This window comes from Oryzias latipes, chromosome 1 (assembly GCF_002234675.1).
Source record: "Oryzias latipes chromosome 1, ASM223467v1".
NCBI classification, from domain to species: Eukaryota; Metazoa; Chordata; class Actinopteri; order Beloniformes; family Adrianichthyidae; genus Oryzias; species Oryzias latipes.
The window spans coordinates 8,807,601-9,302,763 of NC_019859.2; the positions used below are offsets into that span (position 1 = coordinate 8,807,601).

Below are 495,163 nucleotides of genomic sequence, written 5' to 3' on the forward strand. Positions count from 1 at the left end.
CTAAATACAGCAACAACTGACTTCCTTTATTTTCATTTCCTCATTATAGACTATTTAGGAATAATTGTCTATAATAAATGGAAAATTGCTCAATTCTAACTGAAAGTTAAAGGCTAGTTTTCTATGGTTCACCAGTTTAAACTCAAAATACCAGCATAAGTTAAAGTCTTTTATTCCAATCCTTCATTGTTGTAAGATCTAAACAGTTGTGTGTTTGTGTAGTTTTAGAGGATAAAAGTAAACAGTCAAGCATAAATAAACTGTAACAAAACAAATCTCCCTCAATCTGTCACAGTCAGTCATGCAGTTCAAAAGCAAAGCAGAGCATTTACTGTAGTAAACTCACAAAAGTGGTACAATTTTTTGTGTTGACCACCAGACCCGTGAGAACAATGATACATTTTAATAATACACTTAATAAAACCCTGTTGGATTGTTTATAAACTATTTTTGTTTCTTCATAACTTCAACAGAACGGTGTTGGAATGGATCGGTCATTTTCATGATAGTTTTTTTGTCTTCCAGCGCCATCTGCTGGTCGGCGGTAGCATGCCATGTTACGGCCGTACGCGCAGCTTTACGGCAGTGTGCTGCTGCTGGGCTCCTGATGGTTTGTACGAACATGAAAGCTGGCGTCGAACAGCAGGAACTCCACAGCTCTATGTAAGTAAAAAAAAGATCTGTTTTAAAAGTTGGGAACGACGATTTCCGACCAAAGATCGCAACGGCTGATCTGTAACTTCCTGCGCACGGAGAGGTTTTGTCTTTTGATCTAAAAAACGACCGTTTTGTAACTGTCACGTTTAAAAATGAAGCGACTGACGTTACGATTTGACAGAATTGAGCAGAATCGCCGTCTTTTGGCGTTTAACAACCATTTTTAATCTGAAGAGAAGCGTTTAAAAGTCGACCATCTGTCCCTGTTTTCGACACACAAAACACCACACAGACAGTTCCTCATTTATTCCACCCAAACGTTCTAACTGTGTTAAAAAACACGTCACCTGAATTTATAAACAAATGTTTAGGCTGGTAAATTTGTACACTGTACTAAACGCAGGAAGTCTGTCTTCGACATTTAATTGGTTTGCAGGTTCTCCCAGCGTTCCTTTCTTATGAAGTCACTCAGACCAGTTAGAGTTTTCACTTCTGCAACCGTTGCCATGTTGAAAAAACATGACGTCAACTAACGGTGGACTTTCTAGAAAAAGAGCAGGGGCGGGGAAAAAAAACATGGGCGGAAGTTGGGTGGGACAGGTGTCCGAGCACCTCTGACTATTCTTTCAGGGGTCTTACTACAAGGTTTCAAATAATAAGTTATGGCCGTAACAGAATTTCCACCTTAACCCTTAACTACTAAAAAACTTTATAGTGCTGGACTATGTTTTGTTTTGCTGGATTTTAAAAGCACTTTGACACCATGCTCACTACTTTAACCCTTGTGCTATCCTAGGCACTTTAACATTGGGAGTTGGGTCATCTAGACCCACTAGACAGTGCTCTGAACCATTTTTCTTCAATGATTTGTGATCTTCACTGGTGTCCATGGATTACATGAAATCTATCCACCTTTATCATGGTAGGGAGAACATGTTATAGTAAGGGTGGGGTCATCTAAGATAGCACAAGGGTTAAAAAAAATATTTTTATGGCAAATGAGTGTTCTCTTTGTGAATCCACTTTGTTTTGATGATACAGACGTGGCTCATTTAAAAAAAACACATTTAAATACATTTTTTTTCACAAGAATTGTTCAAACCCATGGTGGTCTAGATTCGCCAATCTAGTGAGCATCGATGCACATTGGTTTTTCGCAGAGACTTCTGGGAAATTTGTAGGGCACCGGATGTTGGAATTGTATATTCGGACAGCACTACAAAATGACGAACGCACTATAAAGTACACTACTATTTTAACTTGTTTATTGTTTTTAGCATTTTGTGATTTTATTGTGTTTTACTTTTGAATCTGTACAGTGTCTTTGGGTGTCTTGAAAGGCGCTTTTAAATAAAATGTATTATTATTATTATTATTATTATTATTATTATTATTATTATTATTATTATTATTATTATTATTATTAATACTTAGTAGTGAGTAGTTAAGGAATTATGATGTTGTGTCCAAATTCCCTTACTGCTCACTAATCCCTGAAAGTGCCCTGGATACACATAGTTTGTATATAGATAGTCGATATCTATTGATCAATCAATCCACATCTATCTATTGATTGATTGATTGATAGATAGATAGATAGATAGATAGATAGATAGATAGATAGATAGATAGATAGATAGATCTCCTAGCAAGTTAGTGGGAAAAACCCCCACAAAAATTAGCAGATTTTTGTCTATCTATCTATCTATCTATCTATCTATCTATCTATCTATCTATCTATCTATCTATCTATCTATCTATCTATCTATCTATCTATCTATCTATCTATCTATCTATCTATCTATCTATCTATCTATCTATCTATCTATCTATCTATCTATCTATCTATCTATCTATCTATCTATCTATCTATCTATCTATCTATCTATCTATCTATCTATCTATCTATCTATCTATCTATCTATCTATCTATCTATCTATCTATCTATCTATCTATCTATCTATCTATCTGTCGCTCTCTCTCTCTCTCTCTCTTCCTCCATTGGTCTTATTTTCTCATACTGAAGGTCATAAAAAAGGAAAAGAAACATGTAGAAATCCTGCTAACTACTAATAAACTAAATTTTATGGGACTATCTAGTGCCCTGGATTTTAAAAGCAATTCTTTTCTTTTTTAAGGCAGATGTTATTTGGACGTAATTTCGTGCAATCAAGCACAAAACCTGATGGAAAATCGTCTTGATTGCACATATTCTTGTGGTCGCACTGTTTAACTGTTAACTAATTTTCAGCTCTTACTTTCTTTTGAAACAAAAGCCTCAAAGAAATATTAGAACTGCAGCACATTAGTAAAAGCTCTTTTTAAACTTTGCTGCCTTTGGAGTTTTGGTTTGACCATTGCACTGCAGAAACTTTTATTGCCATGCTGTATTTTAATGCTCCTTAGACTTTAAACATGTAGTTTCAGTTTTTTTACAGCTCCGTTTGTTTTTGTAAAGGCTCTTTTTATTTTTAGCCTTGAGGCTTTTAATCTCAGCAGCTGCTGGATTGTTTCTGGGCGTCTCTTTCGCAAAAGCGACATGTTTCGCTCAACTATAGTAATCTGACTCAATCTGAAAGAATGTGTCTGAGGTTAATCTTTCCTGCCGAAGATTACCTGGATCAGGTGTGATCAGTCAACCAGTCCGCCGCTGTAGAAGTGAATGTAAGAAAATGTGCAGTCAAAACAGCGGGGAAAAAAATGAACTGAAAATTCGAATCAGATTTAAAAAAACTAAAATAAAGAAACAAGAAGCTGGAATAACAAAACGTGTTTGAATAGTTTTATTAACAAACAGAGAAGGTGTTTGACCTGTGAAAGGAAAGCGTTTCAAAGTTAGAATCGAATTGTCAAAAGAATTTCCTTTTTGCTTGGTTTGACGTTTACTTTCTACGACAGAGTTTTAGGGCCACCAAAAATATGTAAAAAAAAAATTAAAATTACGAGATTTTATCTCGTAAAATCTCGTAATTTTGCGAGAAAAAAGTAATAGATTAACAAGGAGAAAACACCGAAGTTGTCTGTTTTTTGGAGCGTAGCTTGAAGATTAAATATGTGGAGCCTTTTGTGAAGCTTTATTTCCGGATTATTATAGGTGTAAAACAAAGAGATTCTGAACCTTTTGGCGACTCAAAATCAGATTATTGTCGGTGGAGCCGGCTTTCTGGGGTTCAGTGTCAGTAAAGCAGAGTTTCATCTCTAAAATAAAGAGCTCAGAAACACGTTTGGGTGTAGAGAACCGCTGCAGCCTTTATTTTCCTTTTCATTCACATAACCTGAAGTTTATTTGTCACATTACGTCATGAACCTGTCATCAGATCCGAACGCCAATGCGGAAGTAAACAGTGTTCCATACGCCCACTCCTCCAGATGGAACCTCCGTTTCAACATAAAACAATAAAGAGGAATGAAAATAGTCTGTTATATTAGCATTACAACGTTGAAAAAGGCAAAAGTGCTCCTCCTCGGACGGAAGCGTCACACAGACGTAGAGATCTGGTCTTTGGTGGAGGAAGAAAGGATTGAAGTGGAAAGCTGCTGGGATACCGATGTCTTCATCAAGGGGTTGCAGAGATCCTGCAAAACAACCATTAATAAATAAAACATTCATAAATCGTAAATCAAACAAATGAGCTTCCAGACATTTGGAACGTTATCAATAAACATTCAGCTCACCTGTTCAACTGAGTTTAGTCGGTCTGCTGCGGCGCGGCGTTCACCTGCCGCTCTGCATGTTCACTTCCACTTTGATCGTAAATTTACGAGTTTTTTCTCCTAAATTTACGACTTAAAATCTTGTAAATTTACGAGTTTTTTTCTCATAAATTTACGATTTTTTTATCTCCTAAATTTACGATATAAAATCTCGTAATTTTACTTTTTTTTTTTTGTAGTGGCCCTAATACTCTGTCGTAACTTTCTGTTTGGCGTGTTGCTTGTTTGTGATTTGGGCTTTAAATGCAGTTAAAAAATAGTGATGCGCTCAACTTTGTGTAAAAATGATAGTTTTTGCAATAAAACTCTTTTTTTTTTTAAAACTTTGTTTTCTTTTTCCACAGATGTGAGCGACACAGACTGAGCTGAAACTTCCACGTCTCTTGTTTCTGAGCAGAGGTTCCAGGTTTCACCGCCTCGGGTCCTCTTTGTTTACATCCAAAGACTTTGGAACCGAGTCTGCTCGTCTGCCATCAGATTCATAAATGGTTGCATGCAGGACTTTCCCCTGCCAGTACCTGCGATGGTCCAGAACTGCGACCCAAGCCCTCATCCTGTCAGTGCTCACGTTTTGCGTGGTTCTTCCTCTGTGCTGCCAGCACCTGCTGTACTCTTACTACTTCCTGCGGTTCATGTACCTGGACTCCATGAGCGATGTCGCCCTTGGCGACAGCCTCCATCAAGGTCAGGAGGCTCTGCGCTTCTGGGAAAACAGCGCCGCCCCACCCAGCTTCAAGGACATGAGCCACAATCCAGAGGTGCTGGTTACCGTGGTGACAGCCAGGAGGAGGGAGGCGCTGGACTTCCACTACCTCCTGCGGGTGATGCGGCAGCTTAGCGACATCCTCGGAAGCTGTGGGCGGCGCCGATGTGCTGAGGTGCTGCTCTGCGACGTGGAGAGTAGCTCTATGGAGAACGAGGACGCCAAACTGCTGGAGAACCACTTTAAGGTCATCCGGCGCTCCTCTGAAGAGCAGAACCTCCAGGATCAAGTCAACACCTTCGAGAAGGAGAAGCGGGACTACGTCTTCTGTCTCCGCAAAGGATGGGAGCTGGTTAGGCCCAAAAACGTGATCGTCCTGGAGGACGATGCTCTGCCCAGACAGGACTTCTTCAAAGTTGTGAAGGACCTGCTGTCCCGCCGGTTTGCCCTCCAGACTCTCTACATAAAGCTTTATCACCCCGAGAGGCTGCAAAGATACTTGAACCCAGAACCGTACCGGATCTTGGAGTGGGTGGGGCTGGGTTTGGTCTGCGCAACAGTTTTCCTCTGTCTATTGCCTTACTGGAATCCTTTGTCTTTCTCCTTCACTCTGTCACCCGCCCACCTCGTCTTCTTCACCCTCTACTTCATGCTTGCTGCTGAGATGCTGGGGAGGCACTACCTCTTAGAGGTGCGTAGAATCTCCCCCCAGCTCTATGCGGTCTCCCCAGCCACAGAGTGCTGCACTCCTGCCATGCTCTTCCCCGGAAACTCCTCCCTCAGAGTGGCGGAGTTCCTGGATGCCTCGTTCTGCGTCAGAGGGAACGCCAAAGACATGGTTCTGTACCAGATGGCCCGGACCACACCCGGGGAGCGGTCTCACAGCGTGGAACCCAACCTCGTCACTCACATTGGAGCCTATTCTTCAGTCAGACCCAATCCGGTCCGGCCCAAACTCATCTGACAGAACCTGAGGAAGGTGACACTGTTTCACACATATCTCATTTTCTCACACTGGTTTGAACAATGTGAACTTTTGTTGGTCTGGAGTTTTTATTTTTTATTTTTATTTTTACTTTTTGCAGGTTTGGGTGCTTTAGATTTTCCCAGAGTTGCTTTGTACGTTTTACAAACCACACCTGAATATTTGGAAGCAAAAGAGTTTTTGCTAAACTTTGCTTTGACCTTTCTGAAAATGTTCTTCACTAGCAGCTCATCAGAAGCCATCTGTGAGGTTCGATCCAGGGTTTATATCTTTATGCTGTAATCTTTTGATAATCATTTGAGGGAACTTTCAGTTCAGGTTGTCTGGATTTTGCTTTTCAAACCAAAAAAAAATGTCTTTAAAGCCACTTGTTTCTGAAATGTTAGCTAATCGTGTTGAAGCGATAAAGATGCACTTTGATTATTATTATTTTTGTTTAATGCTAATGCACATTTGAAGTTGTTTGCATGATAACTAGTGATGGACAAAAGAAGACAATAATATATTATAGATCATAGGTAATAAAGACAAAATCTTGTTAGAAACACGTAGAACATGAGTTTAAGGCTTTTTCACCCCTGAAGTAACTGAACAGGAACATGTGACGCATAAAACACTGCCATACTACTTTGTTGGAGAATACTGACAGCACTTTACTATTTATGCAACAACATTTAAAACCCAACAACCTTCGTTTGAACTCCAACACTTTCCTGTCAGCCGTCAGGAGCTGCAGTGGAAGGAAAAGGCTGCTCGACCCTTTAAATCAGCTACAAGATAAAGGATGAAAGTCGAAAAGGGAAAGCTAATACTTTAAAAAACTCCCTTAAAAAATTCTTAAAATGCTGCCAGAAATGCTTAAAAGGTTACATAGAGAATATTATGTAAAAAATCAAGAAAAATCTCGTAAATGCCCCCAAATATTATGTAGAGTAATCTGCTAAACACACCGTTGACTGCATAAATAACACAAAAATTATTGAATTTGTTATAAAATAAATTCAAACCTAGCTAACTTTTCTTCTTGAAAATCTTGAAACATGCTCAGACAAAAACTAAATGCTTTTTCTTAATAGGAATGTTCTTTATTCCCCCGATCAAGCAGAGTGACGACACATCAATCATTTCATCAAAATATTAATAATGCAAATCTTTTCTTTTTTCTGTTTGGACTGTTTCTTCACACCACACAACATGTTTAAGTCCATAATCTTCCTCAAAACTACACTTTATATGTACAAAAATGGTAAAAGGATTTTCTCCTTTTTGAATCCGTTAAATGTTTTTATAATCAAAAATAAATATTGTTTCAAAATCAGACAGTTTACTTACAGATTTTGATTCCATCATAAACATGTTTGATGTTCAGACACCGCAAAATCTGTTTGTTGTGTAACTGTTTTCCTTATATGACGAGAATAAAACGCCAAAGTGCCCAAACTTTAAAACAATAAACTACAGAGAAAACTGTTAATGTATCACTGAATGTGCCTCTGATGTTTTGACTTTCTGTGAAATGATGTTCAAGATTTATTAATAAAAAGTTCAAGAGTTGTGCTGTTGGAAATGGATTTCTTTAAACCTTTTTATGGCCAAATTAAGAATAGAAATGTGGTTTTATTTCATGAAATGGGAATATTAAAATTTTTATAATTTGTATAACTTTGATTTCCTCTCAGTGGTCAGAATGAGTTTAAACATACCCGTCTGGACTGTTGAGTTTCAGAATCACGTGCAGACCAGAATTTTTTTTCCTGCAGCTGAAGGACTAAATAATGCCAGCTGGGATTAGATGAAAGCTTCAGCCCGTCTGCTCTGAGAGACACACGCACACATCTTGTCAGAGGAAATGAATCCTATAGGCTTTAAATCCCAACGAGCAAAACTGCAGCAAATCAGGTTATTTCTGAGATGGTACAACTGTCTGCATCGTCGGGGGGTAGACTGAGGTATTTGGGGCCCAGGGCAAACAGCATGGGGTGCCCCACTTCAACTCTAGTTTTGTTTTAAATTTTATATGTACTTTTAAAATATATATATTTTCTAGTGGAATTTTAAATTCATAGACCAAAACAACACTATCAGTAAATACGATGACATTAAGACTATCATAAACAGAATCTACAAGAAATATGAATATATAAATGAAAGCAGTCATGATAAAATGATAAATGGCAATGGCACCCGATACGGATCTTTTCTGATTTCAGGAGCAAAGCAGGGTCAAGTCTGGTTAAACCTCAAGTAAGTGGATGTACCTGGGAATACTAGGTGCTGTAAATCAACTCAACCACGTGGGGGCGCTTTCTGGTGATTTTGCCAAACACCCGGTCCCAAGTCTGAGTGAAAGCAGAGGGTTGGGTCAGTGAAGACTTCAATCTGAAGGTGGGAGTTATGAGAAAACATACAGGAAAAAGACTCAAGCTGGAGAAAAAAAGAAGAAGAATACAAAAAATACGGGCACGTAAGTCAAGACATTACTTAAATAAATATGAACTAAATTAATATCTAAATCTTGAAACAGAATTGGAACAGAGTAAAGGGGAACCAAGCAACAACACTCTAAAATATAGAATGAAATTAAATATTCACTCTCACCATTAACTTAGGTGATATTTTCTATGTACATCAGACACTTCATAAAATAATGACAAATTAATTTAGATTCAGATTTCACTGTTAATGTTTTGATAGTTTTCAAAAAACTGTGGCCTTGTTTGGTATAAACTTTATTGATTTGATTCAAATGTCTAGATATGAAGGTTTTCATCTTCCGGATTTGAGTTTAGCATTAATCATACTCATTTTACCGGTATGTTTTGTCTGAAATGACTCCAAACATCGCTTCTATAAATTTCCGTTATTCTGCAGCTGCGAGTCACATGATTGCTTGTGATGCCTTCATGGTGTCAGATTGAAATCAGGAGAAAAATAAGTTTGACCTATAGTAACACGTAGCAGAGAGAAAAAAACAAAACAAAGATATTTTGGTGACTTATAGTGTTCGAAACTTGTTACATGTCAAAGACTGTAAATATTATGCTAACGTGTTTCTTTTAATCTAACATTTTTTACATCTAAAAGTTGAAAGAATCAAACCACGTTGCCTTTAACGTCCTCGTTTCCGGCGGCAATTTAAAGCAACTGAGTTGGTGGTTTATTAGAGCAGCGCTAACAGAAACCCTGAATATAGGAGAGACAGTCTGAAGTTGGGATGACAGAAGTTTACCAAGTGGCTTTGCAGCACACAGGAAAACCTCTAATGCGTTTCCCGGAAGATGGATGGCTACTTTTTTATCAGTAAATGTCAACAAGAAGCGTGAAAATCTGTTCTTCATCCTCCGGACACACAACACAACCCCTAAAAGTTTGGAAACTTTTGAAGAGCTCCGAAGTTTTGGGAAGAACCGTGTTGCGCAGAAATGTCAGAGCCAGCAAAGGAGAAGGAAAACATTCCTGACGAGTCTGCAGGAGGAAAACGGATTCCAAACGGAGGGAATGCTGCGAAAACCAGGGAGGTAAGAGACTAAAGAGACGAGCAGATTCCTCCTTTCAGGGCTTTTCTTTTCTTTTCTTTTGCTTTAAAGAAACATTTCAGCCACATGACAGCTGTAAACTGCTGGACTCCTGCGCCTTCAGCCTCATAAAACGATCATCTCAAGACGCTTCATCAGAAACTTTCAGCTCACAAATTACATTAAAGTACATTTTTCTTTAAATAAAATAACTTGATAAATATCATTGTGCTCATTTTCGTGTTACCATGCAGTTTAACACAAGTGCAATATTTTTCCCAATTTAAAAACAAAAGTTTTCACCACAAAACATTTTTAAAAAAATACAGCCTATCTGAAAATTTAAATAGGTTTTTAGTTTGCATATTCTCTGTAAAACAAGACATAAACTGTGAAATGATGTTAGGAAAAATCGGCAAATATTAGAATTCGCTTTTGCACATGAGAGGCGGAGCTTCTGATAAAGAAACACGCGTTAAGCCCCGCCCTCACTAAATTATATCATTAGGCACTTCCGGTTAATCAATTACCTCAGAAATGAATGGGTATAGGTAAAGAACACATTTATATTTATATTTCACAGAAATGTATTTAATTCAAAACAGGAATATACTTTTAAGACTTACGTTTTTTTTTTTTTTTAAATGCTTTAGCGGCATTTTTGTGACGGAGGACCCCCCCCCACACACAATATATATATATATAAATAAATTAAATATATATATATATATAAATAAATTAAATATTGCTAGATTTTTTTTTAATATTACACCTCTCATGTTAGGTTGGGGGGTGTTAGGAGCTGTAAGCTAGCACGTAAACAGAGAGCTCTCGGCAGTGACAAGGGAATGGCGGGGGGTGTCCCACCCACAAACCAGAGTGGAATTTCTTAATAACTCCTTCTGCTCTGTTTAAACGATGTCCTAGAAAACAGACGGATGTTATATATATATATATATATATATATATATATATATATATATATATATATATATATATATATATATATATATATATATATATATATATATATATATATATATATATATATATATATACACACACACACACACACACACACACACACACACACATACATACATATTTTAATATTGTCTTTCTTCAGAAATGATCATTTTTTCCTCTTTTTCTGTTTTCCAGCTTCTTTTTCGGAGTACATCATTTCTAGTTGTGCATTTCCTGTTTGCATGTCTACTAGCAATAGCACAAATTAACTTTTCTACTTTAAAATAATAAAAAGAATATAGATAAAATATGTTAAGACCCGGATTTTACAATATGGCATGTTGACACTAAAATTGTGTGTTAGCAGGTTTTTATCGGTAATGCTTCTTTTTTTTCCTTTAAACTTTTAAAGAACAAAATACAATAGATATTAAAATGACTTTTTATAAAAGAAGTTAGTTCCTGTTTTGGCTATATTGTAGCCAAAACATATATGTATATGGCCGTATTTGTCCTATTTCAGTTGGTCACTTTATGCTACTTGTGTTTCAGGACTTTGAGTTGGCTGCCATTTACGTGTCAGATGCTCAGTACAACAGGAACATCTACTTTGACACTTCCCCTCAAGCTGTCAGGTGAGATCTCACCTCTTTACCTGCTTTGGTTTTTGTTTTATTCTACATTGAAGCTGCATGAAGTTACAGCCGCTCCTCACTTCTGTATGTGCAGGCTCTATCTGCTCTACCATCACTGGATCCTTAAGGTGCTCCTCTACTTCTTCATCGTGCTCAACTTGTCTCTGGCCATCTTTGAGGAGCCGGCTGTCCTCCCGCTGCCCACGTGGGTACGATGCCAATGTTTTAAAACACAAAAGGTTTCCAATCGGGTGGAGTGCATTTCTGGTTTCAAAACTCTTCCTCTGTCATCTCCGTGCTTTATGCTGCGTTTACATGTTGGTTGGATGAAATGAAGCACAATGGAAGACGGTTTTATTTGTTTTGGGAAAGCTGGAGCTCTGAGATTGCTGCCAGTCAATGGCCAGTCTGGTTTTCTGGTTTCTCTGGTTTCTAATATACAGTTAGCAATTATGCAATTGTGGTTAAACAAAAAGAAAGCCTTGATCTAATGTGTCATTGAGAGTTACCTCACTGATCTCTGCAACCATTTTTATCTTAGCAAATCCAGTTTAGACCGCCAAAAAAAAATCCAAATAACCTAAATTCTAATAATCATGTCGGCTCGTGAGAACCCGCTCGTTTTTGTGGGCTGGGAGGTGCTGATGCTCTCAGAGGGCATGTTTTTAGAGGAATACTAGAGGAAGTGTGTGAATGGATCAAAATGCCACTTTTGGATTTCTTTTCATGAGGAATGAACATTAAATTACACTTAAAAGCTTAAAATTGATTTTTGCATGGTATAGGCCTTTAAAAGTTATTACATAGGGATCAGCTGACATCTGTGGTCCTTATGGTAGAAAATAAATGGAGAACATTTTGAGATGGCTTAAAGACTCACCCCAATCATCTTTTGATCTAAGTTAGTGTTCTTTTCATTATGTTTCTGCTGTTCTTGGTATTGGACCAAAACCTGTGTTGTTTTCTAGGACATAGTTTCTGGAGAGCGGCCGTTTATTAGAAGTTTGCCTTCGAGTTGTGGGTGGGAATGTTCGCCCCTCTTTCCCTCTTTTTACCCACTCTCCTGCTAGCTTACAGCCCCTGACACCACCAACCTAACATAACAGGTGCAACAAAAATGGCGAGCAATATTGGAGCCATTTTGCCGTACAGTTGTGAGCCAGATGCCAGCTTAGACGAGGACAACAAAGACCCACATGGATTTATTTGTCTACAGGTGGATGCATTAGAATAGAGCAGAGCAGGGAGCTTGTGGCCTGCCCATTTTATTTTCTACAAAACAAATGTGTTCTTTTTTTCAAAGCATTTTTCTTTTTAAATTTTTGATCTGCTCCTGTTTCACAACAATTTGAATAAAGAAATACTCGGAAATTTGTCCTCCATCAGAAAAATGCCACAAAACATAATAAAAACACAAAAGATGCTTTTTTCCTTTTTAATCAGAGTGGATCTTCAAGCCTATTGATGGATTCAAAGCTGTCTTTGAAAGGTCGGTTAGTTGTTATGCTATCTTTGTAATGATGTGTTTTGTCCTCCACAGGCCACCATGCTCGTAGAGCTCTTCTGTTTGCTCGCCTTCACCCTACGAATGGGTCACTATGCTAAGGTGATCCCTCGAGACAAGTTCTGGAAGGACCCCAAAAACCTCTGCATCATCGCCACGCTGGTGGTAAGAGGGTCGGCCATCACTACTGTGGGAGGGGCATAGCTGTAAGGGGGAGGAGCACTAACTAATGTTTTCATAGAATTTCTGCAGTGACCTCCCGCTTTAAGTAATTACATTATACATTTTTAAAACTTTAATCATTATTAGTTGTTTCACTAAGTAACTCGGGCATCAGTGTTGCTTGTTCTGTTCTGAACTGGTTGCATCTGGACTTCCTTGTTTTGGGAGCAAATGCTGAATTTGCTGCAGTTTGCTGAGCAGAGTTCCTGTCCAGCCAGAATATGCTGAGAAAACTTTCTGCTGCTGTTGGGAAACAGACTTTAGCCTGAGCTGCTGCCTCGTCAGCACCTTTAAAGAGGAGAAGCTTCCTGAAGGCTCAAACTGGATGAGATAGATGAGAAATGCTTCACTTTCTGCAACATTTGTTGAGAATCTGCCATGAATAGTTGTTTATTTGTGTTAAATTTGGTTGCTTTGCTGAAAAACTTAAAATAAATGTTAAATGAAAGTTGACACGGTAAATTCAGATTGTTTTAGAGTTAAAATTGCAAAACTGATTCCTGATAAATTGTTAACTTTTTAAAATAATTGCATTTTTTTTAGTTTTTTTTTAAATAAGAAAGAAAATATGTATTGTAAACTGAGGCTGTATTCTATGTAAAATAAATACATTAACTTTATGAATATTTACAAAAAAATGTAGACAGCAAAATGTACAAAAGTATTTGTACATTTTTATTTGCAATAGTTTTTCCTTTTAAAACTATTTAGAATATTTTCTTCCTTTTTCTAGAAAAACAAGTTTTTAAAAATATTTATTTGTTAATATTTTTCCACTTTTTTCATTTAGACTCAACTAATCTCAAATTTGTTTTTTGAGTCAGACAAACCTTTTTGCATTTTCATGATTATTATTTTTTGCATATTTAGGCAAAACGTTGCCCAAATATAACATTTCAAAACAAATTTTAACTGATAAATATAACATTTTAAAAATCATTTTTCAATTTTTTTTAAATAATTGGACTATTCATCCTCCAATTCTTTTATGTTTTTAGACTTCAGTTCATATTTTAAGGGAAGACAGATTTGTTGTTTATTCTATGCTCATAAAATAATCCTTAAGAAGTTAATTAAATTTCTCTCTACCTGCAAAAATTAGTTTCAATGTGAATTTTGATAATTCTGTATTAAACTAGTTCAAATTTATCTTAATATTATAGCTATTTGTAAAAACAGAACAAGAATCCCGGCATTTGAAAACATTTAAAATGTATTTTCTTTTAACCCCCAGGATTTGTTCTGAATGCCTCTGTTCTTCTGTGTGCAGCTCACCTTGACTGACATGGTCATCTATGGTGCCCTGAAAGCTGCGGACTGTTACGGCGTCCGCTGGTCCAGAGTCCTGCGACCGCTGCTGTTGATCAACGTGACAGAAGGACGGCAGGTGAGTTTCTGTGTAAAGTGCAATCACCAGGTCAGGATCAACCTTGGAGAGAATGACTGTATTGTGCTTAAAAATTTCCACTGGTTAAATAATAATAATAATAATTGATGCAAGTATGAAAGAGTTAGAAATATATTTCTGCACCTTTTGGACTCCAGAGAACCACAGTGAGTCTTCATCAACTTTCTGAGGAGTGATCAACCAAAAATGAGTCCAAGAGCTCATCAAGGTCTCTCCAGAGAGGTCATTGAACAAGCAGAAGAACTTAAAATTAAGCACAGATCTCACTTGGCTTACTGAAAGTCAGACTTCATGATTCAACAATCCCTTCTGACAAAAATGGACCCATTTGAGAGTTCAAAGAGAAAATACAGAGCAAGTAGAACTCTAGAGCTCACTGTAACGAGACAAAAGATCTCTCTGGCATTTTCGGAGCAACAATCCGTTGTGGTGGTGGTAGTGTGATGGTGTGGGCTAGAATTTTTGCCATTTCTGAATTCTGTTTTCCACCAGAAGATACTGAAGGAGAAAATTCTGCATTGATTTATGAGCCAAAGCGGGAGGATGCCTGAATCTTGCAGCAGAACAACGGAAGTTCTAGAATAATAAAGTCAAAGTTTAGACTGAAATCTAACCCTAAACAGTTGTTCAATATGGAAAAATAATAATTACAGAAAAGGAAAAGGGAAAAAAAAATACAAATTCATAGCTCTGCATTGTTTGCATAAACTTCTTAATTTAAGCAGCATTTTTAGTTTTATTCTTCTTTTCAAAAGTTAACAAAACACTTTTAGAGACGCTGGGAGCTTTGTTTTTCCTGGCTGCTGGTGCCTGAACGTCTCATTAGTTTGTGTGAATGTCGAGGGAGCACGTGCGTCTCCTGAGAAGAGGAGCATAAGGTTGAGTTTGTGTGTTTGATTATGTTCAGCTCCGTCGAGCGTTCAGGAGCATCCGGAACGCTCTTCCTCAGATCTTCTACGTCTTCCTGCTCTTCATGTTCAGCATCCTGCTGTTCTCCCTCATGGCTCTTAAGCTGCTGGGCAAACGGTGAGACCACAGCCTTTCCTGTTGTCATTCCAACGCGCATTTAGCTCAGTTTATTTTTAATTTTACGTTGATCAGATAAAGTGTGTGCCACTTAAATGTTTGTGTTTTTTTTAACTGTTAGAGAGCCTTCAGTATGAGGTTGCCAAAGATTGTATTTTGGATGTTGTTTGTAGATGCAATCCTTTAGAAGTTGTATTTAATTTCCTTCCATGCATTGAAAAGCTTAAAATGTGGTATCATCGGCATAAAATATTTTTTTTTATCTTTTTACAGATGACCTATTTTCTGAAGAGTATGTACCTTGCAGTTTACACATTGTGACAAACTCTGGTTGCCATGGCCACACTAAAGAACATATTTTCTAAACTATTAAACTTTCAGAAATTGAACTTTTTCTTTCATTCTTATGGTCTATTTAAAAGAAAAAGTTTAAAGTTGCGTTCCTAACGGCTACATTTCTTAAGTAGGATTCAAGTTTGAATTTAGGAAATCAAAATGTTTTATACGTCTTGATTTAAGTTTGTTTTGCTTCATCTGATGTTTTCTCCACAGAGATCTGAAGACCATTTATGGAAAGCCGTACTTTACAAACTACATGGATATAGTCTTTGATCTGTACGTCCTCGTCACCACAGCCAACAGCCCTGACGTCATGTAAGGACTCACAAATAAAACCTTCTCCATACAACATTCAGATCTAAAAATGTCTTTTTTTTGTAGATTTAAAAATGATCTCAAAGTAATTTTCATATATTTATGTATTTATAGAACACAAGAAACTGCATCCACTGCTGCCTGATATAAACATCTTCTGAGAACGTAAAAACAATCATAAAAATTTCCATTTGCAAAACTTAACAGAAAAAAAAATTAAAAGAAAATGTACAAATTTCACTAAATGAATTCGGATACCACCATTTTATAGCTTTACTGCCCTCGGTGGTCTGCTTAGTTTATTGTAATCATTAGAGGTTCAGAGTATAGTCAGAAAGAGATACGTACCAACACAAAATCAAGTCGTTTCCGCAGTGCTGGGGAATTAGGGAAGGAAGCACTGCACAGCTAACTCAGATTTTTGTGTTTTTGTACCATGTGTGGGGTTTGAACACAACCCCATAGCCAGACTTTGACTGCAGTCTAACGTGCAGTCGTCACTTTGCTTAGAATGTTTCTAAACACAATCAAGTATTTTCTCAAGATCCTATCATGTGGACGTTAACAGTGTTTTGTCTCCGTGTGAAAGAAAGCGTTAGAAATGTAACGAGCTGTTTTAAAATCCTTTCACCCTTCTTCCTCTTTTCATCTTTCTCGCTTTTTTTCCACAGGATGCCAGCGTACAACGCCAACGTTGGTTTTGCCATATTCTTCATCTTGTACATCCTCATCAACACTTACATTTTTATGTCCGTTTTCTTGGCTGTGGTTTACAACAACTATAAAAAATACCTAAAGGTAAAGCTTTTAGGCTGCCAAGATTCTTATCTTCATGTTTTACAGTTTATGTTCCGCCTTTTCCTCTTATTGCTCCTGTTTTTCCTGTTTTTTTCTCCTTGATTTGCACTTCTAAAAAAAAAAACTTCTTTGGCACTTGCTCTTATTGTTTTATGGTTCTTGTTTCTTCATCTTCTTGTTTTTTGATCTTTTACTTTTCAAAAATGTAAGGAACGTTTACCCTATAAATTGTGCGCCTGCACATTTTTTTCCAAAACCATACAAAATACAAGTTTTTTTATTTTAAAATCTTTTTTATGTCCAAATGTTTGGGCTCTAATTGCACAGATAGTAAAAGGAATAAATGCAAAAGAGATTCTGAGCTAAAACGTGAGCAATTCCGTTGTTGTCCAGGAAGAGGTACGGCAGCTGGTCAGGGCCAAAAGGCACAAAATGGTGCGGGCATTCGCAGTTCTGCAGGAGCAGAGGGAAGAAGGCGGTCAACCTGTGGTGACCAGGAACAACTGGAACCAGCTCATCCCGCTGGTGCAGCCCAACCTGTGCAGTGCTCGCAGACAGCTGATATGGAGTGTCTGCGACGACAAAAACCAGGGCTTCCTTGGTAAGTCGTCCTCAAAGAAAATGTGGTGTGAAGCCATGATGCATCTTCATAATGTGTGTTTTAACTTTCCTGAAATGGTGCATTTAAGGACCCATCACCATCATTAAACAGTGCTGGTTTGAACCCTGAGAACTAGAGGTGTGTTTGGGTCAGTGACTGTCCATTTTTAGTCTGGTTTCAACTATAGTAAATAATGTATGCATCTCCTAACCTAGATTAATACAAATAAATATATCATATTACTTTAGATTTAGATTAAGAACTTTTAAGAATTCACACCTTCTCAGTGGTTAACCCTAATACTTGTACTTTGAACTATAGTGCTCCCTTGTTTATTGTGTTGCATTCTAAAAATAACCTGTGAAGCAGTCGTTTTTATTTTTATTTTTTTACAATTCTCATAGGTGTTTTCAGGCTGTAAATGTCCTCACGACACACTTTTCTCAAACAAGCATTGTCAAGTATAAGTCTTCTTAGACAAAGAAGTCCAATTTTATAGAATGAAAACAAAGATCTGATAAGAGATTTATATAAAAAAAAAAGCAAAATTGTCTTTAAAAAACCTGCGATGGACTACTGTATTTATAAATGACCCCCGGCAGACATGTCCACGGAACATGGTCTGCATGTAATGCATTTAAATGATCTTCCTTGTTCTGGTGTGGTACATTTTGTGTCTTAGACTGCTCTTTGTTGATTTTGGTGAACAGATAAAGTGGCTTTTATTCAGCTCGCTGACCTCCTCAACATTGAGGTGATCGCTCTTAAGCCTCGATCGCACCCCTTCCTGAATTTATTCCCCAACTTCTACCAGTCTGCTCCAAGCCGCTTCGTTTGCAAAGTTGTCCAACATCGGTAAGCCGAGGAGTTTTTTTTTTTGTGTGCCTTAAACATTTAAATTGATCTGTTTCCTTTAAAAAGACAACTCTGACGTGTTAATGCTTTTGTCTTCTTTAGGGGCTTTGTGATCGCTTTTGACCTCATTATCCTCGTGAATACCGTGTTTATCGGTCTGGATGAGAAGAACCCTTTGATCTCCAACTCTGAATGGGTTTTCCTGACTCTGTACCTGCTGGAGATCCTATTGAAGCTCTATGTGTTTGAGCCAAGAGCTTTTTTCTCCAGACACAACTTCTGGAACTGGTGAGGAATGATCTTTGAATTTTGTCTGAAAGCTTTAAGAACAGTTCTTTTTTTTTAAGCTCTTTTGTTTCAAATGATGTCTTTGGCTTAGCGTATTCTCAAATGAACAGAGCTTCATTGTTTTATTTGTCTTTTCCAGGGTTGTTTTTGCTCTTCTTGTGGCTGTTGTGTTGCTCCAAGTAAAGTTTTAAAGCGTTTTAGCTCCTCAAAAGAGTCGGCTGGATTGGATCACAAACTTGTGCTGCAGAGATTCAGGAAATAAAGACAGATTTAGAGGTTTAGGAAAGTATTTTTGTAAAGTTCCATCTGTTGTCAGCAGTTTTCACACACCTGGGTTTGTTCTCATATTTGAATCCATTTCCTGGACGAGCGTTGAGCTGCAGACACAGGAGCCATTTGGCGGTTTAACCCTTCCAATCCAACACCATAGTCTTCAGTGTTAAGCAGTGAGGTTCTGTGTTCTATTTTTAGAATTTTTGGTATGAACTGATCATGGATGTGAACCTACAACCTACCGGTTTCAGAGTAGACACTCTCCCGCTAGACTTGAAAAGCTGCTGTGTCAAACAGCTGCAATGACATGACCACAAAAACACACTTCCTGTCCTAAATAAATGCTCGCGAAATCTTCCCGCAAAACCACCATCGTTGTTAACTTTTCCTCTTAAACAGTTTGATTGTGTTGCATCTGCACAGAATACCTGCCTTTAACATCAAAGATTGCAAGAGTCTAAGCTGTTATCTGCTACTTTCCTAAATGTAGACCAGTTTGTTGGGATGTTTAAGGCAGAAAGTTTTAAGAATTGTAATGTCTTTGTGTGTGCTATTGAGGAGGTAAAAAAAACAAAAATCATACAAAACATTTTTTTTCTTTCAGAAGTATTACATTTTAGTGGCTACTGCAATCAAGCAAAACATCTCACTGTTTATTCTATGGCTTATATTAATAAAGAAAATTAAATCATGATTTAAAAAAAAAGTTCCTAACTCAAAAAGTCCATTCAATCAAGGCATTAGTGCGTTAGATAAACATCACTCATGAAATATTATGCAAAAACAGAAATAAGTAAGGCCTTTTTTTTAAAAAAATTGGACATTTTTCTTTTTCTTTCTCATTTTAGTTAAGTTTAATTATTTTGTTTTATTTTATTTATTTTTTGCAGCATGTGGCCAGGGTGCATGTTTTTCCCCCCATTTGAATTAGTTGCTGGCTGCCCTGCAATAACATAAAATAAAATCCAATTTGAAAAAGAAAAGAAAAATCAATTATGATGAACAGAACTCTTGTTAATCCTTTAAGATTGGTTAAAATTATACAAACGTTTCTATTCATTTGTTTTCATTGTTACAGTTTAAAGTCTTATTGAGGGGAATAAAGTCTTGTTTGTTTTTTGAAGGTTTTCTGGAAGATTTCTGTAGTTCAAAACTCCTATGTTTTGTCACCTTAAACGTTTAATATAATAGTTTGAATTTCTTTAATCCTAATGCTGTAAAATTATTTAGTGTTAAAAAATGTCTTTGTTTAGGTTTGACACCATCATTGTCGTCTCTGCTCTCATTGCCACCAGCGTAAACTCCGCCTTGGGATCATGTAAGTTCTTATTTTACCATCCCTTTTGCCATCGATGTGCCAACATCTATAAATTATTCATTAAATAATCAGAAAATTAACTATATATGATCATTTCCCCTAAATTACTTACCGTTTTACAATTACAATGACTCAATGGCTCCGCCCCTTTATTGCTGCAATGACAACAGTACACACTTCCTATTAACATGAATATAAGAAATAGATAAAAACAATAATTCAGATTGTTCCTTTTACTAGTCAAAATTAAATTGCTGCAGCATAAAATGCAACATCTTGATTTAAAGTTGGGATGATAAAAAAGCAAGTCTCCCGGACTCGCTGAGTTGACTTTATCTACATAGGAAATTGTTTAAGCTTTTTGTGTTTCTCCTACGGTTTTATTATGTCACCATTGCCAAAATGTGTTCAGTACTGTTGAAAAACTAAACCTTCACAACCTAAAAACACTTTGCCTGTTTTACATTAAGCCACATAGAATAAGTCTATACTGATCAAAGGGTAATTTGATGAGTATTTAAGGATAAATTCATTTATGTAAATGCAACATATATTTTGGTGTTCACATCCAGACATTTTTAGACATTTGGAATATAAATGGAATGAATAATCTTTTGTTAATTGGATTTTCTGTTTTGATGCAGCGGGGGAATACACCAGCCGCCAGATCCTGGACATTGTCTTCATCCTGCGAGTCCTCCGGCTGGTCCGGGTGGTGGACAACATCCAGAGGTGGAAATGCACTCATTAAAACTAAATAATGCAAACATATCTGCAGCAGGAAGGCATCCGCTGAGCTCCAGCCCAGTCCAAATCAACAACCAGAGGCAGAGAGACAACAGAGATCTCACCCATTGGTTTTTATTGGGGCCAATTTTCCTGACTGTTTTTTGAACATTTTGATTTCAAGTCTAAGTGAGAAATTAGATTAATTGAAATATCAAAGCCTTTTCACTACCAGTTGTCTTGAGTAACAAGTCAGAGTATTTTTTCACTGCTGTGAATTTGTTGTGTTGTGGATTTGCTGGACTGTGTGACCAGGCACCTAGTGGTTATCAGGTGAACTGACTCCACTTTGATTGTTAAAAAAGGCTAAATAAGTAATCTTTGGTGTAAAATCAGTCTTTTTAACATGAAAATCGATGAGAAATAGCCTATTTTAACAGCCTCTAGTGGTATTTTGAAGAAACTGCAACTTCAAATGTTTCCAGGCTTATGTCATATTCAGGACCAGATGTGGGGCTTAATTAAAAACTGGTTACCATGGAAACATTTTCTTTTGGTAAGAGGGGTGACATCTGATGAACCTGTTAAACCTTTAACTGCCTGCTTAACAAAATGGTGTTATTTTTTATTTATTGATTGTGTGTATTACTCACCCAAAGCAATAAACAAAAGAAAATCAACTATTTTTATTCACCCCCCCCCCCCCCCGTTGTTAAAGGGTTAAAAACTAAAATATATAAATAAATACATCTCTTTTCACTTTTACTTCACTGTTCCAGCAAAGCCAAAGTCCTTCATTGTTTCTTTGTATTGTTTTCACTGGTGTGTTTTGTGCAGATCTTCCTGCTTTTTTCCCCTTAACTTTTGTTTGACTTTAACTAAAGATTTGTAAGCTAACTGTGGACCTGCTCTGTCTGTTAGGTTCCGCACAATCATTAACACGCTGATCCGGATCGGACCTGCCATCTTTACGTTTGGACAGCTCATTGTTGTGAGTAACTGACTGTAATTTGACCTGAACACAATTTTCTCTGATTTTTTTCAAGTACACGTGATTTTTATTTTGAAGGAACAGGAGCTACTTTAGTTGTAGTTTATTTTAAAACAGTTCTTTTTACCTTTTAGTATGTAATTACAAGAAATCCTATTGGTAAAACACAACAAATAACCATCTGTGCTTTTTTGTTTAATTGCTTGTACTTTTAACTGTTTTGTTATTTTTTTAAAGGCAAAAAATTAGGTTTCTCTTTCAAAAAATGACATTTATGAATAAACCTAAAATAACAAAATTGTTAAAAAGAAACTAAATATTAGTATTATGTTTTGTTTGTTGTGAGTCGCTTTTATGAATCATTCCAGAAAATTTTAACCAAACTGCAATCATGAAATAGGTTCTTTTGAGTTCAAATATTATTTTTACACATACGGCATAGATTGTTGTGTATATTAAAACTTACACATAAACATTTTTCACATCGGATAGATGTGCTGCTGTGCTGCTTATATGCATATGTTGCTGTTTGGGTCTTGCTCCCAAAAGCATTTTAACTGTTTCTAATCACTGAAAAATAATTTACTTAAAAAAAAAGTGTTTTATTTTTATTTTTAAACTTTGCCAAAAAGACCCATTTGAATGGACCTGAAACAGCTAATGTTTATTTGCAAATTTCTGGTTTCTTTTTTATCTGCCCTCCCTTATTTTTTCTTGGAGTGATTTTATTAATTATTAAAGTAAAATGTTTTATGCATACAGTGTTCCTAGTTCAGCGGTTACTTTTTCTCTGATAAATGAAGGAAAATCACCCAAAGTTGTGCATTTCATGGGTGATTAAGTGTAGTTGTAGTTCATATCAGAAGTTGTCACTAATGTTCTCCACCTCATCAGGTGGTGTATTACATCTTTGCCATGCTGGGAATGGAGATTTTCAAGAATAAAGTGAAGTTTTACGACGACTCCAGCGACCCTGATAAGCAGTACTGCGGAAACCCGCTGCTCAAAGGCACGGCCTTCGCAAATCTCAACTACTGCAAGAACAACTTCAACAACGTGGTGTCGTCCTTCGTCCTGCTGGTGGAGCTCACTGTGGTCAACCAGTGGCATGATATCCTTCCTTTAATTCACTCTACGTAGTTTGTTCATCCTCAGGGGTTTTACAAACTCTCTAAAATGTCCTCTTTGACTCCAGTTCATGATGCATATGTTTTTTTTAACTGAGCCACTTCTCAGCAGCGGCTTCGTCACTGTCACAAACGTGTCCGCACGGATCTTCTTCGTCATCTTCCATATCACTGTAGTCATCATCATCATCAAGTAAGTTTATGAGCTCCTTAATGACTATGAAGGGAAGAGGGTTGGACTTTTTTTAAATCTCCTTTTAGGAATACAAATGAGCTGCTGTGTGTCAAAAAACAAAGGTTCAAAGCTGAGCTTGTACAGATGGTGTTGACCTCTCTGTGGTGAATCTCACTAATTTTCATCAAAATTTGGCCTTTTTGGTTCACCATCAATAAAATCAATTTCAAAATAAAACTTTACTTGATTTAAAGACCCACTCTTCTGAAAATGTTTTTTTTGTGTGTTTATAACAAGTTCTTTTGCATTTTTCTCGTGTTTAAAGATAATTTAGATTCAAAATGCATTTCTGAGCATTTCTTTATTGAAATCGTTGTGAATCAGGAACACAAGAAAATAATGCTGCAGGAAAAAGATCGTATTTGTGACTTTGAAAATACACTGGCCGGGCAACAAGCAAGAATGTCCAATATGTTCTCTCAAAGTGAAACGTTTTTTGTCTTTGTTTTAAGCTACAAAGAAGACTTAAAGGAGACTGATTTTCCACACCTAATATTTTCCCTGTAAATGGTTTTTATGAGAAAGTACTTTTACTCTGTACTTGTGTCAGCCAGACATCTCTTGCCGTCTTCTGGTTGTTATACACAGGATTTGCACAGGGCATTCAGATTTAGAGGACAACAAAATTTAAAGAAATATTACTTTTTTAAATTTCGAATTATTTTTAATTTGTTTTTTTCTAGATGTATGCTAATGTCCACACCTCTGCTGCAATCTTACATTTTTTCGGTATTAAGGCTTCTTTTTCCAGAATTTCTCCTGATGTTGTTTCACCGTTGACTAGACCAACTGTAGCTTTGACATTCCTGTGGTCATTCTCACAAAATCCAAGGTGTTAGCATCACGGAGGACACCCCCCCCCCCCCAGCCTTGTTCTGCTTTAATGGTTTTTCTGTTTCTTTCTTTCATCTTTTAGCATCTTTGTGGCGTTCGTGCTTGAGGCCTTCTTCTTGGAGTACTCTGACCTGCAGACATCGCTGGAGAAGAAAATCGAGGAGCTCAACCTTGCTATGGAGCAGTACGTTACCGTGACAACACATGATCTATACACATCCGGTGTTGTTGATTAAAAGCCTTCTTTCTTTCCTGTTCCTTGAGAAGATTTAAACTCACATTTACGATCAATTTTTTGTTTTGTTTTTAAACATTGTTGTTTCTTTTGTCTGATGTTTTTTTTTTCTCTTAAATGTTTTTTTTTTACAACTATTGTTGTGACTGAGGGAAATTAGTCTTACTGTGGTCAATTAAAGGCAGAAATGTGACACTTTGATGAAGAGATGATGGTCTATGGATAACAACACAAATCCTTGCAGCTATTCTGATAGCCTAAAGATGGATCACAAGTTCCTCTCCACATGTGTAGAGCTGGTTACTGTCAAACATCTGTTGGCATCCAAGGAGTAAGAACAGATGATACAATAACCTTTTTCTTACAGCTTAATAGAGTCACAAAGACCTTTCTTCACCTTCTGGACTTCAAAGATCCACACATGGAGCAAACCTGGAACAAAAAGAAGGAAATTTAGAAATACAAATATATTACAAAAGATAGCTCCATTTCATTTAACAAGTGTTAAATTGGTTAAAGAGAACTCTGCTAAATCCTAAGCAAACAAAGCTGTTCAATCCTGTCTAGTCCTAAAATATTGCTCTACTTGCTTCAGTCAAAGTCAGAATTCATGATTCAATAGTGATCCATAGGAGAGTTCAGAGAAGAAGACACTGCTGAGTAAAAAGAACACAAAGACTTGTCTCAAATCTGACAAAAACATCTGGATTATCTATAAAACATTTGGACAAAAAATGTGTGGATTAATGAGACAGAAGAGGAATTTTCTGAAAGAATCTGCACCTAAACTAACAACATTTCAGAACTTGAACATCAGATTAACGCATGGAGACCACCTGGTTTAGGGAGCAGAATCCAAACACAGGATCCGGGATCAAAAGGAAGGTTCTGGAGCGTTCTGCTTTGATTTTGGCTCTAAATCGCACGAAGGCTTTGTTTTGTGACTTAAAAGCAGTTTTTAAAGCCCTCCAATTTCAAAATACAAACAATTCTGCTAAGAATAAGGAAAATTAATGTTACTGCAGATGGGTTAAACAATTGCTGCCAATAATTCCAGGTCAAAGATGGTACAAGAAGATAGTAAAATTGGAGTTGATTCACTTTTCAATATCATCAAGAGGGGGAAATATGCAAAAAAAGGCCTACATTTGTATATTTAATTTTTATCAGAATCTATGAGAACCCCAGTTTTGGAACCATAAATGCATCGCAGATCTGATCATTTTAAAATCACAAAGTTTGCTTTCATCCTTCTGCAAAAATAGTGTAGTTATTATTGTTTTTCTTTTTCAGGGAAAGGTTAGACAACAGTCTGGTGAACGCCATGGAAACCATGGACAACAACCTGGGAACAGAGGAATCTCCAACCCCAAGTCGTTCATCCATGGTGTTTAAAATATCTTCAAAAAGTGAGTGAGAATCTTTTTCAGCTCGAATGGATCAGCCTGACGGGAAAACTCACGGCTGTGTTTCACGTCAGGATATCGGACGGTGGACGCGCTGTTGCAGCGGATTTTCGAGGCGGATCTGGCGCCTGAAGATTTGCCGGAGAACGACGAGGCTGAAGCTCAGAACACTGGGAGCTTTTCAAACCCAACGTTCGGCTCTGGCCCAGCATGAAAACAGCTTCCACTTTTATATAGTTTTACTCATACTGTACCAAACATACTGACGCTTATCCTGTGCAATGGGACAACTGTTGGATCAGGTCATTTCTAGTATTATTTTTTTTTTCATATTTTTGTGCCGCATTTCTGTGGGACACACAGATAAACACTGTTTTTCACATAAAGAGTACTTACACAGATGTTGATGGTGGACATTTTTAATGGCAGTAGAAGAAGGAAAAAAAGCAAATTTCAGGCTTTATCTGATTCTCAACTAAAAGTATCCCATTTTAATTTGAAGTAATCATTTTGTTGTTTTGTTTTTTTTAGCTTATTGATTGTAAAAGTTTCAGATTAAAAGACGTAATACCATTGAGTATACAAACGGATTGAAATGATTACATTTAAAATAAATATAAATAAAAATAAAGATATTTAAAGTCCAACTTTTTTTTAAACTAGTTTATCATGGATATAGTGGATTTAGTTTAAAAATGGGTAAATTATTGATAAAAAAAATGAGTCTTAAAGTTACTGATAAGGGAGCAGCCGTTAACTGAAAGCCTAAAATTTAAGTATTTAAGGAAAAGCCAAACTAGTAAAAAAAAGACACTGAAAATCAGCAGCTAGTGTTTGAATTTAGAATTGGTGAGGTATAAACAGGATTTTCAAAGTTTCAGATAAAATTATTAATGAAAAAACTTGGAAAGGTCTTAGAAATCCTAAATTTTCCACTAATATTTAGGTTTTTGCAGCACAGCATTAAATAACCTGTATAGGTAAAAAATAGCATATCAGTAGACGCACACTATAAAGGTAAATAGTTACAGCTCAACTCCAAATGAAGCAGTCCAAGCTTTGTGTTTTGGTAATTTTGTTAGCAAAATTATACAGTTTATAACCAATTCCTAGGTTTGAATAGTGAAGTAAAAAACTGACTCGTGGTGGAACGTCCTCCCAGCCAGCAGGTGGCGCCTAATACCTGCAGCTTCAGCGTCAGAGCCGACGAGAAGCGGCGTGTCTCTGTGCGCGCGCGTGTGTGGTGCTGATGCTGTGGAGATGGAGTCCACGGAGAAGAAGCTGCGCGATTCCATGACAGTGCGGATAGCTTCACTCAGGTAAGACGGTCCTATGGCAAGAAATGTTTGTGTCCTTGGAAAAAAAAAAAAAAGAAACTAGCAGAGACGGAAATAAAAGCCAGGACGAAGAGGACCCCGCGCGTGCGCGATTCTTTGCCCTTTAATTAAAAAAAATTATCATCCCAGTTTGGTTCGTTTGGACTTATCCGGCCGGAACTCGTTTGCATTAGGTACAAGTGATAAGGCGAAACAGAAGGCCTTGATGAAGTCAGGAATGATGCGTTCAGGAGCCTCTCACGGGCATGAGACCTGAACGCATCACTGTGAACGCCTCACCCAGCTGTTGGGTGAGCCTCTTTTCTAAAATGAAACATTGTTGTGTTTAAACGAGCCTAGCATTATGAATGAGCTTAATTGATCTACTTGGGAAGTATTTCGGGGGTGAAATGGCTTTAAAATGATGATCTACGGACACAAACGTGACGCTCAGTTTTGCCTTGCAGCTAAAAATAGATGATCCATTATCAAAGCATGCATTTGTTGCTGACATATGATGGACGAGAAATGCTCCAATCACACAAAAGAAGAAAAAATAACGCTTTTACGGTGGCTGGATATGTTTTGGAGATTCACATTTTACGGTATTATGATTTACTGAAAGATGATAGCTTACTGATGAACACGTCACAAATCAATATTTCTAGATCAATAAATGAAGAAAAAAAAATCAAAGTGAAGAAGATGATGTCGGACTTGGGTCGTGTTAGGTTGGGGTTTGTGGAATTTACATGAATGTGTGTGTATTCAATTCAATTTTATTTATATGTCCAAATTCACAACAACAACCGTCTCAATGGGCTTTCTTACAGGTAATTGGAAGGTAATCATGCTATCAAAAGGATTATAAATGCATTGAATTCAATAGGATAATACCAAAACTTTAACTAAACAGACTAAACTAAACTGGCATCCTTGCCCTTAGACCCTCCTTCGCGGTAAGGAAAAACTCTTAGAAAATCTGGAAAAAATGAAGAAGCCTCATGTGGGTGTCCACATGAAAGAGGGATCCTGTACCAGAACTCTTAGAGAGAATTAGCTTATCTAACTACTACTTATCTAACTGTTACAAGTACATATTTAAAGTCCAGCAAATGAGCTTCATCCAGATGAAGTTGGGGGACGGCTGGGGGCGCGAGACAAGCCGGAGACAGGATCCACAGCCAGGTGTAGGAGCAGTAGAAGAGGCAAGCCAGAGACGAGGTACACGGTCAGGTACAGGAGCACGATGAGCAAACTGGAATCTGGAAGCACTCCCACTCCCCTCCTGGGGAAAATAGGGACAGTACATGAATCGCACTGCACCTAACAGAGGCATGGAGAACCAAATGATGAATAAATGAGAGGAGGGAAGGAGAGTAGAAGTACAGTAAACCCTTGTTTTTCGCGGGGGTTACGTTCCAAGAAGAACCCGTGATAGGCAAAATCCGTGAAGTAGAAACCTTTTTTTTTTACTTTTTTTTTTACAATTATTATACAATTTAAAAATTCTATTATATTGAAAAGAAAGAACAAACCATTTTACCAGCTCAAGCATTTGTAAAGAACTTTTCCAAACAAATAACTTCTGTACTGTACTGTCAAATAATAGTTTTAATCATCGATGTGAACAGAAGGCTTCAAATTGTGGAGATTAGCCCCGCCCACCACGACCCGAGTAATTGGATTAAACGGGAGAAAATTTAAAATGATTCTGAAAAAATACAAAGTAGAGTCGGACAAATAGTCACTGCTCTTCAGACTGAGCCGCTGCATCCTGACTCCGCTCTGCAGTGTTTTCTTCTTTTGAAGCCCGCGGTGCAGCTGTGTTTGTTCCGGAGAAGAACACAGTGATAGGCAGTTGTTGTCGCTATTTTTTCCACGGGTTTTAAAGAAACTCGAAATTGCAAGAGAATTTGCACGTACATAATGTAAATTTGGCAAGTTGATTTTCATCCATGTACATATTAAACTGCAACGTTATTGACGCACAGGTAGAGAAGAAGCGGAGGGACTTTTTAGCCAATCAGAATGCAGAACACGATGCACGATGCAAATCCGTGAAGTAGCGAAACCGTGAAAAGTAAACCGCGTTATAGCGAGGGATCACTGTAGACGAGAATAGAGGACAGAACCCCAGTGCACCATAGTTTCCCCAGCTTCAAACTTCTAGCAGCCTAGTGACAACTTTATTGTTAAGTTTAATTTAAAAAAAACTAAACAGTAAGGTAAATATTCTCTGAAAACTAGCTAGTCTGATAATAAGCCTGTCCAAAGAGGAATGTTTTAAGTCTAACTTTGAATGTAGAAACTGTGTCGGCATCTCTTACACGAGCTGGGAGCTTATTCCATAAAACAGGGGCTTGATGACCAAAGGCTCTACCTCAAACTGTACTTTTACAAATTCTAGGAACCACAAGCAGTTCTGAGTGTAGTTGCCTCTCCGATTATCAAATATCAGGGTTTCTGGACATATAGATGTTTAAGCCAGAGTTTAAAATGAAATGTTAACTGGTTCTTTATTATTGTAAGACATTTCATTCCTCTTGTGGTTTATCTTCGCAGCAAAACCTGTTGTTTGTTGTTCTCTGTTTTTACTGCAGCCTCTTATGTTGTTTCTGGGTGAAAGCGGAGCAGACTTTTGTAGAAGGGACCCAAAAGAGACATTTAGTAGCCTGAAAGCATGTTCTCCTTATGTATGTGTGGATTTTCTCTGAGTACTCTGGCTTCCTTCCGCAGTCCAAAAATACGCTTCATCGGTTAATTGGTAACTCGAAAGTGTCCTCATGAGAGCATGTATGAGTAACTGTGTGCCCTGCTACAGACTGGCGACCTGTCCAGGGTGCACCCCGCCTTTGCCCGACAGTAGCCCATACAGGCTGTGGTGACCCCATGACCCCAAAATGAATCTAGGGGGTTAGGATGAATAGATGAATAGGTAATCGAAGCAACTTAAGCTCAAGATTACCCTCCTGACTCTGGTGCATCTGCTCCATAAATATAGTACTATTAAATGTTTATTTTATTATGATGAACTAAGTCCACATTATCTTTTTGTTTTGGGTTTTGTTTTGACCAGTAACATTTGGTTATTAAGAAAGAAATTATTTTTACCCAATAGGGTAATAATTGTTATGTTATTATGTACTTTTTTTATTAATGTGAAAGAAGGCATGAACATTTTTAGACCCAAGAGCCTATTTTTTTTGTTTTAACAATTTTTATGCTTTTACATTTTTTAAAATGTTTTTAGAACTACCTATAACATATTTTTTCATGTTATTATTCTTGCTCTTTTTTTTTTTTTTTTTTTTTTTTTTTTTTTAGAAAAAATATCAATTGTAAATGTGAGCTTAAAACATTTTATGGATTGATCATTTAAATAACAAATGTTAAACTTTGATGAACGGACGGTAGAGGCTTTATTTTGAAAGAGCTGGCCGGATGTTGTGCCTGTGCGCAGTGACGGTAGTCTGACGCAGGTGGAGGCAGAGCTGCAGTGCGGACAAACGGGCTGGAGCCGGACATCCTCACGCCCACAGACCGCCCGTGACAGCCAACCCGGGTCAGCTTCCGCCGGGTCTGTGTTTCTACCTTCGGAGCGGGTTCGGTTGTCTAATCCGGTCCGGTCGGAAAGGGCGAAGGGGGGCTCCTCATATCCTCCTGCCCTTCTGCAGAACTTGCCAACCGGGCCGCGGCAGCGGAGGATTATAATGAGCGCCGCTGGACTCTGAACGGAACCGTTTCCCTCCGGTCTTTCAGCGGGTCTGCTCAGCTTGGGGCGGCTGGTTCTGACCCGCCGTGGATCAATCAATGACAGCCTGAAATAAATGGTGGTGTGATCTCAGTGGGAGTCTGAGGCCCCCACCTCACAGAGAAACGGTGGGTTTTCTGGACCAGAACGTTTTGTGCCGAAGTAAAATCCCAGATGAAGATTCCCAAAAGGCGGAAAAGGAGCGGACGGTGCGCCAGGTAGGCCTGAATCCGGACCATTAGGGATTTGGACCGTGCAGTCCATTCAGTGGGTGTGTTCCGCAGCTCCGCGTGAACGGAGCCGGACTTAGTGAGGTTTGTCAGAACCGTTTAGTTAGAAAACGGCTGGGTTAAGTTTCAGACGGGGCTGTGGAACTGCGGTGGTCTTTAATTGATGGCGAGGGTCAGCGCAGGCCAGATTTATTGATCCTAGTCGGGAGGTGATGCCGCGCATGCGCACAGCAGACCCATGACTGTGCACTGCAGAGGAGGCAAGCGATAGGAGTGATGCAGGGGTGGAGGGGGGCTGAGGCTCCATTCATGTTAATACTAATATAAATGTTGTATGTATCTGTGTGCTCTGCTAAACTTTTATATTTCCTGTCTTACCTGGACCTACAAAATAAAATGTTATTAAACTTGGGCTTCAAAAAGATACATATTGAGCAGAAAAGTACATAGACAAAAAAATCTGTATTAAAAATCTCTTTATTTTACAAAAAATGTTGAAAGTAATTCTTTATCTATTAGTTAATTTAGTTTCTTTTTAAATAATTTGTTTTAGTGTTTTAAAGAAAACTATTCATTTTTGAAAACTTGCAACTTTCATTGCTTAATTTGAAGAAGAAAAAAACCTTCAATGTTCTTTTTTTAAATTATTTTTAATAATGGCAAAAAACTGATACATGACCACTTTTTGTGCACTACACGAATGCCAAGAGTAATGTTTTAACAGTACATGTTTGTATTTTAAGTATATTAAGGTGTTGCAGAAACTGGATCTAAAAGAAAGCGGTAAAGCTTTACGTTACTTTTCACCCCCAAATGAGGTCTTACTCTAGTTGTATTGATCTCTAGGTATTGGAGAAATGTCAACATGGAAAATTCACCAACAACATGGTTATACTGGAGGTCTGTGATTGTGTCTCAAATATGTTTTATCCCTGTTCTTTAGGATAAAGTAGAACAAAAATATAATAAAAAATCCAACAAGGGTTACAATATTTATGTATTCCTAAAGAAAACCAATAGATTACATGAATCAATTCCACCAAGTGCTTTGTTTTAATGTTTTCTATAATATATTCTATTGATATGGGGTGATACTTTGTGTCTCGGGTGGGTAATTCTTGGTACTACTGGATTTCTGATCTTTGTTTTCTCGAAGATGAGAAATCTTGTGATAAGTTTGACCTGAATGAGAATCTCCACAGACACACAACTACTGGTGTTGTGTGAAAACTGATTGTGATTGTAAAACTGTGCTTTTGTAGTTCTGTTTTCCATCTGATGTCAGATTCACTATAAAATGACGTTTAAACAAATACTGATGTTTGTCACACTCTTTATAGATTTCAAAGCTTAACAAAAGTCCAACAGAAATAGTATCAATATTTCCTTATAGTGTTCCTTTGTTTTTATGTATTTGGCCCTTTTTTAAAATTGCAATAGGCAGAAAACCTGTTTTTTTTTGTCTCAACAAAGTACAAAAACTTCTTATTTTCTATCAATTTTATCTCAGTCTTTTGGATTAAGCTCTCAGAATGCTCATCAAAAGTAGTTTTCAGCCTATTTTTAGTTAGTGGAGAATATTCTACATCACTCTCCCTGAACCTGAACACACTATAATAAAAACAATCTTAGGACCTGATAAAATATTTTTCAATAAATACTTTTAACCCATTGAAATATATCAGTTTATCCCACACGTTTTTTCTAATCAACAGGAACTCCTATTAGCTAAGTTAAAAGTCCATTCTAGGCTTAATGCCTTAATTATTTTAAGGATGTGAGTGAAGCTGGCATAATGGATTAGCAGCTATGTTTCTTTTATATATATAGAGACAAAAAAGGGTATTTATGCCCATAGGCGACACCTGAAAGTATTGCATGGTTGCTACGGACTTATCCGATGATGGATGCCATTTTAAAACTAATACAAATAAAAACACAATTGACGTTCATATTAGTGTAAAATCCTGATATTTTCATGGGTGTTGCTGATCATGCATACTTTGGTGAATCTGGCATCACATGGAAAGAATGAACACATCTTTGACTTTGTTGGATGGTTATATAACTTACATAGGTGAAAACACGATCCTGTTCCATCAAGCTCCTTCCACCAGGGGACATCAGGACTCCTCCTCCTTCTCCTCTTCCTCCTCTGCTTATTAACTGTGCCCTCTGTTTTGGCTTGTAGGCTAACACAGGAACAGGAAGGGTTTTGTCCCGCTCAGGATTTGTTGTAAGCCGTCAGGTTTTCCAGGAGCTCAGAACTATGGTGAGCTCAGACCGACTTCATCAGATCCAAACTGGAATGATGCTAAAACCCAAGCTACTGGCAGATCACCCCTCCCCCTCCCACTCAGGTTTGACAGGCTTTTAGATGATGAAGAAGAACAGAGGAAGACCATGCTAAGGTTTGACGGTAGAGAAAGTGTCTGCCAGGATGTCTCGCTTTGATCTGCTGTTCAGACCCGGTCACGGTCCAGAACTGTGTGCTGCTGGACCACAGAGCTGCTTCCCCATTTTACACTTCAGTATAAAAGGCTGATGACAGAGGCAGTAACACTATGCACTGTCACAAAATGCAGGATTGTACATATGGTTCCTGTGATCAAAAATGGCAACCCAAGCGAGACAGTGGTATTATATTGAAAAACAAACAAACAAATGCTTAAAAAAAACTGTGACAAAATATCTTTTCATTTCTTAAAAAAATGATAATAAACTAAACTTTACAGCAATTCCGTTTTTTTTTTTACTTTAAAACTAGTTCTCACTAAAGTACAAATGTACGCCTTTAATTTGTTATAAAATGGCCATTGATGACATATCAACGGCATCACGTCTGAAGCTACGTTCACACTGCCCTTGACTAGATGCGTTTAAGTGACTACTTCCAATTAAAAGTCTACATAAACACGCGTAAATGCATGTTTCGGGCTTCCGATGTCAGAACTTTCATGTTCCCACGTAGCTACGCAAGTTACTACGACCATTTTTGGACTCTGTACAAAACGTGTGGCCATTGAACCGCATTTAACCTTCAACGCGTGTTGAAGGTTAAAAATGTTGAACTTTGACCAATTAGGGAGTCGGATTTGTTGGCGATGAATGGATGGCGTCTCTTTTAATTCTTGGAAATTCCAACTGTTTGAAAATTGACCATGGAGGAAAAATGAATAATCGCAGTTTCTGTCCTTACGGAACTATACACCAAGTCTTTTATACATCGGAATAAAACTGTAAAGAAAAAACCTGGAGCCAGATTGGTGAGATTTACACCGCTTCGACATTTCACACCATCTGTTGGTGCCGAACATGTTAACGGGTAGAAAAAGAAGAAGAAGAAGCCTCCTCTCCCAAAGAACCCGCGTTTAGTGCCTTTTAGGAACCCCTGTCACATGTCCAGTGTGAACGTAGCACTGAATGTGTGGAAGATAAGATAAAGACCATTAAAATGTATTGATTTAATTATTGAAATCAATAATTATTTTAATATGCTGTTTGGGCTTTTGCTAACAAATAAATTAAATAAATACAAATGCCCTTTTTTTCCATTCCAGTTTTTATAAGCAACAAAACAGCTGATGTAATACTCAAGTGATCAAAAATATATTGCACTCAAGCTTTTTTTATGCCTTGTTTTCTAGTTTAAAAACAGAAGACAGATGATTAAAATTTAAAATACAAAACTGTAAAAAATAAAAAAGTTATATTTTTGAGTCAAAGCCAGAAACTAAAGCTGGAATCTCACAAGGGAAATAATTTCCGAGTTGATGGGACACAAAACCACAGACAAAAATGCAAATTTGTAATTATTTTAATTTAATTTAGATTAAAACTCAGGTTATTTAACATCAATGCAGGAAAAAAACTTAGTTACATTTTTTGCAAAACCTTTTCTTTGTATTTACTTGTTTAATATAAGCAACATTTGCAACTGTCTTATATCTTGTCTGAAATTTGGTCTTCTTATCACAACTTAGTTTCTTAAGCTTCACAGAGTTCTCATCTTCCAGAAAGAAAAACTAAAAAGAAATAAACCATAAAATAACAAAAAATCCCAACAATAACAAATAAACATACAATACATAAAAGAGTAACCAAAACAGGTGATAATAAACTGACCTTAAAACCACAACAAGTTTAAATGTTTTACTTAAGACAAATACTTTCAAAAAGAAACAAAAAAGGAACATTAAGTTGCAAATGGAAAGGTAAAAAAGATTTTGAAAAGCAACATAATCAGACTTTAGCTTTATTTATGTTTATGAATCAGAAAATAGGATAACTAATACTTTAGAGTAATTTAAGACAGATTAGTATTCTGCCTGCATAGAGTTGCATAATCTCTCATAACCTCATATATTACAGTTGAATGAACTTGTTTTCTGATTGGTGGTTGGCCTCTGTGTGTGCTGTTGTATAAGCCTGCTGTGGTGCATTCTGGGAAGTGTGTAGTCTGGCCTCTGCAGTGACCGGAGTCTCAGCAGCGCGTGGAGGTCTGCAGCAGGTTTCACTACATCTCCAGTGTTACAGTGCTGCTGGTCGCTCCTGGTAGCAAAGATGGTGCTGCTTTCTTTTCCCTGAGCTGTATCACTGACGATGCAGAGAAGCCCCTCCCTTCCCGCGCAGTCCGCCCGCTCCCCTGCGGGAGCCGGTCAGACCGGAACTTGAGCGGACACCCTGCATTGTTATCTGCAGTCCGCCTGAGCTCTGCATGCACGGATGACAGTCCATGGCACTGCATGCAGAACAGCATGGGTTCGGGGGACTGACATGCATCAGTTTGAATTTAAGATTCCCCCATAATTCCACTGGAGGTTATAATCCATTCATAATGTTCTGGAGGAGTAAAACTTGATCTGAAATACCTCTGAAGCAATGAACAAGGACAGATGAATGCTTAGATTGATGGTTAAAGATGATGGTTACACTTTTGAAAAGATTAATAATTATATCCATAATTACTTACCAGAAGTTCAAGAAACTCTCCTTACTTTCCAGCATATTTTTAGAAGCTGCTGTTGCTTCAGGAGTACCAAAATGTATCCGGTAATGTATCCGTCCAAGTTTACATCACTTTCCTACAGGTTTAGGAACTTTACACCAAGCCTGTCCTCCACAGAAAAAAACCCTGTTTCCTTTTAACTTTCTCTGAAGTCTCAGAAATCCCTTCATGCTATTTAACTCTTGAAACACCCACTCCAATGAAAATTGTGTATTTTTTATTTTTAATATGTTCTTGGGGAATTTTTCTTATGATAGTGGACATTAGGCCTTAATCAGCATTTCTGAATATTTCTGTGTTCAAATTGTTGTAAATCAGGAGCAGACGAAAAAAAAAATTTTTTTTGGAAAAAGCTTGCTGTTGTGACATAAAAATGACAATCGGCGGGCCACAAGCTCCTTGCTCCGCCCCATTCTGACGCATCCCCTTGTACAAAACGTCTTTGTTTTCCTCATCTAAGCTGGTGTTTGGCTCAAAACCGGATAGCTCTAATTTTGCACCTGAAATGTTAGGTTTGGGTAGTGAGGGGGCTATAAGCTAGCGGGAGAGCATGTTAACGGAGAACTCTCAGTTATAGGTGACAGGAAGGGGGGGTGGAGTTTACTCTGCACCATCGTTTCTGCCCACGACTCAGAGGCAAATTTCTGATGATCTCCTGCCGCTCAGCAGAATCTGTTTTAGAAAACGACACAGCTTTTTTAATTTGAGCTAAAAACGGCATAGTCATAATTAAAGGACTACTGGAACGCTTTAGAAAAGTTAAACAGATGATAGGAATGGGGTTTTAGGACAGAAAGACCTTCATACGTTTAACTATAAACTATTTAAAGGTTACAGCCGGATTTGACCTCAAATTGATCAAAACTGCACTTCTACACCTTTTAAGCTAAAGGAAAAAGTAATAATTTACATTTCTTTTACTAAACAGGAAATCATGTATTCATCATAAATTATTCCACATAACTGAGAGAAAAAGAGCACTCCGCTTGATTTAGGAAGCTGTACCTGAAAGCCTTGGTTCTGTGTCATGATGATCCGTCTGTCAGGTGACTGACAGTTTTTTCCCCACATACAGATCTGCCGCTGTGCTTGAGACGGTTCTCCTGTTGCTCGATGCATCGTCGGCCCAACAGATGACCTCAACTTTGACTGCAATACTTGGAAGCACTACCAAGGCCGATGGCCGCAACATTGAGCTTCATTCACAAATGTTTTCATTATATTAATTCCTTAAATCAGCCGCTAAGTGCTAAGAGATCCACCTGTGAATGTGAAGAACTAGCTTATGGTTAAGAGCACTATATATACATGAGAACCGACCGAGTGACCCCTCCGCCCCGCATTCCAAACAAAAAGTACCCGCTGGTTTCAAGAAACCAAAATCCCATAGATTTCTACAGAGGAATAAACAGCTATTACTCAGTCATTCTAGTTCTTTATCATCCTATTTATTTTCTTCTTAGAAAGTTATTTAATATAGAAACTGGGCAATCAATTGCCTCTATAAAAGTAGGTGGTCTCACTCCCAACGTTCGAAACACTTGATTGACAGATTCTCTCGAGCCCCATTTTAAGTGGTGGGGGTGTGGACTTCCAACAAGCTCACTCCTGATTAGCGAGAGTGGTTCCCATAGAAACGATCACGCAGACTAATTCTGACTATCGTTGCTTACTGAAGTTGTCTGGCTCCAACATTGCGGCAATTCGCTGGAGCCAGAAATAAGCCATTATTTATGGGTGATTTACACACTTATTAACAGAAACTTAAAAAAATGACTTATTTACCCAGCAAATAACCATTAACATTATACTCAATTGTTTATTTTTGGCAATTAAAATGTATTTTAAAATGTCTTCATAAATAATCAGGATCTAAATGTTGTCATCTTATAAAATATAGTATTAAAATAGTAAAAACTATAAGAATAAGTCATCTCTTTGGTTCTCAGAAAACACATTTAAGCAAAATAAATACTATGGAATTCCTATAATATTTGTGAAGTAATTAAAATATTGGTGAATGAGGTTCAATGACTTTGAAATGTCCTGTCCCTGCAAAATGAGCCCATATCATCACCTCTCCACCTCCGTGCTACAAAACATGTAATGTAGTAAAGGTTTCCTGAAATTCCGCCAAGAAGGAGTCCTGTGGTTGGACTTTGTGATTGCAAATTAGAAACGTTCTATTAAAGCTCAAACCTGCAGTCTGCGTAGTCGGACATGCGGCTTCATGATTCCTTTTGGGCAGTTTGAAGCATCAGACCTACGGCTGCAGTCAGGATGAGAGACGAGTGTTCAGCTGCTTCCACTGCAGATATGATATTTGCTTCACTTTGTGCAAATACCATCACATCCCCTCCCCCACCACAACGCCAACTGCAACCCCCCCCCCCTTCCAGCCTGTAGCCTTATCAAGCTGAAGAATGGCTTCTAATAGCTTTCTGTCATGTTTTTCTAATGCCTGTTGTTGAAGCGGATTGCTGCGACCGTCCCGGTTCAGACCTGCGTTTGGACTCTTCCGGCACCGAGACGACCCACTGCTCCGTTCTGACTTTCTGTTCTTCCCCTTTCCGCCTCCCTCCACCCGCCCCCGTTCTCCACAGATAAATGGCTCTTTTAAGCTGGGAGCTGCTCGTGTTCTGTCTGGCTGGCAGATGCAGTGCCTAGTCCCCGGCCTCCAGGACAACGGCAACATGAACGGGACGTCCGAGCAGGCCGACATCCTGCCGCCAAACTGCATGGTCAAAGACCGATGGAAAGTGGTGAGTCAAGGCACCCAAAAAAACAAACAACCCCCCCCCCTCCCCCAAAAAGATCCAGCATTTAACACAAATGTAAACATGTCTTCAAATAAAACGGAAAATCTTCACACGGTATGAGAGAAGATTTAATTCTCAGTATGAAAGAAGATTAACCCTCAAAGCTCTTAGGCTGAGTCATCTCTGAAGATGTGACGAGGGGTTGAAGCGCTGCAGGAGCCATCTCTGCAGCGCTTCGTTTGGTAGAGAGAAGTTACATAATAAAACTCCTGTCTCAGCAAATCAGGCTGCAGCGTTTGGTCTGCAGGCTGTTTACACGTCACCAATCATCTCTTCTCTCTCTGCCGAGCTCCATCCCGTCATAAATCGAGGAGAAAAGGCAGAGAGAAGGAAAAGAGATCTGTTTTTTTGGCTAATGGTGTGGAGTTTTAAAGCTTGAGTGACTAAAAAAAAAGAGTGAAGATGTTGATGAATAAATGGTCGCCTCATGGAAATCCGAAAAACCATTCTTGCTCTACTCCCTGTTTGTAACATTTTCTTAATAATCCTAATTTTTTTTTATGATATTTTTTATGTAGTGCAAAATATTCAAGCTCTAAACTGGCTAATCAGATACCTCAATAGAAGTGTGTGGTGTCCAACGTTCAAGAAGTTTGATTGACAGATTTTGTGTGGCTCGCTTTCAAGTGGTAGGGGTGTGGTCTTCTAACAGGCTCACTCCTGATAAGTGGGAGTTGTTGCCAAAGAAACCACAATTACTGACGTCATCTGCCTCCAACATGGCGACATCCGTATGGCTAAAAAATGGCGACTGAATTATCTTCCAGAAGTAAGCCATTTGCTAAGGGGGACATCAAACTCACTCAGTCCAATTCTTCTGTCCAGGACTTCATATTCGCAGTTCTGTTCCATCTTTTGTGTGACGATCTTCCCACCGTGATTCTGTCTGTGTCTCAGCTAAAGAAGATTGGCGGCGGGGGGTTCGGTGAGATCTATGAGGCCTTGGACCTTCTGACGCGGGAGAACGTGGCGCTGAAGGTGGAGTCGGCCCAGCAGCCCAAGCAGGTGCTGAAGATGGAAGTGGCGGTGTTGAAGAAGCTTCAGGGTGAGACGCTGTTGCATGAACATGAAGACCCTGTGGTTTCTTTTTTAGGAAACAAGCTGTTTTTCTTTGTTTGGTTGGCTCAAGTTGGTGCAAATATTTGTTTTTCCATCACAAAAAAGGTCATATTAGGATGTTTTAAGTAGGTTGAGGCTTAAAAAAAACAACTGATCCGAACATTAATGATTTCAAAATTGAATCACAAAATCATAGATCGACTTTTTAATGGAACCTAAACTCATTTCATAAAAATGGAAACATGATCAAACCTAAACCTGATATGTGAACGCAAAAAGATGAGGGGATGGATGAGCTGAAAATAAGTGGACTGAAGTGATAGATGTCATTATTTAACCGAAAGATAGCTCTGCTGGTTATAAAAAGTCACGATGCAGGGGAGCAGAAATGGACTGGAAGAAAATAGACTAAAAACTGAGAATTATAACCAAGAACAAAACCAGGAACATCAGAGAAAAGAAACACATTTCCAGAGACAAAAACCCAAAAACAAACCCACAGAACTGACGCATTTCTGTTTAGTTGAAAGTGAAGTGCATCAGTGGGAACTCTTTGAGCGTGCTGAGTCATTTTCAGCTGCATCAGCGGAGCGAGATGATCTGAAAAGGCAGAATCTACGCCTCCAAACAGCTTTTGTTCAAAAACGAACCGATGCAGATCTAATCTCTGTTTTACAGGCTTTCATGCAGAAAGGCCGTCACATGAAAAGTGAAGATGTTGTGTAACAGTTTTGTGTAACAGTTTTATGCCACAGCTGAGCGGATGTGTCGCACAGACGCGTTGGTGAGGGCGGCGCCTGATTGACCATCTAGCTTTCCAGCTGCTGATGCCGGATCACCGTCCGACACTCTTCCTCTTCCTCATACTCAAAGGCTTTCAGCAAATATCACGCCTCGGTGTCTGAATTATTCAAAATGGAAAGAGGGAATGTTTTTTTAAGGGAGTGCACTGTTTTTGCTACGCTTCATTATTGATGTTTTTCAGATTTAAAATGATTAATTGAATGAAAACCAGATGAAAGCAATCATAAAAAAGAAAAAAAGGAGTTGTTTTGAGGATTAATCATCACAGCGTTTTATGTTAAAAACCATCTTTTACTCTTCTTTCTGTTTTGCAGGTAAAAACCATGTCTGTAAGTTTATTGGCTGCGGGAGGAACGACAAATTCAACTACGTGGTCATGCAGCTTCAGGTGAGGTAGACTGCAGGTGGGAGAGGATTTCAGAATAATAAGTAGGATTATTACTTAAGGCCGTGTCACACAGCCCCTTCCTACATTTTGCGCATTTTCCATGTATGAAATTTGTGAAACACGTAATTCAGTGTTTCTTGCTTCTTGCGTTCGTCGATGTGCGCCGGGTTTTGCCCCACGGGTCTTTACGTGAATCTGGTTTTGAGCTGTTCAAAATTTTTGGTTGGTTGAGAATTAGGCCTATGCAGTTTACATGTTTTTTACGTATTTCATACACAATTATTATGTAAATCTTACACAGTTGTGCGTGATTTTTTCGAGATGCATACACACATTTGTTGTATAACTTCTATATCGAGTATACGGAGCACATATCACGTTCAAATTACATATAATTACATAGAAACATCTGGCGCAGCACCCCATGACTCTCCTTCTTGGTCAAATAGTCCTTACACAGCCTGGAGGTGTGTTTGGGGTCATTGTCCTGTTGAAAAATAAATGATGCTCCAACTAAACGTAAACCGGATGGAATAGCATGCCGCTGCAAAATGCTGTGGTAGCCATGCTGGTTCAGTATGCCTTTAAATCTTTAACAGTGTCACTAGCAAAGCCCCCCTACACCATCACACCTCCTCCTCCATGCTTCACGGTGGGAACCAGTCATGTAGAGTCCATCCGTTCACCTTTTCTGCGTCGCACAAAGACACAGTGGTTGGAACCAAAAATCTCAAATTTGTCCTCATCAGACCAAAGCACAGATTTGTCCATTCCTTGTGTTCTTTAGCCCAAACAAGTCTCTTCTGCTTGTTGCCTTTCTTTAGCAGTGGTTTCCTAGCAGATATTCTACCATGAAGGCCTGATTCACACAGCCTCCCTTTAACAGTTGTTGTAGAGATGTGTTTGCTGCTAGAACTCTGTGTCATGGAAATAAAGAAAACTCTTGGAAAGAGAAGGTGTGTCCAAACTTTTGGTCTGTACTGTAAATCAACACTTTACTTTGAAGAGTTATTTATTTCCTGTGACAGTAGTGCATTTGGTTAGTTTAATTTTCCTACTTAAAATCTAACTTTATTCTGCAATTATAGAGTGATAATTAGATCACCTGAAGTAAGATTCTTACCATACTTTATACTTATAAAGATAGCAAATCGTGAGATTCATACTCAAATTTTCAGGAACTGACTGGAAGTGTCCGTCTATGCGGACACTCGTAACAACCTCAGTAAAAAGCTCGACTTCAATTAAATCAGAAACTTCTTCGGTGGACAAACTTTTATCCAGCTGTTGATGTGTGAGTGGAAGCACATAGACGCTCCTCCCACACATTCAGTCCTGCTCAGCCATACAGTGGAGATGCAGAGTGGTGCAGTCGTGGGAAACCTGCCAGATTGTTACAAAACCGGCTCATCAGCCTCCTGTGTGGTTTACTGAGCTGCATTTCAATAGAGTTCTTGTCTGGGAAGCAGAAGCTTGTTAAGAGTTCATGTTTCAGATGCTTGGCAGAAGGATTCAGGCGTCCTACACATGGAGACGTTTTGTGATGTTGGTCTTTCACCCTTTTCTCTGCTCCATTGGGGGAGCAATAATCTGCTTTCCTCTGTCCTTTATGTGATGCTTAGTTTTTCTGGTCTGATGAAAATAGTGTTTTGGATGTTTTTAATATGTTCTTGTGGCATTTTCCTCATGATTGAGGACATGTACGAAGACAATTAAGCTCAAAATTGCATTTCTGTCCTCTCCTGTTTTCAAATAGTTGAATATCGGGAGGTGAATGAACTAGTTGAATATCGGGAGGTGAATGAACTACTGCTGTTCTGCAGAAACTATGTCCTAGAAAGCAACCCAGGTTTTTGGATTTTGGCTAAAAACTGCATAATCCTAATTAAAAGACCACTGGGAACTTTCTGAAAATAAATCATAAGCTGATGAGAGTGAGACTTTAAAGACTCATGAAAAACTTGAGTCCCTAAGGTTTTCATAATGGCTGTTCTGTTGGGGGAGCTGAAAAAAAACAAACCTCTGTCTCTCAAGGCTCTGCTTCTGGGACCTCAGAAAATGATTGCCCAACTTTTTATTTATTTCATTAAATCATGGAGGACATAAGGAACAGAGGAGCTTTGTAGGACAGGTGTGGTATGGTCAGACTAGACTTTATGGATCCTGAAAGAAATGATTTGGCTGCAGCAGCTGTACAATTAACCGAAAACACTAGAAAACATTGAAAAGAAAAATATCAAAGTAAATCGATGAAGGTTCTTCATCAAAGTGACATTTTGATCTGAAGCCGCTTGGATTAGAGGGGAAACATTTCAGAGAAAGTAGACTTCAAGTCCATAATTCAACTTCAAAAAAACAAAATAAATACATAATTAAACTAAGAAGAAAAGAAAAATAACGCTGGAGAACCGAGGGAATTAAATCTGGTCGCTTTTATTTATTGGCTGCTGTTGACTGCTCCAATCCAAAATGAACAAAATAAAATCTCAAATGAACTTTAAAAGCCCAGAAAAAATACTCTTGGGTTCTCCAGGGTTAACATCAACACCAAACACTTATAATCTCACAGAAAATATTCTGTTGATTTAACAAACTGAGTCTTTTGTCACATTTGTGTCTTCTCAGGGTCGGAACCTGGCCGATCTGCGGAGAAGTCAGCCCAGAGGAACCTTCACTATGAGCACCACCCTGCGACTCGGCAAGCAGATCCTGGAGTCCATTGAAGCCATCCACTCAGTGGGGTTCCTGCATCGAGACATAAAACCGGTACGGTCAACAAGAACTGGTACTAGTTTTTAGGACCAGGATCAAATTTTCAGAGCTGGATGTGTTTTCTTGTGATCAACCAAACAAAGCTAATTCCTGAGAAATTGAAATGATGTTGAGAGGATTTTAATAGGATTTGAATAGGTTTGCATTAAAAAAAAAGGAGCGACTAAGCAAATGTTGAAGGTTCAATGAGGATTATTGCAGAGGATCAGGAAGGTCAGAGTGGGAAATAAAAAGCCTGTAGACCAGGGGTCGGGAACCTTTTTGGCCAAGAGAGCCATAAACGCCACATATTTTTAATTGTAATTTTGAAAGAGCCATACAATAATGTAGCGTCCCTTTCCCACACTGAGGCACGGAGACTTAACCTCTTTTAAGGTTCTTTATTCTGGTTACTGTAGACCACAACAAACGCCGTAAAATTAATTCAGCAACTCCTAAATCTCTCCTGTCGACACGAGACGAGAGCGCTTCTCCCAACTTTATATTCCCCTGCTCCTGCTCCAGCCCTCCCATTTCCCTTATTCGGCCCATAGCTGAACCCCATTGGTCCAAACTACCTAACAACAGGCTGAGCGACAGAACTGAGGGCCAATCAGATCGCTGCTTGATGCGTTCAATGAACTCCAGAACTTTTAACGCGGCCCAACAGCCATCCAACTCAGTCCGCGACAATATGTTTAAAACTAAATATACAAATGAATGTGTGCATTTGATGTAATTTCAACATTTTTAAAGTACAATAAGTCTGTGGATCCTTTTTAATAACATTGTTATGCTGTTGCTAATAAATGATGAGTATTTCTCGTGGTAGTTTTGCTGATGCTTTAGTCTGGTTGATACGTGGTGAGTTTCTGCTTCATGCAGGGGTTGAGACTTTAACGTGATCTTAGGTCTGAATGTTCTGTAGATGTGACAAAGACGGCTCACATGCAGACGGGGAGACAAACACACACTCACACACTGCAGTGAGTGACGGCAGCGGGTTTTACGTTTTTACAATCCCTGCGCGATTCACCTGCTGCCTGTCCCCACAACACCTCAGCCCCACCCCCCTGCTTTCTCCCTCACACATCCCGTCCCCGCAACTGCGCGCTCTTTCTCAGAGACGGGAGCGCGCACTTTTAGGCACGGCAATTCACAGGTTTCCAGTTGGTACAAACTCTGTGAAATTATAGATAATAGTAAACTGATAGCGCTGGCGCAGATTTTTCTCTCCAAGCACCGCTACTATTGCGCGCCTCTGGCATCGCATCGCGCCCGAGAAGGACTGGACTAATGATAAAAAAAAAGTATAATTAAAGATTTGTCTGCGAGCCGCATGTGACCATCAAAAGAGCCATATATGGCTCGCGAGCCATAGGTTCCCGACCCCTGCTGTAGACTGTCTGCTGCTCCTCCTCCTCTGCTGACTGCAGATTCACCACCAAACTACTTTCTTTCAAGCAGCTGCTGTTTGCTTTTCATTCTATGCAGTGAACTGATGACAGCTGAGGGAATTTGATGTGTTTGATGGAAAGAAAGGAGGAAAATCTGCATTGTTGGACATTAAAAAACATCCATGAAATTTAGTTGTAAATTGTATTTTAGGCTTAAAATTAGAAGCTAGAATTGAAATTTGTGTTGATGAGTTTCCATCAGGATGTATGTGAAGCTGCTGTTGAAGATGCAGGAACATTTGAGTTTGTTCTAAAGAGGCTCAGAAAGTCCGTCTACGTTTGAAAAGTTTCTGTGTTTTGGTTCCTCCAGTCAAACTTTGCGATGGGCCGGCTTCCCTCCACCTACAGGAAGTGCTACATGCTGGACTTTGGTCTGGCGCGACAGTACACCAACACCAACGGAGAAGTCCGACCGGTAAGAAATGCAGACCCTGAACGTTTCCACGCCAACACTTTTTTTTGAAGCTCCAGTTCACTGCGGGAATGTAAAATATAAATAAAGGTTTTTGTAAATCTTACTATTTTCACTATACTATTTTTATATTTAGCAAATATATATATATATTTTATATATATATATATATATTTTCTCATTTGTTCACACAAATGTATGTAATTTATCATGTCTCTTCAAATAAACATACGTTGAGTGATTGGAAAATACATTTTAATACCCCCAACATAAAGGGTCAAGAATCTTCTTTTAAAATACAAGATTACGACTTTACAACTTTCTCCTTATAATTTCACAACTTTTGTCTTGTAAAACTATGACTTATTTCCTCATCATTTTACAACTTTATTCTTGTAAATGTATTTATTTTTTCATTTCTAATACTCCGTTGTATATTTTTGTTACTTTTGTGAAAATTATGTCTAAATTTAGATTTAGACTTAATTTAGACTAAAACTTACCCAATGATCAGTTTGTGAGACAGTTTAATTATGCAGCAAGTACTTTCAATGTTTTTTTTCTGCTCTGCTTTGGTTTATTTTATGCAGTGAAAAAAAATCCAAACTATCCGCCGGTGAGTCGGGTGTGTTTTGCTGCACTGCAGCACAGTCTGTCATTGCTCTTCTGCAATGGTCCCTTTGTTAGCTGCCTCTTGTCCTTTTAGTTGTTAGATATTTGATCATATAATATAATCCAAACGTTTGAGCAGCAAGTTTTGCTCCAATTAGTCCATTTCTTTTAAATTTAAATGGAGCTACTTTTAGATCCGGAAGGATGTGAGCTTCATTTTACTTTCTTTTTCTTTTTTTTTTTTTTTTTTTTTTACACCCCTGTCCATTTCCTCATCTTTCCCCCCATCCCCCCATCCCCCCGTCTTCCTGCAGCAATGCTTTTGCTGCAGCAGTGATATGAATATTTGATGCTCCAACATGTGCCACGGGGCGAGAGACCTAACTCTTTTAGTCTCCCTCTCTCCCCTCCTTTCGCTCAATCAACCATGTATTGTCTGCGCAGCTGAGTCAGCTTCACTCCAGTGATCTGAGAGGTCCGCTCCTTCCTCTCATCCTTCTGTCCTTCCTCCTCCATCTCTCCTCCTGACAGCCTCTTCCCTCTGCTGACTTTTGCAGAAATGAAGGAGCTCTGATCATCTTTATGATCCCAGCGATTCGCTGTAACACAATCCTGCTGCACATTTTTGTTTTAGTTATACTGATCGTTGGAGCACGCACCGTTACATGCACTTTGTGTACGGTGGCCCTGAAGTGCAGATCACATTAACAAATCACTCAATGCAAAATCATATTAAAGACCACAACGACAATTTAAAAAAAGAGCAAAAGAAAAGAATACAAATACAAAATTTCATTTTAGAAACCAAAATTTAACTCCCAAAAAAATGAAACGAAATTAAAATGTGAACATTTTTGAAAACAAAAGTTATTTCCAAAAATCAAAATGAAATGTTAAAAACAAAAAAGAAATTATAAAAGGTAGGTACTGTGGGACATCGCTGATCGGATGATGTTTTACCCGGAAGAGTTGATTAAGCAATCATCCGACTTCTGCGGTTGCTGTGGCCAGAAGCTTAAGGTTCCCCCTCAGATCATCTTTTGGCTTATTCTAAATGCGTCCCCATTAGTCTTATAATTAGGTTTATGCTGTTTTTAGCCTAAATCAAAAAAACCTGTGCTGTTTTCTAGGACATAGTTTCTGCAGAATGGCAGTAGTTCTTTAGAAATTCCCCCCCTGAGTTCTGGGTGGCCTGTTGGCGTGGGAGCAACCCTGCCCCCTCTTCCCATCACCCAGATCTAAGAGCCCTCTGTTTATATTCTCTCCCACTAGCTTACAGCTCCCACATCCCCAATCTTAATAAACATAGCTAGTGCAGCAAAAATGGTGAGCAATATTGGAGCTATTCAGGCGTCCAGTTTTGAGTCAGATACCAGCTCAGACGAGGAAAACCACAACATAAATGGATCTATTTGTCTGTAAGTGGATGCATCAGAATGGAGCAGAGCAGGGAGCTTGCCGTATTAATTACTCCACAGTTACAAGCCTTCTTTCAAACTGCAAGTTTTTCTTTGCACCTGATTCGCAACAAATTCAATAAAAAAATACTCAATGCTATTTTACGCAAATGCTATTCTTTAGCTCAATTGTCTTTAAATACGTCCTAAAATAGACGCCACAAGAATATATTAAAAACATAATTTTCAGGAGTGGAGTCATTTTTTAACATTTTATTTTGTTTAATGAAATGTTTGCTATCTATTTCGTTTCATTTTTTTTTTGGAATTGTGTCTTTTTATTCTTCTGGAATTAAGTTTTTAGGTTTTGATTACTGGAATTTTGTTTTTATTTCTAACATAAAATAGAATGTTTTTTTTATTTTTTTTTTTGCTTTTTCAATTGTTGTGATCTTTAATATTTTTTTATGTTTAGTGATTTTTTTTGAAGTGATTTGCTCTTCAGGACCACCACACTCATGTCATAAAGAGCCACCAATTCTGAAATAGCAGTAAGTTAAAGGTTCATATAGGAGTTTACTTACATTGATGTCCAAAATTAACAAAAATTAGTTTGTTGAAAAGTCTGAACCCAGTTTTTGTAATCACTATAGATGGTAATAAATATTAAAAGGCCAGGTTCACCAACCGTTTGCTCAAAGCTCAGCCGTTATTAATCACCTGTCATCATTTATTTTTTCATTTACCTTCATGATTTGACATTTCTGTTGTGCCTTTATGTTCAGTGTATTTTGGTCTGCCTTTGTTTTTGTTCTTTGGTTTTATTTTTGCTTTTCCCACAGTTCCTTTGGACTTTTGATTTTGACGTGCATGCCTCCCGCTTCTCCGTCACCTCCATGCAACCCCAGGAATGTGAGTCTTTAGGGAATCTGAAGACAAAACTTGTCAGACTGTTGTGCACTCAATTCCAATGAAAACTTGAAAAAAAGAAAAAGAAAAATCAAAAATTATCTTATTTACAATAGAAATATTTACTTAATCGTTAGGATGTTTATGGCAGCAAACACCATAATAAAAACTAAAAGACACACCTGGATACATGAAAAAGAAATTCTGTTTCTAACCAGGGACGGGTACCGTAACTCTGTGCCACGTTGGTATCGGTACTGACGGATACGGCATTACCGGTACCGTACAAAAATGCAGATTCAGGTTCTTCATTTTGGCGCTTAGTTTCAGACATGTCAATCATTTGTGGAGAGTTTTGCTGTACAATTCTGGCAAATCCTATTACCTTTCCAGCAATTGTGGGCTGGCTCATATTAGAATGGGTGTAGGTGGGCGGGGCTTCAGTCAAAACGCAGACAGTGAAGCAAGCAAAACTTTGGCTGTACTTTACTGCCAAAGATTTTAATTCGATGGATATTTGTGATGAAGAACAACCGTCGTCGTGGCGATGAATGGTGAAATGTTTACTTCAGTGATGTAGCGCTGCAGTGCAGACTGTCAGAAAGAATGACATAAAGCATCTTGGGCACATACAAATGCTCTCCTTCACACAGTTACGCTGCTTTGTCACTTAAATGTTTTTGGGGAAAAAGTTGTCGAGTTTTTTCATTTTTTTAAGAACTGGTTTGACCAATGTTTCTCCACCAAAATGGTTTCAAAAGTACCCGTTCTGCACTGGATAAAATCCAAATAGTATCCATCCCTATTCTTAACACAGACATGACCTGACTCCTGGTGTTTCACTGTCACTCAGGTGTGAATAGAGACTGTAGACATGATGTGATTGGCATCCACTGCTTTCCAGTTTTGGATATATGTAACATCTTTAATTGCTAATACATTTATTTCAACCGCTCAGTCATGAAGTACATTTGGTTAAATTTAGGTTTGTCTTATGGAAAATTGCATTTTATCTTTGCCTCTAATGTTACCATAGCAACAAACCACACAGTAGTGCCTTAATGCTTCGTGTAGTTAGCTGCTGCATGTCGACATCCAACCAGCACAATGTGTCTTTGGGGTTTTTGTTATGTTTATGATCTAACACAAATTTGAAAATAATAACAATAATTGCTAAATCATTATACCATCAATAGGATGAGAGGTGAAATGTCTCAAGTAAAAAGACTGTTGCCCGATGTCATGTCTCAACTTTGAGACACACTTTGTGTTGGACATGCTTTGATTTCAATATCACAAAGAGTCATTTGTGACTCATATTTTTTTGGTTTAGCTGCTTTATTTGAATCAGCTTTAAACTTTCGTTACTGTATTTTTGTTTTCTATTTAACCTTGAAACTGTGGGCTTTTGACAGACAGGTGACCTTGAAGTGCCCAGCTCTGCTGCGGTTTCTCACTGTCATGTTTAATTCGTTCGTCTACTTACCCTATTTTTAAAGAAAAATCCAAGACGCTAATCTATAAAAATATGAAAAGGTGGCAAAAATGACGAATGTAAAAGAAGGCGAGTGAATATTTGTGCGATCTCCTGAATTGAAATTCCCCACTGACACATGCTGGCTGGAGTTGAAATGGAAGAACATCTTTAAAGATTTGGGTTTGAAAATGAATGAATGTAAATCAAGCATAAGATAGTCATGAACTGATTGTAAAATACATATGCATAGATCCACACACACTTGTAAAAAATTCACTTTTTTAATCATGAATAGACACATTAACTCCTATGCATGCGGAACATGACACAATGAGAATATTACATATTAGGTAATTCATTGCTTAAAAGGGAGTGGGAGGAAGTGAATTCACATAATCCCACCCCTATCAGAGTAATATAAGTGATGCCGCTCTATCAAACTGCGTTTGAGTTCTTGATGTTTGTTCATGTGAGCTCTGACTCTGCCTCCTTCTGTTCAGCCAAGGACGGTGGCAGGTTTCAGAGGGACGGTCCGCTACGCTTCAGTAAACGCTCACAAAAACAAGGTCAGTGTTTGTTGATTTGAAAAACGATCTTATTTAAATGACGATGTAAAAATAAAGTGAATTCAGTGATGGGTGTGCACAAAACCACTTATCTCATTCAAAACCAACCTAACTGTTTTGCTTCCATGAATACTCTCATTAGTGCTGATGTTTTTAGGTCGCTGGTTACTCATGAAACATTATTTGCATTTGATTTGAATAAATGATATTTAGATTCATAATTGTTTCTACCTGTTATTCTATTTATGCCCCTGCAGGAAATGGGTCGCCATGACGACCTCTGGTCTCTGTTTTACATGTTGGTGGAGTTCGCTGTGGGACAGCTGCCATGGCGAAAGATCAAAGACAAGGTCAGACGGTTGCATCAGTCGCACTGCGACTTTTCCCGTGTGCATCGAAGGATTGAAGGGTGTAGAAATCAAATGATGGGTGTATGATGGATTGATGAATAGACTGGTGAATGGATTGTTTATATTTTTATAGCAGATTATGGGAGTAATGGATGCTTTTTGTAATCTGCCTCGGAAAATAGAACTCTTTTCAAATGTAAATAGGGAGTTGTCCCAGAACTGTCAAGGAACTCTATGGGGCTGTCCTCATGAGTAATGTACAGACGCAGAAGATTTTCTGAATCACAGAAACTGCATGCAGTGGGTTCATCCAGAGAAGGATTTGGTTCTTCCAAGGTTTCAAAGATGTTCATGTTTTAAAGAAACCATAGATTTGGGTATTTTTCACATTGAAAGTTTGGACACATTGGTGGATCACAAAAAACAGCAGTATGAGCTAAAAAGGAACAGCTAAGTGTTTAAATAAATGCCTCATGCTGTCATGCTCCAAAGATTATTGACGGTTCCCAAACAAAACTTGTTACAGAAGAGAAAAACTTCTTGTAACAAAAGGTTCGGTAACACTTTATATTAAGATTCCTTAACAAGCTTTGTTAACACATTAACAAGCATTATAAATGAATTTATAGGGTGTTAGTAAGACATTTATTAGTACAATAAGTCTAATAAGGTTTATTAAATTACTTAGTTAACACATTTACAAGCATTATTATTAGGATGTTTTCAAGATGCTAATGATGCATTTACTGATATTATAGGTGCTTAACAAATGTGTCAATGTTAATAAGCTTAATAAGATTTATTAACAACCTTTGTTAACAAATTAAGAAGTATTATTATTGTTTGGGGTTCTAGTAAGATATTTATTAGCATTATAGACGCTTGACACAAGCGGAAGTGTTCATAAGCTTAATAAGTTTGATTAACTAACTTAACGAATTAATAGGCTTTATTAATGTGTCAGATGCTAGTAAGATATTTATTAGCATTATGTCTTGCAAATACCTGAAAGTGTTAATAAGATTTATTAACATCTAAAGTCAGACCATTGTCTTCTAAATCCATATTACTAAACTGCTTATAAGCTTTACAAATGTATTAATTAACTTTGTTAATAGTTTATTAATTGTTTTGCAGCACCTCATCTAAAGTGTGGACAGTTCTTCTTTCTCAGGTACGACGGAGTATTAGGGCCACCAAAAAAAAAAAAATAAGTAAAATTACGACATTTTATCTCGTAAATTTACGAGAAAAAAACTCGTAAATTTACGAGAAAAAAGTCATAGATTAACAAGGAGAAAACACCGAAGTTGTCCGTTTATCGGAGCATCGCTTGAAGATGAAAGATGTGGAGCCTTTTGTGAAGCATTATTTCCAGGTTTATTATAGGTTTGAAACAAACACATTCTGAACCTTTGGCGACTCAAAATCAGATTATTGTCAGTGGAGCCGGTTTTCCGAGGTTCAGTGTCAGTAAAGCGGAGTTTCATATGTAAAATAAGGAGCTCAGAGACACGTTTGGGTGCAGAGGATCGCTGCAGCCTTTATTCTCCTTTTCATTCACAAACCCTGAAGTTCATCTGTCACCTTACGTCATGAACCTGTCATCAGATCCGAACACCAATGCGGAAGTAAACATCCCGTTATATCATCAAACAACAAAGATGAATGAAAATAGTCTATTATATTAGCATTAGAACGTTGAAAATGCCAAAAAAGTGATCCTCCTCCTCAGACGGAAGCGTCACACAAACGTAGAGATCTTGTTTTTGGTGGAGGAAGAAAGGATTGAAGTGGAAAGCTGCAGGGAAACCGATGGCTTCATCGGGCTGGAGGGACCCTGCAAACCAACCATCAATAAATAAAACTTTAATAAATTGTAAATCAAACAAATGAGCTTCCAGATATTTGGAACGTTCAAGCTCATTCAGCTCACCTGTTCAACAAAGTTTAGTCGGTCTGATCTGCTGTGGCGCGGCGTTCACCTGCTGCTCTGCATGTTCACTTCCACTTAATATCGTAAATTTACGAGTTTTTTTCTCATAAATTTACGACTTAAAATCTTGTAAAATTACGAATTTTTTCTCATAAATTTACGAGTTTTTATCTCCTAAATTTAGGAGATAAAAACTCGTAATTTTACTTTTTTTTTTTTTTTTGGTGGCTTTTTTTTTTTTTTTTTGGTGGCCCTAATACTCCGTCGTACTCAGGAGATTTCTGCTTTTACTTTTAATTTCTCTGACATTGTGATTTCTAAATAATTAAAAAGTTTTAGGCTCAATGAAAGTAACGTTTTGTCCTTTTTAAGAACAAAGAACTTTGGATAGGTCAGAAAAATAAATTAGACTGAGCCTTTTCACTTTACTTGAATTTCAAAAGTCCATATTTTCCTAACATTTTTCATTCATTTTCTAATCCTAGTTCAACCTTCCTAATTTCCTTAGTGTGTAATCATACAACAGGACCAGGTTCAGATGTCAGCATTTACACATGCATTTTTGCAATAAATACATATTATTAAATAAAAATAATATAAATATGTGTCTCCAAAAGCTTAAATCCCTTCACTGTTTATTGATGTTTCTTTTCTAGGAGCAAGTAGGTCAGATTAAGGAGCGTTTTGACCACAAGATGCTGCTCAAACACATGCCTTCAGAGTTCAGTATCTTCCTGGACCACGTCTTAGCCCTGGACTACTACACCAAACCAGATTATCAGGTATTCCCTGTGAAAGAAGCAGTCCTCTTCATAGAATGTCCACTTCTGGACACTGGATTGATGAGGCCGTTTCATTTTCTGTTCAGCTGCTGATGTCTGTGTTCGAGAACAGCATGAAAGAGCGAATCATCACTGAAAACGAGCCATTTGATTGGGAGAAAGGTGGAAGTGACGTCACGCTGTCAACCAGTGCCTCCACCCAGCCTCTGCAAAATACTCGACCCACTGCAGCCATGGTTGGGTAAGAACCGAGACAGAACCAAACAAAAGCTGAATTGGTTGTAATGTATCCACTGTTCTGAACGTATTCTGTTTCTGCAGTGCCATTGTGACCCCGGTTCCTGGAGACCCTCAGAGAGAAAACACAGATGACGTTCTTCAGGACGAACATCTCAGTGATCAGGAAAATGCTCCCCCGCCACCAACCAGCCGACCCCCTGGGGAAACATCTGCTCAGCATGCCGGAGAACCGGGGGAGGCCTGGGAGGATACAGACTTTAACCGCAACAGACTCAGGATTAGCCTGAACAAGGTGGAAACGGAAATAAAAAAAAAAGTTAAAGTGATGTCAAGGATTAGGTTTTCTGCAGTATTTATGCTTTTATCCTTGTTTTTATATAGGGGGCTCAGGAAGAGGAAGCAGGTAAAGGGGTGTGTCCACCGTCCCCGGTACGAGGAGGAGTCCCAGAGTCACCAACGGGCCAGGGACGATCTTTGCGATACCGCAGAGCAAACAGCCCAGAATCTGAGCGACTGTCTGCTGCTGAGGGCCGGGCCGATGGCTACGGACAGAGGTGGGATTTTTACTAAGAGACAGCAACCGTCCTGATTTTCAACACGAGGCAAGAGTGTCGACTTCTGTGTTGTGGTCAAAAATCAGGGACTAAATAAAAATTTCTGTTTAAGAGCATTTCAACATTTTTTATTAGAAACTTCTGTTCTTGTGTCCCTGAAAATCCCTCAGGTCTAGGATGGACATGCTGGGATCTCCATCTCGTCATGTATACTCTTCACAACCAGCTCAGATGTTGTCTGTTGACCCTGGTTGCCGTGGAGATCGTCAGGCCAGCGGGCGCCAGGAGGTGTCGGTGGCTTCTGTTGACCAGGAGGCACACAGTAACGCTTTTATCCGCTCTGTACCTCTGGCTGAGGAGGAAGACTTTGACAGCAAAGAGTGGGTGATCATCGACAAAGAGACAGAGCTGCGGGATTTTCACCCTACCACGTCAGGAACCACAGATGAAGAGCCTGAAGAGCTCCGCCCCCTGGAGGACCAGGAGGAGAGGAGGAGGCTCAGGGCTGGAGGTAGGACTTTTTTATTAGATATTTTTAAAAAAAAGCGTACTTGGTTCAAAATTGGAAATGATTGCTTTGTTTTACTAACCCCCACATTCCATTCTAATATAGGAAAAAAAAAAAAAAAAAAAAAAAAAAAAATATATATATATATATATATATATATATATATATATATATATACATACATACATACATACATACATACATACATACATACATACACACACACACACACACACACACACGCACGCACACACACACACACACACACACCCACACACACACACACACACCCACACACTCAAATGAGCATAATGTTGCAGTTCCTCAAGTGACTACAAAAGGATTGTTTAAAAAAAAAAAACGAAATTTCCAAGATGATCCCGGGTTAAACATCCACACAATTTTAACCCAGAATATATCCCCTTTTACTGAAAAACGTTTTTTGATCTATGCTCATTTTTTTATTGGAGCGGCTCAGGCAGTTGAGCAGTTCAGCCAGTGCTCCAAGGTTCGATCAAACGTCGGTGGTTCGACCCCGCTCCCCCTCAGTTAACTGTCATTGATTCATAATTGTTTCTACCTGAAGACACTTCACCCTCCCTGCCTCCAGTGTGGCTCCACCGGTGTGTGAATGTGCATTAATGTCCCGGTGATGGTCAGAGTAGGGGCGAACTGGCAGCCATGCCTCTGTCAGTCTGCCCCAGGGCAGCTGTGGCTACATCAGTAGTTACCATCACCAAGTATGAATGAGGAGTGAATGACTAATGGGCATATCGTAAGCGCTTTGAGCGTCTGGAAAAGCGCAGATAAATCTAATCCATTATTATTATTATTGAGGACCCACTTTGTGTTTTTAGATCCATGTACATGTTCATTTTCATTGTCCGACCTGGCATCTGGCTGTACAGCTCGCCATCTGTAATGTTTGGTTGCGGGTGTAAGGAGCTGCAAGCTAGCAGGAGAGCACACTTTCAGAACAAGTCACAGCAGCAAAAAATGCATAATAAAGAAGAAAAAAAACATATGTAGACATAAATTGCACTGGAAAATAAATTGCACTTTTAGGAGAAAACGCTTCTGAACAACTCTACCAAGCCTGGTATAATGTTGCGTTCACAAGGAACTCTATTGATGTGTCAAATTTAAACTCATTTCTACATGGAAGCATTGACTGTATGTTTCATGTCCAATACTGGAAGACACAGATAATGTCGATAAATCAGGTTTATTTTTTTTAAAGAGCTATACAAAAGCGTTGTCTCCATATCTAGATTTATGTAATTATTTAGTCTTTCTTTTAAGGCGATCTTTTGCCTTATAGTACAGGAGCTGCGTTTGAAGGAAGGAAGGAAAAATAAAAACAAGAATAATAATTTCTCAATGCAAATAAGAAAAATATAGATTTTAAGAAAAGAACGATCAGATTCGCCCCCATGATTTTCTTTGACGCCGCTTCTTGTTCTGTGTTGCTGTCAGTAGTAAATACTGATTCACACACCTTCAGGGCCCTTTAGCGGCTGTTAGCGAAACAACCGCTAAAGATCAACAAGTTATTAGTGGGAAAATGACTAATATATGAGCCTATTTATGTAAGAAAAATAAGTCAGATATGTCACTTTTGAGTTGAAGTTGCATCCCTGGCCAAAGTATGCAAAATAAATAAATAACTCTAAGGCGAATTTCTAATGAACTACTGCTGCACTACAGAAGCTATGCCCTACAAAACGACCTTTTTCTTTTGTGGCTAAAAACTGCATAATCATAACTAAAAGAGTATCGGGCGCTTTTAGAATAGATCACAAGATAACCCGAGTGGGTCTAAAATAGCACAAATTTCTTTTTGTCAGTGAGCCTTATTCTGAAGATCAGAAAACACCTAAAAACCTCTTAAACATTTTTTTTGGCTGACTTTCATTGCAAAACTTTCAACATTACTTTTGTCTTTATTATTAAAGTCCTGTTTGTGTTTAAATTTTCCCCCGCAGGCGCGGAGCTGGTGGTCCGTCCAAAGACGCACACCCGGGACAGTAGCCGAGGGTTGCTAACGCTAACAGAAGAGGAGGCGTCAAGAAGAAGCGGTGGGAGTCCTGCACAGTCGCCTTGTCACTCGCTGCCATCAGGACGTCCTCGTCGGAGAGAGTCAGAGCCGATCGGACCTCAGAGACCGGTAAGGGAGCAAGCCCGCCAATTTGAGCATGTGGGTGGTGAGATGAGCAGAGAGGAGGCTGTTGAACAGACTCGCTGCCTGTATCCAGCGGCAGCCACTTTGCTTCATCTCACCACCAGCAAACATGCAGCTTTAAGGACAAATCCAGCATGGTGGGAGATTTTTTTGTGTCTTTTTCAGAGATTTTTAGCTGGTTTGTAGTTGAAATATAGATGAGGAGAGTTCAAGCATTTTTTAGTAAAGTGTCACCATAAACTGAAATAAATGAACATGTCAGACTGATGAGCATTCATCACTTCACCACCGCCATGCCTGGCAGTTGGTTTTAGGTTTTTGTATAAACTGGATTATTTCATGTTTCTCTAAAGGACAATGATGAGATGTTGGTTTGTCTTTCATGTACATAAAAGTATTTTATGTATTTGACAGAGGCAATGCATGATAGTTCTGAATTGTAACCTGAGTATAATTTCTATCCTTTATCCTCAAAGATCTTATGAACAAGTGTTGATTAAGAACTTTGCTGCATCTGTGCTTCTGAACTTTTTTGATTCAAACTGAGTCGAGTCGGAGCTCTGAGGTTGTATTTAGTTTCTTTGAGCGTTTGATCTGCCTGACCTTGAGGAAATCTTGCAGAGTCTTCATTTATTGAGAGGATAGTTTGCAGTTTTTAATTTTTCCAATATATTATTCTATAGTTTCTGCATATACAACTGGTCTGAAGTGGTTCCAAAACTCTACTCACACCAAAGCAGCTACAGATACTGCTTTAGAAAAAGTGGATGTTTTTTTAATTTTTTTATTGGGGTGTTAGGGTTTCCAGTTTATGTATACAATGTTTCCCCATTTTTGATGTGATTAAAGTGCTAGCTATTGATGCCCATCCAAGCATGTATGGACATAATTTCTGATTCAGGTCTGTTTGTTTGTTTTGTTTTTGTTTGTTTGTGTTGTTGCATACAAACCTAGATAGAAAGACAAAGATGTTAGACATCCTCCATACAAACCTCAGTTTGTGTTAAGTAGGTGGCAGTATGCACTCCATGGTTTACCATCCATCAAAAACAGAAGAGCTAGTCTTATGGAGATAAAAGTGTATTTTATAATGTTCGTTTTGGTTTGGTCTGTTATTAGCAGTTTGGTTCACGGTTTAGATGTTTTTGCTGAGCTGTTTTGATCAATGTGACCAACTGTGTGACTGACGCAGAACACAGACAAGTGTCGGATTGGAGTGGTTCAGAGGGTGGCCAATAAACATATTTGAAAAAATATATATATATATACATATATATATATATATATATATATATATTTAGATACTTTTGGAGTGTTGGTATATGTAGGTTGGTTTGTGGATCTATATGCTTTCTGCTTTGGATTCCAGCATTTTAAGGGATTTTAAGTCTTGCTGTATGATAAAACGGTCTTTTATTCTCAGCTACATATAATAAACTTGCACAGTTTGGGTCCCCAAAATTGTGGTAGCTCTGTCTTGGAGTTTTTTCAGAACTTATTTGTGTTTAAATTTACCACCTTTCCATCTACTTGTTTACTGTTTGATTGACAGACCAGCCTTGCTGTATAGAAACATCAGAAGAACCCTGGTTCATGTAACCCTTGTTCTATTCTAGGCACTTTAACGTTGGGAGTTGGGTCATCTAGACCCACTAGACAGTGCTCTGAACCTTTTTTCTTCAAGGATTTGTGAACCTCACTGCTGTCCATGGATTACATGAAATCTTTCCACCTTTATCCACCTTTGTCATGGTAGGGAGAACACGTCAATGGAAGGGTGGGGTCATCTAAGATAGCACAAGGGTTAAAGTGGACCGAATGTGTGTCCAGTCTGAATGCACCCTAAATATTTTGTCGTTCTCTAGAAACTCTTTTTTTGTCTGACAGCATCTCTGATACTCTGAAACAGAATGGCAAGTTGTTGTAAAAAAAATGACCTAAACAAATAAACCAAAACTGGCTTCCACTATTGGGAACAACACTACGTCCTTTAATGTAAACAGTCAGCTATTGCTAACAACGATAGCAATGGCTCATGGTGTTTAGCAGGGTAAGGTTAAGCTGAAGCTCAAGAAAGGTTTTGGGGTTAAATTGTTTGCAACTCAGTAAACAAACAGACAGTTCCTCAAGATTTATTGACTCTTGTGCCTTTAACTTGACAAATGTTGGTGTAATTGTGCTCTCAGTGTCAATGGTCCTCTTCATTGAACAGTCTGCAGCCTCCTGCAGGTCAGAGCAGGAACTGCCTGAGTGTCCTAAATCAGTTTAGTCCTCAAAAATGGTCATAGCAGATATTTTATGTGTCCAGTAGATTTTTTTCCCATCACCTACATGACTGGCAGCTGTTTTTTTTAACAACTGAAGAGTCTGTGTGTTTGTTTTTTGCATGAATGTTGGCTTCCAAACCGAGGATACCAATGATCAGACAAGTCTTTCAGGAGGAACGTCCAATTTTCTGCTCAAAACTGCCATAATTTCACAAACAATCCTATTTGTGTGCATCTAAATAAAAGTTTTTTTTTCCTGTTTTGTTAAACTCAAACAAAAACCTTATTGAAAAAACACTTTTTGCTGCAATCTTATAAGCAAAAATTCAAAACAATATTAAGCATAAACATGACTAAAACTTAGTCTTTATTTTTATTCTTTAGTAGGTCTTAAATTTATTTTATTTATTGACCTTCTTTATATTTTATTCAAAATCTAAAATAAATTCTCAAGTTTCTAACAAACACTTTGAAAATATAGATAATTTGTCATGGAGGACCAGGCCTGACTACATAAGAATGACCAAGTTCAAATAAAACCAAACTAAGCATGAATTCATAGTTTTACAAGAAAATATAAACTGGTTTTAGGTTAGTGTTGTGTGTGACTGATTTATTTATTGTGAATTTTCATGTGAAAATGTCCTGACAGAGGTGCTCCAAAAGACGAGACTTAACCTCAACAGAAAGTGAATGTGAAACATTTCAATTTCACATTCACTTTTTTCTTTGTCTACTTTTTTTTTTCTTCAGCAGGATTTCTTCATGGGTGTGGTGATTCTTTTATCCATTTCTTTGATTTCTTTTTTTTACCTCAATTGTGAATATATGTGACCATTTGATTTCTTTTTTCATGCACTCACTGATTTATGAAGTTATGGGTCAGGTCTGGTCCTCTATTCTTGGTGGCTTCCGTTCAAAGAGATGGACTTTTTTTGGCTCTGCCTGCACTTTTTTTTCCCTCCAGTGTAAATGTCCTTTTGTTTTGTGACATTTGAGCGCGCTCCGCTTTGATTTGTGCGCCTGTTGTCCCAGTAGACCGAGCTGGTCTGCCACCAACCATCGAGGACTTCTTTTTTTTTTTTTTTTTGCTCCTCTCAAGTTCTTTTTTTCCTTCCCCCCTCCCCTTCCACTTAACTACTATTGCCTTTGCCCCCAACCTATCGCTTTAAAAGTACACAGTATGTCAAGTTTGACTCACCTGAGGAGAAAAGAGCGAGGGTGCCGTTGGGACAACACAAGAAGAAATAAAGTGATGTTTCGGGGTAAGCACAGTTTAGGAATAGTCCTTTACCTCTGTTTTCTCACTCAGTTTCTGTCCCTCCTCTTTCTTTTCTTTCTGTTCAGACGTTTCCTCCTCTTTTCCCCTCTGTTGTGTGTCTGTGTTTTGTGTGCTTGATGACTCCATCTCCTTTTTTTTTTTTACTTTTGTTTGTTTCCTTTAAGTTCCCTTATTCTTTTTGCATCTCCAGTGGTAGATTTTCCTTCTGAAATAAAAAAGTCTGCTCGTGGCTCAGTAGAATAGAGACGAAGTGTATGTGCAAGACTCGCGCTGGTGACTTCCTTAACGTGCTTCTTTGAGGAGATATTTTTCAGACGTAGGGGATACTAGTCTGAATAATTTGCCAATTTGCTAATCTGGTTCAGATGTCTTGTAGCTTCTAACTAGTGTTTGTTTTATGTAGTTGTAGATAGATTGACAGCTTTACCCAACACCCCTCGACTTCTCTCCCCGAGCTTCCCCCCTCGTGTTTGACCTATCAGATGAAGGCTTTAGATGTGTCAGAGCACCAATCAGCTCTCATGTCTAACGTCTGTCATGTAGAAAAGAGACGAGGGCAGGAAGTCAAATGTTTGTGTGGGGGCGTAGACGTAGATAAACATACATTTGATTTAGTTGTTTTCTGTCTTTAACCTGCCCCTCCCCTTTCTCTGATTGGTCTCTTTGCAGTTGGACGACAGCCGGCATCAACTACGACCCAATCAGCTGAAGAGGCTGGCCTCCTACTTCTCCTCCTCCACCCTGGAAACAGAGCAGTATCCCCACCCGGGCAGCAGCTTTATACAGAGGAGCCGCTCGGCCGAGAGCAGCCCAGCCCACATGATCGGTGCCACCGGCTCGACCCGGCGCCGGCACGCCGGCACTCTGCCGATGCCTGGCAGCCCCCGCAGCAGACACTCTGTCCTGAACACGCCGAGGGTGCATCTGCAGCAGATGCTTGCGAAACTGATGAACAAGAACAATAGCTGAGAGGACTGAGAGGCAGACTCAGTTTCATGACACACGCCTGTCTGCAGCCATGAAAACACACACACACACACACACACACACACACATACATACAGAAGCAGGGCTGGTCAGAACACCTTTGAAATCTGGAGCACAATTTGACCCCCTTTAGCTTGATTTGGTGCCTCGTCATAAACCGTAACCTGATTTTAGAGTAGGTCAGTTACCAAGAAAGAAAATAAAGGAAATTTAGTTGGTTGATCTTATTTGTGGATAAGTCCTCTACATTTACTAAGCTTGAGCTTCAACAAACACCCTAATAATAATAATAATAATAAAAAAATCTAAAAGGATTCAAAGCATCTTTGCTATCTGTGGCCAGCTCTGCATTCATAAACATAATTATGAATGTACACAAAAAACACAACAAACACAGCACACTGACAGCCAGATCACACAACAAGCCATATCAGTGGCTACACACGACACACAATCATATTCACGTAGCTCACAAACTCTTCTTCAAGCTGATGGCCAACCAGGCAGAAAAGAAGAAAATCCCTGAAGACGGAAATTTATTTCTCATGCAATAAACTCTGCAAAGCTGAAGTTGCACACGCCACAGACCTGGATCACTGGTGGAAATAATGTGAATCACAATACTTGCTTCTGTGAAGAGGAGCGTCTAACCTAGTGGGGCTGCTAACAGACTGTTAAGCTTTACAGTTTTTGTGCGAGTTTTTTTTTTCCTACCTTTTTGTTTTTGCTAAAATGAAGGAGTGATCGTCGAGGAATGCAGGTCGTCCCAGCGATCACCTTTTTTGCACCAAGACTTCTGTGTTCGAACACCTTGCCCACCGAGCAATACGCCGCTATCGCCAACTCCTCCTCCACACCACCGCACCCACGGAGATCCACATGTTTCCTGATTGTTGCTCCATTAAACATTGTCAACAAAGTGTCTGAAGGTGTAAGAGCTGATTTATCAAATGACAGCTGTAAAAAAAAACGTTGCGAGAAAAGTTGTCAGAAAGTAAAGTGCAAGTAAACTTAAGGGCCCTAATAATGAAAAAAAAAGTTATTAAAATACAATGTAGCAATATTATATTAAAAACATTAGCTAAAGAAAAGTTAAACTGGCTTTAAAAATTCATATCTACAAAAGGGATAACTATTAACATTTCATCATTTATTTGCCAATATTTATCAAATATATTCAAACATAAAAAGGTTATTTTGACAAAATGAAAGTAATAAACTAAATACCTTTAAAACACTTCTTTTTTTGAGCAAAGGTAGCGAATAGTTTTTATTTTGTTTTGTCTTTATTTCATTAAAAATTGGCAATGTTTTAAGTTATTATTAGTTGTGACAAAACTAAGTGTTGGGATATGAATGTGTTCTTTGAAAATACACAAAAACATACAGCTTATGATGCACAAAGTTGTGTGTTGGTGTTGTTGCATTTGTAGGATGAACAAATAATTAACATATGGGTTGGATATGTAGGGATCTTAAAAGATTATTTCTCTCATCTGAGGTCTTTCATACCAAAACAACAATTATTATTTTTGATTTTCTACTTCTTTTTATAGTTGCTTAACATCAAAGATCTATGCATCAGATCAACTTAAAATCTGTGTTAGGCATGCTAAATTTAGCACAACAACATGTCAGATTTTTAGGTTTTTGGATGCTTCTATTTTATAGCGATTGCCACCACAAAGTCGTAAAATGGGTTGACATTTAGTCCAATGCTGAGTGATGTTCCTCGGGAACAGAACACTAATATTTAGGAGTTGGTGGTAAAGTGCAAATCTCAGCATGCAAATTTGGGGATGCTAATGTTACAGTTTAACATTTTTTGTGTTTAACAATTCACCACACAATATGACAAACAAAGTCTGGTCACAAACATCAGTTGAGCCAGACTCAGATTGTATTGGTCTTACCTGCAACCTGCTACATCCAGTGCTGAGCAAAACAAACATTGAAGTACTTGTGCTGACATGTGAATGTTAGCATGCTAACTTTGTCATGCTAATGTTAACATTTTGGCATTTTAACAGCTTAGGAATCAAATCAGACAAAACAGAAAATTCATGTATCAAACCAATGAGAGCCTTTCAATTGAAACCATTTAAAAATAATAATAATTATGTTATTGGTCCTGTACTTTGCCTCCCCTCTATTATATTAAAAAGTTGTACATTTTGTAGGGAAGTTTACTAGAGATTGATTATTTTGAGGCAATATGAGCGTAGTAATTTTTCTACTTATAGTTGTTTCCAATTTACTTTGATTTCTCAGTATTGTACTACAGATTGAATTTACACAATATTTTTAATCAAATCGTCATACAAAGGGGTTCCCATTGTCTATCTGGGATGTTGGCATGCTGACAAAACTTGTTTCTGAATGCTCTCACTATTCAATACTTAGCGTAGTGTATAGGGCTTTCACAATTTGTTTGGTTGTCCGAATCAACATTTTTCAAAATCCAGTGCCCTAGAAATTTCCCAGAAGTCTCAGCAACAAATTAATATGCATTGATTTGGGGGAACATAGGCCACAATGCATTAAATCTTAATGATTTTTCATTGGAAAGTAAAGCATTTAAATTTCCTTTTTATAAATTGTCAAAGTTTTCATCATCAGAACACAGTGGATTAAAAAATAGTTTAGTAAAATGTTGATGTTTTCACGTCAAATGGGTGATGTCATATTTGACGATTACGAAACAAAGTTGTGAGTTGTAAAATCAAGATTTTGTGAAGAAAACGGGCTTATAGTTGATCAGGACAGGCGTCTTCTTTGTCAAGTTCTGCCATTAACACTGCTATAGAAGGCTGGTTGGAGATTTTTTATCTAACCGGTATCAACATGCAGTTAGGTGTTTTGTTTGAGTTACTGTTACATTCAGGTCTTCCAAATGGTGCAACCTTTCCATTATTCATCAGTTGGAATACAATGAAAAGGTTATTTTCATGTTGGTTTCAGTCGGAACAACTGTGAAGAGTTTTGAACTTTAGATTGCTTAGCTCTATCGTTTTAGCTCCAAACCAGCAAAGCAAAGGATGGTTGTTTTTTTGTTGTGGTTTTAAAGTGTTTTCTTGTCCAGCCAGTTAAATTTTTTTTTAATGGAATTTTTCTGAATGGTATTTTTGTACCATTGTTATTGAGCTTCCTTTTTCACAACGTTTTTTCCCTACACTTTACTGTTGCACTTTATCACTGAGTTGGCCAGACTTGGAAATCAGGCCGGGAAATGCGTTGGAACAGGTCAATTCAAATGCAAAATGTAAATGCAATAATGTTGGATATTAGTGAAGGGAAAAATAGACCTCTTAAGTATGTATCTTATGAAAATGCCTTTCTATCATTTTGAATTATTTTAGTTCCAGAACTATCAGGATCCACATTCAGAAACCTGAATTATTCTTAAATTCCATGACATTCTTTAACTCTGAGCAAAATGCAGAACAGGGTTTTGGCATTTACCTGAAAGACAATACTAAAAACAGTCTCTTCCTCTGTTGATAAATAATGACAGGCTAAACTTAAATGACAGTCAGAATATGTTCTAGAGGCATGTAATTCAAACATAGCTTGAGGGCTTTTCTAACCAGTTCAAAACAGGCTCAACCTTTTTATTGATTTTAGTTGTCAAATAAAAATGGTGGTAAATGTGAATCATGTGAAACTGACAATAAATTCCCCATAAAGAACAATAGATTCTTTGTACTTAGATGTAGTTCTTTCTCTTAGGAGATTCTTTTGCACATTGTATTCATCCTTAAAGCTTGGGTTATTGTAACACGCTTATGACTGTTTTAAAGAAGAGATTGCCCTGTTGCTTGTTTTTATCTGCAACTTAAAGGTTCTAAGCGGTGGTGAAGCTTGATAGATATTTGGTTTTATATGCTGTATTCTGGTAATGTGGGATGCTGAAGTTGTCCACACTCAGGTTTCCACTAATAATGCCTTCATCATAGAGGTACACAATCGATACCAGAAGTTTTATCATTCTAAAGAAAACTGTTGTACCACCAACATAATGTAGAGACATTGATGGCATGATTTGATTGGCTACCACAATGCTTTAAAGCTGTAGTCTGTGTACAGCCAATCCTGAAAGTTGTATAGTACACTTTGCTTTTACTATTATCCAATGGACTTCTATGAGTGGTGCAACAGTTCATAGCACAGCATCATAATCAAAGTTATATGAAAAACAATTCTTCCAGTGCTGTCAGTGATGTGGTTGCACCAAAGTCTAGGGGAACATTCTACGCACTGCTTAATCAGACAGGAAATGGCAAAGCTTTTCATGACTTAGTTTAAGATTGTTTTCACTTTGAGTAAAACAAACTGCAGACATTTTCAAGCAGTTGCAACAGCTGCTCACTAGAAAATATTTCAATTTTATTTATACAGCCCACTGTTACAACAACAGTTGTCTCAATGGACTTCATAGGGGTAGTTTCACCCAAATTGCTCAAAAAGCACAAAGAAGAAACCTGGCTAGTTCTTTGAGCACTATATATTCACAAAAGCCCTATTACTTACAAGACATTTACAACCTTCTTTACAACTTCTAATTTCTTCTTTTTTTTTTTTAACCTCAAACAGTATTTTTATTCCATCGCTCATCTTGGATGCACCAGGAGTGGACCATCACTAAAAGCACTAACTGCAAGTGAACGGCACCCTTGTTTCTAAGCAGACAGCTGTTTGCTTCTTCAGTATTTATCAGATTTTGGGGGGGATTTCTCACCTGCTGGTTGTGTCAGGAAACACACTCTGCAGACTGAATGAGCCAATGAGAATGCAACTCTTGACTTGAATCTCAAAGGCAGTTTAAATTGACATTGAACTAAAAAGTTTGCTATTGCATCGTTGGAAGTGTCACTAGTTTTGCACCTCATTGATGATGTTAAATTTTTGTTCAATTATTAGCAATTTTCTTGTTTCACAATGGAAACTGTGGCAGTACCATAGATGGGAAAAAGGATGTGGTCATGTGATTCTAATGGGTCAGATGACCACATCACATGGTTGGAACAGGTCAATTCAAAACCATTTTTGTGGCTCTGTGTTTGATATTTTGCCAGTCTGCGGTTTAAGGTTATAGCTACTTGTTAATTAAAAGGCCGCACCCCCATGGTCAATTTTAGAATCAGTGGTGAGGTGTATAAAAAGATACCCCCGGTACAGTTAGTACAGTCTAGTAGTCAAAGGGATGAAAAAGGTTTTGGTCATGGGTCAGTTAGTATTTATATTTCTTTCTGCTTTGTTTGCACGTTGCGGGGTGGTCATTTTTTGGTTCAATGTCATCTCATGTTTTAGTTTGCTATTTTTTAAATCCCTTTTCTTGATATTACTGAATCTGCAGGACCTCGAGTGTTTTTGGAAAAGAAGTATGATGTTGCCCTTGAAGATTAGATTTATGCACCCCCCTTAATGCACCCCTTAGTAGACCCTTGATTTAATGCTTCTTTGGGGAAAGACTTTGACTTCTATATTGAAAGCTAGTCTCAAAGCTAAGTCAAGTCACCAGGTAACCGCTTAGTGGACTATTACATATACAAGGGATTCTCCATCAACTTCAATGAAAACTATATAATTTCAAGTAGAAATAAACATACTTACAGCCTGGTTTTAAATCTTTTGTAACTGCTGTTGATGGGTGTAATATCCATATTGTACTGGCAGTGATTTTTCCATTTGGACCACAACACATCTTTAATTTAAATAAGGTGTTGCCATTTGACTGGACCAATTGAATAATCGGCTAAAGCATGGCCTCCCAGGGTGTGATGCAACAGCTGTAAGGCTTGTTATGTCTTTTTGCCCATTTGTGAAAATGTTGGTCTGATATAACCTACATGGTAATGGGTAGGGAAGCTTAAAAACAGGCTCAAATAATCCCAATAGAAACCAGTGGATCATGTCAATACCCAATATCCATTTGTATTTAGCTGTGGTTCCCTCTTTGCTAATGATTTAGTTAAAAAAACGAAACATTTTAGGTTTCAGTTTAAGCCTCTGATTAACCAGACTACGTATGGAGTGAGCAGTAGAACAAAAGATTGTTTTAAGTACCAAACAACTTCTCTCGTTTCTTGAAAGAATAAATTCAATTTTTCCCCTCAGTTGTGTAGAAGCAATCTCAAAGCGAAAACAGAGAAACTTCAGCTCACCCAGCATCAACCACTGCAGTTTTACCCATCTGCTTGGAGAAAAGGGTTAGCCAGAAGTTTTTGCAAATCTTAACCATCAGCTCAATCTATTTATATTAAGGACACTTTAGCTGCATTTAATGTACTGGTTTTTATGACAAATATCCATTAAAAATGAAAATCTTTTTTTTTTCTTTGTCAAAAAATTGCCAACCTTTACCTGTCATAATTTACTTGTTTGCACCGGAAGCTTGTTTTGAAAGCGTTTATTCACTGTGACACCGTAAGAAGCCACAAACTCGACTTTGGGAGCAGGTTGGAGTGGGCGGATGAGTCAACACAAACCCTAAACCAGTAGTGTTTCCTACCATGAAAGTTTGATGCTTCAACTGTGTTTCTATCAATCAAAATCCTCATCTCCAAACCTTTGTTTGTGCCTGGTCCAAATGTCACAGAAACAGAACATTGTGAGCTTTAAGAAGGTTTGGATAAGCTATCAGCATGGTCGTGGTAGTTCTGTTAAACAATCATCACTGGTGATTTTAAGGGGTTTAGTTGTTGAGATGCTGATAAAACCTGAGGCCATCCAGACATGCCTGAAAGATCTGCATGTACTATTTTTTTCTGTGCATTGAGACTGATGATTTTTTTGGCGATGGTGAGTGTAAAGAAGCTTTGTTTAGACATGGCTGCTGCTAATAAAGTAGCAGTCTTTGGTTTGCTGCTTTTTGCCTCATTTAGGCATCTGTACAAAAGTTCAAATCTGATTAAGATTCACATTTTGTGCAATGAAAGCGCATGTTGCTTTCCCAGTGTATTAAAGGGCTACATTACCTAAATATGCACTGCTTGCTGACTCATTTGGCTGGTATTTGATACATTCTCTTTCTGTTGAAGCTCATTGGGGCTCCATGCTAACAGAGAGGGTACCTGGGCTTGTTTTCATGCTGCCTCACGCTGAGTTAAGAGTGCCCTGTTTATTTTATATGCTGCGTAGAGGTAGAATACCACCACTTAGGGAATGTATGTAGTGGACTTGCTGCTAACTTTATTTTTACTGGTTAGCAAAGTGATACTGTGTAAGATTGTCACTGTTTTTGCTTTGCATTTCCTCAAAGGTAGTTAAGAGTTTGGGTTGTTCCCAGTGGGCTGTGACAGCTGGTGAATTGGCTAAAATAATCTATTGGTCTTATTTTAAATTACTCAAACGGAATGTTGCATGGTATCCTGGAGAAGTTTTGGCTGAAACTGTTGTAAGCAAACATCTCTCAGAGTTTATGCACCTGGACCATCTCATTTTTGTCAGTCACAGTTTAGTTGTCTCTCTTGGGATTATTTCTGCCAAAAACTTTGAGGGAAATAATTTCCATGCAAATTATTGTAGGTGATCAAAAGGTTCAATCTTGAGAAAACCCACCGTGTCGGGAGACTTTTTGGAATCTCCCTCAAGAATGCTGTTCTGATCGCTAACAGTCACAGCCCAGTAAGCTCCAAGCGACCCACAGCAGCGATCTCAGTGAAGAATGACAGCTGACTGTCACTTCTTTTTGCACGAGATCTACTCTTTCTATGTCCTACATTCTACTTCTGACTGTAAAGGATCACATTAGCACCGGACTGTCATTGCAAAGACACAGTGAACATAAACTTTGACAAAGTTAAATCTGAGAATGTTTGTTTTTTGTAAATAATTACACTTGAAGAGGCATTCACTGATCAGAACAGTAGACATTTGTTGACTTTAAGTCACAGGCAGTGGCTTTTACTGTTTCAATCAGTATTGTTTGAAACATGTGTACATTTTGTAGGAGAGATTCATGATGGATTACTTTATAAAATATAGAAATTTCAATTGATTGTGTAATAATTGCTATGGCAGTGTCCTTGCAATGCACTGTTACCTGTTAAGAAAATATGAAAATTGTGTATTTTTGTTCCAGAGCCGTTTTTCAGATCAGTGTGAACCTGAAGTGCAAAGATTTGCTGTTTTTTTTTGTAATCATTTTTTTTGTGTGCTAAGAAGCTTTGTCAGCCTAAAAAGTTATCACACTGAATACGTTTTGGACTAAACAAGAAATTTGATTAAAATAAAAATCATGTTTTGTCTTGTATTTATCAGATCATCAAGATGCTGTGAAAAAAATAAAATTGAATAAAGCTACAAATGATTGTGAAAGGGCCAACTTGCCCATTAGCTAAAATAAAAAAAATGAATCTAAATTTTTTTCATAGTAAGAAATGTTTTTTTTCTAACTTCTATCATAGATTTTGGGATAGAAACTCTTCCGAAAGGGATTAAACACAGTAGAATTTTAGGAATAACCTATATATAAAAGTGGCGTGTGCTTTCCCACACAGATATGTCATATTTGATATTTCAAAGGAATAACAGGGTGATATTGTACAGATACTACATCTGTAAAGAAAGCTAAAGTATCCTGTATTTAGAGATGAACATCACATCAATGCCCCATTCTTGGTAATCACACAAAATCACTCCTTGTTCCACCAATTCACAAAGGACCAGTCAGAAATTCAACCTCAAACCTCAAACTGGATCACAAAGAAAAAATAATTTCATAAAAAAAGAAAAAGATTGGTTGGTCATCACTTTTGCAATAAAGCTTCTGTTGTTGAGTGTAAAAGAACTGTTTGTTAGACACAAAGACGAGTCTTTCATTTGTACAAATAACAAAAGCATTTTTTCTACCACTAGACGGTTGTACAGTTCTGCTTGTATAATTTACAGGTATAGCATGTATTTTAAACTTTTTGTAAATCCAAACAACTGCTGTGTAAATATATACAGAATTGTAGAAAGTAATTAAGTTTGCAGTTAATCTCAAATAGCATGATGAACAGCTGGGTTTAGTAGGTATGTACAGGCTGTATGTGAAATCATTATGAAGGGAAACACTTGAAAATCACCTGATATTAGACTGCGTCCTGTCTAAAGATAAACTCTGCAATGCATTTTTTTGTGCCTTTTATATCAATGTATGTAATCTAGACAATCTTGAAAAGCTTGTGTACAACCAAAATGTCAATAAAATGATTCTAGGGGCAAATGTATCAGTCGCTAGCAGTTTTTTTGGATACGGAATTGTTGGCCCAAACAAGGCCCATGTCCACAATTCTTTAATTTTAATCAACATTTCTTAGCCCGGTACAAAACAAATCAGGTTTAGACTCTTCATAAAACTAAGGGTTGATCAAATTTCCTTAAGCTAACGTCTTACATTAGGCTACCCAGGACCCCCATGTAAAATAAATGCAATTATGTCTTGAACATTTTTAATCACTAGTGCAAAAATAATTATCTTAAAAACCCACACACATTTGTTGTCTTGGCTTTTGCATGAAATGGAGCAAGTAGCTTGGGAAACTAACTTTTAAAAACTATTAAAATCTAGGATTTGGAATGTGAACATGTTATTTAACATTTCTTCAAAATCTTTGATTAACTTTATAAAGACAACAAGTAAAAACACAAACAAGAAAAAACAAGGTGTATGCTCATAATCCTTTAATTGCCAACAAAGTCATCTAAAAGTAGCAGATAAAACCAAATAAAATATTTGGCAAGCAAGCTTTAAGTACAGAGATTTGGTCATTAGCTAAACCGCTGCCAATGCCAAACTGTTTATATGTTGCTATGTAAACAGAGGGTAGTAGGTGTCTGCTCCAAAGCTTAGCATGACATTTTGACTGATATGGATGGGGCCTATGTGATAAAACAGCATCAAACTGGTGTTCTTTTAAACCTAGTTGTGGCATTTCTGAAGTACCATATCCACAATGAAGGCCAAATTCCAAACAGAGGGGTACATCAGGGACAGACCTCAAACTGAAGAGACGGCTTATTTACCTTGCACTACGGTACAAAGGTTGTCTGTTACATACTGGCAGTTATGGTTTGAGGTTGAAATGACCCACTATTCTCTGCCCAGACAACCTAGAACACACTGCACAAAGACAGTCACTTTGTAGAGAGATCCTGAGATAAGATTCTGCAACCAGAAACAGTCCCATGTCTTTACAGTCTGGGATAGATCTAAATTATTCAGGATGACTATGCCTGCCCCCACAGAGCAGGTTTATTAGAGACTACCTCCAGACTGGAATGGAGAGGATGGAATGGCCTGCCAGCAGTCAGCTCAACCTCATTGAATCCTTGAGGAATAAGCTTGGTTCATCTGTTTTTATCAGATCGACCAACACCAACACGTTGCCTGGCTTTATAACAAAAAAATGATGGCTGAGGAATGGGATGCCATTCCACAGCAGTGGGACCTGCATGAGTAGAAGATACCAAGCTATTCTAGCTTTGGATGGTTCTTTTACACTGTTTAGGCCACTTTTTGTTAAACAAATAAACAGTTAAATCGCCAATATGTCTTCTTTTTTGAATACAATTATCCGATTCACAAAACACCAAACAGGAGTCATTGGTTATATTTCCTCAAAGAGTCAATAAATGTGCGTCATTGGTCAATTGGTGAGTCTAAATTGCCCCTTTGTGTGTATGAGAGAGTGTGAGGTTGTGTGTCTCTGTGGCCCTGTAATGGACTGGCGAACTGTCCTGGTGAATGTTGCCTTTACCTGACAGTTGCTAGGATAGGCTTTGGAACCGCGTCCTCATATTTGTTCTGCTGCTCACCCCAAAAACAAATATTCCTTATGTCTTTTTATACATTTTGTGGACAGTATGATAAGTCTAGTAGCTTAATCTATGTATTTTATTCAATGGTGTCTTTCTGCAAAGTTGCATAAAGGTTTCTCAAGGCTACTCTTTAGTAAACGGGTGTTATTGTATTGTTTTACAGATGTTGTCACCCATGGAGGAGAGCACACCTTCCCCGCCCTCTCCAGACTATCGAACAAAGGGCCAAGATGATGAAAAGGAGCATTTCCACATCCTTCCTCAGCTGCAAGCCAAGAGAGCTGATTTCCTTACCGTCATGTTGACTGGTACCTTGCCTCAGCGTCGGAGCTTTGCTACCCCAGACGAGGAGGTCCTAGAACCTCTTGGGCCAAAGGAAGACGATGTTACAAAAAGCGAGTCCAACAGTGAGGCCAGTCAGAAAAGCACTGAACGTAGTCAAGAAGCTGCACCATCAACCCTCATGGCTGAGGACCAGAGGGTCCAGAGAGAGCATGCCTCAGCTGCTGATGCAGATCCAGATCTGGAGGATGCATCCAAAACTCTTGTTCTTTTCTCACCTGGGGACACTCGCAAGTCTCCCTCAGGTGGAGATCATGGTTTGGATGCTGAGTTAGCTACACCCTCTGGTTTAATTTCCGGTAATGACCGCCTCCTCGTAGGAGAGATTGTTCAACCTGAAGCTTCTGAGACTGGTCGTTTGTCTCCAGCTCTCAGGTCAGATCTGCGACCCTCAACTCCCATTGCTCCTGCTTCACCTCCTTTCACCAAAGTTGAGCGCACTTTTATCCATATTGCAGAGACATCACACCACAATATCATGTCTTCCAATGGTCATTCTGCCAAGGACAGTGACCGGGAAGTACTTTCTATCACAAAAGATATGGTTGTTAAAGTTGATGTCTCTGAGCAGGAGGGAGAGCCAGAGATACAAGAGCCTTCAGATGAACCTGGGACAAACAAGCAACTTAAAACTAAAAATGATTCATCACCTGTCATGCCATCGTCCTCAGAGACCCTCCAGAAAGTCATATCACCAGTTCATGAACATAAAGGTCCATCGCCGGAACCAGGGAAACAGCCATCACCCTATGATGAAGCTTCAAAGCTTCCGACCGCTGGATCAGATTTACCGGCTACCTTAAAGCCAAGAATCCGAAGCCGAATCCCAATACTTATTTCAGAAGAGGAGTCAGGCTCTGAACAGTCTTCTTCTCTCTCAGCTCGAGCTCGGCTTCAGCAGCGAGCCAGACAGCTGGACTTGGCTCGTGTGCTGGTCCAGAAGCAACAGAATCGCTGGACGAGGAGAAGGATGCAGTCTGGAACATCATCGTCCTTGTCCTCTGGGGAGGATGAGCGCCGGAGGGCGTCGGAAACTTTATCCACCGCTGGGTCAGAGGAGGATATCCATACCTCGGATGAGTCCAGAAAGAGCATCCGTCTCCAACCGACTGAAGAGCAGGGCTCCAAGGAGTGCAGGAGCAGGATTCCCAGGCCTATGACTCCCATAAAAAGACCCTCAGGGGGGTTTGCTTCTGCTACTCCTTCACCTTTGTCCATGTCAGACAACAGCCGTACCAAAGGAGCATCACCCGTCATTAATGGGTGGGCTTTCTCTCTTTCATATTTATATATATAATTTAACTTTGAAGAGTTTAATTTTGTCTCAGATAATTTTTTTTTCTTGTCCACAGAAACCAGAAAATTGGATTGAGCACTCTCGCCACACAACCGAAATCTAAGCCCATCGCCACCAGATCCTCATCCTCGTGTCCCCGTCCATCAACAGACTCTGTCCCACCTGGCAGTCCTCGAATGCCCCTACGTGTTCTGGTTGGAACCCGACGCAGCCTTAGTTCAACCCATTGCAGGACTGACAGCCCCTCTCCTCAAAGAGCATGCCCAACCAGGCAGCCCCTTTCAGTTCGAGCCCCAACTGTCCCCATGCTACCACCCAGGACTACATCAACAATGCGGCGCAGCGCCTCCCAGGAAGCAACTACTCAATCCTCTACGTCCATGCCCACCAGGACCAGGCCAAAACCACCGGCTGTAACTAAAGGGAAACTGAACACCAGGGAAAAAGTGGTACCTGCTAGATAATACAAAGAGTCTCATATCTGAAACGTGTATAATCAGTTACTGGACAAGCTACGCCTCAAGACTTTTCACCTGATTCCATGATAAACTGTGATGCCACAACAATGTTTTTCAATTAATTTATTGTACACAAACATATTTTCTCTGTCGAAGGACTGCAAATATTACTGTCTTAATGGGCTTCCAGTCATCCTGATTAACTGTGCAGGAGTGTTGCTGCAATGGTGCTACAGATATGTCTGCTGCTCCCTGGTCAATCCCTGGTTTAACTGCTTCCGCCAGCTGAAAGTCTTGGCCTCCAACAAGTCCTTTTTCCAGATAAAGCACCTAGCACTGTACTCTTTACACAGCTCTTTTCCACTTCTATCAACGTTACTCTGCTTGGTTCACACTGCATGGTAATGTAATAAAAAAAAAAATTAAACAGACTACAAAATTAAATTATTTGATGTGTTTTTCCCTGCTGATTGGCCGTCAAAAGATTTGATTCGTCTGAATGCCCAACTATATTATTAAGACGTTACCAGCTGCATCCTTTACAGCCTTGGATTTAGAGAAGAGTATAATATGAAAAGTGAATATACTGCTCAGCCACTTGCCTCCTCCTCATGGTGTCAGTGGGCATGCTTTAATCCTTATTTTGTTAATGCTTTGAATTGTACATACCTGAATCCTTTCCCATAAAGACATCTTTATTTTTGAACTTCCCAAGCAAACTGTAAATCGAGTCTGTAGTTTCTTTTTTTCTTTTGATGTATTGGCCCGATGCCTTTCTCTTCTTCTTTTGTACGCATGATAAAAAACAGGGTTAACCATGAAAGGAAATGATACCTGCTTGGATCTGATGCAAAGTTATGCTTTATCCTAGTATGGCGTCCCTGAGCATTGAGCTGTGAAGTAAAGTCTTGGTCCTATATTGAAGTACCCTGTCATTATTTCATTTTATTTATTTTTTTATTAAAAAAAAAATCCCAGGATCTTTTGACTTAAAGCTTTGACTTCATTTGGGTTACTTGATGTCAAAATTAACTGGAGCCAGATTACTTCACCAATTAGCCAAAAATAAAGACAGAAATAAACTTCAGCTCAGTTTGTAAAAAAAAACAAAAAAAGGACTTTGAAGCTTTGTCATAGACTTGCTTTTTAAAATATCCAAAAGGCTTTAGTTGGTTAATAAATAAATATCTCTTTTTACTCTGAAGGGTTGCCTTCAACTACAGAGAGATCACACTCTACAACCTGAGCAGGAGCTTGGTTTTTGTTGCTAGTTGAACCTGTTCCACTGCATGTTGGACTCTAGCATGGATATAATTTGTCACAGGAGGGAGTCTGGTTTGAAGGCAGGATTTCATCTCTGCTGTTTGCAAATGATTTTATTCTGTTTGCTTCAATCAACCTGGACCTTCAATGTGCACTGGGACAGTTGAAGTGGCTTTGGCACCTTTTTATGTTACATATCTAGAAAGGTATTTGATGTCTCATCATTGGGAGTCCCTGGGGAAGAGGACACAATGGAAGTACAATGGCTCTTAGTTGGCCCAACAGAACTGGAGGTGGTTTCTGTGGAGAGGGAAGTTAGAAAGAAAGTTGATGGATAAATCTATGCTTGCCATGTTCGGCGCTATTTTACTTATTTTGATTTTCAAATCAAATGGATTAAATGCAAACAGAAGATCTTTGTGGAAATATTAACGTAATTTGCACTAAACCGTTTTTCCCCTCTCATTTGTTGAAAATTTGTTTTTATGATCTTGTGCAGGAAACCAAAAACAACTCTTTGGTGAAGGATATAAAGGATGGTGTTGAACCACAGCCAAAATTAAAAACATGCAAATGCCAACATTTTCTTATAACAACATTTAAATGTCATTTTTTTCTTTATATAAAATAGTTTTTGATTTTGTAGAAGCACCTTTTTAAATTAGATCTTAAAATCAATGTTGGTCATTTTCATTTCCTTAAATGTTAGAAAAACAAACTAAAAAGGCACTTGCTATGAATACAAAAAAATAAATAAATATATAAATAAAAAATCACAATACCAAAACTTTTTTCAAAACTTCAAACTTCAAATAATGTATATACAATTGCCAACAGTTGCCTGAATGCCGGCATGACAAGCAAAGAGCTCTGCGGCAGAGCTAGTAGTAGCCTAGCAGGAGCTATCGTATGAAAAAGCAGCCTAGGTATAAATCTTATGATATTTTTCTTATATTCATTGAGACAATATTAAAGTGATCATTTTTGTTTTTTATGTTCCTTTTTGAACAAATGTGGGTCACAGAGACACTGAAGTTACCGCTGAAAGCAGCTTTTGCGGCCGTACGGAGAGCATATCCGTGTGAATGACTTATGACGTGAATAATTATGGCGTTCGAATGGATAAATTATTGCGTTTGAACGAATTAATTATTGCGTTCGCATGAGTTAATCATTTTGAGGGAACGGAATAGTATTTCGAGGGAACGCAATAGTATCTTGTGGGAACGGCATATTTTGTGCGAACGAGATATTAATATGTGGGAACAAGATATTAATCTGTGGGAACAAGATATATTTTAATATCTCAATGTCAGGACACGGGCTCCGTATAAGACAATCTCCCTTTAATTTATTTCATGGTTACGTTTAAAAATAAGAACATAAAAATGTATATACTATTTCAATAAATGATTTTTGTTTAATTGAAGTATAATCATCAATAATAAAACAAATATTAGTGAGTCTGGTTTATTTACAAAAAGTTTGCAGTTCACTGGTTCTTCCGTTGGGTGGCAGTAACGTGGTGCGCAGACAGGGTGCGCATTAGGTGCAGAAGAAGAGCGAGTATGGCGCTGGAGGTGAAGTTGTGTTGTTTGGAGGAATTCCCCTCGCACCTGAGTCCTCTAGAGGCTCTGCTCCTTCCAACTCACTTGGAATCAGTTTTTCAAAATGCCACCGACCCTCCGACGGTCCTCTTCATGGCGCAGCAGCCTCAGCTCCGCGGGCGAACGGGCATTCTGCTGCGGGTTCATGCCACTACCGAGGAGGAGGTGTCGGGCTGTGGTGGCGCGAGCCTCCCCGCAGGCAGCGGAGAGCCGGTCCTCCGGCTATTCACCAGCCGTTTCTTTCTGCGGCACCACCGGCTCAAAGGAACCGGCTTCATTCGACCCATGGAGCCTGTCAGCCTGGACCGAGTGGTGCTGGGCGCCCGCAGCAAGCAGAGCCTCTGCTGGGCCGGAGCCAAGCAGTTCTCCGCCGGGCTGACGGAGCTCTGCCAACGGGGAGAGTGGCTGCTTTCCCGGCAGGGAGACCCGCTGCTGCTCCCCCAACACCCGCTGCTCGGAGAAGACCCGGTTCAGGTGAGCAGCTTTATCCAACAAATGCCAGTCTTCTCTAAGTTGACTCTCATATCCAGTTGGTCTTCAAGTTACAACTAGCAGCTAAAAATATAGCGAAATGATTTTTCAATTTAATCCATTCAGACTTTATGAAACATTTTCAGCTTCTTTGTGTAGTTTTTGTTCTTCCAGCAGCCATACTTGTTTTAAATTCGAAGTGTCTTCTCCTCTTCCTCCTCCGGATGAAGGGGCAGCAGCAGCAGCTGATGATGGAGCTGCTGGTGTTGGACTGCAGTCCTGTCACTCAGGGGAGGATCACAGCCAGCACCGCTTTGGTCCTGACAGATTTCTGGGACCCAGTGGACCCCCCGGTGGACCCCGGCCCCTGCGGACCCCTCGGACTGTGCGTGTCAGACTTTGCTCGTTACGCAGACAGCCTGGGAGGAGGCAGATCTCTCCTGGACAGCAGGGAGGTGTTGAGCTCGGGTTTGTCAGACGCCCTGCGGGCGATGGAGTGCAGGCTGGATGTCCGGGTGGTGGACACTCGGCGGCGGTGGTGGGGGGCAGATGTGGACGGCTGTGTTTTCCTGAGCAAGCATCTGCTGCTGCGACTCGGTCTGTTCAACCACCAGTGGGTGAAGCTGGGGAGGCCGGACGGTGAGGATGGGGGAACAGATGCCTGCAGAGACCGGGTGGTGTCTGTGGTGGTGGTGGATCTCTCGCTCTGCCCGGAGTTGCAGCCCCACGGGGATGCAGCCTTCATCTCTGCGACTCTGTGGTTCAACATGACGGATGGAGAGGAGGTTCCTGTGAATGGCTGCAGGCTAACGATGAAGGTGCAGATTCTTCTTCTGATGCTTTTCTGTTTGCTGGAAGTTCTGTTATAGACCCACTCTGATCATCTTTTAAACGATTGCAAAAGCGTTCCCAGTTGTCTTTTAATTATGATTATACCAAATAAAAATAAAAATCTGTGTTGCTATCTAGGATGTAGTTTCCGGAGAGCGGCAGAAATGGCATTCTGAGCTTAATTTTCCTCAAATATGTCCTCCATTATCAGAAAAATTCTACAAGAATAAGTTAAAATGCCAAAAGCATGATTGTCATGGAAGTGGGTCATCAGAGATGAGGTTGTTTTGTGAAAATCTGTCCTGTTCCTGTTTCAGAGGTGGAGTCCGTCGCCTGCAGAACCCGACCTTCGTCGCTCGGACAGCTCCTGCCGCTCAGCTTCTCTACCCATTGCTGGCGAGCTTCACATTCAGCCCGTCGTCTGTCCGTCGTACAAAAACCTGAGCTGCTGTGACGAGCTGCTGGCCGAACATTTCAGCACTCCCAGGTGAGCTCGGCTCGCCAAGCCCGTTTCTGTTTAGGGAAACCAACGGTGATGGCGATCTCCTGGTTCAGAGTTTTTGTTTTTTCCTCAGGGTGGTTGCAGAGGGAGACATCCTGAGCGTTCCCACTGAAAACCATCCGGACCTGCTGGAAAACAGCTTGGAGGGGATCCACAGGTAAAGCAGGCCTCTGCACGTGTGAGCTGAGGAGGAAAAATAAAACCTGCCTCACATTTGTTTACTCTTTGTCTTCTAAATAAACAGTAAATGATTTCTGTCAGGAGCCCAGCGCTTTTCTTCAGAGTGCAGAAAGTGAAGCCTCTTTTAAATGGAGGAGGAGGAGGAGGGGGAGGAGGAGGTGCATACCTGGCTGACAGAACACACACTTCCCTCTTTATGGTGTGTTCTTTTTCTTTTCTTGCATCTTTAATCATTTTTTACCATGAATGACGTTTTTGTGGTTCAAGTTAATCATTGTTAACAGTATCTACCTCGAATTTATGACAACTTGAGACACAAACGGAACTATTTCTATAAAAAAAATACACATTTAGCGTAGAGGACAATATTGGGTGTTTGCCATTTTGTTCAATTACAATTCCAAAAATTGGGTGCCCTGGAGATTTCCCAGAAGTCTCTGCAAGATACAGTGTTCATCAATGCTCACTAGATAGGAGAATATAGACCACAATGCATTGCATTTGAATGATTGGTACTTTATTGATCCCACAATGGGGAAATTCTTCTCCGCATTTGACCCATCCCCTGGGGGAGCGGTGAGCTGCAGCCTAACTGCGCTCGGGAGGCAGTAGCGCTAAGGGCCTTGCCTAAGGACCCTCACTGGGTGATGTTCATTGCTCAATTGATATGGTAATTGACTCAGTACCATTGTTTATTCCCCTCCGGGAATCGAACCCTGGATTCCTGCGTGGTAGCCTCTCACCTTACCAAGTAAAATAAAAACAATGCGGAATGATTGGACATTCAATGATTGGGCATTATAAAAAAATATGATTTTATTTTACAAATGTTCCAGGTTTTCATCATCAGAACACAGTGGATTCATAAATAGTCTTTGACAAATGTTCATATATTTTAGGTTTTTACTTCGGGAAATCTGTGACGTCATATTTGGAGTTTAAAAAAAAGAAAGAAAGGAGTGAGGATGTGTCTGAATAGCTTGAAAATTCAGGGTATTTGGTTGATCCACATTGTTTTTATTTTACTCCAAGGTGTTTGTCTCTTTAGGGGGCGTCCACCAACAGCCCGGTACCGTGCCTCTCTGCAGACTCTGCCTCTCTGTGGAGCAGCTTATCTCCACCGGGACTACACAGAACCGTGGACATGCTCAGCAGCATCATCCTGCCTCATCTGCAGCACAGGTAGAAACTCCTCCTTAAAGTTATCCTGCAGTATCACCTGTCTGTAATCTCCAGTGTTGCATTGTGGGAAATGGTTTGATGGCATATTTTGGTTTTAGGGAGTTTCTGCCTCGATGCACCGTCCTGCTCCACGGCCCTGCAGGGAGCGGGAAGATGACGGTGGTCAGAGCGGCGAGCTGCAGACTCCACCTGCACCTGCTGAAGGTGGGGTTTGCACTTGTTTTTATGAGTTTGTGTGCTCAGCAGCTTCAGTTGTCGTGTTGTGTGTTAGGTGGATTGTGTGACGCTATGCGCTGACACTCCTGCTGCCTCTGAGGCCAAGCTGACGTCGGCGTTTCACCGGGCGGAGGTCCTGCAGCCGTGCCTCCTGCTGCTCAGGAACCTGCAGCTGCTGGTTCGACCGCGAGGAGCCGAAGAGGACGGCAGGGTCCAGGCTGCGCTGTGCCAGCTGCTCGACAGCGCCCCCACCAGGTCGGTACCACGCCAACCTGCTGTTTTATTTGAACAATGCATCTAATACTCTCCTGTAAACTTTCAAAGGTTTTGCAGTTTTAGCTCTGTAACAACTTTGACCCACCGAAATCGGCTATCAGGCGGTTGGATGCAGCTGATTTTAGGTTTTGCAGAAACGTACATCTCTCTGCTGGTGTTGCAGGGTGGCTGTGGTGGCGACGGTGTCCAGAGCTAGAGATCTTTCTGGTGGTGTCATGGCTGCGTTTGTGCACCGGGTGGAGCTAGAGAGTCTCACGGAGGAGCAGCGGCACGCCATGCTGATCAGCCTGAGCAGACATCTTCACCTGGGGAGAGACGTGAGCCTGGAGAGGCTTTCCAAACTCACGGCTGTGCGTACCGAGGCTGAAAGCAATTTTTACCCAACTACAGAAACTAAAGACTTTCCTCCTAAAGACTTTCCTCCTAATCAGGAGGTTTTTTTTAAAAGTACTGTTTACTTTCATTGAAAGGAGAAGTTGAAAGTTTCTTCTTAAAGACCTACCGTAATTTCCGGACTAAAAGCCGCTATTTTTTTCCTGCGCTTACAGCCCTGCAGCTTATTCAGTGACGCGGCCAATTTGGCGGCCGCCATGTGCGTACTTTCAGGTTTGGTGAATGGTTTGAATTATCCATCTAACATCAAACACAAGTCATTTGTTTTGTAACACACCTCTAAGCAGCCAAACAGCATGGACCTCACTTCAGGTCTTAGACACTTCAGTCATGGTTCAACAAAAAGAAACACGCATGCCCGGCCGCATCCCAGAATCCTTTGGTGCCATTAGACCCAACGTGCACGTGATCGCCGCTACAATATGATGAAGCTTTCAAGTTAAAAGCAATCGTTAAAAGCAGCGTGAAAAAATCCCCCATCAGTAAATGGAAATGCCGGTCAGCTGCGTGACGGAGAGAACAGCGCATGCTCAGAAGTGTATTTACCTCTGAGTCATAGTGACTCGGCTGGCTGCACGTAAATATGTGTGAATAACATCAGCCTTTATTTTGTCGGGACACGACTGGAAACACAAATCCATGTGCGGAATTTTGCATTGAAAAGCTCACAGCCGCCGTGTGAGCTTTTCGGATAGGAAGGGGAGACGAGGAGCCTGCTTGGCGAGCGCGGAGCGCAGAGGCATTGTTGTGAAAGGAAACTTCTGACGAACGCGCCGCGCTGAGGCGTGCGTATCGCGCTGAGGCGCGCGCTTTTCAGTCGCCGCTGCTTTATTTTACTGTTTTTTTAACCAGCCTCGTTAGTACCATAACGCTGCCGCGACACAAGTGGAAGGAGAGCTGTTCCCGTTCACCGCTCCATGCACTGCTGCTCCTTGCTCAATCTTAAACACGTACAACAGTGTGGCGAGCCGGTCGTTGGCCCCGCTTTTAGCCCCTAAGACTCATGGGAAATGGGGGATTGGGGATGTAAATTTCCTCATCATAACTGAGGGATGTAATGTTGATTATATGGTTACTGTTAGTAATTTTATGTATGATACCTAGATTGTCAATAAGTAAAAAAAATAAAAAATAAATAAAAAAAAAACCATAACTGAGGAACTTGTGAACAGAATAGAGGTCCATGCTGTTTCCGATGTGGGTGCACTTGGATACATCAGCTTGAGTTAAGACAGTACTAGTCCACTCTGGTTAGTCATGACGTGCTTTGTCGAGACAGCGGCTTGTATTCTGATGCGGCTTGTGTATGTACAAAAATAATTAAGCACGTGAAAACAGGTGGGTGCGGCTTGTAATCGGGTGCGCTTTGTAACCCGGAATTTACGGTACTCTGATCATCTTATGATTTGTTTTCATGATGTTCCCAGTGGTCTGCTGTTTTTACCCAAAGTTTAAAAAAAGAAGTCCTTTTCTTGGACAAAATTTCTGCAGACCGGCAGAAGTTCATTAAAAATTCACCTCTGAGTCGTGGGTGTGAACGTTGGCGCAGAGCAACCCCGCCCCCTTCCCCTCCCTGTTGCTGACAGCACGTAGCAAGGAGCTTCTGGCTCACCCAGCGTTTCACAACAGTTTGAATGAAGAAATACTGAGAAATACAGTTTTTAGCTAAATTGTTATTTGTACATGTCCTCCATCATAGAATGATGCTACAAAAACATGTTAAAAACACCAAAAACAAGATTTTACTTTAGTTTTCCTTCAGCCACAACTTCATTTAAAACAGATTCTATAGTTTGTTTTTTTATAGTTCAGCTTTTATTGGATTTTACTAATTAATTTATCATCTTCTGTTTTGTATGGACAGCATTGGTGAATGATGTATACTTAAATAGGACTTTTTATACCTTGTATTAAGGCCCAAAGTTTTATTTATTTATTGTCACAGCGTCATACACACACACACACACACACCCACACATACACACACACACACACACACACTCTGTTGCTACCAAGAGGTCTAGTGTCTTGCCCAAAGACAAATCAGCCCATAGAAAAGAAAAGTAAGGCAATCCACCAATCACAGGTCAACCACTCTACCTCTGCACCACAGTCCTCCCATTAGAAAGACTAAACATTCTGTTTTCTCAAATGGTTTGACTCTGTTTTGGGTTTATTTAGTTTTTATGTAATACTGTTTGACATTTTAGTGAATAACTGTGAAATACGAACAAATTTATTTTTTCTACTAAAGTAAAAACGATTTATAGTGTAATAGCAGTTTGTTTCCAGTCTTTGTGGGAAGTGTGAATGTTTTTGGAAGTCAGTGCTTCATAATTTAATTGTTTGACCATCTTCCTTTTCTTTTGTCCTCAGGGTTTCGTTTTAGGGGATCTGAACGCGCTCGTCGTGGAGGCTGGAAGAGCGGCCTGCAGGAGGCTGAGACAGAGCTGGTGAGACAAAAAAAGTAGAAACTTTTTAACAAGAAAACAACTTTAACAGCTAAAAATGCGGAAAAGGCTCTGAATGAAATTTCTATTTTTTTTTAAATCACCTTTTTTATTCATCAAAAAAATCAATTCAAATGTTTTCATCTAACTTAAATCTTTTTTTTAAATACATGGATTTACGTCAGTAATTTTCTGTAAATATGGTTTATACTTGATAAACGAGTCTTTCATTTCAAATATTACCTGGATGGAGAATCAGGAAGGAGGAGTGACCGCAGAGTTTTTGTGTATCCAGTGCTTCTCGGCAGCAGGAGGATCTGTGTTCCAGTGGAGTGACCGTCCAGAACCAGGACTTCACGTTTGCTCTGGACGTGCTGCAAGACGCTCAGTCCAAATCCGTCGGAGCCCCAAAGGTGATGCAGCTGCTCAGAACCAGGTAGGAATTTCTCATAACCGGCTGACGGATCGTCTCTGTTCCCAAAGATCCCGAACGTGCACTGGGAGGATATCGGAGGCCTGCAGCTTGTGAAGAAGGAGATCTTGGACACGGTTCAGCTTCCACTACAGCATCCAGAGCTTTTGTCTCTGGGCCTGAACCGGACCGGGGTCCTGCTGTACGGACCACCTGGGACAGGAAAGACCCTGCTGGCCAAAGCCGTGGCCACAGAGTGTTCCTTGACCTTCCTCAGGTTCACCATAGTCTTCATAACGACCCGTCTGTGATTCTGCTGCAGAGGTTTCAGCATCCAAGATGTTTCTTCTGTTTCAGTGTCAAAGGCCCAGAGCTCATCAACATGTATGTGGGTCAGAGTGAGGAAAACATCCGAGAAGGTTTGGCTGCATCTCTGTGACCTTTAGGTTTGGGATCTCCAGAACACTCATTGTCTTTGCTGCTCAGTCTTCCACAGAGCGCGCTCTGCAGCTCCCTGCGTCGTCTTCTTCGATGAACTGGACTCTCTGGCTCCCAGGAGGGGCCGCAGTGGAGACTCTGGGGGGGTGATGGACAGGTGAGTGAAGGTGTGAGATGTCTACACTCAGTTCCACTTTCTGCTAAGTCTATCTGATCGCGTGATCCGATTAGGACTCAATCAGATCGTTTCAGACTCGATTGGTATTGGATGTCGTCTCTCAATTAAGATCAGATATTTATTATATTATCATCTTGATCAGCGTTGTATATTTGTAGCTTATTTCAAAGAAAGGCCCTGGTAGAAGTCTACGTTTCATGAGCGGATGACGACATTGTACTGTTACAAAGCACAGCACAATGTCTGACTGCTGCAGAATACAGCAGCAGTCGGAGCAGGACGCCAACAGCTCAGTAAAGTTAGCAACGTCTTCTCAGATTCGGACTTCGGGACTCATTTTAATAAATGTTTCAAACTGACAGCATTTGTGCCTTGCATTTTGTCTCAAGTCAAGGAAAAACTTACAAAAACATTTGAAAAAGAAAAAACAGATAAGATTTTTGTTTCCTTTTAAATTGCCTATAGTGCTATTCTTAAGCCTTTTATAGTAAACTAAATCCATGTATATGACAGTATATTATCTTTGGTACGGAAAAGAACAATTTTTTATTAAATATTAGTTAATTTCCTGAGTTCTTTTCCAACCCGACTCTATCTCTGAGTCACCAGCCTGCGCTATATGTGGATGCCGCCCATTTCATGACATCATCCTAGTCCGTGTCTTACCCACAAAAAATAAACATCCAAACTTTCTCAAAGATGGATGTGCATAGAAAGGAAAGCATTTTGCCAAACACTGCTATAGCTCCACGTAGAAAGTGGAAATGCTAACTAAACCTAAACCTCTCATATTCGCTTTAATGATGTCACAGAATAAGCAGTTTTTAGGTAGGAAATGAAAAAGCATTTTGGAAGATTGATTTTTAATTTTATTTTTGAGTCATTTGATGCAGTTCCATTGTGAATATGAAAAAGCATTTCTGTTAATCCATCTGTTAATTGTCAAATTTGACATTTCTAATTGAATTTTGCTACACATTCACTAGAGAACTTTTTAAAAATGAAATGTCAAATACGATTTTCTTTATCATTTTAATTAAGTGACAGAGTCAGCGGTGTTGAAAAAGAAAAAGCCGTTTGGCGGATTGCTTTTTCATTTTAACTTTGATTCAACAAATGGAGCTTTATTTTGAAAATGGAAAAAGCATTTTGGGTATTGACTTTTATTTTTTAATTATGCTACAGAAATTCTTCCATAGTTTTTAGAGAAATACTCAGAAATGCATGAATGGATCAAAAATACCACTTTGGGGTGACTTTTCGTGAAGAACATTATAATACACTTAAAGCTCAAAAGTTTAATTTTGCATGGTAAAGGCCCGTTAAGATAATTTCGATTTTGAAGCATTTTCTCCCTATGGTTGGTTCCATTTTTACCAAATCATGAATTATTTTTTAAATGATTTGTTATTTTTTGGCTGCTGGTTTTTCTCATCTGGCTCAGAACTTGTGTTCATGATGTGAGCTGCTCTCCACAGAGTGGTGTCTCAGCTGCTGGCTGAGCTCGACGCCCTGAACTCGTCTGTTGGAGTTTTTGTGATCGGGGCCACAAACCGACCGGACCTGCTGGACCAGTCTCTGCTCAGGCCTGGCAGGTTGGAGTCACCAAACTGCTCCTCTTATGGTTCCTATACATTAAAAAAGTGACTCCACTTTAATGTGAGTCTGCTGATCAACTGATGCATCTGTGCAGGTTTGATAAGCTGATCTATGTTGGAATCAATGAGGATCGGGCATCGCAGCTGCAGGTTCTTCAGGCCATCCTCAGAAAGTAAGAGCACCCAAATTAGATTTATTAAGCAATATATGTCCTTCTACCTCTGTGTTTGTTTTTAGTTTGGATTGAAAAACAAATTCCATGTATAGCAAAAATGTTTGGGAGAGTGGGATCTTCAGTAGAATAAAGAACCTAAACCAGTTTTTTGTTCTTCAGGTTCCGGTTGGATCCGGCTGTGAACCTGCAGGAAGTGGTGGATCGATGCCCGGCTCAAATGACCGGTGCCGATCTTTACGCTCTCTGTTCAGACGCCATGACTGCCGCCATCAAAAGGAAAATTTCTCTCATCGAGGCCGGTGAGAAGAGATCTGTTTTAAAGAGTTCTCAGCCTCGGCATCAGCGATCGATTCTGATCTCCGTCACTCCTGTCTCAGGTCTGGACTCCGAGGAGTCACCTGTGCTCCTCTCCCCTGACGATTTCTCCTCGGCGCTGGAAAACTTCAAGCCGTCGGTTTCTGAGCAGGAGCTGACCCGATACCAGAACATCCAGAAGAAACTGACTGCAAAGTAGAGACAAACTGAAGATCCAGAACTAGAAAGTCTCTGAGTGAAACAATTAGTTAATAGTAAAAAATCAGAAGAGAAACCACTGCCGTGAAACAGATCAATGTAAATGATGTAAAAAGGTTAATTTATGAATGCAATTGTTTTTAATTAATAAATAAAGCAGTTTAGGATTTATTCTGTTTTATGTTTATTTTTAAAGAAAAGTGTGACTAACACTAAAATAAAGACTACGTTTTGCTTAGGTTTCTTAAGAACAAATGACTTATTTTCAAATACAGATGCTAAAAACTTCAGATTTGCCTCCTTTATTTTCTTATTTTTCTAACTTGTCCTGTGGTAGATCTTGTGATTTTGCTGTTACAATAGGGGTTTGCATTTTCAGACAGTGTATATTTGTATAAACCCCTTTTGTATTTGAGGCTAAGCTTTAATTTATATCCATTCCTTGGACTGGACGGAAAGGAGAGAGTTGGGATGTTGAGATGGGGGATGGGGGTGATAATAGTCATAACGAGTAAAATGTCTGGCCATATTTGTGCAAAGTGAATAAGCAGGTAGGTTGAACGAATGTGTGCTTCGTAGAGTGAACATTGATCACATTGGATGCTCCAACAAAAGCATGAAGGCCCAGAGCGAGACAGCGTAGCAACCCGACAGATCCAGGCATCCAAGAGTCCTGTCAGACAAAGACCCGGGACAAACAAAACTTAATCGCACTGGACCCCACCAGGGACACAGAGGCAAAGACCCGGCAAACAAAATAAAAATGGTTAGTGATATGTATAATTAAAGGCTAGATTGTATTCTCATTAATACAAAGTATCAGATATTGGCAGTTTATGCTGTTCTATTTGTCCTATCATTTTTGGGATAAATCATGATCAACCAAAGGGAGGATGTGTTCTGTAGACGGGTTGGTGGCTCTTAAAAGAGCCGTTGTGGTAGTTTCTGCAGCGGTCGGTGTCTAAGCTCTCTCTCCGCGGATGCGGCGGGCCAGCTGGATGTCTTTGGGCATGATGGTGACCCTCTTGGCGTGGATGGCGCACAGGTTGGTGTCCTCGAAGAGCCCCACCAGGTAAGCCTCGCTGGCCTCCTGCAGAGCCATGACAGCAGAGCTCTGGAAGCGCAGGTCGGTCTTGAAGTCCTGAGCGATTTCTCTCACCAGCCGCTGGAAGGGCAGTTTGCGGATCAGCAGCTCGGTGGATTTCTGGTAGCGACGGATCTCACGAAGAGCCACGGTACCGGGACGGTAACGGTGAGGCTTCTTCACTCCCCCGGTGGCCGGGGCGCTCTTGCGGGCAGCCTTGGTGGCCAGCTGCTTCCTCGGAGCTTTGCCTCCGGTAGATTTACGGGCGGTCTGCTTGGTTCTTGCCATCTTCGATGCTTTCTTTCACTTTGCTGAAGAGAAAACTGTAACCGAGAGCGGAGCCTCGCTGCTCTTAAAGCCGCCGTGAAACTGACGCAGCTTCACAGCAGCGGATCCTGATTGGAGAGCGGCTCCTCCTGCAGATCAGCACCGCCTCGAGGACAACCCTCTCGCCTGAAAGAGAGCCGCTGATTGGGCTTCGATCCGTTCAAAAAGTCCGCTGATTTTCAGAGCGGCCGCCTTCTGCCGCCCTGCTGAAAGACTCTCCTCTGATTGGTCTGGCAGGAGTCGTCCTGCGCTCGCGACCATTTAAAAGGAGGCAGTGTGACTCTGCAGACTCATTTTCTCTCCTGTTCAGAGTTAGAAAAGAATACTACAACATGTCTGGTCGCGGCAAAACCGGCGGAAAAGCCCGTGCTAAGGCAAAGACTCGCTCCTCCCGCGCTGGGCTACAGTTCCCCGTGGGTCGTGTCCACAGACTGCTGCGCAAAGGTAACTACGCAGAGCGCGTGGGAGCCGGAGCTCCCGTGTACCTGGCCGCCGTGCTGGAGTATCTGACTGCTGAGATCCTGGAGCTGGCTGGAAACGCCGCCCGCGACAACAAGAAGACCAGGATCATCCCCCGTCACCTGCAGCTGGCTGTCCGCAACGACGAGGAGCTCAACAAGCTGCTGGGGGGAGTCACCATCGCTCAGGGCGGCGTGCTGCCCAACATCCAGGCGGTGCTGCTGCCCAAGAAGACCGAGAAGCCCGCTAAGACCAAGTAGATCCTACCATCCACCAGCAACACAACGGCTCTTTTAAGAGCCACACACTTCTCTCATTCAGACCACAATCCTCTCAGAAACTTATTGTCTACTGGCTGAATCGTCAATAGATCAAGATGCCAATCATAATGTGTCCTAACTAAAGTTACAAGCCACAAATATTAGCACAGAATCTTATAGTTCCTCGGTGTAGTTTCTAACAGACTTGAATTTAACCAGATTTTCAGTTTTCATTAGAGCCACATCCATTATTAAAACATCCAACAAATATTTACAATGACAATGACTGCAAGGATGAACTGCAATTAAAAATTAAAAGATGCAATATATGGAATTACAAATCTGTCTGTTTTCAACTTGATGTTGCCAGTATTTATTCATAAACATTACAGAGCAAAAGGTTGGGGACAAATTAGCTATATTGTCCAGTATGAACTGTTAAATTTTGCCTTGTGGTGATGCAAACATTACAGACCACACCTACCAATTGATGATTTTCAAAACGTGAAATATTTTATTCAAATTCCTTTTTAATACATGAAAAAATTAGAATGACTTATTGAATGCCATATGCTTCCATACATCTGATGGTGAACATGAAACTGAATGTTGCAAAGAAAAAGATTATAAAATTAAAACCAACTCTTATCCTCCTTGCAGACTGCTGTTCTAAATCTTCATGCAGCTTTGATAAATGGACCATCTCTCAAAATGTTTCCATCTGAATCGGTGCACTAACAAGTAAAATCACTTAGAGCCTCAATCACCCCAACACAAAAAAATGTAGATTTCACATTAAAGCAAACTTGTGAATTATTTATTGAAGTAAATTAGAGAAATGTAATCATTTATCACATAAACCTCCCTTGATCAAGCTATTTTCAGCAGTCTATCACTGTTTTTTTTTTCTTGTTTGTCCTGTCATCAAACTCAATTTATTGAAACCTGTGGAAGCAAAACAAATTGATGGTAAATGTCATGTTAAATTGTAAAACGTTTTAACAGCATTAAAGCATGAAGATGTGTTGTATGTCTATCTATCTATCTATCTATCTATCTTGAACGAAGATCATATTATTTAAATTAAGATTCTGCTGACTGCATGAATGTGTGAGTGGTGCTGTCAGCAGCAGGAAGCCTTTCATTATATTTATGTTGCCATCATTTCTTTTCATCCGACAGAAGCTCTGTGGAAACATGGAGGTACTTAATAAATGAAAAATGTTCACAATTTTACTTTTTTGTATTGATAGAAACACAGATTATGTTTTAATTGTTCTTCCTAAAGAGCCTCCTCTTCCAGCTGCCATCTTTGTGTTTGTTGCCTTCACTTTAACTTCATTTTATATCAAAATCACAAAAGACACCCACTTGTTTTTACTTCCAATCTTTAAAGAAACATGTAATTTAAATAATGAAATCCTTTTTACAAAGTTGGAACCGATTTTAAACCATTTTAGGAGGGAAAATAGTAGAAAAAGCCGCTCAGCAGGACCCGACTCCAAGAGGTTTCGATGACTCTCAGAGGCTCCGTAAGGAATCTGCAGGCAGTGACAGAGCTGGACATGAGTTGAAGATGGAGAAACATTTGTCTGCTGTCGGCTGCTTCTTCGTGAGCCAGTAACGCTGCTCCTAAACGGACTTTTTGCTGTTTTGTGGACCAGAAGAAAACACACAAGTGTCGCCGTTTCAGCCAAACGCGGCAGCACTCGCTCCGTTGAGTCTCCACGGTTCTCATGATGTGTTTAAATCCAGTGCGGCGCTCAGTCGTCTTCAAACTGAGTCAGGAACGTTGGTCTGTGACAAGCGAGACAGAAAAGCAAACATGGCAGAAGTAGCTCCAGCTCCCGCCGCCGCTCCGGCGAAAGCCGCTAAGAAGAAGACCTCCAAACCGAAGAAGGCCGGTCCCAGCGTCAGCGAGCTTATCGTCAAAACGGTGGCTGCTTCAAAGGAGCGCAGCGGCGTGTCTACCGCAGCCCTCAAGAAGGCTCTGGCTGCCGGAGGCTACGATGTGGAGAAGAATAAAGTGCGCGTCAGGACCGCCATCAAGAGCCTGCTGACCAAGGGCACCCTGGTCCACACCAAGGGCACTGGCGCTGCCGGCTCCTTTAAGATGAGCAAGAGTACCGAAACCAAGACTCCCAAGAAGGCTGCAGCTAAGAAAGTCGCTCCGAAAGCCAAGAAGCCCGCCGCGACTAAGAAACCCGCAGCTGCTAAAAAGCCCAAGGCAGCAGCCAAGAAACCCGCCGCGGCTAAGAAGTCTCCCAAGAAGGTCAAGAAGCCCGCAGCAGCAGCCAAGAAGACGGCCAAGAGCCCCAAGAAAGTCACCAAGAGCCCCAAGAAGGCAGTGAAGAAGGCGCCCGCAGCCAAGAAAGCTCCTGCTAAGAAGGTAGCCAAGCCTAAAGCCAAAAAGACCGCGGCCAAGAAGAAGTAAAACATCAGCAACAACTTTTGCTACACAAAGGCTCTTTTAAGAGCCACCACCTCTGACTTAAGAGCTTTTTCCTATTTTTTATTATCAAACGGCTCAGTGGTTGCTCATATAATTTCTAACATCACATCTTGTTACTCTTAAAATTAGTGTTAACAAAAATGTTTACATCTGTTTGTAAAACAAACGTAAAGGTTATGATGTTTTACTTGGATCACACTGATCTGACTTCTTTTAAAATCTTTTAATTTTTATGTAAAATCAGACAACTGTTAACAAATTTAACAAACTTTGTGCTGCAAAGGAATTATTTTAATAAACGGTATACATGTTTTGATAATCATTCAGAGCCGCTGTAATGGCTGCTTTCAGAATGTTGAACTGAAATTACATGTGTCTGTTCCTATATATTATCACTGTATGTTCATGATTGAAACAGTCATTTTAAATTTGAAATATTGTCAAGTGATCTGAGTGAACATGTTTTAAAACCATTGAAAATAATTAGTATATATCCCACTCTATGCCTTAAACACCATAATAGCATCTTTAGAAAATATTGTCCTCTTGCTTAATTTAGATTCTCCATTATAACGCTCGTTTTACCCAATTGGGCCCTTCAAGATGTTTTCACCTTCGCCACAATTCTTCCGGCATATATACAGTGGAACACTAGGGGGCGCAAAAGGGCGACTAATGAAAAACTATTATAAGACAAAGAAAAAGGCTGTGTCACACCTCTGACTTCGAACACGTCCTCAAATGAAAGATAAAGTCTGGGGGACGTTCATGTGACGGTACTTTGAGTACACCATCCTAATATCTAACGATGAGCGGAAGAGGCAAAGGCGGAAAGGGACTCGGTAAGGGAGGCGCCAAGCGTCACCGTAAAGTTCTCCGTGATAACATCCAGGGAATCACCAAACCAGCGATTCGTCGTCTGGCTCGCCGCGGTGGAGTGAAGCGAATCTCTGGTCTGATCTACGAGGAGACCCGTGGTGTGCTGAAGGTTTTCCTGGAGAACGTGATCCGTGACGCCGTCACCTACACAGAGCATGCTAAGAGGAAGACCGTTACCGCCATGGATGTCGTCTATGCCCTGAAGAGACAGGGACGCACCCTGTACGGATTTGGCGGTTAAATTTTCGGCTTGATCAGAAAACTACAACGGCCCTTTTAAGGGCCACCCAAATTTCCCTTCAAGGAGCACAGAACCTTAACACAATGAGCTGTCATTTGGGTTACAGATTGCGTTGAGAAACGATGAATAATGTTCAAGACAACACACTTCTAAATAGCGGTCTAAACAGTCCAGATAGCTTGCCCATGTACTCACGCCCATCAAATTTTATATTCTCTCGTGTTTACCGACAGCTTGACCTGTCCTATGATCTTGTCAATTAGACCAATGTTCACTTTTCCCCTCATGTTTTAAACTCATTTGGTTTAAACACTTGGCTGAAAAAAATTTGTGGGGAAAAAAACAATGTACAAAATCATGTAAAAACTAATATCACATCAAAGACATTAGCACGACCGTGAATGTCATAAGACCCTCTTAATCGTGAAATAATTTTAACTTTTTAGGTTACCCATTGTATTTAAGGGGTATTTGATCATTTATGTATTTGGATGTCTTTGGGACTGTGGTTGAAAATAATCTATAGTCAAAGCACTACAAAGCATTTATTTTATTTTGATATATGCTCCTTCACAATTAAACAAAGAATAAACTGCTTTCTTTTTCTTTCTTTTCCATAAACGATGCGCCAAATCGAGCAACAGTGGTGTCGCCGTGGCATCCAATAATAGCTGAGCGATGGAACAGCTCAGCCAATCATACACGGGTAACAACACAGTGTCATTTACACACCATGTGCATAAAAATCAGCCCCAAGTCTCTCCTCCCATCGTTCTCTGTTGTGGAACTAGAGAGGAATCATGCCTGAACCAGCCAAGTCCGCGCCCAAGAAGGGTTCCAAGAAGGCCGTCACCAAGACCGCAGGCAAAGGAGGCAAGAAGAAGAGAAAGACCAGGAAGGAGAGCTACGCCATCTATGTCTACAAGGTGCTCAAGCAGGTCCATCCCGACACCGGCATCTCCTCCAAGGCCATGAGCATCATGAACTCGTTCGTCAACGATATCTTCGAACGCATCGCCTCCGAGGCGTCTCGTCTGGCTCACTACAACAAACGCTCCACCATCACTTCCAGGGAGATCCAGACCGCCGTGCGCCTCCTACTGCCCGGGGAACTGGCCAAACACGCCGTGTCTGAGGGCACCAAGGCCGTCACCAAGTACACCAGCTCCAAGTAATTGGACGGATCTGATCCAAACAACCCAACGGCTCTTTTAAGAGCCACACACATGATCTCAAGAGTTCACGTTTCCTTGTTTTGCTGCAAAATCTTTCCCCATGTAGCCAAATTACTGAATAGTAAAGCTGAACATAAATTGTTTGTGCTGTGATGAAAACCTGGAAGAGTGCATTAATTTTTTTATTTTTATATAAACCTTCAATTTGCTGATCGCGTTCAACAGATGAGATTAATATAGCCACCATCCAACCAGGAAACAACACTGTCAAGTGACTAAAGCATGCCAAATTCTGGAAATAGTTTCAGTAGCTGCAAAAACAGACGTATATTAAAAAATGAACTGTGCTATAGTTGGAACAATGTAAACACCATTTTTAATAAATTTCTTAATATAATTGTATTTTCTATTCAGCTAAAATTGAATGTTTGTTTTGGAAACTCAAGTTAATGTCAAGTTCTTTGACTTAAGCATCATGTCATATGAAAATGAAAACAATCATAAGTCGCCAGGAAAAAGGTGAAGAATTGCATTTTAGCCATCAAAAACTTTGCTTTTTACACATTTATAAAGTGGCTGATAATAAAAATCTTGAGAGTACAACACGCTGTTCTAGTGCGTTCAAAATATCCAATAACTTGATAATCTTTGGATGTCCAAAGTGCCGTTTTTTTGCATATGGGTATTGAACACGCAAAAATGTTTGAATGTAAGCCTGGGGTGTCTAAATTCAGGCTTCAAGGGCCGGCAACCTGCTGGTTTTCCAGAAACCCTGCCTCCTCTGCTGTTGATTACCTGGATCAGGTGTCTTTAGCCAATGAGGAGCTTCAACAGCAGGTTAATTGGAAAACATATAGGACACCGGCCCTTGAGGCCTGGAAATGGACACTCCAGGGGGGTATTCCAGAAAGCAGGTTATGCTAGCTCCCACGATAAGTTTGAGGCTGAGGAAGTTGATAACCTCAGCTTTCGGTTCCAGAAATGGATGTATGTTTCAGGGTAGGTCAAGTTACCATGGCAACTCATGCTCTGAACATAACCTGGTCGGGAACAGGTTTACTTGAAGATTAGTTCGTTTACAGAGAGGTGAAGCAGCATGGCGTGTCCATTTGAAGATGATTTAGTGGATGAAAAAGCTCAGATAATACTTTTTCCACCATGAGAGGGTGATAAGACCACATATGGATGTTGGAAAGATAAACTTTTTTACTTTGATCTAACTTAATTATTTGCTTCAGTTAAGATAAATCATTTTTTTGTTAGGTCACCTTAAAAATAACATGTAGTTTTCAGACAATTATTTTCCTTTCGTTCAAATTAATTCAATTAAGTAGGTGTAACTTTGATGCTGCTGTTAGATCGGCAACGCAAGGGATTCTGGGATATCATTCCCTTTTCCTGTCTGGATGGATTTGGGTTTAAGTGTGGATTATTTTTAAAAATATGTTTAGTTGTATAGCTATTTTACTGTGTTTCACCGTGTTTTGCCGAGCTATATTGTCCTACTATGCTTACGTCTCTATACCATGAGTTAGAGTAAAGTAGAAAATGATGAGTTTATATAGCACCCCTACCACCTATAGATGTTATGACAGTGATGGAAAGTTCTTTAATGAATTTTTGCACTCCGTGCATTTCTTTCCGTTCTTTTTATTGTTATAAAAATGAGCATATCTGTTAGAGTTAAATAATTATCATTTGCTTGCACACTATATCTCTATAATATGATTGTCTCATTTCTATCTTTCAGTAAGAAAACAATGACCTGAAAAGTTGTGATTATACGAGAATATGATGTTCTTGTTGTTTCTGATTAAATGACCCACATTCATGTCTGCAACCATCAGTTTTCAATAAAAGAAGGCTCCATGCACTAGGATGGGAGAACTCCTCTGTGACAGTTCGTGCTGTCACAGACCGATTCTCCTTCTGCAGAAGTCTAGCAAAAATTCTCATCTCCTGTGTGGTTCTTCTCTTTATTAAGGAAAAAGTCAGAACCCTGACAACTTGGTGCCGTGACCCGGATCTCAACATACCCACCGGTGGTGGACTGAGGATGACGCGCTGAAGCCGTGCGCACGCCCGGACAATATAGGCTGTCCGGAAGAAAGTCCCGGGAGGTGAATTCTTCGCCGGGCCAGCGTCATAGGTCTAACCCTCATCTGCCAGCGGTGGCTTGACGAGATCCGACCGGAAATGATGAACCACAGGACTGAGTGAGTTTTGCATACGATCACAGTGTTGAGAATAAAATAGCAGAAAAGGTTTCTGGCTAAAACGGGTAACCAGTCCCAGCATGCAAAAGAAAAGTAGCAGAAAAGTTTCTTCTGGCTACGGGTAACCAGTCCCAAGCGCAAAGAAAAAATAGCAGAAAAGTTTTCTGGCTAAAACGGGTAACCAGTCCCAGAATGCAAAAGTAAAAAAGAAGGAGAGGTATTTTAGAGACCCTCTCTGGAGTACTCCTGTAAAAAGGCAGTACAGGTGGCAGGGAACATTAAAAAAAAAAAAAAATTTTTAAAGTGAAAAATATATAAAATTGTATTACTATATATACACTCATATTTATAGATGCATTTTATTTCCATTTTTTTTCTTCCTTACCGCATAAATATCAAAGTGACCTTGGTGTCGGAGTTTCGTGCTAGTTCGATCTCCCTGGACCAGGAACTCGGGACATAGAGTGCCATACCTCCTGGTTGGCCAAGGTCACCAAAGTAATCTCAGAGTTTTTGCATCTTTTCGACAACCTCAAAAGTGTGGACTGCAGACGGTTAAAATTGATTTGTGTTTAAATTCAACGGCCTACAGTTGTGACTATGGGTATTAACTTGAGTAAATCCCCTGACGGGGCTCCTTTACAGGGGGACGAAAAATATATATGGTGCAAAAAGACCCAAAACAGCCTACACTATATGTTGAAATAAAAGATAAAGTATGGTGTGAAAGGACAAATAAAAATCGAAGAATAGAAAAAAGTAGTTGTTAAACTAGAGACAGTATGAGTGAGATAATGCAGCTGCGTGTGCCTGAGTGAAATTCTGTTGTCACAGTAGGTGTGCATGTGTGTGTGTGTGTGTGTGTGTGTGTGTGACCATGAGAGAGAGAGAAAAGAGGAATACAAATAAAATAAGGAAAACATGACTAGTCTTACATTAAAGGATTCATTTCAGTGAAATGGTTTATTTTGCTAAGTGTTAATATACCATTAGTTTTGTGTTGTGTATTTTTTGCTTTTCTTTTAGTTTGGAGAGAACTGTTAAAAGTAATTGTTTGTGTCAGCCTGTGCTTTTAAACTGTGATTCAGACATTAAAATATTAATTGGAGATAACGTTTTGTAGCTCAGAAACAAAACAGAAGTCTTGGTTATCGGTTCTGAAGCAGAGAGAGAGATAAGGTTTTTTCCATCAACCAACTGTATGTGATCGTAAGGAACCTTGGTTTGATGCTGACCTTAGCTTTGACCGGTGCTGAAATCTTAATTCATGCTTTTATCACATCAAGAATAGATTACTGTAATGACCTCATGTCTAGCGTAAAGAAAACCACACTTATCACATACAGCTAGTCCAGAACACTGCACGCCTTTTTAACAAGAACCAGGAAGAGGGAGCACATTACACAAGCTTAGAATATCTGCACTGGCTCCCTGTCAGCTTTAAGATCAATTTTAAGATTTTTTAGATAGTTTATAAGAGTGTTCATGTTCTTGGTCCTTTTATTTCAGACATGCTTTTAGCTTTTGAACCCCCCACAGCCCTCAGGTCCTCAGGCGCGGGCCTGCTGAAGGTCAGAACTAAAATCCATGAATAGGCCTTGTTTAGATACTACAGGCCTCGTCTGTGGACCAGCCTGCCTGAAGATGTAAGGGCCTCTCCCACTGTTGAGGTTTTAAACAAAAAAATAAACAAATAAATGAAATGTTATATTATAATTTATCACATATTTACAGTATTTGTTTAATGCTAATGTTGTACTTTTTATGTCTTACCTTGTTCCAATTTATACTTTAGGTGTTTTAGACATTTTAATGCACTTTTTAGCATTAATTTATTTTAATTTATATTTTCATATATTAGCTGTTTTTTATATTTTAGCTCTTTTACTTATTGCTTCTCTTCTTTAAGCTTTTTATCTTAATTTCTCTTTTATTTTTGTTTGTTCTTGTGTATGTAATTAGGTTCTATAGAAATAAAATTAATTTTAATTTAAGATTAAATTAATGCAAAAACACAAAGCCATATGACAGCCCCTTACATTTTACTCCAAAAAGCTTGATCCTGTCTACCACCATGTGTGTGTTTTTTTTTGCCAAACAATGGTAACGCAGAGGAATGAAAACTTCCACAGGCAAACCCATCACCCACGCACAACTTTTACTTAACCTCTTACAAGCCATAAAGGCCCCATCAAGGTTAGCAGTTTGTAAATGTGCTGCACACACTGCAAACACAGACACAATCTCAATAGGGAACAGGTTTGCTGATAAAATTGCAAAACAAGCGGCGGGAGGACACCACAACAAAGGAACATACTCTGCAGAAACAGAAAACACACAACTCATAGACACTAGCATCTTGCATGACATGCAAAGCTCAGCTCCACTGCGGGAAAAGAAATTGTGGTTATCAAAAGGAGCAGAAATAACTCAAAAACAAATTTATGAACTGCATGGTAAACCTATAATCCTGAAATCATTGTTCAAAGCAGCAGCAGTTGCGACACATGGGCCATGCCATGTGTCGACAGGAGGAATGACAGTGCTCATACAAAATTATTTTACAGCATTTGGCCTACAATCGTACTTAAAAAGGTTTTGTACAACATGCCCTACCTGTATACGGAAAACCCACAGGGTAACATGCGACCAAAGCGGGGAGCTTTTCCTAAGCCATCCTACCCTTTCCAGATATTACACATGGATTTCATTGAACTTACTGCAAGTGGCCCCTATAAATACTGCCTTGTGCTAATAGACGCATTCTCAAAGTGGGTAGAAATAATCCCTACCAAAAAAGCTGACGCGATCTCAGTAGCAAAAGGTATCTGTAAAACCATCATTCCCAATTATGGAATACCAGAAATTATATATAGTGATAATGGAGCCCATTTTGTTAACACCATCATCCAAAACATGGCCGCCAGCCTAAAAATGACGTTTAAAAATCACTGTGCATACCACCCACAAAGTGCAGGACTTGTGGAACGCACAAATGGAACAGTAAAAAGCAGACTCAAAAAGATGCATGGAAACAACAGGAAGACCATGGCCAGAGTGTTTAGATCTAGTAAAACTATACACGAAAATCAGACCTACATCAGATGGCCTGACACCCTTTGAAATAGTCTATGGAAGGCCCTATAGGTTACCTATAGTAGCCACAGACTTACAAAAAGCTAATGAAGAAAAAACAATAGCAGATTTTATCATAAGAATGATAAACCAGAAGGAGGTGTCCAATGCAAATTTACTGCCATCTGACTCCTTATCTCCACGGAGCTCCCGGAGGTGATATCTTTGTTCGATCTAACTACTCAGCTTGTATGCAGAAAACCAACAGGATCAGAGGAAGCTGTGGATTATTCCTGATCAAACGGACATTTGACATAACAAACCAGACCAAAGGTAGGCAAAACCTAGCAGGTTGCAGTACCATAGTGCCCGGGGACCGAGGATCCAGGGTCCTAGCTGATTGGTACTTCCTGTGCGGACACACTGCCTATCCCATAGCAAAGCAAAACTGAAGATGAGATCTCGTTTCTGTCAAATTTACGTCTCCTAGACATAAATGAGAACTGTTTGAGACTAAACTGCTTTTCTCATTCTTCTCAAACATTTCTCCTGAGAAATAAGTCTCACAGTGAGCACTGTTTGAGATCTCAAAATTCTCTCACAACTGTCTCTTCTCCAGATCTCAATTGAGAGAAAAATGAGCCATATTATGTTGCGCTCAAGTATGTCTCAATTTGATATCCTTACTTCAAATCCCTATCTCAGTTACGTCTCAGTGAAAGACATAAATGGTTCTGTCTCTCGTTGCTCAATAATATAGATCTTGTTTTAGCCTATTTTTTTATTGTCTCAGCAAAAAGAAAAATGAGAGTAGTACAAGCCATAAAATGAGTCTTATGATGACACCATTACAGTTCATCTCGAGAAAATAATATTTTTTATTTTATTTATGTTCAACTTAAAAAAGTTGTTTATTGCTTACATATTTATATAACTTAATTACAATTTCAAGAAAAAAAAGTTAAATCATTAAGACGGTCATGTCCTCAAAAGACATATTTTTGAAACTTTTTAAAAAACATGAAATTTCAAGACAACATTGCAGTGTCGATTTAATAAACTTTTTTTTGACTGCTTAGATAAACATAAATGAACAAGAATGTATGTTGGGTTAATGGTGCTAGGTTTAGTTAAACACAAACACACGCATGCACTGGCACACATGCATACACGCATAAGTGCATATACGCACACTTATATGTTGGTGGGTATAAAACATTTAACACATTGATGTCTGAACTAAATAAAGGAAATTTGGGATCATATTTGGATCACCTTAAAGTGAACAAAAAATAGATCTTACATTTGAAACAAATAAAATACACAAATAAAAATAATCAAATAAATAAATCAACTTTAGGACGGTACAGATTTATGGGGTTCAGTTTGAGTTACTTTATCTTTGTCTTTAAAAATCCCCCTTCATGCAGCCTTACAAGCTGAAAATATTTTCTGTTTTCTTGATTTTAGTCTGCATCATATTGAACAAACAGAAGCCTGGAGTAACCCGATTTGAATTTTAAACTGTATCACAGCCTCACTTGACACAGATTTCTGATTGGTTGATCACGGTGGGAGGGAAAACTCTGTGGTTGACGTCACCAACGGGCCGGAATCTGCAAGCGGGAGAAGTGCAGAGGACGAGAGACTTTTGACGACCGTTTGTCGTATTTTTTCTGCGTTTTAACAATCCGTGGGATGAATCTCCAACATTTTTTTTGCTTGTCTGGAAAAGATTAATACAATCTTTGAAGTTTGCACGGTAAGTTTGCGATTTCTTTCCTCCAACTCTGAACTCAGTTGAATGCTAAAGGTGTTTAAGCTAGCTCTGCCAGTACTGCAGACGTCTGGGCTACTCGCGGTGGCTTTGGCTGTATAAGTAATTATTACATTTTACAAAGGTTAACTTGTGCTTTTTGAAATAAAAAATAGAGTCATTGAAGAGTTATTTGCAGTGCAGAGTTTACAGAATGAGCCTCGATATTTTTCCAAACGCGTGAGTGCTAAGTAACTGTTGGAAGACATTTTGCTCTTCATTAAGTTAAGGGTCTGCATGGTTCATCCCATTCACAGTGTGACGACACCACAGACCATTTCCATTATTGCAAACTTCAAAATGTGCAGTTTCACTGTATGTGCAATTTTTACGCTGTATAAGCTTTTATCTTGTTTAAAAGATCATCTTGCAGACGTTTGGCCTGGCATGCCATCTTTTGAAACTGGTTATGGACATGTGTTTAAAGTAAAGTCATCATTAACTGCTCACATGTCTAGAAAGCATAATCTGAAAATGTAAGTATGCATATTAGGGAAACATGTTCTCAGCCCTCTGTCAGTGGTGGAGATGTTTAGAGAGCACAGATGTAGCTAAGCCAACAAATGTCGACACTGATATGTACGAGGATTTTAGTGAATCATAAATCATATTTAAAAACCTTTCCAGATCTTACTTTGTGCTGTATATAATGTGTGTACATGATGTTTTTTTTCCCCTCTCTGATTCAAGGTGATCTAAATTCTACACGTGAAAATGAGTGAATCAGAACCCATGTTCCTCCACACTGCCATTATGGAAGTCCTACCAGAGCCACAAAAGACATCCTGGAAGAACACTTGCAGTCCATTGGAATAAATGGAGTTGTATGAGGATCTATGATTCATAGAAGAGGCTGACTTGCTGCCAGCTTTGAGACCTGTTCAAGCCCGGAAACGTCTTGCTCTCTGGAAATTGAAATGTGAGTGTCAAACATTACAAATGAGTTTTTGTAATGCACAGAAGTGGATATGAATGTGAATGGGTAACACACTGACAGTACAGTGTAAACTTAATACACTTATACTGTTTGTTTGTTTTTTGTTGCAGACCAAACGCCAGAGAACAGCACATCATCATCTGTTGAGACCTCACCAACACAATCATCATCACTTTTGTTATTGTCACCGAGGAGTTCGTCATCCACATCTTCCAGAAGCTGAGGACTGTACATACATTGACTGGGAGGACAGCTTTGAAATTCCATGGAGTAAGTTTTCTGAGGAATTTGTGCAGTCTTTGGAGAGTCTTTGGAAAGGGACCTGGCCCAAGACTAAGGAAGGAAATGGTTTGCACTCTTGTTGCAGAAATGATGAAAGCAAGACGTTTTTCCAAACTCTAAAAGGCTGCAGATGATGCAAGGAGAGCAGAGTAGCTGCTCAGAAGAGATGAGATGTTAAAGAGATGCTCTTTCTTCTGCTCTGCTACTTTAATGAGGAGGATGCCATGTTCTTGTAGAAGATGCAGACGAGGTCCAGCTGCAGCAGGTGCCGTTGACTCCAACTGTTATTGTATGTGGTAAGTAAAGTTTCAAGTGTTAAATTATTCTAAAGGTTTTGTCTTTGTACACTGTACATGAGTGACATGTTTACTTTATCCATTGTTCTGTCTTTAGGACAGTCTTGCTTTTCCCCAAGGAGGTTCATGCTCATTTGGAACCGCTCCATCGTACACAACAACATTGCAGCACTGTGCCTGATGTTCAGAATCTACTTCTGCTTTAACAGTCATTATCCAACTGAGCTGGCTTCAACCCTGGAGTTTCTGCAAAGGTACATATTTATGAGTGCTGTCATGCGATTCATTTTTGGGTGTGGTTAGTTAATCATGACCTGCAGTTAATTATTCTAATTAATCTTTTATTAATCTAACTCTGGGCTGCTCATCCCTGGTCCTTGAGATCTACCAGCCTGCTTGTTTTCCAACTCTCCATGAATTGCTTGGTGCTGATTAGCTGGACCAGGTGTGTTCATTCAGTCAGAATGTGGAGACATCTGATTGAGCTGATCAACAGCTAGCAGGGCTTGGAGATCTAGAAAACAGTCAGGGTGATAGATCCCAAGGACCAGGAATGAGCAGCCCTGGCTAACCTAAAATTTAGCTTTGAAAATCCTTATTTTGGGGTAATTTGATTTAAATAGCAAGATTGTGTCACATTAAAAGAAATAAAATACAATTTAAAGGGTGGCTTTATGAAGTTTTCTAAGTATAACAGACTTTTTTCCAATCTTTACTTTTGTACCATTAAGGGATAATTCTTCAGTCTCAAACAGAACAAAGACCTAAGCCAAAGTGCTCTAATTTAAAAAACTAATGGAAATATTCTGAACAATCCAAAAAATATTGACCACAAAATTCTTAATCATAGCATAATATATATTCGTTGAAATATCTTATTCCACAGTTTGCCGTCTGACACGATCAGCCCTCAGCGTCCCAATGAAGACATGGGTATTATTTTTCCCTTGTTAAGAGCCAACCATGCAAAATGGGACTTGATCATTTCTTAAATGTTTGATCTGGACTGTATCATGAAAAATGAAATGAAACAGATTTGAACCTTATTTGTTAAATAGTTAATGCCCATAGTATGCTGCATTTAAATTTTTTTAACTGAAACAGATGTCCTCTCTAGCGACGTGTGGCTGCTTTTAGGGATGACAGAAACGTAATCTTATGGTAGCATTATGCAGCTGCTTTTATAAAACTACAGTTTGCTTCGAGCTTGAAGTGTTATCTTTGTTTGTTATGTGCGGTCTATTATCAATTTACTCATGCCAGATTTTAATGTTCTTGTCTTACAGCTGATGTCCTAAGATGTGCCACTCTACCTGGTTGGGAACAAATTGAAGAGGCCAAGCTCAAGAAAGCCTTTGTCAGCAAATGTAGGGCAGAGCAGGTTCTAAGGCTACTGCTATGATCTACAGTATGCGGACTGGTTTCTCTTCCATCTTTTTTCTTATTTTTAATCTTAATTTGGTTCTCAAATTGGTTCATGGATTTGATAGTCTGCAAGTTTCAGAGAATGTTTTTATGTTTATGTTTTTATAATGTTGTTTTTTTTCAGTGTGTTGTTTAAAATCTGGAAGTATTCATGACCAGCGTGTCAACCAGATTGAGTATGCCACGGTTCATGTACTTAATGCATTTAATATTTTAAAAAGTGTCTAATACTGCTACCACAATTCACATGCTGTACTGATGATGGTGCTGCCCAAATAAAGTGTAAAGCATTTACATTTCTAGTATTGTTTTTACTGTTACTTTATATCAGTGGTCTCCCATCCTGGTCCTTGAAGGTCACTGTTATGGATGTTTTAGCTGTTTTCCTGCTCCAACAGATCTGCTGCAGTGGTTGAATTGCCTCCTCAAATTCTGCAGGAGGTGGTTAATCACCTGTTGATTCACATCTGGGGAGCAAAGAAACATCTAAACCCTACAGGATGGTGGCCCTTGAGGACCAGGATTGGCGACCACTGCTATAAAAATAACTTCTCTTTTCTTTCTCAAATATATCTCAAATATCATTCTCATTAACGGCTTTGGTTAGACATTCAAGAGAAATGATTAAGACATGAAAGAGACATCAGACAGACAACGATGAGATCTCTTTTAGGACTCATTCTTCTCAGATTTGTCTCATGAGCGTCTTAGGTTCGTCTCTCCCACTTCTTAATTATTGCTCAAACCGTTATCTCAACTCAACCTCATTTGTCTCAGTGATGTCTTTTCTCATTATAGCTTAACTCTTGCTCCTAAGGGACCCTTAGGAGCAAGAGTTAAGAAGCAAATGATCACAAGATCTCAAGAGACGAGATCAAGCAACATATGAGCAACAGATTTTTCCTATGGGATGCATCCCTTCCTCCAAACTGGGGAGGCCTTTGTGCTCTGGTCCCTCTGGTTCCACCTGTGTTCTTCATGAACAGAACCGTCCGAACACCCCACCCCGCACGACGGAAACGTGCTGCACTGGAGTTCCACATGAACGCCCTACAAATGACTACCAATACTGGAGTCCCATGGGAGTTCCGCATCTGGGTTGGAGGAGCAAAGTTCGGACAATCACTCCTTCCATGGATCAGAGTGGCAGAAGTAAGAGACCACATCGAGAGCAACAGGTACGCATTGCTGAGACTCCTTAACACCACCTACAAGTTTTCCAATGCATCAGCAGCAGAGATGTCGGTGGTTCTGCAAAATCGACTCGTGCTCGACCTCCTAACTGCGTGATCAGGAGGTGTGTGCAGAATGGTTGGAGACACCTGCTGCACTTTCATCCCGGATGGCACAAGTGATGGACAGGACATTTCTACCGCACTGCATGACTTAACAGAGCTGCAAGCCCACGTTAAGTCTGCGACTCCTGGCGCCAGTCCCACCAGTGACATCTGGTCCTGGCTTACATCAGGCCCATGGTGGCACCTCCTGCTGAAGTTATTGACCTATATACTCATCGTTTTGTGCCTGTTTTTTCTTTTTACAACATGCGCTCTGCCTTGTGTCATGTCCATGATCGCAAAGGCTACCACGCAGGCTTTCATTCGTTACCAGCTTGTCCAACAAGCTGAAGAGGAACCCTCCCCACGTGACTGCTCCTACTCCAGAGGCATCGTATGAATCTCTCACACTGAAAGTGCAAAAGCAAGTGGTGAAATGATGTTGTGATGCCTTGTTCTTATGATTAAAAACCATGTTTCACGTTTGTACCTTCCCCTTATGGTGTTTACTCATGACGTGTTTGAAATGATAAAAAGGGAGGGATGTTAGAGTTAAATAATTATCATTTGCTTGCACACTATATCTCTATAATATGATTGTCTCATTTCTATCTTTCAGTAAGAAAACAATGACCTGAAAAGTTGTGATTATACGAGAATATGATGTTCTTGTTGTTTCTGATTAAATGACCCACATTCATGTCTGCAACCATCAGTTTTCAATAAAAGAAGGCTCCATGCACTAGGATGGCAGAACTCCTCTGTGACAGTTCGTGCTGTCACAGACCGATTCTCCTTCTGCAGAAGTCTAGCAAAAATTCTCATCTCCTGTGTGGTTCTTCTCTTTATTAAGGAAAAAGTCAGAACCCTGACAATATCTGCCGGCTCAAACTTAGACATATGAAAGTTCAAGAAATATAAGTAATTAAGATGGAAAAAAGATTAATGGAGTAATGTGACATTTAGTTAGATAAATACGTAAATTTGAGTTGTATAAACAATTACTGAGTTTGAATAAATTTAACTAAATTATTTAAATTATTTTTCAGCAGTGTTACTTTTTTGATGGACTTATAATTTTTATCCGCCGTCATTAAAATCTCAGACTCGGTCTCACTTCCGTCTCAAGTGTCGCGCTTTCTTTTTTTTTTCTCCACGCGTTTCCATGGTGACTCCAGAAATCGGCGATCTATTGAGAATGTCTTTATGCACCGTGCGTTAACCCAGGGTTACCAAGTCGAGCGTAATTACGCCAACTCATATCCGGTCTTTTGGAACCGACATACCCAGAGTAAGCAAGTTCAGGCGGATTTCAGCCAGAGTTCAGGCTTAAAGTCAGGCTAGTTTAAACATGCTTCCTGGAATACCCCCCAGATGTAAGCCTTGTGCTATCCTATGGGGTCAAGATGAACATTGACATGTTATCCCCACCATCACAGAGGTGGATATGTATGTAGTTGTAGATTTAGATAAGTTAATTCTTCTCTAAGAGTTCTGGGGGTATTCCAGGAAGCATGTTTTTTATGCGTTTATAAAAAAAGAAAACAGCAGCCTTTTGAAAAGGTAAAGTATATAAAATCAAATTAACCCTTGTGCTATCCTGTTCGAAACAGAACATAAAACGCAAAACCCCTCACCCTCCCCACCAAGGGGCCCTAAATGTCTAAGGTGCGGTTAAAATTGGCGGGTAGGGTGCTAGGAGGACATCTGCTGCTTGCTGGCAGTGATGTCCAAGCACCCCCCCTACCAAGGGCCCTACATGTTTAAGGTGCAAATAAAACCGAAAGAGGGGGGGCCCACTCCATACGGCAACCATAGGGGGGGGCCACTGCCTAGTAAAACCCCCCCCCAAGGCTCGCTCATCGCAGGCTAAGCCCCCCACCCCCTCACCCTATTGTGAGGTTATATGAGGAAGGGGGTAAGTTGGGGACAGCTGATAGACTGTCCCCCGGTGGTCAAACAGCTGGCCCCCCCCCCCCCCCAACAAGGGGGCCAGGCCCACCCAGCCCAGGGGCCCCACCCCCGGAGGCGCCGACACCCCAGGCCCAGCACCACCCCCCCCACACAGAGAGAGAGGAGCCAGAAAGCGTTGCCCCCCCCCCGGAGCAAGCCCAGGCCCCCACCCCCAAACGCCGGCCCTAGAAGAGCTCTGGTCAGGCCTCGACGGGACCGAGGCAGCCAACCGGCCGGGGAAACCGCCAATGGCCTCAGCGGAGACCCCGACCCGTCAAGCCCCCCCCACAGGACAGGGCCAACAAGACCCCCCCCCCAGACCCCGCAGCAGAAGCAGATGACACCCAGAGCGACCGGGGGCCCCAAGAGGGTTGTCCCGTCCCGCCCCAGAGCCAGGGAAGGGCCGATCCCAGCCCCAGGTGTAGATGGGAAGCCCATCTAGATTTTAAAGTTTTTAGACTAATTCTTGCAGGTTTATTGTTCCATAAAAAGCTTGATATGGATGAGTCTAATGTTTTGAACCATTTTAATGGCGGTTGTGTGGGAATCATTGAGAAGAGATAATTAACTTTGGGTAAGATTTTAATTTTTACCGTGGCTACCTTGCCCATAAGGGACAAAGGCAGGTTGGTCCAGCGTGTTAGATCGTCCTGTATGTTTTTCAGTAATGGGGTGTAGTTTAGCTGCACCAGTTCTGATATTTTGGGGGAAAAATAAATACCTAGATATTTTATATTGCCTGATTTAACTGGTATTGTGAGTCCTTGCTCCGCATTACTGTTCAGTGGTAATAAAACAGATTTATTCCAATTAATGGAATAGTCTGATATAGAAGAGAATTCATTAATGATTGTTGCCGTTTCATTTACAGAATGTATATTACTTAAAAACAGTAATATGTCATCTGCATAGAGACTAATTTTATGATGGCTGTGTTTGGTTTTAATTCCTTTAATACTCTCATTCTGTCTTATTGCTGCAGCTAGAGGCTCGATAAATATTGCAAAAAGAGAGGGGGAGAGTGGGCATTCATATGACAGTTTTGTTGATCCACCTTAGTTTATTCTTCCTGTTATGTTGTTTCTTTATGTTGCACCATGAGTGCGTAAAAACAACATTTCAAATATATCTGTGCACATATATCTATACAGGTTTATATAAATCTGCAGCAAGTGTGGGATGGGGAGAGGTTGATGACCACTGTGCAATGTTCAATGTGGTGTGTGTTCAAAATAAATGGGCTTGTTACAGCAATAACACACCAACATGAAGTTGTCGGCCTCACACACGAAACACGGAAGTTAACCAGAAGTTCTATCGTGCACGGAGGCTATTATGCACCAAAACAAGCAGTGGTCATGTCACCGCAGCATCCAATCATAGTTTTGCAAATAAACAGCTCAGCAAATCATACACGGGCAACAACACAGTTAATTTACAAAACGTGTGTATAAAAGTCCGCCCCTATGTTCTCCTTAAATCAGTTTTCTCTTCAGCAAAGTGATCGACAGCATCTGAGATGGCAGGAACCAGGCAGACCGCGCGCTGTAGGAGTGTCCCGGCCACCGAGAGAGTCAGGAGAGTCATAGTTTATTTATTTGCTCTTCTAATTTTTATTCTTCGTTTCGTAACCAAAATTTTGCAATGCTTCATACGGATTTTGTTGTTTATTTAGGAATACATCCATTTCATGTAGTACTAAAGCAAGTCTACAACTTAAAAAAATAGTATTTAAATACAAAATTGTTGACAAAGGGAAAAGGGTCTTGAACAAGATTCTTCAAATTCTTCATCAAGATATGACACACGACACACCTTCAGAGTTGTTGTTGTTTCTCTTTCGGCTTTTCCCATCAGGGGTCGCCACAGCGAACAAGTCGCATGGTAAACTTGGCAATGTTTTATGCCGGATGCCCTTCCTGACGCAACCTTCTCAAAGCAACCGGGCTTGGGACCGGCACAGAAGTAGAGAAGGGAAACGACACACCTTCAGAGTAGAACAGAAAAAAAAGAAACGGTCCAGCAGGTCTTGTTGCTTTGTGGCTTGGGCGGCTCACAAAATCTCCAACAGACAAGTTCAGGGCGTCAAGCTGGGCCAGCAGCTGGGACACAACACTGTGGAGAACTGAAGAACAACCCAGTGTTAGGAGAGGCTAACAACACGGGCTAACAACATTAGCCTTTTGATGGAGACAAAATCCAGGACAAACCATGTGGGAAACGCTGCAATCTGCATCCTGGCTGCACGTAAATGTCTGGGAATAACATCAGCCTTTATTTGTCGGGGCACAATTAGAAACACAATTCCATGTGTCGTGATTTGTTTGAACAGTTACAAAATTGTTCATCAATGAAAAACATATTTCAAATAAACCTGTCAACAAAAAATATGGGTGTCTGCTGAGTTTGTTTCAAAATGAATCAGTAATGAGCTGTTTGGGGAATTGTTGATGTTACTGAGAATTTCATGTTTGTCTGGTGTGTTTTTTATGTACTTCTGTAAGCTCTGGTATCGGGTGAGTTCCTGCTCAGTAACCGATGGCGTGAAGTTGTCTAGTGAAGAGGAGAAATCATGTCAAAGAATGGTGAAATACATTGGTCTTCATACTTAAATGTGTGTTAGACAAACCTGTCTGCAGAAAACATAATAAAGACCACAATGATGGCAGTGACTCATGTGACCATGTCAATTCAATTAAATTTTATTTGTAAACCCCAAATTCACAACAACAGTCGTCTCGATGGGCTTCATATCGGTAATTGAAAAAGTAAAACATAAAATCAAAAGGATCATGAATACATAGAATTCAATAGGAAAATACTAAATTGAACTAACTAAACTAAACTGGCATCCCTGCCCTTAGACCCTCTTTCGCAGTAAGGAAAAACTCCTAAAAAAGGAAAATTCCGGGGAAAAAAAAGGCAATTTACCAGAACTCATAGAGAAGAATTAATTTATCTAACGCTACAAATACATATTTAAAGTTCAGCAGACGAGCTTCATGCAGATGATGTTGGGGGGATCCAGGTCAAGACAAGCATGACCTGTACGAAATGTGCCAAATTAATTTGCAAAAAGCAGTGTGATGACTGGTCATTCTTGTCCTGTGTATATGTACACACACAACTTCATATTGCAATTGCTTGTTTGTTGAATTGTGATTTTGTTTTTTTCTGATTCACAGTGCATGTATGTAAAACAAAATGTCAAGATTATGTTTCAATGTTATGTAAAACTATTGTATTTTATATGTTAGTCTTTCAAAAGTAATGCAGTAGTGAAAATCTAAAAAAAAAGTTTGAACATGTAAATATTTTAAGAAAAACAAGTGAATTATTTTATAATTAAACCACTACCTGTTAAGAGGTAAGGAACACTATTTCACTAAGTTGTGATAGAATAATTAGTAATGGAGTTAGTAATGATATATTTACACTGCTTGTTAGGATTTTTGGGGTTTCAGACATTTTTTAATTAATAAAACATGCACCGGGTCAAATTGAACCGGGAACATCATCTCTGTTCCTCACAAATGAACATAAGAGGGGGGTTAAAGGTGGAGAGGATTTCATGTTATCCATGGAAACCAGTGAAGATCAGAGATCATTCATTCATTCATTCATCTTTCTCCGTTTGTCCCTTTTGGGGTCACGGGGCTGCAGGACCCTATCTCGGCCACTTATGGGCGAAGGCAGGGGACACCTTGGACAGGTCGACAGTCCTTTCAGGGTTCACACATATCACACACCTATTCATACTTACATTCACACCTATGGATAATTTGGAATGACCAATTAACCTATGAAAAGCATGTTTTTGGACGGTGCGAGGAAGCTGGAGTCCCCAGAGAAAACCCACGCACGAACGGGGAGAACATGCAAATAGTAGATAACAAATCATTGAAGAAAAAAGTTCAGCGCACTGTCTAGTGGGGTCTAGATGACCTCACTCCCACTGTCAAAGTGCCTAGGATAGCACAGGGGGTAAGACAGCAATGTAAGACATTTCAGGGGTAAAACAGGCTAATCTTAAACCACTCAGGCAAGTAAAACTGATTTATAAAAAATACTATACTAAAAGAGAAGAGAGTCCTGTTTAACTCAATATTTAGAAGATATTTAGTATTTATACAAATGTTTATTTCAAATAAACACTTAGAATAATGATCTTAGGAACGGGGCTGCTGAATACTAACAGAAATGTGTGTCGAGTAATTTTGCAAAAAAGGAAAAACAATAAATGACATTTCAAAAGTGCCCAACAGGATCAAGACTGTGTGAATAAAACCCAATGTGAGGTATTGAGCGGCCACAGGGGAAAATGTAAATGAAAGTTTATTTTCTAAAAAATGTAAAGAACAGACTTTATCTTCTGACTAATGGAAGTTACTGGTTGTTGGCCCCCTGGAGCAGCACAGCTCCATACCCTCTAAGATGCAACCAAATACAGGGTAAAGGGTTTGTCAAAGTCTGGGCTGTGTAGTACTGGGTTGGTAATGAATGAAAGTGGAATGTCCCAGAAAGCTGCCTCAGCCCTAATGATAAATCAAATCTGATTTGGAGATCTTCAACCAGTCAGGTCTGTCAGCAGAGCAGAGACTTGATAAGATCCAGCTCCCTACTTGGGGCCACAGGAACTAAGCTTCTTGTGAAATGTATTATTGATGGCCAAAATGCTATTTACATTTTTGCTTGCAATTTGAGATAGTTTGCCAAAAGGACACATTCTACTGTCCAATTCTACTGACCAAAATCACAAATCCGTTGTGAACAGAAATTACATATTTTTTATGTATCATAAAATGGTGCTTCCATCGTTTTTGCTGAGTAACTCAAACTGTCTTCCAGGTTTTTATCACAGCACAATAAATTTATGTTCAGCTTTACTATTCAGTAATTTGGCTACATGGGGAAAGATTTTGCAGCAAAACAAGGAAACGTGAACTCTTGAGATCATGTGTGTGGCTCTTAAAAGAGCCGTTGGGTTGTTTGGATCAGATCCGTCCAATTACTTGGAGCTGGTGTACTTGGTGACGGCCTTGGTGCCCTCAGACACGGCGTGTTTGGCCAGTTCCCCGGGCAGTAGGAGGCGCACGGCGGTCTGGATCTCCCTGGAAGTGATGGTAGAGCGTTTGTTGTAGTGAGCCAGGCGAGACGCCTCGGAGGCGATGCGTTCAAAGATGTCGTTGACGAAGGAGTTCATGATGCTCATGGCCTTGGAGGAGATACCGGTGTCAGGATGGACCTGCTTGAGCACCTTGTAGACATAGATGGCGTAGCTCTCCTTCCTGGTCTTTCTCTTCTTCTTGCCTCCTTTGCCGGCGGTCTTAGTGACGGCCTTCTTGGAGCCCTTCTTGGGCGCGGACTTGGCTGGTTCAGGCATAATTCCTCTCTAGTTCCACAACAGAGAACTATGGGAGGAGAGACTTGGGGCTGATTTTTATGCACATGGTGTGTAAATGACACTGTGTTGTTACCCGTGTATGATTGGCTGAGCTGTTCCATCGCTCAGCTATTATTGGATGCCACGGCGACACCACTGTTGCTCAATTTGGCGCATCGTTTATGGAAAAGAAAGAAAACGAAAGCAGTTTAATCCGTTTAATTGTGAGGGAGCATATATCAAAATGAAAAAATGCTTTCTAGTGCTTTGTGACTATAGATTATTTTCAACCACAGTTCCCAAGACATCCAAATACATAAATTATCAATTACCCCTAAAATACAATAACATAAAAAGTTACAATTATTTCACGATTAAGAGGGTCTTATGACATTCAGTAATGCTAATGTCTTTGATGTGATATTAGTTTTTACATGATGTTGTGCATAGTCCCCCCCCCCCCAAAAAAATTTTATTTTTCGGCTAAGTGTTTTAAACCAAATGAGATTAAACATGAGGGGAAGGTGAACATTGGTCTAATTGACAAGATCATAGGACAGGTCAAGCTGTCGGTAAACACTGGAGAGAAGATAAAAATTGATGGGCGTGAGTACATGGGCAAGCCATCTGGACTGTTTAAGGCCGTTATGTGAAAGTGTGTCATCTAGAACATTAGTCATCGTTTCACAACGTAAACTGTAACCCAAATGACAGCTCATTGTGGTAAGGTTCTATGCTCTCTGAAGGAAAATTTGGGTGGCCCTTAAAAGGGCCGTTGTAGAAGTCTTCTGATCAAGCCGTAAATTTAACCGCCGAATCCGTACAGGGTGCGTCCCTGTCTCTTCAGGGCATAGACGACATCCATGGCGGTCACAGTCTTCCTCTTAGCATGCTCGGTGTAGGTGACGGCGTCACGGATCACGTTCTCCAGGAAAACCTTCAGCACACCGCGGGTCTCCTCGTAGATCAGACCAGAGATTCGCTTCACTCCACCGCGACGAGCCAAACGGCGGATCGCTGGTTTGGTGATTCCCTGGATGTTATCACGGAGAACTTTACGGTGACGCTTGGCGCCTCCTTTACCGAGTCCCTTTCCGCCCTTGCCTCTGCCACTCATCGTTAAGTATTAGGGTGATTCACGCAAAGTATCAATGAACGAACGTCCTCCACAATTTATCTTTCATTTGAGGACGTGTTAGAAGTCAGAGGTGTGACTCAGTCTTATTCGTTTTAGAACAGTTTTCATTAGTCGTACTTGTGCGCCCCCTAATGTTATACTGTATAAACTTGTGACAAAGGTTAAAACATCTTAATGGCCTCAATTGGGCAAAACATGAGCATTAAAATGGAGAATCTAAATTAAGTATGACAAAAGTATTTTCCAGAGATGCTATTTTGGTATTTTAGGCATAGACTGGGAAATATTAGAGGAATTATTTTTAATGTTTTTAAAACATGTTCACTCAGATCACTTGACAATATTTCAAATTTAAAAATAACTATGTTTTAACCATGAACATACAAACAGTGATAATACATAGAAACAGATACATGCAATTACAATTCAACATTCAGAAAGCCTGCTTGCAGAATTCTATCAGTATATCAGTGATCTAACTACAGCCTTTACAGCAGCTCTGCGGGATGATGATTATCAAAACATGTATAACGTATATTAAAATAATTCCTTCGCCGGCTCATAGTTTTTAAACTTTGTAACTGCAGAACAAGCAATTGTAGCAGATTTTATAGGAATATAAAGGACCTACTACAGAGCAGAGGCAGGAGTCTTTTTGGAAGCACACAGAACTGACATGCTCGGTAAATTTCTAAAAAGAAGTGGATCCAGCTGAAACACTGTCGTCACAGACCAAATTTTGCATTCCATAAAAAGAAGGTTCTGTTAAAACAAAAGAAATGTGATGAAAAAATATTACATTAAAAAATTTAAGAATGTTTTCCAAAGTGCTAGAATAAAGTACTCAAATTTTTAAATCTATCTACTGTTGAAGTCCAAATTGACTCTGATTCAGAGTCAGAAGGATCCTATAGTTGAAGGTTATAATAATCAGACTTCACACCCTGGAACTTTGGTTCACCTTTGCAAAGGGAGAATTTCAGCACAGCAGCTCACATGTGCTCCTTACACAGACTGTGCTAAAACTCTCTCCTTCCCTTCTCGGCCAGCTCTTCTTTATTGATCCACACGTAATGTAACATCCTGTTCATTCAGACACATGATGTATGCATGACTAATCTCGCGTTCATTCAAAGCCTACAGATTCACAGTCTGCTTTTGACCTTTGTCTAAAAACTCTCTTAACCACATCCTTCACTTGAAGTCACAAGTTATCACACACATGTCTCATGTTTGCTTGACTCACATCTAAAAATTTATATACTTTTAATAATAATTCCATATGCTTTTAATTATAATTTCATATACGTTTAATTAAAACTCCCACACCACTGTCTTACCTAGACAAAGCTGAAACAGTATCATCAAAACTACCTAATCTAGAAGAACTGCCAGCAAAAACATCACAAGTGATTTCAAAATTGAAGAAACTTACAAAAGACAAGTTTATTTTTCCATTGAAAACTCATTTTAACCCTTGTGCTGTCCTAGACACTTTGACATTGGGAGTGAGGTCATCTCCACCCCACTAGACAGTGCGCTGAACCTTTTTCGTCAATGTTTTGTGATCTTCACTAGTGTCCATGGATTACATGAAATCCTCTCCATCTGTGTCTTGGTAGGAATAACACATCAATGGTCATCTTGACCCTATAGGATAGCACAAGGGTTAAAATGCATGAGTGGATTTGTCAATCCACAGAAAATGAACTGTGCGGGGACACTTCTGAAGTTACTAAAGATTCACCTATAAAAGTTACATTCTCATACAGCAGAACAGTTTTTTTTCTTTAGATGTTCAATTGACATCATTAAAATTTTTGACAGATACATAATTTTTAAGTTTACTTTGCGGGTTCTGTTCGTGTGTTGAGATAGTTTTGCATGTCGGACATATCAATGGAACCCTTCATGCGGTCCACACTTCACACACTCATGATTTTCACCTTGATCTATTAAGACCTCATCAAGTCATTAGTTTAAATATAAATGTAATGCCAGAAACAGGCTGCTGATTTGAATGAGAAGTGTGGCTCCAAGTTTAAAAATTTAGAATAGAAAAATAAACGATAGTTAAAGACAAGGGAAAACAAGTAAGGTTCGTAAATGCATTTAAGGCAGACCTAGATGTAATTGTAATTTTTGCATCGTAAAGGCTATGACCAAATTTTTAGAGACTTGAATTGTTTATGTAAAATAAAGGTTGGATGTGGGTCTTCTAAGGGACTTTAAACTTAAGTCTTTGTTGCATAGATAAAGGTTTCCAGGAGATGCAGAGCAAACTGAATTAAATTGATCATGGTCTGCACTTATATGACAAGTTTAATACTGATATTAGACAATTTTATTATACGTTTTATTATACGTCTTTATAGTACGACGGAGTTTTAGGGCCACGGTGAGGAAAAAAAATTCTGGCCAACATGACGAGATTAAAGTCGTCATGTCGACTTTAATCTCGTCATGACGAGAAAAAACTCGACACAAAGTTTCGAGAAAAAACTCGTCGTGTCGAGATAAAAGTCGAAATAAAGTTTCGAGATTAAAGTCGCAATGTTGCGCGAGAGCAGTGAAGCTGAGTCTTTTAGGAGTATTCAGTGTTATGGCTAATGTTAGTGAGCTAGTGGCTTTGTATTTAAGAGTTTACGAGAGAGTTTTATGGCCACCAAAAAAAAGTAATTTTATTTGGAGATAAAAACTCGTAAATTTACGGGGAAAAGTCATAGATTAACAAGGAGAAAACCCCGAAGTTGTCTGTTTATCGGAGCCTAGCTTGAAGATGAAAGATGTGGAGCCTTTTGTGAAGCTTTATTTTCGGATTATAGGTTTAAAACAAAGAGATTCTGAACCTTTTGGCGACTCAAAATCAGATTATTGTTAGTGGAGCCGTCTTTCCGGGTATTTGTAAAATAAGGAGCTCAGAGACACGTTTGGGTGTAGAGGATCGCTGCAGCCTTTATTCTCCTTTTCATTCACATAACCTGAAGTTCATCTGTCACATTACGTCATGAACCTGTCATCCGATCACCAATGCGGAAGTAAACAGTGTTACATTAGCCCCCTCCTGCAGATTAAGCGACCCGTTTGATCATTAAAAAACAAAGATGAATGAAAATAGTCTGTTATATTAGCATTACAACGTTGAAAAAGGCAAAAAGTGCTTCTCCTCCTCAGACGGAAGCATCACACAAACATAGAGATCTGGTCTTTGGTGGAGGAAGAAAGGATTCAAGCAAACAGCTGCAGGGACACCGATGGCTTCATCATCGGGCTGCAGAGTATGGAGGCAGAGATCCTGCAAACCAACCATCAATAAATAAAACTTTAATAACTTGTAAATCAAACAAATGAGCTTCCAGACATTTGGAACGTTATCAATAAACATTCAGCTCACCTGTTCAACAAAGTTTAGTCGGTCTGATCTGCTGCTGCACGGCGTTCACCTGCTTCTCTGCATTCTCACTTCCACAATAATCTCGTAAATTTACGAGTTTTTTTCTCTCTCGCGCGCAACATTGCGACTTTAATCTCGAAACTTTATTTCGACTTTTATCTCGACAAGACGAGTTTTTTTGTCGAAACTTTGTGTCGAGTTTTTTCTCGTCATGACGAGATTAAAGTCGACATGACGACTTTAATCTCGCCACGTTGGCCAGAATTTTTTTTCCTCACCGTGGCCCTAATACTCCGTCGTATTATAGTGATGTGAGTTTGCTTGTACTTTTTGGCATTGTTCATAAGCATGAAGGGTTTAGAGTAAGGATGCCCGTTTGACACGGACGCTTGGGACGCTTGTTTTACCTTCGCGATCAGAGTGGTTTGGGCGTGTGTCAACTACTGCAGAATACGTGGTTGACAACGTAAGCAGCGTCAAACGCATTGTTTGGTCGTACCAGGTTTCCGATGTCACTTGTGTTTGAACAGTTGCGCGCTATTCTCTATAAATACAATTGTATTAGAATCTGTCAGTTCAATGCACTTTACCATGGCTCCTGGTAAATAAACGTTCTGTGGCTTGGGATATTTTCAACTATGTTTCTCCTCATTAGGTGATGCACTATCAATGTTGTTTATAAAGGGACCTTTTTCTTGTAACTTAAGTTTTATCTTTCTTTTTTTTAAAACAAGATAACACAAATGGCTATATAACAAAAACAAGTGAGGGGGGACCCAAATGAGACATTAGGAGTTCCAAGCTGCAAATTAGCCATGGTCCAGAATTCACAGATTCATACATACCTTACAAGATAGAAACTAGCTGACCTAATATAAACTAAAATTGTGTGCCAATAATTCTGGCTTTTTGCATCCTTGGACACATAAGGATGAAGAGTTTTGATTGCAGCAACAGATCTCACAAGTGGATTGTAGGTCTGATTGACAATGGTCCGCATTTACACGTTCAGGATTTTCATCTTTATTGACAATTTGGCTAATAGACAATAAGTTTCTGAGAGGATTGTGGTCTGAATGAGAGAAGTGTGTGGCTCTTAAAAGAGCCGTTGTGTTGCTGGTGGATCGTAGGATCTACTTGGTCTTAGCGGGCTTCTCGGTCTTCTTGGGCAGCAGCACCGCCTGGATGTTGGGCAGCACGCCGCCCTGAGCGATGGTGACTCCCCCCAGCAGCTTGTTGAGCTCCTCGTCGTTGCGGACAGCCAGCTGTAGGTGACGGGGGATGATCCTGGTCTTCTTGTTGTCGCGGGCGGCGTTTCCAGCCAGCTCCAGGATCTCAGCCGTCAGATACTCCAGCACGGCAGCCAGGTACACGGGAGCTCCGGCTCCCACGCGCTCTGCGTAGTTACCTTTGCGCAGCAGCCTGTGGACACGACCCACGGGGAACTGCAGACCAGCGCGGGAGGAGCGGGTCTTTGCCTTGGCACGGGCTTTTCCGCCGGTTTTGCCGCGACCAGACATTTTGTAGTATTTTTACTGACTCTGAAGAGGAGAGGGAATGAGTCTCCAGAGCCACACTGCCTCCTTTTAAATGGTCGCGAGCGCAGGACGACTCCTGCCAGACCAATCAGAGGAGAGTCTTTCAGCAGGGCGGCAGAAGGCGGCCGCTCTGAAAATCAGCGGACTTTTTGAACGGATCGAAGCCCAATCAGCGGCTCTCTTTCAGGCGAGAGGGTTGTCTTCGAGGCGGTGCTGATCTGCAGGAGGAGCCGCTCTCCAATCAGGATCCGCTGCTGTGAAGCTGCGTCAGTTTCACGGCGCCTTTAAAAACAGCGAGGCTCCGCTCTCGGTTACAGTTTTCTCTTCAGCAAAGTGAAAGAAAGCATCGAAGATGGCAAGAACCAAGCAGACCGCCCGTAAATCTACCGGAGGCAAAGCTCCGAGGAAGCAGCTGGCCACCAAGGCTGCCCGCAAGAGCGCCCCGGCCACCGGGGGAGTGAAGAAGCCTCACCGTTACCGTCCCGGTACCGTGGCTCTCCGTGAGATCCGTCGTTACCAAAAATCCACCGAGCTGCTGATCCGCAAACTGCCCTTCCAGCGGCTGGTGAGAGAAATCGCTCAGGACTTCAAGACCGACCTGCGCTTCCAGAGCTCTGCTGTCATGGCTCTGCAGGAGGCCAGTGAGGCTTACCTGGTGGGGCTCTTCGAGGACACCAACCTGTGCGCCATCCACGCCAAGAGGGTCACCATCATGCCCAAAGACATCCAGCTGGCCCGCCGCATCCGTGGAGAGAGAGCTTAGACACCGACCGCTGCAGAAACGACCACAACGGCTCTTTTAAGAGCCACCAACCCGTCTACAGAACACATCCTCCCTTTGGTTGACTATGATGTACCCAACAAATAATAAAACAAACAAAACTGCCAATATCTGATACTTTTTATCATATCTCCCCATTTTGGATTGATATCTCTTGACAGTAGTTTCATAATTTGAGATTGACGCAAATCTATACTTATACTCAATGCTTAAAATGCATATCCATACAGGATTGGATAAAAATTTATGGGGAGACTCATGTGGATAAAGTAAACCAACAAACTTTTGAAAAGATTTCTCGCACAAGTGAGGTCCAGGTAAAAACAAATTGTTAAATTAAGTGAGTATGGGGATGGCGATCTGAAGATAATGGCCATAACATTCCTAAAATACGGCTTATAATATGGTGAAAGAGTTATGATGTAGGTGCAAGAAAAATGGGTGGTCTTGTTTCAGCTTTTGCCCACTCTCTTTCCAACATCCCTAAACACAGGGAGGGTGCTACACACACAATTCTGACAATTTTTGAGTCAATATTAGCATAATTGACGAAGATTAAGGAAACCCTAAATACACAATTCTTTGAGCATAGCAAAAATAAAAGGAACATATTTAAATCAAATGGTGAGGACCCAAATTATTTAAGGTGCTCATGATTTGATTTAAATCCAGCTGGTAGGAGGAACAGAGCAGGCAGAGCCAGAGCCTACCAGCTGGTGAGTAGTTTGCATCACCAACAAAAGTTCTGAGCCAGATGATAAACCAGCAACCAAAAAATGTCAAATCGCTTAAATAACTCATGATTTGGTAAAAATGAAACCAACCATAGGGAGAGTGTGCTTCAAATTCTAAATTATCTTAAAGGGCCTTCAGCATACAAAATCTACATTTTGAACTTTCAATGCAAATGTTTATTTTTAATGAAAAGAAACTGCAAAGTGATATTTTTGATCTATCATGCATTTCTGGGTATTCCTCTAAAAAACAGAACTCTGAGCACCAGCCCAACCCACGACAACGAGCGGGTTCTCACATTGTGACATAGACAGATAGATAGCTGGGCAAAATGCTTTCCTTTATATGCACATCCATCTTTCAAAAAGTTCAGATGTTGATGGTTTTTGTGGGCGAGACGGCTACACACTGCAGAGGCTGACTCTAGGATGTTGTCATGAAATGGGGAGCAAAAGCCGGTACCTCACAGATCGAGGCGTCTTACTTCTGGGTTGGAAAAGAAGTCAGGAAATTGATGTTTAAGAAAAAAAAATTGTTTTAAGACCACCCATTTTTCTTGCACCTACATCATAACCCTTTCACCATAATATAAGCCGTATTTCAGGAATGTTATGGCCATTACCTTCACATCGCCATCCCCATACTCTCACTTAAAAAATTTTTTGTTTTTTTTTCTTTGCCAAAAATAATGTATACATGGATATGGTTTACTATAAAAGGCTTAATTTCCAGCCAATTTCCACTACAGTTGCCATGACATCCAAATATTAGCTTAAAACAATGCTATCAAAAGTCACAATTGTCTCAAAAAGGGAAAAACTGTACTAAAGACATTCAAAAATGCTCCTGTGTGATGTTTAATTTCCATGCAACCTTTCACCTTTGGTTATACTCATCCGTTTTCAGTTTTTTTAACCTCGTTTCAAACCCAGCGAGTTTGAAACAGAGGGAAGGGGAAGTAAACATTAGTTGAGAAAATTAATTAGAACAGGGGTGTCAAATACAAATTGGTTGTTGGGCCACATTTGGTTTCATATATCTGATCTATGTCGCTTGCTCTGAGCAACAGCGTTTACATCATTCGTTATTTTTATTTGATATTTTCCAAAATACTTAATATTTTTCCATTTAAAAAAAAAAAAAAAAAAAAAAAGTTCAATTGACTTTTATGTCAGAAGGTGATCATCTCATAATGAAACTCGGGCTATGAGGTTCTATGCTCTCTGAAGGAAAGTTTGGGTGGCCCTTAAAAGGGCCGTTGTAGAAGTCTTCTGATCAAGCCGTAAATTTAACCGCCGAATCCGTACAGGGTGCGTCCCTGTCTCTTCAGGGCATAGACGACATCCATGGCGGTCACAGTCTTCCTCTTAGCATGCTCGGTGTAGGTAACGGCGTCACGGATCACGTTCTCCAGGAAAACCTTCAGCACACCACGGGTCTCCTCGTAGATCAGACCAGAGATACGCTTCACTCCACCGCGGCGAGCCAGACGGCGGATCGCTGGTTTGGTGATTCCCTGGATGTTATCACGGAGAACTTTCCGGTGACGCTTTGCGCCTCCTTTACCGAGTCCCTTTCCGCCTTTACCTCTTCCACTCATCGTTAGGTATTTGGGTGATTCACTCAAAGTGTCAACGAAGGCACGTCCTCCACAATTTATTTTTCATTTGAGGACGTGTTAGAAGTCAGAGGTGTGACTCAGTCTTCTTCGTCGTTTCAGTGCAGTTTTTCATTAGTCGCACTTGTGCGCCTCCTAGTGTTCTACTGTATTAATGCCGGGCGAACTACGACAAAGGTGAAAACGTCCTAATGCCCTTAATTGGGCAAAACATGAGCATTATAATGGAGAATCTAAATTAAGTAAAGTCCTCATGATGAGGACAATGTTTTCCAGAGATGCTGTTTTGATGTTTTAGGCATAGACTAGGAAATATTTGAGGAACAATTTTTATTCTTTTTAAAGCATATTCACTAAGATCACTTGACAATATTTCAATTTTAAAATAACTTTATCTTTAAATCATGAACATTCAAACCGTGATAATACATAGAAACAGATACGTGTAATTACAATTCAATATTCAGAAAGTCTGAATATGCCGAGGCACCCGCCCTCGACTGCCACCCAATCCACATTGCACCGGCCCCTTTTGAGGTCTCCTATGGGTGGTGGGCCCATGGGAGAGTGGTCCCACGTCGCTCCGTCGGGCTGTGCCCGACTGGGGCCCGTGGGAAGCAGTCACCAGGCGCTCGCCTGCGAGCCCCAACCCTGGTAGTATATACAGTGCTGGGCATAAATAATAATACCCCCCTTTAAAAAGTAATCAGTGGCTCAAAGAACAAAAGAAAAATGTCCAAACTTTCCGCAAGTTTGATTTAGACTTATTTAACTCCATAAAAAAAATCCATAAAATTATGGTTAATGATCTTATTTAGATCACAATCTTCAGTTTTACCTAAATTGGTTAAAGTAAAAATGGATACACCCTGCAACTAAAAATACTGTATCTAGTATTTGTATGACCACCATGATTTTTCATTATAGCATCAAGTCTTCTTGACACGGAATGAACAAGTTGGCAACAAATTGCAACATCTATCTTTTTCCATTCTTTAAGAACCTCTTTTGGAGCCTGGATGCTGGATGGAGAGTGATGCTCAACTTGTGGCTTCAGAATTCCCCACAGGTGCTCGATTGGGTTCAGATCAGGAGACATATTTAGCCATTCAATCACCTTCAGCCTGTTCTTCAGATATGCAACAGTAGCTTTAGAAGTGGGTTTTGGATCATTGTCGTGTTGGAAAGGTGCTCAACAACCAAGTGTATGAAGTGATGGCAGCATCTCCTTCAGTATAGAATAGTACATTGCTGATTTCGTGATACCATCAATGAAATGCAGCTCTCCCACTACAGCAGCATGCACCCCCACCTAAGTACACTGCCACCCCCATGTTTCACTGTTGGCACCATGCATTTTACCTTTGAAATTCTCACCATTGCGTAGGCATACCGTTTTGCAACAATTACTTCCAAACAACGGTGATCTTTGTCATCACGGCAGAGTATTGAGTCCCGGTAGTCTTTATTATTTTGAGAATGGGCCCCTAGCAAATTCTAGGTGTGCTTTTTGTGGATGGGCTTCCTTCGTGGACGATAACCATGAACGCCATTCCTTTGCAGTGTGCGCCATATGGTGTCATGGCAAACAGTCACTCCAGTTTGGCTTTCTACTGCTTTAGCTAACAGCAGTGAACTTGCATGGCAATCTTCTTCAACCTTCTCACCAGAAGACCCTCATGTTGAGATGTTAGCTTCTGTGGACAGCCTTGACGTATCTGTACAGTGGTTGCACTTCCATCTTAAATGTTTGGATCACTTTTGTTGTAGTACTTTAACCGATATTTAAAGCTTTGCTGATTTTCTTGTAGCCCTCACCTTTTTTTTTGCGAAGAAATGATTTCCTTTCTCAGATTTTGTGACATTTCTTCTCCATGGGGAGCCATTGCTAAGAGCCAGAAATGGGAAGGGCTCTTCTTTGTTAAGAAATGCTCTTTTACAGTCACTTGTGTGCTGGATACCTCTTAACCCTTGTGTGGTGTTCATATTGTTGTTACTCAGCCAGTGTTCGTGGGTCTGGTGGACCCGTTGCATGTTGTTTTTTTTAATGCCTCACAATCAAACACTTTGATGTTAAAATACTCGACAGATGTTTACCTCATCCAATTACAATCAGTATATTTGGTTAATATTTGCCCTTTACCTTTGTTAGATCACATTCATAACTCATTATTTAAAACGTGATAAAGAAAATCAATTAAAATCAAGATATGAGTGGAAACAAATTTTCAAGTGAAGCAAGGGTTTCCAAAACTAATGACTTTTATTTATTTGAACACAGAAACTGAACCCATTCAGGTGCATAACACAAGCTGAACACATAGAGTAAACCTATTAGTCAAGACAACACATCAGCCCCATTGAACACATGGCCTTCTAGCCACTAGCCTGTACAACACATGGTCCTGGCTGCTGACGGCCTGGTCCTGTGGCTGGGTGCTGATGGCTTCGTTTTGGAACTGGCTGATGCTAAATCTAAATGGTAAATTGCGTATACTTATATAGCGCCTTTCTTCCAACAAGGACAAAGGACTTTACAGTCACAGACCCATTCACCCAGTCACACACACATTCACTCACACATTCAGACACTGGTGGCGGCTCCGCTGCCAAGCGCAGGCGCCCGCCTACCACCAGAGGCAAGGTGGGGTTCAGTGTCTTGCCCAAGGACACTTCGACTCATGGGCGTGCAAGGCGGGAATTGAACCTGCAATCTTACGATCATGGGCCGACCGCCCTACCGCTGCTCCACGGCCGCCCCAATCTAATCATCTTCTTCAGAGTCACTGTCAGACTCTGAATTTTCAGAAATGTGATCCTATAATTCTGAAACCTCCTCTTCTGAATCGTCTCCCTCTACATCATCATCAAAAACGTCTCTCTCTCCTAAAATCAATTCCAGGGCCCTCTGCGCAGAAAGTCTTTTGGCCATTTTGATCAGTTGTGATAAGAAACCACACAGGCAAAGCTATATTTAACGTGTCCCGCCTCCAATTTGTAGCTGTTAAAGAGCGAGATATTAAAGATTCCCGCAAGAAAGTCAAATGGTCAAGGGAGAATGAGAGCAAACAGAGTTGATGCTTGAATTATTCTAACTATGTTGCAACCTTGTGCGGGAACCGCAGGTGCAGAAACAGAACTCACATTAAAGGCCTGTTCACACCGGGACGAATTTCGCCGGCGATTTTCGCCGACGTTTAACGCCTCGTGACTAAACAAAGGGCACCAACGAGAGTGTGCACACCGACGCGAAAAAACGCCAAGCGCCAAAAAAAAAAAAACGCCTCGGGTTCGTTTTTTTTTTTCGACGCGTCGCGTCGAAATCTATTCGACCAATGAGAATGGCGCTTTTGCACACGTGTCTGGAGCTTCTGAAGTTACAGTAAAACACAACTTGGGGGCGCTCAAACACAAAACTGCCTTGCTGAGCACACATACCAGCGAAGAAGATAGACGCCAAGTAGCGTTTACACTGCCGCGAAGAAATAATGACGGACATTCTTAAATATCCCCTTACCAAGTACCAGTTGGAGCTACTGATGCTTGAAATATTCATGTTTTCTTTGTATGATTCTGACAAGCGCGTAAATACTTGCTCTCTTCTTCTGAGTGAAAAGCGACTTTAAGAATCGTAAAGTTGCGCAGCGCCACCTTGTGTACAGGAGTATTTCTGTTTACATTAAGCGCCATCTAATGTCAGGGAAGGAAATTGCATGTTCGCTCGGCTCATCGTCAGCGAAAATCGCCTGGGTGTGAACACAAAAGACGTGGCGAAAAACGCTGGCGAATAACGCCTGGCGAATATTTGTCCCGGTGTGTACGGGCCTTTACAGTGAATCTTTCTCTCTCTGCCACTCTCTCTCTCTCTTTCTCAGTGGTCACACACACACACCTAAACACACACACACACACACACCCACACACACACAGCAGGCCCAGACAGGTGGAGGACAGAGTGTAGGTACCTAAAACATCAATTTTCACACTTCTATTAGCCCTGGGTCCAGTGGACCCGAACATCTTATACGTAATAGAAATGTGTTGGGGGGGTATACGGTGTGTGGTCATTAAAAATGTATTCTGATATATGTTCTTCACAGAAAATGAGCCAAGGCCAGTGAGTCTGACTTTAAAAAATTAATTAATTGTATCATTTTTCTTTTGATAAAAAATGAAAACGGGTCCCACAGACCCGAACACCACATAAGGGTTAAGTGAATAATTAGACTCACCTGTGGTTGAACGCCTAATAATTAGAATTTAGTGGTCTTAAGTTTGGCTTTCCTCCTAAGACTATGACTGGGGTGTTCTCATTTTTGCAATATGAGCTTGAATACATTTTTTAGGAAAATCTCTTTTTTGTCTGTGCATATTAGCAAATCTTATTTGCAATCAATGGCCCTCCTTTGCAGTTGTATTTTGTAGTGCAGTATTCCACATGAAATGTTGATTCTGAAAGGACACTAAAGGTATACTGACAAATATAGTGGGGTGTACTCATTTATGCTGAGCACTATGTGTATGTATGTATGTATGTATATATATATATATATATATATATATATATATATATATATATATATATATATATATATATATATATATATTAAACTAAGCTTTATGGCATTGAAAGTTTACGATTTAATGTGTTTGTTTTTGTTTGTTTTATAAAGACATAAATTAATTCAGTCAAGACTTCCATTTTAGAAGCAACATCATTGATCATATTTCACCTTTGATGCACTGAAAAGAGCATTTTCCTCTTTGTTTCAGGTTCAAATACAAAGACTCCCAAATATGTTTTTACAAACCCAGTTCAAGTTAGATTAAAAGTCTTTGTATGTAAATGCAGGCCAAAATTCTAAGTCTTCAAACTTCTAGTTAAGTTAAATATTTATTTTTATAACTTTTATTGAATCTATTTTAAAATCTCATGTAGAAACACAATAACAGCAGGTTGGTGTTTCTGTATTTTCATTACATGAGAACAGTAAAAAGAGCTTTTATTTTTGAGCCAAACATTTCTGTTCTTGAACTTGAGCAAATGCACATGGTTCATAATTTCTAGACCTCCAGTCCTTGAGGTTGGGTCTCAAATCAAAACCTGGATGCAACTCAAGAAAAGTTTCAAGCCCATGTCCCAACATCTGCCTCCAGGTGGCGCCCTTTCCCTCTCAGCCTTTGAGCACCTTCTCTTTTAGCAATTCCAGGATGACTTGTCTTTCTTGGCTCTCAAGCTCGAATCTCCGTTCTCTGTCTTTCCTTTCAGCTTCCAAGCGTGCTCTCTCCAGAGCAATTTTACCTGTAAGTTCAAGCATATTATAGGACACAGATATCAAAATATGAATAAAATGTGCACATTTGTAAGCAGATGACAGAGTTCTTTTACAAATTCAAAGATTCTTTCCTGTTTTTCCTTTTTTTGGAAGATTTTTCTGAAATTTATTCCCCTTCTCTGCTATTTGGAAACATCTACCAGTAAATAATACACAGATGTTTTCAAATTCAGATTTTCTAAAAGGAAAAAGAAAAATCTAAATTTGATGAACCTGTTAATTTCAACATAAAAGTGGATTCTAAAATCTCATGAAATGGCTTGTTAGGCATACTCCTCTGGATCTCCAGCTCCTCTCTGCGCAGAGTCAGCTCTTCCTCTCGGAGCCGCTGTTCGGCCTCGGAGCGTTTCTCCAGAAAGCTGAGAATCTCAGAGTAGGTCTGGCAGCAGCACTGGCAGGCCCTCTTGGCTGTGGGCGCCGCTGAAAGCTCTGTGATTTGCTCGCGCTCATCTTCAGGATCTGCAACCATCAAAATGTATCAAATCGTGAAAAATTTCCTAAAGACTGAATCTTTGTTGAAGCGTGTCCAAATCACCAGTAATTATTTATTGTCTACTAAATATTCGGAGTCTCATATGATGAACACATAAGAAGAACTGGGCCTTTTCTCTTGACCAAGCTTCATCCTGTTTAGTCTTGTCAACAGTTTTTACCAGCAGCAGGTGTTTGTGTGATGATGGGTTTGTCCTGTTCTGGTAAATGTAGCTCTTCTAGGGCACGATTTCTTCGTTCTTCTTCCTGAGGAAAACAGACAGTCAATTCTAAGTGACTTCACGATTTTAGCTTGTTTATTTATTGAGTACGGTATTTCTTCACATGTTGAAGTGATGATTGGATTAAATTAAGTTTATTATGAAAATTTTTTATGAAAATTAGCTGAGCCTCAGTCTCCATTCCCTGATTATGACTGAAAACTCATCAACCTTTATAATACGATCCGGAAAGGATCTTTCTGTATCTGACTAATGTATTGTATAAAGTGAACATTGTTCTCATCACCCAGCCATCTCTAGATGCATCGCCAGTTCTCAGTCAAAGATTTTCACATCTGCATGTCTGGTCTGCAATCCACAGGTGTCTCTGTTCCACAACTCAGCACAGAAATAAAAAAGACCAGGAATCTCAGACTGCTTTGCCGCTGACCTCAGCACATCTTAACTGGTAATGCATGCATGTTTTATTGTTTATTTTGTAGCAAGTCAGCAAATTTCACAATACAATGTTCATGCATATATGTGGAATCAAGTAAATGCATAATCAAAGAGCATAAAAATATATTGGAATCTCTGCTTACCTCCAAAAATTACATTATAATTTAGGCTACATTGCACCAGCAAGCAACACTTGCTGTGGCTCAGAACTGATTTGATGCTAACACTTGCAGATTGTTGAATTACCTTCCAGAGCAAATCAAATTAAATGCCATAAAGAAAGTGAATATTCCCACGTAGTTTTCCAAATACGTGCGGCCAGTGCTGAACTCTTTTCTTGGCCGCACAGACACAGAGGAAGCATTAAGTTTAGGATTACGGGTTAGGGTTAAGCTGCGTTCACACCGAACGCGATTCGTGCGGCAGAGGCGGCCACTTTCACTGTAAAGACAGTGGTAAAGACGGGATCTGAGGTCCAGCGATTCGAGTTGAACGACGGGTGCTGCGCAAAGGTCTGGCATCAGCGCGATTTGTGCGATATATTATCCGTCTGAACCAAACCCGTCCTGGCTACTGTTGGGCGAAGGCGGGTACACCCCGGACAGAGCCGTTTCAACTCCTGGGAGGCGAGTTAGCGGCCAGACAGATACCCACAGTTGCATGGGGGGCCAGCCTGCTCGGCCTCCTGAACTTTAGGATATTTTACTTATTTTCATTAAGGCAAAAAAAATAAAAATAAAGGTCCCCTGATTTAGTCTTGTTTTTTTTTTTTTACCCTCTCTAGTTAATGGGGGACAGCAAGCCTTCAAACTCGATCAGAGAGAGAACACAAATGCTGAGAACACATTTGGGACTTTAACTTTAGTTAAACATTAGTTAAAAAGTTTAATATTAAATACGTGTGGCCAACACCAAATCCATCCTTGGGCACACTTAAAATCTGGCACCTGCACTTGTACACGTTGAACGAGGCGGATTAGGGAACTTGCCCAATGTGCATCCACTCCTGTGACATCACAACGGATCATTAAATCAAACTGAGCATCTTTGAAGCAGTTTGATTGACAGCCATTTAAAGGAGAAATTCTCAGAAATGTAATAAATGAAATTATTTTTTTATTACTGCATTTGTTCTCTTTTATAAGACAAATAACAGAAGTACAAGTCAAAAACTCCAACAATATGTTTTCATTGAAGGGGGACTTTACTATTTTATGATCTGTGTGGTCACTCTACTCCTAACCACATGGTTTCAGTCAAAATCACATTAAAGTATAAGAACCAATTAAAGTCTTTGTTTTTCCAGAAAACAGCAGATCTGTTTGCAAACCTTTTATTAAAAATTGAAAACAGATATTTTTTGTCATTTATTCATGAGTAGCTTTAGCTGAATTTCACTCTTTATTGCAAGAATTTCACATTTTATGGACACAGCATATTTATTACTAAGTCAGATTTCTTGTATGTAATAAAGTATGTTTTGTTTGAGGCATAACATGTACTGTGTAATGTCTGTGTATGCAAGTTAAAGACTTGAAAAAAAGGCTTTTGCTATCACAGAAACAAACATACAAATATTGGATTAATTTGCGTTTTGTTGTAAGTTTGAGGTTCTGCGATTTACTGAAATTAACAACTTTTTTTTTACCTTTAACTTTAACCCATATAAATCTTTATTTTTGTATTATAAAAAGCTTCTCACTACAGATTCCTGTGAACAGATCAGTGGGTCTATACCTGTTTTGGAACAATCGGGAACAAAAACTTTTAACATATTTTTTTCTATTATTATTGACCTTTAATATACATACAATTATCTGCTCATTTCTCATAAATGTCTCCTCAATTTTCATCTTAAAACCCATCAAAATTCTTCATAAACTATTTAAAAAATATTGAAATGTGATTCTTTTTTCTACTTGATATAATAAATTTGGATCTATAACAGAAAAGTTAAAAACACCATTCAGACGTTGAAGACATTTCTTCTCTTATCCAGGAGATTTAGTGGATTTTCCGATTTGATTAAGCTTTAGATTGGAGACAAAATATCTTCAACTCAAAAAACAAAGTCCAGATGTCCATTTTTTAAAACTTTCTCTGCTTTATTCTGACTTCTTTTTATTGTCTACATGACAGTTTCACTCACTTGGTACTTGACAACCTCGCCGCTGGCTAGGAGCCCCTTCTCAGCCTCCAGCTCCAGAACCTCATGGAGCAGGTCCTCCTTTTGAGCGTATAACCTTTCTGTTCCAAACCTGGATTCAAACAGAACAATTTCTGAATGAAGATGGAATGTCTATGTGAAGTTCACCTAAACAAAAAAAAACTCCTATGGATGCTGACCTTTATTTGAAGCTGCTTTTAACACGCAGAAATGGTGTCATATTTACTTTATTTTTTTAATTTTAAAGAGAAATGATCATTGTTTTTTGTATTGAAAATCTTGAAAGAGTTTCTTGAAAGTGTCTTCATGATCACCTGGCTAAATCAGAACTTTCACCGACAGACGTTTTATGTGTTAACTTAGAAAACACGTTTTCCAAAATAACGCTGTACATTTGTACCATACAGACCTGCGCAGACTAGGATAGTCTTGTTTCTTGTAGTAGTCCAGCAGCAGCATAGTCCTCTCTCGACACCTCCGTGCGTCCACCTCAAAGTTTTCCTCCTGAAGGGCCGCCGTGATGATCTCCCCCACGCGGGCCCAGATCCGCCCTGAACTCATCAATGACATGTCATGTTATGATTTGGTCTTTAAGTAATTTTCTTCATGACACATGATTCTATTTAAGACATTTATTGCTCAAATTCCTATTACGATCATCTTTTGATCTATTGTGAAGATGTTCTCTTTGAATTATGACTGTTTTTAGCCAAAATTTAAAATAACCTGTTTCGTTTTTTGGGACTAAGTTTCTGCAGAGCAGCTGTAGTTCATTGGAAACTCGCCTCTGAGTTGCGACTGTTGGTGCGAAGTAAGCCTGCACCCACATCCCATCATCCATCCTTTTCTGCTAGCTTACGGCCTCTCCCCTCCCCAACCTAGAATTAGCTGCAAAACAAAAATGGCGAGCAATATCGGGGCCTTGCAGCCGTACAGTTTTGAGCCATTTACCACCTCGGACGAGGAAAACAAAGACCTACACGGATCTAGTCGGCTGCAAGTTGATGCATCAGAATAGGGCAGAGCTTGTGGCCCACTGATCGTATCAACTACAAGCTTTATAACTGGTAGTTTTTCATCTGCTCCTGATTTACCACAATATAAATAAATAAAATGCTCAGAAATGCAATTTTTTTTTTACACATGTCCTCCATCATCAGAAAAATGAAAACAAGAACACATTAATAACACCAAAAACATGACTTTCATTGGACTGGGTCTTTAAAGCTTAAAATGGGTTTACAGGCTTCTTGTAAAAATGACAAACCGGGTTCTTTGGAGGCGAAGGGGTTCTGGGCGATGACCTCTTGCAGGAGGATGATATCATGGCGGGCTGAGAAACGGACCTGCCGTTTTCTGGGTGTTGTAGAAGGGCAGGACATGGAAAAACCTGGTGGAATTTAAATAGATTTATTGTTTGTTTTTCCACAAAACTATGTGTTACCCCTACTGATCAATTACAATAGATGTCAAACACATAGATCTGTAGTGTGAACAAACTGCTGGTTGAAATGCAGCAGAGGCCTGTGCTGGTGACAGGAGGCGGACACATGGCAACTCCTGAAGAAACGGGGGGAGCAGCTGCAGCTACAGCAAGCAGAGCGGAGAGCCTGCAGGGTCTGCAGCAACTCAAATGCGTCACAGGAGGAGGAGGAGGAAGAGGAGGCCTTCTACAGGAGCTGCGAGGAGTTAAACTGCGCGCTGTGCGTGCAGGCAGGAATAGAACTCACCGTTGTTGATCGGCACTTCCACCACAACACGATCCATGCTTCCGTCATCCGGGAACTGCCTGACGCGCACGGCACACGTCCACTCACCAGTACAGGTTTCCCGCTGACGTGTAACCTAACTTGGCCAAGAATCTGCGGGGCACTCGCTCCTCGGAGCTGCGCTAACTCGGTGTGGCCAGAAGTGGGCGCCAGAGCGCCGCTGGAGACGACTGCTTTGGCTCCTCAGGCCCTCTTTCTGCAACACTTGTGAACGCATGACCTGAGGAGGATTTGTTTATTTTTCAAAGCCAAATAATGTGTAATAGTAGGCTAAACTTATATCTCCAGAGGATTGTTTGAATGCGTGAACAGAAATAAACAAATTCAAGCTTCAAGGCTCAAAGTTAAACTGACTCGTAACACTTTGAACACTTTTTTAAAATCATTTTTTTCTGTAAACCCCAAAAGGAAGGTGAAAGCATGCAACTATACAAGTCAATTATTGACTTTTAGGGACTCTGATTTTATTTTTTTATGTATTTATTTACTTCCGTCATTAGTGTGTAATAAAGGTTATTATTCATCCAGATGATGTTGCCTTAAAGTTGACTTATAGCAACCAAACCTATAATTGTCTTCCTTTGGCAGAAAGTGGCATTTTAAGGAAGTCCAGTTGCTATGACTCAACTTCAAGACTCCACCTTAAAATGGAAGTCTTTGGCCAAAAGACACTTTTCAGTTCCTCCACCAACTAAGACATTTAAAATGAAATTCATTTTGCCTTAAGACAATTTTGTCTTAAAATTGCAGTAATTCTTTTTTATTTTTTTAGTTTATTTTTTACAAATCCTGCAGCCATATAAGCATTTTGTGGCATTTTTCTCATGATGGAGGACATATATTTGAAAATGAAGCTTAAATTTTAATTTATTTAACCAAATTGTTGTGAATCAGGAACAGACAAAAAATGCTGTTTGAAAAGGCTTGTAGTTGTGACATAGAAGCTAGAATCAGCGGGCCACAAGCTCCATGCTCTGCTCCATTCTGATGCATCCACTTGTAGATAAAAGAGATCCATAAACGTCTTGGTTTTCCTCATTCCAGGAACGGATGCATAGCTTCAATATTGTTCGCCATTTTTGTTGCACTGCTAATGTTAGGCTGGGGATGTGAGGGGCTGTAAGCTAGTGGGAGAGAGTGTAAACCGATGGATGACAGGAAGTGGGGTTGAGCCTACTCCACACCAACAGTCCCGCCAACAACTCAGAGGCAAATGTCTGATAAACTTCTGCTGCAACACAGTTTTATTTTTGTTTTGTCTTTTTGGCTGAAAACGGCAAAATCATAATTAAAAGACCATTGGGAACGCTTTTACAATACATAAAATGATGTTCGGAGTGGGACTTTAAGTGCTAATGCTTAAATGCAATTCTGATCTTAATTTTCTCAATATATGATCACAAGAACATGTCAAAAATACCAAAAACATGATTTTCATTGGAGTTGGTCTTTAAATACTGAAGAGAAGGTTTTTCCCAAGTCAACAGTTTTTACTTCTGAACCTGAAAGACATTGTAAAGAAACAGTTCACCCCTAGAAATGCTTGGTTTGGGTTGTGTCCATAGTCTTTCACTACTCACTATATAGTGCACTATAAAGTGCACCATATAGTGCGTTCGCCATTTTGTGTTGCCGTCCAAATTTGCAATTCCAAAATCGAGCCCCCGATGTTGTGTGGTGAAACCTTTTCCTGTCATTTTTTGCATGCTTTTGTGTTGAAGTTTGTTTTTGATGGAGGAAGTCTTCTCTGATTTTTGTTTGCATGCTTTTATGGTGGAGTTGGTTTTTGTGTTTTGTGTTGTTTCACCCCATGAAGACTGAGTCCCAGATTGGACACCCAGGTGTGTCCAATCAGTAAGCTGATGGCCCCACCCATAAAGCTGCACTGGCAGCAGGAGAAAGGAGGAAGAGCAGCTGGTAGCTGTTGAAGGACACAGCACTGGAGCAAACTTTGTGGCTGGAGCTGCAGTCAGTGTAGGAGTCTTCTCCAGGACAGGAGTGCCACAGCGCGACGTACACTCATAGGCAGGGTGAGGAGCCCTGCCGGTGTGTGAGTATCCTCTACCCTTCCAGTGGCACTGTCACTCGGCATATAACCAGGTCTGTTTGCCCCACACAACTGAGACACTCGCAGGATCTATCTTCACTTTGCAGGTAGATGTTGGGAGGAACACCCCACCGCGCCTGCAAAGGGTGGACAAAGACAAGACTGTGGCTGATTGCAGGACCTGTCTCCCTGGTGTTTCATGGACTATTTCTTTTAATTATTTTAACAATGTTTTTATGAGGTCCCTCTTTAAAGTTCTTACTACCTTTTTTAAACATTTGGTCTTAGTTATTTAGGTTTTAACCGTTTGGGCTTTGTCGGTGTGGCTGCATGTTTTTATTGGATTAAATTATTGCAGTTTAAAAAACAATTGTTCCATGGATTTTCTGTGTGGCGCTCTTTCCCTGGTCCTGAATCTTTTGGGTGTAGCAATTTAACCGGACCCCCCCCCCCCCCCCCCCTATTTGGCAAAGGTGGGGCCCGACACCTAGAAATTGCCCAGAAGTCTTTGTGAGATCCAGAGTGCATCGACGCTTACTAGATCGGCGAATGTAGACCACAATGCATTGCGTCGTAACAATTTTTGCTAAAAAAAATTATATTTCTAATAAACCATCAACGTTATCTTCAGAAGACAGGGTATTCATAAATGTTGCAAAACACTCACATTAAATCAATGACGTCATATCTGCCGTTAAAAAAAAAAAGTTGTCAGCATGGTGTCCGAATTGATTTTAAAATCCAGGGCACTACATATTCCCGCACTAAAGTTTTCAAGTAGTTATGGATTTGGGGCGGGAATTCGCACACAGCCTTGGTTTCACTCGAGTTGAATCATTAACTCGATTCATACGTCTGCTTATTTATAAGTTCTCTTGCCTGAAAAGACCTCCAATCAAAAAACGAGCACAATTGAGGAAAACAACTAATTCTCTGGCTGTCAATGAGAAGTATGATCCACCCTGATTTTTTTTAAAAATACTCTGAGAATGTTTTAAACATACAACTACAGTAAAAGAACAATGGATGATACTTTGTTCTCCTCGACAGTCATGTTAAATAATTCTGTCATTTAGAAGCCTTTCTGCTAAAACAAGATGGCAGCTACCATAAAAGAACATCTGAAAAAAAAACTAAATGAAACTGACACAGGTGGACTAAAGATAGTCACAGATAAAACTCCATCCATGCAAGCCGCGATTATGCAGTAGAAGTCATCACCATGGTAATGCACGAAAAAAAAAAGGAAGCATGCAGGCTGAAGCTGCGTGTTTAGATGTCCGCGGACTGTTAATGAGCAAGGACACACAGTTCTGGACCTGCTGGGATCAAAAGACTTTTCCAGTCACGGCTTCAGGGAAGAGCGACGGTGCAAATACAAGGCGGACAAGACAGAGCTGACAGCCCAGAACACACACACCATGTCTGCTCTTCTACACTTCTGAAGCATCCATCGCCATCCATGTATGCACAATTTATGACCAATCATATCAACTATTAAACATAGTTATCAGGCAAAATAAATACAATTCAGAGTATTTTTGGTTCAAAAAAATAGATGCTTAAAAATGTTCATCACCTTGGTGCAATTTTTTTAAGAAAGGAAAGTTTTTAGTTTTAGGGTTAATTAAGACTATTTTAGATCATTTACAGGGATTCCTAACGACAGCTCTATTTTGTTTTTTGCAGACTTTGGAACTCTTTATTTTGAAAGCACAAAAAGCTCTACAAGAAGCTTTACTGGAAACATCCTCACAGTCATCATGAAGGATGATAGGAAGTTAGATGTATTGCACACATTGTTTTTCCAAGTCTTATTTCTCACTGTGCCTTCGAGAAAAAAATTTCACACCAGACACAAACTCAAATACTCACCAAAATTCGCGCGCCACCGAATTTGGGCATAGTGAACCCCCCACCTAAACAAACAACAAACAAAAAAAAAACTGTGATGTCCACTGTCCACTGTGGGAGAAACTATCATAAAAAAGGAAAGTGGCCAAAATCCCTTCTGGGGCGCAAAAAATTCTAAGTCCACAAACGAAACCAAAACACACGTGTCGGGGATATCCAAAGGAAGTTTTGAAGTTGTCATGGGATGAGCACATAGGCCTCCATCTGGGCAGCTTTTTCTGGGGGGGAAAAGTGATACATTTTGTGATTGTACACTTTTTTTTACTGGAGGTGAAAAGCAAACTTTCTTTTTTATTCTTTCAAAAGATCTTCACAAAATTTCACAAACATAGCACCAGCTAAGATCTACTATCACCACTAAAGTTTTGTTTACCTTTGACATCGGGAAGAAAGTGTCATGATGAATACAAAATGAAAAAAAAACATCACCTTTATTACAAGTTACAAAAATAAAATTGTGGGTGAGGTTTTGTATTTTAACGCAATCTATCACCTCCTGACTCGTTGAGCATCATTGGGAAGCTACTTGAGAAAAAAGGTTTACAAGCTGTAGATTTTCCTTAATGTGGCGAGCTCGCAAAAGTGATGTTCCCCTGCTACTTACACATTTTTAACCGGGATATTGAAAAATTCGAATACATGAATTGTGGGCTCAAGCTGAACAAAATGATGTAACACACAATATGAAAATATTAGGAATGTGGTTAACAAAAAAACCCGTTGCTAAAGAAATCCAAAAATGTACATAAACCTGTTTGTCTCCCCCAGGAGACCAAAAAATATAATAGTTGCTATAGAGATATAACCAATAGCAAAACCGCCATTTTGAAAACAGTATATATACATATTTTTAAATTGAATTTGTCACGTGCAGCTCTGACAAGGATGGCAGAGGAAGAATGAGGGGCGTGCAGCAGCGCTCAGCCAGTGAAGGGGGGGGGGGGGGGGGGTCAGAAGGGGGCGGCAAAGGTGAGGATTTAACCCTTGTGCTACCCTAGGGACTTTAACGTTGGGAGTTGGGTCATCTAGACCCAATAGGCAGTGCTCTGAACCTTTTTTCTTCAATGATTTGTGATCTTCACTGGTGTCCATGGATTACATGAAATCTTTCCACCTTTGTCATTGTGGGAATAACACGCCAATGTAAGGGTGGGGTCATTTAAGATAGCACAAGGGTTATTTAGCATAAAAGCTTATATATCAAAGACATTTCTTGAATTTTTTTCCCAACATAATTTCTTTAGTTTAAGTCCAAAACCTCTTTCAAAAGTTTACCTTTATGTATGTTTTATACTTACTTAAAAGGCTTAAATCATTAACAAGAATCCTGAAGTCTGACGTGCACATATGTCAGATGTCACCTCACAGAATCATCATTTTTAATCTCCCTTTTCTTGGCAGTTAGTGCCGATTAAAATAAAAGCTGCTTGCCAACAGTTGATCTCACCCACTTTGGACATGGTGACAGTGAGGATACTGAACACAAAGCCTGTCAGGTCTTATTTTGTCTCACTCAAAGTGTTTGGTGTTGATTTTTTCAGGTCAGTACTGTAAGCAGGTCCACCATCTCCTTTTTCTTCCACAGTCAGACCTTTGATGTGTGTGCAGAGCTGAATTTTCCCCCTCTGTTCCAATGAAAACTGTGATAGTAAATATTCCTGCAAACGCTTTGATGTAAAACAAAAAAAACACATTGGGACTGATGGGAATATTGCCATTTAATTAAAAACTGCTGTCTGTGCAGGTTCATTTGTGTTTTTCTCCTGCATTCCACTTCACAGGGGACTGCTGACTAATCGAAACGCACCCGGTAACCATGGTAACGCAGCGGTGACAGCTACTGTGCCTCTCATCACCATTGATTGTGTTCCTAGCACAAAGATGAGTGCAGGTGCCTGCAGGAATGCAGGAACTCACCATTGACCTGAGTTTCTCACATATTTACTCATATTCTTGTTTACAGAGCGAAAAGTGGGACTGATAGAAGATAAGTTCTTCACTTTTGCTTTCAGTAACTTGTCGTTTTTACCCTGACAATGGACACGTCTCCAAAACTTTGATGTATAGGTGATTTTTTCTTTATTGCCCCCATTTTTGAGCTTTTCAGTTGAGTTCTTTCAATGTTTTTCTCCCTCAATAAAATACAAACAAAGTGAAGAGCAGCTTTTTTATTCTCTATTCATTCAGAGAAACAACATTAAAAAATACATTTTCTATGGAAACAATCAGATGGCAGTTTGAAAGCAAAATAAAAGTGTCCAGTTAGGTAAAGTTAAACTCAGAGGATCTTTTGATCTGCTGTAAAAACATTTCCAGTGGTCTTTTAATTATGTATATGCCATTTTGAGGCATTTTTCATTTTCAAGAAAACAGTTTTAGTGGAGCAGCATTAGGGTTCATTTGAAATTCGCCTCTGAGTTGTGAGTGGGACTGTTGGCGCAGAGTAAGCCAACCCCCTTCCCATCATCCATCTGTTTACTCACAAGCATCTGCCAGATCACATAAGGAAAACAAAGACGTACACGGATCTAGTTGTCTATAAGTGGATTCATCAGAAGGAAGTAGAGCAGGGAGCTTGTGGCTTGCCGTAATAGCTTGTCACAGCTACAAGCTTTTTCCAATTGCCTATTTTCATCTGCTCCTGATTCACAATAAGTTGAATGAATAATAACTCCGAAATGCATTTTTAAGCTTAACTTTCTTTGTATATGTCCTCCATCATGAGAAAAATGCCATAAGAACATGTTAAAAACACCACAGTCATGATTGTGGGAGGCTCAGCTATCCGAAAATATTGCCTTTTTTTTAATCTCTCTGGAAAGGTGTTCCTACAGAACAAGCCCAAATCATTACCTCACACCACCGTGCCTGAGGGTCAGTATGCTTTCATTTAATTTATATTTTGTGTTGTTTTTTTTTAGTTGGAGCTGCATATTGGAGTCTCACCCCTCCATTTTTATTTTGTGAATATGGAAGTGGTTGAAAACCTAATATTTTCTGGAAACTTGATCTGCGAAAATGTTGTAAAATGAAAAAAAACTAACAAAAAACAATCAAATGCAGCTTCAGATGCAACATATTACATGCAGCTTCGATTTTTGCAGTCACAGACGGCACTTCAGTTTATTTCATGCTCAAGGATACATTAGCACATCAAGAGTGGTTGCTGAGTAAACCACAAACTAGTATAAAAAGAGCGAGGACAGAACTGAAAAGACTGCATTTATGTCAAGGACAACCAGAAGAAAGTATGAAGCATCAACAATCAGGAACAGAAACATTTACCATGTTGTGCTGAACATTAAAAAAACACTTCTATGTTTAAATTTGCTCAATTGCAGCTCTTAAAAAGAATCTAAAGTGAATTCAGAATGGAAACATGACAAAAATGACAGCAGCATATTATTTTCCAACCCATCTTCCTCTGGTTTGATAATCAAACCCATCCAAGTTACACAAGGTTGGTATGGCAACTATTCGTCTCTGCAACGCAAAGACCAGCAGCGTAGTTTAGGACGCCATTACATCAACGCATCCTCCAGCTTGTTCTGTTTCTGCACCGCCGTCTGATATAAGCTTAACCAACACCTGCTTCAAGTACGTATTAAGGCAATGAATATGGACAGTAAATAAACCAACACGTGTAGAAGTGTGAAACGATGAAGGGGAGATTTTTCTGGGTGGTCTCTTGATTTGGAGAGTCACCTTTGTGTTTTCATCCATTTCTTTTGTGCAAAGATCTGATTTAGAAACTTTTTAAACAAATTTTACTTGAGAAAACAAAAAATGTCGGATTAACCAAACCCTGAAAAACCCCGAATTTCTTCAAAACATCAAGAGTTGACAGTGAAGGAGAGTTTTGGATAATGAAGTCCTGCATCGTTCTTCACACACAGCCACTTTTCCAAAGGTCACATCCATTCAGATCTGAAGACAAACTGTGCATAACTTTGTGCAAACAGCTCTCCTCACTAATTAGTCTGATTAGTGTTATCTCCCTCCAGTTCATTATAAAGTTCCAGCCATGTTTAGACCGAGCCACTTTACTGCTGCCAAACAGCGACTTTCTAATGAGAAGCTGACAGAGAAACTGGTTAGAAATGTTATGAGATAATGATGGCGATTTATTGAAGTTACTGAGTTTGTGACTTTTGCTCCACTTTTTAAATCTTTCAAATCTGGTGAGGAAATACTATTTATAATATTTATAAACAGACATGTAAAGAAAATAAATCAATACATGAAAATGAAATACTGCAATGTTTTTCTTTTTAGTTTCCCCAAGACATTTTATCTGGTGTGTGACAGATCTGTCTGTTTCTCTGAAGAGTCCTTCATGGATGGAATCACCTAATCCCCTGTGAGATGCTGTGTGAGTGCTGGAGAGCCCTGCAGACACACTCTTAACTTTGTTACATGATGGAGCAGGTGAAGCCACAGCACTCCTTCAGGAGGGTGAGGCCCGTCTTGGTGTAAGGGTTTTGCTGAGTCCTGGCTGGAGCTCTTCTGGATGGACCAGCTGAAACACAGAACAGTTCCAGAGAGAGGAAAACTCAGCACAGAGGTTAGAATTACTGTTTTACTCCTCGGTGCTGTGGTGTTTTTACAAAGAAAGGCAATTTTATTCCCCCCAACTATTGTTTTTTTTTTTTTTTTAAAGTGATTTATTTACCACCAAATGTTTTCAGGGAAAATAACCATATTTTTTATGCATATTTATCCTCCCTCTATCTTTTTTTTAACCTATATTTTGTTTTCTTCATGAAGTGCACATTTTTGCTAAAATAAATAAATACCTGTTTTCTTCATGTTTCCTGGGAATTTAGACTTTAAAAAATCTGCCATTTCTTTATCTTCTTCTTTCTCCCTGTAAACATAGAGATTTGTCAGAAGTGGAGGTTTGTAAAGGATCCAGGCAAAAAAAAAAGAAAAAAGAAAAAATTAGAAAATTGAGAGTTGGTGGCAGAAGTCTGTCTTGATATTACAATTTAACAAAAGTAAACTCACTCTTCGGACCAGTCCTCAATTTGGAGGTACTGGTATGGACGTCTTTTCAAGTTTTTAAGTTTCTAATTTATGTTTTATTGGTATAAAACATTTACTGTGTGCTATTCTATTCTATTCTATTCTATTCTATTCTATTCTATTCTATTCTATTCTATTCTATTCTATTCTATTCTATTCTATTCTATTCTATTCTATTCTATTCTATTCTATTCGATTCTATTCTATTCTATTCATAAGGCAACAAATTGTTAGACTCGTATTTATTTAAGAGAAAAAAACCCAAAAATAGAAAGACTTGGTTAGTTGGAGTCTTTAACCTGATGCTGTGGCTTAGAAATACAACTGAACATAAATGAGGCAAAACATAAGAAAAACCAACAAAATTAAATCTAAGATGTTATTAAACCTCATAAGAATGATTTAAAAAAACAAACATGCGCCATCCTCATTTTATGCATAATCTTTAACATTTAATTAATTCAAGTTTTCTGCGGTTCTGTGTCTGCAATGTTATACGATTTGTCTAAATCTGCGATCTCATGCTGTGATTTTAAAGCCCACCTGAGTCGCTCAAACTCAACATCGTCCACCAGGAAATCTCTTGTTTCCACCAGCTTGTGGATCTGCTGCAGAAGTTCGTCTTCCCTCTGACGGTCTTCATTGGATTTGTCATTGTCTGGATCACAAACCACACGTGCTGTCATATTATGGGATACATTTGCTCTCCAGTCAGGAGTGTATGAAGGAAATCTACCTGGTATAGACACCAGTTTGTGAAGCTCCTTCTTCAGTCGAGTGATTTCTTTGCACAGCTGGATGTCATCCATCCTGCTCACACAAAACAAATATCAATATACAAACCTGGAGAGATGGATGACACCTTCAAACTTTCAATCAAAGAAGTATTCTTCTACTTGTATTAACTCTCCTGTAATTTTTTCTTCATTTTTGCAAAAGAAACTTTATTTTCCCATGAATGTCCTTAATACAGATTAAACTTTTTTTTCCACAAAAAATGAATTCAGCTTTTTTTCCGATGAACGTTCCAAAAACTTTTTTTCTACATTCCGTGTCTGACTTTGAAAGTTTGTCCTTCAAGCTGAAGCCCAGAGTGATGATGAAATTCTGATGGTTTTTCTGTTTTTTTTTCCGGACACTCCAATAATGTTTTAGTTATCAATCCTGAGAGCACCGGCAACTTTTTTATCTGCCTATCTCATCAAGAAATGCTTGAAAACAAACCTCCTCAACAAATTAAAGCAAAACTAGAATTTTTCAGCTGTGAACTGTATCAAATTTGCAGCTTTTTTTGGCAGCTTTTTTTCCTGAATGTAACCCTTGTGGTAACTTAGATGACCCCACCCTTACATAGACGTGTTATTCCTACCATGACAAAGGTGGATAAAGGTGGAAAGATTTCATGTAATCTATGGACACCAGTGAAGATCACAAATCATTGAAGAAAAAAGGTTCAGAGCACTGTTTAGTGGGTCTAGATGACCCAACTCTCAATGTTAAAGTGCTAAAGTGTAAGGATAGCACAAGGGTTAGAATAAGCAGACAGCAATTGCTCAAATCTCTAAGAAAAAACATTGTGTTGCTCCATAATCAACACTGCACATCATCAAACAGAAATCCAGCTGCTTGCAGCAACTTCTGTTGCTTCCTCACTCATCCTAAATGCTGGTTCTGCAGCAGTTGCAACTTGTTAAAAAAGCTGCAAATTAAATGTTTTACTACTTTTATTGGAATTTCCTGTGATTAAGAAAAACTTTGAATACCAGCAAAAAAATGTACAATTTTTCATAAAACCACATTTTCCAGAGCCCCATCTTTTCACATGGAAAAGCCACAAATTTCCTCTGTTGATACAAAAAGGAGTTAATTCAGTGTTGTGCAGTTGTTCGGAGATACCGAGGTTGAGAAATGTCCTCCACAGAGGACAAATTTGCTCTGCTGACATGTACCGGTAGTCAAGAGGATCTGGTGTGAGTCTTTCTCAAACTATTTAAAATACAGCTCAGTGACACTCTGGTTTAGCTAACAAGCTACAATCAAATGACTAATGGACTCACATGTATCTGAGCTCCGACTCCCTCCTGACCAGGATGTCCCGGATTCTCTCAATCTTGAAGAGCTCCCCCTCGATGTCATCCACAGTGATGGTGGAGTCTGCCATGGACACCACGTCCTCCTCTGACACAGAGTGTGAAGCACAGCGGACATGTGAGAGGCACGCCCTCTACACCATCTATACAATTATTAGCAATCACAAACATCACCAACCAACACACACAAATGTTAAATTTGATCGTAAAAAAAAAAACGCAGAAACAAATTAAGAGGGAAAAACTATAAACTTGTATCATTTAGGTTTATTTACAAGCGGGCAAAAATAATTTGTCAGGCGCAGATTTTGCAAGTTTACTTTTTTAAAGGTTTCATTTGAATAAGGGTGCAGAAAATAAATATTTGGTCAAATGCAAAAAATTACATCAATCCTATGTTATGTAACCCCAGCTGGTCCTCAGCAGGTTTGCACACACTACTATTTGGTCCATTCTTCCATGCAGATCTTCTCAAGAGCTGTGATGCAGTTGGGCTCTTGTTGGGAAACACAAACTTTCAACTTCCTGCACAGATTCTTGATTGAATTCATGTCCAGCGGCAAGGTCACTCTTGAACCTTGAAATGCTTTTACATGGCTGCTCCTTCGTTGGTGTTTTGGGGTGCAGCTCAGCTTTCTTACATCTCCAAAGACTACTGAAGGGTTCCATTTTAGTTTTATCTGACCACATACTCCCAATCCTTCTCTGGATCATCTAAATGGTCTCTGGAGAACTTTAGGCAGGTCTGGATTTGCTGGTTTAAGCGTTCTTTGGAGAACTGCAGGATTTAGTCAGTTACTAGTAGTAATTTCTGTTCCTGTGGTCCCAGCTCTCTTCAGCATTGACCTTCTATATTTCTCTTCTCTGTTCTGCTTTATTAAGTTGCTAATCGTTGTCCTGAGTTTCTCCCAACATTTAACCCTTGTGCTATCTTAGATGATCCCACCCTTACATTGATGTGTTCTCCCTACCATGACAAAGGTGGATAAAGGTGGAAAGATTTAATGTAATCCATGCACACCAGTGAAGATCACAAATCATTGAAGAAACAAGATTCAGCGCACTGTCTAGTGGGTCTAGATGACCCAACTCCCAACGTTAAAGTGCCTAGGATAGCACAAGGGAGCAGTTACACTTTTTAACATCAATATTTCAAGAGCCCTCCAATTGAAATCATTGAGTGATCAGCTGTGTGATCAACCACAAAGAACTGTTGAAAGCTGTCTACCAGAAGCAGTAAGCTTCTATGAAAGTGAGACACACTTTAAAATGTAAACATGAAGGACAATATCATCTGCAAATGAAGCAAATCTCACAGTAAAAACTAATAATGCAAAATGCTAAACTGACATTTTTTTCTTTTTTTTAATCAATGTAATTTAATTTAAAATTACTGCTAGGATCTTTGTTTTTGTACAACAAAGTTTGAAAAACTTGACATGCTTTGCTGAAAGGCAAAACATGAGTATAGAAAAAGACAAAAGGGAAATTAGTAATTACTGCTATTTCACAGCAGGGGAAGAAAAGAAACAATGAAAAAAAATTCAGTGAAAAGATTATGCAAATTTCATTTCCATCTACAATGAAAAGTTTAAAAACAAAGCTTTACTTTACTAATCACCATTAACACATTTTTTTATATACTTACTATTGTTTTTTTTTAACCCTTGTGCTATCTTATGGGGTCCATATGACCTCACTCCCAATCTTGCGCCTTAGAAAGCACAAGGGTTACCATGTTTTACTACACATTTTAGCTTTTTACTGTTCAATAGATAGTTATGATCAGGTTTTGGTCGTCATCAACAGCTTGTGTGGATGCTTTGGAATCTGTAATTTTTTATTATTATATATTTTTACCTTTTTTTCTATGAATTTAACAAACAAAACTTAATTGATTTAATCATATTTCAGAGTGCTGTGATGTTGGGTATCAATAAATATGGAAACATTGATGATAAATGCTTCCATAACATGTTTCCATCTCACAGATTTCCAACCTTTCATAAAAGGCTCTGGTTTGGAAGTGACCTTCAACACTATCAACTCCTGACACTCTTGGCACTTGCTGAAATTATTCCATTCCACGCTGAATGCAGTGATAACAGGCTGCAGACACAAAAACAGTCAGACCCCCAGCTCCACCGCTGACATTCATTTCAGGACTCGCCTGGTGCTTCTGTAGAGTTTTTTTTTTCCAGTCTAATGCAGGGGGAGCTTGAATTTGAGCAGGATCGAGAGAGCAGCTGCTCTAAAGTGACTCAGACGCGTGCTTTGTTGGGGCTTTACAGCTGCAGCATGACATACAGTGGAGAGATGATGGAATAAATAGACACATGTTCACAGAGACACTCTGTACTCAAAACAGGTTGACGTCAATATATCGTCAAGACAACCTTGATGCTTGAGAGGAGGAGCCACAACGCTACACGAAGCTCTGAAGTGTTTATGACAGAACTTTTTTTTTTTTTACTTAAAAGCAATGCAAACCTCATATGACTTACATTTCTACTTTTTAAGCATAATATATGCATGTCATGTGACTTTAGCATCATTTATGCAACTAATAAAACCAACTTTCAAAGATCTTTTAATGCTTGAGCTGCTTTTTGTTTTTTGTTTGGAATGCATGTCTCCATATGGGCACACAGGGTCCACGAATGAAAGGTTTACATTTCTGAGTTCAGTGTCTTTTTTTAATGCAAGCAAAAATATTCAAAACATTAAAAACATAAATCCTTGCCATAAAGATTATCCAAAGTAAGAGCTTTTCTATCAGCCAAATGAACTAAAAACAAAATGATTTGACACATCAGATCTTCCATCGCACCTGACCAGCATTCCAGATGTATAGATGCCTCACTGCAGAGACTCCAGAACAGGTCATTCTTCCAATGAGCGGTTATGACTCATCTCTCCGCCTTTCCAAAATAACCCCTCCTCAGCGCAGCTTTTCCTTACTTACACACTTGCAATTAGCACTTCTCTTCCTCTTCCATCCACACCCCTGAAGAGCTCCGTTCACACTTTATGTAGACTCAGACACGCTTTTTACTGTTCTGACACTTCGCTTTATAGCATGCAGTGGCAGGTCACCAAAACTCAAATGATTAGAGGATGAGTGAGGAAGAGTGTAGACATTCATTTGGTGTAATGTGACCACATAAAAACAACGCTGGGTTTCTTCATTTCTTTGCAATTGAAAAGTTCTTATTCAGAAATAAAAAAAAATAAAAAACAAGAAACTTCAGAAATTACAGATAATGGTGACTCATGCTCAGCAAATAAATAAAGCCATGAGGAAAAATCTTCTTTTAATTTAATTCTGACACACATGGATGGTATTAATCATGCAATGGAACACAAATATGTCAAACACACAGATGCTTGCAACAATGACACTTGAGGGACACCTGTGGATTCCTGACTCTGCTGCAGATTTTAAAATAATATTAAGTTCTCATTCCTTAAGTTAATTAATAAAAATCTCCAGTAAAATTATCAAAAAAACAAACAAAAAACAAGAATATCAAGGACTAGTAGTAGCAACCTACACTCGGGTGAATAAAAATTCTCATCACAAAGAGAATAAAAACTCTCCACCCGTGATCCACAGACCAGATGCTCCGCATTACCAGTGACACTAAGTGTGATATAAACATTGATCAGAGGGTTTGTTACATCCAGGTGAACAGTACACAGTATTTGCCAGATAACCTGCTCTGTTGGCGCGCCTGCTCCATTCGGTGTGCTCCAGTGAACCGTAGACGTGCAGGGAGCCTTCCTTCTCCATCGGCGCCACAGCGGCTCTCCGTTTGACGTTTCCTGCGGAAAAACGTTAAGCTCGGCGGGCAGAGGCGCTGCTGGAAGCTCGGCGCATCGGCGGTATGTCTCCAGCCTGCTGTGGAGCAAACGGCTCTGCTCGTGCGGTTCACGCATCCTCCCGCAGGTGTTGGAGCGCGTGCAGCCGCACACAGCAAGCAAAGCGCCTCGAGCCGCTCTGGCTTACTGGCACCATCTGGTGGCCACTGTATGTAATTACAAGCTTGAAGAAAGTTGATCTCTGAGGAGGTTTTATTTACATGTCAATAACAGCTTTTGCGATTGTTTATTCACACAGTTCCATTTAGGATGTTATTTATACACCAAAAACAAAGAAAAAATAATGTGCAACATATTCTGTAAAATTGAAACTCGTGATTTCAGTCCAGCAAACATCTGAAGACCAAACCCCAGCCCTGAAGGCTTTTACTGACAGCTATATAATCAGCAGGAGTGTTATTCAATAACATAATAAAAACAATTACATTGAAGCACTAAAAACATTCCAGTAACAACAGCTGAACATGTAGTCATGTCAGAAGTCCTACAGCTCTGTAACCTGAAGGGAGAGTGAGGAGAACATTAAGAGGATTCACAGTCTTTACAATCAGATCAAACAGGGCAGCTGCTTCACTCCACAAAACAACTCACCCACAATGAGTTGATACACCTTGGAGGACTTGTTTGTGGCGCAAAATAAGGAACAAATTAAGTAGTAAATACTTGTCTCTGATGTTTTCAAGCATAATTGTTCTTTCTTTGCCCTCTCTCCCATGCCAACTGTAAGCAGCCAAACAAGTCCAGCAGCTTCTTACTGTAACTGCATCTAAAAATGTTAGTTCTGTTTTTTGCTGGCAGTGTGGAGGGGGCCTTCCTGAAAATTATGTAATAGGCGGATGAGGGCTAAACTACCAGAACCGGTAGGAAATAATTAATCAATGTTACGATAACTACTGATTTGAGCTGGAGGTGAGCCAAGTCAGTCTCCAGCACTGTTTGTGTGAATGACCTACTTACTGTTGTATCAAGGAAATGGTTTTAAAGTAGTGTATTTATAGATTAGGATAACATAGGATGTTCATCGTAAGAAAGTCCCAGAGACACTTCTCAAAAGGAAGTTTTGACTTTGGATCAGCAATAAGGAAAAGCATTTAGATCGCAGTCATGTGGAGTGAAAAACACGGATCATCCCATTAAAAAGGGGATTTTACTTTGTTCTGTCTAAGTGCTAGTACACATGATGAGGAGCTTAAACCTTAGTCACAACTGCCCTTACGGGTGGATACGGGCCCTGAATTAAACTTGCAGGTGGCACACACAAAATATCAAGGTCATAGACTGCTCATTGAGTCCGTAGCATTAAAGTCTTCACGCTTGTTTTTTTTCTTACGGGCATGCTGCAGGCGACAGGTCGTAGCGAAAACTTGTACAAATCGTAAGGGTGAAGTAGGTGAGACCCATGCACGTCGTACAGATTATTTCATTCTTTCAACTCTCAAAACTCGGTGCACTGTACAAGCAGCTTATCTGCGTAGTCTGACTGTCAGAATTTAGGAAATTAGGCAATCAGAGTGTAGCTTGTGTGGGCGTTGTCAGCGTCACGTTCAGACCCTCTGCATACGGTCATGTGCACCTTACTAACCAGGGTGACATAAGGGCATGGTACAACAGCTTCATTTGTAGGTTATAAGTGCATGTAACCTTATTCAAACAAATAATTTACGACACGCACAATAATGGTAAGTTCCAGTTTCATTACGTCCCTTGAGATGACCTTAAGAGAAAATACCTACAGCACCCGTACGGGGGCATGTGACCAAGGCTTTAATACTCTTTACCACCAGAGCTTTAGCTCCAGTGTTCACATTCTTTGGACTGTTGAAACTCCTTGACTGGTTACGCAATCCACAAAATTTCAGCGGATTTTGCAGCTTTGCGCTGAATGCAACACAGTCGAGGAGTTATGCTAGTTCAAAGAGCGTGTTGTTTTGGTGACATCCCCTGCGTTATTGGGTTAAAGTGTCCCATGCATTGACCTCCAGAGCCTAATCTAATGGGGGCACCTGTGTCGAAGCCTCCATCGAGGCCCCGCCTCTCACAGAGATGCCACACCAGCAGAAACGTGCAACTCCAGCCGAGTCTCTACAGCTAACACATATTTACACAAGATGACAGTCCTCATTAATTAAAGTATGCGGACCAAAAGAACAACAACAACAACAACAACAACAACAAAAATCAGTTTATAGAAAGACGACTGTAGGAATAGCTCAAGTCCTTTTGTTTCCAGGAGCAGCTTAAGAAGACGTCAACCTCTCATGTGTCAGAAGAACGGGGGTTTTACACGGATCCGGGTCTCCACTGGGTCAGTTGATGATGCCTGCAAACGTATTGATTGGTAGAAGGAGAGCTTTCTTCATGTATTTGTTGAGTCCCGCTTCTTGGCCCTCGTCCAGGTCCACTCTGCATCTCCTGGATATGTGGGCGAAGTATCCCGGATCCAGACAAGGAGAGATCTCCACACTAAACACAGACGGAGAATGCTGGCATCAGTTACAGGGGGCATGCAAATCAAACCGTGGCTGTGAATACAAATCTAACATCAAACACCGGCTGTCGGGTCACAAGCTGCATGAATTATGAGAGCTGCTTTTCGAGCGGCTGAGCCTCCAGCCCGTTACCTCTGCACATCTGTGTAGGTCTTTCGACTGTCTTTGTCCAGGGTGACGGTGAACGAACGGCATTCCAACGTCCGAATCTTTATGTTGTTGGTGCGAATCTTAGACTCCTGATGGAAAGTGCAGAGTAAATTCAGAAGTTTGAATCTGCACACACTTGAACATTTGTACAGTTTCCAAATACATGTTTAAGGTTTCAGGATCATCAAATGTTATTTCTGTTCAGGATTTTTAATGCAAGCCTCCAATGAAGGTTCAGTGGGTCTATTCTAAGCAGACTCTGATGAAAACTGCATCTTTCAATTTTGTTTTTGGTGTTTTTAACATATTCTAGTGGCCTTTTTCTGATGATGGAGACTATATTTTAAAAGAATTAAGCGTAAAATTGAACTTCTAAGTATTTCTTTATTAAAATGATGGTGAATCATCTATTGTGATGTATCCACCTGGAGACAGATAGATCCATAAACGTCTTTGTTTTCCTCGTCTGAATGAAGATTTATGAAGTTCTGAAGATATGATTTCTGAAGATATGGTGAGTCAGCACACTGTAGGATGTTTTAAAAAATCAAATGTATATATTTATGTGTCGCCTAAATGATTCTGCAAATAAAATTATTTTATTGCTTACAAACATTGCATATCGTGCTGCACCAGATGCATCACAGCTGTGGAAACATTGGTATGACTGTCAACTGAAAGGATAATAATCCATCTGTTTTATAAGTGTGTGTGTCTCTTTTCTTTTTGCATTATGGACTATGAGTCTGCAGTAAAAGTTATCTGTCCTTCTATTCATCCATTAAGATGCAACGAATTGCTGAGGCCACTTTTCTCTCCAACAGAATCAGCTGATTCCCGCCGATGGCAAAAATACTTCACTACTGTAGCGTTTTGCATAGATGCATAGCAGTTTTTGTAGTCAAAATCATGTCAACAATGGAGCTAAAGCTTCGGTGTTGAAGGGTTAATGCGAGCAACCGATATGTACACACTGAAATGATGACCAATCTGATAAAAGTCTTCCGCGGCTATGAATAGAAGAGCCTGTGTTGCTCTGTTTTCACTGCTGTCATCTCCTGGATGGTAAAACATGCAGACGATGGGCATTGAAGCAAAACAAAACATTTTGGCTGGATTTTCACGATGGAGGCATTTTTTACTCACAGTGCTTTTGTTCTTCATGGAAACCTCATTTAGAGTCAGAGTCAAGCAGTTGAGGTCTAAAACACACAGAAAGTGTGTTAATCATTAGATAATCAGGCTGGGAGCAAACTGTGAGCACTAGACTACCTTCTGCTTCATTGGAGGGAATGGTGCTGATCTGAACTCGGGATGTCCGGACTGACAGTCCTTTCTCAACATCTCGGCCACTCAATGTTACCTGAGAAAAATTAAAAAGGAGAAAAATTACAGATGCTAGTTTCTGCCAAGGCATCTGGATTCACCAAAACAGCTATAGTATGAATCTGAAGAGGAAATAGAGCCACTAAAACAAAACAAGTCACCTTTTTGTAATTCATGGAGATAACCGCTCCACAAAACTCTGCAGAGCCCTTCTTGGTTTTATCTGATTGTCAGGAAGAGAATCGTGGTTATTTCATTGTTTCTTATCAGCAATTTCTATTCTTAGAATTCCCAAACAGACGATGCATTCCTGTTTGTCTCATCACCTTTCACGGATTCATAGAAGTGTCTGAACTCTGGGAACTCCACGTCCAGCTGGGTAACAAAAACTTCTTCCACAACTTCCTTTTCTGGTCTGGTGAAGGAAATCTAATAAAAAGAAAAACATTTCTAAACTCCTTCTAAACTGTCGAGGACTTTAACATTCATTGTTACACACAAATCTGCTTAAATCAGGGGCGGGGCTACCTTAACGAAGAAGATGTTGAAATAGACGGGCTGCTGACCACAGCGGACGTAGTAGGAAATGACATCAGAGATGAAGGGATCCTTTGGTCTTCCGCTGTTCAATGGTTGCTTTGAAAAAAATTAAAATAAAGTGTTACCAAATGTTGTAACTTTTGCCACAATTGGGTTTCAGACCTAAAATTGAACAACTCAGGTTGTGTCTGATTTCTCTCACTACTTAGTGTAAAGGACATTCACTATTTTTCACTATTTTGTTGGGCTGTCCGAATCTACAAAACCAAACCCCAGACGTTTCCCAGAAATCTCTGCAAAAAACCAGTGTGCATGGATGCTCACTAGATTGGTGAATGTAGACCACAATGTATTGCGTTTGAATGATTTTTCATGTAAGAAAAATGTAAATTCATTTTTTTTTTTATAAACCGTCCAAGGTTTCATCTTCAGAAGACAATGGATTTATAGAAAGTCTTTGTAAAATGTTCAAATTCTATTAATTTTTACTTTGGGAAATCCGTGACGCCACATTCGCTGTTCAAAAATAAAAGCTGTGAGCATGGTGTCTGAATAAATTTTAAAATCCAGGTCACTGGATAGTTCCGCACTATATAGTTTATTAGTAGATAGGGAATAGGGAGGGAATTCGGACACAGCCAAAAGTTATTCTTTTAAATCACAATTTCTACTCTTTTAAAATCAAATTCATTCTTTTTTTTTTCTTTAAATGTAAGTTGGACCTATTACCTGTCAAGATTTTCGTTAAGATCCGGAATTGTAATGTTTTTTAGAAAATAAGCAAAGCAGAAAACCAGTCAATAAACCAGAGCAGGGAGGTCAGAAACACTGGTGAAAATGACTAAACGGGAATGTAGTTTAAACTTTACTTGTGAGATAAAGCCGACGTGCTTCTCTTTTCCAGCAAAACATTGAGTAAAGTCTGTGTCGCATTTTCATTACTTTCTTCAACTCATACTTGAAAAATCTAAACCATCTCAGCAATTTTGACCACAATGTTACGTGAAACCACTTTTAGATTACGCTTGAATGTTACCACATTTGCAAAGGCACCGTTAAAACAACTGAAATCAATTTTTTTACAAAAGGTAAACTTTGAACAGTCTGAGTGTTAGGGTTCCATTGTTTATCAAAGAAGTTGTGTTCTATTTTTTTTTAAATAGTATTTACACATTACAAGAAGGTTTGATGGAAAAAAATGAAGATAGACCCTTTTAAACAAAATTTCTTTATCATTTAAAAAAAAAATCATCTTAAATAAAAAATAATTCACTTTTTACTTAACATTTTTGTGATTTTTCTCCATTTTCTTCCTAGAAAGTTTTTTGTAAACATTTTTTTGTTAATCCTGTGGTGTTTTCCTGAGTTACAGGCAAATGCTTTGTTAAAAGCACACAAACTGTTGGGACACTAATGACTGCCAGCAACGGGATTGGAAAGAGGAAACAGGCTGTGAGAGACCGGCATGAATGGAAGTTAGGTAGGGAAGTCCAGCAATAGAAAAACAGTAAATAAAGGCCACAAACAGAAGTGCGACTTGTAAAAACAGTGTCAGAACGGCAGAGTAATGGCGCAAACGCGCCTTCTGTGACTAACCAAAACAAGAACTTCCGCTTTCTTCTGCTTTCATTTCATCTGAATTGATCAAAGCCATTGGAGTCATTTTTAAAATTGTTATTTGCTTTAATTGAAAATGACAAGCAGTAGTTTGGATCAGATTCAGAAAATATAATTTAAGAACTGAGGTTAGCTGAGTGAAGATCTGACAACACTGAGATTTTTTTTTCTTGAAAAGCTGTTCCAAGGTAAACAAAAAGTTTGCTTCAGATGTACAAAAATGCGTTTTCCTTTTCCTTCATACCATGTTCGCCAGGTTATGGATCATGGAGTCCAAGCTGTTGATGTTACACTTGTACCACGGATCCACGTTGCTTAAGTAAGAACCGAGAGAGCAGGAATCTCCTCTGGACTCACTGAGGGGTTTCTGTAAAAGGAGGAACATGAAAGATGAAACTTTCTTAAACTAAAAGCAGTGAGGAAATGAGAAATTCTGCTGCAGGTCAACAAAAAACAAAAAAAACAAATCCACACACACAAAAATGCTAAAGTCTTTAAAGTTCCACTCCAATCATCTTTTGATCTAAGTATTCCCATCGGTCTCTTTATTATAATTATGTGGTTTTTAGACTAAATCTAAAATGTGTAATTTTTTAGGATTTTCTACAGAAGGGCAGGAGTTCAGCAGAAATTCGGCTGAGTTGTGGGCGGGACTTTTGACGGGGAGCAAGACTGCGGTCATTTCCCATCATGCCTTTGATTGCACTTTCTTCAGCTGCCTTACAGTCCCTCCCAACCCCTAGCTAATAAAAGTGGCGAGCAATATTGGAGCTATCCAGCCGTACAGTTCTGAGCCGAATACCATCTCAGATGATAAAAACGAAGACGTTTATGATTGCCCACTGATTGTAGTTTGTACGTAACAACTATAAGTTTTTCAAACTGCATTTTTGCGTCTGCTCCTGATTCACCTTAATTTGAATAAATAAATACTCAGAATTACCGGTACAGTTTTATTCTCAATTTTCTTTATGCATGTCCTCCATCATGAGAAAAATGCCACAAGAACTTGTTAAAAACATCATTTTAAGAAGAAATCTGTAAAAAAAAAACATTGCAAACAAAAAAATCACAGAAGTTTGCAGGTACAGCAGAACTTTGGAAACAAAGATGTTAGGTGAAACATCAAGACATTTTTTATCTTGTGTAAAAATAACTTGATGTCAGTTTGACAAAAATAGGATTTAAAAATCCTTCAGGGAACTTTCATTATCAAGAAAAGGATGTTCCTTGTAAGCAGCATAATCTTCTGACCTTAAATTTTAGTCACAGATTTTTTGTTTCTTTGACACCTGCTAATCTCAGCCACATGTAATTACAGCGCAGAAAGAATTACCTCAACAGAGCGAGATGGAGCCGTGCAAACAGGAATGTAGTAAAACTGGAGGTTGACTTTACTTGTGAGATAAAGCCGACGAGCTTCTCTTTTCCTGCAAAAGATTGAGTAAAGTGTGTTTGGCATTTTTAGCATCTTCATCACTTCTTTCTCATCATACCTGAAAAATCTTAACCATTTCAGTAATTTTGACCACAATGTGTTACACGTAAGACAACTTTTAGATCATGATTGAATGTTGCCACATTTGCAAAGACACCTTTAAAACACCTGCAACTGACTTTTTACAAAAGGCAAACTTTGAACAGTTCATGTGTTAGGGGTTTCATTGTTTATTGAAGAATGTACGTTCTAAAAATAACATGCGATAGACAAAATCTGCAAAGTCATAATCTTTATTATTTACAATTATCATAGATGTTTTTTTGGCAGTAAGACTTTATTGACTTTATTAACACTTATTACACTTCTCCCAGACAGACATTAATGTAAGGGCAAGTAAGGGGGAAGCAGGTGGGATGCAGGCACAGACTCCTCAAGAAGCCCGTTAGAGCTGTTCAAGTGATAGGTGCTCCCCTGACAGCTAAAAATGACTAAAATAAACAATCAGAGTGTATTTTGTGTGGGCATTCTACAGGTGTCCTACAGACACGCCCTATGTGTGCAGCATTTGTACACAGTCAGTAAGGAGTGAGTACTTGCACCTTACCGATGCCTAGAGCAGGGGTCGCGACCCATGGCTCTTTTGATGGTCACATCTGGCTCGCAGACAAATCTTTAAATATACAAAAAATCTTTTTTCATTAGACTAGTCCTTCTCGGGCGCGATGCGATGCCAGAAGGGCACGCAGTAGTAGCGGTGCTTGAAGAAAAATAATCTGTGCCGGCACTATCAGTTTACTTTTATCTATTATTTCACAGAGTTTTTATTGCCTGAAACCTGTGAATTGCCGTGCCTGCAGCTGCGCGCTCCCGTCTCTGAGAAAGAGCGTGCAGCTGCAGGGACGGGATGTTAGAGGAAGAAAGGGGGGGGGGGGGGGGGTAGTGGCCACAGGCAGCAAGGTAAATCGCGCACGGATTGTCATAACTTAAAACACGCTGCCCGTCACACACTGCAGCGTGTGTGTGAGTGTGTGTTTGGCTCCACGTCTGCATGTGAGCAGTCTTTCTCACATCTAAAGAACCTTCAGACCAACCTACGATCACGTTTAACGGATCAAAGTCTAAACGCCTGCATGAAGCTTAAACTCACCACGTATCAACCAGAAAAGACCATCAGCAAAACCATGCAGCACCAGAAGTCGTAATAATGGTAAGAAATACTCATAATTTATTAGCAACAGCATAACAATATTATTAAAAAGAATCCACAGACTTATTCTACTTTAAAATTGTTGAAATCACATCAAATGCACACATTCACTTATACTTTTACTTATAAACATATTGTAGCGGACTGAGTTGAATTGGGCGTTATTGGGTTGCATTCTAAGTTCCGGAGTTCATTGAAGGCATCACGCAGAGATGCTGATTGGCTCTCAGTTCTGTCGCTCAGCCTGTCGTTGGGGAGTTTGGACCAATGGGGTTCAGCTATGGGCCGAATAAGGGAAATAGGGGGGCTGTTGCGGCAGTGAGGGAATAAAAAGTTGGGAGAAGCCCTCTCAGCGGGAGAGATTGAGGAGTTGCTGAATTAGTTGTACGGCGTTTGTTATGGCCTGCAGTAACCAGAATAAAGACCCTTAAAAGAGGTCAAGTCTCTGTGCCTCAGTGTGGGAAAGGGACGCTACATTATTGTATGGCTCTTTTGAAATTACATTTTAAAAATATGTGGCGTTTATGGCTCTCTCTGCCAGAAAGTTCCCGACCCCTGGCCTAGATTGTGGTGTAAGGACACACTACCATAGCATAACTAGCACATCATAAGTGCATGTGACTTACATTAGCCTCACTAATACTTTACGATACATTTACTAACTGCATGACAATCATGTGTTTCATTTCCATGACGCCCCTTGAGGTGACCGTACGGGCCTCAAGAAAAATACAAGACACAACTGCCATCCCCTTAATGCCTTAGACACCTTATACACCTGTACTGGGGTTGACCCGTACAGGTACTGTGGGATTTTGGGTTGTCCGGGCGCGGGGAGGGGCTACATCTTCAAGGTAGAACAGGTGTGTTTGCAGTTCCCTTGAGGCTCGTGCAGCCACCTTAAGGACGTCATGAAAACATACCATTGTCATGTGTGTGGTAAAAGTATTGTGAAGTATTTTTAAAAAAAGAATGCAAGTTACATGCACATATGTCGTACAGGTGATGCTCTCATAGAGTGCGCTTCAGTGAGGAGCTCACAGTGGCTGTTCGTGTGCACGGGGTGTGCCTGTGATACACAAGAGGCCCGTAGAAAGCCCACACAAAGTAGGGGTTGAACATTTTTTTGAAAAATTGAACAACATGCCTGCTACCTTCCCCTGCTACAATCTACCTTCCCCTTACATGTTGTTAACGTGTCCACTACAACCTGATGACCACAGCATGACTGCAAAAGAAATATCCATGAACATTTTCGCCTTACTAGCAACCAAGTTTTCTATGTTCAAAAAAATGTGTGTGGGCCACTTGTGCGCCCCGTACAGATCCTGTATATACCTGTAAGAGCAAAATGCACGGGAGACATTCATAAATAAAAAACAAACAAACACCTCAGTCTTCTTTTTTTTGCCAGGCAGGCAGTTATAGATGCTTTTTCAAATGTGTGTGACACAAAAACTCAAAGACACAAAAAGGTATCTTACTTTAGGAGGTAGTAGGCCTTGGTCAAGCGACCCACGATCCTGTCATCCCCCATGATGACTATCCTGGCTGTATAGGGTTTTTGTTGCTTGAGGAAGTTGTTGTTGGTGGTGGCTCCTGCCCGCCTCTGCAGAGTAGTACCTCTTCTTTCGCCATGTCCTAAACCTCCTCCATGGCTTACATCGTCCTCCAGCGTCTCCTGAATCAGCCTCCCACTTTCAACAGGAGACGTTTTTATCTTCAAGCAGTTCCGCCGAGTCAGCTTCCCACAATCTTGCTCACTGACACAAGCAGGAAGTCTAATGTCATGAACGTTTTTTAAAGTTTTACTATGCTTTTGGGGAATTCGATATAAAAAACAAAGTTTCCTTGGATAAAGTAACTATATGAGTGTTTGTAAACACAAAACCAGACACTAAAAAGAACCAATACTTACGCGTTGTTTGATTCACTGGAATTACTCAAACTATTAGTGTCCAGAGAAGTCAGTGAGCAGGTATCATCACCAGGGGGGAGGTCTTTTTCAATCCCGCTGTCACTGGACAAAATGGAGAAGCGAGGCATGTCTGCTGCTATCAAGGTGCTGAGTGGATCACCGAAGTCAAAGTCATCGTCATCTTCGCAAAAGGAAGGGAACTGCTCCAAAGTGTTGCTGGATCGAAACCACTTGGCCAGCTCTCGCCCTGTCAGTGTGTTCAAGGTTGTAATTGTTAGACATGTAGAGGCTGAGCACAGCAGGAGCTTGAAGACTTTTAAAATGAAAAGAGAAATAATCCAAACCAAATAGGAAAAAGCAATTGACTGTATATGAGAGCTGGACCAAGCGAGTGTGACGTCACCAATAGAAAACAGCTTATTCCCCCTCCCATCGAATTAAATCAATTCAGTTGCAATTCTTTTTGCGATACGAATGCCGCTATGTTGGAGCCAGATGACGTCAATAAGCAGTGATTAGTCAGTCGGTCTGAATCATCGATTCTATGGGAACCACTCGCCAGTCACGAGTTAGCTTGTTGGAAGTCAACACCTGGACCACTTGAGAGCCAGCTCGGGAGAATCTGTCGAACACTTCAAACATTGGACGTGGGGTCTAGCAGGCACCACATACTTTTACTGTGGCATCTGACTAATCAGTTTATAACTAAGTCCAGTTCTCATATACAGTCAATGCGAACAGCACAGGATCATTGCTTTTGGTGTTTTTGTAAGGCTGATTGCTGATGTTTGTCTTCCGCTGAGGTTTATCTCCAGTCTTTTTCGTGTTTTATTGTGTAAATCATCACCCTCATTTCCGCTGATTAGCATAAACAACTTCCTTTAACTTCCCCGTGAGTCGCAGTTCACTCACAGATATCCAGATCCTCCGTCCACAGGTGGAAACTCATCTCCGGGTTAGGAAGAGGACAGTCACACAGCGGCCCCCCACACAATGGTTCTGCAGTGCAAAGAGGAAGAAACCAAAACTGTCACACTGACAACCAAAACAAAGGACACCCCTACCCAACTCCAAATGCATGACTTCCTCTCTGCAAACACTTGTCCATCCTTTTGTTATAGCCGGAATGAATGTGAAGCAGGTCTACTGGACTGAACAGTGAGGGGAAGTGCAGAAATAGACATCTGGAAATTTTAACAACAACCAAAACCAACTGGGCAGTTTTGGTAAAAAGAGGAAACAAAGAGACGGAGGGTTCCAACTTTGACATTAGCAGAGCATTTAGCTGTGTAAATATGCCTGTTTGAGCTCATAAATATGAAGGGACACAATACACATGTCAACAGAAGTTTGAATATATTTCATGTTCTCCTTAATACTTGTAGAGTATATTTCCATGTGCAGAACGAAGACACAAGCCCTTCAAATTGCTTTTAATCTGAATCCCATTGAAAAGTTTTCATCTTCCTGGGTTGTTGTCCTTTTTTTTGCGTGTCTAATCAGAGTAGCATTTATGACTAAACGTTGACAGAGAAAAAATAGTTTCCTGGTGCCTAGCCTTGTTTTCTTTGTCACAGAGCTTTGTACCTGAATCTGCATGTGACAAGATCTCCCTGTAGAGCTGCTGGACTTGACTCTTCAGCGCTCCACCTTCTCTTTTGCTGCCCTCCTCAGCCATCTGCTCCAGACCTGCCTGAACTTCCTGAAAATACGGCTCAATGTCCTGACCCTTTTGCTGCCATAAAAAAACAAAATAAAAGAGCTGTTTGCACAGACTCACAGGAAGCTGAACATATACAGAACATGTTTATGTAGAGAAGCCGAGTTCAGAGATGCTGTAGTGACTAAAGAAGGCAAATGTCACACAACCTGCACAAAAAATCCGAGGTCTGCAGGGCAGCTCATCATCCTAGTGGTCAGATTAATAATTAATAGTAATATTTTATTTTTTTAAGAATTTTATTTCTCTTTAGATTTCAATATCTTAATTCTTTTGCATTTTTTATTTTTTTTATTCTGGCTTATTGTATTTGTTTATTGAGCTGCATTTAGGAGACTGTCTAAATTTTTCTGACAATGAAGGACCTTTATAAAGAAAATTAATATTAAAAGTGTATTTCTAAGTATTTCTTTATACTTGGACAAAAAATGTCATTGGAAATAGAGTGTAGTTGTGATGTAGAAAATACAATGGGCCATATCCTCCTTGCTCAGCTCAATGGGCTTAATTAAAAGATCCCTGAGAATTCTTAAAATAGCACCAAAGATGATCGGACTGGGTCTTCCTTTTCTTTGCAGGGCAAGCTTCTGCTTTAAAAACCAGTCTTTGTGTGAAAGTCCCATTTAAGCTATAGGCAATGTCCTGCTTTGTAACAGAAAATTTAGCCATGACTGGCTGGTCAGATGCTAAATGAAAGACAGAATAAGGAGTTGGTTTAAGACCGAATCCATTAATGAACTTATATAAAACGGAAAAAGTACAACAACAAAAAAAGCAATCCTACTAACCTTGAGCACATGTGCTAGTTTTAAACCATTGCACTGCTCTTCACCCAAAGAAGCTTGTATTGTGTGTTGGACGACTCTGCACATTTGATCAAGACGATTCAATCCAGCTGATGCTTCATCAAAAAGGGCAGGAATCATGGAACCCGAAAAGACCTCTGGATCAGCCAGAACAAAAACCCTGCAGCGTTTGGAATGACAAGCACGAAAACCAGTTGGAGTACATAATAACAAAAATTACAATTGAAGCTGAAACGAGTTACGTAAAGCTGGCACAGAGTACATTGTTTACATTTTTACAGCTGACTCACCTTTCCTGAAAAGGATAGTGCTCACTTTTCAGTCTCTGCTCAGCTGTCAACAGTCTCTGGTACATCAAACCTGTTCATGAAAGCAATATTTATTTTCAAATAAATAACATATTTTTAGCAGCTGACCCTAATTTATATAATAGCTTTTTAATCAAAGTGGACAGTGTATTTTGCCATGAGTCTGAGCATAGAAAACAAAGTAGAAAATGCAACATAACAAAGAATTTGAACAGCTGGAATGAATTAAGAAACCATGGAAAACCATGAACCTGCCTTATAAAAATAGACATGAACACAATCTACCTATGACGTTATGTGAAAGGCATCACACAGTCAGTGTGTGCATGTGAAGTTATCCATTCTTTGCTACATGTTCTGTTTTTCTGATTACTGCCACAAATTTACAAAAACTTTTTTAAACTCTCACCAAACGTGGCATCACATGCTCACTGAATGCAGAGAGGCATCAGCAAATGATGTGCTCAAATACAGGTCATTCAACACCGGGATATGGTGCAGGTTTTGGTTTCTACAGCGCATCCTGAAGCTGAAAAGTGAAGGGAGCAAGAGGGGCTTGTTACCTGGAACCAGGCGTTCAGTTTTGATCTGCCTGGTGTAACTGAGGCCCACAGAGCAGTATGGATAAGGATACGTCATCAGTCTCTTACAGAAGTCATACACACGTTTGTAGAGATCATCTGGAATGTAGGCTGCCTGAAATTTCCCAAACAGGTTATGAGCGGTGACTCAGAGTGCCCAATATTACAACACAGCTGTCTCAACTGGCTTCCATAATTGTACAAAACATACAATCAGTCATAAAAATATAATAGCTGATTGCTAAACTTAACAAAACAGACTAAGCTAAACTGGGCCTCCCTTCACTTAGACCCTCCTTCTGGGTAAGGAAACACTCCTAAAAAAAACGGATTCTGGAGTCTAAAACTACACGTTTGAACAGTGTAGCAGATTGGCTTCATCCAAGTATGAGGTAAAACGTGAACTGCTTTTAAGGACATCCTCTAAATAGACTGTTTCCTTACTGGCACTTGTTTCAGGTTTTATAACTACTTCTGGTAATGCGTGTTCTCAAAATCCCAATAATGCCGCCCTTAAAAGATATGTAAACACTAATCTGAAGAAAACCCATTGCATTTTTAAATAAAGGGTTTTTACCATCTTTCCATACACTTTGGCCAAAAATGTCACTTAAAGTTACAGAAAAGTGACACAAAAAGATAAACAAGAACAAACAAAAGATAAAAAAGCAACTACTGTACCTGAATTATTGCATACATCAGTGTGTGGAGCAATGGAATGATGCATTTTCTTGAATCCGATCTTTCAGCCTAGAATACACAAGCACTACATTATAGCGCCGTAAACCATCAGACAACCTCTTTTGTGTTTAAGTTGAGGATCAACAATGTAGGCACTAAGCCTAATAGAAAGAGCATTTCATCAAAAAACAAACAATAAAAAAAAACAATTATAAAGTTCAATATTTACTTCAGTTCTAGTCAAGAAAACATGATTGTTTTTTTATGCTTTTAACATTACAGATAGTGTGCTAAACAGGAATCACTTACCTTCTCAAGCTCCTTTATCAGAACCTGCACTAAAGATAAAATGTTGACAGGGTTGTTTTGAACCTTTTTATGAAGGGTCCATCTCAGCATTCCTGCACACACACACAGCATGAGAGCTGTTACACTATTTACCTCTATAAATCAACAGTGTCACCCTTTGGTGGAAAATAAAGTACAGCACCTTTGTCGAAACAGGAGGCTGGAGACTGTGCCCCCTCTATGTCTCGGGGCAGCACGGCCTGGACACTACGGTATAGCTCAGCCTCTGGAACCACTGGGAAGGAGCCACCTGACAAAGTGCAGATGCTTAGATTGAGACGGTTTGGAATTTGTTTTATAGCAGTGAGTGCTGAGTAAATGTATCTAATCCCTTACCCGGGAGCTCCATGCTGCACGTGTGGGTTGGTCTTTACCTGTGGGCCTTGGTGGTCATGTCTCACATTTATTCTGGGTCCATCAACTGTAAGAAGAAATGTGTCATCTTCTGGCCTCCAGATTCTGCATTACTCATTATTGGTCACACAGGTGCACTGGTCTAGCAATTCAAAGCTCACAGGATGATTAACAAAGTTTTGTATAAAACATGGCTTGTTATTGTGTGTGAAATGAACTAAGTCTTTTTCAAAATTGATCACGTCTGACATGTTTTTTGTTCCGGCCTCTGAAGTGCTGTTGTGTCTGAGGATGTTTTTTAGACTGCAACACCCCCCCAGACTCCGTTCGACGAGGTGGGGAATGCCCAAGAATTTCACAGCTTCATTTGAAACGGTTTAGGCGCAGATTAAACTGCCTGGAAGTATCACAGAGTTACAACAGCTGCTTGTTTGGGGGCAAATTTCATGAAATAACCTCTGACCAGGAAGAAAAAAACCAAGATGAGCAAATACTTTGACTATTATACACTGATTGGGATTTGCTCTCCTTAATGCTGGCATTAGTTTTTTTAAATGTTTTTTTGTATAAAATCACTGTACTACTTGTTGCTGTATTTTTTTTTTGCTTTGTTTGTTTTATTAATCTAGACGCACAATCCTTAAGTCAACAGCCTAGTGTGAATTTGTCTGGTCCTAACTCTTATCACTGAGACCATAATACAGCACAAACAAGGACTGCTTCACGTACTTAATTTGACACTTAACGAGAAAAACCTTATATTAACCACTGATACCTAAAGACTATTTTTGCAACCATGTCAGCAGTCCAGTCTCAATTTTACAATCAGGTCATAAAGGACTAAAAAAAGCAAACACCGTCTCCCTGCTAGACCTTCAGTTTCCACAGGTGGATTGGGGGTTAAATCTTCATATGGTTCCTGAGCACAGTCAAGGCTTTTTAACCAACTTTGGTTCCACTTTAACTTTATTTCTCTCAACCTCCAAAGAAATGAAAAATAAACAAAACAGAACATCAGCTCATGAAACTCTACTGTTCTGATAATGAACGAACAAAACCCCAAACCTTCAACAAATTTAGTGAATAAATCAAACTTACCTCCCAGCATGTATAGAATTTAAAAGCATGAAGATGTATTTGTGGTCCCACTTTTATTTTCCCCAGTAGAGTTAAAAAGTGTTTCCATTAAGAAAAACAACCCACTGAAACCACCTCATTAATCTCAAAATCCCACACAGACTTATGTGTGGGATTCACGACATCCGTCTAAATTTAGCTCAACTTACCAGTCATTAAGCTCATAGTTTAACTTCCTTTTTAGATAGTAACACTTGTAACTAAGAAATAATGTAGTTTTCTGCTTAAGCTCCTGATGTACAAACTAGAAATAAAAATGAGAGACCACATTTATTTCCTTTTTCTAAAATTTCGAAGGAAATTTTAACAATGATGCACACTGACCACAAATCCCCATTCAACCACTTCTATATATATAAAAGGAGATCCTGGAGAGCCTGTGTAATTTAAATGGAACATTTAAATAGTGAATATGAAAATCATCAGAACCGAGACGCAAAAATATATGTGCTTTAAATCAAAATGATTACATATAAACTTTAAAGCTAAACCTGAAGCTGATAGCGGCAATTCTCAGTGGAGCAGGAGAGATGTCATATAAACTTACCCAGGTGAACCTCTGCATAGATCGCTCTCTGTCATTCACACCTCAAGCATGGTGGGTTGAACATAGTGTGCATGCCAGGCTGGAAGGGAAAGACAGTGACTGTGAGATCACTGGGGTTTTATCTTGTGAGAAGGTATGTGCTTAAACAGTGACATCAGAACTCTTTGCATAGCAGTGGCTTCACAGTGACTTCAGTTTCTCCCTCTCCAAGTGTTAGTCTGTAATAAAGCATTTGGTTGATACAGTGGCAGAGGACTGTTTATCAGCTCTGCTTATAACAGTTCTATGCTTCTGTGAACGTTCTGCTCACTGCATTTCTCAGTGACACAAACTACAGTGAGGTTGGCGTAGTGACAAAGGGCCAAATTTGATGGATTTATGCTTGATCCCTGCATGAAAAGCGGCTCTTCAGAAGAACAGTTGACAGCGCTGCCTCAGCAACCGAAAGCTGCACGTCTGACCACATGTTTCCGGGTGCCACTATTCTAATCATACTCTAGTCTCACTTCATTTGCTGTTGCCTGTTTCACTTTTTTCAGTTATTCCTCCGTGTACTCGACAGTACTCAGTCTTTTTTTACTGCTTATATCAGCTATAAATACTGCTGTTGCTCAGAGAGTTATACATGAACAAACACTCTTACAAACACTGCAGCTAGCATAAACTAATGTCCATCGAGAAAGGTGTTTACCAAACATTAAAAGTTGCTACTGCTGTTCAAAAAGTGACAATTTGTTTCCTTTGTGGCAAAATGAATCAGCAGTTGATGCAGCATATTACGCAGGGAGTTGCAAAACATAGGCTATAAAAAAAGACTTAAAAATAGATATTACACACTACTGATATCTTAAGCAGGAAAATGCAGTTTGAAAAAACAAACAAAAATAAAGGGCAAGGCTCCCTCAAAAATGCTAAAGTCAAAGCAATCATCTCAAGAAGGTTTTGTGACCAATTGTTGGTCACTCAGAAAGAGCTCATAATGAACTATTTGTTCTACACCCACGTGATCCTGAAAGTAACTTGAACACAGAGAACTAATCCAATCTTAAAATAAGCTCCTATTCAGTAGCACAAAATCAAGCTCAAATGCTCGTTTTAGCTGTGTTATTTTGAGTCGGTGCTCAAACATCATGATTCAGCTGTAAGCAGAATAAAGGAGATTCTAAAATACCACGGCTGAAATAGTCTTCAGTGACGGAAGATTAAGGACGGAAAAGTATCTGAATGTTAATATGGGTGCCAGCTTCATGAAAAAGTACCAAATTCCACCTTGACTGGGACTTATTTTACTGATTTATGTTTTAGCCAAAGTACAGATTGATCTGGGCTTGGGTGTGGGGGTGCGTGGTGGGGGGGTGGGGTGGTGGTCTGGCTTGGCTTGGGGGGGTGGTCCCTTTGCCTGTGCTGGGGGGGGTTGGCGGGGGGCCCTGCTCGGGGGGGGGGGCCCAGCGGCGCCGGATGGGCTGCCCATCTGCACCTGGGGCTGGGATCGGCCCTTCCCTGGCTCTGGGACGGGACGGGACAACCCTCTCGGGGCCCCCGGTCGCTCTGGGTGTCACCCGCTTCGGCTGCGGGGTCTGGGGTGGGGTGGGGTGGGGGGCTTGTCGGCCCTGTCCTGTGGGGGGGCGCTCTGGGGGGGATGGGGGGGCCCATTATTGGTACGGGTCGGGGGGGCTAGCGGGTCGGGGTCTCCGCTGAGGCAATCAGTGGTTGCCTCGGCCGGTTGGCCTCCTCGGTCCCGTCAAGGCCTGACCAGAGCTCCTCTAGGGCCGGCGTCTGGGGGTGGGGGCCTGGGCTTGCTCCGGGGGGGGGGGGGCGACGCTTTCTGGCTCCTCTCTCTCTGTGTGGGGTGGGTGGTGCCGGGCCTGGGGTGTCAGCGCCTCTGGGGGTGGGGCCTCTGGGCTGGGTGGCCCTGGCCCCTTTGCTAGGGGGGGGGGCTGGGGGACAGCTGTTTGACCACCTGGGGACAGTCTACCAGCTGTCCCCAACTTACCCCCTTCCTCATATAACCTCATATTAGGGCAGTGCTTCTCAATTATTTTTTGCCAGGCCCCCCCTAGGAAAAGAAAATGTTTCGCGCCCCCCCTGACCCCCCCCCCCCCATAACCCCCCCACACACACACACACACAGACACACTCGCGCGGTGACAATACATCAGGTCAGTATCTATAAAATTTGTATACCTAAAATTGTATCTTTTAACACTAACAAAAGAAAAAAGCAAAATAAATCCACTTTCAACAAATATTAACTTTATTTAGCCACAGAAACCCTGTTCTAGTCTAAAACAGAAAAGAAGCTGAAAGTACCTGAAATAAAAAAAATCTGTCATTCCTTATTTAAACTAGAAACATTTTGACCAACTGAACCATTTGATGCTGAAAAAAATAATTCAATCAATAAATAATATTAAATCTAAATTGATCTGAAACATTAACACAGCAGCACCAATATATTTAACGTTTTTAGTCTGAAGAAATAGGTAAAAACGTGCTGATTTTTTTTTTCTAAATGACGGATTGTTTATTTCTGATCTCATAAAAGTGCAGCTGTTTTCCTGCATTACCTGCTGTCTTTATGTCTGTCTGACACCAACTAAACCACAGGCAGACAAAGAAAACATGGATGGAAAATAAAGACACGTCATCAAAATGTCTACAATAGTTCATAAAGAATGACATTGTTAACATGAGCTTAGGAATCTAAGGGCAGCGGTGATCTTGGGCAACAGGCAGCGGTAGCAGTGGTCCGCGTGCCCCGATTCCCCTGGCAGACAGGGCCCACACCACCCCTCCCCTTTCGTTCTCACTCGCGCAGCCGCGGACAGACAGAACAGACAATAGGAACCGAATAGTGGACCAGATTATTTTCCAAGCACTGAGCCGCTGTCACCGCTGCCCCCACGTTAAATTTGCGCACCGGACAAACCTGTGCCTAAAACCGCCACCACCGCGCGCCCCCCCTGGCATCGCTTCGTGCCCCCCCCTGGGGGCGCGCCCCACTATTTGAGAAGCACTGTATTAGGGTGAGGGGGTGGGGGGTCTAGCCTGCGATGCGCCTTGGGGGGGGGGCTACTTGGCAGTGGCCCCCCTCCTATGGTTGCCGTATGGAGTGGGCCCCCCCTCTTTCGGTTTTATTTGCACCTTAGACATGTAGGGTCCTTGGTAGGGGGGGTGCTTGGACATCACTGCAAGCAAGCAGCAGATGTCCTCCTGGCACCCTACCCGCCAATTTTAACCGCACCTTAGACATTTAGGGCCCCTTGGTGGGGAGGGTGAGGGGACATCACTGTGAGTAATCAGGAGATGTCCCCTCAGTCCCCTACTCGCCAATTTTAACTGCACCCCCCTTAGTACACACACCCCTCCCCATTCAATATATACATTCCAACATAAACACACACACATGCACACACACACCCTCTCAAACACACATACACGCACACACATTTTGCAAGGAAGGTGGGACCGGGGTCCATCTGTCCCCTACCCCTTCCCTGGTGGGGGGTACGGGCCTCTTGGCGATGGCGGCCGTGTCCCTTGGGTGCCGGCTCCCTGGGCCTGGCGGTGCTCTCTCCGCACGGTGGGGGGGTTCATATTACACCTGAGCCGGGGGTGTTCGTGTCCCTGGGGTGTGGGTCCTGGTCCTTGCCCCTGAGCGCTGGGCCCCGCCAAACTTCCAACATGGCCGAGCCTGGTCGGGCCATATTTATAACACCCCTTGTGGGCCACCCTTTTTTTCCCCGGGGTTCCCCCTCTCCTGGGCGGGGGCGGCGGGCCCCTGCCTTGCTCCTCCCTGGACCAACCATGGGCCGGGTGGGTGGCTGCCTGGAGTGCGGAGCGGGTCTCCCTTGGGGGGTCCTGGCTCGTACCTGGGGTTGGGGCAGGGGGATGCCCGGAACTCCTGGGTGGTGGTGGGGTGCTCGTCTGGGGCTGTGGGCGTCCTTCTCCGGTGGGGCCCTGCGTTGGGCTCTTTCGGCGCGGCGGGGGGGCTGCTTTCCTGGCTGGGCTGGGGCGGCGCTCTCTTTCCCTCCGCGCCTCCCTGCTCTCTGGCTCTGGGGGCCTCGCGGCGGTCCTGCTGGCCCTGGCCTGGGTGGCGGTCTTGGTCGCCCGGGGGGCGGTTGTTCCCTGCCTGTTCCCGTGTGGCGTTGGGGGAATTCCGGCTGCCGCTGCTGGGTGGCTGGGTGTGGGGGTGGCTGGGCGCTCCTCTTCCTTCTTTTCACATTCCACCATCCATTTTAGAAGAACATAAACACTCACCTGAGCACAGGTGTTAGCTCACCTTTGCACTAATAGTTTGCATGATTGAATGAATGAAAGATTTCACACTAGTTGGTTTTAAGGCATAGGTATGCGTTCGTGAACACTATCTGTTTTGTGTACATGTTGACATGTGAACATTTTTTGCAGCTAGCAGGTGTGTTGATAATATTTGAGTGTGTGTGAACAGGCCCCGCCCTTTTTGTACTACATTTGAACTGTACCGTAATGATAAACAACCAGTAAACCTGTCTGCTCTATGCTGCTTCATGGTCTTACCCCCCCCCCCCCCCCCCCCTGACATCCCTCCCTCTTCTTCCCTTCTTTCCTTTTCCGTCCGGTCCAACACCAAAGATTTTCAATCATGGTTGAAATGAATAAAGTTTGGCCTCAATTACAAAAGGGGTTTATTCAGTCATGCCTTTGGTTTGTCTGAAGATTAATAACCCCTCTTGTTAAAGTAAAATATGTCCAACACAAGAGGCCCTCAGCTCTCATCTGCCTGCCTAGCTGTTGGACAGGACAAGTTAAAAAAAAAAAAATAAATAAATAAAAGTACAGATTGATCTGTACTCAAATTTTCTACACCAATGATCACAGGGTTCATCTATAACAATAGGGCAGAATTAAAAAGGAAAGGCCATTTCATTTCCATTTAGTAACACTGTAGACTTGTTTAAAAACAGGAAGTACCTGACTCTGCTGGGTGGAAAGCTGATCATCCAGCAAAACAGAGAAGTTCAAGAAGGTGGGGTTGTACTGAGAAATGAAGTACTGTTTTTTCTTACTTTTTATTATTGGAAATATCTATTCTTGGAGAGTACAAAAACACAGACAAAATTCATTCTCAGGGGAAAGTACAAAAGTTAGAAAAACTACTTTGAGGCTCTCTTAACTTAATTATTAGTATCATTGCAAAGTAATACCTGTAAAACAAGACCGGAGTTAGATTTATAGAAAAAGTTTTTTTTTGTTTGTTTTGTTTTTTATTGACGGCAAAGACTGCAAGTTTGTTTATTTAAGAGCAACAAAATGAACAATGCAAACCAAATAATAAAATGTAACCATACTAGATTTCTAAAAGCAAGACAAACAAATATAGGAATGTGAAATACTACAAAGTGTTTTTCTATCGTAAAATGGGATTTCCTTCTGTAAACATCAATGTACCTGCAACCACCTACAGCAGGTGGTTCATGTTGTGAAAAAAACCTGGTTGTTAATGTGTCTTTCTGCATTTCTACTACAGGCATAAACACACTTGACCGATGATCTCTGACGTCACCTATTGGATTCTACATGGTGATCATGAAACCTGAAGTAAGAAGGGTATATTGACTGTAATTTACGCTGTCCAACAAGCTTTTAAAAAAGTCACTTCCCAGAACTAAGTAGCAGAGTCAGCTCACATATCTGCAGTAAAAACAAAACCCAAAATGGTTGTAAATCTCTCATTACGTAAGAAAAAAGAAAATATAAATTAGCCAAAGAAAACCTCTGAATCAGAATTCATTTATTGTCGTTTGCACAGCTTTTACACTGACATACGAAAATATTTCCAGTACAACCCGAACAAACAGGTCCGAGTTGACTGAGGCTGCAGCAATAAATGCGCTGCCTCTGGAGGTCAACCTTACCACTTCCATTTAAAAATGTACTTTATCTGCTATTGCTTTGCACAACAACCTTTCAGAGGAGTGACCAAGCCCAAAAGCCTGCCACTGAGCAGGTTTATGAACCCCCCAAATCTTCACAAGTTTAGTTAAACTGAAGTGAATTTTGAGACTTAAGTGAAATTACATGTAGGATATTTGGTTCTGAACTGGTTTCTTTTTTTTTTTAGTGCAGGTTTGATACTTTAAATTACAGAAGGAGTTGGTTTGTGCGTTGCTGAAAACAGAAGTTTAAATATCCACTATTGGATTTTAGATATTAGAAATTGGATATCAGAGAACACTTGTCAGAATGGACCAAATCAACAAAAATCACATATTATCCATCCCAAATTGAATTTTTTCCCCTTTTCTTTTTGTGGAAGAAGCACAGAGACTGTACATAAAAAAAACACGTGCCGATGCACACTCTGCATGAAGCAGTTGCAAAGAAATACCTAAAAAAGGCAACATTTATTTAGTGTGAGCAGCAGGGGATATCAATCACAGTCCTTTCCTGTATCAACATTGTGGACAATATGAGGAAGTCGTCTGTCAGCCCAAGTGTTTGGAAATGTACCTGTCCTGACTGCCCACAAATAATCTCCTCTAAAGACCCGCAAACTGCCTTCAAAGTAATGTCACAAATCGGCAGTGAAAAAGGGAACACAACGTAAAAACAAGGTGAAAAGAAAAAGTTGCAGCTGAATAATGTTGATTTGCTGTAAATTAAGCTGTCCACTTACAGGCTTGTAGGAACAAAGGAAATATTTATGCCACAAGCAGCAGTATGCTAAATCCATTAGACAAGAGGAAGACAGTTCTAAGGGGTTTCCCGAAAATGTATGTGTGCGCTTGTGTGTGCTGTGCTCTGTTTTGTGAGGCCTACATCTGGGAGGACTGGGCCAGTTGGTCCATTTGGATTCAGCTAAGGATGTCCCATAAATGTTTGCAGATACTGAGGAGGTACTAACTTGGTTTCCTGCTCAATTTGTCAGAAGTATACAGTGCTGTGTTTCTATACAAATGTCCTCAGGACGCAGTCACACTTTTGAGAGTTGCACATGAATAATAGGTAGATGTTTTCATTGAATTAACTACACTTTTATTTTTATAAACAAAAGTCTTACATTAAAATTTAGAAATGTTTTGAAAAGAATTGCTTATTTTTCATTTTTTTTTAAATAGTGGTGCATACTGAACTGCAAAGAGTTACACAGTCATAGATGCTCACACTACATTCAAATGTTTTGCTCAGAAATGTGCAGGACCTTGTTTATGGCATCATTATCTTATAGCCTTTCATGCAGCACTAACCAAAGAAAGGACTGTTGCTGCAGATACATTTGTGGCATCAGGAGTGGGTCTGTGGTTAACCAGAACAGACTCAGACTCATTACAATTAAAAGCCATTTCTCTAAATTTAGACAAAAAAGGCCAGCAGACATTGACACTGACTGAACAGTGACAGAATATGTGCAGTTTTCAACAATTTGCTCTATTTTCAACAATTTCATTGAAAGATGCAATTTACATTAAGTTAAAAAAAAGTTAATTTCTTGTATTCATGCTTGTGTAAGTTGTTTGGGTTCTGAAACCAATGACATGAGTCATTTCATGGTTTTTCTTTTTGAATGAAGCACAGCGGACAGAAGCAGCAGCATCATTTAGAAAGTACTTCTGGTTTGTTGAGGTTGCAGAGTTTTCTCTGCCAGATGTGTTAACTGTTATCATGAAAGTAGAACCATTTTCTGTAAAAAGAAATGTCAAAAGGATTGTAAAGTCAACTGAGAAGGCAGAAACGATGTTTTTTTTTGTTCTTTCTTTTTTGTCGGTACAATCCTGAATTGTTCCGGTGTGTGCGCATAAAAAAAAAAAGAGGAAATGCAGTAACACGTGTGTCAAAGAGCAAAAGAGAAACCACCGAGGTGACCGAGTTAAACTCGATAGCATGCATTTCATGTCTATACGCATGTGAGTGAACTGGCAAGGCAACTGTTCTGTCCTTGCCAGATTCAACATTGCGTGGAAAAGCCTGCAGCTCCTAAATCCTTTCTTAACAAAACTTTTTGGCAGCAGTGGCTGCTCATAATCACATGATATATGAAAATGCGTGGGGTTCTCTAGATGGCAGGAATATGAAAGAACAAAACTGCTATTTTCAGAAGTTGCCACAGCAAAATAACTGTGGCATAAACTTTTGTTATGATTAGTTTTCCCTGATGCAGCAGGACTGTGAGCATAGCTACGATCAAAGCCACTGAGGAAAAGACAAAAAAAAAGACGAATGTCAGCATTCCAGCAAATCACGGGTCTCATCACTCAGCAGATTATTTTTAGGCATTGTTGAGGTTTGGATCCATCGTAGCAACAGTATTTGCACCAACTGGTGGAAATACAGGATGTATCAAGTGAATCCTGATGTGCAACACAAATAAATGTGCATACTTGCTCATAATAGTGCCACTGGGTTCAAAATCCCAAAGGCTCATGACAATTTTAGGTCAAATAAAAGTGTGTGTTTTTTTTTTTTTTTTAGATGAGTGACCTTCGCCTCCAGGAAATGATCTGCACTACACTAAAATAACTGTGTTATGAAACTATTCTGATAACAAAAAATACAGTTTCTGGACAGACTTTCTTTTAAAGGCAAACATGAGCCATCTCTCTACAACAAAACATAAACGCAAACAATGTCTAGACTTTTAAGAACAAAGCAATGACGATTTTTAGGGACAAATAACCATAAACCATAGTTTAAAATCCAATTCCTAAAACATCTGATAGTACTCTATTTTTTAGACAGAAAGGCACACTTAAAATTATTTAATTTTCTCCAAATTTAATAGTATGCCTTACAACTTAGTCACAGATTTATTTTACTTAGTTACAGATTTATCAAGGTACACCAATCGTTAACATGTAAGAGAATGAAAGGACACTGCTGTCTCCTTAAAGATGGTAAACAAGTTAGATGTCATCAGCAGATGAAAATGGAGACTGACAGCGCTCTAAAACCAGTGAGAGTGAAGAGCAAGATAACTCTCTGATGAAAAAACCAAACAATTTCAGGCAGGACCTGAGGATTTTATGATGCAGGGCTACCTTTTGACTGTGAGGCTAATAAAATCAGAAGCCCAGGACCATGGAGATTTTGTACATAATCTAAAAGTAAAAAAATGAAATATATATGCTGATTCCTTTGTGTCAAATTCATTAAGTTTGAAATTGAAATCACTAAAAGGCGCACATGTCTATAATACATTCATAACTTATACCTGAAACAATTAATCAACTTCATTGATGATACAATTTATTTTTATGATCTGAGGCAAGTTGTTAATTGAATTGACCCATATTATTGTAAAATAAATAAATAAATCAATCATAATCAATATTGAAAAATGCCATTTGAAATTAGGTATGATACGTTTACTTTACTATAACAGGAAAACAAACAAGTGCATCATTGGGACAACACACATGTGATGACAGCAAAAAAAATGATCAGCGGTTTCCCCGGCCGGTTGGCTGCCTCGGTCCCGTCGAGGCCTGACCAGAGCTCTTCTAGGGCCGGCGTTTGGGGGTGGGGGCCTGGGCTTGCTCCGGGGGGGGCCGGCGCTTTCTGGCTCCCCTCTCTCTGTGTGGGGGTGGTGGTGCTGGGCCTGGGGTGTCTGCGCCTCCGGGGGTGGGGCCCCGGGGCTGGGTGGGCCTGGCCCCCTTGCTGGGGGGGGGGCGGGGGACGGCTGTTTGACCACCGGGGGACAGTCTATCATCTGTCCCCAACTTACCCCCTTCCTCATATAACCTCATAATAGGGTGAGGGGGTGGGGGGCTTAGCCTGCGATGAGCCTTGGGGGGGGGGTTTACTAGGCAGTGACCCCCCTCCTATGGTTGCCGTATGGAGTGGGCCCCCCCTCTTTCGGTTTTATTTGCACCTTAGACATGTAGGGCCCTTGGTAGGGGGGGTGCTTGGACATCACTGCCAGCAAGCAGCGGATGTCCTCCTAGCACCCTACCCGCCAATTTTAACCGCACCTTAGACATTTAGGGCCCCTTGGTGGGGAGGGTGAGGGGACGTCACTGTGAGTAATCAGGAGACGTCCCCTTAGTGCCCTACCCGCCAATTTTAACCGCACCCCCCTTAGTACACACACCCCTCCCCCCTCAATATATACATCCCAACATAAACACACACACATGCACACACACACTCTCTCAAACACACATACACGCACACACATTTTGCAAGGAAGGTGGGACCTGGGACCATCTGTCCCCTGCCTCTTCCCTGGTGGGGGGTACGGGCCCCTTTGCAACGGCGGCTGTGTCCCCGGGGTGCTGGCTTCCTGGGCCCGGCGGTGCTCTCTCCGCGCGGTGGGGGGGTTCACATTACATCTGAGCCGGGGGTGTTCGTGTCCCTGGGGGGTGGGTTCTGGTCCTTGCTCCTGAGTGCTGGGCCCCGCCAAATTTCCAACTGTGGCCGAGCCTGGTCGGGCCATATTTACAACACCCCTTGTGGGCCCTCTTTTTTCCCCGGGGTTCCCCCCTCCTGGGCGGGGGCGGCGGGCCCCTGCCTCGCTCCTCCCTGGACCAACCGTTGGCCGGGCGGATGGCTGCCTGGAGTGCGGAGTGGGTCTCCCTTGGGGGGTCCTGGCCCGTACCTGGGGTTGGGGCGGGGGGATGCCCGGAACTCCTGGGTGGTGGTGGGGTGCTCGTCTGGGGCTGTGGGCATCCTTCTCCGGTGGGGCCCTGCGTTGGGTTCTCCCGGCGCGGCGGGGGGGCTGCTCTCCTGGTTGGGCTGGGGCGGCGCCCTCTTTCCCTCCGTGCCTCCCTGCTCTCTGGCTCTGGGGGCCTTGCGGCGGCCCTGCTGGCCCTGGCCTGGGTGGCGGGCTTGGTCGCCCGGGCGGCGGTTGTTCCCTGCCGGTTCCCGTGTGGTGTTGGGGGGAATCCGGCTGCCGCTGCTGGTGCGGTGGGGGTCTTGGGGTGGGGATGGCTGGGCACTCTCCCTCCTTCTTTTCACGTTCCACCATCCATTTTAGAAGAACATAAACACTCACCTGAGCACAGGTGTCAGCTCAACAGACTGAATGACTGAAATATTTCACACTAGTTGGTTTTAAGGCATAAGTATGCGTGTGAACACTATCTGTTTTGTGTACATGTCGACGGGTGGACATTTTTGCAACTAACAAGTGTGTTTATAACATTTGAGTGTGTGTGTGGACAGGCTCCGCCCTTTTTTTTTTTTTTTTTTTGTTTTTTTTTTACATTTTTTTTTTACCATAATGATTAACAACCAGTAAACTTGTTGCTTTATGCTGCTTCATGGTCTTATCCCCTTTCCCCTCCTATTATCACCCCCTACCCCCCCTCTCTCTAACGTCCCTCTTTCTTCTTCCCCTCTTTCCTTTTCCGTCCGGTCCAACACCAAAGATTTTCAGACATGTTTGAAATTAATAAAGTTTGGCCTCAATTACAAAAGGGGTTTATTCAGACATACCTTTGGTTTGTCTGAAGATTAATAACCCCTCTTGTTAAAGTAAAATATGTCCAACCCAAGAGGCCCTCAGCTCTCATCTGTCTGCCTAGCTGTTGGACAGGACAAGTTAAAAAAAAAAAAAAAAAAAAAAAAAATGATCATGCCCTCATTCCAGTCCAATGTGTGGAAACACTTTGAATTTTGCAGAGACATGTGACTAAACAGTGTGGTTGAATGTTCTCATAATTTTCCCTTTGGATTATTTTGATGTGGGCTGAACTTTATGAAACCAAAATGTGAATTGATTTGCCATTAATTCTTGTTTACTTGTTTGTACAGATAATTAAAGTACACATGATTACCTTGCAAGAAATACAAAGAATCTGGAAAACTTCACCTGAATTGTTCAGTACCCAGGTATTTATCTCTGAGTCCCACTGGCTGAACTTTTGGCTTAAAATGTTCTGGATTGATTTTAGGTCAGATAAAATAGGATTGTTCAAAATAAACCAATATTTAATATGAATTGTGTTGTCATCCAAAAATGATATCTAACACCCCTATGTAAAACTTTTATAAGCAAGTATGTTCTACTTTTTACAGTCAACATAAAGTAAAATGACGATCAGTAAGACCTGTTTGTATTTAAATACCTCCCAACCAAAAGTGTGGACAGCTGTAATAACAGCAAAACTTCACTTCATTATATAATCAGAAATATTCAATCAAGATTATACAGCAGTTTTGTAATTTCACATTATGATCCAATATATAAATTCTTAGGTAACATCTTTTAGCATTAAGATCTCAAATTAAAACCAGACAAACATAGTTATGGCAGAAGGGTCTAAACAGAACTAGAATAAAAAAACAAAAAGTGAAGACAATGAAGAAGGAGAAGAGCAGTTCATTTCTCTTCAGTCCAGCTGAAGTGAAAGAGAGATAAGGTTGGACGGTGTACCAGATTTTGAAAGAAGCCTTGAAGTCACACACGATAAGCCTGACTGACAGAAATTGGTGATTTTTCTATAAAAATATAACATCTGGCTTTCTCTAATGTCTCAAAGCCATTGGTTGCACACAATAATCTGTAACAAGTAAGTTAAAAAGATTCATTCCAAAATAAAAGGTACCGGTAAGCAAGAAGTAACTTTCTTTAGAAATTGGCTATAACTTTGAGTCTCCATGTTTGGAAACCCAACATCATCAAGAAGTGCATTAGCCTGATCATCACGTTCACATTGAAGAAGTGTCACAAATATACTACTTTGCTGCAGGTGAAATCACAAAAACTTTAACAAAAGGACAAATTAAGTCTGCAATAATGATTTTAAACACAAACAAATAAAAGCACTTTTAAATTTGCACTCTAAATTCTGTAATAAAGCAGCAAACTCTGTGACATGCACGCCATCCTTTGACCTATATACTCTGCATAGATTAGGAAGACATTTATAGCTCATAATTCACTTTGACCCCCTTCCTGAAGCAGACTTGTGGTGTGTAGATACAAGCTTGAAGCAACGACAACCAGCTGAATAACCTGCTATTCTGGCAGTTTGCCAATCACTGGCTAAAACATAACATTTTTATGAATCTCCAAGGGTAAACCAAATTTTCTTGACCACATTAAAAAAGATTTACCTTTAATGTTTTGAATTAACCCATTTTTTATGCACAAATACTTGTTTTAATAAGGTGAATAAAATAATTTAAAAACACTATTAAAGGCTTTTACTTTTAAGGAGATTGCAATGATATTCACATGATCCCTGTTGTCATTACTAATTAAAAATTATTATATGGAGAGGTTACAATCAACTTCTAATATGACAAGGGGCCATTAAAAAAAAACTCAAAGTGGTTACTGCACAACAAGTGTTTTTTTCTCTCTCTCTCTTTTTACTGTTTCCCTAGTAAGACTTGATCACAGGCAGTGGGTTAACCACATCTTTTAAGATTTTTTTGTAACACTGGAGTGCATTTCCCTGCCCCCCTAGAACACGAAAAAATAGATGTTAAATTACTGGACAACTGTGCAAAAGGAAAGAACTAACCTTAAAAATGCCTGAAATGTAAAATTAAGAAGACAAAACGTGCACATGACACTGACAGCCCACACATGAACACTAGTGCCTTTCATAGTCAAGTCAATAACTTACAAAGGAATTATCCTGCTATCTCTCAAGCCTAAAGTGGACCAGGAAGCTAAGATCTTAAACAAGGAAGCAGGAGGAAATGCAGCGGCGCTTGCAGACTCCAAAAGACACAACACAAGAGCAAAGCTTCATCAGATCAGTCTTATCACCGCCTTTATATTATGTCAGGAGGGGGAAATAAACCACCGCCCATCGCCTTTACTTGACTCCGACCACCCGTTTCTTCCCGGGTCAAAAATCACAATGTTGGAAGGCTTTATTACATTTTAGAACTTTAAACTGCTAGCAACAACACCGACAACAATAACAAACAAAAAGGGTTACCTAAACTGTCAGTCAACATCTGACAGTGGCTCTTACACAACATAAAAGTCTTCCGATTCAACAAAAAATTACTACTTTAAATAAATTTTGACGTCAACCCTCAAAGAACTATTGTTAAAAGTATAAATTACGTATTTTTAAAAGAGAAAAAAAGCTAGCATGGTGATGATGTACACCTGCACGAGACCAAAATCAATTTCTGATATCAACAGACAGTAGCCGTTGAGATTCCTCGACGTTTGAAGACTACAAAAACAACTATACTATTTTTTTAAAGATATAAAACTAGTTGTTTTATTCTTACCTTTAAATGTGTAGTCCAGATATTCCATTCGCTCGCAGCGACTGATTTGTGTGTTGAAGGACTTTCTGACACCTCACTCCTCTCAACTGTTCCCGAGTCCCCATCTTCAGACCACGCCCACCTCTCCCACAGGGAACCAATCAGAACCTGACTTTTACAACCGCACTGAAACTGTGCCCAACATTTCCCCATACGACTAATGATCAGACTTTACTATTTTTAATCGTGTCGCTCTTCTTTTAGTGAAGACGAGTTTAAAACCTAAAGTGTAACTCAACTCCCTAAATAATTCAAATAATACACTCTTACATGTTTTATGTATTTAGGAAAAAAGTGTTGCGTTCACGCGCGCCATACGGAAATAACGTTTTACTTTGAAAACATTTAAAATGTACTAAAACAAACATATCAAGCATTTCATTTAAGCTACAGATATTAAAGTAGAAAACCTTAAGACTTAAAGTCATTCTTAGTCAAGCAACTGGATATCATTTCTTCAAAACAAAACGAAAGACAGTTTTATTTTAAGTGCATTTATTATGACAAGAAAATGGACAAACAAAAACAGTACTATAAATCAACGTGCCGTTTATATGAACTTATTTTTATTACTCTTTTTAAATCTATGTTAGAATAAAGTATTGGTCAAGTCAAATTGTACAATTCTTGCTTCGTGCTGGCTTCAAGTTAAGGTCACAGATCAACAGAGCCCCCTGCTGGTCATCCTTATAACTGCAGTTGCACTTTTAAAATCAGTGGAGCTCTTTGCATAGACAAAATAACAAAATACAAACAGGCTGACTTAACAGTGTTGTTAAAAATAAAGTATTCAATAAAATTTACATTTTGTACATCTATAGTGTGCAATCTCAGATATTCTAATATATCTTCATAATCTATTAACTGCTCCAAAGAGATGTTACACATTTCAGTGCCCATTAGCATGTAAGATAATTTAAGAAAAAATATTTTACATAAAAAAAGATCTTTCTTCTCTATTGGTTACAGACGTCAACAAAAGATAACTAACATATTACAAGTTTCCTCATCATTTTACCTGAGATTCTGAACATTTACCCTCATTAACAATTTTAATTGCAATGTGCCTAAAGTCAGTTTCATTGACTCAAAAATATATATATATATACTTGAAACCTCAACAATAAAACTCGAAAGGTTCCCTTGATAACAGTGAATGATGCATTTTGACTTAGAACATTTCTAACAGCGTCCCCAGAGTTAACCCTCTGTCCCTCTTTGATGTCATCGGTCTCTTTTTGTGTGTGTTAATGTTACTGTCAGGACAGAAAGATCTGGAAGTCATCTGCAACTCTCAAGCGTGTTTAAAAAAAAAAATCCACCAGAATCCTTTTCAATTTCTTCTTTTTGACAGTTTCGAGATATAAAATTTAACCAAAGATGCTCTTCGTCTTTAGACCTTTGTTTTTTTTCAAGTCTATGGACTTAAGCAGTCAGCCATTTCAGGGAAGGGCCCCACTGAAGGTCACTATGGGCAGACACAGAAGGGAGCAAAAGGCAGAGTTGATCGGCTGAATTTGAGCTGTGGTTTGGGACTTTCTCAGCCTCCAGTCGGTTGAGCTGTCAGGCTTGTAGCACACAGATATTTCACACCTTATCCAAACAGAGAGAGACACAGGAAGAGGCAAAAGCCTACACTTAGTCACAGAGTTTAAAATAGCTTTATAAAAAACTGAAAATGTGCCACCGTTTTAGAACCACCAGTGACCTGGAGCCGTACCTGGTGACACTCTGTAATATCTTCTTCTCGTCCTGGTCCAGACACACAGCAAATGTTGTGTTTCTCGCCCCACTAACCTGCACTTTGTCAACCTTCACTTCAGTTGTGTTCAGGCACTGCAGAAAAGAAAGAAAATAAAAATACATTGAATTAACACACATCTAAAAACAGTAAAAGGTCTTCCTACCTATATGAATAACTTTTTTTTTAGTACAGAAACTGATCAAACACTCAGAAATTAATAATATTCAGATTAGTGAGTTTTTACAACTTAAGTTGTGTTAAGAGTTTGAGATACATGGCTGATCAGTCAACAATTTTACAAGACACATTTAAAAACAACACTTTCAAATCTTATATGTGCAGGGCTGTGGCTTTTTGCTCTAGAAAAGCAGTTCCCATACATTTGCACTTGTGATTTGAGTCGGTTGTTTGAAATGCAATCAAAGCTGTATCAAAGCCTTGGAGCAGGCGTGTTGCAGGGCCGTGTGCAAAAGCAGACTGCTGCTGCATTGTTTAAACCACAAACCACTTGGATTGATATCATGTCGACTGGTGTCTTACCTGGTTGTAGCCTTTCTTGCTTTTGCCACTTTGTCTCTTTAGCACCTCAGTCATGGTGAGCTGCAGGCACTCCATCTTTGAGTCTGACAGATTTAATTCAAAGAGCATTTCAATAAACCTTTGATAGCACGTTTCCTAAAATTGCAAAATCTTTTAAAATTCAGCTGCTTAAAAGTATCATTATCATCAATTCTGAGCAATTATAAGCAGTAAATAACACAATGAGTACAATGAGAAGAAACAGCAGCAGCATACCTAGTTCCTCAGGATTCTTACATGCTTTGATTAAGTTCATTGAGGTGCAAACTTTAGTTTCTCTTTTGCACTGGCTTCTTCCACTGATTACCACCTAAGGAAGGATAAAATCAAAAATATTAAAAATATAGAAAGAAAAACTAAAAATTCAAAATGTGAGAATCGAAGCTGCAAGCAGCAACATCCTGTGACATCTGAGGCCTAGAGCCCTTTTTGAAGTCAGGCACAGGAACTAGATCTCACCTCTAGAAAACAACATATGCAGTAGACTCACCTAACACATAACTTTTACCCTATAGAAGTCAAAACTTAATAGTTTTTAGTTCAAAACAAGCACCAACGCAACTACTTAAATACAGAGTGGTTACAGAAGACACAAGACATGCATGGACATCCTCAAGGCCCTTCTAAACTATTTGAAACCCATTCATTTTAAAGAACCGTTCTGACGAAAATCACGTTATTGGTATTTTTAACAGGTTCTTGTGGCTTTTTTCTGAGAATGGAGGATATTTAATTAATAAAAATTAAGTTCAAACCTGCATTTTTGAGTATATCTTCATTCAAATCGTTGTGAGTCAGGGGCAAACAAAAATTATTTTTGATAGAGAACATGTGTGGTGCAGAAATTACAGTGGGCGAGGAACAAGCTCTGTGCCCCGAGCTCTTAGAAATGGGGATGGGGAGGGGGGTGAGGTTTCTCTGTGCCAATGGCACCAACAATTCAAATTTCTAACAAACTACTGCTGCGATTTTGAAACTATGTCCTAGAAAACGTCAGGTTTTTCTCTCTCTAGGATTTTGGCAAAAAAAAATCATAATCATAATTAAAAGTCCCCTGGGAACGCTTTTATAATAGATCAAAAGATGATTGGAGTGCAAATGGCCCCTCCTTCACATGAGATTAAAACATTTCCACACACATCAGCTGGCCCTGTAAACAACAACTTCTAGTGTTGTAATGAGACATCATGATCTCGATGGAAGCAAACACTCCATATTTTTAGAGTTTTGTCGATGAAAACAGAGTCATGCCAACTGCTCTGGCACAATCGCTAGCACAATGACCCCCACTTCAAACATGCTGGCTGCTTGGTTCTTTAAAAAAAAAATAAGATCAGATACAAATTCAAAGTTTACGTGACATAAAAAGGTTGTCGTGTTTACTCGTCTATGTTTTTCAGACCACACAAACCAGGGTGGTAGAAGCTTTTTTGTGTCAGCCACATACAACTTTAGCAGATATTTTGTTTTAGCGGTTTTACCGGTAGATACTCTGTCTTCTCGGACTTCAGACGTCCCTTTTCAGTTTCAACTTAAAATGAAAATTCATCAAGTTTTTAAGTTTCGCTTTTTTTTTTAGGAGATGTCTAATTTATAAATCGACTTTTAATGCAAGACAAACATGTTCAAACCGGATGCAGAGCGGATATATTCTTACCCTGTTGTAAACCACTTCCAGTGTTAGTGGCACTGCCTCTCTGTCACCATCAATGCCAAACCGTTTACTGGCAGCACCTAAAAAAGGAAACAAAGGACAATTACTAAAACTTATCCATGCATGCAAGTATGTTGGGGATTTAAAACAAATCCAAAATGAATGAAAGGAAACATTTTTTTTAAATAAAGGGTTTAAATACTGTATCATATGTTTAAAGACTCTGAATTCTGGAAAGAAAGAAACGAATTTCATAAATATTTTAAAAGCATTAAAACGACTTTTCAGTTCTGCTAGTAAATTTAAAGAAGTGCAAGTGTTTTCTGACGAGTGAAACCAGGAAAACAGGAACTATGTGAGAAAAACAGTGGCAGTTCCTCTTTAACTTAGTTCCATCTCAACCTCAAGTTAACTGGTGATGCACAAAAAACGGTGGTGCGGTTGCTGGGATACGTGGGTTTGGTCGGTGCTTACCCATGGCCTTGATGGCCCGTGTTCCTGCGGTGTGACCCAACTCCAGCGAGTGAACGAACACCTCGGTCCTCTTCTCTCCACCAGCTAATGTCAGCTGCAAAACCAGACGTCACATCACTCATTTAAACCTAAACCTAATTTAAGACCTGAATCTTTTAAATATCAACATTTAAAACAAGGATCAACACAAAGATACATAAAGCGCATCATGATAATGCCTTTGGAGTGTTTAAGAGTGTTGCTGACCTCTGCTTGGTACAGCTGGATTAAAGTCTTCCGGGCTGCATAGCGACAATAGTATAGCACCAAATCAGCCAGGATGGGGAGACGCTGCTCATAGGAACTGTCGTAGGACTTTGATTCTGTTTTTGAGGTTTGCTGCAACAACATTTCTACATTAAAACACAATTCCACACAAGAGCCATGTAGATAAAACATTCAATTTTGACGGAATAATAATAATAAACTTCTCTGATTAAGTCAACTTAAAATATCTTTATTAATAAAAAAGCATAAACAACAATGGAAGGGTTCCTTGTATACCTTGCAGACCACGCTGATGGGCAGCTTAAGCAGGCTGAGGGTGTTTCTCTCGTACCACGGATCCAGCATCCCAAGGAGATGTGCAATGTCATTAGTGCTGTCCCCGACATCAGACGGGTTTATGTCCTGCTTGAACAGCAGAACAGAGGAAGATGGTTTAGCTTCACCATGAAACTAGATGTAGCCTGTAAATCAATTCACACTTTATTTATAAAGCCCTTTTCATTCTGAAGTAACGCAAAGGGCTTTACAGAGTTAAAACTCCTCTAAACCAAGGCTGCTTTGGAATTAGAAGAGTAAAAATAAATAAATAAACAAATTCCTATCACTTACTGAAGAATCAGAGGACACAGAGGCTAACATTTGGCCACACATGGGGTTTTTCTGACTTTCATGTGCAGGGGCCTTGGTCAACAGACACAAATACCCCAACAACTACCAGAAATCACAACTCTTGTAGGATTCTGTAACTAACACCATAAACAAATAAATAAAAATAACTGCGTAAAAAAGTCGTACATACGCTCATGACCTGGTAACAAATAAAATAATCACAGAAGTTTTTAAACATGGGTCAGATCCATTAACTGTAATGAGAACTAGAGTGTGTGACCCCTCCTTCCTCAAATTCCAAGCAGGAAGTACCTGCTGGCTCCTAGAAGCCAAAATCCCATAAATCTCATATAAACAGCTATTGCTAAGCCATTGTATATGTCAGAATAACGTTTCCTTCTCTGCTACCTTTTTTTAAACACGTTATTGCTGTTCTACATTTTTTTTTAATATTTTTTTCTTTATTGTAAGTTATTCAACCTGGGTATCAGATGCCTTAATAAACGTATGTGGTGCCCGCTGACACCCTTGTTGAATGTTCAAAACGTATGATTGACATTTTCTCCCGAGCCCGCTTTCAGTGGAAGAGTAGTGGACTTCCAACAAGCTCACTCCTGATTGGCAAGAGTGGGTCCCATAGAAATATTGACTCACACCGGCTTAGATCAATCACTGCATGTTGATGTCATCGTGAAAAATGGCGACTGAATTGACTTTGGTTGGTTGGAGCTAGAAATAAGCCATTTTCCAAGGGTAACGTCACACTCGCTCGATCTGGTTCTTATATACAGACAGCGGTAAGATCTACCTTAGCCAGAAAGGTGGCCAGGGTACTCATTTACCCCGTCTGGTGGCAGGCAAGTACCTACAAATGTACATCTGTTTTAAACTTAAAAAAATGAGTTTAAAGAAGGGCTTGATATTAGCACAACGTTAGCTTAACAAAACAATTTTTTTCTACAAAATCTATGACTGCAGGGCCTCTTATCAGCTAAAAGTGTCAAATGATGTACTGTAAATGGTTAAGTACAGTCGCCATGTCTCTACACCCTTTCAGCAGACATCTGTGTCAGACCACGAAATCAGGGATAACCACTCACAACTGACAGGTCTTTTAAAGAGGTGGAGCTTCTTTGGGCGAGTGTCAGCGTACTTACATAAGACAGATTTAGTCCTTTCTGAAATCCTGTTTGAATGGAAGGACCTGAAGCTCTCCGGTGTCCTGCTCCTACCACAGAGTCCCTCTTCACAGGTACAAAGTAGAACTGAAGTTTAAAGACTCTGCTGAGATGTGGACAGGTACTCTCTTTCCTCCTCAGGTTGCTGTAGGCTCGTGCCACCTTTCCAGCTACGTGATCAGCACCAAACACCACCACCCTCAGTGTTACATCCTTATCATCCTCATCACTGCTCAGAATGGGCCTCCTTCGGAAGCAGACATGTCTAAGAGCCTGATTGGAGGGTTTATTTGAAGGCTCTGAAATGCACAGCTTGACTTGCTGTGGCAGAGAGTTGGACCGAGTCTCTCGTACAGCCGAAAGGTCACTCGATACAGTGTTTCCCAAACTGTTTGCTCGGGAAAGCTGACGAGGGCACTTGGGTTTGTTGAAGAGTCTGTAAAAGTGCTGGCTGAGACGACCTGGGCTTTTCCCCGACTTTGGAGAACATTTCTCATGAGTGGGAGAGGAGCTATTGTAGTCGTCCGAATCTTCACAGTAGTCGCTGTCTACTGAAGTAACGGAGAACAGGGAGGCAGGGTAGGACTCAGAGGCCACTGACAAAGTGGAGAACATGGAGTCTTTAGAGGTGGTAGACAGGGAGGAAAGAGTGGAAGCACGATGGCTGCCATAGCAGTCATAAGACATAATGGACATCGAAGACAATTCATCTTTCTCCAATTTGTCCTCCTTATCATCATCAGTTCCTGTTGCATCCTGCTCATCATCAAACTCATCGTCTTTCTCTTCTGTGGCCCTCCCACTGAAGGCCAAATCATCAAAGTCAGGCTCCAGAAGGGTGTTCAGAACATCTTAAAGAAAGTAAAAAACATCACTCAGGTTTTGTTTCACAATTCTCATTTAAAATCATTACAGACTTTATTTCTTTGCATTACCAAAGTTATCTTTTTCCCAGTGGAACATGTAGCATTTGGCTGTTGGCAACGGTAAAGTCTTCAGAACTCCTAAGAGAAAACAGAGGCTTCAGGCTCAAACTGTAAATTTATAAAACTTTCTGATTTGTAGATGGCACTAAGCTTACCATCCGAACTTCGACCGTTGGACGCAGAAATTTCCAGACTCCTGCTCAGTTCCTCCAGTTCTTTGATGATGTGATTGCGTGCCTTTTGTGGGTCACTCATGACAGCAGCCATCTCCAGGATGCCACTCATCAAAGAATAAGTATTCGCCAGTTCACTTTCAGTTTTTGCCTGCAAGAATATAACTGTGCTGATTATGGAATGTGATTAAACTTTTAAGAGGTTTTTATCATAATGATGATTGCAAGATGAGCCATCCTGGAATGGTCTGCTTTGTTCCAGCTAAACTTTAACTAAAAATGTATTGTTATGAATGTATTAGCATAGATGTTCATATTAAAATAACTTTTTTGTAAATTCAAGCAAATAAAAATAGAAAGTTTTTCTAGATACATGCTTTCTGGGTTTATAAATTTCTTCTTGCTAAAGTCTGTTTTTTTGAGTTTTAAGCAAATGCAGAAGAAGCAAGATCTCCACATTTAAAAATAAAAATGTATGTGTTTGTTCTAAAATTCACATTAAAACATCTAACTTTTTGTCAGGTCTGCAGTAAATGTGGCCTCCTGAATATAGTACTGAATCGTTTCTTTGTATTTGTTCAAAATAAAGATATTCTTTTGTTTTGAAAATTAAAAGTAAACTGGCTGATTTAAAACTGTGTTTGAACATCTAAAGAGGAGAGTTGGTCTTTCAGCACAAACCTGCAGGGCTCTGTGGATGCTGTGCAGGGAATACTTGGTGCCCAGCGCCGACTGGAAGGCGTGTTTTATCAAAGTGGTGTAGGTTTCTCTTTGGGAGTGCTGAACGTGGCTGAGCTGCTCAGCCACGGAAAGAAATTCATGAGGAACCTCATCCGGGTTCATCAGCAGTACAGTTCTGCAGGAAGCAAACAACAGGATGTCGTGATGCTGGGTGCAAAGACAAGGGGGGTTACACTTGTTTTTCTTTCACAAACACAAACCTTTTATCATGATCGTATCAATAGAGAGCACAAATATTTAGACCATACTGGATCTTTTTTTGATTTTTGATTTGAAATGGTTTATTTCAAGCAATCAAATAGAAATAATACACAAAAACAATATAATCATCAGTTATACATTCATACAGTAACTAATCAAACTTAGGATAATTAGACATAATTAATAAATATTGCTTGAAAGGGAGTGGAAGGAAGCGAACTTATATAATCCCACCCCGTTATCTTAAAGAGGTATTTAATAATTCAGAACAATGGTACTCTAGTCATCTTGTATAAAATTGATTTAGTTTTAGCCAGACTGCAAGTATACAGAATTCAGGTGTGTTGCCATCAGAATTTATCTCAAAGAAGCAATTTCTTTTCCAAACCAGGAAATATTCTTAGTTGCACTGCAAACTATTTACTGCTTACAAAGACTAAAACCTTGTTTTTTTTTTAAATTCAATATACATTACCAGGTTTTAAATCATTTTAACTTATCTTTGCTCTACACCTTTACAAGCTTTTCTTTAAATTGACACAGTCAACATTATTTTCCTCATTAAGAGCTATAATATAAAAACAAGGAAATTATTTTAAAACAAGTCAAAAACCCTTTTGCGCCGTAATCTTGACAGAAGAAAAACTAAATTCAAGACTCAAAAACAACTTTAATTGCACTGTAATTTTTGGTTAAATTTTAAGGATGTTATTTTAAAGTTAAATTAAATGTTGCCAAGTTAGACAGAAATTAATTGTTGCTACTTTGGAAATAAAAATTTAGATTTTGTTTTTAAGAATAAGTGTTTGAGATTTTAAGAGGATTTATTAAGATGGGCCAAATTGTAGTAAGCTAGCATTCTAATTTTGTTCAGATTTTGTGCTTAAATGCGTTATTTTAACTTATACCAGTTTTTTTTATCTCTGATCAAAATAAACCATAATTAGGTACATAAAAACTCAAAAAAAAAAATACAAACCATACCAAACCAAAACACGTATTATTGAGCTGTATAACGTTCAATGTAATTCATTCTAACAGATAGCTTTTTACTTTTTTTTTCATTTTTGAATGCTTGTGTGGAACCCCTCATCTCTACATTTTGATATTTTATTAGACTTCTAGTTAAAGTTAAATTTACTTGCTGTGCAGACAAATCATTTTACTTATTTCTAATGATTTTCTATTTAAGATGTGTTGGGGGGGTTTCTTTTTATTTTCTGCTACTTCTTTTGCAGTGAGGAACAGAATAGGAATCACATGCAAAACATCAACACTATAACTTAATAAAAATAAAACACCAAAACCCATTTGAACTAATCCAAAATTGTTAAGAGCTGGTAGAGACAATTCCTTTGACAATGCAGGACAGTGAGAAAAATCACAAACACTTGTTTTAAGCCATCTCTGTTAGAGGGATGAAACTTTGCTTTGTAATTCACCATATTGTGTCTTTGTAAAAAAAAATCAATACACCAGAAAACTATTATGAGTAGGCCATCCATCTTTTTATTAGGATTTAGTAAAATCTAATTATTGATATTGTTTTTTTCCCCTAGAAAACTTCAGACTTTAATATTTCTTCCTCCTCACAGAACAGTGTATTAAGTTTATAACAGCATCATTATGTATGAAATGTGCTCTATACAAAGAAAGGTTGATGAAATGCTTTGCAAAGTGTTTCATTTTAGAAGTCTGTTGTCATGTCTGAATACAAAAAAATATTGTGAAGTACAGTGTGATAAATATGGAAATATTTACAAGAAAGGAGAAGGTCTAAGCTTAACATTTATTCGTAGAAGGTGGAAGTTACAAAGAAAGCAACAAGGAACAGTGTTGAGTGTGCTTACATAGTTTTTGAACTATGGCTAGAAGTCCTGAGGCCTTGTTCTTCCCTCACCAGTCTCTGAAATGAAATTCCTGAAACAAATGCAAATAAATTATGAACAGAACATGAAATAAAAACAAAAAAAGCTAAAGGGAAACTACTTTTTTTTTCGTATTGCTTCCTTTGGGGATTACCAGAGTGAATCATCTGTCTATATTTAAGCCTATCCTCTGCTTCCTCCTCACTCACACCAACCACCCTCATGTCCTCCTTTACTGCATTCATGAACATTCTCCTTCTTCTTCCTTCAGCTCCAACCTCAGCAACCTTTTACCAATATCATAAAGTCTCCAAACCATCTTCATCTCCTTCCATAGATTTATTTCAAAAACAACTAACATGAGTTTATTCTTTATCCTATCCAGAAAGAACCTCAACATCTTTAACTCTGCCACCGTCTCAAAACCAACAACATGGCTGCTCGTACCACAGTCTTCTACACTGTTTTTTTCCTTACTGATCACACTCGTCACACATCAGACCTTACATCTTCCTCCACCTGTTCCAACCTGCCTGCACACACCTCTCTGCCGCATCCTTAGTTTCCCTAGACTCCAAGTGTTTAAAGTCCACCACCTTCTTCACCTCAGCTCCTAGTTACCTCACTGTTTAGTGTGAAGCCATCTCATTTCCACACAGACTCTGTTCCTCCACCTGTTCTCACGATAGGTCGGGAAACAGGGAAACTACATGCAAAACATATACATAACCTAAAAATATAGATCCTGTAAAAATTACCTGTTAATGAAACAGCAAGCATTCATTCAGACTATTCAAATTCTTTCGTTCAGTTCCTCTGATCATGCCAGTTTCTTGACAGTGTTTTGGGGCTAGTTCCTGTATTTTTTGTTCTGCTTATGTTTCAGTGTGTTATAAGTAGTTTATATCTATTAAACAGAAACAGAGAAGTTTTCCTGAAACAACAATCATCTACATCTACCTGTTTCTGCTGGGGACACCTGTAAGTATTTCCATTTGTACATAATGGGAAATGTAATAATTTGACTCGCCGCTAGAGGGAGGGCTATGACAATAGCAACAAGCCATTGAGCCATTGAGCTAATGTTCACAAATGCCCTTGATCTTTTAGACTTACCTGGAGATTTCATCTCTAGCTGTAATGTGGAGAGGAGGTCTCTGCACACACTGCAGTAAGGTTCAGGCCAGGTGAGAAAGATGTAAAACACCTTAATGGCTTCTTCCAGGAGATCTGTGTCTGGAGGAAGGTACGGAGTCTGAAAGCAAAGCACAAAACAGTCATTTTAATGCATGCAATTAAAAGGAAGGGTTTCATGGAATTTAAGTCCGCTTTGGACGCTTTTAAATAAATGTGCCACCACGTATATAACAGTTATTTTTTAAAGAGTTTTTTTAAAATACCAATGAACTTTTGAATAGATATTCTAAAATAAAAACCGGGCCAGATAGCAGGAACCAGAGTTACTTACTTAAGTATGACTTTGAACAAAATTTCATGGGGCAGAAGCTGAATTCAACAGTAGTGCACATTTGTTTTAAGAAAACTAAACAGAAATTTCACATTTTCTGAATCCCTCATGGAACCTGTCCTAGCTACTGTTGGGAGGGTGGAGTACACCCTGGACAGGTCGTTAGTCTGTCAGAGGGACACACAACCACACAAAGACTTACATTTACACCTAAGGATAACTTGGTAACCAAATTAACTAATTTGGTATGTTTTTGGACAGTGGGAGGAAGCAACCCCACAACGATTCAATCTATACTATTTGTCACATCAGGCTGGTAACAATCTTATTTCTGCTACTGTTTTTAAAACATCCTGAACTAGCAGGCCTCATTTCACCATCATAATGAATGAGCACATATTACTGCAATACTGTAGTACTATATCACTGTAGTACATTTGAAAAATATTTCCCATTATTAGCCGCTAGATATTTTTTTTGTCATTAATACAAAAATAAGCACTTTTGACCCAACAATGCAAATTTTGTCCGTCTGAAAATTTAAAAATAACAAAACCAGGACATGAAACACCAACATGGGTTAACATCTTGGCAACATTGCAACATCAATACTATCACAGCAAAGATTCAGTTTGAACAACCTCAAAACAAAACAGAAAAGCAGAAGTGTCTGCAGGGGAAAAGCTTCTTGTCAGACCAGCAGAATTTGTGCTTTTTGAATATTTTTTTGCAACCCCGTAGTCTTAGTTACACCTCAAGCAAACGTCACAGCGGTTTGAATTGACGGACTTTGACTTTTTGAGAACAGAAAGATCTTGTTTGTGGATGAAATGGTGACAAAGGGCAATTGTGTTGACAACATCTTCGGTGACATTCTGTACCTGCAGCAGGGTAGATAAGAACATGATGGCAAGCGGAGCAACCAGCTCATATTGGCACTGCTCCTGAACCTAAAACACACACAAAAGCACAGTGAGAAACAACCAGATAAATAAGGAAACCTCTGAATATTTCATAATGTAAAGCTCTTTGTCCTCTCACCTCTTTTGCCTTCCTGAGGATTTGTTGTAAAAGGATGAGAAAGTTTTCAGGATCTCTTTTCACCAACTCTTCTAAGCTCCAGCGGTTCATTGACTGGCCGGCTGAGCACATCAGCACTGAAATATAACGATGTAAACAAGATAATATGTTTTAAAAAAATATTCCCCGTGAGATAAGTGAGATAAACGTTTGACTTCCATTTTTTCCACAAAAACAGATCACATAAACAAAGAAATAATGGATAAAAACAAACAATTATCAAAAGATTCCCAATCCAAAAACTCCAAAGTTGTCGCTTTGTTGGCTGACACCTATAATATTTAAAAAGATATGTAATTCAAATAGAGCCAAAAGTAAGCTTTCTTCAGTAATGTTATGCAAAACAATTCTAAATAATGTTACCGAGTGGTTATTTTTAGATCAGTACAGTAAAAAATACAAACTTTAATAATTTTTGACAGAGTATCTAAAAAATATTTGTGGATCTTTTGCTGCCAGCAGTAGCCCTAACTAGTAACATAATTACCACTTAGTAACATATTTGCACACATTTTGATAACATTAATGAAGAAATCTCACTTTTGGCTCCATTTGTACCAATCTGGGCTTAAATGCCAGGTCAATACCAGACCTAATCGTTTATTTTCTAAAAGACTTTATGCTTTTTGAACTTCAACTTAACACGACTTTTAATAAAGAGGCATCTTACACATTTTTTATTTTCTTAAATCGTTTTTTATCTGCAAAATACATTTTTACAAAATCATTGGATGGACATAGCAAACATATTTATATTTTGCACCTGTCATATCTGCACGTTTTTATTTTGTACATTTAATCTTTTTTGCATCGATATGTGACTGGTTTTAATATCATTGTACATGCAGACAGCAACCATCAAGAAATCTCATCTTATATTTGCTGATAAGGTTGCTACACACAAAGCTGTAATATAAAGATACAAGAAAACTATTCTTAGTAGAATCTCATTGAATTAAGAGTCTACAAAAACCGAAAATGCACATTCATGTAACCAAAAAATAGCTTTCATCAGTTTTACTGATTAACTAATATAAACTGAGAATTGTGAAAGACAATTTTTCAAACAAGTTAACTATTTAGATGGGCAGTTTGGAATGAAACTGATTTTTTTTAAAGTTTAAAGTAAAAACAAGACTAGCACCCCCTTTAAGAGAGTCCCAAAAACTGCATTATTTTAGGAAAACTCTGAAAATCAACCAGAAAGATTGAACCCAAAACCTCATAAGGCAACCATTTGACAGCAAATAATGGTGAAAAAAGGTGACAATTAGTAATTATTTTTACTTGGAATCATGTAATCATGTACTTGCTAAAGATCATCAGTGAAGTTTTGGGATAAAAATTCTGACTTTCAAAATAGTAAAATTGGGGAAAAGTTCTGTTTGTGCCCTCACTGCCCAAACTCGCTCAAAATGAGTCGATTTAGGATTAAAAAATTTGATTTCTTTTCTCATAAAGAAAAAAAAATCTAATATATTTTTGACTAGTTGTTAAGTTGACCATTAGAGAATCTCAAAAATGTAACTGTTTATCATTTACAGTCGATAATCACTTCTGAGACAACTTGGCTCTAGATATTTTTCAAACGATCTTCTTAAATAATATTTGTGTTGCTTTTTTGTGTAAACTAGGCCTGCAGAATGAACCGGGAGTGTATCCTCATGGCGATATCAGCCTGTGGGGTGTATTATTGTAACAGATGGGTTAAACAGCAATAAATGGCCTTAAATGGTTACAGACATTCTAAAATATACTTATGGCAGCTTGAAAAATTGATTTTAAAAAAATGAAAAAGGCCATTACACATTTCACCATTTGGATAGAGCCCTTAGATGCCCACCTCCATATAAATATGGATCATTTGGTTGACTTTTTTTTTTTTTTAATAGAACCGTTGCAGTGAAATGCAAATAATGTTTTTTTTTTTTTTCATTTTGCCATCTGTTCATGTATTGCAATTCACATCGCACATTGCAAGTTCGTATCATGAAACCCTAGTGTGAATTAACTTGCAGCCGTCAACTAAAAAAGCTTGTTTGCCACATAGATGCGTTTTGCCATCAAATATGTATAGTTAAAGATGGTATTTTTTCCTTTAAACAAATACACAAATATTTATTGATGCATAATACAAAAAAATAAGATTTGCAAATTAAAATGAGTATTTAGAATTTTGCTTTACAAAAAAAAGTTTATTTTACATGTTGAATAATTATTACTATTTATGTGAGGGTTTTATATGCATTTGCATTTCTCCTCAGTAAACAGAAATGTTTTTCAGGAAGCATGTCAGTTTCTCCTGTACTCGATTATAATGTCTCACTTTTTAAAGGAGGATTTGCATCATAAGAAAATTGACTGCAGGTATAATTTAAACAAGCATGTAAAGCTGTCGCTTTGATCCACATGAGAAGCAGCAGAATGACAGGTAGAAAATATCACAGCAGTTTTTCAAAAATACCCCACTAAATACCAGCCCAAAACCAAACTGGGCTTCAAGTTTCAGCTCGCATGTAAATCACAACATTTGACTTATGGGGTAAAAACCCCAAAGCTCATTTCCACACTCGTGCGTCATCCTGCGTGTGACTGGTTGATGCTGACACGCAGGAGGCAGCGCAGATCTGATACGTCCGCACGCCCAGCACCACTGTAACTCCTGCTTCACGATGCTTCACTCATGCTGCGGTTTGTGCCACCACTTCCTCCCAGCTGTCTACTCTCACAACTTCCTCCAACACCCAATAATAATACGCTTCTTTAGTGATATGAAAGCAACAGCATCACCAGCAAAAAGATCAGCCGCCCCTGCACTCATGAGCACCAGGCTCCGGCTGAGCGTTCTTGTTGGGAAAGTGTGAACAAACAACAGCCTTCTGTTTGACATTGAAGTAAACAGAACAAACTAATGTGGGTCTCAGGGTTGAAGCTTCTGAGAAAGTGCAAAGCCTTAAATGTTCCAAGAAACACAATCACAAGAAGGTTAGATGTTTTTTAAAGGGGGCAAACCCTGTAGGGTTTGAAAGCTACTTCGCTTGATGGCATATTTGTGGGAGAAATTGTGTTGCATGAACAATTCGAATCTCTAACTGAGCAAGCGGCGAAGATCTGCAGACCCACTCAGGTTTACATGATGCTGCACCGCAAAACCATAGATTTTCTTTAAATAAGCAGAAAAAAAAGGATGCGGTAAGACAAGTTATCTTACCAAGAATTCTTGATTTAGGAAAACGATTCTAGCCATTAAGACATGTTTTGGAATTGAAAAACATTCTTAATAAGCTTAATTTTTCTTGCAGGACAGAAAATAAGATTAAAAAAAATGGTCTTCAAAACTTTCTTAAGATTCAGTTTTAGCTGTGTGGATTTTTTTGTACCTTAAATGGGATTTGCTAAGATCTAGAAAAAGAGGTCTGGAGTGGTGTGGAGGGACTGACGTCCTCTACAACTGCCTGCCTGAGAAATATGTCAAAGTAGAAAATTTCTTAACTGCAATCCTAACCAGCCTTCGTTCAATGTGCTTTTTTTTTTTTACTTCAGCAGATTTGCAAGCCACAGACAAAGCCTTCACACACAAAAACAATTGAATTTGAGGCTTGTCAACAACCTACAGCTACTAAGAGATAAGCCTGCTCAGATGCTATGATTAAATGTTGTCAATCACATGTTGTGATTTTGTATTTTATCTCTTTGAATAAAAGCATTTGTACATATATTTTGTATCTTATTCTATATATACTTGTGCTTTTTTCACATCATGGGCAGGGGACTACAGGTGAAAACTGACCTTTGGGCAATAATGGCTTTTTTAACGATGTATAACCATAAGGGTGGTTTTTTATTGCACTGTGCCGTTTCAAATAAATAAATAAATTATTATAATTGTTATTATTATTATTATTATTAGACTCCAGAATGCCCGTGACTCTGAAAGGGACAAAACGGGTCTAGATAATGAATGGACTATTACAAATATTGTTATTATTAATAAAAAATAAATCTCTTCATCTCTCAATAGGTGAACTTTTCAAGGTCTCGGTGATGTTATATAACCTGCAGTCGAGGCAAAATTTTCATATCCTGGTTATCTCATCGACAGCTCGTGCATTTAGCAGAAACATCTTTCCAACTTCCACATTTTGCTGAAAAGATTATCATCCCTAGAGCCGCACATGATATACATGATGCAGTTTTTCCAGTCCAACATCTGTAACATCTAGTCTGCTTGTTGTTGTTTTTTTCTCCTTTTTTTAAATTTAGTGAGATTTTAGCCACTTTTGAAAACCTCACATGATCAGAATTCATCAAACAGGTACTCCAATGTAGCTTGATATTGGTATAGCTTGGCGACTTTTTAAATAATGAATATAAAGCTTATGCTTTTCAAGGTAAACAGTAGGTGGGCCTTCAATGAGGTATCAAAGCATAAAAAAAAAAGAGTTGACATTGTAAATTATAGGAGTTTTTAATTAAATAAATGATTTTAGGGGATACATTTTTACAGGAACCTACATGGTTGGGTGTAGATTTATGCAACCACCTGGACCTTTCAAATAAAAGCCTGAACATTTGGGCCATCTGACATTTTCTGTGTGCAGCGTGAGGATGCACAATTGTTCCACATTCCCTCTGAGGCAGACAGTGTCAGTCTGTTGCCAAAATAATGGCAGAGACGGAAGCAAAAACACAAAACGCTGGTTTTCTTTCGCATGCAGCAGGTCACGCAAACATTCAACAGGTGGAAGGTTTCATTCTCTCATCATTTTAAGTTCAATTTTACTTTTTTTTTTTTTTTAGAATGAGTTTTTATGAGTAAATGTTATTAAAATCTGCCGTTGGGGCGTTTGCGAAGGCTTGAGTTGCACAAAAAGTGCCATATGAATAAAGTTGATTAATTTATTGAAAACATTTCAGATAAATACTTGCTCATACTGACAGTAAGGTAAAAAGAATACAAAAATTAAAGCTTGTTTCCACTTTGATACAATGATTTTCCTTTAAATCCACATTAAACTGTGAGTTAGTTGGGGACAAAACACTGTGTCGCATTGAAACAAAGGCTTTTATGGACTTATTTCCGATAAACATCATTCCCTGTTGCAGCTCTTTACAATAATCTGCTCTACAATGTCTAAAGAGAGTCCTTCAACAACACTGCATGCCCGGTGTCTTACCATTCCAGTGGTGCGCTGCTGTGGGACTTTGTCTCAGCCCATCCAGACACCTGTCCAGAGCATGCTGGATCCGATCCTCTGTGCACGAGGTGTGCTGCATCTTCCTCACTCAGGCTCTGAGGAGGGGCAGGAAGGAGAGTTGACATTAATCCCAGGAGTTTCATAATGCCATGCCCACTCACATATTCTGTGGAATGTTATCTCCAAATGCTGCTCAATTCCCCAGTAATGTTCAGAGGCTCACATGCACACACAGGTGTCCTGTCTGTTGTGCATGTTATGACAGGTTGGTTATTACACCAGTTTTTGCATGAAGGCTTATCAACCGGTAAGTATGGAAATCAGGGCAAGAGGACACGCAAGCCATAAAGGGAAATTTCTATGTAATAAGGGAAGAAGAAACTGTTTTTATGGTTACTGTTTGTTGCAACGAATGGATAACCCATCAGTTTAGCACAATTACCTGTTGAGCGGCACAGAGGAACCTCAGTAACCCATGATTAGTTATACTTCTGGTGAAAAATGTAGAGAAATTAAAGGATTTGATTAGAAAATGCTACAAAATCTTTTACAGATGGTACATCCCACTTGTGGAATTAGAAATTGTAATTCATTTGTAGCAAAAACGTTTTTCACCAATGACTCATTGATGTGCTGAGCTTCATTTTTTTTTTTTTTTAAGTCGTCTTACGGGGTTGTTTTTCATGCAGAAACAGAGAAGAAAGCAGGTGTGGCAACTCGTTTCAGTTCTGTTATGAGCACATTTCTTGATGACTTATATCCTTTAAAAAAATCATTTTCTGATCATTTTTCATCTAAAATTTTGTAAACAATCTTGTTTTGAAACTTAAGGTGCTCCAAAGTAGAATTTGAAAAAAAAAGCATTTGACCACCAAACAGAGCTGCTATTGAGAGTAAGGACAGCAAAAACAGAAGTTCATCTGTTCAGAATGGTCCACTTTTTTCACAGATCAATACTGCATTTAATGATCTATAAATTCCCCCAGTTTTGATGTAGATCCATAAACTAAACAGACACCTGAGCACACTTTCAGAACTCCTATGACTATGACTAAAATTAATCATCAGGTCATTATTTACTGTAACCCCACAGATGATCGAACATCAAGAGGCCTGCCTCCACTCTTTATCAATCAGAGCTTTTAACGGTTTTTATTTTCATATAGTCAAACCAGTAGTGTGTGTGAACAGACAACTAACAAAAAGCAATCAAACCAAAACGTAAAACCCTTTTTTATACTCAAGTCTTTAATCTTCATGTGTCCTGGCACACCGATTTTTTTGTAAGTAAAAAATATTCCTGCCAGTCTTCATTAAAAGAAGCAAAGAGAGTTCAGTGTTAGGGCATCTGTGGAGCTGATTCTGAGGATACCCTTTAAAAGGTAGTCAACAGCTCCATAGGTTATTAAAGTCTTTTGGTTTAATAAAAAATAGATTTAAAAAAATCCAAAGGGAGTATACTTATATAGCACTACCTTCTTAGAAGACCCAAAGCACTTTACAGTCACAGTCCCCATTCATCCATGCACACACACATTCACACACTAATGGCAGCTCCACTACCGAACACTGGCACCAATCAATCGGGAGCAATGTGGGGTTCAGTGTCTTGCCCAAGGAAACTTTGACACATGTGTTAGTAGGGCAGGAACTGATCCTGCGGTCTTCTGATCAGAGGTCAACCACTCTACTACTGCACCATTGCCGTTTCACTTTTCAAAATACATTTTGAAAAGCAAGAGCCTGATAATAAACGTGCTGTAACCCAGTTTATATTTACCATCACAAAATACACGTCAGTTCTTTTTAAAATAACGTGTTAATACATTTGGAATTCCCCTTCAAACTTCTTTAAGCCTTTTTTATAGTCAGACAGCAACATGAGCAAATATTAGAAAAGATCATCTTGTGAAAATGAAGAACCAAAACTTCCACCAAAGATGGGGGAATCTTATTTGGAAATGTTCCATTTTAAGAAATAGTCGACATTTTCTGTAAGAAAAATAAATAAATAAAAGGTACATCAATTCAAAAGGTTTTTGCCACATTAAAAACTGGTTTGTTGCTATGATGATACCCTTAGCTCAAGGTAGTCCATTTAAGTGTACTACAAGTATTCCTATTCTATACTTTTTTGTTTTTGTTTTTGGTCATTGGTTCTAAATGAATTAAATTCTGGCTTTAAACAGGATGATAGCAAATACTTCAGTGTATTTAAATCAATTCATATAAACAGAAAAACTGAACATAAAGGGTGACCTTCAATGTCTTCCAGCACTTTTAGCTTTTACTTTTTAGCAAAACAAAGTTAGTAAAAATACAATAAGAGAAGACAAGTATACGCAAAAAGAGGTCTACTACAAGTGGTCCGCACTAAACGGAGGCAGTAAAAGTTTATTTTTATATACTATCTGTATCTTGTAAATGTTCCAATTTAGTCTGAAGAAGTATTCAGTTTGTATACTTCTTACACTACATGTACATGGTCCACAGTATACTTGCTATACTTATGTTTAAGAATATTTCATAAAATATACTTTTTGCTAAGGTTAACGTCAAACTCCAGACAGAAAAAGGGAAGTCTTTAAATAGAATTTACTATTTACAAGATGCAGTAAACAATCAACAAGTTTAATCTCTTAAGAAGTAACACGGAGGGCTGAGTTGATCTAATATACCAGAATACTGACATTAAAAAAAAATACTACCTATTTGCTCATATTGCTGTCTTACAATAAAAAGGCTCAAAGAAGTAGAATTTTTTGTAGCCACAGTGACAAAGCACATACAAACTTGCCACATATACAGTAGGTGTGGTAGCTAAACTGAACCTGCTGATTTAACATAACAAAACAACAATTCTGACAAACAGATTCCAAAGAAAAATGGTGTTGAAATGCTCCAGACAAGAAATAAACCAGACAAAAACGTTGTGGTTGGACCGTCAAAAAACAGTGAACAAAAGAATGCCTTCAAATGTAAATAGGGTGAAGCAGCATTGTGAGTTAGAGTCAGAACATCAATGTGAGACTGATAGATATTTAAATACTGGCTGTGGCTTCTTTAAAAAAAATAAAAATAAAAAGGGAACCCAAAAACATCAGAGAATCTTTCAAACCAATCTTCTGCATTTTGGCCTTAGTTTGTGTTTTGTGACCATCCACCCAGAGGTGTGTTGTTCTTTTGACAAATAGATTAAGTGATAAAATCAGAAAGACCAACAATTTTTATAACTATTACTTACTAAAGAAATTAGATACAATTTTAATGGTGACCTATAGAGTCAAAAGTACAGAAAAAAATATTTTTCACTATAATTTAAGCACTCCATCATTCCTAAATGTTATATTCTTTTATCAACATAAAAAATAAACTCAACATTACTCCAAGTTTACTCTAGCTAATGTACAGAGATCTTCATGCAGTCATGATTAAGAACAAAACGTCTCAAAATTTCCCCTGAAAGTGTGACTAATTCCACAGCGTTCACAGGAAATGTGGACAAAAACAAACGAGCACTGGAAGATTTATAGAAATAGTAATTGACTTTTTTTATCTTTACACCTACTTATTTATTAATCAAAGGGGACAAAACAGCAGAGGATGCTAGAAAACGGTTAGGGTGTGGAGTAAAGAATTTATAGCACGCGTAGACACATGGTCACCGATGCTTTCTGATCTCCTGTTTGTTCTTAAAGTGTAACCCCTTCATATTCCAGGTCACCAATTTGCAATGTGTCATTTAATCCAGGACTCAACTGAATTTAGCATCACGGGGAATGGGAAAAATACCGTAGAATATTTTGTTTTTATGTCATACGAAATCAATTCAGACAGAAAAGGGTTAAATCTTACAAGCAGTCCAAAGATGCTGTTCCACTGCATTTAAAAACCAGTATTTAAAAAGACCACAAGTTCCAAACAGGAAGTACCTGCTGGCTCCAAGAAGCCAAAATCCCATAGACTTCTATTGACAAAAAAAGAATCGCTATTACATTCAGTTTGTCAGAATAACCATTCTTGCATGTATCCCCTTTTTTTAAACATCTTTCTTTATTTTAAGTTATTCAAGCCCTACGCTGACCAATCAGATGCCTCAATAAAACTTGACTGTGGACCCCAGCTTGAACATTCGAAACGTTGGATTGACAAATCTTCCAAAGCCCGCTTTCAAGTGGCAGCGGTGTGGACATTCAACAAGCCCAGTCCTTCTATAGAAAGGTCGACTCAGACCTTTAGACCAATCCCGGCTTAATGATGTTATCTGGTTCCAACATGGCGTCATCCTTACCGCAAAAATATGGCAACTGAATTAACTTTATTTTGTTGAAGCTGGAAGTACAGCATTTTCTATGGGTGACATCCCACTCACTTTGTCCAGTTCTCTTATACAGTCAATGGGTTTGTGTTTTTCTGCTTTGTGTTTCTACTTGCATATTTTCTGAACTTATTATATCTAACCTCTAGATTTCAAGTGACATTTACACATTTAACACATGGATCAAAACATTGAAAATTACCTTTTAAATGTAGGCATTCCAATTATATCTACACTTTACATGCAACGTATTTAGTAATATATTGATACTTTGATTTGATTTTAGATATAACAGTTATCAATGACAATGTTTATGGTTAGGATTCAAATTAATATGAGGATTTACATTTAAACCAAACATTTACTTTACAATTCAGATTTGAATCAAATTTAACATTTAAATGCACAATGTAGGTATATAACGTAATATTGTTTTTTTTTATTCATGTTTTGTTTTTTCCATCGCATTTCCCTTAATGCATTTCCTTTTTCTCTCTGTGCAGACATTTTGTTGAACTTGTACTTCTACTTATTGCAATAACAAAAGGCAATTCATTCAGAATTTAGATTTGTCAAGTTTAGGATTGGCATTTTGACATAATAAATAACTTTTAAATTAGCTGTTAGACTTCTTTTTTTACACATACTTTTAGAATATAAAGTGATTTATATTTAACATCTTTTTTCCTTTTAACGTTAATATTTACATATATATTTACTAAATGGCATTTCTATAACCCCTTATAGCATCTTTTGCAATATTTTCTGACTATAATGCGATTAAATGTGGCAAATCTTGGCTAGATCTGATAGAACTGTGAGATCACTTTGTCATTGGGTGACCTTTATTCCTGTAGTTACAGTTCATTAACAATAACATTAAACACAGATGTAAACATCACAGCCATGCAGCCTCTTCTCCCAAGGCTGTATTGTGTCTAGGAGGAGGCCCGGATGGCACTGAGCAGAACTGAGCACAGTGGATACTTCTGCTGAGGGCTCCGGTCATTGTCATGGCTTGACGGGGCTGGATGAGAGCCCGGTGAGAGTGGAAGGAAGTAATAAGTTAGACTTGAGGTGACTCCCACATCCAACTTAGAGTTCACTGGAGACACGGTGAAACAAAGAGGTGAAGCCCTTGCATGATGCAGTCATATTCACCTCAAATAACACTATCAAAAGCCACTTTTCAGCTTGAAAAAGGTATTTTCAAAAAAATGTAATCCACAGATTCACCACACAGTAGTATTAATGTGTGCAAAAACAGGGATTTTGACCCTAAATTCTGACTGATTGTTGTTTTGATGACTTAACCATAAGCTGATAGTCAAGTTGCAAATGTGCCATTTCAGAAGAGGATGTATGCAGCACATCCCTAAGAGTCAACAAGGTCACTTCCACTTTTTCTGGGCTTGCATCTTGCAGCATTCAAACAGCGTTGTAGCCGGTTCACAGCGAGCCAAATGGTGTTGCAGCATATTGAAACTGACTGTCGTCACTGGCATTTGAAAGCAATTGGGGGGTTTATAAGATAAAGTGAAGGATTTTCTTTACACTGTATTTATCTGCAAGGCAAAAACAATCACATCCAAAACTCTTCACATACTGATGTTGACTTTCCTTCACTTTCTCTTCTCTTTTTTCTGCTCACAGAATTGTTTAAAAACCCGACTGAAAAACAAATACTTACTCAAAGTTTCAATTCTAATGTAGGTTCTGATTGTGTCAAATGGATGCATTTCCTCAAATTCCTTTCAATAAAAAAATCATTAGAGCTACAGATGTGAGTGTTGTACCTTTCAGAAGCATGTGCTGCACTTTCCCCTGTGGATGACTTCCAAACGTTGAGTGCTGTCAGCAAACACCAAGTGTGGTGTCAACACCCTAATGTTTTTTTTAGTGAAATAAGGGTGGTAATATCACAGAATTCCAGCTATAAAGAGGTCAACTAAACCCTAGGGCTAAAAAAGCAGCACCTGCAGGTCAGCATAAAAAAAGAGGGTCTGGATTCAGTGAGGTGAAAGTTTAGCCAGGGGACAACAACACAGAAGTACACAAAAACAAAAAAAGGGTTTGGGTAAGAAAAGCAAATGAAAAAGCCCACGGCATAAATCCAGATAATGTTAATTCATAAAAAAATGTAACAAATGCATTTTGATAAATTGTGGAATAGAGAAGAAGTGATAATCAGACTGTAGCAGAACTAACCAGATTTCCTTTTGGTGCTTTTGTTTCTTCCTGATCAGTGATGGCGTTGGATAAGAACACCCACAAAAAAGCACACACTTGTAACAAACATTTCTGATGGTTTAATCAGAAATGGTAATACCATTGACTGTTAAAGAGAACTAGACTGAGTGACTCTTTCCCAGTCGTGTTCCAAACAGGCAGTACCCGCTGCCTCCAAGAAGCCAAAACCCAGTAGAATTCTATTGAGAAATAAACAACTATTACTCAGATTTGTCAGAATAGCCATTCTTGATCTGATAGCTGTTTTTCCTGTGTTCTTGCTAATCCTAATCTTTTATTAATGTTTTTTTTTCTGTAGTGCAGTTATTAAAGTTATAAACTGACCAATCACATGCTTCAATAAAAATACGTGATCTCACAAATGTTTGATTGACAGATGTATGTAGCCTGCTTTCAAGTGATAGGGCTGTGGCCTCCCAACAAGCTCACTCTTGTTTGACGAAGGAGGTTTCCATAGAAAGGTCGACTCAGACCGACTCGGATCAATCACTATACTCACATCGTCTGGCTCCAATACTACGGCGTCCGTACCGTGAAAAAACGTCAACTGAATTGACTTCATGTGGTTGGAGCTAAAGTAAGCCCTTTTCTATGGGTGATGTCACGCTCACTCTGTCCAGCTACTCATATACAGTCAATGTTTGGTAGAAACAAGAAAAAAAAGGAGAAAAGTTTTGCTATTCTCTGCCTTTTCAAACCGAGTCTGCTGGACTTTTTTCAAACTAGGACATTTTTTCTTACTACCTCTTTTTCGACACTTTAGAAGTCTTCATCTCTTGCTCATGTTTTAGCTCCAACACCGAGACAAACTGAACTATTCCAGTTCTACACCAACTGTAAAAACTAAATCGGAAGGATATAAAAAGTTCTTTGTTACAGGATATTAATCTTATTATGAAAGCTTTTCAACAGCAAAATAACCTTAGCATAAGAAAATATGAATTCATTAGAAAGATTTTTTGCTTACTTGAATTTATTTTATTTGAAGAATTTCTTTACTTATTTCTATATAGGGGGCCTGTTTTTACAGTGCATGATTTCCTCTCTGTACCATATTTTTCACCATCTCCCCACAAACTGCTTCCCATCTCTCCCAGTGATCCCATTACAACTGCTTCCTAACAGGAAGACAGCTTCCCTGCTTCTCTGGGGAAGCAGGTGCTTCTATTGTTGCAATGTGATCTTGCTCTTAGATATGCTCCCACAGACCGTGGAGATCTCTGTACAGTAAGCGTGTCTGTCTTTTCCACCGATTCTTCCACTAAAGATCCTTCTCATGGCCAGCAGAGCTTTTCTCCGCTGGATGTGAACCGGCTTCTCACAGCTTAAGGAAATAACAGCAGTCCAACTCCAAAGCTTCGGCACACACAATTGCTACCAAGTAGAAATGTAATTCATCCGAGGTGGAGTCAAACCAACACCTGTAATGATTTGGAAATGCCATCAGGCAAAATTGTCAGCCGCCTTTGACATCTGTCAGTTGTGTCAGCAGCTGATGTAGATGAGGCAACAGAAGTGTTATCTTTTTTTTTTTTTAATCTAAAGGAATTTGTTGTAAAGGCTTTGATTTATGGTTGTCAACTGCTGTTCTTGAGACCAAACAAGCTCTCAATTTATAACTTCATGAAATTCTGGTTTTGTTACAATATCTATGGATTTCCAGCCCATCTGTTGCAGAACATCTTCTGATGAGGACCCAATGCTTGTTGAAGATTCTCTGAATTGACCTCCTAAGTTTTAAACCATCTTAACTTCTGTTTTCTATATTTCTGGTCTTAAGGTGCCATCCTTTCAGTTGAATTAGTCCAAATTGAGTTTCATATCTCATTAAACTGCCTGGTTCACTGTTTCAAGATTATTCACATGTGAAAGAAACTTAACTGACAAACATGCTTTATGTTGAGAAGTGAATCACACAGGATTGTTGACATTGTTAATTCAGGTCAAAGCCTGCTTAACGTGGCAAGATCTAAGTTAACTAAAAGACTGAAGTCAATACAGGATCAAGCTGGCTTCGCTTGAGAAACCTGAGTTAGTGATGAGATTCCAAGCAGGTCTGTAATCTTGGAAACCAGGTGTAAAGAAATGATTTCGAAATGATGATCAAACCCGAAATCATTTCGGGTTAAGGATGTTTGCATTGATTTAAAGTTGTGAAATGCTAAACTCCACATTAAAGAAATACAATAATTTCTTATTTTCAAAAATGAGAACCTTAGATTGGATAAGTGGAGTTTGTCTCAAAGACCCACTCCAATAAAAATGATGCTCTTGGTGTTTCTGACATGTTCTTGTGGCACTTTTTTGATGATGTAGGAAATAAAGAATTTAAGCTCAAAATTGCATTTCTGAGTTTTTCTTTATCAAAACCATTGGGAATCAAGAGAAGACAAAATATACAGTTTGAAATAAAGCTTACGAGAGGTAAAAAAATATTCTGAGCAGGCTACAAGCCCAGGAAGGGGACAGTGGGTGGGGTTGTCTAGCATCAACGGTCACTGACAACTCAGAGGTAAATTTCTAAAAAAGTACTACTACTCTGCAGAAATTATGTCCTGGAAAACAACACAGTTTTTCTTCAAACTTTGGCTAAAAAATGGCGTAATCATTATTAATGGTCCGCTTTTAAAATTGATCAAAAAATGATCGGAGTGGCACTTTCAGGTGTATTACAAGAAATAGAATTTGCTGGAAGATGCCGATGAGACACTAGACATCTGTGTCCACTTTGCCCTCCTTATTAATTTACTATTTCAACAACCTTAACTTCATATTTTTGCTTTTATGTTTTTTGCTTCTCCAAAGCTCCGCATATTGGACAATGGCTGCACTGAAACAGTTCCTCCCGAATTATTTCCTGATCCATAATCATCACTTGTAAATGGATGAAATCTAAATTGAGATTTGAACAAAATTCCCTGTGATGTGCCAAATAAATAAATCAAAAATAAAAATGGCAAGAATCACTGAATGTAAGTTAGCACCCAGACACAGCAAGAGTTCCTCCTAGAAAACAGAGATGCTCGGTACATCCTTTTTTTCCCCCCCATTTCCTTGATAAACACTGATAAGCATATGAAAATCTGAATGCAAATATGAAGTTCCGTCACATTAAGTTATAGTACTTCCTTCCAAACAGGAGGGTACCAGCATTTGATCTCCTGACTTACTTTACCACCTTGTTTGCTCCTCATTTACACACTGAACACCTGAAGGTTTTCACACTTCATCAGAAGCTGTTTTGATAGAACAAAACCCAGGATTTGATCTCAGAGGGTAAAGCATACACTGGCTGCTGAATTTCATGAGAGAAGAGAGATTGTTGCTCTTCTATCATGGCATGTTTGTGTGTGCCAACAGGCGTGTTTTTGTACAATATGTGCACAACAAACTTTGACACAGGCGCCAACCTCAAAAGTATGAGGTGTAAAAGGTGAACCTAAAGATTTCACTGATACCGCAGCAACGAAGAGACAAACAGGAAGCATTTCTGTGAATAACAGCAGCGCACTAGGATACCGTCATCCTCTCTCCTACACACATGCAACCGCTTCCACTACATTATCTGATCGAAGCGTCACATCAGGATTCAGGCTCCACTTTTTGAGCTGATGCCTCAGTTAAACTTCAACAGTTTTTATTACTCAGATGAGATGACTTTAATCAAACGGATTTTGGAATACAGTTGTTTTCCTGGGCTTGTGCAGGAACGATGAGCCAGGAGGAGGCAGGCAAAAATGTTTTGATTCGAGTTGCTTTTGAGAAAAACAAGGAAACACATTTGGTGACATAACGGACAATGATCATCTTCCCTGTTCCAAAAAAGAGGGGGAATTCTGTTTATCTCGTGAAAGCATCAGCAATAACTCACATTTTAAGCTTCTTCTTCTTTTTCTTTTATTGAATACAACCTCACGTAACCTCTGACATGACAGCAGAGTCATAGTCAGCACTTTTGTTAATAGATATTACCCTTAAGGAGTCCTTGCGTTAAGATACTTTGTTATATCTAAACAACTCAAGTATAGGATTCTGTTATGGGATTTAAGACACTATTTTTGTTATTGGTTTCCTTGTTACCATGGAGACATGACTATTCATAAAAACCATGCTGGAATCCTTGAAATTAAAAAAATATTCTACATAGTGAGGCGATTCTGAATAACAAGGTCTTTCAACATGGAAAACAGAAGACTGAATGAATTTGCCCAAGTCTGTAAATTCTGTGGAAGTTGACAAATAGCTCTAAAAATGGCATGACGACATCTGGGGGATCATGGGAGTTTTGACATAACCTGTCAAGGCAAACTGATTTCAAAAAGCTTTTTTTAAAGCTGGTTTGTAGGAAAGGCAAGAAAACTTTTGTGCAGTTAAAATCACCACAAAAAAAAAAATCAAAAAAAATCCCCACTGTCAACAGAATGTCAACTCATTGATTTATCATGGCGTTCTTAGTTGCCTCCACAGTCCCAGTAAAAACATACCCAAATCCGTCCATCAAGTGTATCAGGAAGACAAATTACTTTAAATCTGCTACATGAGATCACAATGGCTACAAAAGTCGTGGTGCAGGCACATGTGTGTTTCTTATTTCTGTACTTCCTCGCTGAGTATAAAAAGCATGAATCATAAAAAGCTCAGGAAAGCACAAGTTCCTCAAACATGATAAGACAGTAAATGATGATGATGATGGGGGGTGGGGGGGTGGGGGTGTCAGCATTGCCCTGCCTGAATAATGCCCTCACTGACAGGAAAGTGATTCAAACATGAATTAAAACTGTAATACGATACAACAAAACTGGCTAAAGTTCAACATCATGTTATTATAAACTTCTACCGGTAAATTTAGGTGCAACATAATAAAAGTACAGTTTGCTTTGCCAAAATTCTGGTCAGTGTGTGGACAAACTTGTCACTTGTGGACTATTTAATTTAAAAATCTATTAAAGAGTTAGAGGACGTTACCTGCAGCTCAATGCTCCGTCTCCATCTCCTCCGCTCCGCAGGTGAGTGACGAATAGTTCAGGTCCGTCGTTCATTCAATCATTCATTTCTGTCGGCGGTTGAAGCCTCATCATCCTGGGAAGCAGGAGTCAGATCTGTGGTTGCTGGAGCTGCGCTCCTTTACGCTTCACCAAAAATAAGAAAGAAAGAAAACACAGAGAGACTCATGGGAGAGCAAACAGGAAGTGTTGAGTCTGCTGCATGTGAGCACAATGAGGGAAGCTGCTGCTGTGGCTCTGAGCCTCTCTGCTTGCGTGTGCGCGCCTGTGGGCGTGCGCGCGTGGGAAGTGCATGCGTGTGTTTGTAGTTGCGTGTCTGAAAGGCTGCATGAGGATTTTAAAGGGATGTTGGCCCCTGAAAGGAAGTCATCTGCGCCATGTGTTTGTTTTCACGCTATTTTTCACACAGTAACCTGTCTTTGTTGGAAAGCTTTTTGTTTGTCCAGACTGAACTCTTCAGTCCAACATTAAACCTTTTCTCGAAAATTCTAATGAGATTTGGGGCACATTTATATTTGAAAAAACACCTGCAAACAGCTTTACTGGTCTTGAATAAAAAAAAAAGAAGAGCAAGAATGAAGGCTAAAACAATAATACAAGAATCAAACAAAGTATGAAAATTGTGTTTTTGGTGTTTAACATGTTTTTGTGGCATTTCTTTTAACGATAGTGAAAAACATTTCAAAATTTAAACTCAAAATGGTATTTCTGAGTACTTATTCAAATCGTGATTCAAGAGCAGAAATTTTGAAAAAGAGCTGGGAACGCTTTTACAACAGTGTCAAAAGATGATTGATTTATGGGTGACCTGGTATCTGTGATGGATCTTGTAAGAGGGAATGAGACTGAGTGTGTGTGGTTCTGTTGCACTGCAATATACTGGCAACTTAAGTGTGTACCCTGCCTTCCCCAAACAGCGCCTGGGAGCTCCAGCAACCCCATCGCCCCCAGAAGGGATTCAGTGAATTCAGTAAACAGATGGATGGATAGAAATACAGTTGTGGAACATCTGAGTCTTTCCAAAAGCTTCATCTATGTCCCCCCCATCTGTCCCTTCAGCTATCAGGCTGTTTAACTAATGTGCCCGATATGACTGTCATTTTATTTTACGAACTGTCATCTTATTGTTATTTATTGTTTGTGGTTGTGTGTGTTTTGCTGCCGGACACCTGGATTTCTCCCTTGGGAGATTAATAATGTTTATATCTATGTACAGCAAAGTGGAGCCAGTTTAGCTCGTGCTGGTTTGCGGCGCCTTCCGTCCATGAAACCAGGGTTTGAATCCGGGCTGCTCCCTATTCCCTTCTCTGCTTCTGTGCCAGTCCCAAGCCCGGATAAATTGAGAGGGTTGCGTCAGGAAGGGCATCCGGCGTAAAACATTGCCAAGTTAACCATGCGACTCATCCTCGAAAGAGGGGTTGTTTCGCTGTGGCGACCACTGATGGTAAAAGCAGACAGAGAAAGAATATATCTATGTACAGCAAAGCAGTGGTTAGAGCTGATCTGACTCAGGCTTTAACCGCTGATTGCCTCCTGCAGACCTTATTGGACAAGTGCTTGGGCTCCACATCATTATGTTGTTTATAAAATAGCAAAAGACCTTTAAAAGTGGTCAGTTCTCTTGGTTCTGCGTAATGTTTTTCCTGAGTCAGTGGTGTTCATTAACACTTCAGGAAGTGCAGTTTCAGTGTTATATTGTTTAAAATCTGACTGAAATGTGTTTAAAATGCCGTTTGAGTATAAAAAGCTGTTGAGTTGGATTAAAACAGCCTTTTTCAAAGATTTTCTAAAAAAATTAAGATACAAAAAAGAGAAATTAGCCACTACAATATGAAATGATCCAAACTACTCATTTCTATCATTTCTAACTGTGGAGACAAAACATTAGGCAGCAGAAAACTGGAATAAAAACATGTTGAGGCCTGTGAAAAATATAATACTGACTCTCTTTCATCATATACACACACAAATACAGCTGTTTTCTATCAAAATTGCATGATGGAGGTGAAGGGTCTAATAATTAAAGCTTTTTTGGAGTTAGCGGTCTCTGTGCAACCCCCACTTCAGGGAAATGCTCCCCCCTGAACACACATTTATACACAAAAGTGCACACACGCACACTCATTTAAATATCTAATTGAGTAGCTGTGAATTCCCCTTCTCTCTACTGTGGTGACAAACTTAAGTATTTCAAAGTTCTTACAATTCATCAACTTTAAAGCATTCATGTTCATCTTTTTCATGAAAATCTATAGTTTTATTAAATGAGAAATTCAAATGCCATTTTTTTTAATTCAACATTCGTTTTCTTTTATGTAAAAAGTATTCTGCGCAGCTCAAACATTTTGTGCTTTAACTTCAGAAGCGCAGCTCTAACGCAAACATAAAACCTTTATTTTAAAGCTGTGTGAAAGTTAAAATATTTGAATAATTTTCCAACATTGTGAGAAAGCTCAAAGTAGCAGGAAACCAAAAGCAAAATAGATGCTACCTAAAGGGAAAAAAAAATAAAAGCACACTTTGACACAACTCTGGAGAACTTCAAAAATACATGATTAAAGATAAAAAAAATTGACCAAAAACCTAAAGACATCCAACAACAACCATCGTCAAGTTTTTCTTCCAGACTTGAAGGGGAAAGTATCTACTGGAGAACCACTGTCAGGAATCCACTCAGACTTTTCAGCTTCCAGTTTTTTAGCAGGTCCTTTTAAAAGGACAGAGTTCTGAAGGGCAAACACTGCTAAATGATGGTGATGTGAACCCGTATGCTGAGGTGCCATGTGGTAAAAACCCTAAACAAGAAACAATGTCTAAGAAACTTTCCAATATTGCAACAGTTTAGACAAATAGACGACATGACTTTAAAAAAAGTCCATGATTATAAATATTCAGCAGATAAATAGGTTATTTTCTTGAATCGCAATTTTCAATCATGGCCAATCACAACAAAGCGAGAAATAAATATAGCTACACAGATCACACAAACATTCGTGACACTTTTACATCTGACTGGTCCAGAGCTACACCTAAACACAAAGCGAATTGCATCACAAACCCTGTTCTGTGTTGTGTCCTAAAAGCTGCCTCTCCAGTTGTTTATAGATACCTTCACTTGGGTTTTTAGTTACAAGATCACAGTGTTTGTGTCCTTTTCCAGTACCCTGCCAGATTTGTGCTCACCTGGCATGCCACACCCAAATCACCTCAGGTGCATACAGCAGTCAGAACCTTAATTGGTTCCAGCCATGTCATGTGCATACTTGTGCTTTTTTACTTTAGTATTAATTTACTGGCTTATATAAGTGGATTAATTTATTTTCAAAATGTTAATACATTTTTGTCATCTGCTTTTATTTTACATTCAGTTTTATTTTTTAAAAACTGCATTTGCTAAAAAAGAAAAACTTGACCTGACAGCAATGACAACATCCTTATTTTTTAATTCAAACAAGGCTGAGCCTATTGAAAACAAACAAAAAAAACACAGCTAAGGAAAAAGGGTGACTTTTAAAAAACACCGATTTCTTTTCTAATCTGTTTATGTTAAATATCCTCAACCACATGATGCCATGATTTAACATGACAATACATTCATGAATATCCACACATCTATACAACTATACCCATTTTTGTGTTTAAGCATATTATAGTATAAAAATGAATATGAAATATGAGATTTATTATCAACCAAAAAAGATTTTAAAAAAACATGTAAAATCTCAGCTGTTGAAAGCCATCTTTGCTTTTTTGTTGCTGCCTTTTCTTTTGTCATGTTGACATGTTTATAATAAAGTTATGTGCATGTGTGGGTTTTCCCAGGACTCTCCAGTTTCCTCCCACCATTTCCTCCATACTAATACTTCATAGGTTCAGTGGTGTTTCCAAATAGAGAGGGTCTCCAAATTATTCCCTATAGGTGTGAATGTGAGAGCTTGTATGGCCCCGCGACAGACTGGCAACCTTTCTAAAGTGTACCCGGCCTTTGCTCAACAGTGACTGGATAGGCTTCAGTAACCCTGTTACCCCTAAAGGGGTTTAACGGATGGATCGATTTTTGTTTCTTCTTTCAAATTAGCATTTTCTCAATTCTTCAGTAAGTTGTTGTATTTTTCTTTTGCGGGTTTCTAGTTTATTTTCTCATTTTGCTTTTACACTATGTTTGCACTGACACCTTCAGCGTGTTTTTCTTACACACTCTAATCTGTATTACCTGCATAAACGTTTTTATTCTTTCTCCATTTTTTTTAAGAAAAACCTTTGTGCGTGTTTTCTCCTAATTCGCCTTTTTGAAGTTTAGTAAGGTCTGCAAAAATTGTCGACAGCTGGAGACTAATTATCATACTTCGATCTGGTGTGTTCATTTTGGGTATTGAAATTAGCGATATTAAGAATATTGTTTGCATGGTTAACTAATTGACACTTCTTCTGAAAAAGATTCACATTTGTGTCAATTCATTGTTTTTGAGGGCATTTTTAAACAGTAATTGCAAGATATTGAACATAAAATGAAATAGTATTTCTTATATGTGCTTGTAATGTTATATAGATAAAATACGTTTTTTTTTACACTTTAAAACTAGATTTTGTCTGTTTATATGCTTTTCAGAGGCTGTGGGCTCAAAATGTAAAGGGGATTTTTTTCCTGTGCTCGCTTGATTAATCCCCCACTAACTTGGTAAAAAACAAAGATGCTAATCTGTAAATGAGTTGCAGGAATATCTGAAAGGTCATGAAAATCCTCAATGGTCTTCTAAATCTGCACATAAGGTTGGACCACAACTTTACAAGTTTCACTTTTAGCCAGGTCTCTCTCAAAAATAGATTTAATCTCAAGGGACTTCCTGGTAAAATGAAGGTTAAATAAATAAAATAAAGTAGAATTTAACTCATGGTCAGATTGGAAAAAAGGACAGAAAATTTTAAAGAAGAGTGGGAGTTCTGTGGAGGAGTAAAAAATATATAAATCTGCCTTTATCAAGATGAAGGGAAAAACTCAGAAGAATGGAACATCCTGTCCAAACAACTTATCTTTTTATATTAGATCATGGTTTTCAAATAACATTAAATAATATGTTATTTATGAGAAACTGCACCTCAACTTCAAAACAAACATTATCATCATCTTAAAGGTGTATTTTGATAAAAATGCACTAGAGAAGGCAACAATCAAAATATTGTAAATGCTGCCCAGGCAAAAATAATACAGTAGCAAATAAATCAATGGCTATGTTTGAGTTTTTGTGTCACTAAACCGGTTTAAGCACCTAAGTGGTGCTTAAAGCACTGGCGAAAAACCTGCATCAAGTGTCAGTGGGCACAAAAGTCCAGTCAAGGCAGAACTTGTTCTTTTTGTGCTTGTAATTTGACAGTTAAATACTTTAAAATTGTCAAAATGATTTAGAATTTAACTTCAATTTTTTCCCCCAGCTATAAAACCCACACAACATTCACTTAGATTTTTTCTTTCATGTAGATGCTACAATAAGGTAAGCTTGGAGTCAAAGTGGTTTAATACATATTTGCATCAATAAGTGACAATTCCAAAGAAGCCTTCATGAAATCTATAAAAATAAAAAAACTCTTGGAGATGTTGACACAGTAGCATTCAGAGGAAAAACATACAAAAGCAGGTTGATAGACAGCTGCACCAGTTTGTCTGACTAAAAAAAAGCTTTATTGACAAAAGCTGGAAACTAAAAAACAGCAAACATGATGATAATGCTATTTTAATTCACGTTTTTGTCCTAATTTATTGAAGAGTCTTTTACAAAAATATGGTTTGAAATAAAATGTGTTCAATTCAAACTGATCTCTTCACTTAGTGTGTCCTCAAAAAAGTAAATTTATAATTAAAAACATATTCTTGCTATTTTTAAGAGACACATATTTATAAACAAAAACAAAATGTATCCTCAGGCTAATCATATATGCTTCACTTTGAGGGAATTCATTTTGAAGTGATTCTAATGGAAATAAAGTGGGTGATGGCTCCCCCTTGTGGTTTACGTCTGAACGACATGTAGCCTCCTGCTAAACTATGAGCGCCAGATGGCGCTGTAAATGTGGAGCTGACATGCAACAGGTCTTCCACAACAGCTGCAGGACTTCAAGGGAAAGCCACAATTCAGGAGGGATGCAAAGTGCTTAAAGATACAGTTAAATCTGCATTAGTGTCATTATCTGCGGACTCCCGCGAGCTGCTGCTCTGCAGCCGCCACGCGCAAGTTCCTCCTGGACACCACATGGCTGTTCACGATCTGATTCCTCCAGTCACTCAGTTTCATCATTTTGCGTTGCACTTATCATAAGAAAGTAATCAGGTGTAGCTGAGACAGGAGAAGAGCATTTAAACTGGTCCCTCCGGAGATGCTCGATTGCGTCTCTGCGCACGTCCGTCTCCCGATGCGCCACCAGTGGACGTCCTTGTTCCGCCTGGTGTCACCCCTCGGAATGAGTTTCCCTCAAGTGATGCCAAGCAAGATCCGAAAGTGAGAGGGCGGAGGAGAAGGAGAAAGGGGGTTGAAAAGACCTGCATGAGGAGTGGGGCTTGCATTAAGGACATGAACGACTCTGAAATCCAGCCGATCCTCTTTTTACGCACGAGCTTTGCGCGCCAATCAAAGTGTTTTGTTTTGATTTGAATTATTTATTGTTTCCAGGTGAGTTTAAATATTTCTAATCGTTACATTTAAAAAGGTTTCTGCCTAATTAAACTTGCCTGTGATGTTTTTACTTTTGAAAACCTTTTGCGCTAAGTTCTGTCCTCCTGTCTTTTTCTCTTGTCCTCTCTCCTCCGGTCTTCTCCTCCAGCGGGACCTGCGATGATGAGGGCCGTGCACGCCGTGCTGCTCGCCGCCTCCCTGTGGTGCCGGAGCGCGTTTGGCGGATACGGCATCGGTCTGTTCGCGGCCCAGACCTCTCCTCCAGACCCCTGCTACGACGAGCACGGCAACCCGCGGCGCTGCATCCCGGACTTCGTCAACGCCGCCTTCGGGAAAGAGGTTAAGGTGTCCAGCACCTGCGGGAAGACGCCCAGCCGCTACTGCGTGGTGACATCCGCGGAGAAGGGCGAAGAGAGGACCAGGAACTGCCACAGCTGCGACGCGTCCGACCCCAAGAAGTATCACCCACCCGCATACCTGACGGATCTCAACAACCCGCACAACCTCACCTGCTGGCAGTCCGAGAACTTCATCCAGTACCCGCAAAACGTCACCCTGACTCTGTCGCTTGGCAAGAAGTTCGAGGTCACCTACGTGAGCCTGCAGTTCTGCTCCCCGCGTCCCGAGTCCATGGTGATTTACAAATCCATGGATAATGGCAAAACCTGGGTGCCCTTCCAGTTTTACTCCACGCAGTGCAGAAAAATGTACAACAAGCCCAACCGGGCCGTGATCACCAAGCAGAACGAGCAGGAAGCCGTGTGCACGGACTCCCACACGGACATGTACCCTCTGACCGGAGGCCTGATCGCCTTTAGCACGCTGGATGGCAGACCGTCCGCGCACGACTTCGACAACTCCCCGGTGCTGCAGGACTGGGTGACCGCCACGGACATCAAGGTGGTCTTCAGCCGCCTGCACACGTTCGGCGACGAGAACGAGGACGACTCGGAGCTGGCCCGGGACTCCTACTTCTATGCCGTGTCGGACCTGCAGGTCGGGGGCAGATGCAAGTGCAACGGACACGCGTCACGGTGCGTGAAGGACCGCGATGGGAGCCTGGTGTGCGACTGTAAGCACAACACGGCCGGGCCGGAGTGCGACAGGTGCAAGCCGTTCCACTACGACAGACCGTGGCAGAGAGCCACGGCCAGGGAGGCCAACGAGTGCGTGGGTGAGTGCACGCGCTTTTCCGTGCGGACACTGAACGCAACTTCTGTGTTTTGTCAATAGGGGAAAATGAATAATTCTATTAATGCGCCCCATTTTCTTTAACTAATAATAAAACCTGCACAAAGAAATAAAAAAATGTTCTTAATATTTAAAAACATATTTTAGCTTTCAAAACACTATAACATTTGAAGGTTACGTTTTTATTTATCAATTATTTTAGAAATACTTCAAATACTTAAGCATCATCGGTGAGTATTTTTTTGGAAGTCACTGCTGAATCTAAACAGTCTTAATAAAAATGCACAGCGAAAAGGTTGGCCTGCAATCAAAAAGTAAATCAATATCTTAAAAAAACACGTTGCATTGTTTTCATGAAAGAAATGTAGCAAAGATGAGCTGATAGACTCAAATTATAAAAACATTGCAACTTTGACTTTTATGAAACAAGCTCTAAAAAATACAGACAAAATTGGGCAACTTTGAGTAAATTGGCTTAAAGATTTTTGTATTTACTAATTTGTTAGCAATTTACTAATTTTGTACTAATTGCTTAAATCATCAGGAAAAAGATAGAAAATATTTTACATCATATTATATAGTATTTGTGTTTGATGGAGGAGAAGTAGGTTTAAAAAAATTTGAAAAGTTCTTCCTTTTAGCTTGTTTGGTCTTTTCGGAACTCTGTGAAGTTATTAATATCAATTGTTTTCATTTTTTTCGTAACTTATTAGGAAGAGAAGCTTTTACACTTAGCAGTAACACAACAGACTTACAGTAATCAGGGAGTTGGATGAGGTGCACCGCATAAGTGGTGATGACAGACAGCTACAGAGAGGGGAAAGCAGAGAGGTGCTTGATGAGAGACGGGAACACTTGAGAGTCAGAGCGACGTTCCAGCCCATTCAGGCTCTTGAAATCTTCTCTCAGCCACAGGTCTGATAGGTGAAGGCGGCTCAGTGGCGTTTGACAGCTGCAGATCAGGTCACGTGGCAGCTGTTTAAGAAGGTTTCTGTTTGCTGGTTTCATCCAAAGCCGTGTGAAGACAGGCTTTGGGGCAGATGAAAACACGCTGCTGAAAAGTCGACACTCAGAATTACACACAATTAAGCAGAGCCTAAAGGGAGAGTTTAGCTCTCCGACCACTTCAAGCCTGCATGTTCTTTCAGATGAGGCCTTTTTTTGTACATTTTAATGCACAAATTAACATTTCCCCAAAATATTAACATTTGTTAAGGTGGAAATACTTGTAATCCCTCTTGATGCACAAATTGGTGAAAACATTTTAAGCTTTTTCCATTAAATTAAATTTAGTTTAAAGCTACTTTTTTCTTCCTTTAAAAAAAAAATCAAACAAAACTTTGTTTGCTTGGCCTTTCCCTTTTGCGCTTTCCCCTCTTCTTTGCAAAAATATTGGAAAAGAGAAGGAAAAATAAATCCCACTTCTTTAAATTGGTGCTGTTGGATCAAGGGGGACAAGTTTAAAGGTCCCCCTGAGAGTGTGAGAGTTGAGAATGTCACCAGGCTTTCATTAAGAAAGTGTGCATTGAAAAAGTGTTTCCGTGTGCAAGGAGATGTATGCTGGTGTGGGAATTGTGGGCCCAGCACTCCCCGTCCCGCCTAACAACAGCAGAAAAGGTGGGAAAATGACAAATCTGTTTTCAGCTCGCTCCAGAGGAGCTGAGTGAGGCTGAGGAAAAGCGTGGACAAAAAAATAAAAACAAAATCACCTTCAAAAATCCTCCCATAACCTTTTTTTAACGTCATATGAACAGCATTAGATTTTTAAAACCCTTTTCCCAATATTGTGCTGCTAATAAAGTATTTGAAATAAAACAAAAGTGGAAAATAAAAAAGGACGAATTTCAGGCAAAAGGAGGATTTTAATAGTCCCTAACTGCAACATTACATTTGTTCTTGAAGGAAAAAGACAATTTTATCCTAATCTAATGCTTGTAATTGTGACTTTCTTTCACGTTATATATCTTTTACCCAATCTTTGCTGTTTCTCTCAATAATGTCTCAAAAAGTCACATAAAATGCTTCATTATCCGTTGCAAAACTTAAAATCCTTTCTTTTACTTCCAGTACTTTAAAATGTATGTCCTTGAGCAAAAAACCAACAAAAACAAAGACAATTTAAACCATTTTTACTTTAACCCTTGTGATATCTTAGATGACCCCACCCTTACATTGAGGTGTTCTCCCTACCATGAAAAAGGTGGATAAAGGTGGAAAGATTTCATATAATCCATGGACACCAGTGAAGATCACAAATCATTGAAGAAAAATGGTTCAGCGCACTGTCTAGTGGGTCTAGATGACCCAACTCCCAACGTTAAAGTGCCTAGGATAGCACAAGGGGCAATGGAAAACATGCAACATAAGCCCTTTAGCCTGGGAGTCTACACCCAGGGTTTAGGATTTTGGTGAGAAAGTTTCTGCATTTAGTCATTGCAGTGATTTTATAATCCTAAAACAAGAGCCAAAGTCAGCTGCACCAAAAGAGATGTGAAAAGAGGGAGAGCATGCCTCCTCATGTGTCCAAAGGATAATTTTAGACCTGTATATACTCCGAGATCATCTGCGTGATGGCTATGATGGATCTCCTGCTTGTTTTTTTCTGTCTTTATCAAAATATATTTAACAGAAAGTGCCCTGATGACTTCCAGGTGTTGTCTGAGAACACCTGACTGACAGAAACAAACATTATGCAGACAAGCCGGCACACTTCAATTAAAATGTTTCAGTGCAAGACAAAAAGAGGAGAAAATCCAATCTTTTGATTTGTTTTTACATCTTACGTTGATGTTTGTTTATAATAAAGTTTTTTTTAAATGGTTCGAAGAAAAAATGTGAGAATGTTTTAGTGCTTTAAATAACTTAATTCATGATGAACTGTAGGTTTTTTTATTTCTACAAATCTCACAATTAAGGTCTTCGGGAGCAAATGTTTCAGAATTTTTGCTAAAATAAAAAAACCTAAAATATGCCCAAGCTGATTTTTTTTTCCACATTACAACTTTCCATAACGGTGCAAAACAAACTCCAGCTCTGATTTCATCATTTTTCAGAAATGTAAATCGTGACCCAAATAGAGTAGAATGCTGTACAGCTGTGAAATATTTTCTGCTCTCTGGTTGAGGTTTGGTTCCATCAGATGAGTTTAGACGATCCTTGACTTAGAAGCAACGTTTTTTCCACTGAGAGACACTGAAGTACAAGGTTTTCATCTTTAAAACTGCAAGCAGGATGTGTTGTTCAGGCAAGAAACAAAGCTGGAAATAAAAGGTCAGAGAGCCCTGCATTTTCTTGTTAAACCTCACCTCCTTTTAAAATACAAAGTTGTTTTTTTCAGATCTCCATCCCTCAGTGTAAAAGGGGAAATTCTTGAAAAACCTCTTCTCATGATTTTGTATCAGTGTCTACAACTGGTTTTATAAACCAGGACCATAAATAAGCGGCGTACCAGTCCAGACAACTTAGCTGCTTTCTGTTTCCCAGTCATAGAGCTGCTGTATGTCTCTGATGAACACTGGGGAGGCACATTCTGTAAGCGAGGCTGAGTGTGCAGCATGCAGGGCTGCAGCTGATCTCTAAAAAAGGCAGTAAGAACAGACGCTCACATGCAGCAAGAGCAAAGGAACAAGGAAAACATTTCTGGAGCACCAGAACTCTGGTTAGACCGCTTGCTAATTCATTAATTGGCCTCCTTTGCTGTGAGGCAGGTAGCAGGTTTGAGATGATCAGGGTCTGGAAGGGCATCCAGGGTGAAAGCCAAATTGCAGATGATCCGTGCAAAGCAATGCTGCTTTATTGACATTTTCTCTCACATGCAGGACTGTGAAAACCAGAGGAAGCAATTTTCTCTCTTGCAGCACCAATTTTAAAGCTCTCACTGTTTTTTACAAAGCCTTTGAGTCACACTTTTTCCTCACTCACCAGCTGCTGTGGGATTGGTCAAACGGATGCTGAAGCTGCAAGAGAGGGGCAGAATGATGTGATCAGACCTTAATCCAACAGATGACTTAAACTTGTCCTGTATTTCTTTAAGAAGTTCTAGAAAGAGCAGATTTTTGACTTGTTCAACTTTAAAAAAGTGGTTTCTGTCACTACAGTCACTGCTTTTACTGTGTTTTCACTGTACTCTCCCTGCAATGCTTGACTGCTGTGTGAGTGAGGAGGAGGAGGTTAAAAAGACTCTTTGGAAGTTCTGCACTAAAACAATTTGTGAAAAATCAAATACAAAATGTCCTGTCTAGATAAGCAGCTGCTTTGGTCCTCAGAAGTTAGGGTACGGGAAGATGTTTTCCTTTTCAGCCTTTACTTTATTGTAGCAACAATTTGGAAAAACCAAAGACAAATTATTTTAAAGTTCCTAAGCTTTAAGACCAACTCTGATAAACAAATAAAAAGTTTTTTTGTGTGTGTTTTTAACATGTTCTTGTGGCAATTTTTTCACAATGGATGACATATTAAGAAAATTAAGCTTAAAATCTGAGTATTTCTTCAAGTCGTTGTGAATCAGGAGCAGACGGAAAGAATCACCAGGCCACAAGCGCCCTGCACTTCTACATTCTGATGCATCCAGATGAAAAAGATACCAAAACAGAAGTAAGGCACACTTAAATGAAGTATCTCTGCTGAAATTGCTTTTTGTAACACACACATTAAGAGCAAAAATCCCCTCCTAACCTTCAATCAGATAAATGCTTTTTCTGTCAACTTTTCTTTGGTGTACATCGGTAATATAAACATCCGATGGGAATTTCACTTTGTAAAAGGACATAAAACAGATTCAACTGTTTTGCTTCTGATAGTAATTAATTTGTGATAGCAAGAATTAGATAAACTGATTATTTTTTATATAAAAGTCAAATTTTCTCTTTTAATTTTTGGATGACACCCTTTATGTTTTGGCAGAGCCACAAAAAAATGAAAGCAATAGCTGTGACAAATAAAGCAGATGCTGTAGAATGTGTGGAAGCTTCTCAGATCTTCAAGTTGTTACTGTCAGCACTTGGCTGCAGCATTTTTAAGCAGGAATTTTGGAGCTTGTTGTTGCTTGTCATGCAGACTGTTTAAAAAGTCCTTCAAGTTTGACAGAATTCCAGTTTTTTTACAGATAAATTCTCACAGATAAATTCTTTTGAAGTCTTTATATTCCTTTTTATAAAAAATAAAGAAAAGATTGAGAAAGTTTGAGTGTGGGTTTATGCTGGAGGAGAAATGCAAGTTTGCTTTTCATAATCTGAACTTCAACAAACATCTGAAACAGTTTTCCAGAATGATCTGCTAGTTCTCTGAGGTTATTCTCAAGTGCAGATATATAATTGATTATGGATTATTGGGGTTATGAAAGCTAGGGCTCCGAATGTCATGCATCAAAAGCCGTCAGTTTTGCAGCCTGTGGATCTCGGCTCAGCGGCCCTTGGGCAGACTGAGCAGGTTTTCGACTGCGGTTTTGTTTCATTGCTTTGGCTTCACCGCATAATTGAAGCCAGACTCTGCTTGCAGTGTGAACACACTTTCTCAAACCAGTGTCTCTGTCCACATGTGTGCGTGTGCTGGTCTTTCTGCTCAGACCAGAAGTGTGACCTCAGTCTTCCTTTCTCAGAGAGAAACGGTTTGCTCTGAAGCCGGATCTCTTTACTCTCCTGGCTTCTGGCCTGCACTCATTTCCTCTCGTCACCCTCGGTGGAGCCAGCACTCTGCATGGACTGTGCTTGCTTTTTGTTTAACATCTGACCAGGCCAAAAACTTCGAAGTTTTACTGCTGCTTACCTGCAGTGTGTGTGTGGGGGGGGTCATTTTATTTAATGTGAGCTGCTCCTCAAAACAGAGGCAGAGAGTTAATTTAGTCATGGAAATCAATAAAAATCATTTGTTCTTTTCCTACAAAAAACTTGTAGGAAACGGGTTGTGTTTTAGCTGAATGAGGCAAATTTAGGTAAAAAGTTAAACATATAAACTGATAAACATTAATTAAGATGTACATATTCCTCTCAGCCTCTGCTCCTACTTGCCTTTTATTGTTTTACATTTACCTGTTAATCTCTTTCTGCTCTATTTTGATTCTGCAGTTTCTTTCTGTTGCTAAGCGTGTCTTTCAGTTGACTTTGTGTGCCAGTGGGTGTTTATGCAAACAGTAATTCTGTCCAGGCCTGGAGGCTTTTCAGCGCCCACAGAGACGTCCGTTAATGAATTAATTGGTGACTTGATGCCACAGTGAAAGCTGAGGGAGCATCTCCGTTTGTTGTGGCTTTGGCACTGAACTGCAGAATGAATGAATGAATGTGTGTGAGTGTGTGTGTGTGTGTTTGAGATGGGGAGATAAAACTGAAAGGGAGAAGTTCCTGAGTAATGGAAAGTGTTCAATTTTCAAAAAAATATAAACCACAGCAGACATGATCACTCTGTGTTCACGAGCCAGGCCCCAGTTTTTCATATATAATGTGTGAACGCGACGTACACCGCGCCTCTCTGTCACTTCCTTCATGATTTATGCTGTTAATTAAATTCTTTTACACAGTGCTGACTGTTTGCTGCAAAATTGTATGAATTTTTTTCCCTCCACCAATGTAAGATTGAAAAACGATGATGTTCACCAGTCGCTAAAGGTAGATTACATAGGGGTCTCAATCTATTTCTCCATCATAAATATTTAATAACAGTATGCAATACTATATTTTCTTACCAAATTAATGATTCTATGAAGAATTAAAATTAACTGGCATTGTTGTTCCAATGTCAACGATTATTTGATTTTGATTTGAAATGGTTTATTCCAAGCAATCAAATAGGAATAATACACAACAATACAATCATCAGTTATACATTCATGCATTAACTAATCAAACTTAGTATAATTAGACATATTAATAAACATTGCTTGAAAGGGAGTGGATGGAAGCGAACTTATATAATCCCACCCCTGTTCTACCGTAACCATTTTATTACATGATTTATCATTATCCGGTTCCTAGCTTTTATCAGACAGAATTAAGATTCTTGAAATATCAATATCAATATCAATTATCAAGCACCCCTATCACTTGAGAACAATGGACTATTCCATGTGTGACCCTCACTACTTAACCCCTAAAAGACTCTAGCGCCCTGAGTTTTAATGTAATTCGGACACATGCTTACTACCGAAATTTGACGTCACCCATTAGAAGAAAAACCTATTTAATATGAACATTTTACAAAGAACGTTTATGAGTACACTGATGAGAACTTGGATGAATTATAAAAAAATACATTTTAATACAATTTTTCTAACGGCAAATCGTGCAATTGTGGTTTTTCTTCATGCCAATATGATTAGCATTGGTGTACAATAGTTTTTCACAGAGACTCCTGGGAAATTGCCAGGGGACTAGATTTTGGAATTGTAGATTCAGACACCCAGACAAAATGGCGAATGCCTATATATTGCACTAAATAGTGAGCTGTGAATGAATTTCTGACACAATCCAGGTTAGCCACTCAATTTGAATATAAAAAAGGAAAAAAATGTTACGCTAACATTTTAGGCTATTGAAGTTATTCTGGGAAAATGCGATAACCAAACTTGTCAAAGGTTCTCATTATGCTTGGAGGTAACTGCCAGAAACAACAACAGTAAAACTATGCTGCTTGTGTGACAAGAAGAATGACAAAAAGCTAATTGTTGCTTATTTCTCAAACTACTAACAATCGACAAACTAAACTGCATTTAGTCATACATAAACATCCTTAAAACCAAATAAAAAACAAAAAAGATATAGTGTTACTCGAAGACTAGCCAAAACAAAGAGTTGTTCTTGCGGCTTTTAGATGTTGTACTTTTCCTTTTTAAAGAGATTTGAACTGAGATGATGAGAATCAAAGCATGAAATTATCACAACCTGGATGGAGGAAACAGTAGATGAAGCTGATTGAGAAGACCTGACGCTTGAGTTGAAAGTTCTAGGTAAGTCCCTCTACTCATAATCACTTAAACTGCTTGTTCACATATTTAGGGTGAAAACAAGAATACAATTTAAAGTGAGATATATTTAAAAAAAAAGCAAAGATGAGAAGGAGAAAATAGGAGAATTGAAACAATTAACAGAATTTAGGAAACTGTACTTTTTTATTTCTTCTGACATGATTGACCTAATTGTTTCGTCTTATTGCTTTGACCAACCCCTGCCAGATTATGAGTGGGCAAAAAGTTCATACTGTATACAGTTCAGACCAAAAGTTTGGACACACCTTCCCATTCATTTGAATGAGAAGGTGTGTCCAAACTTTTGGTCTGTACTCTATGTCAAACTCTTGATCATGAAGAAATACCAGATTGCTTAGAGAATGCATTACTAAACTGTTTTTCGTTTTCATTTTCATTCGGTCCTCTGGATTCTGGACATCATTGTGGTCTAATGTCTGGACCAGTCAAGAGGTTGCATGAAAGACTGAAAAAGGCTCGAAACAACATCTGCAGGGGCATTTTGCCCTTTTCCACTTTGGGCCCCAAAATGGCTAAACCCACCAGTGTACTCTGCAGCTCTCAACCCACAAGAACTACTGGGAAACATCAAATTTTTTCTGTGATTCATCATGGACACTGTCTGTCAGCTGTTTATTTAGCTGCAGCTCCTAGTCAAACTCAATGGAGCAGAACCAGAGATACAATCTTTTCTACTAAGCTTATTTTTGTTCCTTGTTAGAACCTTGTGTCTCTGTTACTCCCGCCAGTGTCGCCACATGATGACAGTTTTAATCAGTTTCCATTTGAGCTTTGAGCTTTTAATTTTCAGGCATTTTTTTGTTTGTGTTTTTCATTGAAAGTTTTCTGGATGTTTTCACTCAATGAGAAATGGACTATACCATCATTTGGCTTGCAGAAAAATAAATAATTTTTTTAAGAAGTATTTGTTCTGGGTAAAAATGTTTTTGGACAACCCTACCAGACATAGATGAGAAAATGTAACAGAACAGAACCGTCCGCTTGATGCCAGTCTGAATACAGACCAAACCCAAGGTTCGGGACTCGATCTGAAAAAAAGGATTTTTCCAGTCTGAATACACCCAAAGTCAGTCCACGCAGAAGAGCAACAGTAATTTAAAATAAAATTACACTTTTAATATTTTGCCCAAATTATTTTAGAATATGTTTTATGGAAACGTGACAGCTTCTAAAAAATGCATTTTGCTTTTGCTGTGGACCAGTCCAGGGGACCTTAGTGAGCCATCAGGCTACCGGGATCAGTGTTTGCACCCAGCAAAAAGCTAAATGAACAAAAACAATCAGAAATAAGGAAAATGATTGGTTGAGCAGTAAAAGTAAAGCCTTTGCCCAAAATAAATATATTACCAAAAGGAACCAAACCTTTTCCAGTCACATTTTTCTTTCACATCTTTTTAGGCAAAGTGTCTACAGCACCTTCTACAATAACATTCAATTAAATGTGTGTGAGAGAGAAAAAAACAAAAGGAGGCCTTTTGCACATGAAGCAGCTGAGCCTTTGATTCAAGGTGAAAGTCCTGGCAAAACCTCTCTGGCAGCGGTCGCTTTGCTCGCCGACAGGACCACCTAGCACGAGTGTGAGCGCAGTGAGCTCAGCGCGCAGGTCCTTAAGACTCACCATACAGATGATTAATGGCTGGATGAAGTTACATCTCCATACAGGAGCCTGCTGGGCAGATCAGAGCGCCCCCCGCTGTTACTGTGGCACAGGGCTGTCGTCATGAACTGCCAACAGCTGGAGCTTGCCTCAAAGGCAGAAAGTTTTTTTAGGTTGGAACTGGACAGTACAAGCTGGACTGACCAATTTCAATCACTAAATCAAAAGGAAATGATGAATAAACACAAATTTTTTCCATTATTCTTATGCAAGTTAATACTCACTGTCTGTGACTCACATTAAAACATTTTTTAAAGCACTTGCGACAGATCAACGTAGTTAAACAACTTTGTTGTGCGTCAAACACTCTCAGCTGCCGTCAGACAAAAAATACTTTCCCAGTAGCTGCTCCTGTGTGTCCGTTTCTGCATTCTTGGTGAATAGCTGGCAGTGATTTATCAACAAACTTTGTGTCTTTCCCATATAAGTCATGGTGCAGGCTGTGTGTCTGCCTTTGTGTGCGTCTGTGCATGGCTGTTTACCAGGGGTTTGCAGCACTCTGAGGTAATGGAGGCCTCTTAAAATCATGCTTGTTTTTGTGTGTTTGACCGTTTGTCCATGCAGCCTAGAGTCACAGGCAGCTTTGATATGAATTTCCAGGAGTATTCAGAAGGAAGCAGACGTACACGGCTGCTCAAAAATGTCGCAGTCAGCCAACCAACACCAGCATCACAGAAAAGAATTGTAATAAAATTTAGTGCTGTCATGCAATAATTTTTGACTTATTAATGAATTATGACTTAATTATGATCAGGTCCAGAGTGCTCAAATTTAAAACATCAAAAACAGTAGGAGCACTTACTTTAGTATTGAACACATAACAATGAACAGTTTTCTAAAGTCTGACATGAGCTGAAAACCTCCCTTTTTTCATGGGTTCGATATGATATTCAAATTTTTTGCGACTGTCTTTTTATTTTATATTCTTTAAGCAACAATTATCAAAACCAGAGGAAAAAAGAAGCAATACATTTAAATCTATGTGTAAAGAGAGTAGACAATATGAGTTTAACTGCTTTCATTGACAAAAATGATAAAAACGTTCACAAAATTAATTCTTTTAGATGTACCAGTTAATAGAAATATCTTTTGTATTATTAGAGTTTAATCTTGAAAGGATTTAATGGGCTTCACCATTCACCATTAACGTGTTATTAAAACCTTTATGTCAAATAAAACAGACACGTAAAGTTTCATTTAGCAAATAGTTTGGCTATAGCTTAGCGTCTTAACGTGAGCAGTGGTTCACCTTGTTCTCACCGGAAGCCAGTCATCAGCCAAGGTGCGGTTCAAAGCCTAACAAGTGAAAGTCTAAAAATGAATTTTATTTTAAAGCAACTTGAATGCAGAAACAATAATGTTATAGTTTAAAAATTAGATTAACACGAATAAAAAAAATGTTTTCTTCTGTAATTTATTATCTACGATTAACACCCATATATTTTGACAAGTCTAATAATTTAATTATTAAAAAGAACAGGAATCTGCGTCTGTATGTTTTTTGCAGTAATATCCAAATCTAAAAAGAGAAAAATAATCCTATTTTCTTTGATTTTATTTTGTATCGTACTCTTACAGACGCAGAAAAAAGAAGCCATGATGAATCATGCATGTGTCCATGTGTCTGGTTGTGTGAAGTGGAATGCAGCCCTCTGTGAGGGTAAAGTTTGTGTGGGGGGAGGGGGGTCATCTCAATTTGCCAGGGGTGATCCCAGGTTAATCCATCACTCATTTGTTATAGCAGATAAGACACAGAGTGGGGTGAGGGGCTGTGGGCTTTCACTTTCTCGCCGTTTCTTTCCTTCTCTCAACGTCACCTTACAAAAGCTCTCCCAATACCTGCCCCCCCCCTTAAAGTAGAATGCAATATTATATATATATATATATATATATATATATATATATATATATATATATATATTCAGTTCTACTGGGACAAAGTCTGTTTGCTTTGTTTTTAGCGTGAAATTCTTCGAACAATTGCATGAAAACATTAAAGTGGTCCCAGCTCCTTTGCTGTTTCCTTCTCCAACAGCTTGGTAGCCCCGCTGCCTTTAGGACAAAGCAGCCAATTAATTAAGGTTGGTATCCCGCTCAGAGCAGCCACAAAAGCACTGGCTTCAGCTGATTGAGCACCCTGGTGAGGCCTATTTTAAAGACAGAAGAGGGAAAGAGGTGAGCTAAAAAAGAAAACAAATGAGGAAGGATGACAGGCATAAAGAAAGTGGCTTGTCATTACCTGATCAGCAATGGCTACCCAAACTCTCACCACATGTACAAACTTACGTCACTTCCTCTTTGTGGCCAACAGTGCGACATTAACTTGACATTAACAACATTAACTAGCTCCCGTAATTTGTCTTTTTTTTTGTAAGGTTGTTCGTCCAAGATTCTTAAACTTGTAATTCACTGTTGAATTATTAAAATGAAAAAGATATGTAAAAAAAAGACCAGCTCCCAGTAAATTTCCAGACATTTCTGCCTCCGTTATGACAGTAATTTAAACAGTCGATAACTCTGCGGTCAGAAGATGAAATATTTTTAGTCCTTTAGTAGTGCTTCGCAGGATCATGAGGTTCTGATCCTAAACATTTATTCTTTCTTTTGTTTTTTTCAACATCAAAATAAACATTTTCATCATCATAAATATTTTAAGAGGTAATTGTTGTTATTTACATCCAAAGACATACTCTAATCGTAAAAGGCTTAAGCGGAAGTAGAGGCAAAGTGGGATCCAATCGTTTCGCTGTTACAGACAAGGCTCCTAATGCTATGTTTGCAACCAATGCGATTCACGCATCAGATTTGCTTTTGCACCACTCTTTGGTGGTCTGTCAAATTCTCTGTTCGACGCTTGTCCAAAGACGTGTTCAAAACCTTGGCTCTCCCTCTGAATGTGGGAGGAGTTACTAATTTTATTCTCATCAGTATTGACTGTATACCTGTATATCACGGAAGACATAGATGATGTTGAGAGATCAAATCTATGTATTTTAAAGAGCTCTACAGGCCCGTACACACCGGGACGAATATTCGCCAGGCGTTATTCGCCAGCGTTTTTCGCCACGGTTTTTGTGTTCACACCCAGGCGATTTTCGCTGACGATGAGCCGAGCGAACATGCAATTTCATTCCCTGACATTAGATGGCGCTTAATGTATACAGAAATACTCCTGTACACAAGGTGGCGCTGCGCAACTTTACGCTTCTTAAAGTCGCTTTTCACTCAGAAGAAGAGGGCAAGTATTTACGCGCTTGTCAGAATAATACAAAGAAAACATGAATATTTCAAGCACCGGTTGCTCCAACTGGTGCTTGGTCCGGGGATATTTTAGAATGTCCGTCATTATTTCTTCGCGGCAGTGTAGACGCTACTTGGCGTCTATCTTCTTCGCTGGTATGTGTTGTTAGCAAGGCAGTTTTGTGTTTGAGCGCCCCCAAGTTGTGTTTTACTGTAACTTCAGAAGCTCCAGTTACGTGTGCAAAAGCGCCATTCTCATTGGTCGAATAGATTTCGACGCGAGGCGTCAAAAAAAAAAAAGGAACCCGAGGCGTTTTTTTTTTTGACGCTTTGACGCATGGCGTTTTTTCGCGTCCGTGTGCACACTTTCATTGGTGCCCTTTGTTTAGTCACGAGGCGTTAAACGTCGGCGAAAATCGCCGGCGAAATTCGTCCCAGTGTGAACAGGTCTTAACACAGCGTCGGTAAACACGTCAAAATGTCAGAGTTCATGGAAAACTCCCAGTAAGATTCACCATCTACTGCAGGAGCTCCATCTGAATGACGGCCGCTTTCAGCTGAACTTCTCTGAGCTTCAGCTGAGACCCTTTTTGAGGATTTCCTGGCCCGAAATAGTCCAAGTCGGGAAAAAATAAATATAATTATACAGTGTTCCCCCGCGTACTAGTGTTTCAGTATTCAGAGATTTTCTTTTAGTCATGTGACTCCCCCAGGTTTATCACAAAAACTCAGTTCAAGAGGCTTGTATGAGACTTTTGCGTCCAAAGGAGGTCCTGCGGGAGAGGAGGAGAAGGAGAACGGAGATGAAGAGCACACTGGCTCGTCGGCTTCCTGGAAGGACATTCTTTGACCATTGGTTCTCCGTTTTCGCGGATTTGTGGGTGTCTCTGGTCCACAACTCCTATACTACTGTAAAATCAGAGGACCTTTTTATCATTGACTGAATGCAAATAGGAAAAATATCTTAAAGTTCAGGAGGAGTACGATCGGATTCTCCTCCATGTTGGTTTTGGACTCCACCTGCTGATTACTTTATCAGTGCGTCACAAATTCTTCGGCAAAGCTCAGAAATTTGGACTTGCGCCCGAAACATGTTGCCACGACACCGCAGCTCCACGTCCAAAGCACGCCACAGGACTTCTGATCACATCTGTCTATTGACTTAACATTGAAACTGAGGCACAAATCTCGTTCCGTGTGAACGCAGGTTCAGTGAGCATGCTCCTGAGAAATCCCGTTTGAATAGCTATCTGCTACTTGGTCTTGTGATTGCAGAACGAGTCTTGGTTTCTGGGAGATGTGTGTCGGTGACAGCACCCTCACCCCCTCTCTGGCTGACCAAGTCTTCAGATTCTCGTGTGAGTCTTCAAATAACACAGCCTTTGTAGCTCTGGAGAATGACAAAGCAAACAAATGGACCAAATTACAGGCTTGATAAGGAAATTATTAGGAAATGTAGTCATTACAGTTAATATTTGTGTTATGAGATGAGCAGTCAAACTTTCAAACGGTGACCCTTTAAGGGTTTCCTTTCCCTTCATTCACGCTCAGAGCTGGAACTGTTTGACACGGGGAAAAGCTCACTTGGCCTCAGTTTCCCTCGCAGGATCTCTGGATCTTGGTCTCCTGGGACAAATTCAGATATTATGTACCAGGTTTCTATAGATATCCAGATGTTCGGCTAAAGATGAAAGACAGTTGACCGCTTCTTTCCTTCGTTTAAACTTTTACTTTTTTTTTAAGTTTTATTGACCCTACTTTGTTTTAGAATATTTAAAAAAAACAAAAGGCTTTATCTTTAGAATCTTTTTATTAATAAAATAATTACAATTCATACATTTGCAACTTTTTTTATTGCAGGTTAGTCGTTACACTTTAAGCGGCTTTAGGCAGATAGTTTGGGTGCTAAAATAGACAATAGTAACCGATGAAAAGATTTTTGAAAACGTCTGACTTTTTTTTTTTTTTTTGAATTGGAAAAGATTAAACACTGTTATTACAAATGTTTACATGCATTTTTACATAAAAATATAACTGACCTTAAAACCTCAACACTGGTTTTGGAACACTTACAGTTTCTGTCATGGGTGTTAGGTTGTTCAAGGACTTTAGCTCAGGAGACAAGTAGCTGTCCAACTGTTTAACTGAATAAACCCAAGACATTGGCTAAAAATTCAAACTAAACTTAAAATACTAAGAAGACAGAGCTGAGGGGACAAAGATCTGGCAGGACTAAACTAAAACAGCGCGTGATGCATGCGTGCTGATGATGATCCATAAACACGCAACAGCTGTGGCGATCACAAACTCAAAGCAGGTGTGCACACGACAGAGAGGCACGAGATAAAATAACTAACAAGGCAATCTAAATGCAGAACTAAACACTTAAGATGAGAAATGAAGAATACAAAAGTCAGACTTTCACCGCATTGAAACACTAACAGCAGGATCTCCATTTTTAAACAAAAAGAGTGTTGAGTTTCTATGGGTGGTTTCCATAGCAGTGGGCGGGAAATTAAATTGACCCGGAGACCTTAAAATAAACAAAGTTCATTGAAAATAATAATAAAGAGTGAGGCAATCATATTAAAAGATTTACAAAAAACTGGACTAGTTAAAGTCCCACTCCAATCATCAATTGATCTATTGCAAAAGCATTCCCAGTGGTCTTTTAATTATGATTATGCCACTTTAGCCGAAAAAGAAAAAAAAGCTGTCATATTCTAATCTGCAGAACGGCAGTAGTTCATTCAAAGTAGTTCATACTGTTTGGAGTTTCTACGTCACGGTTACAAGCTTTTCCAAATGCCTTTTTTTTGTCTGCTCGTGATTCACAAGGGTTTTAATAAAGAAATACTCAAAAATGCTATTTTATGCTTAATTTTCTTTATGTACAGTACAGTATATCCTCCAACATCAGAAAAATGACAGAAGAATATGTAAAAAAAAACACCAAAGGCACAACTCTCGTTGGAGTGGGTCTTAACGATAAAAGCACAGAAGTAATAGTTGACCTCACCAACATGACGCACTTAGGGTATGTTTACACCAGAATAATCTTTGGTATGATTTTGGAGGACTTGTTTAAAAAAGATGTCATACTGCCACTTAATTTGTTTTGCATTCACAGAGCTCTTTTGAGAGCAGACAAAGCTTGTTCAAGATGAAACAGTTCCAACAGTTTCACGGTATTAACTGCTTCTTCGTTTTGCAATGTTGGCTGTTTTCTTTTTTTGGTTACTTGTAAAACACATTTACGTAATTTAGTTTATTTCAGCTCCTGCTTCACCATCAAGTCATTCAAGTTTCTTCCTCTCAAGCTAACAATGGTTCACTAGTTTGATCTGGACCAAAGTCTATCACCAGAGATTTTATTCTCACTTAACAAGTTAGACTATCCAAGGAAATGCAGTGTGAACGCAACATTATGGCTGTTAACGTGTAAGAGTTTGGACAATCAGATGGTGATTAAAACTATCAAACCTTTAAGTATAATCATCCCTTTTCCCTCATTAAGAAAACAAACCTTTGACCGATCATCCTATTATCGAACATCAAAAATCATCGCCGTCGTTCTATTTTCAGAACCTAGTTACCTCCTTTATTTTCTTCTTAGCTACCAACTCTAGCTTTTTCTGTTTGTAATGGCAGACTGTGTCAGGTTAGTTGAGATTTTCAGACAGGGATTTTTTTTCTGACTTTAATTGTTCCACTTCTCTTTAACGCTTTCCTGTAAGATTGTGTAAATAATCTTTCACACTGGATTGAAGACGGCCAAGAATTTAGAGCGTTGCAGATGTTCATCAACTACCAGCACCAGTCAAAAACAACTGTTGGGTTATTTGGGAGCCTGAACTGTTTCTCTTCACATTGGCACAAAGTTTAAGAAGGCAATCATCCTTTTTTATTTATTGTTCTGGGGGAACACTTGCCCAACTCACAGATATGATTTAGGAGAACACGTAGTCACATGTGAGGGCTTGGGGGAAGAAGTTGTTACCACAGCTGTCAAAGCCTAACAAGCTTTTGATAAAAAACACATTTAGACATTCATTTTATTAACACTTTTTTTGTGTTAATAAAGTTGTTCCTTGTAGAACAACTGCAATTTTCACACAAAACCAGGCACCTCTAATTGGACACACTGTGTGATGGTGATTATAAGGTTTCAGCAGAACTGTTTTAGACAGCAGACTCTGTCAGCAGAAAAAGACTGTTTCTGATATGTCGATCTACTCTGCAGACATCTAGATAAGTCCAGTTTAATCTAAAAAAAAAAAAAGTGCTGTCTATCATGAAAACACGGGAAACTTTAGGATATATTCATTTGATAGGCAATGTTAGCTTTTGGTTTTATTTGCACTTTTGCAAATTTTTGTGGCTACTTTAAGGTTGTCTCAGAAAGATCCACCCAGTAAAATTAACTCTTAAATAGCTCTTTCACCATTTGTTATAGTTATTGAAGAGTGTTCACTGATCAAGTTCTTCCATTAACAGTTGTCTTTTTATTTTATTTTAGATGACATTGGGCTAAATCTTTGGAAAAATATTTTCAAACTCGCAGTAATTAAAAGATAATCAATACTTTAAACATGTTTGAGGGATTAGAGATTCATTGGAAAACACATATAAGTATCATCAGAAGGATAAAAAATCTTGGAGAAAATCCAGCGATACTTCACCTTCACGTAATATAGTGATGCTACAGGAAAGGGAAAGCTAAAGGTTTTGTAATGCAATATTAGTGTATAGAGCACATGCAAAGGAGTTCATCTGTGGCTGCAATGGCAGCAAGAGTGACAAGCATTTGGCCTTTTTTATGATATCAATGTAAGATGCTATTGGACCATCTTTCAGGACCTAAAGCTTGGTCACATGCATCTGTAAAGGCGCTGTAGATTTTTGGGTTGTCCGGGCCCATGGAGGTCCGTAAACAGGAGCGGCCTCATCCTTTGGAGAACACAGGTGTGTCTTGCAGTTTAAACAGACACTGCAAGGGAGGTCATGAAAATGAAAATTGTGATTGTTGATCATGTGGTAAGAGTATCATGAAGTATTTGTAAGGATATTGGAAGTCACGCACACTTATGACACACGAGTGATGCTGCTGAGCTCCATCATTAAGGTGCGTGCACTGGCTCTTTACTGACTGTTCACAAATTGAGCATGCATGGGTGTGCAGGTGATACCTTAGCGTCCGTAGGATGCTCACACAAAATACACTAATTGTCTCTGTGCAAGAAGTGTACTTCACACTAACTTACTCTTGCTTGCTGAATAATATCAATCCCCTGCAGTATTCCTGCATAAAAAAAAGGGCACAAATATTTTTGCTGCATGGACTCACTGAGGGGTCTACAACTTAGCCATTTCATGCGGGCCACCTATATACCCCATCTAGCAGCAAGGCCAGTTGTGACTAAGGGTTTACATGGTTGAAGGCAATGCCATCAGCTCCACATTTAGAATGTTTGGAGTTAGGAGTCTAAATAGATTGGAGAAGAAGCAGCATCAATACATTCTTTGGTCATTTCCCTTACTATTGTGCTTGCCTCAAATAAATAAAAAAATCCTAAAAAACAATTAACCTGATATTTGAATTGTTTTCACAGCTTGTGCTTACTACTGCAATCATTTTCTAATGTCACATTATTAGCCCAGGAAAATAGAGATTTAGTTGCGAAATGCTCCATTTACTCCTTGTGTGTCATTTGTTTGCTTGCTCTGGCAAAGACCGTTCCTCTCACTAATTGCCTTCTGCTGATGACTAAATTAGAATGAGGTTTTGGTTTCTGGATCTTTTCCTCCATCCCAGTTTCCCAAAGTTGTCCTTGAAACCAAGTCACACTCTGATATGGAAAAATTCCAGCGCTGCATGTTTTTGTTAGAAAACTGTTTTAGCCCAATGAAATCCTCAGCTAGCTATTGTTGCAACAATGCAGCTGGACCAACGCTGCATTTAGTTGTTCATGTGTGCACCAGCGTACATGGTTTCCTGTGTGCGCAAGGCCGCATTTCACACTCAATTGAAGGCACATTGCCACGGCGGTGTTGGGCAGCGGTTGTGGTTCTGGAACTGGTACAGTACAAACATTTTTGCTCCATCGGTGTCAGAAACAATTGGCATGGACTGAACCAGCTGCTGCTGCACTTGAGAATGCACAACCACTATGTAATGGTACTCTTTTGTAAAAAACAGAAGTGGATTGAGGAAAACATCTGAGATATTGTAAAAGGATAAAAATGCTTTTTTTGCATTATGGTCCTTAATCCTGATCCTTAATTGGTCATATGGCCTTTTAAGGATTGTATCACAAAGTACTTTAATATTAAACTTGAAATTTCAGCAAAAAGATTGTAAACTTGAAAAATTAAACTCAGGTGGAAATTGAACCTGCAATACTCCAATCAGAGGTCGACCGCTCTACCATTGCACCACGGCCCCACTACACTTCTGTTAGGACATAATATTTCCAATTGAGTAATGGACCTAAATACAAATGTTTATATCATTTCATGGTTACATTTTGAACTGCAAGACAAAAAATATTTTGGACAAGAAAGCAGAAAATCTAGTTTTTCAAAGATTTGATATTCACTCTTAAAATTGTACAACATTTTTCTAGGTTTAACGAATGAATTAAAACTTTTTTGAATAAATATTTTTTTGTAAAGTAGCTTTATTGCAATGTTATGACCTCATTAAATATTTATTTTATTAATAAATGTTAATGAATTTGCCCAGATTTTTCCTGCACCTACACAATTTGTTCAAATGATATTGCTTGGAAAAGTAGAGCTCCTTATTTTTCAAACAGGTTTATTTGGATTTAATTGTTAAAAAAAAATAGTTTTTTAAGGTTCAATAATTATTAGCAGTGTCAAAGGTTTTGAAAGCCACAGCAGGCTTGACGAATATCCAGATGTCTTTGTAGTCAAAATAATTGGCACAATGTCAGCCTGATATTTGCTACTCTGTAAATTAAATGATTGAAGTCAGTAAATATTGATTTACTGAAAAAGCTTGATTTCTTGTGCATTTTAATTTTTGCTAATACCTAAATGGCTCTCTTCCCCAAAGCCTACAAGCAAATGGATCTTCATACAACATTTATGCTACTTTGACTGTGAAGTCCTGAGGAAAAAGGCTTCAACTTTAGCTGCTTGTTTCTGGTTTGCACTGAAGATCCAAACGTTCATTAAAACAATCTGGTCTGACTTGAGTTTCTGTGAAAAAGAAATCCGACACGGGATTGTCTTGAATTATTAAGACCTACAAAAGCCGAGATTCAAACACAGATTGGCTTTTGTCTTTTAAACCTAAGGAAAATATATTCCAAAAAAGTCATGCATATGGATGCACACGCTGGGATCATTTTGATCCCTTCTTTCTCTGGGAAACTTCCAGCTCCATTTGGCCTCCTCACTCCTCTGAATTTATTGTAATGTGAGGAAACATCAGATTTCATTTTTAACAAAAGCACCATGTTTATTTTCATGTTGAAGATTAAAGGCTTTACTCCTCTGTGAAGTCAAAAAGGGATTAAAAAAATTGCTATCATAAATGATCAATCACTGGTTCTAAAAACCATTTCTGTATTTCAGTTTTAGCCACCTACATAACATCAGAACGCTGCATGTTTTAGGTTATGACCGTGTCTTTTTCGTAATCAACACCCTGACAGACTTTGAAAAGGATTTCCAAGAAAAGTTCATTATTCGACTGAAGTAACGATCTCAGTCGATACAGAATTGTCCTCTATCATGAGAAAAATGCCACAAGACATTGTTAAAAACACCCAAAACATGATTTTCATCAGAGTGGGTCGTTAATGAAGAATGAAATGTCTTAATTTATAATTCAAGGTAACGAGGTAAGGGCTGAACCCGTTTTTATAATGACCTTATTGTTCATTTAAGCCAAAGGTGACCAACAGGCGGACCTCAGTCTGGATTCAGACGTTGTCCAATATGGACCCTAACAAACAATCATGAACAGAATTTATTGAATGAAAACTTGATAAGGCTTTGCGGACTTACAGCCGTGCTTTAGCTGAGATCCGCAGACCAATCAGACGTAATAGTAGTCAATGTGTTGTTTACAGGAATTTAAAACTGAGCAGACTGGGAAATTAGAGTCAACCCCCCCCCTCCCCCCAAACATCAAGAAAATAGTAAGAAATCACGAGACATGAAGATAATGATTCCGAAAACAGCAGCAGGTTCTGGAGAAAGTTTAGGGAACAGATGGAGAAAGGAGATTACGACAGCTACACCGAGCTCATAACCCTTGTGCTATCTTAGATGACCCCACCCTTACATTGACGTGTTCTCCCTACCATGACAAAGGTGGAAAAAGGTGGAAAGATTTCATGTAATCCATGGACACCAGTGAAGATCACAAATCATTGAAGAAAAAAGGTTCAGAGCACTGTCTAGTGGGTCTAGATCAGTGTTTTTCAACCTTTTTTGAGCCACGGCACACTTTAACCTTGACAAAAATCCCGCGGCACACCAGCAACCCCCCCCCCCCCCCCCCCCCCCCAAAAAAGCAGAAACTCATAGTCTGTTTTGATCTACAGCCCCCCCCCCCCCCCCCCGGCAATCTGACGTGCATTTTTGTGATAAAGTTGCAGATGTTTTTTCTAAAAGATGTAATAAAAGTTAAGTTACATACAAACTGTATGTTCGTTGTGGTTTCAATCCGTGTAACAAGGACGACTCATTGTACGCTAAGGCGCTGTCCCTTTAAGCCAATGCATCATGGGAGATGTAGTGTGAATACGGCGAGAAAACGGCAGAAAGACTAGCGTCTCTGAGCTTCATGGTTTTGTTCACTTGTTCCACGGTCTGATACCGGATTCTGTGGAAAGCTACACCGCTAAAGACGAGCTTTAGCTGGTGATTTTGTTGGAAATGAGTGAGTTATGAGCTAAATTGGAACAAGGAAGTTTAGACTTTAAACACTTCTGATTGGTCAGACTGATGACATGTGATTAAGCCTTCAAGAATGATTGGTGGAGTCGTGGAGACAGTAAAAGCTGCGGGACTTTTCAGAAAACAGTTATAGCTGCAGGTAAATCGCGGTGCCGTCATTCTTATCAAAATGTCTTTAATAGAATCAGTTAAACACAAAGAAATAAGTATTTTATGATCTTTCATATTCCTAACTACTCAGTGTTTTATCAGGACCTGTTTGGATGAACAAAGAGCTGATTTCCTGGAGATGGTTAATGTTTTTAGATCAGTTAATGAGGGCAATTTTCCACGGCACACTTGACCATCTCCCACGGCACACTAGTGTGCCGCGGCACACTGGTTGAAAAACACTGGTCTAGATGACCCAACTCCCAATGTTAAAGTGCTTGGGATAGCACAAGGGATAAAGGGAGTTTGACCATCAACACAGCAAGACATGGTCAAGAAGAAGAAAAATAGGAAATTAGTGTTTTATAAGACAGCCAATAGGCGTATTTAATCTGGAATGGACAGACTCGGTTCAGATCAAACTTCACTTAAACCAACTGTATGATCAGGAAACGGTAACACTGGTTTTTATTTTAATGGTTCCTCACAGCAAACCTGAACTTGCTGTCTTGGCCCTCAGAATAGTACGATTTGGTTCTATATTTTAGATGGAAAACAGTTGCGATGGATTTAGTTTTCTCTGGTAACACACACAATCTTACAGATCTGTTAATGTGGATAGGAACATTTGACAGGGTTCCCGCTGGGTCTTAAAAAGTCTTAAAAACTTTGAAAATTTGTAAATAAGGCCTTAAAAAGCATTAAAAACAGTCTCAAATGTTGACATTTTTGGTCTTAAACTGTGCTGTTGAAAACTTTTTCTGAACAACTTTTCTGGTCTAAAATTGTATTTCTTAACTATGATTATGTCAGTAAAGCACGTTATGCACCATCACCCTGGATGCCAACCGATGACAAATAAATAAAAAAGAAGAAAAGTAGACTTAAAATCAACCAAAATCCATCATCTTATCACTTGCACCTGGTTTTAAGGCTAAATAAAAAAAAAAATCAATCAATAAATCCCAAGATAAATAGCTCCTGATTCATCTTAGCATAGACAGTTTGGGACCGTTGACAATGGTGGCTTTACTGTTTATATTCCAGCTTATGGAATAAATAATATCTCGAAATTCCTGCTGCAGTCATTCCGACAGGTTCAAAGTTTTATAATTAAATAATATGTCACTTTTATTTCAGACAGAATGGGGAAACTTAGCAACTGAGCTACTTCATTCAAATGAAGAACTGGGAGCAATCCTGTAAAGTGATCAAAGTGTCTAAACCCACATGTGTATTCCAGCTAACTGAGCTCTTATTGTGACGAAAGAATGGGTTCATTTTTTGGGTAGAGTAAAAAGATTTACTTTTTTGCACTCCATCTCTTCTCCACTCCCCTTAAATCAGTACAACAACTTTCATTCCTTCTCTCTTTGATTGTTCAACCCAAGAACCTTTTCATGGCTTGTACGTGTTGTCCTGTCTTCAATGTCATCTGCAGATGGGAAAGTCTGGTTCCCCTGGAGTACATGAGGAATCCTAACAATGGTAGTGTAACTTATAGGAGAGAAAAATTATGTAAGACCAATGTGTGCTCTTCAAAAACTCATGTTTCATTTTATTCTCAAAATAATACAATTGCCTAACCAATATAGAGACAAAATTATCAAATCCAGTTGATCCATTTCCATGAAGATTTTTTCATTTTCCAAAACATTGTTTTGACACACCAAACTTTTTCTCACTTCACTTTTCTCTCACAGGACTCTTGGAAAAAGGTGGCAGCTGCTGATGTCTTTGTTAGGAATGATTTCAGTGCAGCTCAGACTGAATAAGGCATGGTTGTTGACCGAGCTACAGATAAAGCTGTGTAAAAGCCAGCGGACATGTCATTATTTTCCTACTGGAAAAAAATATATAAAAGAAACCTGTACGTCTTCTTGTGTTTACCAAAGTTGGAAATTTGAGGTTTTAGGCCAGTGAGAAGAAATCTAAACTTCAAAGATTAAACGTTTTTATTGTCTCTGAAATTCACCGGTGACTGAGCTGTTTAAGACACGGTTTTTATTCAAAATTTAACATGGTTAAATTAAGGTTTCACAAAGTTGTAACTTTGACATTATTTGCAGTAAAAAAAAGACATTTATTTCTTGTAACTGTGGTTTTTTTTTTTTTTTTTTTTTTTAACAATTTCATGTTCATTCTGGAATTGTTGCGTAATATGATGCAAACATTTCTAAAAAAAAAAAAAAAAGAAGAAGCTGGAGTTGTAATAAAAAGATGGATATCAAGTTTAGCCACAAAAACATTTTTAAAGTTAAATTAATTGTAAAGTAGAGAGAAAAAAGTTCAAAAAGTGCCTAAACGTTTAAGGGTTACTAAGAACACTTTCTGCGTCCGCAAAAAGATAAAATATAAAACAGAAAGTTTCACTTTTCAATGGATATTATTCTAAGAGTAATTTGTTTCATCCCTAATCTTCAAAAAAGCTGTTTCCAAATGAAAGAAGAAACTAGCAGCGCTGACAAAGATGTCCTCTCCTATCTACCTCAGAATCAGAAAGGATACAAGGTTGAGTCTTTTCCTGCCCGAGGGGGCTGATCTCACCCATCTTCTAAACATCTTGGGTCTCTGTTTATTTTCTCAGCTCAAAGCTGTCAGTCAGGGTTGGCAAACTGCATTCTGTTCTAACACCCTGGATAGAAAACGCAGTTGTAAACACAGTAGGAGCCGGGTGATGTCCTCAATAGCCAAGGAGGTGGGATTCATGAGAATCCCGTTTCTGCAGGAGTGAGCGTTGGCTTCGTGTGCGCTCTGCCTCCATGTCGTGCCCTGACAGCTCATCGCTGTCAGCCTCGGGGCCAGCAACGCTCAACACGGCCTGCCAGGTTGTCTGCAAACCCAAAACATCACGGGGCTGTGAGTCTCATAGAAACCAAACTCAGAGGTAAACAGACTGGAGGTGATGTTTGACACGAGCAGGCAGAGATTTGTCTCCCCAGCTTCCGATGCTCTCCATGAAAAACTAGGCAGACACTGTGGATGGGTGATGCTTATATCAGAGGAGACATGGTATGTTAAACAGCAGAAACCAAAAGTGTGGAGAGAAAAAAAGAGGTTTTGTCTTTGACAGAAAGGTGGCAGGGAAACTGTGGAGTGAAATCTAAGAGAGATCTTCAGATCAGCAGATAAAGACCGTTCACACTCACAGCCCTTCACTAGAAACAGCTCTCTTAAGGGAAAGCAGAGGTGTTTCCCAATGTAAATCCATTATCTGCCATCATCTTCACGCTCAGGAAAACTTTCTTTTGCCATCGTGGCACAGCATCCGTTCACACAGGAGGCTGCTGAATGTGGAGGTGATAAGGCTCTGCCAACACTGTCAGCTCAGGTTCCTCTGAAGAAACATGCAAAATTCATTCCATTTTATTGGCAAAACCTTTGGGTGTCATCACACAGGGGATCCTTGTTTGGACTCAGATGCTGCTGTGCTCCTAAAGCTATCAGGCACCTCCTCCTATTAAGACAGCTGCTCTTAGTGGCTATTGTTCAGTGGGGAGCTATGGAGACCTGACAGGCCAAAGAATCTTTATTCACCCCAAAGCGCCTTTCACTGCTATAGTGCTGAAAGGGCCCTGTCAATGTCATCCTCCACCCATGGCATTTTTATGGCATAGCAGACATACGCACAACGCACTGGCGTCAGCCGCTCAGGCCGGGCTCCCTTCATTCTCACACCGTATGTCAGCCGGCGTTTTCCCAGAAGTGAAGCAGATCTTTTGCAGGCACGTCATCACAGCGATGCTCACTGTAACCGCAACCCCGGAGCAAATAAAGAGGGGTCTGAGTGGAGGATCTCTCCCACACCTTTCTGCTCTGCCACTTAGACAAAAGACCCCTGATTAGTCAGCAAATGGATGCACCGCTGATCACAGCCTGTTTTTTTTTTGTTTTTTTACAAACTGCTCTATTATGCAGTCTCAGCGTGGGGTGGAAGTGTTGCAGCGGCTTGGGGCAGAGCGCCTTTAGAGGCCTGTGAATGTGTGCGTGGAAAAAAAGTGTGTGCATGAAGGCTGAGAAGTGCTCCCATGTTGTGCTGCCTAACGAGAGGGCAGGTCAGCCATTAAACGGGCACTAATGCGGGAAATTGGAGGCCATTAGGCCTTTCTTTGTTGCCGTGGCTCCATGTGGTTAGACTCTTGAAAAAGGAAAGGCCTTATTAGCTCCCACATGCAGACAGTGATCAGAAAGTGGATGTGTAGGCCATTTAGCCTGGCATTGAGCGGGCTGGCCTGCTGCTGCAGAGGGAAACGTCTGCCGCCAAACACAGGTTTTCCAGTTTGCTTTTAGTTTCCACCGAAGCAAAAAAAGCTTTCATGCTGTCATTCAGCTGAGATTTTAAATAGATGTGACGCAGCTATGTCAGTTCTGAGTAAGACGTTTACAATTTTTCATTGTTTACAAATAAAGGCATCTTTCAAAACTACTAAAAAACACCCTGTGAATGTAAAACTTCCTCAGTGGTTGATGAATTTGATTCAAGTTCTACACTTTTCTGGAGACAGCTGTATTTGAGATCTATCTGGAATACTTTAAACAGCCCGGAAAACATGTTCATGTTGACAACTTAGCTGAGATATTAAACCAAATTACTTAAAAAAAAAAAAAAAAATTAAAAAAAACGCTCTTTACAAGTAATTTGATTCCCATATTTTTTTTCCTTCAGGTGATGATATAGTTTAGATAATGTCCTTTTAAGGGGGAAGGAGTCATTTAAATAAACCGCGCTGCAGTCAGGTGGTTGTGTCAAATCCTGGATTCCTCTGCAGGACCAACAATTTCCTAACTAACTTCTTCTTCTTTTAGCTTTAAGAGCTCAAATATGAAATGGTGCTGCTGATGTTGACTGATTTTCTTTTGGCTGTGGTTGCATAATTCATTTGATGTTGAATTTAACAGAAAGACATAAAAATAGTAGACCTTAAAGTAAAAGTTGAATTTCTTGGCGGACTATACAAAGCAGAGGACTGACTTGTCCGTTTTCTTAAATCTTTGTGAGCAAACTTTCTAAACAGCTGAGCATAAGGAAAGGTTGATTTTAACTGCTGCAGTTTAGGGCGAAGGGGAAGAGAGCTATGCAGATTCATTTACTTTGATTGAGTCTTGTTAGCTTTATAATCTAAACAGGGAACTACAAAGCATACAATATATGAACATTATGGTTTGATGATGTGGTGGCACTTCAGTCGAAGAGTAATAATTATAGTCAGAAATAATTATAGTCACAAAGATCGCACACAAAAAATTGTCATTTTCTGACTGTCTGACTGTCAAATAGATAACTATCCATTTTTTTTTATTTTGTAGTCTGAAAAGGTTTTTCATTAGTAGCAAACGTAATATTCTTTAACTAATATGATTTTTTTTTAAATCTAAAAGAAAACGTGTGAATTTTTCTTTAAACAGAAAATTGCTGTTTTACTGTTTTAAAAGAAAAATGAATATCCAAATGAGATTGAAAAAGTTATACTTATTTCAGAGGTTGGGGAAAACATTGTAAAAAATTACTTTAAAAAGTTTAAATTTTAATATTTATAATAGTATTAATATGTTTTTTTTAAAATCCCTATACACATAATGGTTTGTTTTTGAGTTTCTGTAACATTGGCTGTTTTTCTTTGTTGATTTTATTTGTTGAAAACGAAATATTTTCCAATATTTTGATTTAAAAACAAGTATTGAAATGTTTTATTTCTACAGTTACTATGTCAAAAGCACAATTTCCTTACATTAAATGAAAACTTTATGAATAACATACATTGAAAACTAAATGTATCGGACACAAACACTATGTGTTGCATATAAAAAAGGAAACTATTTCAATATTTAAAAATATAGAAAAACATTCACGCATCCCATGTGTACACTACTAATCAAGAAGATTTAAACCAGAGTCTGTGTTCTCCTCTGATACTTCTATGGCCATGCAGGCTTCCTCTCTGAGTTGTTTTTTTTTACTTTGGTTGAATAATCAAACATTTTATCACTCGCTGACAGAACGTGAGCTGCAGGCAACGGAGAGTGCATAATTTAGCCAGATCTTAGAAAACATCCCAACGTTGAATAATGAAATACAGAGAGGAGAAATAACTGAACAGCTCGACGGATTAAAAGAAGAAGAAGATGAGTGCAGACTGTTTGACAGCAGCCATGTCTTTCCATTGGAAATCAGTCCTGGTTACATTTTTAATCCCCCCTTGATAATCCTGAGGATTGATAAATATTCTGTGTCTTGATCTCAATTAGTGAAATTACCACAAGTCAGTTCTCTAAGCAGCAGCTGTTGCACATTAATCTTTGTCCTATGCTTTCCCAACCATTTATTTATCTGTGCAGCCTGCTTTCCCCTCACCTTTGATAAAGAGAAAACCGCTGCATTAAAACTGCCAGAGCATGACCTTCAGCGATGGCTGGAGAGATCCAGATTTTCATTTGGGTCTTTAGAAACGCTGAAGAAGGCCAGAGGGCCCTCGGGGGACTGAAGAACTCCACTTAGTTGGCTGCAATAAAAAAATTACATGAGCCTGTTTTAATCTTTACTGATTGCTTTACTCTTTTCATTCGCCTGGACCTCACCACTATCTCCACAGAGTTGGCTTCCCAGCATTCTTCTCACTCCACCAAGAGGTTAGCACGCCCAAAGCCCTTGCAGAATTGAAAATTAAATGGAGCTAACGTTGAAATAAAAAAAAAGGAAGTATATTAATTTAAGGTTAAAACTTTGGAAGTTAATCTGTTGAGTGATTATCTGAAATCTACTTTTACTAACAGATCAGATGCTCAGAAATATTAATTGTTTAGCTGGATAATAATTTACAATCACATTTAGCAGCATTTTAAATTACATGAAGATAGAAAACAGTATTTTCCTGTTGCAGGATTATTACTGTATTTTTTAATTGCTATTTATAACAGAATGCTGTAACATTCCAAATCATTTTCTGCACTAAAATAAAACAATGATTATAAAAAAATAAAAACGTCAGACACTATAAATAAAGAGGAGCCATCTGTTCCTTTGTTTCTATACTCAATTTTCTGATTTCTAAAACTCCTCTTGCAGCTCCTTTACATGACAATGCCCAAATGAAATAATGGGAAAGACGTATTTAAATGACAAAATATTGTAATTTCTTTTTTAGTCCAGCAAGTTCTCTGAATAAAAACATTCAAATTGTGTAATGTTGTAGTGCTACACAATGGTTTGCAGAGTTTGTAGCCATTTTTTAAACGGTACAACTCAATTGTGCTACTAGAACTGTCTGTTTTCAATTTCCTTTATTCAGAAAAAAAAAGTCTACAAGTGCAAATGTATTATTTATAATGTCTGAACTGAAGAGTGAAACCATGAATTCTACATTTGTCTTTTTGTAAATGTATTCTGGAACTTTTTGTCTAAATCATCAACTGTCTTTTTAAATTGTTAATCCTTTCATTTAACTCAGTTTAAAATAAGAACATATTCTCTGTATTGACTCTTCCTACTTGGTTACTACAGTAACATCCACTCTAGTCTCTAAATGACATTTGAAACTGTATCTTTTCAATCAACTCTCATGCTGAAGTTAAGATGTAAAATAAAATGACCATCTTTTTCTTTTAAAAAATGGGCACTTTGAGTTGAAGTTGCTACAGCATTAACAAGCTTTCCATGCTGCCACAGACGGCAGGCATTGTGAACTTGAGTAAAGATAGAAGACATCCGATATTTCTCCCCACACTCAGAGGGAGGTTATAGGTTAATCTGATTATTTATCACGCCAACTGTTGGATTAAACTGTTAATGTTTGGACTCCCCTCTGTGTTTGTTTGAAAGTGGGGCAGAATAGTAAAGCTCCAGCTGTTTCTCTGGTCACCGGTGTGAATGTCAGGCTTAGAATTGCTGTTTGGTTGACGGCAGCACGGAGGCTCATATCCTCCAAGAAATGTGGAAATATAACTCTTTAATGTGAAAATGGGAGGTCCAAACAATTGCAGTAAACAAGAAAATGTGTGGAAAGCGTGCACACAGATGCTAAAAGTTTTTGTATTTGTGATGAGCAGCCAGCAGCTGCAGTTATTACAGTGTGTGGATTTGGATTTAGCAGCACAGATCAATTGCTCAACTTTCTCTGTAAAAAAAACAAAAAAAACAATTGCAGCTCTGGGCAACATCGCTCAATTACTGGGCTTATCGTAAATACGATGAGCTTAACCTCAACCTCTGGCTCCGCAGCTCCAGCTTTCCCTCTCATTAGCAGAGGAAGAGCTGCTCCTGCTTTTAAACAGAACTGGGGGTCAGTCCATGAGGGCTGGGAACCACTCAGAGAAACTAATTAGCCAACTTTCCAAAACACATTCAGACACTGAGGAGGCACGCGTGTTTCCGTGCACGAGCTGGAAAAAGCATCTTTCTATAAACAAATCCGTAACCTGAAAAATTCGGAGGCTGGAACACTTATAGCTGCAAGGTTCTTCTGTGTTGAAGCCCTTATGCTTCACTTATCACTTAAAGATCTCTCTAAAATCACCCAATAACCATTTACTTGTAAAAACTGTATTTTTTCACACCATTTCTTTTGGGGGGGGGGTTAATGTTTTTTGAGCACTTACAACCCATCCACCTTATATTGTGTTTGTATAATACAATCCATACAAAAGGATCAATTTAGGTAATTACTACAGTTGCTAAGAATGTCCCCTCCATATTAAAGAAACAAGAATAAAATTTGCTTAAAAGGACAATATGGCTTTGTTTTCCATGTTTGTTTCCATTTTTTCATCCTTTAACCCGAGTTTTTCCTCTCAATGTTAACTTAGAGTAAAATAATCTGGTTTACAAAAAATTACCCACAGCATGCTTGATATGTATAGTAAAACAATCAAAGAACACAAATAAATATATATATATATATATATATATATATATATATATACACATACATTTCATATTTACTAAAAACACAGATTTTTGAGGTGATACTCTTCAAAAACTGAATTTTAAGAAAGTAAAAAGACCCTTGTTTCAAGAAAAATTGTCTTATTTTCTGTCTTACAAGAAAACCAATCAAGAAGGTTTTTCAATAAAAAAATCATTTCATGTTAAGAAAACATAGGCTAGTGACTAGAATACTTGTCTCAAAATACAATTTCTTGGTAAGACAATTTTCTTACCTCATTGGCAGATTTTTTTCCTTTTCCCTTATTTTCCCAGCATTAGAGTTTTTACACTTTCCTATTTTTAAAGAAAAAAAATACAGTTTAAAAGGCATAAAATAAATTTACCCAAAATACAACATTCAAAAAAAACAAAAACAAAAAAAAACCACTTGTTACCTGCAGTCAAAACATCCTTTATTTTTGTACATATTTATCTATTTTAAAACTGCAGGTCTTTTAGCTGCAGTGCCATAACTAATGCTTAAAGAAGCTTTTTTGTTGTTTTTATTTTAATTTTTGTCAACAATGATACTAATATTGATGTGATGTAATACTCATGACTTTTAGGGGCCTAGGCCTTTTTTTGACCTCATGTCAAGTGTCCGTTTAGCTTAACAGGTCCCCATCATTAGACATGTTTAAAGACAGTTCAAACTTCATCCCACATTTTAAAACTAGCTGATAACCAGCACAGCCTCCAGTCCAGTAGCATTATTATCACTGGGGCCTCATGTAGAGCAGGTGTGACACAGACACCGACGTGTCCTCAGACACAAGATTTACACCTCTCCACAATCCTCCCTGTTACCTGCAGGCATGCTCACATATAGCTTTCACCATCCCTGGCCTCCAACTGGTGCCTCTGCAAAGAATGGGTTCGCCCGGTGGCGTTGTCAGGCTGACGACTTGGCTGCTGTCTATACGGCAAAGAACTGAACCTGTTGTGACGTCATGGAAGGTTAAATAGGAAGCAGCTAACCCAGAAAATGTCTATGAGTAAACGGATGTTTCATGCAATTTATTTCTACCTTCTGTGAGGTTGTATGTAAATAGATGATGCTATAGAAAGCTTAATGAGAGTTTCCACAGGAGCTGGAACGCACTATGGTCTGAAGTTACCAAATACCTTAAAGTCCCACTCCAATCATCTGATGATTGTGCAGTTTTTAGCCTAAATCAAAAAACCTGTGTTGTTTCTGCAGAGTCACAGTTGTTAAAGAAATTCCCCTCTAAGTTGTGGGCAGGACTGTTGGCACAGCGTTTGCCTGACTCCACTTCCTGTCATCCATCAGTTTTACACGATCTCCTGCTAGCTTACAGCCCTTCACAACCCCAACCTATCATTTCTGTCAACAAGGAAATGTTCAGGAACTTTAAACTTTTTCTACCAGCTACCGTATAAGCATATTTGCTCAAATATCATAGAGGCATTGTCTCTCCTCATTCTTCATACATTTGTTTGTGATATCAATAGCTCTTTCTTCCATTTAACCTTTAGTACCAGAGATGTCACTGGCAATATGAAATAACACACGCTCTTTGAACTACCGTAACTCTTTGACTGTTTACGCAATTAACAATTCTGCAGCGGAGAGAAGCAGCTTTTCTATCAGTCAGAATCAATTGGCTTACTTTAATTGTATTAACACTTCACTACTGTAAAGTGGTGCCAACCTGTGTTTCAGAGTCAGCTGGAAAAATGTTGACTGCACAAATAGTTGAAGAGTTATCGACAAATTCAAAAAAACGTCACTGTTGAAGGGTGGTAAAGGGTTAATGACTGGCTTTGGTGGTGTGATAGTCCCAAAATAGGCGTATGTCTTAGAAGCTATAGTTGTATGCGACCAGTTCCCATTCACGCTACAAGCAATGATAAAGAAACTGTACTTGGACTGTTTAGAAGTGGAACATGTTTGGTCCAGATCACGGGACTGACACGGGAAACAAACCCTGGTCTGTTTTAACCCAACCGCATAAAGTAAGTGCGAATACACCTCAACTATGGAGAATTTAACAAAAAAAGAAAAAAAAGTAGTACAGAGAAAAGTTTCTACTTCCACGTGTGTTAACGCGCATTTCGCCTGGCTTTTAGCCTGTAAATATCTTCTCAAGGCACTTAAAAACATGTTATGAGTTTGTGTTGCTGTTGTTCCAAGTTATTGCAGTAAAAATTAGGACTAACAGTTAGATGTAAGGAGAGACAACAAACAGGATCCCTCATTAAATTTCTGCTATCCTACAAGAAAGACTTGCAGCCAGGAAAGCTCAGTTCCTATTGACGAGGCGCAGATCTGGTGTGTGTGTTTACTGTACATTCACTTCAGATATTGTAATTGGGTCCTCGGAGGGAAAAATAAACAATCTCATGGGATCCAAACAGACACACATTTGTAAAAGGAGGAGAAAATCAGAAATGTAAACAAAGTACATACATTTATTGCTGTCACGCACAGCCGTGAGCCATCAGATTAAAGGTTTTAGCTGTAGCCCGCAGCATTCCGTCATTGTGATAAAGCCTTGTGAGAAATGGGAAAGAATGAACCCTCTAAAGCACACACACAGAGCCACACATGGAGTGTGTAAGCACACACAGCGGAGCCATATACCGTATCGGAAGTGCTGTTTTTAATAATGCATGAAGGCACGAATGTGTCTGTGGTGCCGGTGTCTTGGATGGCAAGCCCTAATGAAGTTGGCCACGTCTGCCGTACGCCGCTGCCAAAAAAGTCATAAATAAACATCAGTCTGCTAATTAAACCGCGCTCTGGCGACTGTACTCACCAGTAAACACACAGCAGAGGTAGTGGCTGCTAACATGGCATTGCAGAGAGAGAAGAGAGAGAGAAGGAATGGTACGGACCTTCTTTGCTCTCAGAAGACCAAGAAGTGGAAGAAATCTGAGTGAGGGAAAAGTTTATCAGAGGAGAAAACTCCTGGCATTAACATGAAATTTAAAGTCCTTCTCACTTCTTCTGCAACTGCTGAGTGGAATTAAGTCTGATTTAAGGAACATATATACGTGTGTTTTACCAGTAAAACAAAAAAACTTGTTTTTCTTTTTAATTCATGCTGTCTAATAATTTTAAAGCCACAGGAACCGATAATTGGGATATATTGTGCATATACTCGTGGCAAAGAAGCACAAGAAATAATACAGATCTGATACAGAAATGTTTAAAAAGATGTTAAAAAAACAAAATAAAAAAAAATCATGTTATTGGGGCTTATTAAATACTATTAGGCAAGAGTTAAAAAAAAAAGACTGCCTGTTAATGAATCTGGAAAGATGAAACTTTGATTTAATTCAGGAAAAATTAAAATAAATTAGAAATTTAAAAAATGTATGTTCGGGGTGATAATGTGAAATGAAATTAAATACTACAGTAGTCTGCTTCCTCACTAGTTACACTTTCAGCGCTTTGATGTTTACTAATCTGCTAACATCATAAAATAGCTGCTGTTAGCAGAGTAAGCATTCTAAATAATCACATTTTCTTTACTTCAGTTTTTTGGTTTAGAATTTTAAAGACCCACTCCTTTAAATGATGAAGTCATGTAAGATTAAAACTGCATTACTGTATTTTTCTTTATTCAAATCAGGATGAAACGGGAGCAGACAAAGAAAAATGCCCGAAAATGGCAAGTGTGAGGAGCTATAAGTTTGCGAGAGAGAGTGTAAACAAAGGGATGATGGGATATCACCGGAGGCTTACTTCCACATCAACAGTCGCCTCTGCAACTCAGAGGCGAATTTCTGAGGAACTACTGCTCTGCTGCCAAAACTATGTTCAAGAAAACGACAGTTGTTTTTTTGTTTTTTTTTGGCTAAAAGCGGCATTATCATACAGAAGATCAAAACATATGATTGAAGTGGGACTTTAAGGCCTCCTCACCGTTTCACTCAAATAGAAATCTTCAGCTGGGTCATGCATAAAAGGTCTTGTGACAGAAAAGAAAACGTTTAAGAAATAATACAAATAATGAGGACAAATATATTCGGTACAGAGTTCACTCAATGTAGTTAATGGTGTCTATATTTTTTGTATTTGGTACAACTTCACAGCTTAGAAGAAACATCTATTATTTTTTAACAAACATATAACTGTCATGCCAGATAATATAGATTGGTATTTGTTGCCTAAAGGAAATAATGGGAAATACTTGATAACAGGGGCTTGACCAATTAAATAGATACAGAAACTAATAGAATCAGAAAACAGTTGTAGCTTCTGCGCCCTCAGATTTCAATATCTTTTATTTACTGTTTAAAGTTAACTCTTTATTGCCATAGTAACTGATTGTGGGAAATGCCAACTTTTGCAAGTGCAAATCTGAGAGAATTACTGGCTCAATTTGATTTTAATTTAAGGATTTAACACTTAATTTTTTCTGGATATGTTTCAACAGCAGCAAGATTCTTTTGGAGTTACTCCCCTGTACTGATTTTAGTTTCAACATGAATAACGTAATCAGGCGTTAATATACTTTGTTGTCTCCTTCACAGCCTGCAACTGTAACCTTCACGCCAGACGGTGTCGTTTCAACATGGAGCTGTACAAACTGTCGGGGAGAAAGAGCGGAGGAGTCTGCCTCAACTGTCGGCACAACACAGCTGGCCGTCACTGTCACTACTGCAAGGAAGGCTTCTACAGAGATCTGTCAAAACCAATCTCACACAGGAAAGCATGCAAAGGTACAGAGCTCCATTTTTTGCTTTGTTGGCTCTGGCAGAAATTTAGGAAAATCTGCAGTTAATTTTTTTTCCTGATATTTCAAGTTTTCCAAAAGTATAACAGGATGTTGCTTAACGTTTGCGTCTGATCTGAGACAGTTTTTGAAAAACTGAAGGAAGCGGTGGCGGTGGGGAAAGGTGGGAGTGGAGCTCTCCACATTCCTGAGTCGGCCTCATCGTGGTCCCCCTCTGTCAGCGGTGATGAGTTGAGGGTCTTCAGGGATTGTGGAGGTCGGCCTAGCATAGGCTGGGTCAGGCCTGATGTTCCCTCATTGACACAGAGTTATTTGGCTAAGTTTGAGGTGGGGTGAGGGTTGACAGGACAAGCAAAACAAACAGCCAATGTGTGAAGTGATCCGAGGTGTGAGTCAAAGATGGATGAGAATTCAGGGAGATCCGCAGAAGGGATGCAGTTCTTACAGAAAGGAAAAAGGAGGGGAAGAAAAAGCAAAAGGTCGGGTTTGGAAGGGCGGCACGAGAATGAGGGATGGGAGTGGAGGGATGATGGGTGAGCAGGAGGAGGAAGGAAACACACCTCTTTGCAGGTGTGCTTGCTCCTCACGGCTGGATGGATCGCCTGCCATCAGCCCTCACCGTCGCTAATAAGGGTCAAAGAAAGAGAGGCGGAGGAGGAGGAAGAGGTGAGGGTAGTTGAAAAGAGAGACACCATGTTTTCTCACCTCTTCAATAGCTGCAGGGAAAGATAACAGGAGCAGGATCCCTGTGCAAACAAGCCAGGGAACAACTCTGTACAAACAGAGCAAATACCCCAGAAACTCTAACATACCTGTTTGAGCCTCTCGGAGCTCAAAAGGGCCGTCTGCGAGGAAATTTTAGCCGTCGCCTGACAGTTTAAGCCAGAGTTATTCTTTATCACTCAACAGGAAGTAAATAAATAAATGACCCACCAGTCAGCTTGACGTGCATCACACCTCATGCTAACACATCTTTAAAACACTCCAGACTCTGATGTTAGCTGAGATGACACCAGATATATATTTCATTCAGCTCAACTCATTTGCACCTTCGCATTTATTTGTGCTCTGTGTCTATACCACAAGGAGATTTATCGTTGAGAAACGTCAAACATGCCAATTCTCATTAAACCTCTAGCGTTCAGCAGCAAAATCCTGCGACTCCCCTTCTGCACATAGACACCAACTAAAAAAAAAACTCTCCAAAGTCACCAGTTTTTCATGAGGAATATCCCTGAAGTGACTTTAGCACCTTTCATGGCTTTGGACCCATTCTCCTTTCAGCCAGGAATGCAAACACACATTCATCACTACAGGACAGCGTGTCTGGTTAACCCCCATCCTCTGACCCGCACAGCAGCCAAAGACTGTTGTGGAGATTTAACCTTTCATATTTTTTGTCGTTTTTCTTACATCAAGTCTTGTGTTTTTAAGACATGGTTCATTCAGCATCTCATGCATCACTGAAGGGTCTTAATTCCTTAGACTGAAAAACTTGGATAACTTATGATCCTGCATTTTTTTCTCAGCTGAATGGAGACTCCGTTTTGTTTTGGTTCCCAATCTGGAGCAGACAAATCAAATTACCTCCATCAACGTAGATTGAAAACCTCCGTTCTGTTTCAGCAAAAACAGAAATATGCTCCCACTGCCGTGGAAACCTGCTCTCACACAGCTCTGATGACTAACTTGATGTTAGGAAAATGTGGATAAATGAGTCATGACATGAAGTCATAACACCAATTCAAAAGCTGTGAAAAATGCGCCTGGTATGGACCTCTGACATCTGGAGTAAAGTGATGTATACCGTAATACATGTCTGGATCTGTGGAGCTGGCTTGGTATTCTGAAACTTCATGAGAAGTTGTGCTACTGATCTGGAGCAACCAAGGCGCCTGCAATCCCATCATCTCACTTGTGCAACTGCAGCCCGGAACTATCAGTTTTTCTGAATGTAAATGATAATGGTAATTTTGACGATCATCATTTGAAAAATTCCATTAAAGATTAATACAGTACTCGTGCTTCAAATATGTTATTGAATGCATTTGCCAACCTGATGTTAATTATTTCAATAAATAAGAAACTCAGAATTGAAGAAGTATTTAAATACTTGTCCTTGCTTGAATGAGGTTCCATGGCCATTTCCAATGTAAAGTCTATGTAAACATTTAGGGTGTCCTTGTTCAAAACTCTTGTGTTCATGTGTAGCTATGCAAGTTTTTAATGATGATTTTCAGGCTCTATACAAAACTTGTGGCCACTGAGCGTGTGTTGAAAGGTAAACCAGATTGAACTTTGACCAATCAGGAACTAGGATTTGGTATTGGAGTCTGGATGATGTCCCTTTTAATTCATGGGGGAAAAAAAACGTTTGAAAATTGATCATGAAGGAGGAATTAATAATTGTGGTTTGTGCCCGGCTGGAATTATAAGACACCAAGTTATCAGAATAGAACTGTGAAAGAACAAGCCTGGAGCGAGATTGACGAGATTTCCACCGCTTTGACATTTCGCATTTACTGTGGGTGGCGGACATGCGCTAGTAAATAGTAGAAAAAGAAGGCATGTGATGCTCGTTGAAGAACTTGTGTTTAGCGTGTTCTTGAACGCAAGTCACGTGCACACTGTGTACGTAGTTTCAGAGACTAAAACACAGACCAGCCTGTTGTACTTTGTTTTTGGCCTTCTCTGAAAAAAATGCAACACATTAAAGAGTTTAAATATAAGAATGGAAGAAATCTGTACCACACTGAATCCCACAATGACCCTACCCAGTCATTGTTTCGTAAACTTTGCCATGTTGATTTTTTAAACTTGGATTATAATTAGACTAGGAAATACATTTCATTGTAGTTGTTCCCCTTTAAAGTACCCCATAATGACTTAATATAAGCCACAGGATTAAAACTCTTGTCTGGGTAAAAATATAAAAATATGGTCCTATATAAAATATGGCCCTAGCTCTATGAGGGACTATTTTTACTCATCATCTGTGGATGGTGGTGTAGTGGTCAGTACCCTCCCCTCACAGTGAGAAGTCTCTGGTTCAAATCTAAGCTGGGACATTTCTGTGTGGATTTTGCACATAATCCCCATGCATGCGTGGGTTTTCGCCGGGTACTATGGTTTCTCCAGTTCCCCCCACAAGCCAAAACACATGCTTTATAGGTCAACTGATCATTCTAAACTGTCCCTAGGTGGAAATGAGCGTGTGAGGCCCTGCAACGGACTACCGACCTGTCTTGGGTGTTGTGCGCCTTCCCCCAAGAATAGCCGAGACAGCCTAAGCAACACTGTGATCCCAAAAGGGGTTTAGCAAGCTCCAAAAATGGATAAATGAATATCAAAACTATCCCATTGGCAAGTTATTGACAAATGGGTAAATATACAAAAAAAAAAAAACTGCAGCATCTATTGTACTGTGATGTAAATACTCCTGTGATCTGCAGTTGGGCTTGCTCAATACAATTCCATTGGGAGTGGTACACCATCATCCCCCGGCATTATTAGACACACAGTTTTTACTGTGACAATGTTTTCAGATCATTCTGCTTTGGAAACCTGAATATCAAAGAGACACACCTTGGAAAAAATGAGAACCTTCACCGTCACACCTTGGAAAATAAAACCATAAAGCATGTTAAAGGGATTGACTTTATCCTCTAATTTGGAGCATGAACAGTGGAGTGAATATCTGTCTAAAACAGAACCCGTGGTGTTTTAATGGTTACCTATAAAAAGGCACAAAGTTTAGGGTGTCTCCTTGCATACTGATCCAGTAATTTGGTTGTTTTCAGATAATAGGCTTATAGCCACAAAGCAGTCATGTTATATGCTAGTTATTACATCAGGGTACCCAAGCTAGCAAATACTACATCATCCCATCCGCACAGAGGATTTATTTTTCCTCACCTCCTTAACCTTCTCTGCCACTTCTCACCAAAGTGAAATGTAAACACATTTCATCAGTGTTTAGAAAAAAAAAGACATCTTACCAAAGCGGTTTTGTTCAGTTTAATCCATGAAATTTGCCAGAATGTGTGCACCTCCCACCTCTCATCAGCTCAATGTAATTATAAGCAAACACTGTTCACGTTCTACCGAGGTTTTCAGTTACGTTTAGATAGACGGATCTGTGGTAATTGTCTCCAGCTGACAAATGAAATAAAACATGGATGGATTTCTTTCTATGTCAATAATAACATTCTTTTCCAGAAAAAAAGTTACAGATAAGGGAAGTAATGATACGTGTTACTGTATTACATGGCGCTCTGTGCTTTATGCTCTATCATAGACACCACCACGAGGAGACAGAGCCTTCCCCTCCCAAAACTTAACCACATCATAACTCAACTTAATTCAATGAAACCAAAACCCCTAAACTAATTTCTGCAGCGGGGGTGCTGCACCTTGGTGACAGCGTTTAAGAAGTTTGCTTATTGGATTGGAGTGGATTTATTGGCTTGTGCAGCTTATTTTAAGAAGAGACCATTTAGGGCAAGAAAGGCTTCTCCATTACTGAGCGATTTAAAGTTGCAACATCACTTCTGATTGGGTATGGGAGAGAGCTCAAACCCTCTCCAATCACCTTCAGCTTTTGTCCTTTTTTGGACTTTGGACTGAATACGAACACGCCGCCGTTTGACAGGAAATGAGGTTGATTTGAACAGAACATTTTGTGAGCATTTTAACACTGAACTGTTTCATCTGTACGTTTTCTTCATTGAAAAGTGTGCCTCCTTTCTGCAGTTGCATAAACTCAGGTTTGCATGACTGCACCATGTCGACCAATGAGACATTTTCCATGTTTTATTTTTCCATCTCCGTGTCTTAAATTCACAGCTCTTATGTTACGTACTCTTCAGTTTACTTTAATTCTTTTGTCCACAGCATTAGCTGCCTGTGCTTTAATACTGAACACATGCTTCCTATGCAAGTAAACTTAGTGGACCAGATTTCACTTGTTTGATCCACACAAGGAGTCAGATGAGTTTTCTGGGTATAAAACAACGCAAACAAAAACATTTTTTTTAAACTGGTGAATGTGCCTTAAAAGCAGCATGTGTGTTAGGGGGGCAGTCAACAGCACAATAAAGTTTTAAAAACAAAAATATTAGAAAATATTAGGGATGGGAATCGAAGCCCCATGAAGCTCTCATGGGGCTTCGTGTAAATGTGCCAGAAAAATGAATGAAGCATTTGGGGCTTCGAAACCACACAGAACAGCGGCATCTGGTGGCAGACAGGACATATATCATCTACTCCACTAAGTTCCTTGCCCTTGTAACACTTCAGTGTGGAAATAAAACAAAGACAATGTTTGAAGATTTGTGAGAAGTGCTTGTGTTACATTGTGAATGCCATGTGTAAAGTGAGAATGAGTGATTGTGAACCAGGGTCTAACATGACTGGGTGGGATACATGTTATAGATTTTTATTTAAAAACAGAATTTTCTCCACTGTGCTGGGCTTCAGCCTGTTTCGTCTTTGGCTGACGATTTCGCCAGCCTTGGAGAAGATCCTCTCACAAGGCACAGATGAAGCTGGTGTGCATAAAAACTTCATTGCCAGCTTGTAGAGATGTGGGTATAAAACCTTGTGGGTAACCCAGTATCTCAGTGGGTCCTGAGTCCTTGGGATGTGAGGTTCCTTTAAGTACCTAGAAGGACATTAATAGCCTATTGTCATGCACCAGTCTAAAATGAGCAGAAGTTATAATGAGGATTCTAATCTTTACTGTACCTCTGAACCTCCACTGTTGCACTGGCAGTTGTGCTGGTCACCTGCTGTTGAACCCCCACATGCCTGTCCAGCAGGGCCCAGAGACCACCATCTTCCTGCTGACTTGAAGGACCTTCTCTAGGTGGCGACTGTGGCTGTGCCTCTGGAAGTAGCGCCTGCATTGTTGCAGCACACTCTTTAGTGAGTCGCTCTATGGCCGTGTGGGCAGAGCCTTGGCTGCAGAACCCCAGCTCTTTAAACCTTGGGTCCGACAAGGTTGCCATTGACAGAGCAGTGACCTTCTCCAGAGCTGAAAACCTCTCATGGAGATTGTTCTTCAAGTTAGTGGCCAGTTTTTCACCAAGTGGGTGTGTGATCTGACCACACCTGCTTGAGATGTAATGTTTCAGCATTTTGACCATGGGAATGACTTTGGATGCTGACACTCGTTTTTCTGTCGAAAACTCAACTCTGGCCTCTTGAAACGGTGAAAGAATGCTCAAGCAGTGGTGTATGGCCTGGTAGTCCTCTGAGGTGAGTGGAGGAAGGTCTGTATGGAGGGTGGCCAGAGCTGCCCCCAGTGGCTCTCTCTCCTTAAACAACCTTTCCAACATATTAAATGTGCTGTTCCATCTTGTTTCCACCTAAGATAAGACAGCAAGCACATTTTAAAGGAGAGAAGAAAGTAACACAATAAACAACTGCAAAAACATGTAAAATCTTAGATTTAAAAAAAAGAAAATGTTTCACCTCTTGTATTAATTTGTGCTCTGGCCTGGCCAGCTGTCGCTGCATCTCTGACAGCTTCTCCTTCGCTGTGGTGCTGGATTTAAAAAGACCGACAATCCTACGCCCCTTACTTCGGATATCCTCTAGTTCAGGGGTTTGGGCAAGGGACTTTTTCACCACCAAATTAAGCATATGTGCAAAACACATTATGTGCCGAAGCAGTAATATATTAGCACATGCAACCATGTTGGGAGCACAGTCTGTAACCAGGCCTGTCACCTGGAAGAAAGATTACATGTTCACAAATCATGTATATTAGGTATTGGGAGGCCATATTGATGAATGATTTTGTACTTTATTGATCTGGCTCGCACCTTCCCTTTAATTCCCCATTCTTCCATGAGAAGATTTTTGGCCTCAGCCAAGTGAGCTGCAGTGTGGGTTTGGGGAAACTTCAGAACCCCCAAGACCACAGAGGCCAGCTCCACCTAGAATGAACAAAGTCAAACTGAGATACATAAACCAAAGCATTGCACAAAGCAGGGGATACCTACCTCCTCGGTGATAAAATGGCATGTTACAGCCAAGTAAGCATCCATGTTAATGGATGTCCACATGTCTGCTGTAAGGCTGACAGCAGAGGCCCTGCTAACCACATCTAAAGCCTTCTCCTTTTTGGCTTTGTACTTCTCCTCCACCATTGTCCTCAAGGCCTTCCTATTAGGAATTATGTAGGATGGGTCCAAAAGGTTGACAAAAGCCTAATAGTGACAAATAAAATACAGCTTATTATGTACACAAAAACATAAATAATGTAAATGCTATATAATATTAGCCACCTTACCTTGAAGCCTTTGTCTTCAACAATTGAAAATGGTTGTGCATCCATTACAATCATATCCACCAATGCAGAATCAAGTTCTTGCTTTCTTGACACTGCAAAATATACATATGAAGAAAAAAAAAAAATATTAATTGTAGAAGCTGAGCCTCGAACCCGGAACCTCCGCATTCACATGTCACTGATTTTTCCACTGAGCTATCTGTTTCAGTTCTTAGTGTGTCATTAGTTGGATATATTCTTATTACCAATACACGGTGGATTGAAGGCTTGATTTGCCGACTGCGGAGTTTCAACATGATGAACGGTGCGGAGATGTCGCATCATGGAGGATGTACTATCATTAAATGCAAATTCATGTTTGCCAATCAAACATTGCACCTAAAAAAAAAAATGGAAAGAATAAAAATGATTCCTTTCAACTGACAGACATACCTATAAAACTGACATAATCAGCAATGGCTACTAATAAAATAACGTTAATAGTGTATTACCTTATTTGGAGAAATCAAGTTGAAATGATCCCAAGCCACAGAACGTTTTTTACCGGGTGCCATGACGTTGATTCTTACGATACACGGGAAACAACAGAACTGGTCGGGAAACGTTGTTTGGGATTCATCTGTATTTATAGACAACAGCGCGCCCTTCTGATCAAACACACCTGAGATCTGAAACCTGGTTCAGGTGAGTGATGCATTTGGCGCGTCATACGTCATCAATCACGTGATCTGCGCTGGTTGACACACGCTTTGAAACATTGTGCCGAAACACTCTGTTTCATGAAGGTGAACCGCGCGCCGAAGCCCCGTGTCAAACGGGCCATCCCTAGAAAATATCAAGTAAATCAATTTGATTTGGTAACAGATAAATCTGTATAGAATATTCCCTCATTTAATGCAGGAGTTATTTCCTAAAAATAACTTGGTGCAGGTGAAATCTACTCCTCACAACACACTTTATAGACCTTTCTCAGACAGACTTGAACATTTTAACACTTTTCTCTCTTGTTTAGACTCCCAAAGTTCAAACCTTTGACAAAAAATAAGTACAGTATTATAGAATGAAAACAAAGATCCGATTGCGATCAAAGATTTATGGAAGTTTGGCAAACTGAAGAAATTCTGTACAGGATGCAGATTGATGAGATTGATTGAAAAGATCAACAGCCAATCAGTATGCAGAACATGATGTACTGTTTAAAATAAAAGTATGCAAAATTGCACTGGAAAAAAAAATCTGCACAACAGCTACAAAAGATGAACCACAATATAGTGAAGGAATACTTTAGAATATTTAGATGGTTAGCTTTTTCTTTTGTCTTTTTTCGACTTTCCCTTCTGGTTAGTGCTCGTTCAGAGCAAAACTACCTACAGATCCGGGCTGGTCAACCATGGTTTTCAGCTTGCTGCTGGTGAGTCGACTCAAGTGATTTCACATCCTGATTGACTGAACACACCCGATTTAGGTAGTCCGCATTAAGCGGTCAACCGAGAGCTGAAATACAGGCCGGTCCTGCTCTAGATTATAAGATGCAAGACATTATTAGATGGTTTGGTCAGCTCTTGACAGTCCAGTATGAAACCAAGTTTAACCAAAATCAAATCTATTCCATCAGGCTGTCCTAGTGTTGCACACTAGGAGTGCCTCTTATAACTTAACTGATACTTCTGTCTTCAATGATAAGCTTATAAATCCCAACATAAACACACACACATGCACACACACACTCTCTCAAACACACATACACGCACACACATTTTGCAAGGAAGGTGGGACCTAGGACCATCTGTCCCCTGCCTCTTCCCTGGTGGGGGGTACGGGCCCCTTTGCAACGGCGGCTGTGTCCCCGGGGTGCTGGCTTCCTGGGCCCGGCGGTGCTCTCTCCGCGCGGTGGGGGGGTTCACATTACATCTGAGCCGGGGGTGTTCGTGTCCCTGGGGGGTGGGTTCTGGTCCTTGCTCCTGAGTGCTGGGCCCCGCCAAATTTCCAACTGTGGCCGAGCCTGGTCGGGCCATATTTACAACACCCCTTGTGGGCCCTCTTTTTTCCCCGGGGTTCCCCCCTCCTGGGCGGGGGCGGCGGGCCCCTGCCTCGCTCCTCCCTGGACCAACCGTTGGCCGGGCGGATGGCTGCCTGGAGTGCGGAGTGGGTCTCCCTTGGGGGGTCCTGGCCCGTACCTGGGGTTGGGGCGGGGGGATGCCCGGAACTCCTGGGTGGTGGTGGGGTGCTCGTCTGGGGCTGTGGGCGTCCTTCTCCGGTGGGGCCCTGCGTTGGGTTCTCCCGGCGCGGCGGGGGGGCTGCTCTCCTGGTTGGGCTGGGGCGGCGCCCTCTTTCCCTCCGTGCCTCCCTGCTCTCTGGCTCTGGGGGCCTTGCGGCGGCCCTGCTGGCCCTGGCCTGGGTGGCGGGCTTGGTCGCCCGGGCGGCGGTTGTTCCCTGCCGGTTCCCGTGTGGTGTTGGGGGGAGTCCGGCTGCCGCTGCTGGTGCGGTGGGGGTCTTGGGGTGGGGATGGCTGGGCACTCTCCCTCCTTCTTTTCACGTTCCACCATCCATTTTAGAAGAACATAAACACTCACCTGAGCACAGGTGTCAGCTCAACAGACTGAATGACTGAAATATTTCACACTAGTTGGTTTTAAGGCATAAGTATGCGTGTGAACACTATCTGTTTTGTGTACATGTCGACAGGTGGACATTTTTGCAACTAACAAGTGTGTTTATAACATTTGAGTGTGTGTGTGGACAGGCTCCGCCCTTTTTTTTTGTTTTTTTTTTACATTTGAACCTTACCATAATGATTAACAACCAGTAAACTTGTTGCTTTATGCTGCTTCATGGTCTTATCCCCCTTCCCCTCCTATTATCACCCCCTACCCCCCCTCTCTCTAACGTCCCTCTTTCTTCTTCCCCTCTTTCCTTTTCCGTCCGGTCCAACACCAAAGATTTTCAGACATGTTTGAAATTAATAAAGTTTGGCCTCAATTACAAAAGGGGTTTATTCAGACATACCTTTGGTTTGTCTGAAGATTAATAACCCCTCTTGTTAAAGTAAAATATGTCCAACCCAAGAGGCCCTCAGCTCTCATCTGTCTGCCTAGCTGTTGGACAGGACAAGTTAAAAAAAAAAAAAAAAAAAAAAAAAAAAAAAAATGATAAGCTTAGCTGTTTGTCACACTGAAAGTGATTTTAGGAATTCTGGTTATCTTGATTTCACAAGTCAGAGATACAGTTTTTTGTTTTTTTTTACCCTCTTGAGACTTTCTGGGTTTGCGAAGCAGAATTTTGGCAAACAAGCCTGTCTGTTAATTAATCGTCCTTGGAGGACAATATAAAGCCAACAACATCTACTTGTAGCAGATTGGCGTCGATTCTGTGACTGATGGACTGGATTCAACAGCTTTCAAACGCAAACAGAAACGGCAGTATAATTAGATCAATTAGTCGGTTGATGAGGATCATATTTTTCTGGGTTGATTGAGGAATGGTCTGTTTCAATCAGAATAACATAGTAAAAGCCTCCATCCCCTCTCCTCGGCATATGTCTTTAATTGACAGCAACTTTTTTTTTTTTCTTATAGTCATGCAAAACATGTTTTTCAAACTTTGGGTTTGGAAAACTCTCTTTTTGCGACTATACTTTTTTTGTTTTCATTTTTAATGTTCTGATAGGAGCATGCTTTTATTTAGAAGGAAATGTTTTGCGAAGTGTTATGCACTCTAAACATCACCAACAGAAAAAGGTTCTTGTCTTTGCCTCAGGGGCCAAACAAGCTTTGCGCAAGCATTTATTTTATAAATAAAACCTAGAAAAGCACGCGAACCAAAGACTCGTTCTCTAAGCAGTGAACATGTCATTTAGAGTGCTCTAAAGATACTGTAGGAGGAGCAGAAATCTAATTAACACAACACAGGCAGGGTCTAGGGTAGACTGGCTGTTCTCCAAGTACAACAAATTATTCCTCCTGGCACAAACCACATGGGGGATTAGAGTTCAGACTTCAAACAACTTTAGGGTAAACTATAGGCAGAATTTGAAATTCTCTCATTGTGCAATTTCAGACCCAACTCTGGAAAAGTCCTCCTCTCCATCTCCTCCCCATTACCCTTCCATTTGAAACATTCTTCTGCCAGCAAGAATGTTTATAATTACAGTTACACAAGCCTAATCCTTCAGATGCTGATTTATGGCATGAAAACGTCCAGCTGCTGACGAACAGCAGCTTTTTATCGTAAGTGTTCTTCAGTTTTTCTTTGCTAGAGGGGCTGTGACAGGACGGGCCTCTTTCTCTCACGTGGTCGTATCTCTCAAAGCCATCTGGAGTAGCCATGTAGCCAAGCACTTAACGCTTTAAGTGGTCACACACTTGAGACTCACACCTCTGGAGTGGGTCAGACTTTTTCTTCAACAGGTGCGGCGACTTGTGGAGGATGAAAAACGACATCAGGAAAAAAATAATGAAAGGTGCAATAAATAAATGTCACATCCTTTTTTTTATTTTTTTATGAAATATCTAAATAAATGTATAAAGGCCAGAGCTGCAAACTTCCCATTAAACAGCATCCACCTAAAATTTCCTACAATTTGTGAGATGATTCAAGTTTTTACTTTGCTTGGCAAGCAGTAGATACTAGAGCTCTTTCGCACTGAAGCACTTTGCATTCGATTATTGTCTCTGCCAACTGCAGGACAAAGCCATAGAAAAAAGGCTGTACAGACAGATTGCTTTCACAAAACTTAGCTTGTAGCTCTTTATCATGAGGTCAAATTTGTTCATATCCATAGTCTGAATCTCAAATCTGTGGATTTAGAGCAGGGGTGTCAAACTCATTTCCACCGAGGGCCACATCAGTATAGCAGCTGTCCTCAAAGGGCCGGATATAACTTATACATGTAACTAAATGTAATGAAACATACATGTAACTACTCCTTAATGTTAAACAACTAATTTATTTATTTATTATAACTTTTGAAAGTGACAATTACAGTTGCATAGAAAACATATGTTTGCTTGTTACTCTATCATAAATCCTTTTAAATTTGATTCTGTCAGGTTAGGTTATATGGACAGTGTTTAAGTCCTAATGTTTAGTTGCCCAATCTGATATTTCAAGGCAGATTCCCCCTATATATATATATATATATATATATATATATATATATATATATATATATATATATATATATATATATATATATATATATATATATATATATATATATATATATATATATATATATATATATATATATATATATATATATATATATATATATATATATATATATATAAATACACACCAATTTTTATTTTTTATTTTAAGAAATCAAAAACTTTTATGCTCTCGGGGGCCACATAAAATTACATGGAGGGCCACATTTGGCCCCCGGGCCTTGAGTTTGACATATGTGATTTAGAGTATGTTTATGTGAATTTTTCTGGTTTAATATACATTTTAGATAAAACAACATGCATTGTTGATTGTAAAATCAATATAAGTCACTGAAGGCAAGCAGAGTTCATACACACTGGCAATGTGTGGAAGAGGCCCTCAGCACCACAGCACCAGCCACCTAATTTACATACAGGACAGGGTACTGTTCAAATAAATGCATAAAATTGTGGAAATGAACAGAATGATATAGTAAAGCAAAGCAAATGTGGAAATATGGAAATAAAATATGGTACTGTTTCAGTAAATAAATGCATAAATTGTATGAATAAATAAATGTATAATAACTAAACAATAACACAATACTTAGAAGAAAATACAATGTGGACATGTATTCATTTATTTATCAGCAAAAATTGCTTAACTGTAATTTTATCTCTCTCCCTGCAATATGTTTTTGTTTATTTTTATTTACATCTTTTTTCGTCCTACATATCGTTCAGCCAGCGAGTCGAGCAATTCGTCATCCAAGAGGACGTGGAGTTTCTTTCAAGTCAGAGAGTAGAAGGAGACTGGCTGTTTCCCACCTGCGAACCATGTGCTCTGCAGCTTGATTTACTGGCAGACCTCTTAAAAACACACCCTCACCTCTAAAAATCTTGAACTCCTCCGACATCCTCCTTGATTCACAGACCCGAAGACGTGTCCGACCGGCCTCCACACGGTTTAGTCGGCCTAATCACAGCATCTGTTTATTTGAACCTGATGGAGGCAGTGACGGATGTCTCTGATGTCGGTACTCAAAGGCTCTTAAGGGGGCTTTGACTCTGATAAGAGGGCCGAACAAGCACCCGCACACGTGTAGCGAAGGACTGATAAGATTAGCAACAGAAGCCAAGACACAGGAAACAGGCAACAGGCAATATAGATAAAAGAAGCCGTTTGATAAAGAGGCAGCAGCTTGGTTCAACAAAACTTTAACGGGAAAATATACAGTGTTAAAGACCCACTCTGATGAAAATCAGGTTTTTTTTTGTGTTTTTAACATGTTCTGATGAGGGAGGACATGCATTTAAAAAATTAAGCTAAAAATTGCATTTCTGAGTATTTCTCTTTTCAAATATTTGTGAAACAGGAGCAAATGAAACAAAAAAAATGTAAAAGAGGTTATTTGTGACATACGCCCACAAGCTCCCTGCTCCGCTCTGCAACAGTGAAGGGAAGGGGGGGGTCTAAGGGCAGGGATGCCAGTTTACCTTAGTCAGTTTATTAGTTCAATTTAGTATTTTCCTATTGAACTCTATGTATTCATGATCCTTTTGAAGTTTATGTTTCACTTTTTCAATTACCAATACGAAGCCCATCGAGACGACTGTTGTTGTGAATTTGGGCTATGCAAATAAAATTGAATTGAATTGAAGGGGGGGTGGGGATGCCAGATTCCAACGATCCTGCCCACAACTCAGAGGCAAATTTCTGTTGAACTACATCTGCTGTGCCGTAACTATGTTCTAAAAAACGACACGGGTTACATTAACAGCAATTTTCGCACTCTGTACTTCAGTCTGTTCAAAGAAATGTTTAGTTTCCTTAAGCTATGGACACACCGGGCATGTGATGCACATTCAAGAGCCTGCTAAATACAGGTTTTATGCGCATTTAGCCCATGGTGTTCATACTGGACAAGCAGGGAGGGACTTCTTCCTTTCTTTTATTACTGTATACTAGCGCACATCTAGCACCTACAGTTGGAAAAAGGCTTGGTGCAAAATGTCGAAGTGGTGCAAATCTTTCTCCAGGCTTTTTCTTTCACATATCTATTTGTAAAATACAGTTAAAGACTTTGTGTCATAAAGTTCAGACCGGGCTCAAACCCCATTTACAAATTTCTCCTCTATGATAAATTTTCAAAGAGTTGGCACTTTTGTAAATTAAAAAGGACGCTTGATTGGTAAAAGTTTGACCTGCTTTAATTTTCGACGTGCATTCAATGGCTGTGCGTTTTCTATGTAGAGCCCAAAAAAAGTTGTGGAAACTTGTGTGCCATGCATAAACTGAGTTTTGAACCCGGAAGTCCGAAATGTGCATTTACGCACGTTTACATAGACTTTTCATTAAACGTGGCCACTTGAACACACGCTGCAGAGGGCGGTGTGAACGTAGCTTCTGGATAAACGTCTGAGTAAAGGTCAAGAACGATACATTTACATGATATGTCACATTCGTTCAGCTCTCATAACATGGATCGACAACTTTTTTTAATGGCTTTAAAAAATATATAGGCTAAAAATGTGTGTAAAGGTTTCTTTTTATGTCTATTAAAAGTTGGTTTTGTTACCATGGGAACAAATTGTAATAAATGGTTCTTTGGTTTGCAGTCTGAGCAGTCTAGTTCAAGAATAAATCCAAACCACTGAAACTCCCCACAAACCTCAAAGTACATGAGCTGAACGTTTAACGTTTTTGGGAGTGACAGGTGACACGATGCAGAGGAAAATCCCAGAGTTCACATTACCATTAAAAGTTAAGTCAGATTTTCCCCCCCAAAAGAAAAAACTTCAACAAAAAGGTGAAACTCTGGGTGTTGGAGTGGTAAGAGTATGGAGACTCACATGTTTGGCTTTGTAGGTGCAAATTGTGATTGATTCAAAGATCTGTTCTGGTCTGGATCACATTGAGGCTGAAAGTTATTTATGTTCCAAAATATTTGGGAAGAAGGGACTCTCAGACAGCCAGTCTTTTTTTTTTTTTTAACAGTGATTTCTAACCCGACAGGTTTGGCTGTGAAATAAATTAAACGTTTGGATTTGGGGTGAGCAATTGAAAAATGATTACATTCCTCCAGCATGTGTGTTTGATAGACCTCCCAGTTTGGGAGGAAGTGTGAAAGACATTTTGGGCACACGTTCAAAGCCCCGACATTAATCAGAAACAGGCTATTAGGATTATCCTCCATTATTTCATCGTTTGGTAAACATGCAAAAGCCGTTCTCCTGACTTTACCCATGCCAGCTGCAGGCAGCTCAAATATTAGCATACATGACAATTTCATTTGTGCTTCAACGTTGGCACTGAAGCAGCAAGGGGAACAAAAAAGGCCTGTCGACCTGCAGGAAGTGTGGCCTTTTGAGGGAAGCATTGTGTTTTTGTACCCGAGTGAGTCTTGTCCCTCTGTGCACGCCTCCACCTGCCTCTCACCACCCTGTTATTGTTACCACACCGCTACCACCTGCACTCTCTTTAGATAGTATTTTTATCTCCCTCCTATGTGTGTGTGTGTGTGTGTGTGTGTGTGTGTGGGAGACCACTCACTGTGCCTCTCTTTCTTCCTCTGTTTCCTCACAGCATGTGATTGCCATCCCGTGGGTGCTGCTGGCAAAACCTGTAACCAAACCACAGGACAATGTCCCTGTAAAGATGGCGTCACTGGTATCACGTGCAACCGCTGTGCTAAAGGGTACCAGCAGAGCCGCTCGCCCATTGCCCCCTGCATAAGTACGTGGAACCAGCCCTGTGTACCAATCTGCAATCATGCATACATGCACAAAAGAACACCCTCTTTTTTTTAACATGAAGCACTTACTGTGAATATTCCTAAATGTAAAATTTCCAAGGCCTTTTAAAGCAGGGCTGTCCAAGTTTGGCTCCTTTAGATTTTCCTTCCTGCTTGCTCTGTACTTCCTGCTGGACCAGGTGGGTCCAGTCAATCATAATTTTGAATCACCTGATGTAGCCAATCAGCACTGAAGATTTGGATTGAAAAAGAGAAAACAAGTTTGGGCAGCTGTTCTGCAGATTCCGGCACCGTTCCTCCCAATCTGCTGTTCTTTTATAATATAGCAGTAAAAATAAAAATCAGTTATTTCAATTTTCTACTACTTAAAGCAGAAAACCAAGCTTTAAAGCAACATATTTTAGGCAAAGCTCTCCTCATGTAAAGTTACTCTAAGAATGTTTTTTTCTGATTAGAAATAAATCTGCGCATTATTAAATTTTGTGGTCAACACAAAAACGATTTAGTGATTTTTGGGACTCGACGCTGAGGTGTAGAAAATGCACCACCACATTAAAACGATTGCCTCTAATCATTCACACCCTTCTTTCAGGGTCTCACAGATTGTCGAGTTTCTTTATGAGAGTTATATAACATTTGAGTTTGTGCGCCCTTTCCAGTGATGTCAGCCATAAATCTACACGAGGCAATAATGAGGTCCAGGCTCTTTATTTCTATGAAGTCCTGGCGGTGGATCAACAACAGCATCAGCACCTTTGGTCTTCCGCCGTTGTTATTTTCCAGCAATTGTTTTCTGTCAGTAAATGGTCAATAAAAATGAAGCATCGGGGTATAAAAATCCTTCGTCAGATTTTCATACAGCAGCGCTCAGTAGTGAAACATGGAGGCTTGTTTCCTTCCTCCCAGCTGTGAACATCTGATACCCAATCAAAAGACTTGATTCATAATTTTTTTTCCTCCCCTACCACACAAATACATCACTGTTACACACCTTTTCCCTCACTGTGTTCGCTGTCTGTGCATGCATTCATGTGGTGCAGGATCTCGCTGTCATGTTTTACTGTCCAATGAGCTCCACAAAACACAACAAGCAGGAATAGAGTGTGTTGTATCTTCTGTCACCAACTTGCTCCTTTGATGATATACGACCCCCCCCCCCCCCACACACACACACCCCACCCACCCATCTCCATGCATGGTCTCTGTTCGTATCAGCTACTTCTTGTTCAGTTAAAGTCCAGCAGAGATGGAGGGAGGGGAGGGATGTTACACTGCTGTCACCACAGCAGCGGGACACAAAGGCAGACCAAACGGATAAACTGTGAAAAAAAAACGTACTTTTTCCAGCTGTCGTTCTGGCACTCAGAAAGGTCACAAAATAATGACCCTTAGGGATGCCATAAATATCATTTAGGCCAAGAACATATAGAACATAAGGGACAACATGCAGTCTAGCAGCATTCAACAGGAAGAAAGTTAGAAAAATTGAAATTCTGTTTATGCGACACAATGTAGTTCATGCTGCTTGGCAGAGAGATAAAATAAAGGAAAACAGCTGAGCTTAGCTAAGAAAATGAATCAACATAGGAGGAGGTGTTCAAGACACAGAAGTTGGCCTCATAGCATAAACTTGAGAAAAACAAGCATGATGTGAATTCATGTTATCAGAATTTATTTTACAATTTTAAATTTGTCGTTTTAACAATTTAAAGTTGAGTCATGTGACTCAAGCGGAGCTTTTTTGTCCTTGTGGACAAGGACGATTTCTATGGTGAACAGATCTAAATAGTAAAATAAAAAAATAATGTTTATGTTAAATATTTGCTAGGGCTTTATATTGAACAAAACATAGAATGGTTACAAAAAACAATTGGTAAAAATATTCAAATGAATGAAAACATATTCATGAGAACTTCTGTAAATGTAAGGTAGCTGAGCAGTCCACACAGATGGATCCCAATGATCAAATTAGGCCAGGGATTTAGTTAGTAGACCATCAGCTGAATTCTGGGAGGTCTGTCAAGTTAAAATATATGTAAATATATGTAAGACAGGATTATCAACTCAAATCCTGACATATATGTTAGGAGGTAGTATTTATAGTGATAAAAATGTTTTTTTTTCAGTCAGTCTTGCAGGAGACAGACAACCACTTAATTAAAAATAACAGCACTTTAGGGGCTCCGTACATAAGTGAGCTCATAGATTTCAGTATTTTTTTTCTTCAAAACACTAAAACCTTGGCCTGTGAAAAGTGATTCACATAGTAATAAAAAAGCAGTTTTATTTTATAACTGATTGGATTCTTGGTTATTAACTGTGGAATTCTTACTGTAGAAAACAAAAGGGTTGAATAATTTGTCATTGTTTTTCATGTTTCTCTTGGAGTAGAGATTCCAGTTTCCCCTCCAACGACTCCAGCGAGCAGCACAGAGGAAGCTTCTGGTGAGTACAGCTTCAGATCTCGAATCTTAAACCTCTTCAGACCCAAATACAGTAAGTTCATCTGTGGTTTGGAGGGGGAAAAAAGTGACGGATGCTGTGGAAATATTCAATAAATGGAAATGGGATTTTTTTCACCACTTTACTTCAGCTTCAGTATTTTTCCACCCGAGTTGAAAACAGACTACAGGATAAATTGGATCCCACATGCCTCTGCGCTCCTTATTAGGGTTTCATGAATATTAAATCCATTAGCAGCAGCTCTGGGATGGGCCTCTTTTAATCCCTCACACTTTCACAATTAATTAGCCTAACTGCGGCACAGCGGGGTGTTGGTATCCTGCTGGAACTGCAGGCAGGAGGTTTACTTCATGCAGTCATGATTCATCTCTTCAGAGTGTATTTTCCAGTCATCCTTCTCTATCGCAGCAAAGGACTAATGCGGTTGATCTTATTATTCAGCTCGTGATTCTGCATTTGTTAAGATAGACAGACAGAGAGAGAGAAAGAGAGAGAGAGAGAGAGATAGATAGATAGATAGATAGAGAGAGAGAGAGAGAGAGAGAGAGAGAGAGAGAGAGAGAGAGAGAGAGAGATAGATAGATAGATAGATAGATAGATAGATAGATAGATAGATAGATAGATAGATAGATAGATAGATAGATAGATAGATAGATAGATAGATAGATAGATAGATAGATAGATAGATAGATAGATAGATAGATAGATAGATAGATAGATAGATAGATAGATAGATAGATAGATAGATAAAAGAAGATAAAAAAAACTTGACAGAAATAACAGTGTGCAAAATGAATAAATAATGATTAAAAGAGTGTTTTAATTTTTTTTTAAGTTTATTATAAGATAGGTGCTTTCCTTTGTCAAGTGCAGCCACTCTGATAAAAAAGTTTATTAGATCAGATTTTGAACATTGTTTGTTTTAAACCTTTTAAAAGCCCACTCCATTGAAAATTGCTTTTTTGGTGTTCCTCATATGTTCTTGTAGCATTTTTCTCATGATGAAGGACATATATAAATATATATATAAAGAAAATTAAGGTTAAAATTGCATTTTTTAAGTATTTTTCTTTACAAATCGCCGTGCATCAGAACCAGCCACAACAAAAAAAGCAGTTGAAAAAAAAAAAGAGTATTTTTGACGTAGAAAATTCGCTCCCTGCTCCGCTCCATTCTGATGCATCCACTTGCAGATAAAAATAGATCAATGTACGTTTTCATTTTCTGAGCTGACAACTGTATGGCTAAATAGATTTAATATTTTCTCTCCATTTTTAATCACCTGTGATGTTAGGCTGGGGTTGTGAGGAGCTGTTAGGTAGCGGGAGAGCATGTAAACAGACGGATGACGGGAAGTATCCGTCTGTATAAATGTACTCCTGCTGCACTGCAAAAACTATGTCCTAAAAAAAACAACACAGCTTTATTGATGTTGCCTAAAAACGGTATCATCATAACTAAAAGACCACTGGGAACACATAAAATAGAAAAAATGGTGATGGGATTGAGACGAAAAAAAAGCAGCTAGTAGGTGACGTCAAGAATATTACCAAGAAGAAATCGGGTTCTTTCAATTTTAGAGTAAGTCTGTTTTGCATTGAAAATAATTAACAACCCTCTTCTTGGTGCATATTCCAAGAAAAGAAAAAAAAAACTATTTATGAGCAAAGATTAGTTTTAATCTGTAGAAATTCCCTGCACAAGTCTGGTCATTTTTTTTCTTCTCATGGTGGAAAAAGTTGAGTCATCTGGCTCCAACTGTGTTTCTCCTGTCTCCCCCATGAAGTCGCAGGAGGCCCAAACGTGCGTGTGTGCGTGAAGGCTGCTGCAGCTGTTGTTGGCCCCGCGTGGTCCCTGCACAGCCTCAGCACAGGCGGGATATAGCGCCGGCACCCCCGACCCTCCTCCACCTCTTTCATTTCTTCTCTTTTCAAGTCTCTTTTCACTCTTTTCCACCTCCTTCGTCTCCCTCTGTTTCACGCTTTGTTTTCGAATAACACTGTGGGTGGTGAGGCGCTGGAATATTTGGGGTTTTCTTTCGCAGCCCCCCACCCCTTAGTCAGGGCTCCGTCTACTTCTGGAGCGTAGAGACATTTTTTTCACGGCTTGTATCTCATGGATGGAGGTAATCGGAAAACTACACATTTTTTAAAAGGTGATGTCATCTTAATGTCTGAAATTCTCTTCCAATCACCTCCTTGCAGCTCTTTTGGTGGCAGCTGGTTCAGCAGAAGAGCCTAAACTCCTCCTAAACTTTTTACATCCTTTACAAGATCCATGTATTCTCTTAGCACAATCAGGTATTTTTTAATATCTATAAGGGCAGACACTCTCAGCCTCAGTGCCCTGATGATCCAAATGAAGCCCACAGATCTTTTTTTAGATACACAAACACTTGCACTCGACGTGCAACTCCAGCAGCTATGATATCACCTAGTCTGTGATTGCGACCAGATGTGTGTAAGCGTGGGTTTGAACCTTTTTTTTTGGTCAAAAATTAAATGTTAAATACTGTTATTAACCTTTGTTCACATTCATTTTAGCTCCATGAGCAAAGAAAATAATCCATCATGGTAATGAATCGTCAAAAGGATTGCCAAAAGCTTCAGGTGAAAAGAGGTCATTTGGTATTCTGATGTGAAAGAAGAGAAAAGGAGGAGGTGGAAGGATGGATGAAGCAGTTTAGCAGATCACGCACGGGTTTTAAGAGGACATAAATGTGGAAAAATGATGGACTCAGAGAGCGGCAGGTGCTGCGTTACTATAAGAAGGGAGCAGAGAAGGGGGTAAAAGGAGTGGATATTAATTTGTCTCCTGCAGGAGGGGTCCCCCCCCCCCCCCCTCTCCCTCGTCGACCACACGGAGGGCTGGAATGCGTGGAGAATAGCGCCGATGGTGTGGCCCAGACAAAACACACATTGTACTGGCAGGTCATGGATGGTGTGAGTTGCCACTCCCACAGGTCACGACAGAGACGTCCACATGGCAACGAAATGTTTAGGAGATTAAGCGCTGCAACCTGCAGCGGCCGCTCGGGTGAGAGCAGCTCAGGATGATGAGGAGTGGGAGAGCCGGGAGTGACGACGACGCACTCCATGTATGTGTGCGTGACACATCTGAGGCTGGAAGTGATCAGAATCTGCGGCGGACCCCTCCTTGGATTTTTTGAACATGAGTCTTGCCTCGCACACTCTCTGCTGTTTTTTTCTGCACTGCACTTTGGCACGGGATCTTAGAAGGATATTAAGTTGTGCAAAAGTTTGAGAAAAGGAAAAAAAAAATACTGAAAGAAATGCAGACACAGAACCACAAACACATTTTTAGGGGGGGCGTGTGGGCTGGGTTGCTTTAACTGATTCCTCTTTATTCCTCCTAGTAATGACAGATAGGCCGGACTCCAAAATAAAAATGTAAAATCAGGTCAAAAAGAAGCAGCCTGAGACAGATTTTACTCAACAGCACAGTAAGAAAGGAGGCGGGAGGGGGGGCTTTAGTCCTTTCTTTCTGCCCCTGCTGGATGGGGTCCAAACTCACAGCTCTAATGTGAGCAGTCCAGTGAGGAGCAGAGGAAAACCGTGCAGGGCAGCACACAGGGTGCTCTGATCTAATTACATGCTTTATTTGCTACAATTTGTTTCTCAATCAGTCTAGTTGAAAGCAAGAGCCCTCCTCCTGGGGGCCATCTTTCACACCTCCTTGTTTCACTGCAGCGCCTCTGGCTGTGTTCAAACATTTTACCTTGTAACCACAGTCAGTGTTTGTGTTTTTGGGTCTTTTCAAGAATCGGCTGCTAGAATCAAATATGTTCGCTTTTGCAGGCTGCGCGGAATGTTTTACCCGGTCTTTTCTGAGACAGATTTTTCTTTTGGGTCTGGCTCGAGCATCAGCATTTATTCTAGAGCAGGGGTCTGCAACCTGAGGCTGCAGAGCCACATGCCACTCTTTTATATCTCTGTTGCAGCTCTTTGGCGTTAAAGAAAAATGCTAACAATTTGAATAAACGTTAAGTTAGTTGAGCACATATTCTAACTTATGCTGCACAAAAAAGTATAGTTGGTCAGAGGCAAAGTTCTTAAATGTTTACATGGATAGATAAAAAAGAAAAGGATTTTACACCAATGCTGACATGTTTATTTTTAATAGAAAAAGGAAAAAAAAGGATGAAGATGCCCCAAAGTCATGATGATATAGTGTACTTTATTTTGAAAGGAAATTCTATGTGCTGTTGTCAAAATGAAAATAAGTTGTTATTTATAGACAAATACAATGTTTTATTTATTGTTAATGCTTAAAAGCTACATTTTATAAATAAATTGCAAAAGTATTCCTTCTAATATGCTGCACTGCATCACTGAGCTGGTTTACTTTTCTTTGATAAAAAGTAGTGCTGCTCATCAGCAGGTAAGCGGGCAAATGCTAATTGGGGGCCCCTGGGGGCTGTCCAGCTTTAAATTCTGTCTATAAAGACGTAAATAATACTTTTTAATAGCCATGTATATTTCGTGTTTTTTTTTTCTTTTTAAAAGCATCTTTAATCTTTAAATGACAAGAATTTGTGCAAATTAGGTGTTGGGATATTTATTATGCGAGGGTTGAGAACAGTGTGGTGGCGGCCACCTGTGGATTTTTGACCAGCTCCGTCAACAGTGAATAAACTTGAAAAAATTATTTTTATTTATTCGAAAAGAAATAAATTAATATCTACATTTAGCGTGAAGTCCTTTAATTTTTTTTTTAGATTATTCAGTTTTAAACAGTATAAAGCAAAGCGACATCGCTATTATCGATTGGGATGAATTTTTGATTAATGTTTTTTGCTGCAGCCTATCTGATGTTTACACAGCTTAGAATCTTTTTATATGCAGCTCAAAGTTTGTTTTTTATTCTTTTAAAGGAGGACAAATAAGTCTCCAGTTGTGAAAACAGCTACAATTGTGAGTGCAATAGTGTGAGTGACATCTATTATACCAGTTTTAAAAAGTTGCCATGTGGGTTTTTTTTTTTTGTGTGTCTTTCATGCAGTTTAGGGATGTTTTAAAAATCAAAAATGGCCAACATTTTTCAGCAAGAAAAAATTCTGTAGATGCAGTCCGTGTCTCATGACCCGACTGATAAAGCCAAAAGTGCGATTTCTAAGAGGGCCTTGGTTCCCGCCTGTGCTGAAGGACCTGCTGTCGCCTCTCAGCACACTGTAAAGCTCCGGCTAAAACTCTGCCTTTCTATTTTTTGCCTCAAAGCAGTGAAGACGATTAGTTTAATGGGCCGTGTGGTACTTTGATACCAGGGGGCAAAGGTCCACCTCTCGGTTACAAACTTCAGAGCCCTGAAAGGCTGCAAACAAAGCGCTGTGGTAACTACATCTACTCGGAACATGCAAAGCACATTTCAGCTCAGTATTACAAGAGCGCTTCCAGCACTGCCGCTTGCAGCGTCGGCACAAAGGGGACGTTTGTCCTCACTGTAGGGGACGGCCTGGCCCTAAAGAGGGATCTCGGGGTGCTCTCAGCGGGGCCCGAGCTCAGTCTCGGGGGTACACTAATGGGGAATGAAAGGCTATTAAAGGGAAGTATCGTGATGGCACTGGGGGGAGTCTAGGAGAAAACAAAGCTTCCTTTCCGCAGCCCCCAACTTCCATTATTTACATGGTAATCAGGTCCAGCTCATAGACTTCTCTGTTTATTTGCTTTTATTGGTTCATTTCTTCAACCCCCCCTTTCCCCACTCACTTCCTCAACCACGATGAAGTGTTTCAGGGTTTACTTCTTCATATATTTTTTTAATTGTTCGGTCACCTCTGTTCTCTATCTTCCTTCTCTTCTTCTGGTGCATTGTTTTCTGACATATCGTTCCCCGGGCAACCGCTCTGTAATGGAGCGTAAAGGGCGAGTGAAGATCAGCTCACATTTGTGATGCTCAGTCAAATTCAGATCCCAAAGAACCCCATGATACTCACTCTCCATGCAGCTCTTTGGTCATGTTTCTTTTTATATCCCTGCTGGATCATTTTATAGTCACTATAGTCACAACATCTGCAGATCTTTTTGTGTTGAAGTTGGTAAAGAAATGCAGGAGCACCACATTTTTTTTTCTTTTGCAGTGAACTCTTAACCTAGATGAAAACAATCAGTAAGATGCAACTGTGCCCCCAAATTTCTGTGACAAAACAGAACTGTGAGGTGAATTTAGACCCCACAGCCAGAAATTTGTTCATGGCTCCAGAGTGGACCCCCCCCCTTCCCAAAAAGGGTGCTCTGCCTAATGCTTCATGGATGGCCAGTTTTCCCTTCCTGACCTCCCTTTGTGTGGCACTGACCCCCCCCCAACTTCCAATCCCTCAAATAGCCGCCATCCCGGAGCGCTCTCCACCCCCGTCCACGTAAATGTGAAAGCTCGACATGCTCCTCTGCAGGGGCCTTGAGGTGATCCCTTTTTTTTTTCCCTAAGGTCAGGGTGCTGAGGTGACAAGTGAGGTGATGTTTAAACCGAGGTGGGGGTGGGTTTAAAGATAGGGTGGTCTGCATGGGCCTAACTCATTCCCACAGTCTGACAACCAGTGAATGGGAGGACGGACGGCTGCGATAATTTGTGGCCTTTAGAAGCACGCGGGGCGTCGCTTGCGGCGAGGATGCAAACGTTCCAGCAGCTCAGCGACTTTTTTTATTCTAATATTTGGACCACATTTGGCAACAAGAAAGTCTGACCACAAAAAAAATAAATTTTAAAGAGAATTGTTGCCCTGCAAAAACAAGGATTTATTTAAATTAAACTTAAACTTGAGTTTAAACTTAAAACACCTTTATATTTAGGTTCACTTAGTTATTTTATGCTAAGCTAACTTTATATATGAAACTTCACAGAGTAAATACAAAAAAAAAAAAAAATAAGTAAAATACTTTTTAAAAAAAGTGAAAAAAGAAAATATATTTTTATGATATTTATGCAAATAAAATTGTTTTGTTTTTTTCTTGTTTTTTGTTGTGATCCAATTTAAATTTTCATAAATTGTTAAGCATATTAAGTTAAAAAAATTAAGTTAGCAGAGAAACAGTAAAGATAAATATTTTAGTTTAGTTGTAAGCACTATAGAAAGAACAAACATTAAATCAATAAAAGATTTTCCTTCTTTTTCATTTCATAACACCATTGTTTTAAAAATGAACCCGAAAGAGTGTCCTGCTTTAGCATAGCACTTTAAAAATATGAACAAAAAGAATTGCTGCTTTAATCTAGATTTTTATGCAGGCATTTTATTAGAATTTTTATGCTTTTTTATCCAGATATTAGTTTTATTGATAGAAGGGTTTAAATAATTTTACTACTTTCTTTGATCTGTTTTCTAAATATATATTTAGATTTTGTTTTTACTCGAGTCCTAATTTTAAACGTTTTTTGTGGTGTTCAATACAAATGTCCAAGCAACGTATTATATACATAAAAACGTTGAAAAAAAATCGCATTTCTAAAGAAAATTAATATCCATTGATTATTTTCTTGCAACACGTCCACCTAACTTTATATTTCTTTGTTTTTTTCTTGCAGATTGTGAATCTTACTGCAAGGCATCAAAAGGCAAACTGAAAATCAACATGAAGAAGTACTGCAAGAAAGATTATGGTGAGTCTACAATCAACACATTTGACATTTTAATACCAGAAACCCCTTTAGGTAACTCTTCATTTGTGAGGAGCTGCTGCTGTTTACTGATGTCTGTGTCTCTGAGAAAACAAAGGATCAAACAAAGGAACAGAAGGAAAGCCTGAGGGAAACACTACCTCCAATGTGTGTGTAGAGGTGTGAAGGGTTATCCCTGAGCTTTTAGGACCTCAGCAGAAACGGTAACACCTACAGATCCTCATTAAGCCAACCCACTTCCCCCCACAACCACAGAGTTTGTTGCTGCATTCCTGCGACCATCCGTCTGCCGTGCCATTATAGGTGTGGATAAGGCGTGTGACCTCTCCCCTTTACCCGTCCTTCTGTCCCTCTCCCTGATCAGCGGCGTCCTGTGGCATACTACAGCGGTTTGACGGACAGGCCTTTACTTTGTTCTCTGGGGGATTTGGAGTCAGGGTCAGCTTATGGACACCTCCTCTTCCACCCATGGCGAGTTTACTGTTGGTGGTGTGAGAAAAGCTTGAGCTGCTTTAAAGCTGCTGAAGAGCTGTGCTCCTGTGGTCTGGCGTGCTGTGACAGTATGCAGCTAAAAGATTTCAAAAGTCAATTTGATTCCAAATTTGGCAGCTGTTTAACCTGCAGTGATGAAAAGCTGACTCTGCAGTAGACTGAATACTCTCTTTAATGAACAACTATTATCCTCCATACTGATTCGCCATGTGTTGCATGAGTGTCAGAATTTACTGGTAGTAGGAGACAACGGAGGCACTTCATTAAACCAAATCAATTTGTGTTTAGATTTAGGACATTTTTGTTATTGTTGGATGGCAGAACAAGATTTAACATGTAATAAATACATAACTATGAAAAACATAATAAAGGTCATAAATGCTTGTGGTGGTTCTGCTGAAGGACTGCAGACAAGCACAGTACATAGAAAATCTAAATCCAAACACTTCAAAAACATAAACATACCCATTTAATACCATTAAAAGATTATTTGAGAAATAACTTTTTTTTTATCCTCTGACATATTAAAGGGTGGAATTAATCCAAAGGAGACACTTAAAAAAAGAGTTTCAAAACATTTTGCAAGTAGATTTAAACTAAAACCAGAAAAGTTGGTCAGAAGCCTTTGAGATGACATTACACAATTGGCTTTACAGCCCCATCTGCCATATCAGGGCTGCCTGACCCTCATAGTCTACCTGTCCAGGTGTCCGTTCCCTACTCCCAGTTGGATTCTGATCGTATGCTTTGATTGGCTGAGTAATTCAAATAGTAGGACGTAGGGTTTGAGCATTATATGCAGCGCTGGACACGCAACCATCCATCTGTGTTTCCATTTAAAGATTGGTACAAAACAACCAAAAGTTCATTGAATTTAAGTGGATCTGATCTTCAAAGTGCTTTTTTATCTCTTAATATGATATTTAAAAAAAAAAAAAAAAATAGAAACCTAAAAAGTGCTTTTTTGGAAAGCAGCCTTGCATTGCTGTTCACAAAAAATATGAAATTCCAAAGCGATGAGTTAAGGTTTTCCTCCTAATGCTAGAAAGATGTTTGGCTCCATCAGCTCCGAGCTGAAGGTTAAACCTGTGTCCCTGAAACAGAGAAGGCCGTCTCTTAAGTGCATATACATTTAATGGAGCCTAAAACTATCTGGTCAATGTAATTCATATTGATGCATGCTGGGATATGATCCCTGAGAGATGGCTGTCCGACCTCAGAGAACTACATCAGTTCATTGCTCATGTGATTTCACAGAGTGTCTATCTAGCTGACGTGTCTAACAGCCCTCTCCCGTCTTCTAATCACATTACAAATCACACTGCTGTGTCAGTAGTGGGGAGAGTGCACTGGGAGCAGTATGTGCTGGACTGCAGGCCAGCGTTCAGAAAAAACACAATTTCAACCACAAGAGTCCATTTAGGAAAATACTGTAGCATTTCATTCACTGTATATCCTTATTATTTATAGTTACAAAGCTTGCCATGATTTTTAACAGCACTTGCTGTTAAAAAATGTATCAGCCTAATTGATTTGTAAGAAACTGTCCTGCTTTTAGTCTCACCAGCTGATGCAGGATCAGAGGAGACTGTATATGGAGAGTCTTTTGCTGAAGTCTAAGGCCTTAGTCACAACTGCCCTTACGGGTGGAAATGGCCTGTCAGCGGGCGAAAAACAGGCAACTGGAAACCTGTACCTGTACCTGTACCTGTACGGGGGCACGCAGGCGGCCCTAACCAAATGTCAAGGTCGGAGACCACTCAGTGAACCCATAGAGTGAAAATGTTCATGTGATCACACCTCGCCACACTTTGTGCATCCAGCATTTGAAATGTGTTTGACCGGCAGAAGACAGGACAAACAAATACAGGAGGGCTCAAGAAAAGAAACCAGATACAAAGAGTACAGATAGAACCCAAACAAATGTGAACACAGATGTTGCTGATTAGTCCAAACTCAGGGATAAGAATTTGGACTCGACACTGACTTGAGCCCCACTTAAGTCTCATATGTAGAGACTTGAGATTTGGGACTTGAGGGCATCACTGTCAGGTCTAAAAACAAAAACTTTCTTCACAATGTCTTTGCGTTGGGACTGCAGAATAAACTTCATTTATTTGATAAAGGTTGGATTTTCAAAACAAAAGACAATAACACATTTCAGTTGAAAATTGCAAATGTCGCTCGCAGATTTTTTAGTATCTTGATGTTCAATCTGAATCATCATACATGTTTGGCTTTTTCTTAAAATGTAAACTTTGATTGTCTTTCTGCTTTAATGTGCATTGTTTGATTTATTTTTCATTGTTTTCATAATCTCGAAGGATGTGTTTTTGTCACATTGTCTACATTTTATCTCACCCACTTTGTCAGAAAACATGGCTTATTTACATCAGTTTAACAGAAATTTCAAACTATTTTAACCCTTGTGCTATCCTAGGCACTTTAACATTGGGAGTTGGGTCATCTAGACCCACTAGACAGTGCGCTGAACCTTTTTTCTTCATTGATTTATGATCTTCACTGGTGTCCATGGATTACATGAAATCTTTCCACCTTTATCCACCTTTGTCATGGTAGGGAGAACACGTCAATGCAAGGGTGGGGTCATCTACAATAGCACAAGGGTTAAATAGAAACTCTACAATTATTACTTCAGTATCTTAGAAAAGGATTGACTCTGTGTATCTGTAGTCCTATGAAGGCTTCTGTCAAAAATGTTTCTTGTTTTATGACCTAATTAATTATTGTTTTGGACCATCTGACTTAAGTCTGAATCAAGGCGACAAATAAAGTAAAAGAAGAATCAAATGAAGTGATTCAACATCTTGGATCTCTTGTTGCAGCTGTCCAGGTGCACATCTTGAAGGCAGACAAAATGGGCGAATGGTGGAAATTCACGGTCAACATCATCTCCGTCTACAAGCAGGGCGAGAGCCGCATCCGCCGCGGGGACCAGTTTTTGTGGGTCCGCGCCAAAGACGTGGCCTGCAAATGTCCCAAGATCAAACCTGGGAAAAAGTACCTGCTGCTCGGGAACGACGAGGTCTCCCCAAGCCAGAGCGGCGTGGTGGCGGACAAAGGCAGCCTGGTCATCCAGTGGAGAGACACATGGGCGCGCAGACTCAGAAAGTTTCAGCAGCGCGAGAAGAAAGGCAAATGCAAGAAGCCCTAAGCGATACAGCTGGAGGAATAAGAGTAAAAAGTGATTGAGGGTGAGAGAAAGAGACAGACCCACGGACACCGCTGCTTTTTTGTGTAGAAGCATGAAGAGAATTATTTAGGATGTTTTATGTTTTTCCTATAGTGAACTTTTGTTGAAGGAGCTCACCTCACAGATTTAGTTTTTATGGTTTCTTCTACTCTGACATTCGTCTCTCTTGTGGATTTGCCGAATTTGCACCTATTACCACTATATAACGTTATTTTATGTGTTTTTGTTATTCCTGTATAAAACAATTAATGTTCTAATTTCATGGACATCTGCTATTTCTGAGCAAAAATGATGGAAACCACTTAAATAATGCTGCAATAATGCTTCTGCATTTTTTTCTAAGAAGCAGTTGTGGTTCCAGGACCAGCATTTGTGCTGGTAAATTTACTAAAATTGTACCTTTAGCTGTACAGTAAGTGTCTAAACGTTATTTCTTTCATATTCAGATGGATCTGCAGCTAATTTTGGATTCTTTTCTGATTTGGAATTTGAAAGTAGGAAAAGAATGGTGTAAAAAACTAAAAGGTGGCAAAATTGTTCTTTTTTTGGGGGTGTATTTTTCCCTAATTTAAGCGCACATTTTAGACCCATTTGACAAGCTTCTCTATACCTGAGCAGTAAAAATAAAAACAAATTTGCCTGAGTATAATTTTTAGCTGCAATGTTTAGTTCACAAAAGTGCTGCTTACGGTACTGTGTTCCTTTTTCAGTGTTTTACTTTTGGGTGCATTGGACAGCACTGATTTAGCTCACAGTACTTACTGTGACTTTTTTTCTCCTCTGTTTTAAGAAAATCTGTAGTTTGAACAAAAACTTCAAGGAAAAGAAGCCAGTCATACTCTAAAGACAATAATATGAAACTGACTAGTTATTTGCCATTGAGTAAATGCGGCCAATAAGTGGATAAAAATGAGTTTTTAGTGACTATTTTAGAAGCAATAGCATTCCTGTTTTATGATAAGTTGATTATGGTTGTGCAGGTTTATCACTTTGAAATATGGATGCAAGCTACAAGAACTGCAAACATTGTGCCACGAGTGCTGATGGAATTACAAAAAACAAGACTTAACTGACCTTCATCATGTACAGCAGCTACACATTTATCCTCTTGAAATGTGTGTTTACTTCAAAAGGATGAATGAGAACAGAAAAAAGGTATTGAATTGTAAAAAAAAAAAGATATGATTTTTGACTTCCACCACCACATGAGGTTTGCTGTTAAGATATCTTTCGTTTTTCCGTGCACGAATGTACATAGACTTTAAGGAGACGGTGTGTCCAATCAGGTGCTGCAATCTGCTGTTGACACGCCATGGGAGTTTTCTTCACTTCAACAGTAGCACAATAAAAACTAGGTTCAACTGCAGCAACTCAACCCCGTTTTACCTTAAAGACGCACTCCGATCATCTTTTGAGCAATTGTTCCCAATGATCTTTTAATTATGATTATGCCGTTTTTAGGCAAAAATAAATTTGTACAAAAAAAACGGATGTTTTCTAGAATATAGTTTCTGCAGAGTGACAGTAGGTCATTAGAAATTCACCTATGAGTTGTAGGCGGAACGATTGGCGAGGAGCAACCCTGCCCCCTCCGTTGCTGAGCAGAGCAGGGAGCTTGTGGCCGACCCAGCGCATTTTCTACGCAACGAACAGGCACTTTTTCAAACTCCATTTTATTGTCTGCTTCTGAGTCACAGCAATTTGAATAAAGAAATACTCAGAAATGCAATTTTAAGCATAAATCTCTTTACATTTGTCTTCTTTCATTAGAAAAATGCTACAAAGACATGTTAAAAACACCAAAAACATGATTTTCACTGGAGTGGGTCTTTAAAGTCTTTCCTGGTAACTTTTTTTTTTTTTTTGCTTAAATCTGTATGTATTTAACAAAATTAAAAATTGTGGTGACATCACAGCTCAAGATTGGAAAAACCCAAAGTTGTGCAGGGTTTAAAAGAAAAAAAAAACGTTTTCCCTGTATATTCAAATCAAGACAGGAAAAACAGTGACAAAAAAATAATAGATTTTCTTTAATGTAATATTACGTTTTTAATGAAAAGGTGCTAAAATTAGCTTCCACAACCAGCTCTTTTTTGAACAGATCTTGAAACAAAAATCTTCAAATCTCATCATAATTACTGTACAGTGGTCATGCTAATAAAACATGTACACAAGTACACATAAACTGATCTGTTTTAACCCCATGATGTTTACATTGTTTGACCAGCAGTGTCACTGTAAAGTTCTAAGGATTGAGGTTTTGACGTGACAGACTTGGCTGCTGGCGTCTTTGACCGTGACGACAACAGATTACCTTTTGTTGTTAAATGTATCAACAGTTTATCTGCAATAAAACCTGTGGGCTGCCCCCCCCCCCCCCCCCGCCCCCCGCCCCCTCTTGGGAAGCAGTAATTCGACAAGCTTCCACACGAAACGCCATAGAAAAATGTCTGAACATTTGTTTTGTGTTCATTTCATAAATTGTAAATGTCGTTACGATTGCAAATACCTTTTAGCAACGTTGTTTTACAATGCCTACTAATATATTATGGTTATTATATATGAATATATTTAATGACACAAAACATTGTGGATTTTATCGTCAACTTTTTTTTTTTAACTTTTTTTTGTGACTGTTTAGATGGTTGATGTTAAAGAAGGAAATAACTACTGAACACACCAGCTTGGTAGAACTAAATTCATATTTTCAGCTAAAAGAAAATAAAAAATAAACCCTTTACAGTGAAAACGGACGTGTCTGTGAGAAGTTCTTTAATGTTTTCTTTCTGGTTTTCAGATTGAAGTGCAGCACAAGAAATCTGGTGAGGATCTCATAATGGAAAATATAATATTAGTACTCTTGGACTGTAACTTTAAAAATGTCCAAAAAACTCCTGAGAGAGGCATGAGCAGCCCGCGCTACGCAGACAAACGCAGACAGACAGCAATCCGGGGACCATTAAGTGGAAATGTCTTTTTTTTATTTTTTTAATTACCAGCCAACTTGATTTATGGGAAGGAAACGAGCAGTAATGCACGGATATGTGAACGCTGCTAACTTTGCAGAGTTACTCCGCAGGTGGATCACAAAGTTGAAGAAAAGCTGCTGCTGCCTCTGGGAGCTCCAACAGAAATCTTTTTCAAGCTGCTTACACACAAATAAACCATTCAACGGTGTTATTATTGATCAGTTTTATCTTAAAAAAAAAGCATTACAATTATTTTTTAAGACATTTTATATACTTACAATCAGTAAAAAGTCAGAGCCAACCAACACCTGCCTGTATAATCATCCAGAAAACCGCTTTCATCGACATTTATTTTGTTGAACCATAAATAGCAGGAATCCAGAGCTTATATCTGTGCTTTGCAGAGCTGAAGCCATCAAGCCCGTGGCCGCCGCAGCCGGGAGGTGCTACATAGGCCACACCCCAATCACGATGATGGCTATGAGAAGCAGGACGATCACCACCAGCATCCCTGAGAGCACAAAAAGGCAAAAAGAAGCATAGCTCAGCAAAAAGTCCCGAAAGGCTGAAAAACACAACTCATTGCATCAACATTACCAGATGTCTGAGATTTTTTTTTTTTTTTTTTTAACTGAGTGAATTATTAGACAAGAAAAACAATTTGAACATTTATGGAGGTAAAAAGATGCAAAAAGGAAAATCTTTTCTGTTTTTCACACTTCCTTGTTCCTTTACACAAATGTTTAAATAGGTGCTACATTTTTTTGTCATAAATTATTAATTTAGCACTATGTGTCAGCCATGAACATACAGAAATAATCAGTCATAAACTTTTACACATATGCATGAGCTTGAAGTACTTTTAATCTTGGAATCCATAGAGTTTAAGCCTTTAACACCAGAGATGTCGCCGGCGGCAGCTAAATAAAACTCTTTCTATGAGGTACCGTGACTCCTCGACCTCAACGTGAATCAACATGATTCTGCCGCAAAGAAAAGCGTTTTTTTTATATCAACTTTAGATCGACATGCAGCTCTTTACATCAGTTAAGTGTTTTCTCTGCGACAGAATCAGCTGACTTGCATTGGTTGGGCAAACACCCCACTACTGTAAACTGATGCAGATCAGTGCAAAGCTGCTTTTTTTCTGCTTCAGAATCTGCTGGAAATATGTTCATTATGTAAACAGTTGAAGAGATGCGGCAGTCGAAAGAATGTCAACACTGGAGCTAAAGCTCCTGTGTAAAGGGGTAAATATGATCCTGGCCCACCCTTATTAGCTTCACCCAATAGAAAGGGTTTTTTGGGAATGTTTGACCGATCTTTTAGAAGCTCATTATTGACCCTTCTATTGGACGAGAAGGTCTGGCTCACAGTTTTTGCTGTAATTCATCCCAAATGTGTTTTGTCTGGATTAAGTCAGAACCGTGCACAAAGTTCTTCCACACCAAACACCCCTCCATGTCTTTATGGACTGTCTGGTGCTTTGGAACAAGGGTGAAACATGAAAGGGTCATCTTCTATTGGTTCTCTGTGTTAGAATGGTCCAAAATCTTTCGTTTGAGGTTTAATGGTGGACCGAGAAGAACCAGCTCCTTAAAAAAAAAAAAGGAATTACAAAAAACACAGTTCTCGCTATCCACCAAACTTCACAATGGATACAACACAGTCAGATAGATCTGTATGCTCTGTTGCTCAGATAATTTGAAGGACGTTTGGAGGTGTGTGTAGCTCCTGACTCAGCGCTCTACGAGCTTCAGCATCCACTGACCCTTTTTTGTTCATTTACACAGCCGACCACTCTGTGGTTGAGTTGCTGTTGTCTTCCCATTTCGTCCACCTCGCTATAACACTACCAGCAATTGACTGTGGGGACAGAAATTTCCCTGCTAGACTTGCTAAACGGCGCTGTGACAGAGACTGTGACAGGAATTCCCAGAACTCCTGAGGGCAGCCAAGTCTTCCATCACCGTTAGTAAAGCAGTCTGTAGGATTTTATGCACTAAAACAGTAAACCTCATTGATACTAGTATGGATGGTTTTCTTTTGTATTCAAGATAACTTATTTACTTATTGATAAGGAAAAAGCATGTTAAATCCTCTCAGACAGTGATATATCTAAATAATGATCATTTCTAACCGTAGTCCGTGGACAGGATGAAACAAGAACAGAAGGAGAGTTTGATGGAGTTTGTATTAAAGGACACCACTCACAGACTCAAAATAAAATAAAAATCTTCACCCTGAAAATCTTGTGCAGACTTTGAGTAGCTTTGAGAGTCTTTACTTAAAAGTGGGGTTTTTTGGGGTTATATTGTTAGGACTTCAAGACTGTGGAAACAACATGTTATCTGTTTGAAGTGGCATTTTAATGAAGACAAAGTGCACCAAAACCCTCTAAAATGCTCAATCAATGGGAACCTTGCACTTGACCAGAAGGAATCCCAGCCAAACAAAGAAGCAGAGTAAAAAAGGCCAAAATAAACAATCTGTTTTGAGTCGTTATTATGATCTTATCACTAAATCATATCAGATATTCATCCGAAGAGGAAAACAAATGATTATTAGCACACCTTTTGTGATGTTTTCTGCTGTGATGCTATGCTGCAACAGTTTCTGATTAAAAAAAAAGCTTACAGATATTATTTTAAAAGCATAGGTCAAGCAGCTTAAAGCTCTTACACATTTAAAGGCAGATGTGTTTTGAGGAGGTACCAAACACTCGGGTCTACTTTAAGCCCTACATGCCGATGAGTTTTCAATACGTCCCTCTTTTTCTCTGATGACTTCATGTAATCTGCATGCTTTCAATGCTCCCAAAAAGTTTCGTGGCCGTCCACTCCCATCGCGACAGGCATGTGTTTCTGATTTTGCGTGTTTCAGATACTCATTGTTTTGTCAGTGATCCTTTGGCAGCACAGACGAATTGTGCAAAAGCTCACTCACACTTCATCAGAATCTGTTTCCCTCGAGACTCAAAAATCTTTAACATTTTTATTACAGACGCCACCCCGAACAAAAAAAAAAAAACTTCTCCTTTATGAAAGGTAGACTTTTTATAAACTAGATACATTTATCATTTTTTAACTCAGTATAATATAAAAAATCCTACTGAAAACATTTTTCAGTAGGTTTTTGTCAGAATCACTATGAAAAAACAAAAATGTTGTTTATTTATTCTTTTATTGAGTTTAAAGCCCCGATGACAGTGGAAAAGCACTACAGACATTCACAAAATTTACTATGTAAAATTTTTAAAACATGGGCTGTGCGGTGCTGTAGTGGGTGGTACTTTCGCCTCACAGCGAGAAGGCACAGGTTCGAACCCCTGCAGGGATCTTTCTGTATGGAATCTGCATGTTCCCCCTAGAACCTTCAGACCAATAATATGATTCATAAGTAAACTGATGACTCTAAATTGTCCATCGATGTGTGTTGCAATGTATGTGTGCCCCTCTGACGAACTGGCAACCTGTCCGGAGTCCACTCCACCAACAGTGGTCAGGATAGGCCAGCAACCCCATGACCCTAAAAGTGATTAAGCAGATTTGGAAAAAGGATGGAAAGATGGGAAAAACTTTACCTAATGCTAGAAACTTCCAGTATCTCCATTCATCTTTGGTTGTTTGGAAGGCTGTCAGTCGTGTTATAGACTCAAGTTATCCAGTCTTAAGTTAGCTTTAGCTTAAGTTATTTTTCAATCCTTTTAAGTTTGGGTTTACATTTCCTTCATTCTTTGGCTTGTTTGCCTAATTAGTTATCCTTCCCTGGAACAAAGAGATCCAAACAATGAGGAATCACTTACTTTCTTTTCTAAGATGCCTCATGGGGCACAGATCTGAGGAACCGACACATGGCCACGCAGAACAGGCACTATGGTGTTATCCATTGACTGTATACAAGAACTGGACTGAGTAAGTTTTCCCTTATGTGTTCAAAACAGTAAGTACCCACTGGCCACCAAGAAGCCAAAACCCTGTCGACTTCCATTGAGAAATAAACAGCTATTACTCAGTCATTAAATTTGTCAGAATAACCATTCCTACTCTGTAATCTGTTTATAACATGTTCTTGATAATCCTATTTTTTCTGTAGTGCAAGTCGTTCAAATTATAAACTGGCCAATCAGATGCTTTAAAAAAAAAAAAGGATGCGGTGACTGCTGACCCACATGTCCATTGCTTGAAATGTTTGATTGACAGATTCTCCCGATCCTTTAAGTGATAGAGGTGTGGACTTCCAACAATCTCACTCCTACTTTGTTACAGTGGTTGCCATAGAAACGATGACCCAGACTGACTCAGACCAATCACTGCTTACTGACAATGTCTGGCTCCAACATGACGGCATCTGTATCGCAGAAAAATTGCGACTGAATTGACTTAATTGACGTCACACTCACTCGGTCCAGTTCTCAGATACAGTCAATGGTGTCAACATTGGTCAACACAAGACACCACCACCACTACTAAACCTATTACTACTTACATTTGCAGGCATTAATGCAGAGAGAGATGTAATCTATGATGGTCGATTTGAACTTGGAACAAAGTCACTTTTAAATGTCTGTTTGCTTGGTCAAAATGATACTCAAGATTCATACTAGATTCAGACTAACAAATTCAACTGAATCTTGTCCATCACCTCTGAAGAACTGTCTAACTGTGATCCTAACATACCCACCTCCCCCAACCACACGCACTCACACTCAGGTTCTGCTCAAACTGTCCCTGTTTGGCCCGTCTCCAAATAAGCTTCTCCTGACCCTGCAGGGCCTCCATAGTCTAATGACAACAGCTATGCTTGTTTCCCAAATAGATGAGGGCTCTACTCTGACAGCGATGCTCAAGAAGGTAGCACACTGACAGGATGACCACCCAGGAGTTTCTGAGGCTCCAGTGCGGGTTCATCCCATTTTAGCAATTTTCAGACCCATCAGTAAGAAAAATGGCAGAGAGAAGGGATCACTGGTGAGAGCCCTGATCAGACAAAGAGCCCCCACTACTCCATCATGACCCCTGCTTGAAGCCCTAAGTGGTGGACCGCAAAAGGCAAAGACGGCTTTTTGAAAGAAGAAGGCCAAATCGGATTTTAACAAGATCTTTGTGACAATCATCCCCCTTGGTTCCCCAAGTGAATTACTTCACATACAAAGCTGGATATTACAATATCTATCAGGTTTTTTAAGAACACATTTATTAAAATATTCTATAAAAAACACCATTGATCTTTTTTTTAAAATCAAGTTTAGATTTTTAAGTTAACTGTTGGTGTCGTGTTTATTGCATATACCACATGCCTGTTTTATTTATTTTTATTTTTTCATGCTGTTGTTTCTGATCTGGCTCCTAAATTTATACCATACTATAAACATCCAAATGTGAGCTGGTGTGACAGTCAGAGTTCCTATACAAAGACATCTGTTAGTGTTCAGTTTTGCCTTTAGCATGACACCCTTTGGCTTTGAAAAACAAACGTGCATTTTCTTAACATCCTCTTTACATAAATTCTTCATTTTATGACGTCTAACAATCTCGGATGAATAACATTAGTGTAACGTAGATGTTTAGAACGCCCCAGTACAACAACAAGCAGCATTAGACAGAACCTACAGAAAAAAGAAAAAAAAACATGAACAAACTTCCACACCTGCAAAAACTTTGTTTGATTCTCTTTATTTTGTTTGGTGAACCATCAAACAGGCGTTTAGGGGAAATGAGCAGACTCATTATTTGGGCTTGCAGAGCTAAGCTACACAGTTGATTGGATTGCTCTCAGTCCTGTCGCTTTTACAAACCATCATAACGACTGCAGCATCCTTTTGTTAACCTTCATCACATGTTTCACAACTGGGGGGTCTGCCAAACACCAACATACCCGGCTATTCTATAACAAATCAATGAAAAAGAGCAATTCTGATCTCTCTGTTTTTCATCTACGCAGCACGAAGCTCCACTAAAATGTGTTTTCACTTTCACCTGCAGAAAAGAAAGGTCATTTGAGGTGAATTTGTTTCCTGTTGGTCACAAATAATACACTTGATATTATTTTCTGTTTCAGCATTCAAACGTTTTTGTGAATGAAAAGAAGAAAGCAAAAGAACGCAAGCCGTTGTCCCCCAAAAGTCCAAAGGAGGCGCACAAGTTACAAGCCCTGTTGAGAATGTTCCTTTAAAAAAGTAATTAGAAGTAGTTACTTGATGCAAAAAGTAACTGTGTAACTAAATTAATGAATTAATTAAATTACTAAATTAAAGTGACCCTCATTACTCAATGCTAAAATAACTAAATACAAAGAGAAGTAACTATTTGCCTTACTGTAAAAAGAAAAAAGTTGGTCAAAATTGAGATTTTGTCATATTATAATAGTCAATTCTAATAGTCAATTAGAATGAGTCCAACAGAGGTGAACTTCAATATAACCTCCAATGTTTGTTACATAGTAAGTATTTTGGTCACTACAAAAGCATACCTTTGAATAACATAAAGTGTGTTAAACTTTGTATTCCACTTTGAATAAATCCGGCTTATTATGTCAGATAACTGGTCTGGTTTACATCTGTGCTTTTTCTCTCCAGACATAATGTTCACTCTACATTCTTGTCTTGAAGTTGAGTCATGGTATTTGGACTTAAAGTCTTCCTTCTTGGAACGTTTCACCGCTCATCTTACTGGTTGATTAGTCTGAGAAGATGTTCAGAAGATGTTCGAAGCTTTAATAAATGTCATCAAATCGAGGAACAGCCTGTGATCAGGAAATCAGAGTTCAATCCTGACTGTTTACTACATTATGACAAATCTTCAGCCTCTGCCTGTTTGCTCCAAACAAATGTCCTGGTGTGGTTTACCAACAAAACTCTCAAAGAGCTAAGCCGTTCACCTCGATGCTTTGAAAAGAAGTTAAAATCAAGTTGAGGAAATCCAACCAAATAGAAAAGCTTCCATATTGATTCATTAGTATGCAGACTGAATGAGTTATGGTTTAATTCTGCAGTCTCAACACATTAGTGAGGAGTAAACAGGTCTCCCTGAGAACCAGGCAAAAATGAGATATGCAAACACTTTAAATATTTATAGATATCTTGAGGCTAATTTACTTTAACCGTCTGCCTACTGGGATGTGGAAACATCATTAGCAAGATGTATAACTGTGAGCTGGCCTTTCATCACCTGCACCAAACATTAAATAGCCATTTTTGGTTTTGTGGCATGAAAGAGAAAGAAACCAGAACTCTACAGAATCATATTACAGGTTCAAACAGGCTAAGGTTGGCGATTACACATAAACTTCTAACTCCATTAAAGATTATACAAAACAATTGTTCAAGAATCCAGCTCTAACGGGTGTCAGGTCGGCTTTAGGAATTGTAAAGCTTCTGAAGTGGTCGTCTACGATCATGGATGAGCCATTCTCAGCAAACAATCCGTGACCCCATACTGTCACACTGAGATAATGTTTTGAACTCAGGTTACAGTCCATTGGTCCATTAATGTTTCCAATCTCAAAGCAACTCCTCACTTTCCACCAGAAACAGCTAACCAAGTGGCCATGACTCAGTGTTTTAGAAACGGGTTTGTAAATTCTGATTGTTGTTTGCAGGAAAAGTAGTCATGATGGTCAGACAGGAAAATGTATTTGTAAAAGATTACCTTTTTCTACACATTTGATGACAATGTGTCATAATCATATGAAATGATTATTATATGTTCACTTAATGTATTAGTGTTACTTAAAAAAAACTGAACAAAATTTAGCAAGAAATCTTTAAAATACAAAAGAAAAAATAAAATAAAAATTAAATTCGATTTATAGCCAGAGTTAGCCAGCAGTCTTTATATCAGTGGGGCAATCCAAAACACAAAAAGAAACCTATCGTTTTTCTGCAGCTATCAGCTAGCGTAGGGGTAGGGCGGTCGACCCCTGATCGGAAGATCGTGGGGTCGATTTCCACCATGCCCGTCCATGCATTGAAGTGTCCTTGGGCAATACACTGAACCACACATTGCCTCTGGTGGTTATATGTTGGCGCCAGTGTTCGGCAGCGGAGCCGCCACATGGGTATATATGTGTTAGTGGGACTGTAAAGCGCTTTGGCCCTTCGAGGAAGGTAGAAAAGCGCTATACAAGCAACACCATTTCACATCTATCTATTCACTTGTGGGTGATATTTCATAAGATCTTAATATATATCCAAAGTAAAAAAAAAAAATCAATAACAAATAGATTTTTTTTTCATAGAAAAGCGATAAATGATGTCAATATTCCTCTACAATTATGTAATAGACACACTCCTTAAACTCATACTTCTTGGAAAAAAAAAAAGTCAAAATGTGGACCACTTTTTGACATACTACATGCCTTTAATGTGTTTTTGACTCAACTCTTTGAGTTGAGGCCACAACATGGCAACACTCATCTCTTCTCTAGGCCGACACTTGATTTGTACCCATCAGGAATCCCTGAGTGAATGGAGGTAACTGGGTTAACTAGGTAGGGTCCACCATTAACAGGTGAGGGAATAGCTTTATTAAGTGTGCATTCTGCTGTCAAAGTCTAATTGTCCCGATTTGCCAGGATAAGCCAGAGACATAAAACCAAACAGCAGGTCTGGATAAGCGGCGCTTTTAAAAAATAAATACAGCAAAGGAATGCTAAACAGACTGCCACGCAGAACCAGGAAGAGCTCTCAGAACTATCTGTGGCACGCACCGTTTCACTTCTTTCTCTGAGTGCCGAAGAAAAACGGAGGAGGTGAAAAAAGAAAATGACAGAGAGGAATGGGGGGAAAAAAAACAAAGACAGGGGAACAGTGGAAGGAAGACAACCATGGTGGAATTTTTCATTAACCAGGATGGTTAAAGAGTCACAAACGCACACACCAGTACACCCTGACATGTGCAAGTACACGCTTTAAGAAGAAAGTTCATCATTTACAAATAAAAAAGGCGATGTAACAGCAAAACATATGATGCCCGCAGAAATCCAGGGGATTAGCATACACATGCAGATGATTGTTGCAAAGATCAAAAAGCATCTTTTAGTCTGAGACTGAGAGGGAAGGACGAAAACGTTGAACAAAAGAACCGAACGAGTGCTGCTGATTCCAAGACCATTTGAGCTCTGGGATCTTTAAACAAACCCATCCTTGGGTGCCATGGGGACAAAACCAACAGAATGAAGCATTCTGGGGGCTGACCTGCCTGCCGCATGCTCTATTTCAGTGGGTGACTGCTTGTTAGGAGGCATATAACAATGCAGCCATTGCCATGGCGACAACTGAGGTTAAAATGATCCAGACTGATGCTGCACCATTCCATGGACTGGCTTCTGCAAGCCAAAACACCTTTCATGGCAGACGTTTCCTTTGAAAAGTTTGCCAAAATAATAAAAGGAACCGTTTTTTGTGTAAATGAGACAACAGATGTTGAACTAGCCAAAGAGGTCAGAGGTCATGCCTTCACAACGGTTTAGAATAAGCTCTTGAATATGTGGAGTTAGAACAAAAATGACTCAGTTTCAGTGAAAGTCATTCTAGTTTATCTACAGATTTAAAACAGAAAATGCTTTCTTTTTTTTTTTGAGAATCTGGGACATGTATGGAAGTGTAATCCAACCACCAAGAAAAATTAAATTTCAGCTTTATCACGAGTCTGAATGACAAACTAATGACGAGTCTGAATGACAAACTAAACTTTTTTTATGTAAAAGATTCCTGGAGCATAGTACGTGTGGCAAAATAAACTCTGAAAAAGTAGAAACCCATTAAAATCAGTTTGGATTTTCTGACAGTATGATGGATTTGCTATAAAACTTGATTAGGGGGCAGGTGTGGCCATTCATGATACTTTACCAAAATGCACTGGTGCTTCTTTTTCAGACCGAATGTGTAAAAAAACAAACAAATGGTAGCAAAAAGGATTGGTGCCAAACTCTGTCATGACACACATTTGCTGTATTTTTTTTATGAATTCTTACAAGTTGGACAGCACTGAAGAAAGGTTTATAGTTTTAAAAGCATTAGAGGAAAAAGATAAAAGTGGAAAAGCTGCAACAAAAATGACCTTTTTTTCTTACACAATTACTCTACAGAACATGTGACTTTAAGAGTTCCAAAAGAGAGCTGAACATGGTTCATGCACAAACTGATACACCATTAGAAAAATGAACTGTCAGATCCAGTACAGAACAAAGTGATATGTTGCAGAAATGAAATACCCCGAGTGAGAGCTGGAGAAACCATAAATATGTAGTCGTCTACTGAAGGAACCTTTGTGCTTTGGTTACGCTCACACTGTGACATAATCATAACACCGTATTCCACTTTGTAGGACAAGGAGGATGAACTCACAGCATGAGGCAGACTTTGTCTCCACCAGCTTCACACGTCGCGTCTCGTTCCGAATCCTGTTATCTGTCTTGTCAACGAGATGTGCGAGATCATCGATGATTTCTAAAGAAAAAAAAAGACAGAGTTAAGTTATGTGACACCATATAACATTTTTAAACAAATATTTACACTATGAAAAAATAGAATCTCAAAGACAAAGTGAGACACCTGTTTTTTTGTTTTTACCATTCTTTTAACCCTTGTGATATCTTAGATGACCCCACCCTTACATTGACCTGTTCTCCCTACCATGACAAAGGTGGATAAAGGTGGAAAGAGTGCAAGTAATCCATGGACACCAGTGAGGATCACAAATCATTGAAGAAAATAGGTTCAGAGCACTGTCTAGTGGGTCTAGATGACCCAACTCCCAACGTTAAAGTGTCTAGGATAGCACAAGGGTTAAAAACCCACTCGCAGAAGAAGAAGATCTGTTGGATTTAGTGCTAGTAGCTGTTCTGATGCTTTGCTTTGCTACTACCGATAAAAAACAAACAGGATAAAAGCCAGTGTCTGGATTTGTTGTTGTTTGATTAAATATTCAATTTGTCAAACGTACCACATGATCTAACACATTATCTCCCCATTGTACTTAATACTGCAGTACAAACGGACATAGAAATAAAGTAAAAACAGCACAGACACATCTGCTTTCAAACGTTAAGGTGGACAATAATATGACTTAACCAGAATCCTGTAAAGGCCACCTTTGTGCTTTTCTGTGACTCTTATTGTTGCACAAATGGAAAAGTACCGGTATTATAAAACAAGACGCCTCATTTCTCGTGTTATAAATCAGGAAAAGTGTTATGAAGCAGAACTCAATTTGGCCATTTTCATTTACAGGTCTTTTATTTGGAGCTGAATTCTGCTGCCTGTTTCCCGTCTTCGCTCCAGCAGTGCTGACGGACGGCGTCCAGTAGCTTTCTGTGAAGAAGCCCTTTTTCTTTCAAGGTCATAAATAATAAAGAAGGACGTAAAATATAAAAGTACTGTGATTAGAAAAAAAATAGAAACTCCACTGAGTCATATCTGGTTCTGATTAATGAATGTTTTACAGCACCTGGAAATTCGACTGATCCAGAAATCATCGCTGACGGCCAAATCAAACAAAACTGTCTAACTGCTACTATACAGTAAAAAGGGTTTAAAGGGTTTAAATCGACCCAGGTTTAAAATCATAACAACCTGGTTAATTTATTATATTTACACTCAGGACATCAAGAGCATTTGGTTTCCAAATGAAATGGCAAAAAGTCCAACTATGAGTCTTCGGTTTCAGACACAACTAAAATCAGGTAATTAAGATGTACAAGCTCAGGGAAGGAAGGAAAGAAAAGTCTGTCAGTCTGAATGTAAAGGGGCAAGAGCAAGGAGATGGGAGACCGCTGCATGCACTCTATACCCCGGAGAACTCCACATCATGGACTGAGCATCAGGCAACAATTTAGAGGGAAGAAACTCATCTTTCACTGGCAGCGAAGGTGTCTACAGAAGGAGCCGTTTCTGCAGCATGCTTCTTCGTTTAGTCATAAAGGATGTTTTCAGTCAGCCGGTGCCAGGTTTTTGATTCAGTTATGGCCAGGATGTGACCCTTTAGTTCATTAAAGACTTCCCGACAAAGTTATATAAAAGAAAAAAAAATGGACTTTTAACTACAGCAACAAAAAAACTATCATTGATACATTTATAGGTACTCAGGATTTCTTCTTTCAGTTGAGCCTTTAATCAGGTTATGTGACTCTATGTAGAAAAAGACTAAATGAAACTTAAAAACTTGATCAGTTCACATTTGACACTATTATGTATTATACAGGAAGTAACCAAACTTGACAGGAACTGGAAAAAGGTTAACTACAGAGCTTTATAAAGAACTATAAAAGAATTGTATGGCTTAACTAACACGTTGATGTAACAAAACAAATAGAATAATGAATAAAATCTTCACTCATAATCTTTTCTGATGTAAGAATAAAAGTTTTTGGAGGATACAGAAATACTATAATACTTGACAAAAATAAAAATTGAACTAATGACAATTGAACAGAAATGTGTGTAGAAATAACAATTGTTGCCATGGTGCAGAGGTAGAGGGGTCGATCCCATGTTTGGCTCCCATCTTGCCTGCCCAAGTGTTAAAAAGAGTCCTTGAGGAAGACACTGAACCCCACATTGGTCCTGGTGGTTGAGGTTGGCGCCATGTGAGAAAGCGAAGCCGTCACCAGTATGTAAATGTGTGTGTGTGTGTGTGTGTGGGTGAATTAGACTGTGACTGTAAAGTGCTTTAGGCCTTAAAGCAAGGTAGTAAAGTGCTATAAAGCATACATACGTTCATCGCAGGTGTTACGTTCTCAAAATGACCTGTGATAGGTGAAAGTAGAATTATAGATGGCTGTAAAACTTCTCAATACACACTTTATACTATTCTTTAGGCAAATGTGAAGATTTTCACACTTATTTCTCTTGTTAAACTCTCAAAGTTCAAACCTTCATAGTAAAGTAAGTTCAGTGTAATAGAATGAAAACAAAGATCTGTTGGCGGTCAAAGATATATGTAGATATGGCAAACTAAACGCTATGCAGGAGACACGGCACAAAGAAGATTGATTGACAAGGTCAACGGCCAATCAGGACACAGAACAGTGCCCTGTAAAAAAGAAAAACAAGCATGCAAAATTGCACTAAGAAAATCAGCAAAACAGCAAGCCTGCGAAAGATGAACTACAATGTAGCAAAAGACCACTGTACGCCATTTACTATTATCCTGGAATAAGGAAGTGTAACTTTTAGAGATTTTTTTCCTCATGATGTAGTTATAAATAAATGCAAACCAATAAACTCATAATCCAACAAGGCAGTTTTTTATGTGTGAATGACACTAATAATCTGTTTTATTGATGTAAAACAACGCCATCTACTGCATGTGAAACACAAAGTCAATGATGAGCTCTTTTTGAGGAAAAGGCTCCACTGTTATTTGCTGCATTTGCAAAAACAACTGAATATTTGTAAGTTGTTCGGCAGAAAGGGAACAATGCTCTCAGTCTAATTAAATATAGACTGATCACTAAATTTACAGGTTTTTATAGACGATCCAAGTTTGTTTCATTTCAGTTTGAGACATTTTTATTTAAAGAAAAATCATTTATTACTGCAAATGTTTTATTTATGTGTGTGCATGTAAATGTGCATGTGTGTGTGGAGGTCTGAGCATAAACAGCATCAGCCCACAGTGGAAATGTTACCACTGATAGAAAAGGTCTGATTAGAAACACAAACCACAATTGTGTCCCAGTGTGTGTGTGAGTCTTCCTAAACAAATGTTTGCAGATGCTGCTTGTCTGTTAGGAGTGAGACCATCACTAACATGTGGTCTTCTAAAAAGGAAAAGCCTGCACGTGCAAAAATTTGTCTCACAACAGGATGCTGGCAACTTTTCAGGGCCTCAGTAAATCTGTCTGCATCTAAAAAAAATGCAGTGGCAGGTTTGTTCATTCAACAAAAATCAGACACTGCTTTAAGTACCTTCACAGGTTTCCTTCATCAAGGTAACTTTTGAAATAAAGGACACCTTGTTCATTCCAACTTCTCCAACAGTTTGTACCACTGTTTTTTTTTAAGATCACCATAAACTCCAGATAAAGCTATAACCACAAAAAGATACACAATTCTTCCATCTATACGAATACAAATAGAACTTCTTACATATAGATTTTCCTATTAAATGTTGAAGACAAAACATAACAATCAAGACAAGTCCCTGAAACATAAATAGATTATTTTAAAACTAGAATAAGTAAACGTAAATATCAATAATTCAAAAACTTTAATCACAAACACAAATGTATTCATCTATCTATCTATGTAACGTTCTGGAAAAGCAATGACCCGTCCCTTCAACAGCTACATCATGCACGGTTGTCCGGTGTCCAGCCTTAATCCTAACCACTTGTGAGCCAGTTTGAAACCGAAACCTGCTATGTGTCTGCGGGGAGTTTCAGCTCCTTAACATTCCCACCTTCAGAAGATCCATCTTTCACAATGATGGACACCAAAAGAAATGACTAGCTGACAAATGGCTCTTTCAAAACCGAAAAACTTTAGAGTGAGAACAATAAATTTAGGAAGACCCCTACAAGTTCAGTCTCTGAAAATACTGACCCACATTCTTATGAACCATGGAAATAGCATCTCCTTGAACCATATTTTCTCTCCCAATCATACAAATATCTGTATTCAAAGCACATTGCATGAGACATTGTAATGTCTGCATAAGTGCAACATGTGCAACAGATTATTTCAATCTGTAACAGGGGAGATCAGTGCGGTACCTCATTGGTTCAGAGGGGGAAAAAAATATCAATTTTTAGCAAGTTAACTGTAAATCATCAGTCATGCAGACGAGAAGAATAAAACATAAACACATGTCATCCTCCAAAGAAATAAAAACAAAACTTGAAAGAAGTTGGAATCATGATCATTTTCTTTTTTTGCAAACTGTTAGCCAGATTATCCAGGAGCTCATTCCATTTGGCTTAGCAACAATGAACAATCAAATGGGGGTCCATAACCTGAAGTTAGTACTTTATTATATTCAATTATCTCCAAGTCATTCGCTGTTGATTAAGACTTAATGAAAGGAAGGCTTAGATTTGAAAAACACTAAACAACAACCATGAAGTCTGATCACTACCAGTCTTGTTACCCTCAGCCCCTCTTATGGCCAGGTGCCACTGAACAATGTGTGCATGATAAGCATCAGGGTGCCAGCAGCAGCGGCAGCAGCGGCGGCAGCAACAGCAGGCGTGAGGCAGGGACCACCCTGTCACTGGCACAGTGACTGCAAACCAGTCGCAGTCACACTTCATCACTACCATCACACATCATTACCAAGGACACCAAGACGAGGGTGAAGGAGACTGGAAACTAATGGAAGAAAAATTAAAAACAACAGCTAAAATTGGAAAAGACTGAAGCAACATAAAGTATGAATAACACCGAATTGTGGGACAGCATTCGGTTTCACATCAAGACTATCGACATGGTGTTAGATCTTGTAACAATTTGATACACTATTAACAGAATCCATCTCCGGACGCAAATGAAATGGATTTATAGACATCAGTGCTCCACAGCAGCTGTTTGGTGACATTGTGATTTGAGTGAAATAACAAAAAAGGAAGGACGGTCATGCTACTGCAACAATCCTTCTGTTTCAACAAGGTAGGGTGTTGGCTTTCATAGCTGTTGTTGTGTTGAAAACCATTTTTTGAAAAAGTCATGAAAAGAGACGGTTTAGGGGTTTCTCTGAACAACTGTGTTCTAATTGAAATGATATGAGTCCACAACCCAGCAGCCCTTGTGGTGAGCAGAGCTTCCCAGCATTGCTCTGGCTGGCCGAGGAGCTAAAATGAGACTTTGATGTTGATTCCAGACGCCGTCTCTCCTATGACGCATAGAGACACGCATGCTTCCATGCACAGACGCTGACATGAACACACGTGTACACACATTCTGCTCAGTGAGCAATACACAGAAAGGCACAGCCCAACTGAGCACTCAGAGAGGCGACGGCACACAGGCGGTCCTGCATGGGACATGCTGCCAATGCTTGTGTCACACAACTTGGTCCCAAAGTCATCTCTACAGACAAAAACAGGAGCATGAAGAAAGCCAGAAACTGTCCTGGAGATCCAGCATCCCTACCTTACAATTGGAAAAAAGAGTTCTATGGTACATAAAAAAAAAAAAAAACTCCTTTAGCCAAAAAAATGTCTTTTGCTAGCCTGTTTGGCTACTCAAAGCCTAAAAACTCTTGGATGAATCTGTATTTATTTGCTTTTGTGCAAGTAAAGGAAACATTTTAAATTCTGAAAAAAAACAGTGAAATAAAGTCCTTCAGAAATCCTGGATGGCTAGAGTAACAGAACAGTTCACGAAAATAAAAACATTTCGTTTTAAAGACGAAATACAGGAAAATAGCGGACTTTCTTGTTCCAGACTAAAGCCTGTAAACAAAACCACGACTAAAGATCTCTTCACTTATTGGTCAGGAATTACGAGGGCGGGATAAAGCATCTAGAGGCAGAAATTATGGAAGTCCTGCGCTTTGCAATCGTTGTCGAGATAGTTCGTTCCAACTTTATATTTGGCCGACAAATTTTGAACATCTTTATCTATGTCAGGCTCAACACTTTGCCAAGAAGGTACGCTGATAAGTCTTTATGACATAGATTGTCGGAGAAACAGTGAGAAGCAATGTGTGTCACGTTAAAAGTTGTTTTAATGAGCCTGCATTGATCTAACCACATTTCAATGAGTTGCTGTGTCTCATCATTGTGATGTTCTGGCCTTTTCTTCAGAGAATTCTATTAAGGCACTACAAGGTAGCTTTTAGGATGACTTAGCTGGAAAAATCCAAGTTTCTTGGAACCATTTCCCCTTCCAATAGCCTTTTACACCACTGACTGGCAAAGTTATTTTATTGCTTTATTTTTTTGACTGGCAAAGTTAGAGGCAAGTCTTACTGATAAAGACAAGACCACTGTGTGCTAAAGTAAAGAATATACATTTATAACAAGAAGTCACTACCTGAAGTTCATCAATTGGATCAAAGCAAGCAAAAACTAAAAGTTATCTTCCTGTCCATCATGGGGCTGCTGGAGTCTATCCCACCTATCGGTCGGTTTCAACCCAGACAGGTCGCCAGTCGGTCACAGGGCCACACACTCACATTCATACCTTAGGACAATTTAAAATCATCAATCAACCTATACAACATGTTTTTGGACCCTGTATAAGCTGTGGTTCAGTTTAAGACCTAACCATTTTTTTTATCAAAGTTGTCAAATCAAGAAGCGTCGTCTTTGCTGCCCATCGGTGGACACAAACTAGTTTACACGAAAGCAAGAAAACTAGCTTTTATCCCCACCTTTTCTATAAATGCACATTTTATTCATATAATTAATTTGACTAAAACTTGATAGATAAAAATAATATGTCACTTTTGTGCATGTATAAGGTGCTTGGACAAAAGCGATATGAGCTTTAACAATAACCGGGCCTGTCTTTGAACACTTAACGTTTACTAAGGCTCACATCAAGCGGAGACTGGAACAGATAAAAATGATGGACAACAGTTGGAGCCCTTTAATCCAAGCAGCCAGTGTGGTGCTCATGACACACATGGCTTTTCAAAAACAAAAAACACACTAAAGGCTGAACTCACTTTAAATCGTTTTGTTTGGTCTGTAGTTTGATGGTTTTTTTGTCTGTCTCTGCACATATGGCGGGATCAGATAACAGGTAAAACACAGCATCTGCCACATGAAAGCGGATTTTGTAAAGGTGAGATAGCAGCCACACTTTTGTGCAACTCAGTGAAGGATTTGTAACAATTTCAATCAGGACAGAGCGATGAAACAGTGTCAAACATCGGCAGATTGTTATCACTTGCTTGTTGGTTGTTCTCTTCAGGATTCAACCCCATGTTATGTCTACAACCATGTATGAATAAGACACCACTAAATGCCAAAAAAATAAACATAAAAATAAAAACCCAGTCATAAGATCAATCCTAAATAGAAATAAGATTAAAAAAGATTTAAAACTTTTTTTTAAGAGAGAGAAATATTTATCATTTTACGGATCTTCTTGCTAAAAGAATGCCCTTCACTCCATAAGGAAATCATAAACTAATACACTTTAAAAAGCATGCCGCATGTCAAAGGTATTTCTGAGCATTTTTGAGGTTAACGAGATCAAAGACGATGACGTCATTAAAAGACCGGAAGTTTTAAAACAACAACTTTCATCCTGATATGGAAAATGTCCAACATCCTGCTTTCTCACATTTTATTGCTTTTTTTTTTTTATTATTTCATCCTGGTGTTTTAAGTGAAAACAAACAAACAAATAAAAATACTAATACTGATAGCACCGATGGAGGACTACACCACAATTTAAGGAGAAATATTATGTAGGTATGCGCCTCCTTTTGCTTTTCTCAATACTGAAAATAATAATAGAATGAATAATCACCGTTCTAAACATTGTCAATCCATTTCTGCTCTTAAGCGATTTCTTTCACTGCAACATCTAAAAGAAAACAAAAAGAAAAGAAATCCGTACATTATGGGAACTACCTTGCTATCTTTATTTTAGCTCTTTCCATGTCAGCATGTGTTAACTCCCACGCCATCACCTCCACACTAGATTTCCTCTCTGATTGGCTCCATGAGTCTTCACACAGATACTTACTGGGCCACTGTATCAATGGACATGTGGCTCAGTGGACTGTCAAACACACCCACACATAGGCTTACACATGCATTTGCACAACTGGGCCCATGAAAAAGTCCACCAGATGAAGGTGTAGTCTTCTCTGTGCTTATAATGGAACCACATGCTGGAGATTGGTTGAAGGTGATAAGTCCTTTTTTTACTCATCGACTGTTTGAATGTGATCCTCCAAACTAGGCAGGTTAGCAGCTAAGTAAAGAGAGTCAGAGATGGGATTTTTGCACAGCCTAAAAGAGGCTGAAAGGGCAGCAAAGTCTCAGATGGAGTTAAATGGCAGCAACTCCTCTACCATGAGTGGAGCTGACACCAGCATCAATGACTCATGGGATTCCCCCTAAATAGCTATTTCCTGATTGATAAAACAATGTACCATGAGAAGATATCCGTTATAACTATAATCTGACATGTTTACAGGGAGCCTCAATGCTTGCATGTCCAGAGGAATTCAGGGTATGATAAGACAGAACCCAATAACAGAGAAAAAAAACGAAATCATGCTTCCAATGACATTTCAGAAGTGTGATCAATGGTTATAGTTTGGTTTAAACCAATCACTTCCCATCACGGTGGCAGTTTCATTGATGGGGGAGAGAGGGGAGACAGCCTCATCAAGCCTCCAAACTGGCCTTTTAGTGGACATCTGGAAGAGATCTGCTGTGTAGATGAGCTGAACAGGACTGTCCACGCCCAACTCCTACATTACAATGAAAAATGGTTTTTCTGTTGCTTTTCCCTTTTCCTCTTGACATCATTTGTTTGCTCTTATAAAACAAAAGCTCGACATTTCTTTTCAGGCTTTCAGTTAGCCCTAAAGGTGTTGGTTCTTTATCTAATAAAATAAAAAATAATAAAAATAAAACCTTCTATGGTGGGCGTCTACCTCTCAACAAGCACAAGTGTTCGCGGTGTTCATTTCAAGCTCGACACTCTCTTGATGACTACACCCTTTGGAGTATTTTTTCATGACTCTGTTCTGAAATGCTGTCTGCAAAAACATTGCTCACTACCGCCAAGCACAGTCAATCCAACGCACAAACGGTGAATCAATCTATAACCTCAGCCAGACGGACTTTCTGCCTTTTGTCAACATTAATGTGGTTAATTACATAGAAGTGTTCCTGTGAACAAAACTGCTTCTTGTACAACAGAGAGCACATAACGTTCCACGTTTGACTGCGTTCTGATCCGCACAGAGGGAAGTCACGGAGGGCTTCAGGTTCATGTCTAAATCTCTAAAAAGGCTCATCTTCCCTGCAGACCTGATCCGGAATCCTTTCCCAAAAAGGAAACGACTGCAACCTCCACTCCACTTTGGACATGAGCGAGACCAGCAGCTCGGCTACAAAGAGCTTAATCTATTTATAGGAAAACACAGCAACAGTACAGCGATCAGAGGGAATCCCACAAGACAGAAAATCGGTGGAGGTTAGGAGCCGACTGTCAAAATCAGCAAGAATCTGTCCTCTTTTATTAAGTAAATGAGTTTCTGCTGTGGTTAGGATTACCATAAAGAACTAGGAAACATTGTCTTTATTCGAGCATTTTCTGTGATGGCACTATTAGCAGCACATACAGCTTCTCAGCAAAGCAATGAGAAGTCATGTGAGTAACGGTTAAGCATCTGTCGTTCAGGAAAACATCAGGGCAACATTCATTTTAGGGACGTAGCAATTCATTTTCACAACGATTCAATTCACTGACCCAAAAACCAATCCAGGACACTTCGCTCCATCCTCACATAAGGTTTGCTTTAAGCCTGAAACTAAAAGGAAAAGCTTTGCTAAAAGGTAAACAAATATCATGAAGTTGCCGGGTTGTTCCAACAAAGACTGACAGTACAGGTTGACACAGTGGATCATGATCCACAACAATTCCACTTCTCCATTATCCTAAAAGCCTTTAGGTTTCCTGATTCCAGAAACCTTTGTGTGAAAAACAAGACAAAACCAAGATAAAGGTAGGTAAATATCATTTTTTAGATCCGATTTAAAATCATTGAGATTTCAGCTTCAGTGCTCAGAAGGCAATCATTTCTCTGTTTTTTGTTAGTTTTGGGACTAATAAACAGGAAAAACACTAAGCATAGCAGTCCAGACTATAATCTATTACTGACTGAAGATAGAAAAAGGGCCCGAGGCCAAGCACCAGTACTTTATGCCTAACACAGGAAGTGGTCACACACTTCCATCAGGGGTCCCCAAAACCAGGCCTGGAGTGCCGGTGTCCTGCTGGTTTTCCAGAAACCCTGCTTTATTGGCTCCTGATTACCTTGATCAGGTGTGTTTAGCCAATAAGGAGCTTCAATGGCAGGTTGGTTGGAAAACATGTAGGACACCGGCCCTCGAGGCTTGGATTTGGGGGCCTCCCGCTCTACATGAATACTTTGAGAATATTTGCCTGAATATTCCAGGAAACGTTTTACTAAAAGAAGCAACAGACATTTAAAGGACAATTCCATTATAGGATTTCATTTTAGTGTGCGACATACTTTCTTTATTAGGACTCTTTTTAGGATGTGGGATAGTTCACTGCTTCCACAGGAAAATCTTCTAAATAGTTTAAATTTACTTTAAAATACAAAAAAAGAGCCACTTTTTCTGCAGGTGACAAAGTCCAAACTTGATTGTAAAGCTTCTCTGTCCCACAAAATGCAACGGGCGAGCCGTGCCACCGTGCAACAAACCCAACATAAGAAGGAATTAAACGTTACCGTTCTGTTCATCCAGCTCATTGCCAATATCCTGACCCATGATCTTCTGTCGGCTGATGACCGCTGCCAGCGCGTCCAGACCCGCATCCTGGACTAAAAGAAGGAAAAGAAAATAATATGAAACATGGAATAAGACAACGATGAAGAGCACAACACATAAAACCTGACAAGTATAGGAAAAGAAAGCACTTTAGGAGACAATTCAAAATAAGGATTTGAATGAAAAAATTGAATTTGATGGAGAGGAAAACCTTTTTTTTTTTTTTTAAACACTGTAGCTGCACGTGTGAGAGTTTAACATGCACACTGCCACAGGAATTTTTTTCACCAGTCAGCGTTGGCCAACTTTTCCCACAATCCCACTGTGGTTTATCGGGCGCTGTGCGCTTTAGTTTCTCCCTCTTAAGTGGATTCTCTGATCCTGAACAGAGTGTTTGAGCTGATGTGGTAACAAAAAAATACCACATGGTGTGGCTGAGTCCTGTCAGGGCCAGAAAATAAAAAAGACAAATATATGAATAAGAAATATAATAAGACTTGGTATATGCTAGAATCTCTGACCAATGATGGGACAGTAAAGCTGTGTGTACCATTATTCTGATCCTCCTGTGGAGAAAAAAAAAAAGCTTTTTCTTTTTGAAAATGTTTCTTTTTTGTGTTTGTTTACTACAGTAGTTAAACGTACTTGTAAAAAAAAATAACAATTTTGAGGAGAAAATGAGTTATTAAAGTGTTGTTTAACTTCTATATAGTTATCACTTGTAACTGTGTGCCCTGTTTAGGGTAGGATCCCTAAGGTAGGATTGTTGTTGTTGTTTTTTTCTTTATTATGCATTTTTTGGCTCCTGCGACTTACACTCTGGAGTGACTTATACTGTACTCCAGAAAATACGGTAGCACAACTTGCAAAGCATGTTTAGAAATGGCCAGACAATGCCTTCACTTAATCAAAGTAAAAAACAAATTCTTAGATGGCCTTCCCTACAGCTAATTACCCAAAATTTCAGTAATCATAATCCATCCTAGTTTTTGAATCGGCTTGATTTTATGATTTTCTAGATTCATTCATTCATTTTTCATTTTCTTAACCGTTTTTTCCCTTTCGGGGTCACGGGGCTGCCGGAGCCTATCCCGGCCACTTGTGGGCGAAGGCAGGGGACAACCTGGACAGGTCGCAGGATAGAATGTCCACAAACACACACCCATTCACTCTCACACTCACACCTAGGGACAATTTAGAGTGACCAATTAACCTATGGAGCATGTTTTTTGACGGTGGGAGGAAGCCGGAGACCCCGGAGAGAACCCACGCATGCAAACTCCACACAGAAAAGGTCCCCCGTTGCTGTAGTTTTTCATGTCCCCCAGCCGGGACTTGAACCGGAGGCCTTCTTGCTGTGAGGCAAGAGCGCTAACCACTGCTCCACCGTGCAGCCTATTTTCTAGATTCTTAGAATTTTACAGCACCTTGTTGGAGATTAACCAGGCCAACTTCAATGCTATTAATCTCAAATAAAAAAGTTACTTTTATCTTTATATTTTTTAAACAGTCTGTATGTATTAGGTCTGACAAATGTTAAAATATTGTAAGGTTGGTTTTAGCTGAAAATAAAGCTTTTCTGCTCGAATCAGTGCAGTATAAAAAAAAAAAAAACAAGACGAAAAAAAAAAAGACTTTATTGTTTACTTTACTGCAATGTTTTACTTGGTTTAACTGCATTATTGTGTGATGTCTTGTGCTTTACCTTGAATCTAAATAAAATTGAGTTTTACCAGCCAATTACAGAGCAATGATAGATTTCTTAGCTGATTTATTAACAAAGAATGATAAAAAAATTTTTATCATTCTCATGCAAGTGAATTCCCCAAATGGTTTTGAAAATCTGATAACGCATGCTCTGAGTAATTACCTTCAATAATTTTTTGTTGTTGCTGCTTGATCTCTCCAAAGGTCAGCCCCCTGGTCTCCTCTGATTCATTGATCAGCCACGGGTTGCCCCCACTGCCCCCACTGGCCGCTGCCCCTCCAGCCATCAATGTGGACCTACGGTTCATAAACAAGACAGTGACTTGAAAAGTCAGGCAGCTGCAAAAATCAAAGCCGCAACTTGGAAATGTGTTTGCTTTGCTAGACAACTTGTGAAGAACATCTATCATTTTCAGTATTTCCATGAGTTATGGAAATCACGTAGACATCCTTAACCTCCGTTGCAAACACCAGTGGACATTTATTTTTCCACAAAAGACCATCCAGACGACCAAGGTTTACATGTACCGTCTGCACCACATTATTTTTATTTTTTGTTGCAAAACACAATTTTTTCACTTTTCCAAAAAAGACCAGATTTCTGTTGAGAACTTGTTCTTTCACCATAAACTTCATTAAGAAAAGGCTCAGCTGTGGAAGATCTGGTGATTACCATTTCAAAGTGGAGCAAAATTGGGAGCCAATGGGTTGAAATCTAAACTATTTTTATTATTTTGAAAGATAAAGGCAGCATGAAAAAAATGAAAGAACCAGGAACCCTTACGTGCATTTGTAACAAGTATGAAAATGCTGCATTTTACCGATGACTCATGTTTTGTTTCCAACAATGACACAATATCAGATTGGCTGGGCAGACCTCTGCTGTGTGGTTTTACCTCTTAAGAGCTGGCGTCCACATGCCTAGCATCACATTTTGAGTTAATTCTGCTTAATGGAGGCCCTATGAGTACATGTGTACAGGGTTAGCTCAAATATTAGCTCAGGTCTTAAGAAGTTATAAAGATATTTTTTTCTCCCTGCAGTCAATAACTTCAGATTTGTTTCCGATTGTAGTTCCTGTCATACATTTGACTCAGAGGACTAGATGAGTGAAAACTCTTTCTACTCTCTTAAGACGTGTTAGGAGTTATAGTATTTATATAATTATTCCATAAATATTTCAAGAAAGTATGCTGAAATTTATTTCTGTTTAAGATTCCATATAATGTTGTTCTGAGTGTGCACTTTATTACATTTTGTTCTTATATAAAAAAAAGTAATTTCTTCTCACTTTTGATATTATTTATTTTGAAGTTATTAAATATTTCTTACATGGTTGAATATGTGGAAAAATGTGACAGAGAAACTTCTTTAAGAGCATCTGAAGTTCGTACCTAACATCTGCTGAGGCACAACTAACCTGAACCATATGCCGGTTAATCACAGACTAGTGTTTGTGGTGTCACACTGACTACCATGATATTGATTTCCTATAAAAATGAAGTTATTTGCTTATAAAATTAACAGAAGCTTTCATACTCATTTCATGGGTAACTATAAATAAAAATACCCTAATAAAGGTTCCAGAAAAGCCATGAATCACAGCACAGGTGGGCTCAGGCTGATGACATCAGAGCGAATCAAAGGCATTCAGACTCATTTTTTTTTTAACATGTCTGATTACGACAGGGTCATAAGCCAGACGTGCACTTCCTCCGTGCTAGCACTTTTTGTGTGAAAATCCAATTAGCCAGTGAGTGGAGAGCACCAAAAGCAGTCAGGCACATCTTTTGGCATCCACAAACCCCTCGACTGTCACCGGTGGGGCCTCAGTGCTCGAGTCGTGACTGAGTGACTCGGACAGGCCAGATTTTAATTAATCACAGCAATTTCCTTCCCAATCAAATACAAAGGAGAGGTTTGAAAATAATGGAAGAAAGGTGAGTGCAGATGGCAGCATAATGAAGCCGGCCTTGAAAAACGGGCGCAACATCCTTCCTTGGCTCGGTCTGGAATGGAGATGCTTGGAATTTATTGTTTTAGGGGTAAATCAAAGTCCCTTCAGCAACTTTCATGCCATTCCTCCTATCCAAAGTTCTCACCAAAAAAGGGGCTTAGATCATCCAACCATGGCCAATCCATCCACTCCCACATTCTGTCCTCAGACCACACAGTGGGAAAGGGTCCGCCGTCTACCCTCAAATCCAAATTACCCACCACATATTACCATTAAACTTCACTGTGCAAACCGAAAACCATATGACCACATGATTACAGTTTTCCAAGCTAATGTATTAACAATGTCATTTGAGGTTTTCGTTTTTTCTCACAGGAGGCTTTTTTATGTAATTGGATGTGTGGTCTGTAAAAAAAAAAAAAAAGAACAAAAAAAAGATGAAAGCTCGTGCAAAGAGCCACTAAGTAGATCAATCTCCAAAGCAAAGCTTGTGAAAAGATATCAGAGGAAAGCCCTTTTGAATGAAGGCAACAGTAAGTGTGTGTTTTCAGACTGATCTGCTGTCATTTCAGCTACTGCCAGAAGAAAATCTCCATCCAGCACAAAAATATGATTTACTGTTCAAGACTTATTTGATTGAATGCTCGGTGGCCTTAAAAACCATCCAAAGACACAGCCTAAGAAAACCAGACAGACTAACAACATATTCCAGCTTCAATCTAAGACTTTATTTCTGATCTCAATTCCTTCCCTTGTTCTTAAATTCCTCCCCTCGGTTTCAGTCATTCCTGACTGAAACGTTAAAGTTTCACATGATCACCTGTCACTCTGTATTTTCTCATCTCTGTCTAATGAGCAATACTAGTTTTTGGTGGGTAAAGAAGTGTGCAACATGTGCTTGTATTTAGTCTACTCTAATCTTATTGTGCCACACCTCTTTTTACTTCCTGTAATTTTTTAGAACAGATGGGATTTTTAATCCAATAAAACACAAACCATTATATTCATTTAAAGTTCATAGAAGCAGAAGTGACGATGTTTTCTAATAACCGAGAGAAAAGGGAAATCCTTTCCACAAAGAAGTGTCCATCTGCAGATTGTTGGCCTAAAAATTATTGGAAGTTTGATAATGATGTATAAATTAGCCAAAGATAACCTCAAAAAGTTCAAGAATAAACTTATCGCTGATTTTACAAATCTGTAATTTGATTACTTATGAGAAATGATATAATCTTTTAGTTTGAGGTATAAATACCCACACAAATATCCATCACTGGATATGAATCACTAGAGCACCAAAATAGACATTTTTAACCTAAAAATCTAAAAAAGGTTCTGGTAGAAAAAAGTGGAACGAGCTTCTTTAACCTCTTACCACCCGAGCTAACATTTGAGCTAACCCTCTAAGCATGAGATCACAGAGTTACGCAGAATTAACTACTGTGGTAAAATAACCCAAAATGTGATGCCCACGCATGTGGACGCCACGTCCTAAGAGGTTACAGTTGCTCAGAGGAGGTGTCAGGAGTTTCTTCGCAGATCAATCGATTACATTTTTGGAGCAGATTTGAATAGAGGACAGTGATAATTTGGTTAACTGTACTGTTGATTCATTCAGAACCTTTACTAAATCACTACACAGCTTGATGTGTTAGCAAATGCCGTAGTCTGAACTTCCCTTACAGGTGGATACGGGTGTCTGCAGGCCAAAAATAGGCAAACCTGTATGGGGCCCGCAGTGGCCCCTAGGAAAATTTCAGATGGCAGCAGCCGGGTTTACCCGTTGAGAAAAAATGTTCATGCACATTTTTTTTCTAAAACTAAACAAACGTAATATTTACAACCATAAAGAAATTAAAAATATAAAAAATGTATATAATGGTATCCTAACTTTTACAAGGTTGACATTTTGAAACGTCTTTAAGTGACATTTCTAAGCGCAAAGCAATCAGAGCAGATGCAAAACAAAGCTGTCAAAATGGCAGGAAGGAAGTCTTTCTTCTAAGTGACACGTGGAGATATCAAAGCACATGGGTCGAAAAGACTGAAAGGAAGATGGTGACCAGCAACATTTCATTAAAGAATAGGGCTTGTGACCCCTTTGGTTAAAAACAAATACAAGCAGAAGAGAATTCCTTCATTTTAATTAGGCAGCCGTAGACCTCGATATAGTAATTAAATAAGTGATCCTCTAAGAAAGAAGAAGGCAGGAAGAAGAATCAAGGGGGCTGATGCTCAACTTGGCCTTTAAGACACTTACTGAGGAAGATTTTAAAAAACATTCTGCACCTAATGATGCAAAGATTTGAGAAAACTTCCAGTTTCTATCTTAGTTATTATAAACAATAGAGATTAGATTTTTGAAAGACTGTAGATAAATTCTCTGTATGGTAATACCTGGTAGTCTCAGGCTCTGTGACGTCTCCTCTGAAACTTGCATTCAGCTGCTTTTCTCTGGTTAGCAGGTCATCAACAAGGTTCTGTCTTCTGTCAGCTTCTGCCTGCATTCTGATTTGAGCTTGTTAAGAAACAATTTATTATAATATTCATTTATTAGAGCATTGTCTATGTCCTCCTGTCTATCAGAGAGAAGGAAAAAAAAAGTCCAGTTAAACAATCTTTTAAATCCACTAAAACTACAGTTCCCAGAGCCCCATCCCTTCACATTTGGTATTATTGAAAGGTCCTAAATGACCTCTGTAGATACCACAAGAAGTCAGTAATTTGCTTTGGTTGGGAGATGTTCCATTTTAGAATGTCCCCTACAGAGGACGAATTTACATTGCTAGTCAAGAGGATACTATATTGCAAATAAAGGATGTTTCCTTCTTTTGCATAACTCTACCGCCCTCTGTAGGAATTCCACTGTTACTGCAAGCTGAGAAAACACTCCAGGAATGATTCTAATGCAAGTCCCATGACTCTCTGTGCTTGGGTATTGTAATTGGAAAGGATACATTCGCCGAGATGAAGATGTTCGCAACAAGCTGTCTTTAAGCTGGGCGTTATTCTGCTTCAGTTTCTGGAGTGAAGCCCGTAATGTCATGTTTATCTGGAGAAACAAACAAATGCAAAAAAAACAAAACACTTTTGTATACAATTAGGCAAATCACAGGTTTAATTTTCATTGAATATGAATATCCAGGACCATACCTTAGAAGGGTTTCCCCCTGTTCTCTGCTGTCTGTTCCTCTCATGAATGTTTTCTGCTATTTCCTGTGCTAGACGGCACGTGGCATCATAATTCTGTAACCTACAAATGAAAAGACTTCATTAAATGCAAGTCTCTACACTTTAGAAGTGCATACGATGCCAGACAAATCCGAAGGACTAAAATTAGAGCATTTTGACAATTTTCAGAGTGGATTTTAGGAAACAGCAGCGGTATAAAAACCTTTTGAACAAACATTTATTTACTCAGCTGGAATTAAGAGGTTTACAGGGAGGAGAGGTGAAGAAGGTGGAGGACTTTAGGTAGTTAGAATCTGGAAAAGAGGTGGGAAAGCCTGTGCAAGCAGGTTGAAGCGGATGGAGGAAGGATTCAGGCCAAATGTCAAGAATAGTAACAGAAAAAATGAAAATAAATGTGTAGAAGAAGGTGAGAGCAGCCATGTTGTTGATTTAGAGAATCTGAGAAAGAGACAGGATGCAAAACTGAAGGAAACCGAGCTGAATATGTTTACGTTCTCTTTAGAAGATCGATGGAATCAGGAATGAAAACATCAGAGAATCCGTTTATATTAGGTGTTTTTGGAGATAAACAGGGAAGCAGGTTAAGAAGAGGAACATAAATTAAGTATACTGTCCTAAGTTTTCACATCCATGTGTAGCAGACGTTTTTTCTTTTCACAAACACATTCAAACGTAACATTAAAGTATACGACTTTCGCCGGTTTGTTTTCCCCGTTTCTGAAGCTAAATCTTTGGACTTTCTTAGCATTACGTTGTTTAACAACTAATAACTTAAAGAAATCTCAGAAAAATCAAGTCAAACAGACATTACTATATAAAATGCTTCTCCTAAAACACAAAAATAACTTTTCTACTAAATATTTATGTGGCTGTTTTTGGCTAATCTCTTCAAGGAACTAGCTACTAAGGCTAACTGCTAGCAAAGCAGTTTTTAAAGATTAAAAACCGGCATTTTCCTGGAACTGATCCACTCTTTTGTTAAGAACAGATATCATTTCCTACCAAAGGTCTTGAGACATTGTGACAACAATTAGATATAAAGAATAAATTCCACGGAATAAGGTCGTAATCCCAAAAAGTCACTTGTTTTGATTGTGACGTCACGACTACGGCAAGCGGTGTGCTACATCCGTTCGCGCTGCTCATAATGCCGCAAAGGGAATTCATGAATGTTCTCCCCCACTTAGGTATGACTTTTTAACAAATTATTAGTTTGTATCAAATGTAATTTATATTTAAAAAACGGTGTTTATTTTCAGATGTCTGAAACAGATTTCGTTTAAATCAATCAGATTATGTGTTCTCCTATTCTGAACAAAAGTATTAACATCCCACTCTGACCATTTTTTGTTCTATTGTAAAAGCGTTTCCTGATGTTTGTTGATTATTATTATTCCGTTTTTAGTCAAAATTAAGCAAACAAACAAACACAAAATAAGTGTCTGTTTTTACAACATAGTTTCTGCAGAGCGGTAGGAGTTTGTTAGAATTTGTCTCTGAGATACAGGAGGGACTGTTGGTGTGGAGTAAGCCCATCCCACTTCCCAACATCCATCTGTTGACTCGTTTTCCACTAGCTTACACCTGTAGATTTTTCTTGAGGCTCACAAAAAACCCTGAAGGAAAACAAAAAGAAACATTTTAATCAGGTTGTTGTACAGAAAAAATTATTTATTATTACTATTACTTTTTGTTCATTTTTTCACAACTGTATGTCCTTACGTGAGCCATGACGTTGGTAAAACAGAGAAAAAGAGATTAGTTTTTGAGCCATTTTGTCTTTATTCTACAACAAGAGAATGAAAGTAGAAAAATCCAGTTATGTGTTTGCTTTGTGACTTTTTTTTGTTTTAAATATGCCTTTCAAAAATCAATTGCATAATTTGGTGTAATTAATGGTAAAATAAACATAATAAGGGCAGCTAAAAGATACATAACTTTATTTTCAATTTTGTCTATTTAAAAAAAAGCGTAATTGAAAATGCTCATTTATTTAACTGAAGAGGACAAATACTGAAAAAAAGACCACAAGCACAAATTACATATCCGTTTTTGTGGTTTACGCTTCTTTATCACACATGTATAAAGCAAAAGGAAATCTATACATCTTAAGAAGACCAGATGAAAAAAAAAAAGTTTTAATTCTAAGCAGCAAAAAAATATTCTAAGAATTGTCTTCAAACATGTCAGTCTAATTCTGAGTGACCTATTTTCACCCTCCTCTTGTTATGCTCACCTCTGTTTTCCTTAGAGTAAACTGAAACGACAGATCAACAGCATGTCTTGTTCATGAGTGTTTTTAAAGTTCACATCAGTAGGACCCACAAGAGAGGTAAGTGGTTGTAAAGGTTTTATGTTTCATAGCCAAACAGTGGTCGTGTTTGAGTAAAAACACACGAGATGTGTAAAGACAACAGAGGTTGGAAGACTTCTTGGAATACAGCAGTTTGACATTTTGAATTCATACACCACAGTTTCGTGGAATTAAGAAATCGGAAAATACAGTAGGTCTCACCTGTTTTTATTTATGTATTTATTTATTTTTTAAACTTATCAGAATAAAAGTTTGCATCTTATACTATGTGAAAATGACCAAATGAAAGGGAACCACAAATGTTTTTGAGCAGCTCGATCCAAAAATGTACTAAATATTGCCTACGTTTTAACACAGATTGAATAGTTTTAATGGCTTTTTTGTTTTGTTGTTGTTTTTGTGATAGACGTGACACTGTTAATATGTTCATTGTGTTCTTGGAAACAGAAGTTAGGGTTGGCAAAGGTAAACCAGAACAAAGACGTCACTCGGCCACGTGACGGCAGTCCGGAGATTCATATAAAGCCCTGATCCTCCAAATGAGCATCTGGTAACTTGAGCCGTTTCGTCTTGGAATTCTTGGTGGGTTTATTTTCTGTCCTAACATGAGACTTGAGATGATTCAAGTTTCAAGGACACCAGGGTTCTCCAACTTAGGAAACATGAATTCATTTTCACATATTTCCACTGATCAGGACTTTAGCTCAATGGCAACGGACAGAAGACAAAGATCGCGTTCACAATATGACTCAGAGGAGAGTAAAAGCATTGAATCGCAGAAACAGACAGAGGAAATCAGTGTCAGACCTCGCTCCAGGTAGGTTTTCCTTTTCAACTTTAATTTTCTGGCATTTTAATGAACTGCATGCTCTGTATTTACTTATTGTCAACCGTTCATGTTAAGTGCATTTTCATTACTCCAATGACTAATGTCATAAATGACAACTTTTTTTTAGGTCATTTTACAGTTTTGAGATGTCAGAACAGTCTTCTAACCACAGCATGGAGAGCTTTTTAAGGTCCAGTCCTCTGAGGCAGAAAGCAAGCACAGTGTTTAAGAGTCTGGCACCCAAAAAGGAGGATGTGTCTGGAGTTCATGTCACTTCAAGGGGAATAAAGCCTAAACTGAACAAGCATTCACACTCAAGTGAGCTCGATGGTACTGACAGAATGCACATCATTGAAACCTCTGAAGAAATAAACAGAATTTCTTTAATTAATAGTTTGTGTGCATGTTTTCCCAGGCGGTAAAAGCAGTGCCAAACCGATGATAACTATCTCTGAGTTGGACAGTTGGGACATCTGCTCCAGTTCTGGGATGAAGTATGGACAGTTTGTGGACTGGGAGAAAATCGATCCTGAATCTGCTAGTAAATACCAGCAGATCCTCAACAGTGAACATAAACAGCTAAAAGCTATGGGCCGACAGGGGTTCTGGGCCATGCCGCACACCCTAAGAGCCAAAGCTTACTATCATATCATCCACTGCTTCACTTGCAGGTGAGACTGTTACATCAGTCACCACAGCTTTGCATTTATTTACTATGAACATTCTGAGTGTGCAGATCACTTTGCACTGTTTACTTTAAATCTGCTACTTTTACTATTCTGCAGCAAAGCTAATGCTCCAGACAGAGAAGTCTACTACGAACTGGCCAAGAAGCTTTTTGGCGAGCAGAAACTCAGCAACCATCCGGTCCCAGAGTACATGGAAGACGGAGACATACCAAGGTACCCACAACCATCAAAATATGTCCTATTTTGTTTTTATAGCAAGACATAAAGCTGGCGTTGACATCCAAACTTTCAACCGTTAGACAACCCATGACCAGTTTATAGTTTCTAAGTATATTTGTTGAATTTGTGACCAGCTGGAGCCAGAATATTCAAAGCATTTATCAAGTTGCTCTAAACATCAAAAGGAAGGATAATTTAACTTCTATTCACTAAAGCTATAGACACACCGGATATGTGATGGACGTGGGTTCTTGAACGCATGTTTAGCCCATGGTGTTCACAAGCAGGGAGGTGCTTCTTCTTGTTTTTGTATACTGTTTACTAGTGCATGTCCACCACATTAAGTTGGAAGTGGCTTGATGTGAAATGTCTAAGTGGTGCAAATCTTGCAAATCTAGTTTCAGACATTTCCTTTACAGCTCTGTTCTGATAAATTAAAGACTTGGTGTCTTATAATTCCAGTCGGGCACCAAGCGCAATGATTAATTCAATGATCCATTTTCAAACTGTTGGTACTTTTGTGAATTAAAAGGAACGCCATCCATATTTCACTACCAAATCCGAGTCCCCTGTTGGTCAAAGTTCAACTTTCTAACATGTGTTCAATGTCCACGCATTTTGTACCAAGAACCAAAAAACGGTTGTTGAAATTTGGGTAGCTTTGAATGCAGAAGCCCGAATCGTGCGTTTACATCCGTGTTTACATGGACTTTTCCCTGGTGGTCATTTGAACGTGCATTGCCGAGCGAGATGGGAATGTATCTTTGCAGGAAATTCTCCTAGAAATTAGTTAGTTAACACAAAGCTGGAGCTTGTAGGGTTGTCAAACACAAGGCAATCACAATGTTGCATTTGGGCAAAAGGGGCAATTGAGGGTTACTTAAAACACTGGAAAGTAAATAGCAAATAGAAAATTATGACATAACAGCATAAACCCTAAAGACCATGACCTAGATTTATCCTGGTTCATGATCTTGGTTAGATTGCATAAAATCCTATACAATTTTTCAACAAGATACTGGGCTTGACCTGAAGACTCATGAAAAAATGCTTCTTGGTGGATTGGTGTTCAGGATTATTCAGGGTGATAGAAATGTCTTTAATTGATTGCTTTCTTTGTAGATACTGTCTAAACAAAGCAGGTCTGAACTCTGTTAAAAAGATCCTCCTGTGCATCGGCAACTACTTTCCAGAGATGAACTACTGCCCCATCCTCCCAGCCTTGGTGTCTGTCATGCTCCACTTTAGCGAGGACGAAGCAGAGTGTTTCTTCAGCGTGTCGCGGCTCATCTGCTACAAAGACACCAACAAGCGTTACATTGACCAGACCTTCCTCACCTACCGCGCCTCCTGCATGACATTCGGGGACATTGCCAATAGATGTTGCAAAGGCATTCGTAAGCTGATTGCCAGCTCTCACCAGAACCTTTTTGAGTTCTACTCTGACTGGATCATGTGGATATTTGCTGACCTTCCATTCACATATGCCATCAGAGTTCTGGATGTGTACTTACTTGAGGGCTACAAGGTTCTCTACAGGTTTGTAGCTGAAGTTAGTTTAAATGAATTAACTTTTGGCAAAACCATTATTTTCACAAAAAAACGCAATAAATGACATTTGAAACTGTTCTTTGTAGAGTGGCTTTGGCTTTGCTGGATCTCTACAAAGTTTCCGTCTCCTCTCGAGTTGCTGACGTGCAGGACTTCAGAACTGATATGAAACGTTTTGTTCAGAGTGTGGACCGCTATTGCACAGTTGAGAACCTTCTGGAAAGAGCCTTCATGATTCCAATGGCCACCAGGGCCGAGCTTAACCTTCTTTTTAATGCCAACAAGGATTCACTCATCCAGAAAGGTGTCAGTAAAGACCAAAAGAGGTATTTTCACATTTTTAACCAGGACTTAGAAATTCAAAGAATTAGCTAAAAGGAGCACACATTTTTGTAGTTTTGTGCATCTTTGATTCATTAGAGTCCTGTTTTTAAATAACACTGCATCTTTTTTTCCCCAAAGGCAAACAGTGGAGACAGAGGATTTCACCAACTTCTTCTCCAGTATTGTTACAAAAGTAGAGATGAGAGTCATCTGGGCCTGGATTCCAGAGCGATTTGCTCTTTTCAGTCCCGTTCAGCTGTTCAGTACAGCTGAGCATGAAAGAAGTCTTGCTTCGTAAGTAACTGTTATATTTAATAGTATAAAAGAACTGCCTAAAATTGCGTTAGAACATATGCAGTACAGACAGAAGCTGCATTGAACCCTCAGCTTTATTGCTGTCATGTTATTGCCATCATAGATTAAGTTATTCTGGAACGTTGTCTACTAAACATAATTCTTGTGCTTGTAGCAGTCGATGGGGAAGAGAAGTGTATTTGCACCATCAATATTTAGGTTGGGTGGAAAAATCAGCTCATTAACAGTTGACAGAAAACTTCTGGTTTATTTTTCCTATTTAATAGATGCCTCTCAGTAAAGAAGCTAAGGGTAATTTCAATATATTAGTTAAAATAAAATACTTTAGTTCAGAGTTATTGTTTGCATCCTTAAAATAATTGATTTTTACTCTTCCTTCATTTTATAGGAGTGTTCATAGTTTTAGAGCTTAAAACTAAGGGGACATTCAAAGACACTGCTTAAATTTATGAGTTGATTATTTGTTTTTTTCACTCATTTAGGTTGTACTCGCATGTGGAAGGACATGAACCAGTGGTCCTGATAATCAAAACAATGGATGAAGAGGTGGCACTCTAGTTTTAAAATAAATAATTATGTGTGCTTTTTGTTTATATCTGAAAAAAATCCTGTTATAAGTGAAAGCCAGTGTTTCTAAAGTTGGTTTTATTTCAACACAATATCAATTCTCATTTCTCAGGTGTTTGGCGCCTTCTTGTCCACAGATGTGAGAGAAAGAAACCAACACAACTCTCAGACGCCAATGTATTTTGGAACTGGAGAGTGTTTTGTGTTTACGGTGAGCTTGGTGTTGGTAGATGCCTTCTGTAACCTAAATGTAAACATGTTAAACAACTAAATACCAGGCATTTTGGTGAACGGACACCAAGAAAAATTCCCAAGTACCTTTGTGTATTGTGTGGTTTAGCTTTTAAAATATCTCTGCTCTGCCCCTCCGTTCTGGCACCGGGACCCTTCCTTGCTGGCTGTCTCTCGGCGCCACGAGGCTCTGGCCTCCAACTACGGCTGGCTTGCCGTTTCTGGCTGCCCGGCCGCTCTGGGAGGGGGGGCGCCTACCGCGGCCGGCTGGGGGGCCGGTCGCTCGGGGGAGCCTTCTCCCCCGGTTGTGCCCATCCGCCCGCTCCTCCCCGCTCTCACCCAAACAAATATTGCACACAGGCACATAGGGCCCCGGGATCTGGATGGGAGGGGTATGCTGGTGGGGCTCACTGGGGATGCCCCTCTCTGGGTTCTCGTTGGCACCCGCCCTCCTCCCCGCTTTTTACTTGCATATTAGACACTCTGATTCCTCTAGGGCCTTGTGGAGAGGGTCTGGTGGAGGGGGGCACGGTGAAACATCCGTGCTCACCTTTCGCTGGCCCCCCCCACAATTTTAACTTCCTCTGTAGACACACACACTGCATGCTAGCAGCACACACACAGCAAATACACACCACTCACAGAGGGACTCCGGAGTGGGGGGCTTTGCGGCTTGGCAGCGGTGGAGCCCCCCACACTGGTGACCTCCTATTTTACCTGCAGCACACACACAGCACTCCCACACCTCCATACATGGGTGGGGTCGGGGGGGGGCGGCCGGTCTTCACCCGCCTGGTCCTCTCAGGGCGGCCGGGCTTATGGGTATCCTGTCGGCTGCGGGAAGGGTCGGGCATACGGCGCTGGGGGTCGGCCGGCTGGGGGGGGGGTCACTGCGTGGCGGCGGGGGTGGGGAGGGTAACCAGATGATTGTGAGTATGTGTGTGTGAGCGCATGGGTAGGACGGACCTGGGGGCTGGCTCGCTGGGACCCTCTGGGGCTTTCTGGGGAGGGGGGCTCAGATATTATGGCAGGGGGGGGGGGGGGTTGTAGTGCGTAGGGTTTTAGGGTTATGGGGGGTGGCTGTGGGTGGCTGTGGGTGCGTGGCGATCCCTGGGTTGCTAAGGTTGCGTGCCTGGGCTGGCTTGCGGAGACGGGGCGCCGGTCGGGTGGTGGCCGACTCATGGGTTCCGGGGGCCCTGGCTTCGTCCCTGGCCTTTGTCTCGGTGTCCGGCGCCCGGTGGCCCCCATGGCTGCCGCCTGGTACGGCTAAGCGCTCCTGTCTTGTGGCCTGGGGGCCGGACACTGGGTTCGCTTGTGCCTCTGGGCATTGGGGGGGCCCCTGTAGGGGGGCCCTCTCTGTGCCTGGCTGGTGGGGTGGGTGGTCCCCTCCTCCTCCCCTCCCGGGCTGCCTGGGTCCGGATGCTGGGGGGGCTTCTGGCCTGGGGGGCTCTCCTCCCCTCTCCTGGTCTGGCTGGTCTGGCTGGGTAGGATCTGGCTCCCTTTATGAACACACGGTTCACGTCGGCAGCATGCATGTATCTCCACCCCCACGTGCACGTGCACACTGCCACACTGCTCCCTGTCTGCTTCATCCCTCCTCCTTACCTACAGTGTATTGATGGACAGATTTTTTTCGCTCATCTTAGTGTCAGATTTTCACCTTTTATGTAACATTCGTCTTTCCAGCAGATCTGGTATAATTGTTACAACTTAAAATAATAACTTATTCAAATCAGTGCTTGTATCCCCCACCTTTTCACCTTTCTTCCTTTTACTCTCTTCCACCCTCCCCTCACATTCTTCCCCTCTCCCTCCCCACACACCCTAAATGTAACAAATAAATAAAAAATAATACGACAAAAAGGGGTTTATACAAATCTACACTCTAGTTTCCTGAAGCTATATAACCTCTTTTTGTGATAGTAAAACCTGTCCAACACAAAAAGCTTTCAGCTCTAATCTGTTTGCTCAGCTGTTGGACAGAACAAGTTAAAAAAAAGAACAAAAAAAAAAATCTCTGCTCTGTTTATTAAAAATGCACTTTCATTTATTGTAATACATCCAAACCAGGGTGTTGGAAGATTAGCTGATTTAATGAACAGACTAATCAAAGCCACAACATCTGATAGCCAAAACTAGAGGGGTACATGAACGGATCAACATTTATGATAAGGGTGGACAGCCTGCATGGTGTTCCACAAGGGTCAGCTTTAGAACCACAGCTGCTTGGCTTATACTGATACTGCATTAAAATCGATTTAAGCCTAGTTGGTAACATTTTTTTTTTACATTAAAAATAATTTAATAAACCTTGCTATTCTTTCAGCACTGAATTAATCAAACAACTGTGCTGACCCTTTCAGCTTCGTCCCAGCATGGAGCGCTACCAAAGAGCCATGGTCTACATTTTGACAAGAATAGCTTCTCCTCAGCAAGTGTCAGGGTTTGGTAACTCACCAATGAGCAGCCCAACTGGGATCTACCAGAATCCCGGCAACCTGAACATCTCGTGCTCTGCTTCACTGGAGAACTCCCTGACCGCCAAAGAACCCAAGAGATCAAAAGACCAATATGCGTCCATGTTCATCGCAGGGGATGACAGGCGGCTCATTATTGGTACGTCGTGATTTGATTGAAGAGTTTGGTATCTTTGAAGAAAACTGACTGGTTGTCTCTGGGATGAAACCTACAGATGCATTCCTATAGATTGTGGTTTACTAATATCAAGATGTGAAGTTACGGAAAAACAATGCAATGTCTTTGTGTCCTTCCTTGAAAACAAATTTGGACTCACGTGTTTTGTGTAGCTGATGCTTTAATAGTGTACGTGTTGTCTTTTCAGGTGGGGATGGAGGCCATGCCCTGTGCTTGCAAGGAGATTTGGAGGGTGGCTGCACAGAGCCATGTGACACATTCATGAGCAACCCGCTCTGCAAGGGAAATTTCCAGATCCAATCCTTGGAGGTTTGGGGCATCCAGAACTCTGTTTGTTTGTCTCCCAGTTCTTCGCCTCAGTAGAGAAACATGCAGTTTCACATCTGTTTTTTTCTCAATACTGAATTTGTTTTTTTATGTAAATTTATGTCATTTTATTTTGATGCTGTTTGGAAATATACAACGCTGAAATGTAGATTAATTCTTAAACTTTTAAGAAGCACATGTAAGTTGCAAAGCAATTCCCTTTTGCTGGATTTAATGCTATTTAACCTCAACATTGTATTTTCTCACCCTTCTTTTTGCTTTATTTTATCTTTAACATTGACGCGTGCTTCATAGCAAAGACAAAAAAGTGAGTTTTGGACAATGAACAATGCTTTTGGTTAAAATACTCAATGTTTTAGGTAAAATGATAACTGTTTTGCTGGTAAGTTGGTGTTACAATAAATACTTATACTAGCTAGAATGTGTGTAACTTGTATCAAATTTATTTTTAATAATGGTTACTTGGTGATAGAAGGACAAAAGTCTCCAAAAAAGATAAAGCCGAAACCTACAAAAAATTCAGTTGAGCACTTTAAAAAAAAGGGGCCTATTTACGTTTGTAGAATTTTTATTGTACGCATTTAATTTTTTTAAGTGACAGTTATAGTTTTCTTTGTGTTCTGTGAGCAAATCTCTTAACAAAACATGATGAAATACAACAGATAAAAAAATGCACACAAAAACAAACTTTTTTAACATAAGCAGTATGTTACATTTACAGTTTGTTCTTGTAAAAACCAAAAATGTTCTTTTGTACAAAAGTGTTGTTAAAAAATAAAAGGATATAAAAGAAATCTCAAACATTTCTCATTGTCCTTTATTATGTAAAATAAATGTAGCAAATTTACAGGTTTGATTTCCCCTTAGAAAAATATTTTAGAGTAAATTTACACGGAGTTAATTTCACAAGGTTTTATCTTCAAAACCTGTTGTTTTTGTCTTTGCAGTTTTAATTAACCTGAATTGCAGGAAAATGCACACAGAAATTACTATCATAGCATGCGGAGTAGTTTTTTCACCATTATTATTTCTATTAAATTTTAAATTGATGAGATTTTCATTTCTAACACTGCTCCAAAACCTAGTTCAGAACTTTTATTCTAACATCAAGGTATTGAGTTTGCCATGTGCTCAGCAGAAAGTCAGTTTCCTAAGATAAATTACGTTATGTTTATTAATCACTTTCATAGAATAGAATAGAATAGAATTGAATAGAATAGAATAGAATAGAATAGAAGTTTTATCATGGATTTGTTGTCCAAATGTCAACATCATAATACAAACAAAAGAAATCCAGACAAATACATATAAAACACAAATTGTGAAACAAGTCATAAACTTCAAAACATAACTTTTAATTCTCTGGGGCTTTTAACTGAATATACAAAGTTGAATATCTTTTTAAAGTAATTTTATGTCAATTTACTAGCAGGTCTTCCAAGATATCCGATTTTCTTTAGAGCTCTTGAAGGCAGCGGAGATCTTCCGCTTGATCGGTTGCTAAGTAACCGTCTGTTTTGGTGCATACGTTGAGAAATAGACTCGGGCGATAATTTTTCATCAAAAGAGGTTTACGGATAATATTTTTGTCGTAATATTTTTACGGATTATATTTTTTTGCTCTTGTCGTTGTTTTATCGTTGGTTTGTTTTGTTTGTTGCTCAAATCGTGCGGTGAGTGTTTTTCACCTGATGGCGGGCGATATTCCCAGCATTCCTCAGCTGGAGTTGGAAGCTGTCATCGGATTTAACGGTCAGTTTCGAAATGAAAACGACAAAAAAAACTTGATTTTTGGAGAAAAACTAAACTAAGAAAAAACTTGTAATGGCTGCATAAAATTTAGTTTAAAAGTCTATTTTTTTTATTTATTTTTTTGCAAACTCTATGTCAGAGGGGGCTTCTTGTTTGTTTATTAACTTAATAAAACCATTAAAAAGAGAGTCCATCAACTCTGATATGTGCGTCTTCTGTGTGCTGCGTGTGTTGTCAGGCCGTGTTCCTTCAGGCCTGAGACTCCATCCAGACAAACAACACCTCATCTATCCTCTGGGATGCACTGTGATTCTGAGGAGCATCAGTGATGACAAACAGGAGTTCCTGCACGGACACACCAACAATGTGTGCTGCCTCTCTGTGTCCAGAAGTGGAACCTACATTGCCTCTGGACAAATCAACTTTTTGGGATTTAAGGTACATTGTTATGAGTTGTTTACCACTCATCCAAAGACTTTAAAATACTAACAAAAACAGTTTTTTATTGATCATTATTTGAGCAAATGCACCAAGTGAAGATGTTAATAGAGTAAGAAATCTGAGCCATCCCTTGTCTTTTTTATTGTTTGGTCACAGGATATTTTTGTTGCTGAATGAGAAAATAAAAGTAGTATGGCGAGGTTGGTTAATAGTTCTAAGAATAATCAATCTCCCTTTTCTCTCTTTTTTCAACTTATTTATACTGTTTTTTTTGTGTTTATTTTTTGGGACGACTTTTTTCCGAAAGAAATTAACATGTAAGATGGACACAGGATGAATGTGCTTTACTGGTTTTTACATTGGACGTTTTTGTACTTATCTGAAATTTTCTGGACCTTTATTTTAATGATTTGTAAAGTTCACGGTTAAAATATTTTTCCTATTTTTTTTTTCAGAAAAAATACTTGAAACAAGTTATAAAACAGTGTATTTCCTGTGTTCAGATAAGACCCAGATGTAGACAAAGAAGAAAGTGTGAAGTGAAGAAAAACCCTTAAAGAACCACTCCGATCATCTTTTGATCTCATGTAAAAGCCTTCCCCGTGGCCTTTTCTATATGATTTTGCTGGTTTCAGCCAAAATTTATAGAACAGTTGTTTTCTACAACATAGTTTTTGCAGAGTGGTAGTAGTTCATCAGAAATTCCCCTCTAAAAAGTAGGCAGAACTGCTGGAGCTGAGCAACCCCGCCCCTTTCCCCTTTCCATTGTGGAGTGGAGCAGGAAGCTTGTGGCCTGCCCAGTGAATTTTCTATGTCAAAGTTAAGCTCTTTTTTAATCAGAGTGGGTCTCTGACAAACACTTGTCAGTGCAATGTAAAAGACAGCCTGACATTAACAGAATATATCAGAACGCACTGACACTGAGGACAGTAAAGCTGAAATACTTGTCTGATATTTCATCAAAGTGCAGGCAGCTGTGTGTGAACCTCTTCATGGAGAACTGTAGGTGAGTGGTCAGAGCCCTCCAGGAGGAGCCAGAGATAGCCTGCTCAGAAAACAAAATGATGAGAAAACAAAAAGTAACATTGACAGATAAACTGTTGGGTGGCAGTTTAGCTGAGGCGGTAGAGCAGCCAAAGGGTTGGCAGATCAATCCCCGCTCTCCCCAGCCAGCTGTCGCCCCCGGAGCACAGCCAGTCTGTAGCTCACTGCTCCCTCCAGGGGATGTGTCAAAATGTTGAGAAGAATCTCCCCATTGTGGGATAAATAAAGTATCAATTACTATTATTATTATGTCAACTGATAAAAAGGTTTCTGGAAAACGGTGCTATTCCTGGTGATTTTCCTTTTCTTTTTTCCAGACAACAGTATTTATCTGGGACTATGCACAAAGATCTGTCTACGCTGAGCTGGTTCTTCACAAGGCCAAGGTTGAGTCACTGGCGTTCTCACCTAATGACAAGTACTTGGTGTCTTTAGGAGGTCAAGACGACGACAGGTAGACATCTGCATGTTATGTAACTGGATCTCATGACAGTGCAGTGCATGACATCTATGTTCTCAGCATAGTGGTTTGGAACATTGAGACCAAACAGGCCATCTGCGGGAGCACGGCAACATCTCATGTCGCCAGGCACTGCCTTGTAGTGCAATACTCCAACACAGATGATAACGTCTTTGTTTCTGCTGGGAGGTGAGTGAATCATCTCAGCAGAAGGAAATATTATTTATTAACCCGATACTGTGATGTATTTTTGAAAATCAGTTCTCATCTCAAAATCACTTTTCACTTCTAACTTCTGTGGTTGTCTTTGTCTTTTGGGGGCAGTGGAACTTTGCGAGTTTGGGAACTGGATGTCGCCAACAGAAAGATTAGACCCACTGAGTGTAAATTAGGTAAACTTCAGAGGAATATTAAATGTGTGGAGGTATGAAACACAAGATTTTGTCTCCTTATTCAGCTGTTATGATGTTTGATTGGATCTTATTTTTACATGATGTTTTAAAACATTAACTGACTTTCAACTAGATGTGGATGTATTTTAGTGGCTGTCAGGTGTGGTAGAAAATCTGCACAATCTGTACAATAGGCCAAATTTGCTGAATTCGTCACACCTTCGCAGATCTCAAACGATGATCAATTCCTCTTCTGTGGAACCACCAGTGGGGACATACTAAAAGTCAACCTCAGAACTGGACTTTTGAGTGACTTTGGTCCAGTTAAAGCAAAACACAGCCTTGTAAGTACACACAGAGCACACTGTGATTCCAAATGTGAAGTTAAACTTAGTAAAAAGGGGAAAAAAATCTGTTTGTGGCTGTTTGGTACAGGGTGTAAGTGTTCTCAGAGTAATGGAATCTGGGGACCTCCTCGTGGGTTCTGGATCCGGCGTCTTAACTTTGTGCTCTAAAACGAACTTTAAAATGCTCCAGTGAGTCTAGTGTTTTTATTTTATTGTATTTTTTGCATCTTTCCAAAATGTACAGCCCCTACTAGGAGCACCAGTTTTAAACTTTGAATAATTCCTCTACCTTTAGGAGCATCCAGCTGGAGAAAGGAGTGACTTCCATCACTATCAAAGACACAGGACAGCAGTTCTTTGTTGGGACAGAAGCTGGCTTAATCTATCGCATGAGCTCTGATGACTTCAAAGCTGAAGTGGTTTTCACCAGCCACACCAGTGCCGTGAAAGACGTGGTCATGCCTTTGTGAGGAACTCACAGTGATAAAGTCAGAGACGAAACTCTGACCACAAAACTTTTACCTTCTCTTCATTCTTGGATGCTGCAAACGGAACAGCAGTTTGGTTGATTAAAGGTTTTAGAAATGGTTTAAGGGAATCAGAACATCTGAAAATGACTTGCATGAAGCGATTAGTCAGACATGAAAAACGAGTCTCTCAAAGCTGAATTTGGGCTTTAGAATTTATTTTTGTCCTTCTTTTTTTTCTTGTTTCCATAATGTAAAAGAAGTGCAAAATATCAGAGAACGAATGAAATTGCTTTTCTTCTTTTTTATGCTCACCTGTTAACTGATAAGCATGGTTCTGGAACATGCAATGTCTTATTGTGCTCACTAGAGGGAGACATACACATTTTCCATTCATCTGCCTTGAATATGTGTAATGTCTTAAAATGCTGTTTAAGTCACTTAAAAAAAAGGTTTATTCCATTACCTGTTTGAAAACACTCCAGTTGTTTTCTGTTCTTACATTATTGCAGCTTCCTAAATCTTTTTATATTGTGTGTGTTAGTGGGACATCTGAACTGTTTGCAACCTGCTCTGATGATGACATCAGACTGTGGCACATAGACAAACCCAAAGAGCTCCTGCGCATCCCTGTCCCAAACATGACCTGCAATGCCCTGGACTTCATGATTGACGGACACAGCCTCATCAGCGGTAAGGGAATAAACGAAAGAGTAATGAGGAATTTTTAGTTTTAATTTCATCGTAGTGAAACTTTTTCTGTGCAGAATTGTGCCCATGGGGCTGCACAGTGGTGTGGAGGACTGTTACCTTACAGCAAGAGGCCCTTTGTTTAAAGCAGCTGGGTCCTTGAGTTTAAATGTTCTCTCCATGCATGCCTGTTTTATCTCCAGGCACTCCAGCGAATTAAATTAAGCGAACTAAATCTAAATTAAACCTTTGGAGAAAATGTGAGTGTGGCCTTGTGATGGACCGGCTGGGTGTACTCTGTAGCTGGGATAGGCTCCAGCCACCTCCATGATCCTGCACAAGACTAAGCTGAAATAAAATATGATTGAAATTCTACTATTTTATTTCTCTACTACTGCCATGCCGAGTTTTATTTTCTTTCTTTTTAGCCTGGAACGATTGTAAGATTCGCGCATTTGGACCTGAAACTGGACGATTGATGTTCACAATCAATGACGCTCACAAAATGGGGGTAACAGCCATCGCTGGCACCAGAGACTGCAAGAGGATTGTCAGTGGAGGGGGGGACGGACAGGTAGGGAAAACCACCTTAAATTAAATTACATTCTCTAATCAAGGCAAAATCTTTTCCTTTTTCTTTTCATGGGTTATAGGATCCCTAACACACACAGATGTACAGAAGACTGCATTAGATATATCTGTGTTTTTGTCACTTTTACTAAAAATTACATTCAAATATATTTATGCCTTTTCAGGTGGGATTATTTTAACAAACAGATTATTTTTATGTATGTTTTACTGTGGGCACAACATGTTTGACGAAACTTTTGGAGACATTGTACAAAAGGACATTCTTTGTCTCTCTTCACTGAAGTGTTGAATTTTCATGCAAATAGAAAGTTTTGGTTTTTGAAGTTTGACTCTTATATTGTAACCTTTTATATGTTTTTTGTGCAGATGATCAATATATTCTCTTTCAAAAGGTCTGAATTCTTTAAATATGAATTTGTAAAACGAAATATGGATGGTAAAGGCAGGGAAAAAAAGGATTTCTATTCTGGCCTTTTGTGTTTATTCTCTTGTAAGCACATGTCTAAATAACACCATAGCTGAACCCATTTGTTCTAAAATTAGCCTCTGGCTTGTCTTCATAGAATGACTCATTTTCTCATATTTTTCCAAGTGTAAAACCAGATATTTGTGAATTACAGACTCCAAACTGACCTTATAATTATTATTTTGTTGGGGAAAATGTGCACTAAATAAGTGAGGAGTTATTATTTATAAATACTTTTTTCCCGACAAAATACTTTAATTTTACCCTAAATATTAGGATTCCCCAATGGAAACTGCAAATAAGGTTTCTTTCCATTTTTACTAATAATTTACACTTAAATGCTTCACCACTATCCTCAGAATTTATTATTTGTCATTACAGTCATTACAAACACACTGTTTGACATGGTGGTCCTAAAATGAACTGCAAGATGTTTATTGTTATTAGAAATGTAAAGAATTATGCCATGGATTACTTAACATTCTGTGATTATAGGAAGAATGTTTCTTAAAGAAATAGTAAGTTGAAAGCATCTTAATAGAAAGACTATGGATATATACTTAAAAAGGATATATACAGGATAGTCGAACAAAAATCTGTGTGTCAAGAGGTTGTTTTGTCTTTTTTTTCTGTTAGAATCTCAAATCTTACCAACAAAAAGGTGATTCCATATGTTTGCAGACAATAGCCTGAGTTGACCACCCGGACATGTTATATTTTTTGTCCCCACAAAATGAGCACAAAGGCTGCAAATTGTCTTCTTTTGGGCTATGATGATGAAGATGATGTTTGATGCAGCACACCCATCATTACAGTGAAGTGTTCTGAAATGAACTGGTGAGAGGTTAGAACATGGTGGATAACACATACATAGAAACAGGGAGATAAGGAAAACAACATTTTCTTTTTCATTCTTATTTTTACATAAGGATCAAACAAGATCTTTTACGTTTTATGCCTCTCAGTAACTTCTGTCAGCCTGTCAATGCAAATCTTTAGCAATTCATAATGTGTGTGAGACGTAAAAACATCTAAATCCATTAATCAGTCCATAAAACACAGACTCACTAAGACGTGGGACCAGCTCTCTGCTGACTTTGATTTGTTTTCTGAGCAGGGCTGAAGTTGGATGCAAATGTTTTGCAGTGGAGATAAAAAGTATTGGATGTTTGCAGGTACGTGTTTGGGAGCTGCTGCCACATTGCCATCGGTTGGTGGAGATCATGAAAGAGCACAAAGCCACCGTCTCCAGTTTGAAAATCAAGTCTAACGACAAAGAGTGCGTCACTGCCAGCGTTGATGGAACCTGCATTGTCTGGGACCTTGAGTAAGTAGTTCATCAGTCATGCGGTAAAATAGCGGAGGCAAGGTTGATATGGAATTATACTCCTTTCATAAATGTTTTCCAGAAGTAAATTTATGTTCACACATGTAAAAATGTTTTGCAACTTCAAATAAAAAAAAAAGCATTTGAAAAGAATAAAACAACTGCAAGTCCAGAATAATTTTGTGCTTTTGCAATACCAATTTGTCCTTGTGCTGAACAGCCTCTCAGAAAAGATGAGTAAAAAAAGATTTCCAGCAGTAAAATATTTGGCACATGTCTTCCTTTCTCTACAAGTGCTCACTCAAACAGATCTACAGACAAAAACTCTAGTCACATCCGCCATACTTTTGACAGACCTCATCACGTTCACACCACCCTCGGCAACGCATGTTCAAATGACCACTTCCAATGAAAAGTCTGTGTAAACGCGTTTAAATCGGTTTTTCGGCCTCTCACGTCCAAAATTGTTTTTGGGCTCTACCAACACAACACGCGGCCTTTGAACACACATTAAAGTGTTAGCCAGGTCAAACTTTAACCAGTCAGGGACTCAGCTTTGGTAATGACGTTCCTTTTATCAAAGTTTTTCCACATTTGTGAAACACGTTTCCCCATTTTTTTCCCCTTGTCCCAACCTTTAGACGGTTTGTAGGCCTTCAAAGGATGATTGCAAACACCGTGTTTCGGGCGATGTGCTATCACCCAGAGGAGCACCAGATCATCACCAGTGGAACTGACAGAAAGGTAGATTTCACTGTGTGTTTGTTACAGCACAATAGAAAAGAAAAATATGGTGTTAAAAGTGTGTGTTTAGCACGCCAATACAACAATGTAATGTTCAGAATCAATCAGGATTTAAAGAGAACGCTTCTTGGCATTCACAGCTGCTTTATCATGCTGGTCCTGTCACCGTAATCTCCACTTATAGTAAGCATGACAGAAAAACCCTGTTGTTCGTCTGGTGAGGAGAGAGTCCAGTCAAAGCCCAACAAAATGAAACACAGCAGCATATCCAATCTGAATTGCTTGCAGTTTGTTTCTAATTAAGCCATTGTGCTAGCTGCTAGTGACTGTGACAGGAGCACGCCCTCTGTTTCGTGGGAGATTTTGCCTAACTGCTGATTTGCACCGGGTCGGGAGTTCAGCGTGGTAAAAACGAGACACTCCCTGCCTTGATTGTGCACTTTACCCACAACCCTTGAACTTGGCCACACGCTAGCCCCATATTGTTGCCGGCCCTGCATGCTGGGACGCGAGGACAAGTTGTGCTGATGAACACAGCAGAGAGCAAGTAAAAAGAAGGTATTTAAAATGAGGTGTGTGTGTGTGGGGGGGTTTAGAGCTGTGGCGCTTGTGCCTTCCTGCGGATGTGCCTGTACCACCCAAGTGCCAGCCAGATCCACCATCTGCTCATCCTAGAACACAGTCTCTCTGTTTAAGACAGCGACGGTGTCTCTCTTTCTTTTCTTTGTGCTCAAACCCCTCTACACCGTGCAGACTGCCTCTGAAGAAATTAAAAGACAGTTCCTGAATAACATTGATTGAGGAGAAGGAAGGCAGCCAAGAAGATGAAATGTGGGGTCATACAGGGTCAGGTAGAGTTTACCTTAATGAGAGGATGCTAAAAATAGTGCCGGTTAAAAAAATTGCAGAAAAAGGGTGTTGCTTTCAAGGATTTTTTTATGGGAGGACAGAAATGGCTCCTAAATGATGACCTACCCTTTTTTTTGAGTGTTTGTAGCAAAATATTTAGCCATAAAATATAAATCGTCCTTCTATAGAGACTGAAAATTTCTAGATGAAAAGACAAACAACTTTGCTCCTTGGGGAACCGGCCGTGCCTCTCACATACTTTTTTTTTTTTAATCTTAAACCTTAGAAAAACGTTTTACTCTCAGTTAGATATAATTGTGGGTAGAAAGGGCCTTTTCTTATAGACAAACTTCCATATCTTACAAAAAAGATTTCTACATTTGCTTTGTCCTGGTCTTAAGTGTAGATTTAAATACTTTTAGCAGCCATTATCTTGGTGACATGTGACATGTGTCTTTGAGAGCAAAGCAGAAGGCTGCAGTGCTGGAATATGGATGGATTGGAAGATAGCAGAGAGGTTCCGTGCTCTTCACTTCACAGAAGAAAGGATTGTGTTTTGTACCTGCTAGGATGGCCTTTGTTCTTTAGAGGGGCTGAGTGTCTAGACTTAAAGGTTCATAACTTTTTACAGTAACTAAAGACGCTCAAGATAAAGTGACATGGGCTCTTTTGAAAATATATATTACAATTTTTTTTCCTGACAGTTTTGCCCCATCTCGAGTTTGCTTTAATGATTTTAAGAAACTAACTTTTAGTGTCAATTAAATGCACTTTAGCTTAATAGTACTCTGAGCTATACTTATTTATGCTTTACACAAATGTAGGAGCTATCACACACAAATGAATTGGCATTAAAATATTGACATGATAGTAAACAAACATATTAAAGTGAGAAATCTGCCTGACAACAACAGAAAATGAACCTACTGAGTAATTGAGAATTCATTGTAGTTTTAATTAAGGTTTCCCCATATTAACGCTAGAGCAATCTGATATATTTTTAGAACTTTCTGCCAGAAATTAATTTCCTGGTGGCTTTTGCCGTGGCTGTGGACCTGCATCCCAGCACTCAGATCGACCAAGGTGGGGGTCTCTGAAATAAGATGAAAAAGAATAAGAGAGAGGTCAGGACAGCAGCAAAGGAAGCGAAAATGATCATCAGGAGAGGAAGCAGAAGATTATTACAGTGGCTTTCACCATGTTGCTAGAAACCGATAAGCGTGCATAAACATATCGATGGCACAACCCACTTCACATCCTTCAGAGTATTGAGATGGACCTGTCGCATTGATGGCTTACATGACACATTGTTGGCCAACACATAAATGTGGCAGAGCGAGAATCTCTACGTTTGAAAGCTTGCACTCCATTTGACCTCAAGACAGCCCAAAAGAATTTCATAATTTATATTTTGAGTTTATTTTTGTATTTATTTATAAAGGTTTGCGAGTTACACTAAAAAGAAAACATATCTGTACTTAGTGCTCCAAATAACGAACAAGAATGATCACAGAGACAGACTAGAAACAGGTTATTCAACAAATATCTATTAATAAAGAGGGAGTTTGAGGACACCTGCATGTGCTCATTAATTCTCCCCCAGGCTTTAAATTAAGTGATCCTGCTTTCTATTTGATATATTTACATATTCTTCAATATTGATAATACCAAAAGACTATCATGAATGCCATCATCACCTGGAATAAGACCAAAAAGCTTAAACTAAGCTTAAACTCAGCTTAAACTACAAGAAAATGTTGTCAAATTAATGATAAAAGACTTCATTTCATTTCATTTAAGTTATTCTTTTTGTGAGATTTAATTACGTCTCACAAAAGAACGTTATGGACCTATTTTTGACTTTAGCTCTTTATCTCTGTAATGTTGGTTCTTTTCATTTTACTTCAAACTGTTTATGTCTGGACAATATTTGAAATAGTCTTATCACACTAAATATGGCACAAACTCACTTTCTGTTGATTTAGAATCTATTTATTTCCCATTTTATCTAGTTAATAGCTCCCGCCTTAGGCCCAAAATAGCTTCTCTGTGTTTCTAGTTATAAGTCTTTCCTTCAGCAGATTGATCCCAGATGTGGGCTGTTTGGAAAATAATAATTAATCAGTAATAAGCTGCACGGTGGAGCAGTGGTTAGTGCTTTTGCCTCACAGCAAGAAGGCCCCTGGTTCAAGTCCCGGCAGGGGACCTGAAACAGAACATCAATGGGGGACCTTTCTGTGTGGAGCTTGCATGTTCTCCCCGTGCATGCGTCCGACGTCCTCCCACCATCCGAGAACATTCTTCATAGGTTAATTGGTTATTCCCATGATCGAAAGATTGCAGGTTCGATTCCCGCCTTGCACGCCCATGTGTCGAAGTGTCCTTGGGCAAGACACTGAACCCCACCTTGCCTCTGGTGGGAGGTTGGCGCCAGTGTTCGGCAGCAGAGCTGCCATCAGTGTGTGAATGTGTGTGTGCATGTGTGAATGGGACTGTGACTGTAAAGCGCTTTGGGCCTTCGTAAGAAGGTAGAAAGCGCTATATAAGTATACGCCATTTACCATTTACTCCAAATTGTCCATAGGTGTGAAAGTGAGAGTGCATGAGTGGTTGTGACCCTGAGACAGACTGGTGAGCTGTCCCCAGCCTTTGGCCGGGATAGGCTCCAGCAGCCCCGTGACCCCGAAAAGAACAAACGGATCCGAAGATGCAAAAAAGGAAATGGATAAATGACACTATAAATTATTCTGTGCTTTTTAAAAGAGTGTTGATCAAACTTGTCAACCCAAATTTACCAAATCCCTGCGCAGAAATCAAATTGTAGTAAAACAGTGGTAGAATGAATAGAACACCGTAATGATTTGTTTTCCAAAATAAGTTCTAGTTTGATGTCAACTAAAATTCTTCAGGATTTTCCTCTTATCTGACATATTTGCTTGACTTTGCACAAATGCAATCATTTCTGTAAAATTGCAACAAGCGTATTGCCTCACATTTTTATTTTTGGTTTGACAACAGTTGATAGGATTTTAAGTGCACTGAAATTAGCATATCTGTTTTACGTGCAGCCAAATAGTGCCAAGGGACTGAGATGAGGGTTGAAGCATCACTTCACCTTCAGTAGAGTTTCATCAAATCATGGTGACTTGAAAGGTTGTTTTTAAAGATCAAAACCCTTCCTTCCATGCACGTTTTTTTTCACTGTTTCTCCTTGAAACATACAAAAATGGATCTCTTTTTTGAATGGGGCAATATGTTTCTGTTGCAATGAATAACTTCACCTGGAAACTGCCTTATTTGTGTTACTTGCTACTTTGACAGCTGTTAAGCTCCACGGATGATTACATTTCATTTAGATCAGCAAACAAGGTTTCAATAAGTGGGTGTGACAAGCTGAAATGAATGCAACAATATTCTCAACTCATTTCCATACAGAGTGGGATAAATGAAGCACCAAATGCTAATTAGGCCCACTGACTTTAATATGTCTTCTAATTACACTCCTCTATTAAAATGCATAGTCAAAACATGCAAAATATTTTAATGATATTACATTTATAAATGTTGATTGTGTGTTGTGGACCACAGGAACTTCACTACTTAATGTGCACATCGCATTTTTAAATCCCCACGCTGTATTTGACTTTAAGTTGTGTTGCAACTTTTACAAAACCAAAGCTTTGTACACTTGCAAAAAGTGAGTCATGCCTGCCCCAGTTCAGCTGCAATTTCTTGTCAGAAAGTAACTCTGGAGGTACAGAAGTTTGAAGTTTCTTCCTAGAAAACAGAAGGAGCAAAGACAGCTTCCAGCTGTGCTTTCTAACACGCCTTTCCGCAAACCATTTGATGCCTGTCAGCAGAAGCTAAAGGGAAAGCGCACACGAGCGTGGCATGTGGCGAGAGGGAGCCGTAAACAAATATTTTATCATGTATCACTCAGTATCAATATACTGCCTGCAGATAAGCACGAAAGCTTAACACCTGCTTGAGTAAACTTAAAGCAGCATCATAATAATGCTATGATTTATCTGTCTTCATTATGCAGCAGGGATGACCCCCCCCCCTTTACAGGAACAATGACGATAAACCACTTCAATCACAGTTTTTAGGACTAATTTTGAAACAAAGATGCGAAGTTACAAATTGAAAATCATCTTAACAGGACATGAGTTTGTGTGGACAATCATCAAACAACACAACACAATAAACATGATATGTTTATTTTTTATTGGTTTGTTTTTATTGGTTTACAAATGTTTTTATGGTCTCGGGCCTTCATATTTATCTGACATGATTTTAAAGTATGAGCCCTCGCGGACCCTGAGGTCCTCTGATACAGGCCTTTTGGTTATCCCAAAAGTTAGAACAAAAACGTACGGCGAGGCCTCATTCAGTTTTTACGGACCTCGCCTGTGGAACAGCCTCCCAGAGAGCCTCAGGGCTGCAGAGACTGTTCATGTTTTTAAAGGAAGGCTTAAGACCTACCTTTTTAATTTAGCCTTTAGTTGAATTTTAGGATTTTTAATTTTTTTTTTATTGTATTTATTTATTTATTTTTTAGTATTAGTATTATTTTTTTTAAATTTATTATTATTATTTTTAAATATTTTAATTAATTTATTTTTCTTTTAACTAGTTTTATATGTGTATGTAAATACATTTATTTAGTTATTCTATTAATTTTTAAGACGCTCTTACTATTTCATATGCCTATTAAGGTTTATGTAATTATTTGTTCTTTGTCCATGTTTTATATATATTTTAATTTTATTCCTTTTACATTTTATTACACTCCGGTGTTTTCCTCTGAAGGATCCTCCACATCGGTGACTGACCCTTCTCAGTGAGCGGGGTCGCTGCAGTGGGATCTCCTGGGTCTGACTCTTTTGATCGGATCTGGGGGGTTCTGTGGTAGTGTACTCCGTGAACTTGGGTTGGGGGGTCGCTGGTGTGGACATGTCCCCAAACTATCGTTTTCCCACCTCAGGAAAAAGCCAGGTCTCTACATTCTATCATTCTATCACTTTTTTATTTATTTATTTATTTATTTATTGATGTGTGTGTGTGTGGGTGTGTGTGTGTGTGTGTGTGTGTTTTTGCAGGGGGGGGGGGTTGTCGCACGGTTTGTCTTGTCATCTTGTTTTTAAATTTTATTGTATTTTATGCACAGCACTTTGAGTGACATCTGTTGTCGAAAAAGTGCTATATAAATAAAGGTTGATTTGATTTGATTTGATGTTTTCCATAGATTGTGTTAGTGAAACTGGTGTAAACACTGTGACTCCTGCGATGTTCACTGTGATTCTTATTAATTCTTAGATTGCGTACTGGGACGTGTATGACGGCTCTATCATTAGAGAACTGGAGGGCTCCCAGTCCGGCGCCATCAATGCCATGCACATCACAAAGGACGGCGGTTATTTTGTGACAGGTACCATCACACACTTTCAGCTTGTTTGGATTATACCACATGTCTGCCATCACACTTGAAGGTGTTCTCATCCTTTACCTCTTTGTACAATATTACCTTACATCAGGAGTCTCCTAACTATTGGCAAATAAGTCCAGATCTTGTGAGGTGAAAATATAAGGGGCCAACCATGTGGTCAACATTTTTTGAACCTCTATAGTAACATTAAATCCAAATGACCTATTCTGTCACAAGGTGGTGTGACTAGAGTGGCATTGTTAACACAGCAGGCAGACGTCCTTAAAGTCCAGGAACAAATGATTTTAGTCACAACACGCCCGCACACGCCCGCACACGCCCGCACACGCCCGCACACGCCCCTTCCCTTTTCTGGTCTCTCTTCACACTGAGCTCCTTCCCTTTTATTGGCTTCTCTTCATTGGCTGGCCACACCCAGGAAGGAAGCCACTTTTTTTTTGTCGTGAACACAACTTTATTTTTCATAGGAATCTAGCCAATTTTTGGAAGTGTAACACATCAAACTTGCTTTTTCTTTTACTTTATTGTACAAAACGGAAGTACAGTACAAAACACAATTTTACAAAGTAAACTTCGAATGTGCCAGGGGAGCATACAACTTTCATACAGACATACAGCTTTCTGATTAAGGCTTTTAGAGGGAAGCCACTTTAATCAAACAATAAAAAACAAATGACAATAGATAGAAATATCATGGAAGCTATACATTTAAAATCCCGTAAACAAAGACAGACATACATAAACAACTCAAATCATCACTAACCAAAAGGTAAGCAAACAAATCCAAACACGTTCCACTTCCTATGCCCAACCCTTAAACAGGAAGTAAAGGCCTTGGCCACCATTTTGTCCTTTGGGCTCCAGGAAGAAGAGGGGAAAAACATGACAAAATCAATAAATACATTTAAACATGTGATGTTTGTTTTGTTCTTACATTACATGTCTAAAGGTGATGAGCTGTACCAGACAGGTTACAAGTAGATACAATTACTTTGTCTCATATTTAATGAAAATGTTAATGCATTTGGATACTTTTCATTTCTTGACATAAACCAGATTTACATCCAAATATGTTTTTACCAATAATATTCTAAGTTTGTGAAACCAAATAAAGTAAAAGTCTGGAAAGAAATCTTTTTCCATCATTAAATCTGAGTTTACATTAAATGCTGGGGCTAAATGCAGGCTGGGCAGGACTTTTGACATGCCTGCCTTATATATATATATTTTTTTTTTTGATTTCTAGAAATTTTTCGCTGACCATTGTAGAGATGTTTCTGCAGTGGAGGTTTCTGCTTTCTTCCATGTTATGAAATTCTAATCAAATTTCTTTTGGATGTTTTTTTGCAGCCACAGTTTTATGGAGCCTTTTGGTTTAAAAGTAGTCATCGCATGCATTTCCATGAGGGCATTTTAATCTAATAAGTCATAAAGCGTGTCGATTTCATCAAGGCTGCCCTTTTTTTTAAGCTCCCTTACCGCCAGCCCAAAATGTTCTCTTTTATTTGTTACCTTCTCTGTCAGGTGGAGATGACAGGGTGGTGAGAGTGTGGAGCTACATGGAGGGCGTGGTCACCCATGTGGGCATTGCCCAGGGTGGTAGCATCACCAGTATGAAGATCTGCAGTAACAATCGCATTTTAGTCACCACCAGCGCAGATGGAGCCATCATGCAATGGAAGTTCCCTCATCCTCCCAGCTCTTAAAGTGTTGTTCAAACGTGCACAGAAAAACAGAATCCTTCGATCAACTGCACATTCATACCTAAATGTTTTAGATAGTTTCTTTGACCTAAATGTTCAGTGATTTCAGACTTGCACAGTGTGCTGTTTGGTATTGTCCTTCAATATAAGGAATTTATTCAACTCATTAATCTCTATTAAAACCTTTTAATTGAATGTACTCTTTGTACTAATCATCTGATTTTGTTCAGATGGAGTTTTGCTTTAATAATAAAATTTACAATGGGTTTTTTATGCTGAATGTTTAGCATAATTCATACAGACACATATCTGTAAAAAAACAAAAAGTGCTCATTTGTGTGCATCTTTAAAATATCCTTTAGCCTCTTATAGCCTCATTCTGCTCATAGTAAATCATAGTAGTGTCAAATTAAATATGAATGAATTTTTCTGCAGATGTCAGTAATAAAACTATAAAGAAAGAAAAAGTTGGAAAATAACTCAAATCTGCTATATTAGTATTTGAACAGCATTGCATCTATCAAATGTCTATGGGAAAAAATGACATTTTATTCTGAAATGCAAAAGACATTAAGCTTCTCAATGTCTTCTGACACAAAAAATCAAATCAAACTATTTTTGTAAAGCCTTTTGGTGGATATGTAACACAAAGTACTTTACATTATAAAAAAACTGGAAACCTAAAAAAGACATTAACACACACACACACACACACACAAACTAAGACCGGAAAATACAAGAATGCTAACCTCACTATAAACAAAGAGCACGGTAGAAGAAGAATCATGCTGAGGAAATCCAGGGATAGGTGGGTTGGTCTGTACTCAGGGAAGGATCAAAAAGTGTTCATAGACTTGGTCATTGATTTCAACACATTGGTGGTTTTATTGCAAAAGTAGCCTTTCTGGATTTGAGTATAGAAACCATGTTTGAATGCAGTTTTGTGCTGTTGGACACAATTTGCAGTAACAAGAACATATAGTGTTTCAGACCGTGTGACCTGAAAAGTTTAACTTTATCCAAATCATAAAACTTCAAAATGCTATATTTCTTAATTTAAAAAAAGTTATTTGATGTTTTTGAGTTATTAAGATATGTCATAAACTATAAATATGCTTAAGTAATGTTTGACTCCATTTACATTAATCATATAAAATAATCTTTTTAAAAGTATTGTCCCACTGCAGAATAATTGAAACATTAAAATATAAACAACTTTTTAGAGCAGAGATCATTATTAAACCTAACAAAACCTAATACACAAACTAATTTTTAGAGCTCTGCTGTAAAACTGTAGCATCTTTCACTAAACCAAGTCCCGATTTGCCTGAAAATGTATGTATTTGACATGCTGATGGAGCATATTTTTATATTACAATAAAAAAAAGACTAAAAAAATATGCACAGCTTACTATCAATTTCAATAAATGCACACACCTGCTCTTTTGAAATGAAATCTTTAGCACTGGTGAGCTGTGAAATTACAATCATTTAAGCTCTTGGATATAAAAAAGTGCACAAAAAGATTGTCTATTCGTCCATTTAAAAAAGACACCAAAACTGCAAATATTGGCTTATACATAACCAGCCTTTATTTTTACTGGTGTGAGAGAGTAGCAGAGGCAGCAATGTGTCAAATATGTCTGCCATAAGCACACTACTATCTTTCAAAGTTTCAGAACGTTTTAATTTTTGAGGTTTTTGAAACCCTCAACTGATAAAGTTCTGTTCCAAATCCAAAATAAACGAATGTGGTGTGTTAGTCAAAAAGGTTTTTATTTATTTATTTTAAAACCGTTTTTCATTGTCGTAGTGACTTTAATCTGTTTTTTCCTTTATTGGTTCTTTGATGTGATTTGCACTTCCTGGGCCACCGTTGCCGACTCTTGCTGATACACAGCTGGTAGTCCAGTTTTCTAAAATAAATAAATAAATAAATAAAACTGCGGCTGGGGAAATCAGGGTTTGTTTTTGAAACTAACTGGTGCGCACCTGATACTAACTGATGCGCACCTGATACTAACTGGTGCGCACCTGATACTAACTGGTGCGCACCTGATACTAACTGATGCGCACCTGAAACTAATTGATGCGCACCTGAAACTAACTGATGCGCACCTGATACTAACTGATGCGCACCTGATACTAACTGATGCGCACCTGAAACTAACTGATACGCACCTGAAACTAACTGGTGCGCACCTGATACTAACTGGTGCGCACATGAAGCTAACTGGTGCGCACCTGAAACTAACTGATGCGCACCTGATACTAACTGATGCGCACCTGAAACTAACTGATGCGCACCTGAAACTAACTGGTGCGCACCTGATACTAACTGGTGCGCACCTGAAGCTAACTGGTGCGCACCTGAAACTAACTGATGCGCACCTGATACTAACTGGTGCGCACCTGATACTAACTGATGCGCACCTGAAACTAACTGATGCGCACCTAATACTAAGTGGTGCGCACCTGATACTAACTGATGCGCACCTGAAACTAACTGATGCGCACCTGATACTAACTGATGCGCACCTGATACTAACTGGTGCACACCTGATACTAACTGATGCGCACCTGAAACTAACTTATGCGCACCTGATACTAACTGGTGCGCACCTGATACTAACTGATGCGCACCTGAAACTAACTGATGCGCACCTGATACTAACTGGTGCGCACCTGATACTAACTGATGCGCACCTGAAACTAACTGATGCGCACCTGATACTAACTGATGCGCACCTGATACTAACTGGTGCGCACCTGATACTAACTGGTGCGCACCTGAAGCTAACTGGTGCGCACCTGAAACTAACTGATGCGCACCTAATACTAACTGATGTGCACCTGACACTAACTTGTGCGCACCAGCACCAGAAATTAACTGGTGCGCACCAGTTATTTTATTTTTTTTTACTTCAAAAACATTTTTTTTACTTCAATTTTTTCCCCCATCAGTGGCCCTTTAGGGGCTCCGTAGTTTCTGAACATTTTAATGACAATAATCTATTCTAAAATAGAATGAAATACTCCCCCCCCCCAAGTGCCTGTAATACATTTTACTGGTGGTGTTTTATTTTTGAGAACTGCAGCTTGTTAAAGAATTTAAACTTTTTACATGTCACATACATCTCCAGATTGTCGAGTTTTCACAGCTTCCTTGAAAATCATTAAGGTTTTCTTTGGAAGTTGGAAAACCAAACATGAGGTGATGCAACACTCCTACAGGGGGCAGTTTAAAGCTGCGGAGATTGACACCTGCGCAAACTTCCTTGTTCCTGCTGAGTAAACTGGATAGGAAAGTTTAGATGGAATGAGCCAGTGGTTCCATGTGAGCGCACTCATGTCGCAGTGAAGCCGCAGAGTGTCTGTCACAACAGTAAGCTGTGGTTCCACAGAGGAGGGAGGGAGGAAGAGCGGGGTTTGGAGCAGTCCAAGCCCGCCTGGCGCGCGCTCTGGCACGGCGAACCTCTGATGAGGAAGTGCGCTGTGAACTGAGGAGGAGTGAGAGAAGCCACATCGCTTTCAGGAAAAATGACATGGAAGACAGCATTTGGGATTAAAAAGGGACAAATCTAGTAGTGACCATGTGTCCCCATGGCACCAGGTCTGAGGTTTGGTGAATCTGACCGAGGCGGAGGGTTAGAGACGGCAGGCAGGCAGACAGACAGGTGCACTCCGAAGTCCCTTTCATTTTTTTCCTCCTCCTTGGTCTTGGGAAGTGATTGAGCCATGGAGAGCCGCAAAGACAGCAAGCACAGAAAACAGCCGATGAAAGCCAAAACCTCCAAGCGGAAGGAGAAGAAATCCAAAAGTGGCCCCTTCACCAGGAGGAAATCGCTGCGCTCGTTCGGGAATTTCATGGGCAGGATCCTGAAAACTTTGGGCAGTTTGGCGCACGCCGACAACGCGGAACCGCGGGACGCGGACGACGACGACGGGGGGTTCGGACGCAGCACTTCGGCCCATTTGAAAAGCGACTTTTCCCACAGCTCCAGGGACGGAACCGCGAAAAAGAACTCCGTGGTCTCCTCCGCTCACGGCTCGGTGAAAGAGAGGCTGTCATGGTGCTACGGCGACAAGACTCCAGGAGTGCTGGGGCTGAAGAACCACGGCAACACCTGCTTCATGAACGCTGTGGTGCAGTGTCTCAGCAACACGGACCTGCTGGCCGAGTACCTCGGCTTGGAGCAATACAAATCGGACATTTGCCAGGGTAGGGTGAACGGGGAGGAGAGGGGAGAGGAGCCGCAGGCCGTCAGGGGAGAAGTGACCGAGCAGCTGGCGGCGCTGATCCGCGCGCTCTGGACGCTGGAGTACACGCCGCAGCTCTCCGTGGACTTCAAGGTGAGGACCGGTCAGATCATGTGTTTGTGATGGACCACAACTGAATTAAACACAAAAACAAATCAACTCCACATGATCCAGCTGTGTTTGAATGAACCCCACCGTGGAAGTGGGCTGGGCAAAAACAGTGATTTCAGTGGAGACACACCTCTAGGAAGTGCTGTGTCACAAACACCAGGTAGAAACCAAAGGTCACCTGAGGTCACTGACTGCCATTAAAAAAAACTGCAGATCGAATCATGTCAGGATCCCAACCATTAGAACTGTGCATAGGTGTGTGTTTAAGTGCGTGGGGAGGAGTCAAAGTTTAAAAAGTTTGGGTGGAAGCATTCTGGTCGAGAGGTCAGCAACAACCAGTGTGTCCTGTTTCTACACAAACTCAGATGCATACAGATAAAATCTTCTAAGCTCCTGAAAGACAAATAGCTCAGTAGTTGTATTTTTTACGTTTGAGTTCCGGTTACTTATTACTCAATGTGCCAGATGAGTTTGACTCATCTTCTGTGGCATTTGCAGCGGTTCGTCTGCATTCCCGGCCTTCCTTGACTGATGTGAAGAGAGACAAGAGCCTCGATCTGGTATAAACTGCTGTATGCGTGGAGTTGCAGGAATTTTCCTGAAGCTATACAGGCAGGTAAATCTGCTACTGCTAGCAGCGTAACCAATAATAGACTAAATTGATGAATCAATTTATATTCCTACAATTCAATCTGATCAATCTGTCTAAAACAATCAACCTATATTATTATAAAATCACTCCAAAATGAAATAAATCAATTCTATGGATCATGGAAAATACCATTTTGAGGCATCGTGGGTTTATTTTACTATGATATAACAATGATCAAGTGGCATCACAGCAAAAAATGATCAAGCCATCATTACAGTCAAATGTGTGGAAACACCAAATGTTACAGACATGTGATCATACAGTTTGGTGGAATGTTCAGTTTGTATTATTCTGATGTGGAAAAATAACAGTGGGCGGTACTTTAGGAAACTAAATCAATTTGCCATCAACTTCTTGTTTGCTTGTTTTTTTTGTACACAAATTTAATTTACACTTTATTATCTTTCAAGAAATACAGGAACTCTGTTTTGTACCAGGTATTTATCTCTGAGTCACACTGGTTGGAATCTTGACATTATTTGATCTGCAGTTTTTGCAAAGGGATTCAGTGACCTTAGTTGACCTTTGGATCGTTCACAATGAACCAATATTGACTATGGATCGTATTACCACAATTTTTGATATGAATCGTATAATTCTTAAAATGAATGGTTACACCACTAGCAACCTACAAACCTTTGTCTTTGTGCAGTTTAAGACGCTGAGAATGATGTTAAAATATTATCATGAAGCATGTACACCAATAGAAGAAGGGAATGGGAAGAATGGAACAGTGCTATGGGTAAAAACCCCTCATTTTATTCTAATTGTGAAGCATGGTAGAGGGAGTATTATGGTTTATTCCTAGTTAATTTGGGTCTACATTTTTCTTTTACTCCGGATGACATAATTGTAGCAAACACAGCAGCATGTATGGAAACAAGAACCTGACTTGAACCTTGGAGAGTCACAACAAATTCAAGAAACATCTTGTTGAGTTTGCTGCAGATAAATGTTTCTTTTCAATAACTGCTGGACTGTTCGTACCTTTTTGTTCCTTTTTAACCTTGACTTCGGAATAGGTTTCACATCTAGTCTTCTCAACTAGTCTTCTCAACTAGGGTAACAGAGATATATAGCTTTTGGAAAGAGTTCGGCTCCTTTTTCTAATGTTCAAATTTATGTGATTTCTATTTGCAAGACTCAATTTCCACATAAATAAATCAGATATTTGCCTGTTACATAGCTGTTTTATATGACATCTTTCATGTCAGAGTGAAGTTAATGCACTTAAATCAAGGTGTTAGATGTTGCTTTGATTTTGTTCCAATTTTCTCTTCCTTTGGAGCAGAAGCTTTTTCTCTTATTTGCCCCGCTGCACTGACGGCCTGAAAGCGGGAGAAAGCATGTTTACTGTGGAAAGTGCATTCAGCCTGGAAAAGAGGGAACCCCCTGCTGAGAAACCAATAATGGTGTGCACTCACAGGGTGGGGGGAAAAAAAAAAAACACAGACCGAAGGAGGGGGGGGTGACATTGCTCACAACCTAAATGTTGTAGTCATCCTCTGAAGTTTTATTCACCCCTGTAAGAAGCAGAGATCATGTCGTTTAACTGCACCAGTCGTCTCTGTAAAACATATTTATTAGTTTCTTTTGCAATTTAAGTTTGAGATTATTTCTTGAAAGGGATTTATGATTCCACCCTGGGTTTAGTTTTGTTTAAAATCAAAAATCAACCAATCAAATCCAAGAATTGATTTATTTCCTCTTAAGTAATCAGAAAAAAGCTGTAATAAGTAAAAATTTTATTCATTAAAATTCAAGTTTTGTTCATTTAATCACATAAAAATAGATTTTTATAACCAAAGATGGGTTACAGAATCAAATGTGAGAAGTATTTATTTTATTTTGAAAGCTTTATGTGGAATTGTAAATTTGTTGAGTAGTGACTCTCTTAGTTTAGTGTTTTTGTTCTACTTGAATCTTTGAACCTGAAAAATAGAAAAAAACATTACTGAGGATGCTTGTCTAATTATCTTTTTTGATAAAAAAAAAAAAAAAATACTGAGTGTATAAGTTGTACTTTATGTTCTTGCCGACCAGAACAAGGATGTTTTTGGGTATCAATGCTAAGCAAGTTTATAACACAGTTGCATATTTTGTTAATTTTGTCAAGTGTTCATTCTTAAATGCATTTTGTTAGAGTTTAAACATATAAGAGGAACCTTCCCTGATAATGATTTAAATTTTGATAAAAGACTTACTAAAAAGCTGTTTTATTGCATAAAAAAGCCCTCAAATGGCTTAAAAGAAAAAAAAATCCTGATTAATAATATTTTTCAAGTGAAATATATTTAAATTGTATACATTTCTTTTTAAATCAAAACTATTAGATTGCTAGCAACAGTTTGTGACCTATTCAGGGTCTACGTTTGTGTGAATTTGTCTTAAACTGAGAACAAAAGCTCTTCAACAGTTGAACAAATGTGATGTATCATAAGTTATGAAATGTTACAGAAAGATTCAGGATCTTAAAGTGTAATGAGGGTTGTAACGGTGTGCACCTGAACAGATTTATAAAGAAAAAAATGTCCAGGGTTTTAAGCTCTTCAGCCCATTTTATATTCCGCCAACAGGTTTCAAATCCTCTGCCCTTATTTGATTACGCTGTGTCAAAATGCATCTGTGCTTACACACAACACTGATCAGCTTAGTGGAACTGGCTGCTGTGAATTCCAGAAATGTCGCAGTTTCTGTTGGTGGTGTGTTGGTTGAAGCTTTCGGGCCTCACGGTGAGAAATTTCAAATCCTGACTTTTTTTTTTTCTTTCATGTTTACATGTTTTCCTCATGGGGATGTCAGAGTGAATCACTCTTGTGTCTCTGTTCGTTCGCCTGTGATGGACCTGGCCAGACTCTGACACGAGCTCTAATCCCTCGGTGTGACCCTCAGTGGGATGAAGTGGGTTCAAAAAAGGGGCTTCTTACTTTGATGCGACTCAATCTATTTCTTTTTCTTGGTCAAATAAATAAAGACGGCCAAAAAAGTTAGGGAGTGGAGATTTTTCTTTGAAAGGTCTTTGTGGCGATGCATTAGGAAGGTGTGTGACGGCACCAAGACTAATTGTTTGTTTGACTTGTGGCGTCTTTGCTGTCCTCGGATGACCTTCCTCCTCCAGCACCCTGTGCCATCAGCATGTATACGGTGTTGAGATGAGGCCCACCTGGACTGTCTGTGCAGAGCGGCTCATACCAGATTGATTGCTGCAGCTTCTCAGCACAGCAGATGGCACACATTTTTCTAGGAGATGTTAGAATTGTTTTATAGCAATTTTCTGACTTTATCATCCTTTTTCCACATAAAAAAAAGCCCATTTGTTGTTAAAAAGCATCGATTTCTTTTTTGACGTAACTAGACCACAAAGTCTCATTTCACCTTTAAAAAAAAAAAAGACACTACTGTGAATTGATGTTATTGTCATTAATATGATAAATATAAATTTCATTTTATTGCATAACAAAAACATAAAGAAAAAATTGCCCCCCCCCCCCCCCCCCCCCAAAAAATAAATAGTTTATAACGTTTGACAGAGGTCACATGAATACATTTCAAAATAAAATACACCATGTACCATATAGAATCCTCTCAATGCAGCAAATTTAGCAGAAGGTATTGTAATGTCAGCAGTTTTAAAAATAGTTTTTTTTCAGGCACGAGGGGATTATAATCCTTGACTTTTTCAACGATAGGAAATCCACTTTATAATACGGAGTGCTTTATGTACAAAATCTGGTTGTGCTTACTGATCTCCAACTGAAATTCTGTGCCACATGGCGTGCCAAAATCTGTCAAAATGTTTTCTTATGGCTGGTAAATAAGCTATGAAGCCACAATGCTTGATGGATTGTTGGAGCATTATGGCTCCCATTGTCTGGATCCTGGCACAGTCATACATACTGTTTGTGAATGAAGTATGACTTATCCGACTGTTTTGTTTCGCTTGATGCGCCTTGTAGTGTGGAAAAACAGAGGGGGACCTGGCTACAGACAAGATGGTGCCTGACTACATCGGCCATAAACGGAAATTATACAATTTACCCTAATCCTAATCCCAACCCTAGCCTTAACCGTAATTCTAATCCAAAAGGGTTGTAAATTGTAGATTATTTCATTAAATCTTAAACCAGGAAAAACTGTAGCTGTTGGGTTCGGCGATTAAAGTATTTTATTATTTTTTTTAATGATGTGTGGGGGGGGGGGCTTTAGTTTCGGTAGAGGACTTTTGGTTACTGATGTCTGCATCCAGGTCCTCTTTGGAAAATAGTTTGCTTTTTAAAATAAAACAAAATATTCAACCAGAGAGTCAGAGAGGGGTAAAAGTGTCACATGTGGCTTCAGAGCCTCAGGTTGTAGACCCCCATGGTGACTACTTCTAGAAAAGGGTTTCCACAACAATCTGCAGTTTCCCATTTGATTTATGTGCAGGATTGAACCCGTCTTTATTTTCCTGCTTTCTTTTCATCCTAGTTCTCTTCCGTTTGCTCGCTTGGCCGTGCGGTGTGTTCCTCCAGCTTTTGATAGTTTGACAGTATCTGCTTCCTGCTCTGTCAGTTTTGCACCCGGCAGCAAATTTTCAGCCTTAGCTGTGCATCCACAGAGAATCAATGTCTCAGTTTCAGCGCAGCCCGGGGGGGCGGTCGTTCTCTAGCCTGCAAACCACTCTGAGGTCATGATATTCATCACATCCTTTTCATTCTGATGGGGGGGTAAATCACCACACCTGCTATCAGACTTAAAGACTGATGCTCTCAGATCTACAGGGGACCAGTGGATGAGATGGGAAAGAGTGACTGTAGGGCAAAGGAAGAGAGCGGGAGAGGGACAGGTGCCACACAACTTGGAGAGGCTAATTTGTGTGTGTTTTGTGTCTGTGTGTGAAGCAAGTGTAGCTTGATAGAAGCTCAGCTGCTACTGATTAATGAATAGAATGACTTTTCCACGACAGAGGAATACAAAGATGGAGTGAACAAGGCGCAGAAGGGCTGTGGATTTGAGCGGAATAGATGGTTGAATGATGAGCAACAAACGTGCAGCATGGTGGTCCAGCAGCACATAAAAAAACAAAACAACTATTGTCATTCCAGCCACACCTGTACTTGAGAAAACGAGAGGTCGCTCAGTTCCTCTTAAGGTAACGCCTCATTTTATGTTGTCATTGTGGTTCTGCATCCAACTCGCAGGAATCCATTCAGACCTGTTCGGCCGGCTGAACCACTTTGCAGTTCCGTGAGATGCTGTGCATCTGTGTGTGTGTGAAGTCGCTGGTGGGGGCAGGTGTTTGTTTGTTTGTTTGTTTGTGTGTGTGTGTGTGTGTTTGTAGTGAGCTCCAGCCCTGCCAGCACTTCCATTCAACATTATTCATGGGGCAGGAGGATGGATGTGCAGAGGGCATGAGGGGGTAATGGTGTGAGGTGAAGTAAAGGTTGAAAGATAACGCAGTGAAGCAGATGGCTGGGTGTGGGAGATGGGGAAGAGGATGTTCTGCCTCTCCTAAAAGGTCTTGCTCCCCCTTGCCTGCCCTTTGTCATTCTCAAACTGTTTTTGCATCTTTTGTTTGAGTACTCATTGAAAAGTTGTTGACATTTATTCCAGATTATTTTTATTTTTTTTTGGAGTTCACCAATTGATTTGCCACCTTTGGGGGATCAAGCAATACTTGCATGTAACGGCCGTGTCACACAGTCACTACGTATATTTTGTGCAATTCCCACATGTGAAATTTTGGTCTTTCGTGATACATGCGTGATATATGTAATTCATAAGTCTTTCATCCGTCTGTTTGTTGATGTGCATAGATGTCCGTCGAGGGTTTCGGTCTTTTACGTGAATTTGGTTTTGAGCTGTTCAAAATTTTAGGTCGGTTGAGAATTATGCAGTGTGCATGTTTTACGAAGTTTATGCCCAATTATTACGTCAATCTCACGCAATAGTGGGGGATTTCTGCGACATGCATATTAGGGTTGGGCGATGTCCTTTATATTGGCAGTTGACGATGTTTGCAGTAAACCATCGGGATGGACGATGATATCGTCGGGGGGGGGGGTATTTTAAATTTTCCGTTATTATTTAATATTATCCGTTATTTAACTTTATTACTTTATTTATTTTATTTCCAAACTCATGACTGATCCGTGATGAAAAAATGTCCAGTATAAACTGAGGGAAGTGACTTTAACAAAAAATATAACAAACAAAAGAGAACAGAAGTTGTCCGCTCCTGCACTTTATTAGTCAGTGTGTAAGCTTTTCAAAGCAGAAATGTCGCTCAGTCCTTATAAAACGTTCAAACAATTACGTGGATTTGTGTTTCCAGTTGTGTCCTGCCAAAATAAAGGCTGATGTTATTCCCACATATTTACCTGCAGCCAAGATGGAGATTGCAGAATTTCCCACATGGATTTTATGTTCATCAAAGGCTAAATTTTGTTAGCGCGTGTTAGCCTTCTCCTAGCCCTGGCTTCTTCCAGCTCCGTTCTTCCACAAAAAAAGCACTGACCACACGGATTAAATTTAAAATGATGAGCGAACAGGCGCTTCATAATGCCCGTGACATTAAGAAAAGCACGTTTAGAAGATCATCTAGGATATTACCGAGCTGCCAGATATCCATGTATGTTGCAGCTTGGCTTATACAGCGGAAGTTATTTCCTCTTCTGGTATTTCAAACACTACTGTGCATGTGCAAATTATTTATTCCCACCGAAAGTGTGACCCATATGAACGTTTGTTATAATCGGCAAATGGTTTTCTGGGCCCATGAACACGGTTGGATTCTAATCCGACCATTGATCCGATCAAGATATTTTGCACATGTAACCGCAGCTCATGGTGTCGACTCGCAGTGTGGCATCACGATGGTGTCTTTCCATCGTGATGTCAGTCTGCCATCACGTCCATCGACACAACCCTAATGCATAAGCATATTTGTGGCTTTCCATGACTAATTCACCTATGCTTACGTATGTAGAGTCTCATTTGATACCAACATGTGTCCCTTGTTCCTTATACCCAGAACATTAGAGATGTTAGGTGTTTTGCTTGAATTCGAAACCAAGACAAGTCACTTCTCCAATGTGGTTGGGCCATCTGCAGTGCAGGCTGACCAGTTGACCTCTGTTTTTCCCCCCAAACCAACTCCCATTCCATTACTGCACTAAATGAAGCAAATCTTTTTTCTGGAGCGGACGGCTGGCTTTCGTGGGCTAAGAATTTGATTCTTAGTTGATCAATACTGCTTGGAGTAATCTCTGTGCTTCCTAAAGCTTTCTTTTCTACTCCCTTTTATCCTCTCCTTGGCTACTTCTAAAGTGTTTACTCAACAGACACTTGAAAAGCCGGGCTGAGCTGTTTGCACGTCAGATTTAGAGGACTGTGGTTGTTTGCAAAGAAACTTGACATTTCAACTCACCTGCCAATCTTTTCAATGTATCTCCATCCTGATATTTTTATTCTGGGAGACTAAATGATACTATAACAAGTCTAGAAATGTATTAAAGTCGTCATGAAAAACAATTACCACCAATATTATTTATATAGTTGTGAAAACAGTTTTTGGATGATCTAATAATTTTTTGATATTATTAGATTGATTGTTTGGAGAATGTCCACTGGCTCATTCTTTTGGGACAGGAAATGGATAAAATAACAAATCACAGTGAAAAGCTGGTTAAAACTTTTTTTGATTTGATAGCAAGTTGTTTATTTTTTTAACAATTTGTTAAAAAATGTGAATCGTAGCTTAGTAATATCCTTATTTCTCATCTACATAAAGACATTTTGTTGCAGATGCATAGGAAATGACATTAAATAAAAGGAAAGGTTTTATGATGTGATTTCAGAGTCCTGCAAGCAAGTCATGTATCTGAACTCAAGACTTTTACACAATAGCACATGTTCCTCACCTATCCAGCCTTGTATTTTTTTGCATTCAGAACTTACATTTCCTCTAATGTACACAAACTACTTGTTTTATAAAATTATGCAATACTAGACATGCTCCTCTTCTTTATTAGACATAAAAACTGGCACCATTCTTTACTCGGCCTTTCTCAGCTGCATCAAAAACTGTAATAAAGTATGAAACGGGCCCGTCGCTCTCCCTCATAACCCCCTCTTACTAGTAATCAATTATACAAAAGGAGTCATGTCTGGGAATACACCTTCCCTGATTTGCAAGAGTGTCTTTGAGGCTGTGTGGCATATTTCACCGGAGACGCTCTTGTAAACAGAAATCAAAATGATGAGTAAAATTAGCATTTCCAGCTGCGCCACATGGAACTGATGGGAGGGGTGGGGTAGCAAACTGCCACTGTGAGTCCGGCAGGAATGGTGGTCTCTTCTTGACTGGGACAGACCAGCGTCCTTTTTGTTTTTTTCTTTTCTGGACGACAAACAAGATTCCTGCATTCTCTTAAGTTTCATTTTCGGAGTCAGACGAGAGACGCAGGGACTCAGAATCTTCTCTGCTCCCTCCTTCCATCTGCCCCTCCATCCCCCGTCAGTGCACCCTCGCCGTGATGAAGCTCATTAGTGGGCTGCCTTTGTCAGCCGAAATTTGTGTGAGGGAGGGGAGGGGAGGGGGGGTCCATCCAGTACTGTTTATATTTAGGTACAGGTACGATGTGGTGGTTTTTAATGAGCTGTGGAGCCGAGCCTACATCCTGTCAGTCACAAACTCACAGAGGCAGAGTGGTGGCCGCCTGACTGTAGTGTTAATGTGCTCCTAAGTTGTGTGTGTTGTCATCCGTCAGGTTTTTACACTCTCTGCCACTTTGTGGTGATTGAATTAGATGGAGGGCCGCTTGACTGTAGTAACACCTGTCAGGGTTGGATAGCTTCCTGTGAGTCATCCTTTGGAAGGCGATGCACGAATGTGCAGGAAGAGTTATCTCCCTAAAATACTGCTGCCTCCAGAGAACATTTCTTCATTTGGAGTTTTGTCAGCTGCCGGGCCCAGCAGTCCTTCAGCATTAACAAACTACTTAAAATTTAAGTGGATAAATGGTTATAGCTCTTCTTCTTTTCTTTTTTTATATATATTTTTGCTCCTAAATCAGATTTAGGAGTGAGTGTGACTCATGTTTGTGCTCTGAGTGTTAACCATGAAAAAATCCTTCCATTAAGATGGGGGAGGAAGTTTTTTTTTAATTACTGGCACCTTGCTGAAATGTGTTCTTAAAGACCTACTCCAATCATCTTTGATGCTGTAATCAAAGATTTCCTAGTGGTGTTATACTTATAAAATTGCCATTTTTAACTAAAATCTAAAAACTCGTTGACATAGTTTCTGCAGAATCATTAGAAATTCACCTCTGAGTTGTTGTGGAGCAAACTCTTTCCTGTCCGTTACAGAGAGCTCTTTGTTTACACTCTCTCCTGCTAGCTTACAGCCTCTCACACCCCTGACATAACATTAGCGGTGCAATAAAAGTGGCCAGCAATATTGGAGCTGTCAAGCCGTACAATTTTAAGCCAGATAACAGCTCAGACGAGGAAAACAAAGTCGTAAATACAACTAGTCATATACAAGAATGGAGCAGAGCAGGGAAAAATACTTAGAAACGTAATTTCAAGCTTAAGTTTCTAAATATATGTCCTTCATCATCAGAAAAATGGCACAAGGACATGTTAAAGACACGACTGTCATCAGAGTGGTTTTTTTAAAGCTTGTGTAGCTATAAGAACAGAAAACTATACGTAACGCTGTTGATGAAACAAAATGTCTCTTGGATGGCCGCATGGATTTGGAGTCGACAGTCACATATCTGTCGGGTCACACTGGACCCTTTAATGCGGAGTTTAAGTATACTTTTAAGACTTATGTGTGGTGAAACTGCTTTGGGTAAATGTTCTGTTCTGAATCCGTTTGCGGGTCTGCTCCCCACCGTCCAATAATAATAATGACAATAATAATAATAATAAATTTTATTTCAAGCGCCTTTCAAGTCACCCAAGGTCGCTGTACAAGGTTAAAATAAGAAAAACAGAATAAAACATCAATAAGAAATTAACAGAGTAAAACATGAGTAAACATAAAGACATAATAAAAAAACATTTAAAATAAATACATAAAAAATTATAGGATAGAAAAACAGACAGACAAACAGACAAATGAGGTTGCATTAACCAACATCACAAAAGTTCTGCTGTGTTGGAGATTTTTGATGCTACTTCAACACCAGGATATTTTCAGTTACCTTGTAACGACACAAAACCGTTAGAAAAGGGTGAAGATTGAGGATTTATTCCCACAAATTGTGTGGCATTTTAGTTTTTAAAGTGTGTTGTTATGCTCCAATATACTGTAGATGATCAGAAGAACTGATGCTCTGAAGGACTTCTATCATTTTCCATATTCAAGATCCCTTGAAGAAAAGAAGTAATGTAAGTTATGAGTAAAGCATTAGTGAAGTCAGACACAAACTCAGTTTTTACTAAATAAGCTCAATGAATCCAAGGACAAACTTTTTTAAAACATCATTCTTCTCTTTGTGTGTCATCATGAGACTCCTCAATCATTCTTTATATTTTAGTTCATTAAATGTGAGTTTTCTCACTAGTACTAAGTTTGTTTTCAATTACGTAGCATTTTTTTGTAGAAATCCCAAAGACAACTTTGAGAAAGGGGTCTTCAAATACAGAAATGTGGCTCAGGGTTATTAAAATAAAAAACTTGTAACAACAAGAATCGGACCATACCAGTTGGAGACCTAAAGAACCATGTGATAAAAGGCTATTGCAAGATCTACTGAACCTGGAGCCAAGACCTTTACATTGTGGCGGTTATAGCTGTGTATTAGAAATCCTACAGGATGGCGCGGTGACTTTCCTGCTGTTTGGGCACCGTCTGAGCTGTGCCGTTCTGATGCTGCTGTGAGGAGAGCAGCTGTGGATGCATGTCGGTACCCGAGTGTTCCTCAGTGAAAAGGCCTCCCACAGAGAGCGTAATGAGACAGGAGTCAGTATGACATGGTTCCCTGAAACAACAAGCTCTGCGAGCTTCGCCACGGCTCCGCAACTCCTCTGCCTGGTGTTTCGCTGAAGCACAGATGCGTGACTGAGCTCCTGGTAACTTTTTGGGTGAAGAAGAAAGTTTCTTTGGATGAAAATCTGCCTGTCAGAGAGCCTGTTGTTGAATATTTTCAGGACTTTCAAGCAACAAGCATTTAGATTTGTGTCAAGAGGGACATATTCCTTCACTCATCTTAATTATTTGTGATTTGAGGAAATATTGTAGACTGACTTGAATGTGTCCTGTCTTTTTAGAGCATTGTGGCCAAATACAGCTCTCAGTTCCGGGGAAACTCTCAGCACGATGCTCTTGAGTTTCTTCTCTGGCTTTTGGACAGAGTTCACGAAGACGCCAACACCAACCCTGACAACGGCAACAACAGCAACAAGACCAAAGCCAACACCAGGGTGAGTCTGTGTTTTTGTTTTAAGTCCGCAATTAAGACTGTTGGTTTCCTTAAAGTCCTTCTCTGATCATCTTTTGATCTTCTTTAAAAGCGTTTCCAGTGATGTCCTAATCATGATTACCGTGTGCAGTTTTTATCCAAAAAAGGAAAAAATAAACCAGTTCTTGATTGAAACATTTTTTAATACATAGTTTCTGTGGAGCAGCAATAGTTCATTAGAAATTCGCCTCTGAGTTGTGGGCGGGACTGTTGGCATGAAGCAAGCCCGCCCCCCTCTTCCCCTCCCTGTTACTCAGAGCTGAGAGTGGGGAGTTTGTGGGCATCCCAGTGTATTATTTACATAAAATATAAGCTCTTATTCAAACTGAATTTTTTTTGTCTGCCTCTGATTCCCAATAATTTGAAAAACGAAATTCTCAGAAATGCAATTTTGTGCTTAATTTTCTTAACATATGTCCTCAATCATTAGAGAATACCTCAAGGACATGTTAAAAACACCAAAGACACAACTTTTATCAGATTGGGTCTTTAAACTAAACTGATTTTTATCCCTTTTCTTTATCTGATTTAAGTCATTTTTGAGTTAATCATAGAATTAGAAACAAATCTAATCTTTTTTATATGATTTGATTACCCGTATTTTCCGGACTTCCGGACTCCGGAGTATAAGTCGCTGCGGAGTATAAGTTGCACCAGCCCAAAAATGCATTATAAAGTAGAAAAAAACACAGATAAGTCGCACTGGACTATAAGTCGCATTTTGACGGGAAATTTATTTGACAAAATCTGAGACCAAGAACTAATAACTTGCACAACCTCATATGACACAATCATAGCAGACTGTTTATCTCATAATTTCACAGTAATTCTTTCTCATATTTATTTATTTATTCCTTTCATGAAGCATCATTGTCCAACTAATACTCTGTTTTCATCCTGTATTTGTAGAAACAGTTGTCATTTTTATTACATTTCTGAATCTATGAAATCATTGGAAAATAGAATATTATGTTGTTAGCCTTCAAGATCTTACTGTAAAAAAAGTTTGCTGATTCTCTGAGTCACTTAACATACTCTTAACACTTAACATACATCAAATTTAGCCAGGAACATCATCTCTGTTCCTCACAAATGAACATAACAGGAGGGTAAACAATGTATTTATTTCAATTTATTTCTAATATAAGTCGCTGCGAAGTATAAGTCGCATCCCTTGCCAAACTATGAAAAAAAGGGCGACTTATAGTCCGAAAAATACGGTATTTGGTTTTATTTCAAGCAAAAACAAACAAAAAGGACAAAAAAATACACAGAAATATCAAATCACTTCAAGATCTAAATTCATTGATTGGAAATTAAAGAAAATGGAAGAGAATGATGCTATCTTCTTGGCAATATAATCATACATAGACATAAGCATCCATTAATCCATCAAATGTTATGATTGTTTAATTAACAAACAAACAAAAAAACAAACTCCCCCCCCTTTTTACCTAGTTGTCATAATCAGATTCTTAACGTCCTCTTAAAGTTTTAATTCTTTATTTATTCCAAATGCCAATTACTCATAAAGTAACAAAGATGAAGGGCTTATTGATTATCATCAGCAGCCTGAATACAAATCATGTTGTGATTTATCTTCGTGAGCCAACATCTGAATGGCATTCCTCATCTGCTCGGTCATTTCATGCAGTATCTGTCTCCCTAGATTGAGCTGAAATGGGATCGAGTCAATGCTGTGTTGCTTTCAGGGTCCGTGTTGTCATGAATCTGTGTGAGCAGCTCTTCTTTTCCCTGTCGGATGGAAGCGGAGAAGCTCTGAAAGTGGTTTGACATCCGCCTGGTCTTTGTTTCTGTCTCTGTGGTTCACCTTCCAGCCTCTCTCCTGGAGTGGAGCCAGGTCTGTACATGAGGCTTTGGGAGGGAAAGAAGGGCAGACGTGTCAGAATGAAGATGAGGATGATGAGTTGTGCTTGTCGTCAAAGTCGCGACTACAAAATGTGTCTTTGTTGCTTAGATTTGCCAGTGATCTATAGGTTTTTTTCTTCTAATATGTGTCAAAAAGAAACAAAAGCCACTTTGATCAGAGTGATGGTGATGCTTTGTCATTTCATTGTTTTGGTGCTTTTCTGTCCCACTATGTGGCAAGTTTAGAGATGTTAAGAGATTTATTTCGGGATTTTTTTGTAGCAAAAATATTCTTTAGATGTTTAAAAATAGATTCCTAATGAAATCCTCTGAGATGGTGATTTTCAAAACACTGAAAATGATCCTCGATTACGTTAAACAGTCGGTGATTAAACCTGTAGGGTATATAATCACACTAAAGGGAACCCCACCAGTGATCTATCAAAATAACATTATGTGAACAGCTCATGTGCCTCCAAATCTATATTTGATTGAATAAACTTACATATATTTAGATGCATAAATAGGTTATTCAGTGATTTTGTGATGCAAGAACCAGCTCAGAGTGAATGTTCCTTCCTTGTACTCCTTTTTGTACTTGAGATAAAAATATCCCAAAGAACAGAGTCTCTTTTTCCCAAGTATATCCATTTAAACATTTACTTTGAAACATTTGTTAAAGTTAAAATGAGAAGTACCTTGGTGTAAAAGATGTTTAGCTTCTCCTGTTGCTTTTGGTGTTTCCTTTTTGATTCTGAACCATATTTTGAGATGGCCGTACCGGAGAGTGCTGATTAAAGCAGTGAGAGGAAGAGGAGGAGAAGAAGGCGGGTGTGTGGCTGCTTTGTTCGGTCGCTCCGCCTGGGATCCTTGACGGTGCCGCTCACAGAATTACGATCAGAGCTGAGAATCTATCTTTTCTTGCTTGGAAACCTTTTTGAAACTTCTGGCAGATCAGCAGTTTATTAAAATAAAAAGTAAAGTTTCTCTCTCAATTCTGAGGTAAAGGCTTACTATTTTTTATTTTTTTATTAGCTGCAAAAAAATAAATAAATAAAGAAAATCCACTGACCTGGAACAGACCTTCTGTCAAATGCACAAAACTGACTGTTCATTTGTGTTGGCTGACGTCAAGGTTAATCATCACATATTATTTGAGTTTTTTATGCAAAGTAATTGATTATATATCAGTTGAATAACAACCAAATTTTCATCTAACATTGTCATTTGAGAAAGAAAAAAAAATATTTTCAGTATCATGTAAGTCTCAAAAAACAGTTAAACCTGTTCATATAGGAACTCACATTACTGGTTTTTAATGGCATATAAATACAAATGATCAAAAAATGTGTAAAACCTTATATTATTGAATGCGGTTTCTGAGTTCAATGCTCTTGTTTTGGAGGCTATCAAAGTTCATTTTACTCTTCTTTAATTTTTCCAATATGTTGTCCCTCTGCTTGTGCTCACATAATCTTCCAAAAAAAGGACTCTTGTCTTTAAGTCTATCCCTTTAAAATTCTAAACAAATCAATAAATCCAAAAACCAGTAAAGAGTTGTAAAAAGTAAATGTTTTAAACAAAACCTTATGGGCAAAACCGCTTCATTGCTAATATCTCTTCTTTAGCTTTTCCTGCTAAAATATGGCGGAAGAGGGTCGGAACTTTGTAAGAGTGAAGGCTATTGGCATTTTGCCATCCCGTGTGCCTGAAGGTGTTCAGAGGAAATCTCTGATGGGTTTATATGGCTAAAGAGGGGGCAACAGACTCTTCTTTGGAACTTGCTCCCTCTTAGTGGACTCGAGGATGCTTCTGCTGAATTTCTCATAGCCAGTGCAAAATTAAACCCTGCAGAAAGCTTGGAATACGTGACCAGCATCAGAGGACTGTCGGCAGGATCACTCAGGGTTTGACCTGGTCTGCTGTCTGCTCAGAGGGGATGTAAACATATTATGAAGTCGACTGGACTGCTTTTAGAGAAACTACTTGATTACTATATTTCTGTTTGGAGTATTTGATTTAGAAAAAAAATAGATGTTTCCACTCATAGTGGACAAACTAGATGCCCATAATGGTTTTGATCACATTTTAGAGTTTAAATCTGTTTTAGTTCTTTAAAAATATTCTGTTACAAGCAAATAAATCAGGAAAATAACATGTTTTTTTTGTTGAAATCACAGGTTTGGTTTATGTGTTCAAGTGTTCTTGGGCAAGACACTGAACCCCACATTGCTCCTGATGGTTATAGGTTGACAGACACCAATGTATGACAGTGGAGATGTCATCAGTGGGTACATGTATGGGTGAATGTGTGAGTGGGCCCTAAAGCAAAGTAGAATAGGGCCATATAAGTATATGCCATTTGCCATTTGTGGCTTCATCTAATCTGCTTAAAATTCAGTAGACCATCAGGTCTCCTCTTTATGTTTGGTAAATTACATTTGTTTGCCTGTGTGATAACGTCAATCAGTTATCCTGATTCTCTTCTTAAAGCTAAGTAACTTCTCACCTGAACAAAGCAATGGTTTTGTTTGTTCTAGTCTAGAACAGAAGCAGCCGTTTGAGACCCAGGAATCTGCGCTTTGGCTCTGGAAAGCTGGAAAATGGAGTCAGGCTCCATCTCCTGAATAGAATAGAACTTAAACTATTGATCCCACAAAGGGGAAATGACCCAACAGACTCGCTTGGTGAAAAGGGGGTTCTTGAGAACTTCTGGGTTGTAAACCTCATCTCTTGAATGACATCTGACTTCAACACACAAGAAGTCGGAACGTTATCTGAGAATTGACCTTTGCTGTAACGAGAAGAAAATTCCATCCTTGTCTTGTAGTTAGAAGGCACTTTGTCTCTGCATTAATTACTGGATCATAAACTAAAGAAAAGACAACATGCTATTGAATTGTGAATTTGTGAGGCAAACAATTGAGCTAGAGCACAGATTCAGGATCATGTATGACTGTAATCTTACTCGGTCAGTGCTAATGACCACATTATAACTCATCAGTCCCATATTTGATGGCACGGAAAATCTCTGCGATGGTCTCTGTGTGAACTCAACACACAGTTACACGAACAGACTAAACAAAATGTTCAGAAACAAGATAGCACCCAGCAGAGCTTAACCTAACATTTCTGCTCTTACGCGAAAATGAATCCTTATCCAGAGCAAAATCAGGAGTTTTTTCTGTCAAGACAAACTGTTCACTTGTTGCACTTAATCATCATATATGTCTGTCATCAATGTTTCGTAGCCAAAGCTGTTGCCTGCATAGCTGTATTGCCAGAGACGTGTTTAGTCTTCAACAGATATGATTAGAAGGATGAGCAAAAAATGTTGAAGTTGTGATTTTCAGACGCTTCGATTTATTTAACCTAATCTGTTCTTTTGTTTGTTTGTTCGTGTAATAACAGGAGTGAACACATGGAAGTTGAGAAATGCTCCACACTTGCTTGTTTTCCCTCTTTCACCCCAATGCCTCATCGGCAGGATTCCTTACCAGCCAGCAGAGAAACCAGATTGAGGTCAAGGCTTCATGCACGTCCTGGATTATCACTCTTTTCTCACTTCTAGTAAGACCTATTGGAAAAACAAGTGGGGGGCAGATCAGATTAGTGTGTTCTTTCTAGTTTACATGTTGGTACTGCATCAGGTTTTGATTTTCAGATGGAGTGTTTTAGCTAATTTTTTTTGTTTTTCAATGTTTTAAGTGCAGATACATCTCCGACTGGTTACCTTTTTATTAAAGTTCTCATCTCTGGTGACATCTGCTCAACTGTTGTCAAAAAATGAATGCAAGTTTCCAATCGTATCCACTTTATCCGTTGAGTAATGAGAGGGTTGAGAAGCTAGAAGTGTAATTGAGTTTCACTTGGCTTTTGCAAAAGTTGCATTAAAATGTCATGTTTTACCCTGTGGAGAGTTATCGGATAAGTGGTTTGCCAGTGCAGCTCCAGTACCAAAGAACTGTCAAAGGGCTGTTTAATTGTTTTTATTTTATTTTTTTATGTCAGTGGTGGTTGGCCTTCTTGCCCCAGGTGGTTTGAATGTGCAGGAACCCCAGAGACGGCAGGAAACACTGTGAAATATTTGAGATGGTTCTGGTGAAGTGAGCAAGCCCTTTTTAGCCAGGGACAGGAATGGTGAGTCTGATAGTTTTCCATGAACCGATGACTGGATGGGAAAGCAGATGTCAACAAATGAGAGGTATCTGGTGATGGATGAGAGTGTCGAGAAGAAACTGATGGGAGGTTTTATTTAATGTTTTAATCAAGAATGTCCATCATCTGGACACTAGTGCTCAGATGCAACATGGGCCTTTCTACTCTCAAAGTACAATATGTCAGCATGTGGGAGTATGTTTTAGTGCGGAAAAACATACAAAAGATCAAATATATTCAGATGATTAAAATAAAGAATGTTCTTTGGGTAAGACAGAAAATTAGGTGAGTTGTGGGGATTGACTATAGAGAGACCTGGACCGAGTACCGGTAAGTGTGATGTCACTCGTAAAAAAACAACTTGCTTCCAGTTAGAAAGAAAAGAAGTCAATTCATTCTCCATTGTTCTGGGATATGGACAATGTCAGTCAACAATGATTGGCTCAAATCGGTTTGAGTCATTGTTTCTATGGGAACCACTCTCCCAATCAGGATTGACCTTGTTGGAAGTCCACAACCCTTACGCTATAAAGCAGGCTCGGGGGAATCTGTCAGTCAAACATTTTGGACGTTCAACATGAGACCACGTCATTTTTTTGAGGCATCCAATTGGCCACTTTCTAACCTGAATAAATTGAACTACAAAAAACATCGTGGAGAAAAAATTAGGATCGGCAAGAATACGTTAAAAAGGATGGAGAACAAGAATGGTTATTCTGACAAATATAATCATTGAGTAATAGCTGTTTATTTCTCAATAGAAATTGGAATTTTTACTTCTTTGAGCTAGCGGGTCCTTCCTGTTTGGAACATCACTTAGTCCAGTTCTCATATACAATCAATGATTCTGGGACATGGTTTTTAAGTTTATGTGAGGTTGATTGTGATCACTTTGGCTGTTGAAATCACATGATGAAGCTTGTGTGGGGTTGGAGCTTAATCTGTGCCAAAGAAACCCAGGCTTTACTCTTCTACTTGAATGCACCACAAAATTAAGTAAGAATTAAAGATTTTAACTTGAACTTGCTACTCTTACAGGTTCGCCAGATTGTCTTCCATTGACCATTTTATTCTCCGTGCTGGCATCTCTGCTCAAAGCAGAGCAACAGGCCTGCAGTTTTCGGATTTTAAGTGGAAATGTCATATTTGAGATGCTACAAAACACTCCTGACAAAGGAGGTCATCGAGTTTGGAGACAGATTTTAGTTTGAGGACCAGCCCCCTTTTCCTGTTTAGCTGTTTAACTTCCATTATTTTTAGAGCGCGTCTCTATCCGACCCCCACCTGCCCGTTACAATCAGCCTCATTCTACTGTTCTGCAGAGGCGTGCTGTGAGTTTATTGGTATCCACGGTGTGTTTACGTGATAAAACCACCTGTGACAGTTCTTTTGTAGCCTTTGCATCACCTCCTAATCTGTGAAGTGTGTACTCTCGCTGCATTGTAGTGCACGTAACAAAAAGGAATTGTTGCTTGAAATGAAGACATATTTTCACTGTGTAACCTTGACGTATGTCTTTACTATTTTCTGAGCCTTAATTGAGTCATCCTTCAAAAATTCTTTGAAGTAAAAGAGAAATCGAAGTCAAAGATGTTGGGTCGCGAGCTTTAAAACACCAGGTGGATCAGGTGTCTTTAAAAATATTAAAACACATCTACAAAGGGAATCCTTGGACTAAATACCACAGAAAGCCACGAGGGGAGAGAATAAAGGCAGACCCCCGCGGGAGGGGAGAAATTTATGGTTCTTGTACTGCAGGAGTCTAGCATTGAAAGTCGTAAACTTGTGAAGCCTTTCTTTCTATAATCACTATTATTAGATCATCTTTGTTTAGCTACAGAAACATTTTAGTATCTGTTGGATATTTATTAACTTCTGTAAGTAAAAAAAATAAAGTTTCTCAAATTTTTATCAAGCCAACAGTTTTTTTCTTCTCGATTCTTGAAGGTTTTAGATTCCGTCTTGTTTGAGGCATCTTTGTTCAGGTGAGGTTAATCACTCTGTGTTTTTGGTGTTGCGCAGGGTTTAGATCATGGACCCTTTCTCTTTCCTTGTTGAATGTTTCTTTAAGGCAGCCACGGCGTGAAATAAATGTTCGTTATGTTGTAATCTGCAAATTAACCTGACACCTGCAGGTTTTTAACAATAAAAGTGAACCGTGGGTAATCTTGTTTTTGTTTTGTTCATGTCTGTCTCATACGAAACCTGACATTGTAGCCCTCAAAACGGTCAATAATTAACAACTGAGGTATATAGTTACTCTAGATAGCATTACTTTGGGTTATCTTGTATTTCAGAGAAACCCTGAAAAACTGGTTTGGGCGTTTATCACGTCATTACACACAAAGTTGTATTGTTCAAACTCTTTTACCTTGGTGGTTTTGTTTGTCTTCACACAGAGACATTTTATTTGTCTAAATTCATAGTGGTGATTCCCAGTTAACTGCTGCTGGGAAACAAACTTGCATTTTCAAGGTTCGATGTGCAAACCCTTCAAATAAAATTGGAAACTGATGCCTGACAATTTGAACTCCTCTATGTCTCTCTTTTTTTTATCAACATTATGAACTGGATGCCAGAAGTCATGAATGTTGGCTTGCATAAATCAGAATATGCAGAGGTTTGGAGGTGAGTGATGTGATGCGGTTGCCTGCCTTTTAACAGAGGAACACACTGGCAGAAATGTCAGTCTGTCCTCTGAAGTGGTAAGCACACTGAGAGACCTTCAGGAGATCCACAAATGGCAACAACATTGGCCCAGTAATTGATTTATGTTCATGAAACCGCAGCATGTTTGCCCTCCTGGCCATTCCACGCCCTCCGCACTTTTCCACGTCTCACAGATGGTCAATTGCGTGTTTTTAGGAGACAGTTTTTTAAGTGAAAATTGTGTAAATCCTTAAACGCCATCAAGCCGTACAGTGATGACCTTGCCTGCTCTCTATTGTGTTGGACTCAGGCCACAGGATTTAGATTTTGGTTCATTCTCCATCTACCCTAAGACAGCCACTGGTTGGTGTTTAGCCCTCAGTGTCTAGCATTGAGAGGTATTTACAGGAGCAAATTATAATCCTTCCGAAGTGTGAAGGGCTTTTCTGGTAACACCAAATACTTTGGGGAGTTTAGAAATGGCTAATCTGGGTGCTTATGACGCTAGAACCGCCCAGTGAAGACGCTTCTCAGTCAATGGTAAGCCTTCCAATTCTTCCGGTCAACATTAGCTGCTGCTGGCAGATACTAAGTGAATGTTGAAATGTCACCACTGCTTCTTGTTGAACTTATGTTAAAATTATATTTCCAATGTCAGATTTCAAGTGCAGGTTTCAACATTCATTTTCATTAACTTTTTGAGATGATTTGAAAACGTTTCAGTCGTGTTTATTGCTCTCATTAAGAATATTGTGGCGTGGTTTTACTGCAGGAGTCTCACTTTGTTTGTTTTTTTTGGTCAAGGACATTTTAGCATTATGACTGTCATTTATTAGGGGGGAATTTTCTTGATTTTCTCACCATGAGAATCTTTTTCCTGTCAGCGTTTTGTCAATTCCTTTTTCTTATATTCTGCTGCAGAGAGAGGAGCTGAGGTTTGTATGAGGAAGTCAAGAGCAGCAGAGAATTATGCTGGAGTGTTTCAGGAAATGTGAGCGCTGGAAGACAGTGGTGAGATGTGGTGTGGGTGTGACAAGAGTTTAAGTGGAGGTGGGACTGGACTTATCGGATCAGCGGTGATGGACAGATTGACAGATGAGGTTAGACAGGAGTCTCTGTGGACCAAGAGGTTTGGACCAATGAAGGTCAGCAAGACAGAGTATCTGTGTGTAAATGAGAGGGACTCCAGAGGAACAATGAGGGTGCAGAGGTGAAGAAAGTGGAGGACTTTAAGTGGGATCAACAGTCCAGAGCAACAGAGTTTGGAGAAAAGGTGAAGAGACGTGTGTAAGCAAGTTAAAACCGGTGGAAGAAGGTTTCAGGTGTTAAGTATGACAACATGAAAGAATGAAGAATAAAAGAAAAAGTGTAGAAGACTTGTGATGTGAGCAGCAGTGTTGTTGGTTTAGACTTGCAGGTCTTGCAGGTTTTCCAGAGACCATGCCTTATCTTGTTGATTACCTGGATCAGGTGTGTTTAGCCAATGAGCTACAATGGCAGGTTGGTTGAAAAACATGTAAGACACCGGCCCTTGAGGCCTGGCATTGGACACCCCTGGTCTGAAGAAGATACAGGAAGCAAAACTGAAGATGTTGAGGTTGTCTTTGGGAGTGATGATGGTGGATAGAATCAGGAGGGAAAACATCAGACTGATATCTCATGTTTGCTGTTTTGGAAATATATGCAGGGAAGCAGATTGAGATGGTTTGGACATATTTGAAGGGACAGGGATTTTGTTTGATCAGGAAAGAGACCTAAAGAGGACGTTTATGGATAAGTATGATGGTATCTATGAGTGAGGAGAAAGCAAAGGAGGGTCGGATGGAGGCGGATCATTTGCCTGTGGGGGTGAACCTGACGGGCAAAGAGGAAGCAGGACAAACATTTTTTGAATACAATTCATATTTGTGGAATGATGTTTTGTTTTTGTTTGTTTTATTTCTTCATTCAACAGTTTCAAACGTTTAGTGTTCTGTCTAGTTGCTAAAACAGCTGCAAATTCCATCGGGTTGGTTTAATGGGAAATGTGAAAAGAGTGCAGTGCAGCTCACGTGCCACTCATCTTGTAATTAAACAAGGACAGGTTATTTTGTAATTGGTTGCCCCATAGTTTTACTGAGCTGATTGAAATGTTAGTGGAATTATCAAATCAAGATCCTCTGCAAATATTTTGTGGTGTCAGTTATAAGGACTGCACTATCATTGTAGACTTTCAGAGAATTCATGATTTTAATTTATTTAAATTTTAAAAAATATCTCTTAAATTATTTTATTGTAATTTTATGACAAATTGCATTTTGTTTGGTCACTAAATCAGTTTTCACATAGCTGGAGATAAAAATTAAACTAGGCCTTTTTTTAAATCTATAAAATGACAAAGTATTTTATAAACAAACTTATTTTATTTTTTTCCCTAAACAATAGATGAAATAGTTTAATGGAAAAAAACAATCAAGTCTGCATCTTTTAAGTGAGAACAGCTGTTACCACATTTGCTGCAGGGTGATCAGTGTTTGCTGGTCTTCTAATTGAAGCAAAATAGGCACATGGATGAGCTTTAAATTGGTACAATCCAAATAAAATAAGCCTTGCATGCAGGTTTATTCAGTTTTCCCTCAACATATATTCCAGTGTATCCTTGGTGCCCAAGGGCTTTTTCAACAGGACTTGTCACTGCGATGGAGTCTGACCTGTTTCTGTCACCCGACTATCATTATATCATCGTTCTGAACTTGGTAGGAAAAAAAAAAAGATTTAATTTCCCTCAAAATCCAGCCTATAAATTGCGTACGCACTTTACAAAATCAATTGAAAAAGAAAATAAAAATAAATCTAACTTGGAATTGAAATAAAATTTCAAATAATTTGCTAGCTGATGATTGTGTGGTCAGTTTGGTGATGTCTATTATCAGCTATGATGCCTGACAGAGGGGAAATGACCAAATCTTACCAATAAGCCATCCCGGGTACATTATATATGAACATTGATTTATATATAAATATATAACATAAGCTTTATCTAATCTGCAAAACTTGGTTTTTCTGGGGTTTATTTTGCAAAATCTACAGCAGTCTATGTCCAATTCATATTAAAGTAAAGTCCAAACCACATTAAAAACATTTGTAATTCCCCCTTCTTAATTTATGGACTCAGCATTTTTTAGGAATCATGGGTAAACAATTCAGTGACGTGTGGTAAAAGTGGAGCAACAAAAGCTGATTCATTACTTATTCATCACAGCTTCAACAACACAATCTGTCTTTGGGAGTTGAACTGTCAGAACATTTTAAATGAGATATGAATGCTTATAATGGAGGATAAGATTTACTGTTATTTAGCTGAAATATTTGAAAGAAATCGAAAAGCAAACAAACATTTCTGTTTTTTTTCGTTGCTTGTTGGAGGAGAGTGTAGTTGGAGTAATTAGTTAAGGTTTTTCAGTTGAAGTCCCACTCCCATCATCTTTCGATCTGTTATAAAAGTTTGTGGCCCGCTAACTGTAGCACCTATGTCGCTGCTGCAGGCTTTTTCAAACTGCAGTTTTTCATCTGCTCCTGATTCACAACGATTTGAATAAAGATATACTCGGAAAAACAATTTTAAGCTTAATTTTCTTTATATATCTTCCTCCGTGACAAAAATGGTATAAGAGCATCTTAAAAACACATTTTCCAATGAAGAGGGTCTTTTAAATGTTTTTTTTTCTTAAGTTTGAGTTCATGTTTCTGTTATTCGTGAGATAATCAGCTCAGCTTCATGTTGGCATGTGACATCGAAGCCTCCATTTCTCTGAATCAGTGCTGACTGAGAAATAGCCATTTCCAGTGCTCAGATTAGACACACACACAGACACACAAGCCAGATTTGTCTGTCAGAGCTCTGTCGCCAGCTCTTGTCTCAGGCTGAATTTTTTTTTTTCTGCGCAGCCGTTGTTTTGGCTCTCCTGGCATCACCATAGTAACAGCCAGAGAGAAGCGAGTCTCTTACACTGCTGTTGTGCCTCTGCCTGAGGTGAGTGAGTACCTCCAGAACCCTCAGGGGACAGGTCTGAGATCAGAGAAAGATGGCTTGAAACCCCTCTCGGCGTGGACAGCCGCAGCAATAAAGAAAGGGCAGCCGACGTTGAAAGAAACCTCAGCCACGTCTGTTCATTTTTTTCTGGAGGGGAGTCAAGGGAGTCATGATAGCCGAAGGAAAATAGAGGAGGAAGGGTTAAAATGCCTGCGGTTTGCACCGTTATCTCTCTGTTTGCCTTGTTAGCATAAGCCAGCCCTGAATGGGTTGAATTAGCAGCTGCCCAGACCTGAAAGAATAGAGGTGACTCAGCTGGTTGACCATGCAGACGGACGGCATTTCTTTCATTCCTGCTCTTTCAGGCCGGCCGTCTCCCCTCTCTCTGTCTGGGGTTTGGTTTGCCCTCCCCCCAAAATCTTTTGGTTATTTTTGCTTTTTTTATGCATCTATAAGTACAAAAGAAAAGTCTGATGCTTAATAACCGATATGTCACCAGCGTGAATTCAAATGAGAAATAAATATAATAAAAACATTTACAAAAACATGAAATAAGCAAAAGAGAAGATGGTAGCTGATTTATTAATTAATTTAAAATTCTTTATCAATACATTGTGTGGACATGGCATCAAATGTTGCATTTTTTGTATTAATTTTTTTTAAATAATTTTATTATTGCTTTATATTTTTAATAAGACATATTTAACTCTTACATAAATAGATACATAACCCCTTGTTTGTAGGTCATTGTGATTTTTTTTCCCTCTTTTTTTTCTCCACCAACCAAAGGATTTTTTTTTCTTTGGTTTAAGTTTAATGATACAAACAAAACCAAGAATCTAACACAAAGACTAATTTGTCCAAATGCCTGCTAAACACTAAAATCTTCATATGTGCCACATGCATGCATGAATTCTTTGATGTTGTTGTTTTCAAATACTTAAAAACTTACTGTAATAATTCTTTATGTACCTCTTATACTCAATACTCGTGTCTGAAAGGTTAAAGAGTTATTTTTCGTTTTTTAAAAAGTAAAATTTGACTTGGTTTTTGCTTTTTTGTTGGTGCTCAAATCGGATAAAATTAAAAAAGGAATTCATTTGTTAAGAAGTTATTTTTTTCCATTTTTACATGTTCATTGCACCCATTCATGAGTTTAAAGCCACAGCTACTTGGAGGTTCTAATTCTGAAGTCATCTCCATCACACTTGACTGCAAGACGCAGATCCATCAATTTCTCTTCAAGATGAGTTTACATGTTGTGTTGCTACAGGTCTTTCATAAATCAAATATATATTTTTAAACCATTTCCTGTAATAAACCTGTTCAGGCTGTAACCTGCCTTTGCTCAACAGTAGCTGGGTTGACTTTACAAGCCCCTTGACCCCGAAAGGTAATCAGAGGGTTCTGAAGCTGGATGGATGGATGGATGAATGGATGGATTTATGTCATTTATTGTAAATTTTAGGTCAAAAGGCTTTGCTTTTTGAATTTATACAAAGCAAGATGTTAACATTTCTAAATGTAAGTTACATCGTTGTTCAGTTTCAATCACTGGTCATATAAAGGCCAAGATTCATACATTTAGATGTAGAAAGATAATTTGACAAATAATTGATAAACACTAAAAGCAAAAGTTTATCAAATTTAAATCTTAAACCAAATTGATATGGAAAGTTGTTGGGCAGTGAGTCAAACTAGCGTTTATATCTTCAGCAGCATTTTGTTTCTTCAGAAAGTATTTACATACTTTACAATTATGTTTTTTTTTCAATTTGTAACTTCAGGGTCATGCTTTATATGTGACACTAAAAGATAAGAATAGCTGGAGTGACTTTCACTCTTAATTTGTGTTGCATTTGTCTTTTTTTTGGACCTGCACCTTGGAAAAACAGTAAAAGATTTCACTCTTGCCTTTTGATGACAAACTGAAGGCTATTTCATTTCAGTCTGTCCTGGTTTTCAGTGAACGCAATAACAAAAACAACTTGTATCGAAGCAGAGAGGGGAAACTAAAACAAATGAAAAAGAATCAGTCTAGGGTTATTGGATTTTGTGTGAATATGTGCATGAAAACGTGAATGTTTGACTGTTTGAAAACATTGGAGTTGTTTCTGACGGTAAAGGTGAGCATGTTAAGTGTGTAAAATCTTTTTGCAGTCTGAGCTAATTAATTGAATCAACCTTATACATCTAAACTTTTATACTAAAGGTTTTTTTTGCTTTTGGAGATTATATGAAGCTATAAAATCTAAGTTCATGTTTATGTTAGTTTCTTCAGTCTTCTAATTTCTGTCCAGATGAAAATGTCCATTAATGCTGCTAGCCTGTTTCTGACTTAAATTAGGTTTGTGGTAAACTACTCCCCACAAGGGGACACCAGACCAACTCAGTGGGCTTGTGGTAGAGTGTTCGCCCTGAAACTGGAAGATTGTAAGTTCTAATCATTAATCAAATTTTGAGTCATACCAAAGACTCTTAAAAAAAAAGGCACTTAGCCATGGGGTTGGATTAGGGGGTTAAACCACCAAATGATTCCCGAGTGTGGCGGCTGTTACTGCAGCTCACTGTTCCCCCAGGGGAGATGTGTTAAATGTGAAGAAAACATTTTACACACCAATGTGTGAGCACTAATGAGACTTTAAATAAACTTTAACACCATGAAGGTGTTGTGATGCTCCTCTGCTGAGTTATGGACCCTCTGCCTGCAAAACATTGGAACATGCAATAAACTGATACATATCTCAAATATCTCAAATTCTTCTCTGCTGTTGCAGAGAAAGTCACCCACAAGTGGTTGGACTGGTTGTGTTCTGACTGTCAGTCGTAGCATATACTGTATACGCAGACAATACATCACAATACCTCTTTGAGAAAACTAATATTTAAAAATCAAATGGCGCTTAAATGCTGGTTACTCGCCTTTTTTTCTTTGCAATAAAACTGCAATAAAACTTTATTTAGAAAACACAAAATGTTCTTTACCTGTCATTTTTTTGACATTCTTTTTTTGTATATATTTGTTTGTGTTAAAAATGTTTTATCTGCTGATTGAGGAACACAAAAAAATCTTTTTTTTCCTGTTGTTTTGATGAATGCTGGCAATACTTCTCTTTCAGTCGTCAACCTGGGACATTTCAAACACACTGATATTGTTTTTTTTTGTTTTTTTCTGCTGGTGATCTCATTGTTTCCTCCTCCTGATGAAATCCTCTCCAGCTCCTGTTGAAGCTCACTTTCTTTGCCTCCAGGCCAAAGCATTTCATGGTTTGAAGCAAAACCAACGTGTCCTTTAACACAAACCCCAAACTCTTTTAAGTTGCTGTCAGAATGCTTTCAGATTTTTGCTCTGTTGAAGCACACATACACGCTTTTTTAGAAAAGACCACTCACATTAATCCAGACTCCCACTCACTCCCTGCTGCTCTGCAAAGATCTTCAGAAACGTTGCACATGACTGCGCGCTATGAGGAATCAGCTGGCTTTGTTGGCAACATATGTTTTCATGTCAAGGTTTGGAGTCTGTGGATCGCTAGGGAGAAATTTCACTTCTTCCAGCAAGTAAAAAGATGGCACGGGGGGGGGGGGGGGGGGGGGGGTGATGAGGTGGTACGCCTTAAAAAGGTGATGATCGTGCAGAATTTAGCTGCAAATGTTAGTGGACTCAAAAGGACAAAACCTGAAAAAAGCTTACATAAGACAAAATCCAATATTGTGACAAGAAAACTTTGCATGGTTCCTTAAGAACGACAGATGGCAGTTGTAGTATTGGAATGTATTAAGCAGCAGTGAACTTATTCAAGAAAAGCTTTTCTTTTAGTTGTCATTTTTGTTTATAACACACCATTTACAACACCTTATACATTTTACAACACATTATTATTATTATATGTATTTGGAGATTGCAATTAGCTAATGAATTATTGTAATAAAAGAAATTATAAAAAGATAATATTGAGTCCATTTACACACCCTTTCCAAAAAATTAGAAATAAGTCTATTCATTTCCACAATTCCAGGATGAGGTCCAGTGTGAAAGCCACATTTTCAACAGTTTTTCACTTGTGTGCAACATTAATTTAAATTAATGGTCTGAACTTGCTTTTTACTGTCTTTTTATAACAGTTTATTTAAAATAAGATTTAAGTCTACCACCTTTATTAAAAATAAAACAAATCCACCTTAATACTGTAGCCTGCATTATAATGTGTTCTGAGGTCGGTGCTGATGTGTGAATCCTAAAAAAAAAAAAATTATTTTGTCAGGAGCTGGGAGCAGCACTTTAATGTGTCTTAAATCTTTTGGCAGTCAAGGCTTTTTCAACAAACTACCCAACCTAACAGTTGAACCGTTTTATTCCTCTGAAAGCTTCTGCTGCTGCTGTGGCAGGCCCCCCCACATCTATTTTTGGAAGACAATTTGAGGAGCTTTAACAATGTTAAGGTGGTATTCTTTGTTCTTTGGATACTGGCGTCACTAAGCACACAAGGCTTTTTATCTCAGACCTCTTGTATTGTTTAGATCTGCAGTGCAAGGAGGGAGTAACCTTACTGTGCAGTTAAATCGTGTAGTTATGTTGGGTTTTGGGAACTGATCACCGATTACGGAAAAAAAAAAAACTCTAAATGGTGTGATTGTCAGAAGTCAGAGCTCTGTCTCCCCCTCAGGTCACCAGTGGGAACAGTAAGTCAAGTAAGTCAAGTCAAGTAACTTTATTTGTCAAGATCTACAATGTTGACACATACATAGAAATTGAAATTGCGTTTTCTCTTCATCTTCAGTACTAATGCATGCTTTTATTTTCAGTCGTTTAGATCAGTGTTTTTCAACCAGTGTACACTAGTGTGCCGTGAGAGATGGTCAAGTGTGCCGTGGGAAATTGCCCTCATTAACTGATCTAAAAACATTTTCCATCTCCATGATTTCAGCTCTCTGTTCATCCAAACAGGCCCTGATAAAACACTGAGGAGTTAGGAATATAAAAGATCATAAAATACTTTTTCTTTGCGTTTATTTTATTTTATTAAAGACATTTTGATAAGGTACCGCGATTCAGCTGCACCTTCGGCTGTATTTTGGAAACGTCCCGTTCCTTTAACTGTCTCCACCAATCATTCTTGAAGACTTAATCACATGTCATCAGTCTGACCAATCAGAAGTGGTTAAAGTCTTCACTTCCTTGTTCCGATTTAGCTCGTAAAGTCGCTCAATTCTAAAAAAAAATAGCAGCTAAAGCTCGTCTTTAGCGGTGTAGCTTTCCACAGAATCCGGTATCAGACCGTGGAACAAGAGAACAAAACAATGAAGCTCCGAAAAGCAATCTCCGGCCGTTTTATGCACTACATCTCCCATGATGCATTGGGTTGTGAGAGTGACAGCGCATACGGAGATCTGTTGTTAAACGTCTTGAAACCAACGAACACACATCAAACTGTTTTTAAATCTTCTAACTTATCTTTTATTGCATCTTTTAGAAAAAACAGCTGCAGTTTCCAGCTTTTTCTGCAACAATTATCTCAAAAATGCATGTGAGATTGCGGAGGGGCTGTAGATCAATACAGACTATGAGTTTCTCCTTTTTTTAAATTTTTGGATGCTGGTGTGCCGCGGGATTTTTTTTAAGGTTAAAGTGTGCCGTGGCTCAGAAAAGGTTGAAAAACACTGGTTTAGATTATTGTAATGCCCTGCTCTCTGGTTTACCCAAAAAGTCTCTTTCAAACTTACAACTTCTACAGAACTCAGCGGCACGAGTTCTGACGAGGACCAGAGGGCGAGAACACATTACACCGGTTTTAAAATCGCTGCATTGGCTCCCTGTGCGTTTCAGGATTGATTTTAAGATTCTTTTAATGGTTTATAAATGTTTTTATGGTCTTGGGCCTTCTTATTTAAATGATATTCTTTTAAAATATGAGCCCTCGCGGACCTTGAGGTCTTCCAGTGCTGGCCTCTTAGTTGTTCCCAAGGTGAGGACCAAAACTTATGGTGAGGCTTCGTTCTGCCATTATGGTCCTCGCCTGTGGAACGGCCTTCCGGAGAGCCTCAGAGACAGTAGAGGTTTTTAAGAAGAGGCTCAAGACCCACCTTTTTAATTTAGCTTTTAGTTGATTTTAACTGCTAATTTATTCTATTAGTTTTAGTATAGGCTATTTTATGTATTTATTTTAATTTTACGCATCTTATTTTCAATTTTATGTTTTTTTTTTTTTTTTTTTTTCTTTCTTTTTTATGTTTTTAATTTTAGCATCTTATGATTTTAGCCCCAGTGTTTCTTGAGGGGATCTTTTCCTCCAGGGATTGCCGGCTTGGTCAGCGGTTGTTGCTGCAGTTGTTGCCCTTGCTGGGGCGGCTGGGGTCTAATTTTACAGCTTTTGGCTGTGAGGGGGACCCCGGTGTTGTCCCGGTCTGGGTGGGCACTGTGGCGATGTTCCGGTGGCCAGGCTGGCTCCTGGTATGAAAGGATTCCCAGATACTGTTTCCTCACAGCAGAGCCAAGCCATACTTGTTTGTTTGTTTGTTTGTTTGTTTGTTTGTTTGTTTGTTTGTTTGTTTATTTATTTATTTATTTATTTATTTATTTATTTATTTATTTATTTATTTATTTATTTATTTATTTATTTATTTATTTATTTATTTATTTATTTATTCTTTTACAGTTACATAGTCATATTTCATTGTACGTGGGAGCCATGGTTCATGTGGTTTAATGGAGGGGAGTGGGAAGGGTGAAGGGTGGGTTGGGGTTTTTATTGTAATGTTGTGTGTTTACTGTTTTTAGTGTTAAAGCGCTTCGAGCTGCACAAAGTGCATGAGAAGCGCTATTTTATAAATAAAGTTTGATTTGATTTGATTCAGTTAAACGGGGAGACACCTTCAAATTGCACAATAAACAAACTATAAATAGAACAGGCCTAAATATAAATAGTATAAAAAATAAAGTAAAAAAATGAGGAGAGAATAAAGTGACTAGAGAATAAAATAACAGTCTCCAGAGTTCTGAGTGCACTTCATCTCCCAGCAACCACGGCGCACAGTTTCTGGATGCCGCACTCACTCATTTGCAATCACTCACAGTGCACTTAAGCACTGCATTGAGCCTTACTAAGTGTGAAGTATTGTTTGTTTCATTTTGCCTGCATTAGCGAGCGTTATATCCAGACCTGATCTTCTGATTTTTTGACCCTGTGTTGTCTCTAATTCTGTTTGACTACCGCCTGCCCCGAATGTCCCCTGGATCCTGACTATGGGACTCTTGTTTCTTGTCTGCTCCCATGCTCATTATTGTCCCCTGCCTGCCTGACCCTGATTTAGCTTTGTGGACTTTTAGCTGTGCTAATAAAAACAGCTGCAGTTAGTACCAGCCATCTGCCTGTTTTGTGACAGTGATGGCTTGAAATACTATTACTGTACTGACTAACTTACAGAACTGTATTGCTTCTGATTTGAAAATGAAGTTAGTTTGAAAAAAGCATTTTGGTTTATATATTCATACTTGACACATTTGGTTTGCTTAAAGTCAACCAGAGTTCATTTTGCCGGATAATTCATAACACATTTTCAGTCTGAATACACCAAAGCTGTATGTGGTCCGCTCTCGGGCTCCTTTTTCTAGGGGGTCTTGGTTCATTTTTTTCACAGAGGAAAAAATTCGGATTAATCGATTACATTTATTAGTCGCCCAGATCTATCTCCCAACTTTCACACTTTTGTAAGAAAATTTATTCTTCATTGGTGTGTACTTGCCTGCGTATGCCGTGAAATAAATCTTTAACCCATTTGCTGAATAGCTGTAGTGATTGGTCCAAATTTCAAATGAATATCTTTCAGATAGGTCTGATTTGCATTAATAGTTGGGAACAAGCAGTCACCAATACCTGATGGGAAAAAAGTTTTTAGCAGCACTAAATGGCTTCCCTTGCTGGTATGAATTAACGTGTAACTGAGAACAAAAACTCCATTATTTGTTGTGGAGTTTATACAGCTTAATGAATGTCTCTTTTGTTTGCAAGCTCCACCTATGCTTTACAACTAAGACTTGAATGTACTGGATAAGAAATGTTCATCCAAACAGACGCTTTCCAGATGAGTAAAAGCCTTGAACATCTCAGGTGGCTTCATTTGGTTGTCTTTATTTTTTAGGCCATGCCGTTGATAAATATTTTTTATTCCCTCATGTTCACTATGAGAATAGGGCCAGGTTTCCATGGTGATGTTTGTTACCTCTTTGTGAACGTCCGCAGGTTTTCTCCATTGTTTTTTTGTATGGAGATGAAAATTTGAGCCCATTAAGCTGGAGAAAGACCACTTGCATTGAGATGTGAATATTAAAAATGGACTGGAAATAACAATTACCGGTAACATTGCTCAGCTTAAGAGTTTGATGATTTTTCAAAAGAATTGACCAATACATTTACAAGGTAAAGTCATTTGTAAGAAAAAGTCATTCCCTTAGCTTTGTGATTTTCGCCTCATTATATGTTCAGGACGTTTTCGAAGATGCCAGCCGTGGTTCATTGTTCAGAGAAAATGAAGAAGCTCTTGGATTTTGTTTTAACAAAAGAAAAGCCTTCTTCAAAGTTGATGTGTCATTAAATCTGCTATCACGGTTCAAAACATGCCCAAAAAAAAATCAAATTTTTGCCAAGAGACTGATTGAGACGAAACCCTTTGCGTGATGATTTTGTTCACCAGGTTTGAACTTGGTTAATAGTCGTCTAACTGGAATATGTAATGGGAGGTTTTATTGTTTACGTTTAATAGTTGGGTCCTCAACAAGAATGTGTGAAAAACCATGAAACGTCTCAGGTTACAAAAAAAAAAAAAAAAACAAGAGGTGAGCTCATAGAGGAGATGGAGGAAAGTACAGTTTCATATTCGACTGGAGCATCCAAGCCCTGTTATTGAGGGATGGTGTCTGGTTGATTACCCGAGTCAGGTGGGTTCCACCTGAAAGGAAGGGACTTCTGAAAGAACGCAGGACAGCTGTCTTTGAGGATTGGGGTTTGGGCACCAGATTTCCAAGTTAGGATTTCTTTTTTCTCACTTGTTTTGTCTTCTTATTTAAGTTGTGTTTATATCCATAATCCTTAATTAATTGTGTGGAATTGTCGAGAAGGTTGGGTCTTCTTTTAAAAGTGCAATGTGAACGTAGACTTTTTGATTTTCTGTTTTTAGTTGGTGACATTTTTTTAGTTTTTATTTTCTACTCATTTATATATAAACCTTATTTTATTTGAAATGGTTTTAGTATCTAACTAACTATATTACGTCAACAGGATTTTTCCTTCTGTGGTCCAAGAACAAAATATGCTCATAATAATGATCAAGTTGAATCCAATCATCATCTAGCATCCAATAATGATGTTTGTTTTTGTTTTTTGTTGTCATTTATTTCATATTTAGGCTCCTGAAGTGTTAAATCATGTTCACAAGTGGGTTTACTTACTTTCTGTGTTTTGTCTGCAGGGGACCAGTTCTTCCGAAGACCGTTTGAATCCCAGCACACAACAACCTCGGAGTCGACACAGTTTTGTTCAGGAGCATTTCCAGGCCCAATACAGGTGAGACAAACAGACAGAAACAGCACAGTTTCAGATTAAAAGAAGTTTGTTCTGCAGAAAGTTGGTTAACGTTTAAGTTAAAAACTATCTGTAATCTGTCTTTCAAACTTTATCAAAACCACACAGTCCAAACTTGTTTACATTTAGAATTAGAATCTGATTGATCTTTGCAACTTTACGGTCTCATGATGATCCAGTTAAATTCAATGCATTAATTTCAAGTTTTGCATTGATTGTTTTTTTATTTTTATTTAATGCAACAAATTAACTAAAGGATATATCTGTTCAACCCTTGTGAGTTTTAATTTTTTATTCGTTTTCCATAAAGATGAGCTCAAACTGACCAGTTTTGGATTTAGAGGATTTATCTTCTGCTCTGGGTTCTGGCAGTTGTTCATTACATGCAGCATGTTGGAGTCCTGAGCACCTGAGTTGTAGACCAGTGCCAGTCTGCAGGTCACTTGGTACTGGGCCACACAAAAAGAATACATAGGCTACATTTCATTCTTTTTATGTAGTATCTGATTCTGAATGACATTTTATTCTGAAATCAACCAGATTCTCTCCACTGCATCTTGACATGCATCATTCTTTATGTCAAGATGCTTGCCTTACTCACACGCTTTGCTTCTGCTATATTCTTAAAAGGGCTATCCTGGGCAAGTAACATAACTGCTAAAGAAAAAACCTGCAAGTTAACAAAGTCTATAAAAAGAAAACCGCTTAAACAAGTTTTTTTGCATTAAAAAAGAGCCAATGGGAAGACTGCAAAGAAAAAAGCTGCATTTGTCAGCCAATACCAGGAGTCCTGCTTTAAATTTAGGTTTATTGAAACAGGTTGTTCCCATGAACCTTCTCTGCATTGTATGTGGGGACCAACTCTGTAGGGCTGCTAAAGAAGTTAGATTCCCGTTTATTATTCTATTAAGAAAACATTATTTTTTTTGTGACAGTTGTAACATTGAATTTTGTCATTTGTAATATGAAGAAAGCATCACAAAAAAGACGAGAACGTGTTTTCCTTTTGGTAAAAGCTGCCTATTGAAATAAAGCCAGAATTGTGACCATCAGAATAATTTTGTTACTCTATCTGACTCCAGCTTCTGTGTCTTTTGAAGAGAAGAAACTGTCTGTGTTTATATCTAGGATAACAGTCATTTTTGCTTTACAGATAGCTTTTGTCTTAAAATTACTATCTTGGTACTCTGACATGCCTTCCCAGGAGAAACATGCTGAACACTCTTGGGGTGTAACAGAATAAAGCGGCGCCTTACACATCAGTTTTTCCTTTCCTTTATAAGATAAATAAATCAGTTAGTTACAAGAGTTTTCCACTGCAGACACCTACGACATTCATTGCATGAGTTCATGCTTTTCATATTGATCTGAGCCAAGTATACAGACTAGCGGGCAACAAAGGTCACTAATGGATGTAAGGACTGCTAGAATCTACTTCATGTTGTTGTCATAGAAGACTTTTGGATGAAGAAGCTTAAAATTTTTTAGCTTAGTGAAAGGATCAAATCTGTGTTGAATTTCTGTTCTTTAGGGGCATTTATACCAGGGCTGTTTGTTCCAGACCTTCTTTTTTACTTGAACAGTTTTGCTTATCTGGGAAAAACCTCACTTGAACTCTCTGAAGGACCAAACGGTTAACGCTGGTAAGCCTTAAAATTATACTTTTTTTTATTTTTTGGTTGCATGTTAGCCACAGTGTTTTTCTTTATGCTAGTTTTCCCACTACAGCAATTCAAATTTTTGATTTGAATAAGCAGAGAATATACTGTTACATTTTGAATTTTTAACAACTTTACTGCTTTGTAACAAAAGCTGCCTACTTGGGGGCAGTGTTGCCAAAACACGAGTTCTGACCAGAAAAGAAAAAGAAGCACAAACAAGAAAACTTGCTGGTTCTGCTCATTTATTGACCATCTGATACTTAAAACACACCTAGAAACACTTAGACCTCATCACAGCATTCTTACCTTGTAGACAAATGGTAAATGTAAATAAACATATTCATGATTTACACTTGTTGGGCTGTAAGCACTATTTTTCTCATCTACCTTTAATGCCCTGTGCGTCACTCTTTGGTCTCTGTTGTTGGTATTCATTCACATTTAGTTTTTTTTATTGTTTGGTCAACATCAAAGTTAAGGTGAACTTTTAAACATGCCAAATGAACCAGACAATCTAACTGAATGAACCCTGGTTTGACTCAAACCCGTCAGTGTAAATGTACCCTTATGTGCTAAAAAAGTACAGACTTGCAGCCAACCAAAATGAGAAGGACAGGAAGTGATGTAAGAGCATACATTCGAAGAAAAAAAAAAAGCACGCAGAGACGTCTTACGAGGAGGTGCAGACACTTAGGAGAATATGTTTATGGACTTTATAATCATTTTTGCTTTGTGGATAAATTGGGTACCCGAACTGGAATTCTATTGGTTATAAATGGTATTTTAAGAGACAGAATTTTTTTTTGCTCTAATTTTTTCTTCCTGGCTAGGTCTTTCATTTTGGTTTACTCCACTCATGAGTGCAGTGTGAAGGCATACTGAAGATTTTCTACAGTTCTCTCATTCTTTGGTTAATGAAGGTTGGTTTTCACTAGACTGTGATCAAGATGAGAATGGTTGTGGAAGCAAACTATGCAACATTGACATACTTTCTGTTTGAGACAGAAATGTGTACACATCATCGATACTTGAATCATCCTAAGAATCTCTGCTTAACCAGTAGCCATACCTGGGAGTCTTCTGTCTAGTAATCAATCAAGAATGCTGAAGAAACTGAAAATCATAGCAGGGCAGCAGGGGAACATCTGGGATTAAACTGGACGTGGTAAAACTGTGGAACAGGTCAATGAGGGTGACTCTCCCACAACCATTAAGATAAATCTATAATGGATTAGTTATAGTTATATAGTTATACAGTTGGTTATAAGAATTGTTGCGGATTTCTGTTTTTTTCTCATTCTACCTGCTAGCCCTCTTTGCAGGTCTCACCAGCTGCACTTCAAAGCTGAGAGATCGGCAGATAGCCCTGACATTCTTATCCAATAATCTTCACACCAGTACCCCATATTCTCTTATATAGACCCTCATCTCTGTACCTGTAACCTTTTGTGTGGCTTTCTTAAAGATTTTTCCAGAACATTTGGGAAGCTGTCCACACTCAAAAGGCTTTGGGGAATGTTTGCATAAGAAGCAGAAGTTATGAGGATGTCTGCACAACAATGCTGACAATGTACTTAAGGTGTGAGGAAGTTCTTTTCTGCAGAAATGTTGCCTTCTGCCAAAAGTTCAAAAATGCCAGGAACCGTTGAGGACTGAGTAATACGGACTGTGAAATAAATTGTTCAGAAATATGCAGAAAAATTGTTAAATAGATGCAAATTCAGTTGATTTGCATTCTGTGTCTTGTTCACACCCTGGTGGACTCTAGATCTAAAAGTGAAGAGTTTGGCTGAAATGGTTGCAGTGAAAGCTCCAGTGTAATATGTGTGAAATTCATACATCACCTGAAAAACAATGTAATCACATAGCTTCAGTCTTTCAAGCAGCAGAGTTTTTTTCTGCTCTGCTCTTATCTGGCCTCCCTCGACTCAACTTTTTTGGGTGCTTGGCACCTTCTTTCTAGCCATACAAGCATAATCATAAATAATTTCGGTAGACCTTTTAAAATGGTCAATATTTAAAAAAAAATGAGAGGGCTTTGTCAATAAACACAAAATAATCTGAGTAAACGCTCAGTATCTTGCTGTGCTCATCCTTGTAATGAGGAATTGCCAAAAGAAAACAAATGTAATATTTTTAAGTCTATGATTAAACATTGAATCCCAGTTTTTGAAATAAACAATACATTTCAAGAGGCATTACGGTACTAACTTTAAATGATTTATGCACAAAGTTTCCTATAAATAAAGGTTTGACTGATTTGAGTGTGTCCCTGTTGTCCCGCTGTAAAAACTGACCATCTGCACAGGCATTAATAAATGAAGCACATAAACCAGGTTAGTGGTTTATGGTATTGGAGTCAGTCTATAAAAATCGGCTCTGTAAATGAATGCTGAGAGTAAACAGCCATTCTTCTATGTGATTATCCCCTCCTTTGCCCAGAGGATGATGGTCTAACACTTAGTGATGAAGAACCTTGACTCAGACATTTCTCCAGGACTAACTGAATCAAAGAACATGACGGAATTTTTTTCTCAATTCATTTCTATTTCTAACATGGAACGGACCAAAGCCGACCAATTGAAACAGATTATTTTCCTCACGTACACTGGATGCCTGACATTACTCAACTATATTGGCTGCAAATCATTAATTGGTTTTGTTCTTGACACATATTCACTGCATGCCAGACTCTTACACTGCATTACCCAATAAGTGAACCAAAGCTCTCTTACGTCCCTGCTCCAAATTCTCCTACTTGTCTATTTTTCTAGAAAAGTTCCAAATCAACAGGGAGAGCCCTTCGTTCTGTCATTCCCACAAGTTCAGCATGGCTGCTTTTTTCCAACAAACCTGCAACACTTTCTTTCTTTCCTCTTTCTTTTTTTTTCTCAAGACAAACCCATTTAGTCAGGAAGCATCACTTTAAGACGTTTTAAGATTTTAGATTCAAAGTTTCTTCTTTATGTTTAGTCACTTTTGATCTCCAGATTGTTGTTAGGTTTCCGTGGCTGATTTGTGTGTTTCCAGCTACTGCTGGTCAAAGCTAGGGTACTAAGATTTCCCCAAATGCGAGAAAATATAAGCTCAACTACTACCCTACTACCAGTTACTGCTAACATACAAATTATAGGAATATGTCTGTTTGCATTGCATTTATTACAACATTACATATTAAAACTCATGAGCAGGAGGCGGAAGGAAAATATAAAAGAACATGTGTGAAACCACACACAAAAAAGAGTTTAACTGAGGATAACTGAGGCTCCAGGTTCTAAACAAAACAAAGCAGCGAGTTTGGCCAACACTAAATCAGATGTGGGCGTTTTAAAAATAACAGTTGTGTTGCAAACAGCAGCTGAAGTGGCTCTAGAATGCATGTATGTGGAAAGCAATGTCAAGAAATAAAACGCCTGAAGTAGAGCAGCTCACACATGCAACTTAAAGGAAGAGAACAAACTTTAAGAGGAAAATATTTTCTACAAGCAGCGCATAGACAGGAAGGCAGCTGATTACATTATTGAGGTTTTTTTTTAAATGCAAAACCATCCCAGGCTTTGGGCTGTGGTTGGTCACCTGCAGCTTTTGCTCGTCCTTACCTTCCTTTCAAAATAAATTGGAGCGATTGCCGGCATTAAAATTGTTCAATCATCACAAAGAAGAAACTGTATCTGCAGTATGAGGTAAACATAAACCATAAAACCACCTGTAGTCTCCTGCATCAGAGTCCCTTAATACAAAACGATTGGGCTTTTCCCCCATAATATGCATCCTGGTTCATTGCTTTTGTGGAATCAGTCATCAAGATTTTTGAATAAAGTTTTCTGTTTGAGTTCTTCGATCAGTATTGGGTCAATATTGACAATGTTAGTTTGTGCAGGTTTCTGTATGCTGCACCAGACTCCTTCTGAAAGTCTCAGTTTTCACTCTCCTATTTATGTCATTTGTTTTCACTAAACTCGGCCCACCTTGACTCCAAATGCAAGGTAGCATCACATCCATCATGTTTGGCTCATTTTTATTTGTATTTTTTGTCTCTGACACCATGGAACTCCTTTTGTTTTCCTTTCCACCTCATTTTTTTGCTGCTTTTTTCCTTTTGGCTTTATTTATGTTTTTGTTATTTTTTTTTTTCCCTGTGGAACTTGCCGGAATTTTCTGATTTGGAATAAATGTTTGTGATTGGAGCTGTGCTGTCGTGTGGTTTGGGCTGCCTGTGTCAGTTTGTTGTGGTTCAGGGTTTTAAATGAGCCTTTGTCAAAGTCTGTGTCCCCGTGTCTGTCTTCCTGTTTGTGACATCCATTTTTAATGGCCTGGGAGACATGCAGAAGGCCTCAGCCTCACTTTCTATTCAGGCGAACACCACAGTTCAGGAAGTGAGTTTTAAGATTCAATTTGATTGGGGCTTTTGTTGTGATGGTAACCTGATTAAAACTTTTTTATTTTTTGCTACTACTAACAACTTTAAACAATTCACATTTGTGAACTTAAAAACTCCCTAAAAAATGCAAATGTTTGGATTTACACCCTAATAGAACAAATGTTCGAGAACAATCATTATTTGACTATGTTTATCTTCAAATCCACTTACAGATTTGAAAATATGCAACATTATATGAATTATCTTAATTTGTACATGGTTCAAAAGTTATGGTTGTTGAAAGAATGTAAACATTGAAGCTAAATCTTTGGTAAAAGGTTAAATGAACATTTTTAATAGAAACACAGGCAGGCATGGGGAGATTGGTACATATACATACACGGGCGCATATAAAAGGTTCTATAGGAGAAACAAATTGAATTTTGTGAACACCGTAATGGATTTAAAGTATAAGTGGATCCACAATTGCATAAAAAAATATATACCAATATATATTTCGCTATCCTTCTCCATCTTTAAGGTTAAAGTGAGATTTCTTCCTAAATATTTCTGTTTTTCAGGATAGAAATTTTTTTTTTATCTAATTTAAAATTTGTGCCAGGTATTAAAAACGATGACAGTTTCGTGCCAGTGGTGTTTAATGGCATTTAGTTAATAAATCTTGGGGGGCAAAAAAAATCTAGATCATTATTTAACCAAAGTAGGCGACTCTGACTTTAATGAACACTGAAGAAAAGCACACAGGGGCTCTATTTGATTCATTTTATCAGTAAAGAGAAATGACTGCTGTTGTCCTTCGCTGCCCAATGACGTCTGTTTGATGATCACTCTAGATTCTAAAGAGGGTTGCAACATCATTTTTAGAAGGTTGTAAAGCAAAAAAGATAAAAGCAGAGCATGATGTGCTTTTGAGAAGGATCTTTTGAAAAGCTGGTGATTCTGAAATGTGAAAAACCTGCCAGTGTTTACTACAAAACCTTTGCTGTTTGGGTATAATTCACCTGACTCCGGGGCAAGAAAAAGCAGGTTAAGGGATGATATTTTTTATCTCTATTCATAGCAATGTCTGCAGTGAAAACACAAAGTGCTCACACCGTTTGTGTAAATGTTGTTTAGTCAGATCAGGTTTTTTGCAGCCTAATTGACTGTGCATGCACTTTAATGCACATTACCCAGAGTATTAAAACTGTCTTTCACTCTGTAGAGATCAGATCTTTATTGCAGTTGTAGGATTCAGTCTGTTTGCTTTTGATCTGAGATTCCTCTGCTGGTCTATAAGCTGCCTGTAAACGTCTCCTGGACCAAAAGCAAAAGTCCTGTTTTCTTCTAATCTTTGTACTTTCTTGAAAGCTTTGAAAGGAAGTGTTGATACTGTCAGAGGGCTGTTTTTTTCCCCCTTCTAGTCTTTTACTCACTTGACTGTTAAAAAAAAAAGAGATTCTTTGTCATTAATCTCTCAGCTTTGTAGCTTTTCTTAAGTTTTTTCTTTCTGTTCTGCTGCTTTATTTCTCTTTGTTTCAGAACTGTCCCAACATTTCTGCTTTGTCCATCTCTTTCATTTCCACTTTTCTTTCTTTTTTTTCAATTTCTTTTACTTATTTACCACTTTTTCCTCCACTTTTATTCTATTTTCTAGCTCATATGAACTGTTACTTAACTGTGCCATAAATTCTCATTACTATTCTGGGAAACCTAATAAAAAAGCATCTCACCTCTGTTGCCTTGCTGTTGCCTTTTCTCAGCGGCTGAAAGGAACTCGCATGGTCTATTCACAACGACTCTGCACATTTAAAATGCTGTCTGCATTAAGACTGTGAAAGAGTGCACACTTCCTCCTTAATTGGGATTTTAAGAAGTTCATAAATCTGTCTGAACCTCAATTTATAGCTTTATATTCATGATAACGACAGTGTCTGAGTTTAACCCTTTTAGCAGAATACCTTACAGCCACCGATTTGGGCAAATTACACTGTCAAATTCTATTGTTATTAATTTTTTGTCTTTCTTCAATTTTTATTTTTTACAAATGCTCTGTTTTTTGAATAATTGAGAGACTGTAACCTCTCCTCTGTTTGTGTGTTTGTCTCCAGGTCTTCTCTGACGTGCCCCCATTGCCTTAAGCAGAGCAACACTTTTGACCCGTTTTTATGCATCTCTCTTCCTATTCCCCTGCGGCAAACCAGGTAACAAACCCACACACAGTGTGCACTGAGTAACCTGGTATGTGAGTTTTTAATAGAAGCATCTTTTACAGAAGCATCATATCATCTATTTGAAGAGCTATTTTTAGAGTCTATAAAAATAGGCACAAACAAATGCCAGCTTCTTCAGATTTTAGGCGATAAAAGACGATTACTTGCCTAATTTTGATCTTACAACTGCTGGTTATAATTATAGTTCTTTATTATTTGCGTCCAGAATTTTTTAAAATTATTTTCTGCTACTATTTGACAGTAGTTCACTGCCAAAACTAACCCAACAGTGAGTTTAAAAATGTTACCTGTATCTTCAGGAATGTTCTTGCTTTTTGTTCGCCACTTCCAACATTACAGAAATTTGTTTGTATCAAAATAAGGTTTATTTAGGCTATTTTCAATAAATTGACACATTTTGAGGTCTGTATTTTAAGTAATAAGATCCTCTGGAGGTTGAGACTTTCTTAATCCGTTTTCCATCCTTTATGCTTCAAGTATTTGCTGTTACACCAAGTGGTTTCTATTCTTTCACTTCTCATTTATGTTTTCAGTTGTTTACTAAAGAAATGTTGCAATCTTGTAATTCGGAGACGCCTAGCACCATCAGGGTAGCAGATTTGGTGACATGCCTCACACTTCTGTCCTGCTAACAACACCTTTCTGTGGGAGGCGACAAACAAAAAAACAAAACATTTAAAGAAAGGCATTAGTTTTATGCAGAGTTTTAATAAAATTATCATTGTTAATTAACGTTTCCTCTAGGTATAATGAAGAAAAACGTATTTTGACAACTTCTGTCTGACAAACTTTGTTTTACAGTCTTAGATAGAATCTGAAGTAAAAACTTTGGCTGGAATATGTCAATATTTAAAACTGATGAAAAGTTTTTTTTGTGTGTGTTTTTGTTGACATGTTGTTGTGGCATTTTTCTTAGGATGGCAGACATGTCTAAAGAAAACTGAGCTTGAAAGGGCTTTTTTAATCAGTTTCTTTGTTAAAATAATGTGAATAAAGAGCAGACGAGGCCAAAACGGGCCACAAGCTCCCTGCTCCGCTCTATTCTGATGCATCCCCATGTAGACAAATAGATGCACGTCTTTGTTTCGTTCCTGAAAGCTCTCAGGAACGAAGACTGGAGAGGGGGTGGGGTTGCTCCAAGCCATCGGTCCCAACCACAACTCGGACGCAACTTTCTAATGCATGCCACAGAATCTATGTCCTAGAAAACAACAGAAATGTTTTGATTTAGGCTAAAAACGGCATAGTCATGATTAAAACACCACTGGCAACGCTTTTATAATAGATTAAAAGATGATTTTAGGGTATCTGTAAAACTGATGTGAAAAGGTAGGATACAGATGTTATCAGTCCATGTAGTTTTAGTTCAGAGAAAAGAAAAAAACAAGTACAACAACCACTTTCCTAATTAAACTGCAATAGTTCTTTACTATTGCACCTCTCTGCCCCAAATCCAGAGATTTTTTCCTTCTACATCCACTTTAGTTTTCCCGCATGGTGAATGCAATGCATCTCCCTATCTCCAAGCATGCAGATGCCACAGCTCTGCATCTTCCCTGCACGTCTGCATCCGGACAGTTTGACATCTCTGGCAGTGTGTGGCGGTTTCCCGCAGTGGCAGATGGAAATGAATTCCAGGCTTCTGCACTGACCAGACAGGCGCGCACATGCTGTGGCCTCGGCGCACTGTCCTGCTGCAGCGCTATCCCAGCTGAATGCCTGATAAGTCTGAGCCCCCCTGAGAAACAGCAGCAGCATCCAGCTGCCAGCATGCCATCAAAGCGTGGGCACTGCAGATAATGTCCGCATGACAGAGAGAAAAATTAAAAATGGCCGTAACTGTGTGTGTTTTTTTCCAAGTGTTTGACCTTTCACCACAGGGGTAACCTTCTTAATGAAGTTTGTGTTTTAGTTCGCTTCAGCGAATGCTTTTTTTGTGCCTTTTAGGCTACTATAGCAATGTAGATGATAGAATATAAAAAGCTAGGATTCAGTTAATAAAAAGTAAAGTGAGACACTGAGGATAGTAACTGTTTGTGAAACAGTAGAATTCCCTTCTGGATTTGCCCAAGACAAGGAGCTAAAACAGGTAGCTCCATACCAAAATGTCAGTTGGAAAATCCACTAAATTGCTTAAAAGAGTGAGGGCACCTAAACACTAAGGGCATATTCAGATTGGAAAAGTCTGTTGGCCAAGACGGAGTCCGCTAAATTTTTCCAGATTGAGTCAAGCAGACATCCCTCTTTCGAACCGAAACTTGTAAACAAAAACATGTGACTAAAGATCTCTTCAGTCATTGATTGTTGGGAAGATGGTGAGAAGCAATGTATAACACTTTAAAAGTTGTTTTATTTAGCCTGGATTTATGCAACCAAATTTTAATGGATTGCTGTGTCACATCATTGCTCAGCTACATCCCATAATGCCTGGCTACAGTGGTCATTCGGTCCATTTTTTCCGCTCCAAGCCATGCCTATGAGGCTGCTGTTCATGGGCTGCGAGAAATTATTTGTCAGTGCTAAAAAATACGACTACCCATTCCAAACCTATGCAGCACTTAGAATCTATGATCTAAAAGGTGTGGAAACATTTACGTGCCTTTAACATCTATAGCATAGCTTCTAAGGATCCCCCCCCCTTTTTCAGCTTGGAAGTTGTGTGTATTTCAGCAAGCTGATGTGAGAACATATGAGAGCTTGTTGTTTATTAAAGATGAGCAGACTCTGTAACAGCAGGAGGGCTGAGGAGCTGAAAAAATGGGCTAGCAACTCTTCCCGTTCCTGTCGAGAGCCTTCCCACGCTCTTTATCCTGTTTCATTTCACATTTGCGTCTCACCGCTGAGTAATATTGGGGAAAGAAAAGAAAAAAGAAAACCATCTGCTCGGATCTTTAGCTGTATGCTGTCAATCTCCCGCCTGGTAACACATAACTCACCTGAAGTAGTGGATAAAAAAAGAAGATAAATCAATGAAATAAAAAAAGATAAACAAAATCCAGTTGGCAGATTTTTTGATGGAATCATCTGGGTAAGTGAGAGGCTGCACTACATTACTCACCTGAATAATGCATGATGGGAAATGGAAAGTGCAAATATCACCGCTTACTGTTTTCATCCTTTTTGTTTTTATTTTTCAAGGCTTCATTTTTATCTTTACATTTTTGTTCAAAATGTTTTGTTTCCTTTATGTTCTGATTTAATAATCTTCTCAATGGATTTATTGGTTTCAATTATGGGATATTACAATAAATCATTACAAATTGCAGATCTAGCCCATTTCAAAATTTGTTAAATACATTGATTAGAAAATAATGAAAAATAATGAAGATGTAAGAAAAAGCCATCTTCTTGATGGTATAATTACTCATAATAAATGTTTTTGCAATAATGAAAACATTACACACACGTCAAAGTACATTCAATAAATATGATGATGATCAAATAAAGTCAAATAGAGTTTAATTTGCTTGAAAGGTAGTGGGAAGAATGCATACAATCCCAATCCTTGCTGTATTTCTTTATTATATATGTATTCATTTAAAGCGGTTATCCATCCGTCTGTCTGTCCGTTTGTCCGTCTTCCCGTCTGCCCTGTAATGCACCTACATCCTTCATAGTCGGCCCTCAGATTGGTTGCAAAAAGAAAAAAACTTTCAGTAGTACTTCTGTTTGGAAGAAATTTTTTTGTTTTTTTTGCCAGACAAATGAATAATAAAGATGTAGTTTACACTCACGTTTCAACTGTCTTCTGTTGAGGTTGTGTGTACGTCATAGCATCTCATTACTACAGTTTTAAGTAGATAGCATATTCTCTTTTTTAAGATTTATTGCAAAATTCTCTTTCCTGCTTCACTAAACTGTCTACAGAAAAGAAGAAGGGGACATTTTAAGCTATGATAACCAGCTTCTTTATGGGTAATGTGAAAAAAATAAAAAAAAGGCAATGCACTCAAGCTAATTTCACACCGCCCTCAGCAACAGGCTTTCAAACAACCACTTCCAGTGAAAAGTTGATGTAAATCAATCAATGTAAATGGGCTTCTGCATTCACAAATCCTGCATTCACGCAAGTTTTTACAGCTTTTTTCTGGCTCTGTGCACAAAACTCGTGGCCATTGAACATTGGTTAAAGGCCGAACCAGGTTCTCTTCTGACCAATCAGGGACTGGAATTTGGTAGCGACGGATGGATGGCATCCCCTTTAATTCAAGGAAGTTCCAACCGTTTTAAATTTGATCATGGAAGGGAAATTAATAACTGCGGTTTGTGCCTGGACAGAATGTTATGACACCAAGTCTTTACATATGGGAAGAAAGCTGTGAAAGAAAACACCTGGACAAACCACATTTCGCACAAAACATAAAATAAAGAAGAGGCCCTTCCCTGCTTTTCCAGTGTGAACACGATCGGCTAAATGAGCGTTCAAGAACTCTGTTTGAGCACGTTCAACATCGTTTGTCAGATGCCTGGTGTGAACGTAGAATCACACTTTGTGAAGACACACAAATTGCTAGATTTTCTAATTTTCTAATTTTACAGAAGGTATTTTTGTTTAAAACCTGAACTTTTTATTTTCAGGGTATTTAATTGTTTGGCTGCTGCTTCTTCTTTTCTCTGCTGATTTTCTTGAATTCTGCACAGATGCATTAATCTCCCTTTGGCTCCATGTCGCAGCACTATATATTTGTTACTAGCGTGTGTACCTGCATACAAATATGTAATTAACTCCGTACCCCAGGCTGGGTTTGGAATGTGCATGAACGTAAACAGGGAAAATCAAAATTACTTCCTAATTTAGCTGTTGATTGTAATTTATATCCCTTCCGTCTTTTGTGTCGTACACAAAATTACTCGCAAATAAACAACAACCTGATTGTGCTTCACTCCACAGAGCCTTATGTGTGACGCTGGTGTTCAGTGCCAAGGGTCAGAGGTATGTGAGGGTGGGGCTCGCTGTGCCTCTGTTTGGCTCCATCTCCACCCTGAGAACTATGACGGCGGCTGAGGGCAACATCGCCCCCGATCAGGTGTGTACTCAAAAAAACACAACAAGCTCACAGCATTAATGTCAGAATCAAATGAAAGTAACGTGAGTTTGGTTTGGATCCAAGTAACTTGACTTAAAAACATGAGGCGTTTTCAAGAAGTTTTGAGTGTCCCCAAAAAGCTGTCAAAATAAAAATCATTTGAATTAATAACATAGTTTTGAGCAACACATTAGTTCAGCTTTGTAAATTGTATCTTAAGTCATTATAATACAATGCTTGTTGTTCAGTATTATAGAAGACAGCCTTTAAATATTCTTTTTTTTAATTTTTGACCTACCGGTAAGTAGCTGGTAGATTCCTAAAGCCCTTTCACCAGCCACATTTATTCTGGGAAAAATAAAGATCAAATAGTTAAATTATTTGAAAAATGTAAAGTAAAGTGGAGGTCTTTGGACACGTGATACTTGTTTTATTTAATTAATTACGTTTATATATTTTAATAATAATAAGGGCTGCATGGTGGCGCAGTGGTTAGCGCTCTTGCCTCACAGCAAGAAGGACCCCGGTTCAAGTCCCGGCTGGGGGACATGAAAAACAGAACATCAATGGGGGACCTTTCTGTGTAGAGTTTGCATGTTCTCCCCGTGCATGCGTGGGTTCTCTCCAGGGTCTCCGGCTTCCTCCCACCATCCAAAAACATGCTTCATAGGTTAATTGGCAACTCTAAATTGACCATAGGTGTGAGTGCGGGAGTGAATGAGTGTGTGAGTGAGGACATTCTACCCTGCAACAAACTGGCGACTTGTTCAGGGTGTCCCCCCTGCCTTCGCCCACAAGTGGCCGGGATAGGCTCCGGCAGCCCCGTGACCCCGAAAGGGATAAAACGGTTAAGAAAATGAATGAATGAATGAATGAATATATTTTAATAAAAATAGACAGCAAAAATATGAAAGAACAGAATTATTTTGACTGTTCCCAAATAGGAAATTGTCAGGAACTGGTGGTATTTGACCCAATGTGCAGGAGACCAGGCTTGGTGGCAGAAACCTTAACAAGGAGAAACAAAAAAGGCCACAAAGCAAATGACCTGACAAGAGTGAACTAAAAACAAGACACATAAACAGACACTCCAAGGGAAATTGTGTTTTTAGTAGTTTTAACATGTTCTTATAGCATTTTTTACATGATGGAGGACAGATATAAAGAGATTGAAATGTTATAACTGTGTTTGAGTATTTCTTCATTCAAATCGTGTTAAGCAGATAAAAATCCATGAATAGAAAAAGCTCTGTTTTTGATGCAGCAGCTGAAATGGGCGGACTAAAGTCCAGATACATAAATACATTAAGGCCTTTTTTTCTCATCGGAGCTGGTGTCCGGCTCAAAACTGTACGGCTGGATAGCTCCAGTATTGTTGCCCCTCTTATCTTATAATGGGTTATGAGGGGCTGTAAGCTAGAGAGAGAGAGTGCAAACAAAGGGATCATGGGATATCAGCAGAGGGTTACTTCCGTGCCAACAGTCAAATTTCTGATTAACTCTGACCACTCTGTGGAAAATATGTCTCAGAAAAACAACACAGGTTTTTTGATTTTTGGCTAAAAACTGCAAAATAATAATTAGGATTAAAATACCACTTGGAACTTTTTTACAATAAATAAAAATATAGTTGTTTTGGGACTTCAAAATTCACAGAAATGAAAACAGCTGAGATAATTATGAACAGGAACCTGTTGTAACTGACAGGGGACAGGATTCAAACATAACATGACCAAACACAAGCACTAAAACATCAAGCTAAAGGGAAAATTCCCCCTAAAAAGAACTTATTTTAAACTTGTAATTTGTTTTTCAACATTTTGGTAAAAAAAATAATTTGCCACATTTTAGGATATATAAACAGAACTCAAATGTGCCAAAGTAAAATGACAATCAATATCAATAAGTATTTATTCAATCAATCAATCAATCAATCAATCAGTCAAACTTTATAAAAAGTTGCACAACTCGAAGGACTTTACAATTAAAATTAGAATCGGACAATAGATGAATAAATCAATAAAAAGAGAGAAACCCAGTCCAGCATTTGTGGTGGGCGGGTTTTGGCACAAAACCCTGAAGTAATTTACATAATTTTAAATATCTAGAAATTACACCTGTACTTTTATTGTCTATATTTTGATACCTTGTTATCCATACATCCCGTCACAACCACGTTTCTTTGCTTGTCCAGGTTATTCTTGCGGAACTCTACTCCACCGGTTTCCAGCGCTCTTTCTCAGACGAGGATGAACTGACCATGATTGCTGACAGCGACGTCGTCTACGCTTTCCAAGCTCCTCCCGTTTCCAATCGTGGCGGCTTAACTCCGCACTCAGGTAACTTTGGTAACGGTCTGTCAATAAAACCAGCGGTCCCCAACCCCCGGGCCGCAGACTGGTACCGGTCCTTGGGTCATTTGGTACCGGGCCGCACAGATAGAATAAATAACTTTTATTACTTCCGTTTTATTAATTCCGAAATCTGAAAGATGTTTTATTTTGAAAAATCGCCCAATTCTCTGTTACATCTGTCTTTGTCACTCTTGACGGAGGCCAAGGCGCTCTTTTCGGTCACGTGATAGGTTACCGCTAAAATAGAACCCAGGAGCTAGCAAAATGAGTAAAAACAAACATCTGGAGAGTTTCTTTGCCACGAGGAGAAGGCCCAGCCAGGAGACAGAAGAGGAACATTCAACTTCCAAAAAAAAGAAAGCTACATTTAATAGACAGTACTTCTTTTTTGCAGCATGAGTTTAGGAACGGAAGAGGATGAAGAGACCTATGCGATGTACATTGACATGCTTGTCAAAATAAAAGCATAGAGTTTGTATTGTCAAGTCTCTGTTCCTCCTTCATCGTAGCTTTGTTACAATAGTTGTCCGCCACACAGTGGCGCCACCAGGGGGTGGCCGACACCTGACCACCCCAGGGGCCACCCCACTAGCCACTATAAACTGTGGTAGCATCAGTTGTGCATTTTATCCCAAATGTACAGGCGGCAAGTCTCTGATCACCTAAACCGGCCCACACCCCCTCCCCTCCCTGCTGCCTTTGCGTGCGCGGACATCTAAAGCTAAAGACGCTGGATGCAGAACATGGATAAGACAGTGAGGCTTATCTTCCTTTGGGGTTCACTTCCTCGTTCGAACCCTCAGAGCCTCCGGGGCAGGTTAAACAAAAGAACCAGTCTCAGTTCTTCAAGAGAAACTTTCTTTATTACTTTTTCCTAAAGTCCAAAACGGCGACTGACTTCGCATGTATGCGCTCCACACACGCGCTGCCCCCCTCCCTTCCTGCATCGCGGGAGCACCGGTTTCAGCGTGCACGCACGGACACACATGCACACGCACACACACAATCACACATCCCAAAGCACTACATTTCTTTTCATGCCTGTTAAATATTTCCTGTGGTGTCTTTTAACAATCTCTTTACTGTACTTTAGATCACCTGATCTGTATTGTGCGCAAATACTTGGTGCAAATACGCCACATCATCAGCGGTGGTGGAGGTGCCATTACTTTTTATTAATACGTAAAAAAGGATGTCCCTGTCACACGCGCCTCTCATTTTTATGGCACTATTTAAGCACTGGTTGTTGTGTTACCGCAACATTTTGATATGTTTTTGACCCGTTTCCACAGAGTTACCTATAGTCATTAGTTGACGCTTGTGTATGTCAATTTTCAGAGAATGCAGAGAAATTCAACATATATTCTTATTTTAAAGAAAAGAAAAGTACAGCAGAAGCATTAATTTGGTAAGAAATGGTAGGAGAGCAACAGAGGAGTTGTGAGGAGGAGGAAGATGAGACAGAGCATCATGATCCACAGCCAGCATGAATGACAGAAGATAATAAGGAAGACAAAGATGAGACAGCATCAGACTAGGTACAGTCAGCATCATTGGTCAGAGAAACAAAGCAGAACTCAGCAAAAGGGGTTCGACCTGTTCCTGGACCAACAGGTGACGTTAGAATTATGTTGCACTAATAATGAAACAGTTTCATGTTTATTAGCCTGAATAGAAATGTCTACAGATATAATTAATAATTACCATGGAAGGGTATTTTTATTTTTATTTCAGAACAACTGATTTCAGTCAAGTCCCAGTCAAGAGCCGAACACCCCAAGCAGACACACCTAGGCATTAAATGTATATAAAATAAATAAAAATATATCAGTAGTAGTATCTACTAATGATAGCTACTAGTATCTATAGTAGTATCTACTAATGATAGCTACTAGTATCTATAGTAGTATCTACTATAAGTTAATGTTCTACAAAATATCAGTAGGCATTTAACTTTCTGTTAGTTTTCTAAAGGTTGTTTTACTACCTTTAGTAGAATAAATTTTAAAATGATAGCTCATGGTTTTTGTGTGCCACCCCAAGATTTAATGTGGCCCCCTACTGGCCACCTCCATGAAAAATTTCTGGAGGCGCCACTGCCGCCACATCTTAAAGACCGGTCCGGGAAAACTTTAAATGACGCCATACTGCTCCGCGGCGTTAAAAAGCTTGGGGACCACTGAATAAAATCTATTTAAGCTTTACTCATCCCTCACAAACAATTTCTTTATCAGTCCACTTGAGCTGTTTCAACATTTTTACTGTGAAAATCAATGTCTAATGAATCCTGTTTTATTAGCAGATATTTTACTCTGCATTGCAGCACAGAGTGAGGAAACCTTCATTCTGCTTTTGTATGGATGGCAGCACCCTAATGAATTAGATTAGATTGAAAATCTGAGTGGTGGCATTGGGAAAGAAAAAAAAGTTTCTGGAGCGTCTCACGTGAATGAGCTTCTGCAAATTAAATTACTGTGATTGAATCTCCAAATTCAGCCAACTGAATTAATGTGTCTCAAACTACACATATTTGTCCAATAAATTCAATTTCACTTTGGTAAAAGCAGCTTTTTTGTGTTTTTATCACTATTTATGCATTTTCATCCAGGTATCCAAGGTCTAGCATGACAACAAGGAAACAGATTTTTTGTGTACTGCTAAGTTACTGAAATGTTGCTTTAGAGGCACATTTCTCCATTGCAGATCAAACAGGAGAAAATACTGCAAGTATTTAAAAACAGTTTCCTAGCGCAGAGCATCTCGTGGAGGTTCTGCAAAAGGAGAGCTTTAATTAACTGGCATGCTTTGGCTTCTTTGCAATTTGTGAAACATGTTGCATTACAGGTGTGTCCAATCGCATTCCTCTGGGCCTGGTCTCACTATCTGTCTTATCTACTTCTGTCTCAAAGTCTAATAAATATTTAATTGTTTGTGTTTTAATTCTCATTTTTAAATCTTTTTCCACACTTTATGCATTTCTCAGGCTGTTCTAGGAAAGCAATTTCCACATTGCTGCAATAATCAGGTTTTCTTATTCCTGTTCTAATTACCTCAAGCAGGTGTGTTCCAGCAGTTAGAAGCAGCGAGGGCACAGGTAGAAAAAAAAAGGATTTTAAAATACCAAGAGATGCCCTACTGGAGTAAATTTCATTTACTGTCAGTAACAATATTTAATTAAAAACATTGTTTTATTTCTCCCTGTTTTTAAGCTTATTGTCTATCCTCACTTTGCCAACATTACACACCCAAACTCAAGAACTTAAGTGTCTATGTAATTAAAATACGAAGGCAAAAGCCCAGTTCTAAAAAACATGGAGGAGAAAAATACAATTTCTTGTATTCCTCCCACAGGTGAGCAAACACCAAGTAGATCATTGTGCTTGTTGTGTTAAAGCAGGAAAACTGGGGAGAAATGTCTGACACTGGAGCCTAAGGACCAGGGCTGAGGATTGCTTCTCCACAGTTTTTCTACATCAGTGGTCTCCAACATTTTTCAGGCCCCGGATCGTTTTACGTCAGACAATATTTTTCGGACCGGGCTGTACAAGCCTGAAGTCTTATTTTTATTTTTGTTTTTTAGCCTCCAGTTTCCTTGAACATTTGAGGCTGAAATTTATCTTCTGTAAAATATTTGCCGCTCATTTAAACTTTATTTGCTAGATTTCGTGTAGGAACCTCAAAAGTGGGACAAATTTTCTCCTAAAGGGCCTAACTGTCAAAATAGAAGTTAAAAATCAGATGCCAAATACAACCTTGTCCAACTTTTAAGGTGCCACAGATTAATGCATTGAAAAAAAAGTTGCTGCAACTGCTATTTTTAAAATATAATAATAAAAGGTTTGAGCAACTTTATGTTCTGCATCTTCGTAGCGATAGGAAGCTGGTTGCTAAACATTATCTATTACAAATCTGGAGTAAAGACTCCTGGTTTTGTCTTTTAAATGCTGCTTCCTTTTATTTTGAAGTCAAATGCTCTTTTTCTGTGTCCTCACTGGTTCTTTTCTGCGAAAAGAAACTTTCCAAATATGTTAGTATTTTGTGCTTTGCTAGTTGGTTCAGTTGGTGCAGCCGCTTTTAGAAATTATTGATATGAGCAAGAAACTTGACATGTCTCAAGAATAAGCTGGGTGTGGTGGAGAGAATCCAGTAGTTTTCCAAAATTAAACTTCCTTCAGAATCAGATTATAAATTAAATAGTTGAATAGACATAGTCTTTTTCCGTGCAGCCCGGTACCAACTCCTCGGACCGATACCAGTCCGTGGCCCAGAGGTTGGGAACCACTGTTTTACATGACTATTTCAACTATTGTGCTTTTGAGTTTGTCAAAAGATACAGCATTTTTAGCTGTGCTTTAAAGAAAGAAAGAAACATTTTTAAGACTTTAAAAACTAGATGCAACATTTTTGCTTTCATCTCTGCTAGAATTTCAAAGTTGGATTTCTATCAGATGGCACAGTTAAAGAAAAGGAAAATCAAAAACATGTCTTTGGTATTGCCAGTAGTCATTAACAAAAATTGTATTGATTCTTGCTCTTTTCGTGAGCTAGTTGCCTTTTTCAAAGCTTAGATTTTAGACTATGTTAAGTGATATTATCTATAGACAAACATAAAAGATCTTCAAAATTTCTCCACCTAAACCTAAGTCAAACTTTAAAAGATGTAGCAAGAGCAAAGAAAAGTTTTCCTGCTGTGTATCATGACTTTTTCCTGGATCTTGTGTATCACCTGTGATAAATGATAAATTAGCTGACTTGCATGACTCCCTTAGGCAGTGTGAATAAACATTTGTTTGATAGCTTCATATATGAACCTATGAAGACCCAAATAACCTGTAACTGTGTTGCTCAGCTTTTTCTGTTAGCAGTGCGTTGGAGGGACGTATTTGAAGTTTGCATGTCATTATCTGATCAAAAAAGAACAATCTGGTCAGCATGTTTTCCTGGTGAGCAGTGCGTCTCTGTAAAGGAACTGTTGCAGGTTAGATAAAATGGATTTGATGGTAACTAAAGCTGCCAGCGTAAGTCAGTTCATTCTAAATCATAAAAGTTTTACAGATTTAACTACATTAAAGTTATTAGGCGTGAAGCCGAGCGAGCACAGGCACAAAAAGCAATTACATTTCCCTTACTTTCACTAAATTTTTATTGACAGGTGAAATTTGGGTGTTAAATTGAAGAGTCTGGGGGAAAAAAATCAAATACGCATTTAAAGGTTTTTACCTCTTAGTTTAATTTCAGTTGTAGCTTATATTCTACACCAGTATCCTCCAGAGTTCTGCCTGTTTTTGTGACTCATGAGGTTTCTGCAGAGGTGATGAGCCAAATCAAGGGTCCTGTAGGGTCAAGATAAGGCACCTAATAAAAAAATCCTTTGAAAAGCAAAATAATCAGTTTAATTCAGTTCAATTATCGTCTAATAATGTAATTTTTCACCCCCCAAAACTAGAGAGCCGGAGTTGTGGGTGGGACCGCTGCCACAGAGCAACCCGGCCCCCCTCCTCCTCCCCGTTGCAGAGCAGGGACCCTAATGGCCTGCACAGCTAATTTTCTACATCACAAATAAGCTCTGTTTTTCGGATGTATTAGTACTCAAAATGCTATCTTGAGCTCACTTTTCTTCATTTTCAAGAGATAAATGCCACAAGAACACGTTAAAAACACCAAAGTCGTGATTTTCATTGTAGTGGGTCTTTAAATGAGTTCATACTGTAGCTGTCGTCACACAAAAGCTGATTCCAAACCCTTCACATATAACATAGTTTTAAGCAAAATGAGTGGTAGGTCAGTTGAAATAAAATTACTATTATAGTTTTGGAAAAAAAAGCTTAATGGTGTGTTCAGAAAAGCTCTGAATTCAGGGCCTTTTAAGAGAAAAATAAGCAAATATAATTGCGGCTTTGACAGCAGTGGGTAGTGGATAGAAATGAAAGGCGGATTAGGCCACTGCTCCCTCCAGATCTGCTCCAGTTCATAAAGATAATCAGGGCACTTTTAATGGAAAACACATCTTATTGTGTCCATTTTCTGTCACACTGTCGATGCATTAATGCTGAGGAAGCATTTCCCAGTGGATTATCTCTGTAATGCCACATTCAGAAAGGCAGTTTGACTGGTAATAACAACAGAGGAATGCTTGGTTTCTATTCATCCCACTGAGGCTGATATGCATGCTTCTCTGAGAAATCAAAATGGCTGCAGGTCTCATGATTGGGACTTCACTCTGTTCATTATGGCCTCAAAATTTGCTCCCTTTAAAATTCCTCCTGCCATCATGAACCCTCTCATACCGGGCTCTGCAATAAATCCATCGTTAGTCAAGACCATTTGTCATAGAATTAATTCAAATTTGGCCTCATTTTCTTGATAAAAAGAAAAATGGCTGTAAACTCTCTTTTTTTTTATATAAATTTTATTTTTCATGTTTAAAATTATTATGAATCATGTTGCTAACACTGTGTAGTGGATTAAACGCACAACAACTGAAGTGTGTGCTAATGTCACATGACTAACCAACAAAATAAATGTCATTTCATTATATTATACAAATCTATACACACAAACATTATACGTTTTCATAAAAGCATTGTAAATTTACTATGTGATGTTTTCTGTGTTTCGTGATATCTAAGTGTGCTCCTTTGATTTTAAAGTTTATGTTCAATAACCTATGGACGTTTTTTTCTACCCATAATTCAACGTTATATTCCATTCTCAATTGACAATGCTCTATGCAGGTCAGGCTTGCAATTTTAAAATGCATTTTGCAATTGAAAGTTCAATATGAAAAAATGCAATTCAATTTTACATTTTGAAAATAACAGTTAGTTTTTAATAGAAAAAAGCTAAATCAATGCAATGCATTTTCATTTGAATGACAATGGAAAATTCAATAGATTTTGCTTCCGTTTTAGATTTTATTAAAACAATGTAAGGTGAATTATTGTATTTCTCTCAAATTGCATGATCACAATACAAATTGAATTGTCAATTGAGTCACTTTGAATTATGGGTGAAAAAGAACTTCAATAATAACTAAATGTAATGCACAAAATTATTGAATAAGAATAAATCTTACATTTTTACTCTTTCAACTTTAAATTTGACACTTGACTGTTTTTTATGTCTGTATCATGAACAAATATAACAAACACAAAGTGAAACAGGTAAATGAAATGAATTTTAGGAATGCTTAAAGGAAACCCGTTGATCTCAAAAACACTTGTCCTCTTCATGTTGGTGAAAAGAAAACCTTGTTCCCACGTGAGTTAATGAGATTTAGCATTAACAGGAAGTGATGGCAGAAGTTTAAGTAATGGAGAACATCAAACATCGAACAATCGATTTATTTCCAAAGTGCCTCAATCACATTCTGTTTCTCATTCAGCAAATGAGTCCATTTGCATATGAATGAAGCAGTTAAAGCTGTGTGGGCCTGAAGGGGAAACTTTCCTCCTGTTGTGACCAAGTACATCTCTAGTTTTTTTTTCCAAAAACATAAATGAAAGAAAATGTCACAATTTAGGTTTCTCTTTCTAACATGGAACACCTGAAAGAATTTTGACTCAAAGATATAGGGTTGAAGGTTATTTAAGCAGAGAAAACTGTTGCTGTTGTTTTAAATAACCCACTTTCATATAACTTTTCTTTTTAATTAACTGAACCATGTGATTCAGGCGACTCGACCTGCTTAAAACATCAGTGATGCAGTCAGTTGTTGATGTTCCTATCTCTTTCCTCTGCCTTTATACGGATTATAACTCTGTTTATGCATAAATAAATACATATAGTTGGACTTAATGCTGACATGTGAGTTTATTGTATTGCACAAATGGTTATGAGGATGTTTTAGCTCCTTTTAAATGGTTTTTCAGACACTTTTTTTTACATTTTGTACAAAACGAGTGACGGTGACAGCATAGTTTGAGGCAACAGTTGATGTCCTGTTGGATATACACAGATCAACTTATTTTAGGTAACATTTTTTAAACAAACTAAAAAGGTGTGCCTGTTCTATAATTAGTCTTACCGCTTTGCTTTTACTGAGTTATTTTTTTTTAAACTAGATTGACAAAAATGACATTGTGTGATTAAACTCATGAACACGTGAAGTCAACATGAACAGCAGCTGCATTACTTTCGGAACTTCTGAGGGAAGTACATTTCTCATCTGCTGGTCTTGCTGCAGGAGCTAACAGGTTTGCGATGAAGATGACCTTTTGAAGGTTAAACTTAGCATCAAGTGTGAATGAAAAATGGTTAAAGTGAAAATAGAGATGTTTTAAATGCTAAACAAGCTGCTGTGAATGAGACAGAAGATATACCAGAGCTCTAAGACAGAATAGTCAGGACAAACTGCAAGTATCCAGTGAGCTGTAGTTTCTGGATAAAGGTGTTTATGTGGATGTCCCTTTCATCCTTTGTTGACTCTTCATCTTGTTTAGAACAAACTGGGTTTTGAAAGAACGTACTCACGATTCCTGTTGAACAAGCTTTAGATTCCTGAAACAAAAACACTTCATAAATGCACAATTTTCCGGCACTTTTACCGTTTTGTTGAACTTGTGATTCGTAACCTGTGTGCTTTTAGCACGGCTGACCAATATTTCAGACATGATGCAACGTAATGCAAAATCCCCAGGGCAGTTTGAACTAATCTTGAGTGGTGTTGTTTTTTAACAGGAAAAAGAGGCTCGGATGATGTGACTTCTTTGTGTAGATAAAGAGGAGGGCGGATTATGAACTGGAAGCAGCTGAGAATAAATAAAAAGAAAGATTAAACTGGGGTCCCTGTATCTCATCTGCCAAATTTCTGCAGACCGAAATCTCAGATGTTCAAATGTCTTAAGTGCTTTGAGCAGTTAGCAATGTAAGGACCCCTGTTTTGGGGTTTTTTTGGCCTGTATTATTGTGTCCAAAAATGTTTCCTAGAAATAATCCCATTGTGGTTTGGTTCCTCGGATGGTTCTCTCGTCTGAAGGTTATATTCATATGCCGTGTTACTTGTCGCATCATGTTCAGCACTCTTGATAGAACCTGAAGTGCATTTTATTCAACCGGGGATCTCTAGCTGAAGCAACATCTGATGTTGCAGATTCTGTACAACAAGAAAAAAAAGAAAATGTGTCTGACGCTGAAGCCCGAGAACCAGTGTTGAGCTCATCAGCAGTTTCCTCTTTATTCTAAACCCGTGGTGTCCCTTTCAGGGTCACGGAACCTAACCCAGCCACTCGCCAGTCTAATGTAGGGCCACAATCACGTACACACTCGCATTCACACCTCTGGACAGATTTAGAGTAACCAATTAACCTATGAAGCATGTTTTTGGATGGTGGGAGGAAGCCGGAGAAAACCCACGCATGCACGGGGAGAACATCCAAACTCAGAAACACAGAAAGGTCCCCTGTTGGTGTTCTGTTTCAGGTCCCCCAACGAGGACCTGAACCATTTTAACTGGAATTAAACAATGTAAAGAGTCTCTGGTAGAGGAAAAGCAAGATACTAAACAGAAAGAAACTAAAGAAACTAAGAATGCTGATGAAAGACGGGGATGTATTTGTTAGAACAAGTGCAGTCTTCTGTTGGACAAATCTGTGTTCAATTAATTTCATAATTCACGTCATAACTAATCAGAAGGATGCGTCTTTTTTTCCCCTCTTATTACTGCTTTTCTCTATTATTTCAGCTGTCTTCCCTTCACTTTTAATTACACTGAATTAAGGGGGATTGTTAAAATTGTTGCATCACAATGGTTTTGTGAAACGACCAAGAAATCATCAACTTATCGCAAATTCCATCTGTTTTTGCCGGCACTCTTCTACTGTTGTTTCCGGGGACTTATCTCACACCTCGCTGTGATAATTATGTGTTAAAATTAGAGCGCCCTGCTCCTTCCCTTTGCTTACCCCCTCCCAGCTCTGTATTCTATTCTATTTTACACTTCCCTCTGACAGTGATTCTCATCTGTCCGTCTCTGGAATTGGGAGGAAGTGGTGTGAGATTGAGCGTCTGGCAGGAGGTTTTTCCCAGCACTCCCGGGGGACCGAGGGGGCTGGAATGACTGTGCTTGTCATGCACGAAGCATCACTTTCAGAATTAGCCGTTTAAATACACTATGTGTTAGGAAAGTGGGGACTGACTGCATAAACAGCCCCCCCTATGGACACTTCCCCGTTTCACAGAGCAGTGAGCAGATTTTCTTTTCTCCAATAAAGTGGAGTCTCGCTAACAGGGGCATTTGTAATAAGTATGCCTTTGAGATGTGAGTTTTATTGGAATGAATGTTTGGCAGCAGCTCTTGTTCGGGACTTGAAGAGGTAAAAGCGTTCCCATGTTCCCTGCTGGCTCTAGATTTTTAGATTAACATTAAACAGAGACTTTATTGGTTTACAGTTTATATTTTAAATCTGCAATTATTTAAACGGAGCGGTCAGAGGGTGAAAATTAAAATAGCAAAAATGATCAAAGTGCCAAAGATTTTCTACTAATCACTTTTGGAGTTTGCATTTGCTGGATTCCTTCCTCATGTATTACTTATGTGTTTGCATATTTGCAAAAAATTAAAAGAGAATTTTAGTTAACAGGCTGGTTTTTCCGACAAACTCCAAGGATTTTTGTTGGTTGTGTGGCTGTACCTTAAGTCGTCCCTCACATCAAAAGAAGAAATAAAAGCAACACACTCACTTTCATTTTGCTTTTGCCGCAGGCAGTTGTGCACGCACAGGCTTCAGTTTGGCTTAATCAAGTTTGTTTTTCCTCCTGTTGCAGTGCATTTCTTCCTGTAAGTGTGAAGTGCACTGGAGTATGAGCCAAAAGATCAAGACTGACTCTCGAAAAGCGAAAATTTGGATCCAAAACGAATCACAAAAAAAAATAATAAATAAAAATACAGCCTTACATGATGAATCTTCTCAAAAATTTTCTCAATCAGATTTATTTAGAAACCAAAGCAAAAAGGAAAACTTATAGGAAAACGTATAGGAAAACATCCTAACTCAACATTTGTTTGTGAAGTATTGATTTGCGAAGGGGGGTCTAAGGGCAGGGATGCCAGTATAGCTTAGTCAGTTTGTTAGTATTTTTCTATTGAACTCTTTGTATTCGTGATCCTTTTGATTTCATGTTTTACTTCGAAGCCCATCGAGACGACTGTTGTTGTGATTTTGGGCTATACAAATAAAATTGAATTGAATTGAATTGAATTGATTTTGTGATCCATAACTCAAAACATAAAAAATGTTTTCCCCGAAAATCTTTGGATTAAAAAAATTGAGAATAAATACATGAACAAGTAAATAAATGGGCACAAGGCAGTTGGAGGGGATTCACAAGAAATAAATGAAAATGAAACCATGTACATGCAATATAGAACATAAAAGGAAAAACACAATAAAATATTACAAACATGACACTACTTATATGAAACATTGAGCTTATAGAATATGTTTGGGATTTCTTTGTCTGAAAGAAAACCATTTTGTTCTGTGTTTTGTACAGAAGATGTCTTTTAACTTGAAAAGAACAAGTTAATTTGTCCATGGAATAAATTTCCTCCACTACTCACATCGTGACTTGTGTTTGTCTTTTCACAAGCTGCAATATTTCCAAAAGATCCCTGTGTTTCTGTCCAGCTATGTCTCCAAGTAACATTCCCAACAGAATAAAAAATGGTGCGATTTTAGGAAAATTATAACCCATAATGGATTCAATAGTTGTCATAACATTGTCCTGAAATAATGAGTGATCGGTACCTGCGTGCCCACAATGCCTCCAGCAGAATTACATTTCTCCAGCAGTTTATTTACAGTCCGTGGTTTTGTAAGGAGTATCAAGCTAATTTTTTATCCAGAATAAATCTGATGCCTCCTAGTTTTTACTTTTTGAAATGTTTAATCTAGAGCAGTGTTTTTACAACCGGTGTGCCGCGGGACACTAGTGCGCCGTTAGAGATGGTCAGGTGTGCCGTGGGAAGTTGCCCTCATTAACTGATCCTAAAACATTTTGCATCTCCAGGATATCAGCTCTTTGTTCATCCAAACAGGCCCCGATAAAGCACAGAGTAGTTAGGAACATGAAAGATCATAAAAGATGTTTATTTGATTCTATTAAAGACACTTGGATAAAAATGACGGTACCGGGATTTAGCTACAGCTAAAGCTGTTTTCGGACAAGACCCGCCTCTTTAACTGTCTCCGCCAATCATTGTTGGTGGCTTAATCACGTGTTATCAGTTTGACCAATCAGAAGTGGTTATAGTCTTCACCTCCTTGTTCCGATTTAGCTCATAAAGTCTCTCAGTTCCAACAAAGATAGATAGATAGATAGATAGATAGATAGATAGATAGATAGATAGATAGATAGATAGATAGATGACTTTATTAATCCCACAATGGGGAAATTTCATTTATCTGTGGCAGCAACTATACCAGCTAAAAAATACCAGCTAAAGCTCATCTTTAGCGGTGTAGCTTTCCACAGAATCCACAGAATGAGTCTTACTTGTTAAATGTCTTGAAACCACAAAGAACACACATCGGTTTTTAAATCTTCTATCTTAACTTTTATTACATCTTTTAGAAAAAAAACAGCTGCAACTTCCAGCTTTTTCTGCCACAATTATCACAAAATGCATGTGAGATTGCAGAGGGGCTGTAGATCGATACAGACTACGAGTTTCTCCTTTTTTTCTTGGATGCTGGTGTGCCGCGGGATTTTTGTCAAGGTTGAAGTGTGCCGTGGCTCAAAAAAGGTTGAAAAACTCTGATCTAGAGGAAGTCCTGGCAGATCGGTGTGATGAAATTCTCCATAAAACCACCTCTTAAAGGTGTCTGACTCTGTTTGCCAGAGGACACTGCTGGACTGCTCTTAGCTCTACCAAAGGAGGTAATCTTCTTGGTCCAGTTCCGCTGCAGTTTACTGTGATGCTACAATTTCTCTTCTCCAGAAAGCGTCTGTTCTAATTTCTGAAGAAATCTTGCTTGCAGCACTTTGTCTGGGTCTTAATCCTCTGAACACTTGCGTCAGAGCTTTACATCTTTTCGCGCTCGCTGTCCTCCTTGTGTTTGTGTAAGCCGAGGATTAGTGCTGATTCATTCCATGTTAATGATCAAACAAGTGGCGGCTAATTAAATCCTCTGATAAAGTTCACATTTCCACAGAGTGCCCCCTCCAGCTGCTGCTGCTGCTGCTGCTGCAAGTGTTGTGCATAAATCTGCACATGCAACAAGTGTTGCTCTTTCTGCAGGTTTTATTTTGACCTGTGATTGAAAAGAAAAGATGTAGAAATGTCACGTTAGGGGGGGGGGGAGCGTTTGCATCACAGATTCTTGTTTTGTATCACAAAGCTCTTATATGAGCTCAGTCCATTTGAGTAGAGCCTCCCAGCTCTCTGCAAAAGGCTTCATTAATGGTCTTTATTAGTCTTTGGTGGACATCAAAAGACAGCAGTTTTTTTCAGTTGATAATGATTTTACTGTATTTTTTATTCCTACTGTCTTAACAAACCTGCGCCAGAGAGCTGTAGGTTAAAAGAGCACTTCAAGCATCATGTGAATGATTGTTATTTTTTTTTAACTACCCATCTCTCTCTATCCTCCTCCTGTTCTCCTCAGTGTATCATCACAGCCTCCCCTCCTCTCCTCACTCCTCCACGACTGGGGCTGCAGGTCAGAAGTTACCTCAGTCTGGACGCCTCTCCTCGGAGTACCTGAACCACAGCAGCTCCTCCAAGGTCATCCTGCTCATGTGCAACACAGTAGGGTCTGGCCAGCACGCTGCCAGGTGAGCTGCTCACCCTCACATGCACTGGCAAAAAATGTCCTTCTCAATACAAGTAAAAAAAATGAGGTTTACACATTGTCATAAATGTAAAAAATCTAACACTTGGACTAGTAGAATTTCTCTTGGCAAGATATCTTAAAATATTTTGAATGTCTTCCTTTTGAAGACAAGAATGTTATCTTGAAATTAGCAATACTCATATTTAGACTTTTTCTCTTGTAATTGAAAATATTATGTGTTAAAATAGGCATGTATTGGTAAAAAAAAAGTGTTGTCTCTTTAAAGTGTGGATAACATACATATAAATACTTTTTTCTATAAAATATCCAATTTAAAGCACTACACCATGAACCTTAATCATCCTAAAATAAGATTACACATTTAAAAATCAAATTTTCCTTAAGATTATATGTAAATTATGACTCAATTACAACTTTCCAGGTTTTCTAAATCAAGACCTTTTACTGTTCACAAATAAAACTGAAGATCAAATGACTAAACAAGATATTCAAGGTTTATTGTCCTAAAACAAGTTGTTATATCTCGCTGAAAGGTTACTAAATAGGTAGTTTTCTCTTATATCAAGATATTCAAACTTGAAACTAGACAAAAATAGTGAGATTTTGTGTTTTTGCAGTGCATTGAGTTGACTTTTGCAGCATTTAGGATTGGCATATGACAAAAAAAAATCAACAGATAAAGTTGGCTCGCATTTGCCACATTTTATTGCATTTTTGCAAGACAGAAAAGCATCATAGATGTGTCAATTTTTTTAGTTTTTTGCATAACGGAGCACCAGCAAAATAGTAATGAAAATCTTAAATAGCAACACATCTAAACACAGTTCTACTCTCACACACATGTAGCGTCAATAGTCCCACTCTTTGTTAAGTCGAGGTCAGGAAGTGTCCGTGAGGGTTACTGGTTAACTTTTGGCCGTCAGTGGACTCTCTGTGCACTCAGAGGCATTCCCATCACATTCCTTCATTTCATTTCTAACCCTCTCTGCATGGATCGATGATTTCTTCTGTCTGAGAGGAAGACAGATTTCTAAAGTGTCATGATTGAAGTCCTCTCGTCTGTTGTTTGTAACATGGATATCTCTCATGCCTGCACACGTCCACGTGTGGACGCTGGCTGAGCGTGAACAGATTGCTGATGTTGGGAAATGTCAAGATCTGACATTTGAAGCCTCATCTGCTCACAAACTCTTTAAGACTCATTTTTCCTTACACATGCTGCTTATTTTTCCAGAAAACTTTTGTAAAACTTTTTTTTTTATTGAGAAGTTCCCATAATGGTGACTACAACAGAGCTTAAAAAGGTCAAAACTGTGGGTCAAGTAACGTCACAGTTTGTGTGATAGATCTAGACCTGTGGTATGTTATGTTTTGTTTGTAGCAGCTTATGTTCATATGCTCTGTTCTACTGCATCAACTATGTAGAACATCTGCCCTGTAGAAGCTCCTCCACAACAGTGCACAGCAGCAGTTGTCCTTTATCGATAAACTGTTTGCATCTATCATTTAAAAAGTTTCAGATGTTTGAGTTGATTTCCCAGAATGCTTAAAACCAGTAGACCACTGACTTTAGTATTATACTCCGATCAATAAACAATGCTAAAAAAAAGAAGATTGATTTCAAAGACAAAACACGTGTACCTTTTTCTATCAAGTCATTGTCATTGTCACGTTCAAGAAACCAGTTTGAGATGATTCCATTTTTTTGACATGGCGCGTTATCCTCCTGGGAGTAGCCATCAGAAAATGGTTCAAGGTGGTCGTAAAGGGATGGACATGGCGAGCAATTATTCTCAGGTAGGCTGGGGTGTTGTAACCATGCTTAATTAGCCCAGTTTAGCTTAGTCCGTTTAGTTTAGTTTAGAAATTAACTATTGTATTTTATAACAGATTTTAGTTTTTTTCCAATTAGTGAAGCCCGTTGAGACAACTGTGTTGTAATATCGGGCTATTTTCTCTTTTTCGGACCATTCTCTTTAAACCCTAGAGATGGTTGTGGGTTAAAATCCCAGTAGATCATCAGTTTCTGATATAGTCAGACCAGCCCGTCTGGCACCAACAACTATGCTATATTCAAAGTCACTTCAATCACCTTTCTTCCCTGTTCTAATGCTCGGTTTGGACGGCAGCAGATCGTCTTGACCATGTCTACATGCTATGCTGCCATGTGCTTGGCTGATTAGAAATGTGTGTTAACAAGCAGTTGGACAGGTGTGCCTAATAAAGTGGCCGGGTGTGTGTGTGTGTACTAGTGCAAATATGTCTATTGTCTATTTATATTTATGAGCAATAATGTCAAAGGTGGTAAACTTATTACTTCAAATCTCGTAAATTTACGACTTTATCCTTGTAAAAAATCCTGTTTTTTTATTTTTTTTATTTTTGCCATGGCCCTAATTCTCCATCATAAGTGCCATAAAATAATTGGCAAAGAAAAACATTAAATGTTTTGCTCTCCTTCAGATTTGGACCTCCATTTCTCATGGTTGAAGACAGGACCGTGTCCTGGGATCAGCTGACGCAGAGCATCCTTAGCAATCTGTACTACCTGATGGCCAACGCATCTCAGTCTCAGGTGATGTTTCTCACTCCACTCGCTGTGTTCTGGGTCTTCAGGCCTTTAGATCAGAGGCTCTCATCCTTTGTGAACTTTGACATTTCACTGTTGAAAATTAAAATATCAGCACCAATGAGAGGCTGACCTTGAGGAAGTTCTTTTTCAGTTTTATTTACCTGTTTTTTCCTATCATCTGATATTTTCCTAGTATTTGATACTTATTTCTTTAATAGTTAACCAACATTTAGTGCTCTAAAATGAGGTAGAATCTGATATAGGAGACTTTTGACCTGTGGGTCAAGAAATGAACATCAGTACGAGTTTTAGAGCACAAATGTCTGTGATTTTAAATATAGAAAGCTGCTTTTATCTTAAAATGTATTATTCCTTTGTGTCCTGATGGTTAAATTACAGAAAGGCACTAAACACTGCAAGTATGTCTGTTTGCCACATTTTTACATGCTTAACCACCTGAAAAATACAGGAAGAAACTACTTTAAATATTAAAGCAAAAGAAAAATCAATTTCGTATGTATAAATTTTAAAACGGTAGCTACATTTCAAACACTGTGTACACAGAGCCTCCTGAGATCCAAATATGTTTGCTTGACGATCATCCAGTGTTGTGCTTTAAAATTCCTCCTCCGTCTTCATTTCCTAGGTTGCACAGAAGGTTTTAACTGCTGACGAGCTCCACTTTTTGTTACCCAAAATAAATTCATGTGATCCTCCCGTGTAAATTTTGATCACTTCCTTTTAAACATGCATCTGCGTACAAGCATCTGGCTCTCGCTCTCAGAGTGTCAGGAACCGTCGAGAAGTTGCTGGGACCAATGAAATGGTGATGGTCAGTGTTGGATGTGCGCTCATCCTGCAGCCTTCTCTGGAGGGTGGAAGATGGGAAGAAAGAGCAGCTCTGACCCGTGACTATTGTCACATCAGTTCAGTAATTATTACCTCTGAGCTAGCTGTGGCCTCTTTTGACCTCATCGCCTCCTCTTTCATGAATAAAATAGTCATTAGAAACACCCTAATTACGCCCATGATTGATTATTGATTGATAATTCCAATGTGTTAAGTGAAAAGGATGGCTTATATTGTAGGGCTCCTTTGTTGCGGGTTGTTTTTGATGCAAAACAAAGGAAAATCTGGTAGATAAGATTTAGTTCCTTCCTTTGTTTGTTTACTTTTTCATGTTTCACAGCCGATTAATGTTTTATTTAACATAAGTTTCAGGTCTTTTGACCACTGTCAATTGGAAATACTGTGCTCAAATTTTTCATTTGGGTTTCAGATGATCAGTTCACATTGTTTTGGCGCCACCCAGTGGCAGTTTAAGCATATTGCAACCTAAATTTTCTTTTTTTTTAAAAGACTTAAAACTGAGTTCAAATTTACTGAAACACATAAAAGTGTTCATAGAAGTGCTGATCAGTTCTAGTTCTAACTCATGTGTCTGGAGCTTCTCTGTCCATTCTCTCTAATAAATCAAAAAGATTAAACAATACTTTAGCTGTGATCACACATTAAAAAATGCTTATTATCCCACAATGTTTCAAAAACTTTGTTTTAAAAGATATGACTATTTCAAAATGAAGAAAATTCATTATTTAGTTGTGATTTTTTACTTCTTTCACATTTTTTTTCTTCAGATGTATTTTATTAAAGGCTAAATGCATCTGAGTATTCTTTGGGATTTGTACATTTTTTCTTAATTTCACAAAATTCTAAATTTTCTTTGTGTTTTTTCTTCCTTGTTTGTCTTTAATTTAATTGTTTCACACAAACAAATAGAAAGTCATTTGGGCTCAGGGCCAGTAAATGCCCATTTTGGATTTTATTTTAGCCATTAAATAGATTCAACTTAGCATTAAAATCCAAAAGAATAAAACAGCAAATGTTTTTTTTTTCCTTTTAAATGTAGATTAATATAAATACATAGAAAAAAAAAAGAAAAGAAACCCCATTTTTTATAAAGAGAAAAGCCAATAGAAATGCTTTGCTGAAGGAGCCTCACTTGATTTGAATGCATTTGTTTCTGTTACAAATGTTTGGGTTGAAGTTTGTGTGAATGTTGCAGTCATATGAGTGAGATGCATACTTGCAGTGACTCTCTCTGTGCGCTGGGTGGTGCAGGCTCTGCTGTTTGGTAAGGACGCTCAGAAGCAGAAGTGTTTGGGACCTGCAGGCGAAAGCTGCTGTTTTTCACCCATGTAAATGCTCCTGGCTTTGTATGTTGAGGATTTAACTTCTGCACTACCGTTGGAAAACATTTTAATCGTTTTCAGATAGAAAAATGTGATATTTTTAAAGATGACTGATTAGTAAAGTAATAAATTGATCAAGAAAATGGATTTTCTTCTCACCATGAGTTTGAGGGGACCTCAGTTTCCCCCCCTGTGGCTTTGTTATAATATTGTTTGCTACTATAAGTGTGCTACACTGCAGGACTGTGCTGGACTGCATTCACCGTTTTTATACAATTCCTAAAATGTCTCTTGGTTTCGAAGAAAGTGCTTAAAACATAAAATGTAAACAAAATATTACATAAATTCATTTCCGCAGGAAGAAATATCAATTAAATTGCCTTTTTTCTAAATATTTGTTTTAGTTGACTTCATTAAAAGACAAAAAAGATATATATCAAAAGTAGACAGTAAACATTAAAAACCAGTAAATAACTAAAACAATTAGAATTTCCTGAATTACATCTGTTAGAAAATAATTAGGATGAAAATACATTTTCTTCAAATCTGTAAAAAGAGCGAAATTTAAACTTTAAAAGTGTTTCTATTAAATTAACCTCAAAGTGTGTTATAACAGAATTATACCTGTGAAAAAGTGCTTGAATTGAACTTTGAAAGTGCTTGAAACTAACCTTAAAAGTCCCTAAAGTATAATTAGAAAATACTTAAAGACTCACTTTGACAAAAATTGTGTTTTTGGTGTTTTGAACATGTTTTTTGTAGCATTTTTCTCACAATGGGGTGCAGATATTATGTAATTTAAACTCAAAATGTGTATTTCTGAGTATGTCTTCATCCAAATTGTTGTTAGTCAGGAGCAGAAGAAAAATGCTGTTGGAACAAAAAGTCTTATTTGTGACGGGGGGAAAAAAAGATGGCACAAAGATGTCCACCAGCTCACTGCTCCACTCTACTCGGCAACGGGGAGCGGAAGAGGGGGCGGGGTCTTCAAATTAAAACTGCTTGAATCAAACCTTTAAAAAGTCATTGAATTAGTCCTTCAAAGTGTGATTAAAATCTGCAAGTGCATGAATTAAACCTGTAAAAAGGGCGAGACCTTACTTAACAGTACAACATGATGAGAATAAGAGATTATTCAATATTCATTTAGTTTATGATTCCTGCCCCCTTTTACATTTAAGTTGCTGAAATACATCTTTGTTTTTCATAAACCCATTTTTAAAAATTAAATCTTGCTTTTCAAATTGTAATAAACCATTAGGCAGCTTTTAGTAAAGCTCTTTTTTTCTGCATGTTTCTCAAGCTTTGGGAGAATTTTAAATTGTCTTGAAAAACACATCCTGTTGCACATCCTCTGCTTATCTTTATGTGAATAATTTTCCTCTTTTTTTATGTCTCTATGTGGAAAAACTTGAAGCTTTACTTCCTAATGCTTTAAATCAGTGTTTTTTTATTTTATTATAGAAAAACTTCTCTTCGTCAGTCAATCAACTCCTGATTTTCTATTATTTCAGTGTCTTGCCATCAGGGTCCTGAAAGGACAGCCCTTTCATATCTGCATGAGATGACAGTAGTAGTGTTTATGCAAAGCACAGCTGTAAATAAAGGAGCGGTGATGAAAGAAGTTCTCAGCACTCCTGTGTTTATCACATAAATAATGCCTAACAAAATACATCACAATAAAAAGACATTTAGTCTTTCATAACCTTGGTCCTGTTTATGTTGGACCGCAGCCCCCTCACACCGGCACATTAGCAACCTGCACTCTTTATCCCATGATCATCACTCACCTCCTGTTGTCTTTGCTCCTCACCTTTTCTAATCCAGATCTAAAAGCACTTTCTCTGCTTCAGGGAGGAGGAGGTGTGGCTGATACGCATTTGTCACTTAAATAATTCAACAATAAAACTATATTATTTTATCTGCAATCATTAAACGAGGCATTCCTGGTGGTCGATAGCAGGAAGAGCAGGGGGCAGAAGATGGACTTGAGATGCTGTAAAACATGGTTTTTAAAAGCTATTTTACCAAATGGGAAAATATAGTTTTGACTAGATCTGTTGCTTCTGAAGTTTAGACAGCTTTAGGGTTTTCTCTACATCTACCTGTTCTTAGAGATGCTCCAGCGTTGTCAATGAAAAATTCATTATGTTTTGTTTGTGTTTTTTTTAAGGCTGGAAAAAAACCCATTTAGGTTAGATCTCTTTCACTCCATAGACCATATTCACACTCTTTTGTTGGAGAGAAACTCGCTGATTTAGTCAATTTCTGTCACTGTACCTAAAACTGTTCCGGTCATGGTGACTGAATTTCTTTTTGAAACACCTGCTCTCTTTGTTCTTCTTTTGTCTGCATTTTATTTAAAAAATTAGGTTCTTTTCATAGGATTTTCTTTAGAAGAACATTCCTGTGAGTTCTGACTTAATGAAACCACTTCAAAGCTACAGAATGAATTTTAAAATAAAATAAAATAAAATAAAAAAGACTGCCACTTCACATCTATTCAAATAAAACCCTTGTTATGGCTTTGCTGCCAGCTCCTAATACAAGCAGTTGATGCCTCAATCCTAGTGGATAAAAGCAAAACTGATGCTCACTCTCCAGAAATCAAGGTTAAAGGAAGGTGCAATGAGAGGCTGTCGCTGTATTTCTGCTATTTTGGGAGATGGTCTGAGATTAGACCCCTTTATCACAAAGTCGTTTTCTATTTTCAGAGTTGCCATGAAGGGGAGTTTAAAAATCATTAATAAAACCATCATTTCTGGCATAAAAAAACCCACCTTCTATAGTGGAACTACCCAAAAAAATGCATTTTTATCACAACTATAACATGTCAGTATTATGCTTGACATGTCACTTCCTAAAAATAAATTTTCTAAGATTTGTTTTAACGAAAAGTGAATTAAACTGGACGATATCGCTTCAGTTTTATTCTCCTTATATTCTGCAATTAAAAACATCTACAGGGAATAAAAAATTTTTATTAGTTCAATTTAGATCAGAGACAAATAGAATATTAAAATTGCAATGCTAATTTCCTTTTACTGTCATTGCATCACAACAAAATAATGAGGCTTCTCAAGTGTTTATGTAAGGTTTAATGGCCTTCGAAGTACCGAATGCATTATCACTTTGTTTTCAAAACCCTCTAGTAAAATCCACAAACCATGTTTACATTCATGTTTCTAGAAGTAGATTACATTATGATATTTTGGGTGATTTCGCCTCAGCATTGTTTAAGATACAAAAAAACAACTTTGTGGATAATTTCTGGCAGATTTTCTCTTTGATATTTTTTGTTTGTTTTGTTTTTTTAACATTTTTTACTGCCCGTTATTTTTTCACCCAGTGCTAGACATAAAATAATTGAGTTTTCCTTGATGATAAGATGCACTTTCCACTTCTTCTCACAGTAAACATGAGAAGAGCGAATGAGAGCGCAGTCCTTCCATCTTTGTTGGGGTTTCCATCCTGGAAAAATGATCAGTGCCGTCCCTTCTCACACCCTGCAGCCTGGCCTTTCACGCAGTGACACGAGGGTTTGTCACTGCCTCTGGTGGAATGAGAATCCGCTAGAGGGAAGAAAACGTATACCGAGTTTTGAGGAAAATTTTGATCATGCTGATGAGATAAAGGGTCTAAGAAATGTATGTTTCAAATATAATGTGAATGGTTAAATAGAGTCAAATATGTAATATAAAAAAATAAAAAATAAAAGTCTAAAATATGTACATCCATTGTTGCTGACGGATAATAATAATAGACTATGCTGGTGACCATAGAGTGATTGCAAGTTTGAATAATAAATAACCAATAATTACACTTAAACAGTGGATTGCTGAACTTCCTGAACATACTATTGCACATTGGTAATGGCACACAGTGGTTTCAGAGTGTTCTTATATTTTGTTTAGTAGGAACATATTAAAGAAATGATCACTTTATCTGTTCAAGGACATGATGAGGCTTTGATATTTTGCAGCTTAAGAAAAACTTTTTACAGATTTTTATAGTTTTTTTATACAGATTTGGTGTTTATTTTTTTTCAAGCTGAAGTACCTCAAACAATGAGCCTCCTGCTTTAAATTTGAATGTAATTAACATTTTTTCTGAGCATTAAAATGCAAACCTAATTAATCCCTATTGAAACTCGAGCTTAAGTGATTCTGATTTCCATGACAAATTAAATAAGAAACAGGAAACAGTCAATTACTCAAATTGGAATCAGAGATTTCAGTTTCCTCACATGGCGTAAGGTGAACTGTTCTTTAAATGAAGACTAAATAAGATATCAAACTTTCATCAAACAAACATAATCAAGTATTTTTTTTTTGTGGATACACACCTCTACTTTCCAATCTGCCATCTTAAATTCTATCTACTCCTGCTCACCTGTTTTTATTTGCGTTCAGCTTTTCCTGAATAAAACGAGCTCGCACAATGAATAATTAAAGCTACACTTAATCATAAATATGCATTTTCTTCTCCAGAACTGGTAATCAAGAGGGAAGGATGTTGATAATGGATGTTGATGAGATGTTGCTCTGATGGAAGGCGCACCTTATTTTATTGCAGCTGCAAAAAGATCTAGCAGAGAGAGCCTCGGACCTTGAAAACCACAGCGCTGGTTTAGAAACTGAGTGTTGCTGGATTTGTTCCCTCATGCTATCAGGGGGCCTAGAATCAACAGAAAATAGTGTCTTTTTAGCACATTCTCCTAAAGAATTGGGTATTTGGAATAAGTTCTGATCTCCTGCTTTCACTAAAGTCTTTTTCTTTTTCTGTCACCACATTAGCAAAAAGAAAAAAGGGATTTTTTTTTAAATTCTCTGTTAAAAGATTCGTCTACCAGTAACAAATCTCTCTCAGTTCAGGTCTGATCTTTTGGCTTTGTGATTTCAAACTCTCTGCTTTCTATTGCAGAAAAGCCTCCATGACTGTTTTCTGTTGTTTTGACAGAAGATTCTAAAAATGTTCCTTTGTGACCCTCTCTCTGCAGACGGCTGGTGTGCTGTTCAAGATCAGGGTCGTGGGGTCCTCTGCAGCCTACAGCTACCTGTCCCCACAGGACAGCAGGCCGTTGTGTCACCCTGCAGTGGACAGGTAGGTCCCACCCTCAGGTTTCAAGACTGGGAAACGTATTAGAAAAAAAAACTCATTCTGCCTTGTTTGCTGTGAATGTGGTTTTTGTTTTTGCAAGAAACGGCCGTGTATCCCCAACATCCAATCTAAAATACTATTAAAATACATCCATGACTTGTCTTTATCTAATTGTAACAAGATAGTATATATTTTTGCAAACTGAACAGCTCATGACAAGGACATTTTATCAGTCAACAGTTGAAGTTGTCCAAGAAAAAGTTTTTTTTTTCTATTTAAAAAGAACTGTTTCTGAAAGAAATGAATCTATGTACAAATCTCTGATAAATCTAAATGCTGAAGTTTCTGCAGAGAAAGAATGCTTCAAGGATGGTGAGCTATTTCCTCAAGTGCATTCCTGAGAACTTTGACTTACACTTTGTTTATCAATGATTAATTGCCCTTAATACAGCAACCTCGAAGAAAACGCTCAGCAAATAGGATTTAAAAGCAGCCAAGGTCACGATACCCTTCTATCATTTTAACTTTAGTTTAAACAAAGTTTCAACTTCAATGTTTTTTTGAAAGACCCACTCCAATGAAAATAGTGTTTTTGGTGTTTTTACCATGTTATTTCTGCTTTTTCTGATGACGGAGGACATATATTAACAAAATTAAGCTTAAATTGCATTGAGTTTTTTGTTATTGAAATTGTTGCGAAATCAGGAGGAGAAAATGCCATTTAAGAAAGGAGCGTATTTGTGATGTAGGAAATACACCGGGCAGGCCACAAGCTCCTTGCTCCGCTCCATTATGATGCATCCGCTTGTAGATGACTAGATTCGAGATTTGTTTACTGTCATTTTACACTTAGTATTTGCTGAGAAATACACAGGTGAGACGAGACGTTGTTCCTCACTAGTATGACAGTGCAAAGAAAGAAAGCAATAAAATAGAATAAAAGCAGAATAAAATAGCAGTCAACTAGAATAAAATTTCAATGAAATAGGGACAAGCATTTCAGTAATAAATTAACAGTCTTCAGTCATTGAAGTGACTGTGCATTTAGCTGCAGTCTTTTGTGAGGGTGTTGGTTGTGAGAGTCTGTATGCATATATTGGTTCTTATTGTGAGCATGTAAGAATGAGGACGTCAGTCCATTTAGCAGTCTTACACCTTGTGGAAAGAAGCTTTTTATCATCTTGCTCGATCTGCAGCTGATTACCTGAACCTCTTCCCAGATGGCATGAGAGAGAACAGTTCATGGGAGGGGTGCTGGGGGTCCCTAATGATGGAGGTTGCTCTGTGTAGGCAGCGCTGCTCATATAACTCCCCCAGGAATGGGAGAGGTGCACCCACCATCCTGCTTGGAGACTTAACAATCTTGCTGAGCCGTTGTTTGTCCTGAACCTTACAGCTGCCAAACCTGGATTTAAAGCTCAATGGTGCCCTAGTAGAAGGTGATGAGGGGAAGTGTTGGAATTCCTGCTTTCCTGAATCTCCGGAGGGGATGGAGGCGCTTTTGTGCTTTCCTGATGACCATTGTGGAGTTGGTGGAGAAGGATATGTCATTAGTGAGATGCACCCCCAGGAACTTCTCCACAGCAGCAGCATTTATGGTCAGATGTGTGTTGTGGTGATTGCCAGATGCCCTGAAGTCCATCGCCATTTAGATCCATGTACGTCTTTGTTTTCCTCGTCTGAGCTGGAATCTGGCACAAAACTGTACGGCTGGATACCTCTGATGTTGCTCGCCATTTTAGTTCCACTGCTAATGTTAGGTTGGGGATATGAGGGGCTGTAAGCTAACAGGTGAGAGTGTAAACAGAGAGCTTTCAGCAATGTGGAAGGAAGGAGGGGGGGGGTTGCTCTGCGCTAATGGTTCCACCCATGATTCAGAGGCAAATTTCTAATGAACTCCTGCTGCTCTGTAGAAACTGTCCAAAACGACACAGATTTTTGTATTTTGGCTAAAAAAACAGCATCATTTTAATTTAAAAACCTCTGGGAACGCTTTTGCATTAGATCAAAAGATGATTAGAGGGTCTTTAAGTATTTGTTTAATTTTTTATAGTACTTGAATTTGTAATAGTTGTGCAGAAAAGGTTCCTAAACAGCGGCATACCCATGTTGGCAGTGATAAAAAGCCATATTGCCTCGGGGCTCCAACAGTCTTAGAAACCCAGAGTGAGCCGTCTGTGTTTCTGCTCAGCTGTGATGGCGTGCTGAGCCACTCGATGCACAGGAGAGGCTCGCATCTGCAGCTCTTTGGGTCTTTTTAAAAGCTTGTAGGAGTCGCTAAGCTTCTTCTTGCAACACAATCTTATTAACTAGGTTTTTGTTTTGGTTTTTTTTTTTATGTCACAGCAACAGATGCAGAACACTTTTTAGTTCAATAGTTGAGTAGAAATGTGAGTACATTGTGTCTAACAAACACTACAAAATAATTTCAAATATAATCTTTCATTTATTAAACCTATTTTTTAAGTGCCATTTGTTTGATTTGGAAACACATTAAATTAGTCATCTGCAGTCCTACTCGACATGTTGTATAACTGTCACTTGAGTGAATAATGCGGTGCTCTATGTTCACATGGGGCTAGTGATGCTCCACTTATATTCATTACACAATTGAGCAGATTTTCAACAGCCTCCGTTTGGTCAATTCAGCTGCTTTGGGACTTGCGTTTATTACTGATTGGAACAGAGCTGCTGATGCAGAGATCTGCCTCTAATTAAAGCGAGAAGGCATCTGATTATTGAACTAATATGATCCAACAGGCTTTATTTAATTTTAAGTCTCCCTTTTTTCTTTGGTTGGCCAGATTTCTTCTGTCACTCTGTGGCACACAGAGGCTGCAGAGGCCTGGCATCTAGTGGAGATGCTCCCTACTGTCTCTTGCATTCAACGTGTTGATGGTGATCAATAACAGGAGGCCGTGGGTTCAGCTTTGGAAATGTTTTCTGTGAAGTGGACTGTGGAAGAACGCTTTGGTAAATCAGCCTCAAGTGTGAGGAAAACAGAAACTCTCATCTCAAACACTGCAGACAAAACCTGAAACCACTCGTTTTTCACTCCAAATCCCAGTCACAGCATTTCAGTGCAGTGTCAGAGCTGAGAAAAGGCTAAGGCTTTCAAAAGAAAAAGAAAAAAAAAAGCTTAATTGGGTTGCATAACTCAGTTTGTCATTACTGTTGTGGCAAAATCTTCACTTGACTGCCAAATCATCCTCGAGGTTAGCTTGGATTCTGAGTGATGCGCAGTAAACGGCTTTTATGCATCTTTATTTTTCTGCATTGGCTAAAATGAATAGCTAAGATGCATTTAGGAAGATTTTTCTTCTAATTTAAGAGAACAGGTTGCAGGTTGTGTGTGCTAATGTCTCAGTGGTACTAATAGCATTTGAAAAAAACAAACCTTTTTGCAAACGAGAACGTCTCTCTGAAGACGCCTCATGCTTATCGAGTTGCAGCTGCTTAGCGATCAATACATCTAAGTGAGTCGGTAAATTGGAAACTATACCCACAGTGAGGGACATTTTGGGCCCGTTTCCATACGTGAGTCACAGACAGGAGTGGATTATAGTTGTCAATAGAACCTGTGGACGCTTTGACGTTTGTGTGTGCAGCTTCCTTTGCTTTGTTTAAAGGCCAAGCTATTCTGACACCATGTGTCTCATCCCTTTTGTTTTTGGGGGGGGATATTTTAAATGGCACAGGTATATTTAATAATCCTGTACATTAATAATACCTCTCAAAAGAATTCCATGTTGAGAAAATGTCTTTAGCGCATGCACAAACTCTCAGTTGGAAGCTCTGTGGAAGAAGATGAAACAATAGAAGCAGAATCCAAATAATGAAAGGATGCTACTTCTCTGTGATTGTACAACAGTTTGATATCTGAGGCACAGTCGGTTGTTTAGAACCATTATAACACAAATGTAAAGTTTAGCTTTCCTAAAGAAAGATTGGTGCAGTGGCTTCAATTGGTCTAGATTTCAATTGTATCACTGAGGTACATCTTTTTTGGTTATTTTCTGTCAATAAATTCTGCTATACTACTGTTTCCTCATCCTCTAAATTATCACAGGTTTCTCATCTCCAGGGAAACTGGACTTTAAAGTCAACTTAGAGGATGTTTCTCTGTTTCTACAAGTAACTTTTCGATCAGGGGTGAAAAACACCTGGCCTTGAAGACCCAGTCTAATGAAAATTAGGTTTTTAACATGTTATTGTGGCATTTTATTTTCATAATGGAGGACATATATTAAGCTTATAATTCATTTTTTGTGTTTCTTTATTCAAAACCTTGTGATAGCAAGCTGTGCATTAGCAACAGATAAAAAAAGGCTGTTTGAAAAAGCTTGTAGTTGTAACATAAAATCTACAATCAGCCCAACTGCTCCATTCTGATGCATTCACCTGCAGACAAATAGATTCCTCGTCTACGCTGGCATCTGGTTTCAAACTGTATGACTGCATAGCTCCGATATTGTTTGGTTGGGGCTGTAAGCTAGCAGGAAAGCATGCCAATGGAAAGATTTTGGGAAGCAGGGGCAGGCTTACTATATGCCAACAGCCCCACCTACAACTAAGAGGGGCGATTTTCCAATGAAATTTTGCCCCCTGCAGAAACTATGTCCCAGAAAATGACAGTTTTTTTTCTTTTGCCTAAAAACGGCATAACCATAATTAAAAAAAACACTGGGAACATTTTTAAAATAGATTAAAAGATGATTGGAGTGGGACTTTTTAAATAGTTTTTGAAATGTTGCTGTTCCCTGTCTGTCACCTCAAATCCTAAAATAAAATAAAAAAAATGACTACATATCCACAGGAGGGCGAGTCATCTCCCAGCGATCAGCAAAAATTTTTATTTAAGGTGTTCTAGTTTAGCTCTGTGGGGAGTGAATTTACTTCAGATGTTAATAACTTCAAAAATCAAGCTGTGCGTTAGCAAGTTATTAAGCAAGGTAAGACAAGCTAATGCTTCTTTGTATAGAATGAGTTTCAACTCGCTACCCACTAAGCTAACCTGGAAAAAAAACAGGAGTTGCAGCTCCTTAATCAGCTCCTTCCTGAAGCATCAGTACATGACTAGCATGTCTGATTTCCTCTCCAAATAGGGGCTTGATTTCTCTTGAAGACTGATCCGCTGGACCAGTTTTAATCTTTTTTTTTCAGTGTATTATGGTCTATTAGGAAGCAAATAATCATTGAAGGGGTTTTTTCTGCTTCCCCCACCTCACTTTAAAAATGGAAAACAACTTTGTTAGCTCTTGTTACCATCTTGTGTGATGGGAACTGCATCAATGACAGCCTTGTTTGGAACCTACAAACCATTCAATCATGTTTGATGAATAAAACCTGTCTTCTTTGTCTGTCCTCATTAAAAAAAAAAAAAGCCCATCTCTGCTCTTATCTCGCTTATGAATCCATCGACAGATCTGATGATTAAGTTTTTGAATTTTAATTACTTTACTCTGAGTTAAACAGTTTCCTTGGCTACAGTTAATTAGCATAAGCACCCTAATCATGTAAGTTTCTGCTCTGAATTAAGATATATCTTATCAATTTTGTTTATGAGGATTTTAGACTTTTGAAATAAGATTTAAAGAAAAAACACTCTTGAGATATTTAACTATTGTTTTTAGTACTTCCTCTGTGTTTGTTTTGTTCTTTGTTGCCATAAATGCAACATTGTGCTGCGTGTCAATCATCCAACCAATTAATTGGGCGACCTTTACCCCCCGCGCTTTCGAGTAAGGTCTAAAGGGAAGGCGGCAGTCACTGAAAAATCTGTTTTTTCAAGCATGGAGCTGTCAGCGGGAAAACCTAATGACAGATTTGTCTCACTTCTCAATTACAGTCCTTGCCTTCTGAACACTGAGATTAAAGCGCTTTAAGTCCTGCAGCCCAGAAATAACCACATCTCTCCAGTCACTTGGATGCTGATTTCTAAAGTAAAACCAGGGCTAGCTTTGGTTTAAAATCCCACTCCGATCATCTTTTGATCCTATGTAAAAGCATTCCCAGTGGTCTTTTAACTATAATTATACTGTTTTAGCCTAAATTAAAAAAAAAAAACTGTCGTTTTCTAGGACAAAGTTTCTGCAGTGCACCAAGAGTTTTATAGAAATTCCCCTCTGGGTTGTGGGCGGTGTTTGCGTGGGGTAAGCCTGCCCCCTTCCCATCATCCATCCATTTATGGGCTCTCCCGCTAGCTTGAAACGACAATGCTCAAATGACAATGGCGAGCAAAATTGGAGCTACCCAGCCGTACTGCTTAGAGCCAGATGCCAGAAAACAAAGATGTACATGGATCTGGCCGTCTAAAAGCAGATGCATCAGATTTGAGCGTAGTAGGGAGCTTGTGGCTTGCCGTATTAACATGTTACACAGACCTACATGCTTTTAAAACAGCATTTTTTTTCCGTCTGCTCCTGATTCACAATGATTTTAATAAGGACATACTCAGAAAAGCTATTTTAATCTTAATTTTCTTTATATATGTCCTCTATCATTAGAAAAACGCTACAAGAACATGTTAAAAAAATCAAAGACATCATTTTCAACAGAGTGGCTCTCTGAGTTGGAATTAAAATAAAATCTGAAAACAATTAACCTTGTTTAAAAGGCAGTTTTTGTTTTTTTGTTGATGCTTAACTGCAAAAAAAGAAGCTTTTCTGTATTTTTTTTTAGGGGGATAAGTAAAGCGAACTAATGCTACTAAATAGGATTATGTTTTTTTGTAGAGCTTTGAAGTTGTGTGGCCCCGGAGGACCTCTCCACGTGAAGCTTGTGATCGAGTGGGAGCGCAGCACTAAAGAACAGTAAGCATTGTGCATACCTCCATAGAAGCTGCTATGAAAACAGACAGTCTTGGATCACCAGCTGCAGCTCAGCAAGGTGTCCATCAAAATGAGGGTACACATTGATCTGTGACAGATGGCTGTAAACACTGAGTAAGAACAGGACATATTGTGTTTTGTTCAGCCTTTTTGGCAGCATCCAGGAGGAGGTGGTGCAGGACGCCGAGAGTGTGAGGAACCAGCAGCAGCAACACCTTCAGCAGCATAGCTGCACTTTAGACGAATGCTTCCAGCTCTACACCAAAGAGGAACAGGTGAGACCGACTACACAGCTGTCAAGTAAACAGTAAAAGCCATTACTCTCTTGTCTGACGCTCCCAGCCATCTGTATTTGTCAAAGGCTTGTGGAAAAAATAAATGTGAATGCTAAGTGACAGATTTACTAAACTGTCTTTTAATATTTAATTATCTTCTATTGAACAGTTTGTGTTGGTTTGTGGTTTACAAACACAAATTATACAAAAAGGTACAAAAGAAACTTCTGTTTAAAAAAAAAACTATTTGAAGAAGTTTTTTTCTTTGTTTTTCATAATGAAGAGAAAGAAAGCCATTTTCATTTCTAACATTTTACATTTCAAGCACTAAAGTGGGGGGGTGCTGAGGTCATGAGCAAAAATTAACTGGCAAATCAAGAAGTCAGTGGGCACCAGCAGCTTGTGCTAAAGGAAATCGCACAAAAATCAGCATCTACAGCAGAAAAATGAGAACGCTGCAGTTTAATGAAAACCTGCGACTCTCAGGGAGTTTTATTAGATGTGAGGGACATAAACTCATTCAAAACATTCTTTAACTGACTATTTCAATTCATATAGTCCCTCGTGGACATTGTGAAGGCAAAAACAAAAATTTACCTGTGTATTTAAGTATATATTCAGATTTGTCTTCTTTTAATCTTGATTTTTTTTTCCAACTAATGTAAATCTATGTATAGATATAGTATACATATTTTGTATCTTATGTAGTTTTTGTTAAATTAATTCCAACAAAACATGGCAACAAAAAAAGAATGAATAAATCAAGAATAAATTAATATCAACTCCAGTGTTGATTGGTGTGTGTGTCTGTATGATTGTGTGGCCCTGTTGCAGGCTGGCCACCTGTCTAGGGTGTACACTTCCTTTGCCCAACAGTAACCAGGACAGTCTCAGGCAACCCCATGACCCTGGAAGGGATACAGCAGGTTAAGAAAACGGATGGATGGAATTCAGGAATTGATTACTAAGTAGGGCTGCAACGGATCACTAGTCACTTCGGCACAAACCGTGGATTCAAAAATACGTTTTGAATCTTTTCAAAAAATAAATTGTAGGCTTTTATCTTTTTTTCCTTTTTACCAATCCAAAAACGGATCCGAACTGTGGCTCTAAAACTGTGACACCATCTGAACCATTCGTTTTGTGATCTGTTGCAGCTCTATAAGAAAGTAAAGAAAATCAAGGACATTGTGTTCTCTTTTTGACATAATAATTGCTCTTTATGAAAAAATAGTCTATTATGTCTATTATGTCTATTTAATAGACATAATTGCACTTATACACAACAAGGAATCCAGTAAATGTTTCTTACCAGAATTTAATCAGCTTTTCACATTTAAGAGTGATGTAGGGAGTAAAACGTCTGACCATAAAGGAAAAGGACAACTGTGATGTTCAATAGAAATGTGTCAAGCCAGTGTTTTAGCTCCAGAGGGGGCTCAAAGTGGAACTGGAAGCCTTTAGAATTAGAGTGAATAAAAAGAAATTAACTTTCAGAAGTAATTTATATATTTTAGCCTTGCTGTCTGCTAGACCCATAGATATTTTTTGTAATGTTAAAAAATGACATCGTTTCTAGTGCAGACATGCTCCAAATGTCTTTGTTATCATATTTGGCTCTTATTATTTTCCAGTGTGAAGATCAAAACAATTCAGCCAGATTTTGTGGATCTTAGAGACTGATATCCATAAAATGTCCTCAACTAATATCTTTTTCATATCCCGAGAATCAAAAGGATTAAAAATCTTTATGCAGGCTCCTTCTTGTCTTAGCATCCCGACAAACTCATGAAATGTGGTTGAAAGGTAGACGCATCGAGCTGCTGAAATGAGTCATAGAAACGCTGCTGTTCACCTCAGAGAACATGGATCAAGGAGCTGCTTCTCAGATGCATGTGTCAGTTTCAAACGTAGCACCCCCCCCCCACCCCCATTCTGGACGGCTCTTAAGCAAAATCAGAGTCAGAGTTCCTCCCTGAATGTAGTGGCTGAGAGTGCTTTGACTGCTCTAATACTGGGGTGGGGGCCACGACAAGAGCTACAAGTCCTACACAATCTCAATGGGAAACATGGTCAAGCACCTTATGAAGTCAAACAACTGTGCCAAAGAGGTTTATGCTTATTAAAATAAACATTTCGAGAAAAAAAAACATTTTCAAATAGCCCATTTTATTAAATATCAATAATTCAACAGAAAATTAGATTCTATCAGTTTTGTTTTATTATTTATAGGGACGTAGATTTAGTTTGACGCTTTTATAAATCAATTCTTTTCTACAGTTTTAAACAAACAAAATTACAATATTTATTTCCAAAGTTTACCAAAGAGGGCCTAACAAAGTGTGAAACAATTTCTGATGTTGGTGAGTAAAAGATGTTTCAACATATAAATATTAATGAAGCGTTTTACATTTATTTAGTTTCTCAAAACTATGTGTTTTATTTGAACTTTGTCTTTTCGTGCACAATAATTTCTGTGTTTAAAAGAGCTGTCAGTCATAATTTTCAGTTGGTTCCTACTATTTATCTTCAGAAATTCAAATAATACTTAGGAAGCTGTGACTAAATGACCCCTTTCTTATCTAGCCAGGCTCTTTGCATGATGTGTTATTTCAAAGTAGTGTGGGATGTGATTATGCAAATTACCAGAACACATGGAAGCATTGTGTCTGTCTTACAGCTGGTGAATTTTCTTAATTTAAAAAAATTAAAATGTGGATTTCTTTTTTTGTTTTTTGTTTTGGACCAGTATTCCTGTAGTTGTCAGTGCTTTGATTTATGTTATTAATAAATCTGGAGCCTTTTTACTGAACTCGTGCATCAGCACACTGAAGTAGGATAAGATGGGTTTCATTCCAGCTCCCATACTTGAATTTTCCTAAAATTCATGAAAATATAAACCATTTTATTTTTCTTTCCGGAGTTTCGATTTTATTTTTTAATTTTTATTTTTTTTGTGCCACCAAAACACATTATTCTTCCAGAATTCAGCCAGACTTCACCTTTTTGCTTTTTGTACCTCAAATAAGGGTTTGAAATATTGAATTCATTTTCTTTTTATTAACTCTCCAGGCAAGCTAACTTGACATTTTACAACTTCTTGTGTTTACACAAGACTGTATGAATTCTGAACTGTTCCTCTATTCCTGATTTATCTTTTTTCTATGTGCGACTTCAAGGCACCGCAGTGTTCAAGCTGCTCCTGTCATTAATCTACTCAGTTTGAAGCTTTTGGAAATATAAGGTTTATTGATTCTCATCAATCCGATACCTTTTGATAGAAGTTTCCTCCACTGTGGTTTCAGCCATTACTTTTGTTTGCTTCTAGATATTGCTGTGCTGACCTTAAACATTGCTTGTTGTAATGTATTAATTAATTCCATGATGCACACTGGAGGGGGGTGACACTAGATGAATAAACCTTTAGATTTTCGCTTTCTTTTTAATTACTTATCCAGTTTCCCTGACGACCATAGCATAAAAGACATTTTAGATACGATTTGACGAATTTTTACGTTTGTTTTATACTTCTTTGGACTTCCTTTGAAGTCAAAATTAAAGGTCTTTAAGGTTATGCTTGATGAAGGGAAAAAATTAAAAAAAAAAATTTTACTAATTAATTAATGTTCTTTAGCAGTTAGTTTATAAATTCAAGTATTAAGAACATTTGCACTGACAGCAATGCTTGTATTATTTTGAATTTTAATAATAGATCATCATTTGCTGATTAAAATGTGTATTGTAAAAAGCGGAATTTGTTGTTAAAATGGATCACCTTTTTTGAGTTTTATATTTTATAATTTATCATGTAGGATTTTGTAAAGTAGGATGTCAATGCTTGGTTAATAATTAAACTACTTAAAACCAGGCACAGTTATAACCACTGAGGGAATGGGACACTATCAAGTTATGGCTAACTCATTTCTATGGTTGCTTAACACGCGTTTCAGAGACTTTGTGTTCATTCAACCAAGCCATCTTCCCTCTTTTCATGCAGATTGTAAACTGCCTGGTTGTCCTTTAACAGATCCAGTATTTTTTCTGTCCTCTTTGCTCATGGCAGATGTTTATTCTCACTCAGTTGGGTTCTTCTGACAGTTTTTATCCTGACCTACCTTTAAACCTGTTCTTGAAAAGAGTCTAAAAAAGCCAAACACAATCTTAACTGAGCAAATCCTCACAACTAGCAGGGCAAGATGAGCAATATTCTTGAATTTGTAGGAAAAAATATATTTATGCTTGTCTAAACCATTAACCAAATCATTATTTCAATTTAAAAAACAAATTTATTAATAAGGAATACAACCAAATGTTATCACTATTATAGAGATGCAATGAATCATTTCCCCAACAATTTGGTTCAAACCTCAATTTTGTTGGCTCACTGTCTTGTTTCAGTTAGATTTTTTCTTTTTTGCTAATAAGCAAGCACATATAAGGACAAACCTTTCAGTTGGCTTATACCGGTGCTTTTCAATTATTTTTGCAAGGCCCCCCCTAATGTTTCACCCACCCCCCTACACACACACACACACACATACACACACTCGCCACGGTGACTATAAATAAAATCAGTATCAATGAAAATTTTGTAAGTATACCTAAAATTGTATCTTTTAACATTAACAAAAGAAGAAATCAATATCAATCAACTTTCAACAGACATAAAATTTTGTTACAAAGAAACCCTGTTATAGTCTAAAACAGAAAAAAAGTAGCTTAAAGTGCCTGAAATAAAAAAAAAAACAGTTTATCCTTATTTAAATTAGAAACATTTTAAACAACTAAACCATTTGATGCTGACAAAAATAATTAAATCAATAAATATTAATTGTAAATTGATCTGAAACATTAAGATAAGATAAGATAGGACTTTATTGATCCCCAGGGGGAAATTGGGTTGTCACAGCAGCCAAAAACAAGAAAAAATAGCAGTTGGAAAGTACGAAAAACACAGTAGCAATGAGTAAGAATAAAAATAATACAAGGTGGAAGTAAAAGTACAGTATAAATAACGGATTAAATAAGGCAATAAATAGCAGCAGCGGTTTCATCAGTCCTAGACCATGTTATTGTATAGTCTGATTGCTGTTGGGATGAAGGACCTCCGGTGACGCTCTTTTTTGCACTGTGGGTGCAGCAGTCTCTGGCTAAATGAGCTCCTCATTGTCTTCACCGTCGCATACAGGGGGTGGGAGGGGTTGTTCCGGATGCTGGACAGCTTGGTCAGCATCCTCCTCTCACCTACAGAGTCTACTGAGTCCAGGGGACAGCCCAGGACAGAGCTAGCTCTCTTGACCAGCTTGTCCAGTTTCTTTTTATCCCTTTCACTAATGCCTCCACACCAGCAGACCACAGCATAGAAAGTTGCTGATGCAACGACAGTCTCATAGAAGGTCCTGAGTAGTGGCCTACACACATCAAAGGACCTCAGTCTCCTCAGGAGGTGGAGGCGACTTTGGCCCTTCTTGTGCAGGACCTTTGTGTTGTCTGACCAGTCCAGTTTATTGTTGATGTGAACACCAAGATATTTGTACACATCCACCCTCTCGATGTTCAGTCCCTGAATGACTACGGGGGGAGGCTGAGAAGCCTTTTTCCGGAAGTCGACCACCATCTCTTTCGTTTTGGTGGCATTGATGTGAAGGTGATTGAGTTCACACCAGTCCACAAAGTCCTTGATCACCTTCTTGTATTCCAGATCGTTTCCCTCTGAAACGCGTCCAACGATGGCTGTGTCATCGGAGAACTTCTGGATATGGCCGCTGTTTGAGTCATATTGGAAGTCAGATGTGTAGAGGGTGAAGAGAAAAGGAGAGAGCACTGTCCCTTGTGGTGCCCCCATGCTGCAGACCACCTGGGCAGACACACAGTCCTGGAGCCTCACGTACTGTGGTCTGTTGGTGAGGTAGTCAACAATCCACGAGGTCAGCTGGTTGTCAACCCCCGCATCATCCCCTCAGCAGTGATGGTTGAATGGTATTGAAGGCGCTGGAGAAGTCGAAGAACATGATTCTGACAGTACTTCCAGGTTCCTCGAGGTGTAGCAGAGTTCTGTGCATCAAGTAGATGACGGCGTCATCCGCTCCGATGCCAGGTTGATATGCAAACTGCAGGGGGTCAAGCACTGGGCTCACTAGGGGCTGGAGGTGATTCAGGATCAGTCTCTCTAGGGTCTTCATTAGGTGAGACGTTAAAGCCACAGGTCTGTAATGGTTGGGCTCCCTTGCCTGTGCGGTCTTTGGTACTGGGACCACGCAGGAGGTTTTCCACACCACAGGGACCCTCCTTATGTCGAGGCTCAGGTTGAACATGTATGCTACAACCAGGCAGAGTTGGACAGCGCAGTCCCTGAGCAGTCTGGAGCAGATGCCATCTGGACCTGTGGCTTTCCTGGTCTTGATCCTCCGAAGCTCTCTTCTCACCTGCTCCTTTGTTATGTTGAGGCTGGATGGGGGGGTTGGGGTGCTGGCAGTTATGTAATGCGAAGTAGGGGATTGTGGAGGGGGTTGGGGGGGAGTGTTAATCTTGTCCTGAGGACGTTTGGTGGCACAGATGTTGAGAGGCAGATGGGGGGTGGGAGCTGTGACCGGCATATTGGGGGTTTCGAGTGGTCCGATGATGGCTGGGTATTTGTGGGGGGAGTGGGCCCTGGATCAAATCTATTGAAAAATGAATTGAGCTCGTTAGCCCACATTAACACAGCAGCACCAATATATTTAACGTTTTTAGTCTGAAGAAATTGGTAAAAAAAAAAAAAAAAAACGTGCAAATTTTTTTTCTAAATGATCGATTGTTTATTTATCATCTCATAAAGTGCAGCTGTTTTCCTGCATTATCTGCTGTCTATATGTCAAAAACTGATACCAACTAAATGACTGGCAGACAAAGAATACACACGAAAGGGATAAAACGGAATAGAAAAAAATGAATGATTGCTCCTCACTTATATTTAGAGGCCATTAGTGCAGAATTGAGATCATTCGGCCTTGTGGAACTGACCCCGACTGAATAATCAATGCTCAAACCAATTTTAGCCTTTTGTGTTAAATTGCTTTGTATTTGCCCTTAAAAGTGCTCAGAAGAAGGCAGGATGCATCTCAAATGACAAGTGACCACCAAATCCATAGGTTTTCACAACCCTGCTGTGCGTGCTGCAAAAATCGTCTGGCTTGTTTTTCCCGCCGATCCGCTCATAATTGCAGAAGCCAAAAATTAGTGACATCATTATTAACTTAAAACGTAAAATCAGCCTGCCAGAAACAAACGGTTCTTGTGGCTATAATATCCTTGATAATCATTGTGTAATTATCTACACTTCCCTTTGGAGCATTGTGGCAACATCTTGTTTCTAAAGAAGCTCGAATGTGCTCAAAAGAGTTGTAAGACTAAACTTAAGACTACACTGGCTGCACCTCCGATGCAAAGACCTGGTTGAAAAAAATGTGCTTTCATGTTTATTTCATGTGGTGCTCATTGGTCAAGCTTTGTCGAGGAGTGCACTCTCATTTCTAGACAACGGATCCTTCTAGCGATTTTTCTTGGAACCTCTACACATAGAATTAAGCATTCAGCTGTTGAGTCTATAATGCCTTTGCATTTTGCAATTTCCTTCCACTATAGTCCACATTCTGTGCAGCACACTCAAAGCTTCAATCAAAGGAGGAGGCATTTGTAGTTGGAGCCCGCACTCACACATGAGTTGAATCCATTCCAGCCTGTTTTCTGTGCGATAAATGCAGAAGTTTCCAAAACAGTTCCTCTGGCAATTGAATGATGTTAAAGAAGCAACAAGGGCTTAGCTGTTGACCTTGTACCATGCTGAATAGTTTCCTTTCAACTTTCATGGGCTCTAGTGACATCTTCATATGTTGCTTAAGACCTTCATGTGCATTCTGGAATTAGTAAAAAAAAAACACTTTAACAAAATTTGCATTTATTAGTCGTAATACATCATTAGTAAGGTATTAATAAACTGAAAAAATAAATATAGTAGTATGATCTGAAAATGAAGCTGCAAAAATAATGCTGTACTTCCACAGTTCTCCAGACACGCTTTGTGGCTTTTTAGTGACTTGTAATGAGATAGAAGAGAAACTTTAGAGAAAGTGTTTTTAGACGAATCATTTTACTATACATCAGTTTCCCAGCATCCCCTCCTTCCACTGCATCACAGCAGAACGATCCTCCACTTGATGGTACTTACTTTGCAAGAAATGATTGCAGGGCTTACTGAAAAGTCGCAGTGCTGTGCAGTCACATACAGGATTAAAATGCCATTACTGTCTCCTGACTAATTAGATTTTATTTCAAAACAGACATGTCTCCAGCTATACAATGCTGTATAGATGAAGTATGCTCAACATCCTCTGCTGCATTTCCAGAAAAGAGGATATTTTGAAAGGGGACTAATGACTCCCTGTGTGTTGTAGCCATAGCGACAGATACATTTGTAAGGTTGAGCTTTGAAACTGGTGTTGACTGGAATGGACTGGCATAAAATGCAAGCAGGAATTGTTCTGAGGTATTGGTAAACATGTTTGTATAGAAATATGAAAAAAAAAGTATAATTTTTTCTTATGTCAGAGGCATTTGCTATTAATGTGAATTTGCTGTGGAGCGTTTGTTTTTGCATGCAGGATCGTGATCTTAATTAAATATCTAAAAGAATTAAGTAATTAACGAAAACATTCTCACTTTGATAACATCACAACAAGGCCACTGACTGCAATAAGGAATGCTGTAAGCCCAGAATTGAACTTTTAATAGAACTTTTTAGAGTAAAAAACAGAAATCAGCAGCTCGACTCTCCATGGAAACTCTCCTGGTTTTACAAAAATTGGAGCTAATCATATTTCATGCAGCTTTAAAAACAAAAAATAAAAAAACGGTTATGCCATTTTAATTATTTCATGATTTCTAGCATTTTTTTCTACAAAAACAACAACATTGATTAAAAACAACAATACAATTACATTGTGAAATGTTCTAGTTAGCTGAGCAGTGGGCTTTAGACAAGGCAAAACTCAAAGTGTACTGGACAGATGAAAAACAAATATTCGAATTCAAAATGGAACATTACATAGTTCTGACTGCTTCTGCCAAATCAGATGTTTTTATGGTCTAAAGAAAGGGCTAATGTCACTCCAGCAGATGTTACCGCCAAAGTTGTCACTGTTCACCTTTCGACATATCTCTTCATGGGTCGCCACAACTAATCAGCTTTCACTCATTCGCACAGGTAGTTTAGCAGAGATTTTTACTCTGGATTCCCTTCCTGTCACAACCCTGTGTTTTATCCGGGCTGGGGACCGGCACATGGCGACCCACACTTGGGTCCCATTGTAGCTACATACTTAGGCAGTAGCTTGAAGGGTCTTGCCAATGAGGCTCATTGTGCCCCTTGTGAAGCAAACCCTAGTTTCCTATGTGCCAGTCCTGCACCAGTCCAAATGTTACTAGCAAAGGGAAAACTAATATACCAGCTGTTTCATTACAGTGAACCGCTTTTCATTTCCCATTTTGATCTTATTTTTCCAACGTCTCACTTTTCTCATTCATTTTTATTTGTGTGATTTAGCTTCATGTTGTTGGATGTCAGCCTCCATGAACGGAAAATGGAAATGTATGCACATGCACACAAAAAGCCGCCTTAACCGATTATTAATTCATTTGCTGATGATGAGCTCGAGGAGAAAAAGACATCTCACTTAAAGTGGAGGGATGAACTAATTTGCAACATTTGACAGATCATTTAAAAAAAGAAAAAGCTGGCACTTGGAAAGAAGCACTTATGTGTGTAAATATTTTGCTTGGTCTCTTGATTGCAGCTTGCTCCGGATGATGCGTGGAAGTGCCCTCACTGTAAGCAGCTTCAGCAGGGCATGGTGAAGATGAACCTGTGGACACTGCCGGATATACTGATCCTCCACCTCAAGCGCTTCCGACAGGTTGGTGACACTCAGTGTAGCCGTTGATGAAAATGAGTGATCCAGTTCATCTTTAACTGAATTCATCATTATTTACCACACAGTCGTGATGCTTCAGTAATTGCAGGAACACTGATTGCAGCCCAGAGGTTAACGTTAATGTGAAATGCTTTAGTGCATTTTTCCTCCCAACCATAAAGTCTATGCAGCTCTTTTAAAAGGTGATTTTTATTTTTTCATTGTATTTATTATGTAATTTATTCTTCTGGCCTCTTATTAGTTCTCCTTGTAGGGTTTAATTGATTTTTGAGGGTATAAAATTATTACTAGATATATAGGTACAATTAGTTTGAATGAATGTTTTTGAGAGTCCAAGGCAGCAATGCTAACTAATTACCTTCTGTAAATATAGTATTATAGAGCAGAGAAAAGGTGGTTTGTCCTCTCCTGATATGTGGAGAACTTCTGCTCCAGGTAAAGGAGATTTAGTATCTTAGGATCTTGTTCACGAGTGACGAAAATTTGGAGAGAGATTGACAGGCAGATTGGAGCAGCTGAGTCGGGCTGTTATGCAGTTGCTGTACTGGTCCGTTGTGAAGATGTTCATTCCAAAACGTACTTATTGTCATGACCGAGAGAACGAGGTCCCGAATACAAGCGGCCAAAATGAGCTTTTGTCGCAGGATGGCTTGGCGCTCCCTTAAAGCTACGTTCACACCAGAGATGAAAAGCGTTTTCAAGAATAATTATTTAGCCCACAGTGTTCACACTAGACTCGATACTACTTGATGCTAGCCTATGTCCACCACCTGCAGTTGGAAAAGACTTGGTGCCAAATGTTGAAGCGGTGCAAATCTTTCAAATCTTGTTCCAGGCTTTTTCTTTTACAGCGCTATTCCAAAATATGTAAGACTTAGTGTCCTATCATTAACCACAATTATTCATTTCTGCCCCATGCATGATCAATTTTCAGACAGTTAGCCCATCTATGAGTTAAAAAAGACCCTACCCATACATCACCACCAAATCCCATTCCCCGATGGGTCATAGTTCAACCGGCATAACTTTCAATACGTGTTCTATTGCCCCACATTTTGTACGTAATCTTTAAATTGTGCGCATTGACATGTCAATTCAAGCGTTTTGAATGCAGAAGCCTGAAATTTGCGTTTACGCAGGTTTACATGGACCTTTGTTTGAAGGTGGTCACTTGAACAGGCATTGCTGAGGGAGGTGTGAGCGTAGCTTTACAGATAAGGTGAGAAGCTTGGTCACCTGGAGAGAGTTCAGGGTAGAGCTGCTACTGCTCCACATCAAGAGCCAGTTGAGATGGTCATCTCATCTCATCTTTGATGAGGCAACATTGATTACAACTGAAGTTAAGTTTGGGCGCCAACTGACTTTTTTCCAGCCAGAACAAGCCCTGCTGTCCACAGCCTGTGAGCTCTTTGGCTTTTACAATGATCTCATACAAAATCAAAATGATTACTGATTAGATAAAGACCAGAGATGTGTCCAAAGGTTAAAAAAATTCGACTCGTTTGAGGAACAAAAAGTATATTTAGAGAATTGTTTACAGTCTTACTTTTATTATTAATTGAAAAAACAAAACATAAAATAGTAATAAAGCAAAAGCCGCTAATAAAACATGTGAGAAATACCAGGTAAGAGCTGCAAAAATGATCCTGAGAGAAAAATTGCATCTCATAGAAATGGACAGGCCTGAGCGGTATTTTAGGTTTAAACCTACTCCATTCCCTCCAGCAGGCTCAAACTAGGAAGAAACACGGATCCCACAAAACATTATTATGTAAAAATGAAACACATACGACGGTTACATTTTTTTAATTAGTTCATTTAACTCTAACTGGCTATGCCAAATCTACAAAAAAATAGTTTTTATCTAGTCTTCTTATGGTGTTAAACATTCTGTATATACAATTTATATAATATATATATATATATATATATATTTATACAATTTATACAATATATATAATATAATAACAAGTTCAGCACATGACTCGAAACATGGAAAAACTAGAGGTTTAAAAATGATAAGGTGGTGTTTATTTCAACACAGGAAGTGCTGCTAACCTCAAGTTAGTTGGTTATTTCAAATACAGTTTGAATCCTGAATTCATGTCAGTCTAGGGGCAACTCTGGTTTTATAATTGGGTTGCAATCCTACAGACATTTGAAATACAATTATTGCTGATACCCCACTTCTAATTAAGAGCAGATCAGATACGGGTCATTACTATTTTGAAAAAAACGACATGTTTAACATAGAATTGGAAAGTTTTAATCATCATTTTGTTTTACAGCAGAACAAAAGACAAATGTCCCAAACTTTTTAATTAAATATGAAGATCTGGGTTAAATTTTTAAATTGAAAATAAACTCCTTGACCTCAATTTCACAGCTAATTTCTTTTATAAAGCTTAATTTGACGGATATTTCCAAACACAGCTCTGAACATTATTGGTGTCATAGAAGCAGTGCTTATTTCCTTTGGCAACTAGAAGTACTTATCAGCACTTATCAGTTCTTAGCATAACAACAACAATGTAATCATTATACTCTGTCCTTTTGACTGATGTTGGTTGGTTTTGCAGTCTATTTTTCAACCATCTCTTTTGTGTTTCTGTTATGTCCTACTATAGAAGTCCATCATTACTGTGTTTTTCCATTTGCAAAGCTTTTTTCATCTGATTACGAAAACAGAGATGTTCTCTTCTCACATGAACTCTTCATGACTTCCTCCACCCGTAAACGGACACACTGAATAGAAATTTAATTTTTATATATATATATATATATATATATATATATATATATATATATATATATATATATTCTACATAAATCCCAATGAGGTAATCAATGGGACAGTGATGTATTTGTCAGTCACATATTTTTCAAGTTGTCCCACTCACAAAGATGAATTTGGTCTGTAATATTCATCATAGATTCACAGATAACTGTGAGAGACTGAATATAAAAAAAATGCAAGAAATCACACTTTGATTTTTAAAGAATTCATTTCTTCATTTGTGTAATGGTGCAGAAAATAAGGTCAAATTTGCAGAAATCAAAGGTCTTCACTAGCTGCTATTTTGGTGCATTCTTTCATGAAGATCTTCCCAAGAGCTTTGATATTTTGGGGCTGTTGCTGGGCAACCTGGACTTTCTATTCCCTCCATAGATTCTATATTGGACTCAAGCCAACAGACTGGATGGGTCACTCCAGAACATTGAAATGATTTTTACGTAGCCACGGCTTTGTTTCCCAGGAGATGTGTTTGGGATCATTGTCATGCTGGAAGATCGAACCATGTTTCATCCCTAATGTTCTTGCTGATGGACAGAGATGTTTGCCCAAAATCCCACCATACATGACCCCATTCTTCCTTTCTTTGATGAGGATCAGTTGTCCTGTCCCAATTGCAAATGAGCTGCCCCAAAGGATGATGTTTCCACCCCCGGGCTTCACAGTGGGTATGATGTTCTTGGGGTGCAGCTCAGTATTTTTCTGCATACAAACATGGCAAGTGGCGTTTATATAAAAGAGTTCCATTTTGGTCTCATCTGCCCTCATGACCTCCCAATCTTCTTCTGGATCATCCAGATGGTCTCTGATGAAATTCAAACATGTGCTGGTTTAAGCAGGCGGACTTTTGGAGAACTATAAGGTAATAATCCCGAATGACGCCACGTGTTAATAGTAACTTTTGTTACTTTGGTCCAAGCTCTCTTCAGATCATTGATTAGTTCCCCCGTTTAAGTTATGGGCTGTTTTCTTGTCGCTCTTAAGATCATTTGTACTTCAGGAGTAGGGAGCTTGCATGGAGCCCCAGGTGAAGGGAGATTATCTGTGGTCTTGTATTTATGACATTTTCTAAGAATTGCTCGAACAGTTGATCCCCTCTTAGTAAGTTGCTAGCTCATATTATTACAGGTAACAAGTGGAGTATAGAAGTGCGTCTTAATGTTCACACAATCGGGTGTTTTTAAAAAAAATCACATTCTGTCTGTATTAGGCCTGCACAATTAATCGCAAATTTATCGTTATCGCGATTTTAAGCTGTGCAATATCCATATTGCAAAAGTCGGCGAAAATTGCAATAAATGGTAAACCTTAAATGTGCTAAAACAATCTCCATGGCAACTTTAACTATTTAATGAATTGATTAAATCCCTTTATGCATTTGACCTATCAGATGGAGCCCTTCACGTTGTTGACCAATCGGATGGAGCTTTTATGTTAGATGTTGCCCTCCTAATTAGATGAGGGTAATTTGGAGAATGATTTAAGGTATTTTGACTCTTATTTAATTTAAACTTTTGCAGTGAAATTGAAATGTTTTTGTTGTTTTTGCTATTTGTTCATTTATGACAAGCTATATCGTCATCCCAATATTGATCACTAATCTCGCACCTCATATCGTGCAGCTCGTCACTGTAGTTTTTTGAAATAGAGTGAAGCAAATGAAGCAAAGTACCTTTGGATTTATGTCAGAGCTATTGTGACTTTTTTCTACCAACAATCTGCTTCTCCCCTAAGTTTAATTAAGCTTGTTAGAGCAGTTGTCTGCATTTTTGGTAGATCAACAATGTTGCTGCATAGAAATCATTTAAATCATTTTGGCAGCAGTGTGTCAGCCACTGCGGTTTTGCACCCAATGCTGCCTGTTTTAATGCCATAGAAACACTTAGGATACCATTTACAGTAATTATAGAGCTGCACCGTTAAGCTGTTTCCCTGCAATTGTAATCGATGCGTCTCTTGTAACGCGTTCATATACAACACCCTCCCTGATGCATCCCCAAGCCCCCACCAACAGACAAAAGTTTTTCTGTCAGAAGATACATGTAGAAAGGAAACAAGCATGTTTTGTGTCATATATATTCAAGCTTTTAGCTATATTTGTACAGCTTTTCTGCTTTGTTGGCATGAAAAGATGATGCTGTTCCATCTTGGTAATTCGCCTGTTCAGAAACGGCTAATAAAAAGCTGCACTTAAATCTATAAGTGGATGTGGTGTTGATAAGAGGTTTGTTGTGATGTTTTTGTTCATTCTTTGCTGTTCTGCTACACGTCGCACGCAGCAGCTCAACAACAGCTTTTCTCAAAAGGGTCTACGTCCAAACTACTTCAATAACAACCCAGACATTGAATAGAACTGATGCAACAATTTATGATCTCATCACTCTCATCAACAAAAAAACTAGATCAACTTACTTTTTTTGGACAGAACGAGGGGAAAGCCTTCTGAGGTACCGGCGTGTGTGGCTCGTTCAAGAACGCGCTGAATGCAGGTTTTTGAGCACGCTTTGATCATATGGTGTTCATAGCAGACTCTCAGTCCCTGATAGTGCGTGTTCTCACAGTTGAAAGAGGCGCGGTGCAAATCTCACACATCTCGATCCAGGCTTTTTCTTTCACAGCTATATTCTGATATGAAAGACTTGGTGTCATAAAAATCCATTCGGGCACAAACCGCAACTATTAATTTCTCCTTCATGATTGATTTTCAAATGGTAGGCACTTCTGTGCACTGTAAAGGATCTATACGTCACTGTCAAATCAGAGTCCCTGATTGGTCAAACTTTAACTGGTTTAACTTTCAGCATACATTCAATCGCTACACGTTTTGTACGTAGAACAGGCAAACAGGCTTTAAACTTGCGTAATGATGCGTGAACGCAAGAGTTTTGTATGTGTAAGCTTTGCTAACTGCACCGTTACTTCACAGTTTTTTTTAACCAATTGACAGTTTCTTTGAAGATGGGTTAGGCACTTTTAACATTTGAGAAAAATGGGAGTGATTTGATTTTGTTTAAAACAAAAAGCCTAATTGGTGTCAGTGAAAGCCTCATTAAAAAGACTTCAAAAGACGTAGCTGATTTGCAGGAGTTTGACATTTTCTCCCTCCGATTTTAACTCTGCTGAACCCACTCTGTCTACTCATAAGGAATATCTGTCATTGATGTACTACTTCTCTGGCAAATAATTGAAACAGATTTTTTTCTTCTAATGTAAGTGAATCCTAATATTTTGAGTGCCCTAAATTTTAGGATTTCCATTCAACAACTGAAACTCAGTTTTTTTGTGCAAATACTTATTGTATGTTAAGATTTTCCCTTCTTTCTTATTATTAAGTTTTGATCTCAAATTATTAAGATAAACCTTGAAAATTTCCTATTTTGAAAATCTATATTAAAAAAAACAATTGGAAGAAATGTCCATATTGTTGCCATTTGTGAACATGACGTGTTCTGCCTGAAATAACATGACCAAAGAGATGATCATTACAGAGGCTGTCGTAACCAGTTTTGTCTTAAGTGCTGAAGGAAATTAAGATAGCGAATTAAAAACCTGTATTTAATTTGTATACATGCAATTAGGCCTGCACCATATGAGGTAAACTAACGATTTTTTTAAATTAAATGATCAATATAGCAATGACAATATAACTTGTGATGCATGAACAAAAAGGGAAAACAACTAAAAATAAATGTCGCCATGTCGATTTTGCTAAAAAAAACAAAACATTTAGGCTACCGCATGGTGGCATTTTTGTGTATGTCACCTGGGTTTCAGCCTCAAAATTTATTAGCATTTGCTGGTGACAAAGAAAACTGCTGTATCTCAAAGTGTGACCCCACACAGTCTAACATGTTGTTGTTTCTCTTTCGGCTCCTCCCATCAGGGGTCGCCACAGCGAACAAGTCGCATGGTAAATTTGGCAATGTTTTACGCCGGATGCCCTTCCTGACGCAACCTTCTCAAAGCAACCGGGCTTGGGACCGGCACAGAAGTAGAGAAGGGAACAGGGAGCAGCCCGGATTCGAACCTGGGTTTCACGGACGGAAGGCGCCGCAAACCAGCACGAGCTAAACCGGCTCCCGTTAACATCATTTCAATATTAACACTGATTTAAAGTGTGTTTTTACTGTAAACTGCAATCTTAGACCGTCTACATCTCATCTATTGTTCGTTGGACACACAAACACATCGAAAGTTAGAAGCTTTCCTGCAGCTCCATGAGCATTATTGGCTTTTGCAGGAGTAGCTCAGCTGGACATACAAAACGGCTGCATGACTCACCGTCAGGCAGTCATGCACAACAATGAAGTCAACGGTTTGCCCCTCTGATGGCTGTAAAGCCAGCAATTAAAGCGAAAACATTTTTCTGAAAGAATAATGCATCCTCAAATTTTGTAAACATTGTATGAAACTGGTGGAATGGGAGAAAAAAAGCCTCGATTTTCCTCACAAAGATTGCTCTACTTCGGTCAGAACACTCAAGTCTGTTCAGAGATCTTCATGAAATCAGGAGCTTCAAAGGCACCGTAAAGGTTTGAGCGTCTTTGAGATAAAATTATCCATTTTTTTTTTCTCAAGTGGGACTAATTGGACCATTTGCAATAGACAGGCAACATTTAATGGAAGACACTTAATCATTTCATTATTTGGCATACTTTTTTTTTTTGAAAACGCTTCAAGCTTTAGTTCTTTGCTTTTTTTAAGATTAATTTTAAGTTCACTATACAGGAACTGCTGCTTAATTTTTTTTTTCATTTGTACAAACGTTTTGAAATGAATTTATATGAACTGTCTAAAGCTGGTATGTCATGCATTTAATGACAAAATTAATTTTATGTTGCTCTTTATATCGTCTTGAGAAGTGTTGCTCCTCAAAGAGAAAAATTAGGAATTTAATTAAACAGATGTTCCTTTTCTTTGAGTCAAATCCATAGAGTGACGTCAACCCATAGACGATGTCTTACATCCGGCTCTCGCGAAATGATTGCAACTCACCTAACTAACTAACTCACCATTGCAACTACTACGATGACTCAGAGCGACTTGGACCAATCACTGTCGACTGGTTTCAACATGGCGGCGCCTGCATCAGGAAGCAATGACTTCGTATTTGGGAACACAAGAAGGGAGGGGTTGAGCTGTCCATTGCTTATGGAGTCAATGGTCAAATCAAATTAAAGGGAGGAGCACAAATTAGCTTTAGCAAGAACCAAACGAGAGACAAAAGGTCCCGGATTAGGACAAAACAGATGCCTAACGGCACTTACAAACCCAAAGGTACAACTTTCAGTGACTACTTAAGCTAATAAAAATCACATGGCAAATCTTTTGAAGAAGAAACTTTACTAAACTTTACAGAAAAAAAAACTCTATTTTAGCTGGCAACCCTAAATGTTAAATTTATCTATTCCATTTTAAGCTTTAAAAAAAAAGGTTTTCCTTTTTTTCTTTATTTATTCTGAACACTTTTGGGTTAGGTAAATTGTATAATTTCCGCTTCTGGCTCATGATGTCGGCAGCTATCTTGTCTGCAGCCAGGTCCCTTTCTGTACTGTTGCTCAGGGCAGAATTTCTAAGACCGTATCTGAATTCACTCTCCTAAAAAACTATATTTGAATTTTAATGTAGTTTGGACTAATGCTCAAGTATGCTTTTTATTTCATTCTGTATTTTACAAACATCTAATAAGACATCACCCATTTGCTGAAGTAAATTCTAATAAATGTGAAATTTGACAATTTATAAAACCCCTTAGCCAGAAGTAATACTTTTGAAGTTTATTTTATTCGTTATTCTTAAGTATACCAAATATATGTTGGAAGTATACTAACTGAATGAGTCTTCAGACTAAATTTTAATATTTTAAGTTCACAATATATGGATAACATATAATATTAAACTTCAAGTATACTGCTTTGGTCTGCTTTAGTATAATTATACTTGTAGTACACTTAATTAGACTACTTTTCACTGTGTTCTGATGATGAAAACTTTGATGTTTTTATAAAAAGGAAATGTAAATATGTTTTTCTAATGACGTATTGTTCAAATTCAATGGACTGTGGTCTATATTTGTCAATTTAGTGAGCATCGATGCACACTGGTTTTTTACAGAGACTTCTGGGGAATATCCAGAGAACTGGATTATGGACGTATAGTTTTAGCCACTTTGACAAAATGGCAAACCCCCTATAGAATCAAATCAAATCAAACTTTATTTATAAAAGTATAACACAAAGTGCTTTACATAAAACGAAACAAAATAAATAATATAAAAACAAGCGTGAAAATTAAAATAAACAAGCACAAAAATAAAAAACCGTACCCACACAGCCCCCCACTTTTTTCACACACACCCCCCCCCCCCTAACTGCTGTGGAAAGACAATGAGAAATGTACTAAGTAGCAAATTGTGAAGGACGTAAGATCCAGCCTAAGTGGACACATGTTTTAGAAGTTTCCCATAAGGCAACTGTCACAAGAATGTACAAGAGAATTCAAGATAACATGGTATTCAATTAAATCGAGGTGATTCAAATAAGATCACATTATTATGATTTATTGTTGGCTCATGTTGGTAGCAAACACGTCACATTAAAAACAAATTTGGTAAAAATTCCCATATTTGGTGTGGATTAGTATAAATGTAGAAATAAAGGAAAAAGAAACTTGTAACACAAGCAGACCAAAGATAACGTGAGCCTTAAACAAATCCAGCTTATTGTCATTTTTGTAGGTTTTTGTATTCTTACAGAATTTAAAACATAAATGCAGACAACATTACTTTAAAGAAAAAGCAGAATATTGACACAATGCATATGCAGCATTTCAGTTAAACTCCTCTCCAGCCAAGTGCAGCCTACAAAATTAGATTTTCACAGTTTTGACTGAATAATAGTCCTTTTCCAGACACATTGGAGATGTTTGGATATAACACCAAGCATCATGCTGGTTAAAATCATTACATGAATAATTATTCCAGCTTTTTTCACAGCCTCATTATGACAGCCACAAGCTATCCTCAGTGTTTTAGAGTCAAATTTAAGGTAATTTGGTTGACAGCTCAAGCATTTTTTGCATTTACATTCAAATGGGTGAGGGAAGTGGCGTCAAAATGTAGAACTGTGACAATAAAATGAAAAAAATCTCTTTTGTTGGAATTTGTAAGATTTAAAAATAAATTACTATAAAGTTGTGGTTTCTAATAAGCGGCCTTGAAAGGTAAAACAATACAGTTTTTTACTAACCTTTTTAGTGTTTTGCTTAGCCCAAAAAAAAATGTCATCACATCTTTTTTTTTGGCTAGACCCCTTTTCCACACATTGTTTGATCCCTTAATATAAAAGCACTAGTGCCTTTACCACAATGAATACTATTAACTTTTAGTTTCCTCCTTGACAGGCAGGCTCCCCGTGAGAGGCAGAACGAAAGTCTTTTATTTGGTTGCAGGTTGTCTGAATCTTTGAAATCTAAATGAGATTGGCTCTAATCTGTCCTCACAATAAAATAGATCCTTCCACTTCACTGAAGGACAGGCTGTTTCTGCACTAAAGGTTGTGTCCTCTTTTCTATAAAAGCCATTGACTGCTACTAGGGTTGTGCCGATGGACGATATCATCGTCCATCGTGATGGGTGACTGACATCCCGATGGAGAGACCACCATCGTGATGCCACGCCCCCGCCACGTTGCGCGTCGACACCATAAGCCGCGGTTACATGTACAAAATATCTTGATGGGATCAATGGTCGGATTAGAATCCAACCGTGTACATGGTTCCAGAAAAATGTTTTTAGAATATAAAAACGTTCACTAAGGTCACACTTTCCGTCGGAATAAATCATTCGCACATGCGCAGTAGGGTTTGAAAAACGGAAGGATATAAACTCCGCCGAGCGGCTTTTTTTTTTTCAAACTTTATTGTATGTAACAATTCAATACAAAACAATGTTAAACAGCTCCGAGCGGCTATATACATTGACAGGTCAGCTTGGTAAAATACGAGATGATCTTCTAAACGTGCTTTTAATAATGTTACGGTTATTATGAAACACCTGTTCGCTCATCATTTGAATTTTAATCCGTGTGGTCAGTGCTTTTTCTGAACGAAGCCAGGATTAGCAGTATGCTAACACGGGCTAACAACATTAGCTTTGGGTGGTGCTGCATCCTGTCTGCACGTAAACATGTAAGAATAACATCAGCCTTTATTTAGTCGGGACACGACTGGAAACACAAATCCGCGTGATTGTTTGAATGTTTTCTAAGGACTGAGCGACATTTCTGCTTTGAAGCTCAAACCGCTGTGTGTGCTGACGATCCGAGCTGTGCTCAGACACACACTTTTAGACCCGGTTCTGAGTTCGGTTGCTTGTTGTACCCCTAGAGCTGCGGGACGGATCGCAGTCTTAAATCTCCCACACATACCGCTCATGTACCCCCCCCCCCCCCCCTTCCCATCAAACACAAAGCTGTAAGTCCGCACTCCCCCGGAAGTGCGGGAGCGGACTACTTCTCTTCTATTTTGTTTGTTACTTTTTTTGTTAAAGTCACTTCCCTCAGTTTATACTGGATCATCGCGGATTGGGAAATAAAATGAAAAAAGCAAAAAAACGAATAGCAGTTATATAAGAATGAAAAATGTAAAAATACCCCCCCCCCCCCCCCCCCCCCCCGACGATGTCATCGTCCATCCCGATGGTTGACAGCAAACATCGTCAACGGCCAATTTAAGGGACATCGCCCAACCCTAACTGCTAACTAAAGACAAAAATACTTGAACTAACGGAAACGGAAATATGGAGCTAACACCCTTTTTGTCTTCCGGCTGCTCCCTTTAGAGATTGCCACTGTGAATCATCCCCCTCCATCTAATCCTCTCCTCTGCATCCTCCTCACTCACACCACCCTCATGTCCTCTTTCACTACATCCATGAACCTCCTCTTTGGTCTTCCTCCAGGCTTTCTCCTTGGCAGCTCCAACCTCAGCATCAATTTTGCAACATAATCACTGTCCCTCTTCTCAATCTGTCTTCCCTGCATTTATCTCCATTGCGTCTAAAACCAGCCGTCCCTCTGACGTATTCCTTCCTGAGCCTATCCGTCCTCGTCCCTCCCAAAAAAAACCTCAACATATTTAGGCTCTGCATCCTGTCTTTTTCTCAGAGCTCACAGTCTTGTCACAGCTCCTCTCTTGGTACTCCATCACAGGCTTTCTCTAAATTGAGCTAACATTTAATAAAAAAAATCTCATGATGCTTTTAGATCTTACTGATACATTTGCAATCATATAAATCCATTATTTTTTGACGGAAAAACAAATTAGAAATCAATTTGTTCTTTTTTGTACTTAATTTATAAATTTAATTATAGATAGATATATTTACTTTAATTTCTAATATTTAATTTCATAATAATTTATTTGTGGTTCTTTTTTTGCATTTACTTCCTCATAAAATTGCTTTGCACTTCACTTCGGTGACTCTTTATTGTGCTGCTTACATATGAATATTAGACCTGTGTCTGCATGCACTGACCCGTGGAGGTTTGTTTATTACCATCACACCAGTTTTGGTAGTGATAATTCATTTGCTGAACTCAACACCAGTGTGCCATTTTGCCGATGCGGTACTGTAAGTAATACGCTAAAAACAAGTCAAAACCCTTTTAAATGAGAGGGAAGCAAAATTACCGCAACAAATATAGAATATTCTTAGGTCAACAGTAGAAGTTAACCATACCCTGGTGTTGCCATGGATACTGCATTCATTCACTCCCTTATAATGGCTAGTAGTAGACTACCCCCCATCTAATGTCGTTATGAGAGCTGGCTCTAAGAGCTGTGACATAACTGTATTCATTCACTTGCTCTGTAGTTAACAGTTTGAATTGTTACTTCTGTTAAATATAGGCTTTATTTGATACAGCCATTATAATGAATACTAAAGCCTGACTGGCTGTAGGTTGTCCATTAAAAAGTGATAATGAACACCTACAGAAGGTCACTTTGTCTAAATTTTCTATGTTATTGCGCTGGCCTAAACATCCATAAATGACCAGAACATACGTTATTCCACTATTTATCACAACATCAAGACAGTAGAAATGATTTCTGTGATGGAGATACCAGTGTCTCTTTTTACCTTCAGTGACGATGTTCAATCTAATTTTAAATCATTTGTCGTCTGTCTTTCTGTTTTACTTTCCTCGTTGCTTGACTAAAAAATAGACGCGCATTTATATAGACTTTTTGTTGGACTTGGTCGCTAGAATGCGCATTTCCAAGCCCGCAGTGAACGTAGAATGCGTCCTCCAAACGTGGGTCAAGAAGCTGTTGGCGCCATGGTAACCCATCAAAGTTGGAAATTATTGGCATTGGGTTGAAAATGCATCTGAATCAGAGAAAAAAAAACACCTTGACTTAAAAAAAAATTTATTGGTGAACTGAAACAAAGGTTCTCCAGTTCAGGAACTTAAGGTATCAGACAAGACTAGACCATCGGCTTTTGAATGCAACTTCACTTCATCTGAAATGATTAAAATGTTAACCGACATTTTATTGTTCTGAATGTAGATAATGTAATAAAACAAATTAAACTCCTACATTTCTGTTAGCAAATAAATCTGTCAGATCCGGCCCTGATTAGTGAAGCGTTAAAAAGAAACCCACTCCACTAAGTGGTGTCTGATGAGTTCATATACTTCAACTGCAGCAGCCAGTTTAAAATTTAAATACTGATTTTACATGTTTGTGGTTACACTAGTCTGAACTTCCCTCTAAATGGGATTTTAACACGCAACACCAACAGTGTCAGTCTAGAGCAACAGCTTTCATTCCCTTTTAAATAATATTTTTATACATGAAACCTCAGTCACCAACTAATTATACCACAATGTCAGTTTTTTCTTTTTTCCTTTATCCATCCTTCTTCATTTCTGCCTTAAAATTAAACCAGTCACTCACTCTGGGCACCATGGACCAGATTTACATAAGTGACTGTTCAGGGAGCTAATTTCTAAAGTCAGGGGGTGTATGAGTTACTAACTCATGGAGCAGAACCATGTATTTAAATAAAAATTCTATTCAGGTTCACTGTGCTAGAGCTTTGTCTTAATCTGGTCATTTTCAGATGACATGCATGAGAATGGCAGAATGGCATCAGCATGTTTGCCAGATCCCCCTTTTCTTGACTTTTGCAGTGACAGCAGCATAACAAACAATCAAAGGGCAACCGCATTCAAACACCGACCCTCCCATTTTGAAAAATCTGCCATGCAACTGTACATATATGCTAACTACAATGCTGCTTTAGCGTGTTTTCTCACTTTAAAGAAATAAACTAATTTGAGTTAACATTCTTCAAAGGGTAAACAAAAACTTATTAAACATTTTCCACTTCAAAAATAATTTAAAGATAGTCTGTTTCTCAGATGATCATAGTTTTTTTAATCTTTTTTTCTTGAAATCAACCCTATTTTTTCACCTTAAGGAAATACAATTTACCTTTTATACACAGAGGTGATTATAGAACTTTAAAGAAGTTTGTACAGGAATTAAACCACACACAAAAAATCAAATGAAAGTTGTCTTGCACTCTTGAAGAAGAGAAGACAATAAGCCCGGATGCCATGACAACATTTCCCAGATGAATGAGGATCTTCATCCACATTCAAATGAAGGCAAATTTGTCAAAGCAATGGCAGCTATGCAACAATAACACTCCAAAAATATATATAATGGTAGACAAATAATAATTAAAAGCATGTTATTGTTACGTTTCTGTCCCTTTTTTTGTTTTTAGATGGTTTTTTTGTTTTTCAGATGTTTAATTTTTATGTAATTGATGAGTAAAATCTGGTTTTAAAAGCATTACATCTGGATTTTTTAACAAATTATTGTTATTGTTCTGTTTTCCGCTGCTTCATGTCTACAAATTGGCATCTAACTTGAATTTGTTTTTCTATTTAAAGTTATAAAGGATTTAATTTAAAATTTTGAATCCAGCTTTATTGGTAGAAACGTACATTTACAGGCTCGCTCAGATATCTGTAATTTAAACCTATGTTTTTTCTAAATGTATTTAGAGTCCTCAAAAGGATGAACTAACACATTTGATATTGAAAGAAACAATGTTAAATATGTCTTTATTAGTTTGTTTTAATAGAAGATTGCTGTTTTAGTTCTATATGCAGACATTAAGCTTTTACCTTCCTCTTTTACTAGTTTTTGTTACCATCTGGTATTTTAGTAGGTCAGTTTTAAACTGTTATTATTTATTACAGTCTGTTCTTCCTTGCTTTTTTCCCTTTGTTTGGCTTACTTATATTTGAAAATACTGTTTTTTATGTTTTTGTGCAAACATTAAAGCTTCTTTTTGCCACCATACCCATACATTTTAATAAACAAAAAGATATAAAAAGGAACCACAAGACAGTATTTTAAATAAATTAAAGGTTGTTGTGTTGCCCTTTGATGAATTGGTTACCGGTAAATGTGCCTTTTTTTGTATCACCATTAACAATAGGAACATCTGTGGTGTGAAGGGTCAGTTTCAACCAGCATACATTCGCTTTCAGCTGTAAACCCAACTGTACAAACATAAGAAAAGTTGCAATACTCAAACACAACCATCTCCTGCTCAAAGGTGTTTTTCTCTTCTTGCTGGTACATGTGTCTATATATTTTCAGTATTAACAGGAATCCATCCACCCATTTATACCAACATCCTCCTAAATGGATCAGCATCGTTTGTTGCAATCTAACCCAATAATCACAGGGTGAAGGCAGGGTTCACCCCTGACGGGCCCCCTTGTCCCTTTCAAGGCCACGTCTGGATGTCAGATTCTTGTTGCGATTCCAGGGATCAGTTTTACCTCCCCATCCAAAGCAGTGACCTCTTCGTCAGCCTCATCAGATGTGTCTGTTTTCTGAAAGACACCCTCCATTGTCTTCCTCCTCTAGGGACTGGGCTCACCCACATTGCCTTGCTGCTCTGTTTTCTTCAGTCTCACTGAAACCTGGCTCAACCAAGCATATTTTTCTCAGTTTTGAACGCTGTAGATTGGAAATGAGCACAATTGCTAGTTCTATTCAGAATTCCCAAATGGCTGAATTTGGCCCGCTTTGTTGGTTGTGTTTTTGTGCAGATATACAAGAAAACACAGAAAAACTAGAGTCCCCTTAAGCTCACATCATTGAGAGGAGAGCTGGTTTTTAAAAAAGCTACATACTCACTGGGCATAGCAGGCTTCAAATTCCCAGTGTGTATGTAGCGTTAAGGTGTGTGAAGGCGTGTGTTGCCCATGGTGTTAACCCTGGTCAAGCAGGGAGGGACTTCTTCTTTTTCTCCTGTTCACTAGCACATTTCCACTACCTACAGTTGGAAAAAGCTTGGCGGGAAATGTTGTAGTGGTGCAAATCTCGTAATTTGGGCTTGAAACAGAAACAGTTCGATTTATTACTAGTGTCAAAGTTTAACCTGGTTTAACTGCAACATGCATTTGATGGCCAAACGTTTTGTACATAGACCGGAAATATGGTCATAAAAACCTGCATTGCAACGTTTGAATGTGAAAGCCCGAAATCCACGTTTAGACTTGTCATTGACAGTTGCTGCTTGAACACGTGTTGCCAAGGGCAGTGAATGTAGTTTAACTGTGCACTTGTGATGTCATGTCTCTCACTTTGTTATAATCTTTTATTTAGAACTAAGTCAAAATTGAACCAACAACACAAAAGTTCTAATTTCAGTATTTTACAAATTTATGCAAAAAAATGTGTTGTTTTTTTGTTTTTTGTTTTTGCTATGAATCAGCAAAGCCGAGAAGCTATGATGGAGTTAACAATCGGGATCTTGGATGCCACAATTCTCGCTTTAAAACCAAACGTTAGACATTATGTAGACCACTGAACTATATTGTTGCACGCTTACTGCGTACGTTGCAAACTGAAAATTCTTTTCAGCAAATAAAAAAACAACATTCTTCAGAATTTTTTAGTTATTTATTATTGTTTTCTATCACACTAATCATATTTCAAACAAAACTGTGAAAGGTTTGAACTGAGTTCTGGTGAAAGTGAATTGTTGCATACCTACTCAAAATGGATCAATGGTGAATTAAAAATGAATGGAGAGCAGAAGGTTTTTCTTTTAATGGAAATGGATTACAAAATTATTAATTAATATTTATGTATTTTGTAAGTTTGAGGCTCCTGCTGTTTTAAGCAGCATTTTATTACACCTTCCTAGTTCTACAAGCTCAGTATTCCTATTTACTCTGATGCTCCCTCTGTGAGTCACTCCTGGTCTTTTAATCTCGTCTCATCATCAGGGATACACGGCGCTCTCAAAAAACAATGAAATTTTGGAAACCACCATGTGTGCATAACCTTTTAATGTCTCAAAAGTTCACATGCAAATTTCCTCATGGAAAATTTGGGGTTTCTTTTATTGTTTCCTCTGCAAAGCCGGAAAGCCCACCAGCCCAGCCTGATTTTGAATTTCTTGCGTGCAAATAGCAAGAATTTCCTTCCACAAATATTACCTCGACTGACTGCAGAGCAGAAAAATAATTTATGATTTAGTCATTCTTTTGCAAAAACCAATTTGCTTTCTTGTACAGCGAAGGCTATGCTTGTTTTTGACATTTAGTGAATCTCAAAAAATACAGAATAGATCTTTCATTTAGGACCCTTTTATTTTTGAAACTGAAGTCAATTTTGAAATGATTAGTGCTTTTATGTGAGAAAGACAAAAAAAGTAGATGCAATTTTTTCTTTCAGTTTTCAGAAGACTGCAGAAAGCTGCAGTCACGTCAAAATTGCATCATTTTTTCCCTCAAACCTCAGAACTCTACTGAGGTTTGAGAGGTTAAAATGTGTTTAATGATCATACATAAATCTTTCAAAATGTTTGTCAGGTATTCTCTGTTGCAAAGATATCTCATGCATGTGAGTAGGTGTACATTTTTCAAAGAATTTAATGTTGGAAACTTTGACAAACTATTGAGAAGAAAGAAACACTGTTAGACAAGAAAAATATTACTAAATAAAGGAAAGTGCTTGATGTGCTCATTTAAGTTGACAAGGACAAATTATTGGAGAATTAAACTTCACTAATTGCTGCAAATGTTCACAAACTGCAGCTGAAAGAGTTTTCCATTTGATGTAAATGAATAAACAATTTCATGTTTTTTTGATGGTGCTCTCTTTAAAGTTATATGTGCAGCTCAAACACATTTAAAAAAAGAACAAAAACAGAAAATGAATACATTAATTTGTTTAAAATGTATTTTTTACTTGTATATTTTTCTCCTAAGGAGATACGTTACAAAAGATTTAAATGTTTTCACAGCTCTGCTGATTTTTTTTTTTTTTTTTTTTTTTTTTTTTTTTTGTATTTTAGAAAAGCGTAAATAATGTTTGAGAGATTTACACACAAACCCAGTCAAGGCTGTTGATATCCCGTTGATTTGATATCCCTGTTTTAGAGACATCTTAAAATTGAAAGGATCTGGGTCTTTTTTTTTAATTGAGGAATTGTTCAATGTATTATTTAAAAAAAATTGGTTTTCAAAAAGCAAATCATATTCTTTTGATGTGCTCTCGAATGTTAACTTAACTGTATTGCAGTTAAAAATCGTAACCACATTCGTGTTACCTTGAAAGCTAAGATGTCTTAAAAATGTGTAAATATTTGACAATATTTTAAGGTAAACTTCCTCTTTGCGTGACTGGAGAATGTAAATATTTCAGGTCGGCGAGCGAAGGAACAAGCTCTCTACCTTGGTGGGGTTCCCCTTGACGGGTCTCGACATGGCTCCACACGTGGTGAAGAGAAGTCAGAGCATGAAGAACCTTCATCAGGGATCATCTCAGACTAACCGGAGGCCGTCTTCAGGCCAACACCAGCGATCTGACATAATGCTTGCGCGTGACTACCTCTATGATCTGTACGCCGTCTGCAACCATCACGGAGGAATGCATGGAGGGCACTACACTGGTAAGAAGCCGCAGATCAAAGGATAAAAAACGAAAGATGTCAAGGTGAAAAGAAAGGAATCTTTTCTCAGCTGTTTATTAGAGTCAATTATTACACATTAAACTGAATTGAAAAAACTTTGGTGAAATGTTAAAGTTAAAGTGTATCGTGTTCATTTTAAGGTTGTTTAACAATCTGAGACATTTCAGATTTTTATTTTGAACTTTTTAACCCCTTGAACGCCAGTTGATGCAAATATGCATCAAACAACTTCTGCTCCAAAATTACCATAAATTAGCATCCATTTGAAAGCAAATGCATTTAAGTAAAAAGTTTTTTTTCATAGCTAGAAATAAATTCAGGGGACAAATAGTCGAGGTAGAATTAAAAACCAGGAATATCAACAGTCTTGGATTGCTAGCAATTATTTATTTAAATGATCAGATATAACAGTCCTCCCGCTAAATGATCTCATTTCATTAACAATCATTCAAAGCTGCTTTTAGTAATAAAGTAAGAAAAAAGCTAGCTGTTACCTTAACTTCTTCATTAAAAACCTCTCGACGGCAAAAGAAGATTTCTCCAAAACGGTTTTTCTTTTTTCAGAGGTGAATTTACAGCAGTTCCGAAATATACTTTTCTGTTTTGGACAGTGAAACAGTTGAAGAACCAACAGCTTTTTCTCCCAGAAGATACGAAGTCGGTAATTGCCTTCAGTCGCCAGGCAGAAAGAGGCACTTCCGTCTGTTGAGATGTTTCACAAAGCACTCTGAAACTCATTTGATTAATTAGAGCAGTGTTTTTGTGCTACAGAACAGTAGCACCGGGAGACAGAAGCTCATCTGCATCTTTGTTGATGTTTATTTAATATTCAAGGAACATCACAGTAATGGCTATAAGATATGCACAGAATTGTGGAAGTTTGGGAGCCCCCACTTCCAAGAGAAACTCCTCGTGTGTTCATAAAGCAACATGTTCTAGTCAGACACTTTCAAAACAACAGAAAACACAGGAGAGAACATCTAACATGAAGCGGGAGGGCTGTTATATCTGAATTTGCTGCAATTTTGTCCTGTTATGGTGATGACACCATATAACAGACACGGCGCTGAAACGCTTTTGATGCTGCCATGTACACTGCTTTTATTTTGGGAGGGAGCAATGACTTCCTGCCACAGGGAAAAACCTCCAGCAGAAGCAGACTCTGCACGGTTGGCCATCTGCCAAGCCGATGCTGTCGGAGTGGACAGGAATGAAAAAACAACGCAAAAAAAAAAAACACTGTAATGCTCATTAGGAGACGAGGAGGAAAAACTGAACTTGGAATCTAAATTACATAAACTTTACGGCACTTGGGGGGGGGGGGGGGGGGGGGGGGAGTTTGTAATCAAAAAGGAACTGTTATTTTTTTAAGATTTAGATGGATCAAACTGAAGTCTCATCAGTTGTCGCACACCTTGGTGTACAAGGTGTTTTCTCTGCACTCGGCTGTGAGCTGTAAAGCAGAAATGCCTTAGGTCCCAGAGTCTTTGGTATGACTCGATTGAAGATTTGAACCCATGACCCTCCAAGGCTCAGGGCAGATTCTCCTCCACAAGACCGCCTAGTTGGGCACAAATTCTTTAGAAAAGGATGATCAAAATTCTGTTGTTAGAGAAGTATCAACCTTTTGTTTCCTTTTTTGTCCTTTTGAGGCATTTTATAAATTAGTTTTGATAAAATAACCAATAAATTGCATTTTTCTTTCTCTTTAACAATTTAAGATTTTCAGATAGTGGACATTAGAATTGTGGAATGAGTAAAATGTTGGAAAAGTCCAGTGTTTTTGGTTTGGTTTTTATTTCATTTAATTTGTACTATTTCAGTTAAAAATTAAAAATAAAAAACTAGATAAGTTAAATTGACCTAACGAATCTGTAGGATAAATTAGCTTCTTTTTTCCTTTTAATGGTTGCATGGGTATGTGAACGCGTACATCTACATATGCAGGGGATTAAACTGCAGGGGATTTTAAACATCTATATTTTAAGGCAGAAGCTAATAAGATTATACTAAAAAAAAAAAAGCTAAAATATCTATAACATGAAAACCTAATTTACTGAAAAGTAGTCATCAGCGCTTCCTTTGTAGAAGATTAATGAGTTTAAGATCACAACCTCTGTTTTGCCCTCAAGATGGGAGCTGGATGATAACTAAAAAGGTTAACGAGGTAATTACATATTTACAGCCAGTAAAATATCAGTGCATTGTTTGAAATAACTTCACTCTTTGTATTACCAAGCGAATATTGCATCCACCTACCAATTTCTTTTTTCTTTTAAAACTGCAGAATAGAAATACTGTATATCTGCATATACTTGGAAGCTGAACATATTGAAACCTTTTCTTTGCTTTTAGAGCAGCTGCGACAATCTGACAGGTACAAGATATGCTGCTTTTGTGTATCTGTTGAATAGGAAATTTACATTACCGCATGTACTTACTGAGCTTGAATTGTGTTTGTTCAATCTGTCCGTCATCTGCCCGTCGTCTTTTGTTGCAGCATACTGCAGGAATTCAGTGGATGCCTTGTGGTACAGTTATGATGACAGCAGTGTAGACCTTGTACCTGAGGAGGAAGTTTGCACCAAAGGAGCCTATATACTTTTCTACCAGAGGCGCAACGTCATTCCACCATGGTCAGCAAACAGCTCTGTCAGAGGTATGTTCACATGACGGACTTATTGGTATGTGATGGAGTAATGGCATCTCTTACCATTTCTGCATTTTATTCGAATTAAACTAACACGTCCTCCCTGCCACATAGTTTTTAGCCCTTTAACACCAGTGATGTTGCCGGCAGAACCTAAACAACACACTCTTTGACATACAATAACTCCTCAACCAGTCAGGCGATTAACGTGAATCAGCGGGTTTTATAGGTCAAAGTTCCACTCCAACTATATTCTACCCAGTGGCCCTTTTATTGCGATTATGCAGATTTTAGCCAAAAGCCTGTGTCATTATTTGAGACATGTTTTCTGCAGCGTGGCAGTAGTTCCTTAGAAATTCGCTTCTGGGACCATTGGGACAGAAGTTAGCCATTGAGTTATCCTCGGCTAATTTCCCATCAACTCTTTGTTTATAGTCTCTGTGAGCCAGACGTTAACGGATCTATTAGTCTGCAAATGAATGCATTTGAATTGGAGCAGAGAAGGGAACGTTGCTGCGTCAGAAATCTAAACTTTTACAAACTATGGGGTTTTTTGCACCTGATCCATCACGATGTGAATGATGAAATACTCAGAAACGCAGCTTTAATCTTAACTTTTTTTTATATATATATGTCCTCCATCATGAGAAAAATGCTACAAGCACATGTTAAAAACACCAGTCAATTTTTATTTTTGAGTGGGTTTTAAACACTTTAAATATTCCTTCACTTTTTTTATCAGTCAAACTATCCAAACTTTTTAAAGCTTAGCACACTTTGACCTTTTAACACTGGAGATGATAAATGATTGCCTCTCTTGGACACACCATAACTCTCTATCCGTTTACACGATTGACTTGCTGATCGGAAAAGCCGATCGGTGCATAATGGCGCAGTTCAGCTTTTCAAAAGCTAATTAATGTTGATTGAGTGAGCACTTCACTAAAGTGTTACTGTAAATCTCAGTAGGAGGCTGCTGTTCCCTGCTTTAGAATCCACTGGAAACGGTTGAAGAGTCGAAAGAATGTAAACACTGAAGCTAAAGCTCAGTTGGTAAAGGGTTAGCAAGAAGACTTTGGTGTGAGATGCATGTCCTGTATCTTTATTGTCTAATTAAATCCTTTTATGACATGCATTTCTTGGAAACAGCTGTTTTGGTCAAATGTGCTGCAAAAAACAAAGTGAACAACATGTATGAAAAACGGGCTTAGATCTCTCTGTTGTTTGATGAAATGAATCCACTCCAGGTTAATGCTATTCAAAACTATATGATAGTGTTCAGTATTAAATGTCACTTGACATTTCCTACACTAGCAATACAGCTTTTTCCTTTAGTACCAGATCTTTTCTAATGATGACTCACTGGAAAGTTCAGATGCTCTCAAACCAGAGTGGTTTTTATGCTTCATCTCTGGGGATGAAGTCAAAACTATGGAAGCCCTTTTTTAAATACTAAAAATATAATAACTTTTTTTCAAAGAAATGTTAAAAGTAATCTCAGACTTATAAATTTTCATTGCCTGCAGAAATACATTTGATTACAATTGATTGCTTCATGCTTCATTTGATTACAATTAATTGCTTCGTGGTTGCTTTTAATTGCTTAATTGCCTAACTTTTAGCTGTAGGAAGAGATGCATTAAAAACAGTGAAGTTGAAGCACTGTCTCCATTGACCTCCATTATATTTGAAATTTAAACAACTTCAAAAATTTCAAAAACCATAAATATTTGCAAAATTGTTTGGAGACAGCAGAAAAGTGGACAAAGAGCTGATCAAATGCATGCTTGAGTTTTATGAATAGCATAAAGTATGCATAAGCTAGGATTGAAGAAAGTTTGAAGTTGCAGAAGAGCCTGTATTTCAATGGCAAAAGTTGCAGCAATTTTGTTGAATTGCAGAAAAAACATAAGTTGCAGAAGAAATTACAGCAAGCAATAATGTCCTTAATTTGCTGAACATTTTGATACTTGAATGGCAGAAATCAGATGAAGTATGCAGAAGATACGCGTGACAAAAGACGTACATACGAAAACAAACGAGTATTTGTTTGATTGCATTATGCAATCAAACTTATTAAACAACTCCAAGACGCATATAAACAAAACTTGTGGAGCTGACCATTTTTAAAGGTCTTACTTCTCTTCTTTCACACTTGAAGAAATTATTATATTTGAAGAATAAATGTGGGGGGGGAAATTGAAGTAAAAAAAAAAATTGGAGTAAAAAAAAAATTGGAGTAAAAAAAACATATTTAAAATAACGGTTCCACCAGTATTCTTCCATTTTTTTACATTTTTTTTTTCACCAGTTATTAACAGCCATTAATACTAATAACAAATGGCTTTAGTTTGTCATAAGAATCCAAATGTCAAATATTATTTGGACCCCTTTGTGAAACAAACCGCATGACTTTAAAACTCGTTTAAGATGACGTTCAGAAATGATGTAATTGTGACAGTAAGCAAGCAAGATGCAATCTCTTTTTAGACAAGTCAAAAAGCAAAGCAAAACTCAATTAGCTCACGTAATGCCATTTCCAGGTAACTTTGGAACAGCTCTCTGTGCGCAAATCACCGAGTAACCCGATACTAACTGGTTCGCACCCGTCATTTTTTTTTTTACTTCAATTTTTTTTTACTTAATTTTTTTTTCTTTTTTTTTACTTCCAAATTTTTTTTCTTCAAAGGCCTTTTAGGGGCTCCGTATCTTTAAAAGCACTTCTGTTAAAAGTTTAGTACCGGCAAATTTCTATTTTAACTGTCCTTGCACGGCTTAGTAGAAACGTGCTATGCTTGTTCAGCACATCCCTATAATTTAAACATTTTTTGACAGAGAATCTCTTTTTGGTGATGACTGGATGCAGCTTCCCAAAAAAAAAAGTATTTTTTCTCCCTGCATGGCTTGATATTAAAGTAGGTTTTCCTCCCAAACACATAAATCTCTCTTATCGTTTCGGTAAATCCGGTGACTTTCCTACACCAGGCTATTACAAGGATTAATATCTGCAATACACCCAACAGCACCTAAGCTTTGACATTTGTGCACATTGATAGTATTAGTGTGGACGGTAAATAAAGTGCCAGAGACGTGTCAGGCTCAGCGGGAGGAAAAAAATCATGAATAAACTTGGTTTGTTAAAATGAATTTACAACCAAACACAAAAACTTGAGTCAGTAACCATAGTAACTAGCAAACAAGGTAACACTGCCTCACTGATTGAAGACAATAGCTGTATTGCCGGCTTAGCAGCCACCCACAGACTTCTCTTCATAAAGCAGTTCTAAGCGCGCTGCCACATCTGACATTTACCTTTGCCGGAAATGACCCGACGTTTATGCCAAAGTCCTGAACTCTCTCCCTCATTTCTTTGAGTTTTGTGACTAAGAAGCCAGCTGCTCCAGTAGACCTTGATAAAGTTCCTCATGAGAATTTGAAAGGATTTCTTCTGGTGTCAGTCGCAGTTTCTTTGTCCTCATGAATATTAGCTAAATCCCCAAAGGGATGAACCGTTGGTAGTTACGCATAAAACTGCAACAAAACTGTAAAAGAATTGTTTGGTGATGCTTTATAATGAGATTCCTTAATATCAATGCTGCAGGAAGACATAAACATTGGTAAAGCCTGTATGAGACATTTATAGGACATTTATTAGCATTTGTAAAGCATTCAAGAGAAATTCATAGGACATGTCAAGCATGTCTTAAATATTTATCAAACATTTATTAGCATTTCTTAAAACCTTTAATAAAACAGTAATAAGAAATTTAACATGTGTAAATGAAATTACATTTACAAGTGTCTCACATGTGTTAAGATAATTGTAAAGAAATTTATTTGCCTTTTTAGATGTTTTATACATGTTAATAAATTACTCATTAGTGAATATTTACAATAATTTTCTTTCCTAATTATTTTAGCATTATTTAGATCCTGCTAAAAAGTTGAGAACATTTTGGGTTTACCACTCTGTGCCTAATGAGGTTTCAAGTTTTTTTTTTTTCAATGTAGTGGCCTTTTATATAGTTAAATTCAAAACTACCAATGTATACAATATGTAATAATTTATGAAATATTAACAATTCTCCTTTAGTAGCAGAGCCTGTCTCCCATCCAGAAATGTAGATGCATTAAATTGGGCAAGCCTGTACAATTTTGGGTTAAACAGGGTCAAAAAAAAGTAATATAAACCATGCAATAACACAAACAGTTCCTGAAGGAAAGCATGTTCCTAAAACAAGAAAACAATTATTTTTTTTGTCTTTTATCTTTAACGTTTTCTTTAACCCATGGGGCTCTCATAAGAAAAGGCTTCTCTAAGGGGAAATTAGATTTTACAAATTTTAACAAAGTAGCTTTAGAAAGAGTTATGTTTATGGGACACAAGAAAGTAAAACTTAATGGGGAAAAAATGAAATCTGTTGGTATTGTCATAGAGCTATTCAGGGAGGCTGCCACCATCCACAGGGCTAGTCTGATGTAGAATAAAAAATCAAGGTCAGCCATGAATTAGCATTCAAGCAGATACATTTTTCTGCCGTTGTTCAAAAAGAATAAGAATAAGAAATATTTGGAAAATATATTTTAAACTGTTCTTAGTGTTTATGATCAAAGGTTCTGACCTTTTCCCAAAATGAGAATTATTGATGTGTTCAAACTGTCCTTGTTTGCTATAAATGGTCTTTCTAAACTGTAAATGGGATATTACCTTATAATAAAAGCCAAGAGCTTCAATAACGTGTTGCCATTTGCAAAAGAAAGATATTTGTAAAGTTATTTCAGTTAGGATTCCGTTTTCAAGGACCCTGACAAACTTTAGTCTGTCTTTGAAGTAACTGTGTGAATAACTGTTGTGGCATTCACAAAACAGGAAGGTCCTTCTTTTTTCACATCAATCCTTCATAAAACATCAAGTGAAGCTGTTCTAGGGATAAAAGATTCTGCATGGATACGAAGTGTCTTGTTGAACTTTCAGCATTTTCTGCAATGCTGAAAGGTTTTTGTCCCGACTGACTGTGCTTGGATATGATGTTTAGTTGTCTCAGACAAAATACAACCAGCATGAAAATGCTGCTGTGGTTCCTTTGATCAGGGGTGCCCACACTTTTTTGCAGCAGGGACTGGCACTGTAAACAGCTCCGACCTACTTCCGGTGACTCGAGTCTCGTGTGTCGCGGCTCAAGTCTAGCGGGTAACGACACTCACCAAAGCTGTTTTTCCTCCGTTTTTGTTTCAGCTTTCGTGAGTCGCGTCAGTCACAAAAAAGAAATAAAGCCCTTCCCTCTTCTCTGATCTCTTTCTCCTCTGCTGGATTGCAGTCTTCAAAATTACCAAATTCCCCAAAAAGATTAAGGGAAACTATAAAATCGTTACAGGTCATGATTGAATAATTGGGTAAGGAGCACCCACAAATAGACAGCACGTCAGATGTGACACACGAGTGGCTCTGAGCGCTGACTTCTGCCGTTAGCTGCTTATTATTATCATGTTGACATTTCTTATTCCATAGTTTATCACAACAGCATGACCGTAGAAAAGACATTACTATAACCTCCTCTTCTGCAGGGCGTGCTCTCTTATTATGACAACATGCCCACTGCGTATCAAATAGGAAGATTAGATAGATAGGTAGGTAGATAGAGGAAAAACAGCCCAATTTCCTCCAACATAAAACCCGGTAATTAGACGTGAAGCATAAATAACACAATTGTCAAAAAAGTTACCAAGTGAGAAATGGAAGAACAGAACTCTGGATCAGAATCACTAAAAACTTTGTATTTTTTTCTTTGATTAAACTACAACCCTTTTTTTATCATAAGCATAAATAAAACCTTTTCACTGAGTTTAACCTTCCTGGAGTTGCATCACTTGTGGATTCTACTCCGGGGAAGGAATACCTGCAGATTGACAACCCATCAGCTACGATCCACAGTCAGAAGGCGGCACTCGGAGCCACTCATGCCACATGTTTTACCTGCCTCATTTTAGCAACAAAACTCACTCTACTGAGAGCTACAGGATAGTATTGTGGGACAAAATGAATCCACCATGTCAAAAAGCGCTCAGACGCTCAATTTATGGCATAAAATGACATTGAAGCTTTGGTGAGCCAGCTCGCGGGTTTTTTCCATATGGGTCATGACTCAAGTCGCGTGAGTTGCAACCCACGCGGGCCAGCCCAGGCTTCAATAAATGCTCCTGCGGAACGGAGTAGTCGTCTTCCGGGGATTTGGCGTGGAGAAGAAACAAAGAAAAGAAAAAAACGGAGTTAAACAGTGTTGTATGATGTTTAAGTGGCTGTTCTGCATGTCAATCAAGTGTCGTGAGGTGAGGATTTTTATTTTTTCCATCTTTGATGGCCTGCGATCGACGTAATGAACACATCCGCCTTTGATCATTTCTAAAACAGTGCACTGACATTAGAGAAGGTTGAGGGAACCAACATTTATCTTCTTTTTCTGCTCCTAAATGGAACTTTTACCCAGACCCAGTGTTTTTTAATAGCTTAGATTATTGCTGCTGCATTTTGTAGTTGGTTACAGCACCCCAAAAATGTCAGCTACTGGTTTTTGTTTTACAAAAAGCAGTGATCAATTACATTCTATTAAAGTAAGCTTGTAAATCTTCTTGTGCATCTCTCATGACAGCATGTCTGAACAAATGAGACAAGTCATTAATAAAGGTGTTTTTACACTTAATGAATCTTGAGAGTAAGCCTTAATAATTTAAACTATATTTTATGAATGTCCTGCTTGTATGAGTTCTCTAAACTACAAGAAGAGAGAGGATCGTTGGTCTTTCATTGTGTTTAAAAGGAGGCAGAAAAAAATCTTTGATTCAAAGATGACTAACCATCATAAGAAAAAAAATGACTATAAGAAAAGAGGTCAGAGCAGGAAAATTAAATATGAAAAAAAGCTTAGGAAGTATAGAGACCACAGACGTATTCTGCTTAGTGATAAAACGATGATGCCCAGCCTGCATTGGGCTGCTCTTATCAGCTTTTTCATAAACACTGGGCTTTTTTCCCCCAAATCTTTGGGATGCATTATAAAGAAGCTGAATGTTTGGCACCTTTTGATCATAGGATTGATGAGAATCCTCAGACTTTCAACGTCAAAGCATATTCGTGTTGTTCCTGCAGCATCATGAAATGCCTCACTGACTCCTGCAATAGACCACTGAGATATTCAGAGCTGAATAGGGACCATTGTCCTCCATGTGGTACTCTGGTGTAGCATAAATTAGGAAATTGGATACTGATCTTCTTTATCAACTGAGAAGGAGCTTGTGGTTGCTTTTTAGCCCTGATTCAAAAAAGCAAACACCAATTCAACAAATGAATTTTTGAGACTTATTAAAATCCCTTTCTGTAGTGTGCATCGTTTCTACTTTTCTCAAAAAGCAACAGATGGTGCACTCTGGTCCTCCCACATCCCACAGAATTCCCAGCACAACGAGCTCCACATTGATTTTTCGAGCTGAACTTTCAGCTGCAGGTATAGAAAAGAAGTTCATAAAACTCGATTTACATTTGTTCTTAGTTCTTGTGTCTATATGACATGGAAATGCAATTAAAATCATTCAGCTCAATAATTTCCTTTATTGGGCCTCAAACATTTGATCCATGTGTTACAGCTGTCTCACCATCAGTGTGAAATGGCTCCAAGTGCCATGACAAATTAGTGAATCTAGTTATGTTCTTCCTTTAAAATCAGCAGAACAAAATCAGCAGAACAGGTAACTGCTCTCTTTTGTGGCTTTTTCTAAGGCTGCCTTGTAACTCCGATTTAAAAGATAACCATAATGAATAGATTGATTCATTGTGGTTGTTCTGAAGTACAAAGTCAGTTTTTGACTTCTTCACATCAAAAGAAGCCAGCAGACGTTGTTTGGCCGTTTGGTCAGCGTGACATCTTTAAACATATTTCAGGGACATGTTTAAAAAATGTTGGATTGTATGTCAAAGTTTTACCTTGATTCTATACTTACAAGGAATTACTTAGAAAATTCAGTTTCTCTAAAAAAGCTGTAGGATATCACTCAGAAAATAAATACACTGTTTGTATAAGATCAGTAAGAAGATGGATGCAAAGGCTGTAAATTCCTTATCATTGGCTCTTTTTATGATCTCCCGACTCTCTCTGACCTTGTCTTTTCATTAAACTGAAATGGGAGGTTGAATACAGGAAGGTCGGGCGTGTTTTGCTTTGATTGATGGCCCCTTTGTCCAAACTCTGATGTGTTTAGAAGATAAGTTAAGAAACGCCTGGAAATTGTGAGTAAATATTTTTAGGTTGAGCTGCAAAAGTTTTTTTTGAAATGAAAACTCAAAACGTAACTGACTGTGCAGTGCTGTCTCAACAGAAACCAAAATGCTGGCCAAATGTCTTTTCCCTGAAATATCAGCCAACCTATAGTCCCTGTTGAGAGAAAGGATGCATAAGCCTTTCAGTTCTTTCACTATGAACTCAGTGAACTTTTTAGAAGAACTTCTAGTTGACAAACCTATAGATATTTACCTGTTTATGCTTATCTGTAATACGAAAGATCCTCCAATTGGAGGACAAAAAACATTTACGTCTATCAGTCAATCACTTTGGCCTCTTATGCTGCAACTTCCACTTGTGTTCCAAAGGGTCCACAAGTTCATCTTTGTCCGACCACTGGCTCATCAGGCTGACGGAAGACAGCAAAAGAGGCAGCACCGTGTCTCGTTCATCAACGGCCTGCGCTTCTCTCGTGCCCGACTCTCCAGAATCCACAGTCTTCCATGACAACGTTTTCAAAGATGCACATGGTAAGAAACAATGAACATTGAATAATCTCAAGATAGTTTTTTTTTTTTTACTGAATAACTAAGACCTTTTTATCTGTGCATGATTTTTAGGAGGCTTTGAGAGCAGGCCATTTGTTAGGGGTCTCCAGGGACGAAGTGTGAGCATGAGGGTCCCCAACAAGAGCAAAGACACCATGAGCAAAGTGCTTCCCTTGCGCTGGTCTTTTGGTTCCAAGGACAGACGAAAGAATGACCAAGTGCCTCCTGTAGACCCTGATCCTGCAGAGCTTGTCCAGTACTTGGAATCTGGTCGGAGACCTCGCTGCACAAAGGATTCCATAGTAGCACTTATGAATGAGCCACGTAGCACAAAGGAGGCCGCCAAAGGCCGAGCTGCAGACAACACAAGGTCTTCCAGCGGTGGGAGCATAAGTTGTGTGGGTAAGGTCAGGGACGAGCCTTTTTATACAAAGGTCCCGGAGGGCCAGAAGCCCCCAATAGAAAAGAATTCTAGTCGAACTGAAGGTAGTCACTCAAAAGAAGAAAGCAAAGTAAACATCAGTTCTAGCTCCAGCAGCAATACCCTCACTAGGAAGAAGGATTCAAGGAGATACAGCTCTTCCAAATCTTCAAAAGATGCACTGACAAAAGAAAGCTCTGAAGCTGGGGTCCATCCCAGCTACAGCTCACCTAACCTACATGGGACGCTGACAAGACGAAAAGGGGATAAAGCTAAAAAGGATCGAGATGGCACCCATGAAGAAAACCCTAAAGCCAAGAAAGGAGAGTTGCCCAAGAGTCAAGAGGGTCTGCTTTCTTTTTTCAAAGGTAACTTCCTAAAAAAAGACAAGGACGCTAACAAATCCAATGAGAGTGACTCAGGGAGAGTGGAAGGTAAAGATGGAAGCAGAAAGACCTCACTAACAGTGCCGATGTCCAACGGAGTGGCAGGTAGCAGAACTAGACTGGAAGAGAGCAAGTCCAATGGCTCACGCCATCAGAGTGAGGGGCTGGCAAACGGGAAGGTTGGAAGGACTCCAACTGACATCAGGCGCTCCCAAAGCTCCTCAAATATTACCACCAAACCGGAGCAGAACATGCGCAGAACGGCATCCTTGCACCGGAACGCAGTGTCCACAACGCCACGGACTGCAGACAAACAGTCTCACAGCACCCTGCAGAGAGACCGTTACAGCACAACCTCACTGGGACGCAAAAAAAACGTCCCAGAGTCTAGTTTTTGATGCAGAGAAATCCAACACTCTCATCTGAAGCTTTTCACTGGCTGGAGAGGAGAAGACTGTATAGTTTATCAAAGCAATAGAGTTCCATTCACAACGATACGCCTTTTTGTTACCGAAGATTGCACCAAAAGTCTGGAGATAATGCAGTCAATTAGTGCTTTACATATTTTTTTTTTTCAAAAAAGAAAAAAAAAACATATGTCATAAAAATATCAATAAAGTGCCTGAGCAACATAAATAATGCAGTTTATACCAATGCAAAGAGGTTTTATCTGTTTAGCACAGCAAACATACAACAGCCCACATCAGCGCTGGGAGTCATCACTGCATTCTTCCCTACAGAGGTTGTGGCTTCCAATCCAAGACTCTGATTTTCTTCTTTAAGAATGTACATAATCCAGGGTACGAATGTTGGTGCTCTGTTGCTGCAGTTTTTAATGATTGTGTCTTGAGTTCTTGTAGGAGGCAGGTTGGCCTTAAGGTGAGGTTGTATTTTTATGAGGCATTAATTTATCCTCTTATGATCCAAACCAGATGTGTTTATTTTAGATATTTAAAAAGTGTGTTTATCTACTGTGACGAGGGTTATTACTGCAGCACAAAGAGAAAGACGTTTACCTTAAAGATGATGGGTGCAGAATGAAGGTTGTTTTCATGATTAGATTTGTTTTTCTACAGTAAGAGTTGTCTGTTCTGCTCAGTGTAAATCATTGCAGATGGAGACACAATTTTTGTTTCCAGCAGACACACATTTTTGATGATTTTTGCCAAAACATGACAAAATATAGAAGTGGATGTTCTTTTGTTCTTTTTGGTTTTGGCAAGCACTGTTTGTCTTTTAACACATTTACTCATCAAGCTGTGGATAGCTCAACTGTATTGCTGGCCTCGTCTCAGTGTACAAGAAAATGGACTTTGTCCAACCTTCCAAGGATTCTTGACAACATTCTAGTTTGATCAGCTCAGAAACATGGTACAGCGTGCAACAGTGCAACTTTCAGTCCCACTGGGTCTGTATTACAAGGTCAAGTTTCTGTCCACTTTAACTTGTGACATCACAAGTTTGCCCAAAGGGAATTTAGTTTTTTCTTAATTTGCAAGTATTGAGTGCCTTCTAATGATAGACTTTCTATGTGCATGGAAATCGACTTGTTGAAGCTGCAGCTTGAGGGACTTCTCCTTTAGTGACGGTACGACCACACCAGACACCACGAACAGGGGTGTTTGCGCCTTTAGCAAAGAAACATTACCAGCTAAAGCAGACTGAAACCATGCTATGGGGAAGTTTGGGAAACTGTATTTCTTTGTTGTTTATTTTTTATTTGTCTTTGTCTTTTACTGCTCCCTGGGGAGGCAGTTTAGCTCGTGCTGGTTTGCGGCGCCTCCGTCCGTGAAACCAGGGTTCAAATCCAGGCTGCTCCCTGTTCCCTTCTCTGCTTCTGTGCCGGTCCCAAGCCCGGATAAATTGAGAGGGTTGCGTTAGGAAAGGCATCCGGCGTAAAACATTGCTAAGTTAACCATGCGACTCATCCTCGAAAGAGAGGTTGTTTTGCTGTGGCGACTCCTGATGGGAATGAGAAAGAAAGAAGAAGTCTTTTACTGCTCCCTCTTTCTGGGTCAAAGGTTGTGGCATGTTTGGTTTGATTAAACATTTAACGTGTTTACATCTATTTTTAAAGATTGTTTTAAATCGGACTAACTTTTTTTAGAGACTTTTTAAATAATTTTTTAAAAATCATTTTGGAAGAGAAACCAGCACTGATCACATATTGCCATTTTTCTTTATATTAGAACAAATAATGAACGTATGGAATCACAAGTGTTTGTTTTGTAGCCTTTTTGTATTTGATCATTTGCTACCTGCACACATCTAACTTGTCCTTAATTGTACACACTTTAACTTGAACTAAATTTAAATTTATTTGTTTCAGACTTGAAAAATATAACTCTGCTATGAGATTATTTGAGGGACATGGGACAGTTAGATGGTTTTCTGGGATGGCAGACCCGGTATTGAGAATCAGATGAAGGGGCTTTGAACTTTTCTGTGAATGCTAATAGCAGCACTTTCAGTAAGCAGCTGTCAGCTGGACAGTTTTGACATTATACAGCTCTCAGTATTTGATTTCACTTTCCCTTCGAAATGTTTTTTATTTGAAAGATAAATGAATAACCTAAATGTTATAAAATGCAGTATATCATTAAAGCCCCACTCCAATCATCTTTTGATATATTTTCAAAGCATTCTCAGTGGTCTTTTATTTTGATTATGATGTTTTTATGCCAAAATTTTAAAAAATATGTTTTTTTTTCTAGGAAAAAGTTTCTGCAGAGCGGCAGGAGTTAATTTGAAATTTGACTAAAATTTCTAATGATAATTCTAATGAAAGTCCTGCTGTTGGCAGCAGGACTGTCTGCACGGTGTAAGCCTTCCCGCATTTCCCATCATCCATCTGTAATTCTAAGCTTGATTTTCTTTATATATGTCCTTCATATATGTCCTCCATCAGAAAAATGCCACAAGAGAACACCAAAAATGGCATTTACATTGGAGTGGGTCTTTAAAGAAACAAAGTGCTGTGCAACATCTTCTCAACTCACTTTTTTGCCAGACTTACGGTATTCTCCTGTTATCTTAATATTTCTGATTGCGGTCATTTGGAAATTTAAAACATAAGCTGTGCTTGCCTTTTTTTTAACCAATTTTCAGAAACCTTCAGATAACATTTGATTTTTTTCTTTAATTTGGCCTTTATCCTGACATTTTCTTGAACTGGGCTGCATTTCTAAACACCAGTTTCTTCCTTTGTGGTGTTCCCGTCACGTTTAAGGGCACAGTGGAGGAAATATTGAGTGCAGTTATTCTAAGAAAAGCACAGGTGACATGACAATGGGGTAAAAATGTTCTATATGCTGTCAAACATGGCTGCATTTCAACACTTTAAAAGACCATCTTGATGCATTCTGCTGCTTTGTGAATCATTCTCAAGGAGTGTGTGCACAGCTGGTTTCCTTTAAATTTCCTTTAAAAACAATTCTGTTAGTGGTTCAGCTTCGACAAAATTACCATGGGGATGTTTACTTAAGAGGAAGTTATAGCACATTGTGTTTCTGGAAGAGGGAAACACAAAAGTTTTTTTCGTTTAAATCAAATGCTGCAGTAACCTCAATTATCCCGCTGACAGCTCTGAATTGTTGATAATGAAAATCTACAATTTGATTCTAATTGTTAAGACATTTAGACTACCAAATGTAGAAAAACAAATGAGCTAGTATGAAAATGTAAAAAATACTCTCCATAACTTCCCCCTTCATAGTTTTTAATCAGATTTTATACTACTACTGCAGCTACAAAACGCCATCAAAAGAAGCCCGGATCCACCTTCAAAGATATTTTCTTTTTCCTTTTAATTTATCCGACAGTGAAACCAGAAAAAACTAGTGATGTACTTTCATATTGAAATAAAGAACACAGCCGTACACTAAGGAAAGCCAAACGAGACCTTTGCTTAAGGCATTCAAAAAATAATTGGTGTGTGGTTGAGTGTTTTAAATGCAATTAAAAAAAAAGTCTTAAACGAGCAATGGAATATATATTTAAGTGGGCCATTGTTTCCTCAAAAATGCTGCACTGCTCATCTGCAGACCATTGTTTCCTTTCTGTTCAATTTTCCTAATGTGTTGGTAATCACTGTCCTGAAGTCAGCGGCCAGTTCTGTGACTTTTAAGTCCAAATCAATATTCTTTCTGCACCATGCTTACAGCTTTCTTTTGTTCTGTTTTTTTTTGCATGTCATGACTTTTAACCTTACCTACGCTCAATGAAGTCCTGAGAGTCTAAGACAAAACTCCTCCATTTCTGTAGCCTCGCAGAGAGCTCCTGAAGTCCACTTTAAGGTTAAATGTTAAGCTTCAGAATAAAATACTTACTAGAAATGATTCACTTTGTTGAGGTTATGAGCACTTTCTGGGATCGATGAGCAGCAATAGTGTCCATATACCCTAGTTTATATTTGAGAAAACATGCTTTTTTTGGGAATAACACGTGAGGTTCTGTTAAATGTTTTAAAGAGGTTTTACTCCAACATTTAGATTTAGGAATGCGTTCATAAAAACCTCTTTTCTTTGCACCATTCAGTCCAATAAAATGTGGTTTGGGGACAGACAAAATAGCCATTAGTCTTGAATTTGGCATTTTAGATGCCATTGACTGTTTCTCGAATTTTGAGAGAATGACATTCTGAAGCAGATACAAAAAATGACTAATACTAAAATACATGTTTTTTTAAAAACCACTCCATATCTATAATCCCACACTCCTTTCACAAATTGTGACACATCTGATTACCTTTTCAACAGAAATGATTAAGAAAAGGAAGCTCAGTCTTGAACTGAAAAAAAATCTGTTCAGATAATTGTTCTGTCAGACGGATTAAATTTTGTAGGTTTTTATTAATTCAAAAACTTCTTTTAAGCTTTAAAAAAAAACAAATTATTCTTAACTTCTGCAATTCTAAGTTCTGTTTTTTTCCCTTTTTGTTAAATTTCCTCCAAGTTATTTCTCCAAAAGACACAAAGCAGTGTCTGTCAAGCTTCTTAAAAGGTGATAAATGATTTTGTTAACTAAATAAAAGCCTTGTATACATCCATATACATGTAAAAATCCTAAATAAATATGTATTTCTATCTATGAAGACAACATGGCTGTTGAGGTGGTTGATGTGGGAACAAAAAGTATTTGATTTCCTGTTTTCTTCTCATGGTTGGGTGCACATCTGGGCACGTTTGCAGTGTTTACTCCTCTGAACCGAGCACTTTTGTGTGATGCACACGCTCTACAGCATAAGGCAGTTTCACAGGCAAAGCTCCAACTTTGTCTGATACATGGCTACAGATAGAGACCTCTGTCAGAGATAGCAGATATATGTATTCTGCAATGAAATGGAAAAATAACCTTTGCATCAAAATGAAGTTGTTTGAATGTCTAACACTGTTTTGTATGGGGGGGGTGTAACATGAATGCTTTTACTGTACAACCAGATTGTTTTTCAAGGTTCCTTATGTACATGAATATATATTTGATATATCATTTATTTTTCCAATATGACCAATAAAAATATGTTTTATGATTACAAACCACTTTTATTTATTTTTTATTGTGTATCCAAAAGCAAAAGTTTTAGTGATTTTTTTTTTTTTTTTTTTTTTTTTTTTTTTTTTTTTTGGTGTAGCTTTGCTCTGAGTATAAAAATCACTAAATGCAGGTTTGGGGTGGGGAGGTCTGATTGTTTTGGCTGCCACTTACCATTCTGTACTTATTTGTATGGCACTCTTACACATAAACTGCTTAATCCGGCGCTCTGCAGAGTAATTAAAAACAATACAGCAAGAATAAAATAAAGCCTATAATCCCAGCCAATGATACAAATCTGATTCACAAATATAGAAAATCTGAGCAATAAAACAAATATAAAAAGATTAAGTCTTAACAGAACTATGCGCAGGATGAAATGTATATAATCATAAACATTCGGAGAACACAGCAGAGATTAAAAACAGGTGACATTAAAATTGATCAAATATACCAAGCATATGAAGTAAAGTTACAAAATGTCCCAAATAAATTAGGAAAGGAACTGAAAAAGGTACTGGTAATTCTGTTCAAATGCAATCCTTTAAAAATATATATATATATATTCTACAAATATTTATTATAGTTTAATCATACAGAAAATTTGCTAGAAAAGACAATTTATTTATTTATTCATTCATTTATTTTGTAAACCTGTTTTGTCCCTTTCTGGGTCACGAGGCTGTCCCCAGCCTTCGCCCATGAGTGGGCAGATGTTGACAGATGAGAGCAACAGAGATAAGCAAGCCACGGATGTCTGCTTAAACATGAGGCCAAGCTGAAGATGTTGATGTTCTCTTTGGGAGTGAGGAGGATGGACAGAATCCCAAATGACTGCATCAGACGAACAGCTCATGTTAGATGTTTGAAAGATGGAAATTAAGATGGTTTGGACGTGTTGAGAGGAAGTTCAGTGATTATGTTTGCGGTCCAGGTTTCTCCTGAACTTTAATAGATTACAGCTTTTGTTATTCAAAAATGACACACAATCTTACCATCTCAGAGTTGAAATGTACAGAGCCCCTAAAGGGACTTACAAGTTAAAAAAACAATTAGAAAACAGTACTAAAAATATTTTTACTTGTACGTTTCTTTAGAGGTTCGTTTGAAGTGAGACTCCTTTAATATTTTGCATGTATTACTTGCAGAAGTAGAAATTCATGTAAAGTGATGAATGAAGCTCAAAGAGTTTTTATGAGGGGATAAGTTGTGTAAAAATAAAAAGAATTTGTACTTTAATTTATTATTTAAATTAAAGGACCAAACTACAGCTTTTGTGAGTTAAGTCTATATTGTTAAAAATACTGATTATGTACTTTAATTAAACAAAAAAACAGAGACCAAATAGAGACGCGCATGTGCCTTAAGCTTCATTCACAGCGGTCATGTGAAGCGCTCTTCAACCCTGTTCCTCATGAGCTACTGCCCTGCTTGTTTGGCAGCTGACCCCCATAATTACTTACATGGGTTACAGCAGCAAAACAAGCAGGGCAGTAGCTCACGGGGTTAGAGACCATAAGCTGGGGTGTTCTCACTGGACAAACAGGGAGGTGATTCTATTTTTTTTGTCTTTTCTACTGTTCACTAGTGCATGTCCACCACCTACAGTTGGAAGAGGCTTGGTGTGAAATGTCAAATTTCGGCAGTCTTGCTCCAGGCTTTTTCTTTCACAGCTCTATTCTGATAAATAAAAGACTTGGTGACGCCATCCACACGTCACGACCAAATCTGAGTTTAACGTTCAAATACCTGTTCGTTGGCCGTGGGTTTTTTGCGTAGATCCCTTAAAATGTGCGTTGCTGCATGTGAACGCGAGAGTTTTGAACACCTGAAATGTGTGTTTACGTACGTCTACATAGACTTTTCATTTTTCATTTTGACCAATGGAACATGCGTTGCTGAGGGCGGTGTAAACGTAGCTTTAGAAACACTAAAACAAAAAATGTAACCTATAAAGGCGGGTTAAAATTACTCCAGGAACAGAACAGACTGCTTTTGACTGTGTGAAAAGTGTAGGACTACTCTCACTTATCTGTACAACATTTTTTAATCTGTAAATGCCTCATGTTCTTGCTGCTTTAAACATTTACATTTGGGCTGTTTTGACATGAGTTACTAAACGTGTACTTCCTAAAATTTTGCTAGAAGTTCCTTAAAGATGCTTTTCGCTGCTTCAGTACAGCACAGAGTAATATATCACTGTAATACACCAATGTAGTCATAGGTTAATAACCAATAAGAGGATGCTGATGTTGGAGATTCCACTAGAGAAGGCTGAAGGTAGCCCAAAGAGGAGGGGCATGGATGTAGTGAAGGAGGACATGAGGGTGGTTGGTGTGGGTGAGGGGGACACAGAGGAAAGGTTTGGATGGAGGTGGATGATTCACAGTAGGGGCCTCTGAAGGAAGCAGCCGAAAGGCAACAGAATAACATGGTTTTCTGTTTTCTTTACGCCTGCAGAGGCAGAAACTCAGATCATTTTTGTTTTGGGCTGAAGCTGTTTTAAAGAACAGCTCAAAGAAACTAAATGATTTGTAAGGGTCTGCATGATTTTACAGCAGTAACACTATTATTAATATTATTGTTTCTGCAAAATTTTTCCAGTTTTAGACAAACTGAAGCATTTCAGAAACTCTACCAATAATTAATTTGATTAAATGTAATCATAAAAAAGATTTTCAATTTGTCGTTAGATTTCTATAAAAGAGTTTCAAAAACACAAGAAGTTCAATCAATTAGGTTCAGTTTAGTAAAATAAGACATTTTAGTTATGATTTTTTTAAAAAGGACCTATAAGTGTCTAACAACGATGCTTATCGTTTTTTATTCAAATGCAACAATTGACAAAACCAAAAATATTAGAAAATGAGAATTAAATTGGAATTTAATCTACAACATTTTTGATCAACTGAAAGCTTTTCAGAGACGACATGGGGCGTCAGCGTCCCGCTTTTACGCATGTCTGCTAGTTTTTGTTTGAGGATGGAGAATCCGAAAACAAGTTGCCCAGAGCTCATTTTTTTAAGGTCAAAATATGTTCATCTGGTCTTTGAGATGCAAAAAAAAAAAAACTGCTGTTACTTTTTCAGGTGGTGAACATAAATCTTTTGGAATCTTTCCTCCAATTCCTCATAAGGACTTAAAACAGTCGATTTAGAAGTAAAACGGCTTGCCACTAGGGTTTTTTTTTTTTCATCTCTAAGAGCAGATGTACATATTTTGACAATATAAAAAAATGAGCTCTGGGAAACTTGTTTTCGGATTATTCAGCCTCATCGCCCACATCAGATGTTTTCATCTAATTTGTAACTAAAAAAAAAGCCAGTGGAGGTTAAAAACAATCTTAAAGTGACCTTAAAAGCTTGGAGTAACCCAACCCGATAAATATAAAACATTTCGGTTCTAGAAGTCTGATCTTGACATGTGTGCACGTTAAAGGACTCGTCCTTTTGCCAAAGTGGCTAAATTGCAGATTTATTGAGCCGGGTTTCTTTCATATGTCTCCTCAGGAGTTGTATACAGGCACACGCAGTTCCTTCCCATTGTCATTTAAAATCATTGTCTAGTTTGTCTGAATTTCTCTAATGACTTTGTCAAACTTCAGGCCTGCGATGTTTTATAATATATGGATCAGCAGGAGCTAGAAAACACAGAAATTCATGCACACTGCAGCTGTCCATTAACAAACCAGCAGGATTTTTGAAATGTAAAAGTTCCTCACAGTGTTCCCTTTTTTTCTTGCTTGACAGAAACATCTGTAAAATTATTACAACTGGCATGGATTTGTTTTTTCTACTTATCCACTCCTTTTTTCTCTAATCATTTACATGCAGAATTATTCAAGTTTCTTGACTGCACCATAGAACAAAATGCCCTTATTAATATGATTTAAAGCAAACCACATACTAAGGTTTTTACATAGCTTTTAGAGGAATAGCTTTGGTTTTAGCCTTTATCCAATTAGCTTTTGAGTTCCAACCTTCTGCAACCTAAAACCTCAACCCCTGCTGTCAGACATCCAGACTGCAGTTCTTTGTGGTCATGTGGGGGTTCAGACCTCCTGCTTTCATCAGAAATTTGACAACTGTGATGTTTTCTATCTCTTGGACTTTATCCACCGTTCCTTAACATTCTCAAAGTTCTCTTTCTCTATTTAGAATTGTTGCAAAATATTGTCTGTCCGCAAAAAAATGTCATGCTTGTAATGAGAGATTTGAGATTTGAGATTTCTATAGGAAAAAAGATTTTGTACTAAATGAAAAAAGATTGCCAATCTGTAAAAAATGTTGTATCTGTAATAAGACAGAACTGTGCGTCTGTAAAACTATTTTGTAGCTGTGAAATGTCATGGGCACATACAAGCATGCAATGAGAAAACCTAAGTCACAAATACAATTCTTCTGCTACTCAATAAATCAGCCAATCAGCAGCCTTTCACTGTCATCCAATCGGTGCGCTGCTTGGACCAGACGATCAAATGCATGGTATCCATGCCAGGTCAAAAAAAATGTCTTTAGTCTGAACTAAGGAGAAGGAGTGGAGACGAAATAACAGAAGGTACCCAAAATGTAGTAACTGATGCATTTCATTATGATATTGCAAATTTTAAAAAAAGTTTTGGTCATTATTACAGTAGTTTTAGGAAATTCTGTTGGTATCGTTCAGCATTTCATATTGTCTCCTTCACGTCTCCGTTTTCCAAGCATTAATATCATGGATCGAATCGGCTGGTCCAAGTGAACCGATTGGCAGCAGTGAAAGGCTGCTGATTGGTTGATTTATTCAATTATTCGTTCATCTTCTAAACCCGTTTTGTCCCTTTCAGGGTTACAGGCTGCTGGAGCCTATCCCAGCCACTCGTGGCTGAAAGCAGGGGACATCCTGGACAGGTCACCAGTCTGTCACAGGCCAAAAATCACACACTCACATTTTTAAAAAATGGACTTATAACTTGGGTTTAGTCGTTCGCATGCTCGTGTGTGCCGTTTCACACAGAGATAAAGCATTTTTCCACAGTTATCAAACAGTTTTACAGACTCACAAATGTCTTATTACAAGTACAAAAATTTTAACGGACAGATAACATTTTAGCCACAAATACTTCACACTTTTTTAACATGTGCTGCTATTTTTCTTGTGCATAACAGTCAAGTTAATTCTCAATTCTTTATTTTTGGTCATATTTCTAACATGCAGTGAAGATGTGCACTAAAGTCAAGCTCAGCAGAGGATTTGAAAATGTAATCCAGCGAGTCTGATAGAAAAGAGCTCCGATTTTCCTCCATGGTGAGGCACGGATGTCTCTTCAGATCCCTCAGCATGTCATTTGTCACTTTGTTGTAGGCTGTTTTTCTACCCGAGTCCAGTATTGGTAATACTTCTGAAGTACTATCTGAAGTACATTTATGGAGCTGCATTTTAGGATGGTCCTGAGGTGCAACACACCTTCTGTCCGTGTCTTGCTCCTTTGTTTGGAGAAAAGCATCTTTAGATGCCCAGAGCGGGAGGGGTATGTTTTCTTTTTTATGCATATGTTGTAATTCTTTCTTAATTTTCACAGACTCTGATTTCATAATAGCGTTTGTGAAGCTGGAGCACATTATTTCACATGTTTCTATGTGTTACAAACTGCGGATTTTTGTTTTAATGAAAGTCAAAAGTCAAGATATGAAGCTAAAATTAAAATTAAGCTAATAAGTAAATAAATTAAACTTGTTTTCTACTTCTGACGTGAAAATAGCTAACTGATTTTTTTTTTTTCAATTCTCAATAAGAAAGTTTCACCCGTGAATCAAAAACAGGGCGGTGACTTAAGTTTATTCAAAGCACACAAATATTTAATTTCTTGTAAAATCTCAAAGAGGTTTGGGGGTTTAGTTGGTTTTGCTTTGACGTCTTTTGGTTTACTGCAGCAACAGCTCATTTTCACCAAAGCAATTTCAAGTTCCTTTAAAAAAAAAAAAAAATAGTTGGTTGATAAAAGGGGTAGATTGGTCTTGCGTCACCTTAGAGAGGATGTCGAGGATGTCTGGAACAACACAGGAACTCAGCAAAATGTCTCGATGGACTTTTGTTCCTCTCTTTTGATCCAAACAGAGAGAATGCGTTAGCAGCGTGTGGCTGCCGAGCACAGAGAAGTCCTCTAATGGGATCTTTTATGAGAGCTGCACAAGGCAAGGGCATCACTTTGTGTGAAAAAAGAAAAAAGCGTGTTTTGTTCAGTTTAGCTTGATGACTGAAAAAAAAAATAGACTAGGTTGATGACTAAGAAAATAACACTGAAGGTTAGGCAATAAAAAAAAATTAAACAGCTTCATGACAACCTGAACTAGTATAAACCCATGTGGACTTGCTTTTTGGGTCCTTGTATTAGAAGTTCACAGATTCCATTCCTGCTCTGGATTACCCTATTGAAGAGTCTTTGGGTGAAAGCCGTGTGTCACAGCCTCTACGAACATTTTGAGCATTTTCCACATATAAATTTCCCATACATGATACACGTAATTCATAAGTGTTTCTTGCGTTCGTCGGTTGAGAATTACAGAGTTGACGCATATTTTATCATAGTTTATGCCCAATAATGTCGTAAATCTTTCGCAAGTGTGCGTGATTTTTGCTAAATGCATACGTATTGCTTTCCACGACTGTACCAAGCATGTCCACGTCTGTTTAGCAGACGTACCACCTATGTATAACTTTTATATTAATAATAATAATGACCTATTTCATTTAAAAGTGCCTTTCAAGGAAACCAAGGACACTGTACTAAACAAAGGACAAAACTAATAATTAAAAGCACAATAAATAGAAATTGATAGAAAATCAAAAGTCAATGAAAATGAGAAGGCAGAAATAAACACGAGTTTTGAGTTTTGATTTGATTTCGCCACACATGTCATGCTAAAATTACGTAATTGACGCCTGAATCACTAATGAATTGCATTTAAACATCACACACAGTTCACATTCTACATTGATTTACATGTTTTTTTTTACATACTTCTTCTGTAGTTTTAATGTGTTTCATTTATGATACATCTGTGAAAATTTCACAAAAAGACCACAACTTTTCTCCCTTTTTCCACGTTTATTTACACTGACCAAAAATATAAACGCAACACTTTTGTTATTGGTCCCATTTTTTTATGGTATGAACTCAAAGATGTGAAACATTTTCCACATACACAAAATAACCAGTTCTCTGAAATATTTGTTCACAAATCTGTCTAAATCTGTGAGAGTGAACATACAGTATGCCTGCCCATACCATGACCCCACCACCACCATGGGCTACTAGATCCACAACATTGACATCAGAAAACCGCTCACCTACACGACGCCACACTTGCTGTCTGCCATCTGCCCTGAACAGTGTAAACCGGGATTCATCCGGGAAGAGAACACCTCTCCAACGTGCCAGACGCCATCACATGTGAGCATTTGCCCACTCAAGTCGATTACGACGACGAACTGGAGTGAGGTCGAGACGACGAGCATGCAGATGAGCTTCCCTGAGACGGTTTCTGGCAGTTTGGGCAGAAATTCTGTGGTTATGCAAACCGATTGTTTCAGCAGCTGTCCAAGTGGCTGATCTCAGACGATCTTGGAGGTGGACATGCTGGATGTGGAGGTCTTGGGCTGGTGTGGTTACACGTGGTCTGCGGTTGTGAGGCCAGTTGGATGTGCTGCCAAATTCTCGGAAACGAATTTGGAGATGGCTTATAGTGGAGAAATGGACAGTCAATTCCCTAGCAACAGCTCTGGTGGACATTCCTGCTATCAGCATGCCAATTGCACGCTCCCTCAAAACTTGCGACATCTGTGGCATTGTGCTGTGTGATACAACTGAAGATTTCAGAGTTGCCTTTTCTTGTGGCCAGTCTAAGGCACACCTGTGCAATAATCATGCTGTCTAATCAGCATCTTGATATGGCACACCTGTGAGGTGGGATGGATTGTATTGGCAAAGGAGAAGTGCTCACTATCACAGATTTAGACAGATTTGTGAACAATATTTCAGAGAACTGGTTATTTTGTGTATGTGGAAAATGTGTACATTTGAGCAATTTTCGTCCGTGCAATATGCATAAAATGTACATAGTGGCTGTAAGACATGGTCTTTAGACAGTGAAGTTAGTGCCTTGATGGCAGTCCTGCCTCCATTGGTGGTGTATGGATGTGTGTTTGCAGAAGACTAATGCACTATATAAAAAAAAATCCTATTTTGGCTCCATAAAAACCCAAATTTTCTTTATCTTTCATTACATTTTGGCTGTTATTCTATTCATACTTCATAATTCACACAGAAACTACATTTTCTCTTATGACAGACTGAAATATTGTAAAATTTCTTGTAAAGATGAAGACTTTCAGCTGCTGCTCACTGATCAGCACCTGGACATTAAATGTGTTCTTCTGTCACTTTATTTAGTTTGAAAACCCAGAGTTATTTAATGGAAAGCTCTTAAAGGTGCCCCTTTGTGCACCTGACAAGAAAGACTTGTGATATTCATCAGCAGATTGAGAGATGATGAAAAGTCATTCACCAAGGACAAATCCTTTTGAGCATAAACACGTCCATCACATAATAGATAAAACATTCATATGGTGAACCATTTGTGTTCTGGGTAGTTTAACTAATCTGGTGAAAAAACCTCAAATGTAAACATATCACCTTGTTTGCTGCATGTCGAGATGGGAGTTAGTCTCACTTTCCTTCTCACATCCACACACGGGTGTTCGTGTTTACAGCATCTCTCTTCTCTGTCCATACAACACGTGCGCTAAGCACTCTAAATGCTTCTGGTATTTTCAAAATAAAATTAACTGCAAAATAAGCTTCTTAAAACATAACCAACATCTTATAAGCAAAGCAGAAGAGTCTAACAAATGACCGTTACACTCCCACCAAATCACCCAAATCTTAATGTGGGATGTTTCTCAGCTTTTTAAATGTTGTATTTACGACATTTCATGAGTATTATTAATCTGCCTTAATCAAATTTCCAACCTTGTGTACTGGAAACTCAAGAAATACTGATTGTGGATTTTCCAACTTTGTCAAGTGTGGTATCGCTAACTTGCAACTTTAGTATTCTCACTTTGCCATCTTACCCTGAATAAACCTCTGACTCTGGAAAACCTCCATTCATTGTCTGGTGCTGCTGTGCTTGGCCCTTTTGATTGTTTCCTTTGATCTCAGAATTTTGAGATCTTCAATGAATGCTTGCTTTTGGACAAGTCTTAAGATCGTGTTTTCTGCATTTCTTCTTTCTTCCAAATTTGTGCGTGTTGTTGTTTTTTGCTTCCTTTCTTTGAATTCTTGGATGGATCGCTTCAATCTAGCAGTTGCTTTTATCATGTGTCCAATCAGACAATTTTTGCAAAGGATCTACTAATGATGACATTTTCTCTGTCCTTGTGTTACACACCATTCTTTGGAGTTCAGGGTCATTTTCCTTAATTTCTCCCACCCTGGACTCTCTATAGCGGTAAATTACTTTGCCAGAGAAACGTTGGACCCATGAACAAATTAGAGTTCTTAAGTGGTTCCACCCTCAAACCCCAAAGGACATGATCTGTTGGGTTGATTGTTTCTTCTTTAGAGACCTTTTTTGCCTCTCCGAGTTAACTTATGTCAGTCATAAAGTTCATTTAGTCTTCATACTGTTCTTTATTTTTCCTTAATCTTCCTTAGTTTCTTAGTTTTCTGTGGTTCTGGGAAAACGCCAGTGTTAATTAATCTTCGGGGATTTATAAAGTTGATCTTTGTCAGATAAATGCATCTAGACATTAAAGAAAAACACAATTGGAAACAACAGACCACAACAAGAATCAAGTTTCTTATGCACAAGGGAGAGAAGCAAGTGTGACAGAAGATGTCCACTACGCTCCTCAAAATGTCTGCTTCTCCCAGTGCTCTTTTTATTAAGAATTCAGGTAGGAGGTTACAATTTCCAAACAAAGAGTAAAGTTCATCAGGGGGGGTCATATAATGAACCATTTGGGAGGATTCTAAGTTCAAACATTATTCCTTATCAGCTAAGGACAGTGTGTCGTAAAACCCCCTCATCCATTTATACAAACATACATTTAACCAAATACATTTAAACAATGATAATAAAAACAATTTCCTTCACAATCTTGAATCTTTAAGGACAAGTTCACAATCTGGAGCAGGACCAACTCCAGGATCTTTGAAAGGTTTTGTAAACAACCTGTGGGCAGAATGTCCAGACAGTAAAAGGAGCAGTTCAGTGGATGTAGTATGGCTTTGCTGTTCATGGGCTGAAACCGCATCCTGGAATTTTACTCATTTCCAGTGTCCATATCCTGGACTTGTAGCCAATGAAACATCTGCTTAATGCTTTTGATTTTGTGTGTAAAATAGTAAAATATTTATTTGTGGTGTTTCAAATACTAACATCTACTGGAGAGGCGGGAAATGGTGCATAAATCGATGCAAAAAAGTGCAAATGTTTGATATCTTTACTAGAACAAAAGTGTCTTTTCAACGTTCATACCAATATATGCAATTTAATGACGTTTACCTTGAAGGAAAATTTAATTTCCTTCAGTGTCAGGGGCTCATTTCATTAGTTTATTATATATTTTCTAGTTTACATCTTGTTACAAGAAGCTTTTTCAGGAAGGATGGATGTTCATTTCAAATCTCACTCAAGCAGAATGACACTAAAAAAAGAGAGTCCAAGGTTTACAGCCTTTTGAAAAATCTCTTGAATTCCTTCACATCCATTTATTTGTGTTGCTTAGATTGGCCCTAGAGAGGCTGAGTAATAACTGTTATTTAGGATGTTTGTCAAACCTACAGAGTCATACATATAGAACTATATTTTAAGTGTCTGTGAACTGGCTGAGGTGTAATATATACATATGACTGAGTAAAGCAGCAGGAAATTGAGTGGCTCTGTTCCTGAGTATCATGACCTCAAAAAATGTGCTGACGGATGTCAGTTTTGTGCAGATGTGCCTCACCTCCTGTGCTGTGAGATGGAAGGCAGTCTCCAGGACTGGACACCACGAAGCCAGTGTGGAATTTTGATAGGTGGGAATTATCTGAACACAGGTGCTCCAGATTTTATTTCCAACAGCTATGAGCCAGCATGTGATGTACTTGAAAATCCAAAAAACCCAGCAGTTACCAGACTGACTCGTGTCCCTTAGCTTCCAAATAATAAAAGCATTAACTTAAAATCACAAGAAAATATTCTGTCATTTTCTTTTTTTAAATTCAGTCCATGGGGTGATATGTTCATACCTACTACATCAGTTAAACTGCACCTTGGCACACAAGCTGAACTCACCTCTGACCTCATTCTACACTTAATTTGTGGGTCTTTAAACTTATGCCTCTCCATCGCCGAATTTCTGTAGAAATTTGAAATAGTTGCAGCTGAAAAAATGTCACGTCAGAACTGTTTCTGAAATCAGCTTTACAGCTGTGAAAAAAAAACCTTCTGGCCGGCTTAGTAAAGCTTTGCAACTTCATTTCACCCCCGCTGCCCTCACATCTTCAGACTGGCATTTTCCCGCCTAATCAAGCAGGTAAAACCCTCTCAGAATCTGCTGTGGTTTACTGTCCCGGAGTTTAAGCCAAAGATGCAGTTGTCAGTCTGAATGAAGGTGGCAGAACTGGGATGTTCATTTTCTTTTCATTTCTCAGTGCATTTAACACGATTCAATCCTTTTAGGAGGCTCCAGAAGAGTTGAGTTTTTGCATGCAGCTGCCTTCACACCAGCGCAGTTCAATGACTCTGCAGTTCTCGCACGTAACCGCGACGGTTGGGGGCTTAAAAAACAAGAAATCAAAGGAGTACAAATAATTGCCTCATTTTTCATATCAAAAATAAAAAGATAAATGTGGATTCCAGGCTCCTTTCCTTTTTTTTCTTTTCTTTTTTTACCCCTCAGTTAAAGAAAGAAAGTCCACAATGCTCACTGAAATGACTTGAAACGTTCAAAAGTAACAATAAACTAAAATTTATTGAAAATTAAATAATCAAAATCAGCCATTACTTTTGAGTTGTTGATTAACAGAATTATTATTTTTTTTAAACTAATGAAACAGGGCTAAATTAAATTGTTGCACAACCTTTTGAGGCAATCACTGCAATTAAAGGGTTTCAGCATTTGTCAATGAGCCTTCTGCACCTGTCCACAGGTATTTTGGCCCACTCCTCATTAACAAACGGCTCCAGTTGTTTCAGGTTTGACGGGTGTCTTCTCCAAATGGCAGGTTTCAGCTGCTTCCACAGATGTTCAATGGGATTCAGATCTGGGCTCATAGAAGGCCACTTCAGAATAGTCCAACGCTTTTCTCTTAGCCATTCTTGGGGGTTTTTGGCTGTGAGTTTTGGATCGTTGTCCTGTTGGAAGACCCATGACCTGCGACTGAGACCAAGCTTTCTGACACTAGGCAGCACATTTCTATACAGCCTTGATAATCTTGAGATTTCATTTTTCCTTGCACAACTTCAAGACACCCTGTTCCAGATGCAGCAAAGCAGCCCCAAAACAGAACTGAGCCTCCTACATGTTTCACAGTAGGGACAGTGTTATTTTTCGTTGTATGCTTCATTTTTGAGACTACGAACATAGAGCTGATGTGCCTTACCAAAATTTTTCCCATTTTCCCAGAAGCTTTGTGGCTTGTCAACATGCATTTTGGCAAATTCCAGTCCCGCTTTTTTATGATTTCTTTTCAACAGTGATGTCCTCCTTGGTCGTCTCACATGAAGTCCACTCTGGCTGAAACAACGATGAATGGTGTGATCTGACACTGATGTACCTTGATCTAGGAGTTCACCTTTAATGTCTTTGGAGGTTGTTCTGGGCTCTTTGGATACAGTTCCAACTATCCGTCTCCTCAATTTGTCATTAATGTTCCTTTTCCGGCCACGTCCAGGGAGGTTGGCTACTGTCCTGTGGGTCTCAAACTTATGAATAATATGTGCCACTGTCGTCACAGGAACTTCAAGTGCTTAGAAATGGTTTTATAGCCTTTACCTTTACGAAGTTTGTCAATAATTTTGTTTCTAATGTCCTGGGACAATTCTCTCCTTTGCTTTCTGTTGTCCATGTTCAGTGTGATACACACCTTTTCACCAAACAGCAACGTGACTATTTGTCACCCTCTAAATAGGCAGTCTTTTATGGAGGTACCATCACTGTTGTCCAGCACTATTTCATTAGTTTGTTTTTTTAAATAATTCTGTTAATCAACAGCTCAAAAGTAATGGCTGATTTTGATTTTTAATTTTCAATAAATTTTAATTTGTTACTTTTGAACGTTTCAAGTCATTTCAGTGAGCATTGTGGACTTTCTTTCTTTAAATGAGGGGTACCAACAATTTTTTTTCACCACTGTAAATTTTACTTTGGAAAACAACAGAATAGATGTGAAATCCAACACAGAGGCTGTTTGCAAAAAGAACTGCCTGTCATCTTTGGATGACATTTCTTCAGCACAAAGAAAATCCTCCCACTTATTTGACCCTTTTTGTGTATTGAAGCACAGGCAAAGAAAGCAAAGGTTGAATTTAAAAGCATTTGTCCAGCTCCTCTTTACTTTCCCTCTCTCTGAAAAAAAAATAGGATTTAGATGCACAAAATGTCAACACGTTAGAACATTTTTCCACAACATTCCCTCATTAATCCAGTTCCCCTATTTACACGAATGCCTTTTTTCCAGAGCTCTGAGTTTCCTCCCATAAATGTATATATATTTGTGTGCTTGTGTGTCTCTATTTGTTCTTGTTTTGGATTGGCATCTGTCCAGAATGCATCCTGGTATCTCCAGAAACAACTGGGATGGTTTTCTTCACCTCCTACAGGTATTCCGAAAAGAGAGACCACAGGGAGAACTTGTCGCAGCACAAACTGAATGGGTAGTCATTGCTAAATAATGCGCTCTGATACAGATGCAGCATAGCTCAGGCCTGAAATTGTTGCAGGTAAAACCAGACATCTGAACGGGAAACATTCTGGAGCTCTGTGTTTCTTAGAAACCCACTTGTTTTCAGGTAAGTCCTGATACTTTGAAAGTTGTCAGAATATGTCTTCTTAGAATCGCATGATTTTTTTTTCCCCTTTGGCAATGTTTCCCTCAAACAGACAGATGATGGAACTCAGCAAATCGAAGGTAAATGAAGGCTGATACCAAGTTTTAGCTGATTTTCTTTCTATTTCAGCACTTATAACGAGCAGCAAATTAAAGTTACATCGCAAGTTTTTAGTACATAGATATTTCTCTACTTAGGAAACCAATTCACCTTCAAAACATTATTGAAATAATACCAAAAAAGGTTGACCTTCTTCAGAAAAAGCTGCTGTCATTCTTTTAAACATTTGTTGGTAAATGAATGGTTTAATTTCCATATGCAGGTAGATCATGTCCTCTTGTCTCTTTGCTTCTGACTTCACCATCTTCTCTTTTCAGCCTGGAGGAGCTTGTGGATGATGAAGCCACCCACTCATGAAGGAGATTATCCTGCACAGAGAGCATGAGTCTCAGTGTAGTGATGCCGAGCACAGATAAAGGACCTTTTGCCAAAAGCACACAAGTAATTAACCTTTTGTTATATTCGTAAAGCCACCGCCGTGCTTTAGCTCCCACATACAGGCTTGCTGCCCCTGTGGGGAGTTTTTTTTTTTCCTCATCTGCTGCCTTTTGTATTTTCACATGTTTTATAAAACTGTTTTTAGTCATTTTTTTCCTTTTATAATCAACAAATGTACATTTAAATTTATTCACTTTAAAGTAAAATAATATTTAGATTTAGGTATGACATGCATTAAAAATAATTCCTTATGAAATTTACATTTTGAAATAGAAAAATAAGATAAAAAATAAGCACAAGAATACAACTCATCAATTCGTCATCAGTCCTTGCAGGAGCCAGTTGGTGACTCATTTTCTTGGATCAGGTGTGTTTGGAGCCAGGGAATGTGTAAAATATGCAAAACGTCTGGGCCTGATGGCCAGGATTATGAACCTGATTAAGAACAAAAATACAATCAAAGAAAGCAGGGGGAGCCATGAAAAGTCAAGCACATTAACGTGTTTGATGGAGGACATTTGCACATTTTGAGTTTTTAAAATTGCTTTTTTTTTTTCATTTGCTGGTCCAAAGAAAAACTGTAAGGATGCAAAGTGTGATCTATGACCTTTAGACGTCAACATCGAACAGCCCCGCAGGTAAGGGAGGCTTCACTAAGATTTAACACAAAAAAAATTAATGTTAACAGCCCTGCTTTTTAATTTTTTTTATTTTGAAAGTGGACATGTCTATATTTTCCTGTCTACTAATCTAATAAACCGGTCCTGTTTTGTTTTTTGTTTTTTTGTCTGCTTCCATGGTCACTGACTATTATAAAATCCTCTTTCAGAATCTTGCTACCACTAAGGCATCACTTACCTGCCTCGTCCTCGCTTGTTGCCATGGATTACAGAAAAAAGATTATTATAAAAATGCTTTTCATTTGTTTTTGTATTTTGATGTTACTCAACATCAAGGCTCCTTTTGTGAAAGCAACATTGAGCTAAAACATAAAGAGGCATCAATGTAGAAAAGTAAATAAATATACGCTAAAGGTTTGGCTTTTTTTTTTTTTTTTTTTTTTATGAAAGCTTCCAAATTTATCCCAAATAGGAGTTCTAAGCCTCTGAGGAAGAAAGACCCCAAAAAAAACTTATGAAAGATTTCATGGTTCTATTTGGGGTATGAAAAGCTATTAACTTTTTTGTTGTTGTTGTGAAGACCTGAGACTTATTCTCAGGTTTTTCAGGGATTTTCCGTTGGATGCAGTTTCCGTTATATTGAATTTTAGAATTTTTAGTTATGGCCTTATGACCAAACCTGATTTGTCAGTCATTTCCCTTTGATGTGTTTCAGAATTGTTTTCTCATATTTTCTTGTTGTAAATGTCTTTCCATTTATATATATATATATATATATATATATATATATATCTTGAGTAGTAGATAGATCAAGATACTACTCAAGATATATATATAGCCAAACAGGAGCCAAACACCAACTCCTGGTTGACAGAACAGTCGCTCAAGACTGCAAGTCACGACACACCAACCTGTGCACAGCCTGGATTGATTACAAGAAAGCCTATGACTCAATGCCACACACATGGATCACTGAATGCTTGGAGCTGTACAACATCAACAGGACTCTAAGAGCCTTCATAGGAAACTCAATGAAGCTGTGGAAAACCACCCTTGAAGCCAATGGGAAGCCACTTGCACAAGTGTCCATCAAATGTGGGATATACCAAGGTGATGCTCTGTCCCCACTGCTGTTCTGCATAGGTCTGAACCCCCTCAGCCAAATAATCAACAAGACTGGCTATGGATACCGACTCAGAAATGGGGCAAACATCAGTCACCTCCTCTACATGGATGACATCAAGCTATATGCTAAGAGCGAACGTGACATTGACTCCCTGATCCACACCACCAGGATCTACAGTACTGACATTGGGATGTCATTCGGGCTCGAGAAATGCAGTCGGATGGTGACAAAGAGAGGCAAGGTAGTCCACACAGAAGGGGTCTCACTCCCAGAAGGAACAATAGCAGACATTGAGGACAGTTACAAGTACCTCGGAATTCCACAGGCAAATGGCAACCTGGAGCAGGCAACAAGGAAAGCTGCAACAGCTAAATACCTCCAACGGGTAAGGCAAGTCCTGAGAAGCCAGCTCAATGGCAAAAATAAGACCCGGGCAATAAACAGCTACGCACTGCCAGTTATCAGATACCCTGCAGGAATAATAAGATGGCCAAAAGAAGAGGTACAGACCACGGATGTTAAGACACGAAAGCTCCTCACCATGCATGGAGGGTTCCATCCCAAATCCAGCACCCTGAGACTGTATGCTAGCCGCAAGGAAGGAGGCCGAGGACTAGTGAGCGTAGAAGCCACTATCCAGGATGAAATATCCAAGATGCATAAGTACATCAAGCTCAAGGCCCCAAATGACAGTGTGCTCAGTGAATGTCTCAGGCAATGGAGAGCAGAGGATACAGTGCTGGAGGACAGATCCTCATGGGAGGACAAACCCCTGCATGGGATGTACCACCGGACCATAACGGAAGTGGCTGATATCAAGAAATCCTACCAATGGCTAGAAAGGGCTGGCCTACAGGACAGCACTGAGGCACTCATCCTTGCAGCTCAGGAACAAGCCCTGAGCACCAGAGCGATAGAGGCTCAGATCTACCACACCAGACAAGACCCAAGGTGTAGGCTGTGCAAAGAGGCGCCTGAAACAATCCAGCACATAACTGCAGGGTGTAAGATGCTGGCAGGTAAAGCATACATGGAGCGCCACAATCAAGTGGCTGGAATAATATACAGGAACATGTGTGCAGAGTATGGACTGGAAACCCCAAGGTCAAAATGGGAAACACCCCCGAAGGTGGTAGAGAATGAAAGGGCCAAAATCCTGTGGGACTTCCAGATTCAGACTGATAGGATGGTAATGGCGAACCAACCAGACATTGTAGTGGTGGATAAAGAACAGAGGAAAGCCGTTGTGGTGGATGTGGCAGTGCCAAGCGATGGGAACATCAGGAAGAAAGAACATGAGAAACTGGAGAAATACCAGGGACTCAGAGAAGAACTGGAGAAAGCCTGGAAAGTGAAGGTGACAGTGGTGCCTGTGGTAATTGGAGCACTCGGGGCAGTAACCCCCAAGCTGGAGGAGTGGCTGCAACAGATACCTGGAAAGATCTCAGACATCTCAATCCAGAAAAGCGCAGTGCTAGGAACAGCTAAGATACTGCGCAGAACCCTCAAGCTCCCAGGCCTCTGGTAGAGGACCCGAGCTTGAGTGAGAAACCACCCACGAAAGGGTGATAGGGGCAAGTTTTATTTATATATATATATATATATATATATATATATATATATATATATATATATGTATATTAATATATGTATTTTTTGACATCCACTCACTGGTCACTTTATCAGTTTACAACACAAATTTCTAATTACGTGGCAGCAACTCTATGCATTTAAGTATGTATACACGGTCAAGATGACCTGCTGCAATTCCAACCGAACATCAGAATAAAGAAAAAAGTGATTGAAGTGATTTTGAACATGGTATGGTTGTTGGTGCCAGACCGATTGGTCCGAGGATTTCAGAAACTGCTGATCTACTTGGATTTTCACCCATAAACATCTCTAGGGTTGGTCAGAAAAAAAGTACCAGTGAGCGGCAATTCTGTGGGCGGAAATGCCTTGTTGATGCCAGAGGTCAGAGTAGAATAGAAAGGTAAGAAAAGTAAGATAGAAAGGTAACAGAAACAGGAAATAACTACTGGTTACAACCAAGGTCTGTAGAAGGGCATGGTAAATAGTAAATGGCGTATACTTATATAGCGCCTTTTTCCTACAAGGACAAAGCGCTTTACAGTCACAGACCCATTCACCCAGTCACACACACATTCATACACTGGTCTCTGAACACATCTAACCTTTACGTAGATGGGCTACAGCAGCAGAAGATCAAGATGTCAGCTAAGAACAGGAAACGGAGGCTACAATTCACCAAAAGTGGACAATACAAGATTGGAAAAACGTTGCCTGGTCTGATGAGTCTCTACTTCTGCTGCAGCATTTTGATGGCAGAGGGAGAATTTAGCGTCAAAAACATGAAAGCATGGATCCATTCTCCTTTCTTGTACATGACAATGAGTTTACTGAACTCAAATGACTTCCACAGACAACAGATATTAACCTAATAGAGACCTTTGGCATGTGGTGGAACGGGAGATTGGCATCATGGATGTGCAGCCAACACACAAGACACTTCACCCTCCTTGCCTCCAGTGTGGCTCCACTGGTGTGTGAATGTGCATGAATGCTCCCGGTGATGGTCAGAGGGGCCGTAGGCGCGAAATGGCAGCCACGCCTCTGTCAGTCTGCCCCAGGGCAGCTGTGGCTACAACCGTAGCTTACCATCCCCATGTATGAATGAGGAGTGAATGAATAATGGACACACTGTAAGCGCTTTGAGCGTCTGGAAAAGCGCAGAAAAATCGAATCCATTATTATTATAACAAATCTGCTGCTGTCATGTTAATGTGGACCAAACTCTGAGGAGTGTTACCAGTACCTTAGTGAATCTGTGCCACCAATCAACTTACATTAAACATGTTCCCTTTCTTGCTCTGTCTTGGGTCCTCAACAAACCTCCATCCATAACATGGTTGTTCCTTTTTTAGAAAGTCTAAATTTTGTCAAAGAAATTACAAAAAACATCATTTTAATTACATACATTAGTGTTTATGTGATCTTCTTCTTTTGCTTTCTTTACATTATGTAAACAAGTACAAAGCTTTCTGAGTGAACTCTTAATTCTTTTTTGTTCTTCAAGGAGACAGAAAGGCCCAACTTTAAGCTGCATTGATCATTGTGCTGAATACTAAGTAAATAGTTACCTTATGTAAAGCAATTTCCACCATTACCAACACTATTCTGAATGGATCAGGTGTAGTTTAAAGACATTAGTGCATGCTGGCTCCTTTTTTCCTGCTGCTGCTAATTAATGCATGTACATGAATACGACTTGTTCTATAAAAAAGGAAAAAGTAGAGAAGTTCTGCAGTGGAAAGAAAAAAAGGGGGAAAATTTATGAGCATGGGTTTTTGGGGGATTCATCTTATTTTTTGCTTCTTGTCCAGTCTTCCATTCTCCTCATCTAAAACTTGTTGTCACCTAAAACCATTTTTTATTCACCCATTTCAAGACTTTTAGTTTCTGCTTTACACCCACAGTGTTTCTGGACATGATGGTTGAACTCTACAGTCAGCTCTCAGTCTTGTTTCCTATTATTATTGTTCTTGTTTGTAGATAATGAACATGGTTAAATCACAGAGTAGCAATTTGGGAGACACTGGTGTTCAGAACTGAAGCATTTGCTTGTTCATTGAGGTGAAATCTGAGGTGCTGGTTCTCACGGAGCCTTTCGACACAAAACAGCCCGCAGCATAAAAGCACATCAAACTCCCTATCATTTCAATTTTATTGAGATCACAGTGAAAGATAGTTAAGCAGCTAGAGAGTGGATTTATCCAGAAGACCATTGATAACAAGAAATGACAAACTGCAGTCTACTGCTCTGACCAGTTTTTGGATTTGACTGACTAATATTTTTTCCCTCATAACAGATGTTCCTGGGATTTGGAGCTCATCTGTCCTCTTCCTGTTCTCTCATTATTATAGGTACACACATGTGTATTTTGTCTGATAGCAGATTTTCTGTGTTTCTATGCCTGTTTGATCCCTGGTCTCCCCCGGTTTTAGTTTCTAACTTGTCAGATAACAGTTTTTCCAGTGTTGCATTCCCATTTGCTTACCCTCGTTTATAGGCTTCTTCGCCCAAGCTGGCATCAGGCTCAAAACTGTACAGCTGGATAACTCCAATATTGCTCGTCATTTTTGGGGGGCCACTAATGCGGAAGAGCGTTTAAACAGATGGGTGACGGGAAGTGAGGGTAGGCTTACTCTGCGCCAACAGTCTCACACTCAACTCAGAGGTCATTTCTGATAAAATACTACTGCCGCTCTGCAGAAACTGTCCAAGAAAACGACGTTTTTTTTATTTAAGCTAAAAACAGCGTAAGTACGGGTTAATGGCCCGCGTCGGATGGTTCAGGCTTCCGCGGCGTGCATTAAAAAGTAATAACCGCACACTTCGAAGGCCATTAACCTGGTTATACCATGGTCAGTTACAAAAGCAATACATATTAACCAGGTTTAATCCTTAATTCTTGTTTTTTTTTTTCCGATTTGGATCGCTTTTCTCACAAAAAGCGGACTATATGTTAAGTGATGCGCCACATCTCGTAACATATAGTCCGCGTCGCGCAGCACCACCGCTGAAGTCAAGATTCGGCTATACATATCTGCTGATTGTCCCGATGGGTTGAATAAAGCATCAGTTCAGAGAAAAATGTTCATCTCTTACCGCTTGTTTTGTCCAGATGATGAAGCAAAAGGTTGTTTTAAAGAAGCCGGCGCAGTGATACAAAACATTTAAGCTAGCTGACCGGAACTTCTTTTTTCACCGTGCGGTTATCAGGTTTTAATGCATACCCAGCAGCCAATCAGAATCGGGTATTCAACCGGACCATGGTATAATCATAATTAAAAGACTACTGTGAACACTTTTACAACAGATCAAAAGATGATCGGACTTTGTAAGATGTAAAATCCTATTGTCCCATGTCATTCATAGTCTTTGTAATCTTTGGTCTATTTTGGTTTTTGTTCACATCCCATCTGGGGCTGAAAGCCTTCAATAATGCTGCTTGTTTAGAAAGCTGTTCCATTTAAAAAGTAGCTTTAAGGTTAAACAGACCGAAACAATGAAATTCCAATGAATTTCCAGCTTATAAAAAGTTTATTCCTGAACAGAAAATGGTTTCTTTTAAAACAGCAGGAAAATACACAGATAAGTGCAGACGTTTATTGTTTTGATCGCTTGAAGCAATTATCTTTTAATATTATAGCTGTCACTGCTTAAGTACTAAAGGGTTTCTCGAGCATCAATATTCTATCAATTAACTGCTAACAGTCACTTCAGAGTTTCCTCTGCATGTGACCGTCTGTCATTTTATATCAGTTAAGGCCAGTTTGAATGAAAAACAACAATTACCCTTTCAAGCTCTTAAAGAAAAAAGGCAAAAAAAAAAATGCTTCAGATTACATCTTTTGGTTCGTCGGCTTAAAAAATCCAAGCTGTCTAAAAACCTAAAAGTGTCTGATGCTTCACTTTCATTGATTTTATACACAGAGAACAAACCAGATAACTTGTAATTCATAAATATAAACACTTCAATATAGACAATTGCACAAACAACAAAAACATAAAATCCAACAATCCATGAAAATATCATTGTATAAATCGTGGCTGTGACTTTCACAGCCAAAACTGCTGTGTTTTCCTTGGAACTAGCTCACAAATTCCTTTCTGAAAAGGAGATACAATCCTTTTACAATTGATCGTCAGGTTAAAGTGTTGTTCCTGCAAGAGCAGCAACAGGTTTTATTTAGTGGAGCTTCATTTTTAAGGGACATGACACTATTGTGTCCATCAAACCCTATGTTTCACCTCCTTTCTAAAAAAATTTTTACACTTTCTTGGATATACAGTGTTAACTGACAGACATTCAAACAGAAAATAGAGAACAGTTCAAATCAAGGTTTGAAAACAGAACATGTATGTAACTGGGTTGTGCTACAAAACATCTATTTTTTGTTTGTTTGTTTTATTGTAAAACACTGCACACCACACAGATATTACACCGTTCCCATAAAAAAAGATAACAGCGATATTTATCCTTAATACACAAATAAAGAAAATAGCAGCTGACTAACACAACAGAGGGACGGGGCAAATAAATGTACTTTCATTGAAAATATTGCAATTTTTTACAGTCTTTACTTCATCAGGCAAGACATTATTTAAGCCCAACTGATGCAGTCAGTCACTCCTTTTTTCTCTTTCTAACTTTTCTGTTAAAAAAAACATCTGAGCACATTCAAGGTATTAATGTTTCTTTGATTGAAATTTTTTTTTCAAGTTTTGGTTGGTGTGAGGAAAAAAATCCAAGTCTCCACATAATAAAAACCTTTTTTTTAAAGTTTATGTTTTTCAGTCGCAAACTGAGATGTACGGAGCCCTTAACGTGAGATTAAAAAAAATTGTTTTTCACTTGAATTAACATGTTTATTATTTTCTTTCGCCCATATTAGTAGCAAATTGTTATTTTGCGGCCACAAATTAGCATTTTATTAGCATTTTGTGCACACAAAATAAAAATAACGTGTTCAAAAGTTAGTATTTTTTACTCAAAAATGTTTAATTTGGGGAAAGGTTAGTATTTTCTGCTCAAAAACATAAATTTTTGCACACAAAATCCTACTTTATTCACTCAAATGCTAACTGGTGCACACAAAATGCTGATAAAACACTGATTTGTGGCAACAAAATAGCAATTTCTGCACAAAAAGTATTCATTTGTAACCACAAAATGCTAACTTGTCCACACAAAATGCTAATTTGTTGCCACTAAACAGCAATTTGTGCACAGAATAATACATTTTGCAAGCAAAATGCATATTTTTTTAATCATTTTTAATGTCATGTCCAAGGCTACCATTATGTCTTAGTTGAAGGGGAAAAAAAGAAAATTAGAACATAGGGACATTTAATTTTCCACACATCTATACAAAAGCCGTAAAAAGAAAAAAACCCACTTGACTCTGAATTTGGAAAGAGAGAATGCTTTAGCTGTCAGAGAAAAACTGACTTCTGAAGAAACTGGGGAGAAAATGCGGTTTGATGAGTCCTGCTCTGGAGAGATGGGTGCATTAC

The 495,163-nt window shown here is 38.9% G+C and overlaps 24 protein-coding genes and 1 long non-coding RNA gene across 33 annotated transcripts; 14 read left to right on the top strand and 11 right to left on the bottom strand.

The window, feature by feature from the left end:
* Positions 1-536: 536 nt before the first annotated feature.
* On the top strand, positions 537-7,627 carry tmem246 (transmembrane protein 246). Its single transcript, XM_011473738.3, has 2 exons — positions 537-663; positions 4,717-7,627. The coding sequence occupies exon 2, from the start codon at positions 4,858-4,860 to the stop codon at positions 6,037-6,039; it is 1,182 nt and encodes a 393-aa protein (XP_011472040.1). The 5' UTR covers positions 537-663; positions 4,717-4,857; the 3' UTR covers positions 6,040-7,627.
* Positions 7,628-8,425: 798 nt separating this feature from the next.
* On the top strand, positions 8,426-26,309 carry LOC101174889 (two pore calcium channel protein 1). Of its 2 annotated transcripts, XM_023955260.1 has the most exons (20): positions 8,426-8,524; positions 9,429-9,578; positions 11,094-11,176; positions 11,271-11,385; positions 12,717-12,845; positions 14,173-14,289; positions 15,218-15,336; positions 15,889-15,990; positions 16,662-16,788; positions 17,182-17,389; positions 18,100-18,244; positions 18,347-18,532; positions 20,059-20,123; positions 20,768-20,855; positions 21,771-21,840; positions 22,735-22,951; positions 23,070-23,160; positions 24,119-24,220; positions 25,565-25,680; positions 25,752-26,309. In XM_023955260.1, the coding sequence occupies exons 2-20, from the start codon at positions 9,483-9,485 to the stop codon at positions 25,889-25,891; spliced, it is 2,316 nt and encodes a 771-aa protein (XP_023811028.1). In that variant the 5' UTR covers positions 8,426-8,524; positions 9,429-9,482; the 3' UTR covers positions 25,892-26,309. The 2 variants fall into 2 exon arrangements, with proteins under 2 accessions (XP_023811028.1, XP_023811027.1); XM_023955259.1 differs by lacking the exon at positions 8,426-8,524 and having other exon boundaries at positions 8,887-9,578.
* Positions 26,310-26,859: 550 nt separating this feature from the next.
* Positions 26,860-75,551, top strand: ttbk1 (tau tubulin kinase 1). 3 transcript variants are annotated; one of them, XM_023955252.1, is made up of 16 exons: positions 26,860-26,996; positions 38,589-38,747; positions 39,702-39,849; positions 40,982-41,055; positions 43,681-43,821; positions 45,574-45,678; positions 50,571-50,636; positions 50,894-50,986; positions 53,579-53,704; positions 53,791-53,945; positions 54,026-54,236; positions 54,326-54,498; positions 54,669-55,009; positions 56,992-57,173; positions 72,694-74,135; positions 74,225-75,551. In XM_023955252.1, exons 2-16 carry the CDS (start codon positions 38,640-38,642, stop codon positions 74,631-74,633), a joined length of 3,774 nt encoding a protein of 1,257 aa, XP_023811020.1. In that variant the 5' UTR covers positions 26,860-26,996; positions 38,589-38,639; the 3' UTR covers positions 74,634-75,551. The 3 variants fall into 3 exon arrangements, with proteins under 3 accessions (XP_023811020.1, XP_023811022.1, XP_023811018.1); XM_023955250.1 differs by lacking the exon at positions 26,860-26,996 and adding an exon at positions 30,405-30,965; XM_023955254.1 differs by lacking the exons at positions 26,860-26,996; positions 72,694-74,135; positions 74,225-75,551 and adding exons at positions 30,392-30,965; positions 61,407-70,937.
* Positions 75,552-77,423: 1,872 nt separating this feature from the next.
* pex6 (peroxisomal biogenesis factor 6) lies at positions 77,424-87,603 on the top strand. Its single transcript, XM_011473748.3, has 18 exons — positions 77,424-77,971; positions 78,199-78,786; positions 79,117-79,286; positions 79,375-79,458; positions 79,563-79,680; positions 80,530-80,663; positions 80,762-80,867; positions 80,935-81,134; positions 81,319-81,505; positions 83,925-84,001; positions 84,294-84,411; positions 84,482-84,687; positions 84,768-84,829; positions 84,897-85,005; positions 86,505-86,621; positions 86,720-86,797; positions 86,960-87,099; positions 87,178-87,603. Exons 1-18 carry the CDS (start codon positions 77,459-77,461, stop codon positions 87,312-87,314), a joined length of 3,144 nt encoding a protein of 1,047 aa, XP_011472050.1. The 5' UTR covers positions 77,424-77,458; the 3' UTR covers positions 87,315-87,603.
* Positions 87,604-88,262: 659 nt separating this feature from the next.
* On the bottom strand, positions 88,263-88,728 carry LOC101175374 (histone H3). The gene has a single exon (XM_011473768.3). The coding sequence runs from the start codon at positions 88,683-88,685 to the stop codon at positions 88,275-88,277; it is 411 nt and encodes a 136-aa protein (XP_011472070.1). The 5' UTR covers positions 88,686-88,728; the 3' UTR covers positions 88,263-88,274.
* A 302-nt stretch (positions 88,729-89,030) lies between these two features.
* Positions 89,031-89,558, top strand: LOC111947476 (histone H2A-like). The gene has a single exon (XM_023955274.1). It carries the CDS (start codon positions 89,057-89,059, stop codon positions 89,441-89,443), a length of 387 nt encoding a protein of 128 aa, XP_023811042.1. The 5' UTR covers positions 89,031-89,056; the 3' UTR covers positions 89,444-89,558.
* A 1,633-nt stretch (positions 89,559-91,191) lies between these two features.
* LOC111947471 (histone H1-like) lies at positions 91,192-92,403 on the top strand. Its single transcript, XM_023955261.1, has one exon. It carries the CDS (start codon positions 91,269-91,271, stop codon positions 91,875-91,877), a length of 609 nt encoding a protein of 202 aa, XP_023811029.1. The 5' UTR covers positions 91,192-91,268; the 3' UTR covers positions 91,878-92,403.
* A 269-nt stretch (positions 92,404-92,672) lies between these two features.
* Positions 92,673-93,036, top strand: LOC111947481 (histone H4). The gene has a single exon (XM_023955305.1). It carries the CDS (start codon positions 92,704-92,706, stop codon positions 93,013-93,015), a length of 312 nt encoding a protein of 103 aa, XP_023811073.1. The 5' UTR covers positions 92,673-92,703; the 3' UTR covers positions 93,016-93,036.
* A 740-nt stretch (positions 93,037-93,776) lies between these two features.
* Positions 93,777-94,608, top strand: LOC101164132 (histone H2B 1/2). Its single transcript, XM_004085943.4, has one exon. It carries the CDS (start codon positions 93,816-93,818, stop codon positions 94,188-94,190), a length of 375 nt encoding a protein of 124 aa, XP_004085991.1. The 5' UTR covers positions 93,777-93,815; the 3' UTR covers positions 94,191-94,608.
* Positions 94,609-100,541: 5,933 nt separating this feature from the next.
* LOC111947482 lies at positions 100,542-104,535 on the top strand. Its single transcript, XR_002873335.1, has 6 exons — positions 100,542-101,243; positions 101,988-102,216; positions 102,345-102,504; positions 102,602-102,812; positions 102,910-103,066; positions 104,099-104,535. It is a non-coding gene; the product is annotated as an uncharacterized LOC111947482 (long non-coding RNA).
* Positions 104,536-112,232: 7,697 nt separating this feature from the next.
* Positions 112,233-112,889, bottom strand: LOC101159064 (histone H2B 1/2). Its single transcript, XM_004084054.4, has one exon. The coding sequence runs from the start codon at positions 112,848-112,850 to the stop codon at positions 112,476-112,478; it is 375 nt and encodes a 124-aa protein (XP_004084102.1). The 5' UTR covers positions 112,851-112,889; the 3' UTR covers positions 112,233-112,475.
* Positions 112,890-113,048: 159 nt separating this feature from the next.
* Positions 113,049-113,991, bottom strand: LOC101158816 (histone H4). The gene has a single exon (XM_004084053.3). It carries the CDS (start codon positions 113,965-113,967, stop codon positions 113,656-113,658), a length of 312 nt encoding a protein of 103 aa, XP_004084101.1. The 5' UTR covers positions 113,968-113,991; the 3' UTR covers positions 113,049-113,655.
* A 4,098-nt stretch (positions 113,992-118,089) lies between these two features.
* On the bottom strand, positions 118,090-118,919 carry LOC101173279 (histone H2A-like). Its single transcript, XM_004065537.4, has one exon. The coding sequence runs from the start codon at positions 118,900-118,902 to the stop codon at positions 118,516-118,518; it is 387 nt and encodes a 128-aa protein (XP_004065585.1). The 5' UTR covers positions 118,903-118,919; the 3' UTR covers positions 118,090-118,515.
* Positions 118,920-119,228: 309 nt separating this feature from the next.
* Positions 119,229-119,744, top strand: LOC111947473 (histone H3). The gene has a single exon (XM_023955270.1). The coding sequence runs from the start codon at positions 119,273-119,275 to the stop codon at positions 119,681-119,683; it is 411 nt and encodes a 136-aa protein (XP_023811038.1). The 5' UTR covers positions 119,229-119,272; the 3' UTR covers positions 119,684-119,744.
* Positions 119,745-121,416: 1,672 nt separating this feature from the next.
* Positions 121,417-122,066, bottom strand: LOC101168421 (histone H4). The gene has a single exon (XM_004084156.4). It carries the CDS (start codon positions 122,034-122,036, stop codon positions 121,725-121,727), a length of 312 nt encoding a protein of 103 aa, XP_004084204.1. The 5' UTR covers positions 122,037-122,066; the 3' UTR covers positions 121,417-121,724.
* Positions 122,067-126,947: 4,881 nt separating this feature from the next.
* LOC101170399 (trichohyalin) lies at positions 126,948-133,200 on the bottom strand. The gene is made up of 7 exons (XM_004065677.4): positions 132,439-133,200; positions 131,976-132,098; positions 131,118-131,259; positions 130,691-130,799; positions 128,044-128,128; positions 127,664-127,849; positions 126,948-127,356 (listed from the first exon to the last, which is right to left on the bottom strand). Exons 1-7 carry the CDS (start codon positions 132,473-132,475, stop codon positions 127,229-127,231), a joined length of 810 nt encoding a protein of 269 aa, XP_004065725.1. The 5' UTR covers positions 132,476-133,200; the 3' UTR covers positions 126,948-127,228.
* A 5,391-nt stretch (positions 133,201-138,591) lies between these two features.
* On the bottom strand, positions 138,592-147,542 carry LOC101175623 (uncharacterized protein C16orf45). The gene is made up of 6 exons (XM_011473797.3): positions 147,271-147,542; positions 143,521-143,641; positions 142,200-142,273; positions 142,007-142,121; positions 141,235-141,305; positions 138,592-140,957 (listed from the first exon to the last, which is right to left on the bottom strand). Exons 1-6 carry the CDS (start codon positions 147,344-147,346, stop codon positions 140,851-140,853), a joined length of 564 nt encoding a protein of 187 aa, XP_011472099.1. The 5' UTR covers positions 147,347-147,542; the 3' UTR covers positions 138,592-140,850.
* A 67-nt stretch (positions 147,543-147,609) lies between these two features.
* Positions 147,610-178,910, bottom strand: pik3r6 (phosphoinositide-3-kinase regulatory subunit 6). Its single transcript, XM_004065781.4, has 22 exons — positions 178,787-178,910; positions 164,606-164,684; positions 162,904-162,988; positions 162,710-162,817; positions 162,529-162,620; positions 162,220-162,288; positions 161,521-161,653; positions 160,940-161,009; positions 160,632-160,809; positions 159,711-159,858; positions 159,036-159,122; positions 158,124-158,370; positions 157,690-157,968; positions 154,894-154,987; positions 153,802-153,924; positions 151,929-152,036; positions 151,727-151,829; positions 151,562-151,623; positions 151,347-151,437; positions 151,221-151,276; positions 150,057-150,163; positions 147,610-149,898 (listed from the first exon to the last, which is right to left on the bottom strand). The coding sequence occupies exons 3-22, from the start codon at positions 162,914-162,916 to the stop codon at positions 149,742-149,744; spliced, it is 2,325 nt and encodes a 774-aa protein (XP_004065829.1). The 5' UTR covers positions 162,917-162,988; positions 164,606-164,684; positions 178,787-178,910; the 3' UTR covers positions 147,610-149,741.
* A 393-nt stretch (positions 178,911-179,303) lies between these two features.
* Positions 179,304-209,089, bottom strand: pik3r5 (phosphoinositide-3-kinase regulatory subunit 5). Of its 2 annotated transcripts, none has more exons than XM_011473804.3 (18): positions 208,519-209,089; positions 196,965-197,080; positions 191,749-191,864; positions 191,589-191,657; positions 190,356-190,494; positions 189,222-189,291; positions 187,111-187,285; positions 186,412-186,580; positions 186,266-186,334; positions 185,310-186,181; positions 183,820-183,948; positions 183,523-183,654; positions 183,277-183,370; positions 182,806-182,882; positions 181,365-181,458; positions 181,110-181,192; positions 180,546-180,661; positions 179,304-180,418 (listed from the first exon to the last, which is right to left on the bottom strand). In XM_011473804.3, the coding sequence occupies exons 2-18, from the start codon at positions 197,062-197,064 to the stop codon at positions 180,268-180,270; spliced, it is 2,655 nt and encodes an 884-aa protein (XP_011472106.1). In that variant the 5' UTR covers positions 197,065-197,080; positions 208,519-209,089; the 3' UTR covers positions 179,304-180,267. The 2 variants fall into 2 exon arrangements, with proteins under 2 accessions (XP_011472106.1, XP_011472108.1); XM_011473806.3 differs by having other exon boundaries at positions 183,820-183,945; positions 208,519-209,087.
* Positions 209,090-214,082: 4,993 nt separating this feature from the next.
* Positions 214,083-283,739, top strand: LOC101155405 (netrin-1). 2 transcript variants are annotated; one of them, XM_004065783.4, is made up of 7 exons: positions 214,087-215,218; positions 215,370-216,395; positions 251,795-251,983; positions 268,028-268,177; positions 270,588-270,641; positions 278,199-278,273; positions 281,630-283,739. In XM_004065783.4, the coding sequence occupies exons 2-7, from the start codon at positions 215,381-215,383 to the stop codon at positions 281,956-281,958; spliced, it is 1,812 nt and encodes a 603-aa protein (XP_004065831.2). In that variant the 5' UTR covers positions 214,087-215,218; positions 215,370-215,380; the 3' UTR covers positions 281,959-283,739. The 2 variants fall into 2 exon arrangements, with proteins under 2 accessions (XP_020555387.1, XP_004065831.2); XM_020699728.2 differs by lacking the exon at positions 268,028-268,177 and having other exon boundaries at positions 214,083-215,218.
* On the bottom strand, positions 257,419-259,470 carry LOC111947483 (zinc finger BED domain-containing protein 4-like). Of its 2 annotated transcripts, XM_023955358.1 has the most exons (6): positions 259,295-259,470; positions 259,005-259,211; positions 258,825-258,938; positions 258,472-258,729; positions 257,743-258,365; positions 257,419-257,659 (listed from the first exon to the last, which is right to left on the bottom strand). In XM_023955358.1, the coding sequence occupies exons 1-6, from the start codon at positions 259,460-259,462 to the stop codon at positions 257,425-257,427; spliced, it is 1,605 nt and encodes a 534-aa protein (XP_023811126.1). In that variant the 5' UTR covers positions 259,463-259,470; the 3' UTR covers positions 257,419-257,424. The 2 variants fall into 2 exon arrangements, with proteins under 2 accessions (XP_023811126.1, XP_023811130.1); XM_023955362.1 differs by lacking the exon at positions 259,295-259,470 and having other exon boundaries at positions 259,005-259,286.
* Positions 283,740-284,752: 1,013 nt separating the features above from the next.
* stx8 (syntaxin 8) lies at positions 284,753-314,386 on the bottom strand. 2 transcript variants are annotated; one of them, XR_908604.3, is made up of 9 exons: positions 314,263-314,386; positions 313,222-313,321; positions 313,026-313,120; positions 312,466-312,576; positions 308,275-308,408; positions 306,365-306,457; positions 295,315-295,416; positions 285,245-285,477; positions 284,753-285,142 (listed from the first exon to the last, which is right to left on the bottom strand). XR_908604.3 is itself a non-coding variant. In XM_004065678.4 (8 exons), the coding sequence occupies exons 1-8, from the start codon at positions 314,277-314,279 to the stop codon at positions 285,413-285,415; spliced, it is 717 nt and encodes a 238-aa protein (XP_004065726.1). In that variant the 5' UTR covers positions 314,280-314,386; the 3' UTR covers positions 284,753-285,412. The 2 variants fall into 2 exon arrangements, 1 of the variants encoding a protein (XP_004065726.1); XM_004065678.4 differs by having other exon boundaries at positions 284,753-285,477.
* Positions 314,387-316,007: 1,621 nt separating this feature from the next.
* LOC101155661 (TBC1 domain family member 24) lies at positions 316,008-323,702 on the top strand. Of its 2 annotated transcripts, none has more exons than XM_011473823.3 (11): positions 316,008-316,391; positions 316,531-316,733; positions 316,819-317,074; positions 317,189-317,305; positions 318,434-318,850; positions 318,949-319,188; positions 319,325-319,480; positions 319,984-320,047; positions 320,181-320,279; positions 322,663-322,915; positions 323,142-323,702. In XM_011473823.3, exons 1-11 carry the CDS (start codon positions 316,180-316,182, stop codon positions 323,315-323,317), a joined length of 2,193 nt encoding a protein of 730 aa, XP_011472125.1. In that variant the 5' UTR covers positions 316,008-316,179; the 3' UTR covers positions 323,318-323,702. The 2 variants fall into 2 exon arrangements, with proteins under 2 accessions (XP_011472125.1, XP_004065832.2); XM_004065784.4 differs by having other exon boundaries at positions 316,531-316,721.
* A 1,055-nt stretch (positions 323,703-324,757) lies between these two features.
* Positions 324,758-340,479, top strand: cfap52 (cilia and flagella associated protein 52). Its single transcript, XM_023955371.1, has 14 exons — positions 324,758-325,033; positions 325,272-325,471; positions 326,836-326,972; positions 327,039-327,167; positions 327,303-327,402; positions 327,598-327,714; positions 327,806-327,906; positions 328,013-328,183; positions 328,729-328,877; positions 329,303-329,448; positions 331,107-331,258; positions 331,900-332,002; positions 338,171-338,282; positions 339,825-340,479. Exons 1-14 carry the CDS (start codon positions 324,973-324,975, stop codon positions 340,004-340,006), a joined length of 1,860 nt encoding a protein of 619 aa, XP_023811139.1. The 5' UTR covers positions 324,758-324,972; the 3' UTR covers positions 340,007-340,479.
* A 2,473-nt stretch (positions 340,480-342,952) lies between these two features.
* On the top strand, positions 342,953-466,781 carry usp43 (ubiquitin specific peptidase 43). Its single transcript, XM_011473836.3, has 16 exons — positions 342,953-344,356; positions 356,292-356,444; positions 378,636-378,730; positions 386,881-386,973; positions 391,895-392,030; positions 394,225-394,369; positions 407,992-408,160; positions 410,644-410,755; positions 417,944-418,047; positions 424,779-424,856; positions 425,020-425,149; positions 434,980-435,099; positions 453,665-453,911; positions 456,433-456,591; positions 465,221-465,382; positions 465,473-466,781. The coding sequence occupies exons 1-16, from the start codon at positions 343,742-343,744 to the stop codon at positions 466,603-466,605; spliced, it is 3,651 nt and encodes a 1,216-aa protein (XP_011472138.1). The 5' UTR covers positions 342,953-343,741; the 3' UTR covers positions 466,606-466,781.
* Positions 466,782-495,163: the final 28,382 nt, after the last annotated feature.

Bases quoted from the DNA above. Each gene is read 5' to 3' on its own strand.
- LOC101175623 (XM_011473797.3), bottom strand. From the start codon at position 147,346: ATGGAGAAGGAAGGCTCCCTGCACGTCTACGGTTCACTGGAGCACACC. The intron at 142,122-142,199 runs GTAGATTTCCTT...TTTGTGATCCAG, and splicing joins CAAACTGGTGTCTATACCAG to ACAATGACAAATCCAATGAA. The intron at 141,306-142,006 runs GTGGGCTTTAAA...CTATGTTTACAG, and splicing joins GTTGAGTTTGAGCGACTCAG to GGAGAAAGAAGAAGATAAAG.
- pik3r5 (XM_011473804.3), bottom strand. From the start codon at position 197,064: ATGCAGCACACCTCGTGCACAGAGGATCGGATCCAGCATGCTCTGGAC. The intron at 182,883-183,276 runs GTAAGCACCGAC...TTCCTTTTTTAG, and splicing joins ACGGGCCATCAAGGCCATGG to GTGCTGCCAGTAAACGGTTT. The intron at 180,419-180,545 runs GTACGGCTCCAG...TGTTTGGATAAG, and splicing joins ATATTACAGAGTGTCACCAG to GTGTGAAATATCTGTGTGCT.
- LOC111947471 (XM_023955261.1), top strand. From the start codon at position 91,269: ATGGCAGAAGTAGCTCCAGCTCCCGCCGCCGCTCCGGCGAAAGCCGCT.
- LOC101164132 (XM_004085943.4), top strand. From the start codon at position 93,816: ATGCCTGAACCAGCCAAGTCCGCGCCCAAGAAGGGTTCCAAGAAGGCC.
- LOC101168421 (XM_004084156.4), bottom strand. From the start codon at position 122,036: ATGAGTGGAAGAGGTAAAGGCGGAAAGGGACTCGGTAAAGGAGGCGCA.
- pik3r6 (XM_004065781.4), bottom strand. The intron at 151,830-151,928 runs GTAGCCCCGCCC...TCTTTTTATTAG, and splicing joins TCAACATCTTCTTCGTTAAG to ATTTCCTTCACCAGACCAGA. The intron at 150,164-151,220 runs GTGAGTAAAAAA...ACTTTCCATCAG, and splicing joins CCATGAAGAACAAAAGCACT to GAGTCTAAGATTCGCACCAA.
- LOC111947473 (XM_023955270.1), top strand. From the start codon at position 119,273: ATGGCAAGAACCAAGCAGACCGCCCGTAAATCTACCGGAGGCAAAGCT.
- pex6 (XM_011473748.3), top strand. From the start codon at position 77,459: ATGGCGCTGGAGGTGAAGTTGTGTTGTTTGGAGGAATTCCCCTCGCAC. The intron at 85,006-86,504 runs GTGAGTGAAGGT...TGCTCTCCACAG, and splicing joins TCTGGGGGGGTGATGGACAG to AGTGGTGTCTCAGCTGCTGG. The intron at 86,622-86,719 runs GTTGGAGTCACC...GCATCTGTGCAG, and splicing joins TCTCTGCTCAGGCCTGGCAG to GTTTGATAAGCTGATCTATG.
- ttbk1 (XM_023955252.1), top strand. From the start codon at position 38,640: ATGCAGTGCCTAGTCCCCGGCCTCCAGGACAACGGCAACATGAACGGG. The intron at 45,679-50,570 runs GTAAGAAATGCA...CCTTCTGTTCAG, and splicing joins CCAACGGAGAAGTCCGACCG to CCAAGGACGGTGGCAGGTTT. The intron at 50,987-53,578 runs GTCAGACGGTTG...TTTCTTTTCTAG, and splicing joins GGCGAAAGATCAAAGACAAG to GAGCAAGTAGGTCAGATTAA.
- LOC101155405 (XM_004065783.4), top strand. From the start codon at position 215,381: ATGATGAGGGCCGTGCACGCCGTGCTGCTCGCCGCCTCCCTGTGGTGC. The intron at 216,396-251,794 runs GTGAGTGCACGC...TCTCCTTCACAG, and splicing joins GGAGGCCAACGAGTGCGTGG to CCTGCAACTGTAACCTTCAC. The intron at 270,642-278,198 runs GTGAGTACAGCT...TTTTTCTTGCAG, and splicing joins CAGCACAGAGGAAGCTTCTG to ATTGTGAATCTTACTGCAAG.
- tmem246 (XM_011473738.3), top strand. From the start codon at position 4,858: ATGGTTGCATGCAGGACTTTCCCCTGCCAGTACCTGCGATGGTCCAGA.
- LOC101175374 (XM_011473768.3), bottom strand. From the start codon at position 88,685: ATGGCAAGAACCAAGCAGACCGCCCGTAAATCTACCGGAGGCAAAGCT.
- stx8 (XM_004065678.4), bottom strand. The intron at 313,121-313,221 runs GTATGGTCCTGG...TTGTTTCTCCAG, and splicing joins CAGGGGGAAACCCTTCTAAG to ATAAACATGACATTACGGGC. The intron at 285,478-295,314 runs GTGAGTTCATCC...TTGTGCTCTCAG, and splicing joins GACAAAGTCTGCCTCATGCT to GGATGCTGGTGGTGATCGTC.
- LOC101174889 (XM_023955260.1), top strand. From the start codon at position 9,483: ATGTCAGAGCCAGCAAAGGAGAAGGAAAACATTCCTGACGAGTCTGCA. The intron at 11,386-12,716 runs GTACGATGCCAA...TGTCCTCCACAG, and splicing joins TCCTCCCGCTGCCCACGTGG to GCCACCATGCTCGTAGAGCT. The intron at 15,991-16,661 runs GTAAGGACTCAC...TTTTTTCCACAG, and splicing joins GCCAACAGCCCTGACGTCAT to GATGCCAGCGTACAACGCCA.
- LOC111947483 (XM_023955358.1), bottom strand. From the start codon at position 259,462: ATGCGGAGGTTCCGGGTTCGAGGCTCAGCTTCTACAATTAATATTTTT. The intron at 259,212-259,294 runs GTAAGGTGGCTA...TGTCACTATTAG, and splicing joins TTGAAGACAAAGGCTTCAAG to GCTTTTGTCAACCTTTTGGA. The intron at 258,939-259,004 runs GTAGGTATCCCC...TGTTCATTCTAG, and splicing joins GCCATTTTATCACCGAGGAG to GTGGAGCTGGCCTCTGTGGT.
- LOC101155661 (XM_011473823.3), top strand. From the start codon at position 316,180: ATGAGACTTGAGATGATTCAAGTTTCAAGGACACCAGGGTTCTCCAAC. The intron at 318,851-318,948 runs GTTTGTAGCTGA...TGTTCTTTGTAG, and splicing joins GGCTACAAGGTTCTCTACAG to AGTGGCTTTGGCTTTGCTGG. The intron at 320,280-322,662 runs GTGAGCTTGGTG...TGACCCTTTCAG, and splicing joins GAGAGTGTTTTGTGTTTACG to CTTCGTCCCAGCATGGAGCG.
- LOC101158816 (XM_004084053.3), bottom strand. From the start codon at position 113,967: ATGAGTGGCAGAGGCAAGGGCGGAAAGGGACTCGGTAAAGGAGGCGCC.
- LOC111947481 (XM_023955305.1), top strand. From the start codon at position 92,704: ATGAGCGGAAGAGGCAAAGGCGGAAAGGGACTCGGTAAGGGAGGCGCC.
- usp43 (XM_011473836.3), top strand. From the start codon at position 343,742: ATGGAGAGCCGCAAAGACAGCAAGCACAGAAAACAGCCGATGAAAGCC. The intron at 410,756-417,943 runs GTGATGTTTCTC...CTCTCTCTGCAG, and splicing joins CCAACGCATCTCAGTCTCAG to ACGGCTGGTGTGCTGTTCAA. The intron at 435,100-453,664 runs GTTGGTGACACT...TAAATATTTCAG, and splicing joins ACCTCAAGCGCTTCCGACAG to GTCGGCGAGCGAAGGAACAA.
- LOC101173279 (XM_004065537.4), bottom strand. From the start codon at position 118,902: ATGTCTGGTCGCGGCAAAACCGGCGGAAAAGCCCGTGCCAAGGCAAAG.
- LOC111947476 (XM_023955274.1), top strand. From the start codon at position 89,057: ATGTCTGGTCGCGGCAAAACCGGCGGAAAAGCCCGTGCTAAGGCAAAG.
- LOC101159064 (XM_004084054.4), bottom strand. From the start codon at position 112,850: ATGCCTGAACCAGCCAAGTCCGCGCCCAAGAAGGGCTCCAAGAAGGCC.
- LOC101170399 (XM_004065677.4), bottom strand. From the start codon at position 132,475: ATGGATCGTGTTGTGGTGGAAGTGCCGATCAACAACG. The intron at 131,260-131,975 runs GTTTGTCATTTT...TGATGAGTTCAG, and splicing joins CTTCGCCTCCAAAGAACCCG to GGCGGATCTGGGCCCGCGTG. The intron at 127,850-128,043 runs GTAAAAACTGTT...TGATGGTTGCAG, and splicing joins CACACAAACACCTGCTGCTG to ATCCTGAAGATGAGCGCGAG.
- cfap52 (XM_023955371.1), top strand. From the start codon at position 324,973: ATGGCGGGCGATATTCCCAGCATTCCTCAGCTGGAGTTGGAAGCTGTC. The intron at 331,259-331,899 runs GTAAGTAGTTCA...CCCAACCTTTAG, and splicing joins TGCATTGTCTGGGACCTTGA to ACGGTTTGTAGGCCTTCAAA. The intron at 332,003-338,170 runs GTAGATTTCACT...ATTAATTCTTAG, and splicing joins CCAGTGGAACTGACAGAAAG to ATTGCGTACTGGGACGTGTA.